Here is a 419941-nt window from a genome sequence, read left to right as displayed (position 1 = left end):
GACTTTGTTCCACAAGACTGGTCCCATCCCGCCAACCGGGGATTGCATCTGCCTCTAGGTCTGACTGCCATTGGTAGATCTGCAGTATAATACGAGAGATCTTATGGGCCAAAGTCTGGGGTATTTTCTGTAGTAGCTATGAAATGCTGTTGGTCCAATGTCCTAGGAAAGGCCCCCAAAGACCCCTAGCAAGACTGCCTTCCAACCAAAAAGCATTGTTTCTAAGCCACGTTTCTGTTGGCTTGGCAGACAGAAGCGCAGTAGCAAGTCCCTAAAGATAAAACAGCATTAGAAATCCTTCCTAGAATCGGAAGCGCATCTCCTATACATGGTGTTCTGAGATCATCAGGCAGCCACTAGTAATAGGGTAAGGTAAAAGGCACATGGGAGGCCAGACGCGGTGGCTCACACCTGTAATCCCAGCACTTTGGGAGGCCGAGGCGGGCAGATCACGAGATCAGGAGATAGAGACCATCCTGGCCAACATGGTGGAACCCTGTCTCTACTAAAATACAAAAAATTAGCCAGGCATGGTGGCGGGTGCCTGTAGTCCCAGCTACTCGGGAGGCTGAGGCAAGGGGAATCACTTGAACCCGGAAGACGGAGATTACAGTGAGCAGAGATTGCGCCACTGCACTCTAGCCTGGCGACAGAGTGAGACTCTGTATTAAAAAAAAAAAAAAAAATGGCAGATGGAAATCCATGTGCATAGTGGTTAAACAAAAGGCCAGGCGCAGTGACTCAAGCCTGTAATCCCAGAATTTTGGGAAGCTGAGGCAGGCAGATTACTTGAGATCAGGATTTCGAGACCATCCTGGCCAACATGGCGAAACCCCATTTCTACTAAAAAGACAAAAATTAGCCAGGCATGGTGGCAGTTGCCTGTAATCCCAGCTACTCAGAAGGCTGAGGCAAGAGAATTGTTTGAACCAAGGAGAGGATGGTTGCAGTGAGCAGAGACTGCACCACTGCACTCCAGCGTGGGCAACAGTGTGAAACTTTGTCTAAAAAAAAATTTCAAGAAAGAGCTTTAGTAACCTTATTACAGAGCAATAAAACCACCTGATGCCACAGCCAATTAGTGCTGGGCAAGTGGTTGTTTTGATCTTTTCTAGGTTCTAGATGCTAGAGAAAGCAAGCTTGATTGGGGCTGAGTGAGCCTTTAAGAGTTTTAGGTCAGCCAGGCGCAGTGGCTCATGCCTGTAATCCCAGCACTTTGGGAGGCTGAGGCGGGCAGATCACGAGGTCAGGAGATCGCGACCATCCTGGCTAACATAGTGAAACCCCGTCTCTACTAAAAATACAAAAAAAATTAGCTGGGCATGGTGGCTCGCGCCTGTAGTCCCAGCTACTCGGGAGGCTGAGGCAGGAGAATGGCATGAACCTGGGAGGTGGAGCTTGCAGTGAGTCGAGATCGCACCACTGCACTCCAGCCTGGGCGACAGAGTGAGACTCTGTCTCAAAATAAATAAATAAATATAAATAAATAAAAAATAATTTTTGTGAGTACGTAGGTGTATATATTTATGGGGTACATGAGATGTTTTGATACAGGCATGCAATATGAAATAAGCACATTGGAGAAAGGGGTATCCATCCCCTCAGGCATTTATCCTTTCAGTTACAAACAATACAATTACATTCTTTAAGTTATTGTAAACAATTAAGTTATTATTGACTATAGGCACCCTATTGTGCTATCGAATAGTAGGTCTTATTCTTTTTTTTTTTTTAACCCATTAACCATCCCCACTCCCCACCAACTTCCCACTATCCTTCCCAGCCTCTGGTAACCATCCTTCTACTTTGTATGTCCATGAGTTCAATGGATTTGATTTTTAGATCCCACAAGTAAATGAGGACATGTGATGTTTGTCTCTGTGCCTGGCTTATTTCACTTAAGGTAATGATCTGCAGTTCTATCCATGTTGTTGCAAATGATCACGTTTCTGTTGTCTTGGCAGACAGACAACTTTGGCCCTCGTTCTTTTTTGTGTATTCCCTTGTGTCTATGTGCTACATTTGCTTTATTCATTCATCTGTTTTTGGACACTCAGGTTGCTTCCAAACCTTAGCTATTGTAAACACTGCTGCAACACACATGGGTGTGCAGTTATCTCTTTGATACACTGATTTCCTTTCTTTGGGGTACATACCCAGGAATGGGATTACTGGATCATATGGTAGTTCAATTTTTAGTCTTTTGAGGAAACTCCAAACTGTTCTCCACTATGATTTGACTAATTTCCATTCCTACCAACAGTATACAAGGGTTCCCTTTTTCCATGTCCTCGCCAGCATTTATTATTGCCTGTCTCTTGGATAGAAGCCTTTTTTTTTTTTTTTTTGAGACAGAGTCTCACTCTGTCACCCAGGCTGGAGTGCAGTGGCACGATCTCCACTCACTGCAAGCTCTGCCTCCGGGTTCACGCCATTCTCGTGCCTCAGCCTCCCGAGTAGCTGGGACTACGGGCGCCTGCCACCACGCCCGGCTATTTTTGTATTTTTAGTAGAGACGGGGTTTCACCGTGTTAGCCAGGATGGTCTCGATCTCCTGACCTCGTAATCCGCCCACCTCGGCCTCCCAAAGTGCTGGGATTACAGGCGTGAGCCACTGCGCCCAGCCGATAGAAGCCATTTTAACTGGAGTGAGATGATATCTCATTATAGTTTTGATTTGCATTCCTCTTATGATCGGTGATGTTGAGCACCTTTTCATATGCCTGTGTTAGTGACTTCTGATTCCAACCTCTTGCTCTCCCTCCAGATTTGTATTTTCTCTTATTTTATTGTATTGCAGCTGCCTGGATGTCCCTTGCTGCATTAAACTCAATGTGTTCAAAATTGAACTCACTTGCATTACCATCCCCACACCGTGCCTCCCCTCCAAACCCTTTCTCCTCTGTGTTTGCAGGTGGTCCCTGACCATCTACACTGTCACCCAAAGCGGAGCATCATCCTCCTCCTTTCCTCCCTGCACAGCTCCTCTTGGTCTCTTCCTGGTCCCTGGGCTCACTTCCTTCTGGCCACTCAGGCCATTGCAGCAGCTTCTGAGTAAACCTTCCGCGAGCCATTTGGCACTTGGCGCTTCCTCAGGCCCCAGCTATGCCTTGTTTCCCATTCCCTCTTGAAAGGCCTCCAAGACTTGCCCAGTTTTCCTCTCCTTCAGTGCCTGACATCACTCACTCTTTTCCTTTGCATTTTCCCAACTGATCATGGACTGTAGAGGCAAACCGACTTGAACTTGAATCACAACTTAGTCCATACAAGGTATGACTTTGAGTGAGTTACTTAATTTAAACATCTTAAGTCGCAGTTTCCTCAAATGGGCATAATCCAAATGAAGCTGGACTTTCTCGTTCCCACTTTCAGGCCCATCATAGCCAAGTGTGGCATTCTCATGCAATGCTTTGCATTGTATTGATACATATAAATGGAATCTTACTATTTGCATGTTTGCATTTTACATCTTCATTTAACAATATTCCAGTGATATACTGTACTTGGAAATCTTTTTTTGTCAATGCCTATGGATCTCTTACCTTTTAAACTAATTCATGATAATAGAAATGATGGCTAGCAATCGTACAGCTGTCACTGTGTGCCAAGAACTGTGTTCAGTGCATCCAATGTATTATTTCAGTTACTCCTAAAGATAGCCACATTCCCAGCACGTTGGGAGGCCAAGGCAGGCAGATCACGAGGTCAGGAGTTCGAGACCGGCCTGGCCAACACAGTGAAACCCCATCTCTACTAAAAATACAACAAATTAGCCAGGCGTGGTGGTGGGTGCCTGAAATCCCAGTTACTTGTGAGGCTAAGGCAAGAGAATCGCTTGAACTCAGGAGGTGGAGGTTGCAGTAAGCCGAGATCACACCAGTGCAGTCCAACCTGGGTGACAGAGCGAGACTCCATTAAAAAAAAAAAAAAATAGCCACATGAGGTAGATACTAGTATTAGCCTCATTTTACGGATGAGCTAACTAGGGCACATAGAAGTAAGTTCTGGAGCTGAGATTGGGACCCAAGCAATCTTTCATAAAGTTTTCAAGCATAACCACTACATGAGTGTGCTCTATCACTATGGGTGTTTTGCTGAAGATTTTCTTTTATTTGTTTGTTTGAGACAGGGTCTCACTCTATCCCCCAGGCTGGAGTACAGTGGCATGATCTACATGATCTACATTTTTTTTTTTTTTTTTGAAACAGGGTCTCACTCTGTCACCCAGGCTGGAGTGCAGTGGCATGATCTCGGCTCACTGCAACCTCTGCCTCCTGGGTTCAAGCAATTCTCCTACCTTAGCCTCCCGACAAGCTGGGATTTCAGCCACATGCCACCACATCTGGCTCATTTTTTTGTCTTTTTAGTAGAGATGGATTTCACCATGCTGGCAGGCTGGTCTTGAACTCCTGACCTCAAATGATCTGCCCGCCTCTGCCTCCCAAAGTGCTGGGATTACAGGCATGAGCCACTGTACCCGGCCCAGTGGCATGATCACTTAACTCACTGCAGCCTCGATTTCCTGGGCTCAAGTGATCCTCCCAACTCAGCCTCCCAAGTACCTGGGATTACAGGTGCCTACCACCATGCCCAGCTAATTTTTAAATTTTTTTGTAGAGACAGGGTCTCACTATGTTGCCCAGGCTGGTCTCGAACTCCTGGGCTCAAGCAATCCACCTGCCTTGACCTCCCAAATTGCTGGGATTACAGGTGTGAGCCACCAAGCCTGGTCAGAGCCTAAAAATTCTTTATCCTCATCTCTCTGTCACCAAAGTCCAGAACCTCACTGTAGCCACTCATCTCCTCTTCTCATCCTCTTTCTCCTTCACCCCCTAAATTTTCCCAGTTCATCTGCCTCTTTTTCCTCTCTCATTTCCTACATCCCAAATTGTTTCTTCAGTGAGCAAACCTAGGCACCTCCTTATTAGCAAGCCTACACCTTTTATCAGCTACTTTTGTCTCCATCCCCCTCCAGCACCCTGCTGATCAAACACAACTATCTCCCCTAAAACCCTCTCACTTTTTCATGCAGCATTCATTCTACAGTCCTGTATTGGGCAACATTTACATGCCAGCCATTATTCCAGATGATGGACATGCAACAGTAAATAAGCAGGAATCCCTGTCTTTGCTAGATGTGGTGTCTCACGTTTATAATCCCAACTACTGAGGAGGCTGAGGCAAGACGATCACTGGAGTCTAGGAGTTTGAGGTGCAGTGAGCTATTGAGTGACAGAGCGAGACCCTATATCTAAAAATAAAAATAAAAATAAAAATAAAAGAATCCCTGTCTTCATGAAGTTCAGAACATGCTCCGAGAGGGAGAAAGACAATGGACAGGAAAGATGAATAACACAGAGATGCTGCTAGATGATAAGTGGTAAAGGGAAAAGTAAACAGGGAAGTACTACTGAGAACATAGGGTGAAGGTTGCAATCCTTGATAGTGTACCAGGGAAGGACTGTCTGAGGGGGTGGCAGCACTAAGTGAAAACCTAAAAGAGGTTGTCATAGGTTTTGTTCCCAGGGAGCAAAGTGTGACACTGAGATGAACAGGGAGGAAGTTGATTAGGGAGTATTCTGAGAGTCATCATCTGTTGGAGAAGAAAAAGAAGCAGGATTGGCTGAAAGAAGTAGTTGGACCGAGGTACCACTACAACAGAACTTCAGCAAATCCTCCTGGCCCTCCCCTGTATTCATCTCCAGGCATTGAATGCTGGATGCCCACAAAGGGGAGGACTGGCCTTAGGCAATGAAGCTCTCTTCAACTAGGCATACTTACAGGAGACAGCTGACCTGCAGCAATCAATTCAATCCTGCAAGGTGGACTGGAGGTCTCAGTGGCACATCAAAGCATCTAGGGCGGAAATAGTAAACCATGCAGCTGCCTGGGAGAAAAGCATCCCAGGCAAAGAAAACAGCAAGCGCAAAGGCCCTAAAGTGGAATGAGCTAGGGATGTCCAGGAAGCAGAAAGAAGACCAATGTAGCTGAAGCTCTGTAAATAAAGGGGGCGGTAGCAAGTAATGAAGTCAGACAAGTAATAGGGGCCAGGTCTTGGCAAGACTTGTGTGTCTGGCCAGGAAGCAACATGGTTTAATTTTTACATTTAAATGTCGACCATTTTGCTATGTTGAGCATAGATTTGGCAAGGAGGAGATTAAAAGCTGCAGCAGAACACCGGGTTTCTCAGCCTTGTCACCACTGATGATAATTATTTGTTGTGGACCTGTCGTTGTGCACTGTAAGATTTTTAGCCACTTCTCTGGCCTCTACCCACCCACCAGATGCCAGTGGCACCTGACTCTGCATTATGATCTCTGATAATGTTTCCAAACATTGCCACATGCCATTTTGGGAGGCAAAACTGCCACCAATTCAGACTCAGTGAGTAAGAGGATACAAAATTCCAAGAGAGAGAGAGATGATGGTGCCTTGAACCACCATTTCACTTCCCTCCCACCCCATGACACTACAGTCTCAACTCTGCAGCCAAAGCAGTCGTATTACCTGTTATCACATTATGTCACTACTATACCAAACTGTTTATTTGCCTGAATTACCTCTGTCCTTTTATCCTTGAGCTTGGTAAATGTTGGCCTTTTTTCTTTTTCTTTTTTTTTTTTTTTGAGACAGAGCCAGAGTGCACTGGCACAATCTCGGCTCACTGCAATCTCTGTCTCCCGGGCTCAAGTTATCTACCTGCCTTGGCCTCCCAAAGTGCTGGGATTACAGGTGTGAGCCACCGCGCTCAGCCTAAATGTTGGCCTTTTTTTTTTTTGAGACAAAGCTTCGCTCTTGTTGCCTAGCCTGGAGTGCAATGGCACGATCTCGGCTCACCGCAACCTCCGCCTCCCGGGTTCAAGCGATTCTCCTCCCTCAGCCTGCCGAGTAGCTGGGATTACAGGCATGTGCCACCACTAATTTTTGTATTTTCAATAGAGACGGGGGTTTCTCCATGTTGGTCAGGCTGGTCTCGAACTCCTGACCTCAGGTGATCCGCCCACCTCGGCCTCCCAAAGTGCTGGGATTACAGGCGTGAGCCACTGTGCCCGGCTAGAATGTTGACTTTTAATACTAAGAGTTTCACTTGCAAAGGGAAAGAACTGTTTGAGGAATTATCAATCGCTGTCTGAGGTGTGTCGGGAGCTACACCCCTGCGGAGGATATGGTGCCGGGGTCCTTCCGAACAGGCGTTCCTCAGCCTTCAGGACTGGGCGGGCTCAGGGCCCTCGGCCGCTGCCCGCCGCAGACTCCACTTCCCATGATGCCAAGGGGTCGGGCCGGCCGGAAGGCCGTGTGCCCTCCGCGGGGCATGATGGGGGAGCTAGAGATTTCCATCATGGCGGCGTCCATTTCGGGCTACACCTTCAGTGCTGTGTGTTTCCACAGCGCCAACAGCAACGCGGACCACGTAGGTGCCGGGCCCCCTGCCGCAGCCGCTGGGGGCTTTCAGCCTCTGTCTCGGGCCGGCGCTCGCGGCTGAGCCGGAACCTCATGCGGCTCGCCCCCTGGGCACCAGGGCCGGCCAGAGGAGCTGGTGACCCGGGCGGCTCCCGCCCCCGGTGAGCTCTTGCCTCTGGGGGTTCCTTCCCCCCTGGGACGGGCCCGGTAGCTTCGCGCTCTCAGCCGCTCGGCCGTCCCGGCAGAGCAGCCTCCCATGCAGCAAAGCTGTCCCACCTGGCCTCCTGCAGTGTCAGGAGTCGCTCGGTGGAAACCCAGCGCCTGCCCCTCCCTGAAAATCAGGCTTCTAGACTTATGAGGGGCGCACGGGGTCGGGAAGGAATCTAGAGGCCGGGCGTTTAGTCCAGAAGGCGAGGTACTCATCCCCACCCGCCGGTCTTACAGGTTGTCGTGGGGGTGCTACGAGTGAAACCATGGCTGTCACTATTGATACTTGTTAGACACGGTTGTGTGTTTTCTTCGCCCTGATGCAAAATGGAGAATGTAAACAGGAGCGTTAGGTGCAGGTTCTATTTTGTATTTCCTTGAAGTTGCGTGTTTAGTTCTTTGGCCGGAGTTCTAAGACCACAGGACTAGTCACAGTGAAATAGGGAAGTGACAGGCCCACTAGTGAGTGATCGGAAATGCATAGGCTTTGGAGCCCACAAGAGGATCAGATCCTCTCTGTTTTAGTGTCTTTATTTTACAAATTGTCTTTTAATGTCATTGACCTCTGATTGGAAATGCTTTGTGAAACTAGATCACTTCTCTCTTAAAGGGGGTATATAATTTGGCCACCAAATTGGGGGATTATTTTAAGTTAACAGTGAATGATTCAAACTCATTAAACCTATATGTGGGGTTTTTGGTTGTCATTACAAAGCAAAATGGTACACTGCAGAAGGAGGAACTGCATTTGGTTTGATGTCAGCAATCTTAGCTTCTATTAATAAAAACTGATTTTACAGAGAGGTGATTCCATTAGTAAATTGAATGCAATTAAATTATTGTACCTTTCATCCCTTCAGTGTTGATGGTAGAACTTAATGATAGGAATAGGAGTATATACATCATGGGTTTTTCCAGAGGCAGCTTTGAACACTATGGCCTACGGTACTACAACCAGCTATTTAATAATGTAATATAGTTCCGTATGTAAGGGTTTGTGATACCCCTAGTGTCCATGGACTATTAAAAATGGGTCCTTTATTTCCTGAGTGCCTAGTAATATCACAGTTTATGTATATGGCAAGATTACTGTAACAACAAGCAGCTACCTGTTGAAAAAAATTAATTCAAGAGATATGCCTTAATATCTACTCTGTGCAAGGCGTGGTACTAGACTTCATAGAAATTTTCACCAATGCCAATAGTTTGCAACTGTGTTTTATATGACCATGCCTGTTTATATTAACTTTCCTACAATTATAGATGTGGAATCCTTGAAAATAATTTCAATTTTAAGGTTGAAGAACCAACAATTTACTTTTGTAGTACATACTTATTTTGTCCAGGCAATAAATTAATTTAAAACCACTCATCTGTAGACCTGGGGCTAGCATACTTTTCTGTACAGGGCCAGATAGTAAACTTTGTAGGCTTTGTAAGCCATATGGTCTCTGTAGCAACTATTCAACTCTGCTATTGGGAGAAAGCAGTTATAGACAGTAAAACATTCAAGTGACTGTTATTAGCTGGGCGTGGTGGCTCATGCCTGTAATCCCAGCAGTTTGGGAGGCCGAGGCGGGCAGATCACCTTAGGTCGAGAGTTTGAGACTAGCCTGACCAACATGGAGAAACCCCGTCTCCACTGAAAATACAAAAGTAGCCGGGCGTGGTGGCACATTCCTGTAATCCCAGCTACTAGGGAGGCTGAGACAGGAAAATCCCTTGAACCTGGGAGGCAGAGGTTGTGGTGAGTCGAGATAATGCCATTGCACTCCAGCCTGGGCAACAAGAGCAAAACTCCGTCTCAATAGTAATATTTAAATAAAATAAAAACATAGAAACCATTCTTAGCTTACAGGCCATACATTAATAAGCATTAGGCTGGAATTAGTCCCCATGCCATAGTTTGTCAACTCCTACTATAAAGTAACAGTGGCTCAGATAATCCAGACCAGTAGATGTATAAACATTCCTCTTATCCTTGGCTTTAGAATGTCCTTTTAAAAAAAAATTACAGACAAGTCTTGCTATGTTGCCCAGGCTGATCTCAAACTCCTGGCCTCAATCGATCTTCCCTCTTTGGTCTCTTGAAGTGTTGAGATTACAGGCGTGATCCACCGCATCTGACCTAGAATTTCTTAATGTCACTGTTGAGTTATGTCGTTATTCCACAAACGGAAGACTGTTGTAGGGTTACCAGATGAAATACAGCACACTGAGTTAATCTGAATTTTAGATAAATAGCAATTTATTTATAGTATAAGTATATCCCAAAACTTACAGAAGAAATTATTTGTTATCTGAAATTAAAATTTTATTGTGTGTCTTGTATCTTTTTTGCTAAATCCAGCAACCCAATAGTGTAGAACACTAGGAATCTAGCTAAGTTTTTAAGGTCTAAAGTTCTGTGTGAATATGAAATTATTTTTTTGCTTTGATTTTTTGAAAGTGGGTTTTGGTTTGGTTTTGTCTTTTGCTTGTGCAAGACAAAACTGCTTTTGTCGTGAGAATTCATAACCGAAAGATTTTCATAGGGTCAAACAAGCTTATTTAGGCAGTGTTTCTCAAATTAGTAGTCATGGACACTCCTTTGGATCTCAGAGTTTTTTTTAAAAGATTATATATATATATATATATATATATATATATTTTTTTTTTTTTTTTTTTTTTTTTTTTTGAGACGGAGTCTTACTCTGTCACCCAGGCTTGAGTGCAGTGGCACAATCTCAGCTCACTGCAACCTCTGTCTCCTGGGTTCAAGCAATTCTGCCTCAGCCGCTCTAGTAGCTGGGATTACAGGTGCGTACCACCACACCCAGCTAGTTTTTGTATTTTTAGTAGAGACAAGGTTTCTCCACATTGGCCAGGCTGGTCTCAGACTCCTGACCTCAGGCAGTCCACCCACCTTGGCCTCCCAAAGTGCTGGGATTACAAGTGAGAGCCACCGTGCCCAGCCTACGTATTTCTTAAGTTTGAGAAATGCTCTGTGATGATTTGGTATTTTAGGACACTCCCCCTCCTCAAATCAAATACAAAAATTAGGCTGTAAAGTGTCTGTCTTTCCCCACTCCCATAGATTCTCACTTTAAACTGGAAATGTTTTTAAACTAGGAAACTTCATTAATTGATTTGAAGGATCAACTTAGAATAGAAGGATATATTGTACAAGGGCATTGTTTCAACAAATTTATTCTACGAGTGTTAGTGAGGCACCTAGTAAGTATTAGGCATTGTGCTGGGTGATGAAATAGAGCAGTGAACAAGCACAAAGTCCCTGCTCTCATGGAGTTTACATTCTGGCAAGGGATAATAAATGTATTTATTTATAAATATGTAATATGATGGATAATGAGAAGACTAAGAAGAAAGAGAATGTAAGATAAAAGGGGCAGAGTGCCTGGCAGATGCTATTTCCATTAAGTTGATCAGGCAAGACCTCTCTGATAGGGTGCCATTTGACTAGAGAACTGAATGAAGGAAAGGAGTAAGCCATGTGGTATCTGGGAAGAGAGATTCCAGGACAGCTTCTCAGTTCAACCTTCTGTATAGGAAAGTTACTTTAAGATTTAGAGTATGAGGCCGGGCGCGGTGGCTTAAGCCTGTAATCCCAGCACTTTGGGAGGCCGAGACGGGCGGATCACGAGGTCAGGAGATTGAGACCATCCTGGCTAACACGGTGAAACCCCGTCTCTACTAAAAAATACAAAAAACTAGCGGGGCGAGGTGGCGGGCGCCTGTAGTCCCAGCTACTCGGGAGGCTGAGGCAGGAGAATCGCGTAAACCCGGGAGGCAAAGCTTGCAGTGAGCCGAGATCCGGCCACTGCACTCCAGCCCGGGCTACAGAGCGAGACTTCGTCTCAAAAAAAAAAAAGATTTAGAGTATGTTTCCTCCCAGCTGTGCTTGTGCAGAACATGGCAGCAAGTACACAAAGAGTGGGTAATAAGCCAAGTAATCTAGAATCAACTGTGATGGTTAATACCCTCCAAAAGTGTAAATAAATTAACCTCTGCATTTATTAAAGAAAAAGATTCATGTGAATGATAGGAAATTGTTTTGCTAAAATCCTAATTTTCTTTTTTTTTTTTTTTTTTTGAGATGGAGTCTCGCTCTGTCGCCCAGCCTGGAGTGCAGTGGCCGGATCTCGGCTCACTGCAAGCTCCGCCTCCCGGGTTTACGCCATTCTCCTGCCTCAGCCTCCCGAGTAGCTGGGACTACAGACGCTCGCCACCTCGCCCGGCTATTTTTTTGTATTTTTTTTACTAGAGACGGGGTTTCACCGGGTTAGCCAGGATGGTCTCGATCTGCTGACCTCGTGATCCGCCCGTCTCGGCCTCCCAAAGTGCTGGGATTACAGGCTTGAGCCACCGCGCCCGGCCAAATCCTAATTTTCTATGCCAGCCCGTATAAAAGCATTTAGTTGTCATTGTGTTAACTTTATCTTTTCATCATCAGCGATGTTTTTCCAACAACGAAATACATTGTATGTGATTTCAAGAAAACAACTATGAAATAGTTCTACTTCCTGAGTTTTTTGGCATTGGTTATGATCCTTAAGATTTAGGTGATGAGGCCGGGCGCGGTGGCTCAAGCCTGTAATCCCAGCACTTTGGGAGGCCGAGATGGACGGATCATGAGGTCAGGAGATCGAGACCATCCTAGCTAACACGGTGAAACCCCGTCTCTACTAAAAAATACAAAAAACTAGCCGGGCGAGGTGGCGGGCACCTGTAGTCCCAGCTACTCGGGAGGCTGAGGCCAGAGAATGGCCTAAACCTGGGAGGTGGAGCTTGCAGTGAGCTGAGATCTGGCCACTGCACTCCAGCCTGGGCGACAGAGCGGGACTCCGTCTCAAAAAAAAAAAAAAAAAAAAGATTTAGGTGATGAAATTCACTCTTCCAAAAACTGGGAAGAATTGAAGGGATTAAAATAATATTTTATCTTGTTATCCTTTTTTGGAACAATCCAATTAATAGATATACCTCAGATTGCTTTAGACTATTTGTTGGTTTATGGAACAGTGGTTTACATGGGAAGCTTGTTTGGATTATTGTGAAAATTATAAATTTATATGTCCTCAATTCCTCTTAATTTCAGTAAAAGTCATTTTTATTTTTAGTCTGCAACTGTTTTCTTTAATTACTTTTAGGAAGGATTTTTACTGGGAGAGGTAAGACAAGAGGAAACGTTTAGCATCAGTGACTCACAAATCAGCAACACAGAATTTCTTCAAGTAATTGGTAAGTAAATTTCTCAATGACTTCAGAAATATCTTTTTTGTATGTTTACTTAATGTTTGTTTTGTTGTTTTGCCCTGAACTGATTTTATCCTAAAGAATTCAGAGTATGCTGGGTACAGTGGCTCAAGCCTGTAATCCCAGCACTTTGGAAGGCCTAGGCAGGCGGATCACGAGGTCAGGAGATCGAGACCATCCTGGCTAACACAGTGAAACCCCGTCTCTACTAAAAATACAAAAAAATTAGCCAGGCATGGTGGCTGGCGCCTGTAGTCCCAGCTACTTGGAAGGCTGAGGCAGGAGAATGGTGTGAACCAGGGAGGCAGAGGTTGCAGTGAGCCGAGATCGTGCCACTGTACTCTAGCCTGGGGGACAGAGCAAGACTCCATCTCAAAAAAAAAAAAAAAAAAAAAAAAAAAATTCAAAGAGTATGTAGAAAAGAAACTAAAAGGCTGGCCATGGTGGCTCATGCCTGTAATCCCAGCACTTTGGGAGGCTGAGGCGGGTGGATCACCTGAGGTCAGGAGTTTGAGACCAGCCTGGCCAACATGGTGAAACTGTCTCTACTAAAAATACAAAAATGAGCCAGGCTTGGTGGCAGGTGCCTGTAATCCCAGCTACTCCGGAGGCTGAGGCAGGAGAATCGCTTGAACCCAGGAGGTAGAGGTTGCAGTGAGCCAAGATCTTGTCTCAAAAATAGAAAGAAAGAAAATAACTAAGATTATTTGCACTAATAAATGATACGAGATGTTTTTATGTCACTATAAAGTCAGAGAAAACAGAATGTCTAACTATAAGTATGGGTCTTCTATAAAGTATTCCTTTCCCACCAATGGGGGTGACTTTCACTGAATTGCTGTGTGACCACTTGATCGATAGTCTCTTCAAAACCACCATGAACCTCAAGTTTGCAAATTAGGCTCTCCCCATTGCCAATATCACCTCATACTATAACAAATGCATCTGTTGTGCTGGTCCTTCCTAAAGGGATCCAGCAAGGATATTTATATTTGTTTACATGGGATATTACTAAACCTATACAGCCTTCTGAGGGATAAGCCAGATACCACTTTGGAGGAGATATCTGGGGAAGATGAAGGAGTCTTTGTAGATATAGATGCACCCACTCTCTGTGGATCAGCCTCCTTTTGGTGAATAGAGGTCATAGTCCTTTCAGGTACACTTCAGGCAGATCACCAAACTGCATATCCTAATACTCTGAACAAAGCAAGGAACTTTTCATTTATTTATGCGGCAAACATTTATTGAAGAACTTTCATATGTGAGGTGTGTGCTGGGCAGTAAAGGAAATACCCAGAATCATCCCTGCCTTCTAGAGCTGCGGGGAGGATTAGACAGGCAGGAAGAAATACCAGACAGTATGAGAAGAATGCTGTAAAAAAGTAATAAAGAAAATCCCCGAAGTGCCCAAAGTTGAGAGGAAAACTGCTAGTGGGGAAATCAGTGAAGATGTGTGTCAGGAGGTAAACTAAATGGGCAGTACATTCAGGGGAGCACAGAACAAGGTCTGCATAAAACACACAGGGAATCTGGCCTGTTCATATGACTAAAATACAGAATATGTGGAGATGAGTGGTTTATGGTTTGAAACACTGTTGGCTAGCCGGGTACAGTGGCTCACGCCTGTAATCCCAGCACTTTGGGAGGCCGAGGCGGGCGGATCGCCCAAGGCTGGGAGTTCAATACCAACCTGACCAACATGGATAAACCCCGTCTCTACTAAAAATACAAAAATTAGCTGGATGTGGTGGCACATGCCTGTAATCCCCGCTACTTGGGAGGCTGAGGCAGGAGAATCGCTTGAACCTGGGAGGCGGAGGTTGCAATGAGCTGAGATCGTGCCATTCTACTCCAGCCCGGGCAACAAGAGCAAAACTCTGTCTCAAAAGAAAAGAAAAGAAAAAGAAGGAAATACTGTTGGCAAATGGCAAGTTTGGTCATGTTGGAGCAAATAATTAATTTTAAGCCTGTTCTGATAGGCTTCTAGTATGTGGGGTAGGGGACAAGGGTGTTTTATTTATTTATTTATGTTTGAGACAGAGTCTGGCTCTGTCACCCAGGCTGGAGTGCAGTGGTGTGATCTCGGCTCACTGCAACCTCCACCTCCCGGGTTCAAGCAATTCTCCTGCCTTAGTCTCCCGAGTAGCCAGGATTACAGGTGCATGCCATCACGCCTGGCTAATTTTTGTATTTTTAGTAGAGACGGGGTTTCTCCGTGTTGGTCAGGCTGGTCTCGAACCTCTGACCTCAGGTGATCCACCTGCCTCGGCCTCCCAAAGTGCTGGGATTACAGGTGTGAGCCACCATGTCTGGCCCCAAGGGTGTGTATTGAAGTTAGGTCAGGATTAGGGGGAATCAAGAGACTGAACTACCTACTAATGCAGGCTTGTCCAACCCACGGCCTGTAGGCTGCATGTGGCCCATGACAGCTTTGAATGCAGCCCAACACAAATTTGTAAACTTTCCTCAAACATTATGAGGTTTTTTAAAAAAATTTTTTTTTAAGACCAAGTTTCGCTCTTGTTGCCCAGGCTGGATTGCATTGGCGCGATCTTGGCTCACTGCAACCTCCACCTCCCAGGTTCAAGCGATTCTCCTACCTCAGCCTCCTGAGTTGCTGAGATTACAGGCATGCACCACCACGCCCAGCTAATTTTTTTGTATTTTTAGTAGAGACAGGGTTTCTCCATGTTGGTCAGGCTGGTCTCAAACTCCCAACCTCAGGTGATCTGCCTGCCTTGGCCTCCCAAAGTGCTGGGATTACAGGTGTGAGCCATCATGCCCGGCCATTGTGAGATTTTTTTGCAATTTTTTTTAAAGCTCATCAGCTATTGTTAGTATATTTAATGTGTGACCCAAGACAATTCTTCTTCCAGTGTGGCCCAGGGAAGCCAAAAGACTGGATACCCCTGCCCTAGTGGATCAAAAGTATAAAACTCACTCACCACATTATTGACTTATTTACTAAGTAAAGGCTTGAGGCTGGGTGCAGTGGCTCATACCTGTAATCCCAACACTTTGGGAGGCCGAGGCCCTGAGGATGGCTTGAGGCCAGGAGTTCAAGACCAGCCTGGGCAAGGTGGTGAGACCCTGTCTCTACAAGAAATTTTTATAATTAGCCAGGCGTAGTGTTGTGCTACTGTAGTCCCAGCTACTCAGAAGCCTAAGGTGGGAGGTTTGCTTGAGCCCGAAAGTTTGAGGCTGCAGTGAACTGTGATCATACCAATTCACTCCAGCCTGAGCAACAGAGCAAGATCTCATCTCAAAAAAAAAAAAGACTTGTGATGTGTAAGACAGTAGAGCTAGTCTTTCATCACGGGTGTTTTTGTTTTGTTTTGTTGAGACAGAGTCTCGCTCTGTCACCAGGCTGGAGTGCAGTGGCACAATCTCGGCTCACTGCAACCTCCACCTCCTGGGTTCAAGCGATTCTCCTGCTTCAGCCTCCCTAGTAGCTGGAACTACAGGTGCGCACCACCACTCCCAGCTAATTTTTGTATTTTTAGTAGAGATGGGGTTTCACCATGTTGGCCAGGATGGTCTCGCTCTCTTGACCTTGTGATCTGTCCGCCTTGGCCTCCCAAAGTGCTGGGATTACAGGTGTGAACTACTGCACTGGCCCATCAAGGGTGTTTTTGTTTTTATTTTCATTTTGCTTAATTCTTTAAAACCCTAAAACAGCCGGGCACGGTGGCTCAGAGATTGTGCCACTACACTCTAACCTGGGCAACAGAAAAAAAAAATTAAAAAAGAAATGAAGCAAGAGAATCGCTTGAACGTGGGAGGCGGAGGTTGCAGTGAGACGAGATTGTGCCACTGCACTCCAGCCTGGGTGACAAAGTGAGACTCTGTCTCAACAGCAACAAAAAAGAATATCACCTTTTGAACATGAAATGTCTGCATCTTGTTTTGGATATGTATGAATTGAAAAAGCTGTGCTAACTCACTTGAAGCAGAGCTGTCCACCCTTAGTTCTAGGAGTGGCAGGGAGAAGGCAGCAACAGCAGTGTCCCTAGTTAATGAGGTGATGCAGTAACAATTATTGGAAAGAATGAAGGAGGAAGGAGAAGAAATGTTCAACTCACCCAACAGAAAGAAAAGCAAGAACAACAGTACCACACAGCAGGGATTTGTAAAGAAATGTGTGCTGGGAGGCGACGTGTACATGAACAGGTGTCTACTGTGTTGTTGAGGCACAGAAACTCTGGAAATTCCAGGTGAGGCTGCCCAGCCCTTGCCTGCTTCCAGAGGTTTGCCTGTCTATTAAGGTGTCCTCCAACTTCATTTCGATCTGCAGTTTTTCATGTTTGAGATAATCACCCTGTTTTCCATGAGTGCTTAGTACTGCAAAACATCTTAGAAAGCTTTAACTTCAAAAAATACCACACAATCTCCATAGAATGTATTTAGCGTGCTTCTAATCCAGTTTGTAAAGTTGAAAGAAACTGCTTTGGTAACAGTGTGCATTCAGAGTTCAGAACTTACTCCAGGAATTTCATTAAATGACAGTTCTTTAAAGTAGAAGATGATTTTTTTTGTATTTTTAGTAGAGACGGGTTTTCACTGTGTTAGCCAGGATGGTCTCGATCTCCTGACCTTGTGATCCGCCACCTCGGCCTCCCAAAGTGCTGGGACTACAGGCTTGAGCCACCGTGCCCGGCCTATGGTTTCCTTTTAATTGAGTTAAGATTACAACCTAGAACTCTGAGGCTGTGGTTTTTTAAACAGCAGGTAATGAGCTGCTCTCTAGGAGAATGTGATTAATATAACTGAATGGTCAGTTAGTTTTACGGTCTTATAAAGAAACCCAGACCCTAAGCCCCCTGATGAGCTCGAAGAAATTGTTCACTCTGCTTAATCACAGCAACTTTTCAGAAGCTGTTACAATCTACCCTGTAGTGATTGTTTCCCTTGGTACTGACCATCTTTGAAAGGATTAATAGACTTCCAGAGTTCCTTCCACTTCAAAACACCTGGCTCAAGTTGTCATGAGTTATTATTGGTTATTAATGGTAGGGTGAGGGTGGTTAAGGCCCTCTGTCCCCAGGTTGTCCTCACAGCTTTTTATTTATTTATTTTTTTAATGAGACAGAAACTCACTCTGTCGCCCAGGTTGGAGTGCAGTGGTACGATCTCTGCTCACTGCAGCCTCAGCCTCCTGGGTTCGAGCGATTCTCCTGCCTCAGCCTCCCGAGTAGCTGGGATTACAGGCGCCCACCACCACGCCCTGCTAATTTTTGTATTTTTAGTAGAGACGGGGTTTCACCACTTTGGCCAGACTGGTCTTGAACTCCTGACCTAGTGATCCGTCTGCCTCGGCTTCCCAAAGTGCTGGGATTACAGGTGTGAGCCACCGCACCCAGTCACCTCACAGCTTTTATCCCACTTGATTAAATACTTCCAGTCAGTGGTTGCTTTTTCCTGTGATGCTTTTTTAAATAGATAAGATTGAATAAGGCACATAATAGCTGCATATTCCTGAATAATATCTTTCAGACGTGTTCTCATCATACATGGGCAAATAGAAATAGAACTTTCATTCTGTAGTCTCCTTTATTCTGAGAGTGTGTCACTGAGGGTGAGTGTTCAGAGGTCGTGCTGCCTTCACTGGTATACACGTAGCAACTGTTTGGCAGAGGAAAAAGCTGTCTTTGTTGTCAGAGATTTTGGTTTAAAAAAAAAATCCTGAGCTATTTTATAGTTGCCTATGTCTTATATGATTAACTAAGATGTATTTCCTCTTTCTAATTACAGAAATCCATAACCATCAGCCTTGTTCAAAACTTTTTAGGTAAGCCACGTGTAAGCTTTTAGTCCTTATTGAAAGGATTGATTGATGAAAAGCTAGTGAATTTTGGCCTGTAGCTGATTGTGGCTGTAAAGTCACGAGGGTACCCAAATCCATGGATTTATTGAGTGCTGTGTACACGGCATTGTGTTAGGTTAGGAAAAGGGAAGGGGAGAGTGTCAGTTGTGGCCATAGTGATTTAGAATGGAAGTATTTCCTCTCAGCCTATCAAGGGCTCTTCAGTTATAGAGAAAAAAGTTAATCAACATAAAATAATTCAATGGATGTTCTTAAGAGGAATAAAAAATGTTTAGTGTTCAACTTTAAAAATGTAAGAAAGGCCGGGCGCGGTGGCTCAAGCCTGTAATCCTAGCACTTTGGGAGGCCGAGGCGGGTGGATCACGAGGTCAGGAGATTGAGACCATCCTGGCTAACACGGTGAAACCCTGTCTCTACTAAAAATACCAAAAATTAGCCAGGCGTGATGGCGGGCGCCTGTAGTCCCAGCTACTCAGGAGGCTGAGGCAGGAGAAAGGCGTGAACCCGGGAGGTGGAGCTTGTAGTGAGCCGAGATCGCGCCACTGCACTTCCAGCCTGGGTGACAGAGCAAGACTCCGTCTCAAAAAGAAAAAAAAAGTAAGAAAAGGGAATATAAAATGTTCTTTTTGTGTTCATTGAAGTGAATACAGTAGTCCCTGCTTATCCTCGGGCGATATGTGGCAAGACTCCAGAAATCGTGGAGAGTACTGAACCGTATCTATATGTACTATGGTTTTTCCTATATGTACATACCTATCATGAAGTTTCACTTATGAATGAGGCACAGTAAGAGATGATTGAAGTTATGTGAATGTGTCCACTCACTCTCAAACATATTTGAGAGATTGACCAAGGGTAACTGAAACTGGAAAGTGAAACCACAGGTAAGAGGGGGACTACTGTATTCACCAATGCCATATTATGACCAACTAAAGGACAAAATGAAAAAGAAATAAGGGGAGAAACGTTCGGAAAGGAGAAAGCATACAACAGAGAGGCATCTGGAGGGAAAGGAGTGAGGAAGAGTAAGTCCAGGGTCTCTTACTCACTGGACTTCCCCCCAAACCACCACCAGGCCTATGCCTTCTTTCTCAGCCCTAAATCCTTCCACCTAATGGCTGGGATCATGATTTCAACTCTGTGTTTCATAAAACCCCCCCAAGACCCAACTTCTTACCCCTTTCCAAAAGCCAGGCCAATACTTTCCTTCTAGCATTGCCCACATGGATACTACCAGCATTCCTGATCAGCACTTCCTTCCGTAACACCAGCCAGCCCTTTCGCTTGCCTCTTCCTGCTGTTCCCTGCAGCTTTCACCCTGACCACCCTCCCACTGTCAGGTGGCCCAAACACCTAGCCCCCTTGCCCACAAACCCCTGGAGACTTGTGTCACATTCACCCTCGCACATCCACCCCCACCTATTGATTGCTTCAGAGAATTGTCACCATGCAAGATGGCTACCTATAAATGAAGCCATCAGTTGCTGAGAACCTCACCTCTCTGAGATTTACACATAACCGAAAGAGGAATGGGGAAGCAAGATGAGCAGTCAGCAGTTCGTTTGAGAGGAATCTCAGAGCAAGTGAAATTGTTTAGACTCTGGTTCACACATTGCCTCTGGTCTACGAAGGTGTCTGATTTGGTTTTGACTGTCCAAAGCTTCACTAGGTGTACCCTGCCTCAGCCTTCTGAGGAATTCATTAAAATACTGTCAGCAAAGCAGTACTAGAACAAGGATTTGAGTTTAAAGAATAGACTCAGTTATTAGAGCCAAAAGAAACCTTAGATAACATCTGTCTATTCCAAACTCCTTATTTTGCAAAAAATGGAATGGAAACCAGGTGAAGTGACTTGCCCCAGATCATACAGTGAGAAACACAACAGGAGCTGGAGCTTGTGTCACTTGCCTTTCAAGTCAGTGGTTTTGTTTGTTTGTTTGTTTGCTTGTTTGTTTTTAACCATATCTTGAATTCCTTTCTGTCTTATAAGGCCCGAGCTTATGGTGGTAGGGAAAGAGGTAGAAGTGTGGCTTTCCCAAGCCCACATCCAGTGATAGAGGAGGCCCATGCATCATTATACCTGGATGTACACCACGGGATCCTGGTCATGTTGGTCTATTTTGGAGGTGATTGTATTAGGTTTGAAGCTAGCCAGACCTGGCTTCAAATTCCAGCCCTTCTGTCTGCCAGCCCTGTGATTTGGAGGAAGTCACTTGGCCTTGGTGCGTTTATCTATGAAACTGGGAATAAAACTTGTGGAATTGTTGGGTCAAACTAATACCTCCCAGCACTGAGGCAAGAATGGAATGAAACAACCTGAGAAAGTATGCAGCCCAGTGTCGTCTTCTGCATCCCACAAATGTTTATTTCCCTTCTTCATTTCTCAGAAAATGAGCTGCTATGTTATCTTTTTTTCATAAGTAATTGATACCTAGAAACAAAGAAAAGATGTCATAGCCATTTGAAACCCCATATTTTATAATTACTTGCTATCAGCACCTCCCACATGTGGAATTAATATCTCTTGAATGTACCAATCTCTTGAGTATTCTTCGATGCAAAAGGTACCTCATTTCAGAAAAGCATTTAGACTGATTTCTCTTTATGTGCCTATGTAAGGTGAGAAATTAGGTCTTCATTAGGGTTACCACAGACACTTGTAGCTCAGCACGTCTATGTCACAAAACTATGTGGTTTTAGTAAAAGATTTTTTTCTCTTAAACAGTTTTTATGACTACGCAAGCAAAGTGAATGAGGAGAGTTTGGACAGGATTCTTAAAGATCGGAGAAAGGTATGTTCTGTTTGTTGCCCAGTGTGATTCTGAAATCGTTCCTTATCTCCCAAAGCTAAAACCAGACAGGAGGCTGGGCGCGGTGGCTCAAGCCTGTAATCCCAGCACTTTGGGAGGCCGAGACGGGCGGATCACGAGGCCAGGAGATCGAGACCATCCTGGCTAACACGGTGAAACCCCGTCTCTACTAAAAAATACAAAAAACTAGCCGGGCGCGGTGGCAGGCGCCTGTAGTCCCAACTACTCGGGAGGCTGAGGCAGGAGAATGGCGTGAACCCGGGAGGCGGAGCTTGCAGTGAGCTGAGATCCGGCCACTGCACTCCAGCCTGGGCGGCAGAGCGAGACTCCGTCTCAAAAAAAAAAAAAAAAACCAGACAGGAATGTAAAATGGAACAATAAGATTTGATGTTAATATGTAAGAGTTTTGTTAACCTACATAGATTTTTTGATATATTAATAGAAAAAAATTTAGATATTTATAGCCTGATACCATTATTATTATACGCCTGTAATCCCAGCTACTCGGGAGGCTGAGGCACAAGAATTGCTTGAACTCGGGCAGCAGAGGTTGCAGTGAGCTGAGATCTCACCACTGCACTCCAGCCTGGGAGACAGAGCGAGACTCCATCTCAATTTAAAAAAAAAAAAAAGGTGAACACAGATGTTTCTCCGAAAGGTCATGTGTTTATTATTTCTATCAACATTTGCATATGATGTTCTAGTTATGTATAGACTAGGTAAGCAAATCTGAATACAACTGAAAATAAACCAAAGTTGTCTTGTTGCAGTAGTGACTAATAACGCCATTTGTAATTTACTGTGTTGTACTATGTATGGGTTTTACTTTTTACCTTGGGATATTAATTCTATAAAAACAGATCCATTACTAACCATTTCTTAAGAAAGAAAGTACCAATAAAAGTTTTCAACTTGTCGCCGGGCACAGTGGCTCACGCCTGTAATCTCAGCACTTTGGGAGGACGAGACAGAAGGATCGTGAGGTCAGGAGATCGAGACCATCCTGGCTAACATGGTGAAATCCCGTCTCTACTAAAAATACAAAAAATTAGCTGGGTGTGGTGGCAGGCGCCTGTAATCCCAGCTACTTGGGAGGCTGAGGCAGGAGAATGGTGTGAACCCAGGAGGTGGAGCTTGCAGTGAGCCGAGATGGCGCCAGTGCACTCCAGCCTGGGCGACGAGTGAGACTCCGTCTCAAAAAAAAAAAAGGTTTTCAACTTGTCAAGCGGGAAACAAAATGACTTTGTTTAACAGTGTTAGGAGTAAGTGCAGTTAGATTAAAACAACAGCCTTTCTAATGTACAGGAGGAGGTAAGGATAAAACGAAGAATAGGAAGTGTGGAAGGATAGGTCAGAAGAAAGGCAAATGGCTTTATACATGATAGTAAGCTGAAGAGGTGCTCCATTCTGGTAGTCTAACCAAGCTGCCTGCCCAACCAGGAAGGGGTGTTAAAGCAGCCACAGGCATCACATGGTCCAGCACTCTCATATTAGTGATTTGCCTGGGAGCAGACATTCTGGAATCTCTTAGCAGCCCATCCCTCACCTCTCAGATGCTACCTTACACCCTCATTTTTCATATTTTAAATTATGAACCTTTATTATACTTTTTTTAAAAACTTTTTATTTATGTTTTTGAGATGGAGTCTCACTCTGTCACCCAGGCTGCAGTGCAGTGGCGCGATCTCGGCTCACTGCAAACTCCACCTCCCAGGTTCAAGCAATTCTGCCTCAGCCTCCTGAGGAGCTGGAACTATAGGGGTGCACCACCACACCCGGCTAATTCTTACATTTTTGGTAGAGACGAGGTTTCACCATATTGCCCAGGCTAGTCTCAAACTCAAGTGATCCACCTGCCTCAGCCTCCCAAATTGTTGGGATTACAGGCATGAGCCACCGCACCCAGCCATGAATCTTAATTTTACTTTCTAAAACTAAAATTTGTTCTATACAGATTCTTTTTGGAGCACAATTTTCTAGAGCATTCACTACATATTAGAAGTACCAGGAAGTATTTTTTTTTAAACAGATTTCAAATTTCTATTTGATTTGATTTGTATTTATTTATTTTGAGATGGGGGTCTCACGCTGTCACCCATGCTGGAGTGCAGTGGCATGATCATGGCTCACTGTAGCCTCGACCTCCCAGGCTCAGGTGATCCTCCCACCTCAGCCCCCCAAGTAGCTGGGACTACAGGCATGCGCCATAACACCTGGCTAATTTTTTTTTTTTTTAGTAGAAACGGGGTTTTGCCATGTTGCTCAGGCTAGTCTCAAAGCCCTGGGCTCAAGCGATCTATTCATCTTGGCCTCCCCAAGTGCTGGGTTTACAGGTGTGAGCCACTGCACCTGGCAGATTTCAAAATTTTAAGTGAGAAAGATGAGTAACGACCTTGAACAGGAAATTCACAAAAGAAGAAATTGACTGGGCACGGTGCTCATGCCTGTAATCCCAGCATTTGGGGAGGCTGAGGCTGGTGGGTCATGAGGTCAGGAGATCAAGACCATCCTGGCTAACATGGTGAAACGCCATCTTTACGAAAAATACAAAAAATTAGCCAGGCGTGGTGGCATACGTCTGTTGTCCCAGGTACTTGGGAGGCTGAGGCATGAGAATTGCTTGAACCTAGGAGGTGGAGGTTGCTGTGAGCCAAGATCATGCCACTGCTCTCCAGCCTGGGCAACAGAGCAAGACTCCATCTCAAAAACCAAAAAAAAAAAAAAAGGCAGCTAGGAAAAATAATGAAATAAAATAGTTCAAATTGGCATAACTGAAAAGCACTGTTATTCATCCAATAGCCACTTGAAAGATTCTATTAGTCAATGAGTATTTCATGAAAACAGCCAGTGTGCTGAGCACCGTTCAGGTCTTTGCAGGAAGGCAGGGGAAGTGTGGGGCATGCCTGAGGTCTACTGAGTAGGTAATTCCAACATTCCAAATAGGAGTTGGGTGCAGAGTATTGAATCTTAGAATGAAATGTGCCGTGTTCACATACATCAGTAGCTCTATCTAATTGTATCCACATTTTCTTGAAATGAAAACTACTTTTACCTTTTTTATGGCCACCATCATGTCTAATGTAGAATGTGAAAGTTAGTGTTGCCCAGTGGAAAGAGGCAGGCACCTTGATTCCACATCTTGGCTGTCACTCATGAGCTCTGTAACTTTGGACAAAACATCTCTTCTATAAGATTATATACTGAGGCCAGGCACAGTGGCTCATGCCTGTTATCCCAGCACTGTAGGAGGCTGAGGCGGATGGACCACTTGAGGTCAGGAGTTCAAGACCCACCTGGCCAACATGGCAAAAACCTCATCTCTACTAAAAATAAAAAAATTAGCTGGGCATGGTGGCGCATGCCTGTGATACCAGCTGCTCGGGAGGCTGAAGCAGGAGAATCACTTGAACCCAGGAGGTGGAGGTTGCCGTGAGCTGAGATCGTGCCACTGCCCTCCAGCCTGGGCAACAGAGCAAGACTCTGTCTCAAAAAAAAAAAAAAAAAAGATTATACCCTGAAAGAAAAGCTTGGGTTTTCTTTTTATTTAAGGAATATCAGAATTAATTGCTTTAATCTATGGGAAGATTTGTTTTAGGTTCAGTAGTACTCCTTGAGTCAGGAACTATTGCTTATTTCTTTGTTCTCTGTAGTTCTTTGCATGTGATATGAACTCAATGGAGAAAACATTATTCACTTAGAGTGGTATAATTAGTGAAAATATTTGTGACATAGCTAGCCTCAGCAAAAGTTGGCTTACTTTCTACATGAAAGTGTCAAAACAATCTCAATTTACTGTTAATTTTAATTTTAATATGACACTAATAGATTTAAACTACCTTTACTTCTTAAAACAAGATTTTAGCCCAGAGTTGGTTTCAAAGAAGGAAGCTGTATGAAGATTGATCTTCTAATAAATAATTAAATGTTTTGACAACAGATGTTTTTAAATTTCAATGTGCAAAAGAACAATTCAGAAACTTACTTAAATTCAGATTCCTGGCTCTGTCTTGGGAGGTTCTGATTCTCAGATTTGGGTGGGGCCCAGGAATCTGCACTTCAGCAGTCTTTCGGATATCCCTAAAGTCATCTGTCTTCCTGATGACCAACAAATCTCATTATGAGAAGTATTCTTCTAGAGAGCATAACAGTTTCATCAGCTAGTTTAGTTACGCTGTAGTTAGAGCTGACAAAGCCACACTTTTAAAATAGTTTTATTGAGGTAAAATTGACATATCATACATATTTCAAATGTATACTCTTAGAAGTTTGATGTATGTGTAAACTTGTGAAACCATCACCATACTAAGATAACGAGCATCTCTATCACCTACAAAAGCTTCCTTATGCCTTTCCAGTCCTGCCTTCTCCCCTGATTCCTGTTAACCACTGATCTGCTTTATGTCACTGTAGATTAGTTTTCATTTTCTAGCATTTTGTATAAATAGAACCCTATAACCTATACTTGTTTTAGTGAGGAGGTGTCTAGCTTCTTTCACTCAGCATAGTTATTTTGGGACTCATTCGTGTTCTTTTTCTTACTAAGCAGGATCCAGTGTATGCTGGAACCAGTCTGTTTATCCGTGCTCCTGCTGATGGACACTTGGGTTGTTTCAGTGTGGGGCTTTTGCACATAAAGCTTCTGTGAACATTTGTGCACTTGTGTTTGTATGGATACATTCAGAATTAAATTTGTAAGATTTCATGCAACTCTTCACACTTTTCTTTCAGAAAGTCATTGGGTGGTACAGATTCCGGCGCAACACACAGCAGCAGATGTCCTACAGAGAGCAGGTTCTTCACAAGCAGCTCACCCGCATCCTCGGTGTGCCCGACCTCGTCTTTCTCCTCTTCAGCTTCATCTCCACTGCCAACAATTCCACTCACGCTTTAGAATACGTACTCTTTAGACCAAATAGAAGGTAAAGCTTTCTTTTCCATCTGTCTCACATATAAGAAGGATGTTGGGACCAGGCGTAGTGGCTCACGCCTGTAATCCCAGCACTTTGGGAGGCCGAGGTGGGCAGATCATGAGGTCAAGAGATCGAGACCATCCTGGCCAACATGGTGAAACCCCGTCTCTGCGAAAAATTCAAAAATTAGGCCGGGTGTGGTGGCTCACGCCTGTAATCCCAGCTCTCAGGGAGGCAGAGGCGGGAGGATAGCTTGAGCCCAGGAGTTCGAGACCTGCCTGGGTAATATAACGAGACCCCGTTCTCCACAAAAAGGAAAAAAAAAAAAGACAAAAAAAAAAAATTCAAAAATTAGCTGGGTGTGGTGGCATGTGCCCATATTCCCAGCTACTCAGGAGGCTGAGGCAGAAGAATCGCTTGAACCTGGAGGCAGAGGTTGCAGTGAGCTGAGATTGTGCCTGGCAACAGAGCAAGAATCCATCTCAAAAAAAAAAAAAAGGACGGACGTTGGTACAAGTCATTGAGATTCATGACTTTGAAAATGTGCATTATAGTGCATTTTATGCTTTTTTTTTTTTTTTTTTTTTTTGAGACGGAGTCCAGCTCTGTCACTCAGGCTGGAGTGCAGTGGGACGATCTCAGCTCACTGCAACCTCTGCTTCCCGGGTTCAAGCGATTCTCTTGCCTCAGCCTCTCCAGTAGCTGGGATTACAGGCACACACCACCATGCTGGCTAATTTTTTTGTATTTTTAGTAGAGACAGGGTTTTGACATGTTGGCCAGGCTGGTTTCGAACTCCTGACCTCAGGTGATTCACCTGCCTCAGCCTCCCAAAATTTTATGCATCTTTAAATAAAAATTTGTATTATTCTCTTTAGCTCTTTTTGTGGTTACAGAAGGTATTTTTCTTGTCAGTTATTTACATAAAATTGTTTTTGGATCAAGAAACATTAATAAGATGTGTTTATTATGCATAAATCCTTATAAGGAATAAATAGCTGGAAATCATCATTTGCTTCTCCATAATCCACTGTGTGGAAATGCAGTTTTATTGCTGCGGAAGTCTGATTATAATTTTGAAACATAAATTTCATATACAAAATTGTGAAATTGATCCACCTGCTGGTTAATAAGGGTTTTGCATTGTGAACTTGTTAAAGCAAAAAAAAAAAAAAAAAACCACCCATATGATTATACGATCATGTTGTCTGTTTGTAAACAGCAGAATGGTTTCCCTCTGGAAGTTTATTTGTTGTAGAATAAATTAAATTGACATCAGTGAAAATAATTGTTAATTGTTAAAAAGGTTTTTATAAGATTTCATTACATAATCTGTAGGTATTTCTTGAGCGCTTACAGTAGGCTCAGCATTGTGTCGGTCACTGTGGGTATATGAAAGATGTGTAAGGCATGACCTCTGCTCTCAAGGAATTGATAAGCAAGGTTCTACTTTATAGGAGGGAAAACATTACTAACTCATGTATCCTTGGGTTTTCTGTAGAAGGAGGTGCTCCATGAGACCTTCCTGTTAGTTTACCAATGTCAGCAACTAAGACTCCTATCACCAAGCCCCATTCTTTTCTTAGTTAATTAATTTTATTTATTTTAACTTTATTATTATTATTTAGAGATAGGGTCTTGCTCTGTCACCCAGGCTGGAGTACAGTGGCACTATCATAGTTCACTGTAACCTTGAACTCCTGATCCTGTCACCTCAGCCTCTTAAGTAGCTGGGACTGTAGGCACATGCCACCACACATGCCCTTTTTAAAGAATTATTCATTTATTTATTTATTTAGAGATAGTCTCGCTCTGTCGCCCAGGCTGGAGTGCAGTGGCACAATCTTGGCTCATTGCATCCTCCGCCTCCTGGGTTCAAGTGATTCTCCTGCCTCTGCCTCCTGAGTAGCTGGGACTACCGGTGTGCACCACCATGCCCAGCTAATTTTTTTTTCATTTTTAGTAGAGACAAGGTTTCACCATGTCGGCCAGGCTGGTCTTGGTCTCGAACTCCTGACCTCAGGTGATCTGCCCACCTTGGCCTCCCAAAGTGCTGAGATTACAGGTGTGAGCCACCACACCTAGCCCTTTTTTTTTTTTCAAACTGTCAATCTCACTTGAATATGATAGAATGGTACATTTAACATGATCTCTTTCTGAATTTTTCCCATAGGTATAATCAAAGGATATCACTTGCTATTCCCAATCTAGGAAATACTAGCCAGCAAGAGTACAAAGTGTCTTCAGTGCCAAATACTTCTCAGAGTTATGCCAAAGTGATTAAAGAACATGGGTAAGTTGAAAGGTAAAGTGCTAGTTTTTTCTTTTGTCAGCAATATTTCTTTTGTTAATAACATTTAAAAGGTGTATGGAAAAATGTAAAACCAAGTTTGATATGATTAAAACTGAAGAATACAGTAAGATAATTGTCTAGATACCACCAGCATGTATCAAAATTTTGTTCTTATTGAAAAGAGAATTTACTTTCATGAATTTTTAAAATCATTTACCACAATATTTTTTGTAATTGATACAAAAGTTTTGGATAGAGTATTATTTCTGAGGTTCTAAAACCTAAACATAGTCACTGAAAAATACATAGCTTTTTATTTTATTTTATTTTTTTTTTGAGACGGAGTCTCGCGCTGTCACCCAGGCTGGAGTGCAGTGGCCGGATCTCAGCTCACTGCAAGCTCCGCCTCCCGGGTTCACGCCATTCTCCTGCCTCCGCCTCCCGAGTAGCTGGGACTACAGGCGTCCGCCACCTCGGCCGGCTAGTTTTTTGTAATTTTTAGTAGAGACGGGGTTTCACCGTGTTAACCAGGATGGTCTCGATCTCCTGACCTTGTGATCCGCCCGTCTCGGCCTCCCAAAGTGCTGGGATTACAGGCTTGAGCCACCGCGCCCGGCTGTATTATTTTTTAAATGATCTTGGTAACATGGGTTTTTAAAATTTCTGTAATTCTTGTGGTATGAGCATTATTCCTTAAACACTGTCACCTTGGAGTCACAGCATTTAAACAATAAAGTGGAAGAGATAGGAAAAATGCCTTTCCATTTCACAGCGGTTATGGTAACCTTGTGACATCTTTTTCTGTTTGCCTTCTAGTACTGACTTTTTTGACAAGGATGGAGTAATGAAAGATATCAGGGCGATTTATCAGGTTTACAATGCACTTCAGGAGAAAGTTCAGGTAACTGATTTATTTATTAGTTTTCATCTTATTTGTCTTGCCCAAAAGTTTTTAATTCTACTTTAATTTTTAATTATCTTCCAACTGACAAATAGAGTTAGGATCCGAAAGTCAGAATCTGCTTCCCCAGAACAGAGTCAAGCTGTGGAATAATGATTCGTGCCGTCTTGCAGAATCCCGGCTCACTCACTCTGTGCCTGAAGTAGATTGTTAATGCTACTGTTTCAAATACTTACGGCCCCATTTGTGATAGTAGTTTTTCTAGGAAAATGTAGAAAGTCTTGCTAAGAACACAGCTATCTCCATCAGTTATATTCTCAGTCGAGACAGTATCAAAAGGCACCCATAACTGGTTGCCGCTCTGCTTCTTCATCCTATTTCACTCATTTTGCCCCCAGCTGCCTCCCTGAAGTGAAAGGATCTCGGCAGAGCCTGTTCATTCCCAGTCATTTATGCAACAGGCATCGATGGAAACATCTCCTGTGAGCCAACTACTGAGCTAGATGCTAACGATACTTTCCCACATTCTTTTCATCATCCCCGCTGTCTTCTTAGGAGTAGTTTGCTCTAAAATCTAAGAACAGAAGAGCCTTTGAACTTGCCTTTGAGTACAGCAAAGAAAGGGTTAAAGATGAAGCGCTCGAGATCCAGAGAAAGGCCTGACTTTAAGGAAAAAGGCTTTGGCCAGGCATGGTGGCTCACACCTGTTATCCTAGCACTTTGGGAGGCCTAGGCAAGAGGATCTCTCGAGCCAAGTGGTTCGAAATCAGCCTGGGCAACATAATGAGACCCCATTTCTACAAAATAGTTAAAAATTAGCCAGGTGTGGCAGCATGCACCTGTAGTCCTCTGCTACTTGGGAAGCTGAGGAAGGAGGATTGCTCGAGCCCAGGAGGTCAAGGCTGCAGTGAGCTACGATTGTGCTGCCACTGCCACTGCACTCCAGCCCAGGTGACAGAGTGAGACCTCAACTCTAAAATATAAAAATAAAAAGGATGAAGGCCTCAATGAGTAGAAAGAGGAATGAAGGCAGATACTGAAAAAGAGGAAAACAGGCTGAGTTCAGCCCGGGGCAAAAGGAGAAGCATATAAGAGCCATTTCCAGTCTAGTGCTCCAAACTAGGGTCACTGTGCACCTACTAGTATAGGGAGCTTTATACAGACTCACTGATAACCAGCCTACTTTCTGGAAGCTTCTGGTATTTCTGCTATGGAAGGAACGTGCAGTGGAAAATAGCTTTTTGTCCTGAATTCATGATCATGCCCTTTTCAGAATATCAGCACTGGCCAAAAGTGGCTGTTATATTTCATTGTTGATTGAATAAGGCCTGCTTTGAAAATACCAAATCACATAGTTTTCTCAGGGTTATAAATAGCTACATTACACAGATGCAGTCTCAAAAACTACCTTTTATTAAACCTTGACTTTGAAACTTTTTTTCAACTTTTCTTTATAAATATTTTCTGTTAAATTGTCTTATCTGATTTTTTGAATGTTGGTGATAAATAAAAGTTGAAAGCATCTTATTCCTGTCTTATCTTTTGTTCTTCCTTTGTATGCTAAACTGGTACCAACAGTTCCCTTTTCATTTCAATAAAAATGATTAATCAAAGGAAAGAGTAAATCTTTCCTATCTTACCCTTATTGGTCAAGAATTTGTAAGCTAAATAGCGTAATCATCTTAAAATTAAAGCAAATCAGTGAATAATAACAATTCTAGTCTTTTGGGCTTTCTTGATTTTGTTCTACCTTATGTGGCTGCTTTTTAACTCAATAAACCATCTGGACTTTTCCTGGAGTTGTAATCAGCGCTGAATTTATGGAATGCCTTGTGCTTGAACTTGAAGCTAACCTTGTTGTCATTTTTTTCCTCAGGCAGTGTGTGCAGATGTTGAAAAGAGTGAGCGAGTTGTTGAATCTTGTCAGGCGGAAGTGAACAAATTAAGAAGACAAATCACTCAGAGGAAAAATGAAAAGGAACAAGAAAGAAGTAAGTTTCTTATTAATTTTACCATTCAGTATCAGGGAAATGTTGTTTTAAACATCAGATTATATTATACAATAAATGATATGCTTCTTTCTATGCTCATCAAGTCTCAGATTAGCCTGGCTGCGGCAGAGTAGTCTCTTGTTCAGTTTCTCTGGAGGGCAAGTGCTGTTTTTCATAGTAGCCCCCTCAATTCTCTGACACTTGAAGAAAAAGAAGACCAAAGGTAGAAAAGCTGAAGTGGAAATTAGAATAAATCCCAATAAGTTATTGATATAGATTTGTGTATATATTGACAATCGGATCTAGTTACAGTGAATGTGGTGGTTGCTACTTAGTTAACCCTGGCATACCCAGCAGAACACTGTGTCCTGTATTTTTTTTTTTTTTTTTTTTTTTAGACAGAGTCTCCCTCTGTCACCCAGGTTGGAATCAGTGGCGTGATCTTGGCTCACTGCAACCTCCACCTTCTGGTTTCAAGTGATTCTCCTGTCTTAGTCTCCCGAGTAGCTGGGACTATAGGTGCCCGCCACCATGCCCAGCTAATTGTTTTTTTTGTTTGTTTTTTCAGTAGAGACGGGGTTTCACCATGTTGGCCAGGCTGGTCTCAGCCTCAGGTGATCCATCCGCCTCGGCCTCCCAAAGTGCTGGGATTACAGGCGTGAGCCACTGCACCCAGCCTGTGTCCTGTCTTAATATAGCCTCATAGAGGAGCTACCAAATATTCTTTTAGCTTTATGTTCGGTCATAGTAAAGGTTTTAAATGTCTAATTTTCGTAACCATGGATGAATAGACACCATTAGGCTAAGGAACAAACTGAATGAGAATTAGGCCCATGAACCTAGTAATTCCAGCATAACAGCCATGTTTGCTGTAACACCACCAGAATTATTATCTGTATGTAAAATTTATAAACATATGGCAGATAATATCAAGTGTAAAAGATAAGGTTAGGGCTAAACTTTTCTAATTTAATAAGAATATATATAATCCAGTTAAAATGTAATTCATGTTTCCAGGCAAATATAACAGTCTGATTTACTGTTACATTTTTCTAGAAATAATCAGAAATACAGATAGGGCCGGGCGCAGTGGCTCACGCCTGTAATCCCAGCACTTTGGGAGGCTGAGGTGGGCAGATCACCTGAGGTCAGGAGTTCGATTAGCCTAGCCAATGTGGTGATACCTCATCTCTACTAAAAATACAAAAATTAGCTGGTCATGGTGGCGTGCACTTGGCAGAAGAATTGCTTGAACCTGGGAGGTGGAGGTAGCAGTGAGCCAAGATCACACCACTGCACTCCAGCCTAGGCAACACAGTGAGACTGTCTCAAAAAAAAAAAAAACAACAAAATAGAGGCTGGGCTTGCTGGCTCATGCCTGTAATCCCAGCACTTTGGGAGACCAAAGCGGGCGGATCACGAACTCAGGAGTTTGAGACCAGCCTAGCCAACATGGTGAAATCCCATCTCTACTAAAAATACAAAAATTAGCTGGGCATGGTGGCAGGCACCTGTAATCCCAGCTACTTGGGAGGCTGAAGCAGGAGAATCGTTTGAACCCGGGAGGCAGAGGTTGCAGTGAGCCAAGATCACGCCACTGCACTCCAGCCTGGGCCACAGGGCGAGACTCTATCTCAGAAAAAAGAAAGAAATACAGATAGGAATTTTTATTTTCATTTTTTAGAGATGAAGTCTCACTCTATTGCCCAGGCTGGTCTCAGACTCCTGAGCTTTAAACGATCTTCTTGCCTCAGCCTCCCAAAGTGCTGGGATTACAGGTGTGAGCCACTATGCCTGGCCAAAATAGGAATTTAAAGTAGTTAAGTCAACAAAAGTAAAATAATTGAATAAATTGCAGTATGTTATAAATATGTATAGCTATAATTTGTCAATTTACAGTTATAAGTTTTATTTAAATTATGGTATATATATGTATGATGGAATATTATACAGCCATTGAAGTGAATTTGAGTTAATGCCCAATATATTATTTTATTTATTTTTTTCTTTTTGAGACAGAGTCTTACTCTGTCAGCCAGGCTGGAGTGCAGTGGCTCAGCTCACTGCAAGCTCTGCTTCCTGGGTTCATGCCATTCTCCTGCCTCAACCTCCTGAGTAGCTGGGACTATCGGCACCCACCACCACGCCTGGCTTAATTTTTCTGTATTTTTAGTAAAGAGGGGTTTTCACCGCGTGAGCCAGGATGGTCTCGATCTCCTGACCTCATGACCCACCTGCCTTGGCCTCCCAAAGTGCCGGGATTACAGGTGTGAGCCACCGCGCCTGGCCCCAATATATAATTTTAAGTAAAAAAACTAGACCGGGCACGGTGGCTCACACCTGTAATCCCAGCACTTTGGGATGCCGAGATGGGCGGATCACGAGGTCAGGAGATCGAGACCATCCTGGCTAACGTGGTGAAACCTCGTCTCTACTAAAAATACAAAAAATTAGCTGGGTGTGGTGGCGTGGTGGCAGGCGCCTGTAGTCCCAGGTACTCGGGAGGCTGAAGCAGGAGAATGGTGTAAACACGGGAGGCGGAGCTTGCAGTGAGCCAAGATAGCGCCAGTGTACTCCAGCCTGGGCGACAGAGTGAGACTCCGTCTCAAAAAACAAACAAACAAACAAAAACTAGGCCAACCATGGTGGCTCACACCTGTAATCCTAGCCCTTTGGGAGGCCGAGGCAGGTGGATCACTTGCACCCAGGAGTTCAAGACCAGCGTGGGCAACATGGCAAACCCTGTCTCTACTTAAAAAAAAGAAAAGAAAAGAAAAAAAGCCAGGTGTGGTGGCATGCACCTCTAGTCCGAGCTCCTTGGGAGGCTGAGGTGGGAGAATCACCTGAGCCAGAGAGGTCAAGGCTACAGTGAGCCATGATTGTGTCACTATACTCCAGCCTGGGTGACAGAGTGAGACCCTGTCTCAACAAACAAAAAACTAGGATATAAAACAGTATAAACTAGGTGATGTCAGCCATGTTTTATACACATGTGTACAGACAAACACTCAAAGCTGGATAATAAAACCGAGTTCAGCAAGGATTAGTGACTTCTGTAACACAGCAAGGAAGTGAGGGCCTGATACTTACAATTTAGGTCTCTTCGCTTGAAATCCTGTGTCCTTTTCATCCTGACAATGTTATTGGGATGATGGAATTGTGGGCAGCTTTTATTTTCTTTCATCCTTTCTAAATAATCTAAATATTGTACGAGTGTGTATCAGTTTTATAATACTTTTAAAAAATTTAAATGTTACCTACAAAAACTTTCAAGACTATGTGGACTATGTGGGTTCTTTCACAGCATTAATAAAAATAGAGTAAAGCTGTGGTTCAGTACCTACTTAACATAGGGCTTTTAAAGTTTTAAGGTGTATAAGTGTATTATGACAGGTAGCTATAAAGAAATCGGTTTTTTGATAGGAGGCTGCCAAAGAAAGAACTCACATTTCCATTCCGTGGACAGGACGTTTCCATTTCAACCTTTGGGCCCCACAGCATGACACAGCAAGCCCCGCGCCAGGGAACCAGCACAGGATGTGGAGCGGCAGAGCCTGCATTCTGAGTCTCAGGCCCACTTCCAGCTGTCCCCTTAGCCACATCACCTCACCTTTCAGAACTCTGGTTTCTTTGCATCTATAATGGAAACAGTAGTCATAACGATAATGATAACACTTCAGAAATTTGTCACGGCCTTAAATGAATTAATGTGTAGGGAAATATCTTGTAAATTATTAAGTACTATGCAATTGTAAAATAATTAATAGTAACAGTCAGCTTCATTGCCTCACTGCTGTTTTCCAGAACATTCGGGTTGACCATGTTATACATTGAGATGAAAAGCTGTGAGAATCTAGAAAGTGTTAGAATATTCTTTTTTTTTTCATCCAGGATTGCAGCAGGCAGTGTTAAGCAGACAGATGCCATCTGAAAGTTTGGACCCAGCATTCAGTCCTCGGATGCCCTCTTCTGGGTTTGCAGCTGAAGGTAGAAGTACACTTGGAGATGCAGAGGCCTCTGATCCTCCTCCCCCCTATTCTGATTTTCACCCAAACAATCAAGAAAGTACTTTGAGCCACTCTCGCATGGAAAGGAGTATCTTTATGCCTCGACCTCAAGCTGTGGGCTCCTCCAATTATGCTTCCACCAGTGCCGGACTGAAGTATCCTGGAAGTGGGGCTGACCTTCCTCCTCCCCAAAGAGCAGCTGGAGACAGTGGCGAGGATTCAGACGACAGTGATTATGAAAATTTGATTGACCCTACAGAGCCTTCTAATAGTGAATACTCACATTCGAAAGATTCTCGACCCGTGACACATCCCGACGAGGACCCCAGGAACACTCAGACCTCCCAGATTTAACTAAACAAAAGGAACTCTCCACCTAGCACTGGTTTTCTTCATTGCTTACTGAGAGGGTTTTTGAGAACTTAATCTGGGGGGAACTGCTTTCTCAGATACCTTGACTCCCAAGAAGAGAGTCCTTGTGCACAGAACCTGTGGGAGGCTCCATCCGTGGGTCTTTTCCTTTGGATACAGTGTGCAAGCTTCATGGCAGAATCATTAAGATAATCAAATTGTCCTAATTCTGGTGCGATTCATGGATGTACTGGTAAATTTAGGCAAAGTGAAACTTATCAGCGTAGTTTCTGTTCTTTAAAATAAATTGGAAATTAGAGACTAAGCACAATTAGTCTATAAATGTTCTATAAATCAAAAACTTACCTCTTGCACTATCATGCCTTGAAATTTACTTTTTCAAAGGGAAACAAGTTTAGCAGCAGCCTTCAAAGAACTCCTTTCTATGATGAGCCAAATTCATCTTTGCCAGAAAAGAAATTTTGATAATTCCAAGAAACCTGATTGGAACAAATCAGATATACCTTCTCTTGTCTGCATGACTTTGTGAGATAAAAGAGAGGGCTTTCAACTTTTTTCTACTAGCTTGATATGTATTATCACTTAAAATGGTTGCCTTTAAAAAAAAAAGTAGAGATACTAATTACCAGTAAGTAATCATCCAAATAAATATGTCATAAAATAAATTAATTATTTTTTTCTTGATGGATTACAGTGACTACTGTGTTGCACTGGCACCTGTATGGAATCTTAGAGGACACACAGCAGTGGAGAATAGAAGGAGTGAGTTTTATAATGAACAGATTCCAGACACGGTAGGTTTAGCTGAGTTCATACAGAGGAGATATAACTCATTTAGATCTTCTGACAAATCCTAGTGTTAGTTTTATTTGTGGAGGAAAGACATTTAATAATAAACTGTTTGGGAATCTTGGTGAATAAAGATTCATTTTCAAGCTGAATAACCATACTTATTTTATTTTAAGTTGCCCTTTAGGGAATAATTGCGGTATGTGTAGAGACTCTCTTGGGATGCACTTATATTTTTATTTAATGACTACTTGTTTTCTAGTTTTGCCCACAACGTGTGAAACCACTAAGACATTCAGGAGCATGTTGGGCTTCTGGTTTGGAAACTGCAAGACCCGCCATTTATGACAAGGACAGCCAAGAGGTTAATACTTGGAGTTTAACTGCCTTTCCTTTGAACTAGTTAAAACCTGTAAGAATAAGGAAGTTGTTGGAGAGGCTTAAAATCTGGGTTCTGAAAAAGTAGTTTCAGTTTATAGGATAGACATTTACTCACTGAGCTCCAGTTCCAGTACTAAATTAGACAGTATCATATAGACCGAAAATGAAACGCTAGAACTGCCGTTCTTTGGATCGCCCCTCTATGGGGGTCTGTCTTTTAACTACTCTTCTGGTTTGGTTGGCCTTACACCACTGCCATTTGATTTAAAACGCTGCAGACCACTTTATCTGCAAATGTGTTCCAGTTTTTATCAGCTACCTACTACGCAGCTTCAGCGCCAGTGTGAATTTATTTTTTTTAAGTGCCATTACCATCTCCTCTGTTCAGATTTTGACATTCAGGAAAATATTTTTATTTTGATGCCATACTGAAATCTACAATGTATATCTGACAAAGCAGTTAAATGTGACAATAAAAAACTTATTTAATCATGGTACCATTGTTTTAATGTCTGTCTCAGCACCGGACAAGGCCTTTCCTCAGTGTACTCATTCTGGCAATTAATAATGGACTTAAAAGAGCTTTTTAAAGGGCATTAAAACTCATCTCCATACAAAGTTTTTGTCAGGCTGCTTTCAGGAGACATCCAGGAACACAACTTGCTAAAATGTTTCTGTGATTTTCAGGAGTTTCTGTTTCCAAAATGTTTCTGTTGATTTCTTGTTACCTACAGAACTAAGTATCAATTGAGTATAAAATTGAGTCTTGGAAAGGTCCCCACAGGGCATCTTCCAAGAGGAACTGATCTTGTTTAAAGTGACCCCTCAGCCTGCATCCCCTAATAATTGAGATACTGTAGAACTTGCTGCCTGAGAGCATCTTAGGAATCATGAGATCACTTGAGAACGAGGGTCGGCTGGCTGGCGAGTGTATTCTGGATTCTGAGGGAGCCATTCCTGTTGAGTGACGTATCTCTTCCAAAATGCAAGGGGAGAGTGTTTTCAGCAGGGTTTTAACGTGTGAATTACAGCCTTTTAGGGTTCTACTTGACATCTCCAAGAATTTGGAGAAAAGGAAACTGGATTCTTTTTACTTACTTCAAAGTCTGGAAATGCCCGGTTACATGTTGTAATTGGTTTTTCTGGAGTAAAATCAAGACAGAAATCTCATCCCCAAATATTCAGGATACATATTTCTTTTAATTGCAGACACAGTGGGGCATTGACCGTAACTGCTTTAACAAAAATATTTAAATTTTCTTGTCAGTCTGTGTTTTAAGGAGATAAAAAGAATCTGGGATGATGTAAAATAAGAATACAGAGGAAATAACTAATGGTTATTAACTGTGTTCTGGGTCTGACTTGCCTTGGCTGTAGGTTTCATTTCAGTTACTGAAAAATCTTCCTTTTTTCATTAGGATCTGCTTCATCCTTTCCCATAGCAAACCTGAATTCCGCCAGACAGGCAGGAAGCCTGAAGGCAAATGGATTCGTAAATGTAGTGCTAATAAATAATGGAAAATGTTTACTTTTCAACTTTATGACAAACAGATTTCGGAAAAGTTCTGGGATTTAGCTTAGCTGTCTTCCTTTTATACAGTGATCTTTGTAATGTCCTAAATAAGGCGAGTCTGGACATAGAGTACCTCCAAACTGGGTTACTCTAGGGTTCTTCTGATCCCTAGAGATGGGGAGAGGAGTACCTTCCAGCAGTGAGGCTTTGTAACATCTGCAAGCAAATGTCCCTCTGGATGCCAGATGTGACATGTAGTCCAGAATGTAGTGCTTAACAAAAGAAAGCTCATTGCAGCATATTTCTAATAGCAAAAACCTGGAAGTGACATTAATGCTAATGTAGGGGAATGGTGAATTTTGATACACTCCAGAAGAAATAGTCTTTGCAGCCATTAACAATATTTAGGTAGAAATAAAAAAGATGGGTGGGCGCAGTGACTCAGACCTGTAATCCCAGCAGTTTGGGAGGCTGGGGTGGGCGGATCGCTTGAGCTCAGGAGTTCAAAACCAGCCTGGAAAACATGGTGAAACCCTGTCTCTATTCAAACAAAGCAAGGCCGCTTGCAGTGGCTCACGCCTGTAATCCCAGCACTTTGGGTGGCCAAGGTGGGTGGATCACCTGAGGTAGGGAGTTCCAGACCAGCTTGGTCAACATGGTGAAACCCCATCTCTACTAAAAATACGAAAATTAGCCAGGTGTGGTTGACGCACACCTGTAATCCCAGCTACTGGGGAGGCTGAGGCACGAGAATTGCTTGAACCCAGGAGTCAGAAGTTGCAGTGAGCTGAGATCACACCACTGCACTCCAGCCTGGTCGACAGAGTGAGATTGTCTCAAAAAAAAAAAAAAAGATTTCTTTACATGGAGATACCAAATGAAGAAACCCAGGTGTCCAAACAGCATATTTGATCTGATTTTTGTGGGGAAAAAATTAGTATTGTTCTTGATAGAAAACAATCTGGAAGGATATTCACATAAGTGTTAACAATGTGGTCCTGGGATGTGGCAAGATGGATAATTTTTCTCTCTTTCACTTGTTTGCATTTTATAATTTTTCTGCAGTAAGTGTTTGTATAATAAAAGACTTCAGAAATGGTGGTCACTGACTACATGAGTTATTTCATGCACACCACCTTAGAGGGGATTCTAGAAACATTCTGGATTCTCTGGGTTTATTTACCACGCTTGAATTTTTCAGATCTGTGGCCTGAATAAGATCAACCCTGTTGATGCTCTTCTCTTCCCTTCCGTCAACCTTTATCTCATTTCCAGATAAAAATCATGTTTTGTTTTGCCTTGACACTGATTTTTTTTCTAATAAATCTGGAGCCTGTTCGACTTTACTTAGTTCAGAACCCATTTCCTAAATTTCCAAGAAGCACTTAAGAAATAACTTCAGAGACTGAAGGTAATTCAAAACTGGAGCAATTATTTATATTTTTCTCAAGGCAAAAGTTTCTACAACATGGATGTTTTGAGACTTAAAATATCAGGCCAGCTTTCCTTGATCTTGCAGATACTCTCTTTGCAAGATTTTTTCTTTTTCTTTTTTTTTTTTTTTTGAGACTCTCTTTGCAAGATTCTTTTTTTTTTTTTTTTTTTTGAGGTGGAGTCTTGCTCCAATGCCCAGGCTGGAGGGTAGTGCTGCCAATGTCAGCTCACTGCAACCTCCACCTCCCAGGTACAAGAGATTCCCCTGCCTCAGCCTCCCAAGTAGCTGGGACTACAGGCGTGTGCCACCACACCTAGCTAATTTTTGTATTTTTAGTAGAGACGGTGTTTCACCATGTTGGCCAGGCTGGCCTTGAACTCCTGAGCTCAAGCAATCTGCCCACCTCGGCCTCCCAAAGTGCTAGGATTACGAGCATGAGCCACCACACCCGGCCTGTTTGAAAGATTCTTGTGTCATGCTTGCTGTAATGCTGAACAATGCCTTTCCTGCCAGGTGTTCCCTTAGGTCGTATTAAGTATTAGGAGATGTAGACCCTTGTTAGTCCAGTCCGCACACAAACAAATCTGGGAGGTGTTTTATTGCAAAGTAAATCTATTCTTGTTTGGGACATTTGTTGTGGCCAATCAGTTGTGGGCTCTGCTTGGTAGATGTGGGGGCCATTCGGTCTCAACTGATTTGAAGCATAATTTATCTATACTAGAATGTGTATCATCCAGAAGACCTTGTCCAGGGCCAGGCAAGGTGGCTCACGCCTGTAATCCTAGCACTTTGGGAGGCTGAGGTGAGTGGATCACCTGAGGTCAGGAGTTCAAGACCAGCCTGGCCAATGGTGAAACCTGTCTCTACTAACAATACAAAAAATTAGCCAAGTGTGGTGGTGCGTGCCTGTAATCCCAGCTACTCAGGAGGCTGAGGCAGGAGAATCACTTGAATCCGGGAGGTGGAGGTTGCAATGAACTGAGATTGTGCCACTGCACTCCAGCCTGGGTGACAGAGCAAGACTCCATCTTAAAAACAAACAAAAAAAGACTTTGTCCATAGTTTCAAGGTATGTGAGTGGAATTGGGGAACAGTAAGTAACTGCTCTCTGGAAATACTAAGCACAGGGTAAATCCCTGGCACACACGTAAGATGGGAAGTTTGGAGATGCATTTTATACATCTTCTTAAAGAGTTCTTCATCTTCTCAATCTGTCGCGATCCTACCCGTTTTTGTTGTTGTTGTTGTTTTTGTTGTTGTTTTGAGACGGAGTCTCACTCTGTTGCTCAGGCTGGAGTGCAGTGACGTGATCTCAGCTCACTGCAACCTCTGCTGCCCGGGATCAAGCAATTCTCCTCCCTCAGTCTCCCAAGTAGCTGGGATTACAGGCGCCTGCCACCACACCTGGCTAATTTTTGTATTTTCAGTAGAGATGGGGTTTCACCATGTTGGTCAGGCTAGTCTTGAATTCCTGACCTCAGGTGATCCACCCGCCTTGGCCTCCCAAAGTGCTGGGATTACAGGCATGAGCCATCACACCCGGCCACACGGCCATTTTTAAATTTTTTATACGAAAGTTTTAAAAGACATACAAAAGTGAGACAGTAAAAGAACCACAATTTTTTCCTTCCTCACTTTCAAGGATTATCAACTATTTGACACCCTTGTTTAATCAACCCCCTTTCTGTTAAAAAGTTATTGCTATCCTCTTTTAATTTTTAATTTATTTATTTGGTTTTTTTTATTTTGTTTCTGAGACAGGGTGTTGCTCTGTTACCCAGGCTACAGTGCAGTAGTGCCATCGTAGCCCACTGCAGCCTCAAATTCCTGGGCTCAACCAATCCTCCTGCTTCAGCCTCCTGAGGACCACAGGCATGTGTCACCGTGCCCAGCTAAGTTTTTTTTTAGAGATGGGGGTCTCATTATGTTGCCCAGACTGGTCTTGAACTCGAGCCACTGCGCCTGGCCTGCTATCTTCTTTTAAAGCAAGCTTGGGCGGGGCACGGTAGCTTGTGCCTGTAATCCCAGCACTTTGGGAGGCCGAGACGGGTGGATCACTTGAGGTCAGGAGTTCAAGACCAGCCTGGTGAAACCCCCATCTCTACTAAGAATACAAAAAAAATTTAGCTGGGCATGGTGGCGGGTGCCTGTAATTCCAGCTACTGTGGAGGCTGAGGCAGGAGAATCACTTGAACCTGGGCAGCGGAGGTTGCGGTGAGCTGAGATCGCGCCACTGCACTCCAGCCTGGGCAACAAGAGCAAAGCTCCATCTATTTTGTAAATAAAAAGAAAGAAACATAGCGCCCTGGATTGGCCTCAACTTTGAAAAAACTGGAAAAAACATGGGACCTTTGGGGAAATGATTGTGAGTTTTCTTAGGCATAATAATGGTATGGATATGTGAGAGAGTCTCCTCTCACGTATCAGTCTCTGATTTTTTTTTTTTTTAAGACAGAGTCTCACTCTGTTGCCAGGCTGGAGTGCAATGGCAGCATCTTGGCTCACTGTAACCTCTGACTCCCTGGTTCAAGCGTTCTCCTGCCTCAGCCTCCTGAGTAGTTGGGATTATAGGCATGCACCACCATGCCCTGCTAATTTTTGTATTATTAGTAGAGACAGGGTTTCACTGTGTTGGCCAGGATGGTCTCAACATCCTGACCTCGTGATCCACCTGCCTTAGCCTCCCAAAGTGCTGAGATTACAGGTGTGAGCCACCATGCCCGGCCGAGAATCTCCTGATTTTTAAGAAACACAGGCTGTGTGTTTAAGGGTGAAGAGTCATGATGTCTGAAGCTCACATTCAAATGGCTCAAAAAACACACATGTACGGAGAAGGACAATCATGGCACAGGTTAGATTGTTGAATGTAGCTCATGGGGATATGAATGTCTGTGTCCTAGTTTTTCAACCTTTTTGTATGTTTGGAATTTTACATAATAAAAGTTGGGAAAAAGTAAAAGAAGGGCTGATAATTTCTACTCCACCATTCCATAGGCAGAATGATATTAAAAATGTTCAATGACTGGTATGGAACATAAATTATGCTAGAAATAATAAAACTGATATATGTTCTTTTACTTTTGAAATACACTAAAATGTATAAAGAGGCTGGGCACGGTGGCTCACGCCTGTAATCCCAACACTTTGGGAGGTCGAGGCGGGTGGATAATTTGAGACCAGGAGTTTGAGACCAGCAGGGCCAACATTGTAAAACCCCATCTCTACTAAAAGTACAAAATTTAGCCGGGCGTGGTGGCACATGCCTGTAGTCCCAGCTAGTACAAAAATTACTGGGCATGGTGGCACATGCCTGTAGTCCCAGCTACTTGGGAGGCTGAGGCACAAGAATTGCTCGAACCAGGGAGGTGGAAGTTGGAGTGAGCCAAGATCACGCCACTGCACTCCAGCCTGAGTGACAGAGTGAGACTCAGTCTCAAAAAATAAAATAAAATAAAATGTATGAAGATATTTCAAATATGTATATACATCTTGAATGAAAGGGTAGAGTATAAATTATTCACCATATTATTGTAATAATCTCCAAATCAGTTTTTGATGTTACAGATTCTCAGCACGCTGTTTAGTTAGCTGTCGCTAGCTAAATGGCGCCCCAGTCTGGACCACGATTTGACATAGGAATTGCATCAAACTGTTTCAATGGCTTTCTTGGTAAGTTTAAGTAGAGGATCATTTCTATCATCAACAATCATGTTCACAATGCTGGATTCCCTCTTAACTTCTGCTGGCCCCAAAGCATCCACATTTAGAATTTCTCTAGCCTTAATCATACTTAGGTTTTAACATAGCCAGTATCTCTGTCATTAACTGTATTGAAAACACTGTTAGAATGGCTGTTTCATTAATTTTTGTTTATTTAAAATCCACAGAACTTTGCAAACGTCAGCTGGCCAAATGTCAGGATTAAGTAAATTAAAAGACCTCAAAGTTTACTATATTTGTTTATGTTTATCATAAAACAGCAAATACATTCTCATGTAGTTTGTTAGACAATTTAATAGTTTTTCTGGGAATTGGCACTTTATTATTTCAAAAGGCTCTTACATTTTTTGTTTTTCTAATGCTTTCTGCCTTTTCAAGCTTTATCAGTTTTATATATCCAATCACTTTTATTACTTTGTCAACTTTAATCATTTATTCCTTATAGACTTAAAGAAAGTACTGACATCTCTGTTAGAATAACATTTACTGCCAGGTGCTGTGGCTCATGCCTATAATCCCAGCACTTTGGGAGGCTGAGGCAGGCGAATCACTTGAGATGGAGTTTGATTCCAACATGGTGAAACCCCATCTTTACCTAGCACTTTGGGACGCCAAGGCGCATGGATCACCTGAGGTCAGGAGTTGGAGACTACCATGACCAACATGGAGAAACCCCGTCTCTACTAAAAACACAAAATTACCCAGGCATGGTGGCACATGCCTGTAATCCCAGCTACTCAGGAGGCTGAGGCAGGAGAATCGCTTGAAACCAGGAGGCGGAGATTGCCGTGAGCCAAGATCGTGCCATTGCACTCCAACCTGGGCAACAAGAGTGAAACTCTGTCTCAAAACAACAAATAAACAAAAAACAAACAAAAATTAGCCCGGCATGGTGGCAGATGCCTGTAATCCCAGCTACTTGGGAGGCTGAGACAGGAGAATTGCATGAACCTGAGAGGCAGAGGTTGCGGTGAGCTGAGATCACACCACAGCACTCCAGCCTGGGCAATAGAGCGAGACTCCATCTCTAAATAAATAAATAAATAAAAGACTATTGTTTACCAAAGCCATTTCTCTTTAAGTGTTTCCATTGGCCAGACATTTGACTACTTCTCTTTTATAAATTCCATTAAAGAGAATATTGAAGACTCAATTTCCAAACTACTTTTGTAGCTCTAGCTCCTCAGATTGCCCACTGAGGTCCAAGTATTCTAATTTTTAATTTTTAGGTTCTCAGCTCCTTTAATATATTATTTAATTTTCTCTCTTTGTTTGATAGAGTTGTAAATATAATTTTTTATAAAAAAGATATAAGGTGATTTAACTGATATATCTTTTATTACACTATTGACAAATAATTGAATATATTCCACTTAGTATCATATGAAAACATCCACGGCTGGGTGCGGTAGCTCACACCTGTAATCCCAGCACTTTGGGAGGCTGATGTGGGTGGATCACCTGAGGTTGTGAGTTCGAGACCAGCCTAGCCAACATGGTGAAACCCCGTCTCTACTAAAAATACAAAAATTAGCCAGGCGCAGTGGCAGGTGCCTGTAATCCCAGCTACTCGGGAGGCTGAGGCAGGAGAATTGCTTGAACCCAGGAGGCGGAGGTTGCAGTGAGCCAAGATTACCCCATTGCACTCCAGCCTGGGAGACAAGAGTGAGACTTTGTCTCAAAAAAAACAAAAAAAGAAAAAGAAAACATCCAGAATATTTTCTAAACTCTAGCCAAAACTTTAGACTTTCTTTGTAACATTACACTGACACTATCTACATGAAATCAATGTTTACTTGTAAATTCTTCTCAATGGAATCATTTCTTTTGAATAGTCAACAATAAAGCTCAGTATGTTATTTTTTTCTTCTTCTTCTTTTTTTTGAGACGGAGTCTCACTCTGTCACCCAGGCTGGAGTGCAGTGGTGCAATCTCGGTTCACTGCAAGCTCCGCCTCCTGGGTTCACACCATTCTCCTGCCTCAGCCTCCCGAGTAGCTGGGACTACAGGCGCCCACCACCACGCCCGGCTAATTTTTCGTGTTTTTAGTAGAGGCGAGGTTTCACCGTGTTAGCCAGGATGATCTCGATCTCCTGACCTCGTGATCTGCCCGCCTCAGCTTCCCAAAGTGCAGGGATTACAGGCGTGAGCCACGGCGTCCAGCCTTAGTATGTTATTTCTAGTATTGTTCATAGGACAACAGAAAGCATTATATATATCTTTAAAATCTTTAATTTTGTGTCCCAGCCTACTCCAGAGGCTGAGGTAGAAGAATGGCGTGAACGCAGAGGCAGAGGTTGCAGTGAGCCGAGATCGCGCCACCGCACTCTAGCCTGGGCGACAGAGCAAGACTCTGTCTCAAAAAAAAAAAAAAAAAATCTTACATTTTGGCCAGATATGTTGGTTAATGCCTGTAATCCCAGCACTTTGAGAGGCCAAGGTGGAAGGATCACTTCAGCCCAGGGGTTCAAGACCAGCCTAGACAACAGAGCAAGACCACTGCACCCGGCCAGCCTGGCTAATTAAAAAAAAAAAATTTAGGCCAGGCTCGGTGGCTCATGCCTGTAATCCCAGCACTTTGGGAGGCTGAGACAGTCGGATCACGAGGTCAGGAGATTGAGACCATCCTGGCTAATATGGTGAAACCCCGTCTCTACTAAAAATACAAAAATTTAGCCGGGCATGGTGACGGGCGCCTGCAGTCCCAGCTACTTGGGAGGCTGAGGCAGGAGAATGGTGTGAACCCGGGAGGCAGAGGTTGCAGTGAGCCAAGGTCACACCACTGCACTCCAGCCTGGGTGACAGAGTGAGATTCTGTCTCAATAAGAAAAAAAAAAAATTAATTTTTTGTAGAAATGAGGTCTCACTATGTTGCCCAGGCTGGTCTCTAGCTCCTGGGCTCAAGCGATCCGCCCACCTCAGCCTCCCAAAGTGCTGGGATTAAGGATGTGAGCCACCGCGCTCAGCCCATACCACGGTTTTCCTCCAGTTTCACAACTGCACGGTGTTGACTGAGGGGTTCCAAGCTCCCAGATGCATGGACATGTTCGTGTGCATCAATGACCTGGGCGACTCTGTGGTCCTGCCTGGCCGTGTGCAGCATGGATGCAAGGCCTCCGCCCTCATCCTCGTTCTCCAGTTGACACTTCTAAAAATGCCCTTGAGTGCTGAAGTCCATGGGACCAGCAGCATTTTGAAAGTAAGGATGAATTTCTTGGACAGTAGCCACTCATTAGGGTGACAAACTGTTTTGGTTTGCCAGGATCCCCCCGGTTTTAGCATTGACATCTCCAGGTCCTGGAAACTCCTCTAGATGGTTGGTCACCTGACCTTCTGTGTAAACTGAACCCAAGGATCCAAATCAAAAGGTATTTAGGGAATGGTGGTTTTGTAGGACACCGCCCAGCCTGCAATAATAGCTTGTTTTTCCCCCGGGAGACATTGGTAAAGCCTTGGAGCATCCTGAGCCATCCAGGCCAGTAAAACTCTATGTTGAATGTAATCATTTACAGGCTTCATAGATGAGAAGAAATGAACACTCCTGGATGAACAGCAACTGTGGCTTAAAGAAGAACCACAGGGGAGAAATCCACTGGGAGGGTGTGGCAGGAGGGTGAAGAAACCAGAGCTGGCCTCCTCAAAATGCCTTAAGCCAGTGTGTCCTCCAAGTAATGGGGGCCATCCCTCCTGCCACGGAGTGTTCTATAAGAGCGGCCTTCAAATCCTCTCTCCTTTCAGAGCGGAGGGACTATCTCTGCTCCCCATCACTTCCCCAGGCCATCAGCTTTGGTCCAGTTGGAAGGATTGATTCCCTGTCCATTCAGCCCTGGCTTCTCTGCTGAGCCCCCTTTCCCCAAGCACACCTCTGTCCCAGGGAAACACCAAGACTTTCTGTACACACTCACTCGCTGTCCAGTGGTGATGGAGACCTGTATTCTGGTGTGGTGACCTCAGGAGATTCCGGGCCACCCATCGCAGGCCTGGGAAGTAGCTTACAACAGTGGGCTTTGGAGTCAGACTCACCTGACGCTTGAATTTCAGCCCTGCCATTTCCATAACTGTGTGCCCTGGGCAAGTTACTCAACCTTTCTGAGCCTCATCTGTAGGTACAGTAAATATGGATGGGTGGTAATACTTTTTTCATAGGGTATTGGAGGATTATGTGAGTTAGAGTATAGAAGCTTTAAAACAAGCCTGGAAGACAATAAACTCTGATAAGTTGTGGCTACTGTTGCCTTGAACTAAGTCTTCTTCCAAGAGGCATCGTTTTATAGACCAGAGGTCAATTGGTGGTGTAAGCGTAGGACTGCTGTACTCAGACCTTCTTTACAGATGGGGCCCCATGGAGGAGCCTGGGGATCACTGTGGGAAACACAGGGGGATCAGGCCACCTCTTCCTCATTTTATCTGTTGATTAGATTGGGCTTTGGGCAAACTTTGCTCAGAAAAATTTTATTTTATTTTTTTGAAACGGAGTTTCGTTCTTTCACCCAGGCTGGAGTGAAGAGGCGTGATCTCGGCTCACTGCAACCTCCGCCCTCTGGGTTAAACTGATTCTCCTGCCTCAGCCTCCTGAGTAGCTGGGATTACAGGCACCCACCACCAAGCCCGGCTAATTTTTGTATTTTTAGTAGAGATGGGGTTTCACCATGTTGGCCAGGCTGGTCTCGAACTCCTGACCTCAGTTGATCCACCCGCCATGGCCTCCCAAAGTGCTAGGACTACAGGCATGAGCCACCGCATCCAGCCCAGAAAAATTTGAAAAGATCATATAACCACATGGCTGGGTGTGGTGGCTCTTGCCTGTAATCCCAGCACTTTGGGAGGCCAAGGCGGACGGAACACTTGTGGTCAGGAGTTCGAGACTAACCTGGCCAACATGGTGAAACCCCTCTCTACCAAAAATATAAAAAGATTAGCTGAGCATGATGGCACGTGCCTGTAATCCCAGCTACTCAGGAGGCTGAGGCAGGAGAATCGCTTGAATCTGGGAGACAGAGGTTGCAGTGAGCCGAGATCGAACCATTGCACTCCAGCCTGGGCGACAGAGCATGACTCCATTTCAGGGAAAAAAAAAAAAAAGGAAAAAGAAAATCGAAAAGGGGTCTCACTTTGTTGCTCAGGTTGCCCTCGAACTCCTGGCCTCAAGCGATCTACCCTGCTCCAACCCACTGCCACCTCCCAAAATTCTGTCATTACAGGTGTGAGTCACTGCACCTGGCCTGAGTTTTAAATTTCATTAAATTTTAATTCATTTAAATCTAGATTTAAGAAGCTGCATGCCATATGGCTAATGGTTACCATATTGGATGACAAAGGATGCTGACCCCTCATTTCACAGAGGGAACAAGCAAGGCAAGAGTAGCATGGTGATGGGCCCAAGGTCACAAAGCCACTGAAAGACCCAGAGCCCAGGCCTCCTGCCTCCTCCTACAGCTGCATCTGCTCCAGACCATGATGGGCTTGGAGAATGTCAGCCCAGGAAAGGACGGTAGAGATCCTCTCCGGCAACATTTGTCCCAGATTGAAATAAACAAAGAACAGGCTGGAGCATTTGCTCTGGGCCCCACAGGGCTTGGCATCCTGCTCAGGAAGTGTGGCTGTCCTCAGCCCAGCCTGGGATACTCTTCATAGTGTCCTGGCACCTTGGATGCAGGCAGGCTAGAGCGGGAAGCTCGCCTGGGGCAGCTGCAATCTCGGCGACCCTTGTCCTGACAAGCAGACTCCTCCCCATGCTCAGACTGTGACAGGGAAGGCTGCACCAAATAGAAGTCAAGCTCATTTCTGCAGCTCATCCACACCTTCCACCTGCTCAGTCCTCGGCCTGCCTGCTCAGAGGTACCCAGGTGGAGGATCAAATTAATCCCCTTCTTCATCCGGAGGCTGGCATTCAAATCTCCACCCACCCAGGGAGAGTGGGCACAGAGTTACAGGTGAGGCTGAGTGACATCCAAGCCCTCAGGAGAAGGAGGATGGTGAGAGAGAGCCCTGGCACCTTGCTCTAGCCATCTGCTGCCGACCTAGCCTGAGTGCGCTGTGCCTGAGCAGACGCTGGGAGAGGGTGCTCCAGGCACCTGGAGACCAGGTGGGACCCATGTGCAGCCCCGTTTTCTTAGCATCTTGTCTCCCTCCTTCACTCTTTCTCTCTGTTTTTCTGTTCTCCAATCTTCCCTCTCTCCCCACCCCTTCCCTTCTCTTCTCTTTTGTTTGAGTAAATTTTTATCAAGGTGTAACATATATACAAAAAAGGACACAAACCATAAATGTGTAGCTTGTCAGATTTTCACAAAGTGAACATACCTATGTAACTGGCACGAATATTAAGAAACAAAACATTGGCCAGGCACGGTGGCTCATGCCTGTAAGCCCAACACTTTGGGAGGCCGAGGCGGGTGGATCACCTGAGATCAGGAGTTCGAGACCAGCCTGACCAACATGGCAAAACCCCATCTCTACTAAAAGTACGAAACTTAGCTGGGTGTGGTGGTGCGTGCCTGTAATCCCAGCTGCTTGGGAGGCTGAGGCATAAGAATCGCTTGAACCCAGAGATGGAGGCTGCAGTGAGTTGAGATCGTGCCCTTGCACTCCAGCCTGGGAGACAGAGCACCACTCCAACTCTCAAAAATAAAAATAAAAATAAAATGCAGGCCGGGCATGGTGACTCACACCAGTAATCCTAGCACTTTGGGAGGCCAAGGCAGGCAGATCACCTGAGGTCAGGAGATTGAGACCATCCTGGCCAACATGGTGAAACCCCACCTCTATTAAAATACAAAAAAAAACCAACAAAAAACAAAATTAGCCAGGAGTGGTGGTGCATGCCTGTAGTCCCAGCTACTTGGGAGGCTGAAGGAGGGGAAGTGCTTGAACCTGGGAAGCGGAGGTTGGAGTGAGGCCAGATCACACCACTGCACTCTGGTCTGGCGACAGAGCAACCGGGCGGGGTGGAAAGCACCTGTAATCCTAGCTACTCCAGAGGTTGAGATAGGAGAATCGCTTGAACCCGGGAGGCAGAGGTTGCAGTGACCCGAGATGGCACCGCTGCACTCCAGCCTGGGCAACAGAATGAGACTCTCTGTCTCAAACGAAACAGAATAAAACAAAACAAAACAGAACATGCCTGTGCCTTACAATGCCCCTTCATGTCCCCTCTTGGTTGTTACCATCACTCTGTTAACCTCTCTCAACATAAAATGACTTTGTCTGGGCCAGGCACGGTGGCTTACGTCTGTAATCCCAGCACTTTGGGAGGCCGAGGCGGGCAGATCACCTGAGGTTGCAAGCTCAAGACCAGCCTGACCAACATGGAGAAACCCCATCTCTACTAAAAATACAAAATTAGCCAGGCGTGGTGGCGCATACCTGTAATCCCAGCTACTCAGGAGGCTGAGGCAGGAGAATCACTTTAACCTGGGAGGCGGAGTTTGTGGTGAGCTGAGATCGCACCATTGCACTCCAGCCTGGGCAACAAGAGTGAAACTACGTCTCAAAAAAAAAAAAAAAAAAAATTGATTCTGTCTTGTTATAGACTTTCCTACTTCTTTCACCCAACATGATGCTCGTATGATTCATTCAGGTTGTTGAGTACCCCATGGTCAACTGTTGATGGACATTTGAGATTTTGAAAGGAGGGTGCAAATGATGCAGGTGTGAACATTCCCATCGTGTGTTTTGGTAAATGTATGTCAGATGTCTGCATTTATTTGGGGTATGCAGATAGCTAAGAGTGAATTGCTGGTCAGAAAGGCTGCAAATGTTCAACTTTAGTAGAAGTCAACAGTTTCCCAAAGTTGTCCCACCAAGTCGCACTCCCACAGCAAAGTATGGGCATTCCAGGAACCCCATCTTCAACCACATTTGGTATCGCCAGTTTGAAACATTTTAGCCATTCTGCTTAGCCTGTAGATCATTGTGATTTGCAGTTGCATTGCCCCAGAAACTGACAAGCTTATTTGGTCCTGCACCTGTTTGTTTGGTCATGTTGTCTGCCTTTTTCTTACGGATTTGCAGACTTCATATATTCCAGATATGAGGTTTAAGATATATATGCATATGAATGTATACATATGTGTTGGTATACATACATATGTATATATAACAACTATCTTCTTTCTCCCATTATAATAGCTTATCTTTTAACTCTTTTTCTTTTTCTCTCTTTTTTTTGCGGGGGTGGGGGGAAACAGAGGGTCTTGCTCTGTCACCCAGGCTGGAATTCAGTGGCACAATCCTAGCTTACTGCAGCCTCCACCTCTCACGCTCAAGTGATTCTCTCATGCAGCTGGGACTGCAGGCTCACACCACCACTCCCGGCTAATTTAAAAAAAATTTTCAATAGAGGCAAGGTTGTGCTATGTTGCCCAGGCTGGACCCGAATTCCTGGACTCAAGCAATCCTTCTACCTTGGCCTCCTGAAGTGTTGAAATTACATGAGTGAACCACCTCTCCAGGCCATTTTACTCTTTTAAAGATGATTTTTGCTGAACAGAAATTCACAATTACAATCCAATCTAATTTACCAATCGTTTTCCTTTATGGCTCTTTTTGTATCTTGTTTAATAAATCTTTACCTATCCAAGGCCATGAAACTTTGAGTTTGTTTTGTGTTTTTTTAAAAGAAGATTTATTGTTTTAACTTTTCACATTTTTATTTTTGTATATGGTATGAAGGAGTGGTCAAATTTTTTAGATGTTTTGTAATCTAAAGGCCAACATTTACTTTTTCCCTGTGAATATTCAGACAGTCTGGGCAACATGAGGAAACCCCATCTCTACAAATACAAAAAAATTAGCCAGGCATGGTGGCATGGACCTGTAGTCCCAGCTACTTGGGAGGGAGTGGTGGAGGTGGAAGGAATGCTTGAGCCCGGGAAGACGAGGCTGCAGTGTGCTCTGATCGTGCCTATGAATAGACACTGCACTCCAGCCTAGGTGACAGAGTTAGACCCTCTCTCAAAAAAAAAAAAAAAAAGAATGTCTGGATGATTCAGCCCCGGTTGTTAAAAATTATCCTTTCCCACTGCCCTGAATTATTACATTTGTTATAAGTCAAATCAGACAGATCTGTTTCTCAGCTTCGTTTTTCTTTTTTTTTTGAGACAGAGTCTTCCTCTATCCCCCAGGCTGGAGTGCAGTGGCCTGATCTCGGTTCACTGCAACCTCCACCTCCTGGGTTCAAGCTGTTCTCATGCCTCAGCCTCTCGAGTAGCTGGGATTACAGGCACCCGCCACCACGACCAGCTAATGTTTGTATTTTTAGTAGAGACGGGGTTTCACCACGTTGGCCAGGCTGGTCTCAAACTGCTGACCTCAGGTGATCTGCCTGCCTTGGCCTCCCAAACTGCTGGGATTACAGGTGTGAGCCACCGTGCCTGGCCGAGGCCTATTTATCTTAATGTAGGCTAGCAATAACTGTTAATGTCTGGTAGTATAAATCCTGGAGCTTTGTTCTTGGTCACTCTTGGCTGTTTGCATTTCCATATATGTGTCAGAATTAGCTTGTCAACTTCTGCATGCCCCCAAATAATCTTGCTGAGATTTTTAAAACATTGCATTGAATCTATAGACCAATTGGGAAGAATTGACATATTTACAATATTGAGTCTTCTAATCCATGAACTAGCTGTCCATGTTCGCGCGTGCGCGTGTGTGTGTGTTTTGAGACGCAGTCTCGCTCTTGTTCCCCAGGATAGAGTGCAGTGGCACGATCTCAGCTCACTGCAACCTCCGTCTCCCAGGTTCAAGCGATTCTCCTGCCTCAGCCTCCAAAGTAGCTGCAATTACAGGTGCCTGCCACAATGCCCAGCTAATTTTTGTATTTTTAGTAGAGATGGGGTTTCACCATGTTGGCCAGGCTGGTCTCAAACTCCTGACCTCAGGTGATCCACCTGCCTCGGCCTCCCAAAGTACTGGGATTACAGGCGTGAGCCACTGCGCCCAGACCTGTCCATATATTTTGATCTTTATTCATTTCTCACTGTACTGACTTGGAATCAGTATAGATAGCTTGCATGCCTTTCATTTGTTTTGCTCTAAGGCAGTCAATGTGTGCTGTGTGTTTGCGTGCAGATGTGTATTACTGTAAATAGTATTATTTTAATTTTATATTCTACTTATTTGTTCTGAATGCATTGAAATGCAAGTGACTTTTGTTGACATTGATCTTGTATTCGGCAACCTTGTTAAATTTGATTATTCATTCTAAGAGTTTATAATTTTTTTCCTTTCTATGTATACAATCATGTTTCCTGTCAATACAGACAGCCTTATTTCTTCTTTCCCAGTCTTTACACCTTTTACTTCTCTTTTTACCTTTGGACCTCAAGCATAATGTTAAATAGAAGTATTCCTCTCGGCTGGGCGTGGTGGCTCATGCCTGTAATCCCAGCACTTTGGGAGGCCAAGGTGGGCGGATCACCTGAGGTCAGGAGTTCAAGTCCAGCCTAGCCAACATGGTGAAACCCTGTCTCTACCAAAAATACAAAATTAGCTGGGTGTGGTGGCAGGCGCCTGTAATCCCAGCTATTTGGGAGGCTGAGGCAGGAGAATCACTTGAACCCAGGAGGTGGAGGTTGGAGTGAGCCAAGACTGCGCCATTGCACTCCAGCCTGGGCAATAAGAGCAAAACTTCGTCTCAAAAAAAAAAAAAAAAAAAAAAAGTATTAGTCTCAAACCTGATCTCAGAGAGAAAGTTTCCAATATTTCACACTCAGTAAGATGATTCCTGACCAGGTGTGTTGGCTCACACCTGTAATCCCAGCACTTTAGGAGGCCGAGGCAGGCAGATTGCTTGAGCTCAGGAGTTCGAGACCAGCCTGGGCAATGTGGTGAAACCCCATCTCTACAAAATACACACACACGAAAATTAGCCAGGCATGGTGGCGCATGCCTGTAATCCCAGTTTACTCAGGAGGCTGAGGCATGAGAATCGCTTGAACCTTGGAGGTGGATGTTGCAGTGAGCCGAGATCATGCTACTACCCTCCAGCCTGAGCAACAGAACAAGACTCTGTCTCAAGTAAATACATACATACATACACACATACATACATACATACATACAAAGATATTTCCTCTAGATTTCTTTTTTGGCAGATATTCTATCAGATTGAGGATGTTTCCTTAACTTTCTATAATCTTCTATTCCTTTTGTTTTTCTTTCTTTCTTCCTTTTTCTGTTTTTTTTTTTTTTTTTTTTTTTTTTTTTTTAAGGTAGGGTCTCACTCTGTCGCTCAGGCTGGAGTGCAGTGGTGCGATGGCTGCAGCCTTCATCTCCCAGGCTCAAGCCATCTTCCCATCTCAGCCTTTGAGTAGCTGGGACTACAGGCATGTGACACCATGCTCGGCTAATTTTTGTATTTTGTGTAGAGATGGGTCTTGCCATGTTGCCCAGGTTTGTCTCTAACTCCTGGGCTCAAGCCATCCACTCACCTCGGCCTCCCAAAGTGCTGGGATTACAGGCGTGAGCCACTGCACCCAGCCTTATTCCTTGTTTTCTGGTCAGTTTCTTTTTATTACTACAAATGAATATGAAATGTTATCAAACACATATAATTTTTCCCCTTTTTTAGTTTAATGTGGTAAACTATATTGATTTTTAAATGTTAAAATAATCTTTCATTTGTAGAATAAGCTAAGTTTCTTGTTAGAGGTATTCACCTTTTCATATGTCACTGGATTTCATTTGCTAATATTTTGCAAAGGGACTTTACATCCATGTTCATGAAAGATTCACCTGTAATTTTCCTTTCTTATAACATCCTTATCAGATTTGAAAATCAAGGTTATATTGGCTTTGTAAAATCACCTGGGCAGTGTTCCATCCATTACCATTCTCTCAAAGAGTTTGTGTAACATTGGGGTTATTTTTTCTTAAACTGTTTGAAATAATTATCTAGTAAAGCCATATGTACCTGGTGTGTGTGTGTGTGTGTGTGTGTGTGTGTGTGTGTGTGTGTGTGTGAGAGAGAGAGAGAGAGACATGATCATGGCTCACTGCAGCCTCAAACTTCTAGGATCAAGCAATCCTCCTGCCTTAGCCTCGCGAGTAGCTAGGACTGTAGGGGTTCACCACCACATCTGGCTAAGTTGTTTTCCTTTCTTTCTTTTTTTTTTTTTTTTGGTAGACATGGGGTCTAGCTATGTTGCCCAGGCTGGTCTCCAACTCTTGGGCCTAAGTGATTCTCCTCCCAAAGTGCTAGGATTACAGGTGTGAACAACAATGCTCAGCCCTCAACTGCACATTTTTCTTTTTTGAGACAGGTTTTCCTGCTGTTGCCCAGGCTGGAGTGTAGTAAGGTGATCATGGCTCACTGCAGCCTCAACCTCCTGGGCTCAAGCGAGCCTCCCACCTCAGCCTCCCCAATAGCTGGGACTACAGGCTCGTGCCATCAGTCCTGGGTAATCTTTTATCATTTGGTAGAGAAGTCTGCCTGTGTTGCCCAGGACAATCTTGAACTCCTGAGCTCAAGTGATCCTTCTCACTCAGTCCCCCAAGGTGCTGGGATTACAGATGTGAGCCGCCACCCCCAACCACATTTCTTATTTCATTAATTTATGCTTATATCCTTATTATTTGCTTTCTTCTATTTTACTTGAATTTTACTGTTAACCTTTTCCTAGTTTCTTATAATGGATAAAGCCTTTCTTGTTTTCTAATATATGCCTTTAATACTGTAAATGTCTTTCTAAGTAGACCTTTATCTGAACACCACAAATTTTGTATTTGTCCAAATATTAACTCTTTCTGGCACTTTCTATTTCTTTGTGTAGATCTGCATTTCCATCGTGTATCATTTTCTTTCTGCCTGAAACATTGCTTTTAACATTTCCTGCAGATCAGGTCTGCTAGCGATCAATTCCCTTGGCTTTATTTCTTTTCTTTTAGAGATGGGATCTCACTATGTTGCCCAGGTTGACTCATATTCCTGGGCCAAGGGATCCTCCTGCCTCAGCCTCCTGAGCAGCTGTGATTACAGGTGCATGCCACCTTGCCTGGCTTCTTCTTTTTTTTTTTTCCCCCCTTTGAGAAAGGTCTTTATGTTGCTTTCATTTAAAAAAAGATATTTTCTTTTCTTTCTTTCTTTGAGATGGAGTTTCACTCTTGTTGCCCAGGCTGGAATGCAATGGCGTGACCTTGCCTCACTACAACCTCCGCCTCCTGGGTTCAAGCTATTCTCCTGCCTCAGCTGGAACTACAGGTTTGTCACCACACCCGGCTAATTTTTATATTTTTAGTAGAGACAGTGTTTCACCATGTTGGCCAGGCTGGTCTCGAACTCCTGACCTCAGGTGATCTGCCTGCCTCAGCCTCCCAAAATACTGGGATTACAGGCATGAGCCACCACGCCTGGCCTAAAAAAGACATTAAAAAAAAAAAGACATTTCCACTGTACATAGAAAGATAGTTTGATGACTTTTTTGTTTCAGTACTTTGGATATAATCTCCTGGCCTAGAAAGTTTCTGATGAAAGTCTACCACCATTTCTTATCTTTGTTCCTCTGTTTGTAATGTGCTTTTTAAATTAAAAAACTCTGGCTGTTTCCTTTTATTATTATTATTATTATTATTTTTTTTTGAGACAGAGTTTCACTCTTGTTGCCCAGGCTATAGTGCAATGGCACGATCTCGGCTCACTGCAACCTTTGCCTCCCAGGTTCAAGCAATTCTCCTGCCTCAGCCTTCCGAGTAGCTGGGATTACAGGCCACGCCCGGCTAATTTTTTGTATTTTTAGTAGAGATGGGGTTTCTCCACGTTTGTCAGGCTAGTCTCAAACTCTCGACCACAGGTGATCCGCCCACCTCGACCTCCCAAAGTGCTGGGATTACAGGCGTGAGCCACTGCGCCCGGCCTATTATTATTATTATTATTATTTTTTTTTTATGGAAACGGAGTCTCGCTCTGTTGCCCAGGCTGGAGTGCAGTGGCCGGATCTCAGCTCACTGCAAGCTCCGCCTCCTGGGTTTACGCCATTCTCCTGCCTCAGCCTCCCAAGTAGCTGGGACTACAGGCGCCCGCCACCTCGCCCGGCTAGTTTTTTTGTATTTTGTAGTAGAGACGGGGTTTCACCGTGTTAGCCAGGATGGTCTCGATCTCGGCCTCCCAAAGTGCTGGTCTCGATCTCGGCCTCCCAAAGTGCTGGGATTACAGGCTTCAGCCACCGCGCCCAGCCATTGAACATATTTCTAATAGCTGTTTAAATATCCTTGCATACTAATTTAATAATCTGTCCTTTTAGGTCTATTTCTTTTTCTTTTTCTTTTTCCTTTTTTTTTTTTTTTTTTTTGAGACAGGGCAGTGTCTCACTCTGCCACCCAGTTTGGAGTGCAGTGGTACAATCTCGGCTCACTGCAGCCTTGAACCTCCCTGCAATCCTCCCTCCTCAGCCTCTCAAGTAGTTAGGACTACAGTCATGTACCACCACCCCCAACTAATTTTTATATATTTTTTGTAGAGACGGGGTTTCACCATATTGCCCAAACTGGTCTCGAACTCCTGAGCTCAAAATATCTGCCCATGTCTGCCTCCCAAACTGCTGGGATTACAGGCATGAGCCACTGTGCCTGGCTAGGTCTATTTCTAATGACTGATTTTTCTCCGAGTTTGGGTCACATATTTCTACTTCTCTGTATGCCTGGTAATTTCAAACTAGGTACATTTTGTGTTTTTGAGTATTACATTTTGTGTTTTTGAGTATTATATTTTGTTGTATTCCTTTAAAGAATGTTGAGCTGTGTTATGGTAGACAGGTTATGGATGGATCAGTTGAGGGCTGTTGAACTTTTTAAGGGCATGGTGTCTAATATTTTTAAAGAGAGAGAAATTTAGAAGCTCAAAGAAATTTAAAAAATCTGAATACATATTCTTCAAAGCTACCTCCCAAAAACTGGGAAAAAATATGAAAGTCTGTTCGTTTGATGAATGACTAGGGAAGTTTTGTGTTCTACTATGGGAAAACTTTTTCACAGTTGCTGGCAGATTATATTAAGTTTTTATTTTTATTGCTCTCAAATAGCAGCTCTCAAATTTTTTGGTCCTAGGACCTCTTTAGACTCTTAAAATGTTTGAAGACTCTAAATTTAGGGCTTTTGTTAGGTGGATTATATATATCAATGACTCCTATTAAAAATGAAAATTAAGGACATTTTATTTTATTGGGATCTTGCCATATTGCCCAGGCTGGTCTCAAACTAATTGACTCAAGCACTCTTCCCACACTGCCTCTCAAAGTGCTGGGTTTTACAGGCAAGAACCTGGACAGAAAATTGAGGAAATTTAAAATTTTCATCAATTCATTCTAAAATAACAGTAAACCTGCTAGTGTGAAGACAAATAACATTTTTTAAAAAGAGATGTACATTTTCTTTCCTTTTTTGAGACAGAGTCTCACTCCGTTGCTCAGGCTGGGGTACTGCGGCATGATCTCTGCTCACTGCAATCTCCACCTCCTGGGTTCAAACAATTCTTGTTCCTCAGCCTCCTGAGTAGCAGGGATTACAGGAGCCCACCACCACATCCAGCTAATTTTTGTATTTCTAGTAGAGATGGATTTCACCATGTTGGTCAGGCTGGCCTCAAACTGCTGACCGCAAGTGATCTGCCCACCTTGGCCTCCAAAAGTGCTGGAATTACAAGTGTGAGCCACTGTGCCCGGCCAAGTAACTACATTTTCTAAAACAAAAATGCTTAGTGAGAACAGTAGTATTATTTTACACTTTTACAAATCTCCTTAATGTATGGCTTAATAGAAGACAGATTTTCATATTAGCTTCTACATTCAATCTGTAGCCCCTCAAAAACTCCACCATACACTCATGAAAGAGTAAGAGTATAAAGAGGTAAATAACAATAACAATTTAAGAATATTATTATTTTTCTTTTTTTGAGATGGAATCTTGCTCTGTGACCCAGGCTGGAGTGCAGTGGCGCAATCTCGGGTCCCCGCAACATCTGCCTCACCAGTTCAAGCGATTCTCCTGCCTCAGCCTCCCGAGTAGCTGGGATTACAGGTGCGTGCCACCACACCTGGCTAATTTTTGCATTTTTAGTAGAGATGGGGTTTCGTCATTTTGACCAGGCTGGTCTCAAACTCCCGACCTCAGATGATCCTCCCACCTCAGCCTCCCAAAGTGCTGGGATTACAGGCGTGAGCCACCGCACCCAGCCTTAATATTTATTTTCTATTTATCTACCAGTTTTATTTCTTTTTTCTCTTTTTTTTTTTTTTCTTCTTTGGAAAAATCAGGTATTTACTATTATTTTAAGTTCTAGCTGTCTCAGGAGTTATCAAACCCTTTCAAACTGATTGTGCGTGTGTGTGTGTTTATCTGGGTTTTCTAGTTTTCGGTGGGAAAATTGGCATATGCTCAAAGCTACTGCATCGCAGCTGAAAGCAGAATCCTTGATGAGCTCTTGAACGGGGCTTTGCTGCAAGTGGGTCATAGCTGAAAGAACTAGCTGTGTGAAGAGCTCAAACCCCAGCTTCACATGCACCAACAAGGTTGCACTTTTAGACAGTGGTAGACTCAGACCCACATGGGGAGCAGGAGCAGGGTGGTTTGGGAGAAGGGGTATGGACAATTGGGCCTGTCACACTAGGACGCTAGGAGTGAATTCTGGCTTGGCAAATTTACTCTTGGTGAGACTTTGAGCTAGTTACCAAGTTTCTTTCTTTCTTTCAGTTCTTTTACTCTTTTTTTTTTTTTTTTTTAGATGGGGCCTTGTTCTGTCACCCAGGCTGGAGTGCAGTGGTATGAACATGGCTTGCTGCAACCTCAACCACCTGGGCTCAAGCCAGCTTCAGACCTCAGACTCCCGAGTAGCTGGGACAACAGGTGCGCACCGCTGTGCCCAGCTGAATTTATTTATTCTACTTATTTATTTACTTAAGAGATAGGGTCTCACTCTGTCACCTCGGCTGGAGTGCAGTGGTGCCATCTCAGCTCACTGTAGCCTTGACCTCCCAGGCCGAAGTGATTTTCCCACCTCTGCCTCCCGAGTACCTGGAACTACAGGCAGGCACCACCATGCTGGGCTAATTTTTTTTATTGCTTGTACAGATGAAGTCTCACTGGATTGCCCAGGCCTGTCTCAGACACCTGGGCTCAAGCAATCCTTCTGCCTCGGCTCCCCAAAGTGCTGGGATTACAGGTGTGAGCCATTGTGCCTGGCCTTTTAAAATGTTTTATAGAGATGGGGTTGCATCATGTTGCTCAGGTTGGTCGGAAACTCCCGGGCTCAAGTGATCCTTCCACCTCCGCCTCCCAAAGTGCTGGGATTATAGGTGTGAGACACTGCACCCAACTGCTTATTTCTTTATGAAATAGAGACGGGTGTTCCCCATGTTGCCCAGGCAGGTCTTGGACACCTGGGCTCAAGCGATCCTCCTGCCTTGGCCTTGCAAAGTTCTGGGATTACTGGTGTGAGCTACCGCCCCGGCCTTGGCTAATGTATGTAAAGTAGATGGTACCGGCTGGGTACTGAGCCAGCCCTGAAGAAATGGATGGTAATGATGTTGTTAGAGTAACTGGGCCTCACTGGGCCTGGTGGCTTACACGTGTAGTCCCACCTAATTGAGAGGCTGAGGCAGGAGGATTGCTTGAGCCTTGGAGTTCCAGCCTAGCCTGAGCAGCAACATAGTGAGACTTCATCTCCAAAAAAAAAAAAAAAAAGAAGAAAAGACCACTGGGGTCTGAATCCTTAGCATTTTTCAGACCGCCAAAGACCTGGAAGGGGTCAGAGGCTGCCGCCTGGCTGGCCCAGCTGTTGGAAAGAGGCCTGGGTAAAGGTAGGAAGAACCACGGATTCCTCCTGGAGCGAGCTGCGCTTTCCAGCCCAGGGTGGGTGTGCTTGGGGGTAGGACCCTCTGGGCTTGTGCAAGGAAGCCCTACCAGGCCCACAGCCCAGGTTATGCTTGATGTCTTCCCCTAACAGATTCCAGGCAAGTCTTCTGCCTCCTCCAACCTGTTTTCTCCCCAGCCAGGGCAGCAGAGCAGGTCCTGCTGGCTGGCCTTTGAAGTCCTGCTTTTAACTTAGCCCCATAGCTGGGATGGGGTCAAGTGAGGAGACCCCGTGAGGATAAACTAATCAATAACCTGAAATGACATTTCTCTTATCAGTGGATCTTCCCCCTGGTTGCACTTCAGAATCCCCAGGGGAGCTTCAGCAAATACCATGGCTGGGGCCAACCCCGGGGTTTCTGGAGCAGGACTGGGGCCACTGGCAGGGTTCAAGAGCTCAGCAGGTGATTTTATTTATTTTTTGAGATGGAGTCTCACTCTGTCACCCAGGCTGGAGTACAGGGGCATGATCTCGGCTCACTACAACCTCCACCTCCTGGGTTCAAGCGATTCTCCTGCTTCAGCCTCCCAAGTGGCTGGGATTACAGGCGCCCACCACCGCGCATGAATAATTTTTGTATTAGTAGTTGAGACAGGGTTTCACCATGTTGGCCAGGCTGGTCTTGAACTCAACTTCAGGCGATCCGCCCTCCTCGGCCTCCCAAAGTGCTGGGATTACAGGCGTGAGCCACTGCACCCGGCCTCAGCAGGTGATTTTAACGAGCAGAGTTGAGATGGCTAGTCTAAGCCTCTAGTCATTCATATGTATAGCCTGTTGAGGCTAGAAGAGCTCCAGAGCCCCTCCATCTGGCCCTCATCTTACACAGAGAGACTGAGGTCTGCAAGGAGCCCCTGGGCTGGGAATGACGGTCTCTGTTTCCTGCCTGCCTAGGACCTGAGACTACATTCCTTTTCAGAGCACAGCACGGCAGTGAGCCAGCATCTCAGCCCCAAAACAGGCCACGCCAGGGAGGAGTCCAGGCCTGGTGACCATAACTGCTGTCACACAGGGCACACCCACTGCCTGCCAGGTTCTGGGCGGACACCTTCCTTCCACCACATAGGTGGCATTGTCCACGCTCTCTGGTGATGACAATGAGGCCCACTTGGCCAAAGGCCATTTGGGAGGAAGTGACCCAGGCAGGAATCATCCCAAAGCTGACTGACCCTGAGGCCTGCGTGTGTCCCATGAACCCTTCCTCTACCCCTCCCTCCCAGGGGAGGAGACCACCAGTGCAGGAGTCAGCGGACAGGGGCCCCGTCCTGGCACTACCAGCCGGGCCAACAAGAGGAGAGAGAGGCAGGAGCAAAGACCTGCTTGTCTGAGGCTCGGTGTCTCTGGCAGTCCAAATGCCATCTGGTCCTCGGTGCAAATATATTTCTAGGAAATCAGTGATGTCCGGGCTGTCTCAGCCTCACCTCTGGACACTTATATAATCATTAACAAATGTCTGTCATTAAAGAGAAATGACTGTCATTTGACATCCAAGCTCCATTTCCAAATGGCAGACTGGTATTTACCCTCCTCCCGAAAAGAGTGGATTCTAAAACAGATGGCTGGGCTCACCTCTTCCTGATTGGCAGGAAACAATCCTCCAAATGTAAAGGTCTCAACCCAGCCTCCCAGACAGGGGGTCCTGTGTCCACCAGGTTAAGGCTCCTATTCAGATTCACCTAAAATGTCACTTCATGAAGTTGACTTTCTTTTATTTTATTTATTTATTTTTTGAGACAGAATCTTGCTCTGTCATCCAGGCTGAAGTGCAATGGCTCGATCTCGGCTCACTGCAACCTCTGCCTCCCAGGTTCAAGTGATTCTCCTCCCTCAGCCTCCTGAGTAGGTGGGATTGCAGGCACGCACCACCACACCTGACTAATTTTTGTATTTTTAGTAGAGATGGGGTTTCCCCATGTCAGCCAGGCTGGCCTTGAACTCCTGACCTCAAGTAGTCTGCTGGCCTCAGCCTCCCAAAATGTTGGAATTACAGGCATGAGCCACTGCGCCCAGCCAGCCATTGTGCCTGGCCCCAGCCTTTCTTCTAAAGGAAAGTGTTTAACTATGTAGGTAGAAAATGCACTCTTCTGCCTTTTAGATTACAAAAATGCTTACGAGGACATGAGGCGTTCTCTTGTGGCCTCATGGCTGTAGGAAGCCCTTGAGTGAAGGGTAGATGGTGGGGTTTTGAGGGTCACATGGCAAGTGCTGGGCTCAGCTTGGCCACTGACTGACTTCAGGAACTCGGACAGATCACTTCTCCCTGTGCCTCCACCTCCCCACCACCGCTGTTTGGTAAGGGAGCTGGAGCAGCCCAGCTGTCCACAAACCTAGCCACCCGTCAGGATGACCTGGAGAGCTTCTTGGTCTGTTGCCTTTTAAGCTCCTCGTCTCTCTGAAGCACAGCCAGGTTTGGGAATGCCTGGCCAGCAGGCTGCCAAGCCCCCAGCTCTGACGGTCTGAATGTCTGATGGAAAGCTGCAAAGCCCTTGGCCCGTCAGCAGGTCTGACCTGATGTTTTTTGCCCAGTTCAACTCCTGGCGTGTTGTAATGATGACAGATCTGGTTATCCCGGGATGGTCCATTCAGGCTTAGAACCATAGCTAACATTTGTCAAGCCCTTACGAAGGGTCAGGCTTCCTCACACCGGTATCTTGTTTATTCCCCAGAACAGCCTAAGAGGTAACTACTGTTATTAGTTTTTGTTTATGGCTAGAGAAACTGAGGGACAAAGTATCTTGCATGCATTTAGGTTGGGACTTGAAGCATGGAGCCAGGACTGGAACTTGGAGGGCCTGGCCCCAAAGCCTGTGGTCATAGTCACTCCATCACTCAGTCAAAGTAATGGGACCACCCTTGGGGGTGCAAGGTGAACCCAGAAGGAAAATGGCTGCTTCCCCAAAGCCGCACACTCTCCCGTCCTCGTGCCCAGGTACCCCCGATAGGGACAATTTACTGTGTTCTGAAAAGTGTGCAGGGACCTGGTTCAGTCTTTGACATCGTGGCCAACAATCGCAAGTACCCTGAACGTCTCATTCCTTCCAAAATGGGTTTGCTGCCTGCGTGCCTGCCTTCTTCCTATGACCCTGGAAGAGATTGCTCCGGAAGGTGCCCACTGTGTGGATGGGAAGCGTCAGAGGCAAGACTCCGGGCACATCAGCGTGTCTGTAGACATGGACCTGTGGCTGCCATCTTCTGCCTCTTGGTCAGGTAGTTGTCACTCAGCTACGTTTTTGCTCTGGATCCTTCCGGTGGGCTTGGCCAACCTCCTCCCATGTGCCAGCCACATTGAGGCCGTCTCAACCCTGGCTGCTCATTAAAATCACCTGCAGAGCTCTTGAACCCTACCACTGGCCCCAGCCCTGCTCAGAAGCCCTGGGGGTGGGCCCTGGCCGTGGTATTTGCTAAAGCTCCCCAGGGATTCTGAAGTGCAGCCAGGGGGAAGATCCATTGATAAGAGAACTGTCATTTCAGGGAATTGATAGTTTAGCCTCATGAGGTCTCCTCACTTGGCCCCATCCCAGCCATGGGGCTAAGTTAAAAGCAGGACTTCAAAGGCCAGCCAGCAGGACCTGATCTGCCTGCCTCATAAGGTGGGTGGATCACTTTAGGCTAGGAGTTTGAGAGCAGCCTGACCAACTTGGTGAAATGCTGCCTCTACTAAAAATACAAAAATTAGCCAGGCGTGGTGGTGCACACCTATAATTCCAGTTATTTGGAAGGCTGAGGCATGAGAATTGCTTGAACCTGGGAGGCAGAGTTTGCAGTAAGCCAAGATCATGTCACTGCACTCCAGCCTGGGTGACAGAACCAGACCCTGTCTCAAAAATAAATAAATAAATAAATAAAAAGAAAGCTGGTGTGACTCCATCCTGCGCAGCTGTTCTCTTGAGCGGTGGTTGTTTACCTCCGTCCGCCTTCTCTGCCACCTAAGTGCATGCCGCCACCCGATGGAAAATTCGATGGACATGGACATGGACATGAGTCCCCTGAGGCCCCAGATCTATCTTTTCAGTTGTGAACTTAAGGCCAACAAAGATGATCACTTCGAGGTGGGTAATGATGAAAATGAGCACCAGTTATCTTTAAGAACCATCAGTTTGCCGGGCGCGGTGGCTCATGCCTGTAATCCCAGCACTTTGGGAGGCTGAGGCGGGCAGATCACAAGGTCAGGAGATCAAGACCATCCTGGCTAACACGGTGAAACCCCGTCTCTACTAAAAATACAAAAGATTAGCCAGGCATGGTGGCAGGCGCCTGTAGTCCCAGCTACTCGGGAGGCTGAGGCAGGAGAATGGCATGACCCCGGGAGGCGGAGCTTGCAGCTAGCCGAGATCGCGCCACTGCACTCCAGTCTGGGGGACAGAGCGAGACTCCGTCTCAAAAAAAAAAAAAAAGAAGAACGATCAGTTTACGGGCTGGTGCAAAGGATGATTGCACATTGTTGAAGCAGAGGCAATGAATTACGAAGGCAGTCCAATTAAAGTAACACTGGCAACTTTGAAAATGTCTGTACGGTCAACGGTTTCCCTTGGGGGCTTTGAAATCACACCACCAGTGGTCTTACGGTTGAAGTGTGGCTCAGGGTCAGGGCATATTAGTGGACAGCACTGAGTAGCTGTGGAGGAAGATGCAGTCAGAAGATGAAGAGGAGGAGGATGTGAAACTCTTCAGTATATCTGGGAAGCAATCTGCCCCTGGCAGTGGTAGCAAGGTTCCACAGAAAAAAGTAAAACTTGCTGCTGATGAAGATGAAGAAGATGATGGTGATGGTGATGAAGATGATGATGATTTTGATGATGAGGAAACTGAAGAAAAAGCGCCAGTGGAGAAATCTGTACAAGATGCTCCAGCCAAAAATGCACACAAGTCAAATCAGAATGGAAAAGACTCAAAACCATCAACATCAAGATCAAAAAGACAAGAATCCTTCAAAAAACGGGAAAAAACTAAAATACCAAAAGATCTAGTTCTGTAGAAGATATCAAAGCAAATATGCAAGGAAGTATAGAAAAAGCACATTGAACAGTCGTGGGCACTACTGATAAATTAAGCCCAAAGATGGGGAGAAAGGAAAAGGAGAGACAAATATAGCCCATACTGAGTGTCATCAACAATCTAGACTGTAGTCTTCTATTTTAATCTCAATCCCCTTTTCTGATTTGCCACCCATGCCTCTTCAGGCTGGAAACAATCTCACTCTTGGTTCCCTAAAGCACTTTCTTCTGACTGCTGTGATCGGTGAAACGCCCTTTGCTTTCTATTACTTGTGCATTTGCTCACCTCTGACCGTGTTTTAAATCACCTTTGTATCTCCTTAGCTGCTCAATAAATATTTGAATTAAAAAAAAAGCTGGGCGCGGTGGCTCACGCTTGTAATCCTAGCACTTTGGGAGGCTGAGGCGGGCGGATCACCTGAGGTCAGGAGTTCGAGACCAGCCTGACCAACATGGTGAAACCCCGCCTCTACTAAAAATACAAAAATTAGCCGTTCCTGGTGGCCGGCACCTGTAGTCCCACTACATGGGAGGCTGAGGCAGGAGAATCGCTTGAACCTGGGAGGCGGAGGTTGTAGTGAGACGAGATGGCGCCACTGCACTCCAGCCTAGGTGACAGAGCAAGACTCTGTCTCAAAAAAAACAAAAAAAACAAAAAAAACACTAGCGTTTGGGAAAGTGTTTATAACCTATAAAGAGTAAGATTTGTCTATTTTTAACGTCCTCCCTTCCACCCTTTTCCTTCCCTCCTTTCTTCTTCCCTTCCTTCTTTTTTTTTTTTTTTTTTTTTTTTTGAGACAGAGTCTCGCTCTGCCGCCCAGGCTGGAGTGCAGTGGCCGGATCTCAGCTCACTGCAAGCTCCGCCTCCCGGGTTCACGCCATTCTCCTGCCTCAGCCTCCCGAGTAGCTGGGATTACAGGCGCCCGCCACCTCACCCGGCTAGTTTTTTGTATTTTTTAGTAGAGACGGGGTTTCACCGTGTCAGCCAGGATGGTCTCGATCTCCCGACCTCGTGATCCGCCCGTCTCGGCCTCCCAAAGTGCTGGGATTACAGGCTTGAGCCACCGCGCCCGGCCTCTTCCCTTCCTTCTTTTCCTCCCTCCGTTTTTTTTTTCTTTTTGATTCTCCCACTTTCTCCCACTGAATACCCTCAGACCTTGCCCCCTTGCCTGCCACACTCTTGCAATTGCTTCAGTCTTGAAAGCGAATGCCTCTGACCCTAACTTTCCTCCGGAAGCCCCTTCAGCTTTCCCCTGCGGCAGCTTGGAGAATCTCAGAGCCTTGCTGGTGGCAGATGGTGGCCTGCACCTTCACCTGCCTGTTAGGGAATGGCTCACCTGAGTCTTTCCTTCCTTCTCTCTCTTTCTCTCTCTCTTTCACTTTCTCTCTCTCTCTCTTTCTCTCTCTCTTTCTCTCTCTTTCCTTTCTTGAGACAGAGTTTCACTCTGTTGCCCAGGCTGGAGTGCAGTGGCGTGATTTTGGCTCACTGTAACCTCTGCCTCCCAGGTTCAAGTGATTCTTCTGCCTCAGCCTCCCAGGTAGCTGGAATTACAGGAGCCTACCACCATGCCTGGCTAGTTTTTATGTTTTTAGTAGAGACAGGGTTTCACCATGTTGGCCAGGCTGGTCTCCAACTCCTGACCTCGGGTGATTCACCCACCTCGGCCTCCCAAAGTGCTGGGATTACAGGCATGAGCCACCATGCCAGGCCTCACCTGAGTCTTTACAGCCACAGACTGGTGAATGGGGGTGGTGCACTGGGTAGGCAGGTTGGGTGTGGCAGGGAGCTGAATGCAGCTAGCAGAGTGCACACACCTGCAGGACCTCCTTAAACTCAGGCCGGCAATGCCATTGGGGTGTTATTTCTGTCCCTATGTCAGTCGAAGCCATTGAAGCACCCATGGGCTTGAGTGCCTGCTGACCTCAAGCACAGCACCATCACTCTGGGCTCAGTTTCTCATGTTCCAGAGACTCCTCTGAGGCCCTTTCCTGCTATGAAACTGCTGTTCTGGGGCCAGGAGAACCTGAGGGCTGCCCATGTGTCCGGGGTTTCCTGTACCTTCCTGCCTGAAGCATTGGGTGGGCAAGAGAGGACCTCCTCTCCAGCTCCAGCTTGCAAAGTAGCATTGCAGACCCACCTCCTCCGCTGTCCGACAAGAATCCCAGCTGACCACGCCATGTCGGGGGCTGGCTCCATGCAGGGTGCTTCCTACTCTCCACCTCACTGGCTTGTCCTTCCCAAAATGTGGGCCACGCATGAGCCCATCATTTCACCCCTGGTGGTGTCAGTGTGAGTCTTCCAAGAAGACACCAGGACAGGATTAGACACGTTTTTTCCTATGGGGGAAGGACAAGGAGGGGAAGCAGGAGGAGCAGGGAGGACCTTCAGGTGGTAATACAGGTCTCACCTCTGTGCAAGGAGCGGTAAGGAAGGAAGTTTGGATAGAAAGAGTCCCAGGTCCCAGGAGATGGAGACCAGCCTGACCAACATGGTGAAACCCCTTCTCTACTAAAAATACACAAATTAGCTGGACACGATTGTAGACACCTGTAATCCCAGATACTCTTGAGTGGCTGAGGCACAGGGATTGCTTGAACCTGGTGGGCAGAGGTTGCAGTGAGCTGAGATCATGCCGCTGCACTCCAGCCTGAACAACAGAGGGAGACTCTGTTTTGAAAAAAACCCACTGCTGGGCGCAGTGGCTCATGCCTGTAATCCCAAGCCTTTGGGAGGCCAAGGCAGGCAGATCACTTGAGGTCAGGAGTTTGAGACCAGCCTGGCCAACATGGTGAAACCCCATCTCTACTAAAAATACAAAAAATTAGCTAAGTGTGGTGGTGGATGCCTGTAGTCCTGGCAACTTGGGAGGCTGAGACAGGAGAATCTCTTAAACTGGGGAGGTGGAGGTTGCAGTGAGCCAAGATCGTGCCACTGTGCTTCAGCCTGGGTGACAGAGAAGACTCTGTCTCAAAAAAAGAGGAAAGAAAGAAAGAAAGAAAAAAGAAAAAAAAAAAAGGAGTGAGACTTAGGTCTCAGTGCAGCTCTGAGAAAGTCTCAGCCAGGCTGATGGGGAGGCCCAGAGCCCAGAGCCCAGTGGGGAGTCCTGTGTCCTGCAGGAATGGGCCAGAACTAGCTCCCACCATCCCCAGTCATGGGAGGGGAGGAGCTAAGAGAAGTGCATCCCAAGGGGCAGTGTTGGCTGTTAACCACCTGGGCCCCCAGTGGGGCAGGTTCTCGTGAGGGAGACACGACTGGTGTGCTTCTGTGGCCATCGCATAAATAGTTACCCAATAAGTGGAAACACCTGTCTACAAAAAGTTATACAAAAATGTTCTTAGCACCTTTATCATAATCACCACCAACTGGAAACCACCCACCTGCCCGTAGACAGGCAAAATGACAAAGAAATGGGGCTGGGCAGGGTGGCTCACGTCTGTAATCCCAGCACTTTTGGAGGCGGAGGTGGGTGGATCACTAGAGGTCAGGAGTTCAAGACCAGCCTGGCCAACATGAAGACATCCTGTCTCTACTAAAGATACAAAAAATTACCCGGGTGTGGTGGCATGCACCTGTAGTCCCAGCTACTGGCGAGGCTGAGACAGGAGAATTGCTTGAACCTGGGAGCCGGAGGTTGCAGTGAGCTGACATCGTGCCACTGCACACGCAATGATGGATATGAATTAAAATGAATGAAAGGGCCAGGCGCAGTGGCTGGCCCTTTCATGGGAAGCTGACGTGGGCAGATCATTTGAGCCCAGGAACTCAAGACCAGCCTGGGCAATACAGGGAGACCCTATTTCTACGAAAAATTAAAAAATTAGTGGGGCATGGTGGCATGGGCCTGTAGTCCCAGCTACTCAGGAGGCTGAGGTGGGAGAATCACTGGAGCCCAGGAGTTCAAGGCTACAGTGAGCTATGATTGTGCCACTGGACTCCAGCCTGGACAACAGAGTGAGATCCCATTTATAAAAAAAAAAAATTTTTTTAAGTGTAAAACAAGGAATGAAGTACTGATACGTGCAATGATATGGACGAATCTCAGAAACATTACATGGAAGCAACACACAGGAGAATACATATCATATGATTCCATTTGTAGGAAGTCCAAGAAGGCAAAATTAATCTCTGGTGATAGATGATTAGTGCCTAGTGGATGGAGAGACAGGGACTTGTCTGAGATAATTCAGTGGAGTGATGGAATGCTCTAGATCTTGATTTGGGCTTGGTTATACTTTGTCAAAACTAATTGAATTGTACTACAAAGCATATGCATTTTACTGTTGGTAATTTTTACCTCAATAATTAAAAAAAAGCCTCCACTCTACAGATGAGGCTTAGAGAGGTTAAGGGTTTGCCCAAGATGCACAGCAGAAGGGCTCAGGTTGGAATCCTGCCTGCCCAGTCACTAGTGCATGCCCATCAGGGTCCCAGCTGCCTCATGGCTCCTAATGCTGACTTAAGAGGCTCCTGCACAGCCAGATATACTCCTGGATCCCTCTCCCAGGTGGGAGGCTGAGGCCTCAGGATTCCAGAAGACACTATAGCTCCTGGTCTGGGGACCAGTCCCTGTCAACAAAGCTGGGACTTGGCCTGAATCAACCTTCTTCTCCCTAACACCTGGAAACCAGTGATCTTTTCACTGTCTCCATGGTTTTGCCTTTTCCAGAATGTTGTATAGGTGGAATCATACATCATGTAGCCTTTCAGTTGGCTTCTTTCACTTAGCAATATGTATTGAAGTTCAGGTCTTTTCATGGCTTGACAACTCATTTCCTTTTTAGGGCTGAATACTATTCCATTGTCTGGATGTACCACAGTTTACTTATCCATCCATTGAACGTCATCTTGTTTGCTTTCAATGTGGCAATTATGAATGAAGCTGATATAAACATCCATCTGCAGGTTTTTGTGTAGACATAAATCTTTAACTTACTTGGATAAATGTGTGATTGCTGGATTGTATGGTAAAAGTATGGTTAGTTTTGTAAGAAACTGCCAAACCGTCTTCCAATGAGGTGGTACCATTTTATATTCTCACCAACAATGAATGAGAGTTTTTTTTTTTTTTTTTTTGAAGATGGAGACTCGCTTTGTCGCCCAGACTGGAATGCAGTGGTGCAATTTCGGCTCACTACAACCTCTGCCTCCCGGGTTTAAATGATTCTCCTGCCTCAGCCTCCTGAGTAGTTGGGACTACAGGCGCCCGCCACCGCACCCAGCTAATATTTTGTGTTTTTAGTAGAGATGGGGTTTCACCATGTTAGGATGATCTCGATCTCCTGACCTCATGATCCGCCTGCCTCAGCCTCCCAAAGTGCTGGGATTACAGGCGTGAGCCACCGCGCCGGGCAGAATGAGAACTCTTGTTTCACATCCTTGCCAGTATCTGGCATTGTCAGTGTTTTGGATTTTAGCCATTCTAATAAGTGTGTGGTGGTGTCTCACTGGTTTTTTGTTTTGTTTTGCTTTTTGAGACACAGTCTCATTCTGTCACCCAGGCTGGAGCGCAGTGGCATGATCATTGCTCACTGCAGCCTTGACCTCCCTGGGCTCAGGTGACGCTCCCGCCTCAGTCTCCTGAGTAGCTGGGACTACAAGTATGGGCCACCATGCCTGGATAATTTTTTGTATTTTTAGCAGAGACAGGGTTCCACCATGTTGTCCAGGCTGGTCTTAAACTCCTGAGCTCAAATGATTCATCCACCTTAGCCTCCCGAAGCGCTGGGATTATAGGCGTGAGCCACCACTCCTGGTCCTCATTGTTATTCTGATTTGTAATTCTCTAATGAATTATGTTGAGCACCTTTTCATATGCTTATTTTCTATCCACATACAGTCTTTGATGAGGTGTTTATTCATATATTTTGCCCTTTTTATGATATTTAACTTTAAAAAATGTATTTGCTGCTACTGTATAGAAATACAATTATTTTTGTACACTGGCCTTCTATTCGTGTTTAACTTATTCTAGTCAGGTTTTATAGATTCATATTATTTTCTATGTGGATAACTATATCATACACAAAAACAGTTTTACTTAGTCCTTTCTGGTTTTTTGTTTTGTTTTTGTTTTTGTTTTAGACAGAGTCTTGCTCTGTTGCCCAGGCTGGAGTGCAGTGGCATGATCTCGGCTCACTGCAACCTCCCCCTCCCGGGTTCAAGCAATTCTCTGCCTCAGCCTCCCAAGTAGCTGGGATTACAGGCACCTGCCACCAGACCTAGCTAATTTTTGTATTTTTAGTAGAGATGGGGTTTCACCATCTTGGCCAGAGTGGTCTTAAACTCCTGACCTCGTGATCCACCTGCCTCGGCCTCCCAAAGTGCTGGGATTACAGGTGTGAGCCACTGCGCCTGGCCCCTTTCTGATATTTAAGCCTTCTGTTTCTTTTTCTTGCCTTATTGCAGTTGTAGGATTGTGTTTAGGTTTGGTTTTTTGTTTGTTTGTTTTTCTGTACTCATGTTTTCAAGAGATTTTTCTCTCTGAATCTTCCTTCCCTTCCTTCCTTCCCTTCCTCCCTTCCTCCCTTCCTCCCTTCCTCCCTTCCTCCCTTCCTCTTTCTTTCTTTCTTTCTTTCTTTCTTTCTTTCTTTCTTTCTTTCTTTCTTTCTTTCTTTCTTTCTTTCTTTCTTTCTTTCTTTCTTTCTTTCTTTCTTTCTTTCTTTCTTTCATGGCATCTTGCTATGTCGCCAGGCAGGAGTACAGTGGCACGATCTTGGTTCACTGCAGCCTCTGCCGCCTGGATTTAAGCAATTCTCCTGCCTCAGCCTCCTGAGTAGCTGACTACAGGTGCGCACTGCCAAGCCTGGCTGATTTGTTTGTGTTTTCAGTAGAGACAGGGTTTCACCATGTTGGCCAGGATGGTCTTGATCTCTTGACTTCGTGATCCACCCTCCTCAGCCTCCCAAAGTGCTGGGATTACAGGCGTGAGCCACCACGCCCCAGCCTGAATGTTACTACCTTTTTTTTTTTTTTGAGATGGAATCTCGCTGTATCGCCCAGGCTGGAGTGCAGTGCAGTGGCATGATCTCGGCTCACTGCAAGCTCCGCTTCCTGGGTTCACGCCATTTTACTGCCTCAACCTCCCGAGTAGCTGGACTATAGGTGCCCGCCACCACGCCCAGCTAATTTTTTTTTTTTTTGTATTTTTAGTAGAGACGGGGTTTCACCACGGTCTTGATCTTCTGACCTCATGATCCACCCTCCTCGGCCTCCCAGAGTGGTGGGATTACAGGCATGAGTCACTGCACCCGGCCCTGAATGTTACTTTTTATAGCATCCTATTCTTGTTTCCTGGATGTGATATCATCTGATATCTCTCATTGATCTTTGTTTTTTTATTTATTTTATTTTATTTTACTTGAGACAGGGTCTCACTCTGTTGCCCAGGCTGGAGTATAGTGGCACAATATCAGCTCACTGCAACCTCCGCCTCCCAGATTCAAGTAATTTTCCTGCCTCAGACTCCCTAGAAGCTGGGATTACAGGCATCCACCACCACACCCAGCTAATTTTTGTATTTTTAGTAGAGAAGGGGTTTCACCACATTGTCCAAGCTGGTCTCGAACTTTTGACCTCAGGTGATCCCCCTGTGTTGGCCTCCCAAAGTGCTGGGATTACAGGTGTGAGCCTCTGCGCCCAGCAATCTTTGTTGTGTTTATTTGTGACGGACTTTCACTCTTGTTGCCCCGGCTGGAGTGCAATGGGATGACCTTGGCCCACCACAACCTCCGCCTCCTGGGTTCAAGCCATTCTCCTGCCTCAGCCTCCCGAGTAGCTGGGATTACAGGCATGTGCCACCATGCTTGGCTAATTTTTTGTATTTTTAGTAGAGATGGGGTTTCTCCATGTTGGTCAGGCTGGCCTTGAACTCCCGACCTCAGGTCATCCACCCGCCTTAGCCTCCCAAAGTGCTGGGATGACAGGCGTGAGCCACTACGCCTGGCCAATCTTTTTTAAATTTAGTTTTCTTTCTCTACATAGTCTGTTTCCTCTAAACTACTGTTTTCCTCTTTCAATCTCCTCAGATCAGTTTTCTCAAATTTTCAATAATTCTTGTTTATCTATTTGCAATTAAGACATGGAGGCTAAAAAAAAAAACATATTGGAAGCTCTGTGCATACGAGTGCGACTTGCTGACTTTGTGCTCCTTCTTGGCATGATCAGGTTACCCACTTATTAGGGAACTCCTGTTGTCAATAACTTCAGATACTTCCTCATGGCCAGCCAAATTCCCCAGGAAATAGTCTTCCAGTTTATTGTTGGAGAGTAACAGCCTGGCTGCCAGCCTTCTAGGAGCCCAGCAGGAGGCTGTGCGGGATTTGAATAACATATTCGTGTGCCCTTGGTAGGGAGGCCACATCTTCAGCAGTGCCCGGCATCCCCCCATTCAGACATTCTGTTTTACAGAGGTGGGTCCGGGGTGGAGCTGTCAGCCAGCCACATGGACGAGGAGGGCATCTAGGAATCCAACTGATGACTAATAGCTTCCAGCAGCCCTGATTTTAGTCCATTCCCTTTCTCCTCCAGTGCCAGAGGCCCTGGTATTGCCAGCTTCTGTACTTTTTTGAGGTTCTGCAGCATAAACCAAGTTGGCTGTCAGCTCTCCTCTCTGCCGGGGCAGAAACTGCCTTTCCTGGGTCTTCTAAACCAGTTCCCCTCGGCTCACTGGCTTTCTGGTTTCCAAAACGTGGCTGCTGTTTTCCTCTCCTGTTCTCTCTTTGTTGGTTTCTAACTGTGTTTGTTTATTAATCTGTATTGTAGGGTTAGTGGGATTTCAGGAGGAAGTGAAGTTAGATACATATGTTCAATCCATCATTTCAACCCAGAAATTCTACTATTACCTTTAATTTACTTAATACAGAAATAAATAGGCCGGGCGCGGTGGCTCACACCTGTAATCCCAGCACTTTGGGAGGCCGAGGCAGGCAGATCACGAGGTCAAGAGATCGAGACCATCCTGGCTAACACAGTGAAACCCCGTCTCTACTAAAAATACAAAAAAATTAGCTGGGCATGGTGGCCGGCGCCTGTAATCCCTAATTCCAGCTACTCGAGAGGCTGAGGCAGGAGAATGGCGTGAACCTGGGAGGCGGAGCTTGCAGTGAGCCGAGATCGTACCACTGCACTCCAGCCTGGGCAACAGAGCGGGACTCCATCTCAAAAAAATAAAATAAAATAAAATTAAATAAATAAAATAATGTATTGATTCTTCTTACATGGCAAATCTAGTATAACCTTTTTTATTTTTTTTGAGACAGGGTCTCCCTCTGTCACCCAGGTTGGAGTGCAGTGGCACAATCATAGCTTACCATAGCCTCTATCTCCCACTGCACCTGGCCTTTCTAGTATGATCTTAAAAATTAATGTAGGCCGGGCGCGGTGGCTCAAGCCTGTAATCCCAGCACTTTGGGAGGCCGAGACGGGCGGATCACGAGGTCAGGAGATCGAGACCATCCTGACTAACACGGTGAAACCCCATCTCTACTAAAAAATACAAAAAACTAGCCGGGCGTGGTGGCGGGCGCCTGTAGTCCCAGCTACTCGGGAGGCTGAGGCAGGAGAATGGCGTCAACCCGGGAGGCAGAGCTTGCAGTGAGCTGAGATCCGGCCACTGCACTCCAGCCTGAACGGCAGAGCGAGACTCCGTCTCAAAAAAAAAAAAAAAAAAAAAAAAATTAATGTGGGTCCCCCAAGATGTAAATGCTCTTGCTTCAAAATTCATTTTAAGGAGAGGTTGCTAGGCTGGGCACGGTGGCTCACACCTGTAATCCTAGCACTTTGGGAAGCCGAGGTGGTTGGATCACCTGAGGTCAGGAGTTCGAGACCAGCCTGGCCAACATGACAAAACCCCGTCTCCCTTAAAAAAAAAAAAACACAAAAATTTGCCAGGTGTGGTGGTGGGTGTCTGTGATCCAGCTACTCAGGAGGCTGAGGCAGGAGAATCACTTGAACCCGGGAGGCGGAGGTTGCAGTGAGCTGAGATCACGCCATTGATCTCCAGCCTGAGCAACAAGAGTGAAACTCCATCTCAAAAAAAAAGGAGAGGTTGCTCATGCCTTGTAATTCCAGCACTTTAGGAGGCCGAGGCAGGCAGATTGCTTGAGCTCAGGAGTTTGAAATCAGTCTGGGCAACATGTAAAACCCTGACTCTACAGAAAATGCAAACATTAACTGGGCGTTATGGCATACACCTGTGGTCCCAACTACTCCGTAGCCTGAGGCAGGAGGATCACTTGAACTCGGGAAATTGAAGCTGCAGTGCATCATGATCACACCATTGCACTCCAGCCTGGGTGACAGACTAAGACCTTGTCTCAAAAAAATAAATTAATTAATTAAAGAGTGTTGGAAAAAGCCAGGTGCAGTGGCTCATGACTGTAATCCCAGCATTTGGGGAGGCTGAGGCTGGCAGATCACTTGAGGTCAGGGGTTCAAGACCAGCCTGGCCAACATAGTGAAACTCTGTCTCTACTAAAAATACAAAAAAATTACCCAGGCGTGGGTGATGCATGTCTGTAATTCCAGCTACTCAGGAGGCTAAGGCACAAGAATTGCTCAAATCTGGGAGGCGGAGGTGGCAGTGAGCCAAGATCATTGCACTCCAGCCTGGGCGACAGAGTGAAACTGTCTCAAAAGACACAAAAGCAAAAACAAAAATTAGCCAAGTGTGGTGGCTCACCCCTGTAATCCCAGCACTTTGGGAGGCTGAGGCAGGGAGATCACCTGAGGTCAGGAGTTCAAGACAGGCTTCGCCAACATGGTGAAAACCTGTCTCTACTAAAAATACAAAAAATTTAGCCAGGCCTGATGGCGCATGCCTGTAGTCCCAGCGACTCAGGAGGCTGAGGCAGGAGAATTTTTTCAACCCAGAAGGCGGAGATTGAAGTGAGCTGAGATTGTGCCACTGTGCTCCAGCCTGGGTGACACAACAAGACTCTGTCTCAAAAAACAAAGAGTGCTAGGGGAAAAGCCTTGCTTTGTCTTCATAGTCATTGCATAACAGTTCCTGAAAGCAAGATATGGTACTGACAATTTTCTTGTCTGAATAGCTATATTAAGGTGGGACTCAAAAAAAGTATTGCGGACCCACTGCGTACCAGGCCTGAACTATGACTAGTGAGGCTTCAGCTCCAATGACCCCTCCACCAGCCTCTCCTTGGGCCATCTTTACAGGTTCCTGGCTCCAGGAGTCCTAGCACAAACTTCCTGGCCACTTCCAGCCAGTTCTCCCAGTTCCTAGTCCAGCTGGACCTGTGGGGCAGGCCTCCCACTCAGCCCTTCCCACTTGGCTTCTTCCACTGTCCTGATGCTGAGAACAGAATTCTGGAGCTGGTGACCATGTAGTCACCGACACTTATGTGGAACCTCCACTTCAGGTTGCTTTCCTCTATTTAGCTAATGAAATGACTTTTGGCCAGGTGTGGTGGCTCAAGCCTGTAATCCCAGCACTTTGGGAGCCAAGGCAGGCAGATCACCTGAGGTCAAGAGTTTGAGACCAGCCTGGCCAACATGGTGAAACCCCATCTCTACTAAAAACACAAAAATTAGCTGGGTGTGGTGGCGGGCGCCTGTAATCCCAGCTACTCTGCTCGGGAGGCTGAGGCAGGAGATTGCTTAAACCTGGGGGGTGGGGGTTGCAGTGAGCCAAGATTGCGCCACCACACTCCAGCCTGGACGACAGAGCAAGACTCCGTCTCAAAAAAATAAATAAATAAAAATAAATAAATAAAACGACTTCAATGACGACAACAAAGCAAAGCCTGTTCCTGCGATGGATGCAGTCAAATGACCCACAGCGGTTGATTGAAATGTAGTCCCATTTGTTTATGTAACTTTTTCTGTCTAGGAAGAAAGGTTGGTGAGTGACAAGCGTCCCCCTATTCCAGAGATAGGACAGGGACACATCACAGCAGAAAGGCAGAGACAGAGCCAGGCTGGATCTGCAGGTGTGCCCCACCCCCACCCACCACACACGTGGGAGTGAAGAGTGGCTGAGAAGGACGGCCAGACTGGGGGGTAGCGAGCGCCTGGCTCTCCTCACACCCTCCCTCCTCAAGGCAAGGAAGGGGGGCACTGACAGGACCATTCTAGGGAGTGGGGTGCTTGCCAGAAAGAGAAACTGCTAGTTCACCCCTCAGGTTGATGTCTGCAGGACTGCAGAGATTCCCCCGGAGGTGCTACTAGTGATGAGTTTAGAAAAGCCCATGGGTGGGTCAGAGTGGGCCAAAGGCTGCCCGTGAAGGAGTGGGGCAGTGGCATGAGAGCTGGGAGTAGGGGAGAGGTCAGTCCCCACCTGTATCAGGGACTTGTTTGTGTCAGAGAGCCCTGGAGGTATGAGTGGGTCCCTAAACCCCACCTCTACCCTCCCCAATTGATCCCAAGAGAAAGTCAGCATTTAGCCACCTGCCATCATACAGGCATTCGATAACACAGTGAACATAACAAGCTAAGTAAAAATACACGTGTGATCCTTTGCCCTCCCTTCCTTCTCCATGCCCCAAGCCTGGAGGAGCTGCTGGCAGCAGTCAGCAAGTTGAGGAGGTAGGATGCAGAAGACAGGAAAGATGGGCTCTGGCCCCTCTTTGGGCTCACCTTGGGAGAAGGGGAGAAGCTTGGAACTGGTAATGAAATTGCGGTTTTGATTTAAATCAGACCACACTCTTATTATATAAAATGAGAATGGTTGGCCAACACCTAGAAGCCACTGGGAAGGCATGGGATCTGTTGGAGTGTCCTTCGGGAGGGGAAGAGTCAGCAAAGGAGGTTTGCAAAGCAGCGGTGGGAGGAAAGTATGGCTCACTCCTGACTGCAGCAAGTTCAGCCTCTTTAAGAACTAGGTTACCTGGCCGGGCACGGTGGCTCACGCCCTGTAATCCCGACACTTTGGGAGGCAGAGGCAGGAGGATCAGGAGTTCAAGACCAACCTGGCCAACATGGTAAAACCCTGTATCTACAAAAAATACAAAAATTAGCCAGGTATGGTGGCAGGTGCCTGTAGTCCCAGCTACTGGGGAGGCTGAGGTGGGAGAATTGCTTGAGCCTGGGAGGCGGAGGTTGCAGCGAGCCGAGACTGTGCCACTGCACCCCAGCCTGTGCAACAGAGTGAGACTCGGTCTAAAAAAAAAAAAAAAAAAGAAAAGAAGAAAGAACTGGGTTGCCCTTACTGTATAATAAAGAAGGTGCCAGAAAGCCCTCTAGTTCTTCCTACTAATCCTTCGAAACTCAGTTCAGGTGGTCCTTCTCTGAGGAACTTTCCTGGACAAGGACTACCTGGCCCCCGTGCCCGCTCTGTCACAGCACACATTTACTCTGCGGTTTATCTGGACACTAAGGGCCACAAGGGCAAGCACCAGTTCTTACCCCTGCGCTGAGCACATTCTGGCACATGGAGACTGCTCAGTGTTTGTTGAGTTCATGAATGAAAAGAAATGAACATGGCAGGCCCAGGTACAGGACCACCTAAAGATAAGTTCTATTTCTCTCTCTCTCTCTCTCTCTCTCTCTCTCTCTCTCTCTCTCTATATATATATATATATATATATATATATATATATAAAAATTAGCCAGGTGTGGTGGTATGTGCCTGTAGTTCCAGCTACTTGGGAGGCTGAGGTAGGAGGATTGCTTGATCCCGGGAGGTCAAGACTGTGGTAAGCTATGATTGCACCACTGCACTTCAGTCTGGGCAATAAAGTGAGAACTGTCTAAAAAAAAAAGCAAATAAAAAAGGAAACAATAATCAAAAATGGTTAAAAGCAGGTTAGCTACTGTAAAGGTTAGGGAAACACAGGCCTTTTTCAAACTCATTAGCAAATTCTGTTTATTAAATGTCCTCATATAGAAATAAGTAGTCCCAACTGTCCCAAGAATTAAAGGGAAATGTAGCAAGTAAAAAATTCCTCTTCAGGCCTGGCGCGGTGGCTCAAGCCTGTAATCCCAGCACTTTGGGAGGCCAAGACGGGCGGATCACGAGGTCAGGAGATCGAGACCATCCTGGCTAACACAGTGAAACCCCGTCTCTACTAAAAATACAAAAAACTAGCCGGGCGAGGTGGCGGGCGCCTGTAGTCCCAGCTACTCAGGAGGCTGAGGCAGGAGAATGGCGCAAACCCGGGAGGCGGAGCTTGCAGTGAGCTGAGATCCGGCCACTGCACTCCAGCCCGGGCTACAGAGCAAGACTCCGTCTCAAAAAAAAAAAAAAAAAAAAAAAAAAAAAAAATTCCTCTTCAAAGTTTTCCTTCTTATTAAAGAATAAATCACAAGTGTTAGAAATAATAGTTTCTTTTAAAGACTAACTCCCTTCAAGCCTTCTTGCTTTGTGCTAATAACTCTCTGTTAAGCCCTATCCTATGTAGCTGTTAGATATAAAGGAATAAGCACATTCTATGTCCTTACACTTTAACCAAAATGCTTGTGCTAGACATGCTCACAGGCAAGTAGTACATTCTGTGTCCTTGTACTTTAACCAAAATATTTGTACTGGATGTGCTCACAGGCATGCCCCAGCTCGCAGTCTATACTGCTTCCTTATTTAAGAATATTATTACTTTTCTAAGTCCTTTCACAAGCAACTTCCTATTTTCCTCTGTTCTCCATTGCTTTTACCTATTTAAAAAAATTTTAAGCTGTCAGTCAATCAGGTTCAGTTTAGACTGTGAGGTCTGGCTCCAGCCAATGGAAGCAGGACACAGTAACAGGGACAAACTGCGTAAGGGATAAAAATTGCTTCCCTCCTCTGTTCAAGTGTGCTCTCACCATTGTTCCATCTGCGAGGAGCACCAAGTAAAACTGCCTTGCTAAGAAAACTTTTTACCTAAATGCCGATTTTTCCTCGCAGTACCAAAGCACAAGCATTCTGTTTCTAAATAAACATTTTACTTATAACAGGGAATAATTCATCTCAGCTTCTTGGACCTCTTTTTCTGAATGCCACGTCATTTCACATCTTTCCAGGAGACCAAAGGTCTGAGCTAAAATAGACAAAAATGTGTGCAGTGCTCTTTTTTGAAGTATAAGCAGCTTGCCTACTCACTTACCCACACAAAATTTCTCACATCTGTGATCTCGTTTGCTTCTCACTCAAACCCCATGAGGTGTAAGAGACTCGGCAGGTATTATCATTACCTTAATTTCAATTTTACAGGTGAGGAAACAGCTCAGGGAGATTAAGCGATTTGCCCAAGTCACAGGAAGGAGGTGGTGATGCTGCCAAACCATCTCAGGAATTCTGATTCCAGATTCCGTGTTGCTTTCTGTGACATCAGGCTGTCCATTAGAATGTAAGGGTTAAGAAGTGGGAGCATTTACGAAACAGATTCATTTCGACAGTGTTTGTATGTTGATAAGGTATGTTTAAAATAGAGATGTAGAGAAAAACTTTAGGACAAATATGTTCACTGCAAGTGTTGTTTATAATAGTGTTAAGGACTTGGTTTAGGTGTGGGTATGGATCTATGTACAATGTGCACACACATGTACCTGTAATTACATAGGGAAATGACAAATGTGAGTTTTCAAAAGCAGAATATATACATAAAAACATATACAAACCAAGTCCAATAATGATATATTCAAATAATATCTTTCAGGAAATTTCTTAAAATTTTATCTGTGGTTATATCTCTTGGTTTGTGATATATGGATAACTTTCATTTCATTCTTTACTTCTATCTATATTTTCCATATCTTTTTTTTTTTTTTTTTTTTTTTTGAGACAGAGTCTCGCTCTGTCGCCCAGGCTGGAGTGCAGTGACATGATCTCGGCTCACTGCAAGCTCCGCCTCCCAGGTTCACCCCATTCTCCTGCCTCAGCCTCCGGAGTAGCTGGGATTACAGGCACCTGCCACCAAGCCCAGTTAATTTTTTACAGTTTTAGTAGAGACATGGTTTCACCCTGTTAGCCAGGATGGTCTCAACCTCCTGACCTTGTGATCCGCCTGCCTCGGCCTCCCAATGTATTTTCCATATTTTCTTATTTATTTATTTATTTATTTATTTATTTATTTGGAGTGTAGTAGCTCACTTCAACCTCAAATTCCTGGGCTCAAGCGATCCTCCTGCTTCAGCCTCCCAAGCATCTGGGACTACGGGATTATACCACCACACCCAGCTACTTTTTAATTTTTTGTAGAAACAGGGTCTTGATATGTTGCCCAGGCTGGTCTCAAACTCCTGAGCTCAAGTGATTCTCCTGTCTCAGCCTCCTAAAGTGCTAGGATTGCAGATGTGAGCCACTACCCTGGCCCAAATCTTCTGTTAAGAAATGAGTAGGCTGGGCGCAGGGGCTCACGCCTGTAATCCCAGCACTTTAGGAGGCTGAGATGGGCGGATCACGAGGTCAAGACATCGAGACCATCCTGGCCAACATGGTGAAACCCTGTCTCTACTAAAAATAAAAAAATTAGCTGGGCATGATGGCGCACACCTGTAGTGCCAGCTACTCAGGAGCCTGAGGCAGGAGAATTGCTTGAATCTGGGAGGTGGAGGTTGCAGTGAGCCAAGATCATGCCACTGCATTCCAGCCTGCCAACAGAGCGAGACTCTGTCTCAGAAAAAAGAAAAAAAAAAAAAAAGAAAGAAAGAAATGAGTATTAGGCTGAACATGGTGGCACACATCTCTAGTCCTAGCTATTTGTGAGGCTGAGAGGAAGGATCACTTGAGCTTAGGAATTATAGTCCAGCCTGGGCAACATAGTGAGACCCCTATCTCAGAGAGAAAGAAAGAGAGAGAGGGGAAAAGAGAAAGGCCAGGTGCCGTGGCTTACGCCTATAATCCCAGCACTTTGGGAGGCTGAGGCAGGAGAATTGCTTGAATCCAGGAGGTGGAGGTTGCAGTGAGCCGAGATGGCTCACTGCACGCCAGCCTGGGTGACAGAGAGACTTTGTCTCAAAAAAAAAAAAAAAAAAAGACAAAGAGAAGAGAGAGAGAGAGAAAGAGAGAGAGAAAGAAAGAATCAGTATTACTTTTGTCTGATTTTTATCCTCCTAGAGAAGTGGGCCCTGGGTGAGCAGGTGGTGGGTACTGAGAAGCCAGGTTGGTTGGGCGGCTCATCTGGCCCTAGAGTACAACTTGAAAGTTAGGACACTGGGGAAATGTCAGAGCAGAAAGCCAGATAAACTGTCTAATGCGTCATAAACTGGAATAGGCTAGCAAGATGGACAATTCAGGTGCACACTCAAAGAACCAGATGAACTGCAAAGGTTGGGGTAGAGGGTGTCACACTCCTGGGGCAAATAGGAGGGAAATTGAAGGGCTTTTTATTTATTATTTATTTATTTTGAGATGGAGTCTCGCTCTGTCATCCAGGCTGGAGTGCAATGGCGTGATCTCAGCTCACTGCAACCCCCACCTCCAGACTTCAAGTGATTCTCCTGCCTCAGCCTCCAGAGTAGCTGGGATCACAGGCACCTGCCACCCTACCCAACTAATTTTGTATTTTTGGTAGAGACAGGGTTTCGCCATATTGGCCAGGCTGATCTCGAACTCCTGACCTCAGGTGATCTGCCCACCTCAGCCTCCCAAAGTGTTGGGATTACAGGTGTGAGCCTCCGCACCTGGCCCTGCAGGGCTTTTTAAGGAGTACTTGTGCCTCCTATATGGACAGAGTCATCATGTGCCAACTCAATGGGGACAACACTTACAATGGTAGAAACGTTGGCCAACATGATCATGGTGGAGTAGTACTGCCCTGAATCTCCTTCTGTGCACACAGCCAACCGTGATTCTCTCAGCATGGCAGACTGCTCTGCCTGCTGCCTTTAAAGAGCAATGGACAATGTCTTGGCAAAACTCTTCTCTAACTTCTGGGACCAGCAATAGTTGATAATAGCAGGACCTACAGCCTCAAAGAGCCATAGCCTGGAGGGATACAGGAAGCATGAGTTTAGGGCCACCAAGTGAAGGGAGAGGAGTGAAGGTGAGGCCGGGCGTGAAGGCTCACACCTGTAATCCCAGCACTTTGGGAGGCTGAGGTGGGTGGATCAACTGAGGTCAGGGGTTTGAGACTAGCCTGGCCAACATGGTGAAACCCTGGCCAACATGGTGAAACCCCATCTCTACTAAAAATAAAAAAATTCACTGGGCGTGGTGGTGGGCACCTGTAATCCCAGCTACTGTGGAGGCTGAGGCAGGAGAATTGCTTGAACCTGGGAGGCGGAGGTTGCAGTGAGCCGAGATCATGCCACTGTACTCTAGCCTGGGCAACAGAGGGAGACTCCGTCTTAAAAAAAAAAAAAAAAAAAAAAAAAAGTGAAGGTGGCAGCAGTGGCTATTGGGAAAAGGCCATGAGCCACCAGGACCCAGGAGGATAAACGATCTGGGAAGTGGAGCATTTTCCAGCGGGGAGCTCGGGCAGGCTGCTGCAGTGCCACTCTGCCCTTTGGTGGCCCGGGACTGATGAGGCCCTCTGACCTTCCCAGGCCCCTGCCTTATGCTGGCGGCGTCTCATCCTTGTGTAGCTATGTTTTTTTGCACTCCATTGCCCTTCACTGGGGGCCTCTGTAGGTGTAAAATCAGAATGTTCCAGACCCTTGGGACACATATACCTTATCTCTATGCATTTTGAGAGCCGCTTTCTTGAGAGTTAGAACAGGCCGGGCATGGTGGCTCATGGTTGTCATCCGTGAGCACTTTGGGAGGCTGTGGTGACAGGATCTCTTGAGCCCAGGATTTCAAGACCAGCCTGGGCAACAGAGAGAGACCCAGCCTCTACAAAAAAAAAAAAAAAAAAAAAGAAAATTACCTGGGTGTGGTAGCATGCACCTGTAGTCCCAGCTACTCAGGAGGTTGAGGTGGGAGGATGGATTGAGCCTGGCAGATTCAGGCTGCAGTGAGCCCTTACAGCGCCACTGCACTCCTGCCTGGATGACAGAGACCCTGTCTCAAAAAAAAAGGGTCAGGATAACTGTCTAAGTCAGTTGTCCAGCTTTTGTATCTTTGGCCATTCTGCAATGGCCCTCCCTTGAAATGATGCCATTCTGTCCCTGCCACTTGGCACTCTCTTGTTGGTCAAAATGAAGAGCAGAGGCACAGTAATACCCCCTTTTTTCCTCTTCTAGATTATATGGGAGAAAATTGTCATCAAGTCCATAACTCATTGAACTTTTGTATCTTAAATTCTAAATTGTAATGCCTTCAGTGAATAAACGTGTCATCTCAACGCTGCTGTGACTTCTTTTTCTTAGGCCCCTGGCTCAGGGCTGAGAATCTCCAGACACTGTTATGTATTGTGCAATTTGGGTTGCTATGGTGCTGGAAATAGCCTGTAAATGCTGAAATCCTGCAATTGCACGGGTGCCTCTTAGAGAATGACGTGTTATGTGTGGATCTGGGTTATGTGTAGATTTAGCCTCCGTGACATCGGAGATGTGATTTGGTGCTTCTCATCCTCTTCAGATCCTAATCTGATCACCTTCTTGTCCGTATCAATGGACTGAGTTACAATAGATTGTTCAAATAGCCAAATAACCCATTTGATAAAAGGATGCTGAACTCAAAGCTGCCGGATGCAGTTTTTTCTAACCTTGATGGTTCATTGCATTTACAAGCTCTGCGGCTGCTTGTTGATGTTAGCCAAGAAGTCCGTCTGGACTGGGGGCTGGTGACTATAAATCTCCAAAGATGCAGCCCCCCCTGCCACCCTGCTTAGCTCATCATCTTCCATTCCTCTGCTTCCCCCGGCAACAGCCTCCTGAGCCCATTATCACCATGCTCAGGGCACTACCCCCCAGGCTGGAGGAGAGCCCCGATCCCTGGTCAGGGGAGATTTATGCAGCCTCGGGAAAGGAGCTCCATCGTTCCTCATGTCCCACTCCTTCACCCTAAGCCAGCTGGACAACCATTTGTCAGACATATTGGGTGTAGACGCATTTGTTATAGATACACTGGGGATACTCTAATGCCCTCATGCCCCCCTTTCTAGGCATGCTCCCAAAGCCCTGGCAAAGGGAGGGGGAGCTAGGTAGGCATGTTTGTATTAGGTGATCTCGGCTCCTGGCCAAAGATGATTGAATAAGGAGACATGCTGATTCCATCACTCTCCAGAATTTGAGCCAGTGTCTCAGTGCCTGAGTCAGGTGGCTTCAGTGCTGTGTCGGGTGGTAGCGGCCGTCATGGAGCTGCACGTGGGTCCATTCTTGGATGGTGCCTTTGGGCTTGGATGTTACCTCGAGTCCTCCTAGCATGTGCTTTGGGACAGCTCCTTGTGTATACTCACTGGGACTCACCCCTTCACTCTCTCCACTTCGGTCCCCCAAGTAGAGCACCACCTAAACCCCTGTCCACGATACTCACCTTAGCTGTAGCCAGCTCCTCATTGGCCTACTCCTGGCCTTACTCTTTTTTTTTTTTTTTTTTTGAGATGGAGTCTCGCTCTGTCATCCAGGCTGGAGTGCAGTGGCGCGATCTTGGCTCACTGCAAGCTCCGCCTCCTGGGTTCAAGCTATTCCCCTGGCTCAGCCTCCCCAGTAGTTGTGACTACAGGTGTGTGCCACCATACCCGGCTAATTTTTTTTGTATTTTAGTAGAGACGGGGTTTCACTCTGTTGGCCAGGATGGTCTGGATCTCCTGACCTCATGATCCGCCCACCTTGGCCTCCCAAAGTGCTGGGATTACAGGTGTAAGCCTCCGCACCTGGTCTGGCCTTACTCTTTCTTAAGGCCCAGGGCCAGTAACTAGGGCCTTGGAATGCCTTGTATGAAGACTCAGAGGGAGGGAGGGACTAGCAGAAGAAAGGCATCCTGCTGGGCAGTGAATTCTACCCACAGTGCCAGCTCAGTGGGCCCTTCTCCAAGGTTCTCCTCAATCACCACCAAAGGGACACCTCACCTGGAGCTGCAGCAGAACTTCTGTGATTTAAATGGAGCTGCCCATTGAAAGTGGAGGTCCAGGCTGGGTGTGGTGGCTCACACTTGTAATCCCAGCTCCTTGGGAGGCTGAGGCCTGTGGATTGTTTTGAGCCCAGGAGTTTGAGACCAGCCTGGGCCACATGACAAAACCCCATCTCTACAAAAAATACAAAACTTAGCTGGTCGTGGTGGTGAGTAGCTGTAGTCCCAACTACCTGGGGGGTTGAGTGGGGTCCTGAGGTGGGAGGATCGCTTAGGCCTAGGAGGTTGAGGCTGCAGTGAGCTGTGATCGCGCCATTGCATTCCAGCCTAGGCAACAGAGTGAGACCCTGTCTCTAAATAAATAAATAAGTAAAAGAGTGTAGAGCCCCGGAGAACAGGCCTGTCCCACCATTGCAGGGCCCAGGGTCCAGGAGTGGAAATGGAGGCTCAGGTGCATGTGTCTAAATGTTTCAAATCATTAATCAAGCTCCCTGCTACATAAAATATGTTCTACCCTCTTACTGTTTTTATTTTCAGAAAGTTAGCTAAATATCAAAGGCGACTTTGATACTTTGATTTTAATTATTATTGTATATGTCTAGATGCTTTGTTAATGGGCTGGTGATGTTGCCAGAGCAGTAAAGACAAATACAATTCAAAAATTATTCTAGCCGGGCATGGTGGCTCACGCCTGTAATCCCAGCACTTTGGGAGGCCGAGGCGGGTGGATCATCTGAGGTCAGGAGTTCGAAACCAGCCTGGCCAACATGGTGAAACCCCATCTCTACTAAAAATACAAAAATTACCTGGGCGTGGTGGCGGGTGCCTGTAATCTCAGCTACTCCAGAGGCTGAGGCAGGAGAATTGCTCGAACCCAGGAGGTAGAGGTTGCCATGAGCCAAGATTATGCCATTGCACTCCAGCCCAGGTGACAGAGCGAGACTGTCTAAGAAAAAAAAAAATTCTAATTTAAATTAAAACATGTATTTTTCTTTCCTGTATTTCAGCAAAGTCACTATGTTGTTGTAGGCAAAATTTCCATATAATTTGTGTTGAATTAATAGTAATGCTAAGTTAGACAACTTTTCTTGAGTAATTGCAGTTCTTAGATAGTGTTATTAATTTCAATTTGGAAAAACAAAATTTTGCTCTATTTAAGCAATAGCAACTGGAATTGTCAGTAAAATTATCATTGTTATTATTATTATTTTGAGACAGGATCTTGCTCTATCACCCAGGCTGGAGTGCAGTGGTGTAATCATGGCTCACTACAACCTTCACCTGTTGGTCCCACTTCAGCTTCTCGAATACCTGAGACCACAGGCATGTGCCATGCCTGGTTATTATTTTTTTTTTTTGGTAGAGACAGGATCTTGCTATGTTGCCCAGGCTGGCCTTGAATTCCTGAGCTCAAGCAATTCTCCCACCTTGGCCTCCCAAAGTGCTGGAATTATAGGGATGAGCCACTGCACTTGGCCCTTTTTCTCCTATTCATCTGCCCTTTGTGAGTTGATTTTTTTTTTTTTTAGCAAACCTTTAGAGGACCAAAGGGAAAGCTCTCCCTTGGCCCCTACACATGTGACAAATTATCTTTATTGCAGAAAATATGTAACAAGGCCCGGCACGTTGGCTCAAGCCTGTAATCCCAGCACTTTGGGAGGCCGAGACGGGCGGATCTCGAGGTCAGGAGATGGAGACCATCCTGGCTAATATGGTGAAACCCCGTCTCTACTAAAAAATACAAAAAAAAAACTAGCCGGGTGAGGTGACGGGCGCCTGTAGTCCCAGCTACTCGGGAGGCTGAGGCAGGAGAATGGCGTAAGCCCAGGAGTCAGAGCTTGCAGTGACCTGAGATCCGGCCACTGCACTCCAGACTGGGCGACAGAGCGAGACTCCGTCTCAAAAAAATATATATATATATGTAACAAGTTTAATTTTTATCACGTAAATTGCTATCAGTTATAGTGGCAATCTTCCTCATCTCTTAAAGCAATAGCTAGAGGCATAGAGTAACATACATGGCTGGTATTATGCTTCACACATATTATATCTGGGCCCTACATAGACACATTTAGAATAATATGCACAGTGGCTTATGCCTGTAATCCCAGCACTTTGGGAAGCTGAGGCAGGTGGATCACCTGAGAGCAGAAATTCAAGAGCAGCCTAGCCAACATGGTGAAGCCACATCTCTACTAAAAATATCAAAATTAACCAGGCATGGTGGTGTTCACCTGTAGTCCCAGCTACTTGGGTGGCTGAGGCAGGAGAATTGCTTGAACCCGGAGGTTGCAGTGAGCTGAGATTGTGCCATTGCACTCCAGCCTGGGCGACACAGCAAGACTCTGCCTCAAAAAAAAAAAAAAAAAAAAGAAGAAGAAGAATAAGAATATGAACTGTGTAATATTATACAATATTTCTTGGTCACCATATGCAACTGTTGTGAAACGTGCACTAATCTGAGAATGCCTCCCAAGCCTGAATTCAAACATGAGGAGAAGAAATGCAGGGACCCAGGACTACTGGGAAATAATATTTCCATGAGTAAGAATCAGTTGTATTTATGCTATTTGACAAATTGAACAACCTGTCTTTCTCTGGCCTAAGGTCTTCCCTTGGCTAAATCCTCTCTTCTCTCTGAAGCAGTGCCTGACTCCAATGTTGGAAGCATCACAACCCACAAATCTCCAGGATGACCAGACAAGGTCACCTTCTGTTCAAAGTCAGGGGCCAGGCCTTGTGGAGAAGCATCTCTCCAGGCCTGACACATCCTAGTCCTGGCTGGTGGTGTTTACAGTGACAACTTGTGCTGGGCCAATGCTGAGCAAAGGATCCCACAGGGCCAAAACACCTCTGTGCTCCTCAGTACATGTGTTTCATGTGTATGTTTGTCATGTATAAGGCTCATGGAAAGGGCCTCTTGTGCCTGGGTGTAAAGGGAAAGACTTTTCTGTAATGGCATAAATGCAGCCCTGTTTCCTGCAGGGAGTGGAGTGGCAGATACTAAGGATTATCTGCTAGGTTCCAGGCCCTGTGCTAAGCCCACCTTTCTTTGCTTCCTCCCTTTTCTTCCCTCTCCCTCTCCCTGCCCATCCCCCCTACTTTTTTTTTTAGACAGTCTTGCTCTGTCACCCAGGTTGGAGTGCAGTGGTGCGCTGCAACCTCTGCCTCCCGGCTTCAAGTGATTCTCCTGTCTCAGCCTCCCGAGTAGCTGGAATTACAGGAGTGCACCACCATCCCTGACTAATTTTTGTATTTAGTAAAGATGGGGTTTCACCATATTGACCAGGCTGGTCTCGAACTCCTGACCTCAATCAATCCACTTGCCTCGGCCTCCCAAAGTGCTGGGATTATAGGTGGGAGCCACCACACCCAACCTTTTCTTTTTTTTTTTAGATGGAGTGTGGCTTTAATGCTTATCGGGGGAACCTGCCCCCAATATTTCAACATAGGTTCTTTCTATTTTCCCTAAGTATCGGCTGGCTGAGAATAAAGAGAAAGAATACAAAGAGAGGAATTTTACAGCTGGGCCTCCAAGGGTGACATCACATATCGATAGGACCATGATGCCCACCTCAGCCACAAAACCAACAGGTTTTTATTAAGGACTTTAAAAGGGGAGTGTACGAACGGGGAGTAGGTCACAAAGATTGCATGCTTCAAAGGGCAAAAGGGAGAACAAAGATCACATGCTTCTGAGGCCAATGAAGATTGCAAGGCAAAGGGCAAAGCAAAGATCATAAGGCAAAGGGCGAAATCAAATCTCCTGATGAGGGTCTATGTTCAGCTGTGCACGTATTGTCTTGATAAACATCTTAAACAACAGAAAACAGGGTTCGAGAGCAGAGAACGGGTCTGACCTCAAATTCACCAGGGTGGGGTTTCTCCCCTTGGTCTTAATTATTAATATTCCTTGCTAGGAAAAGAATTCAGTGATATCTTCCCTACTTGCATGTCTGTTTTTAGGCTCTCTGCAAGAAGAAAAATATGGCTCTATTCTACCCGACCCTGCAAACAGTCAGACCTTATGGTTGTCTTCCCTTGTTCCCCGAAAATCGCTGTTGTTCTGTTCTTTTTCAAGGTGCACTGATTTCATATTATTCAAACACACATGTTTTACAATCAATTTGTACAATAGCGGTCCTGAGGTGATGTGCATTCTCAGCTTATGAAGATAACAGGATTAAGAGATTAAAGACAGGCATAAGAAATTATAAGAGTATTATTTGGGAACTGATAAATGTCCATGATATCTTCACAATTCATGTTCAGAGATTGCAGTAAAGACAGGTGTAATAAATTATAAAAGTATTAATTTTGGGAACTAATAAATGTCCATGAAATCTTCACAATTTATGTTCCTCTGCCATGGCTCCAGCCGGTCCCTCTGTTCGGGGTCCCTGACTTTCGGCAACAAATGCTCAGGCTGGAGTGCAGAGGCACAGTCTCAGCTCACTGTAACCTCTGCCTCCCGGGTTTAAGCAATTCTCGAGCCTCAGTCCCCCAAGTAGCTGGGACTACAGGCGTGCCACATGGCCACGCCTGGCTAATTTTTTTTTTTTTTTTTTTTTTTTGTATTTTTAGTAGAGATGGGATTTTGCCATGTTGGCCAGGCTGGTCTCACACTCCTGACCTCAGGTGATCTACCCACCTCGGCCTCCCAAAGTGCTGGGAGTACAGGTATGAGCCACTGCCCTGGCCCATCTCTCCCTTTCTGCTTCCCTCCCTCCCTTCCTTCCTTGAAAAGGAACCACATCGACCAGATGCAGTGGCTCACGCCTGTAATCCCAGCACTTTGGGATGTCAAGACGGGTGGATCTCCTGAGGTCAGGAGTTTGAGACCAGCCTGACCAATGTGGTGAAACCCCATCTCTACTAAAAATACAAAAAAAAAAAAAAAAAAAAAGCTGGGCATGGTGGTGTTTGCCTGTAGTCTCAGCTACTCAGCTGAGGCAGAAGAATTGCTTGAACCTAGGAGACGGAGGTTGCAGTGAGCCGAGATAGCGCTACTGCATTTCAGCCTGGGCGACAGAGCGACACTCCTTTAAAAAAAAAAAAAAAGAAGAAGAAGAATAAGAAAGAAAGAGAAAGAAAGAAAGCAAAAGAAAGAAAAAGAACTACATGCAAATAGTACCATATTGTGTTCCCTGAACCCTAACGCACCCAGGGCAGGACTACAGGAGTGCACTGGCTGAGAGGAGGGAATGGCTTCAGGAGAACCCAGAGCTCCTGGGATTTTGCAGGGAGGAGAGACGTGGGGACACAGGACTCTGGAGCTTGCCCCAGTATGAAGCTCAGCTCCGAGGATGGTTTATTCCCTTTGCGATGGCTGCTTAGGCTCTCTGACTCTTAGACTGCTGGGGTAAGGGCAGCAAAAGTTTTTCCTTTAAAGACAAGTTCAGGGCACTCAACAAATTGGATGTAAGAACTTTGTACGATGCTCACCATTTCTTTTGTGCCCAGCAGAAGACTGACATCATGGTTACCTAATATGCTGTTCTTTAAAAAAAAAAAACACGATTTTTTTCCTTGCCAGAATATAATGGTGATGCCGCCTCTGAAGCCTATGGGACCCGCAGTCAGGCCCAGTTTAATCTCTCTGTGGTCAGATTCCTTATCTGTCAATGGGTGCTGACCTCCAGGAACGGTGGGAATTCTGTGAGCTGGCCTCTGTGAGGGCAGACAGCTCGGCATGCACCGGCAGCTCAGGGGATGTCAGCTCCCTTCCTCCTTCTTTTGTGAATAAGGAGAAAGAAACAAACCTATATGTGCCTGCATGTGTGCATGCGCACAGGTACATGCACACACTTTGCAGGGTATACTCATTTGCCAGGGCTGCTGTAATAAACTCCCATAAACGGAGGGCTGAAATCCTGAAATCAACAGAAAGAAACTTAACTCTCACATTTCTGTTTTGTTGTTGTTGTTGTTTTGCTTTTTTGAGGCAAGCTCTTGCTCTGTCACCCAGGCTGGAGTGCAGTGGTGCAGTCATAGCTCCCTGCAGCCTCAACCTCCCAGGCTCAAGTGATCCTCCTACCTCAGCCTCCCGAATAGCTAAGACTAGAGGTGCACACCATCATGCCGAACTAAAATTTTTTTCTTAGTAGAGACAAGATCTCACTATGTTGCCCAGGCTGGTCTCGAACTGCTGAGCCCAAGTGATCCTCCCGCCTCGGCCTCTCAAAGGCTGGGATTACAGGCATGAGCCACCATACCTGGCCACTCTCACATTTCTGGTGGCTAAAAATCAGAAAGCAAGGTGTTAGCAGGGCTGTGCCTCCTCCAAAGGCTCTAGTAACATCTCCCTCTTTGCCTCTTCCAAGCTTTTGGTGTTCCAAGGAACACCAGTAAACCTTGGTGTTCCTTGGCTTATAGACACATCACTACAAACTCTGCCTCCGTTGTCACCTGGTCTTCTTCCCTGTGTCTTCGTTGTGTCCTTGTGTGTCCTTTCCTCTCCTTATAAGGAATCCGGTCATGTTGGATTTAGGGCTCACCCTAAACAGTATGAGCTCATCTTATGATCACATCTATAAAGACTCTATCTCCAAATAAGGTCACATTCTGAAGTTCCAGGTGACACTATCAACCCAGTCAGTGTACAGGGTTAAGACAGAAAGCTAAGACTCTATTGTGAGAGGCATCCCAAATTCAAATACATTAAACGTGAAAAAATGTACATCTGAAACTCCATGACATATGCCTCTTACACAAACACACGCACACACATGATTCAACAATGTAAACGAAAAAATGTGTTCTCAGAAGTGGCCACAGTAATCTTTTGGTGGGATCCCCAGTTGAGGTGCCTCAACTTGGACGGACCAAAGGTACTCACATTCTCCAGAAGTGTTGACATTTCTGGAAAGGCTTTACTCAGGAGGAAGTGGATCCTATGAAATTGCTAGAATTGGGCTTAGTTCATTAAATTGTGAAATAATGGTGGTGAAAATGCTTTGCAAGCAGTCAAATGTGATACAAATAAAGGTCGATGTACATGTGGGTGTCCCTACTTTATGCCCTTAGTGGGGAGGGTCATCCATTTCACACACATACATGTACAAACACACACATAGAGATCATTTGAGGTCAGAAGTTCTAGATCAGCCTGACCAACAGGCTCTACTAAAAATACAAAAAAAAAAAAAAAAAATTAGCCGGGCCTTGTGGCACATGCTTTTAATCCCAGCTACTCGGAAGGCTGAGGCAGGAGAATTGCTTGAACCCAGCAGGCAGAGGTTATAGTGAGCCGAGATGGTGCCACTGTTCTCCAGCCTGGGCGACAGAGCGAGACTGTTCTCTCTCAAAAAAAAAAAAAAAAAAAAAAAAAGGTGGGTGTGGTGGCTCACACCTGTAATCCCAGCACTTTGGGAGGCTGAGGTGGGTGGATCACGAGGTCAGGAGATCAAGACCATCCTGGCTAACATGGTGAAACCCCGTCTGTACTAAAAAAAATACAGAAAATTAGCTGGGCGTGGTGGCAGGCGCCTGTAGTCCCAGCTACTCAGGAGGCTGAGGCAGGGGAATGGTGTGAACCCAGGAGGCGGAGCTTGCAGTGAGCCAAGATCATGCCACTGCACTCCAGCCTGGGCAACAGAGTGAGACTCTGCCTCAAAAAAAAAAAAAAAAAAAAAAAGTCCTTTATCACTGGGGTAAAAGAAAGGGCAATTCCTCTGGGTTGATAAACACAAACTTCGTTATTCATCAGGGGATCCATCAGCTCCCTCTGGGTTTATCTGCCTTAGAGCCCTACACAAGTTTCTCACATGGAGGGTTTTTGTTTTTGCTTTGAGACAGGGTCTCACTCTCTCACCACGGTTGGAGTGCAGTGGTGTGATCACTGCTTACTGCAGCCTCAACCTCGCAGGTTCCGGTGATCCTCCCACCTCAGCCTCCCGAGGAGCTGGAACTACAGACGTGCACTACCACACCAGGTTAATTTTGTATTTTTTGTAGGAGTTTTGCTATGTTGCCCAAGCTGGTCTCGAATTTCTGGTCTCAATTGATGCATCTGCCTTGGCCTCCCAAAGTACTAGAATTACAGGCATGAGCCACTGTGCCAGGCCCCACATGTAGGCTTAATCTATGGAAGGAGAAACTCTGTGATTTGGTCACAATGTCATATACTGTAGAATTGTGTATATTGTTTTGCACTGAGTCAGTCATTTCAAAAGGGGTTAATAGAACTCTATGCCTGGAAGGGAATTTATTCATGATCTCATCTACCCCTCCCACCTTAAAAAAATAAATAAATAAAATAAAAGAGGCCTAGAGAGAAGTGGCTGGCCGGACCATGTGCAGAGAAGGAGTTGGAAGCAGTTTGGGCTGAGGAGGCCCTGAAGGAGATTCTCTGAGGCTCGGCCCTGTGGTTCCCTTTCTCCATCACGCTGCTAAGTTTGGGGCACACACGTTCTCGTTTAGTCTTCACAACAACCCTATGAGGTGAGTGTATTATTATCCCCATTTTATGGATGAGTAAACAGAGGCCACCTGAGGCAATGTCTGGCTCAATACAACGGCTAGTGTTATACAGGTGACCCTGGAGCCTGGGCTCCCAACCACCACCCTGTCCTGCTGCCGAAGCAGAAACAGTGAAGAGGGAGGGGCACCCCGTTAAGAGCCCCTCCACGCCCCATCCCCAGCATAAAATTTCAAAATAAACCAACTGTCTTTATAATACATAAAATAATCAGTAAAGAGAATGTTCTGGAACTTATGAAAGTGGGACAGGAATTGCAGGGTATGGCGAGGAAAGTTGTCATGTTGCTTTAGGGTCTGAAGCATAACTAGGGGGTCCAGAGGACAGTGCCTCCTGCTCAGTGGATGTGGAGGCCACAGCGCTGTCTTTTCTGCTTTCAGAGTAGCTGACATTCATCATCTAGCAATGTTGCATTCCAGTAACTATATTTCAATTTAGCCATTGCTCCAGATGAAGATTCACTCTGATAGTAACACTAGCCGTAGGGCAAGAGGCTGACTTCCCATGACCGAAAAATGAACCAGATCCTTTGTGCTCCAGATTTTTTTTTTTTTTTTCTGAGACAGAGTCTCCCAGGCTGCTCCGTTTCCCAGGCTGGAGTACAGTAGCTAGATCTCGGCTCACTGCAAGTTCTGCCTCCCAGGTTCATGCCATTCTCCTGCCTCAGTCTCCTGAGTAGCTGGGACTACAGGTGCTTGCCACCATAGCCGGCTAATTTTTCGTATTTTTAGTTGAGATAGGGTTTCACCATGTCAGCCAGGATGGTCTCCATCTCCTGACCTTGTGATTCACCCACCTCAACCTCCCAAAGTGCTGGGATTACAGGCTTGAGCCACTGCGCCTGGCCTTTTTTTTTTTCTTGGTTTAGATGGAGTCTCGCTCTATCGCCCAGGCTGGAATGCAGTGGCACGATCTTGGCTCACTGGGTTCGAGTGATTCTCCTGCCTCAGCCTCCTAAGTAGCTGGGATTACAGGCATGTGCCACCATGCTCAGCTAATTTTTGCATTTTTCATAGAAATGGGTTTTCACCATGTTGGTCAGGCTGGTCTTGAACTCCTGACCTCAGGTGATCTGCCCAGCTCGGGGGAAAATCTCCCAAAGTGCTGGGATTACAGGCGTGAGCCACTGTGCCCAGCCCAGAAATGTTTTCCCAACACATCACAGTTCTTTCACACCAAGTATCTTCTCCCTACTCTATTAGCTACTCACTGCTTATTACCTAAGGATACAGTAATGCTTTTTACTGAATGAAACTAAGGAAACAACGTGGGGGAATTATGTATCGTGTGTTGGAATTATGAAACCATATTCCATGTGGGGATAATTTCTCTGTTGTATTCTGGAAGTTTTCTAGCACTGAATTGGAAACCATAGAGTATGGTGCAGGAAGATTTTGCTACGGCATCTCTTAAAATGTAGACATGTCTCATGTTTTTCCTTTTCCACTTTTTCACTCTCTAGCCGACTGATTTTCAGATTAAAGCAAAATTCTAAAACTCCTTTCACAAAGCACAGACCAAAGCAGCAATTTGGAAAGGGAAATTATTTTGATTAATGTTGACAAACAATCTGTAATGATGTTGCTATTAGCATACCTTTTTTTCTGGATGAAATATTACATGCAAACCACATTTTAGACCTGGGAGTAAATTTAGCAAAGTCACCATCATTTTAAAGACTGCTCATGTGGTTAGTTATAGATTTGGTATTTTTATGTACTGGGTATAACTAATCGGGCACATATTCTCAAATAGTGACAATGAAGTACAGTGTTCAAGGGAACATTATGGAGACACGAGTCAACCCCCAACACTGAGAGTTTGTAAGTACTCTGCAGATGTAAGTTCTTGGTTTATTATCCACTAAGCTGATTACCTAGTACAGATTCTGTTTGACCTCAAAATCTGCCAAGCAACAGAAGGCTGCCCCTGTAGCCTGCTGTGTCTGGGAGGGGACAGGGACAGTTTCCTCAGGGAATGCACTGGAAATGTTACTCTTAGACTAACCAAGTGTCATAGCTCCCGTAAAAGTACCTTTGTAAAAATTCCACTCTTTATCTGCCCTTCCCTGATGACCCTGCTGGGGTTTCTCTCTCTCATATCGAACAAAAAGCCTACCACAGGCTTTTTGTTTGTTTTTTTCTTTTAGAGATAGAAATGTATTTATGGACAAAATGACAAGATGTCTGAGATTTACTTCAAAATAATATGGGAAGGTAGAGAAGCAGATGGGGAGAAAACTGAAGCCAGGCTGGCCACAAGTTGATCATTGTTGAGACTAGGAGATGGCACCAGGAGTTCGCTATGATTAGAATACTTTGGGGCTGGCACAGTGGCTCATGCCTGTAATCCCAGCACTTTGGGAGGCTAAAGTGGGTGGATCACTTGAGGTCAGGAGTTTGAGACCAGCCTGGCCAACATGGAGAAACCCCATCTCTACTAAAAATACAAAAATTAAAAACAAATACAAAAATTACCCAGGTGTGGTGGTGTGCACCTGTAATCTCAGCTACTTGGGAGCCTGAGGCAGAAGAATCGCTTGAACCCAGGAGGCGGTGTTGCAGTGAGCTGAGATCGCACCACTGCACTCCAGCCTGGGTGACAGAGCAAGACTCTGTCTCAAAAACAACAAAACAAAACAAAACCAGAATAGTTCAGAGAACATCCTTGAGCACGTGCAGGAATTTCCCTAAGCTCCAGGAGGAACTGTGGGGCTTACACACATCCTACGTTGTATTGGAAGCTATCAAATTGCTCTCCAAAGTATCTGCACAGATTTACATTCCCAAGTCATGCATCTCACCGGAAGCTGAGATTTAATCTTGTTATCCACCTCATTTTAAAAAAGTGGTGTATCTCCTTAGTGTTTCATCTGCCTTATCCTAATCACTGGTGAGTCTGAGCACCGCTGCATATTTGCTGGTTCTTCAGGTTTTCTTCTGTAAGTTCCCTGTTAATGTTGTCCCAGATTTTAGATGAAATCACAATGAGTTCTCTTTCCTCGTTCCTCCAAGCAGTAGTGTGCAATACCCTACTTGCATTAACTTGTGAAAACCAAGCCAATCTCGCTCTGTCGCCCAGGTTGGAGTGCAGTGGCGTGATCTCGGCTCACCGCAACCTCCTCCTCCCTGGTTCAAGCTATTCCCCTGCCTCAGCCTCCCGAGTAGCTGAGATTACAGGTGCACGCCACCAAACCTGGCTAATTTGTTTTGTATTTTTAGCAGAGATGGGGTTTCACCATGTTGGCCAGACTGGTCTCGAACTCCTGACCTCAGGCAATCTGCCTGCCTCGGCTTCCCAAAGTGCCGGGATTACAGGCGTGAGCCACTGCGCCCGGCCAGACTTTTGCTAAATTTTCAAGATTATCAAATATTGGTAGCTCAAAAATTGGCCCTGGTGGGAATATTTACACCATGGCAACCAGCAAATGCTACAAATGAGGGCTCCTGTCCCCAGAAAGCTAGTTGTTAAACATTTGCCAGCGTGCACTGCCTCCAAGCATTTACAGCTGGACGCAGCCTGGCTCAAAAAAGCATCAAGGCGAACCTGAGGCACAGGTGTGGGAGGTGCCACTGACTCCCTGACTGGGACGAGAAAAGGCTTCTTGACTGAGTTTCCTGTATTTCCAGCATCAGCTGCTGGAGCATCGGCGAGGTTGGGGAGGGCGGCACCTCCAGCACACCCAGGAGGCCTGCCCTGCTCCTGCAGCAAGGCTAGGTAGAACTGGACACAGGTCCTGGCCTCTGTTCCTTGGTCCTTTCCATTTCTGTTCCAGGCGGGGCCAGCTGGATAATTTGCAGGGGTCAGGGCAACATGAAAATATGGGGCTCCTCATTCAAAAGCTGGAAAAAAGCTTTTTCCTTCCTTTACCTGAGGTCTCTTTCTCCACCAATTATGGTGTCTTTAATTTGTTATTTAATGTCATGTTCTCTTGGGAATGAAGATATTTGTGGGTGAACACAAAACCTCCTACTCGCCTGGGGTCTTGCTTGGTGACTTGGTACACGGAGAGTACATGACCCACCTGGAGCCTCCTCGTGCCTGTGCTCAGGACTCCATTCAAAGAGGAGGACAGCAGTGGTGACTGGGCGGTAACAGAGGGGTGGGAACGTATCCTGGGGAGGTGGGAAGGCCATGGGAGCAAGACCACAGGTGAACCCAGGTGCTGGTTCCCGCCGCACATGCCATCGCCCCACTGGACTTCGCTTACAGAACACAAATTCCAAGATAACATTATTAATACATTCAAGACAGTAGCTGTAGAGCATCAAACCTGAAGTATGCAGGCTACTAAGTGTGCAGTCCGTGAAGCTGCTTGGGGCCAGGCAGCCCTGTGGCCACTGGGCCTCTGCACTGGGAAACTTACCTTGGGCTAAGAACCTTAAGAACCCAGATGTCTTCACCACTGCAGTGGTCACGGTCTAGGTACAGTCAAGTCAGAAGGTGTAGTCAGGTTTAACAGTCCGTCTTGGCCAGGCGCAGTGGCTCACATCTGTAATCCCAGCACTTTGGGAGGCTGAGGGGCAGATCACCTGAGCCTTGGAGTTCGAGACCAGCCTGGCCAACATGGTGAGACTCGAGACTCCGTCTCTACAAAAAATACAAAAATTAGCTGGGTGGTCTGCTGGAGGCATGCCTGTAGTCTCAGCTACATGGGATGCTGAGGTGGGAGGATCCCTTGAGCCTGGGAGGTCAAGGCTGCAGTGAGCCAAGATCATGCCACTGCACTCCAGCCTGGACAATAGAGAGAGACCCTATATCAAAGAAAAAATGAAAATAAAAAAGAAAAATAAATAAATAAATAATAAAACCGGCTAGGCATAGTGGCTCACACCTGTAATCCCAACACTTTGGAAGGCCAAGGTGGGCGGATCATCTGAGGTCAGGAGTTCAAGATCAGCCCGGGCAACATGGCGAAACCCCATCTCTACTAAAAATACAAAAATTAACCGGGTGTGGTGGTGCATGCCTGTAGTCCCGAGTGGCTGATGCAGGAGAATCGCTTGAACCCAGGAGGCAGAGATTGCAGTGAGCCGAGATAGCACTACTACATTCCAACCTGGACCACAGAGCAAGACTTGGTCTCAATAAATAAATAAATAAATAAATAAATAAATAAAACCATAAAGCTGCAGGATGAAGAAAAAGAGCAATTCCTCCACATCAGGAGTGTAGTATGATTTTATCAGGCTAATTGAAAAAGAAAATCCTGGCCAGGTGTGGTGGCTCACAACCTGTAATCCTAGCACTTTGGAAGGCTGGCTTGAGCCCAGAAGCCCACTTTGAGCTCACTTCGGGAGGATCACTTGAGCCCAGGAGTTCAAGACCAGCCTGGGTAACATGGCTGGTCTACAAAAAATACAGAATTAGCTGGGCACGGTGGTGTGTGCCTAGTTCCAGCTACTCAGGAGGCTGGGGCTGGAGGGTTGCTTGAGTCCAGGAGGTCCAGGCTGCACAGACCAGGCTGGGTGACAGAGCGAGACCGTGTCTCCAAAAGAAAGAAAAAAGATCCTCAAGAAGATGGATGTATCTTTCTCACGTACAAATGTCAGGGGACGGGCAGTTCAAGGATGGCCTCCAATGGCTCCAGGGAATCATCAGGGCTCCAGCCTTTCAGCCTTTTGCTCCGCCAGCCTCAAAACCACATCAGGGTTCAGGATAGCCATAGGAGTTCCAGCCGTCACATCCATACTACAGGGAGGGAGGTGGAGGTGGGTGGGATGGCCTATTTCCTGCCCTTTAAGGAAAACTTTCTTTCTTTCTTTTTTTGAGACAGAGTCTTACTCTGTCACCCAGGCTGGAGTGCAGTGGCGCGCTCTCGGGTCACTGCAAGCTCCACCTCCCGGGTTCACGCCATTCTCCTGCCTCAGCCTCCCGAGGTAGCTGGGACTACAGGAACCGGCACCACGCCCGGCTAATTTTCTGTATTTTTAGTAGAGATGGGGTTACACCGTGTTAGTCAGGATGGTCTCCATTTCCTGACCTCGTGATCTGCCTGCCTCGGCCTCCCAAAGTCCTGGGATTACAGGCATGAGCCACCATGCTCGACCTTTTTTTTTTTTTTTTTTTTTTGAGACGAGGAGTTTCACTCTTGTCACCTGGGCTGGAGTGCAATGGCACGATCTCAGCTCACTGCAACCTCCACTTCCTGGGTTCAAGCAATTCTCCTGCCTCAGCCTCCCCAGTAGCTGGGATCATAGGTGCCTGCCACCACTCCCGGCTAATTTTTTTGTATTTTGAGTAGAGACAAGGTTTCACCATGTTGGCCAGGTTGGTCTTGAACTCCTGACCTCAGGTGATCTGCCCATCTCAGCCTCCCAAAGTGCTGGTGGAAAACTTTCATAAAATCCCTCACAACCACACTTTCACTTGTATATATCATAAATACATTAAGGAGCAAAATGAAGGCACAGCCACGGCCACACCTTGGTGTAGTAGAAAATTGGAAATACAGTAAAAGCATTAAGCTGGGCAACAACTTTGTTAGAAACTCATGTTCTGTTACTAAGGAGGGAAAGGGAATGGATGTTGGGAAGAGTTTATAACCGTTTTCGCCATGGTCACTCATTTCCTTTTTAAGTTTACGGAGGCTGTGAATTCAGGAAAATAAATTGATACCTAATTCCTAGGTCCTTGAGAAGTTCCATTTTAAAATGTTCTCATTCTTTCTAAAAATCAGACAAAAAAACTCCGGTGAGAAACTAATTTAGGTTCTGTCGCCTTCATTATTTTTGTATATGTTACTTCCATAGTCTACCTTTCACCCGCTCCTGAATTGCACAGGGAAGCAGTCAAATGACTCAAGGACTTCACCGCAGTTGTACAGAGCTTTGTGCTCTACAGGACAAAAGAATTTTTAAAAACCATACATTTGAGACAGGAATAATAGCAGGTTGATTGCAACAGTATTCGTTTCAGCTCTGGACTCTAGAGAAAGCATTTCCTAATGGACATCTTACATATTTTTCTGTTGAAAATAATCAACAGAGAGCTCCTCTCTCTTGTTGACCTATGCTGCAATACAGTATCTGTTCAGGCAGTTGTTATACAGTGTAAGTGGCTTTCTGATGGAAAGCTAATGTTAAAAAAAGCGGGGGAGGGTCTATTTTCTTAGCTCTTTTATATCTTCCTCTTGGAGATTTTTTTTTTTCTCATGTGACAGGTATTGTCTGACAGCCCAGTAACACAAGAAAAACATCACACTTCAGTTCCATTGATTGTGGGGTACTACAACGTGAGTTAACCTTTGTGTATGGTGACCTAGTGATTGAACTGCTAATATTTTATGGGTGGCAGGTCTTCCCTTATGATCAGAGAAGTTTTCAGGGATATTATGATAAACACAAAGACACATCTTATTCACGAATGTCTGTGCTTTATTAAAATAGATTTATCTCCAAGTTAGGGCTGGCTTCTTAACACATTGCTTTCCTACTTAATAATGTAAGGAAGATTTCTTGTCTCTAATCCTGATTTCAGTGATGGAAATCCCACAGACAGACTCAAAACTGTATCATAAGACAAAGTGTCACAAAAGGAAAGTCTGTCATATCTCCTAGCTATGGAAATAGAGTTTAATATACAAGGATGACTGGCATTAAATTCAATGTAAGCTCCAACAAATCTTACCTTTTGTGAGAAATCATTTAATGCCTAAGAGATGCTGCTGGATTGGTAACCTATCTGCTTATGGACTTCAACGTTTTTCCCATTGCTTTGGAAAGCCGTTTCTTGGTGCCTCTCCATTATTTCCCTGAAATGTTTCTGTGCCACCTCTGATAGCCATCTTTTCTGAGTTTCATGGATAGATTGGATTAGCATAATTCCTTTTACGGCATAAGACCATGCTATAGTAGAAGAAAAAATCCTGATGTTCTTAAAATACATTGTCTTTGGATAGAATATTCTTCGCTTAGGAGAAGGGATTCAAAATGGCAGCAGCCGTGTCCTCTAAGTAAAGCTCTGGAAACATCTATTCTTTTATAGTTGCTCTGCTGTAGTTTTTATTGGCTGGAGAGCCTCCATTTGTCCTTCCAGATCCATTCTCACCCATGCCATGTGCTCCTTGAGACAGAGAGACTGGCCAGTACTGCATCAAAGGCTTCTGAGCCCTACGGTCATCAGTTTGGTTTGGCCAATGAGAGGCCCTGGCAGAGACTGGAGAGAGGAGAAAGGCGTCAGAATATTGACCCTGGCTTGCTCTCTGCTGTGTTTCTCTAGGAAGGCCACTGCTCCTGCCAGGTGGCCCTCCCCAGCACCAACGGCTCTCTCTGCAGCATTTGGTAATGGCACCCTATCATTGCCAGTTCAGGGCTGTTTCACCATCCTTGTTGGTTTTCTTCAACCTTGCCCAATACCTTGTAAAATAATCTTAATTTTCCCACTGGAGTATGCTATTTATTTCTGCCTGGAACCCTGACTGACATGCAAGTTTTCTAACAACTACCTCAAAAAATGGGGGACAGAGGTTATTTTGCCTCTGACTTGTTTTTAGAAAATATGTTCATCATGAATAGGATTAAAGGCAGTGCCTGTAAACGTTATCTGCTGTTTGTGTTTTACTGCCAGAGTTGTAAATTGCTTACATTTTCTTTTCTTTTTTTTTTTTTTTGAGACAGAGTCTCTATTACCCAGGCTGGCATGCTGTGGCATGATCTCTGCTCACTGTAACCTCTGCTTCCCTAGTTCAAGTGATTCTCCTGCCTCAGCCTCCCGAGTAGCTAGGACTACAAGCATGAGCCACCACACCCGGCTAATTTTTGTATTTTTAGTAGAGATGGGGTTTCACCATGTTGGCCAGGCTGGTCTCGAACTCCTAGCCTCAAATGATCCACCTGTCTTGGCCTCCCAAAGTGCTGGTATTACAGGCCTGAACCACTGCCCCTGGCCAAACTGTTTGCATTTTCACAAGAACATAAAAGAGGAAGGCTATGGTTCTGCAATTCAGCTGGTTCTCAAGGTGGGGTGCTGACATCTTGCTAGAGCATACAGATGTGTGTTACGTGGCGATCCTCCTAGCATCACGGTGGCCCAGGGGCAGATGAATGGAGTACTGAGTAGGCCCCAACCTTGTCAGCATCTTCTTTTCCTGACCCCAACCCTGCCAGGAGCATTAGATCCAGTCAACTCCTTACCTGCTTGCTTCCTTTTCCCATTACAACCCGGCATCCTATCTGCTGACCCTAACATTTCCAGAGAAATTGTGCCAGGCTCCTAAACCAAAGTGCTGCAAGGCCGATGCTAATCACCTGTACTAAAAGGTTGGCTGAGAAAGTAGCTCATATGATCAGATTATTTTTTGAAGTTTATCTGATTAAATTTGGGTTGAAGTTGGCTGGGCGCGGTGGCTCATGCCTGTAATCCCAGCACTTGGGGAGGCCGAGGCAGACGGATCACAGGCTGGTCAAGACCAGCCTGGCCAACATGGTGAAACCCTGTCTCTACTCAAAACACAGAAATCAGCCAGGCGTGGTGGTGCGTGTCTATAGTCTCATCTACTTGGGAGGCTGAGGCAGGAGAATTGCTTGAACCCAGGAGGCAGAGGTTGCAATGAGCCGAGATTGCACCTCCAGCCTGGCCGACGCAGTGAGACTCTGTCTCAAAAAAAAAAAAAAAAAAAAAAAAATTGGTTTGAAGTTGAGTGTATATGGTATTTCTAACTTTCCCCACCATAGGGATGGATTCTTATTTTAAAAGTGTGGTGAGGTCTATAAACTGATCTTTTGGTAAATTCTATTTGCAAGGATCACTTCTTGAAAAAGCCAATCTTAAAATTAGAGTGGGCACTAATATTTAGTTTTAGTCCGCAGATCTTTTATAAAAACATCTGTTAGCTTTGAGTCTTTTGTGTCCCAGCAATGCAGATGGAAAGGCTTGGGAGAGGATCACCAGGTTAGGACTTGAAGCACTTGTGGTCCAGTTCCTAAAACGCAAGTGCTGTAACTTCTCTGTCCCTTCCGTCATTTGGAAATAACAACTGCCTGACAACACTGATCAGGATAAAAATGAGATAATGATGGTGAAGTGATCTGCACATTTAAATATCCTAAAAATACAAATGATTTTCTGAAGACTGCCACACACTGGACAAATTTCAGAACATATACCTTGTTTTTTCTTAAAAGATTGTTAAATGCAAAAATTAATGTAAATGTTAGATACAATTTTCATCTTCATTCATTTGTAAGATTTAACATTTAAAATTCTGCGCAAGATATGCAAATTACAGTCTGAAAGAAAAAAATAATGAAAGAGAAATATCCAACTGTCCTAAGTTTTTTTTTTTTTTTTTTTTTTTGTGACAGGATCTCATTGTCACGTAGGCTGGAGTGCAGTGGCAGGATCACAGCTCACTGCAGCCTTGACTTCCCCACCTTGGCCTCCCAAAATGTTGGAATTACAGACGTGAGCCGCCCTGCCTGGACTTTTTTTTTTTTTTTTTTTTTGATACAGGGTCTTGCTCTGTAGCTCAGGGTGGAGTGGTTCACTGCAACCTCAACCTCCCAGGGTGACCTCCCACCTTAGCCTCCCAAGTAGATGGGACCACAGGTGCGTGCCACCATACCTGGCTAATTTTTCAAGTTACTTTTGGTAGAGACAGGGTCTCCCTATGTTTGAGACAGCTGATCTCAAACTCCTGGGCTTAAGTGATCCTCCCACTTTGGCCTCTCAAAATGCTGAGATTCCAGGTGTGAGCCACTGGGCCCAGCCTGCTCTAAATTCTTGAGCAAAGTTTAAACGTGTTAGGTTATTGAACTAAATTAGTCAGGGTGAAAATATCCTGAAGTATAAAATCAAGAAAGTAAAGTTAATCGATTCATTCAACAAATACTTCTTCAGTAACTGTGTGTGCCAGGCACCATTCTAAGTATTCAGGATACATCAGTCAAAATATCTCACATACAGGAGAGGTACTTTCTGTTTACTAGGAAGCTGTTAAAGTTCCAAGTAATGAATGAATACCAGCAGCCAATGAGTTAATGATTTGTAGAATTCATGCTTTACCTCATATGTGGAACCACTGAATAATTTTGTATATCATAAAAACTAAATTTCTTTCTGATTAGCCCCTTTAAAAATTATAGCTTGTGTATTTTAAATTTACAGCTACTATAAATCTGCCATATTGAAGGTACCATTGAATATTGTGATCTTCTTGGTTACACTGAAACTGCTGTGCAGATTTTTCTCTTTGGTCCACTATTTGAATTTGTAGATTGTTTTTGAAGCAAATAAATTATTTGCATGAATCACTTTGGTGAATTTAAGAACTACTCAAATGACGTCATGAATACTTTCAAATATTTTGAGATATTTTTAAACTTTGTGATCTCTGAAATGACTGGAAAGAAAGGAATGAAAAATATTTTGGCATTCCTAACTTCACTATTTTGGAATTACTTTCTGTTATCGTCACTTTAGTGTTTGGCAAAAAGGCAGCATATTTTTAATTCCATGAGTATTGTATAATCAAACATGAAATGGAGATTTAGGTTCTAGACTAGTACATTTTGTCTTGTATAAGACTGTGTGGGCTGGGCACGGTGGCTCACGCCTGTAATCCCAGCACTTTGGGAGGCAGAGGCGGCCGGATCCCGAGGTCAATAGTTTGAGGCCAGCCTGGCCAATATGGTGAAACCGTCTCTACTAAAAATACAAAATTTAGCTGGTGTGGTGGTGTGCGCCTGTAGTCCCAGCTACTCAGGGGGCTGAGGCAGGAGAATCGCTTGAACCTGGGAGGTGGAGGTTGGAGTGAGCCAGGATTGCGCCATTGCTCTCTAGCCCAGGAAATAGAGCGAGACTCCATCTAAAAAAAAAAAAAAAAAAAAAAAGAAAAGACTGTGTGTATGGTATGTGTGTGTATAGGTGTGGGTGTGTAATGTGTATGTATGTGTATATATATGTGTGTATATGTGTGGTGTGTGTGTATATATGTGGTATATGTGTATATGTGTATGTGGTGTGTATGTGTGTGTGTGTTGGGAATGGTGGATGTGTAACCTTGTAAGCATATATATATATATGTATGTGTGTGTGTGTGTGTGTGTATATATATATATTTTTTTGAGACAGAGTCTTGCTCTGTTGCCCAGGCTGGAGTGCAGTGATGTGATCCCAGCTCACTGCAACCTCTGCCTGGGTTCAAGTGATTCTCGTGCCTCAGCCTCCAGAGCAGCTGGGATTATAGGTGCCTGCCACCATGTCTGGCTACTTTTTGTATTTTGAGTAGACATGGGGTTTCACCACGTTGGCCAGGCTGGTCTCGAACTCCTGGCTTCAAGTAATCCTCCTGCCTTGGCCTCCCAAAGTGCTGGGATTACAGGTGTGAGCCACCGCACATGGCTGTCAGCATTGGAATGGAAAGATCTTTGCTTATACAAACCACAAACTGGGTCAATACCCACTTTGAGGTAATTCACATGGGTTAGACTTAGAACATATTTGAGGTTGACCAGACGTCAATACTGCTTCTCAGCTTTCCAGGTGTTCTCATTGAGACACGTCTTGCCCTTCAGTGAGTCACTCATTTTTTCCACTGTCTCCAGTCTGCCTTTCTCCTTCCTCCTTGCTCAGCAAATCATATTCACCTGCAAAACACAGTCACTGCCCATCTCTATTTTCCAAGGGAACTGCAAGGCTTGCCTCCGCTGTGTCCTATGCTGGGACGTTACTCATTTGATTATTTGGTATGGAATGTGCCTCTCTGTCCTGAAACATTCATAAAATTCAATTTTCCACTAACTTGACTAGGGTTTCCTCACCTTTTCTCTGTTACGGCCTGTTCAGAATAATTTTAAAATGCATAACAGAAATGAGATTACAAGGAAGCCAATTAAATTGAAATAGTTATTAAAGTGTTTTTTAAAATCTGTGATATTAACTGAAGTACTTGTTACTTACATTTTTTTTTTCTTTTTTTTGAGATGGAGTCTTGCTCTGTTGCCCAGGCCGGAGTGCAGTGATGTGATCTCAACTTACTGCAACCTCCACCTTTCGGGTTCAAATGATTCTCCTGCCTCAGCCTCCCAAGTAGCTGAGATCACAGGCATGTGCCACCACACCCGGCTAATTTTTGTATTTTTAGTAGAGACAGGGTTTCACCATGCTGGCCAGGCTGGTCTTGAACTCCTGACTTCAAGTGATCCTCCTGTCTTGGCCTCCCAAGGTGCTGGGATTACAGGGGTGAACCACCATGCCCAGCCTGAAGTACTTCTTTAATAACCTATTCAATAATGTAATAAGATCTTAAAAAATCTGTGATTTCTATTGGTGTCAGTGCCACAGATGTGTTAATACTACTGTAGTGTGTTGACTACACAGACTATTGTTATAAATACTGCATTTCAGTTAAAAGTTAGAAGAAATAAAGATGTATTTTCTTTCCATCCAAATTCATGGGCCCCTTCAGGGCATGGAGACCCTAAGTTAGGGATAGTCCCCCACTGGACTGTTGGTCCCTGATGTAGATACAGCTTTACCTGTCTCTGCATTGCTGTTCTCAGCACAGTACCTGATATGGGGTCATTCCTCAGTAAATGCTACCTGGATTAAATGAAACACAGAGCAAGGAAACCAACATTTATCAAACACTTAGGAGTATTGCCAGGCCTTTCAGCTCCTAAGTCTCATTGGACCCTCAATAACTGCCAGGGAAGTATCACCCTGAATTTTTCAGATGAGGACACTGAGGACACTGGCACTCACAGAGGACAGGAGGATTTCAACTCAGCGCTGTTTGACTCCAAAGTTCATGCGCTCTCTGCTCACAGCTTTGCCTCTTACAAAACTTCCCCAGATAAGATCACAAGCGAAGTTGTTTCAGACACTCAGTGTTTCCAAACTTCTTAAAAAGACACAACAGCCAGGCGCGGTGGCTCACACCTGTAATACCAGCCTGTGATCCCAGCTATTCGGAGGCTGAGGCAGGAGAATCGCTGGAACCTGGGAGACAGAGGTTGCAGTGAGCTGAAACTGTGCCATTGCACTCCAGCCTGGGCAACAAGAGCGAAACCTTGTCTCAAAAAAAAAAAAAAAAAAAAAAAAAAAAAAAAAAAAAAAAAAGACATAGTAATGGCTGGGTTCGGTGGCTCACGCCTATAATCCCAACACTTTGGGAGTCTGGAGAATTACCTGAGCCCAGGAGTTCGAGACCAGCCTGGATAACATGGTGAAACCCTGACTCTATAAAAACTACCAAAATTGGCCAGGTGTGGTGTCTATAGTCCCAGCTACTCAGGAGGCTGAGCCTGGGAGGTTGAGACTGTGGTGAGCTATGATCACAACACTGCACTCCAGCCTCAGCGACAGAGTGAGACCCTGTCTCAAAAAAAAAAAAGAGACTCAATACAACTTCAACATTTTCCCCCCTAATTCCATAAGTCTAGCTTACAGGGATACTTAGTTGAAAAATCCACAAAAATTTCTTAGTCTGGATATAGAGTAACTGTGTTCCTCTTAGTACAAATTTATACCCATCAGATGAGACCAGTCCTAGCACAGACCAGGATTTTGAAATGTCAAACAAGCTGTATTTTGTCTGATGCTTCACAAGCATATCTGGTCCTCTCAGGAGAGATTATTTTTGCAGGCAGATTTGTGGTGGACATGGAGGAAGGTCACAGGATGGTACCATGTTCTACAAAACCATGTCCTGTACTGCCTGGGTACAGATTAGGCAACATTATTACATGCATTTCTTTCTTTCTTTCCTTCCTTCCTCCCTCCCTCCCTCCCTTTCTTTCTTTCTTCCTTCTTTTTATTTTATTTTATTTTTTTTGAGACAGAGTATCGCTCTGTCACCCAGGCTGGAGTGCAATGGCATGATCCTGGGTCACTGCAACCTCTGCTTCCTGGGCTCAAGCAATTCTCTTGCTTTGGTCTCTTGAGTACGTGGGATTACAGGCACCCACCACCACGAATGGCTAACTTTTTGTATTTTTAGTAGAGACGGGGTTTTGCCATGTTGACCAGGCTGGTCTCGAACTCCTAACCTCAGGTGATCCACTTACCTGGGCCTCCCAAAGTGCTGGGATTACAGGAGTGAGCCACCACGCCTGGGCTGTTACGTTGCATTTTCTACTGTTAAGAGGTTTTTTCCACTGGGGAATCATGTTGATCACACACAGAGAGTGGAAGATGTTGCAGTTTATACAAATGACATTTTTTGCAATGTGTCTGAGAACATGTTCTTGTAACAACTGAACATTTCTAACATTTCTTTTGAAGGAAACACCCATTTTATAACACTTTTTACTTAAAAGCACAGATCCCTTAAAGACCCTAAGTAAGCTGGATCCGTTACCATTTCCTTCACCTGAGCGCCTTCGACTTCCCTTAGCTGCAAATGTCCACCTCTGGGGGGCCTCCACAGCCTGATCTTTCCGTTCTAGGCCTGATTATGGACTGCTAAGCCTTTTTGGAGAAAGTGGTTTCTTGTCGCTCTTCTTTTTTTCATTCTTCTTGATTTGCTTCCCCCTAACTATTGTCCCAAATCTCCTCCAGTTCCCAGAGCAACCCTCAGCAGGAGGCTCTGCGCTTGATTCACCGAGGGGGAGGAAGGATTTGAAGTCCACCCCATCACCTCTGTCTCCCCCACCAAAACCTCCCTAGAGCTGCTTTTCACAGCTTCCTCTCCACGTTTCTCAGGAAGACAGGGCTTTCTTGCTTGCCAACACAAATCACTGTGCTCTGAATTTTACCTCCCTTTTGGATTTCAGTCCTTTTACCCCCTCTACATCTCTCCTCCATTTACAAAAGGGCTCAGATATGCCCATTCTTTAAAATAAATACCTAAAATAAAACAAAACCTTTCCCTTATTTTTGTTACTGCCCCAATCTATTCTTATATCTCCTGGTTTCCTTTCACCGCCAGACGTCTTGGACTTGTGGTTTATAATCACATGGCTTCAGTTTTTGAAACTTGGCTTCTCTCCCTACCATCCTACTGAGAAGTGTTCTCTAGAAGGTCATCGAGTCTCTTGTTTGTCAGATCCAGTGACCTTTCCTCACTTCTAATGCTCGAAATCTGTAGCATCTGACAGTTTTTATTACCATGTGCTTGAGGCTCACTGTACCCTCGGCTTCCAGAACACTGTACTACCAGCTTCATCTCCTACCTTTCTGACCACTCTTTGTTTTTTTTTGTTTTGTTTTGTTTTTTTCCCCTTTGGTAGTTCTTTCTTACCCACTCCTGTGGCTTCCATAATAAATTCTACATAGAGAGCTCCCTGATGTTGATCTCCAGGATTGCCCTACACATTTCAGACCAGCATTCCCCCCATCGGCCACTCCCTTCCTCCTGAGTCCAGGATCTCCTGATTCAAGGGTCCACATCTCCTGTGACCCAGTTCCTCTCTTGTGTGTCCCACTGTTGCACATACTGCCATCACTCAGAGTTCACAGACTTTTTTTTTTTTTGGTGACAGGATCTTGCTATCTTGCCCAGGCTGGAGTGCAGTGGCATGATTATAGCTCACTGCATCCTTGAAATCCTGGGCTCAAGCAATTCTCCCTCCTCAGTCTCCTGAGTAGCAAGGACAACAGGTATGAGCCACTGAGCCTGGCAGGTTAAAAATTATTTTTTGTAGCCATGGGGTCTCACTATGTTGCCCAGTTTGGTCTTGGATTCCTGGCCTCAAGTGATCTTCCACCTTGGCCTTCCAAAGTGCTAGAATTACAGGCATGAGCCACTGCTCCTGGCCCATTCTCTGACTTTTGATTCTTTCTTCTGCCCCAGAGTTAAGTCACTGGCAAATCCTGAAGATTGCACTGTCTCCCATTTCACTCCTGGCCCTCCTTTCCATTCCCACAGCTACTTTGGTTTTAGGTCCTTGTCTCTTCTCTGTCCCTGTTTCTACTTCTGCCCTCATTTGTCCCACAGACATTCCAGGTAAAGGCTGGTAGCTCCAATACTGGCACCTTCCTGCTCAAAACCTCTTTATGGCTTTCTACTGTTAATGGAACTAAAGATCCATTTTTTTCTACTGTTAATGGAACTACAGATCCAAATTTTGCATTCAAAACTTTCACAAAAATGCAATATGGAATTATAAACTCTACAGTTAGTCTGGGAAAAACTGAAACGAAAGCCAGAACAAACTATCAACAAAACTATACTGTCTCTACACTTTACTACAAAGGTCCTTTTTTTTTTTTTTTTTTGAGATGGAGTCTTGTTCAGTCACCCAGGCTGGAGTGCAATGGCGCGATCTCGGCTCACTGCAAGCTCCACCTCCCGGGTTCACACCATTCTCCTGCCTCAGCCTCCCGAGTAGCTGGGACTACAGGCGCCCGCCACCACGCCAAGCTAATTTTTTTTTTTTTTTGTATTTTTAGCAGAGACAGGGTTTCACCATGTTAGCCACGATGGTCTTGATTCTCCTGACCTCGTGATCTACCCGCCTCAGCCTCCCAAAGTGCTGGGATTACAGGCATGAGCCACTGCGCCCGGCCTTTTTTTTTTTTTTTTAGATAGCGTCCTGCTCTGTTGCCCAGGGTGTAGTACAGTAGTGCCATCATAGCTCACTGCAGCCTGGACCTCCCAGGCTCAAGCAATTCTCCTGCCTCGGCCTCCCAGAGTGCTAGGATTAGAGGCATGGGCCACTGCACCGAGTCTAATATAAGGTTTCTGAAAAGGAAATTAAAAACCCCACAAAGACAATGTATACTTTTTTCCAAATGAAATATTTCTCCGAATCCAAATACACATAAGTAGAATGTTAGTTTGGTCGGTGTGCCAATCAGCAACAGTTCTGTAACTGTGACAATGCCCCATCTGCTGTATTTATTGATGATATCTTTTTAATTCAAATATAGTGGAACATTTGACTGTGGAATCAAGAGTTCTGTGCTCTGCTGGGCACGGTGCTATGTGCCTGTAATCCCAGCATTTTGGGAGGCAGAGGCAGGAGGATCGTTTGAATCCAGCAGTTCAAGACGAGCCTGGGCAACACAGACTTTGTCTCCACTAAGAGTTTAAAAATTAGCCGGGTATGGTGGAGCATGTCTGTAGTCCTAGCTACTGGGAAAGCCAGGGTGGGAGGATCACTTGGGCCGCGGGGGTTTGAGGCAGCAGTGTGCTATGATTGCACCACTGCACTCCAGCCTGGGTGACAGAGTGAGATCTTGTCTTTACAAAAATAAAAAAATAAAAAAACATTTGAAAAAGAGTTATGTGTTCCTGTTCGAATTGCAGAGTTAATTTGTCTAGCTCTTGTTAAGACACTTAACATCTTTAGGCATTAATTTCCACATCTGCAAGCTTTCGGGGTTTGAGGGCTGTTTTGTCAGTAGTTCTCAATACTGGCTGCACGTTTCAGTTACCTGGGGAGTGGGTTTAAAACATATCCATAGGTTGGGCGCGGTGGCTCACGCTGGTAATCCCAGCACTTTGGGAGGCTGAGGCGGGTGGATCATGAGGTCAGGAGATCAAGACCATCCTGGTTAACACAGTGAAACCCCGTCTACCAAAAAATACAAAAAAAAAAAAAAAAAAAAAAAAATGCCGGGCGTAGTGGTGGGTGCCTGTAGTCCCAGCTACTCGGGAGGTTGAGACAGAAGAATGGCATGAACGTGGGAGGCGGAGCTTGCAGTGAGCCGAGTTCGCGCCACTGCACTCCAGCCTGGGGGACACAGCAAGACTCCATCTCAAAAACAAAAAACAAAAAACATAAAACATATCCATGCCCAGGCCCCTCTCTTAGGGATTGTTTCGATAGGACATCTGTCTCTCTCTCTTTCTCTCTCTCTATATATATTTTGTTTGTTTGTTTGTTTTTTTAGATAGAGTCTCACTCTGTTGCCCAGGCTGGAGTGCAATGGCATGGTCACGGCTCACTGCAACCTCCGCCTCCTGGGTTCAAATGATTCTCGTGCCTCAGCATCCCGCATAGCTGGGGTTAAAGGCAGGTGACACCACGTCCGGCTAATTTTTGTATTTTTAGTAGGGACGAGGTTTCACCATGTCAGCCATGCTGGTCTCAAACTCCCGACCTCAGGTGATCTGCCTGCCTCGGCCTCCCAAATTGCTGGGATAACAGGCATGAGCCACTGCGCCTGACCTATAATTACAGGTCTTTCTTTCTTTTTTTTTTTTGAGACAGAGTTTTGCTATTGTTGCTCAGGCTGGAGTGCAATGACACAATCTCAGCTCACTGCAACCTCCGCCTCTGGAGTTCAAGAGATTCTCTTGCCTCAGCTTCCCAACTAGTTGGGATTACAGGCACGCACCACGACGCCTGGCTAATGTTTTGTATTTAGTAGAGATGGGATTTCACCATGTTGGTCAGGCTGGTCTCGAACTCCTGACTTCAGGTGATCCACCCGCCTCGGCCTCCCAAAGTCCTGGGATTACAAGGGTGAGCCACTGCGCCTGGCCATAATTATGGTTATTTCTATCTTACTCTTTTTTTCTCTATGCTGTAGTTTCCTCACTAAGATGTGTCTTATCTTTGTGGGCTTCTTATTCATAGGTACGTGATATTCACTATTTACTCAATTGAGGAAGGAGTTAATAAACTTTATCCTAGTGATATCCCATTTCCTTACCAAAATAAACTACAACTCAAGCAAAACAAAAACACCTAATTCTGTGATTCCTGGTAGCTTGTAACTGAGAGGTTCTGCAGTCTGAATTCAGGAAGGGGAAGCTGGAGGAATTCAGGAGCTCTTAAAGAAAATATTTTCAAAGTTGAAATGTTGGCCTAACTATTGTTCTTAACATAGTAACATGGTGTTTGATCTGATCTACAATTGTGTTAATTACACATTAATTATAAATACAGCTCATATATATAAATATATATGAGAATGTTAAGTTTTGCAGGCAAAAGACTTGCAGTTTAAACTCAATTTATTGAATAAATAATGTTGCTCTGGGCAGACGAGGATTGTCGAAAATATCTACACTATAGGAATGGCTATGAGAATAAAATATGCCAATAAAATATGTTGCTGGAGAGGGGAATCTATAAGATACAGCATTATTCTTTGCTGGCCATAGTGAAGCTATACACACATTCCTGACCATATTTATGCAAAGAGAAAGCTAGAACACCATGAACAGTTTTAATAAATGAAGTCCCATTAAAATTTTAAAAATCTGATTAAACTCTGAATTATGGTCCTCCTGTTGAACCTGAGGTATCCAACTGTTAAATGCCCTTTGGTAGTAGTATAGGTTTTTTCTAATAGATAACTTTTAAATTTACAGCTTTTAAAGAGTTACTGTCTTTTATGATCTTTCAAATTCTTTTTTTTTTTTTTTTTTTGAGACGGAGTCTCGCTCTGTCGCCCGGGCTGGAGTGCAGTGGCCGGATCTCAAGCTCACTGCAAGCTCCGCCTCCCGGGTTCACACCATTCTCCTGCCTCAGCCTCCCGAGCAGATGGGACTACAGGCGCCCGCCACCTCGCCCGGCTAGTTTTTTGTATTTTTTAGTAGAGACGGGGTTTCACGGTGTTAGCCAGGATGGTCTCGATCTCCTGACCTCGCGATCCGCCCGTCTCGGCCTCCCAAAGTGCTGGGATTACAGGCTTGAGCCACCGCGCCCGGCTGATCTTTCAAATTCTATCTTCTCCTCACAAAATTTTAAGTATGAAAACTACAAGGTAAAGTCCCACTGGGAAAAAACAAAGATCTCTTGCTAGAAAAATTTCCCATACTCATGGGGTTTTAACAAATGGCTGGCTTATTTTGGCTATTTGGTTATTTTTACAGTACAAAAAGAAAGAAATACACATATCTGTTTAGAACTTGGTCCCAGGGGATTCTCCTAAGCAGTATTTTTTCCATAGCTGTAATTTATCCTCGGCCTGAAGATAGGTAAGGCTTATTTACAGAAATAAGGCTTATTAGGAAAGGTTTATTTCTAATTTACAGAAAAGGTATCCATAAGAAGGTTGGATTTTCCCAAGACTAGCGCCAGTAAGTCGTGGAGGAGAGCAAGACCCAAGGTCTCCATGACTTTTCATGGCGTGTCTATCTACGTACGCACACATGTACCATGCACAGAGCAACGAGAAATATACACATACATCCATATACACGGATAGCCCCAGCAAAGGCAGGGGTAAAAATCGGAACTGCAAAACATAAATTTAAAAAATCAAACCATCACAAAGCACCTAGAGCTTTGTCTTCCCTGGTGTTTTATGAAGAGCTTCAAAGTCCTTAAGAAAAAGTAAAGCAGCATCTGGGTTATACGTAGATCTCTCAGGCTACGTGAGACCTGGGGGTTAACTTAAAACTCCGGCGCATGTGTCGCAGAGACGAGGCAAAGCGCGCCTCCAGACACTGACGAGGACGCCCTCCGGGCCGCCGTCAGCCCGCGCCCCCGAGCGCCACGCACCCCACGGCGGTCCGGCACCCTCAGGCCCACAGCGGTCCGCGGAAGGGAACCAGCGCGAGGCCAACGCGCGCCACCGACTCACAATCGAGGCCGCGCTCCGGCTGACGTCACCCTCTTTCGACCCGCCCCCTGAGCCCGGAAAGAGGCGGCCGCTCATTGGCTGCGCCGCCGGCGGCCTCGGGGCCAATGACAGGGCGGCGAGCGTCTGGGTCCGGCCTTGACGTTGTGCCGCTCGCCGCGGGGTTTATTTGGCTCCGGGTCCCTCGGCTGCCGCCATTAGGGGTCCGCAGCCCCGCGGCCGCCTCCCACACCTCACTGCCCCCGCCCCCCGGGGCTCCCCAGCCTCCGCGCCTCCTCTCCGCCCCTCTACCCCGGCCTCCGGCAGCCAGGAGCCGCGCGCGGACCCGCGGAGACCATGTCCTGACTGAGGGGAGAAGGCGGAGGCGGCAGCAGCGGGGCGGGCGGCGGCGCGGAGGGAGGCGGAGAGGGGACGGGCTCGACTCGTCGCCGCGGGCTGCGCGGGGAGTCGCCGCCGCCGCCGCCGCCGCCGCCGCCGCCGCCGCCGCCAAGCGCCCGTCGGACGGGGAGGAGGAGCAGGAGCTGGAGGGGGAGCCGCCGCCGCCAGGTAACCGGGCCCTGGGGGGCGCCCCACCGCGGCCTGCCGGGTCCCTCGCTTCCAGGCGGCGCCCAGGTTGCTGGGCCTCCCGGGCTGCCCGCCCGCCCGGCACCCCGGGGGCGGCCGCGTCGCAGGCGCGGGGAGGGCAGGGGCCCGGGCCGCCGCTGTCGGCCCTTCCATGTTAGGCGCTCCGGGTGCGGGGACGGCCCAGGGGCTGTGGGAGGGCGGGTCCGCCCAGCTTGTTTACCGACCGCCGGCCGGCCGGCCGCGGCTGGACGCCGTGCGGGTCCCGCCGCCGCTCTTCCGCCAGATTTCCCCACAACTTCTTTTCCTGCCGGAGACGGGTTAGCTAGTGGGGTTTCGGTCCCACTCCGCAATAGGCCGTAAACACTTGGGTCCATCGCCACAAGTTGGTTCTGGTCTCCAAACTTGTGTTTCAGTCCCTCGGCCACTTGCTTTCCACCTCCTGCGGTGGCCTCCAGTTGCCATTTCTAGGAAAATAAAGGTGGGGGACGACGAGGCGGGTGGGGAGGAGGAGCTGGAGCTAGTGGAAAGATTCGTCTACCCCTTCTGTTCTAAGTAACGAGTGTTCAGTGCAAGGATCTGTTTCTTCTCTGCTGTGGTTTGGTGCGGGTCATTTCACAGACAAAAGAACTGTAGTGAATGCTGGCATTAAGCGCAGGGAACAGGCAGTTTAGGTTAAGCCTGGAAGTTTGAACCGGCCCATTATCTTTGAGGTACACTGGTGTTTTGAAACTCTCTTGCTGAGAATTGTGTATTTCCGTCAGTTGATTACCCTTTTCTATAACTCCGTAGACTGTCGATTTAAGCGCCGCCCCATTTTACCAGTATTTTGGTTTCACCGTGTTTATGATGATGTTAATGAATCTAATATGCAAAAATACCGTTTTAGGAACACAATTCGAGTTTTTTTTTTTTTTTTTGAGACGGAGTCTCACGCTGTTGCCCAGGCTGGAGTGCAGTGGCACTATCTCGGCTCACTGCAACCTCCACCTCCTAGGTTCAAGCGATTTTCCTGCCTCAGCCTTCTGAGTAGTTGGGACTACAGGAATGCGCCACCACGCCCGGCTAATTTTGTATTGTTAGTAGAGATGGGGGTTTCTCCATGTTGGTCAGGCTGGTCTCGAACTCCCGACCTCAGGTGATCCGCCCGTCTCTCGGCCTCCCAAAGTGCTGGATTTAGGCGTGAGCCACCGCGCTTGGCCTGAGAGAAATCTTTAACTCTGGGACCTATTCTGTAAAGAGTGATTTCTTTACCTGTGTGTTTTAGTTAACATCACTTGTGCAGTATCCAGCAGTACCCCTGTTTTGATCAAACATGGATGACTCAGTGTACAAAACATAAACCAGGGGAAACCATAAGGAATTTTGATCTCGCCTTGTGCCAAGGCTCTTGGGAAAGTCATCTGAACTATGGGAGAAATAAAGCTGGATCTTGTCTCCTTGTTATTATTTTGAGTTAAATGAAGTAATTCTAAAAAAATTTAGAATCCTCTTGACTTTTGGCTCTAAAGGTAGGCAGGCTCTTTATACTAAAATTTCGTAACATTGTTTTTATTGGGCTGTTGGGGGTTTACGAGATAGTAGGACAGTAATGACACATTTTGCTCTTTTGAGGAGGATGTTATTTGAATGTCATGAAGGATTTTATTTCTGTTGCTGTTTTAGCGCCTTTTATTAATGCCTCAGAGCATTGGGACACCCATTTATTTACTCTTGAAATGTGCTTGGGTATGATGAACTCATTCATAGTAATATATTTTAAGCTCGTGGCCTTGATCCATGTCTGTACGCTGATAGGGGTTATGGCATGTCACATTTAAAGTCTGAGGATTAACATAGTTTTGGAACTCATGATCCAGTTGTACAATATTTGAGGGAAATTGCTTCATATGTGTAATTGATACAGTGAGAGCTTGTTCATGTGCTTTATAATAAATGTAAACTTTAAATGTGAATTACAGAAGTAGACCACTGACCTGGCCGGTGGCTCTTGCCTATAATCTCAGCACTTTGGGAGGCTGAGGCGGGCGGATCGCCTGAGGTCAGGAGTTCGAGACTAGCCTGGGCAACATGGTGAAACCCCGTCTCTACTAAAAATATAAAAAAATTAGCCGCGCATGGTATCGTGTGCCTGTAATCCCAGCTACTCGGAAGGCTGAGGCAAGAGAATCCCTTGAACCGCGGAGGCGGAGGTTGCTGTGAGCCGAAATCGAGCCACTGCACTCCAGCCTGGGTGACTGAGCGGGACTGCATTTGAAAACAACACAAAACAAAAGTAGACCACTATTAATTTGGTTCAGGTTTTTTTTTTTTTCCCTCCTCCTCCTCCTTTTTTTTTCTTGAGACGCAGTCTCGCTCTGTCGCCCAGGCTGAAGTTCAGTGGTGCGATCTTGGTTTACTGCAAGCTCCGCCTCCCGTGTTCACGCCGTTCTCCTGCCTCAGCCTCCTGAGTAGCTGGGACTACAGGCGCCTGCCACCACGCCCGGCTAAGTTTTTGTATTTTTAGTGTCACGGGGTTTCACCGTGTTAGCCAGGATGGTCTCTATCCTCCTGACCTCGTGATCTGCCCTCCTCGGCCTCCCAAAGTGCTGGGATTACAGGTGTGAGCCGCTGCGCCCAGCACCCCCTGCCTTTTTTTGTTTTTGAGACCTAGTCTCATCACTCTGTTGCCCAGGCTGGAGTGCCGTGGCGTGATCTTGGCTCACTGCAACCTCCCCCTCCCGGGTTCAAGCGATTCTTTTGCCTCAGTCTCCCGAGTAGCTGCTGGAATTACAGGCGCGTGCCAACACGCCCGGCTAATTTTTGTGTTTTTAGTAGAGATGTGGTTTCACCATGTTGGCCAGGCTGGTCTTGAGCTCCTGACCTCAAATGATCATCTACCTGCCTGGGCTTCCCAGAGTACTGGGATTACAGGCGTGAGCCACAGTGCCTGGCCTGATTTGGTTCAGTTTTATTATTTGGGCATTGCTGCTTGCCTCTTCCTTTCCAATAATATTCTCTTGTATCTGGGCTTTGTATACTTATCCTCTCATTGATTTGGTATTTGATTTGGAATATTTGTGCTCCATTTATGCTTCGGGTAAATGCTTGCACATTTCAACACTCTTACCCCTCACATCACAACATAAGGACTTACAGAAAACTCCTTTATACAGGCAAAATAAAGTTCAAACTTCTTGGTGTGGTGGTCAAGTTTCTCTGTAGTCTGGCACTGATCCATTCTTTAGTCCTAACTCTAATTTCTTTGAGAATCCCTAACTCTAGCCACACTAACTTGCTTGTTGTTCCTATGAAGTCCTTCCTCTTGGCCTTTCTTTATGCTATTCTTTCTGTTTGAAATCCTCTCTGCTTGTATTCATGGAGACTGTGTTCTGGGCCAAGAGAGGTCCTGTCTCTAGAGAAGTCTTTTTTGACTACTTTAACCCCAAGGGCTCTATTCAGTCTTCTCTTGTGTGAGACTTTCTTTCCTTAGAATATGCTAGCCTTGATTTCAGTTTATCTGTTTATGTTTCTATTTTGCTTCCCAATTAGTATTTTAAGACCTCTGCCAAATGGGTATAATTCTATACCCAGTATCTATCTGTGGAGACAATATATTCAACACTGAAATATGGATACATGGTCTGACAAAGTATTTTTGGTTATAGAGGTATTCTAGGATATGCAGTTTGTACTGTAGTTGGTGTTTCTGGGACTTTGATGGTTTATGAGACAAATATTTGAAATTATGGCTGTCTCTTTAAAAATTTGGTTGGTATGTTTATATCTATTATCGCATACTTCTTTGCCTGTAGAGGATGTTCGACATTTTGATAGTGTTTGTGTCATTAAAATAAAAATTAAATATCATGTTTTTCTGGTTTACTTCAGATTTGGGTCTGGGGCAGTTACTTGGGTCTTGGATGCTAAGTTTGGCCATTCCATATTGTATGGAGGTAACATTTAGCATCATGGGAAGGAGAAAATCTGTAGCCTCAGTTTGTATTCTTAACCTCAGATGTTGGCAGCATGTGTCACTGATGATAAGGCAGATGAGACAGGAGAATATGTGATTCACTACTGCTACCTGTCAACAGTCTTGGATGAAAAATTAGCCGGTCCACAGGATTTTTGTATACCAAGGATAACACATGTAATTATGTAGTACATAGGTGAATGCTGATGCATTTGGAAAATAGGTGTGTGTGTTTCTCTTGTGTGAGTAGGAGATATGGTGTTTTATGGGTACACAGTCTCTTGACACTAAACCATCTTGACTTACCTACTGCATCTATGTGGAAACTTGTCCTCTTTCTCCAGTTCAGTAAAATATTTTTTCCCTTGAAATTGATTTTTAGAAAGTATATAAAAACTCATTTTTTCAAGTGTCAGAAACCTTTTAGCATCATCGAAGTTAAAATGACTGTTCATAAACTTTTCAGAAATACTAGGCATTTTTACTTAGGCTACTAGATTTGTAAAAGGCATTTTCATAGAATTACGCCAGTGATTTCACTACCTGAAAAATCTGGATCCGTAAGCATTCTTTGCTTTTTGGAAGGGTGGTATTTTGGTTAATTCCATGAAGTTTTGGACAGGAGCCCTAAGTTTGAATTTTAAAATGGGGGTTGGCCAGGTAAATTGAATATAAAGTTGATATTTTTTCTGCTGCCTAGTTAATTAGATTAAACAAATTTTTTTTTGAGACAGGGTCTTGCTCTGTCTCCCAGGCCAGAGTGCCGTGCTGATCATGGCTCACCAAACTGTCCTCCCACCTTAGCCTCCCAAGTAGCTGGAACTACAGGTGTGCACCATTGTGCCTGGCTTTTTAAAGAAATTTTTGTAGAGACAAGGTCTCCCTATATTGCCCCCAGGCTGGTCTGAATTCCTGGGCCCAGCCAGTCCTCTTGCCTTGGCCTCCCAAAGTGCTGGGATTTATAGGCATGAACCCCTGAGCCCAGGTTAGATTTTTTTTTTTTTTTAATAGGGTCTCACTGTTTCTCAGGCTGGAGTGCATGGCATGATCACAACTCACTGCAGCCTTGGCTTCCCAGGCTCAAGCTATCCTCTCACTTTAGCCTCCCCAGTATCTGAGACTACAGATGCATGCCACCATGCCTGGCTAAATTTTTTTTTTTTTTAGATGGAGTCTCTCCCTGTCGCCCAGGCTGGAGTACCATGGCACGATCTCTGCTCACTGCACCCTGCACCACCCGGGTTCAAGCGATTCTCCTGCCTCAGCCTTCAGAGTAGCTGGGGTTACAGGCACGTGCCACCATGGCCAGCTAATTTTTTTGTATCTTTAGTAGAGATGGGGTTTCACTGTGTTGGCCAGGCTGGTCTCGAACTCCTGACCTCATGATCTGCCTGCCTCAGCCTCCCAAAGTGCTGGGATTACAGGCATGAGCCACCGCGCCCGTCCTTGCCTGGCTAATTTTTGTGTTTAGTTGTGGTGAGCCACTGTGCCCGGCCCTAAATATTTTAGTAATGAAAAAAACTACTACCCAGGTGTGGTGGCATGTGGCTGTAGTCACAGCTACTTGGGAGGCTGAGGTGGGAGGATTGCTTGATCCCAGGAATTTGAGTCCAGCCTGGGTATTAGTTTGTTTTCACACTGCTATAAAGAACTACCAGCCAGGCGCGGTGGCTCACTCCTGTGATCCCAGCACATTAGGAGGCCTAGGTGGGTAGATCACAAGATCAAGACCAGCCTGACCAACATGGTGAAACCTCATCTGTACTTAAAACACAAAAATTAGCTGGGTATGGTGGCACGTGCCTGTAGTCTCAGCTGCTTGGGCTGCTGAGGCAGGAGAATTGCTTGAACCCCGGAGGCAGAGGTTGCAGTGAGCTGAACTACATCTGTAACTCCAGCACTTTGGGAGGCTAAGGCGGGTGGATCACGAGGTCAGGAGTTCGAGACCAGCCTGGCCAACATGGTGAAACCCTGTCTCTACTAAAAATTCAAAAAAATTAACTGGGCATGGTGGCGTGCGCCTGTAATCCCAGCTATTTGGGAGGCTGAGGCAGGAGAATTGCTTGAACCCAGGAGGTGGAGGTTGCAGTGAGCCAGGATCGTGCCACTGCACTCCAGCCTGCCTTGGAAGAAAAAAAAAAACTACCTGAGATTGGTAATTTATAAAGAAAAGAGGTTTAATTGACTCACAGTTTCTCATGGCTGGGGAGGCTTCATGAAACTTTTAATCATGGTAGAAGACGAAGAGAAAGCAAGCTCCTTCACAAGGCAGGAGAGAGTGTGAGCGGGGGAAGTGCCACGCTTTTAAACTATCAGATCTCCTTAAAACTCACTCAGTATCACAAGAACAGCATGGGGAAACCACCCCCATGATCCAGTCACTTCCTGCCAGGTCCCTCCCTCGACACATGGGAATCACAATTAGCGATGAGATTTGGGTGGGGACACAGAGCCAAACCATATAGCTGGGCAACATAGCAAGACCCTCTCTCTTACAAAAAAAAAAGAATTTTTGTTATTTTTGTTGTTCACATATTGAGGGCAAACTGTCCCCCTCACTCCTGAACTAACACACCCCAGTTTTGATTTTTCATCCTTTGTCAAGTCAATTTTTAATGTGGGTGGTCTCTTTTTTTTTGAGACGGGGTCTTGGTATGTTACACAGGCTGGTGTCAAACTCCTCAGTTCAGCTGATCCGCCCGCCTCGGCCTTCCAAAGTGCTGGGACTGCAGGCTTGAGCCTCCGCTCCTGGCTGTAATGTGGGTGGTTTTAATTCATATAAATAAAAAATACTTGAATGCATAAGATACTAATTGGAATCACTTGCATATCTTTCCAATTTTTTCTAAAAAAAAAAAGCAGCTTCATTGAGGTGTATTTCATATACAATAAAATTCACCCCTTTAAAATAAAATTCACTGCTTTAAAGTATACAATTCAGTAGTTTTTAGTATACTTATAGAGTTGTACAGCCATTACCAACCACTATATAATCCTGGAACATTTTCATGACCCCAAAAAGAAACTCTACTCATTAAGAAGTCATTTCCCCCTTGCCTCAGCTCCTGGCAACTACTAATCTACTTTATCTCTCTAGATTTGCCTGTTCTGGATATGTCATAAATGGAATTGTACAATATACGACCGTTTATGTTGCTTTTTTCATTTATAATGTTTTCAAGGTTTATGTTGTGGCATGTGTCAGTACTTCCTTCCTTTTTATGGCTGGCTAGTATTCCATTGTATAAACAGCATTTTGTTCATTCATTGATTGATGGGCATTTAGTTTTTTTCCACTTTTTGGCTATTATGCTGCTGTGAACATTTGTACAAGTTTTTGTGTGAATGTAAGTTTTTAGTTTTCTTGGGTATATACCTACAGATGGAATTGCTGGGTCATGTGCTAATTATGTTTAACCTTTGAGGAACTTTCTGCCTCTTTTCCAAAGTGGTTGCATCATTTTACTTTGTTTTTAATTTGAGACAGAGTCTCACTTTGTCTTTCCAGGCTGGAGTGCAGTGATGTGATCTCAGCTCACTGCAACCTCTGCCTCCTGGGTTCAGGCGATTCTCATGTCTCACCTTCCTAAGTAGCTGGGACTACAGGCACGCACCACCATGCCTGACTAATTTTTGTATTTTCAAGTTGTATTTTTTTAGTAGAGACGAGGTTTCGTTATGTTGGCCAGGTTGGTCTCGAACTCCTGACAGGTGATCCGCCTGCCTCGGCCTCCCAGAGTGCTGGGATTACAGGCGTGAGCCACCGCACCCGGCTCATTTTACATTTCTGCCATCAATGTAAGTTCCATTTCTCTACATCCTAATCAGCACTTGCTATTGTCTTTTTTTTTTAATTGTCATTCTAGTGGAATGGCATCTCCTAGTTTTTATTTGCATTTCCCTGATGACTAATGATATTGAGCATCTTTTCGTGTGCTCATTGGCCATTTGCATATCTTGTTTAGAGAAGTGTTTATATCAAGTGTTTTCCTCATTTTTCATTTGGGTTATTTATCTTTTTGTTAGTGATTTTTTGCAAGAGTTCTTTATTCTGGATACAATTCCCTTACCTATATTTGCAGATATTTTCTTGTGTCTGTGGGTTGTCTTTTCAACTTCTTTATGGTGTTCTTTGAAACACAAAAGTCTTAATTTGATGAAGTCTAGTTACCTATGTTTTCTTTTGTCACTTGTGCTTTTGCCTAACCCAGGGTCGTGACAATTTATGTTTTCTTCTAAGAGTTTCTTAGTTGTAGCTCTCAAATTTAGGTCTCTGATCATTTTGAATTGAGCTTTGCGTATAATTTGAGGCAGAGGTCCAACTCAGTTTTTTTGCATGTGGCTGTCTAGTTGTCCCTGCACCATTTGTTGAAATACACTTAGTTTTAGCAGTGCACAGTCATGTATAGCTTAAATGTTCTGAGTAATGCATTGTGAGGTGATTTTGTCATTGTGCGAACGTCATAGAGTCTAGACAAAACCTACGTGGTGTAGCCTACTAGCAGTAAGGCCATGGGTTGTAGCCTGTTGTTCCTAGGTCATAAACCCTGTATAGCATGTTACTGTATTGAATATTGTGGTGTTTTTCTAACACAAAGGTAAGTGTTCATGAGTGTAAACGTAAACATACAAAAAGCACAGTAGAAATATAACGTAAAAGATTAAAAAAAAAAATAGTGCACCTATATAGGGCACTTACCATGAATGGAGCTTGCAAAACCGGAAGTTGCTCTGGGTGAGTCAGTGAGTGGGTGATGAATGAACGTCAAGGACGTACTATACACCACTCTAGACTTTTATGGACAGTGAACACTTTGGCTACACTAAATTTATTTAAACATTTTTCTTCAAAAATAAATTAATCTTAGCTTATTGTAACTTTTTAACTCTGTAAATTTTTAATTTTTAAAAAAACTTTAGACTTTTGTAGTAACACTTAAAACACAAACACATTGTGTAGCTGCACAAAAATATTTTCTTTCTTTAGATCCTTACCTTATAAGCTTTTTTCTATTTTTAAGCTTTTTTTTGTTAAAATCTAGGACACACATTAGCTTAGTCCTACACAGGGTCAGGATCATCAGTGTCACTGTCTTCTACCTGTACATCTTGTCCCACTGGAAGGTCTTCAGGGGGCAATAACATGCATAGAGCTATCATCTCTGATAACAATGCCTTCTAGAATACCTCCTGAGGGACCTGCCTAGGGCTTCTTTACAGTAGACTTTTTTTTTTCTAAAGTAAGTAGGATTAACATTGTAAAATAACAATCAAAAGTATAGTAAACTGGTAACATACTTATTATCATGATCAGATATTATGTACTGTATATAATTTTACATGCTACACATAGCTAGATTGCCAGCACAGTAGGTTTGTTTACACCAGCATCACTACAAACATATGAGTAATGAATGTGTTGTGCCATGACATTATGATGGCTTTGATGTCACAAGGCAAAGTTTTCAGCTTTGTTATGTAATCTTATGGGACCACTGTCACATATAGTCTGTCTTTGATTGACACATGGTTATGCAGGCCATCACTGTAATTATTCTCAACTGTAAGTGGATTTATTGCAAGGCAGGATTCCCTGGATATATGAAGAAATTATCCCTATTCTGCAGCAGAAGGAAAGGATCTCTCTTAGTGTTGCACAGTAAAAGTTGGAACAATACACTTGTGTGTGGAATTCTGAAGACATCACTTCTGTGATTTTTAAACCACTTCTAAATCCTTTCCTCTTTTGTTTGTGGTGGGTAATTACTGTCACTTTTTGGTATTTAATTGAGCTAAAGTTTATTTTTAAACAGGAACTAGTTCAGTTTTCAGAACTAGCTAAACTTTTTGTGGAATACTGTCTTTTGATAACAGCAGAATATTAAGTTTCTTTTTATTGACTAAATGACTAATAAGCAATGGTTACATGCAGATACTGTTTAGGGACATAATGAATTTTTCACAGTTGAGTGTTAGAAACAAATCATAATCCAGTAAACTAAGAACTATTTTAGAAGTTTGTTTTGAAGTGGTAAAAAAGGAATTAAAGGTCTGGTGCAGTGGGTCATGCCTGTAATTCTGGCACTTTGGGAGGCCGAGGCGGGTGGATCTCTTGATGCCAGGAGTTGGAGACTAGCCTGGCCAATGTGACGAAACCCCATCTCTACCAAAAATACAACAATTAGCCTGGGCATGGTGGCACATGCCCGTAATCCCAGCTTCCTGGGACACTGAGGCATGAGAATTGCTTCAACCTGGGAGGTGGAGGTTGCAGTGAGCTGAGGATCGCATCACTGCACTCCAGCCTGGATGATAGAGCAAGACTGTCTCGAAAAAAGAAAAAAAGTAAAAGGACTATATTTAGCATGAGATTGATGTTGGTCAGGGTGGGCTTTACTGAGGTGGGAACATTTGAGCTGGTCCTTGATGGAGGAGTACCAGATTTCTAGGTATATAAAACTGGGTAAGAAGGGGAATAGGAGTAGGCAAGCGTCTTGTTACGAGTGAAGGCATGGAGACATGAAAATTACATGTCATCTTTAGGGACTAGCAGAGGTTGCGGTGTAGCCGAAGCATGCGAATGAGGTTGGAAAGGCACTCCTAGCACTTGATCCTCACCTTCCCCCCGGGGCTGGGAATTAGAGGGGAGGAGTGATCTCCGTTTACCTTCCCCCTGGGGCTGGGAATTAGAGGGGAGGAGTGATCTCCATAAGTGTGGGTCATCTTTACAGATGTGAAGAGCCATTACCCATCCCTCCCCAACTGTGCAACTGTAAGTGTGTATTGGGAAGATATGTCAGGGATATTTGTGGTATATATTAGAAGTGTTGAAGGCATTGTTTTCATAGAAATTATTTTAGCAAATTTTTTTTTTTTATTGGGCATCTGCTGTGTGATTTGAAGTTGCTTAGGATTTTCTGAAAGATTACATAAAATACTGTTGAAAAGATGATTGCATATAAAACATATGATGTGTTCAATATTAAGTGTGTTAGAAAGCACATATACTAGATATTGGGATACACCTGTGAACAAGACAGTCTTTGCTGTAATTGTGTTCTATTTACACTCTAGTGTGGAGAGACAAATGCAAAAAGAAATGTCAGATAGTGATAAGTGCTATGCAGAAAATTAAAGTAGGGTGATGTGATGGAGAATGCCTGAGTGGTCAGAGAAAATCTTTCTGAGGAGGTGACATTTAAACTGAGATCTCAATGACAAGAATGACATGTGGAAAATCTGGGGAAATAACATTCTAGGCAGAGGCGATTTCTAATACAAAGCCCCTAAAGGGAGAATGATCTTGACTTGTAAAAGGAACAGAAAGAAAGTCACCTTATGTAAAAATTTGTAAGTAAAGCTGGGGAGTTTTAATTTTATTCTCTGTAAGGATGGCGGATAGAGTGGAAGTGCTATATCACTTAATCTCGGCAGTAATCGAAGTGACAAATAGTGGTGGCTTGGAATAGGGGTATAGCAGGGGAGTCTAGAGTGAAGCAAATTTGTGGGGACTTGTTTAGGAGGTAGTATGAGTGGTAGCTAGCTAGTCTGTTTTGTAACCTGATAATCTTGGGCAATGTGTTTATAATCATGGAAGGTTGTGGTGCATTAGCGAGGGGGCGCTAGAGTCAGAACTGGGGTTCACTTGCTAGCCTGTGACCCTAGATGAGATGTTTCACCTCTCCTGAAGGCACAGATTCTTTTTTTTTTGTGACGGAGTCTCACTTTGTCACCCAGGCTGGAGTGCAGTGGCGAGATCTCGGCTCACTGCAGCCTCTACCTTCCATATTCAAGCAATTGCCTCAGCCTCCTGAGTAGCTGGGATTACAGGTGCACACTACCACACCTGGCTAATTTTTTTTTGTATTTTTGTTAGAGCCGGGGTTTCACCATGTTGATCAGGTTGATCTCGATCTCCTGACCTTGTGGTCCATCCACTTGTGCCTCCTAAAGTGCTGGGATTACAGGTGTGAGCCACCGCACCTGGCCGACACAGATTATTATTCATAAAAATGGAGGCTGGGCGCCATGGCTCATGCCTGTAATCCCAGCACTTCGGGAGGCCGAGGCGGGTGGATCATGAGGTCAGGAGTTTGAGACCAGCCTGGCCAACATAGTGAAACCCTGTCTCTATCAAAAATACAAAAATTAGCTGGGTGTGGTGGCACACGCCTGTAGTCCCAGCTACTTAGGAGGCTAAGGCGGGAGAATCACTTGAACCCTGGGAGGCAGAGGTTGCAGTGAGCTGAGATCTGCCATTGCACTCCAACCTGGACAACAGAGCAATACTCTGTCTCAAAAAAAAAAAAAAAAAAAAAAAAAAAAAAAAAGGAGATGTGGGGTACTTTAGGAGGGAAGGTACCTGAGTATTCAGTGAAGTTAGTGTTCTTTACCTAAAGCTCCATACAAAACTTAAGTTGATGTTATGTCAAGCTGACAAGTGTTCGTGCTATTAATTATAGGACTTGGGTTTTGAAGTGATCAGTTTTAGCTCTCCACTTAAAGATAAGTAAGCCATTATTGTCCCTATTTTTTCAGATGAGAGGCTTGGGTCCTAAGGATTTGGCTAGTATTTCAGATGTAAGAGAGGGAGAGGGACTCAGACTCACGTTTTGGAAGTGCAGTACATTTCCTTCCTTCTTTTCCTTCGTTTTCCTTCGTCTTTCTTTCTTTCTTTCGTGGACTCTCGCTCTGTTGCCAAGGCTGGAGTGCAGTGGTGCAACCTTGGTTCACTGCAGCTGCCTCCTCTTGGGTTCAAGCAATTCTCCTGCCTCAGCCTCCTGAGTAGCTGGGATTATAGGCACCCACCACCACGTCCAGCTAATTTTTGTATTTTTAGTAGAGGTAGGGTTTCACCATGTTGGCCAGGCTGGTCTCAAACTCCTGACCTTAGGTGATCTGCCTGCCTTGGCCTCCCAAAGTGCTGGGATTACAGGCGTGAACTACCATACCCGGTCCGGTACTTTTTCATGTATGTGAGAGAACTAGGTATAAATATCAAGAGATGAAACTGGTTTTCTGTAGTAAAGTACATTTCTATGCTTTAGTGAAAGATAATATATTATTAAAGGGAAATATTGTAGGATATTCTTGATATATATATTTGGAAGAGTAGCTGAGAAGATACTTAAAAGATTAATTGTGGCTGTGTGCAGTGGCTCATGCCTGTAAACCCAGGACTTTGAAAGGCTGAGTCGGGACGATTGAGGCTTGGAGTTTGAGATTAGCCTGGACAATGTATGAGACCTTGTCTCTAATAAAAATTTAAAAAATAACTTGGTGTAATGGTGGGTGCCTGGAGTCCCAGGTACTCTGAAGGCTGAGGTGAGAGGATCGCTTGAGTCTGGGAAGTTGAGGTTGCAGTGAGCCGTGATCATGCCACTGCACTCTAGCTTGGGCCACAGAGTAAGATCCTGTTAAGAAACAAAAACTGGTTGGGCGCGGTGGCTCACGCCTGTAATCCCAGCACTTTGGAAGGCCGAGGCGGGCGGATCATGAGGTCAGGAGATCGAGACCATCCTGGCTAACGTGGTGAAACCCCGTCTCTACTAAAAATGCAAAAAATTAGCCGGGTGTGGGGGTGGGCGCCTGTAGTCCCAGCTACTTGGGAGGCTGAGGTAGGAGAATGGCGTGAACCCAGGAGGAGGCGGAGCTTGCAGTGAGCTGAGATCACGCCACTGCACTCCAGCCTGGGCGACTGAGCGAGACTCCGTCTCAAACAAACAAACAAACAAAGCAAAACAAAACAAAAACCAGCCATGAAGGGCTTTTTATGCCATCTTAAGGATATATATATAATTTTTGGAGACAAGATTTTGCTTTGTCTCTTGGCTGTAGTGCAGTGGTGTGATCATAACTCACTGCAGCATTGACCTTCCGGGCTCAAGTGATCCTCTCACCTCAGCCTTCCGCCTAGCTGGGACTACAGGCATGTGCCACCATACCCGGCTAACTTTATAACAATGTTTTGTGAAGATGGAGTCTCACTATGTTGCCCAGGCTGATCTCAAACTCCTAGGCCTCCCAAGGTGCTAGGATTACAGCAGTGGTTCCTACCACTCCAGCCCTGTGTCCTTTTAAATACTTTCCATTATTATTATTTTTTGAGACAGAGTCTTGCTGTGTTGCCCAGGCTGGAGTGCAGTAGTGTGGTCTTGGCTCACTGCAGCCTCTGCCTCCCAGGTTCAAATGATTCTCTTGCCTCAGCCTCCCCAGTAGCTGGGATTACAGACGCCCACCGCGACTCCCGGCTAACCTTTGTATTTTTAGTAGAGACAAGGTTTTACCACATTGACCAGGCTGGTCTTGAACTCCTGATCTCAGGTGATCCACCCACCTCGGCCTCCCAAAATGCTGGGATTATGGGTGTAAGCCACCGCGCCCGGCCTAAGAATACTTTATTTTTTTTAGAGCAGTGTTAAGTTCACAACAAAATTGAGCAGAAAGTACAGAGAGTTCTCATATACCTGCTGCCCCCATGTTTTCCCCACTGTCTACATCATTCCCCAGGGTGGTATATTTGTTAACAATTAATGAACCAGCATTGACACATAATCACCCAAAGTACGTAATTTACATTAGGATTCACTCTGTTTGTAGATTCTATGGGCTTTGACAAATTTATAATGAAAAGTATCTTTCATAATAGCACACAGTGATTTCACTGCTCTAAAACTCCTCTGTGCTCTTCTATTTATCCCTTCCCTCTAACTCTTGCAATCCACCTGATCTTTTTACTGTCTTCATGTTTTGCCTTTTCTAGAATGTTGTATAGTTGCAATCATTCATTATGTAACTGTTTCAGGTTGTCTTTCACTTAGTAATATGCATTTAAGGTTCGTTCATGTCTTTTTGTGGATTTATAGCCCATTTGTTTTTAGAGCTGTATAATATTCCATTGTCTGAATGTGCCACAGTTTATCCATTCACCTACTGAAGGACATCTTGGTTCTTTCCAACTTTTTGCAATTAGAAAAAATTTCCCACACTATACGGGTGTAAAGGTTTTTTTTTTTTTTTTTTGAGATGGAGTCTCGCTCTGTTGTCCAGGCTGGAGTGCAGTGGTGCAGTCTTGGCTCACTGCAGCCTCCGCCTCCTGGGTTCAAGTGATTCTTGTACTTCAGCCTCCCAAGTAGCTGGGTCTATGGGTACCTGCCACCACACCTGGCTAATTTTTTGTAATTTTAGTAGAGATGGGGTTTTACCATGTTGGCCAGGCTGGTCTTGAACTCCTGACCTCGAGAATCCACCCACTTCGGCCTACCAGAGTGCTGGGATTACAGGTATGAGCCACTGTGCCTGGCCAAGATTTTGCAGTTATAAATGAATCTGCTGTGAAATCCATGTGTAGATTTCTGTGTGAACATAAGTTTTCAACTCATTTGGGTAATTAGCAAGGAGTGAGATTGCTGTATCACATGACCAAAGTACATTTTTGTGAGAAACTGCCAAATTGTCTTCCAAAGTGACTGTACCATTTTGAATTTCCACCAACAGTGAATGAGAGTTCCTGTTGCTCCACATTCTTGACAGCATTTGGTAGTGTCAGTGTTTTGGATTTTAGCCATTCTAATAAGTATGTGGTGGTATCTCATTGTTTTAATTTGTAATTACCTAATGATGTATGGTGTATTTTTGTATTTTTAGTAGAGACAGGGTTTCACCATGTTGGCCAGGCTGGTCTTGAACTCCTGACCTCAGGTGATGAGCCCACCTTGGCCTCCCAAAGTGCTGGGATTATAGGCGCGAGCCACCTCCCCCGCCCCCGCGTTTGAAAAGATGTTCAACATCTTTTCATATGCTTATTTACCACCTATATATATTCTTTGGTGAAGTGTCTGTTCAGATCTTTTGCACATTTTTCAGTTGAGTGGTTTTCTTATTGTTGAGTTTTAAGAGTTCTTTGTATATTTTAGATAACAGTCATTTATCTTTTGCAAATTTTTTTTCTGATTTTTGGTATTCTCATTGCCTTGATAGTGTCTTTCACAGAGCAGAAGTTTTAAGTATCAGTGAAGTCCAACTTAATCAGTTTTCCTTCTTTTTTTTTTTTTTTTTGAGATGGAATTTTACTCTTGTTGCCCAGGCTGGAGAGCAATGGTGCAATCCCGGCTCATGCAACCTCCGCCTCCCAGGTTCAAGCGATTCTCCTGCCTCAGCCTCCTGAGCAGCTGGAATTACAGGTGCGCGCCACCACACCTGGCTAATTTTTTTTGTATTTTTAGTAGAGACAGGGTTTCACCTTGTCGGTCAGGCTGGTCTCAAACTCTTGACCTCGTGATCGCCTGCCTCGGCCTCCCAGAGTGCTGAGATTACAGGTGTGAGCCACCGTACCTGGCTGACAGAAATTAAATTCTGAATGAAGTAGCATGTTCATAGTTCTTGCAAACGTCGTTTTATTGTTTAAATGCTGGATTGACGTGTATTTTTGGAGTTAATTGTTCCATTTCCATACATGTTTAAGAAAACTGGGCCGGGCGCGGTGGCTCAAGCCTGTAATCCCAGCACTTTGGGAGGCCGAGACGGGCGGATCACGAGGTCAGGAGATCGAGACCATCCTGGCTAACACGGTGAAACCCTGTCTCTATTAAAAAATACAAAAAACTAGCCGGGCAAGGTGGCGGCGCCTGTAGTCCCAGCTACTCGGGAGGCTGAGGCAGGAGAATGGCGGGAACCCGGGAGGCGGAGCTTGCAGTGAGCTGAGATCCGGCCACTGCACTCCAGCCCGGGCGGCAGAGCGAGACTCCGTCTCAAAAAAAAAAAAAGAAAACTGGTCTTTCATCCAATTAGATTGCAGGTTCTCTGATCACAGGGACAGTGTTTTGTCTAGTTATATCTTTCCATATTTCTGAGCGCATGGTAAATCTTTGGTAAATGATGCTCTAGGTTGTTACATTAGTTTTGTTTGGGATTGTGATTTAAGGTACCTGATTGACCTAGGATGTCTCAAACTGTGTAAAGGAGCTACGCTCTAAGATAGGTTCTAGTGAAGCTCAAGACTTATCTGTATTACTCCTCCTCACTTTCTTGTTATGATTGAGGAGCTGAAGTGTTCAGATAGAGTAAGTATGTAAAGAGCTAGAGCTCCTCCTGAGATGATAAGATGAACAGAAAGAGCATTAATATTGTTTCATGCTAGATTTGACACAATATAAGTTAACTTTTTTCTTCTAGATCTTCTTTCCTTCTAGTCAGTGGATTGCTAATTGTCTAGTGGTTTAAAAGGAAACAGAATATTAGAGTTGTAACTTTTATTACAGTTTTTTCTAATGTAGCCTTGACAGATTAAAATGTAACATTTAAATTTGTTATATTTTGAAGACTTAGGTTTGGTTGGAATGAAGTTAGTTGTAGCTGTAGAGGGTTGTCACCTCAGTTAATTAAGGCATAGTGCTGATAAGGCCAAGGTCACCCTGGCAGGTGTTATTTAATTTTACTTTGTCCAACTTATCCACAAATTCCTAGGAAGTGTACAGTATGTTTAGTTCAAATCTACTCATTTGATACAGATGCTATAGATAATAGTGACCTCTTTTTATAGGAATGCCAGCTCATTTTTGATATCTAATTATTATTTACATACAATTTCACACTAATTTAGGACTTTTAGAAGATAATGATTGCAAAAGATTTGTACTTGTGTTATTGTCATAGCTCGATTTGAATAGTTAACCAGTGTATGGGTTGCCACAGTGCCAGGTTTGTTTTAGGATGGTAGACTTTCAGAGCAGTGACGAAAGGAACAAACTTTTATTGAACAGTTTTGTGGCTCTTAGTAGTCTAATCCCTTCAATTTGTAGATGGGAAAACTGAGGCTCAGAAATACGAAATTTTGATTAGGAATTCAGTTTTGGACATGTTAACTGTGAGATACTTGTTAAACATTCAGATTGAGATGTCAGGTGGGCAGCTGGTTTTACAAATCTTGAGTTAGGGGAGAGATCCAACTTGGAGATACAAAATTTTAAATTATTACCAAATAGCTGATATTTAAAGCCCAGGGATTGACTAAGGTCCCCAGAGTAGTTAGAGGTTAGAGAGAAGAGGACCAAAGCTTGGGGCACTTGGCTTTTTAATTCAGAAACATAAGGAAGCCAACAAAGAAGTTTGAGGAAGAAAAGCTACTGAGATTGGAGGAAAACCAGGAGAATGTCTTGGAAACCATGTTAGAACAGTATGTTTAATTGTGGATTATAGAACCAGAGAGCTTCAGACTAAGTAATTTAACAAATAATTTAGTGATTGTTGTATTTTGCCTAAGAGTTCTTTTTATTTCAAATGCTGAACTTGTAGAGGCAAAAGTGTTTAATAATTTTGGGGATTCAATTACAAGTTACGTATTTTTTAATGGGGCTAGAATGTGAAGGTGCTGAAGTCACTGCTTGCTGTATAATATTCTAGATATTTGTTGATGTAGTTCTATACTTAAGTATGGACCTAACTGGTGTGTTACAAAATGAGGGAAAAACAAATGTAATAGGTTTTGCTCAGTTTATAATCTGGTCAAGGATATAGGAAAACATAATAAGTGTATCAAACATGAATCTTAGTCCGAAAACTCAGATGGAAAGAAGGTACCACATTTGCTTTCTTTAAATTAACTTGATTTGAATACTACTACTTCGGCAAGAAATTCAACCTCAGTCATCCTTGGGGCTCCCTCTCCTCATGTTCTTGGAAGGCCTGGTGTCATATGGTTCAGATTTTGCCTGCATTGGTTATAGTATTGTCTTCCATTGTCCTCCACAAGGTTCCATCAGGTTCTGTGGCTCTGCCACCAACTGTGGGCCCTAGTGCCTGTGACTTCACACCTAGTTTATATCTAGCAGACACTTTTTACTGAGGTCTTGCTGCCATGGAGTTGATTCCATCCTCTCTAGAATTTCTTCTGAGATTGCTCACAAGGTCTACTCCTTTCTTTCATCGAGTCGTTCAACATGGTCTCTTCTTGGGTTTTACTAAATACAAGGTGCTGCTCTACCTTCCGTGCCACTGGAATCTCTGAACAGAGGGTTTTGAAAGCCTGGCTGTTTGACTGGAAATCGAAGGGAGGGATGGAAATAGAAGGGTGTGAGTGACATAGGAAAAACATGAATTAGTGTTCCAAAAACTAGCCCCAAGAGGAAATATAAAGTGCCAAATGTCAGTAAGTATGGTTGCTTGGAGTGTGCTTGGAGTGATTTGAAAACTTCATGAAGATGAGACTTGAACTGAGCCTTAAAGAATGTAGAATTCATTATAAATGATGGTGTCTGTTGTGCTTCTGTATCTAAGGCAGTACCTTCATGTGTATATTGTTGGGTGGTGGTGACACATGCATGAGTCAGGGGCGTGTGTGGCATGTTTGGGAGTGAGTGTGTGGTGTGTGTGTTTGTTACAGGAAGGAGATGAGAGTTTCTACTGTTGCAGAAGAGCCTCAGAAAGAGAATTGTGGAACAATCAGCTGGATGGATTTAGAAAGGGAAGATGCTTACAAGGCTTTGATAGTAGTTCTGACCTGAACTGGAAAAGGATTGATGGCAGTGGGAATGAAAAGGCAGTAATTGGGTAGAAACCGCTAGAAAGAATCTGTGGGGAGAAGGCAGAATTTAAGGTGATTCTGAGTTCTCTGCTGGGTGCAGAGGTATTAATAGTGTCATTAATGGAAACTGGAAAAGTCAAGATAGAAGTTTGTTGTGAGAAGAAGATAAGGAGTTAAATAGATGATTTGATAACCTGTTGGAGCCCTGAAATGAGGTTAGATTTGTAGATAAAGGGTTTACCATATCATTGATCTTCACGATCCTGCTCTAGACTGGTTGTTTTTCCTGTTGACTATTGTGAAGAAGACAGTGATGAAAGAATAACTGATGAGAAAAGAAGAGATGAGTATGTGCGATATTTTGGCTTAAGTATTTAAAACTTTTTTATTTACAGAAATTTTATAATTCAAAATTACTTTGTAACATTTTAAAAGCCTGAAAATTTAGCATGCTTGGAAAATCCTTTTTAGTTTTAGCTTTCGTCTTTATATCCCTAAGACGTTCTGAGCATTTGTAAATCTCCACAGGTTTATATTAATAATCTCCACAGGTTTATATTAATAAGCTAATATTTATATTAATAAGTATAAATTTGTATTAATAAAGCTAATAAAAATTTTTAAGGCTGCTTTTTGTTGTTGTTTGAGACGGAGTCTTGCTTTGCCGCCCAGGCTGGAGTGCAGTGGTGCAATCTCTGCTCACTACAACCTACGTAGACCCCCCGATTCAAGCAATTTTCCTGCCTCAGCCTCCTGAGTAGCTGAGTAGTATAACTTCTCATCATTTGAAACTACTGGCAGTTGAGCTTATCTCAGTTTGTTTCTTGAGTTTGCACTTGAAGGGAATTCTTTCTTTCTTTCTTTTTTTTTTTTTTTGAGATGGAGTTTCGCTCTTGTTGCCCAGGCTGGAGTGCCGTGCCACAATCTCGGCTCACTGCAACCTCCGCCTCCTGGGTTCAAGCGATTCTCTTGCCTCAGCCTCCCGAGTAACTGGGATTATAGGCACCCACCACCATGCCCAGCAATTTTTGTGTTTTTGGTAAGATGAGGTTTCACCATGTTGGCCAGGCTGGTCTTGAACTCCTGACCTCAAGTGATCCACCCACCTCAGCCTCCCAAAGTGCTGGGATTACAGGCGTGAGCCATTGCGCCCAGCCGAGAATTATTTCACTTCTTCAGTTCTTCATATTGTTTAGTAGATGGTTGGGGAAATTTGTAGTGTAGCTACAATTTTGAGGAATTGACTTCAGTATAAATATAATTCTTATACAGTGTTTAGTATTGTTTCACAAATATTAAACATGACAGTATAAAAAATGTTCAATTACGTAAGTCCCTTTCCACCGCCTGCTATTAGTACATACACCATAATACTTGTGCACTCTTATTATTATCTGAATTGGAAAGTATATAATTAAAAACAGTTACGAATTTAGTACTTGTAAATTTAGCACTAGTAAATGGTTGATATATTTAAGAGACATTATTCATTCTACAGGCAGAGCTTGATGCACAAATGGATTCCTGGTCTCCTTGGTCCACAGGATGGAAACTGTTGGTATTGCATTTGAACCAAGGAATATTTGTCTTAAGAGTAGCAGTTTTGTCTAGTTCTCCTTAATGAAGGCCCAGATTATGTAGATTTTATTGTGGTTTTATTTTACCAATTAATTGAAATTTGAGTCCTTGGATAGAATTTGCAAATCTGCTTTGCATGCAGAATTAAACTTGTAAACTAAATTTACTTGGGTGTATGAATGTATTTAATACTTAAAGTGATATTTAGTAAGTTTTATTTCAAGGTAGAGTATTAATTTTAGAGCTGGCTACTTTGGAAATAATTTTATGTACTTTTTGGAATGTTTTGACATCTGGAAAAAGTATCCTCTGTTAATTTCTTCATAGTACTGCCAAAAAAAAAAGACACACACACACACACACACACACACACACACACACACACACACACACAGTTCAGTTGATGTTATCCTTACTCTTTAGTTCTGTTTACTAATTACCACAGGTAGAAATAGCTGTCTCAGATAATCTTCAGTGAATTTTTTTTCTTTTTCTTTTGTGTTTTTGTTTTTTTGAGACAAGGTCTCACTCTGAGTACAATGGTATAATCATGGCTCACTGCAGCCTTAACCGCCCTGGGCTGAAGCGATCCTCCTGCTTCAGCTTCCTGAGTAGCTGGGACCACAGGCATGTGCCACCACCTTTGGCTGATTTTTGTATTTTTTTGAAGAGATGGGGTTTTGCCATGTTGCCCAGGCAGGTGTCAAACTCTTGGATTCAAGCAAGCCAGCTACCTAGGCCTCCTGTGCCGGGATTATAGGTGTGAGTGCCCAGCCACTCTTCAATAAATTTTACCTTGCAGTTGCTAAACAACATTCCTGCAATGTTTCAAGTTCCCTTAGAGTGAAGACTATACATCATTACATTTTTTTTCTTTGTTTTTCCTTGAGACAGTCTTGCTCTGTCATGGCAGGCTGAAGCACAGTAGCACAATCATAATTCACTGTGGTCTTGAACTCCTATGCTCAAATGAGCCTCCTTAGCCTCCTGAGTAGCCGGGACTATAGGCACAGGCCACTGCACCTGGCTAATTAAACAAGAATTTTTTTTGTTTGGACGGGCGTAGTGGCTCACGCCTGTAATCCCAGCTCTTTGGGATGCTGAGGCAGGTGGATCACTTGAGGCCAGGAGTTTGAGACCAGCCTGGCCAACAAGGTGAAACTCTGTCTCTACTGAAAATTAAAAAATTGGCTGGGCATGGTGGGATGCTCCTGTAGTTCCAGCTACTCAGGAGGCTGAGGCAGGAGATTCACTTGAACCCGGGAGGCAGAGGCTGCGGTGAGCCAAGATCGTGCCACTGCACTCCAGGTTGGGTGACAGAGCGAGACTGTCTCAACATCAACAAAAATTGTGTGTGTGTGTGTGTTTTTTTTTTTTTCCTTTTTTGTAGTGATGGAGTCTTGCTATGTTGCCCAGGTTGGTCTTGAATCCTGGGCTCAAGTGATCCTCCCACCTCATTCTCCCAAAGTGCTGGGATTATAGACTTGAGCCACTGTGCTTATTATCTAATATAAGGCACATCTCTTAAAACTCTTGAGCTTGGTTTTGGTATTGCTCAGTTACCTGGATTTTCAGAGGTTGGTGGGCTAATTAGGCAGCTATCTGTCCATTATTTTACCAGGCATTTATGACAGTGATTATTTTTTATGGCAATTTTTTGTTTGTTTTTGAAATCAGCCTAGACATTTAACTATATTATGCCAGTATATTAGTTACATGAAGATTAGCTAAGATAACGTAAGGTTACGGGCTGTTTAGTTGGGCCTACAAACATAGTAAGACTTTATCAAAACAAGTATGAATTTTGAATGTGAATATTTTAAAAGATATATTGAAATTACTTAGAGTAGCCCTGGATATATGTTCATTATGGATGGCATTTATCTTGTTAATAAGTTTCTACATGCTCATTTTAATTTTCGGTAGCATGAGCAAGTAACTTATATTTCGTTCCTGAGAAACTAAAAGAATCTGCCTGAGGAGTATGAAAATTGCCATTAAATCTGTATTGTCTACTTTCTGGATGCTTATATGATTATAGTTCTCTGCTCTTCCACACATTTTTGGGCTGCTATCAGGTTGTAAGTAATCATTATACAAACTAAATTTAAAAATTTAAGCAAGATAATTTTATATTCCTTGGATCAGGGAAAAAAATGCAGTTGCTGAAGGTGGTTTCATAGCTAAATATAAGCAATTATTTTGCTTTTTCTACTTTTTTGGATTTTATCATCTTTTCCCTTTTAGTAATAGAAGTAATACAGGTAGGAATTAACTTAGCACTGCCAAATTAATGGTAATACTAGACCTTTGTGCACAGCACAGGATTAAGGTTATATAGAAAAATGTCTCATCCGTGTTTAATTTGGCTGACCAGCTCAGTTGATTAGCCAGTTTTATTGTTCTGTTAAATTAAAATTCTAAATATAGTTGTCCATTGTTCAAATAAATGAGTAGGGTTAAAATAGAGAATTGATAAAAATAAAGCCTTAAAAAACCTTTTAGCTAAAGTAGCAGGCTTCAAGTGAAATTCAGTTTTGGTCTCCTTTACAGGAATAGCTATTCACAGTCAGACAGAACCACTTATCACGTTTTGCAGTATCTCCTGAGGAAGTCAGAATCTGAGCCAGCATGAAGACGGAATCTTGTCTTCGATCTGATTTGCAAACCGTACTTTTATTCTAATCATGTGCAAGGTGGAGGTTATAGCGTGGGAACTAAAATCTTAGTAAGTGTGGTTTTTATTTTAGCTATTAAATAGTGTATATTCTTATAGTGATTTTTTTTTCTTCTTAGCAGAGTTCACACTATAAATGGTGTATGGACTTGGCAGGCAGGAACATAATACAGTATACTTCAAAAGTGAAAGATTTAGGCCAGGCGCGGTGGTTCATGCCTGTAATCCTAGCACTTTGGGAGGTCGAGGTGGGTGGATCATGAGGTCAGGAGTTGAAGAGAAACCTGGCCAAGATGCTGAAACACCATCTCTACTAAAAATATAAAAATTAGCCGGGCATGGTGGCATGCGCCTGTACTCCCAGCTACTTGGGAGGCTGAGGCAGGAGAATCGCTTGAACCTGGGAGGTGGAGGTTGCAGTGAGCTTAGATTGCACCACTCCACTGCATTCCAGCCTGGGCAAAACATAGCAAGACTCCATCTCAAAAAAACAACAACAAAAAAGGAAAGATTTAACCCTCTAGGTTCAGGAAAAATCCCTGAGAAAGAGCAAAGCTTCTGTGCTCTGCCTAGGATTTCTTTCTCTTTCCTGCTGAAAAATAGGTGTTGGGATGATACCGAGTTAATAAAAGTATTTAAGAAAAGTGGCCAGTATCTAAATTCAAGCCATTAAAAAAAAATCATTAAATTTGTTATATAAGTTGCTTCATTTATGAATTAGTTGCCATTAAATTATGAAGTCTTTCTTCATTATAGTGTATTGTTAGCCCATTGTTGAATCCTAGGACTCTTTTAAGTAGTGTGAATATATTTTAAATATGAATTGAATTTTTTTTTTTTTTTGTGGGGGGATGGAGCCTTGCTCTGTTGCCCAGACTAGAGTGCAGTGGTGCGATCTTGGCTCACTGCAACCTCTGCCTCCCGGGTTCAAGCAGTTCTCTGTCTCAGCCTCCCGAGTAGCTGGGATTACAGGCGCCCACCACCATGCATGGCTAATTTTTGTATTTTTATAGAGACGGGGTTTCACTGTCTTGGCTGGGCTCGTCTTGAACTGCTGACCTCATGATCTACCCACCTCAGCCTCCCAAAATGCTGGGATTACGGGCGTGAGCTATGATCCCTGGCCATGAATTAGATTTTGAGTATATTTTAAATATTCAAAATTTAAAATATTTTAATCATGAACATTCACAATTACATTGGAATGATTATGCTACTAGTTATTTCAGTGACCTTCCACAGATTTAATTTTCCCCAATACAGTCTTCTTCTTTTTGCTCCAAATAGAACTGGATTTTGAGGCTACAGAATATCAAGGAACTACCTATTTAATAATGTTACTTTGTAGCCATTACTTCTTAACATGTTTCTTTACTACCTGTGCTAATTAAGAACAGTGGATAATTAGCATTTTAAGCTGCTTTTCTCCCTTAGTGAGAATGATAAAATTTGATCTTCTGAATTCATGAATCATAATCTGTGTTCATAATTTGAGAATGGTTATGTGTTTAAGCTATTATTTAGTTTGTGTTGTTTCCTCTACCTTTGTCTCTTTAAACTATTGGTTACTTTTCTAAATTGATGTGATGGCCTCCCTGAAATTAAACATTTCTATTAGTGGCTTCCCTTTAATCTCATTCTTCTTAGATCAAATCTCCTTATATTTCCTGCCTATCTCTTTTTGCATTCCAAAGTTCAATTTTATTAAATCCCAAGGTCCAAGATTTTTTCTTTTGAGAATTTATCTCCAGTGTTTCTATGGAAATCAAAAAAGAAAATTAGGATAATTCAATGTCAAAATGTTACATGCATCTTTTGAGAAATTTATATTTTGTAGGTTGAAGGGCATGCTTTTTGGAGAGCATATTTTTGGAGGTGGAATGTAGTTATTTTAATAACCATGTCCTATATTATTTATAGCTTCCTGCCTGACACAGCTCACTTCAAGAAGTGCACAATGTCAGAACGTGGAATTAAATGGGCTTGTGAATATTGTACGTATGAAAACTGGCCATCTGCAATCAAGTGTACTATGTGTCGTGCCCAAAGACCTAGTGGAACAATTATCACAGAAGATCCATTTAAAAGTGGTTCAAGTGATGTTGGTAGAGATTGGGATCCTTCCAGCACCGAAGGAGGAAGTAGTCCTTTGATATGTCCAGACTCTAGTGCAAGACCAAGGGTTAAATCTTCGTATAGCATGGAAAATGCAAATAAGTGGTCATGCCACATGTGTACATATTTGAACTGGCCAAGAGCAATCAGATGTACCCAGTGCTTATCCCAACGTAGGACCAGGAGTCCTACAGAATCTCCTCAGTCCTCAGGATCTGGCTCAAGACCGGTTGCTTTTTCTGTTGATCCTTGTGAGGAATACAATGATAGAAATAAATTGAACACTAGGACACAGCACTGGACTTGCTCTGTTTGCACATATGAAAACTGGGCCAAGGCTAAAAGATGTGTTGTTTGTGATCACCCCAGACCTAATAACATTGAAGCAATAGAATTGGCAGAGACTGAAGAGGCTTCTTCAATAATAAATGAGCAAGACAGAGCTCGGTGGAGGGGAAGTTGCAGTAGTGGTAATAGCCAGAGGAGATCACCTCCTGCTACGAAGCGAGACTCTGAAGTGAAAATGGATTTTCAGAGGATTGAATTGGCTGGTGCTGTGGGCAGCAAGGAGGAACTTGAAGTAGACTTTAAAAAACTAAAGCAAATTAAAAACAGGATGAAAAAGACTGATTGGCTCTTCCTCAATGCTTGTGTGGGTAAGTTTCTGTATTCTGCATTTTTTGAATGGGATGGGAAAAGGTAGTAAAAATGATACGAAAACAGCTGGGTGTGCTGACACATGCTTGTATTTGTAGTCTTAGCCACTTGCTTGAGACCATGAGTTTGAGGCTGTAGTATGCCATGATCGGTCTGTGAATAGTACCTGCACTCTAGCTTGGGCAACATAGTGAGACTGTCTCCATGCCCACAAAAAATATGTGTGTGTGTGTGTGTGTGTGTGTGTGTGTATATATATATATATATGTATGTGTGCACAAAGTCACCAACATTTAATTCATTCAGCATGATAGCTGTACTTTCAAGTATACATACATAAAAATTTGTGTATCTCTGATCTTGTCATAACTTTGTACTAAGTTGCCCACAATTAATTGTGTTCATGTCTCTCCATTACTGGAGGCAGGGGAAACTTTTAAGTTAAAGCAAAGGTTTTACACATCAATGGTAAAATATATACCTGGACTTTAAAACTGCTACTCTGTTTATTGTAACAAGATGTAACTGAGGAACACCAGCTGCTGTTTCCAAGTATTTGTAAACAGTGTGAGCATCTTGTGATGATAGAAGCTTTAGTCAGATGTTAAAAATACCACAAAAATGTGTGACTCCAAGAAGTTGAACAAACATATTGACCTTGAAAATACTGGTGTTAATTTAACATGAATGTCATGTAGTAAATATTTGCAAACTTTATGGAACTGATTACATGTAGCCAGCTGATTCCATACTTCAAGTTATGGTTCGTAGGTAATACTGTTAAAGAACAGAGACATAGGAGAGCAGAGTTTTTTTTTCAGTTCTTGACCTTGTGAGTTAATTGTGATGTAATTCACAAAGGCAGTGACTTGAGTCTTCAGTATTTTTTTGAGTAGATTAGATGTTTGATTTTATTAAATTATTTGGATGGGCTGCTTACTTTGACGTTCAGTCTGATTACTAAGTTTAAACTTTGTGTGGAACAATAGCTAAGCCTTAACTATACCTTAGCTGTATGTTTTCCCTCAGTGCCAATTTCTTTTTTTTAATCCCTCTGGGTCCAGCCCAAGAATATGGAAGTTTTAGGTGTATGAACCTGTGAGTCCTAAGAATTGATATCCAAGAAATTGTGAGTTTTAAAATTAATTTTTATGTAAATTATATATATCATTCCCCACCCCCCCAAAGATGGGATCTCAGTCTGTCACCCAGGCTAGAGGGCAGTGATGCAGTCATGGCTCACTGCAGCCTCAACCTCCTTGGTTCGAGTGATCTGCCACCTCAGCCTCCCCAGTAGCTGGGACTCCCTATTAGCATGTACCACTATGCCCTGCTATTGTTTTTAATTATTATTTGTAAAGATGGCGGTCTCCCTATGTTGCCCAGGCTGGTCTTGAACTCTTGGGCTCAAGCGATCCTCCCACCTCAGTCTCCTAAAGTGTTGGGATTATAGGCATAATTTGCTGTGCCCAGCTGAAATCCTGAGTTTTCAATTTTAGCTTTGTTCTGGCAAAAAAGAATATTCCAGCAGACGAATCCTTCTGACCTCCAGATGTAGTAGGCACTTAGCAGCTCTTAGTTCTAGTTTCCTCCCATCCTGAGGATGAGGGATGAAAACACACCGAGCCATCTTCTGTCTGTGTTGTTCCATTTTATTCCACTAATTTTTCTGCTCCAAATTGAGGGCAACATACAGTATGATTGTCAGTTAAAAAAATTTAAATAGGAGATACAAAAGGGTTTTATTATTAGTTTCCTTACTGAGATCAAATTGATTTAACATAAAAATTCACTGTTTTGCAAGTGAACAACTCATTTGGCATTTAATGCATTCACATTGTGTAACCACTACCTCTGTGTTGTTCCAAAACATATTCATCATCCCAAAAGGTAACTGTATGCCCATTAAGCAGTTGCTGGTCCCTACCCCTACCCGTTAACCCTTGATAACTGCCAGTCTGCTTTTGGTGTCTGTGGATTTACCTATTCTGGATATTCATATAAATGGAATCTTTACATATCTATGAGCTTTTGTGTTGGGTGTGATTGTCTTTTAATTGCTTGTATGCCTTTGGAACACTCTTAAAATCTTTTTTTTTTTTTTGCAGGGAGTAGTGTACTATGAATACTTGGACTACAAGATGGTGTTATAGTACATGTAGGTTTATAGATGAAAATGAACTAGACTTCATTGTGATGGTTTTTAACCTCACAGTGAAGGTCAATAAACCGCACTAAAGGTCATAGAATCCTTTAGGGATCAGGGCTTCACTTCAACCCCAGGTTGCTTCAAGTCAGTGGATCTCAGGATAAGAACACCTGATTTGAAATACTTTCTCTCCTTGAAACATACAAGTTAGATGAATCAACATGTTTGTCTTTATGACATTATTTCTTCTTGATCCTACCTTTTTCTACATATTCTTACTTCTTTAGATGACTAGCCATCCTTGTACCTCTTTGCATTTTATTTTTTTGAGTCAGGGTTGCAAGGCTGGAGTGCAGTGGCACAGTCATGGCTCACTGCAGCCTTGACTTCCTAAGCTCAAATCATCCTCCCACCTCAGCCTCCTGAGTAGCTGGGACTATAGGCACATACCACCACGCCTGGCTAAGTTTTGTATTTTTTTTGTAGAGATAGGGTTTTACCTTGTTACCCAGGCTGATATCTTACTCCTGGGCTCAAGCGATCCACCCACCTCAGCCTCCCAGAGTGCCAGGATTACTGGGGTGAGCCACTGGGTCCCGCCCATCTCTTTGCATTTTAATCACTGACTTCAATTTAAAAGTGGAACAAGGCCAGGCACAGTGGCTCATTTCTGTTAATCCCAGCACTTTGGGAGATCGAGGCAGGTGGATCACCTGAGGTCGGGAGTTCGAGACCAGCTTGACCCAACATTAAGAAAACCGTCTCTACTGAAAATACAAAATAGCTGGGCGTGGTAGCGCATGCCTGTAGTTCCAGCTAGCTGGGAGGCTGAGGCACAAGAATCTCTTGAACCTGGGAGGTGGAGGTTGCAGTGAGCCAAGATCGCACCATTGCACTCCAGCCTGGGCGACAAGAGTGAAACTCTGTCTAAAAAAAAAAAAAAAAAAAAAAAGGCCGGGCGCGGTGGCTCAAGCCTGTAATCCCAGCACTTTGGGAGGCCGAGACGGGCGGATCACGAGGTCAGGAGATCGGGACCATCCTGGCTAACACGGTGAAACCCTGTCTCTACTAAAAAATACAAAAAAACTAGCCGGGTGAGGTGGCGGGCGCCTGTAGTCCCAGCTACTCAGGAGGCTGAGGCAGGAGAATGGCGTGAACCCGGGAGGCGGAGCTTGCAGTGAGCTGAGATCCGGCCACAGCACTCCAGCTTGGGTGACAGAGCGAGACTCCGTCTCAAAAAAAGAAAAAAAAAAGGGGAACAAAAACTTCTACCAATAGGACCGGTATTGGATTTGACCTTGTTTTATTTACAAAACGATTTGTCATTAAGTTGCTGTTTCTACCTGCAAAGTTTCTAGATTCTCAGGGCCAAGAGTTGATTGTATTTGGTTCTTGGTAATGTGGACTGTGTCTTTCCTATCAGTAGATTTTTTTTTACTGTTAACTGTACGATGTCATTCTGAACTGTTATACATAAGGTTATAATTATAGGCCTGTTTCTATGAGATAGCCATATTCTGATGTGTAAACATAACTGAAATATGTTAAATACTTTTAAAAACTTGTTTACATTATGTTGGGTTAATTAAAAAAAAGGCTTGAGCAGTAAGACTAACAGAAGTTCATATGTACTCAAAATTAATCTTTACTTCCCTTTTCTGCCTGCCTTATGTTCCCCAGATTTCGTTAGATACAGTGTATTTTGGGTTGTTGATGTTAAGTGTTTTTTAAAAAATCCATCTCTACACTATATACACTGAGTATAAAATGTGAGACTTTTCCATTTAAAGTTGGAAAAAAATGTCAACCTCAGGTCAGCTTTAGAGCTGATAAACTAGGAATGAGGAAGATCCAGTTGTTGAGAGGGCAGATGTCAACTAAGGCATCAACAGTACTGAGCAAACATATTGACATAGCCATTGGGTGTAAGTTTCACATAAGTCAAATTATCTTATGTGGTGAGAGGATGTTGGGGACAGCTGTGCCAAAACCCGACATCTGTAGTGAAACCTGAGGTTGAGAATCAGGGTGGTAAAGGTAAAGGTGTGAATGTAAATGTACAGTTGCCTCTGGAATGTCTGCAGTTGGTGCTAGATGTTTTTAGGGACATCAGGTTTTTAGGGCAGTCATGTCAGCACTCACCATAGACTGCTTTTCTCACTGGGTAGACAACAATGTATCTAGAGAATAGAGCAACACTACCTAATGCCCTGCTTTTATTCTGCTATTGTATTGAATCAGTTGCCTTATGAAATTGTACTTCAATTTGTGTACATAGCTATGTCCTTTTTTTTTTTTGAGACAGAGTCTTGCTCTGTCACCCAGGTTGGAGTGCAGTGGCCGGATCTCAGCTCACTGCAAGCTCCGCCTCCCGGGTTCACGCCATTCTCCTGCCTCAGCCTCCTGAGTAGCTGGGACTACAGGCGCCCGCCACAGCGCCCGGCTAGTTTGTTGTATTTTTTTAGTAGAGACGGGGTTTCACCGTGTTAGCCAGGATGGTCTCGATCTCCTGACCTCGTGATCCGCCCGTCTCAGCCTTCCAAAGTGCTGGGATTACAGGCTTGAGCCACCGCGCCCGGCCCCAGCTATGTCCTTAAAAAGACACAGGGTTAGATAAGAATACCATATTAAATCTGTGCTATAACTTGTATTCCTGAACCCTAGACTCATATATCCAGCTGCCTATTCAGCATCTTTCCTGGAGTGTTTAATAACTCAAGCTCATTTCAAGCTCAGTGATGCTAAAACAGAACTGGTCTGTCTTTCAAATCTATTTTTTCCCAGGCTCTCATCATGGTTGATGGCAAATTTCTCATTCCATTGCTTGTGCCAAAAGCCTTGGCCCTCCTTGATTCTTCTTTCTCTTATGCCCCACTCCTATTTCTCAGAAGATCCATTGGCTCTACCTTCAAAATATATCTGGACTCTGACCACTTCTCACTATTCTTGTCCAAACCATGATCCCCCCTTGCCTTTGCCCTCCTTACAGTCTGCTGTCGTCAAAGGAGCTAACTCTGCTCAGAACTCTCTAGTGATCACCTGTTTTACTTGGATTAAATAATAGCCAGAGTCCCTCAAAAAACTCTACAAGGCCATCTACATGCTCTGTATTGCACACTTCAGCTTCCTTCCATATACTTTTGACCCTTGAACAACACAGGTCTGAACTGTGCAGGTTCACTTATACATAAGTTTTCTACCAGCTCAGCCACCCCTGAGACAGCAAGAACAACCCCTTTTCTTCCTCCTCCTCCTCAGCCTACTCAAGGTGAAGACGACGATGATGAAGTCCTTTATGATGAGCCACTTTGACTTAATGAGTTAGTAAATGTATTTTCTCTTATGATTTTCTTAATAACATTTTGTTTTCTCTCATGTATTACAAGAATACGGTGTATAATACATATACAAATATGTGTTATTTGATTGTTTATGCTATTAGTAAGGCTTCCGGTCAACAGCAGGCTATCAGTAGTTTTGGGGGAGTTAAAAGTTATACATGGATCTGCTACTGTGTGGAAGGTTGGTTCCCCCTAATCCCCATGTTGTTCAAGGGCCAAAAATATGTTATCTCTGAACTAATCTGTTTTCCACCTTTTCCATTTCATTCCAGCCACTCTTGCCACTTTTTTTTTTTTTTTTCTATGAACAAGCCCTCAAGCCTTTTACTTGCTGTTTCCTCTGCCTGGATTGCTCTCCACCTTCACTTCTTTTCTCAAGTATTGCCTTCTCAGTGAGGTCCTCTATGAGTGCTGTATCCAAAACTTCATCTCTGTCCATTATCCCTCCCCACAGCCTTAATTTTCTTCATAACACTTCTGATATGCTTAATCATCTCGTTTATGATTTCTCTCTCTCTCCTCTAGAATTTAAGCTTCCTGAGGGCCAGTAATTTTATCTGTTTTGTTCAAAACTGTATCTTAGCATGTAGAACAGTGCCTGCTACAGACATACTGGGCACTCAGGTATTTTTATATCAATGAACGAATGAATATTTTTGGGAACTGGGGTCTGGACAAACCTTTATCCTACTCCTCCTATGAATTTCTAGATTCTTTGCCTGCTTCCTAGCTCTCTGTGTTTTTCAGTAGTTGGGACTTAACCCAGGAGAGCCAGTTTTACTTCTCACTGGTTGTCAGGAAGACTGAGGTAGGTAGTGGGTATGAAAGGGTCTTACAGGAAAGGGTATAGAGGCTTCAGGGTATAGAGGCTAATCACCAGGCAGTCTATGGATATGAAAAGTCTAAAGTCAGGTTTATGTTTAATTTCTCTACCTTCCTACTTTCACTCATGGCAATATTTTTTTTTTAAAAAAATCATTCTATGTGTTTGCTGTAACTATCAAATGAGATTTTTTCCTTGAAATATTTTATTCAGTTGTCATTGGACCTACTGCTTCCTAGCTGGCATTTTATCTCACTTCCTAGACAATAGCTGCATCTTTCTTAAGTTTAGGAGCTGAGATTTGGTTGGGGCTGTTGAAGGTATGGGGGAAAAAGTCAAACTTAAGTAACAAGTTCACATTGAAACTGTATATATGTATATACATGTATACACACGTATATATACTCATATGTACATATCTACATATATATACACATATGGACTTATATACACACACACACAGATTTTTTTTTTTTTTTGAGACAGGGTCTTGTTCTGTCACCCACGCTGGAGTGCAGTGGTGTGATCACAGCTCACTGCAGCCTTGACCTCCTGGGCTCAAGCAATCCTCCCACCTCAGCTTCCCTAGTAGTTGGGAGTACCTAGGAGTATGCCACCATGCCCCGCTAATTTTAAAAATGGTTTGTAGAGATGGAGTCTCCCTGTGTTGCCCAGGCTGGTTTCAGACTCCTGGACTCAAGTACTGGGACTACAGTTGTGAGCCACCACCTGGTGTGAAACTGGAATTTTTATGCTGAAATACTCAGTTGTCCAAAGCAGTGGTGTGAACAGCTTTCACTATAGGGAATATGTGAATCAGTAATGCCTCCCGGTGCTCCAAAGTTTTGGGGTGACCTGAAGTGCACGTGCAGTGGTGTTCCCTGTTGAGAATCACTGACTTATGAACCGAACCAGAATCTCTTCTTTATCAAGTAGCAGGCTGAAGTGGCATCGTGAGGATTATAATTCTGGTGGTTTCTGAGCAAAATGTGTCCCACTCTCAGAATTTTGACATGTCTATACAGACTTAGATGATATTTATTTATTTATTTATTGATTTATTTATTTGAGACAGAGTCTCGCTCTGTTGCCCAGGCTGGAGTGCAGTGGGGCATCTCAGCTCACTGCAAGCTCCGTCTCCCAGGTTCACACCATTCTCCTGCCTCAGCCTCCCCAGTAGCTGGGACTACAGGCGCCTGCCACCACTCCTGGCTAATTTTTTTTTGTATTTTTAGTAATAAAAGCAAAAAAATGAAAACACACTATTGATGACATAAGTTATAGTGTCCAAATTTGCGTTTTTAACTTGCCCATTGACTTCCTTATAGGTTTATCTCCCTCTACGCCCTCTTGGGGCTTTTTGGGTGATTTACATGACCGATAGAGTGGCAGGCAGGATAATGTCCACATCCCACCTCCCCGTGCCTACATCCCAGTCCCCAGGATTTGTGAGTAGGCCACCTTACGTGGCAGTAGAGGTTTTACAGAAGTGATTAAAGATTTCTTAAATGGCAGGGTTATCTGGGTAGGTGGTGTAATCACAAGCGTCCTTGTAAATCACAGGGAGACAGGAGAGAAGATTATAGATGGGACCATGAGAAGAGAAGTGGATGCTTGGGAGAGTTGCAGGGCCATGAGGCAAGGAATGTCAGCAGCCTCTAAGAGAAAAGGCGGGGCTTTTCTGGAGCCTCATGAAGGAGCACAGCCCTGCCAACACCTTGATTTTAGCTCAGTGAGAGCCTTGCTGAACTTCTGACCTCCTGAACTGTAAGACAGAAAGTTTGTGTTATTTTAAGTCACTAAGGTTGTAATCGTTTGTTAGAGCAGCAATAAGAAATTAATACAAATAGCTTTTTTTTAAAAAACAAATAATAGCTTTTTTTTTTGAGATGGAGTTTTCGCTCTTGTTGCCTAGGCTGGAGTGTAATGGCGTGGTCTTGGGTCACTGCGGCTTCTGCCTCCTGAGTTCAAGAGATTCTCCTGCCTCAGCCTCCCAGGTAGCTGGGATTACAGGCGCCCACCAATGTTCCCAGCTAATTTTTGTATTTTTAGTAGAGACGGGTTTCACCATGTTGGCCAGGCTAGTCTCGAACTCTAACCTCAGGTCATCTGCCCACCTTGACCTCCCAAAGTGCTGGGATTACAGGTGTGAGCCACTGCGCCCAGCCCTAAACAAATAGTATTTTATTTATTGTTTTATTTTGAGATGGAGTCTTGCTCTGTCACCCGGCCTGGAGTGCAGTGGCATGACCTTGGCTCACTGCAACCTGTGCCTCCCGGGTTCAAGCAATTCTCCTGTCTCAGCCACCCAAGTAGCTGGGATTATAGGTGCACACTATTGTGCCTGGCTAATTTTTGTGTTTTTTTGTTTTAGTAGAGACGGAGTTTCACCATGTTGGCCAGGCTGATCTCAAATTCCTGACCTTACCTCCCGCCTTGGCCTCCCAAAGTGCTGGGATTACAGGTGTGAGCCACTGTGCCCGGCCAGCAAATAATACCTTAATTTGACAATTTCAGAAATTTTACTTAATTTTCACCAGTTCCTAGAGGAGGTCAGAGGCATTGTTAATAATGAAATAAGTTGAGTTACAGAGGGGCTGACTAGTATGGGAAGTAGCTGTCCTTTCCAAGACACAAATAGTAACGGTGTTTCTTTCTGCTAGATATGGTTGAGGGTTAATACTGGAGCTTTTTTTTTTTTTTTTTTTTTTTGAGATGGAGTCTCGCTCTGTCTCCCAGGCTGGAGTGCAGTGGCGCGATCTTGGCTCACTGCAAGCTCCGCCTCCTGGGTTCACGCCATTCTCCTGCCTCAGCCTCCCGAGTAGCTGGGACTACAGGTGCCCGCCACCATACCCGGCTAATTTTTTTTTTTTGTATTTTTAGTAAAGACGGGGTTTCACCGAGTTAGCCAGGATGGTCTCGATCTCCTGACCTTGTGATCCGCCCGCCTCGGCCTCCCAAAGTGCTGGGGTTACAGGCGTGAGCCACTATGCCCGGCCATTACTGGAGCTTTTGAATTATGTTTGATGCCTGGGAATATTAATGTTTTCAGCCCTGGCTTTTTTCTTTTCTCTCCCCTCCCCTCCCCTCCCCTGTCCTCCCCTCCCCTCCCCTGTCCTCCCCTCCCCTCCCCTGTCCTCCCCTCCCCTCCCCTGTCCTCCCCTCCCCTCCCCTCCCCTGTCCTCCCCTGTCCTTCCCTGTCCTCCCCTGTCCTCCCCTGTCCTCTCTTCTCTTCTCTTCGACGGAGTCTTACTCTGTCACCCAGGCTGGAGTGCAGTGGCGCTATCTTGGCTCACTGCAAGCTCCACCTCCCAGGTTCACGCCATTCTCCCGCCTCAGCCTCCGGAGTAGCTGGGACTACAGGCGCCCGCCACCACGCCCAACTAATTTTTTTGTATTTTTAGTAGAGACGGGGTTTCACCGCTTTAGCCAAGATGGTCTCATTCTTCTGACCTCGTGATCCGCCTGCTTCGGCCTCCCAAAGTGCTGGGATTACAGGCGTGAGCCACCGCTCCCGACAGCCCTGCTTTTTTTCAAGTCAGTGAAATAAATATGCCTGTATGAAGCTGATTGCTGTGGCCCAGGGTGATCTGCTACTTGCTAATATTTTACAGCATTCCATAATTAGGTCACATTGTTTGGACTTTACTTTTTGTGTGCGGTGTTTCTGTAGTGTGTGTTCTGTTTGTTCTGCTCATTTGGCCTGTTTTTGGTTTGGTATACCAAAGCTGTTGGGACAGTCTTTCAGTGTTTAGAACTTTTCCTGTTCTATGGATTACTTTGCAGTCGTTATTCTGTGTTGGTAGCTCAGTTGCAGATTTGTGATCTAATATGTCATTTTTTGAGATCATCATCTGCGAGTTTAGAGAGGAAGCTGGTGAAGTTGTTCACAGTTATGGCTACTTTTTAAATGCTGGGTTATGAACTTTGATTGTATACTGATGCCAAACTAGTGTTCTACTGAAAGATAACCTTCTGATTTTGGTGTCCTTTTTTTTTTTCTTTTGCCTTTCTTTTCTTTTTTTCTGGAGACAGGATTTTGCTCTGTTACCCAGGCTGGAGTGCAGTGGCATTGATCACAGCTCACTGCAGCCTTGAATGCCCAGGCTCAAGTGATTCTCCCACTTTCAGCCTCCCGAGTAGCTGGTACCAGAAGCATGCACCACCATGCCCAGCTAATTCCTGGAATTTTTTTTTTTTTTTGTAGAGGCAGGGTTTCACCATGTTGCCCAGGCTTTTCTCAAACTCCTGGGGTCAAGTGATCGGCCTGGTTCAGCCTCCCAAAGTGCTGGGATTACAGGCGTAAGCCACGTGCCTCGCCCTTTTTTTTCTTAATACATAGTTTTACATATGAATAGAGGGCAGAACCAGTAAACAGGTCTTGCAGCATATTAATAGTTTTGAACATTTAAAACTAATTGCCCTTTTATTAAAGACAACAACACAAAAATGGTTTGAGTTAAAAATGGTACATTAAAAGTTTTTTTTTTTTTTTTTTTTGAAACGTGGTCTTGCTCTGTTGCCCAGGATGGAGTGTAGTTGTGTAACCTCAGCTCACTGCAACCTTTACCTTCTGGGTTCACACGATCCTCCTGCCTCAGCTTCCCTAGTAGCTGGGATTACAGGCATGCGCCACCATGCCCGGCTAATTTTTGTATTTTTAGTAGAGAAGACGGGGTTTCACCACGTTGGCCAGGTTGGTCTCGAACTCCTGACCTCAGGTGATCAGCCTACCTTGGCCTCCCAAAGTGCTGGGATTACAGGCGTGAGTCACAGTACCTGGCCCCTTTTTTCTTAATACATTGTTTTTCATGTGAATGGAGGCAGAACCACCAGTAAACAGGTCTTGCATCTTATTAATAATAGTTTTAAACACTTAACACCATCTAATTGGCTGGGCTTAAACATTTAAAACCATCTAATTGGCCAGGAACAGTGGCTCACGCCTGTAATCCCAGCACTTTGGGAGGCTGAGGTGGGCAGATCACGAGGTCAGGACATTGAGACCATCCTGGCTAACACAGTGAAACCCCGTCTCTACTAAAAATACAAAAAATTAGCCAGGCGTGGTGGTGGGTGCCTATAGTCCCAGCTACTCGGGAGGCTGAGGCAGGAGAATGGCGTGAATCCGGGAGGCGGAGGTTACAGTGAGCTGAGATCGTGCCACTGCAGTCCAGCCTGGGCAACAGAGACTCTGTCTCAAAACAAACAAACAAAAACCATCTAATTGTCCTTTTATTAAAGACAACACAAAAATGGTTCGAGTTAAAAATGTGAAAAGGTTTTTTTGTTTTTTTTGTTTGTTTTTGTTTGTTTTGTTTTTGTCTTTTTTTGTTTTGAAATAGGGTTTTAACTCTGTTGCCCAGGCTGGAGTGCACTGGTGTAATCTCAGCTCACTGCAACCTCCATCTCTTGGATTCAAGTGATCCTCCTGGTGAGCCACCATGCCTGGACACATTAAAAGCTTTTAATAGGATCCAAAATGTATACAGACTTCTGTAGCAATTTTTGGTCTGCATGCATAAAAGGAAAGTGAGTGCTAGAATACTGGCAATGCCTTGTATGTCCTTGGCTAACTTTGCGTGATACTCTTAAGTGTGATGGGTGTGTAGCTATAAAAACTGCAATCATTTCACTCCACATTCTTGATTGTGGGTTTACTTCCTATCCAAGGTAGTTCATGTAGGTAATAAGAGTTATTTTTAGCACCATGAAAGAAGTATTATCTTCAGGTAGTTTTTGGTTTTCAAGTTTTTAAGGATTTCCTGTTTTGATTTTGGAACAGTGGATATAAAATAACATTTTATGTCATGATTTTTAAGTGAATTGTGAGAATTTCCAGCAACATAAAATATTCTAATCTGTAGGGAACACACATGCCTGTGCGCACACACACACTTTTCACCTCTTTCCTTTCCACTATTAAATGATGCTGGCCAGTTTGGTCTGGGATTTGAAAGTACTTCCTGACACCTGTGATAAAAAGAAAACTTCCAGGAATGAGTGTCTCTATTAAGGCAAATGGATGGTGATGGCAGAAATAAAGCCCCAGTATTCTCTTGGTTGCCTTTAGTATGTCTGAGACATAATTCTCGACTTTCAGAAATGATTGATTACACAGGGTTGCCAACCAGTAATGTGCCTTTTTATGCTGAGAAAGGGACTATGTCACGTGATTCTTGATTATGTGATACATTTGAATATGCACCATTGATTTAGTAACGGCTTTCATTTAAAAAACAGTACTATATTAAATGAACACATTGAATTATGAAATCCAGATGTATCCTTTAAATATCAAGTATAAAAGTATGTGTTTTGCCTCTAGAGAATTGTTGGGATCTAAACTAACTTTAAAAAGTTGCATTAAACTGGGCACATGGTTAAAAAATACCCAGGCAGCACAGAAATGCAAATATAAATAAATGCAGTAGTTTCTTCTTCTCTCTACCTCCAGTCCTGCTGTGCATAGACAACCACTATTTTCCCTGTCATTCTTTTATTTTATTTTTATTTATTTTTATGTTTTTGAGATGGAGTCTTGCTCTGTTGCCCAGGCTAGAGTGCAGTGGTGCGATCTTGGCTCAGTGCAACTTCTGCCTCCCAGGCTCCAGCGATTCTTGTGCCTCAACCTCCCAAGTAGCTGGGACTGTAGGCAAACTCGCCACCATGCCTAGCTAATATTTGTGTTTTTTAGTAGAGACGGGGTTTCACCATGTTGGCCAGGCTGGTCTCGAACTCCTGACCTCAAGTGATCCACCTGCCTTGGCATCCCAAGGTGCTTGGATTACAGGCATGAACCACCATGCCTGGCCCCTGTCATTATTTTATAATGAGAAATTTCAAAACCTGTATAAAGGTTACAAGTGTAATATATTGAGCACCATATGCCTTTGACCAAGATTTTCCAGTTAGTTCTTTGCTATATTTGGTGTCTCTGTCTGTATGTCTGTCTTGTGTGTGTTCTCTGAACTGTTTGAGAGTTAGCTGAAGACATCATGACACTTGGCATGTGTTTCCTAAGAACAAGGACTTTTTTTTCCTATATAACCACACAGTATAGTTATCCAAGAAATTTAATACTGAAAGTTTATATTTAGTTTCACCAATAGTTTCAATAATTGCTGTTGCCCCACCTTGTTCAGTTAAGGGTTATACATTGTGTGTAGTTTTGTCTCTTCAGTCTTCTCTAATCTAGAAAAATTTTTTAATTTTTTAAAAATTTACTCTTTCATGATTGACATTTTTGAAGATTCCACTTTTGCAGAATGATCTTCAGTTTAGATTTGTGGATTTCCTTATGATTAGATTCAGTTTAAACATTTATCTTTTTTAGAGGAGGGAGGAATACTATCTAGGTGATATTATTTGAGGCAGCAGCTCCGATATCTCAGAATAATGTCCTTGTATCATTGTTCCTTTTTTTTTTGCAATTTATTTTGAGGTAAAATATACATAAGATAAAATTTATACCATTTTACTCATTAAGTGTATATCAGTAGCATTAGGTACATTCTTATTGTTGTGTAACTATTTTTACCATTCTCTCTAGAGCTTTTTTACATCTTGGAAAACTGAAACTGTGTATCCATTAAATAGCTCCATTCCCCCTTCCTCCAGCCCCTAACAATCATTATTCTACTTTCTGTCAATGAATTTGACTGCCCTAATAACCTCATGAATGGAGTCATACAGTATCTGTCCTTTTGCTTATTTCACTTAGCATAATGTCTTTAAGGTTCATTCATGTTGTGATCTGTGTCAGAATTTCCTTCCCTTTATTTTTTTTTCGAGAGGAAGTTTCGCTCTGTCACCCAGGCCAAAGTGCTGTGGTGCAGTCTGTGCTTGCTGCAACCTCTGCCTCCCAGGTTCAAGGGATTCTCCTGCCTCAGCCTCCCAAGTAGCTGGGACTGTAGGCGTGTGTGCCACCATGTGTGTCTAATTTTTGTATTTTTAGTAGAGTCGGGGTTTTGGCATGTTGGCCAGGCTGGTTTCGAACTTCTGAGCTCAAGTGGTCCACCCGCCTCAGCCTTCCAAAGTGTTGGGATTATAGGCGTGAGCCACTGCCCCGGCCAGAATTTTCTTCCTTTTTAAGACTGAATAATATTTCATTGTATGCGTATACCACATTTTGTTTATCTTTTCCTCAGTTGATGAAAATATATTATTTCTTTTTCATCAAATTTAGACATTTGTACTGACTTCTTGTAACGATCTTTGAGAGTTTAGTTCATTTTTGAATAATAAAGGCAGACTACTTGAGACTAGCATGTGCAACATGGCGGGACCTCTTCTGTATTAAAAATAAAAAACTTAGCTGGGTGTGGTGGCGGGGTGCCTGCAGTCCCAGATATGTTAGGCTGAGGTGGGAGGATTGCTTGAGGCTTGAGAGTTTGATGCTGCAGTGAGCTATGATCATGTCAGTGCCTTCTAGTCTAAACGACAGAGCAAGACTCCATCTCAAAGAAACACAGACTATATGCGTTGTAGACCATTTCAGAGATAAGAAAAGCTATGAAAAAATAAAAAGTTTGTAATCTCACTGCCTAGAGGAAGCCTGTCAGATTTTTTTTGTGTATTTTCAATCTTATTTTTTTTGCATTTATTTACTTTTACATAGTTGAGATTATATTGTATATCCTTTTTCATTGAACTTTATATTTTGAATTAACATGTACCTTTTAAAAATGTGTGATATGACATTGAATTGCTGCGCCTTAAATTAACCTGTTCTTTATTAGCAGCACTTTGGGAGTCCCTGTGGAGCTGTCTTTCCTGATGTTTGTTATTAAGAATGGCATGCTGTCTCATTTTATTAATCATTTGTATTTTTTTCTGTGAGTAGTTGATTCATGTCTTTTGTTCACTTTATTTGGTGATTTTATCAAGTTACATGAAATCTATATGAAAAATACACATCTTAAAAATATGTACCAGTCCCAGTCTGGGCAACAGAAAAACATTTTTGACCTTGGCCTCCCCAAAGTGCTGGGATTACAGGGGTGAGCCATGGCGTGTGGCCTCAGTTACTTTGCAAAATTGTCTTTGTTTTTACCTTTTCTTTGTTTGTTCATTCATGCATTCAGGTACTTACCGAGTGTGCTCCCAAACACTTTGAAAGAAGTCATGGCTCTCAAAGAGTTTATGGGGCAAATAGAATTTAGCAAGCCAGGATAGCTCAGCAGAGGAAGTATAGGGTCTTAGAAGGAGCATATAACTTAATCGCATTAGGAGATTTGGAGAGGACTTTTGGTGACATCTAAGCTGAAACTTGAAAGAGAAGAAGGAAGAGTGTTTCTGTTAGTGGGAATTGTATGTGTTAAAAATCCAGGGTCAAGAGACCAAGACACGTCCAGTAACCTGAGAGAAGTCAGTTGGTTGGAGTGTAGAATGAGGACTGTGAGAGAGAACCTGTAGGGAATGTTGGGACTATTTAACCTGGTTAAATAGGTTAATTCCTTAACCTGGTTAAGGAATTTAGCTGTTAGCCTAAGGGCAGTGGTAAACTTTTTCCCCCCCCCCCCCCGAGATGAGATCTCACTTTGTCACCCAGGCTGGATGGCGTGCAGTGACATGATCACAGCTCACTGCAGCCTCAACCTTCTTCGGCTCAAGGGATCCTCTCACCTCAGCCTCCCAAGTAGCTGGGACTACAGGTGCATGCCAGCACACCTGGCTTATTCTTTAAATTTTTTGTAGCGATTGGGTTTCTCCCAGGCTAGTCTTGAACTGCTGAGTTCAAGCAGTCTGCCCTCCTTGGGCTCCCAAAGTGCTGGGATTGCAGGTGTGAGCTGCCACGCCCAACCTAGTGGTAAACTTTTGAAAAGGGAGCGCCTTAATTAAATGTGTAGTCTAAGAAGACCACACTCACCCTAGTGTAGAGAAGAGATTGGGAGGGAGCAACACTTGAGATGGCAGACCAGTAGAGTAAATGATAGCAACTTACGTACAGTCATGTATAGCTGGGGTAGAGTCAGTGGAGATGGGGAAAGGGAGATTTATTTGAAAAAGACTTAAGTAGAATTGACAAAACCTAGAAGAATTGATACTGGGCTGAGATGAGAAGGAGGTTAGAAGGCCAGATTTTTGGTTTGGACATCTGGGTTGGCTAACAGTATCATTTTTCCTGGACATAGGAGAGAGAAAGTTTAGGTTTTTTTTTTTTAGAGGTTTTGTGGTGAGGATGCTTGATGGATTATTGGATACATGGATCTGAAACTTTTGGGGATGTGTGCTTGTGGGGCTATTAGTGTTTACCGAAGCCGTGAAGTTCCTTTTTCAGTGGCAAATTATGGAAACTTTCTTGTTTAGCGTTTCTGGTTGGAGACCTTAATATTGACTGGGTTACTTTTGAACATTTCTTGATTTTCTGTCTTCATTCTGTTTACTTTTGTCTAGAAGAATTAAATGTATATAATATGAACAGTATAAAGTTATAATAAATTATGAAAGTTTTTCCTTTTATCCTTTCTTCCTTGCCCCTACTTCTTTTTTTTTTTTTTTTTTTTTAACAGAGACAGTGTCTCACTCTTGTTACCCAGGTTGGAGTGCAGTGGCATGATCATGGCTCATTGCAGCCTCGAATTCCTGGGCTCAGGTGATCCTCCCAAGTAGCTAGGACTACAGGCATGCGTCACTATACCTGACTAATTTAAAAAATTTTTTTGTAAAGATGAGATCTTACCATATTGCTGAGGTCAGGCTGGTCTTCAAATTCTGGCTCTAAGTGATTCTCCTGCCTTGGCCTCCCAAAGTGCTGAGATTATAGGTGTGAACCACTGCACCCAGCCTCCCATTTCCACTTTTAAAATGTTCACTTACCCTCTAGTAAAAAAAGGTGGGCTAGACTAGTTTCTCCTGGCCTACCTGAGATAGTATAAGTATAAAAATCTAAAATTTGGTTTCAAATTCAGCCAGGGTAACTTGGCAGTGTGGCAAATGAAATTTTTATTTTTATTTTGAAGTCAGAAAAACTTTTGGATGTGACTTCAGCAGTGAATGTGGTTTTGGCATACACTATTTTATGAGTTTCAAAATCTACTTTTGGAATCTAAGATTTTTTTTTTTTTTTTTTTTAGGACAGAGTTTCGCTCTTTGTTGCCCAGGCTGGAGTGCAGTGGCACAATCTCGCTCACTGCAGCCTCTGCCTCCTGGGTTCAAGCGATTCTCCTGTCTCAGCCTCCTGAGTAGCTGAGATTACAGATGCACGCCACCACGCCCGGCTAATTTTTTGTGTGTTTTTGGTAGAGACGGGGTTTCACCGTGTTGGCCAGGCTGGTCTTGAACTCCTGACCTCAGGTGTTCCACCCACCTCGGCCTCCCAGAGTGCTAGGATTACAGGTGTGAGCCACTGCACCTGGCCGGAACCTAAGATTTTTAAGAACTGTAATTTCCTTTCAGTTGAGTATTTTCAGTGATATTTTAAGTGACCTTCATAGTTTGAACTCATGTTCATCTGTTTTATCCCATTAACATTTGTCCCTGTCTCTGATCACTTGTCCCAAAGATAACTTTGTGGCATGTTTCCTTTAAGTCCTTCCATGTTGCTTTCAGCAGTAGTTCTTCCTGCTTGGCAGGATCTTCTTTCTTAGGAAAGTATCTGTTAGGTCAGGTATTTTTTCATGACTTCAGGGACTTCTGTTTTCACAAGAGTGGCTTGTTAACACTCTGATCAAAGATGTAAGGAGAAAAGAGCTCAGTAGTATAGACTATATTTGACATAGTTTGTCACAACTTACAGATAATATAAAAAGTTTTAATTAGCGAATATTTGACTTCCTTCTCTCATTGAATCTTTTATTTTTCTAAAGAGGATGTTTTAATAATGGACAGTGAGGTTATTGAATACAAGCTAGACTTGATATAGATTAAATTTAAGAATTTGTTTATAATTTTGATTTTCATCTGTTGATCTTTTGAATAGGTTATTGTTTGTAGCACTGTTCTAGGAATAGAAATAGTAGATCTTAACTTGTTGCTATTATTATGTGGAAAATACAACCAGGAGGTGGTTTGGCCTGCTCAGATTATTTCCGAGACTGTTCCTGTGCTTTTGCCTACCTGAAGGTACACTTTAAAAAATATTGAAGTCATTTTATTTAAAAAGCAGCTTATTAATTTTTCAAGAATTTCCTGTGAATATCTATGCCAGGTTCAGGATTAAATGATAGCCAAATGCTTATGACATAAAAAAGTATTACTGGGGGGTATAGTTTCCTTTTAATATGAAAACCAGTTAAATGAGTTAAACTCTGGCTAGAGGAAAACCACATCTGCATCTTTCTCTGACCATGGTAAAGGACATTCTGAACATTACCACTTAAAACTAACTTTTCTCTTCAAGGGTTCCTGAAATTGTGCCAGCTGACTCCAGGTCCACCCTGACCCCACAGCATAAACCATGCTGTGATGTCACAGCTACCATAGAACTCCAGGGTAGTGTTGGGCTGGCCCATGTGGGCTCAGGTAAGTCCTGGCTTTTTTTTTACCATTTGGCATTCTTTTCAAAGTTAGTAACCATTACAATTTTAATGTCATAAAGGAAAATAAGGCAAAACTTTGAAAACTGTGCCATATATGGGGGAAAAAATAAGTCTGTTTTCTAAACATCTATGAGCCAGCTCTAAATTCTAACCAATGGAGTTCCATAGTAGCTGTGAAGTCCCCAGTGAGTCATTGACCTGTGGCTTCAAAATATGTAAACTCTGCTCCTGGCCCAGCTTACGGAATAATATGTTTGCTTTTTATTTTTTTAACTGTTTAGCTAGTGATATATAACATAGTGGCTTTCATTTATTCTTAGGCCTTCATGTTTTAAGAAGTGTATTAACCATTTATTTGTAATTATGTTTCGCTATTAGGCTGATTGTGCATTTCATTCAATTTTGAATGTATGATGATACTGCAGATTAGTTTTATAAAATTAATCTCAGAGTGTCTTCAGCTGTCCTTTTGTCTTCATAACATGAAGGAGGAAGGGACAGAAGGCATAGTACACGTTTGTTAAATTTTTAAAAAAGTACTAAGAGAAAGATATTTCGGCTGGGCACGGTGGCTCGCGCCTGTAATCCCAGCACTTTGGGGGGCCGAGGTCAGGAGTTCGAGACCAGCCTGATCAATATGGTGAAACGCCATCTCTACTAAAAATACAGAAATTAGCTGGTGTGGTGGTGTGCGCCAGTAGTCTCAGCTACTCGGGAGGGTGAGATAGGAGAATTGCTTGAACTCGGGAGCGGAGGTTGCTTTCAGTAAGCTAAAATTGCGTCACTGTACTCCAGCCTGGGTGACAGAGTGAGACTCTGTCTCAAAAAAAAAAAAAAAAAATAAAAATAAATAGATGCTTCAGTTACTCTTGGAGGCATTGTGAGATGTCAGTAACCTAGCAAACATGTATATGTTGATTATCTTCTCTTGGAACTTTTCATTTTTTCCTGGCCTTTGTCCTATAAAGTGAGATTTAACACTTGCATTTATTTGTTGTCTTTTCCTGTCTACCAACTCTTCTACCTGATTCCTACATTCTTTTTATCTCCTGACATTAAAAGGTGCTCAAAGTGTAATTACATGAAGAACTCAGATATTTTGTAAGGCTTTTTTTTTTTTTTTTTTCCTTTTTTGCATATATTACGATGCTTTTTCCCTGCTCCTTAAGTAGAAAACATGCGGTGGCTAAAACTTTAAATTATATGCGTATGGGCCAAATCCTATTAAACACCATGTCTACAACAAAAACCTGTCTGTGAAGTAATGTCTAAACTTTCAGAAGTTCTCTTTGAGCAGTGTGCAATAAAGACATAGCAAAAATTGGGATAGTTCAGTGACATTTTCATGAAATTTGATTTGTAATAAATTTACTAATCTTTGTAGATGAAAATGTACCAGTCACCGAGACTATGAACTTTTATGCTTAATGAAAAGAATGAAATTACATATTCCCCAAACACTAGGTAATAAAATAATTTTCTTTTAAATATTATTTTTTACCTATACTTAAGTGATGTGTGTTTTTCCTGCTCTGGGAAGTTTGGAGAATTTCGTGCTGTCAAAAACTGAGAATAGTCTGTTCTCCTCATCTTCTGTGTGTCCGCCATGCTAGGGAATGGGCAGTATGCCCGTTTGTAGTTTCATGCAGAGCATGGAGTAGGAGGGACTAATTAAGTGTTTTTGATAATTTTGTATTAGGTCAAATAGAAATCCTAGTTGTGTTTGTGTATATCGGCTTTATTGAGATATAATTTCACATACCATGCAGTTCAACATTGGAAGTTCTGGTTATATTTTTAAAAAGCACTTAATGAAAGCAGAATGGGTGATGATGTTGTACATTGTAGTTCCAAAGTACAATCTGCTAATTTTGTTGTGCTGTGTAGTCTTGCACCCCACTGCCCAGTGCTCATTAACTTCTAATTACAGAAATCTCTCAGAGACATTAGAGAGGAAATCTTAAGAATTTCTGAGATGAGATTCTTCTAGACTTCAGCTATATGGTGAGTTAGCTAAAAACAATAAAGTGATTTGAAGATCTCCCCTTCTTCCAAGCAAAAGAAGGAAGTTATTTGGTGCTTAGCTTTAGATCACCTCATCGTTGTCTTTGAGAAATAAAAAATAAACATGAACACATTAAATACAAACACCTACATACATGCATACACATATATACACATACATTGTACAGCTCTTCCTCTTTGTTTTTTCAGGTAAGTTGATCAGACTCGTGGGTTGTTTTTGGAAGTGTTCGGAACATTTTTTTATGTAATACAAAAAGTTTATAAGTAGATAATATTTTTAGATTAGAACTAAAGACTATAAAAGGTGCATTGATGCTACATATACCTGAAAATAGTCAAGGACTTTGATAAGACTGAAGGGAAAAGTCATTGCCTTCATGCAGAAATGCTGTGGAGTGGAAGGAAATGGCATGGGCATGCTCAATCCTCAATAAAAGAAAACTGCATTGAATTATCTTAAAAGTTATGGGTCCTACCAGGCTATACTTAATTGTTCATTAAATAAGTTAAGCAGAAGTTTTACAGTTCTTTTTGTATTTGAACATAATAACTGGAAATAGAAAACTCTTCAATCATAGATTTGTTTTTAGTTCAAGTAGCACTTTCTGGTCTATTTGAAAGGCTTGCCCCTTTAGGAAGATTTATAACCTTTATCTCATGCCGTACTTGATTAAGCTTTACCTTGACTTCTCTAGGGCGCACTGTTCCTCATAAGGATGTGTTAGGTGGGTGGAGGCGGGGCATATGTAGCTGAATTTGTTATATGCGTAGTGAGGAGTTTATCAAGCTACATTGCTGTGAAAATAATTCCTATAAGTAGGCATTCTTAATATAATTGGTTTTCAGCCTGAAGAATGTATATGTCTGTGTTTGGGGCAGGGGGTCATTTTTTTTTGGAGAGGATCGAAATTTGCAGAAAGGACTGCTTTGAATATTGGAGTCACATTTTCCCTGTCTTTGTACTTCTCATATTGCCTGGCAAGGCGTTCCTGTATATCATGAGGATTCAGTAAATGTGGGAATTATTTTGAAGCCTTGTTATCTTTACTAATGGTAGAAAATTGTTGCATTTTACCAATCTGTTACATTCTAAGGAATATGTCTGATCTAATTCCTAATTCAAGATGGCAATTAAAATACTTTTTTAAAAGTACACTAAGAATATTTTTACCTAGTATTAGTATTCTATCCAGCAAACACATTTGTCTTGATGTAATTTAGGAAGCACTTAGAAGTATTTGGTCCCACAAATAATTTTTTAACAGTTGCTTTAAACCCCTTTTGTGGTAAATTGGAAGCTAATCTACCTTTTTTTTTTTTTTTTTTTTTTTTTTAGCCCAGGCTGATACCCATACTTTACCAGACTGCTTAGTAGACAGTATTACTGTATTTACCTAACATTAACTTGTGTTAAGGTTAATTAAATGGCTCAGTGGTAATGGAATGTTCTTTATAGATTTGGGCAGAAGTGATGTTTCTGTTTCCCCCCTATTCTAACTGGATTGTAATGTTTTATTTTAGCACATTTTATTTGAAATCATCTGGTTCAACTTTTACTTTATTAATAATTCTTAATGGGTATAAGGAAGACTTGGCTGTGAGAGAATCTGAAATCAAAATGTTGCCAACGTTTACTTACAGTGAAGATGGTTTCAGTTGCTCCAAGTTGTTTCAATGCTAAAGAGCAGTATGGAAAGTTCAGCATTTGTTTTGATTCTGCTTTAAGAATGCAGTGTAAAGGGCAGGAGGAGCTCAACACCAGCTGGAAGCACATCCCTGTCTCCTTGGTTTCTGCAAAGTCAGGATGAACGCAGGACCAGAACTGGGGGCTCAGTGTCTCTTGTGACGTTTGGTTTCTTATACTAGATTATCGATCTTCGATCCAATTCTTACAGTCTAATAATTCCTCTAAATCCCACCAGAGCCTGGAGCCTGCACTGATGGTAAGGTAAATGTGTAGGCAGTTCTAGTTCTGGAAAGAAAATTTTTAAAGGGAAAGCAAAAAACTAACTTTCCTTACCCTTACAGGACATTTAAATGATGCATCAGGATCCAGGAAGCACAGAGAAACACTTAAAAGAGTTTGGAGTGATTGCTACGGTTTGTGTTTTTTGAAGAAAATGAGAATTAAATGCTTTTGTATCTTGATGCTTGTTTTAGGGGTTGTAGAAGGTGATTTAGCTGCTATAGAAGCATACAAGTCATCAGGAGGAGACATTGCACGTCAGCTCACTGCAGACGAAGTACGCTTGCTGAACCGTCCTTCTGCCTTTGATGTTGGCTATACTCTTGTACACTTGGCTATTCGTTTTCAGAGGCAGGATATGCTAGCAATATTGCTTACAGAGGTAGGTTTGGCATTTTGGTTAAATGTTCATTTATATTAAGGAAATCTGTTCTTTAGTTTTCATTTTTGATTTTATAATGTTTCTCTAAGCAGCTTTAAAATGTTTTGAATTCTTTTACCTCCTTTAAAAAATAACATTAAACTTAAGAGACTTAACTTTTAAGAGTATATGCTTTCAAATATTTGAATAGTCACAACAATGTTTGACTCATCATGTTTGGTTCAAACAAACCTGGAATGTATCTGTCATTCTTTAGTCATTCAATTAACAGATATTTACTGCATATTTACTGTGTGCCATGCACTGGGCTGAGAAGGGATAATTGTAAAGATGTTGGCTCTTTCTTCATTGAATCTCCAGCAAAGTAGAGAAATGAACTGGTAGTTCTGTGCAGCCTGTGCCCTGGTAGATGTAAATGCCAAGCACTATGCCAGTGCTTGAAGAGTTTTGAGGTGTCATGTCGTCTTTCTTACAGCAGGTAATGTTTTTGCTACAGTTTGAAGGGGAAGAGTTAGGAGTTAGCCACATGAAGTGGATGAGGGAGAGAAGAGAAGTTGAGGAAAGCATTTTTACAGGGCACAGAGATGGTGGAATTTGTGGTGAATCCAGGGACTTGCAGGTAAATAAACATGGCTGAGATGGTGACTGGGAATGGAGAGAAGGGAAGTCTGAAAGATAAGCAGGGGTTGGATTATGAAGGATCTTCTGTGTCAAGGAATTTGAAGATTATCCCTAGGGCCCTGGATGGTGTTAGGTACAGGCACAGGGGAGTGAGCAGAGCAGATTGTGTTTTGGCTGCTATACACTGGAGAGGGGCGAGCCTGATTAGGAGGGGGTTGCAGAGGTGCTGGCAAGAACTTCTGCCAGAAGGGCAGAAGGGCAGCCATAGAAGGGTACCCAGAAGGGTAGCCTTAGAAATGGGAAGAGGGTTAGAGGGTTGGAGAAACTGAGACAGGCCCTCAGTCTGAAGAAGTAGACTGACTGACTGGATATGGGAAGATATAGAGTGGACCTAAGGTGATTCTTCAGTTTCTGGCTGACATAACTAGATATATGCTACAAATGATTGAGAGAGATTGCCTGTGAATTATTCAGGATGTGACTACATTATCCAGGGTTTTTTTTTTTTTTTTAAAAGCCAGAGTCTAACTTTGTTGCCCAGGCTGTAGTGTAGTGGTACGATCTTGGCTTACTGCAACTTCTGCCTCCTGGAGTCAAGCAATTCTCCTGTGTCAGCCTCCCAAGAAACTGGGATTGTAGGCGCATGCCACCACGCCTAGCTAGTTTTGTATTTTTAGAAAGATGAGGTTTCACCATGTTGGCCAGACTGGTCTTGAACTCCTGACCTCAAAGATCTGCCTGCTTTGGCCTCCCAAAGTGCTGGGATTATAGGCATGAGCCACCACGTCTGGCCAAGGTAGCTTTTTTTTTTTTTTTTTTTTTTTTTTTGAGACGGAGTCTCGCTCTGCCACCCAGGTTGGAGTACAGTGGCCGGATCTCAGCTCACTGCAAGCTCCGCCTCCCAGGTTTACGCCATTCTCCTGCCTCAGTCTCCCGAGTAGCTGGGACTACAGGCGCCCGCCACCTCGCCCGGCTAGTTTTTTGTATTTTTAGTAGAGACGAGGTTTCACCGTGTTAACCAGGATGGTCTCGATCTCCTGACTTCGTGATTCGCCCGTCTCGGCCTCCCAAAGTGCTGGGATTACAGGCTTGAGCCACCGCGCCCGGCCCAAGGTAGCATTTTTTAATGGTAAGAGAAATAGAGTAAAAGTGCAGAGAGTCATATTAATTGTGGATTCAAATTTTGTCAGTATATATCTTTCGTATATACTTTTGCATATCTGTTTATTCAAATTTGCCAATATTTGGGAACCACTACAGGGCATTGTATGGGGATTAAAATATTTGAAGGTTAGGTGGAAACATGATTGTAGTATTGTGTCCAGTTTGGTAAGATTCCAGTGAAGCTGGGGTGGGGGGCTTGAGAGACTGAAGGCCATGATGAAAACAAAAGGGCAGGCTTATTGAATATAAATAAGGGAGAAGGGAACTTTTCAGATAGAGGGATCCAGGTTTTAGAATGTGAGATAGAAGAATTAGAGTTTTTCTAGTGTTGAAGGCCTGGCTGCATTTGTGTTGTGGTGCCTAGTCGTGTTGTCTGTTGTATATTGGAAGGGCCATCAATGTGGAATTGTAGTTGCTGGTGGTGACAGGAGCCAGCATAAAGAAGGCAGTTGTAAACTAGGGTGAAAGTCTTTAGGGGCTCCCCTGAGGTAGGTAGAAGATTATTACAAGGTTTTAGAGGGGCCATCATGAGTCATTGAGCTCCTGAGACAGTCTGAGGACTAACAGTGGGATGATGATAGAACCCTATCAGTATTTTTATTGCAGTATCACAGATTATCTGGAAACTTAGCAGCTAAGACAACAAATGTATGTTATCTCACAGAGTTCGTGAGGGTTAGAATCCAGGAGCTACTTAGCTGAATAGTTTTGACTCACGATGTCATGAGGTTACAGTCAAGTGGTCCAGGGCTGTAGTTGTCAAAAGACTCAACTGGGGCTAGAGTATCTGTTCCTAAGCCTACTCAGGTGGCTTTTGGCCGGAGGCTTCAATTCTGTGCCATGCAGGCCTGTCTACAGGGATGCTCATGATACAGCAGCTGGTTTCACCCCCAGCAAGTGATCCAAGAGAGGCACAGAGTGCAAGAGAGTGATCCAGTGTCTTTGAAACCTGCAGTGTCTTTTATAAATGGATTTAGGAAGCAGTATACCATTACTTTTGCTGTATTCTGTGGGACATGTGGAACAACCCCAGAACAGCGTGGGAGAGGTGGGGGGGGGGGTTTGTTCCAGGCAGAGAGCAAAATTGGTCATGGATTCAGTCTCCATGGAATAAATACTCCAAAGGACAGAATTAAAGGGGCCAGTAGGGAGACTGGAAGTGGGGGAGTCTGGACTAAGTCTAGACTAGGGGGGTGTGTTGCAGAGAATGCTCAGCCAAGTTCTTTTGGAATGAGAACAGGAGAACATTAGAGTTGGGGATATGTATGTGGGGCAGGAGTTTTCATCGGATTCTGTGTCATGGACCCTGTTGGTAGTCTCATGAAGCTTAAGGACTCCTTCCCAAAATACTGTTTTTAAATAAATAAAATAAGAAGTAAATGAGATTACAAAGGAAATCAGTTGTTTTGAAATAATAGCTACCAAAATACTAAACTAAATTTGTGATATATAAGAAAATACATTTTAATATTGGTAAAAAGGTGGGGAAAATGGATTTAACTTGAATTAAAACCAAATTCCCATTAAAGTTCTTGGACCATTCCCAAGATCATGGACCCTAAGTTAAGAACTCCTAGCCTGTGGAGATGGTTGAGAACCATAAAGTTGAAGAGGTGAGAAGGTGAGTGGCAGGCTTCAGGGGCACATCCTACTTAAGGATGGTGGTGGAAGGGGTTGTTTGGGGGGCTAGGTTTCTTTTAGAATGTTTGTAGTAGTCAGGGTCCAGTCCAGGTGGTTTTTGGAAAGGTCTTTCCAGATTTTTGGAAAGGGCCTGAGAGCTAGCTGATTGGAATAAGCTATTTTTGAATTTACTTTGGGGGAGCCATTTTAGCTATGTTGTTTGAGAAATAGTCAGTTATATTCTGAAAATATTTAATATTTGGTTTTCCATGTTTGAGTGTTGATGAATGGTTGGGCTCTTGGATTTAAGATGTAGTGAGAATTTTCATGGTTAATGGTAATCTTGGCGAATAAAGTCTAGTAGAACTCAATTTCTATGTAGGAGTTTTTTTTTTTTTGTTTGTTTGTTTGTTTTTTTTTTTAGAAGGAGTCTCACTCTGTCGCCCAGGTTGGAGTGCAGTGGCACGATCTCGGCTCACTGCAAGCTCCGCCTCCCGGGTTCACGCGATTCTCCTGCCTCAGCCTCCCGAGTAGCTGGGACCACAGGCGCCCGCCACCACGCCCGGCTAATTTTTTGTATTTTTTAAGTAGAGATGGGGTTTCACCGTATTAGCCAGGATGGTCTCGATCTCCTGACCTCGTGATCCACCCGTCTCGGCCTCCCAAAGTGCTGGGATTACAGGCTTGAGCCACCGCGCCCGGCTAGGAGTTTTTTAATTTTTAATTTTTTTCTTTTAAGACAGGCTTTCTCTCTGTTGCCCAGGGGTGTGATCATGGCTCACTACAGCCTCATCCTCCCTGGCTCAAGTGATCCTCTCACCTTTCAGCCTCCCCAGTAGCTGGGATTACTGATGCATGCCACCAATGCCTAGCTAATATTTTGGGTTTTTTTGTAGAGGCAGAGTTTCATTATGTTGCCGAGGCAGGTCTTGAATTCCTGAGCTCAAGTGATCCTCCTGCCTTGGCCTCACACAGTGCTGGGATTATAGGTGTGAGCCACCGCACCTGGCTGGAGTTTCAGAATAGGGAGTCAGGTGACTGTGTGGGGTATGCAGGGTTTTTTAAACATTATTTCTTTAATAGCAGTAGCAGTTAGTTGTGTACATATATGATGTACATGACATTATCAGTAAACCTTAGTCTTTGAGAAGAAGAAGGGGCTGGAAGACCTGTTGCTTCAGACCCCACTGTGGCTGGAAGGCCAGGTTGGTGATATCAGGGAACAGGCTCACTCTGGCTCACTCTGGATTTTTTTTTGTCAGAGTCTCTCTCTGTCACCCAGGCTGGAGTGCAGTGGTGCGATCTCAGCTCATTTCAACTTCCTCCTCCCGGGTTCAAGCGATTCTCATGCCTCAGCCTTCCAAGTAACTGAGACTGCAGCTAATAGTTATAGTAGTAGTTTTAGTAGAGACAGGGTTTCATCATGTTGGCCAGGCTGGTCTCGAACTGCTGAACTGAACCAATCCACCCACCCTGGCCTCCCAGAGTTGTTGGGATCACAGGCGTGAGCCATTGTGCCTGGCCTCGAATTCCATTTGTTACTGGCAGATGCTCAACTGTGATTTTAGAATTCTGTGTATGTATTTTTATTTAGATCCACAAATTAGATATGACTGAAATATAAGGTTAAATTAAATCTTTGCAACTTTTGTTGCTATTTAGCATTTTAAAAAGAAGAAAAAAATAACAAAAGAAGAAAGTTTTAGCCTTCCTTTTTTGTTTGTTGTTTTCTTGCTTAGGAGGGCTGTGCAATAGTGCTCCCATCTCACTCCCGTCAGGCTGAGCTTCAGAGGTTGGCAGTCTGTGTTTAAACTTGGAGATGCCAAATGCTTTTTTAAAAACTCAAGAGTGGTAACAAATGGAGAGGAAGAAAGGGGGCTTGAGGTCAGTGGGAACTAACCCTTTAAATCCTGTGCTTTTTTTGAGTCCAAGTTAGGGTACTTGAATCTTGCGGGAGAAGAGTGTTTGCGGTTTTCCCTTTCTCTATCAGCTGTGATTCTCTGCTTCTAAAGGATGTTTTTATTGGGTGCACGATGGTTAGTCTGCTTAGGTTTTCTGTCCTCCCTCCTCTTCCTGTGATGTGTCTATGAACAACACCCTTTTCCATAAATTTTATGTGTGTCTTTGAGTATTTCCTTGTGATAAATTATTAAATAGAATTACTGAATCAGAGGATAAAACATTTTTATGACTTTCTGAAAAGTTATACTGGTATATACTTTCATTGGTAAGGAAATAATACCCAGTGTATTTTAAGATTAGAGAAAACCTTGAGTTATTGGAAAATTTTGCTGATTTCTTTTAAATACTGTTGTTTTCTGCTTCCATTTGTGGTACATGAGTTGAGAGGAAAGTTTCTTTTGTATTTAAGGTGTCTCAACAAGCAGCAAAGTGTATTCCAGCAATGGTGTGTCCTGAACTGACAGAACAAATCCGGAGAGAGATAGCTGCCTCTCTTCATCAGAGAAAGGGGGATTTTGCTTGCTATTTTCTGACTGACCTTGTAACATTTACATTGCCAGCAGGTAACTCCAAAATCTAATGTAAAAAGACTTTTTCATTTTATTATAGTTATATTTGTGTATATAGGTGAAAAATGTTTTTGTTAGGAAGCACATAACGTAGCTACTACATGTGCATCTTAAATTACTTGACTGTCCTATTTATGCTGGAAGTGAGCATACGGAGGGCTACTTGTTAGTAAATACTTTTGCTATCTGAGAGGAAGTTGTGGACCTCAGATTATTTTTTAAAAATCTGTTTTACTCTTTTATTTTTCTCTTTGGTTTTATTTTAGAATATCCTTTAAAAAAAACTCCTTTGAAAAATTTTCCCTTTTTCATTCTGGTATGTTATTTTGAAATTAGATAGCTATATTGGTTACCTGGTATTAAGAGATGGGATTAGAACATGAGCTTTTGATGGGTAGAGTCAGATTATTTGAACACATGGCATTCTCTTGAATGTGTCATTCCTTTTTTACTCATTTTGTATATTTCTACTATGTTTGTGAAGCAACTTTTCATTTTTCAATTCATTGACAGTTGAAAATGTCCTCCAGAGTGTTTTTTGTCAGTTGGCATTGAATAAATACAATAAACACCAAAAGTTTCTAAAATCTTTAATCTGAGATCTCTTTGTTTTGTTGCTGTTTTTTTGTTTTGTTTGGTTTTTTGTTGTTTTTAAATTGAAACGGGGTCTTGCTCTATTGCCTAAGCTAGAGTGCAGTGGCATGATCATAGCTCACTGCAGCCTTCAACTTCTGGGCTCAAGTGATCCTCCTGCCTTGGCCTCCTGAGCAGCTAGGACTGTAGGCTCCTGCCACCCACCCCTGGCTAATTTTTTATTGTTTTGTAGAGATGGAGTGTTTACTTGGGCTAGATCTGAGTGTTTTTAATTTTTATATTCAGACAAACAGGAACGTTTACAAATTGGAGGAGATAGTAATTAAGTTTTCTGAAATTGGAGGAAGTTTCATTTGAAATGCACTCATTCTGTGTATTTAAGCTTACCCCAGAATGATTAGATTTTGTAAAATTTATTTTTTATTTTTATTTTTTGAGACAGGGTCTCACTCTGTCATCCAGGCTGGAGTGTGGTGGCAACATCACGGCTCATTGCAGCCTTGGCCTCCCCAGGCTCAAACAGTTCTCTCACCATAGCCTCCTGAGTAGCTGGGACTACAGGTGTCTACTGCCTCGTCTGATTAATTTTTGTATATATTTTGTTTAGAGACAGGGTTTTGCCATGTTGCCCAGGCTGGGCTCAGAATCCTGAGTTCAAGCAGTCTGCTGGCCTCAGCCTCCCAAAGTGCTGGAATTATAGGCGTGAGCCACTGCACCCGGCCCAGAAAAGAAATATTTTACCTCACACATGTTATACTTGTATATTAAGAAAAAGCTATCTGATAACCTTTAACGGAAAGGGAGTTATTTTAGAGAAAGTTACTAGTAGATAATTAATAAGTGTAATTAAGTATAAGTGAAGTATAAGTTATGAAACAAAAGATCTTTTAAGTTTGTTTTTTCTTTGTAGATATTGAAGATTTGCCCCCAACTGTCCAAGAAAAATTATTTGATGAGGTGCTTGATAGAGACGTTCAAAAAGGTAAGCATGGAATTAATGAGTATAATTTACCTTTCATCTGATCAAGTAAGTTTTGTTTAGTAAAGCATGGTGTAGTTTGGTGTATAGTCAACTTGCTTTATTTTTATTTTAAATTAAAGATGTAAAGTCCTGAAGTTCAGTGTTACATTGTATGGTTCACTGTCATAGAGTGAACAAATAAAGATAGAAAAATTTTAAAACCTTGGTTCTCTGCTTCCTGTTCCAGAATGTGTATATTTCTATATTAAACACTTTTTTAGAAAATAAAACTAAAGAATTTAAAAGTTGATTAAATTATTCTAGAGACAGAAGATGTTTCAAGTACTCAGAAGTTTGTATTTTAGTTGGTCAATTTTATTTAGGTGTTTATTGGTAAATTACATATAAACCATTTTATATCTAGAAAATAGGTTCTTTTTCCCCATGAATATTCTCTAATGACATAGGTATGGAAATGAACATGTATTTAAATCCATCGTACAGAATTAGAAGAAGAATCTCCAATTATTAACTGGTCCTTGGAATTGGCTACACGTTTGGACAGTCGATTATATGCACTTTGGAACCGGACTGCAGGAGACTGCCTACTTGATTCAGTACTACAAGCTACCTGGGGCATCTATGACAAGGACTCGGTGCTTCGGAAAGCCCTGCATGACAGCCTGCATGACTGTTCACATTGGTGAGCTGGCATTCTGCCCCGTTTCAACCCAGGAGTGCATTTGCTGGATCATTTCCTTGTAGTGGCAGAATACTTTTTATGTCAGTTATATTTTCTATGGAAACGAGAGGAAAAAACAGTTCATTTTGGACATTAAAATACTTTGAACATGTCCATGGTTTTTGTTTTTGTTTTTCCCCCAAGAAACGAGATAAAAGCAAGAATAAATGGTTTTTATACCTTTTTTTGCTAAATTTTAAAATGGAAACATTTGAAGCTTTAAAATGCAAGCATTTATTGTTTCTATAAAACAGAAGCAGTATATTTGAACATTTCAAATGCAACATTTCAAGTTATATAGTAGCCTTAAATATTGATAAAGCCTTTGCTCATCTTTTTAGGGATTGATTGGTTGATCAGTCCATCGATGGAAGCAGGGTCTGGCTCAGTTGCTGGGCTGGAGTGCAGTGGTGCAGTCTCGGCTCACTGCATCCTCCACCTCCTGGGCTCAAGCCATCCTTCCACCTCAGCCTCCTGAGTAGCTAGAACTACAGGTGCTCATCACCATGCCCGGCTGTTTTATGTATTTTTGGTAGAGATGGGGTTTTGCCATATTTCCCAGGGTGGCTTTGATAATCCTGATCTCAAGCGATCCACCTGCCTGAGGCTCCCAAAGTGCTGGGATGACAGACCTGCGCTGCCGCACCCAACCTTATTTAATATTTGTGTTCACCTAAGAGGTTATCTTGACATTGTGTTACAAGTTTTTTTTCCTTCCTGAGGGAGTCTTAAGATCACATTCTTTATTTTGCAAATTTTCAAACCCATGGAATAATTTTTTAAAAATTCAGTGCAACGGATCCTGGTATTTTCATTCAGCTGAGCAGTGGTTAGCATTTTGTCACACCGTCTGCATACAGAGAGACTCTTGGGTCAATTCGTTGTGGACATCATGATGCTTTACCCTTCAAAACATTAACATACATCTTTCCAGAACAAGAATATTCTCCTACTCACCCACATCTCCATTCCTACATCTAATTCAACATTGATTCTGTCATCTAACAGTTCATAATCACATTTCTCCAATTGTCTCAAAGTGGTCTTTATATATATGTATTTTAACAGCATGCAGTCACTGGAAAAATAATTGTTTTTGTGAATGAATAGTTCAGATCTTTACATTTATTTGACTTATGTGTTATTTTCTTGGTTCTTTGAACATTATCTCATTTAGTTTTTACAGGCATGAGCCACCGTGTCTGGCCTATAAGTTACTTTCTTGAGAGCTAAATTGTAGATCAAAGCATAATGCAGTATGGCTGGGGGGTGTGGCTCATGCCTGCAATCCCATTGCTTTGGGAGGCTGAGGCAGGCAGGTTCCAAGAGCAGCCCGTCCAACTTGTTGAAATCCTGTCTACTAAAAATACAAAAATTAGCCAGGTGTGGTGGTGCATGCCTGTAATCCCAGCTATTTGGGAAGCTGAGGCACGAGAATTGCTTAAATCCAGGAGGAAGAGGAGGTTGCAGCGAGCCAAGATCACGTCACAGCACTCCAGCCTGGGTGACAAGAGTGAGACTGTCTTGGGGGTGTGGGGGAAAGCATAACGTAATAGAGTAACAATTTGTGGGCACATTAGAGAAATAAAATAGCTTCCTGGATGACCTGACTGGATGTATATGAAAGCTAAAGAATGAATGTATCACTCAGGTAGTTTTAGTCAATTAGTAATTGTCCTGGAGAGAGAGCGTTTTTGTGCCTCTTAGTGGAGATGGCTGTATGGTAGTATGAAGTGGGTTTATCGGGCTAGGTAAGCCTGATGCTGGTCAGTGCTCTGCCTGTCTGGCCCTCTTGATCAGATCCCATGGTCACCAAGCAGCTTCCTGCTCCTGATTTTCTTGACCACTGCTATGGGCCTGTCTGTGTCAAGAGGATGAGCCTGGTTTGGTTTCTAAGAGAGTGGGTTCTTGGCATTGTGGTTTCACAGGTCTGCCTTGTAGTTTTGGTTAATGTGACTCTGCCCTGTAAGCCAGGTTTGAACTGTGGTAAATCTACCACTTTGCAGGTCACCTCTAAAAAGGCGGCCAGTAATCTTTGGTGGTGATTTCCTTTTTTTTTTTTTTAAAGACAGAGTCTTACTCTGTCTCCCAGGCTGGAGTGCAGTGGCATGATCTCGGCTCACTGCAACCTCCGCCTCCTGGGTTCGAGCAATTCTCATGCCTCAGCCTCCTGAGTAGCTGGGATTACAGGCAGCGCCACCATACCCAGCTAATTTTTTGTATTTTTAGTAGAGGTGGGGTTTCACCATGTTGCCCAGGCTGGTCTCGAACTCCTGAGCTCAGGCAGTCCGCCTGCCTCGACCTCCCAAAGTGCTAGGATTACAGGTGTGAGCCACCATGCCTGGCCTTTTCTTTGGTGGTAATTTCCTGATCTGTTGAAAGGCCAAAAGTACATTGTGGATTTTAGAAGTGATGTCTTTTTTTTAGTGGTGAGTGTTTTTTTTGTTGTTTTGTTTTTTGAGAAAGGGTCTTGCTCTGTCACCCAGGCTGGAGTGCAGGGTTACGATCTTGGCTCACTGCATCCTTCGCTTCCTTGGGCTCACGTGATCCTCCCACCTCAGTCTCCTGTGAGTAGCTGGGACTATAGGAGTGTGCCACCACATGTGGCTAATTTTAAAATTTTTCTGTAGAGATGAGGTTCTCACTATATTGCCCATGCTGGTCTTGAACCCCTGGACTCAAGTGTTTCTTCTGCCTTAGCCTTCCAAAGTGCTGAGATTACAGGCATGAGCTACTGCACCTGGACTTTTTTTTGTTTTTTTTAACAAAGATATTTGTGGTGAGTAAGAATTGCTTTGGGGTTTATTCCCACCTGTTCCTCAGAGCTGGCTATGGGTGATCTTGTGAGTCTGAGTTGTCACTAATGTTTGTATCGGGACTGGAATTCTCAGATGGTTGTGAGTCATTTGAGGTCCCGGAAGTCTAGCATAGAGATAGGGAGATTGTGGGCAGATCTCTTGAGCCTAGGAGTTCAAGACAAGCCTTGGCAACATAGCGAGCGAAACCCTGTCTCTACCAAAAAATACAAAATTTAGCCAGGCGTGGTAGTGTGTGCCTGTAGCTCCAGCTACCTAGGAGGCTGAGGTGGAAGAGTCATTTGAGCCTGGAAGGTTGAGGCTGTGCTGAGCCAAGATCATGCCACTGCACTCCAGCCTAGGTGACAGAGTGAGATCTTGCTAAGAAAAAAAAGAAAAAAAAAAAAAAAAAAAAAAAAAAGATGGTCAGGGGGAGAAATAGAATCTCTCTATTCTATTAGGGAGTGGGTACTAGGGTGAGACGGAACTAGGCTGTTTGTTTACAGCCACTGGCAAGAGTTGTTGCAGCAGATCTTTTAGTCCATAGTCCTGACTCTTAAAGGATGCTTCAGGAGTGAGCACCTAGGGCTGGCATATGGACAGGTGTCCCAGAACAGCATGGTTTGGCATCACCTCCTCCAGTCCCTGCCACTGGGGAGCTTTGTCCGATGGTTTACAGTTCAGGCATAGGAAGCTGCATTGATTACAGTGACCACACAGACATCCTTACAGTACTGGGGTGGGTTGGGATGAAAATTATCTAGTGGTTAGATAGTAAGTGTTGTTGCCATGGATTCGAGAGGTCAAATATACTATGGAATAACCCTTACATAGTTCTTGTGTTGAGTTGCATGAGGTTTGTCCACTGGGCTTGTCATGTGGCCAGTAGAGAGTAGAGTGAGAGTGAGTAGGCATGGGGTTTTCTAGGCCAGGAGGGGAGGAACCAGCATATAGCTTGTGTAGTCTCCTTTTTAAGATGCTCTTTGCTGAGGTGCCGTTTGCACTTAATTGAAATCAGCTGGAATGAGATGTTTTCTTGTATAAGATACATATTAAGAACTGAGAAAGCAATTTTCTTTTATTTGAACCCCTCCACCCATCACTTCAAGATAGGCTATTTGTGTTTGTAGCTGGCTGTGCTGTTCTCTTGGATACCGCTGATTCTAGCTGACTCAGGTTCTCAAGTCTGAATATGTTGTACTTGCTTTTTATTGACATGCCAACCCAATTTCCCAAGGGGCAGGTGGAGGCATTTAATGTAAATTGGGGGAAAAAAATTTAGTATCAGTCTTTCAGAATTACTCCTTTTTTCTTTTTGGAGACAGGGTCTTGCTGTGTTGCCTGGACTGGAGTGCAGTGGTATGATCTTGGCTCATTGCAACCTACACCTCGTGGCTCAAGCAATTCTCCCACCTCAGCCTCCCAAGTAACTGGGACTACAGGCACATACCACCATGCCCAGCTAATTTATTTTTTATTTTTATTTTTGGTATTTTTTGTAGAGACAGGGTTTCGCTATGTTGCCCAGGCTTGTCTCAGACTCCCACCTTGGCCTCCTAAAGTGACTGTTTTTGTTATTACGAAGAATTGTCGGCCGGGCCTGATGGCTCAGGCCTATACCAGCACTTTGGGAAGCTGAGGCTAGAGGATTACTTGAACTCAGGAGTTCAAGACCAGCCTGGGCAACATAATGAGACCCTGTCTGAAAACAAAAACACAATGAGATACTACCTCACATGCACAGAAATGGCCATAACCAAAAAGACAGGCAATAACAGTGTTGTTGAGAATTTGAGGAAATTGGAATCTTCATACATTGCTGATGGCAACGAGAAATGTTCTAGGTCTTGAACTCCTGGGCTCAGGTGATCTTCTAGCCTCAGCCTCCCAATTAACTGGGATTGCAGGCACATGGGCTGATTGTGGTTTTGATTTGCATTTCCCTATTTAAGTGATGATATTGAGCATCTTTTCATGTGCTTACTGCTCATTCATGTGTCTTCTTTGGTTTAGTATCTTTCCACGTCTTTTGCTCATTTTTAAATGGGTTGTCTTAATGTTGATTTGCAGGTGTTGTTTGTATCAGGTCCCTCATTGGATATCTGCTTCGCAGATATTTTTCTCTATTCTGTGGCTTGTCTTTTCACTTCATTAGCAGTGTCTTTTGAAATCAGGAGTGTTTAATTTGATCAAGTTCAATTTATCAATGTTTTTCTGTTATTGCTCATGCTTTTGCTGTTGTATCTGAAGAGATTTTTGTCTAGCTCAAGGTCACAAAGATTTACTCCTGTGGTTTCATATAAGAATTTTATAGTTTTAACTTTTACGTTTAGGTCATTTTTGTTTTACATTTTGAGGTCATTTTTGTTGAAAGTGTGAGGTGTCCTAAATTCACCTCTTTGCATGTGGATACCCAGTTGTTTCAGTACCTTTAATTGGAAAAATCCTTTCTACATTCTATTGCCTTGGCGATTTTGTCGGAAATTAGTTGACCATACAAGTAAGGGTTTTTTTCTGGACTCTTAATATTGTTCTATTGATCTGTTTTTCCATTGGGCTATCCTCATGTCAGTACCAGACTGTCTGGATGTTCATATCATTGTAATAAATTTTGAAATCAGGAGTGTAAGTCATCTGACTTTGTATTTCTTTTTTAACATTGTTTTGACCATTTTGAGTCCTTTGGATTTCCATATAAATTTTAGGATCCAGCTTATCAATTTTTGTAAAAAAGACAGCTGGGATTATGATTGGGATTGCATTTAATTTGTAGATGAATTGGGGTGATGGTGGTATTGCCAGCTTAACAGTATTGAGCCTTCCAATCCATGAACATGGAATTGAGTTTTGAATGTTAAACCAAACTGGTATTCCTGTACCATCTGGTCACACACTGCTGGATTTGGTTTGCTTGTCTGTTCTTATGGAGACCCTGGTAGTTTCAGAGTTTAGGTCTTGGGGTGGTGAGGATGAACATTTTAACATGTTTAGTTTTAAAGTATATTTTATTGAACTTCCTTCTTCAGTGGTCTTTGTAGAGTTTTGAGTGCAATCACCATTGAATTTCTGGCTGACTTAGCTGTCTTACTTACAAAGTGATTTTAGGCATTAACCAAGAAATTTCTAACTGCCTGCAGCTTTCAGTATTAACAATTTGTGTTTGATATTTCTCCTTGAACTTTTCAAAACATTGTATTTTATCACTGTTGCCAAAATTTTCAGACACATTCCTGTGTATCTTAGCTGTTATAAAAGAAGAATATATATATTTTAATTTTAAAACATTTGGAATTATAATTAAACATCCTCAGTTACCTGGAGTATGAAAAATGTTTTAAACTGAGTTTTTACTCTGGAACATTATATTTTAATTTCTTTAGAAAATATATTAATTTACTTTCTAAGAAGCCCTTCATTAAATTACTGTAAAGCTACTTGTGACACCAACCCATTTAACTTTTTTTTTTTTTTTTAAAGAATAGATGGGGTCTCACCATGTTGGCCAGGTTGTTTTGAATTCTGGACCTCAGGCAATCCTCCTCCTTCAGCTTCCCAAAGTGCTAGAATTACAGGTGTGAGCTACCACACCTGTTCACATTTAACTTTAATATGCTGAAACTTTTTAACAACAGGAACAGAATTGTCTTTGGTTTCTTTTACCTAGAATTCAGATGTATGGAAGATAAATGTGATGTTATAAACAGATTAAATGTCTGTCTTCATTTTAGAGGTCTTAGTTGGCTTGTTTTATAAGACAGTGAACCATAATTTTGAACATAATTATTTCTGAATTTTTATATCTGAGACAAAGAATCGATGTTGTTTTCAGTAATTCAGTGTTAAGCATAAAGAAGGAATGTTTTCTGTCATTGCAGTGGGTTTCTTTTTGGTTGCTTTTGAATTATTAGGTGATCATCAGAGAGAAATTATTTATGGAAAGAAATCTCAGGGAGATGATCTTGATACTATGAACACACGGAATATTTCCCATCTGTTGTTTATACAAGTGATCAAGTAGGTGGTGTACTATACATTGATAGAGAAATGTAGTGTCTTTGTATCCAACATTTCAGATGACTTTTTTTTTTTTTTGGTAAACTAATTGTAGACAGTCGAAAATAACCAGTCTCATAATTAGCGTTTGAAGTTTGAAAATTTGGTTGTTGGTAAATCAAATTCTGGCTAAAGATGTTAAAGGATGTTACAAGGTATCCGCTAGCGGAAGAGGGAGGCATTTTTCATTTGAAAAATACATTACCAACCAGGCAAAATAAAATTATTGTTTCACAAACTGCTTAAAGACTGCGTTAAAGAAAAATGATCAGAACTGTAAATGTTTTATTTATAGAAGGCTTATTTTTTTTACTATCCTGCTTTTTCAGGTTTTACACACGCTGGAAAGATTGGGAATCATGGTATTCTCAGAGCTTTGGTTTACATTTTTCCTTGAGAGAAGAACAGTGGCAAGAAGACTGGGCATTTATACTCTCTCTTGCTAGTCAGGTGAGGATGCTTCAAGTCTCGTTACTTCTATGAGAAAAGTGAGCATGTAGTCTAAATTGATTGATTTGAGCAAACCATTTTGGGGGCAGTGTGGTCAAAGAAAAGAATGCTTGACTTGATATCAGTCGACTTGGGTTCTAGTGATGACTGCTATATATCAAATAAATAGCATAGTAAGTATAGATGACCATAGCAAGTCCTCACTGCAGAACAGGGGAGAGGAGTAATATGTGTTGTTATATTGAATGATTAAAAAACATCAAAAAGTGAAAGCTGTGCTGTGACGGTTACATACACTAGATAGTCTTGGGATGGCTCTCCATTCCTGCAGCATAGGCTTGAATGCCTATGGTACCTATCCAGGTGAGCTCTGTTCTGTCTCTGGGGACACTTACTCAAGATTACTGAACTGGTAGGTACTTGCATTGCTGTTGCTGATCTCTCAGGCCCTGAGGATCCAGTTGTCAATCTTTATAATGCTCCCTGTGGTGAGGCAATACCTGTGTCATGTAGGCAAAGGGAAAGGGTAGTTTAGCTTACTCTGAACTAATTACCATCAATAGGAATGATTTCTGATTAATGTGGGGATGAATTTTTCCAAGTTTGCTAACCCCTTTTTATTAATGAAGGCTTCTTGTAACATGGAACTGTATAGGGTTGTCCCTTAGACTCTTGGTTTCATGCTTTATGAAGCACTTCAGTATACCAAACTGTAAAGTACAAATATATATACAACCACTCCTTTTTTTTCCATAAAGCACCATGGTTCATTTGAACTTAGAGAAGGAGGTACCCCATCTTTGGGTAATTTGGGCAGGATTCATAGTGGTTGATTTACATGAGACACGTTATCTCACACCATGCATTGTAGCTCGATGATGGACCCATTTAATATTAGTAGTCACGAGTTAGGTGATACTGCCATCTACATTTGCATGAAACAGGCTCACTTTTTTATTTCAGGAGGACTTTGTTGTAGGTAGTGCTTTCACAGTAACTTAACCAGAATGTGGTGATAAAGCATCCTTAGCTATCTGAATTTCTGGTTCCTGAGGTTGGAGAGTTAGTGGTGAGGTTGGGTAGCAAGGGATATTTCAAAATATGTATGCACGTCTATATAATTTGTGAGTTTGGATGGTAAATGATATTTGCATGTAGCCTTTGTAGATTTCTTTTACAGTTTTATTGGATTTATTATTTGAGGAATCAAATGCTGCTTTGACAATTTTTTCTTTCTTAAAAACCAACTGCGATAGTATACTGAAGGGGAGGTAGTATTATTTTTTACACATCAGTTTTCCAGGAGTGGTAATAAAATGTTTTAAGTTTTTGTTTTGTTTTGTACAGCCTGGAGCAAGCTTGGAGCAGACGCACATTTTTGTACTGGCACATATTCTTAGACGACCAATTATAGTTTATGGAGTAAAATATTACAAGAGTTTCCGGGGAGAAACTTTAGGATATACTCGGTTTCAAGGTAAGCCATTATTCAGGAGCATTTTACAAGTTTCTTTGAACAGAATGGCTCAGATGTCAGAAAGGAGCAGTGGACAGGGGAATGTGAACAAGGGCAGTGAGGGAGTGGCTCTTTCTTCCTGTAACTGTGGGGATTTTCTTCCCTCTCTTTCCAGGTGTTTATCTGCCTTTGTTGTGGGAACAGAGTTTTTGTTGGAAAAGTCCGATTGCTCTGGGGTATACAAGGGGCCACTTCTCTGCTTTGGTTGCCATGGAAAATGATGGCTATGGCAATCGAGGTGCTGGTGCTAATCTGAATACTGATGATGATGTCACCATCACATTTTTGCCTCTGGTTGACAGTGAAAGGAAGCTACTCCACGTGCACTTCCTTTCTGCTCAGGAGGTAAGCAGTGTCTTTCTCCCATGAACTATTTCTAGTAGTGACCTTGTACCAGAAAGAGCCTGAGGTGCCTTTCAGGTGTGGTTTTATCTGCACTGTCACTTAATTTCTGAATGTGATTGTAGTAATTGCTGAAGATACCAGTTATACTTTGAAATTTACCTTTTCAAAACTGCTGTATGGGGGACACATCAAGGAACTTAAGGTGGTGATGGGTTTTAAAAAGTAAAGATGAGGTTTGTGATTTAAATACGGCATTTAGGGAATGAAGCAAGTTTTTATCTGAAAGCAGAGTTCCAAGAATTGCAGGGCCAGTGTGGTTTAAGAGGAGTAAGCAACAGGGAAAGAGGGTAGGCGGCAGTGGAGGGAGGGAGGGAGGGAGGTCAGAGAGGATAGGGATGGGGTGGAGTTCACTGAAGGCTTTTTAAAGCTTTGGGTTTTACTCTGGATAGTGTGGTAAGCCAATGGCTAGTTTACCGAGAAGAGGAACATTTGGGGCTCTGGTGCAGTGGCAGGAGCAGGAATACCAGGTATTGTAGATGAAGGGGAGTGAAAGGGTAGTATAGATCAGACAGGGGAGGTGGTGAGAAGGTACAAAAACAGCGCTCTTTCAGAAAGCCAGTATTCTTAGAAAAGTATTGGTCTTTTATTCAATATACTAGTAATTATCATAAAACGTTTATAATCACAACATGAAGAAAAATTCATAGACCGTAACTTGTATAATTTCAGCTTGTACATAATTGACTAAGTAAACTTACCTTGTCATGTGTTTGAAGCTGTGGCTTGCCAGGATCAGTTTATTAGGACATTTGTTTTTTGTTATTTTATCTAACAGATTACCCTCTAGTGTGCTTTTCTCTTTAGTTTTTTTCTGAAAAATTTGCCATTGATGTCTTTTTAAATTTAACCAGAGCAAACTGGACTTTAAACACAAAACTTCCAAGAGATCAAAACCATGTGAAAAGTTGATTGCTTTGGCCTTTTCATGAGTTAGCATACCAGCTGTTGGTTTCCATGTCACATTCCTACCAAGTCTCTGATCTGTTGTATGATTTTTCCCTTTGTCTTCATATTCCTCCAAAAGCTAGGTAATGAGGAACAGCAAGAAAAACTGCTCAGGGAGTGGCTGGACTGCTGTGTGACAGAGGGGGGAGTTCTGGTTGCCATGCAGAAGAGCTCTCGGCGGCGAAATCACCCCCTGGTCACTCAGATGGTAGAAAAATGGCTTGACCGCTACCGACAGATCCGGCCGTGTACATCCCTGTCCGATGGAGAGGAAGATGAGGATGATGAAGATGAATGACAAAAAAATCGAACAGCAGAAGACCAAGGCATCAGATCTGTAATGACTCTAAAGTTCGTGTGGTGCTCCAAGCAGAGTCGACATCATGGAATGAACCAAATCTGGCAGGATCTGCTCGGGGAAGTGTTTTCCTGGACCACACACACCTCATGGAGATAATGCCTCTGCTGCGTGATGGGACAGAGAACTTTAGTTGGACTACAGTTTGTAAAAAAAACCCTAATTTTATTAAGACAGAACTTTTTTCCCTTTCAAATTGTAAATCTGTCTATAAATGTAACGCATGTGGTTGTGTAAGAAATTGTGTAATAGGAAAAGTTGTACCAGCATCTTCATATTATTGAGAAAATTTTTTCAGCATGGGCACTTAGAAAAAGCACATGGCAAATGGCTCTTTGTTCCTTTAAGATATTATTTCAGTAGAACCTGACATTCTACTTTAACCTTAAAAGATCCATCTAAGTCTCAGAGATCTGGAAATGTTTTGTACAGATTATCTACACCAAAACATAAAAATAACCTTTTATTTTATTAATAATTTAGTTCCTGTTGTGCCCAATCCAATCAAATCTTTTAGGAACAAACTGCAAGAAGAGCTAAGAATGTTTTAGAGTGAACTAAATATAGACATTGCTTACTTGTTTTGAAGAGGGTTTTGGTTTTGGTTATTGTGTCTTAAGTTTTCTGATATGCCCCCTTTCGATATTTAGATATTTATTTGTTGGGAAGAATACCTTAAAATGAGGGTTCTTATTCCAGATTCTGGGCAGTGGTCTGAGTAGTTTTTTTCCTGGATGAAAAGGGAGCAAGCCCACTTGTCACTAAATGAATTGTGTGCAGTTTGCTCACTTGGACTCCATCCACAATGTACTACTCCCAAATTGCCATGCCATAGGCCTTCGGATTCTTCCTTTCATCACCTCTGCTCTAAGCAAATCTTGTTAGAAGGGCATGGCATGCCTTTGCTTAGGCAGATTGGGAACACCCATTCACTACAGAATAAAGATTTTAAAAATGCAATAAGGTGGTAAATGCATTCTATGAAGAATTTCTCAGTGTTTAGTCTGAGAATTTTTGCATGTTGGTTAATTGTGGCCATTCTTATTTAAAGTTAAAATTATAATCTTAGGTAGAAAAACTTTTTTATAAGAAGTATTATTTGACCACTTCAGGTATACATTCAATACTGGGTAAAAATTTCAGACCTATCTCAGGAACACAGAAATACTTGGTGTCCTGATAAGCACTTTCTAGACTATTGATGTGGCCAGGAATTTGGAAAGATGACACACACACACACACACACACACGTATTTTTTTTTCCCTTCCCTGTGATGAAAAGGCTGTGAAAACCTTAAAGTATTTGCTTGTTTTTTAGTTGATAATGAAATGTGTACAACCTCAAATTTGCTGCCAGAATGATACTAAAAATAGAAAAATACCCACAAAACTGTCATGTCTTTAGTTCCGCCCCCCAAAAACTCAGTAAAAAAGTGTTCCCAGGATGAAAAGATCATTTTTGCTGCATGCTAAATCTTGCAGGAAAAAATGATTTTTGTAGTATGATTCCGTAGAAATGAATCTTTGATATAATGTAAATGCTGCTGTTTCAAGTGGTGAATGTGTTCTTAAAAATGGGCTATATTGTTTGCTTTCATTTTGGCCAATAATTAGTTAATCGAGTTTATAGAAAATGTTAGTATTCTGACTACTTAGCATCTGTAGTAACTTTTCTCTATGTATAGGGATAATTTTTTAGTGGGCAGAGATCCTGTTCTAGTTGCCTGTTAAGCAAAATCTGCCTTCCCAATTGAAGAAGCCAAAGAGAATTGTTAGGGGGAAAAGCATGTAGCCATTGCAGTCTGCATTGCAGCAGCGTTGTCCAGCGAGTGTATGCTCCGTACTTAGCTTCTACTGTGTGTCGTGGTTTGGTGAGTGTTGTTTCCTCTGCGCGCTCTATTTATTTATTTATTATCAGTGACCCTGACCACATAGTGTGATAGGTGCAGCATTCTTCCCTGTGGGAAAGAATTAAAGATGGTTCCATTTCCTAGGCTACAGACAGGAATGGGGCTCTAAATGGTTTTCATAGACTGGCTGTTAAAGGCCAAAATTTTTGGTAAATCAATGCTGTATTATGCTCTTGAACTATTAAACAGCCATAATTACTGTCCCAAGATAGAATATAGTCCTTTTTCAAAGATTATACATGGCTAGGTGACAGACTCTGATAAATGATTGACTCTGGATAGTACGTCATACCTTTGCTCTGTGGACTTGATGGTTCTTTGCATAGAGCAAACAGAGCATGGCATTTTGTTTTGACCTGTTCTTCCTTGGAGTCAAATTCATATACATGTATATAAATTTTGGTTTGGGCAACCAAGATCTAATTAAACAAAACCCAGGTGGGCCATGGACTCAGACCTGCCTTATGTTTTTGACTCTTAGGTTCCTCGTGTCCCAGACTTCTTCACGTATGTGAAGGTAAGATACTCTGTGTGCGCTTGGCCTCCTTTCCACGCATATTTCATAGTCTGTCTCTTTGAGAGTGGTTACAAAGATGTTAAACTACCTTTTTGTTTCCTGGGGTGATAGGTCAGTAACTATGAGTGCCGTCTCTCTCCATGTGAGCTTGTGTTAATGGACACTTTTATGGTAGAGTTGGGATGGGGCCACCACCTTAAAGTGAGCAGACAAGGCCAGGCAAGCCAAAGGCTGTAAGACACCATGAGTTTTTTGTTTTGTTTTAATGGGAAGGGAAGTATAAGGAAGAGCTCAGAGGGAGTTTGATACCTGGAATTGTTGGACTTAATTGACACTTAGCAGACACTTAGTATAAAGGTTTAATTCTATTTAAAAAGAAGATCCATTAAATCAACTTCAAGTTCTTAACTCATGGGACTATTTTGCAACACTTCTTTGTAAATATTTTGTTAGGTTATTGGCAAAACAGTTTCAAGGGTCACTTCCCTGCCTTGAACCAGGTCCAGGCCATTTTGCTTTGGGGTAAATTAAAATCAGAACTCTTAAGTTGAGCAACTTTTTTTTTTTTTTTTTAATGTAAGACTTAGCTCTAACCCACCATTTACATCTTAAGGATGGCATGACTTGATAATGATGGACTTGTGTGAGGTTTTGATTTTTCAATTAAACTTTGTATCACATGAGGTAATTAATTGTCAGCGTTCTTGAGTCTGGTTATGGAATAGGCAGAACCCTGTAGTAACAAGAGTTGGAAACTGGCTAATTGACAATGCAGTTGCCTTAAACATCTCAAGTAGAGAACTTTTACATTAGTGAGATGTACTTGAATTTCAGAACTTAACAAATTTTAATTACTTTTTATTGAAAACTGCACTGAACGCTAAATGTCCACCTTTACAATAAACAAATACAGTAACGGTAACTCACACTAAAACAAAACATACTTCTGATAGCCATTATTTTTCTGTTTGGGACAATTTTAAAGTTTTTCTTTTGTCACAAAAACAGGAATGTACCTATACAAAGGCTCAAAATAGGCCATCTTTTTAAACAAAAAGGCAATGATTCACAAAAGACTATGAGCAGAACATGGAACTAGCTGATACAAATCTAACAGGATTTGTTAAAATCAGTCACATCTAATACATCTGAAGTGTTCTTGTATAAAATATCACGTGAAGAAAAGAAGACTTTATCAATGTCTAAAAAAGTGGGTTTGTTCATAGACAATCTGACAAGTTACCATAAAAAGTGTTTCCTGAGACATAAGGAAATGCAACATTATTCTTCTTGAACCCTTTCAGCTCAAGACTTTCCACTCAATAAAATAGCAGAGGATCTGAAACTGAGAAAATATATTTGAGTACAAACAGCTTGTGAAACTTAATACTTTTTTTTTTTTTTTTTTTTTTTGTTTTGCATCATCAGAGGGTTTTACTGAACTTACAACCAACTTGCCCGCTCAGTATGCAGTTCAGGTGTGAGAGACGCTTTTCTGTACAGGAGCCTGTACTGTCTTCAATCCTATGCGTGCAGGTGTCTACCACAGGCAAACAGTTTTCTCCCCATTTTGTAGTCATGTGATTTTCCTATTAGCAAAAAGAGGTCTCCAGCCCCTGTAGACTTAAGGGACTCAAGTCACAGGATGGGGATTTCCTCTTAATATTTTTTATTTTGTTGTTTGAACTCTTGATGCAACATTGTAGAGCAGGGTGTTCAGGACCTGCTGTGCCCAAGGGACTGAGAAAGAAAAAAGCTCTATTTATTCTTTGTGATTTGATGCACAGATGAAAAACTTAACACACAATAACAGAAGTTGGTCGTTAATAAATCACATCCTAGTCTTTCAGCGCTTCTGTAAGCAGACGACATCTTCAGTTTTCTAGCTCTTGTAGTTTTAACACTGCAACATCAATGATGCATATGTCCAGAATCAGTTACAAAGACCATCAGATTCTTTTTCTCTTAGTTCATCTATTTTTCACTGTCTCTTGGTCCCAAGTGTATCTGAATGATTACCTTCTGGCATTCTCTGCTATTGCTCGTTGGGGTGCTCTCGATTGTCCCCATGTTTTGTGGGCTGGTTGGGAGAGGGCGCTTGGGAAGGATGTGCCACTGTCGGGAGGTTGTGAGTCACTGGGATGCCTCCAGGGATGATCCCTTCCATGGCTGCAGGAAGTCCTCCTGGAGCCACCCCCACGATGCCTGGCGGATATCTAAGGAACACACAGAAATAGGGCCTAGTAAGTTGAGGGCAGAGTTGCCAAGCTCTTAGCTCTTTTCCTACTTCTAGCATTCTGACAGGCAGTTTTGCCAGGCTGTCCAGGCTGGTCTCAAACTCTTGAGCTCAAGTGATTCCCCCCCATAGGCCTCCCAGAGTCCTGGGAGTACAGGCTAGAGACACCACGCCTGGCTAACAATTTTTTTTTTTTTTTTTTTGGAGACAAGAGTCTCACCCTGTTGCCAGGCTGGAGTGCAGTGAGTGGCGTGAGCTCTGCCTCCTGGGTTAAAGTGATTCTCCTGCCTCAGCCTCCCGAGTAGCTGGGACTACAGGTGCACGCTACCACACCCAGCTAATTTTTGTATGTTTGTTAGAGACGGGGTTTTACCATGTTGGCCAGGATGGTCTCAATCTCCTGACCTTGTGATCCGCCCGCCTCAGCCTCCCAAAGTGCTGGGATTACAGGCGTGAGCCACTGCGCCCGGCCCTGGCTAACAATTTTTATGGGACAGTTTATCCTCCCTATCCCCAAAGCAAGAAGTCTCAAACACTGCCAACTAATTTATAAAAACTAGTCCAATCAAAACACGGGGCCACTAATTTTGTAGCTTTTAGATAACAAGATACTAGCCCATACTAATTATGAATGTGGATATACTCTACTGTTTAAAAAAAACACTTTGTACAAAATGGACTCCCAAGTGTTCACCAGTTACTTCTGACTGATAAAATGATTTCCCAACAGAGCACGATGGACTCTTAGGGACTGAATGTTTATCTCCCTCCATCCCCCTAATTCCAGTTCAAATCCCACACCTCCAAGGTGATGACCTTAAGAGGTAAAGCCCTTGGGAAGTGACTGGGTCAGGAAACGACTGGGTCATGAATGGGATGAGTGCCCTTAGAGAAGGGAGTCTAGTTAGTGCTCTGGCCCTCTCTCTGCCATATGAGGATGCGGGAAGAAGCTGATGGTCAGCTGCCTGGCCCTCACCAGAACCTGACCATGATGGCAGCCTCATCTCAGACTTCCAGCCTCCAGAACTGCAAGACATTTCTTTACAAGCCACCCAGTCAATGCTACTCAATTATGGCAGCCAGAACTCACTAAACTTTCTAGGCTGGTTGGTTATATACTCCCATGGCCTGAGATGGGAAGTGGTATGCTTGCTGGCTGTTGGCTGGGGGGCTGCCTTCCTCAGAACGCCCAGGCTTGGGCTGGTTTTATATTGCAAGCACGAGGTGCTGTGTGAGGACATACTGCATTCACCACCCGCAGAACATAGGGTCCTCGGGCAAAGTGGAACTCAGTGTATTCACACAGACTTAGGAGGCAGGGCATAGTTCCCAAACCCTTTATCATCCAGGTAGAGGAGGCGTCTTACTGTGGAAGCCACCCTGCCATCCTGTCACCACCAGTCAGAAATCCCCAAGACCTTCAGAAGGACTCTGGTCATGAGGGTCCTCTTCCAGTCCCTTCCTCAGTGCACATATACTGTTCTAGGGGGCCTAAGAGCCCCGGCTTACGTGAAGGATAAATACAATGGTGACATGAAGAGGTGGGCCCCCAACTTCACCCAACAGGGGGATCTGATGCTATGATGGGCTTGAAAATACTTGTGAGGACCAAAAGGATGGGACTGGAGGAAATGTGAAGACAGCCACGTGACCTGCAAGCACCGCATAGCTGCTTCAGGGTCGGAGCCTTCATTACACAAACTAAACGCACCCTGGTCGTCACTATGGCTATAGCAGGGGACGTGTGGCAATATCTGGAAACATTTGCAATCATCATGAGTGGGAGTGGGAGGTGCTACTGGCATCCCGTGGGTAGAGGCCAGGGATGTTGCTAAACGTCCTAGAATGCACAGGCCAGGCGAATGAAGAGAATGATCGGCCCCAAATGTATCTATTGCCAAGAGCTAGAAACCCTGGTTTAGAGTATGTAAAAATTTTTCTTAAGATTCAAGGCTGCAACTTTATGCATGAAGGGGCTACTGATTTCCTGGGAATCCAGCAATAATGTGGGGGTGGGGGTGGTAGGGGGTGGGAGAAAACCGACTCGTGGATGGGAAATACCAGAAAAGAAACCACCTCCCTGGGAGGGCTCCTGTCTTTACCCCACTCTGCGTTCCCGAGTACGGCTCATTTCCTGGCTGACCCAAACTACCTACACGCATCATTCTTAGCATGTGGACAAGGTCATTATCCTGAGTTGATCGTACCTTCATTGGCCAGAATGCCTTCCGTGGACATAAGATTCAAATTAGAAAATGAACTTGCTCACAGACCTGTGCACTTGAACATCTTATCTATATAAGCCTTTCTCTTTGAGAAGCCTTTTTTTTTTGGTGGTTGGGGGAGCGGGAGGCGGGGTTATCTCACTCTGTGGCCCAGGCTGGAGGGCAGTGGGTGATCTCGGCTCACTGCAGTCTCCACCTCCCAGGTTCAAGCAACTCTCCCGCCTCAGCCTCCCTAGCAGCTGAGATTACAGGTGTGTGCTACCACGCGTGGCTGAGAAGCCTTTTGGTTCTAAGATGGCTTTAGAATGAAAGGCAGTTCCTAGCACCTGTGGTCAATCACATGTGACCGAACCCACTCCCTTTTAAAATAGCTTCTGTTCCATGAAATTAGGCATTGGAAGACCTGAGGGGGCAGTGCACACAGTTCCTGCTGAGAAGGCCAATTGTTGTGGCCCTGCTGTAGCATCTGCGGGAGGTAAGCTTCCCACCAAGTTTGGGGCCCCGGGGTGTGGTGCTCACAGGCTGAGATACAGTCAGTTCCTCTTCTCACCTGTATGTGGCACCATTGAGCTCAGGATGAATTGCTTGCTGGTCTATTACTGACCAAGGCGCTGATGTGACAAAAAATTCCTTGTTCACACAGTTTCTTAAGCTTTCTGGGATGCGACCTAGGGTAAGATGATTAAAATATCATATTTTTAAAAATCACAAGAAGTTTAACATTACACCTGTAGCTGCTTATGTGGGGAAATAAGCATTTGTGAAAACGTAAAACATCCAAAGGCCCAAGTGCTTGAGCTCTTCAACACTGACCTTCAGCCTCTGTCTGCCCCGCCCAAACCCCTGAGTTTATGTCTGGGCCTAAAGGGAATGGTTCCTTCTCTGAAGTTTAGTTCAGGGCTTACATAAATCAACAGGGCCCAAGTCATATACATTTGGTGCTAAAAATGAATTCCACCTGTTAAGAGCCACCTGTAGCCAGCAGGATGGGAGCTGGCTGGACTGTGGAACTGAGGCTGCCCTTGGCAGGCCAGAGGCACGGAGGTGCTCACCTGTGATGGCTCGGCGGATCTCCGTGGCAGCTGCCTCCCTCATCTCCAGTGATGCCTGCTCGCTATACCAGGCAGTGTGAGGAGTGCAGATGAGATTCGGTGCATCTTTCAACGGACCCTGAGCAAAGCTAGAAAAATGTAGAAAAAAGAGTAAGCGGGAAATGCTGCATACTCTCCCTGCCCTCCTCAGCATGAGGGAGCTCTTGGCCGTGTAGGAAAGTAGCTGCATAGATAGCGTGGATACAGGAACCTCTGTGATGGTATTTTATGAAGGCTGGGTTGAATGTAATTATCAAAATTCTGTAAGAACTGTAATTGGTAGATCAAAAAGTCCAGTTCTATTGAACGCTTGTCCTGCTCTAATCCAGGGCAGAGATGACGCCTGTCTGTCTAAAGACCAGAACCACCGCCACCACCACCAATTTTCTGCCTCTCTTTTCCCGGATGACCTTTGGGAACTTCCAGTCCTTTTACGATTAGAATACAGCACAATCCTTAGAAAAACAGAGACTGTAAATGTCATCTCTGCCAGTTTCCTGCCCAGGGACCTGTTTGGGAAAAGGGCCTCAAGTTCAAAGTGTGAGGGTCAGGTGTGGAGTTGGGCCCTGTGGGCTGGTGGTAGGCAGCTAGGGCAACACGCACCTAAAGGGCTCCGACTCATGCACGTCGAGGGCTGCCCCTCGTATCCTGCCCTCCTTGAGGGCTTGTGCTAAGGCTTTCTCGTCCACCAGGCCACCACGGGCTGCGTTCACAAGGAATGCTCCCTGCCTCATCTGTGGAAGGAAAGAAAAGCCGGTTACAGGCACACTGGCATGGTGGAAGACTCTTGTACCAAGGTTTAAAGAAGAAAGCTGCAAGCCAGGAGTTTTATTGGTCTAAGTGGTTTAATGTGTGTGCTGCAGTTTGAGGGAAGGGAGTGGGAAGTTTTGGTGATGGCTGGAAGCCAGGGCTGTTTCTGCTGATCCTGACAGGAAGCAACACGGTGGAGAGGCTGGACTGTGCCGAGCTGCGGGCCTCTTGGCAGGCTCTGGGCAGCCTGTGAAGCTGGGTCCTGGCTAGCGCCTGTCCGTCTCTGCTTAGCCCGGCTCAGCCGAGGAAGGGCTTCACCTGACTTGTCTCTGGTGTGTTGCAGGGTCTCTGCCCTGCTCAACTGTATCCAGAAACCATCTCCCTTGCCCTCCACGTCCCTCTTGTGCCCACCAGCAAGTGCCACCACCTTTCGACAGAAGCTTCCATGGCATCTATTTTCAAATTACCTGCTTTATGGTAAAGTCATTGATGAGGTGGTGGTTATGTTCGTTGAGATTGCAGTGCAAGGAGACGCAGTCGCTCTGATACAGCAAATCCTGCAGGGTGTAGACCCTCTGCACGCCCAGGGACCGCTCGATCCCATCCTGCAAGTAGGGGTCATAAAATATGACGCTGAATCCAAAGGCCTTGGCTCGAACTGCAACCGCCTGCCCCGTGCGACCTGTACAGAAACAGAGCGTCCAGGTGAGTGAGTCCACAGCCCGCGCCCCAGCGCTGCCACCTCCATTGCGTCTGAGCTGAGTCCGGGCTTGCCATCCCTGCTGGTAGCTGCTGCCGGAGAAACTGTGTGCCCAAAGCTTAGGCCTGAGTCGAGCACTGCCCGCGAGGGGCCACCATGGCCGATGTCGGACAGGTGAGGACCGCAGTGCTTGCTGCTTATATTGGCCACAGCAGGAATTTTGTTAAAAACAAAACAAAACAACCCTTCCTTGTTACTGACATTTTCAAACACAATTACAGTGTTCTGACAGGCCCACATGCCCCTCCCATCACCACCCGTGTCCTCTGTCCCCACTCCTCTCCACACTTCTTGTGTGCACTGCAGGCTTCTTAACATGAGCTTTGTGTTTGAGAAACTTGCTCTCAATATAACAGGGAGTGATGTCCTGCCTCTTCATCGCTGGGCTCGCTCCTGCAAAGGGTGACATGAACACAGTGGCTCCCTGCAGGCCGGCCCGAGTGCAGACTGGCCACGTGCTACTGTGTTCTGGGCGGGAGGCAGGGCAGGTGACCATTAGGCCTGGACCTGTCCCACTGGTGGGGCCTCGTGCCCATCTGCAAGTATGCAGCCTGGGCCTCCCGCCAGCTGTGTCACAGGATGAGGAAGTGTCTCCCACTCCCCAACAGCTGTCATTTCAGAAACCCATGCGGTCCCCTCGATAGCACCTCCAGCTTCCCAGAGCAATTGTCAGCATTTTGAAAACAAAATGGTTAGTGTTGATGCTCGACTGGGTTCTCCTGGAGATCACAGAAGGAATCTTTAAAGCCATGGTTCCAAGGTGCAGGCGGGAGAAAGACAAAGATGCGCATTTCCGAGCAGGCAGCCCGTGTTCCAGGGGTACCTCAACGCTGGATGGCTCCTCCTCCTGCAGCAGCTCCATCTAACTGACGCCTGGCTAGGACAACTGCCGTAGTTAGAACAAAGGTTGAATAAGGCCAGTCTCATCAGGGACAGCTGCAGGGCAACTAGCATAGCAAGGCACGAACCATCACGCCTCCCCTCATCAGTGTCACCCCTTGGAGCAGGCAGTACTGGACGGTGGCAGGGACGGAGAGAGAGATGGCTCTCTGACGCACTGGCAACATGACACTGAGGACCCCAGCATGCAACTGCTGTTCCTGCAGCCGCCATCCCCGTTCATGGTGTCTGTGCACGAACACACTTCAATCAGTGGGGCTCACACTCTGCAGATCCAGGGCCTGGAGGGCCTGTGGAACAGCAGCCCAGAGCACCAAGCCCAGATTTCAACCGTGCCGACAGGGACTGGGTCCTATTTCTTTGTTTTTTTCCCCCAAGTTCACAAACCCCTTGAACTTTATCCGAGATTTTCTGACGACCTAATGACTTAATCCTGCTACTGACTTAATCAAAACCCATTCCCTACAGAAAAGACCTACTCCCCCACCACCCTACACCACCTTTTAAAAAGCACAGCTCCCACAGGCTACCTTTCCTTCAGTTTCTGTCCATGCCCCCAGCCCCAGGCTGCCCTCTCTTGGCAGCACCGCCCCACCCGCCTGCTGCCCTGAGCCAGCTGGGCCTGGGGGACTCTTGCTCAGTGGAACCCGAGGTCAGCAAAAGCTCTTAGCCCAGGATGGCTGCGGCAGCAACAGTCCCAAAGGCTACAGAGACACCTGGAAAGGGAGCAAGGAGAGACCATGACAGTCCCTGTGCTGGGGACCCAGGGTGGTGGTAGCAGTGGTTAGTGTACAGTCTCGAGAAAACAGGGCGGTGGCTGGGGGCTGAACTGGCCTCCATACACTGAGAGGGTTTTTAAAGTTGAATGACAAGGGCAGAGTCACAGGAACAACCCCAGGAAGAAGTCAGAAGCCCCTGAAACAAGCACTTCCCCAGTGAGGCCCCACTGTGCACCCAGGGTACTCATGACCACATGGCCCCAGGCTCTGCAGCCTGGCCAGAGACCACCGAGGCCCCGGGGAGCTTCAGAGTATACGAAGATGGAGATGAAGCAGCATTTCCGAGCCACGAGGCCCAGTGGGGCCTGGACAGAGGGAGCCTGGTGTTCATACCACCTCTGCCTTTCCAACAAAGTCAAAACACGGTGGGTCCTTTAAAAAATCCCCAGCACCGGGCACTTCAACTCAGACCCCAGGCGAGGCCAGACCCAGGAGATCGTGGCCTGTAGAGGGGACAGAAAGATGTACACTCCTGGAAGCGTCCAGCAACTTCGCTCTCGTTCAAGCAGCACCCCAGGTCCAGGGCAGGGCTCGTGGGGAGAGGAGCACGGGAGCTTCTTCCCCGGAGGTGCGGAGCTGCAAGCAGAGGCTGAGCAGCAGCTGGGAGTCTCCCGGAGGCCAGAACATTACTGGCCCCGTGTGCACATGTGCCTTCTTGGAGTCCCAAAAGGCAGATACCATGTATCCCACCAAATATCTACTTACAGATTGGGAAACTGAGGCAAAAAGCTCAGGTAATTCCCACAAGGCCACAGAGCTGGTAAGCGGTGGTGTTGAGATTCAGTGGCAACGGGCTGAGGTCTCCTGGGTGTGGTGTGGACCCTGATGGTGAGCAGGGTGGGGGCCTCCTCGAGCCCCCGTGGAATCAGGCTGTTTACTGTCACCTTCTCCTCGGCACCGGCCCCCCACCACCTTGCCGAACACCCTCCTGGGGCCTGTCCCCACGTGTCTCCTTTTCCTGGCCCTCTCTCAGGAGCTTTCCAAGCTGATGGCCTGACTCTGCCACCCCAACCCGGCAGCTGAAGGCCTTCAGGAGTGAGGCCATGCCCATAGTCCAGGTCTCCACTAAACCGCCAGCCCCTACTTGAGCCCCAAGCCTGGCTGCTTCTCCACGACACAGCTCCATACAGCCCCTGCCCTTCACCCCTGCCCAGGGAAATTTAGTGGGCGCGGTGCCTTGCCTGCTGCCCCACAGCAGAGAATGCTGTCCTGCCAGACACCGCAGACAGCAGCGGACACGCATTCTTCCCGAACCAGCCCAGATCCTGCCTCTGGGGCGAGTTCCCTGATGGGTGTTGACTCCGATCTACCCCGTGCGACACAGGGAGGGGGCTGGCCCTGCCTGCCCTGGGGACTCCTCAAGAGCAGGCTGGGGTTGCCTTTCCCGAGGGGTCCCCACTACGCCAGCCCGCGTCGGAGAAGGCGGGGATGGATGCAGAGGGTGGCACGTACCAAAGCCGATGAGGCCCAGCGTCTCCCCACGGATGCGGGCCGCTCCCGAGGCCACCTCTCGGATCTGCTCCACGCTCTGCACCCGCGTGCCTTCCCGCAGTGCCTGGTACAGCCACGTGTTCCTCCGGTACAGATTGAGGATGTGGCAGATGGTAGAGTCCGCCGTCTCTTCCACGGCTGCAGACGGGATGTTGCACACAGCAATTCCTAAAAGGGACGAGGCCAAGGCCGGAGATGACAAAACCTCAAGATCAGTGGGGAAGCCCCAGGGCTCCCAGCCTGCCCTCCTGACACGGGGTTGTTGGCACGGGGGGAGGCCCATCTTATCGTCTAGCAGACGCGGGGCTGGGCACGTGGGTGGCAGGCCCTCAGGCTCTGATGCTCGGGAGGCTCTAGCCCGAACGTCCGCCCCTCCCTCCCAAGGAGGACTTTTGCTCCAGGACGTGGCTCACGAACAGCCCAACTCCTATGGCTGATCTTGGGCCTGACTGGCTTCCTCCCGGGCTTGTGCTGAGTCCCAAGAAAGGACCTGGAGTGGCAGCAAGTTAGTGGTAAGTCTGGTAAGACCAGACTCCTCCAAATGGACCCCACTCAGGCTCAAACCCCTCAGGGTCTTCCTCATAGAGCTGGCAGGGGTGACAAAGAATGGCTTTTGGTTTTAAGGTGTGCTAACAGTTTGATGCAAAAAACATACGTTTTAAACATACTTGTTCCACCCCCACATGGATGCAAGGGCTGGCCCTGGGACAGAACTGATGTCGGAAGCGTATGCACAGTCATCCTGTGGCCGTGTTCAGCACCCTGCTCTGGGGGGAAGAACTAGACCAGACAGGATGCCCTCCCTGCCCCGTGGAGCAGCCTTCAGGGCCAAGTGCGGCTTGGGGTGAGCCCTCTGGCCCCATCCGAGCTGCGGAGACCAGGGTCAAGTACCTCCCAGCACGAGGCAACTGTGGCGTGGAGAGTTAACCCACAACAGGCAGAAAGGGCCCCGACATTTACCCTCCACAGCCAGAGGGCGTCTGGGGAAGAATGAATGAATGCCAGATACAACAGGGGTGCAAGAAGGCAGAGGGCCAGGCTGGGAACGGCCCCTCCCTACCACCCAACAGGTGGAGAACCAGACGCCTACTTGCTGCAGAGACCAGAGGGCCGAGCCAGGGGTGGGGCCCCAGGGGGTGGGCTCAGCAGCCAGCCTGTGGCTCCCAGTTGAGCTCTCTGAGGAGGGGTGTGGTTGTTTGGGCACCATGTCAGCCCAGGTGAAAAGGTTCCCTCCTAATCAGGTTTGGGACCCCCTAGGAAAGTGCCTCTCCCAACAAGGGTTGCCCAAGGCACCAGGACAGGGCCACCTTTAAGCCAACCCACGATTCCTCTATCTCAAGTCCTGAAGATTGGAGTGGGGACAGCGACCACCAAGGCAGCTTCTTGGGCTCTACTGGACAGGAAACAAGAGCAGTGGGCGCCGCAAACCCACTTTCTAGACAGCTGCATGGCTGTCTCCCTAAGAGGGCCACCCCTAGGTCTAAGGTCTTGAGAGTGACCCCCTCAGCAGGACACACAGCTCAGAGAAGGTGAAGCCACCGTGAGCAGGTCACCCACCCACCCAACGTGGCCACCGAGGGCTCCTCCGGGCCACAACTGCCAAGGGAACAGTGTGGCTGACTGTGACTGAGGCCGACCAACTTTCCCACGAGCTGGATGCCAGCAATCTTGCAGGAAACGGGCCTCGTTCATTTGAAATAGCTCAGCAGAGAAGCTGGGGCTTGATCACATGCCATGTTATTATTAGAGTCAGATAGACTGAGGCTGATGCCAGAGGTTGAAGATAATCTTTGGCGGTTGGGACAATTTGCATTCCTCGGGCGGGCTAAAGCCCAGCAGGGAGGCCCCGCAGCAGAATCACCCTCAAGGACACTGGCTCCGTGCTGCGGCCGGGGCTTGGCCATGCTGCCTGGTGTGAGCAGCAGCAGCTCCTCCTAGAAGATGGGCTGATGCCAGCTGAGACCCCGCAAGGCCACCTGTGTAAAGGCCCCCGGGTGGTGGGGCACAAAAAGGGAGGCTGAAGCAGGACATTCGGTCAGTCTTCTCACCGAACTTGGACATCCAGCTCCTCGGTTCCAGTGCTCACCAGAGTGCAGAGTCCCAGGACGGGGAGAGGGTGCAGGAGGAAGAGCTGCAGGCACTGCCTGGGATGGAAGAACCTTCCCAGCCCCACTGCAGCGGCGCCACGGCCAGGAACCTCCATAACCTCACCGCCCTCTCGGAGGCAGCGTCTTAGCTGTCCTACAACGCTCTGTGGATGCAGCCTCCCTTCTGGATGAGTCAAGCTGATCCTTCAAGTGCGACACGATGGGCGGCTCTGATACTCACAGGCTGGGCCTCCCAGTGTACATGGAGCCTGAAACACGGCACCAGAGAGGCAAGCTGCTTTGCTCTCACGGTCAGTGCCATGGTGCTTTCATCCCTTCAGGACTGCCACTGGCACGGGAACCGGATCAACCAGCTTGCTGGAGGCGGCGGGGGTGGGGAGGGGTGTAGGACCTCTCAAGGTCTTCCCCTCATGTCTTCCGTGTCTTCCTGGCTCGTGGGAAGAAGTGCAGGTGAGCAGCTTCCTCAAGGGCCTGACTCTCGCCCGTCATTCCCGAGCTGATGGCTCAGAACCTTGCGATCCCGGAAGGCTTCACCAGAGGCCTAGTGTGCTGCCTCGTCCAACACGGAGGGCTCTGTTTTCTGGGCCTGCCAGGGACCCCCTTTCACATCAGGAGGAGGGCCTGCCTGCAGCCACCTGCCGCTCCCAGCCCTCAGCACAAAAGGCCTGCTGACCGCGTGATGTGGGCAATGCCTTCGGAGACAAAGGACGTCTGGACAGAGGCTCATTTTCCGCCTCCAGAGTCTACATTTGAAAAGTGCCCTTCAAAAGGGCCCCACAGATGTCTTCCAAGCGACCTTATCAGATGGGACCAAGATCAATGAAAATTCACCACTCACAGCCCTTCAACATTTTCCAAAACCGCAGTCCCTGGTCCTGGTCGTCTTCTGTGGGTCTCAGAACTCAGGGAACACAACCTCCCATCTTGGCCCTCCTGGGCCCCCCGTCATTGAGGCCCTGGTTGGTGCCTTTCTAGCCCCACTGCCTGTGTGGGGCCCTTCTAGAAATGGAGAAATAGAAAGTTCCACAGGCAAGGACCTACCCTCTCTCCCTGGAAAGCAGCTGCTGGTCCAGCCGAGGAAGGTGAGGGTCAGCACCCATGTGGGCCTGGGAGCTGGGAGGTGAGGGGCAGACGTGCTGGAGAAGCAAGAGGTGTGTGGGGACAAGGATTTGAGAGCCCCTGGCACATGAAGCTATATTCTTCTCTGCTGTTCAAACTTGGGATTTCAGCTCTACCAAGAGCACAAAGGACATTTGTTTTCAAACAAAAATATCCTTGTTTGTGCCAGGGAAAGATGGAAAATTTTAGTTTATATTAAACACGCTTTTGAAGACTCACATCTTCCGGAGTCTTTGTTCCAATGGAGCGGCTCGGAAGGAAGCCATGGCTGGTAGCAAGCAAGGGGCGTGGGGACGGCGAGGGGTGGATGTGTGAAGCTGCTGCTTCCAGGACCCTAAGGGGTCTGGATCTCAGTGACCCTCTCTCCTTCCCTGGCCTTTTGCTCTGGGATTTGCCTGTGGGGCGGCCCCACCCCACTGTGTCCCGACCCCTGTGAGTACATGGGCAGCTCCACCACGGCCCGGCTCCCCAGCCCTGCTCCTGACACCAAGACCCACCCCCAGTGCTTCTGGTACCCGGGTGCTGCCCCGAATGGCAGTGAGGGGCTCAGCTAAGATTCCGACCCCAGGCTAGGGTTGTGGAGAGAAAGCTGGAGCCGATGGGGGTGGCCTCCCTGAAAACGTGGCCGGCGGTGCCCGAGGGCAGGATTCAGACGTACGTTGTGCTCTGCTCAGAGACGATCTGACACCCAGCCCGTCCCGGAAGCACCGGGGCCCGCTGGGGCCTCAGCCGATGGGACAGAGGTGGGGAAATGGCGCTCAGGCTATTCCTGGAGCACAGGAAGGGCTGTTCCGAGGCCAGGCTGCTGTCTGGACCACTGTGCCTGGGTTCCGAGTGGTTCTGAAGTATCCCTTAGCAGCCTCATGAATTTGGGGCACCTGAGCACTCATAAGGCAGAGTACAGCTCCCACTCCAAAGTGCAGGGGTAGCATGTTCCAAACACAGAGCAAGCACAGCGGCCACCCGGCCCTCTCCCGAGGGCGCTCGATGACAGCGGTCTGCTCCTCGTGCCTCTGCACTCAGCCCTCACGGGCTCACACCGGGTGCCAGGCAGAGGCCCCTCAACACGGCCCCAGCGCCTGTGGCTGGGGGTGCAATGAGCAGCTTTGACGCCCCCAACTCCGGGATCGCGCCTGTGCCTCTGCTTTTCTTTGGAAGCCTCTGTCATCTGCTGTGTTGGGCAGGGGGTCTACCTTGCTTTGGTGCCGACCTGGGTCCGATGCTGCTAGGGCTGCCCTCCCAGAGCGGGAGGCCCCGTTCCTGTGTCGACAGGGGTCTGGGGCTGTGTACCCAGCTGGGGTAGTTTAGGGGATGCACCCGGCAAGTGTGGTTTAGGGGACACGTGGCCAGTCGCATTCTCCCCTCTGGAGGTGGCACTGGGTGTTTCCAGATGGAGCCAGCAGCAGCTCGGTGCTGCCCTGAGGGCAGAGATGCATCATCACAGCCCAGCAGACCCCACACAGGAGCCAGCAGGGACAATCCTATCTGCGCCATGTGAAGGCAGGGCTGGCAAGGTGCTCCACAGCCCGGCCTGCAGGCAGCCACCTTGCTACAGCCAGAAGCGGCTGCTCTGTGGTCCCAGTTCCAGCTGCTTCTCCGAGCCCACCCAAGCAGGGCCCACGGAGCTCGCACAACTCCAGGCGGCCAGCGCTGCCTCGCACTCACCGAGCTCGCCGGCAGCCTTGATGTCCACGTTGTCATAGCCACTGCCTATCCGCACGATCACTCTCAGGGCCTTGAACTTCTCCAGGTCCTCCCTGGTGAGGGTGATGGTGTGGTACATCATGGCACCCACGGCTTCGTTTAGAACCTGTGTGGGAACAGAACACAGCGTCGGAGCCCCACCCCGGGCAGCCCACCGGCACCACTGGGCCTGGTCTCCTGGCCCTATTGCCCTTGAACCCGAGGCAGAGGAGTTCAGTAGGAAAGCAGGGAACAGAGGTTTTGGGGCCTGCTGGTGACTCGGGGCAACCTAATGGGGGGATGCTGGGGAGGGCCGGGGAGGAAACTGCCCAAGGTCAGGGCAGCCCCTGGCCGGGCAGGGTGGGCCCACCTTCTCGTGGATTTCCTGTGTGGACTGCGCGTCACAGAAGGCCACAGTGGCCAGGTCCTTCAGGATGGGCATCTCCACAGTGCAGTCGCGGCCGTCCAGCAGCGCCACCAGGGGGCGGGGGTGCAGGGGGCCGTTCATGATCTGGGGGCGGATACCTGCAAGGAGGGAAGGGGTGAGCACAGTGGGTGGGTGGCTGGAGGGGCGGCTCCCCACTCATCACCGTGGGCAGGGCTTGGGCAAGTGAGGGCGGCGTAGCAGCGAGGGCCCCACCTCTACCTGCATCACCTCCTGGCGAGCCACCGTCACGAACGGGGGCCCCCATCCCCACTTCCGATCCGCTTGCGGCTCTGGTTGGAGATGCACACGGCTGCTTCCCTGCCAGCAGACCATAGTCCCAAGAGCCTCAGGACCATGGGGCCCCGAGGCCAGCACAGGACAGCCCAGCACAAGATGGGCCCCCACGCCACGCGCCTCCCCACCTGCACCGGCACCAGCTGCCCTCGCACAATGTGACGGGGTAAGGCGTTCCTGGAGAGGCCCTGCACAAACAAGTGCCCTGGGCAGGCTCCTCCAGCCCTTCTCACCTGCGCTAGGTGGGAAGAAATGGTGAGTCTGGGGCAGGGAAGGTATGCCTGAGGGCAGGAGGCCTCTGGGGGCTCAGGAGAGCAAACTTCTCAAAGGACCACACAGCAAGCAGCTCTCTAGACAGGCCAGACCCATCATATTAATCCTGACAGACTTCCTGGTGCTGCCAACAAGGTGAAGGGACAGCTGTGAGGGCAGAGGGGCAGGGGTGACCCCAGGAAGGGCCCCAGTGGTCCTTCCCACAAGTCCAAGTCCAAGTTCTCTAGCAACTTCATCTGGACCAGCAAGGCTGCACCTAGATGTTCAGCAGAGCGGTGGAAGGCCTTCACCTGCCACACCACAGAGGCACGTGCTTGCGCCCCGTGCACACACAGGGCAGACACCCTGCAGGGCCCTCCCAGGACGCAGCGAGAGCCCCAGGGCCTCTTTTCTCTCGCTATTCTGTGCAGCAAACCCAGCCGGCTCTGAAGACCTCAGAGACAGAGAAGCAGCATTTTCTCCAAGAAAAACTGCCCCCTTCAAATCCATCCTTGGATTTTGTAGGTCCTCCTGACCATCTGCCCAAACCTCAGATCTTCACGACCCACACCCTGGATACAAGAGAACGGCATCTGAGTTCCAGAGGTGCAATCCGCTGAGATGCCAGAAAGGGGCAATGTCTCTTTTCCTGTCAAATTAGAACTCTTCAACCTCAGATGAAAGCTCTGGGGCTCATCAAGCTTTCAGATGTCCAGATCAGCCCTGATGGTGGCCTTACATCCCTGTCCCCTCCCTCCCTCCCTCCGAGGCGGGCCGGTTCAGGCCGCTGCTCCAGGCTGCGCCCAGCCTGGTGACCCACCATGGGTAACCCAACCAGGAAGGTGCGACATTCCTGGAATCGCTGGCCTTTGACCACAAGGCAGCAGGCTCAGGCTCCCACAAACAAAAGCACGAGTCTTCCGCAAAGGCCAGCTTCATCTGTGTGGCTGCCACCTTCCAGCCCTAACCTCCTCAAGGGCTCTTGGTAGTTCCCAATCTGGCCACTTGGTGGGGACGGTGATCGGGACCCCAGCCACGGGGGGCTCCTGCTGGACCACCAGGGCTCATATTCAGTTAGCCACACACTCTAGTAAGGAGCCGAGGAAGAAAATCCCCCTCCACTGGAGCCTACGTCTTGTTAAGACTAGACACGGTGCTGGGGAGGGACGGCCCAAGGCACCCGCAACTGGGCCTTGGGACAATCGTCTCTTTGAACACAAAGTACAAAAAAGGCTTTTGTCCCAGCCTCAGAAGAATGGGCTGGGGGAGCCAGGGCCACAGCCAGCCCTGCATGGCCCCCAAGCTGTGTGCAGTTCTCCTGCCACCCCTGGCTGGGAGAAATCGTAGTCCTTCTCAGCCCTGAGAGGCAGCCGCACCCGACGCTCAGACACCAAGGGCACACGTGCACCCAGTCACTCCTGCTGCTGCCCCAATGCCCAGGTCCCCAAAGCGGGGTGTCCGCATGAATCTGCACCAGGAAAACAGGGCAGGGCGGGGGGAAAATAAGGCAGGGACGAGGGTCAACGCCCCCACGTCCTCGCCAGCCCACGACCCATATGGGTGGACAGGAAGTATGCAGCAGAAAGCTGGACGCCCCCTCAGCTCATCCGCGGGGTCCACAACAGCACCGTCACCCGACAAGGAACCCGACACACATGGCTCCCACCTGGGCGCCTCTCTGCTGCTAAGAAAATGGTGCAACTGCCAAATTCCAAAAGATTCTTTCTCTTTCAGTAGACTCTTCTGGCCCCCTACTTGAGGTCTGAGGGCACAATCCTGTGGGGCCTGGCAGTCCTGGCCTCATCCCCCAGGCTATCGCTCCTGCAGGGTGAGGAACACCCCAACTTCACTTTCAGGGGTGCTGGCAAGATGGTTACTGGAGACAGTGCCTGATTATAAGAAATCCAAGCTGTCCACTAAACAGGAGCCACACAGGAAAACCACGCTGGGCGCAAGGTGGGAATCCAGAGCCGCCGATGCATCTGGGGAGCCTGAGAGGCCATTGTCACAAGATGTCCATCCATAGCATCATCAGTGCATGGATCCGTTACCAGGGTAACAAACTCCAGGTTGCCTAGCGATCGGCTTCCTCCCCGACACGCGCTGCCTTTCTCGTTGGTGAAACCCACCCTTTACCCTCCCTGATGGCCGGCACGCAGAGCATGGCTGAGGATGGCCCAAGAGACCTGTCCAAGGTCTGAGGCTCGAATCCTGGCAGCAGGTCCTTCATGGCAAGGTGGGAAAAGAGAAAAGCAAATGGGTTCCCATGCTGGGAAAAGATGCCGGGCACGACGGCCGGAGGTGGGGGGTTGGGAGTGGGTGAGGTGTCCTGCATGAGGTGCAGGGATATGGAGGCCACGGGAGACTCCCAGCCCTGAGCGCAAGCGCTTAGCTGGGACAGTGCCAAGGTTTGCTCTAGAAAGGAAAGCACCATCTCCCATGTGCCCCTTCAGTCCCAGAAGGAAACTGTCCACCTACACACCAGAGAATTTGGACTTAAATTCAAGCCCCTGCATGGCAGTCGCTGCCCCTACAGGCTTGCCTTGCCAGAGCCTGGGGCAGAGGTTCCTGGAATATCTCGTATGGAAGATCTCATATGGAGAGATGAAGGTGCAAACAGATCCCCCATCTTACCTCACACAGGATTCCTGACACCTGTTTCAGGCTTCTGACAATTTGAGTAAGTTTTTAACACATTAGGATGTAACTGACACATAGAGTAAGATTCATATACATTAAGATGGAACATGACCCTTTCAGGGATGTGGGGTCCCCAGGCCCAGTGGGGTGGGAGGATTGGGAATTTGCGAGGAGAAAGCCCAAGGCACAGTAGGTAACGAGGGCTTCCTGAGAACTGGGCTTTATGATAAAAAGCCAAGGCTTCCAGTTGCTATGCCCAGCTGAAGGCCTTTTCCATGCAGACAGACCACAAGGCTGACAGGAGTCCTACAGGGCTGCTGTTCCTCCCACTTCACAGCCCAGGAATCAGAGCTCAGGGTGGCCCCGTACCATGGTGCGCAAGCACGAGGTATGAGGAAACACTTGGGGACAAGGCTCACAGGGCCCTGGTGCCCTCTATGTGCTATTCTTCCTTCCTACCATCTCCCACCAGTAAACCTGCCTTGTCCATTTCAGGACAATTCCAGCTGCAACTGGACACATCAGGGAAACGACATCAGTGCCTTCCTGTTGACAGCCTGCCCACATTAACTGTGTAGAGCACAAAGCCCTACCGGCCCCCCTGGTATCAATTACTATCTGGTTTCAGGCTTGCGTGTGCACCCGTGCGGCCCCGCCCCTCCATCCGGGATGCGCTGTGCACCAGCTCGAGGCCAGTACCGACGCCCATCCCTGGGCCTGGGATTGCTTAGAGGTGCAGCTGCAATAAATAATTGTGAAATGAGAGATGCTCAGTCAAAAACAAAGGCAACACCAGGCCAAGTTGCTGGAGTTTTGTGAACAGTAACCAGACACTTGGGAAAATCCAAGTCCGCAGATCTCACAGATCCTAAGTCAGGGAGATCTCAGGGAGGATGCCGGGAGGATTCGGAGCTGGAAAACACTGCATTTCACTGTGGGGAGCTGCTGCTTTCTCGGATACAGGCGGACAGGCCTGGAGCTGACCTCCTGGCTCAGTACCATGCAAGGCAAATGGGATGTTCTCCTGAGCAGTCACCAAGGAGGAGGACTGATCCTGCCACAGAAAGCTGCCTGCAGTGTTTCTGAGACCCATTTTCCAGTCTTTCTAGACATTGTGTGAGCTAAGCCGACATCCTTTCAACAGAAATTCTCATTATTTAAAAATGATCTAAATGGGTTTCTGTTGCTTGAAGCTCAAGACAAACTACCCCAAGGGAAAGGTTTTGTCGCTTTCAGGATTTTAGGCTTCCACCCAAAGCAAAGCAGCTGCAATGACCATTTCTGACATACGAGGCAAAGGATGGCTCTGGCCTTTTTGTTTTTTCTTTTCTTTTTTTTGAGACAGAGTTTCACTCTTGTTGCCCAGGCTGGAGTGCAGTGGCACGATCTCCACTCACTGCAACCTCCGCCTCCCAGGTTCAAGTGATTCTCCTACCTTAGCCTCCCAAGTAGCTGAGACTACAGGCACGTGCCACCGTGCCTGGGTAATTTTGTATTTTTAGTAGAGACAGGGTTTCACCATGTTGGCCAGGCTGGCTTCAAACCCCTGACCTCAGGTGATCCATCCGCCTCGGTCTCCCAAAATGCTGGGATTACAGACAATGAGCCACGGTGCCTGGCCGGCTCTGGCCTCTTTTTTACAACTCACTAGATTTTATGGAAGTTTCCTGACACCGCAGCAGTCTTAAGACACCAGTGCTAGACTGGTGGGAGCTCAGTGTGGCAGTTCCTGTTCCTGACAGGGGCTGCGGCTGCCCAAGGACAGACGTTGGCCACATACCCCAGGGTTGCCCCATGAAACCCCTGCAGGTTGCAATCGTAGGGCTGACAGAAGCCGTCACATTCACGAGAAGAACCACTGCTCAGAGTCACAGCAGTGGCCTTGCAGGAGGGAGCCTCTGTGGAATGAAGGTAGTTGCTGGAATCTGCCAGGTGCCGTCACCAGCTGCCCTAACACAGATACTGTAAAAAGTACCTGGATCCTTCCACAGACGGGAGATCCAGGCAGGCCTTCCAAAGATCGCGACAGAAGGCATCATTCAGAGTGCTGCAAGCAGCTCCCAGCTGTAAAAAGTAAAGAAGGTTCCTCTTCAAAGACTTTCCTCCCCGTCTAATTAGGAGGAATAAATAGTAACTTCTCTTAGAGGCAAAATGTATTCAAAGACCTGTGCTAACATTCTCAAATATCTGCTAGCCGTGGTAAGGAAATCAATGTACTTTGTGTTCTTAGCTCCCACAATTTAGCCTAAATATTTGCCCTGGCATGCTTATACCGGTCCAAGCAAGCATGAGGTCATAGCCTGTTTCTCTTCCTTATTTAAAAGTTTTTTTTTTTACCTTTCTCAACATTCCACAAGTTACTTCCTCGTTCCTTTGTTCCCTCTACCTTTGCCTCTTTTAAAAAGTTCTAAGTTGCTAGCCAATCAGGACAAATACAGCATGTGAGGTCCCGTTCCAGCCAATGGAAACCGGACACAGCCACAGGGTGGACGCATCAGGTCATAAATGGCCCTGTCTCCTTTGTTCGGTGTACTCGCGTGGCAAAACTGCTGGCAATTGTACCCTTTCTGCAGGAAATGAAAATGGCCTTACTAAATCAATTACATTTATGTTCAAGTGCTATTTCTTTACGGCACCAAGGAACAAACATTTCAAACACAGCCAAGCCATTCAAGGCTTCATCAGCCCCTATGACCTGCAGGTGGCCTGGGAGGCAGGCGAGCCTAGCAGCCGGTGTGGCTCCCAGCCTCATGCACAATGATCCAGGTAGAAAGAGGAGACAAAACCACACAAACTCCAGAGGCCCGGGTGGGACAGGGAGGGACCCAACAGAGCCGTACATGAGGCCCCGCCTGCCTCCAAGGAAGCCCCACTTAATATCCCACCACCCTCAGAAAAGCTTCCTCTTAAATGCAGCCTGTTCCCCAACTAAATGGCCGCTTTCTGCAGTCCAGCATGCCTTGATCCTCACTGGCTAAGCTCAGCAGACCTGATTTCTAGAAAGCCAGACACAGAATCAGAACTAAGGTCTGCTAAGAGTATTATTTCAGAGGCTTGGGTTTCTACAATATTAAACTGAAAATTGTGACAGGGCCAAGCTGGGGGCCAGATACTGATGCTGGGACATACGCAAGTGCCTCTCAGACACTTGGCATTAAACTTGTAAACACAGCTGCCTCAATGGGTCTACAGGCCAGGCCAGCACACAGGGCTGTGGAGCTCTGAGTAGGGGAAGGCGGTCTGTGGGAGCCTCGTGTTGTCAAGGTAAGAGATGCCTCCCTTGCTTTGTAAACATGTTTAACCACGTTATAAAAGCTGTTCTAAACCGTCAGACGTGGGATCTAAACAACAACAAATGTTCTGCAGTTGGCTGATCTGGAATGTGAGCAAGCCACGGTGACTCCCCCTCCTTGTGCCCCCAGCAGCCGGGAAGGTGCCCGCCCCCACGGCAGCTGCAGAGAAGACTGTGGGAAACAGGCATCTCCCCTCTGCCTTTCACAAGAAGGACCACAGGAGCAGGTTGCTGATGAGCCGGTGGCTCCAGGAGCAGCTTCAAGGCATGATTTGGAAGAAAATCTGTGTTGCTAAGAGTGGCACTATTTTAAGGTTAAAAAAAAAAGAAAAAAAAAGAAAGCAACTGCTATTGGAAATCTCAGCTTTGTTTCTACGTTGTTATCTGCTTTTTCATTTGGCAAATGGGCTTTCTCTCTGCGTTGTTTCTGGGAAGCTGTCCCAATGTTGCGTCCACTTCCTTGCCCAGCTTCCCAGAGGCTGCGATTTCATTTTACAGTCTCAGTCATGTAGAGGTAGTATGTGCTCCCCTAGAAAGGAGAACCCAGTCCTCAAGTTTTAAGTGTCACCTGACACCCCCAACAGATTGCCAGGCTCATGTGCACACACCTCCTCCCACCATGCAATGCAAATGCGCAACACTTATCTCTCTTTCTGCATTCACAGCAGACATCACTAATCGATCCCCACATTCTTCCTGAAGCCAGGACCTCAGCCCTGGAGTGGCATCACACACACCAAGCTGCTGAAGACCTGGCCCAGCTGAAAATGATTTAACTCAACCTTGGACAAGGACTAGCCTGAACCAGGCACTGGAAGACAGAGTGAGGAGAGAATGAGAGAGCAGCGTGGTATAAAGTGAGTGCTGGGGAATTTAAAGAATGAAGTACACCTTCTAAAGTTAGAAACTGGTGATGAGCCGGGCGCGGTGGCTCAAGCCTGTAATCCCAGCACTTTGGGAGGCCAAGACGGGTGGATCATGAGGTCAGGAGATCGAGACCATCCTGGCTAACACGGTGAAACCCCGTCTCTCTAAAAAATACAAAAAAAAACTAGCCGGGCGAGGTGGCGGGCGCCTGTAGTCCCGGCTACTCGGGAGGCTGAGGCAGGAGAATGGCGGGAACCCGGGAGGCGGAGCTTGCAGTGAGCTGAGATCCGGCCACTGCACTCCAGCCTGGGTGACAGAGCAAGACTCCGTCTCAAAAAAAAAAAAAAAAAAAAAAAAAAGAAACTGGTGATGGCTGTGCCGTCACTGTGTACATCCTTAGCAGCTATAGGGATTATCCATATTTTCTCCAGTGAGGTACAATCAGGTAGGAAAAAGCTCGCAATCTGCTGCATATTCAGCCAGCGCACTCCTCACACTGAGAACACCAGGATCTTAGTCTTCCAAAGTTGGGCTCTTACTTGCGAACAATTTAAAAGGGTTTATGGCAAAGGGTTCATGTGAATTATCCCTCAAGTTCCCCCCGCCTTTCTGTAAGGAGGAAAAGACTGAGTGTTGGGAAATCCAGCTTCACCAGGGCCTCTGAGCACCCAGGGGCTGTGCTGTTTAGGGTGCCCCACAGCAAGTGGGCTCCCCAGAAGGCTGAAGGTGCCCCGTGGGGAACCTAGCTTTAAACTCCTCCTCGGCTTCTGAGTTTGGCATTCTCTGCAAAGTCAGCTGGAGGTTTGGGGAAGAAATGGCCACAGGAACACCTTGATAAATAAATTTGCTTCTTAAATAAAACATGTATCTGAATGAGTCACAATGTGACATGTGAGCGGCTCCCAGGTAATCTCCCTTGTAGCTCAGGTGACAGCTGGACACAGAGCTGGCGAGGCAGGAGGCTCCAGGTACCCCTGTCTTTATCCAGCCAGTCAGGTGCAGTCTGCTGCTCCCCAGAGCCTGGGCCATGTTCTCTGGCCCCCAAAAGCTTTCTGGGTGATCATGTTAATAACCAGGAGTATGTGTGGTATCTTCCACGGTTGGAAAGAGATGTCTAGAACCACACTATCAAGTTCAGAAAAAAACACAAAATACAAACCCCCTGAAAACAAAGCTCGTCTACAACCCTAGAAAGACAAGCACGTGCAGCCACTTCGACAGGTTCCTCGGCGCCCCCGGGGAAGCTGCAGCCCGCACCCCGCGGTGTCCACGCCCCGCGGTGTCCGCGCCATGCTGAACAGAGGAGCACGGGGCCCTGAACACAGGAAAGTGACAGGTATTTTCTCGTTTTGTAACACAGCTTAAAATAAAAAAACCAAGAGTGACGTTAGGTGCTTGAAAGCGTTTTTAAGCACTGGTAGCTTTTTGGAAGCCCACACACTGTCCTGTTGGCTGACTGTGGTGTTGAGTGTTCGGGCTCCGTCACCTTCACCTATCCCTGGGAGCAGCTCACGTTCTGGGGTGAATTTTTGCCCTGAGGAAGCAGGTGCCAGCCACCCGGGGCAGATCCAACAACCCCACCCAGCCCGTGTGAATGCAGACACTGCTGACTCACTGGGCCTGAAAGATCCGTAAAGGGACATCACCAAAAACGGTGCCTTAGAAGGCATTCCCACAGCGAAGCAGCCAAGGACGTGAGGCTCTGCTTCTATTTTTGGTGAGACGCGCTACGTGTGCGAGATTTCCCCAGTGTCCCAGCCTCACATGGGTGGTCCCTGGGCTCTAGGAGGGAGGACAGGATGTGGGGATAGAAGCCGGAGCAACAGCCAAGCTGGAGGAGCAAGGAGTGAGGATTCTGGCTTCCCACTGGGTGAGGCTCTGCAACATACCCTCCTGCTTCCCAACACGGGGACGGTCCCTGCAGGGACGGGCAGTCAGGATCTTATGCACAGGATGGGGACACTCTCAGCCACCACTCTGGAGGGGAACACACATCATCTGAGTCCCCTTTCCAATAAACAGTTCCGGTGGAATCTTCCAGGACTACTTGTTCTCTTCCTGCCGGCACGCCAAGGTCAGATGTGCCCTTGGGTCAGACCCCCACCTGCCTGTGCCTCTGCACACCCCGCTCATGTGGCTGCTCCTCCAAGCCTCTGTGGAAGAGATGAGCCTCAGGGCATCGCCAAAGACTAAATTGTTTTTCTTCCTTTGAGATGGAGTCTCACTCTATTGCCCAGGCTGGAGTGCAGTGGCGCGATCTCGGCTCACTGCAACCTCCGCCTCCTGGGCTCAAGTGATTCTCCTGCCTCAGCCTCCCAGACAGGGTTTCACCACGCTGGCCAGGTAGGTCTCAAACTCCTGAACTCAGGTGGTCCGCATGCCTCGGCCTCCCAAAGTGCTGGGATTACAGGCACAAGCCACCGCGCCCGGCCAAAAGACTAAATTTTAAGAAGCGCAAACCTTCCAAGGACAAAAAGGGGCTCCCCTGGGACTATCTGTTCACTCTGGTGAACTCACTCGTCAAAGCCAGGACCACCTCACTCACTCCCGCCCGGGAGCTGCCCACCTCGCCTCTCCAAGCTGCTGGCCAGCAGCAAAGAATGCTATGACTATGACGAGGGCTGTGAGGTCAGCGATGGGCCTTCTGTCCCACGGGTGGCAGCTGCCAGCATGTGGTTCCAGCCCACTGCTCTTGCACAGTGAGATTCTCAATTCAAGGGCCCAAGCTCCGAGTTGTGAGGTGGTCTGGAGCCTGTTGGAAAGACCACCGAGAATGCCCACCGTCTGCTTCGTCTCACCTGTAATGAAAATCGGCTGCCTGTAGCCAAAGGGCCGCCTGGGACACCCCCACTTCACATACCCTGTGTGGGCAGGTGCATTCTGTGCCACAGCAGTTAGACACACACCAGACTTTCCCAGGATGTGCCTGGAAGCTGGGGAAATACCTGGAAATGCCTGAAGCTGTAAAATACAAGTCTGGAGTCTGGTGCCTGGCCCACTGCTGTCAGCCTCTTTTCCTCAATTGGTTTTCAATACTTTATTGCAGCAATAAAATCACCTATGCACCCAAGAAGGCAAACACATGAGGAGTCGAGTTTCAGGTAATAAAGGGATGGTAAACAGTCAGCTCTTTATACCATACGCTGGGCATCATGACCGTGGAATAGAGCCTGTCCCATTTAGAAAGATGGTCACGGTCACTTCTGTTGCACCCTGCAGACAACCCTGTGCCATAGACGCTGCCATTTCCCCAGCAGGTAATGGAGACTGAGAGGTGGGCGGAACTTGCCCAGGGTCACACAGCGAGTAAGGGATGGAGTCAGGACTCAAACTCAGGCCTGACACCAGAGACCAAGCATGCCACCCCAGTGCCCACCGCACTGCAAACCACCTGTTGGATTGGTTCAACTCAACAAGCTCTGGACACCAGATAGACAGACATCATCAGGCCTGGCCCTCGGAAACAGACGGGTGATCTTGCCTCGGCAGGCTGAGGTAGGTCTTAAAGTTCTCTCTTTTACTGCGGGAATGTGATTGTTTTATCTATCAACCAGGCACACAAAATCAAGAACCAAGGGCCTGCGGCTCTTCACATGAGGCATGCGCTGTTTCCCCCCGGGTGTCTCTCTGGATCTTGCAGCCTAAAAGAGGCATCATTGTGGTAACTGTCATCAGAACCGCGGAGAACAGAAGGACGCATCCAAGCAAGTCCAAGATGCCACAGGATTGCAACTTGTGTGTGCTGGCCCCACTCCCCAAGCCGGATGCAGGGACACATGGTCCTTGTCACAGTGTCCTACTGCCCCAGCAGGCATTCATGGCCCTGGTGATAAGAAACCTTGTCCTAACCTGGACAACATAGTGAAATCCCATCTCTACAAAATTTACTGGGCGTGGTGCCACATGCCTGTAGTCCCAGCTACTTGGGAGGCTGAGGCAGGAGGATCCCTTGAGCCCAGGAGTTCAAGGCTGCAGTGAGCTATGAGTGTGTGACTGCACTCCAGCCTGGGTGACAGAGTGAGACTCAGCTCTAAAAAATTAATTGAAAAAACAAACACCTGATCCAAGAAATGGATCTATGTCAGCTTGGCCCTCAACACTGGCCTCTAAGAGGGTTAATGCGAGATTCAATGCACACGAGGTTGACCTTCCTTACAGGAAGCAACCTCTCGGGGGCCTCCCTGGCAAGTGGCCCAAACGCTCTGTGCCTCAGACGCCTGACCCTGTGGGCCTCTGGCCAGGCAGGGCTTGCCGAGATGGGAACACCAGGCCTCCAGAAAGCACTAACTTGGAAGGAAGCCCTTCCCCTAAAGTCTCGGGAAGAATGAGCTTGGGGAGCTGAGTTTCACCCAGTTCTGAGTTGTGGTGCCTAAGACCAGTGACCAGGCTCTCTCTCTGAGCCACCAGCAGCCGCTTTGCCGAGTAGGGACAGTCCTTTTCAGTAGTAACTGGAGAGAAGGGCCAATCATCAGGTCTCACCCCCAAGAGAATAAAAACCAAGAAAAGTGAGCGTTCGTCAACCCAAGCTCCCTATACCAGGCAGTTTTCCTAGAAGATACTCTGCGGCGTGGAGGGTGTTTACCGGCTACCATATATCTATTTCCTTGGGTAGAGAAAAAAAATGTGCTCCACATCCCTTGACAGACGGTCTGAGCGACCAGAGACCGAGGGAGCTTCATAGAGCAGCGCAGGGGAAACTTCCGTGGTCAATCCCGCTGTGATTGTTCGGAGACTCACTTCCCAGGCAGCGGATTCATGGTGCTAGACAACCAGCCAGCGAGGTGAGACACCCTGCTTGCCAGGAAGTGACCAACACAAAAGAAAGAACTACTCGTCCCTGCCCAAGCAAGGCCATTAGCTTCTCTTCGAGTCCTGCATTGTCCCCAGAAGAGCCATGGCCCAGATGGAAAAGCAGCATTGCTGGTTTTCATATCAAGGCAAAAATCAGTGGCAACCCCACAGGCCACAAGCAGGAAACGCGACATCTGTTCTTGAAACGGAGCCTTTGCTGTGCGGTCCGTGGTGTGGCCCGGCCATCCTCCCCTGCCCTGCTGGGGCCACAGCCGGGCTCCCTGGGTCCCCAAAGCACTTCCAAGAAGGCGCCTTGCCCGCCCGCTGCGTGGGCACTGCTGGTGGAGGTGTTGGGTGAACAGTTCTCAAGTTCTAAAAATGTGCCCCTGACAACAACAGAAGGGGATGTTTGAGAAAAATAAGAGAAAATAGAGATGAGAAAAGAACGAATGGTTGCCAGAGGAATCTAGCCGAGAGGCCAGCTGCTGCACGCTTCCTCACCGGCCACACTCGAGGCTGGGTGCTGGGCTGGTGGCGTGTCCAGTGTGGGCACGCACGAGGCTGGGTGAGATTCTGCAGAAATCTAAAAAGGCCACAGGCAACCCAAGATGGCACGGGACGGTCCAGCCTGACTTCTCACTGTGTGGAAGTTTGACAGCGCCTACTGTGCGCTGGGTACCAGGGTCCCTGCACCTCACAAAAGGGCTCTAAGCACCACCCGGGGTGACAGGGGGAAGTGGACGGTCAGAGTGCAGCGAGGTCGGGTCCCGATCAGGCTGAGGAAGGCCATGAGGCCGCGCCCGCCCTTCCCAGTGCCCCAAGGGACTTTCCCTCCAAGGTACAGGAAGTAGCAGCAACCAGGAGGGCAAATGCCTTGGATGTTCCATAAACCCACAGCAAGCCGAGCGCCACCGCCAAGTTCCAGGGGTCACCATCAAGTCCTGCCCGAGGGGACGGCTGCCCGTGAGTGCCGGGACCAGGAGCCCTCTGGATGGCTGCCCCGGCCGCTGGCTTCTCCCTTGGAATCAGATGGACCAATCCCACCAGTGCCCCAGAGAAATGAACAACACGTCCTCTGGCAAAAGGACCCTGAGTAGCCCGTAGCCTGGCAGTGCCAGTCTTAATTTTCTCACCATATTTCTCAGGCTGAATGTCCACAAAAGCAAAATAACACCCTCCTCCTTAGCTATGGCAGCCAAGGCTGAGACAGGAGAGGGAGAAGCCTCACGCTCACAGCACACTCTTGTTTTGCGAGTGGTCCTAAAACCCAAGAGGAAAGAGATCAGCAAGGACTGCTGTCCGGCAGGCCAGGGGCCAAGAGCGCTGTGCCCAGGCCCAGCTCACAGCCAGGAAGTGAACATTCTCAGCACAACAGCTGGCTGGACGCCGCCTCCATTCTTCTTTCTTCTCTTTTTCTTAAAATCTAATAACTTCTACAGCATCCTAGGCTCAGAGCCCAGTTTACAGGAAAACACTAGAACCCATCACAAAGGCATATTTATTCCTTCATATACAAAGCATCTAATAGGCAAATCCCCAGTGGGGAAATGTGTTGGGTTGAGAGGTCAGAGGTCAGCTCTAAGCACTGTGGATGGAAGGGGAATGGACTGGCCTGCGCTGGGCGGTTGGTGCCAACATTCAGCTCCGCAGGCAGAGCTTCCTTCCACCACGAAAAATCCCTGAATGCAATCCCTTAATGAGGCTGGGTCAGAAGAGGAGGTGGGAACCCCGAGGGAAGTCAGTGCCAAAGAACAGCTGACTGCACCAGCCAAGTGCAAGAAGAGCTTAACAGCTTCAACTAGGATGAGGCCCTGGTGAAATTCGAAGGTGACATACAGGAGGCTGTCGACGGGCAGCGGAGGAAGGTGGTGAGGAGCAGGGAGGTAATGCCAGAAAGAAACCGCAAACTAGCGCTGATGCCGCTTCTTTGGAGAGGCAATAAAGGCAGGAGAAACTCACCTCTGCTTCTGAGCAACGGGTTAATCGGTCCCATCTTACACAGTGTGATTCTTCTACGTGATCAGTTTCCCTCTTTCTTTGGTTGCTAGGAAGCTCACAGCAGAATTCCCATCTATCCTTGTGTACAGGACTGCAGGGGACGCTGTGTTCTGGTCCCACCACCCTCCCTCACCTTTTCCTACATTTACTTTTCCATTTATTAAAACTTTACCGTTGTGTGTGTTACAGCCATTCCCAAGAGCTAGCTTAAATCCTCTTAGGTCCAAAGAACATTTTACATTCCATTTAATCACACAGAAGAATGGCATTCGCTCTTCACTGGGAGAATTAATTCCCTGAACTCTCCCAGGCAGCAGCATGATCCAGGAGAAGGAGTTTGGCCCTGCAGTCAGAGCAGCTCGGATGCAGGTGTGGTCTTGAGGGCAGCAGCTGGAGCCAGGCAAGCACCAGCAGGTGCGCGTGGAGCCAGCTGGGGGCCCTGAGCTTGCCGTGCACACAGCTCTGGTGTGAAGCAGTTCTCAGAGCCCTGGGGGCAGGTGGGGTGGGCACCATCACCCCAATGTTACCCATGGGAAGCGAGCCTCAGAGCCCATCATGACTCCTGCTCCAGAGCCTGTCATGACTCCTGCTCCAGAGCCTGTCATGACTCTTGCTCCAGAGCCCAGCCACTTTGTCCTGTTTCCTCTTGCTGACACAGACCTTGGCTTCCAGCTCGGACTGGTGACTCCTCCCCAAGTGTATACCATTGTTGACTTCCCCTTGCTGTGGTAAGGCACTGTGCCTGGGGATCATCATGGCATGGGCCACATCCTGCTGTAGGACTCAGGGTAGGGGGTGGACCTCTCTGCGCCTGTCAGAGGAAGAATGTCCAGAGTTTTCCTGGGATTTCAGATGGGGGATCATCCTTGTCAAATGCTCCACAATAGGCCAGGTGCAGTGGCTCACGCCTGTAATCCCAACACTTTGGGAGGCTGAGACAGGGGAATCACCTGAGGTTAGGAGTTTGAGACCAGCCTGGCCAACATGGAGAAATCCCATCTCTACTAATATAAAAATCAACCGGGTGTGGTAGTGAGCACCTGTGGGCTCAGCTACTCGGGAGGCTGAGGTTGCAGTGAGCGGAGATTGCTCCATTGCACTCTAGCCTGGGTGACAGAGCAAGACTGTCTAATAAAAACAAAACAAAACAAAACAAAACAAAACAAAACAAAACAAAAAAAAAGCTCTACAATAGTGACAAATCCTAATATTTACTGAACTCAGTCAGGGCCCTAGATTCTCTCAAGGCTGGTTTCCCCTACCTTGGCCCTGGCAAAGGGGCAAGAGGCACATTCCATGGGCCACCTGGGTAGGTGCACCCCACCAGTCCTGAGGAGGCACCATGTTCATATCTAGCTGGTATTGCGGACGTGCTCCCCGCCAACCCCACTGGTACCCCACACAACTGCATTTGGAGACCAGGAATCAGGGTTCCTACTCTTGCCCCTTCTGGTGGAACACACCCAGGGTACTAACTCAGCCACAGTCTTCTCCCTCAAATGGTCACACAGCTGCCCCATGTACCAATGACATTTGCAAACCCTCCTGGGATGAGTTCTCCAAGGGGCCGCTCACCCTCTCGATGGGGACAGGTGTTTCTAGGTTGGATTTTTTGCTCTCCTAACAATTTGGCAAAAGTTGTTTTATTCACATGCTGAAAGCTGCTGTTGGGCTAAATTTAACTACAGTGTACCTTCCTGTTCCTTCAGCAGTTCCTCCCTCCCACTGGAGGGGGCAAGAAAAGTGAACGGAGGCTAGTTTTTTTTATCCTTTATGTAAAAAACAACTAGAAAGCCCTTTGTTGAAGCCAGCCTCAGAGTGGGGAACACACACCTGACAACAGCACGTTTAATTACACTCGTTTCTACATCGCTAACATGGGCTAATTAGTTATGGATTAAAAAAACAAAACAAAACAAAAAAAACCCTCTCCCACGTATGAGCAAGGAATCTGTGAAAAAGCTTTAGAATTCTTGCTTCATATGCTCTTAGGGGTAAATACATTTGTGCCAAACACCTGAAAAGCTTTCCTGTTAATATATGTTGACTTTCTCACTTTAAAAAAAAAAAATACGTCTCTCTTCCTTAGAATGTTAGTTTCCAAATGTAAGAAGTCTGGTGTGAAGCTCTACTTTTGCTCTAACCAGCCCAGCTCTCCACAGCTCAGCTTCTGCAAAGCACAAAGCAAACACTGGGACAACTGGCTGAATGGGACCCCTACCTCACACCATATGCAGAACTTTACTCAAAGTAGATCAAGACCTCAATGTCAGAGCTGAAACTGTAACATTCCTGGAGGAAAACATAAGAGTGTATCTTCATGACCCTCGATTAAGCAATGGTTTCTTAGATGTGACACCAATGGCATAAGCAAAGTAAATACATAAGACTCCAAATTAAAATTTTCATGCTTCAAGGACACTATCAAGAAACTGAAAAAAACAACCACAGAACGGGGGAGAAATATTTCCAAACTGTGTGCCTGACACCAAAAAGCCTGGGCCCCATGACCCAGGAATTCTGACCCTCAACTCAAGCACTGAGGTTGACAGAGCTGAAATGTGACTTGTGGAGCCCCAGGATGGACACCAGACACTCAAGAGCAAAGACCACATTTGAAAGTAGAGTTAAAGCAAAATAGCGTAGGGGACTGTTGGTTCTTTTTATGGCCAGGTGAAAATGGGGCCACTCACCTGGTCTGTGGAATCTGCTCAGGTACTTATGCCCTTGGCTCTGCAAACCTTCCAGGAAAATATGAACTGTACCTCGGCCAAGATCAACAGCTTTTAAAGATTCAGAGGAGCAATAATCCCTGGAGGGGTTTAGGAGGCCCTGAGCTTGGCAATGCACAGAGCTCCAGGTGTGATGTGGTTCTCAGAGCACTCAGTGGGGGCAGGGGGGATGGTGTGGGGACCACACAGTCACACAAAACTATTATCTAGAAACCGAAGCTATGACCCCATGACCTGCTTCCTAGAAAGCAGAGGGTCCCCTGGTCAAGATCTCCCTACTCCATGTGGAACTGTTTTCGAAACCAGAAGATGGAACGCCCCTATAGACATGAGGAGGCCAGTCAACGCGGGCCCTGTGGAGACATACAGAAGAGGGTCTGGTGACTGGAATGCGGGCAGAGCTGGCCACGGTCCCAGCAGCAGTCTTGGCTGACACGGTCTGCCATGAAAACATGGGTCAATTCCTTCAAACTAACAGCAAGCGCCGACCTCACTCACCACCTGCTCTGAGTCCTGCACCATGCCCAGCAGAAATCGTTTGTCGACCTCTTCCCCCTTGGAGCCCTCCAGATGCGGCCAGGAGCCCAGCCTGTTAGGCAGAAGGCCTGAGACTTGCAACCCCAGTCAGCTGATGCCAAGCACCCACGTTACTCTCTGGCCAGACTCCTGGTCCAATCACCCACATACCAGCGTGGAGGACACACTCTGTGCAATGTGGGCTTATAGAAAATGCCCAGATACCCACTTTTGAAAAAAGACTCACTAAGCTTTAACAAGACAGAGGCCTAGGACAGCAGCCTTTGCACCAAACTGAGGACCACAGCGGGGCTGTCTAGTTGTATGGGTATGGTTCACCCCATGTCCTCCATGGACAGAATGAAATCCACACCCAAGGGGTCAGAGGAAGTGCTGTGAAGGAGGCAGAGCTGGGGGACAAGTTTGGCCCCCGAGACCCCAAGGACCTCAGCAGTCCTGTGTGAGAAGAGGCCAAGGGTCAACCACAACAAGAAAAGCACCATTCCCTGCTGAGGCCAGGCAGCTCCAACCTCAACATGCAAGCACTCTCTTCCTTCTCTGCTCACTGCTCTCCCAGAAGCACAGGAAGCAGGTTCAAGACCTACCCCCTTTGACAGACATAGAAGTAGAAGCACAGAGAACTCAACACACTTGCCCAAACACAAAGCAGGCGGCACTCCTCCGGGACATGCATTCAACTACTTTATGCTCCTGGGCTGAAATCATATTCCTGGGGTCCACAGCACGTCCAGGAGCCTGAAAGTGGACCAAGAAACCCAGTCTCAGCCTAGCAGAATGAGCTCCATGAACAAAGGGCGAGGCCAGGTTCAGGCACTCACAGAGTTCAGTCTGGTAAGGGGGGCACACCAAGATGCGAATACTTCAGGGCAGCAACGGGAGGGAGGGACGATCACTGATGCTCTGCAAAGAAGGCAGAGGGTGATCTGGCAACTTCACAAGAAGGGCTGGGAGGCTCAGGAGGTCAGGCATCAGCCACAACCAGGGCCTCAGAGGCACAGAGGCCAGTAGCAGCTGACTTGCCCAGGGGCACCCTGAATGCAGAGAACACCGGGCCATGAAACCCAATGACTGATCAAGTACAAAAGCCAAAGGGAAGACCCGCAGAGCTCACTGATGTTGGGTGTGTTCACTGTTTTGCTAGAAAAGGCTGAGCTGTCAGCACCTGGGAACCGTTCAGCTCCTCTTGGATTTGGAAGGGAGGCCGTGCCGAGGTTCTGGCTCTACCAGGCCGGGGTGGGGCAGAATCCTGGCTATGTGGCTCCATAATGTTGTAATGTTTTGACTATGCAGGTATAGATTACTTTGCAAGAAAAGAGATGCCACAGGGAGTCTCAAAACACCAGTCAGGCCCTTAGATGCCCTTGCACATGACAGCTCACGCACACACTTCCACCTGCCCCACGCCAGCCTGGGCGGTGTCCTCTCCCCTGGCCCCAGTCTGGCTGCGGTGCTGAGCTCCGCCCTCCTCCTGCATCCCTGCCGGTGCACACACATGCGCTGTAGGGATGCTCTTCCAAGCACAGGAGTGGCCAGGCAGCCCTGGAGCTCCAGGTGCTCCACAGGCCCCATCCTGGTCCCTGCTATTCATAGTCACAGTAACTGTCCTTTTATTAATTGCCTTTCCTGGCCCCCAGACCAGAAAGCACCTGAACACAAGCCTTGGGTCTTGCCCACCTGGGAGCCCCAAACATCCAGTCACAGGCCTGGCACATAGCAGGGGAGAGGTCAATGAGGAAGGATGGAAGGAAGGATGGAAGGATGGAAGGATGGAAGGATGGAAGGATGGAAGGAAGGAAGGAAGGAAGGAAGGAAGGAAGGAAGGAAGGAAGGAAGGAACAGCAGGTGACAGGTCAGTAAGGACGGAAGGAGTGAACAAGCCCCCGAGCTCACGCTGGGCCCTGCCCAGGGCAGTGGTCTGTGTCTGGGACTCGGGGATCCTGGGGGCAGCCAGAAAGAGGTTTCCTGGCTCCCTTACAACTCTCCCTGGCTGGACCGCATGGCCAGCACACAGGAAGGGCTGCACTCATCCCTCTGCTGGTCTGTAGGGCCAGCCTGGGGTCACAGCCCCTGGACTTCGCCCCCAAATGTCCTTGTGCTCTGACACAGGGGAAGCCAGTCGAAGGTTTAAGGGTCAAGACCCTCAAGAGCAGTGTGTCCTCTGCCCCAGCACAGATCTCAAGGTGCAGAGGGAGCCTCAACAAGAGGCAAGGCTGCATGAGGACTCAGTAGCAGGGGTGCGGGCCGATGGGGGAGACCCTCTATGCAGATAGGGCTAAAATTATTGATGGGGGTGCTTTCTACCCAGGAGACCAGAGTTCACACCTCCAGTTGCTGGAAACCAAGGCCACACCAAAAGAAGCCATGCGAGTGACCAGCTTTGGTGACAGATAACTGTCACAACCATCAGCCTCAACAGCCCCTTCACACAGACCACACGCTCCTCCCCCGATCCTGAAGAGTCTTCAGGCAGTGACCTTAGCAACTAGACAGGGGTCACGTGTGCCCCATTAATCCAGTTGCATCAAGAAAAATGACTGGAAGAAAATGGAAAAAGCTCAGAAAGATCTTTTTGTGGCTCTTTGGGATGGGACTGCGTTCCTCACATCTGAAACTCTGCCCCCAGGGTGTGTCCTGAGCTGAGAGCCCTGTGCAGGTTGCAGGCTTGGCTGTATTTTGTGAAGACAAAGGTATGAAAATGGCCGCAGCCCCGTTCGTTGTTTCTGATGCTCCCCGCTGCATCTGGTGCTGGCAGGGCTCGGGTGATAGCACGTGACACGGGGAGACTGCTGGCTCGCAGCCATCGCCGGAGGGCTCCGCGACTCGTGCCATAGCCGGCCAGGTCAGCCTGAGAGCGACAGCTGACCCCACCACCCGCCAGGTGCTGCCACTCACGTGAGCCTGAGGAGCCCCCATTTGTCCATGTCACCGGGGCTGGTGGGCCGCATTGGGGTCCCCGCGGCATATGCCCTCCTCACGTTGTCACTCTGGACTGCCTGGTCAGCGGACTGGACTAGAAAAAGGAGCCTATTGTGTGTACGCACAAAACCCACCAAGATAAGGCAGGTAGTTCATAGACTGAGAAAAAGTAAACATATGTTAAAAATAGCCAAAGCATACGAAAATAAAACAGATACTGAAAACAATCCCCAAACCCCAAACCACCTTATTGTAAATACTGCAATACTGCCTGTCCCGAAGGGAGGAAGAGAGTCAACTTCCAGAAGAGAGTTCCTTGTCCCTCCGATGGGATGCAAGCCCTCGAGTTAGGCAGCACCAGAACGAAGATGCGTTCATGCTGGTGGCGTCCCGAACGAGCAACACTGGATTTCCAGATAGCCGCGCGTCCTGGACCAGAGGCCGCTGGGACTGCCCAACCTGTGCTTTCCTGAAACGTAAACATTATCCTCCACACACACACCATCTACTTTCCCTGCTGGCTCCGACAGATCCAGATCTGCCTGTGGATTCCACGGAAACTGCCACACAAAATGTACGGCCCTGTACACAGCTGAAGCACTACCAGAGACGCCAGCCCCTGCCCCCTTCCCGACAGGGTGTGGGGAGTAAAGCCACGATAAACATACGATAAGGAACCAGGAGGAAAACTGCAGCTATGGGGTGGATCACTGAACAGAGACATTTGATTTGCTGGCTGGCTTCTGCCTGCAGACTTCCCTGGCACTGGCTTGCTGCCACGCAAATTAAGTAAAAATCAATATCCTCCGGTCTGCAAAACATCGTGTTAACAATCACACTGCAAACAACTTATATAATACCCCTCACTCCATACCCAAATAACGGTGAATGTTTTCGTTAAAAGGCAAGTGTAAAATAAACAGGAAAAAGGAAAGAAAAGAAAAGAAGGCAATCTTACAGGTCCTCCTTCAGCAAAATCTTTCCACGACTTGGGTGAGGAGATAATCTTTCTGTGATTATGACCAAACCCTCCCGTCACTTAGCAACACATAATTAAGGAATATGTTTTCAGATCCGCTTTGCAAGCCCGGCCATTATCAGATGAAATTACTGGAGCAACAAATGTCATCGCCATGCAAATTAGTTGGTTGCAAAGAAAGAATGTTTGACTCAGAGAGCAGGCACAGGCCCTCCGAAAAATTATCTGACGTCCCTCCTGCCGCACATGTATTCAAGAAAGTCAAATAATGATGTGATCAGACTTGAAAAAATCCATGAGACAAAACCAGAATCTATACGACAAAACAGAAAATCAGGCCAGTTGCTCAGTCTCCACTTGGAAACAAAAAGCAAAATGCCTGGAGGTCACCTCTAGGAGGTAATATTAATAGCAGAAGGGCCACACAGCAATGGCAGAGACACTTAAGGGGGTCTCTGCAGGGCTGTGAGGTCCGGCGCCTTGGTCCCCGCCTACAGTTGCTTCAAGGCTATTTTCAAAAAGGTAGATCTTACTGTTTCATCCTGTTTTTCACAAGCTATTCAGGAAAAAAAAAATCATTTGAAAAGGATTCTGTTTTCTGAATTATGTAGGGGAGGCAGGCGGGGAGGAAACAAGTATGTCTGAAAGGAAGAAAACTGATTTACATTTTAAATTTTTGGTCAAGACTCTAGAGTTAAAATAAAAATTCTAAATGGTGTTCTGAGGACGCCCACCTAGGACTTCATCCACAATGTCCAAGGAAACACACGCCATAAATTACACCTGGCACACGTTGGGAAGAAAACCACCTACCATCAACTCTCCCTTTCCTGGACTTGGAAATATATTCTTCCCTTCAAGCAAGCGGAATTCCCAACTGTATTTTCTGATATGAGAGACTAAATCTGTTTTTGAAACAGAGAGTTCTGAGGGATTTCAACATCTTGCTTTGTTTAACCCACAAGTATGCAAACACACACATTTTCATCTCCACGGTGGGTAATCACTGCCTCCGATATGACGTGCGGACCCGTGAGAGGTACGTTTTCACACGATCACGCCCTTCTAAATGGAGGATGCACGCTTTAGAGCCAGCATTTGATGAAACATTCCTGCCTTCTCCAAAGCTCCCCAGCGTGAACTAGAGAAAAGGCCACCCGTTGTGAGCTCAAGGCTGCAGTCTGTTCTGAGTGACTTCTGAGTTTCTCCAAGAAACACAGTTGAGTTATACCACTGTCATGGGAAATCTACAAATCAACCCGACCTCAACTAAAGAACAGGAGGGCACTGCTGCCCCAGCAGATCTGGCCTGATACACAAATCTGATTAACCTAAGAGAAGCCGTGTCAACTGGTCACAGTGCTGCATCCTTCTTGTTTGGTGGTGTGTGTGTGTGTGTGTGTGTGTGTGTGTGTGGCCTGGCGAGTGAGGACTTGCCATCCTATGTTCAAACTTCCACAACCCCGCACCCCCCTGCTCCCCCCAGGTCCCCAGGCAGGGCAGGCGGGGAGGATATATTACTTGGTTCTGGTGCAAGCATGGTGGACACGATGATGGGCGCTCCCGTGCGCCGGGCCACCTTCTGGTACGGTGAGTGAGGTGTGTGGAGGCTCTGGCTGGCTGGCGGCAGGGTGGATGGCCCCAGGGGCGCACCTGGCTTCCGCAAGACCTGGGGGCTGCCGTGAGGGCTGGGCAGCGGGGAGGCGGCCACGTTGCGCTCCCTCTTTAGCAGCTCCATGGGCACTGTGTATGCTGTGGAGTAGGCTGTTCTGGGGCCTGGGTGAAGGGGGTTCGAGGGGCCCGGGTTAGTCAAGGCCACCCCTGCCTGCAGGGAGTACGTGGGGCTCAGACGCGCTGTCAGGGCGCAAGGGGTGGGAGAGCTGTACCCGGAATTGGAGGGGAAGTGAGGGGCATGGGCACCCACGCCAGGGGCAGAATAGGTGGCCGCCGTCTCCAGGAGGTGCTGAGATGGTGCGCTGGAGGGGCGGCGAGCTGGGTCTCCAGCTCGGGGGGCTGCTGTCTGCAGGGGACCTGCAGGCTGGGGCTGCAGGGCTGCAGTGCCCAGAGAAGCCAAGTCACCATGGAGCAGTTCGCTTCGGTGGCTGAAGCTGCTGGACCGCGCCCGGGGCAGGGGGCCCACCCGGTCCTGCCTCCGCAGCTGCATCTCGGTCCTGCAGCTGCTGGCCAGGCGGCTCAGAACACGGGCCTGGCCCAGGTTGGGTGCGACAGACTTGATATCCGCGTCCTCCAGGGTAGCCAGGACGGCTGGGGAGTCAAAGCCCTGCTGTAGTAGGGCTGCCAGCGTGGCCTCTGCCAGCCCCTCCGCCCGCAGAAAGGCCAAGAATTCAGGGGGCACGGTCCTCTTGCCACCAGGACCCTGGAATGCGGACAGGTCAGCTTCGTAAGTCTCATAAGCCATCTTGGACGGGATGCTTTCCTGGGCAGGCCCGTAGCCTCGATTCAGGGCCCCCGGGGCCACCCCTGTACTGCCCTCGGGGGCAGTAGCTGAGCTGGGGTCCACAACCAGGCACGTCGGGGCCACCTGTCTGGCAGAGGCAGGCTCAATGGGTCTTTCGCCGATGTCGCTGAAGACCTGGCTGGGGGGGTAGGCAGGCGCCTCCGCCCCATACCTGGCGTTGGGCTGCTCCCGTCCATACCGCCCGGGGGATGCAGCCCTGCTGTGTGTCCGCTGCCCCTGAGGGATCATTTTACCTCCAGGATCTCGGTACAGGTGACCGGCATCCTGCAGGGCAGGTGACCGGCCTTGCATTTGATCCCATGACGTTCTGCTGCCAAGTGCTCCATAGCTGGGGACCGGCCGGCTGACTCCTGGGTCTCGATAGAGGGGAGGCTCTTTGGGCACCCTAGCAGCTCCAGACGGGTCACTGTAGTAATCCCGTGGCAGCAGGGGGCTGCGACCAGACATCACTGCCTGTCTGTTGTCGTAGAAGGTGAAGTCAGGAGTAGACCCCTTTCTTGCAGCCACTGAGTTATAAACGGCCTCCTGGTACAGGTAGGGCTCGGCGGCCCCGGGCAGGGCAGCGTCCTGTGGTCGGTGGTTTGGCTCAAACCAAGTCCCCTCTGCCGTGCCATACGTCAGGGAGCTTCTCCTCCCCAGAGGCCGCAGGGACTCGGCGTTCTCCCAGGGGCCCTCGTACCACCCGGCAGCATCCCAGCTCTGAGAACGACCAATATTTATATGCCTGCTGGGAACTGGCATTGGAAAAAAAATGACTGCGGACGAGGCAGAGGAGAAGCTTTTCTTTATAAATCTTCAATTACATACATCAAACACAGACCTGGCTGTGTGCTAACCCTTCCGAGACGGCAGGGACAACCAACTGGGGGTTTTCTGTTTCAAAGCATGGCCTAAATTATTAATACTCCGAAACCTTAGCAGACAAAACATAAGACTCACGGTAACTTTGCCTCACTCCCCAATGATAGCCAGAGAGGTCCGTTCCTTACAGCTCAGTCCCAGAGAGGAGGCTGTCCCCAGCCTGCCAGGTCCCCCTTCCTAGCTGGTGTGCTCACATGGACCGGGGCTCTCTCAGCATGAGGATTAGGAGCTAAATAAAACCCCTAAAGCTTTGTTCCATGTGACATCTCGTTAGACTGATGAAGCCGGCAGCTTGCTCCATCCAGCCCTCCCAAGCTGCAACTGGGATTTACCTCCACACTGAAGCTCGGGTTTATACTCCCCCTTCTGCAGCAGGGTACTTTTAGGATGAGCACTGTCTCCCCCTCTGGACAGGGCTGCTCCCACCCCGCCACTGATTCCTGAGAGGCAACAGAAGCAAAATAAGGCTGCTGCAGTGTCAGTCCACTCTTAATCCACCACGATGAAACGTTAATCCATGGCACAGCTAAACACAAATTAAACGTGGATAAACAGAAAAAGGTCCACACGTGATCCTAGGCCATGGATGTCTAGCCCAAAAAAGGGGCCAGCTCTGAAACCTGATGCTTTGATAATACTAAGATCTGGCTTTGAGATGACTCTCTGGTTGTGAATCAAAGCCCAAATGCATTCTTTACCTTATTACTGCGAAACACAGATCCGCTCATACTCCCGCGGTGGTGGGGCGGGGGGCTGGGGGAAGGGTGTGTGTGCCAGGGAAGGGCGTGTGTAATCTGGAATTTAAAGTGACTGCAACAGAGGTCACAGGAACAGGAGGATGGGCGACTAAACCTTACACTGCAAAGCAAAACTGGGAAGCGGCTACATCTGAATATCTCATCTTCTTTTAGGTACGTCAGAAAGAAAAGCCTAATTCCAGCAGGCTTAGATCCTGCAGATGATTTTCCGTATTCACATGGATTAAGCTTTCAGAGTCCACAAAGGACTTCGGCGCAATAATGCAAAGAAGAGCAGTTATTTAGATAAAGGAGTGCCCCAAAGTATTAAGACATTTCCTTAAACATATAGAACAGTCCCAGAGAAGCAACATCCCAGACTAACACGGTAGGTTCCTGCCCTGCAGGATTCCCATGACAAAGAATTCACAGCAAAAATAAAAGCCGGTGATTAGGAAGCTACAAAGGCTATACACACTGAAAGCATTTTAAAATGAGACAATATGCATACCTGCAAGCTTTAAACCCAAGAGTGCTGTTCCTCACTCACATCTCTCTCAATCTGGCACTCTACTTAGAATCTTCTAAAGAGAAATACTAGTATTTTTTTTTCTTGAGACGGAGTCTCGCTCTGTTGCCCAGGCTGGAGTGCAGTGGTGTGATCTCGGCTCACTGCAAGCTCCGCCTCCTGGATTCACGCCATTCTCCTGCCTCAGCCTCCTGAGTAGCTAGGACTACAGGCACCCACCACCACGCCTGGCTAATTTTTTTTTTGTATTTTTAGTAGAGACGGGGTTTCACCGTGTTAGCCAGGATGGTCTTGATCTTCTGACCTCGTGATCTGCCCGCCTCGGCCTCCCAAAGTGCTGGGATTACAGGCATGAGCCACCGCATCCGGCCCTAATGTTTTTTTTTTTTTTTTTTTTTGAGACAGAGTTTTGCTCTTGTTTCCCAGGCTGGAGTGCAATGGCACGGTCTCTGTTCACTGGAATCTCCACCTACTGGGTTCAAGCAATTTTCCTGCCTCAGCCTCACAAGTAACTGGGATTACAGGGTTCAAGCAATTCTCCTGCCTCAGCCTCACAAGTAACTGGGATTACAGGTATGTGTCACCATGCCTGGCTAATTTTTATATTTTTAGTAGAGACTACCATGTCTCCATCTACTTCACCATGTTGGCCAGGCTGGTCTTGAACTGACCTCAGGTGATCCACGCGCCCTGGCCTCCCAAAGTGCTGGGATTACAGGCGTGAGCCACTGTGCCCGGCCAACACTTCAGGATTAAGCCACTTTGCTAATTTCCTCTCCTTGTTGTAATGAACAACGTGACATTACGTGGTGTTAGTACTATGTAACCCCACTCAGGGTGCAGGCACACCCTTCAAAGATGGGTGGATGAACTCGGAGCATTCCAGGAAAATCCCCCATGCTGTCTTTTTGAAGCAGGGTAAGGTAGCTCTGCTGACTCACCCGCTTATTTACTATCTGGTTTTCAGCTCAGCAAGTTCTCAAACGGAAACAGGGCTATATAGAAGAATGTTTACCTGGGAACTCCTAAGAAACCAGTAATGATTCTTAGGGAGGTTCCTGAGCTGGTGTTCAAGCGTGATGGCAGGAGCAGGGGCAGATGTGGGCAGATGTGCTTTGGGGCGGCGTCAGCCTCCCACTGGACCAGAAGGCCCAGCTTCCATTTCTATCAGCTTCCAACCTGTTCTGCTTGGAAACCACCCAAACTCACACAGCCAAGGCTCTGAGATTTGACAAATATTATGACAGATGTTTTCCCGTGCCAGGTAAGAACACCTGTAACTGGACTCACACTTTTCCAAACACTCTGGTTACACAAACAACACACACACACACACACACAAACACACACACACACACACACACCCCCCACCCTACAGTCTTTTAAAAAGGACTGCTTTTCTGAAAAATTCTCATGTTGACTAAAAGTGAGATGGGACCAATTAGAGTAATACATCTCATGGGCTTCATTTTTTAATTCTGCCAAAACACTCTCTATAGAAATTATGTCAAGTAAAAATAAGATGATTGTATAGCCGAAAAATCATCTCCTGAAAATTAAGAAAGATAAACCCAAACTCTCCTGCAGACAAAATGAACCCAAGAAGAAGCCGGTTGTGTAGAATAACCCGACAGCCATGTCCGCCCAAAGCCAATTCCGAAGTCCATGTGCAACACAAGGTGTCAGTTACCAACAACAGAGACCTATAGAGACCCAGACAATTCCAGAGATGGATCCAGAAAGTTCCAGAAAAGCTGGGAACAGCAGCCTTTGGACAAACTGCCAACAAGCATTTCATGTTCCCACTGGAATAATCATGCAGGAAACTGCTTGAAATGAGTGGGAAAACACGACTCTGGGGTCTAATTCTCACTTTTACAGAAAGACAAGATCAGGTGGGATCAGTGAGGCTGAAGGCTGCAGTGACATGAGAGTCTCTGGCTCAGTGGCATGTCCCTCGTAGCTGTGCTGTCACCTTCCCACTCGCTGGGCTGCCAGGTCTGTCTCAAGGCCTTATGAGGGGATAGCTCATTCTCAGGAGGCAGCAGACCCCAACTTAGGGAACAGCTTCCCCAGGGGGTGTCCAACACCTGCCTGGGCTTCCATTCCCTGGTCCTACCTCCACCGACACGAAGGGCCAGGGCAGCTCTGCAGGTGACGGCAGAAATAAGATCTCAGGAGGCTCCTCGGTGCCTGCTGCATCCCAGGACGGAGCCACCACAGTGTCCTCTGCATCTCCCACAGCCAGCACCTCCCCAGGGAGGCTGCAGAAGTTAGCGGGTAACAGTTTTCTAGCAGACACAGGGCAGAAAAATTGGCCTATGGCATACCCATTTCCTGCTTTTAAATGTGGACAGCCTGTGGTGGATTTTTGTATGTTTCTGTCAAGGTAAGTGTTGTGGAATTTGTGCCATTAAAAAAGTTTTCTTGGGCCGGGTGCGGTGGCTCACGCCTGTGTGGTAATCCCAGCACTTTGGAAGACTGAGGGGGGGCAGATCACCTGATGCCAGGAGTTGGAGACCAGCCTGGCCAACATGGCAAAACCCCATCTCTACTAAAAATACAAAAATTAGCCAGGCGTGGTGGCACGCACCTGTAATCCCAGCTACTTGGGAGGCTGAGGCAGGAGAATCGCTGGAACCTGGGAGGTTCAGGTTGCAGTGAGCTGAGGTTGCACCACTGCACTCCAGCCTGGGCAACAGAGCGAGACTCCATCTCAAAAAACAAAAACGAAAACAACAACAACAACAAAAACAAAACAAAACAAAAAAACAAAATTTTCTTTCCTCTCATCAACCCCCTGCCTCCGAAGTCCTCAGCCCAAAGTAACCAACTTGGCTCATCTAATGCAAAGGGTAGGAGACTACACCAAACGCACTGGTTACACAGCAAACACAAAGTTGGCTGGGTTTTAAAGCAGCCTTCATCTAAATCACACAAGCACACAGCAACAATTAGCAAAACTGCCCAGACATCGTTTCAGTTATCAAAGGGGCCGAGTGGCACTGCACCCTTGCTTGCACACTGAGTGCCTTCACCAATTTCTGGGCCTGGAGCGCAGAGGCTTGGGCACCCGCGCAACGCACCAAAGGAAGTCAGGAGAGTGACGTGGAGTGTCTGAACCAACCCAGCCCTTTCCAGATTAGCTGCATCCTAAGAAGCCCCAGCCCTCGTGTCTCTCAATATTTAGCCATGGTAAGTGAAAACAAAGGCCTGCACATTGCTTCTGACTCAATTTCTTGCCTATATTGTAAAGCGTCCTGAGAACTGCATTGTGAAAATTAGGTTTGATTACCACTCATTATGGGGTTTCAAAATAAAAAAAGCAAGCCCGTTCTCTTGCATGGCCCATTTTGAAAGTATTGGTGGTGCCAAAGTGTGCCCTGGGACCCCAGCTGGGATGCAGGACAGGCCTCACCTTGGACCATGTCAGGTTTCCCATTTCTAGCAATGGAACACACTTGACCTCAAGAGGCTTCTTCGCTCAGCTCTGGACAGCACCTGGCACGAGATGCTCCACACAGTAGGTGCTCAATGAACACCACCCCTTCCACTCTTTAGCAGCTTTTCCTGCAGATTCCCAAAGTCTCCACCTCACCTCCACGGTGCCCCGCCCCATCACACTCCACTGTTTTGAGGTCTCCTTGGCTGTCCTGGGATCAGAAGGTCCCAGGACTTCCTCCTTCGTCTGGTTTTGTTAGCAATGCTCCTAATCAGGGCTGGCTCAGCCAGCCCTCCCCCATGAAGCTTTCTCAGTCCAATTCTGTCACTTTGTCCTTAGTCCAAAAAATCTGCCACTCATCAAGATGAGAAAAGCACTCCAAAAATAATCCAGAGAATGCATGTGCCTGCAGAGACAGACCACGGCATGGCCGCTGAGCCCCTGACCTGCGAGCGGAGCGCACCCCTCCCTCCACGGCACGTGCTCCCTCCATTCATCACGTGCTTTTCATTTCGTTTGACACTCGGGCTGTAAATCAAACTGTCGACTATGACTCGATGGTGATGGACGGCTGGCCTCAAGGGAGTGTACGGTGTGATGGGGAAAAATGACAGAGACATGGACACAGTCCCCAGAAGCCCCCCTCCCGCCCCCGCCCCGATCACAACCACTTCAGCCCTCTGAGCCTGAGCCCACATCAAAGCCCAAACGGCCCCATTTGCAAGCCTGGGCACGGTGGACACTAAGCTAGGCAAAGTATCCACTGCCCAAATATGAATGGCCGCCTGACAGGGACCTGAGCCTGCACGCGACAGTTTCAGCACACAGGCCTTGATGGGACAGTCAGCCTTTCTGCGGACACAAAAGAACTGACTCTCCGCCTCACTCCCAAGTCTCGGAAAAATTCCGTGTCACCCATCCCCCCCCAGGTTGCAAATGGGAAGGGAGGGACCCTCCTGGCACAGACATCTCTTCAACCGGAGCACGGAAAACAAAACCCTCAGGTGATGAGAAACAGGCTGGAGGGACAGGGAGTGTGGGATCCCACTGTGCCCAGGTGCTCGACACCCAGAACGCTCCTTCCTCTCGGTGTCTTCACAGCCCAGCCGGGGTGCTCAGCCTGGCTCCTGCTGGATGTGGAAGGGCTGAGAAAGGCACGTGAGGTCACTCTGTAGATGGAGACCAGACAGAGACAGAGGAACGCCCTCGAGCACGCAAGCCAAGGTGCCTGGGCTTTAGTAGCAAGAGAGCCAAGCAGTAGAAACCAATCAGAGAGGAGTCTCATTTCACAGCTTAACACTGTACATTCTGGAAAAGGAGAGAGGGCAAGAAGCTGGCAGCAAAATGTATGTTGGGGTTCTGGTTCACAGTCACCCCAAATACCTGTCAATTAGGTTGAGTTGTGTGAAGAGCGCAGAAGGTTCTCTGCACCCGTGCACGCTGCCGTCTGCTGCTGTCTGGCTACCCCGGGGCCTCCTCCAAATACGGGTATGTACTGTTCCCCCTGAGGCGCTCCTTCCCTGCCCGCCCCTCCCGGCCCCCCCTCAACCAGGCACTGCTCCCCACAAGGCACTGACTCGGCCTGAAACCAGAGACGCTCTTTCCCCAAAGGTGTGGGGACCGAGAGGGCAGGCACTGAGAATAAAGCCCCGGGCAGCCGGGCCCAGGAGCTCCGGGGCTGCACTGTGGGAGGTTTAGACTCAATCATCGATGGAGACAGGGCACCACCAACCAGAGGGTGGGAGACCGTGCGATTCACTGTGGTGGGGGCAGGAGCTGAAAACCGCAGCCACAGAACCAAGCTAGAAGATGGTGATGAACCCCCAAATCCCAGCCACTGACTCTAATCGCACTACACATCCCTGGCCCCCAAAGTAAAAGCAAAGCAGCCTTAATATGTTGCTATTAGAAAAAAGTGGTGAGTATGAAGGCATCCGCCCATCACCGAACTGACCAGTGCAAAGAGAAGCTTATGTTTGTGCTTGAGAAACGAGTAACAACAGAGAAATAAAACACTGAACCTGATTCACAGTTGTAGAAAGGGAGGGCAGTCTATGAACCCCAACCCCAGAGTTGGTGGAGGAACAGGTCGGGTGAGGGGTTCCCTGGGGAGGGGTCCTCACTTTGAGTTTCTCTTTTTTTTTTTTTTTTTTTGAGGTGGAGTCTCGCTCTGTCACCCAGGCTGGAGTGCAGTGACCGGACCTCGGCTCACTGCAAGCTCCGCCTCCCAGGTTTGCACCATTCTCCTGCCTCAGCCTCCTGAGTAGCTGGTACTACAGGAGCCTGCCACCACTCCCAGCTAATTTTTTGTATTTTTTAGTAGAGACGGGGTTTCACCGTGTTAGACAGGATGGTCTTGATCTCCTGACCTCGTGATCCGCCTGTCTCGGCCTCCCAAAGTGCTGGGATTACAGGCTTGAACCACTGCGCCCGGCCTCTGAGTTTCTCTTAAAGCCAGGGACAGATAAGGCAAAACATGAAATTTTACTCCTTGCAAGTGCACTTTTGCCTGTAAAGCTTCGCCTTGACTGTTTCCTGAACCTTTACCTTTGCGTAAGATTGTTTGGGTATGTTCATTTGTGCTTTGGAGTTTTAAGGCATGTCTAGTTGACTATTGTATATTTACATAGCTAATGCAATTACAGTTAATCACATAATTGCTGGAAATGTGTATAATTGCCTGATCCCAACATATAATTATAATGTATAGCAACATTATGAATCCCATTTTTAAAATCCACATTTTGGGGCTATTTAAAGTTATTTATTAGAACTGTTGGTGGACTACCTATAGGCAGGCTTCAACTCTTGTTTCTTTACAAAGTGCTCAAAGTGCTTTAAAAAACAAAAACAAGTCCTGATTTAACAATGCATTTTGACAAAGAGATAGGTGAAAACAAAACAGCTACCCAGAACAAAAACAAATAAAATCTCAAATACCAAACAAAACCATTTGTCAACACTCTGTGGATTTCGCTCTTTCCTGGGGGAAGAGAAAGTCGCTCTCAGCCTGGAGGTTCTGATGAGTGTCTGCCAGGCAAGGAGGCTGCCGGAAGAAGGAGAGCCTCCCTCTGGACTTCGAGACCACTCGGGTAACCTTGGCGACCTGGAGGCACCTGTCTTTGTTCCTTATACATACGAATGACCTTGCTTGGGGGCACATCCCACTGAGATGTGCTTCCACAATGGCAAGCTCAACCCACTGGGAAGAGCAGAAGAGCCCACGACACAGAAGAAAGCACTGGGGCAGCTCCTTCCACCTCATCCCTGGCAGCATCTTCTCAAGACTTCTCGTTTTCGTCTATGACAAAGATGACGCAGAACGAGATTCCCAGAATTTCTAACTATCTGTGTGTTTCATAGAAACCAGCTTGTCTCCTTCCTCATATCCATCCAACCAGCTCATCGCCCTCATTCCTTTTATTCTCTGTGGTCGTGAGAACATTCCAGAGGTGAGGAATGTTTCATGAGTTTGTTTATTTAAGAAGAGGTCCCTTTTATTTGTGCAGAGGAAATGGAGAAGCAGCCTCCCTGAGTCATGTTACAAGGGGACTCATCACAACTCAGCTGATATCGTCCTCGGAACCACTTTCCACGTCTCTAACACATTCGAACAAAAGGCAGTAAAACGAAACGTGTACTTTTTTCAAGTTGTGATCGCAATACCAATAGGAAAGGGGAGCAGCGTTTACGGACTGATTCTGTCGTAACCCACCACAAGAAGAAACTCTAACAAAAAGTTACCACCACCAACAGCCATTGTGGTTTATTAAGTTCTACAAACCCAGGGCTCTGCAAGATGTTCTTCTGAGTTCCCTTTGCAATGCTGAGTGATTGTTAGCTAGCCCTCATCTCCAACCAACAAATGTTTGGGGCACACCAAACGAGTTCTGGCATAATGCGATAAGGCAGGTACTAAAACCCTCCAGCTGGTGCAGTTCACAATGTCAATGAGGTCAGCAAACTAAGCAGATAGGAAAACCTCAATTATACTTGAGAATGAGGAGACCACAATCTTGTTCTGATCAGCCTGTGTTATAAGGGGGCTCCTTCGTAATAATTCTTATATGGTATTATAGGATTGTTTGATAGTAGGCATCAGAAAAAAAAAACCAAAGAAACAAATTATAAATATCAAACTCAAAGAGTTACATTAAAAAAATTAAAATCTGGCTTTTACGTCGGCTAGAAAGGCCATTATTCCAGCTCATTTGGCTGGAGTCCCAAAGACTCTCTGCGTCCTGCTCCCAGAGTAGAGATACAGCACAGCGGGGTGAATCCCCACGGCCGATTCTGGGCATACAGAGTAATCAAACTCCATGCCACTTTTTCTTGCTTTGAAAGTTTCAAGGAGGAAGGGGCTGGACAGGCCTTAGAAAGCAGGGAAAGGTTGTAGAAGTATCTGTGCAGGGGTGATGCTCAGATTCCACCGGAGTGCCTGCAGCGGGATCCTGGAGAGGCCTGCCTGATTCCAGAAAGAAAACAAACCTAAGGGACACAGAAGTCCTTGTGTCCTCGCGTGTAGGCAGTGGGAAGAAAAAACAGTTTGACAGGCTCTCTGCATATCAATACAGAACATTCTACAAGTAGTTGACACAATAGAGACATGGTGAGAATTCAAAGCTAGAGGGAGTGTGTGTGTGTGTGTGTGTGTTACATGTTCAAGGCCTTCAGGTGGAAGAAAGAGCTGAATCCAAGGAGCTGATATGAGAGAAGGCCAAACAGAGAAAAACAGACTGCCCAGGTTCCTGGGTGCAAACTGCCCACTGCTCAGCACCTCTCTGGCAGCACCTGTGAGATGGGTGCACCTGTCCTGACCCATAACAGCTGCCACAAGGACTAAGTCAGCTCATACACAGGAGGAGCACCAACAAAGCACCCGGGACCAACTGTGAGTGCTTAATGAGATGCCCAGGGAGCTGACAAATAGATGGCGACCCACATTGGAGTAACTGCATTTTGGCCTGTCTGCGTGGATAGTGGTCACTGAGAAATTTAAACAATATAACTGCAAATGTATCTGGAACACTACACATGTGCAAGGTAACGCAAACTTCTGTTATAAAAAATTGGCTGAAAATTTCCTATTACACATGAAGAGGGTGGGAAGGTTGGTGAACCATCCTTCAGCACCTGTCGGGGTGGGACAGAGGCTCTGCAAGCAGACAATGCTTTTGCCCGAGTCAGGTTTATATAGCCATGGAAACACAGAGGAAACGCGGCTGGCTTTTCAATCCCATTCTAGCTTCCGATGCAACACCCCCGGAGAATCCCGGGTGAAGCGGGTGGAATCAGCTCCAGAGGCATTCCTGCTACTAACCCTGGAAAGCTGAATCATGAGCATGTTCCAAAAGCAAGTACTCAGTAACCTCAATCGAGCACCTTTACACTGGAAGTCAAGAGTAAATTTTACAACTCCCCATACAATCGGGAGAACCCATACTGTGGAATAGCCTACAAATCAATGGGGCCTGGGCTCTTCAGTAAGTCCAGTGTCTCTGAAAGTCAAAAAGCCCAGGGGATAATTTTAGCCTAAGGAGACTAGAGAGATGTAACAACTGAACACAAAGCATGACCCTTACCTATTGCACAGGCAGAGACGTGGGGGGAATGCGGATATGCATCCTGTATTAGACAATACTGTTCTGAGGTTAGATTCCTGGGGTTCCTTCCAGTATTGGGAGGGTGTAGGAAATTGGATAAAAGGTGCCATGCCATAGGTACTCCAGAGTAAAGGGCTACCCCTGCATTTTTTCAGATGGTTCTGGAAGAAAATCCATCACCTACTCACACACGTGTCTATTTATATGTATATCTCTATTTCTATCTCCCCTCCAAGAAATCTGGAAAACTGAATGGCATATTGGTGTTCACTGTACTATCCTACCAACCTCTCTGTAGGTTTTTATAGTTCGCGAATGTTTACTTTAAAAAACCCCTTTAACGTCAAACTCCTTATACTGAACAACCGGAATGTCAGTGCTTTTGTGATCTTGCAGTGCAGAGTTCTGTGGGGCCGTGGAGTCACTCAGCAGAATGTCTACAATGTCCCCACCCCGTGTGGCTTGAGCCACATCTACTTATAGGACAGATAATTCCATATGGGGCAGCTGCAGGGGAAGGCCTGTGGGTTGCATATTCCTGTCTGCAAACTGGTGCTCAGCTACTGCGTGTGCGTGAAGGGGTGCAGAGGGGCTGCGGAGCCACCTTCGCTTCCCTCCGAGAGCCACCCTGTAGGGCAGTACCAGCAATCACCCTGAGCAAAGAGCAGCCCTGTAGCACCGACCCCGCCGTCTGGCAGGCGCACTCACCCCCAAACCCAGATCCACACGGTGGTTCCTTACCACCCGCTATCTGGGAGAGTACAGTGCTTAATCAACACTTCAGAGTTTTGTCCCCAGGTTTCCATTAGATTTTAATTATGTTTATTTTTCTTTTCACGAATAGAACACTTCCAGACATTTCCAAAGATACCAGGGACATGAACACACCACGAGGGGCAATGCTGGGCTCTTCAGGAATCTCATAACATCAGGGAATTCAGCATCGTAAATATCTTAATCCAAAACAGGTAAAGTCCTGAGATTTCAGGAAGTGAAAAAAGATGGCCCTAATCAACATCATCTTTCATATGCATAATACACGGAAGACATGGACCTCAGGGCCCACCAGCCCTGAAACTGTCCTCCTAGTCCCCGACCCCGCCCCAGAAGCCAGGCCTTGTCCTAAGCCAAGGCCAGGCCCATGGCCAAGGGCACCCAGCAGAGGGTGCCGATGCTGTGCGGTGTTGGAATCGCAGGAGGGACTCTGGCTTGCGGGGGTGGCACAGCCAACTCAAGGGAGCAGCCAGCAAGATTTGAGTGAGGGACTAGGTATGTTTGGTAAAACCGCCAAACACGCTCTTACCTTCACAAATTCTGTCCAATCGCTGTCTCTTGACTTTGTGCTTATCCACAAGGGCCATTCTTTATGGAACTTTGCAACTCTCAGATCAAAAGGCAAAGCAGTCCTCTAAGAACTTAAGGGAACTCGCAGGAGTCTGCGTGCATGACGCCACTATGAACCCTGAAACAAGGAGAAAAGAATCCTTACTCTCTGGAGACCCTCTGGGCACAGGACAACAGCTCATTGGGGACTTAACTGCTACTTTCTATAAGGGAACCTGCCGTCCGGACTCATGGGACTTGCTCTCTTCTCAAAACATGGGAATGGTGGTTGTCCCAAGTGCATCTCAGCCGCCTCCTGCTTATCATCTCATAATAGAAAGCAAGTGAATGCACACGAGACAATCGTCAGTTATTTCTGGAAGCAGCAAATTCCAACAGACCTCTTGCTTTTAACTTTAAGGCTATAAATGCCAATTTACTGACCAATTTGAAGTATAATAAATTGTGTTCCAGTGGCAGAGACCAAGTGACAGCCAGTTGGACCTGCCCCGGACGCACTCGCACTGAGATGCAGACATCCACTGCGGCAACTTGAGGGGCTCTGCCAAGGCCTTTGAGTTACAACAACGCTTTCCAAAACAGCAGCGCAGGGGACAGGGGTCAAAGCCACAGCTCAGCACAACACAAAATCCTGACCCTATCACGTGAGAACGCGGGTGGGAAGCCCCAGCAGCTCCTAACCAACGTTCGTCCGGTGCCACCTTCCTGAACCTTCCTTGCCGCTGGAGGGGACTGCAGTCAGCACCAGCAAGGGCAGGGTCCCAGGCTGCTGGCCTTGACACTGGGTCCCACCTATATGGGCTGAAGTATTTCTTATCGAGAGAGTGTAAGCATCCCCATGACGTTTCAGACAGAGGTGAGGCAGATGGAGGAGGCAAGAAAGGGTTTCCCATGTAGTTTGGGGTATGTGGGATTCCTTAGAGGGAGACCTGACTGAGGCCCGGGGAAGAGGAGCTGCTGCCCATCCTCCTTCTGGAAGGGTCAGGATCTGAGCACTTTGGAAGCCTCTGACTATCACCAATGTGCCAGGTGAGGTCCAGATCATTAACTGCTGTCCCCAGTATCCCAGCTTTTGAGTCACTGCTCTGGAACTGCATTCTTTACATTGATTAAAGAAGGCTTGGTGAATCTTGGCCAGGCGCAGTGGCTCATGCCTATAAGCCCAGCAGTCTGGGAGGCCGAGGCAGGCGGATTATCTGAGGTCAGGAGTTCGAGACCAGCCTGGCCAACATGGTAAAATCCTGTCTCTACTAAAAATACAAAAATTAGCTGGGTATGGTGGCAGGCACCTGTAATCCCAGCTACTCGGGAGGCTGAGGCAAAAGAATCATTTGAATCTGGAAGGTGGAGGCTGCGGTGAGCTGAGGTCATACCACTGTACTCCAACCTGGTGACAGAGCAAGACTCTGTCTTGGGAAAATAAAAAAAAAAGGCTTGAAGAATCTCAGTTGGGAAGCACAACATTTAAGGCCCACTCTATTGTCTTCTGTGTTTTTTTTTTCCCCCAAGGAACACAATTAAATCAGTCTTATTTTAAGAACATCACCACAACCACATACACACACACACACACAGAAAAAGGGGTTCTCAGTGGAAAGAAAGAGGAGAGATGGAAGACAAAAGTGAGGCCCAAGGGGTAGAAATGAGGATGATGATGTACGGCCATCAGTTATGCAAAACATTAAGAGTTACTTTATCAAAAGGTCAGACTCAGGTCTACCAGGTTTCTGTAAGTGAATGGCTAATTTCCCAGCAACGAGGCTAAAAAGGCATCCGAAAGATTTATGGCGATAATTACGTGATTTTCAATAAAAGAGCTAGGAAAAAGCACAATTTCCAATCATATAAATAATTAATGTAACATCCCTGGGATACCAAACCCCTTCAACGATTGGGAAGTTCCCCCAAAACGGGGAATGACCATATCTGATCCGTCAGGAGATGAAGGTTGTCCTAGAATGTGTGGGGTTACCTTTGAGCAGATCCATATGGATATATTTTAAAAACTAGTTTTGCTAGTGTTGGCTTTTTTATTTTTGGTGAGACAGGGTCTGCTCTTCACTCAGGCTGGAATGCAGGGACAAGCTCATGGCTCACTGCAGCCTCAACCTCCCAGGCTCAAGCAATCCTCCCACCTCAGCCTCCTTAATACCTGGTACTACAGGCATGTGCCAACATGCCTGGCTAATTTTTGTATTTTTTGAAGAGATGGGGTTTCACCATGTTGCCTGGGCTGGTCTCGAACTTCTGAACTCAAGTGATCCACCCCCTCAGCCTCCCAAAGTGCTGGGATTACAGGCGTAAGCCACTGCACCTGGCCAGTGCTGGCCTTTCTGAAAGGCAACCACACAAAAAAAGAGTCCCTAACTGTAGCCAACTTGAGAGTTACTGGAGGTGGGGCGAGGGGCCAAATCTGGGCTTCTGTCCATGTCCCCCACCCACAAGTGACTCCAGGTGAGGTTGACCACGGAGGCTCAGGCCAGCAATTGTCATTTGCTCAGGCCCAAGCTCTGATGGCCAAACTGCAGTCTGGCTCCCCCTCAACTCTATTGTAAAAACAGAATTCCACATCAGCTGCATCATCCAAGGGGGGAAAAGAATTAATTAGTTAATTTTTGTGAAGACCTCGGAGATGAAAAATGACAGCATTATAGTCTGAGGCAAGGCGGGTTTCACACCCTCCTCCCCCAATCCCCAAGTGAGGCGTAATCATTCTTTTTGCTTTCCTTTGAATTTTAATTTGTATAATTAGATGGCTTCCTGAAAAATTGATAAGTAGAATTTCAATCATGCAATCAAAGGAAAGATCAGCCATCAGCTTCCACAAACGCCAACATTCTACTATTAAAAAAAAAAAAGAGGCTGACTCCCATGTCTGGCTTTTTTGGGGGGTGGGGGGAAAGGGGGATCACCCTCTGTTCTGGCCCTTCTGTGGGTTCCTTTTTGCACACCCTGGCCAGTGGCACCGACCCATGTTTAGCGCTGGCCATCTTGGCTCCCAAGGCCACCAGCCTCTGGGTCTGGTCTGGGCAGTGACCATTGATTTGTGTAGCCTGAATCCCCTCCCCCGATATTTCTTTTGCAACAAGAATGTATGAAATGTGACATTTTCCTCCTTAGCCCTCCCAAGGAGCAAGCTATTTACGAGGACTTAATTACCACAACCATCTTCCAATGACAGCCACAGGCCCTCCTTGGAGCTGAGCTGCACACAGCGGACTCCAGCTGGTCTCCATGCTAAACAAGCCAGCACCCCCGGTCCACACTGGCTCTGGGCTCCCTGACATCATCACAGCTCTCTTGGTGATGCCTGCTACAAAAACCAGCCTCTGCCTTTATTTTAAACCAGTTTCCACTCATAAATCAATTTCCCCCCCAAAAAACACCAAACAACATGGGCACAAATAAGGAAGGAAAAAAAGTAGGGGGAATGTGTTTCACTATTCCACTTCTGCTGAAATGGCTCCTCAAACCATGTTAGTGGCGGAACTGTGGGTGGGGAGTTCTAGACCCTGCTTGTGGAATGAGCTTGGATGAGCTGTTCTAAAGACTCAGGCTCCTTGTTTGTAGAATGGGATGTCACTGTGATGTCCCAAAGTGGCAGTGAAGACCAACCAGTGAGAATGTGCACAGCTCTGCGAGCTGCTCCTGCCTTTCCTCTGACACCCTCTTGCACACTAACCCGGCAGGGAACACTCACTCCCTTCTGGCTGAGGCTGGGAGGTAAACCTCAGTGAAGTTCACGGTCAACAGGAAAGCTGTATCTTTTCAAAAGGAAAAAGAGTGCCCTGAAGCCAAACCTCACAAGAAGAAACACTGCCCCCCCCAAAAGGGAAGTTTTGGGGAGTCACAGCCAAACCCCAACCAAAGATCAGAAACGTGGACCTCAAATTTTATTTGCTTGAAGTGAGGGCTGTGATCCAGGGCTGAAATATTTGGTGTCAGGACATTCAGCTCCCTTCTGAAGACGAACAAGGCTTGGAAAAGAAAGCCACTTGGAGATACTTGGTGGTTTGCAGAGGGGACATGTATGGAAGATGTGTTCCGTGGAGGTATCACAGAGAATGTCAGATTTTTAAGAAATTAGAGAACAAAAAGGAAAAACGGCACATTTTACAACCCCTTGCTTGGCTATCAAACTCCAACACATTCAGAAAGGGCAGGATTTCTAAAATCTGGGCAGGTTAATTTTACTCAATGACCATCACCAGCTCCCTCGCTGCCATCATGAGGTTCTCTACCAAGTGCCCTTAGGTTACACAGCACAAAAACCCAGCCCATTAACTCAGTTTTATAGACCCTCTCGATTTCTTTTTTTCTTTTTTTTGAGACAGAGTCTGCTCTGTAGCCCAGGCTGGAGTGCAGTGGCGTGATCTCAGCTCACTGCAAGCTCCGCCTCCCGGGTTCACGCCATTCTCCTGCCTCAGCTTCCCGAGTAGCTGGGACTACAGGCGCTCGCCACCACACCTGGCTAATTTTTTGTATTTTTAGTAGAGACGGGGTTTCACCATATTAGCCAGGATGGTCTCGATCTCCTGATCTTGTGATCTGCCCCCCTCCCCCAGCCTCCCAAAGTGCTGGGATTATAGGTGTGAGCCACCGCATCCGGCCGACCCTCTCGATTTCTTGACTCCACTTCCTAGTCTTCATCAAGAATAGGCAGCTGAAGGGATTTATAGAAGGCATGCCTCTGACTGTGCCTTTCTTCAAAATGAAATTTCTTTCAAATCCAGTTAAACATGATGATGGCTTTCAATTCTTTCAAGGACATCTACTTAAACATTCTGTTAATAAAGGCAGACCGAGTTTCACAATATGCTCACAAATTAATATCATCGTAGTTAAGCAAGTTCTGGCAAAGTTCTCTGAATGTGTCTCTGGAGAACTCAGGTTTCATTGTTAAGTATGAGTGGGGTGTAGATTTCATGTTTGAGAGGTTGAGGCAGGAAGAAAAGACCCCAGCAACCCAGACAGCCGCATCGATGCACAAGGTCCACCACCCTTCTGAGCCTGGGATCCCAAAAGACAGGACTCACTCCTGAAAAGCTTCCTTCACCGAAGCCTCCAGGGCCTCTCAGTGCACCCGCAGGCTCAGCTAGAAGCCTGTGTGGCCTCTGTGCCAAGATGAGGAGGCAGCAACAGTCTAGGTGGCAGTGACACCCAGCACTTGCACGCATAGCCGAGGATCCTGTCCGGGCGGTGCCATTGGCACATCTGCAGATTCAGTGCCAGTTAACAGTGCCTTGAGAACACCAGCCCACCAATGACACCTGCCCAGAAAATACTCTGACTTTTCATCTGGAGTTAATAGAGCGACAGGTGCCCAGGCCACCTCACAAGAACACATTCCATAAGCTTCAGAAGCCAAACTTGTGCAACAGATGCCTTTCTTAGGAAGAGAGCTGGGCAGAATCTTCTGAACAGGTGATGAGCATTTTATTTTGTAAACTACACTTGGAAAAAACTACTAAAAACCAGACATAAGCAGGGCACGGTGGCATGTGCCTGTAGTCTCCCTCCTCAGAAGGCTGAGACGGGCAGTAGTCTTGAGGCTGCGGTGTGCCAGGATTCCACCTGTGAATAAAGCTACTGCACTCCAGCCTGGGCAACCTAGCGAGCCTGTCTCAAACTTAAAACAATGGCAAAACCAGATATAACAAAATAAATGTCCTAAAGGAGTCAGGGATCAGATCAGTGGGTCAAAAAGCACTGGCCCAGCCTTTGATTAAATGGCAACCATAACACCAGAGTTAATAACAAAATTACTAAAACTACTTTAAGGAAGGAAATGAAGCTTTTTGAGAAAATTAGGGTAGGAAATGAGCTTAGAGGAGCCAATTTTCAGAATGGCTGCTATGGACCACATGCTTGTGTACCCTACAATTCTTCCATGTTGAATGCTGAACTCATGGATGTTCAAACCCTAATTCTCACAGTGATGTATCTGGGTGCTGGGCCTCTGAAGGTGATTCGCAAAGCTTTGCCCTCAGAAACAGGATTAGCACCCAGTCCGTAGTACCCAACAGACGATCTCGCTGCTCCACGTGAGGACACAGCCAGGAAGTCCACAAGCCAGCAAGCAGGCCCTCCCAGATCCTGGATCTGCCAGATCGTTGGTTTTTCACTTCCCAGGCTCCAGAGCTGTGAGAAATAAAGTCACTCGGTCGATGGTATTTTTCTTACAGCAGCCCAAACTAAGATGATGGCCAAAAGTGACTATTGCTTCCTGATTATTAATTTTTGCAAATTTAGTTTTATGTTTTTGGGTATTAAGAGGGTGTCTGACTTCCAATATACTACCAATACAATGGTATACAGGAAAATCTCCCTTTCCAAGAGCCCCCATACCCCATGCCCTTAAGGTAACTAGCAGGACCCTTTCTTATTTTTTTTTTTTTTAAGACAGATTCTCTCGCTTTGTTGCCCAGGAAATCTCGGCTCACTGCAACCTCCACTTCCCGGGTTCAAGTGATTCTCCTGCTGTAGCCTCGCAAGTAGCTGGCATGACAGGCACACACCACCAAGCCCACCCCTTTTTTGCATTTTTAGTAGATACAGGGTTTCACCACATTGGCCAGGCTGGTCTCAAACTCTTGACCTCAGGTGATCCACCCCCCTTGGCCTCCCAAAGTTCTGGGATTACAGGCGTGAGCCACCACGCCCAGCCGTGACCCTTTCTAATATACACACTGAAGCTTCACTCTGGTTCTACCATCAAAGAAAGACTGGGGAGCTCATATTTCCCCAGGGAGCACCCAGCAGCCCAACCCCAGGGTGACATTGTCACACCCTGGTCACATGCCCTCCATCAGTTCCAAGGGCCCTACCCTCTAATTCCCTAGGGCTGATGCAATGCAGGCAACCCAGCTGTGGCCAACACAGGGCTACAACCCACTTCCGACACCCCAAGGCTAGGTACGCTACAGAATTCACAAGTGCTTGGGTTTAAAAAAAAAAAAAAAAAAACATGGCCTCCATAATCTATTACGGTGTACTCTCAAATCAACCATCTAAATATCTGTGCCAGAACAGATAATCATACTGACTCAACTGGATTAAGAAAGAATATAAAAAATAGACTCCACAATTTAGGGCAGGCCAAATTCAGCCGCTATCAGAGTATTTTAGAATTTGGATATGAGGGCCAGGCGTGGTGGCTCATGCCTGTAATCCCAGCACACTGAGAGGGCAAGGAGGGCGGATCACATAAGGTCAGAAGTTCGAGACCACCCTGGCCAACATGGTGAAACCCTGTCTCTACTAAAAACACAAAAAATTAGCCGGGCATGGTGGTGCACACGCCTGTAATCCCAGCTACTGGGGAGGCTGAGGCATGAGAATCGCTTGAACCCAGGAAGTGGAGGTTGTAGTCAGCTGAGATCCTGCCACTGCACTCCAGCCTGAGTTACAGAGTAAGACTCTTATCTCAAAAAAAAAAAAAAAAAAAAAAAAAAAAAAATTTGGATATGAGGTTAAGGAATGTGGATATGTAATTCTGTTCTGTCCATCTAACTCCCACCAAAAATTCTTAGGGGCTTTGGAATGACCAAAAAATTCAAAGTGAAGCCCCCATAAGCTGCACAGGGTAAGAAATCTCAAAGAAACGTACACAAAGTCTCTGAGCACATGGAGCCAGTGCTAGGAGACGGCACACTATGAGGCTCTGGGCTGCCACACAGAAGGAGGTGAGCAAATCTAAAACCCAGGCTTTCCTTCGGCCAAGAAAGCTGAGCAAATCCTCCTGCTTTGGTTAAGGGTTGTGAGCACACGAAAATACATTTCCTGATGTTAAATGCAAGACTCCAGAATTCTAAATATTTTCACTTGCTAAAAGCTATAATCAAGAACAGAAGATTTGAGCAGAAAGAATTCGTGATTTTCCTAATTGGTTGTTTGATTTGTGTCATAATGGAAATTAAGTGTTGGTCTTTGTTGCTAAAGAAAATGAGCTGTTCCTGTGTTTAGGATTTTCACACATTTTAAAAGCACTTGTCTGTCTTCCAAATATGCCTTAAAAATAAACAGTATATTCGTTTTAATAGTGTTATTTAGTACTAAAGGCTAAGCAAAAAAAGGGATAAAAGCAAATAAGCAAACAAACTAAATGACACCTCTATTCCTGTCTGTTTAGACATGAGGAATCAGGAATGCAAATTAATTTTTCCTTTTCCAGTTTTCTCTTTCGTACTCTGGCATGAACATTTTGATCTATAGCTGAGAAGTCTGGTTGAACAGAGAAAAAAAATTAGTGATCTCAAACTCTATGCAGACAGAAGTGGTTCCATCAGAAAATGCATCTTTTGTCACATACGGTGTGCAAGAAGTGATTCTAGAATGTTTATATCTGAACGTCACGCAGAAAAAGCATCCAGAACGTTGGAAGGTTCTCATGTCATGCCTGCAGAAGGGCAGTGGGCCATGGTAAGTAAGGCCATTCAGGTGGGTACTCCTGTGCCCCTAAAATCGCCAGGGCAAAATCTGCAGCCTGTGATACAACTGGGCACACACAATGCATCTGTTGTGTCCAGTATGGTGTAAAAGCCATGGGGACTGATGGCCACTAAAGGTTCTTTGAACGTGAGGACTTGCAAAAGCAAGAGCCACCAGGCTACACCTCTTGGAGAGAAAAATCTGGAGGTTATATGCTAAACCTATGCAAAACTTAATACAATTTATTAGACTATGTATTCAACTGTCAATTGTAATTATATGATAAAACACTGTGTTATATGTATCATAGCGTATATAATAAACTGTTAATGAGATAATGTTAAACATTGCTGTGTTAGTATATGAAATGGGAGAAGATTTAATCCTCTTAAGGTAACTTTTAATTATTTAGCTTATACTTAACACATGAATTGCCTTTGTATTTAAATATCGAATAAAGGCAATTATAGGAAATAGCTACTTATCAAATTGCAATGATGAGATATGAATTTGTAAAAAAGTCTTCAGGTTAGATTTTTAAGATGTCTGCCTTTGGATTTTGCCTCAGAGAGGCCCGGAATCCTCGACTGATTTTGTGGGGACTCTACTGTCCTTAGGGGCCTTCTGAGATCCCAGCCCACTCATCTCCTGACACTGTAGGGTCCAGAATGCTCGTATAAGGACATGCTCTCTGCAGTCTCTGCTTGCTCTCAAAACCAATGGAGACCACCCTCGTGGGCTGACCTTTTCCTGCTGCAGCCCGTCCTGGGAGCTGGCCCAGTCCAAGGGAGGCCTGGTGTCCAGCGATGGGGCCCTTTGGCCGGCAGAGGGCACTGCACACCCTGCATGGCCTTCCAGAGGCCTCTTGGCCATGAGTCACCATCCTCATTTCTATCCCAACTTGGGCTCTACAAGCACCTGGAGAAAATAAGATCGGCTACTCCTAGAAGGGAAGGCCTGGTCCCATGGATGAGACGCTACATTTCCCCGAAAATTCTGGATGTGAAAGAGGCAGAAGGCTTCACCGTTCCAGCAGCAGATGCTTCGTTTCCAGGAGCATGATATGCCGGAGAAAGGGAATGCAGTGCCAGCCCCTACCTGTTGTCTATCTCCTGAGATGCTAGCTGGGGGTCCCACTTTCACAGCTGAGTGACTTGAGGTACAGGCCAAGAAGCAGGGAGGCTCCCTGCCCAGGGCGTGGGGTCCCCGACTCAAGGTAGCCAGGGGCCACCCTGACAAATGATTTTTCCATTATGCCCGGTGATATCAACCAGTCAGTGTTGAAAACTGGAAACAACTTGGTAGAGGCGGAACACACACACAGAGAGGAAGGTGCTGGGGACGGGCCAGCCGGGCTGGGCTGCTCCACACATGCCCATTAGGCTTTCCATTACAAAGGAGAGTTTCTGGGGCACTATGCACACTTGATCAATAGGTGACTGCTCAATTTGACTCAACACCAGGATCAGTTTGCTGTGAGACAAGTATGATCTCAAGATATACAACTTATTTCCTGGTAGACACTGATTTAGAAAGGAAAGTGGGGAACGGGGGATTTTTCCAACCTTCCCCAGGAATTGATTCTGGCCAGAACGCACATTAATGTGCTCTCTGGCCTCAATTTGCCCGCCTGGTCTCTCACACACACACACACCCCCCATTCACCAAGTTCTAAGATGCTGGCCACCTCTTGTCCACACAGGGAGGGCACCTGACAGTTTCTGGTTGGAGAAGAATAGGAGGGGCTGGTGTAGCCCACTAATGCCCCAGTAGAGGAGACACATGTACCTAATTCAGTCCCCACCGTCACAGGACACTTTCTTACCATCATTTCAAAGTCGCCACAGCTGCCACAGCAGCAGGACGCCACTGGGTGATACAGCACACGCTTGGTCTGACTTGGCAGAGGATGCCTTTGGATAGACGTACAGATCCTGGGGAGTCCCCACCTGAGCTCCGGTGCCGCCTCCCTCAGGCAGCCTCTAGGATGTGCCTCTCTACCTTCTCTTCATGGTTCTGACGTCACAAATACCTCATAAGCTTGCCCCAAATCACATTTAGTGGGACTTGCTTTCACTTTCCCGGAAGAGGTTCGTCTGTACAACCCACTTCAGTGTGGAACCTTCAGCAAGGAACGAGGGCTCCCTGGTGGCCAAGGAGAGGTGGAGACCTGCAGGCATGGTCGAAGACGGTGGGAAAGGGGGGTTCGAGCTGGACAGGCAGAGATAAGCTATCAAAGCAAACACTGGCTGGGCTGCCAAGTGTCTGGACAGATTATCTCAAAAACAAGCAGGACAGCTCCCTCCAAAGGGGCCGACCTGTTGAAGGAGTGGGGACCCAGCCTTCCAAGTTCCATGCCAGCCAGGTGACAGAGTCAAACCAAATCAAGGCTCTTGAGCCACCCGCTCCAACTCTTCTGCCCAGCCTGACGTGACCAGGCCAGTGTGGCCACCGCCCCAATGCACAGCTCAGCTCCCGAAATCCCACGTCTGAGGGGCCAACCCTCTGGGACACCAGGAGTTTGGGCATGTAGTGGGAGAAAAGTGTTCTAGGCGCCTGAGGTAGCCCATCCTTCATTTCAAGTAAGGTGTCACTCATGTAAAGGTTGGCACCCAGGAGAGCCAACTCAGACCTCAGGAGTAGAGGAGTATGTTTGCTTTATGAGGGCAGATACTCTATGGCTGGTCCTTACAGATATTCCCAATTCCATAGTGCGTCTCTATCACCGGAAGCCGCTCTGCAGCCTCACGGGGGCACCGGTACCCTGTCTCCTGCGAGAGGCCGTGGAAATGATAGGTAGAAATCAGACGTCCCTAACTCCAGAAAGTCTCTAGATTCAAAGGCACCGCTTCCCAGACCTTATCTTTTCAACCTGAGTCATAAAGAGAAAAATTTTCATCTTATACACAGCTATTTAACAACATGAAATAAAATAGCTTGCAGCTACTCATTTTGCTTAACACGGTTTTCAAGTGGAGGACGGTTGTGTAACGGAAACCCAGAGGGAAGAAAGCTTTGTTTGGTATCCATGATTGCGCCCAAAGGGAGAGCGGCGCCTCGCAGAGTCTGATGGGGAGGAGGAGGGTGGGACACTCCTGTGTCACACAAATTCATCTTTGCCTATCAAACGCCGGGAAAAGAAAGGGGTGGGGGCGGGGCTCAAAAGAGTTCTTTTGTTTTCCATTGTGGGGCATCGCTGGGGTTCAGTTGTCTTCCTGAATCATTTCACCTGTTTCATAGTGGCTTCCAGTTCCGGTCTCCAGGTCTCTGATGGGTACACCACCCCATTTTAATATTCACCATAGCTCAGAATGTTCCAGGCTATAGCTAAAATACAAGTTAGCAGAAAGAGGTTGCTGGGAAGGAGTAGGCAAGGCTCCTGATGAGAATCTTCTAGAGAACTGCAGTCTTGTCATAAGGAGCTGGGGTCCTCACAAGCCTCCTGCACTGAAATCCTCTAGAGAGGGGAGACATTTGGATGAGGAGGGTGGATGGCGCCCATGAATACAATCACCCGTGGGGAGAATTACAGCTCACCGCGTGCTAACCATCAGGGATCCTAATTTTACATGAAATCCCACTGGAGAATTCTTGACAAGGTAATGGCCATTTAAAAATCTGCTCTGAGACATTTTATGGGGATACTGTGCACGTCAGAGCCCCAGCCAGCCAAATAAATGGGAAACAAGGTCCAACCTGGATCCCAAGTTTATGTCCCCACCCCAGACACTATGTGAAAATGGTACACAAAGACCCTTAGGGAAAGGCAGGTCCCTGGAGGCCCACTCCTCATGTACTTCCTGCCTTAGCCGTCCAAGCCTGAACATTTATAGTCTTGATGTCATTAAGTCCCCAAAGCAATTAAAATACCTTTTCAGGCCGGGCGTGGTAGCTCATGCCAGTAATCCCAGCACTTTGAGAGGCCGAGGCAGGCAGATCACTTGAGGTCAGGAGTTCGAGACCAGCCTGGCCAACAGTGAAACCCTGTCTCTACTAAAAATACAAAAATTAGCGGGTGCCTATAATCCCAGCTACTCAGGAAGCTGAGACAGGAGAATTGCTTGAACCCAGGGAATGGAGGTTGCAGTGAGCTGAGAAGCTGGGATCATGCCATTGCACTCCAGCCTGGACAACAGAGCAAGACTCCATCTCAAAAAAGAAAAGAAAAAAAAAACCTTTTCAATTAAATGCCCACAGGTCACACTGACTGTTACAGGTTAAATTACGGACCCCCAATTATGTTAAAGTTCTAAGCTCCAGGACCTCAGAATGGAACCTTATTTGAAGATAAGGTCATTACAGAAAGCAATCAAATTAAACAGGTGATTAGAGTGAACTCTAATCCAATCCTCTCATAAAAAGGAGGACATTTGGACACACAGACACAGACGGGGAAGACGATGTGAAGACAGCGTCTAAAAGCTAAGAAGACAGACCTTCTCTCACAGTCCTTGGAAGGAAGACCCCTGCGGATGCCTTGATCTCACACTTCCAGCCTCTCGAACTCTGAGAACACACATCTCTGTCCTGGCCTGTGAAATCTTCTTCCAGCAGCCCGAGCGCGCCAACACATGCCAACAGATGGGAGGCTCACACCTACCGATCGGGGTCTATGCTGCTGAGACCTGCAAGCTCAGGACCACCTTGGCAGGAAGCCTGGCTGTGGTGCAGGGGCAGCAATCTGTCCAGAATCCTGGCTTTATTAAAAAGTGCCAAGTCAACCCAAGCCTGCTTCATGGGGAGAGGCAACCTTCACCCTCCGATCTCGCCCCGGAGAGCTCAACACGCACGGCCTGAGGTGTGCCTGTGGCCATCCCCCAGCAGTGGTCAGAGGGGCTGCAGGCCCCAGAGCTGACCCCCACAACATGCAGGGAGCAGCCTCCCAAGAGGCTCAGACCTGTGTTCGCAAGGGGAGGAGACCCAAGAGGGAGTGTTCTAACCTTATTTCCCTTAAGCTGTTTTCTGTGTCCCATGTCTGGGATTTCACTGTTTGGACCGTCCTGCCTTTGTGTTGTCTGTGTTAACACTCAGAAGATTCCATCAGCCTCATGCCAGGGTTGGGAAATCAAAGAAAGGTGATCCCCACACGGCCCACAGAGGAGGGAAGAACCTACCAAGAACGCCCTTGGGGTCTAGCAGCAAACGGATGGTGGTCGTGCCTTTGAACGCCTCGGTCTGGGCTTTGTGTATCGTGGTGTGGGCTCCAGCGGGAATCTGGGGTCCACAATCACAGGCACCATTGATTCCTGCTTGGCGGCCGCCCTAACACACTCCCATGGGAGCCCAGACCGAGCACCCACTGGATCTCAGGCGGGATGTAGGCATTTGGGTCAACTCCATTCATATGGCTTTGGGACAGCCATGTGCATCTCCACACTTCCCAAGTTCATGGGAAATTTTGAAAAAAAACCTTCTCTGATTGTCAAAGCATTCTCTCTGGTCCATTCTCAAAATCTTCCCCCAGAATGAAGTTCATGAATACGCATCACGCAGCATGTAGCTGCTGACCCCAAGTACACTTATTTCTTCAAAATACAGAACTTTAGGAGTACAAAAGGCTTATTGGAAGAGAAAAAAGAAAGAAAGAAGAAGAGGAGAAAACAAAAACCCACAGAACTTCCAAGACAATTCAAGCATGAATCCACGGGGCCACCGAAGCCAAGGCTGCCCCTCAGGGCAGGTGCAGCATTCTCCCAGGTTTCTGGAGTATGACTGGGGGTTCATCTCTGGAAAGCCAGGGCTCCTTCACCTCCAGGAAAGATCTAGTGCATTGTCAACACTGAGGACACGGGAGCAGGAGGAGCCCACTGAAAATGACCTGCCGCTCTATCCTTTGAATGGCAACCTCACTACCCACCAGAGAGCAAGAGGACACAGTGACAGGACTTTTGCAGTCCAGGTTCCTGCACATCAGGCGGCTGCAGCCCCTCCTGGCGTCCCCCAACACAGCAGTGCAAGGAAGGCCCTCTGTCCTCTCCAGGCCCCTCCCAGAGGTTCTCCTGGGGAGGGCACCCAGGGATGAGTGGCTCCTGGGCTCCGTCTGCTCTACTCCCAAGGCCCTTGGGAAATCAACAGGGTCAGCTGAGGAGAGGCAGAGAAGGGGTGAGGCTAATAGGTTTTGGTTTTTGAAAGGTCTGAGGTTAGACCCTCTGGGCGTCAGAGAGCATCTCAGATGATGCCAAGATGAACATCTCATACACGCTCCTGAAGGTGGGAGGGGAGATCTCAGCCCAGAACCGAAGGTGTAGATGGGTCTGAGATGTGGAAAGAGGAAGGGAAATGGGAACTTCACTTGGAAACGGAGAGACGCCACATAGTTCCGAAGGGCAGGGCACCGGCCACAGACTGCCCTGCACGCCCAGCTCCACAAGACACCAGCGACCTGGCAGAGGATCAGACTGCACAGGACCCTCACTGAGGCTGCACACACACTATCTCAATGCCCTCTCCAGCTCCTACAGGACTTCTGGGGACTCTGAAGCCTGAGAGCTCTGCACAGCCACCCACCAGTGACAAAGGCCACGAAACAGTAGAGGGCCATGAAGGATTTTCCGAATCCCTGCCCCTCCCCAGAGGCCCACTGAGAGCTTTCCAAGCTGACCATGACCCTCTCCCTGACTGGGGCAGATCCCATTCGCACTGTGGATGCCAGAAAAAGAATCAATCCCATGGCCCCCAGAGACCCCCAACCTTCTGGAATTCATGTCCTTGTCTAAGCCCTGCTTCTAAACAGACAGCATACACAGGTGAGGGGAAGCCACTTCGGAGATTAGGTTAAGAGAGTGGGGCTACCGGTGTGGGCATCCTCCCATCTTCCCTGCCAACTTCCCTCCCTCCCACAGAGGCCAGTTGCCATGTCAGCTGCCCTAAGGAGAGACTCACGGAACAGGAAACTGAGGTCCTCAGTCCCAAAGTCCATGAGAACCTGAACCCTCCCCGAGCCGGGCCTTCAGAAGAGACCACAACCCCGCTGACATCCTGACTGCAATGTCGTGAGGGCCCCAGCAAGGCGGCACCCAGCTAAGCTGTGCAGGTTCTCGTCCCACAGACAGTGTGAGACAATAAAGTTTTGTTGTTTTAAGCCTTTACATTTTGAGGTAAGTTGTCACACAGCAATAGATAACCAATACAACCCTTTACACAATCCATCACACTGGCTATGGTCACTGATACAGTACAGTTCAGCAGAAAAGACAAAAACAGTAATACATTTGTAATGCATGGCAGCAAGTTTACACTATCTACAGGACAGAGAACACTAACAAAAAACAAGCAAAACCCTCCAAATCCTCCGCTGCCCAGGCTGACACGAGGTCTGTGATACATCCACTTCTGTAAACTCACGGGGTAAACGTTCTTCTCCTCACACCAGCAATGCACACAGGCTGAAGGAACGGAAAGTCTGCTGTTATGTTCACTTACCCCAGATGCTTAAAATAAATTCCAGGGCTATGCTCAACATGCACGGAGTTAACTCAGGCACCCTGGGGTCTCCGCTCTGACTCACGCACACCCATAAATCTGGGGAACATGAAAAACATCTATCAGAGCTTGGGCCCCACATTAAGAATGCAGCCTCCTAGACCCCCTCTGAACGGTAATTCACTGGTGAACAGACCTTCCTGCTTTCTTATTCTTAGAAGTGGTCCTTGAACTGCAGCTACGATTAAGTCTGAGCTCTCGGAGAAAAAGAGCATGTAGGTAAATATTAAAGGCAGTCTGCACAGAGGTTCCGGGCACAAACACCGCTGCTCCTGAGATGGGGAACGCCATGAGCCGAGGCAGAAGCAGGCCTCATCCGCAACACAAGGGGCAGAAATGGGAAGGCTGCAAAAACCACGCAGGGGCCATGCCCTCATGTGCCCAGATGCTTGGGTGGCCCTGGATGGTTTCGGATCACGGCATTTCTGGAGCCTTCTGAGACTGTAGATAGAGGTCACCAAATCCAAACTTTACAGAGAACCTGAGACTCAACATGGCCAGTTTACTCCTAGTCCTATGTCCTTAGGACCCTGATGTACATCTCCCGCTCCCCCAGAAGCAGCACTGCAGGGGCTTGTGGAGCCAGATTGAGCCACACCAGCCACATGCAAAACATGGCTGTGTCTCACGAAGCCACACCCCACAATCCCTGAACCACACTCCAAGGGAGAGCTCTCCAGAGCAGACAGAGAACATCTGCAGAGGCAAAAAGCCAGACTAGCATGTAAAGTCATGAAGAGAAAAAAAATCAAAGAGGCAGGTGGGCACATACCCAACTGTTAGCAGGGGAGTCCCTCTGAGGAGTGGGACTGTGGGAAGGAGGAGGCTCCAAGAGGCTGGAATGCTTTTCAGCTGCATGCACGACTTTAAAAACAGCTAACTGACCAGGCGCGGCGGCTCACACTTGCAATCCCAGCACTTTGGGAGGCCGAGGTGGGCAGATCATGAGTCCAGGAGTTCGAGACCAGTCTGGCCAACACGGTGAAACCCCGTGTGTACCAAAAATACAAAAAGTAGCAGGCTGTGGTGGCGCGCGCCTGTAGTCCCAGCTACTCAGGAGGCTAAGGCAGGAGAATTGCTTGAGTCTGACAGGCAGAGGTTACAGTGAGCTGAGATCACGCCACTGCACTCCAGCCTGGGCAACAGAGTAAGATTGTGTCTCAAATAATAATAATAATAATAATAATAATAATAATAATAATAAAATAAACAAAAGCAGCTACCACTTCCAGAATGCTCCATGTGCGATGAGAACTATTTTAAGTGGCTGTGAGTGGTAACTAACACAACACATTAGCAGCCAACAACTCCATTCTGCTGGGCTGGTTCACACAGTGCAGGTGTGCACGCCATGGAGGAGGACACGCCCAGCACAGATGTCTGTCAGCTCTGGATGAGGCTTCAGGTGAGTCCCCAACATCTCAGGTGCAGGCATGATACACACCCTCTGCCTCCACCCCAGATGCCTTCAGAAGGGTGTGCCATTGGCTCGAAGGAGCCCAGGAGGCCCAGATCCTGTAAGATAACATCACAACACAGCACCCCAGGGGTCAGGGACATCTGCTCAAAACTTGCTCCCTCTAGGCACCGGCCAGCCCCACAACTGCTCTTTGTGCATCAGCTTTACGGAAGGGTGAAATTACCAACGCTGTCCTCCCGCCTCTACAACAGCCACAGAGTCAGGTGCCAGCCTGCGCTTAGTCGAAGGATGTTGGCTACAGAAACTTCCAATGGCCTTAGGACCCCAACTCCATAGCTCCCAACCCCATCACTGGCAGCAACAGGGACAGGTCACACAGGTGCCACGGGGAATACCTCCTGGGGACCCACCTCCCAGTCCACGTCTGTGGCCCCAATGCTTGATGAGCTGTGATCAGAGCACGTATCCACAGGCAGAGCTCTGGAAGGTTCTCTCCGAGGGACCTGCTGAGCCCCTCACTGCATTCTCCATCACACTTTCCCGAGGAAGACACAAGGGTCCCTCTTCCCCGGGTCCACAGGATAGCCTCCAGCCATGGAAGCATGCCTGTCCACCCTCTGGGTTGGGCTCCGTTCCCCACGCCAGGCCCCGGGGGCAGGAGGGAGACAGCAAGGCCAGAAGATAGTGCAATCTTATTCCCAAAGAGGCACCCAGGAAGGGTTAAACGGATTGTTAAGAGACAAAACTGATGAAAACGACTTCAACACAATCTGATGAGGTCAGCGGGTAGAGAGGCCTAATGACACTTGTAAGAAAAAACATCTGTCGGTGTCAGAAGGTCAGCAGGAAGTGAGTGGGATTTACGTGGCTGGGATTGGCCAGACCAGCACTCCTCGAAAGAGAGACACACACATGGCTTAACTTAGCCTGAGAGGAACAACAAAAACCCCTTTCAATTGTCCTGTGACCAGCCCCCGCCTCCTTCTAAACAACAGGCCAGACCCTGAGCTATGAAATCCGTCTGGGCCCCTGACTGGCAATTAGCTCTCTGTTCATTCACTGATGGGCCACCGAGGCCCAGACTCCCCCCAGCGAGTCTTCTGGGGATGATGTTTTTGCTGTGTGTATCCCTTTTCCAGGCCACAGAATCTCCAGCTTGACTTTTTCCTTGGAACACAACGAGGGTCACTTGAATAGCAAATGTTTCAATAAATCCATCATCACAAAAACCAAAACAAGAAGTTTCTCTGGAAAACAGGAAGTCCTGGTACATTGCACGGCTTAAAATAGGGCCCGTTTCATCTGTTGACAAAACTCCCGTCTCTGAAGCCTCTTGGAGCTTTGTCCGGGATCCAACTTACCTTTTAACACTCCTTCAGTAAAGCATCCCAGTGCCTCGGGCAACAGACTGGCCTGGACTTCGTTACACTCTGACGCAGGTCACAGGTCTGGGTCCTGGCCGTCCCACTTCCTGTTCACAGGCCCCAAGAGGGTCTCACGGGAAGCCAGGCTCAGGGCCACGGCAGGAGTGAGGCCTGGCGCTTTCTGGCATAAATGAGCTGAGGTGGCGGGGTGCGGGGGGGGGACGCGGGGGTGGGGGGCGGGGGGTGTGCTTTTCAGCCTTCTCATCTAAAGCATTTCTAACGTGGAGGCCTCTCAGCGTCAGTACTCTGCTTGTTCTTTATGAACTGCTGGAGTTTTACAGGAGCCCTGACTGGGAGAAACTTTTGGGCTGTCACCTGAACTTGACCACTGTGCAGTAGGCAAAGAGGGAACCCAGTTGCACCCAGCCAGCCAGGAATATGCAGCTGTGCCCTCCCCAAAGTCACCCACTATAAAGAATACAGGCACCAGAAAACTCCAGAAAGACGTTAAAGTTCTTCACACGACAGGTTTGCACACACAGTGCTGCGTCCTCACGAGATGCCTCCTGGCCACCATCCCGTAAAGGTGCTCTCACCTGATCTAACCATCCATTCCTCTCCTGCTGATTTTTGCCTTTTCCGTGCTAACCGCCAAGGATTTGGAGGACGGTGTTCACACAGCGAGGCACAGGTGTGTGTCACCACTATTCCCCTGTTGAAATGTGAAGCCACGGCCGGGTGCAGTGGCTCACACCTGTAATCCCAGCACTTTGGGAGGCTGAGGCAGGCAGATCACCTGAGGTCAGGAGTTCGAGACCAGCCTGGCCAACATGGCGACACTCCATCTCTACTAAAAATACAAAAATTAGTGAGGTGTGGTGGCACAATGGCTCACACCTGTAATCCTGGCACTCTGGGATGGCGAGGTGGGCAGATCACCTGAGGTCGGGAGTTCGAGACTAGCCCGGCCAACATGACAAAACCCTGTCTCTACTAAAAATACAAAAATTGGTCAGGCGTGGTGGCGCACACCTGTAATCTCAACGACTCAGGAGGCTGAGGCAGGAGAATCATTTGAACCCAGGAGGCAGTGGCTGCAGTGAGCCAAGATTACGCCACCGCACTCCAGCCTGGGCGATAGGGTGAGACTCTGTCTCAAAATAAAAAGGCACAGAGAGATCAGAGAATCAAGTCTACAAAATTCTTCACACGGAGATTCCACCATCACCAAAAGCAAATTCCCACGGTCAGGCAGGTGACGAGGACCTTCAGGAGATTTCCTTACCACTAGGATGGGCGAGGGGAGGTTTCTGCACGGATACTGGAGGCTCACTGTGTGAAGCTTCTGGGGATGGCATTGTCACTTTTGTCTCCTTTGCTGGTGCTAAGCAAAGTGTGGGCGGTGGGGGAGAGAGGCATGTTTAAGTAAAAAGGAGACACAAGCAATGCTAGTTGTTTCAGGATCCTGGTGGGTTCTGTTGGTTTACAGAGGAGAAAATCAGCTACATGAAGGTACCTGAGGGGTAAGACATACGCAATTTCACTTCAGAAACGTGAATTGAGGCCGGGCATGGTGTTTCACACTTGGAATCCCAGCACTTGGGGGGCCAAAGCGGGCAGGTCATTTGAGGTAAGGAGTTCAAGACCAGCCTGGCCAACATAGCGAAACTCCTTCTCTACTAAAAATACTAAAAACTAGTTGGGTGTGGTGGCACACGCCTGTAATCCCAGCTACTCGGAAGGCTGAAGCACTAGAATCGCTTGAACCTGGGAGGTGGAGGTTGCAGAGAGCAGAGATCGCATGACTGCACTCCAGCCAAAAGTGAATGATTTAGATGGAATTTACTCCGGACCCAAGGCTTGTCACCGTCAACCCATCCTGATCCACACCTGACCTGGACCCATTAGCCTAATGGCCACACTAAGATTTTCACACTGTTTTTGACGTGGACCCCAGAAGGCATGCTCCAAGGCCACTGATGCTGAAGCAGTGGGCAGCTCAATGTGCCACCCCCTCCCCCCACCAATTTCCTGCCCCACCAGCTCCAGGAGGCGGAATTTGTCATCGTTTGTCTGGATTCACTGGGAGTCAGGAAGGGGCCTGTCTGGGAGCTTGTGTTGGGTCTGGCTCTGCTGATCTTTTGTGGGAAGATACTTAGGATGAAATGGGGTAAAGGACAGAACAGGCTCACTCGCAGGACTTCGTGGGTTAGCCACAAGTTCAACACACCTGAGCCTGTCCCATTGCCCATCCCTGGAGTCATCCCTCCCAGGGCCCAAAGGCTCTTCCGTGTCACTGAAGTTATCATATGGCGGGCAGATTCGAACCGTCTATCCCAGTCACTCTTTTGAAGAGTGAACAATATGGAGAATGTGAACATATGTGGCCACGCAGCTGATATACACAAGCATTCCCCACAGCCATTTATTTTAAGGCACCGTGTGCTATTTTTATCCTCCACAGAAACGCTGCCAAGGGAATCCGCAGAGGAAAACAAAGGCTCTGGAGCTGCGCGGGCTACTCTGGCTTCACACTTTCACACGACAAATGATCACAGCACACTATTTGCCACCTTGTCTCAGAGACAAATGTCATGAAATAAGTCACTTGTCATTATTTGAGTTCAAGTACTTTTTCTTAAAAAACGGCTCTTAAACACAGATGCATTTTTTCTTAACTACTGGTCATGATATTCCACTGCCCCCACCCACGTGTATGTGTGTGTGTGCATGTGTGTACACGTGCGTGTCTGTTGCGGCTTACCTGTAACACTGGTTCTGAGCAAGTGAAAAATTTGCAAATGTGTTGTGGAAGAGAGTGGCAATGCTCATCCCCAGCAGGGAACGTTCCCGAGTTTCCATCTCTGCCTGCGATTATGTGCAGGGCAGTCATGCGGAAGAGAGATTGGGTGTATTCTGTGTGGGCAGAACCATGACCAAGGGAGAGGGGAAGCCAAGAGGAGAGATTTCAGATGGATAAAGAAGTTTCTCACAGTTGAGGAATAAGAACCACACGGGCAGGCTTCCTCGGAGAGGCCCGTGCCCCAACCTGGAGGACACGAAGCCCAGACCAGGACTGTGACCTGCAGCTGGAGACCCCTCTTGACCCATGGGGGCTGGTGTGCTAAGGTGCAGAGGGAGGGAAGAGCAACATGCAGCGTGACACCTGCAGACAGTTCTTCCTGTTCTGGAATCTTCCGGTTGGCCCCAGGGGTGCACCCTAGGGCAGCCCACAGCCAGCCCCTGCTAGATCCTGGCTCCCGGCAACCCTCAATGCTGAACTCTGCCGGGATTCCTGCGGCGGCAAACAGCCCTGGTATGTACCATTTTATTTTCACTCCAAACATCCTTCCTGGGACCATCCCAGCAAGCTGAGCATACTATTTTCAACTAAGGCCCTGGCATTGTCTAGGAATGTTTTCAGGGCTAAGCAAATTGCTAAAGCAAACATCTTATTTTCGTCTGCAAGGACAGCCAAGCGCTGTAAAAATACTTCCCGATAGGACTTCCAGTGGAACGGCCCCCTCTGGTGGTGCCGTTGGCACCAGACACTCTGGTTCAGGGAAAGTTCTCACTGGGCATCCAGGGCTACACCCACACTTCCCTTGACGGTGGCCCCATTGGCAGCCGCCCTGCTCCACACCCCTAGATGCCCCAGGAGAAGGCCAGAGAAGGCCTGTGGGCAGGAAGGGGTACAGGCCCTGCAGCACCAGGAACAGGGCCTCCCTCACCTCTCCTCCTTCCTGCTCCAAGGGACAGCCACAACTTGACACCAAATCCCACAGATCCCAGTTCCAGGAGTGGCCTGGGACTTAGACACCAGGTGACCTGGGTATGGGAGAATATAACGGGGTCTACAGCAGCAAAGTCTGAGGCTCCCACACCAAGCCAGAGGCAACTGAGAGCCGGTACCACAGGCCAGACGGAGCCCCCGTGCAGCATCCTGGACCCGCTAGATAGCCTGCATTCCTGGGTTCAGCATCCTGGACCCGCTAGCTAGCCTGCATTCCTGGGTTCAGTATCCTGGACCCGCTAGCTAGCCTGCATTCCTGGGTTCAGTATCCTGGACCTGCGAGCTGGCCTGCATTCCTGGGTTCTCAAACGCACCACGGTGAGGTGCCACCTCCTCACGGTCACTACAACTGTCACACCTTTACTGAGGGGAGCAGCTGTAGCAATAAGCAGGCTCCCCGGTTCATGGCATTCTGTGCACTGTTCCCAGCACTTTGCATGAATTCACTCATTCCTCCCAACAGTCTCAGCAACCAGGTATGCTTTCCTCATCTAAAATGACTCAACGGAGGCCCAGGGTAGAAAACAACTGGCCAAAGACATAGCTGGGGTGGAGGTGGGACTGAAGCTGGGTAGCCAAGGGGTCGTCTACACCCTGAGCTTGTGATGGACCGAAGCTCCTGGTGTTTCACTTCCTGTTTCAATTGCTAAACTGAGAGGGCCTGAGTGACTGCTCCCACCGGGGCTGCGGAAGCAGAACCCAGTGACTCAAAACGGTGCCAACAGGGGAACGGGGTACACAGGGGGTGGCTGAGGTCTACACCCCTCAGTTCTGGACTACTAGAAAGAGAGATCCCTGAACGGGGGGTGGGGGGCACAGGGGTGCTCTCAAAACTCCGCTAGTGTTAGTCCTTTTGTTTTAGGAAAACACACTGAACTACTTGTTGCTGTAATAGAAGCTAGGGTTCACTGTATAATGGCCAGGTAGGGTGTGTCTGTAAGAGAATGCAAGTGAAATAAGGGTGATGAGGACATCTGCTTTTAAAAGTCTGTCCTGTTTAAAGCTCTACATTTGTAATGTGGGGACAGCGCCACCCACTCTGAAGGCTGCAGAGAAGTTCTAGGACAGCAGACACCAACTGGCAGCACGCAGAACGCAGCGTGAGGGGTTAGCATTAGGGTTAGGGTCACTGCCATCTGTAATAAAAAACACAGACGGACCGGGTGTGGTGGCTCACACCTGTAATCCCAGCACTCTGGGAAGCCAAGGCAGCTGCATCACCTGAGGCCAGTTTAAGACCAGCCTGGCCAACACGATGAAAGCTCGTCTCTACTAAAAATACAAAAAACTGGCCGGGCATGGTGGCACACACCTGTAACCTCAGCTACTCAGGAGGGCTGAGGCAGGAGAATCTCTTGAACCTGGGAGGTGGAGGTTGCAGTGAGCTGAGATCGCGCCACGGCACTCTAGCCTGGGCAACAAAGCGAGACTGTATCTCAAAAAGTAAAAAATAAACCACTGAGGGCACCCAAGGAACGGCATCTGCTGTGCACCCATGTTTTTCTAATGGCCCCGAGAGAGGCTGGCTGAACAGACAACTGTGCTCAGATGATCTTTCTGGCGTTCCAGTGAGCAGGCTGGGCCTCCACAGGAAGGGAGCTTAGCCAAAGAAAGGACAGCTCCCCAGCAGTGAGGCAGGGCCCTGGGCAGCTGTGCACAGCCACGGCCAGCCTCGAGCTGGACCTCAGCCGCAATCGTGTGCTGTGCTAAATGGCCATCATTGGTGGAACCAAAAACGAACAATGGGAAAATTATCACGTTATCCTTCTACGAAGCAATCTGGAAAGCTAATTACATGTTACCCTGAGCACATCTTCATCTCTGATGTGGAAACAGCATGGGTGAATTGGTCTGGAGGGGAAAAACATCACACTTAAGAAATACGGAGAATGTATTTCTCTGCAAGCCACACACGTGTTTTACCCACGTGTCATGAGGCCTGTGGCACCCTGATGGGGACTGAGCGTTCACTCCTCTGCCCACGTGAGGAACCAACAAAAGATGGCAAGGACGCCCCAGGATAACACCCAGACACGACGACTCGTGCGTAAGGCCTCACGCACGGTCCTTTCTTGCTGTGGCAAAACCGTTAAGTTTCTCTCAACACACACAAAACCGAAGTAAAATGCTCGTCCTCTGGCTCCCCTACAGTAGTAAAAATTAATTGCCACATAAAATTGCTGATTCCTACCAAATGAAGCTATACGATTTATCAACTCACGGATGGCGCAAACTCAATAGTGGTTTAACTACATCACCTGAGTTATTGCTGTGTTTTCTCTCAGTGACAGCTTTACGGGGAATGTAAGTTTTGCGAATTCATTCACGTAGGACAAACTTCCAAAGTAAACAAAGGCACTAAGCAGACACAGCTCTCCCGTGGCTATGTCACAGTGATTCTCGAAGCCACAGGGTGTCTGGGCAAGAAGCGTGGACTCCCCGTGTAGGGACGCCTGCGGCAAGTGCATCAGCCATGTTTCCCCCTACCCCCAGGCTGCAGCGCCACCTTCCCAGGGGTGCTCTCTGCTGAAGCCCTCAATCCTCCACACCCCAACTTTAGAGGCCATTGTAATTTAATTATCCAACTCCACCTCCACATAGGAATCCAGTTATTTAAAATGCATGAAAAAAGTAAATCACTACCAGGAGCTTTTGTATTTTTGACCAGGGCGATGAATTTATAAATAGCTTATATATATGGTGTGGAAGACAATCAGATGGTGAATACCTCAGGGAACACCCTAGTCTCTGTTTTCACCAGAGTTTGCCTGGGAGCCAGGACATCCCTATCATTTTACGGGCTCTTTCTGTCTTTTTCATAATTCGTCCCCTGCCCATTAGACAACAATGGATTGATCTTTTTCTAATCTGAATTAGGCCAGGCACAAACAGGTAAGTTACCTTCCGGTTTCCACAATTACGGGAACATCAAGTACTTCTTCCAAACTCAGGCCTTCAGAGCAAAATAACTTTGGCGGGAGGGGTGTGATCCCTGGGGAAACAGTGTTCTTGGTGAGGACAATGCTGAGGTCACCCATCGGTCTCCAAAGAATGGCAGCTCTACTTCTCAAGGAAAGAGAGCCCCAACTCTAAAAATTTCAGGTACAAGAAAAAACACAAGTGCCACAATCCATTGTCCAAGTTTGCCTTATGTTCTATATATAGTCAGGGTGCATGCTTTGAATCCGTTTTAGAATCATGTTCTTAAGGACAACTTGAAATAAAAATCAGAGAAGTTTCGTTTCAAAAAAGGCAGAGAGGTGACCATCCACCCAGTGGATTTCACCCATTCCCACCATGCCAATGTCCCTGGTCAGCCTTGACCCTGCTTCCCTATGTAGTGAGATGTGGGGATTCAGCCCAAGGCTTGTGGTTAAAAGACACAGGAAGAAAAGACAAAGAATGAAATCTTTCTGGTTTGGTGACTTAGCTCAGAGCTGGTCTGGTTCTTCTCTACTTTCTTGCCAAGTTTTGCATATTTGGGATTTCAGTTTCACTAGTTTCCCCACCTCACTGGTTTTACTGCTTAACGAGTAGAGAATATTCTCCCACAGGTAACCACAACTGTTTCACACAGAACATGAAATACCCAGCAAAGAAACTCACTCGATGATGAGATGTTTGCCACTAGAAAATACATCATACTGTCCCCATTCCATGGGTTCCCCAAACCGCTCTACACAAAAACTGTGGTTGGGGGGTTGCTTGACAGACTGTTCTTTGACTGGGCTCTTGGGATCTGGTCTTTCCAGGGAAGTCCAGCCATCATCAGATCCAAATGGAAGTCTTACAACTGGGGCACTCTGCTTGAACTCAAATGCCCCCAACAAGAGCCTCATTCTCTTTGTGATAATTTCCTGTGCTGCACACATGAATCTGCGTGCTTTTCTGAATGTGCACTTTTTAAAAAATTGAAAACAACCCTAGGATGAGTCAACATTTTAATGCAGCTCATACCTGACTGTCAACTTCAGCAAAATAAAGTGAAGGAAGAGCAAAGCCCAGAGGGACTTTGGGGAAGGGGAGGTGGTGAGGGGAAAAGGCAGGATCCGGCTAACAAACGCCAGTATCAGGGAAATACCAAGTCCACATCCTGCGCAGTCAGCTCCCCAGGATTTGTTTTTGTGGGTCTCTGAGCTGAGAGCTAAGTGGGCAGGAGGGAGAAAGTGGGAGGTAAAGTTAGAGGAGGGACTCACTGTAGTAGCACACCGTCAGCTCTTGTGGCCAGCCCCAGTGGAAAAGAAATCCCACCACATTTACATCCATTCATGCTCCATATGAAGAAGCTGAGGGTCACTGTCCTCTTCTAGCTATTTGATTCAGCTGGCTTTCCAGTCTATCAGAAAAATGCCATCATCGGCTGGGCATGGTGGCTCTCACCTATAATCCCAACACTTTGGGAGGCTGAGGTGGGCAGACAGCTTGAGCCTAGGAGTTTGAGACCAGCCTGGCAACATGGTGAAACCCTGTCCTAAGAAAAATAAAAAAATTAGCCCGGCTTGGTGGCATGCGCCTATAATCCCAGCTGCCCAGGTGGCTGAGGTGGGCGGATCACTTGAGCCCAGAAGGCAGAGGTTACAGTGAGCCCTGATTTGCCATGGCACTCCAGCCAAAAAAAAAAGTCATCTTCTTGATGGTGAACTCCTTCTAATGCTCAGGCTGATGTCCTAATACCCAGGACAACGTCTGAGTGACCAGCGGCTCTTGGCTGAGGGATGTGAGCTGTGAGCCCCTACATCATAGCTTCCGTTAACATGGCGATGGCTAGGCACAGGCAGCCACCCCTCTACTAAGCCACATCCCAAATCCTAACCCCAGCAGAGCCAGAGACTCAATGCTTTCTGTCACATGGAGCTACCAACATCAGGACCAGCAGGGAAATCGGCAAAACATCAAGTCAGAATGTCCGGTGCCTTCTAAGCAGTCAGGTGCATGCACCGTGCTAGGTGAGCGTGGGGCAGGCAACGGAAGGCAGGCAGGGTGCGCAGATGTAATGGAGGAAGCAGGCACGGCCAAGCACCCTAGAAAGTGCTGTCATGTTTCGTACAGGAGCCTGCTGCGGGTGGCTCACAGGGACTGGAAGCATGGCCCAAAAGTGTGGGCAGCATCTTTTCTGTTTGCACGACTCTAAAGTTTGCCTGGTGGAGGAGGGTGACACCTGCACAGAAGCCAGGGAGCACAGTGCACCAACCTTCAGTGTAATCTCCAGTCCTGCCACTGACTAGTGAGCGGTATGACTCTGGGTACATCACCTGAGCCCTTCAAACCTGGGGGTTTCTTAGCCATAAACGGAATGACCTCACCAGAATTTTAAAATGTAACAAAAAAGGAACTAGCCCATGTGTCACTCAGTAAATGCCTCAGGGTGAACTCGAGAATCCGGAAGTCTCCAGGGGAGACCAGCGTGTGCAACGTGCCTCTTCCTATCACCCCTGGGCAGTCTTCCCAGCTCCATGGAAAAGTCTTTGGTCAACTGAACGCAGGCAAGGCCGCTGAATTCCTGAAAGTCCCTGCCTGACCACCAGGCCCAGGTGTCAGGGAACGCGACTCCTACTGATGGACAACCAGACACCCCCAAGTCCACCTGCTATGTGGGGCGATTCATTGTTGGCCGGCAAAGGCTTACACTTTTTTCTTTAAATAATTTTTTTATTTAGAAATTACACACAAAAAAGTCTTCTGTGAAACCCATAACCCAGTCCAGGAATGAGAAAAACATCACACAAACTGTGTGTGTTTTTGCATATTTGGGATTTCAGTTTCACTAGTTTCCCCACCTCACTGGTTTTACTGCTTAACGAGCAGAGAATATTCTCCCACAGGTAACCACAACTGTTTCACACAGAACATGAAATACCCAGCAAAGAAACTCACTCGATGATGAGATGTTTGCCACTAGAAAATACATCGTACTTTCTAGTGGGACACTCCATGAAATATACGATCATAATCAAAACTGTCGAGGTCATCAAAAATAAGGAAAGACCGTGAAACTGCCACCGCCACGTGGGGCCTAAGGAGAAAGACAGTGACATGTCAGGTGAGAAACTGGATGGGATTCTGGGATGGAAAAAGGACATTAGGTCATCAGAATACAATGTAGACTTCAGTTAATATTAATGTATTGATAACTGGTTCATTAGTTTTTAACAAATGTCTCATATTAATATAATGTCAAATGATAATAAGGAAACCAGGTGAGGAGATTACACGGGAACTCTCCGTGTAACCTTCTAGACGTTTCTGTAAATCAAACTGTTCTTAAAAATATCTATTTAAAAGGGAAAAAAACTGCTTCTATATATGCCATTTATCAAACTTCTTATCTTACCACCTCAAAACCCAGGCAAAGGATATAATATAAACTAAAATATATGAGAAACCAAATATTAATGGCACGCATAACCCTCATTCTCTTTCTCTCAAAGCACTAAGTTACAGCAAGTGTTAGCTGCCAGTCTGTGTATGTAGCCTTTAGTTCAAGGAAGGCCCTGACCTGTACACTGAGCCAGGCATCAAGTCCCATGGGCAGGGCCCATGGTGGGACTCCCTGACCTGGGTCATCCTGTGCCCCCACCTCTGAAGCAGCCAAGTGCAGTCTTCCCAAGCAGCCACCAGGCTGCAGACCCAGGGCGGGTCGATGTATACCCCAGGAGGCACCCCCAATTTCAGGCCCTCCTTGGTGGGCCTCTCACCTGCCCACTTGCCACAGGATCTACCTGCCCTCTGGTGCCAAGCAACGCCGGATGAATACCCACTACCTCCAGACAGTCAGATGGGCCTCAACTCAGCGGGGGTATCCAACAAACAGCCAGAAAGCAAGGCGAGGAAGATGACAGTCAATTTCACCATGCAGCCCAGGCACACAGACTCCAGAGGATCCTGGGAAGCTTCAGAGCTGAACCACTGTTCTGCCCCATGACCTTCCTGGTCTGCGAAGGACATGTCCATCCTGACCACAGATGTTCACTGAGCCTCTGCTAGGCACAGGGTAAACACCATACAATGACCACCCGCAAATTCAGGAGTGTGAAACTTCATCTACATTAAAGAATTCAAACTATGTAGACAGGGAGTTATATAAACCAAAAGAAAATGTTAATTTGTACACATAACCCCATCCCCTTTCTCTCAGAATAGTTAAGTTATAAAAATCTAGAAAGTAGAGAACATTTTATTTGCAGTTTGGATAACTACGGTTTACTGAGCAATGAAACTCAGAATGTTTCCACTAACAGGCCACAGGTTTCAGGGCGGCAGGAAGGCCAGGAAGAAGCAAGTGTCCTGGAGGTGGCAGCTTCCTCTCTATACCACACCACAGATGCCGGGTATCCTGGAACAAGGTGGCCAGGGTGCAAAGGTCTGAGTGCCGTGGCCGAGACAACTACTGGGTTTCCCAGTGTGGTCCCTTGGCTCCTACGAGCTCCTGATTCAGCCAGCTCCTACGAATCAGGACCTTCTATCGACAACACTACAAACAAATTGTGTTATGATTTTGTAAAGCTTTAAATTCCAAAATCAATTAGTCCAAGCTGTAAACACCCACAATGATGAATTTCATAAAATACTGCCTATGGCCAGGCACGTTGGCTCAAACCTGTAATGCCAGCACTTTGGGAGGCTGAGGTGCGCGGATCACCTGAGGTCAGTTCAAGACCAGCCTGGTCAACACAGTGAAACCCCATCTCTACTGAAAACACAAAAATTAGCTGGGCGTGGTGGTGCACACCTGTAAAACCTACTCAGGAGGCTGAGGCAGGAGACCTGCATGAACCCAGGAGGCAGAGGTTGTAGTGAGCCTGAGATCCCGCCCGCCACTACCCTCCAGCCTGGGTGACAGAGGGAGACTCCATCACAAACAAACAAACAAACAAAACAAACAAAATTCCTGGCTGAAAGTTTCCATTAAGACAAGCTTGTTTTCTGACACTAAATCCCCAAGCCAGGGCACGGTCATTTCTGTTTGTTGTGCCATCTAATCAGGACATGGAGATTTCTGCCGAGAGTCTCCTTTTTAATGGAGGTTCTCATACAGAGGATTCTGTTGTTTCCCCTACTCGCCAACTCCCCCACCGTCAGGAAGTTGATAGAAAGCAAAGATGTGAAATTACTTCCTTTTCCATACCATACACACACACAAACCCTGAAAGAACTGAATATAGAAAGATAAAAAGTTATCCTAAGTAACTACAGACTTTGGATAGTAACAATGCATCAATTACTTTGGGAGGCCTAGCTGGGCAGATCACTTGAGGTCAGCAGATTAACTGTAACAAATACATCATACTGGCCGGGCATGGCAGTTCACACCTGTAACCCCAACACTTTGGGAGGCCGAGGCAGGCGGATCACCAGGTCAGGAGATCGACACCAACCTGGCTAACAAGGTGAAACCCCGTCTCCACTAAAAATACAAAAAATTAGCCGGGTATGGTGGTGTGTGCCTATAGTCCCAACTACTCGGGACGCTGAGGCAGGAGAATTGCTTGAATCCGGGAGGCAGAGGTTGCAGTGAGCCAAGATCATGCCACTGTACTCCAGCCAAAGCGACAGAGCGAGACTCCCTCTCAAACAAACAAAAAACAAATGTATCATACTAATGTAAGATGTTAATTATAGGGAAAGGCCAGGTGGAGTGGCTCATGCCCGTAATCTCGGTGCTTTGGGAGGCTGAGGTGGGAGGACAGCTGGAGTCCAGAATCCAGAGGCTTCCGTGAGCCGTGATGGGACCACTGCTTTCCAGCCTGGGTGACAGGGAGACTCAATTTCTAAAAAATGATCATGATAATAATAATAATTACCAATAGTAATAGGGAAAACTGGATGAGAGGTATATGAAATCTGCATTATCGTCACAATTTTTATGTATATCTAAAATTTCTTTCTTTTTTTTTTTTTGAGAGGGAGTCTCTTTCTGCTGCCCAGGCTGGAGTGCAGTGGCGCAGTCTCAGCTCACTGCATCCTCCTGCCTCAGCCTCCTGAGTTGCTGGGATTACAGGCATCTGCCACCACGCCCGGCTAATTTTGTATTTAGTAGAGGCAGGATTTCACCATGTTGGCCAGGCTTGTTTCCAACTCGGTCTCCCAAAGTGCTGGGATTACAGGCGTGAGCCACTGTGCTCGGCCTAAAAGTTTTCTAAAATAAAAACATTTTTTAACCAAAGGAAAAAAAAAAATCACCCACTTCCCTCACACTGCATTCCTGCAAAACAAAATGCCCTGTATGCAGTGACTGCTTCCCTCCCCAATTCTGAGCAGATGCTGCTCTCTGTTGCATCGAAGTGTATTCCAGGCACATCCAGATGCTCCTGAGCCGTGTGCCAGGGCTGCCACGGCCTCGTATCTGTGCCCTACTCACCCATGCAACCACCGCCTGCTGAGAGGGGAAACGGAGGCAGCGAGGGGCAGGCTCCCTGCTCTGGGAAGGGAAGGAGCATTTGCAGGAAGGCCCAAGAACATGACAGCCTGGTTGAAGGCCCCTGGACAGCCCTTGGCACTGGACTAGGGGGCCAGCCAGGGATTCAGGGATGATGGAAAAACCAGGAAATACTAATAAAATGCAGAACACTTGGTGTGTGCTCCTAACTGAGGAAGCAGCAAAGCTGGCGAACAAATTGGTCACTGGTGCAGTAAGCCTGAGCCCAAGTGGGACAGGAAATTAATCCAACATGCTGAAGCCTCGAGTTCCAACTGCTGGAACAAGGCGAGGGGGTCCCACCCCAAAAGTGAAGTAAGACCTGAAAGATGGCAGTAAAAACTTACAAGACTCAAACTGAAACAGAGCTAATGGCGATGACAGCTGGCCAAGGAGCTGGAGAATGGACCAGTCCGCCAGGTTTTAAAGAGTTTTTTAGAAAGCAAGGCTGACTAGAGCCAACGAAGAATAAAACCCTTAGAAGAAAGACAGTAACTCTCTAAAACCACAGTGAATGGTCCAACGGTTCTTCCTTCCATCACGAAACCAAATTCCCAGATACCCTGGAATGCACACCACCACCGCCAAATGTTCCCAAAGCAGACCCCACACCTTTGCAAATGCCGCAGATTCAGAAACAGAGGATGCGAGCAGGAAATGGAATCTGGCAACTGTTGTTGAGGGGAATGGGCCAAAGCAGTCAGCTGCACACAGGGTACTTGATGGAAGACAAAAGGTCAAGACAGGCACTTCCCCTGGGCTGAGGGTAGCCAGTCCGGGCCCTAGACACACACACCATGGACAAACCTTGAGGCCTGGACATGGGCTTTTCTGGCTAGAACATAATCCATGTACACGGCCGGGCACGGTGGCTCACGCCTGTAATCCCAGCACTTTTAGAGGCCGAGGCAGGCGGATCATGAGGTCAGGAGTTCGAGACCAGCTTGGCCAATATGGTGAAACCCCATCTCCACTAAAAATACAAAAATTAGCTGGGCGTGGTGGCGTGTGCCTGTGGTTCCAGCTACTCTGGAGGCTGAGGTTGCAGTGCGCCGGAATGGTGCCACTGCCCTCCAACCTGGCGAGACTCCGTTAAAAAAAAAAAAGGAATCTACAAACAGCTCCTATCTGTACGGCAAGAAAAGGAATTAGACAAAGCTGGGTGCAGTGGCTCACATTTGTAATTCCAGCATTTTGAGAGGCTAAGGTGGGCGAATCACCTGAGGTCAGGAGTTTGACACCAGCCTTGCCAACATGGTGAAACCTCATCTCTACTAAAAATAAAAACAATTAGCAAGGTGTGGTAGCGGACGACTGTAATCCCAGCTCCTCGGGAGACTAAAGCAAGAGAATCGCTCTAACTTGCGAGGCGGAGGCTGCAGCGAGCCGGGATCGCACCACCGTACTCCAGCCTGGACAATAGAGTGAGACTCGTCTCAAAAAAAAAAAAAAAAGGAAACTGACAAGAAGGCGAAAACAAAGAAACAGATGCCAATTGTTGGGGCCCTCATGGTAGCTGGGGAGGAACCACCACCTACCACTGGCATGGCTGATTCCCCAAGCAACTGCCTGCAAGTCCCTGGAGCACATACAGGGTCTTGTAGCAGGACCTATAAGCTCAAATCAAGTAAAAGCTAGTCTCAGATATTCAGTATGTTCCCCTTGATAAGCGTCTCAGGACTAATTATTTTACAAGGCCCCAAATCATTAACAAAACTATTGACTACAGTTTTGGCAATCATTATTTAAGTCATTACTAATGGTTGGATGCAATAAATAGAGATGACAGAATGGCAAACAGCTGAGATCCCACCTCCAGAGCCCAAGAACATAGTGTCAGAGAAAGCTAACAGCCATGACAGTTCCACGCCGGCTCGCCCAAGTCTTCAGATGTGAGCCTTGCCTAACAAATCACTGTCTGCAATGGAAAGGGCCACTCTCTTACATTTTCACATCATCTTTCTTTCTTAATCTCAATGTGGTTGATGTCCACTTAAAAGTTCAAAAACATGATGCGATTTCTTCAATGGCGTCTGAATCTCTCTCTCCTTTTTTTTTTTTTTTTTGAGATGGAGTCTCACTCTGTCGCCCAGGCCGGAGGGCAGTGGCGCGATCTTGGCTCACTGCAGCCTCTGCCTCCCGAGTTCAATCGACCAGGTTCAAGCAATTCTCCTGCCTCAGCCTCCTGAGTAACTGGAATTACAAGTGTGCACCACCACACCCAGCTAAATTTTGTATTTTTAGTACAGACAGGATTTTACCATGCTGGCCAGGCTGGTCTCCAACTCTTGACCTCAAGTGAGCCACCAGCTTTGGTCTCCCAAAGTGCTGGGATTACAGGCGTGAGCCACCGTGCACGGCCGGCTTCTGCATCTCTTTCAAATGGGATTTATTTTTTTAAATAAGATAAACATAAATAAAATTGGAAGCCAATTTGTATGTGGCAAACAATTTTTAGGTGGCAAGTGAACTGCTTTGATTCATACAGGGATTTATACAAACTGTTATGGCTATAGCAGCTAAGTTTTACCAAAAAGAAAGATACAAGTAAATTTCTCTTAGAACACAGTGAAGGTCACCAGGACTGAACACGTAAAATGGCCAGTATCTCTGCGTGCTGTCCTCCGGAAAGCCATGTCCGCACATGGCGACATATGAGAGGGACGACTCCTCGCAACCCGGGCCTGGTGCTGGTTGGAGGCTGTCTGATGTCATCTTTCCCAGGAGGGTCTGTTCTTACTCCCACGGTCCAGACGTGGAAACCCTAAACCCTGATCTTCAAACCCACCCAACGCCACAGAATGCTGGGGATGTTCTCAGTGCATGTTCAGCTATATCTCCCCCTCAGCACTGCTGGTATTTTAGGCTTAACAATTATTTGTGGTGGGGGCCTTTCCTGTGCATTGTGGTATGTTCATAAGCCTGGCCTCTACCCTCTAGATACCAGTAGCACTCCCCCTCTCTGAATATGATAATCAGTCCCTGAAGGCAAAGTCTCCTGAAAGCAGCAGCTACATGAAGGTCTCAGAGAATATAGTGAACATAATGAAGAATGTAACAAAATAGCTCAGGGCAACAAGGATCCCCTGCAGACAATTGGCTGTAGGCAATGGCCTGTCTGGTGTGCCATGAACACCTAGCTGAGATGCACCCTCTGTAGTGAACACTGTTTTTTTTTTTGTTTTTTTTTTTTTGAGACGGAGTTTTGCTCTGTCACCCAGGCTAGAGTGCAATGGTACGTTCTCCGATCACTGCAACATCTGTCTCCTGGGTTCAAGCAATTCTCCTGCCACAGCCTCCCGAGTAGCTGGGAATCACAGGTGCCCGCCACCATGCCCAGCAATTTTTGTATTTTTGGTAGAGATGGGGTTTCACCATGGCTGGTCTTGAACTCCTGACCTCAGGTGATCCGCCCGCCTCGGCCTCCCAAAGTGCTGGGATTACAGGCGTGAGCCACAGCGCCCGGCGAACACTGTCCTTTTTACATTGAAGTCAGTGTGATTGGGTGTACGTTTCAGAGTGCACAGTACGTATTCACTGTTGTTCTCCAGAAACTTCTTTCTTACCTTGAAGCACTCTGTGTAGTACTTCCATTTCCTTGGCCCTTCCCAACAACTTGGACTCCACACATCACTCAGGGCTGATCCTCGTCGGCTACAGGTTTAACCTGGCAGAGAGGTACAATGAGCTGAGATGGTAGCTCGATGGCACAGGGACACTGGAGCCACCTGTGGAGCCACGAGTCCTACCTTGACTAGAACTTCCACAGGCGGAGCTGAGAAAACAACAGGTGGGAACCTGGACTCCTAACTGACACCAGGCAGACTCAATTCCAAATGTGAAAATAAATCAATCAAACTTTTACAAGAAAACAAAGGAGAATGTCCTCAGGATCCTGAGTAGACAGCAATGACCTAAGACACAAATGCACTAACCATAAAATCTAAGACTAGCCATCATAAAAAGCTTCTGCTCATCAAAAAGATCACAGAGTGACAATACAAAGCAAGAACATACTTCAGTAAAAATATGCAACAATGCTCTTCCATCTAGAATATATCAAGAATTTTGACAGTTCCAGTATACTATAGTTTGCATATGGCCCCCAAGAAGAGTACGCTGGAAACTCAATCCCCCATCATTCTGGGAGGTGGGGCGTAGTGGGGTGATGAGGCCACGAGGATCCACCCCCATTAATGAATCAATGCCGTTATTGTGGGAGTGGGTTCCTTCTAAAATGGTGAATTTTATTCCCTTTTCTCCCTCTCGTCTCTCTTTGCCCCTCGGCCAGGGAATGACGCAGCAAGAAGACCCTCGCCAGGTGCCAACCTTGTGATCTTGGACTTCCCAATCTCAAACACTGCAAACCCAATTGCTGTTCATTATCAATTACTCATTCTGTGGTATTCTGTTACAGCAGCACAAAATGGACTAAGACACGAGAAGAAAAAAAATCCAGACAAAGCAATTTTTAGAACAGGCAAAAGACTTGACAGGAATTTAAGAGAACACCCAAATAGCCAATTAGGACATGAAAAGGTATCTAATATGCACCAGGAAAACACAGATTAAAATGTGCTGAGGTTCTACTACACATGCACCAGAATTGCCAAACGCAGAGGATAATGCTAAGAATTGCCAAAGCAGTGGAACAGAACTCCCATACGCAGCTGGCTGGAGTGGAAACCGGTACAACTCTTCTAGAAACCCACCAGGCAGTTTCTACCAAAGCTGAGCATGTATATCCCAACGGGCCAGCAATCTTCTTCTAGGTATGTGCTCAACAGAAATGTCTGTAGCACACGTGCACCAAATGACAAGGATTATGGCGGCGGCATCATCCCCAACAGCTCAAAGCTACAAATCCCAAATGACCACGAACAGAATGGGTGTATAATTTGTGCTATGATCACACAATGGCACCGTACACAGCGGGGAACGACTCCCTTCCTCCCTCTGAGGAGAAGCCTCCTCCATCCTTTCTTTTCCCAAGCTCCAGACCCCCATTACCCAGCTATCATCCCCTAGCACCACAGGCAGCACCCACCTCTGGGCCACAGAAGACGACCCTGAGCAAACGTGGCTTAAGGCTCCAACCCTGCCAACTCCACTCAGGTGGGCTGGGGTGTGGCACTGGCCCTGGAAGGCTGGTCCAGGCAGCAGCTGGGTTCCAGCCCCGGCTCGACCGCTTTGGGAGCACGGCCATTGCCCAGTCAGCTCAGGTCCCTACACACTATGGGAGGCTCACCCTCAAGGAGGGTCAAGATCTCCCCTGGGTCCAGAAGCCTCAGTTCTGTCCAGGACCACTGTCAACACTCAGCTCTTTCCCCAGGAACTTGACCACCTCCCTTCTTTCATCACGGCCCCACACGCCTTCCAGCTCCTTCCACTCACACAAAGGAGCACCTGGCACTGGAGAGGCAGCGCCTCTCCACGCAGCTCAGACTTCACTTTCCAAGTTCTCCCGCCACCGACCTGACGTGGAAGACACACTTGGCACAAAAGGACCAGACAAAATCCAGTGCCAGTCAGGTTGGCGCTGTTCTGAGAAGGCATAGACAAAAACAGAAACTGAGTTGTAGCAGGGGTTAACAATTTTATATCCACTCTGGCAAGAGGCGGCTCGTTCCTCAGGCACTGTCTGCGTATTTCCCTATTTCATCCCTGGAGAGTTTAAATGTCCAGAAAGGTTTCTTCCTTCCCAGACCCTCTCTCTATCCTTCCCCCTTTAAATGGTCATTTCTGCCAAGAATCATCTGTCTCACTACTTCCTGTTGGTCCATTAATTACAGTAACAAGAAATAACCCTGCAGTGATGTCATCCAAACTTTTACTTCCTGCAGTGAACGCACAGGTCAGGCCGACCGATGTGTGTGTCCAGATGCGCCACGCCTCCATTTTGAAAAGAGAAAAAATTCACAGCTCTTGCACTCCAAAGCCTTCATGTGTCCAGAAGCACTCACCCCAAGGTTTTATAAGTTAAATAAAAATAAAATGTGTGTCAGGCACCGCTGCCACCAAAATGTCGCTATTGTAAGCGGAGAACAAACCACTGGTTGTGTAGAGCTGTGAATGTAGGTTTATATACATAAAGAAAAGCCACATTTTCAAGACACATGTAATGAGATGCAGGGAATGAGACACTTTCAGTGTTTCTAGCATGTGTGAGCTGGGGAGAGTTGGTTTCTGACATAAGCAGGGACAAGGCGGCACCTGTTGGGGATGGAGTGACTCCCTTATCTGTGTTCTTAGAGCAACAGGGCTGGAGACAGGGAAGGAAGAACCCCCCATCCGGCTCCAAACTCCTCGGGCTCGCAGAAAGGGCTTACTCACCCCCTCACCAGGGCTAGCAGCCAACAGCAATCGGTGTGGTTAATTTTTTGAAGGGATCAAAGAATAAAGCTGCATCCAACAGCACATTCTGGAAAGTTCTGGGCTTGGGATTACCAACAAAAAGGGCTCTCTGAGACAAACAACTGGGAGCCTGCCTAGAAGAACCCTGAAAACCCAGGTCAGCTGAAGAAACCACCCATGAAAAAGCTGGGGGTACAGTGGTGATGCCCACCCCCCAGCTGATGCCCATGGGGTCCCTGATCCTCTCCCTCCTATGTTCAACCTCAGCTCACCTCTCATTTAGTCCAAACGGGGCCACCATTTGGAGTCTGTTCTGTGATTTCGGCACCTGGTGTTCAAGGTTATCTTAGGTTGTGGCTTAGGCAGCCAAGTCTGACTTCAGATTCAGCCCTGGGTGGTGCTGATGCGGGGAGGTGGGGGCTGCTCTGACTCCATCATCACAATTCCCGTAAGAACCTTTCTCGTGGGAGGACAGGCTTGGGCGTTCAGATCAACAGAGGAGGGAGGTTCTAGGACATATTTCCTACGCGAAGATAGGCCCAAGAATATTGTTTTTGTCTACAGCCTGCCAGAAACAAGGTCTTATCAATTATTATTGATTACAAAGCCACTTCACCACCTCAAACTGCCTGTTCCGTGGCCACCCCAAGATTGTTCTACTTCCACAGTCTTTTTTTTTAAAAAACCCAATGCACATTGGTCATTTCCTGACAAATTCTACCAGGGTTGACTTCAAAGTGTCAGAGGGAAGGTGCTGTTTTGAGCTGACACGAGGTCACAGACAAGCCAAGCTGCGATGGTTGGGGACAGCTCTGGAGGCGGAGCAAGTATCGGATCCTGTAGAGACGGCCAAACCCAGAAGGCCTTGTTCAGATACCTCTAGGGACTCATGACTCTCGCCCAGGGCTTAATCTGACCCTTACCAACAATAGTGTTCTTTCTTTTTCCTGCTGTGTTTTCCTACCATTGATTTCAAAATCTAGACCATCAAAAAATTTGTAAAAACCAAGCCCGTAATGCCAGCATCTTGGGAGGCTGAGGTGGGCAGATCATTTGAAGTCAGGAGTTCAAGACCAGCCTGGTCAACATGGTAAAACCCTGTCTCTACTAAAAATACTAAAAAAACAGAGCCAGGCATGGTGACGAGTGCCTGTAATCCCAGCTACTCGGGAGGCTAAGGCACGAGAATTGCTTGAACCCAGGAGGCAGAGGTTGCAGTGAGCCGAGATCATGCCACAGCACTCCCGCCTGGATGACAGAGTGAGACCTTGTCTCAAAAAAAAAAAAAAAAAAAAAGGGGCGGGGGGAAACCAGGAGCTTTCGGGAGCCTGCCTGGGACATCACCTGGCTCCATGCGTGAGGCTCCTGCTCTAAAGCAGACGGAGAACACGGGGCACAGTGCCTTTCACAGCTACTGGCTCACATGCCAGTCCACAGTTTCCAGCGGTGGCGGCATTCCTCTTCAGGGAGGAAAATGCTACAGAATATTCCCCACTGATCAATTCATCTGCCCGGTTGGATCTCCTTCTAAACTTAAAATCTAGGCATTTAGTCCTGAGAATGCCACACTCTGCAGGTTCTCCTTATATAGACTGAGATCAACAGTGGGTCGGTTTCAATAAGGTATGAAGAAACAATGAGGCAAGATCATTTTGAAACAGCCCATTATATATAAAGAAAATTCAATCAAGCCTTGGCTATAAAAACAGAAGGGTGGACCGTGCACTAGCATGTCATTAATTATTAATTCTCCTGCAATGTCCCAATATGGACTAAATAACCTATTCCCACAGGAAAATGTATTGTCATTGACAATAGAAGACCAAAATATCTATAATGGTTGTTAATTGGAAGAGAATCAGTTCCACACTTAGGACAAGTGACTATTCCAATGGAGAGTTTATTCACAAGGCATTTTCTCACATGACGCAGGGAGACTGATTTAGAAATCGCAATCCTCTCTCCGGTGATGAAAAGCACTTCCACGATTAAGCACTCCATGGAGAAGTACTTACTTACCAGCTTTCCTTTGGATTCTGAATGTTTTCTGCAGATTTTAAGCAGAGTCGGCTCACCCTCCATTCCTGGTAACCGTGCTAAATGGTTTCGATACTGTACCTGAGCATTTACAGTGATCTTGTCAAATAAAACGTTCCTCCAAGTTAACTCCGCTGTATATTTATGCACTTAATATCGCAGCTGACTGCAAAGTGCACAAATCATTTTAACAGAGGATAAATTTAACTACCATGAAGGCATTTTACACTCTGCTTAACTTCACTGAGGGGCCCATATTTTTTGGAGAAGATAAATCATGCTTCCATATAACTCGACTTAGGGGAACAGCAGTCAAAACTCACAAAGAGAAATAAACCCAGTTTCCTTGGATTAGGGGTAAAACAAACATACCCACACTCTCAACCAAGACATCTGTCCCCTGTATCTCTTACCACACAGTGGTAGCCACCAGTGCACCCGGCCCAGGGCAGGTGGGCTAAGGGAGGGGCTGGGCCATGAGAGCGCACCCTCCTCTGCCCCTGGTCACTGTTCTCTGGCCATTCTGGAACAATAGGGATGGAGCACTGTTGACCTGACAACACCCCTAGCATGGGGAGGGCTGCCATCTGCGCCATCTTGGCTGTCATCATTAGAAACACAATCTCCTTTTTCTAAAAGGAGCTCCAGGCCCCACTGCCAAAAGGTCTCCAGACGCACATAAGAAATTCAAAAAGGGGGAAAAATAGTCACGCAAGAAATCCATGCATACAGCAGCTGAAGTCATCAATTATTTACTGAATGAGGGAACCTTAGCCATGGCCCATCTGGAAGGGCCAGACTTAGGTCTCAAGCTGTGCCCCGCAGGTCAATAGCAGGAGCCCTTCTGACCTGACAGGAGCCTCTGAACTCAACTCAGGGTCACAGGAGTGCATTCTTAACGTTCAGTGGATACAAGTGCACATGTGTCACCTCCACAAATTAAGGACACTCAGCTCTGCCTCCCACATTCCATACCCAGACCTGGTATGCTAAGATACACAAAATCATGTACAGGACTTAAAAAAAAAAAAAAGGGGGGGAAGATTCAGATAATAGCTTTATAGTGGAGAAAGATGGACACGGTCTTAGCCAAGTGATCAAAGTTAACCCCACCAATAATAAGATAAATTCACAAGATGTGCCCTCCCGATCCGCTGTGCTGAGAACAACAGTGGTTCCTGGGCATTCCTGCCCAAAGTGCCCAACTCCGATCAGGAGAAAACACAGGACAAACCGAACTGAGGGCCATTCTACAAAACGACTCGTCTGCTCTCTTCAAAAACATCAATGTCATGGTACAAAGGAAGACAAGAAACGGTTGCAGATTAAAGATGACTAAAGAGACGAGGAAACCAGAGGCAATGCAGAATCCCAAGTTTCCTTTGCTATAAAGGATCTTATTGGGACTACTGGCAAAATCAGTAAGATCTGAATATTAGATAAGATTCTCAATGTTAATTTCCTGACTTGATACTTGTCTTATGTGAAAGAACGTGCACTGTGTTTAGGAAAAATTAACTCCTCCATCCCTAAATACTTTAGCCTTATATATTTGCAAATATCTCAGAGGGATCTGAAAATTATATACTCTGTGTGTGTGTTTCTGTGTATGAGAGAAAAACAAGCAAATGTGGTAAAATGTCATTTGGAGAGGCTAGGTAAAGGGTAATTAGAAATTCTTTGTTCCATTCTTACAAGGCTTCTGTAAGCCTGTAATTGTGTCAAAAGAAAAAGTTAAAGGGAAAAAGAAAAATAGACATGAACGGCCACAGTGATTGTGTTCAAGTATAAGAATCAAGATTCACTGATATTTCCCCAGAGAACCCAAATTTTTGCAATGTGATTTCATGACTCTTAAAGGTAAACTATCAAAAATAAAGTAAGAGTCACAGCATGTCAGGGGCTTCAGGTGGAAAGACAAGCGGGTCAGGGAGGGCAAGGTCCCAGGCCTCCTCCTGTCTCTGCTGGCGGCTGCTCCAGAGGAGGTGGCCACCGAGAACCCACCCTCTCTCTACCCAGGCTCAAGTATCCAAACTCCACGCCAGCACTGTCAACGCTGCTCAGGGGTAGGCTCTGTACCTGCTGCTGTGTGCCAGACAATTCCACACAGCCACAGTACAGTCCAGAAACCAGCCAGAACCAGCCCGTGGGCAAGGGAACAGACCTGAAGGTCACAAAGCTTGGCGTGCCCTCCCTGATGGCCCAAGGTTAGGGCTGGCCACGCCGGAGCTGGGGGCCGCCCCCCTCCCACGAGGCAGCCTGTCTCTGCAGGCTGGCTCCAGGCCACACTGCCTTCAAAATCCCCATCCGTGCTCGTTACAGCCAATGGACAGCCTCGCCTTGGAGATGTGGCCAGATGGGCTGCCTCGTAAGTCCTCGTCCATGCTCCTTATAGCCAACGGGCAGATTCACCTTGCAAATGCTGCCCTTCTGGCCTCTCTCTGGAGAAGACAGAAAACTCAGTAACTTCCCCAAAAAGCTCCTGCTTTATGTAGTGAACTTGTACTTCCCACTAAAATCAATTCTTAGTAAGATTTAACAGGCCTCTTGCCTCAGGTATCATTTTCAGCTCATTTTGACTCCCCCATGAGGAGAGTATGGTGGCTGTACAAGTCACTGCACCGTATCCATGATCATTCTTCCTCTGCCAGTTTCCTTTTTTTTTTTTTTTTTTTTGAAACAGTGTCTCGCTCTGTCACCCAGGCTGGAGTGCAGTGGCGTGATCTCGGCTCACCGCAACCTCCGCCTCGCGGGATCAAGCGATTTTCATGCCTTAGCCTCCTGAGTAGCTGGGACCGCAGGTGTGTGCCACCACACTCGGCTAACTTTTTGTATTTTCAGTAGAGACTGGGTTTCGCCATGTTGGCCAGGCTGGTCTCGAATACCAGACCTCAAGTGATCCACCCGCTCGCCTCCGGAAGTGTTGGGATTACAGGCGTGAGCCACTGCACCCAGCCTTTCTGAGAGTTTTCAAAGGACGTATGTCCAGCAGGCCTTCAGCATTACCTTCTACTCCAGAAAATTCGGCTCAGAAGCCAATGCTCGAGGAGAGGGCTTCCCTGAGCACACCAACCAAGACTTCAGTGCCTTCTCCCTCTGAGCCAGCACAGGGCCCATCTCTCTGGGGGTGTGGTCCCCACCAGACTCCAAGTGCCTGGAGGGGATGGTTATCCACTTGGCTCTGCAGCCAGCGGCTGCTGCAGAACATGTGTCGAACTAAATAAAGATAGACTTAAATTCTGCCTTGAAGTCGCAAGTTTACATCTGACACCAACAACGTAAGACCACCAGGGCCAGCATGCATTCTCAACGTATTTTCCGAAGCTGGAAAAAAGCACAGCCAAGTCACTCACAAAAGTCTCTCTTGATATGGCTTCTGGATGGAAGAGCTTCCCTGTCGTGCCAGAGGGGGTCAACTACTGGGTGGAAACAGGCCCATTCCACAGGCACCACTGCTGAGCCCCTGAGTCCCCGGGACAGGGATGTCCAAGGACACAACACTGAGAGCTGTGCACAAACCCTCGACCTGGGTGAGGATACCGCCCTCTGAGACTCAGTCGCCTCATCTACAAAAGAGGAAAAGATACCACATTACCGTGACCATCTAGCCCAATGAAAATGCCGCCAGGATCAAACACCATAACGCAAAGCCCTCTGTTCACATCCCAGTCTGAACAAGCACCCACGATGCACTTGCTGTTGTTTGTTTGCCTTTTTTCTTTTTTTAAGGCAGGATCTTACTGTGCCTCCCAGGCTGGAGTGCAGTCTTGACCTCCTGGGCTTAAGCCGTCCTGCCACGTCAGCTTCTCAAGTAGCTGTGACTGTAGACACGCACCATCACGCCCAGCTAAAGTTTTTTCATTGTTGTTTTTTGAGATGGAGTGTTGCTCTGTCATCCAGCCAGAGTGCAGTGGCGCGATCTCGGCTCACTGCAACCTCCATCTCCTGGTGAAAACAGAGGCCCATTCCATAGGCACCACACCATTTGAGGCGGTGTTTTCACTGTCTCCGGGTTAAACATTTTTCCTGCCTCAGCTTCCCGAGTAGCTGGGCTCTAGAGGCGTGTGCCACCACGCCCAGTTGATTTTTGTATTCTTTAGTAGAGATGGGGTTTCACTATGTTGGCCAGGCTGGTCTAGAACTCCTAACCTCAAATGATCTGCCTGCCTTGGCCTCCCAAAGTGCTGGGATTACAGGTGTGAGCCATAGCACCTGGCCCCAGCTAGGTTTTTTGATGTTTTGTAGAGAAGACAGCCCACTATGTTATTTTATTTTTTGTAGAGAGGTTATCTCACTATGTTGCCCATACTGGTCTTGAACTTCTGAGCTCAAGCAATCCTCCTGCCTTGGCCTCCCAAAGTCATGGAAGTATAGGCGTGAGCCACTGTGAGCCCAGCCGGCTGCTGGTTAGAAGTGCATCTGTTCTTTGTGGCCTGCGAACAGGCACTGGCCCACACCATGAAGGCCGCCTCGAGGGGCTCGGGGAGCAGCTCAGGAAAGAAGCTGCAGGGAGAACGGTCCAGTCATCCTTCTATTTCAAGCCAACAGCAGCCCCGTGGAAGGAAAGGTGACTAAATGAGAAGGAATGTGACTCAGAGGGAGGCGCTCTGGAGGCCGCTGTGCCTACCCCAGGAGGGGATGGTCTCTAGGTGGAGTCCCTACCAGCCCGGAGGCTCCCACCCAACCTTCCCCATCGTCTCTGGGAAGGGAGGGCATGAGAAGGTGGTTCCCTGGAAGCCACCTCCCCAGTCCTGAGGTTCACACCACCTCAGTCTCAGGGGTCCGGGGGCGGCCCTGGTTAAAACATGGGTTTCCAGACCAGTGAAGCACTCAGAAGCACAGCCCTCTCCTTGCCTGTCCTATGTCCCCTGGCGGAGGGTGGGTCTGGTATCTATGGGGCAGGCCCTGACCCTACCCGAGCAGCAGCAGCGTCCCACCATCCCCGCCTTCCTGACCCACCGGCGCTCTTTCCCACCAAGATGCCTTGAGAACCCCAAAACACATCTCCACTGCTGCCCCAAGTCTATCCCCAAAGGTTCTGCCTTCGCCACCTGTTACTGCCCAGGCTTGACACACAGCCGTGACTTCTGCCGTCGCCACGTCAGCAGATCTCTGCCAATGTGTGCTTGCCCTTGAACATTTCCCCCAGCTCTAGGCAAACAAAGCCCTCTCCTTAGCAACAGCTCACTGGGCAAAACCCAAAGATGACCCGACCTGGCACACCTCCAGCACTCCAGGTCTTGGCTCATGACCACGGGACTGCGACAGAAATTACCTTCAACCCTCACGTCACCACCCATCACCCAAGCTGCGACACCAATACATCAGCAGGAGAAATGAGGCGGATTGCAAACAGCTGCCAAGTTCCAAGATAAAGAGTTTTATTTTGGTGGCTAAGGGGAAAGTAGAGAAAAGCCGCCAACATTTTTACTAACAGCATAATTATATGAGAGAAAACTCCCTCCTTTAAGATTCCTACGCTGCCCTGACAGCAATTTAAGCAGCTGAGAAAAGATGGTGAAGACAAAGTCATTACGGCAGGATCCCGTCTCCTTCCTGTACACACGTCTGACTCTCTGTAATGACAATGAAAGAAAGCGCTGCGGGCATATGGCAGGAGAGCCACCTCCGTGTGCAACAGCAGTTGAATCAAGTGTTTAGTGGAGGATTTAGCTGTCTTAAAGATCCTATTAACCAGAGACAATTTCCATCCCAGGCTCCAGGCAGAGCTGGGAGCTTTCCTTCAGAAACGAGGGCGAAGAACCTCCAACAGTAAGTTTTCTGCGATCGCTGGAACTTCCAGCCCAAAGCCTTCAGCAAATCACTCCACGGGGAAATCTAGTCCTGTCAACTTTAAACCGGCCACCTTGTGTTAACTGGGACTTTCGCAGCTAGGGTGTGGGCAATCTTAATGCACAGCTCTGCTACTATATGAGTTCACTTCAATGATCCCCTTGTTTCTGCTCTTATCCCTTCCAAGCCATTTTCCAGAGACATCCAGGGGGATCCTTATTGAAAACTGAAATATGATCCTAGCCCAGTGTCCTGGAAGTTCTACAGCAACGCCCAATGCCTTCATGGTCAAGATCCGGGTCTGCCCTCACAGGGCCACAACCGCACTGGCTCCTGCCCTGGCTACAGTCCCTTAACCTTGAAACCTTTCCCCAGATGCCCCATGGTTGGCCTCCTCCTGCCACGCCACTCTCAGCCTCCCCACAGAGATCCACTCCCTATGTTCCCACCAAAGGGTCCCCTCAGTCCAAAGTATCTCTCTGGTCTTAATGTTTGTGTCCCCTGCACATTCCTATGCTGAAATCCTCATCCCCAAGGTAAGGCCTTTGTGGGGTGATTAGATGATGAGGGTGGAGGGTTCACAAACGGGATTAGTGCCTGATGAAAGAGCTCTTTTGGGCCAGGCGCGGTGGCTAATGCCTGTAATCCTAGCACTTTGGGAGGCCGAGATAAGTGTATCACCTGAGGTCAGGAGTTCAAGACCAGCCTGGCCAACATGGCGAAACCTTGTCTCTACTAAAAATACAAAAATTTACCGACCGCGGTAAATTTTGATCCAGCAATTCCTGTAATCCCAGCTACCCCCTGGGAGGCTGAGGCAGGAGAAAATACAAAAATTTGCCGAGTGTGGTGGTAATTGGCTGTAATCACAGCTACTTGGGAGGCTGAGGCAGGAGAATCGCTTGAACCTGGGAGGTGGAGGTTGCAGTGAGCCGAGATCGTGCCACTGCACTCCAGCCTGGGCAACGGAGCAAAATTCCATCTTTAAAAAGAAAAAAAAGAAAAAAGAGAAAAAAAAAGGAAGTTTAACCCTTCCACGTAGTGAGAGTACTGTTTCTGAACCACAATGGGGGCCCTCACCAGACATGGAATCTGCTGGCATCTTGGTCTTGGACTTCCCATGAATTGTGAGAATTAAATTTTTGTTGCTGTGAGCCACCTGCTTATGGAATTTTGTTATAGTAGCCCAAGCGGACTAAGACAACATACTCTTGACTTGACACTGAGAAAGCCAGCAAGACCACAGGCCCTCAGGGAGGGGGCCCTGCCTCTAGAACACAAGCTCAGTGGGAGTGGGGCCACTGCACCTCGGATCCTGAAGAACAGTCCCCAACACACACGCACACACACAATCTCTAAACGCATGGATGACTGAGTCTGAAGAGATCATGGACCAGCCCTGATTCTTCAGCCCAACTTCAACCTTGAAAGGAAAATTTGAGCAATTACTTATTTTTTTTTTTTTTTGAGACGGAGTCTCATTCTGTCGCCCAGGCGTGGCGTGCAATGGCGTGATCTCAGCTCTCTGCAACTTCTGCCTCCTGGGTTCAAGCGATTCTCCTGCCTCAGCCTCCCGAGTACCTGGGATTACAGGCGCCTGCCACCATGCCCGGTTAATTTTTGTATTTTTAGTAGAGATGGGGTTTTGCCATGTTGCCCAGGCTGGTCTCGAACTCCTGACCTCAGGTGATCCACCCACCTCCAGCTCCCAAAGTGCTGGGATTACAGGCGTGAGCCACTGCACCTGGCCAAGGGCAATTACTTTTTAAGTACAGAAGCATCAGTGAAGGTCAGTGGCATGACGTCCTGGGTCCATCCTCCACAGCTTATTATAAAGAAGCCATCCATGAGGGCCAATGTCCACACCTGCCAGTAAACACTCCCCCAGTCCCTCTGAGGGGCAAAGGTCTGTCTTCCAAAGAGCCTGGGCCTGGTCCTTTTGTCATTCAATTGGCCCAACACCCACTCACATGCCTCTCATCCCCTCACTTAGTCCTCATTTTCCCACAGCATGCCACGACAAGCCTTGAGGCCAGGCGGCTTGTCTGCATCTCACAGCACGTATATGCTCTCTCTCTCTCTTTCTCTCTCTCTCTCTCTCTCACTGGAGGACAGCTTGTGTGGCTTTACGAATTCTCTCGATTTACAAGAACTGTGCTTCCTTGTCTCCCAGCCCGGTTCTGCCCTCTGGAACCGGTTGCTTCCCCATTTCCTGGAACAATACTCCGAGGACAGGTGCTTTCTCTCCGGGCTCAGCAGCCTCGGATGCCTGAGTTACCTTCCTGCACCCTCCATTCCCACCTCCTTCGGTGAGCTCTTCGAATGGTCAAGGCACAGTTCACATCTGGCCCTGGAATCCTGACACAGCACGCCAGCCCACAGAGAACTGTCCAGGATGCCTGAGAGCTGATGGAGCCACCAGGAGCTAAACTGAAAAGGGACAAAAGGTCACAGGAGATCCTGTCAAGACAACTGTAACTGGTAGGTGCTGTGCGTCGGACATACTGCACGATGTCATTCAAGAAGCTGACGGAACAGCAGTCGGCAGGAGTAACAACAGAACAAGGACAGCGGAAGGAAGTTGGCAAGGGGCGTGGACCGCTGTGGGGGGTTCTAAAGAATGAAAAGGGATGGGAGTGGGATGACCTGTGTAGTTAGATAGTATAGATGATAACCATGACCCCAAATCAAGAGTAATAAACACATAAAGAATGTCTCTTTACCACTCAAATGATGACAGGAGGCATCAAGGCAGCCACTTCCGATACCCACCATGCAACTGAGGGTTTTCTTTGATGCTGCTGGTCATCACTCAATCGTGGTGAAACAACACAGCCAGCCTCAGAGCATGCCATTCATCAATCAATGCAACGGACAAGCTTCCATCACCCCGGACAACCTCAGGATTGATCATTACTGCTTATTACCTTCTGAACTGCAGGGAATGAGTCCACATCACCTGAAAATGTCTCTCTCCTGGAAATGACACAGTAAGTGTTTCCGTTGGCTAGAAATCAACAGCCCTACTCAACGCCTAACAATTGAGTTTTGTTAACAGGCACAGAAAGAGGGGGCAGATCACACCCTTCGTAATTCCTACTTCTCACCACTGTGTAAACCCACCTACCTTTAAGAGCTGCCCCAAATTCAGAGACCTACTTGGGAGCTAAATGCCCTTCTGAGCTCCCCTGGGCTCCCTGCCCTCCCGAAGACTTTCATTATCAGTTCTTCCAAGATAAGATCAAGATGAGATAAATACCAAACAGAACCACTTCACTTTCTTCGTGTATCAAGTGTGTCTTTGACTCTAGCTGGGATTCACAAAATCGGTGGTGAAGATATAAAATCAGTATTAGAGACACAAAGGCCATGTTTTAACTTTTTTAGTGGGGTAAGAATAACATCTCTCACACAAGTATATTTGTCACTTATGCCTCAAAACAAGCTGCGACCTACATAGTATTTCAGAGCCGTATGACATGCTGTAAACATTTTTTTACTTTAAAAGACGTGCTCTCGACAATAAATTTTAGGCGAGAATAAAATTTGCTTTTTTCATAAGCATCAAGGAAAACAAACACTACCAATGGGATTTTGTTTTTCAACATCTGGAGATTCTAAAGTACCAGAGGTCGACACAAAAACTTTAAATCAAAGTAATGAAAATGCCTGACGGAATCAGTGAAATTCTTTTGTGAAACAGCCGACCCAACTTGACAGCTGAACTTCAGAAGTCACGGTGTGGCCCAGGGAGAGCACAGGTGTCTAGGGGAGGAGGCAACCTGGAGCCTCCCAAGGACGGTTTCCGGCCACCGTTTGGGCTGTTTCTCTTTCTGAGTCTACACATTTGCAAAGCGTGCAGATCAGGCAGGCACAGCTCAAAGTGGCTGAACACACCCAGAAGGACCAGCCAGAGAATGTAAGACGTGCAGGCGAGAGCAGCCAGGGAGCAAAGGATGCTTGCAGGAGGCGGAAGCCGGGCAGCTTCCAGGACTGAACTACACGTGCATTTCCTGCAGTCCTAGCTCAATCCTTGACATACAGCAGGGACTTAATAAATGTCTGCTCCACAGCATACACTACTAGTCCTTGCCATCTGGCTGACGGAGGGAGTGGCCTAACGGGTGGGACCACGTCACAGGAGGGTTCTCAGCTTGGCCTCTGTTGGCTCAGTTCCATATGCCTCTCCCCCGAAAGTCTGCACACTGATGTTGTCCTTGGGAACACTTCCGGCTGTGCTGCACCCTCTGTGTTTGCTCCACTGGTGGGAACCTGGGGGCCAAGGCGCCCCAGCAGTCAGCTCCAATGCAATAGTCCTTAAAGAGCACAGCCAAAGCTATGCTTGCTCTGGACAGGTAACTCCCCCTTTCACGGGCAGGGGGAGGTAAAGGGAGCGGGCAGAAGCAAAAAGGAATTTTCCTCTAAAAACAGAATTGCTGAAAGGCACTTAATAGAGGGCTAGGGACCAGGCATGGTGGCTCACACCTATAATCCCAGCACTTTAACAGGGTGAGGCTGCAGTGAGCCGAGATCGCGCCACTGCACTCTAGTCTGGGTGACAGAGTCCCTGTCTCAAAAAAAAAAAAAAAAAGAAAAGAAAAAAAGGCGGCAGGGGGAGGGAGTGGATGGGATTTGGCTGATACCTGAAACAACAGTGAAAGACAAAGAATATGTATCATAAACTGAATTACAGACTTAAGATATTTTATGTTTATAAATGATTTCATAGAAAAAATATGGAATAATAATGGTTGTTAAAAAAAAAATGTCTGAGGAGGGCCAGCGCGGTGGCTCACACCTGTAATCCCAGCACTTTGGGAGGTCAAGGTGGGAGGATCACTTGAGGCCAGGAGTTTGAGACTAGCCTGGGCAACGCAGTGAGACCTGACCTCTGCCAAAAGTTTAAAGATTTAGCTGGGCATGGTAGTGCATGCCTGCAGTCCCAGCTATTTGGGAGGCTGAGGTGGGAGGATTGCCTGAGCCCAGGATGTTGAGGTTGCAGTAAGCTGTGATGGCACTCACCCTGGACGACAGAGCAAGACCCTGTCTCAAAAAAAAAAATTAAAAAACAAAACAAAACAAAACTGAGGAGATGGGGAAAATAACCAACCACACTGACAGCAAGTTGGCAAAGTGCTTATGTCTCCAAGCACTGGTCCATGTAATTTGCAGATACTAAGTCATTTATTCTTTACAAGCTTATAAAACAGGTACTGTTATTACTCATATTTAAGGAGGAAACTGAAGCAAAGAAAAATCAGCCATTTTCCCAATGTCGCACAGCTACCAGAGGCAGAGGGAGGAATTGAGTCCAGGCGGCTGGATGCTAGCACACACAGTTCTGCCAAAAGAGACAATTGAAAAAACAAAGGATATGACTTAACACAAACCAAACCCACAGTAAGTACAGACTCCACTTAGGTAAAATCCTGGGTGTGCACACATGCCCAAAGGCAGTAAGAGGGAAAGAAAAGTGCTGGAGAGGCCCACTGATCTACAGAGATATGCACAATCTGCCATATCGAATGGGAAGGCAGGAGTAACAGGACTCCTTTCGGTAAGCCAACACAGACACCCTCCGTATGCTCAGATGCACTTGTATGTCCTGGTAAAGGCAAAGAGAAAGACAGTATCTGAAGACTGGGGAGGGAAGGTAATTAGCTCGGTCTTCGTAAATCTTGCACCGCACCGTTTCCCTCTTCAACAAAAGCATGACTCCTTTGGAAGCATCAGGGTGACCAGCTATTTTATTCCCTATTTAAAAAGTAACATAGGCCAGGTGCAGTGGCTCACACCTGTAATCTCAGCACTTTGGGAGGCCAAGGCAGGAGGATCACAAGAGCCTGGAGGTTTGAGACCAGTCTGGGCAACACAGGGAGACCCCATCTCTACAAAAACACAAAAAATGAGCTGGGCATGGTGATGCATGCCTGTGGTCCCAGCTATGTGGGGAGCTGAGGCAGGACTGCTTGGGCCTGGAGGTCAAGGTTGCTGTGAGCCGTAACTGTGCCACTGCACTCCAGCCTGGGTGACAGAGTGAGACCCTGTCTCAAAACAAAAACAAAAACAAAAACAAAACCCAAACATATATTCATTACAGAACATTTGGGGACGAGGAGAGGGTATGGGAAAAAAAAAATCACCCAAAATTCTACCAACTAAAGATAGTAGATAATCATTACGAACCGCTCCTCATCAGCCTTCCCCTATGATTATTTTTATGGTTCTATTCATAAATGTTCAACATTTGATATTGAAGCTTTTCATTTTAAGACAAACATTCTACTTATTTCAAACTGTGAAGGCATCATTTGAAAAAGAATTAGCTGTTTTCCCACTGTTGGATGCTTCAGTCATCTGTCTTTTTTTGCTGTCAAGTAACACCATAACTAAAATCTTGGTGCATTAAAGCTTTCTTGGCATTGGGTAGGGAAGGGAGATTACTATGTCAAAGAGCACGTGTGTACTTACCTTTACGGAAACGTGACACTGGTTTCCTTGTCCGAAGATTCTTTTTTTTTTTTTTTTTTTGAGATGAAGTCTCCCTTTGTTGCCCAGGCTGGAGTACAGTGGCATGATCTCTATGATCTCTGCTCACTGCAACCTCTGCCTCCTGGGGTCACGAGATTCTCCTGCCTCAGCCGCCCTACTAGCTGAGACTGTAGGTGCACGCCACCACACCCAGCTCATTTTTGCATTTTTAGTAGAGAAGGGTTTCACCACATTGGCCAGGTTGGTCTCGAACTCCTGACCTCAAGTGATTCGTCCGCCTCTGCCTCCCAAAGTGCTGGGATTACAGGCATGAGCCACCACCCCCAGCATTCCTTGTCTGAAGGTTCTAATAGATTACTTCATACTCACAATCTATGACAGTATCTTACCTATCCTTCTTCCCACCCGCCACCAGCAAGTATGTGGGGACAGACCTGGACAGACACACACACGGGCATGGCGGCCTCATCCTACAGGGTTAGTTCCACAGTGGCAAGTCAGGCCCTGGGGGCAGTGGAGTAGAACAGAGTGGTGCCATCGGGAGGCAGTGATGTCACCAGGTAGCAGGTGTCCTGTCTCTGGATAAGCCCCATGTCGGGACAGACTGTTTCTTCCAGAACATACCCAATGTGGGCACCGATTTACGTTTAGGAGCAAGGACTTCTGCAAGATGCCCAGTTTCCACATGAGAGTGACACCCAGTGAGATGCTCACACAAAGCAGGGCGCACACAGCGCCAGGAAAACAGCCCACCTTCTAGAGTGGCGGGGACAGCACGTGCTTCCCAAGTTTGACGGTGGCCCACGGCCCATCTCAGGACCCAACACCAGCCGCAACCGTTACGTGGTGCTTGAATGGCACTCAGAACGCACACTCAGCGCCCAGTGACTCCGGACTCCAAGCTGACTGTTCTCTATCCTGCCTCAGTATCTCAGCCCCCTTCATCTGCACTGTCCGAAGCCTGCTCAAGTGTCGGAAGCTGTCTCCAAGGTCAGATCCATCCTGCATGCTGTCTAAGTGAGCACCTTTAACCTCTAATGCTGGGTTGAAAAACAACTCAGTGTTTTGGAAAATAAGTTTTCTACTCCAGCAATCTGAGGGTGGGGACATCCACAGGAACCCTGGGGCCCACAAGGAAAACAGAAGACAGGCTTAATCACTAAATTCTCACTCAAGAATTCTAGCGGCCAAATGTCCTTTCTGATGCTGTGTGCTGCTCTGTGAGAACATTCTAGCCACTCCTTTGTATATGTGAAAACTACTGCAGCAGGTCCTATTTTGGGCAGATTTTCCACATTAAAAGGCACAATGGTTAAAATGATCGTATGATACACCTCCCACCCACGACACTTTGTTTAATTCAAACTCAAATACCAAAGCAGGAGAGTCGACTGTTTACCACACTTGAATTTATAAATTGCCTTCCTGCCCGTCACCCGGGCTGCCCCACCCCCGCCCTTCTTTCGACACAGCTGGGTGGGAATGCAGTGACCTAATATCACTGGACAGATAATTCCTTGCCTTGGGGAAAGGCTGGCAAAGCCCATGGCATCTGCCATTTCCAATCGACTCCTTGGAACAGCAAGTAGGGGCTTGTGCCAGGACACTCGGGGGGCAGCACAGAATGCGTGCAACTGTGGCTGGAAGTGAAAACGTAAAAAACCACCCACGGCCTCGTTGGGAGTCACTGCTCTGCATTGGAAAACCCGGGTGTTTGATTCAACTAAATCATCTCAAAGCCTGCATTGGAGAAAATAATTGAATTAAAGAGTTGCTATAACTCATTCAAGTGAGATAAAAACCATCCAGTGGGAGGCGAGACGGCAAGGCGAAGACACTGCTGCTAGAATGTGCCGTCTTCTCGAGATCGCGAGGAGAAAAGCAATATAATGTGGTTCAAAGGACAGATGGGACTTTCCTAATTGTCCCCAGATTCCTAGCAGCAGGGGTGGTAACTAAATGGTTTCAATTAAAAGTTAGAGAAACAGAGGAAAGCAGGCGGTAAGTGATGCCTGGTGCTGATAAGCCTCATTCGGATCCGTCTCAGGGATGCTTTGTCCCGATTTCAGACAGCCAAGTGTCAATGGCACACGAGTGGTGGAGCCATCCCAACATGTCACCCTGACAAGGTGACAAATAAATCTGTCTGTCAAATGCACTGTCATGAACGCCCGTGTGAGCGTCATGGAGCCAAGCGCCAGGCATGCGGCGACGGCTCAGAGCAGGGCCCTTCCAACTGCAATCAGGGAGAAAAAGGGACGGACGCAAACACTAGAACACAGCCCAAAGAAGCAACGATGATGTGGGGGTTACGCACCTCAGGGAGGACGCTCCACTGCTGACGGAGCTGTAGCTCCAGCTACAGGCTGGTTTCCGTGCCAAGAACGGTATGGCTCAAGCACAACGTGACAAAGGCCATGGAATCAATGTCTACCCCTTCACCAGGGGCTCTCAAGCAAGGGATGTTATTCACCCTGGGGCCACTGGGCCATGTGTGGTGACATCTCTGGTCACACTGGGGTGGGGAGGGAGGTAACACTGGCATCGGGTGGGTAGAGGCCAGGGATGCTGCTGAATATTGTATGATGCACAGGACAGCCCCCCACAATGAAGAACCACCAGACCCAAAATGTTAACAGTGCCAAAGTAGAAACTCCTGCCTTAAAGGAATCATAAGTTGAAGTCTCCGAAGTTCCAAACTAGAAATGCTAAAAAATGGCTGGGGCTGATGACAGGCAATTTTTTTTTTTTAAACCAACATAGGACATAAGCGATGTCATGAAAGGGAAAAGTAAGTGCATCAAAAAAGAATAGACGACAAGCAGAGGGTGAGCTCCAGCCTCTGAAGAAGCCTGGAAGAAGCAAGTGCAGCAGGGCTGGGTGGCACTGTCCTGCAGATGCTGATTCAGAAGAAGCTGACCCATGTGGCTGAGGTGGAGCCAAGAACATGAGGTCTCATGGGGATGACGGCAGCCCTATCTTTTAGGGGAGGTCTCTCAACACACTCACAGTTCCCATGCATGTCACTGCTCCGGGAGGAAGGCTGACACACACCTAGCAAACAGATCTTGGAAAACATGAATCCCTAAATGTGAGAAGGTCTCTACTGACAAAGGCAAACAGAGGGGCGTAGAGTCCCAGAAAGCCAAGGTCAATGCCTAAGGCTCTGAATGCAAGTACTCAGCATCCACCAGCCCAAACTCAGAGAGCAGCCCAGCTACCACCAGGCTGCTCTGGAGTCATGCAGCCCAGCCACGCTTCCAAGGGATGTGGTCAAAAAAAAGACCACCCAGCAAGGACGGCGGGAGGAGCCTCATCTCACTGCAGAAAAAGGGACGAAGTGAGCCTGGGAACAGCTCCTCCCATCCTCGTCGGTGTTAGGGGTCACCAGGCCCCACCACCAGGAAAAGACAAGAATAGTCACTACCACATGCTCTGAGGACGCTAGTCCTTCTGGAACCGTGGGCCTCAGAAGCAAGCGGACTAAGGTGCTCCCTCTTGCCATCACTGCGCCCCACGTCTGGGTGGCTCCTGCTGAGTTTGAGGTTGGCAGATGTTTTGTGACGTCCTTACCTCAAAACTAGGTGCGTACAGTGACAGGGCCTGGGGATCCAGGCTGGAGCAGACACTGAGCTCTGCAGACAGCAGTTTCTGTAGGAAGTAGTAGGTTTCTCACTGTTTACAAAAGCTCTGTGGTGACTCCAGGGTTAGGCTAAAGATGACCCCACTGGGGATTCACTAAGCCTTGCTAAGGCCCAATGGTCATGAGATAGGGGGCAGGGGAGTCCCTGCCTCTGCCAGGAAGTCCCGCCAAGTCCACCTTCTCGGCCCTAACTTGGCCCTAACTAGGAAGCCCTTTGAACTGCATACCCAAAGGCAAACCAGGAACGGAGTGCAGGGAGCGGGGGCTCATCTCCTTTCCCTCCGCAACTTAATACTTAAGGGGTTATTTTTTTTGTCCCCTTTGTTAAATGCAAAAAAGCAAAACACAACACGCACATGGTTTAAATAAGACATGTTTGCATTCTTGTTATAAGAACTCTGGAAACCAAATCCGAGTACTCAATTATGTAGCCCTACTATTAGTTAACACTTCATGACTATACTTCGTATTTCCTTCTCGTCTTTTTTTCTGAGAGTAGGTTAAAGAGAAAGAAGACATTGAACTCTGTTGAACCTACCCTATGGGGGGAAAAAGTCTCACAGTTATGAAAAGTGAAAAAGAAAACAAAAATGTGAAATGATATAGTGATAAAATCTCTGCATGATTTAAGACTATCGCCTCATGAATCTAACACTGACTGATCAATACTTCCTACTTCCCAGCTCAGAAGTGGGACAACGTCGGCCAGGCGCGGTGGCTCAAGCCTGTTAATCCCAGCACTTTGGGAGGCCGAGACGGGCGGATCACGAGGTCAGGAGATCGAGACCATCCTGGCTAACATGGTGAAACCCTGTCTCTACTAAAAAAAAAAAAAAAATACAAAAAACTAGCTGGGCGAGATGGCGGGCGCCTGTAGTCCCAGCTACTCGGGAGGCTGAGGCAGAAGAATGGTGTAAACCCGGGAGGCGGAGCTTGCAGTGAGCGGAGATCCAGCCACTGCACTCCAGCCTGGGCGACAGAGCGAGACTCCGTCTCCCAAAAAAAATAAAAAAAAAGGAAGTGGGACAACATCGCTACTCGACTGAACAGATGGCTAACAACAATCAAATAAACCCCCTCCCTGCCAAAACAGCTAGCGGACACTAGAATGCAGATTATAACTTGTGGTCATTTACAAAACTACACGTTATGAAACTCTCTGCTGAGTCAGGTTACCTAGACACAGCTCTGTCTAATACATTCTCTCACCTAAGATTATCATATACATTAAGGTTTAAAAAAAAGCCAGCCAGCCCAGGTAAGAAATACAAAAGTCTATGCGGCATGAAATGGCTCAAAGAGACTGGTTTGGTGGAATTAACTAGTGGTTTAATGCGGGGCGGGCGGGGTCTGATATACAAGAGTGCCCCGATTTCTTCAGAGAAATTAACATTTCAATCCTGTTTTTATCTAGAAGTCATTAAACTGTGCAACATGAATTATTGGAACTGTAGCAGCGAATTAACTCTATTCATCAACTAAGTCCAAACATTTTAGAGTGTATCTGTAATGAAAAAATAGCTCTACATTTCTATCTCCTCTCATTAAAGTAAACCGGTTTTCCCTCTCTCAGTATATAAAACTGTCTTCTCTTCACATAATTTATATTACCATAAGCCGGCTCACATTCTAAACTATTACATGTCTCCAATTAATTTTTGCAGCTTTTGCCTGAAAATTTAATGAGATAGTAGTGGATGAACCTGCTGACTCCAGATTATGTGTGTGCTCCCAATATTAATGTTGGCACAATAAAATAATCTGATCCACACCTGACTCAAGCATTTCCCCTCGCTGTGGGTATAAAGGTAACGTGGAAACCAGGTCCACTCATTTCAGTCTTTTAAATCCAATTACAAAATTTACTAGTCTCAAATTAAACTGCTCCTACTCATCAACCTGGGAGGAAAGGAGAAAAGCAGCAGCACAGTCTAATTATCCCAACACCATTTCTATCAACACTGCAGGGAGCGGCTACGATGGATGACTATTTCTCTAAGGCCTCAGTTCTCCACCGTGGGGAAGTCACAGGCTACACTCCTCAAAGCCAACCCCAAGGAAGCCAGGGCAACCCCCGTGATGAGTACAGGGCACAAGGAGGCCCTTACTCTGTCCCGCTGCTACAGGCACGCCTTACGTGCATGCCTCAGGTGGGGTCCATACCATTCACAATTTGGTTGTACATGTGTGCATATCAGTGTGTCCATGTCAGATGTATGTGTGCACACGTGTGAGCATGTACATGTGTGTTCATCTACATGTGTCTGAGTTCAGACAAACAGGTGAGGGGCACTGGTGACTCTAAGTCTCAATGACAGGCCCTCTGTAGTTCTTACTTTTTGCCAAAGGGTTGAGGTGCGAGCAGTGGCTCGCACCTGTAATTCCAGCACAGCACCTTGGGAGGCCAAGGTGGGTGGATCACTTGAGGTCATGAGTTTGAGATCAGCCTGATGAGATGGTGAAACCCCATCTCTAACAACAGTAGCCGAGCATGGTGGCAGGCGCCTGTAGTCCCAGCTACTAGGGAGGATGAGGCAGGAGAACTGCTTGAACCCAGGAGGCGGAGATTGTAGTAAGCCGAGATTGCGCCATTGCACTCCAGTCTGGCCGACAGAGCGAGACTCCATCTCAAAAACCAAACAAACAAAAACGCCAACAATACCATTAACAGCAGCAGCAGCAGTCAGTAATCAATGTTCAGAAAGTACCTGCTATCCCCGTTTTCTCTTTTGCCAAGCACTGAGACCGTCCCACCCATCAGTCCACAGGTGTGTGGACCCAGCACGTGTTCAGCTCTGGGAGTGAACAGAATGGAACTTAGATAGACTACTCCCAAAATTCCATTCCCTCCCTAGGCTGATAATGACAGTGACACCCACATACACTAGCCCTGGTGGCTGACAATTTAGTAATATCAAGAGAATACGCAGTACCCAGGTGCGTCTGGTATACGGGTGGTCCCTAAGGCATCAGTTGGCTGATGTGTGTTTAATAGTCCTTAGGAAGGCCAGGATCTGGGGATGAGTGGGCCATGCTTCCGAGCATGGGGGTTTATGTCCAAAGATGGCCAGAAGATCCCCCGCTATTCATACCTGTGCCCTGAACCCTCACAGTGCCAGTGAGGCAGCCTGGGACTGCTGCTGGTGAACACAGACAGAAATGAGAGAGACAGACAGACAGACAGACAGACAGAGAGACACTCAGGCCTTGGAGCTGCCCGCCCTGTGCTACTTTAGCCTGGAGTTCTGGCTACAGCAAAGACCAAGGGGCTCATTCTGCTCTGGGGCCACCTCCTCCCCACATCCCCTCCACCCCCACCACTGGGTGTGTGGGGAATGGAACTGCAAAGCTCACAATAAACTCAGCACGCTCACCTGACTGAGGTTTTACCAAGCCAGAAAGCCTCCTTTCCACGCGCTGCTGGTCTGCAAGCTTGGAGTCTAGAGAGAGACTGAAGAAAGCCATCATACCAGAATGTGGTCAGGTGCGTTCAGTACACACAGGTTTATACCAACATCTAAACTTTTAGGAAAAGGTCATGGAGCAGAACATGCTGGGTGTGCAACTGAAACCCAGACCTAGGTTCAAATCTGACCTCTGTTCTTGCCAAGTGCCAAGAGAAATCAATTAATCCCCCTTATCCATTCAATTTATAGGAATAAATAAAGGTAAATACCTCAACCTTGCAAAGTTGTGCCACACACACAGGACCAACTCAAGCTGTTCAACATCTGGCATGCACGCCACATGAGGCTTCCTTTCCAGGGCAACCAGCTGGACCATTCTGGGCCCTCCAAATTAAAAAGGCCCTTTTCAACTCTGCTTTCCTGGCCAGAGAAGGCCTGGAACATGAGCCCCAAGCTCCACCACTCAGCCCTCCCTCCAGGTTCACTGAAAGATACCCCCATCCTGAACTCCAGCTGGAGCCATCTCCCTCCACTCCCTTTTCAGGGGACAGCTTTCAAAGGGTGCAGTTCCTCACTCTCAATAAAGCAATGCTTCCTGCCTTAGAGAACTGTCAACAAGTTTGTATGGAAAATAAGCTCTTGAGTTGCCAAAAAGCCCTGGCTAAAGGAAAACCCAATGGTGCCAAGCTACCAGGGGAGGTGGCACCTCCAAGAGTGGCAGAAGGGTCCCAAGGACTGTTCAGGTCCATGGTCTCTTTCTCTGAATCCATCACTCCAGCCAGTCTGGTCTAGGCTAGGGCGGAGTAGGGATGGGGGTGGTAGGTAAGACCAGGTCTGGCGAGCCTAGGCTCTTCCCAGAACCAACACAATCCCAGCACACTGTAGCCAGAAGCATGCTCAAAACAGGACTTAGTGCAGGCTCAGATTCAGTCCTAAGGCACCAGAAAAAACAGCCTTAAATTTGAAACTGCCAAGCCCTGGGGGCGACACAGAAGGTCTCATCAAGATCACACATAGACTCTGAAAACCTTCTCATATTGAAGAACGGGAGCTATTAACTGTGTTAGCGGCATGCACAGATGTTGTCTACATCTAAAAATTCCCAAATAGATCAATTAGCATATTGTAAAGAATTTACTTCCATTTTCCCTTGACAGATCATAAAGACCAAAATGTAACACTCAGTTTGAATTGACAAGTGTGTATAGCAGGAGATGCTGTATTAAATGCAGACAACAGTGAAAGAAAATGGTATTTGATGATTGGCCACCTAAGTCTCAGAGCAGAATGTCAAAGGCCAGAAATCCGTTTATTTAGTAACCAAAGCTCAACATCATACAAGTCACTTGGGCTCTGGTAAGGGAAGTCCTACTGTCTGCACTTGGTAATTCCATTGCTCCACTTGTTTCCTAGGTAAGACACTGGGAGCATGTGTGGAAAAGCAAGACAAGGCTAGAACCTGGGGCAAATACACGTGCACACACATACATGAGTCAAAGGAACAAAAATTTTTTGAAAAAAAAAATTTAAATTTAACTTTTAAACAAAAATAAAAGAAGGTATAACAACATTCTTATGTACTGATATTCTAAGCATGTCTTTACTTGTATGTTTGGAAGGAAGGGCTGGAGGAGATAAGGATGAGAGGAAAAACACGAATAAAATAAAACTAAAATTCAGTTAATAGATGCAGACTTGTCCTTCTTCCCATTCTTCCAGAATCCTCTTCCTAGATTGCAAATCAAAATCTGCATTTAAAGAGAAAATCTCTAGTGTAGGAAAGAGGAAGCCTTAGGGTACAAAGGTACTGTATTCAGTATCTATGGGCACAATATTGCATTTTAAATGAGATGAAGAATTTTGAAATTTACTGAATATATGACATATTCCAAATTATCTTGTTATTACTACTATTTTTACTAAATTCTTCTATCCTAATAGGTGTTTCTCTTTTATGGCCAGAACTTTTAATAAAAGTAACGTGATATTACATCATTCTATCAATTTAATCTTGAGAAAAGATTACACGATCCAGGGATCTTATAAGCTGTGGGTTCTGATAATTCAGCCATTATTCAGTGTGAAATTCAAACAGTCTGAATTCATTAACATTGGTTGTTACAAATCTGCATTTTTAGACTTTGCCATAAAATGCAGGAGTCCAGACCCAGTGACCTGAATCTAACTGCCTTTCATGTGAAGTGGCCGTGTTCCCGGCCTCTCCCAGTGTGGTTCTCGAGAGAAAGCCTCACGTCTTCGTCCTCTCCATGGCTGGCCTCAGGCTCTTTGGTCACACTTAATGTTCAGGCAAATTGCAGAGACCTCAAGCTATTTCAAGGAGTAGAGACATATTCCCAAGGAAGGATGTACATTACGAAACAGATGTCCCGGTGGGCACAGGAGCAGGTGCAGTAGCGTGGTGCCAGCACCTCGCCTTGGCTGCGGCTGGGATCAGCACACCCTCACAACTAAAACCCCAATGCATGACATTTGGGAAGGGCTTCAGGGAAACCCCAAGCCTTTCACTGCTTGATAGAAAACCATTACTACCAGGTCGATGGGCAAGGAGTGAGCATCCCACATCCCTTCAGGAAGACAGAACCTTCAGGAACATAGTAGACCTCTCATGAGCAAGACAGTTTTGAGTTGCGTTCGTTGCATCTAAATGTTCACTGCAACACAGACCACAGGTGCTGGTTTGGAGAGATGCAACCTGTACTACCCTCCTCCTCCAGCCCAGCCAGGCAAGCAGGGCATCTTCCACACGCTAAGCCTTTGGCTGTCCACATTTACTGGTACTGCTGCAGCCATCATTTTTGTGTGTGTACATATATTCATGGGGTACAAGTGCAATTTTCTACATCCATACATTGCATTGTGGCGAAGTCAGGGCCTTCAGTGCCTCGACTGCTGAAGCAACGCACATTGTACCCACCAAGTCACCTCTCATCAACGCCCCCCGTCAGTCCCCATTATGTCACACACTCAGATTGTCATTCTTGACTCAGCAGTCATTCAGCAGTCATTCCTGACTAAGCTCTTAACATGTACCAGGTACCTGTTAAGCCCTGTTCAATACTGTTTCATTGAATCCCCACAACTCTGAGATTAAGCCCTACTATCTGCTGCATTTGAAAGGGGGAAACCGAGGCACTAGGCTCAGAGGGGCATAGTTTGCCCAAGGTCAACACCATCAGAGGAGGACAAAGTCAAGTTGCAAGCATTTTTTGGTCACACCATGAGGACCCTGCCCTCCTGCCATCACCAAGGCCAGGACCAAGTCCTGTGCAATTAGAATCATTACCTTCCCCTTGCAAACACCAGGAGGAAGTGCCAGAGTCACTGGCGCTGCAGGAGGGAGTGACTGTTATGATGCAATTCCATGCTAAAGAGCTGAGTTGCTTCCCAGCCAAGTCTAACTCTGCATCAATCTGCTCCGTTTAAACACGCAGGCAGAGAAGGCTTTCCGGCCTTCAGCAGGCCTCTGTGGTGCTGCCACTGAAGCCCAGGGTTGGCGGGGGTGGGGATCGGAGCACAAATCAACGTGAGTCCTCCTTCCCAGAGGAAGCTGCAGCCCTCTGTCATGGTTTAGAGGTCATCGTCTGCTGTAATGAGGGAGTGGCAGTGAGTTTCAACTGAATTATGAAAAGCCAAGAAAGTGAAGGTTTTTAACAAATGTGCGATTGGGGCCGTCAGCTACACACGCAGCAAACACCAGCTTCCAGGCCTCTGAAGGTGGGCAAAGCGGCAGCCACCATGCTGGGTCCTTGAAAGAATTTGATACAGAAGCCATCTGAGCTTTGCCTCGAGGGACCCAGGCCTACAGGACTCGCAGAGCCAGTGGGTCTTCTTGCTGTCCTCATCATCCCAGCTTGGATGTAGTCAGGTTGGCTGAAGCACGTAATCCCTCACCTACGAGGCTGCTGCAAGTGCGGCACCCACAGGTGGCGGAGAGTACCGCTGGGTCCCCGCACCCTACCTGCATGGGTTTAGACTCCCCGCCCTACTTGCACGAAGGAGAGGCGGGGGCATGACTTCACTTCCCTGCGGTGGAAAGCTCAAGAACATGGCTTGATGATCTCAGAACACGCACACCTCCCCTGAACAGGTAGTATAACACGCTGGGTTGCCTTCTGTCTGCAGAAAACACTCCCAGCTAACACAGAACCAACCCAGCCTTCCAGACAGCTGCTGGGATGCGCTCCCTACATGTGCCCAGCCCACTCCACACCCACCTGGCCCCACTGCAGCCTGGATTCACTCATTCAAAAAATTACTTCGGGGGCATCTACAATATGCAGGCCACGCACAGAATTAAGGGGATGATGAGCTCAAGCAGGTAGGTCTGCCTCAGGGAGCTGCAGAAATCACTCCAGACAGTTGTGTTTGTAGTCAGAGTCCTGCCCCTTAGTCCAAGTCCATTTACAACACTTTTTCACTTCCTGGATACAGGAGTCAGAAGGTTCGGGAAGTCAGAAGAGACACCCTTGGCTGCTGCACTAAGAGGGACTGAAGGCTCCCACCAGACAACAGGCCGCCCAGGCAAAGGGAGCCCAAATGCCCACAGGAGAGCCAACCCCAGGAGGTACTGACGCTGAGACATGCAGAAGAGACAAAGTGGCTTAGAGCAGCTGGAGTCAAGGTCTCCCAGGACACAGGCCCCACCCATGCCCCTAGGCGTCCCACCACCTTGGAAGCAGGTGATAGGGAGGACCCACTTGCCATGACCAGCTGAACCAAGGGGTATCCTGCAAACCTGCAGCATCCGGGAAAGAGGCGAGCTTCCCCCAGGAAAGAGGAAGCCGGCCCCACGGCTCTGGGACCCTCCTGTAAGCACCCTTCACCCCCACTGAAGAGCCTCTCCCCCTCCATGCCTGAGGAAACTGATCACCCAAGCTGAATTTTTCAAGGAGTTGCAGGTTACATCCTGCCCAGGACAACAAAGGTTTCCTTTGAGTTAAACAATGTATAGCTGAACCGGAAGAGGGAAGGTGACCACAGGAAAGGTGTTGCATTACAAGGCTCAGGAATTCGATACCTTCACCACCAATTCTCGTTTTCCACAAATCCCTATTAAAAGACAGCACAGGACCGTTCCCAGAAATCAAGGCTCACACCACGTGGAGCTGACTGGATGCTCACGGGGACATTTGATCCCAGAGGACTGGAGAAAGGACGGAACGGGAGGACCCTGTGCGGACGCCATTGTTGTCCGTCAGTATACATTTATAAAAAAACGGAAATTAAACACTGTCATCAGATGCTCTGAACTGCTGCTCATCCACGGCTGTGTTTTTTCATCCTCCCACATTAACATTTCCCCCTAATGTTCTATCTTTTTGCCATATATAATTAATTTTAACAGCTTCTGCAACTTCCCCACAGGTTGCTGCTGTTTCTTTTAAATAGTATACTGCTGAGAAATGGATCTGTTTGCTCCGTGTGCCTGAAGAAACCACATTATGAAATATGTATAAATGTCACTGTTAAGGCTGCTTCTCAGGGTAAGTGCAGAAAAACGTTCCATTTTACCTCCTTGCACAGGAGTCCACTCACAGAAGCTACTCGCATGTATTACCCGTGTGCCCACACACAAACGCCAATGAATTACGCAGCATTTTCTTTGAAAACCTCCTATTTATCCTTAACTGGCACCAGGCTAGGGGAATCATCTTAATTGCTACGTGGAAAGAATGAATTGCAAAAGCATTCGGTCGACCAAGAGGGCTTTATTTTTAACAGCATGGGGCCAGGTGGAAGTTGCCAAGTTTGCCAAAAATAAATGAATCAACCAATCAATAAAGCAAATGTGTTCGGCTGGTGTTAAATGAATGCCTGGGAAGAAGGAAGCCACAGGCAGCACCTCCTTCTTTCTCCCCTCCTGCCGCCCCCACCCCTGTGAAAACACCAGGCCCGAGGACACAAGGGTCATGGGAATTCTCAGTCGTTTCCTAAATTGTTACTTTTATTTATTTATTAATTTATTTGAGACAGGGTCTGCCTCTGTCACCCAGGCGAAGTAGAGGGACATGATCACAGTGTACTGAAGACACGAGCTCCCAGGCTCACACAATCAGCCCACCCAGGCATAGGCAGGCACTGCCACCTGGCTGATTTTTTAAAACATTTTTCTGGAGATGGGGTCTCCCTCTGTCATCCAAGACTGAGTGCAGTGGTGCAATCATGGCTCACTGCAGCCTTGACCTCCCAGGCTCACACAATCAGGTTCCAGAGTAGCTGGGACCACAGGTTCTGGAACCACCTCAGGTTCCGGAACCACCTCAGGTTCTGGAACCACCTCAGGTTCCAGAGTAGTTGGGACCACAGACACACATCACCACCTGGCTGATTTTTAAAAAAAAATTTTTTTAGAGATGGGGTCTCGCTATGCTGCCCAGGCTAGTCTCGAACTCCTGGGCTCAAGTGATCTGCCCTCCTCGGCCTAAAATCATTACTTTAGAAAATGCATCCAATTTTCTGCTTCTTCAACAATGGTCAAAATTGACATCCAGATATTAAACCCTAAAATTACTGAAAGTAACCAGGCTCTTGTGCTTCTGGGCTATTTCATCAGCATTTGTAGCTGGGGGAGCTGCTGTAAGTTGAAGCTAACGCCCCTTTACACTTGAACCTGGGCAGATCCCTCAAGCTTTAGTGAGATGGTGTGTGGCCTTCCATAAAGACCAACTGAAACTGCTTAAAACCAAGACCATGTTTTTAAAAAAAAAAAAGTTATTGGTCTAATGCAGTCTAAGAGTATTAATAAAATCAGCAAGGGTAACACATAAATGTTAAGGAAAAATATTTACAGAAAGAAATAACCTTTTCCTCTGCCACTAATCACACCCAGGAACACTTGATTAGCAAGCCAACATTTTAATAAGAGAAAGCTCACTTCCCTGCCTACTCATTTACACATCGGCATCTACGCCCCAGCCTGAAACTTGACAGTAAACAGAATATACCACCTCTCCCTTCGACAGGCGAGGCTCTGGCCCTGCCGCGTGGCTCCATCCATTCCTTCCCACACTCTTCTTGCCTTTAACGAACACGCGCTCTAAACCTCAGAGAAATCAGCCGCTGACCCACGTCTCTGGCTGTCCCACACAACAGGGCTGCCATCCCAGTGGCCAGGCCTATCTGGGACACGGGGGGGTCTCCACCAGGGCTGGCTGTCGAGGGGCAGCAGAGGCCCATTCTCCGCGCACTGCCACACCCTCAGGGGCAAGATGCAGCCCCATGTGTGACCCCACTTCACATGGACCAAGTGCTTTTCCTCCCACACCCCGGGGTAGGGTGGTACCATGACAAGCCTCAGACACCGTCCAGGAACAAAGACCCGGGAAGTCATCTTCACTATAAAGGGACCACACAGTATTGGGGAAGCCAGGCTCACTGCCGCCTGAGTGTTTCCGGAAAGGCTCCCGCCAGCAAGGGACGCGGGGTGGCCTGAGTTTGGGGTTGCTTCACCAGTGGCTGAATACCGGGTCTACCTAAGGCTACACGTGCTGGCAGGTGGATCTGAGCGTCAGGTTCTTCACTAACAAAACAGGGGTCTTGGCAAGGGTATGAGGATCATGGAAAGAGAAGTGGACACCACGCCTGCATTTCCCACCCAGCATAATGTCACTCAGTGGCAACAGAGACTCCTGGCCCCTCCAGGAGTGAGAGGCAAGTGTGCCCACCACCCTGCGGAGGCCCTGCTCGGAGGTACCCCTCTAGTGAAGGAACAACTCAGCAGGGACCCACCCAGGCCGGCCACAGAGTCCTGACACATGGGTGACAGAGGGAAAATTCGGGCCTTCTGCCTCATCTCTTCCTCCCTATTTTGCAAATCCACTCGGATGAGAACCAGCAGCCAGGGTGGCGCAGGAGGCAGAAAACAACCGTAACAGCAGAAAGCCAAACTTACCAGGAGGATGGAGGGCATGACCCCTGTGTGACCCTGGACCCACGCAGACACTAAAACAGAAAGAAGGGGAATGGATGGGGTGATCTCTCCACCCCTACTTGGGAGGCCACACTAGGTTGTTGAGATGCTCAGGAGAAAAGAACAAAGGCTGAATCAATGCCTCCCATTTGTCCCTGGGGGGTGGAGGGAGGCTGGGATTCCGAAGCACAGCTCCAGTCCAAAAGGCACAGGAATAAAATCCAAGTAAGAACCAAGAGCTTCGGTGGGGGCCCCTCCTCCCCTACTCTGAAGGCTGGCTAAAGCTTCACTGGCATCTTCTCCACCGCCCCATCTCAGCCTCCTGGCTGTTTCTCATCTAGAGAAACCCAGAGATGAAAGGCCCTGTGGATCTTCCTCTGGTTTGTGGTTTCCGATGTTGGCAGTCTTGCTTCCAGCCCAAACACGGGAGTAGGAACACATGGCCCTAGCAAAGGCCCCATGGATGCATGCAGACCAGGAGCTCAGGAGGCCAAGGGCCCCAAGGACCCTGGGGGCCACACACTTGGGACCAGAGTGGCAGAATGGCCGTGGCCCAACACCTCCGCCACTTTACAGTCATTGACAATCGGACCCCAAGGTTTAGGTATGTGTTTCCAGAGTAATTCAATACTTTCCTTCTGTTTTTCATGGGAAAAAAGATATCTGTCCTACCAGAAGCAGGCTAGAGGCCCAACGATCAGGAAGATGACCTCACCTAGGTGGCCTGCTACAGCCACAACGCAGATGGTCATCCAGCCTGGTTTCCCACGGCAGATCAAGGCAAACCCCTCTTCCACAACCAATCACACGCAGTTTCCAGCACCGTATCACCTCAGACTGTCTTTCCCAGAGGCCCTGGTAGGCAGGCCAAGCTTCTACATCATCCTGGAGATTCATCAAAATACATAATACAGCAGGCACGGCAGCCGGAAACAGTCTTATCTTTGCAAAACCACAGCTGCAACTATTCTATCACCACTTTACATAATATAAGTTAAGGGATTTGATTTGCATTCCCACTCATTTATGAACATTTAGCCAAAAACACTTTTTCTACGATACTTTTGTTAAAAAAGATAATTGGGTACTGCTGCAAATATTAATGCTTAATAACAAAATGGTACTAAAAAACCATGACCCAACTGAAGTGATGAAGAATGAAGTCTTTTTCCAGGAGAAGCCAGCAAAGCCATCTGACATGTTGAGCTTTCATTCTGACAAGCAGCAACATAGAGAACAGATAGTAAAGCAGAACATGCGTCAGATCTAAATTTAGCATGTCACTATTCATTATTGAGAAAACGAGCCTCTTGTTAGAAGGCTAAGTATGTGATGTCAAGTTACTAAAAAAGACGGCCATAAACCAAAATATTAAGTCTAGCACAACAGGAATGGGATGCTTTTTAAATTAGGACATGCTAAAGAAAATACTAAGAGGGCAAAAACAACGTATAAATGGCTCTAGTGCCTAACGGATTCATCATTACCTCTGATGGCGTCACATGTTTTTCATCTACCTCCTTCTCCTCTGCCCACATTTTAAAAGATGTGTCTACACCAGGGATCTCAACAGGTGGGCTCTGGCTGAAATCCCTATGTGGTCCTTACTTTGGTTACAATCCCACATGACCTCCTTGTGTTGCTGCATGTAGACAGCAGGCAGAGCTGGATACAACTCCCTGGGCATGGTGACGTTCCACAGAGCAGAAAGGGTTTGAGAGCAAACACACGCCTTCTGGGGCCATGTGAGAATTCCACCATAAGAGTATCTGCAAATGGTCAGGGGAGAAGTTTTATCCTGGTTCGGGGGCGGGGGGGGGGTAGGTGGGCCAATGGGGCCACACTCAGTGTGTATGCGTGGGTCGTGGACACCATGAGCCGTTAGCACAATACAGTGACCATGCTCCAGTGACGGCCACCTCCAGTACCACACCAAGTCTCTTCAGCTCTTCCAAAGTGCTATAAAAAACTCTTACCCAAAAGGATGCCAAAAATACAGGAATGGTGGGAACCCCACATAAGGGTAAGTGTCTTGAGTCTGCTCGGCACTCAGGAAACATTTGTTAACAGGAAGCATGTCATAATTTCATTCTGGTTCTGGATGCATTTGGAGAATGTTAGCTCATCTGTCTGAGATGGAGATCACTGCTAAACAGGATCCCAGAGTGGCTCTGGTTATTAGACTGAGTCAAATGAAAATGCCCTCATTCAACCATTTTTGATATTTAAAAAGTCTACTTCATTCTTATACACCAAGTTCCTGCATCCTTCTGTTTAGGGAAGATGATTTCCAACCCCGAAATGAGCATCTATGAAACGTACTGATGGTCCATCCAGCGGAGACACTCCCAGGCAGGCAGGGCCTGGTACCTGTCTGGGTGAAAGGGCGTGGAGGTCCAACACGGCCACTTCCATGGTGTCCAACTGGAGATATCACCATGACCCAACCACTGAAAACATCTTCGGACTCAGCAGCCAACACTGGAAGTATCTCTGCCAACCCCAGGCCCAAGCTGACTTTGTCTCTGCCTGAGTATCCTGGGCAGGTTCAGGCACACAGGTCTCTCTGAGAGAGTGAGAGCCAGAAAAGCAAGCAATGTTGGTCCTGAAAGGCTGAACTGAATAAGGCTGCGAATGGTGGTCCTGACCTCCCTCAGGTTTCCACCAAAGAACATTCCATCATACTTCCAGTTCCTCATCCTCCTCAATGCTAAGAGCCTTAACCGTTCGAACATGACTCAGCGGCCCCTCTCATACATAACTTGAGCTTCATGCTCTGCTATGGCCTTTGGCCCTTAGCAAGCCCTGTCAGAGCACTCCCAGGAAAGGGTTCTGAATTTCTATATCAAATTCAAGTTTAAAGGGTGGGGAGGGTTCGGGGTACCAGCCCAATACCCCTGTTCAATTCATAGATAAGGCTTCCAAGTGCCAGCAGAGGCCACGTGCTCAGTCACCAAGCTGGTAATCTTTGCAGGTCTAGGTCTGGGTCAGCGACCTCAGTTTCCCCAGCTAGCTCTACTTTATAGAGAAAAGGAAGGGACACACAGAGGCCCTTTCCTGATCCTACAACCCACGGTGCTGCTTGGGTTCAGGCAGAGATTCAGCTTGTCCCCCTCAGGTGGTCGCCCATGTGTGCCCCTGGGCTCCAAGTCTCTAACCGCCTCCAACAACCTGGGCAGCCAGGCCTGAGGGCCCGGTCACAAACCTAAACCTTTCTGGGAACCAAAGCGAGTCCCCTCAAGGCTCTGCTAGGAGTGTGACGGGTGAGAGAGACAGGACACAATCAATTGGCTAGCGGTTTCCCTTGCTTTTGAATGACACTGTTACCTCACGGAGAAAACGTTTTTTTAAAAAAGCAAGATTAAAATCAATTCCATCAGAGAAGCTGCCACTTTGAGACTTTAAGTAAGATCCAGGTTTTGTGAAAAATGGCTAAAGGCATGCCGAAATGAAAGTCAGAATCCCAAAACCCTGCTACGGGTGCAGGATTGAACTCCATCAATCAATATGAGTGCGGTCGGGATTGAATGCTCATCTCAGCCTACACCCACATTCCCAATCTACTCCCCCAGAAAAATCATGGTATGTTCCAGACATCCTAGGGGCTGGTAACACTAAAAGTCTAAGCTGACTGAAGAGGTGCCAGCATCCGCAAGCCGTCTTCTTCCTAAAGACATCCATCTACCACTTATGACTGACTTGGGGTATCATGAGATGGTTTCTCTAATTCATTTTTATTCTTTTTAATTAATAACATCGAGAAATCCTAACACTATTTCCATTCTGACTTGAGTTTCCTTGTCGTATAATTTCCGTTGACTTATCTCTATAGCAGCAGCAGCAGCAGCAGCAGCAGCAAAAATCACTTTACACTGAACTATATTGCTTCAGAGTTAATTACATGTATTTTGCTTTTGATAAATGAAAATACTAGATGCAATTAATTGAAAGACAATCAATATGATCCCGCGATTAGACATCCCAATGAAACAGCCAGAGGCTGTAGGCAATCCATACTCATCAACTAATTGAAAACACATTGCAAAGGGGATTCTAGAAAACTGGACTTTTACCTGGAGATATTTCACAATAACTCACCAATATAAGTCTGTCCACAAACTCTATAGTTCACACGATGGGCTGTCCGTCTTTTTAAGGGAATACAGCTTCATTGGTTCAAAACCATTTAAGGTGATGAAACCCTGAAAGCAAAATGAATGGAGTCAGTGAAGTTGAAGTAGTGATTTTTTTTGTTTGTTTGTTTACATCTAGGCATCCTTTAATTGCATTTTTCCAATGCCTTCGACTCTAAGCTACCAGAGGTTATTAAATGGTTTCATTAAAAATACTATTTGTCTTGCTTTAGTCACACACCAGATCAAATTAAACAGTAGAGCACCAGAACAAATGAACTCTTTCCATCTATTTTGACACAGAGCCAAGTGTGCAAAAGCAGGTGATATTGTGTCGTCGCCGTGAAAATGTCATTTAGCTTTCTCTACATCTCCAAGTAGCAAGCAAAGGGACAAAAGAATCAATACCTTCAAGCAAAAAGTATTACCAACTGTTTTGAGAAATATGGAATTATAAAGTGCAATTCATGAGCCCACGGTTTATAAGTGCTATTAGCAGAAATGCTGACAACTGTTAATCTACTGTAACTCTGATTAACGGTTGCAGTCGTCCATTAATAGAAGGCATTTTAACTTACTTCTGAAATTGATTACTCAGTTAAGAATTCAATCCTAATGTTCAATAAAATTGCACTTTCTTGGCAAATGCAATATGAACCGAGGTGATGCATTAAACAGCACTCCCATTTATTTTGCTCTACATGGAACAGAGAAGGATTATAGGGTGGGACCCACATCGTCCGAATCACCTCCTGTGCACACACAGCTGTGAGGAGTGCAGGGAGCAAAGTTCCTCCTTCTGCGGCTGATGGGAAAGGCAGACACCTGTGCAGCAGGCATGTCCAGGTGTCCTTTCTACGGTTTTTCCAGGAAGAAAAGATGGAATTTAACATTGGAGTTGCTATGTAACTGGAGAGCCCATGTATGAAGGTAGTCTTGCTCGAGCCCCATGAGGGAGGGGAGAGGCATACTCTACAGAAATGAGCTGCTACAGCCAGGCCTGACATTGCCAACCCCACTTTACAACCAAGTTTCAAATGGTTAATATACAAAAAGGCATGAACCACATTCCCAGCTGCATCTGACCTTTTTTTTTTTTTTTTTTTTAAAGACGGAGTTTCACTCTGTCACCCAGGCTGGAGTGCAGTGGCGTGATCTTGGCTCACTGCAAATTCCGCCTCCCGAGTTCAAGCAATTCTCCTGCCTCAGCCTCCTGAGTAGCTAGGATGACAGGTGCCCACCATCACACCTGGCTAAGTTTTGTATTTTTAGTAGAGATGAGGTTTCACCACGTTGGTCAGGCTGGTCTTGAACTTCTGACCTCAAGTGATCCACTGGTCTGGGCCTCCCAAAGTGCTGGGATTACAGGCATGAGCCACTATGCTCAGCCAGCATTCTACCTTTTTTTTTTTTTGAGACAGAGTCTTACTCTGTCACCCAGGCTGGGGTGCAACGGCGCGGTCTCAGCCCACTGCAACCTCCGCCTCCCAGGTCCAAGGGATTCTCCCGCCCCAGCCTCCTGAGTAACTGGGATTATAGGCACGCACCACCATGCCTGGATAATTTTTGTATTTTTAGTATAGACGAGGTTTCACCATGTTGGCCAGGCTGGTATCGAACTTCTGACCTCGTGATCTGCCTGCCTTGGCCTCCCGAAGTGCTGGGATTACAGGCATGAGCCACCATGCCCAGCCAACATTCTACTTTTCAAACCATTCAAATCTTAGGAAGCTGTAGATTCCTAAAAGAATTTCCCCTCTTTTAATGGGGCTTTTAATTAGCAATGGGATTAATCTCCTAGGATCCAATCCCGTGACAGGCATTCTCCTGCATGATTACGTAGCAAGTCATAAAGAAGAACCGCTACACTCATGGTTTCCATTCAAAAGAAAACCACGATCCTGTGTTCTTTCCACTGAATTGAACGAGTCCTCTGACAGCCAGCTGCTGCTTCACACCTAGAACCAAGCAGGAAGGATTCTGAAGAACTACTCAGGAAAAGCATGGACACTATAGTCAAAGTTATCATGTACCCAAGGTCAAGTAGTAATTCACTCCCAACTGTACCCCCACACCACCCTGTAACCCACACCTCCTAAGGAAGTAGATGGGAGACATAGACATTCCAGCCTCAGAAGCGTTAGGAAGGGAGGGACAAGCATAGCTTTTCTGTAATCCCAAGCCTATAATGACACAAGCATCTAACAGCCAAGGAACCATTCTTTTGAGGTGGCAGAACTTGCCTGGCAAACTCCTATCCTCAAAACCCATCTCACAGGTTATCTTCTTTAACATCTTCCCTACTCTGGCTGGAAGGCTACTATATACCCTGCCCATATCCAAGTCTCTAAAAATTAAATGCCTTTTACTTAATCACATTTTATACATATCTGAAACATAGTAGGGAATCAAATATTTAATTAACTGCAAAACAGAATTTATACTCCTGGTTAGTGTTGCTTGTCTTAGTATGTCACAGACTTTCTCCTTCCATTTCAAATGGTTTACGCAGAATTTCAAAAATATAAAGGACTGTATTTTCAGGAAGTAGTCCCTTTTGGAAAGGACGGTGGGAAAGAAAAGGAACTGGGGAGGTATGCCTTAACAATGACAAAAAAACAATTACTTGTTTTTGAACAACGTCTGAAGACAAACGTTGCAACATGTGAACATCTACCTAATCTTGGTTGTGGGTACAGGTTCTAATTTGAGATATTTCATAGTAAAATTAAGCAGGAAATAGACAACTCTGTCTCGTAGAAGGCTTCACAGAGGAGGTGACGTTTCACGGAATTTCAAGCCAGGACTGCCTGTCCCAGCGAACGACGACAGCTTATTTAGTGGAATAAGAATGTTAAAAGGCTTGGAAGACTGTCAGAATCTTTAAAGCAAGTGCCCGTTGTTACTTGAAGGTCAAAAGAAGTACTTGAAAAAGACTGGAGCTACAGAAAAGCTAAAAATTCAAAAATACTTGTTTCAGCAGATACTTGCTGACAGTGCGGCGTGGACTAGCGCCCCGAGGATTCACCAGGGGATATTTTCTTGGCAGGATTTCTCTAAGAACTTCCAGGAGTATACAACGAGACGCAGAAATGACTTAGCTGATTAAAATCACCGCTGCTTCTGAACCAACAACCGCAAGAGCTGAAGTGGCCTCGGCGTGTAACTGCCGGTCAGCATGCTCACCCCCTCCAAGTTCCCTTGGCTGCTTCGGGCCAGAGAGAAGGGTCCTATTTTTGGCCTGTATCATCAACCTGTGTGAACTTACTAAACATCCCTTGGCAAATGCGATCTGCCCATAGCTGATGACAGGGGGGTGTGTACTCTCACACATCCCAGAAGAGAACCGCAGCACCCGGAGATGGATTCGGTGGTGGGGGTCCCAGCCAGACTGTGGTCAACTAGTTCCTGCACTTTCCACATATAGAAAGCTCACAACTAAGGCTGCAATACCTAGACAGGACCCCACCTGCCCCGCCACGCTTGGGTTTTTTGTTCTTATACTAAGTCAGGCATACAAAAATTACGTTTTAGGTCTGTAGTGAATAAATCTTTTTCTTAGAAACTCAATGAGACTAGAACCTTTAGAAGCCTTTGATGAGCCCTAAAAAGGTCTTGATGGGGGCCCAGGGAACTCTGGCGTGGCTCCTTCCAGGAGGACTGGGCCTGCCTTCACTTGAACTAATGGCGTTCTTTCAGAACAGTTTCTGTACTCTGCATGGCACAGAAGGGGTGCCCACCCACCCACCCAAATGCACAGATAACAGAGGCCACACAAGCAGCTCAACCCAGCCTGGCCCCCACCATGCCACCTGCTGTGAGCAGCACTCATCTAACCAAGTGCCCGCTTACCCACGCTTCCTCTGCAAGAGGGATTTCTAATGCTATTTCTGCCATGTGAAGCTCACGTGTGCCAGCTCTCGTTAGGACGTGAGGCTTTCTGCTTGAACTCACATTTCGGCTGTCTGAGCTCCTAAGTCCATCTACTGTCCCGCCATGGATGGCAGAGGCTTCATCACCCCTGCTTCAAGGCGGGGCACCTCCTGCTGCCTCCTCTTGAGGCTGACCATGCAGCTGGATCACACCAGCCAGGGAGCAGAACTTCAGCTCACCGTGGGCACACATTAGGGGAGAAAGAATGATCCTAAAGGGGCCCATGCACCCTGGAAAGCCTTATCTGAAACTGACTCATGGTTTCCACAGGTCTGGCGGCACAGAGCACCACTGCACGCCGCGTTCCTCACACTCCAGGAAGCACCGTTCATGTTTACTGCTAAAAAGAGTAAACCGGAATGTGTCCACAAAACCATCCCTTAGGCGATCAAAAGTTTCCCACAGGTAACGGGCTCTGGGAAGGGACAAGGGAAAGAACAAGGAGTTAGCAAGAATCGATCCCAGGTTCCACAGGCCAGCATCAGTGGCTAAGAAGCAGTATCCTGCCTGTGATTGAGAGATAACGGCATCTACCTTCAAAGGTAGTCAGGTCCTTTGAAAGAGAGAACCCGTGGATGATCTGCCCCAAGGCCTGCATACAGCAAGCACTCAATAACTGCGTGTCATCATCAAACACCAGACATGTCTCCAGGCTGAGGCCGTTATCCACATCTTCTAAGAAACTCATCTCTACCTAACTCGTGAGATAAACAGTTGACATTCAGCACAAGAATCCAATAGTCCTAACCAGGTCATTGATGGTTAGGCACCCCAGGCATTCCCCTCCCTCGAAAGGAGGCCTCACTGCCCTCCTGTGGTGTGGCTGTGCTCAGAAAAGAGGGATTGCGTAAAGAACCATCCAGAATGCTGTACTTCTCTCCCAAGCACAGGGCACGGTAGCAGGCCAAAGTAGTCTACAGTCTTTGCCCCCTACACGCCACCTCCCTGCCCACCACAAACATGCAGGCTTCCTCACAGACCCCTTTCCTCTCTGGACTCGATGCAGCACCAACTATGACTTCAAACTCCTGGATCCTTTCAACAGGGGTTTCCTGAGCACCTACTCAGTACCAGGACTGTGCCAAGCCCCAGAGGCACAGGAGCAAAACAGAAACTTGGTCCCTGCCCCAGGGACTCAGGAGGGGCCACCGACTCCAGGCCCGAAGCCAGCACTCAGCCCCCACCCCATTGTTGCCCAAAGCATGCAGTGACTGTGCTAGCACGGTCCCAAGTACACTCTGGGGCCAAGGCCCGTACCCACGCCTCACGGAGGGACAGGCAGTGTGCAGGTCACGGTGCCCTATGGCTGGCCTGGGGTTTCTGGAAGCAAGGCGTCTTTAAGGATGAGTGAACTCCCTCTGCCTCACAGACACTCCCTTGGCATCCATGCTGATGGCCTTCTCAAAATGGGCCCGTCACATGGGTACTCCAGGAATCGTCCCACCTTCCTCCCCACACTCTGCCCCCTCCTCCTTACATTCTGGTCCCCTCCTCCCTGCACTCAGGCCCCCTTCAGAAGGGGTGACTTACCATGGGGCTGTTAAAAGTGGGACCCACAGAAGCCCAGCCAAATCAGAAGTCGTAAATCAGAAGCCGAGCTAAAGCCACAGGCCTGGGGATCACCCCCACCCCCAGAGGCATCCAGACACAGCTCAGATACCCCAGCGCTAGCCTCCTCTCCCAGCCTGACACTCCCTAGAGCACACGGCACTGCCTCAGGGTATCAGTCAGTATGTGAGAAGGGGAGGACTCTCAATGGTTGGACCACAATGAAGACATGGAGCTGGTTCCCAGTCCCTGAGTGGATGGCATGGAAAGCGGTGCCAGGGGCTTTCCCCACACATCCCATAGCAGATCCTCCCAACGATTCCAAGTTCAAGGGCAGCCGTCAAGGAAAAGCCTCGGGCAAAAGCTCATCAAGAAGCCAAATGCTCTGCCCCAAAACTGACCTGCCTATGGCGGCATGAGGCAGTATGGTGGCCACTGACTCGAGGCCACGAGAAGCAGCACAGAGGACCCATGGGCTCCCTGAATGACCAGGGACAGGCACTCAGTTACCCGCCTCCCTTCCTGCATACCACAGTGGCTCCTGGTTCACACACCCCCAGCCACCCTCAGCGGGGTCTCTGGCCACCTGTGTGTGAACACGGGCCACACCTGTGCTCTCCCACAAGGCAACATCCCGCTCCCTGGCCTTCCTAACCCTCCTCTGCCCCGATTATCTTCAGGTTGCAGTGAGGGTGCACAGCGCAACAAATTGTAACGGGGGGAGGAAGTAGTCATGTGCAGTCCTGCAGGGGCTGCTGGGGGTAAAGACAGGCATCCCTGAGCAAACGGCAGTGGGAGGTGCCACCTCTCCTCACTTCTCGACTCTGCCACCGAGCCCCACACAGTGGGGCACACGTATGACCCATGCCCTCTAACAAGGGCCTCAGGCTGCTATCATGACAGCACAACCCAGTGTTGCCTGGGGCGGCACCCACCAACCCCACCATAGTCATTATGCGCCTGGTCAGCCTTTAAGGACGAGCCCACCCTGAGAAAGGCCAAGCTCACTGGGCAGGAAGCAGCGTGGAGTCCTGGTTTGGTTGGCACATGGGGGAAAAAAAATACAATAGAATGACAATGTCCACCAAAGGGCTGAGTGTCTGACACACACTGGACAGGAATGAACAGGGTTTACCCGAGAGGCTGTCACTTTAGCATTGCTGGATGATTCCTTCCTGAGATTCAATTCCACCAACTATTGCCTAGTAATAAATAAACCATATTAATTAGCTTGGAAACAATTATCCTTTATTCAGGGAGGGAAAAAAAAACAACCCCGAAAGCTAATTCTTTCCATGTCCCTATACAGCCACACTGGCACGGAGGCACTTCAGGTCAAATCAACACTTCATTATGTGCCCCCGATGCCCAAGAGTTGCAACTCCAAGAAGAAAAATGCCCTCCAGGCAGAAACCTGACATACACAGCCTTTGTCAGACAGTGTTTATGGAAATTTTATAATATTAAATATATTCAGCTGGTTTTAAGTTTTAAGAATGTAAAAAGGCCCAACAGCCAAGATTTTAGAACTCTTGTCTTCCAATAGAAGGCCAAGCAGTGGAAACCTGGAAGGGAAGTCTTGGAATCCTGCCACTTTTTAAAGAAAAATAAAATAGGATATGTTCCCAGTGTTGTCTCAGATGTAGTCAATTAATGTAACCATTCCCCTGCTCTTTCAGCTTTCGGCTCTTCTCGACTACAGGGCCAACAGACTTGAGACTAGCTGGGTGACAAGGAACTTGCCCTTGTGGCATTAGCTGGGCTTCTAGAACTGCCCCATCCGAAGTGGCTCCAGGACGGAGAAATAAACAAGGGCGTGAGATGGGAGAATGCCAGATGGGAGTCCTGGCAACAACTGGAGAAAGGAACAAGGAACAAATTGATAAACGGGTGCTGCTGATCGGGGCTGCCGTGGGCCAAGTTTTGAAAGGGGGAAAAAAAAGTGGATCCACGAGCAAGCAGCCCACATGACGACGTTATTTTGTGAATTCAAGCTGCGTTCCCACACCCAAAGCTGCCCCGTGGGCCATGGAAGCAGAGGCAGCCGGTGTGAGCAACCTGGACCTGAGGCTCCTGGGGCCTGGCTGCACCCCCACACACCTGTACCTGAGTGGGCGCACGACAGTCCTACTTACAGACAAGCTAGGAAATCACCTGAACTTGAAAGAGGCCAGGGCAGTGGGAGGTGGGCGGGTGGGCCTTAAAATCAGCCTGGCTCAAAGGGAAGCCTGGCCCTGAGGTCCCCACAAAGGCACACAGCTCCGAAGGACAAGTAGAAACCACATCCCAACTCAGAAGCACTTGAAGGCGTCTGTCTCTGGTCTTCCATGATTCCACACTGTAAGTGGACAAGGCGGCTGCTGGTGGAGGTGCACACACCCCTGTGAGATGGTCAGGAACCTGCCAGAAGGAGCAGACATAGGAGATGGCTCACTCCAGCCAGTGGCCACTACTAACCAGCTGGGGCATCCTGGTGTCAGGCTCTGTTCTTGCTTTCTCCCTGATCGGGTGACCAAGAGGGGTTTTTCTGAGCTCCTTTCCACAGGGCACCCCAAGGACACCTGATCTAACAAGGGCCAGACTATGTATTTACTATAGGCCCTACACAGGGCCAGAAGGTGAGCAGACGGGTCTTCAGACATTCAGAGCACACGCCCATACCACAGTGAGAGATGGAACCTCTAAGCCGGCAGGTTTTAATACAAGATCCCTGGACCAAAAGCAGGATGGATACTGGCTGCTCTGAGGGGCCAGCGGGGGTTACACCCCCTCCCACTGCGGGGGAAGGAGTAGGCATCTTTTCTGGAAACTTGAGGTTCCATGGCCTATGCCACTCTACCCCTAGGGAATCCTTAGAGAAATGGTCAAGATGTACCAGACCATGCTGAAAACCAGAGTAGGATAAACTCTTCCTGGTCAGACACTATCCATCTCAACAATTGTGTATTTACTAAAAGTATTTCAAAACACTTCAAAGATATAGGAAAAATACTTATAGGTCAAATGGAAAATAAAATATGAAACAAGTATTCAAATCTTATTTGTATTTTAAAACATTCTTCAGTGAATCTCATTTTTAGTATATACATATATGCATAAGAGACAGAACAGATCCAAAGTGTTATTCTCCATGCTAAGATTAAAAAGGACTTTTAAAATGTGTAACATAACAATCATTTACTTCAATTTTTTATACTTTCCTGTATTTTTCTATTTTCGGCAAAGAGCACGCTTTCCTATAACACAGAAACATGTGAGCTGCGAGCTCCTGTCAGGAGGGCTCTGAAGCTGGGGTGCAGAAAGTGGGCTGCTGCCTCAGCTGCTTTGCCTTGCAGGCTTTCGGGCCATACCAGCATGGTACAGTGGCCCCATTTAGTATGTAACTCCCTGTGTGACTGCTGTGCTAGAAAGGTGGGTTTGGAAGAAAGCCAAGTGTCCCTCCACCCTCATGCAAGTTCAATATAGAAAAGGACGTTCTCTTGGGGATTTCAGTGAAGATGTCTTAATTCCAATAGCCAATCAACCTGGGAGAGAATTGGTGGGCTGGACAGACACAGTGGGAATCCCTTGCCTCAGCGAGGATCTGGGACCCCAACCAATGCCGGGAAAGAGGCACAGCCAAAGCCCCGTCAGGGCCCAGGCAAAGGAGACTTCCCAGCGGGCTCCAGCCAAGTCCTTGGCCACAGATTAGACTCCAGCAGGATGAGCAGGAAGTGGCATTTAAAAAGAAATGACGTGAGAACCAAACGGCTCAAAGTCCACAATCCCTGAAAAATTACTTACAAGCGTGACCAGCTTTACATATCAACAGCACTTCTTTTTTCTTTTTTGAGACGGAGTCTCGCCCTGTTGCCCGGGTTGGAGTGCAGTGGTGCGATCTCGGCTCACTGCAACCTCCACCTCCCAGGTTCATGTGATTCTCTTGCCTCAGCCTCCTGAGTAGCTGGGATTATAGGCATGCACCACCACGCCCAGCTAATTTTTGCATTTTCTGTAGAGACAGGGTTTCGCCATGTTGGCCAGGCTGGTCTCAAACTCCTGACCTCAGGTGATCTGCCCGCGTTGGCCTCCCAATGTTCTGGGATTACAGGTGTGAGCCACGGCGCCCGATCAACGAATTTCTTTAGAGACAGGGTCTCACTCTGTCACCCAGGCTGGAGTGCAGTGGCATGATCATAGCTCACTGCAGCCTCTACCTCTCGGGCTCAAGTATTCTTCCAGGCTCAGCCTCCTGTACGGGAATGGGCCACCAAGCCCAGCTAACTGCCTCGCCCATGTCAACACTACTGATCAGTGGACTACATGCGCAATACTGACTGGGAAAGCGAAGTTAGTAAAATTCACGTGGCCAGATATCGGCCCCCTGACCCTGACTCTCTCACATTCCTTCCCCTGACAATGACCTCACCCCAACCCTTTACGTATTGCAAAAGGCATTATATAAATGGGCTGCCTGCTCCGTAACTGCTTTAGATGGGCAGATCCACGAGAGCAGAGACACAATCTAAGTTTTATCCTGGAAAGCTCAGAGACCAACCGATGGTGAGGAGCACTTGGGTGAGGCTGTGAGTGACCCCAGGAAAGTGTTCTCTGCCTCGGCTTTCTCTTCCTCCCCCAGAAGACCAGGTGTGGTCACCCGTACCTCCCTCATGGCGCCACAGTGGGAAGCACAGGCCATACCAAATGCACAGTACTCAGCGTGGCACCTGGAACACCGGAGGCACCCAAGTATTAGCTGTATCGTTTAACAAATGCTTTACTCACATGGCTTGTTAAATTCGAGAATCCACAGTCCTGGAAAGAAAAAGAGGCCTGAAGGAAACCGGGTTCTATTTAATTTTAAACTAAATTATGAACCCAAACCTCAAGGTTGGGGGAGGTCTCAATTGAAAATGAAGAGTATCCCTGCTGTGGAATGCAGCAGCTGCTAAACCCACCATGTAGAAACTACTCACTTTTCAGACACTGTACTTTAAAAAACCCATTTACAAGGCTATGCATGTCACAGAAAATAGCACGTGAAGAAACTCTGCAAACATAGCCCTGAAGGAAGCACCCAAAGACAGAACTGAATTCCTGGGTCCAAAATATATTCCCTCTAGAAGCAACTCCTTCTATTTTTAAGAATTAATCAATCACAATGCCAGACGAATACAACAGCATCTAGAAATGGGGAAACTAAGGCCTGGGTCCCCCAGACCATCAGCAACAAACTCCTTCCCACTTTCCACCCCATCACGCTGTCACTCAGGCTCAAGAAACACAGCACGGCAGTGAAACCTCCCAAACAGCAGCCCCTTCACATTCAACCAAAGTGAGTTTCAACCACCCAACTGTCATGGTCCTTGATGCAGGTGCTGCAGCCTCTTACCGGGGGAATCCGGGACAGGAGAGAAAAGTCAAACTCTAGAGCAGCCTGCGGCCCACCCTAACCCAGGCCTGTGAACCAAGCGACCTGCCAGTCCTGGCTCCCCAAAGAGCAAAGGGCACTTGCCTACCAGCAGCAGCAGGGCTAGCTTTACAGTCTTGATTCAGGAAACAAATAACTGCAGAGCCCCTAAAGGACATATATATATTATCTATTGATTTATGTGCATCAAGTCACTAACACCGGGAATCCTGAACTAACGTGCACACAGACGTAATTACTCAGTTGCATGTCTGCAGTTTGGAAAGGATGGACAACCTTTTAGCATGGATGTTCATGAGGGCAGCAATTCACAAATGCTGTTCTCACATGATGAACATATAAATACACACAAGTATGTATGTTAAAATGCAGTGCAAGTGTGCTTTCTGAATGAACAACGCAACATTTTCACTGTGAAATTAGATTCTCGGGACTTGTAATTTTACAGTTTTCACGGAAGCATGCCAAAGCCACACAGGTGCAACAGGCCTTCCTCCTAGAGAAACCACGCCAGCACAGCCCGCACTCGCCTGGTGCACCGGGCCCGCACCACACGTATTATTATTCTCAGAGCATGAGCGCCAAGAAAGAAAACCGAGACTCAAAAGCCCTTTATCCCAAGTGTTGTTTCTTCACGTTTCAGTCAATGCACACTGTGCGAAAACATGCAACACAGACGAACAAAATGAACAAAACTTCCAAGGGAAGGGGGCTCTTCTGCTCTTTCCAAAATCAGCCAAAGCAACCGGTACAAAAGTCACTCCCAATACAACCCTACGGACGTCTGCTGAGATGGGGCGAGGTAAGTGGGGGCTGTGGACATGACCAGCTCTACTTGTCACCAAGCAAGCAAGGGTCCTGTCACTCTCGGGTTTCCACGATGGATTTCCTCCTCCGCAGTGTTCTGGTCAAAGGCTGGGTCAAAAATCTTCCAGTCAATACACAGAAACCAACCAGCCATACATGCAACAACTCGAATGAATCTCAAAGGGAATTAAGTCAAGTGAAAAATCCCAGTCCCCAAAGGCTGCAATGCTGTAGGGTTCCATTTATATAACATTCTTACATGACACTGGAGAGATGGTGAAGGGATTAGTGGTTGCCAGGCTTAAAGACCAGGAAGTAGGTAGGACACACCAACTCCAGAACTTTCTTTGAGCAAACTGGGTCCTAGAAGCTGGTCAGCTGTGTCTATTCATGTGTGTCGACCATGTGCTTCAGCTGGGGACTGTCCTGGCCACCTGAAGTGGATGTGACTATAAAAGGGAAAAGGGGGGATTCTTGGGCTGGTACAAAGAGACCTACCCATGCTAAAATTGCACAGAACTAAATACACAGCCAAACGAGTACATGTTACACTAGGGATTTCTGAATAGTATCCATGGATTCTATCCATGTCAATTTCTCCGCTGTGTTGCTATTACCAGACCTCTGCACAATGTTACTACTGGAGAGCACCAGGGAAAGGGTTTAAGGGATCTCCTGTATTACCTTCTCCTACCCTGTGAATTCATTCTGTATGTGAATCTGCAATTGCTTCAAAATAAGTTTAATTTTTAAAATAACAAACAGATTTGTCATTTTTTGGTTTGTGTGGTTTAGCTCACGCTGGCCACTAAGTAGGGCAATTCCTTTCTTTAGGGGATCAGCGCTTACAAGGAGGGGCCATGAGGAGCTGGCCCTGTTGACACTGCTTACGCACTCAACTGGGATCCGAGTCCTCCAGCTCCCCAGGGGCCCCGGGATGCATCCTGTCTCTCGAGAAGCCAGAGCTCACAATTCCTGAACCCTGACCTTCTCCCACTGGAGCTGGCAGAGACGCTCATGCTACGTCAATTCTTTCCTGGGAGCGGGCATGACTGACTCATTGTTCTCGCCCAGGTGCTGCCAGCTGCCCAGGCCTCCCAGGGCCACACCCAACAGAGGGCGCGTTCCCTGACAGAGCAGCCCTGGAGAGGGCAGACCAGAAGAGAAAACCAGCCCCCGGGGCGGCTCTGTGCTGGGCAAGTGCCACTCTGGTGGGTAATAACTTCAGGACTCCCTGACCCAGTCTGGCTAAATCAAAACTACAGAGCAGGCTGGAACAGGCCAAGACTGTCCCCAGCTGACACACACAGTTGTACGCTGGGCTGGCTGGCTTCCAACACCCAGCTTGCTCAAAGAAAGTTCCAGAGCTGGAGTGTGCTAGCAGATCGCCAGGGTCAGGGGAGACCCAGAGCTACGCCCCTGCTTCTCGAGCCTGGGGACCCTGCTGGTGCCCTCAAACGCCACACCAGCCTTTTGTATCACCCGAAAGGTCTTTGTGGCACTCTGTGTCTTTTCCTGGGCCTCCCCTGCTGCCTCCCTTTTAAGGAGACCTGGCATACTAGATACTAGCACTCCCGGTAACTCCCTGCTGATTCAAAGAATCCAAAAGAAGAAAATTGCAGGAGCGTCTTTGCCGTTTCCGCCTTTATTATCTTCAGGGTTACACTTTTTTCAATTCATTTGACAGTTTATCTTTACTATCTCTCAGCAACAATAATAAAAGTACCTCCCTCTCCCAAAATGTGCCACTAGGTACATGTGCATACATAAAAAATATATAGACTCTAATAATACTATTTTTTGAAATTCTATAAACCCTTAAATAGCCATTTACTCAAAAAGCTGAACCACTTTCAAATCATCAACATTGCTTAGCTTTAAAGCTGCTTAAAACACACACAAGCCAGTGACTCTTCCACACAAACAGAAATTATATTCTACATAAATTAAATATATAATTTGATTAAACATATTTATGTCTTTGTGATGACATTTAAAATAGAAGTAATCATTTTCTTTTTTAAAACAAAAACTCTTTCAATTATAATTCAAAGCTGTCAAACCAATCTTCTGCTACAGATCTTTTAAATGTCACATACCTTCAAAAGGGGATGGCAGTTTCCTTTTAAATATGCAATTCCAAACAGTGCCTTCTGAATCAAGAATGTATTAAAATACACCACTGGCATTTATCTCGATGAAGTGTAGCCTCTGCCCCTCCCTCCGGGTAGGTATGTACAGACGCACGGCACTCCGATGTGTTTCTCCCCAGTGTAACGGGGGAGCAGCTGGTGCCACTGCCACTGACTGTAGCCACAGGGCTCAACACCAAGTCACACTCCTACCACCTTAAGGGGACAGAGGTATCCTCTCACAGTTCTTCCAGTTTTCTTCCCAGATGGCTTGCTGAACTCTGTGTAACCCAATTTTGGCGTAGCATCAACAGCCCAATTGTAAGACAGTGTTAATCAGATGCAAAGAAAACTCCAAACTCATTCTCATAAGTCAATGACCTACATATTCAATGGCTTATTTGCCATCCGAGTAGCAAACACCATGCTATATTTAAACACAGAGCATAGATATATCTTTCTTCTAAAATGCTTTGAGAGACAGATAAGCCTTATACTTCAGCCTCTTCTCAACTTAAGGAAAGCAAACCTTGTCAATATCCAGTGTTTGGGAATCTCTGAAGGCAAAAGTCTGGTCTATTCTGCCATTGTCTTGGTAAGGAGGTACTAAGCATCATTTTCATAAAAAGCAAACATCCCCCCTGGAACTTAAGTCAATTGAAGCTTGCCTTCTTAGCACCTGACAAATAGTGCTCAGATAATGGCTCCGAGTGGGTTAAGCATGGGTCACACACGTCGCATACCCACTGTCCAAAAACCAGTCAACAGTGATAGAATGGGGTCACTCAGTGTCCAAAAACCAGTCAACAGAGTGATCAGAGTGATGGGGACGCGAATGCTTCCTAACTGCTGTACCTCATAGCAGAGATGACATCCAGCAGAGACGACAGCAAAAGCAGCAGAAAGTTCTTGAGATCTGTGCTAAGAAAGGGAGCCACAGCTCAGGCTGTCCCTCTGCCAGTCTCTTGGTATTTCCCTCAAATCGGAAGAAGTGTAAACAAGTCAGTCCCGATCCCCAACCAACGAGCGTGATCCTAAGAACAGCTGAAGTGTCAGGGCTGAGCCTTCGAGAAACCAAACAGATGACATGCCTAACCCAGTCTCAAGCCAAAGCCAATGCCTTCCACCTAAGAGGCAGGAGTGGACTGAGGTCGCGGGAGGGTAAGGAGGAGCCAGGGCTCTGGCCTGTACCGCTAGACCGCAGTGCAGCGGTGGCCTGGGAGAGGCCCGCCGGACACACCTCACAAAGGGCCAGCTCAGCCGCTGGTGCTTTTCTGTCTTGTCCAACTATGTGACCTCAGGCAAGTCACTGAGCCTCTCAGAAGCTCACTTCGCAGGGTCGAGAGGAATGCTACCTAGCAAGACACTGTGATTCTCGGTAACTTAAGTTCTAATTGCATTTAAAAACAGGCAGTCATGAAGCTTACCAACCAAAGCCAAACTCAAAAGTCACTGGGACTTAAAAGACATCAAGAGTGTGGGGGTGAAAAAAACAAGAGTTAAGGGGCTTCTCTCTTTGGGTTCAGGTTAAAATTCTCTTCCTTGGGTGGTGAACTCCGCTCCTAGGGTATGGATAGGAAGCGCCAGAAAATGCCATCCATGAGGCCAGGCCCCACACACTGACATGTGGTACAGCAGAGGATGGAGACGGCAAAGGCAGAAAGCCACAGATGGACCAAAATACACGGCAGGGCCAGGCCCAATCAGGAAACCCACGTACTTGTTCCTTCCCTGTGAGGGCAGACGTGCTTGCACCTCCCGGCCTCCGCCCTGGAGAAGCTACTGTCTGCTCCCCTAGGTGCTAACATTCCTTATTTGATCCTTGCCATCAAGCTTTTATTCCGATCACCACCCCCCACCATAGAGACACACATATACACATCTATAGATATTTCCACATTTACACACAACATTCACATCTTCCACATACACACACATCCAAAAGAGCTTGTGTGCACTTCTGATGGTCAAAGCCAACAGCCCATTCTCAGCTGCCATCTGTCTTGCCTGCTGCACCACACACGTGCATACACACACTCTCTCTCTCTCTCTACTCTACTCTACTGCATCAACTACGAACAAGCCAGGTACTATTAAGTAAGGAAGGCTGGAAATTAAATGAGACACAATCTTGTCCTCAAAGAATTCAAACAAGAAACAGCAGAGTGTTGTTACATGAAGTAGGCACGGACGAAGGAGGGACGGCAACTCTGCCTCAGCTCTAGGCACTCCAGAGGCTCCTCACCACCTGCCTTCTAGATACTTCCGTCCAACTGCATGTTCCTTCAACCCCTCCAACTCAGCTCACCCGCAACCACTGTCATCACTGCCTCACCCCTTGTAGTCCCCGTCAACAACCCAAACAAACGCAATCCTGCCCTGATCTCATGTCTGTGTCACTGGAACCAATAGGCCTGCCTCAACCACTGTCCACCTGCACATCTGAGAGGCTGGCAGGTCGCCAGGGCTAGCCCTGCACGTCAGTTCCTGGGAAGAAAGCAGAATGTCAATCATATTCTCTCAAATGCCTATCAAAAGCCCAGCTGAGATCAGTAATTTTTTGGGAGAATAGATCTGTATCAACTGGCTCAGTGTTTGGTGAGGTATTGTAAATGCTATTGTAAATCAAACGGTATCCCTAGAAGGACCCACATGGAATGGCCTCCTTCTAAATGTCCCTCCAGTCTGTACTTCTGACTCTTTCCAGCAATCTCAAGCACAAGAAGCAGTTGTGGGAACCCAGGCCTGGCATTTGTTGGCAGACCATGGTTGGTGGCAGGGCGCTTTATAGCCGTCACTATGCCCGACACGCAGCTCCCTGTAGCAAGGCGTTTCCTTCAAGGACACATGTCGCCCCTCCCTAAACTCAGACAGAGCTGCCCAACTTAAGATATCTGTTATAGCAACTGTCCTGAAATTTTTGGTTGCTGTATTTGCATTTTAAAATCAATTTTGGCTCTCCCCAGTTCTCAACCCCCATTACGGCATCTACTTTTTGAGTCCTCAAAGAACTTTCTTGAAAGTGGTAGCATATAAATACATAAAATGGAATCCACTTAAAAGGACATTCTAGCAACTTAAAGGACATTCTAGTAACCCTATAAAACATGCTTCTAAAAGTAATGACCCCAGAGACTTGGAAAAGCTGGCTGCAGCTTCCCGAGGCCAATGAGGCTAGCACACCCAGATGCCAGGTTCTTGGGTGGCCCAGCTCATAGTGAGGCTGCTCTGGGAGCAGCTGTTTAGAACACCTACTTAGCCAAGTGTCCGTCCTCACACGGAAGCAAACTAGGACAGCATGTGCTACCACATGACCATCAGTAGGCTCCAAAAATCCACTTCTGTCAGTCATGAATGCAAAAACAGTGGGCACAGATGTCAGAAAGAACCAGGGACACATCAGGTACCAAAGGCCACGACCTTCATTCTTGACTTACTAGCCTGGAGCTTCATCAGAGAGCACGGTATTTTGGGGACAAGAAGACCAGTGGGAAGGGAGAGACACTGGGAGGTGTGGGGAAGGAATGAAGGAATGAGAATTGTTCAGAATAGCCAGGAAAAGCCAAGAGAAACAGGCCCCACCCTAATATAGAGGGCACAGCCACATCTTCCAGAGCATGTGAACTCCACAGCCCACGCCCAGCAGAGTCAATAGTGCAGACCCCTGCCCCCATCTTGCCAGTGGGGAGGTAGGGGTCAAGGGAGAGGAAGGGGCCCTACCCACTCACCCTCCCACCCCACTCCACCACCCAAGCAGAAAGCCAACATTCTGTAGGGTGGTTTAAAAAATAGCTGACTTCCATACATGATTGGTGGAAGCACAAAATGTTATAACCACTTTGTAAGACTAAACATACACCTACTCCATGACCCAGCAATTCCATTTCTAGGAACTTACCCAAGAGAAATGAAATCATATGTCCACAAAAAGACATGCATGAGAATGGTTCATAGCCACTTGCTCAGAATAGTGAAAAGCTGGAAACAGCCCAAGTGTCCATCAATGGGTGAGCGGGTAAAGAAACTCCGGTCAAGTCATTCAATGGAATACTACTCAGAAGTAAAAAGGAACGAGGGGATAATCTGGCCCAACATGTCTTAAAAATCTCAAATACCTCACGTGTGTGGCATGAAAAAAGCTCCATGCAAAAAGGTACATGTGTCACAATATACATACATATTGCATGTATACATGTATATGCTGTGTATAATGTACATATATGTATTATATAGTAGTACATGAAATTCTAGAACAAGCAGAACTACTTCTGTTGAAGGAAAAGAAACCCAAACAGTGGTGGCCTGAGATGGTCAGGGAGGTGAGGGTGGGGAAAGCCTGGGAGGGCCCCAAGGGGACTTTCTGGAGTGACGGTATGCTCTTGGGAGGGCTTTGGGGGTACACAGGTATGTGCATGTGTTAGAACTAACCAAACGGCACACTTAAAGTCATGCATTTCATTTGACCTCATTCCCCTTCCCAGCCCCTTCCCCACCAATCCCCACTTCCCTCCCAACACTTCCCCTAAGTTTTACCTCAAAGAAAAACTAAACAGAAAGAACCACAAACAAGCTGACCTCAGGTCATGAGATCCGTGCTCCAGGTGAAGATCTGAAATTCAGCCAAGAAATGTGGCCCAACAGAAGATGACTGGGGCTGGGGGCACAGGGTGTCCCGCCGAACCCGGGGGTGGTGTGCACATTCATCGTAGCTGATCAGGCCCGCCTGTCCGGTTTTCCCAACAAGAGGCTGAAAACAATACCAAGACGACCTTCCAAAGGAGACTCCAAAACCTCAGCTGGGAACCTTCTACTCAGAGCGATTCACAGGAGGCCTGTCTCTGGAAGGAGGAGCACAGAAACACCTGCAAGGACCAAGGCCCTGGAGGCACAGGGAGAATAACTACTCCAAGTCCAAGTCTGCAAACAGCACACGACAGAGCAGCAACCTCTGCCTGTGAGTTCAAGGAGGCCCAGGACACGGTCAGGGTTGTTTGTGCTGATGCAGGCTGATGAAACAGGAGGACCCTGTACCGAAAAGGACCACCCCCTCCCCACAGGAAAACCCCAGGACAATGGCATGTGCCACATGCTGGTTGTACAGGGCTTGGAAGCAGGGCAAAGAACCCCCAAGTATAGCCCACAGGATTTATTTTTTTTCTTTTGAGGCAGAGTTTCGCTTTTGTTGCCCAGGCTGGAGTATAATGGCATGATCTCAGCTCACTGCAACCTCCAACTCCCAGGTTCAAGCGATTCTCCTGTCTCAGCCTCCCGAGTAGCTGGAATTACAGGTGCACACCACCACGCCCGGCTAATTTTTGTATTTTCAGTAGAGACAGGGTTTCATCATATCAGGTCAGGCTGGTCTCGAACTCCTGACCTCAGGTGATTCACCCACCTCTGCCACCCAAAGTGCTGAGATTACAGGTGTGAGCCACCATGCCTGGCCAGCCCACAGGATTTCTAGCCTTCCCTCACTGAGCCTCTCCAGAGGCAAGGCAGCCCTTGGCCACGGTTCCCCAAGAGCAAAATGATTACCACAGGTCCACTTGGAACACGCTGCTAAATGCCACACGACTTGAACGCAGCTGCTGTTAAATGCTGTGTCCTATAAAAGTGGGACTTCTCAATCTGAAGTTGCGTTCCCAGCTCAAGTCACACGTGGGCTGCACTTACAAGCCTCTCAAGAGGCCCAAGAGGCTTTTAAAGTATTAAGTATAGAAAATACATGCAACTTCCCAGTTAAAATATAGTGCGTGGACACTCGAAAAGGTCAATGCAGCCTCCACTCCATTTTCATTACTGATGCTTCACCCAGATGGTGGGGAAGGCACAATAAAAGCGTATTTAGAGACCGACTGTACTTGTCAGACAAGAGCAGCAGAACTCTAACTCCCAGGTTGCCTTGATCTGAACAGGTTCTAGAAACTGCCAAGCATCGCCCCTCATTTTAGAGGGAGGCACACTGCAACCCAAAGAGGGGAGAGAGCTTGCTGTCCAAGCTGGAGAAAATTCCTGGGCATCGCCTATGACCCACTGTATCTTAAATACAATGTGTGTTAGCTCAGGTCTTCCAAAAACCGAAGCCAAGACACGATCAGCTCTGGAAGAGACTTCTTGGGGAGGCAGACAGGCGGGGAGGCAGAGGGATACGCAAGTCTGACAGCAGATGCAGATGAGATGGCAGGGAAGGCAGGAGGCTGGGGAGGAGGAGCCTTCACCTGCTGTCCCGGCTGGGAACAGCCCGCAGAGCGCAGGCTGTCTGGGAACGCCGTGCTGGATTTCCACCACGGGATTCAGAAATAGCAGCTGGGACCACCAGTCACTCACATTCCCAGAAGCAGAAGATCAGGAGCGTCTTCATGGCTACCACACCATGCCAGGTCATTGCTGCAATTTTACAGCCCGACTTGCTTCTAAACTTGGCTTTAAGGGTACCTAGCGGAACCCAAAGTGTTTAGTGGATGTCATTCAGGTAGGTGGGAGGCCCCCAAACAAGGGCAGAAGGGAGGGGCAGAATCTACAGGACTCAGTGAATAAATGGGCAAGAATGAGTGAAGTCAAGCCACGAGGTTCATTTAGGCTGGTGAATGGGAGATGGCGCTGCCTTCTATCTAACCCAAGCGGAGTATGGGACAGGGAGAGGGGCAGCGGCAGGTTGGGACTACCCAACTCTCTGTACTACTTATGTTCACATTGTCTGCTTTAACCAACAAGCCTAAAATTGTGTATCAGCTCAACACATTAGAATTTGATTTCTAAATCACAAGAACATCAGGCTCATGTTCCTAATGGGCAACTCTGCTCCACAGAGTGATTCAGGCGCCCAGAATCCTCCCCCAGCACCTAGGCATTCTCTGCTGGATTTTCCACATCCAGCTGACAGTCAACAGAAGAAAAACTGGGCAACGCACACTTGTTTCTTAATTATTGCTGCTGGGAAGTGATACACATTGCCACCCACATTCCATGTGGGAACTATCATGGGGCCTCCGACAGATGCTTGGGGTGGTGGCTGGGCAGCCACTCCAGCAGCAAGTCCCCATGAGTGGATGGGAAGCAGGGCCCTTTGGTGGACACCTAGTGGTCTCCGCCATACTTACCTTCTGTCTCAGTCCTAGGTCAGGCTTATTTTGGAAGCATTATAGCACTCTGGGTCTCTGAACACAAGAACCCTGGATGATCTGACCACTGAATCAAATCAGAAAAGAGAGGCCAACAACTCTAGAAATGCAACTAGTAAATCCTCTGGTGACAAGTGGAATTTCGCTGACCAATTCAAAAGTCCAGCAACTGCCTTTTTGTTGGAAAATGCCAAACTCTAAAACTTTTGCAAAAACTGGTTCATGTTCTTCAAGTCTAAGATATCATCAAATCTTAGACCAGCATCATTTTATAAACCACTAAGGGAGAAAAAAAAAAAATGCCGTCAAATAAACTATGGCTTGTAATCAATTTTATGACACAACTTGAATCCAGAGATGTTAAAGTGCTGAAAAACCAATACAATGTCTTCAATGAAGTCTTCCAATAGCCCTGTCAGAAACATGGGAATGGCCATTTCACAGATGAAGGCCTGGGGTCCCCAGAGTTGGGGGACTTAGCAGCAGTCAAACAGCTGGCGAGGGGCGGAGTTGGAGGAGGGGGATTTCCAACCGCCTCAGACTCAGCACCTGGTGGAGTCCTAATCCTTACAGCTGTCTCCCAGCACACCCCCAAACTCTCAAAGCCCAAGCCAAGCACCAGTATTCGCACATTCATATTGACTCTGAATCAAATGGCAAATCAAGCACCTTGGGTATATAATACTTATAAACTTATTTGAATTAAAAAAACTCCACTAAAATATGGGTTTTCATGTGCACAGCACTTTACCAACAAATTCCACGATATTCAAGTGAGAACACATGATGTACTGAAATACCAACAAGAAGCCGATTTGGTAAACAGCGGAGTGCTATTTTCACATCATCCTAATGAATTTAGTTTCAATAAACACAAATCAAGCAAACACTCTGAAAATTTTAACAGTATGGCAAAATGACGCTTAGAATGACAGCCCCAGAAGACGAAGTCTGTTTTGACAAGTGCCACCACAAGGAGAGAAGAATCAAAATGGATGACTGGGTTTACAGGGTCTGCCTGTGGCCCACATACCTGAACTTGGCCCTGCACCTGCTTGCTAAAGCTCCTTGACTATGGGGGAAGCAGCCAGGAGAAAGTTCCAGATCCCTCAATCCTGCTCAAGCTGCCAGACACATTCTAAGGGCAGGTATCTGGTGCATGGAAATCCACATACAGCAGGTCGGTGAGCACCCACAGAGGACCACACAGATGCAAACTCTTGCCCATAGCCTCCGTCTCAGTATGACCTTCAGCATCAAGCACCGATTGCTGGGAAGTATCCAGAGATGGGAGAGGACAGGTCAAGGCAGATCCAGACTCCTCCTCAGACCTGCTCACCTGCCTACCCATCCCCCAAGATGTGTCTCAATCCCATCGTGCCCTGAAAGTAGTGCCCAAGTTAAAATCTCAGCAGAGAGTTTTACAAAGTAGCAGTAAAGCCAAGCGTGCAACGATCAGGCCAGAAACTCAAAACCAGGGGACAGGGAAACAGGCTCACGCGCTGGTGGGGTACTCTGCAGCCGGGAGGAGCGCAGGCAGGGCCACCTCTTCCGAGGGTGTCTGAGCAGTCCTTCAATCTGAATCCTTTGTTTTCTCCATCTGAAAACAGAGGCTTGTTGTTTGGAGGGTGTAATTAGAACGCATTTGAACACAACTGTAAACTCGAAATCGCTTTAAAGAGGCTAGTCTGGTCTTTTGAAATGATTGTTTTTGCCTTGGAAATAATAAGCCAACATGAACAAATCTAACCAAAGTTGTATTTACAAAGACTCTCAAAGCCTAATAACTTCCCTAAAGCAGAAGTACATATCCCATCTCTCCTCCGCACTGTGGGCTCTTCAGGGACAGGGAAGCGCCTCATTCCTGTTCAGCCGACCATGTGGAAAACTACAACTGACTTCTGAATGGCAGGCACTTCCTAACCATGGCTCCAAGATTGGAGCAGCTTCTTTTTGCATGGGTGATAAAACGTGGTTCCAAAAAGAAAATGCACATAAAGGCACGTAAAACTTAGCAGGCAGGATATTAGGCAAGAAACAAACTACAGATCAGATTTGAAAAGGACACGTTCAGAAGAAACAACAAATGGCAACATTCCGAAGTCCTGTCCTGGAGCACTACTCGCCGCATGCTGTTCTGAAAATGCAAATATTGAGCAGTCCCAATGACCAGATTTAACAAACCCATCACCAACAGCCAACATGACCAACATCAAGTAATTCTGTTATCATTCCCAACTCAGAGGCGGAGAGACTGAGGCTTAAAGGGTCTCATGCCAGAGTCCACAGCAGTAAGAGCAGATTCAAATCTAAGCCAACTCAAGTGCACCCAGCGGAAGCTCCCCGTGCCCTGCTCAGCAGAGACGACAGGGCAGGAGGAAGGGGGGAGAAAGGGAGGTCCATGCCTCTGTAGGGACCGCCTGGCGGGGAATTCAGGTCCCTCTGCTTCCTGGCCCCCTGCTTCCACCAGGTGAGTTCACAGCAAATTCTTGTTCTGATCCCCAGGTAGGGACCATCATCCTACCGCTCCCAGCAACTGCTGGTGACTCCTCTGAGCAAAGAGCACTCTGGCAGGCAGGACCAACGGAAGCCCACAAATGCTGGAGAACCAGGCTGGCAAGCCTCTCCTTTTCTGCTGCCCCACCACAGCAACCCCAGACACGTGGCATGGAAGGAACGAAGAGAACCTGACCAATGAAGGAAGTTAAAGCGCCCAGCACCCCGGGCCACCTCTGGGGGTCCTCAGGGAAAGGAGCCAACAGGACAGATGCATGTGGCCAGGCCTCCTCCCATCTTCCCCCAGCCTTTCCCCTTGTTCCCTCCCAACCCGGAGAGGGAGTCAGGCACAGCCCTCCCCGCTCCACCTACCCTGCTGCGTAGCTCCTCATGCCCCCCCACCCCTGGTCTACTGAACCCTCAGTAATACTAAAACCCACGTTAATACTAGAACCCACGTTCAGCCCAACAGCCAGCCCTTGGGGACCTTAGCCGACGTTCAGAACCTCAAACCTTCCCATCACAGGCAGCGGCGAGGCTACATTGTGCATGGATGCCTTGGTGCGCCCCCACACTCACTGCACCCAGCTAGAGGGGAGCCCCTTCTTGATCCAGGTGTCACTGTTATGTTTACTTCCTCTTGCACCCCGGGAGGAAACCAAGGCCCCCGTCTCTCCCTGACTCTGCCTTCTACAAAAGCCCAACCACCAGGAAGGAAGCCAATTCCTAGGAATGCCTCCAGGTGGCCTTTGTTCCTTGCAGCACCCGCTCCACGTCCTGCTCTCCCTACTGTCCACAAGGCAGCCTCCCACCTTTGTAGGCCAAGGATTCCCATCTGAGGGCTCTGAAGAAAACGTAAGGTCCCAGAATCCTTTGAGACACTGGAAAGCGGATCCTTTTTCTACAGAAATGCGTATATGACCCTCCCCATCCCATCCCCCATTGCCTCGTGGGGTTTCTGGGCTGATCCCCCACCCAGGCAGGAAGCCTTGAGAGGTCCATGGTCCGAGTCAAGCCCTCCAGCTTTGTCTCCTAAGCAACAGCTGCTTTCTCATTCCAGCTACACATGGACCAAGGCAGGAAGATCCCAGCCTCCCTTCATTTCTGGCATCCCGGCAGCTAGCCCTCCTCTCCATCCCCACGCGCACAGGCACCTCGCCCTACAGGGCTCATTCCACTGCATTCTTTTGAGGAAGTGAAACAGGCCTGAAAGATGACCCTCACCTGCTGATGGGACGCCAGGCCACGCTGGGCTCACACTTCTCGGTGTGTGGTCCTGGGTGCCCCGGTGCTGCTCTCCTGCCTGGCCCCACAGCAGGGGCGTACCTGTCCGTCAGGTGTGCATTTAAGGAGTTGGCCTCCCAGGGCAGCCTCCTGCCCTCCGCCGATGCTCCCAGTCTGTGGGACAGGGAAGTAAGGACTTACCTGTTTCTCCAGCCCATCCCTTCCGGCCCACGAGCACAACAGGACAAGTGGCCTCAGCTGAGGGGTGCTGGCTGGGCAGTGGTTGTTCATTAGAGTCACCTGGGAACTTTTTAGTATCAAGGCAGATGCCACTGTGGCCCACACACTCAGAACCTGAGGGGAGGATTAAGCTGGGATCTGTTTTCAAAGCTCTCCAGGTGATTCTCAGATCCAGATAAGGATGAGAATGAAGGGGCTGGCGGGACCCAGGCAGGGGGTGGCCTCCTAAGAGAGGTAAGCTGGAGGGAGGGAGGCCCAGGCTGGCCCCTCACCCTCACAGTTCACAGCCTACCTCCTGTGAAAGGCCAGCCCTGATCTCAGGGTGCATGGGTGGGGCTCCCCAGGCCCCAGACCCATCCCCCTGTCAGGCTCACCCAGCTGAATCGCCTGTCCACTGTTCTCTGGTTGGCTGGGCAGCTCCTTGCAGGCAAGAGCAGGTCAGGCTTGTTCAGGCCACCACCCCAGAAAAGCGTCGGCCACACTGTTCCCCCACCCCCACCCCGGTGCCCAGCTCATTAGCCCTGAGTTGAAGAAAGGCTCTCCTCTTTCGTGTGCCTACTGGAGTGGGATGAGGCACTGTGGAGGAAGTGGGAAAGAAAGACAATGAACCCCGTGGAGCCCATTCTTGCAGGAATGATGCTCTCAGCACCTTCCAAGCCTCCCTACTTAGGTCTCTTTTGCTCCTAAAACAAACCCTTGCAAAAAATGTAACTCACTCAATCTCCAACATGCACCTACTACATACCAGGGGCTGACGAACTTGAACAGTCATCCGTTGACAGCTACAAGACACCGTCCAACGCCGCCTATTAGTCCCCCCAAAATAGCTTCACTAGCACAGGGACATCTAGGGGCAGAGACGTAAAACATTCTCCCAAAATGGTCACAGGATGTTTCCCTGATGGCGTTGCCCAGGGCCTTGAAAGAGCCAGGAGCGATTTCAAATGGGCTCCAGGCTGGTGTCAGGAGCAGGAGCTGCCTTTAGCGGGACACAGGTCACCAAACCTGACCCACCCAAATCTTCAGCGCTGACATCACCGCCGAAAACGAGAGGTGTGTTTACAACAAGGTCTCACATTCCTGTTTATTCTTTACCTACAAATCTAAATTTCCCATGTGGGTCTTTACACATCTGTATCGCCAAAATCACAATTCGCCAAGATACTGAAAGTACCAACAATTTCTGAGTTTAAGGAGAAGAGACAAAGAAATCAAGGCGACAGGAAGAAGGAAGATGTCACCAGTTTGCTAGGACGTGGGCCTCAGGAGACAGGGTCCCTTCTGGGGGCGGCGGCTGCGGTCAAACCCAGAGCAGAGTCTCGGGAACCCCTCAGCCTTATTTCCCAAGGGGCCTGAGAGTCCCTGGTGACTGGTGGACTAGTCCTGAATATTACGGCTCCTCTGTCCTCACCATCTTGTCAACCCCGCCAAGGCTGCAACCAGTCCCCTCCAAGGATGGTGACCTGCACATACAACATCAAGGCACCGACTTTATCTTTTAAATGCACAATGTGCTTTAGCCAAACACAAAACAAAAAGCCTCTCCAAGATGCTTTCCTGAAACACACTAGGCTGAAAAAATGGAGGCCCATTTCCTCTTATTTTTAATTTTACATTGGCTGTGTTTATAATAAAATAGAATAACTTATTTATTTGCTTACCTTACTTGGAAAGACAATAAATTGGAAAGGCTTCATAAATCTCACAGGGAATTCCTTTCAACAAGGACTGTCAGCAAAAATCCGTAAATAACCTTCTGCCAGCCTCTAGCAATCACCTCCACCACGTTCTTTTTCCTTCCTGCTTTTGTACTAATCTTCTAGCAAACAAATCAAATCGCACACCAAAACGTTTTTATTCTTATCGAGGTAAGGCTCAAAAAACATCCGGAGTCCACTGGGGCTACTGACTCACGTGGCCTCTGAGAACACTCAGACGCAGAGAAGACCCCAGGGGACCACATGAGGGGCACCTCTGCACCCTCAGAGCCAGCCACGCTCCTCTCACTAGTTTACAAAAATAAAGGTGGTGACTAGCTTCAAAAGTAGAGCCAGAGATGCTCTTATAACAACTGCAGCGTTAACTCCATCTGGGGCAAATCGTTCGCAAAGCCCTGGGCACACACATGAGGAAACAAAGTCCAGGGCAGGTTGCTGATAGGTCCTGGTGTCTCCTCCCACCCGGACTCGGCTGGTGTCCACAACACAGCCTCCGCTCACCCGGCTCCCTTATAACCTCATGTCGCTGGAGCTTCTGGTCAAGTGCACTCATCCTGGAGCCAACTGAACCAACAGAGCCAACGGAGTCACACTGGGTGATTCGAGACCATCCCAAGCAACACGGACCTCAGGCAGCAGAGGTCCTGTCCCCACCACGCTGACACCTGAAACGCAACTGTTTGAAACTGGTTCAAATGGCTGTGTTTGACTTGAAACACATCCGCGTTTGATGGGGCTGGTGAAAATGACCTTCGGCAGTTCAGAAACAGCGGAAGATGGACAGTTTCACACAGAGGTTTCAAGGACTGTGCTAAAAATAAGATTAAGAGGCAGAAGGAGGCTCATGGATAATCAAACGTGCAAGATTGGAAAGAGCCGCTGTAATCAATTTACTTACCAGGAAAGGGTAATTACCATAACCAAAGGGAAAATTTCTCCAAGCCAAATGGTTAAAAAAAACAAAACAAAACAAAAATCAGACCAGCAAACCACTACCCAAATAAATGTAAAATAAAAATGTATGTTTCCAGCCAGGATGTCAACTGCCTTTCAGGCTCCAGAACTACAGAGCTTCACCCTGCGACCTTGATTCTCGGGTGCGAAATGACGAACTTAAGAACTCCAAACATAGCTGTGCCCGCCCGTCTCTTCACTCAGCTAACTGTGCAAAGGAACTGGCTTCTGATGAGTCCCTGTGCTTTCCATATAGCAGCTGCCCAAGAGCTGTGTGTTCCTGGGAAAGTCACTGAAGTTCTCTGAGTCTACTTTGTGTCCAGCCTGTGAGCGGCGCATTAGCCATTACTATTACGCATCCACCAAATACATCTGCATCTTCCCTGCTTGGCACATTCCTGGCACTCAATAGACAGCAGCTACTATTGGCCAGGCGCGGTGGCTCACGCCTGTAATCCCAGCACTTTGGGAAGCTGAGGTCGCGAGATCACTTTAGGCCAGGAGTTCCAGACCAGCCTGGCCAACATGGTGAAGCCGTCTCTACTAAAAATACAAAATTTAGCCAGGTGTGGTGGCACACATCTGTAATCCTAGCTAAACGGGAGGCTGAGGCATGAATTGCTTCAACTCGGGAGGCAGAGGTTCCAGTGAGCCGAGATTGCACCACTGTACTCCACCCTGGGTGACAGTCCAAAAAAAACAAAAAACAAAAAACCCGATGGTAGCTACTATTATAATAATTATTCCACCAAATTAACATATTTCTAATATTCTTGAATGAGGGCAGAGGATTTTCTTAAGTGGTCCCCTTTCAAAGTGATTTAATACTGCACACACCCAAAAGACTGTTTGCCTTGTTTTTTTCTGACTGTTCAAGTTCATCAGCCCCTGTTTTTTGTTTTTTGTTTTTTGTTTTGACTGTGGAAGCTTCCAGTCTAGGCCAGCTGGGCCTGGGCACGTAATAGCAAGCTACTCACCTGAACACGCACCTCTGGAGGGGCTCTCAACTCACTTCCCTCCAAGAAGTCAGCTGGAATTTTTGGATCCACCCAAGGGAAGCAACTTCCCCACCCAAAGTGTGAAGATAGATGTGGAGCCCCAGAAGGGTCCTGGGAAAGCATCCTGTATCCAGGACACCAAGAGGCCCTGTGGTTGCCTACCACTGCGGCCCTACTGTGCTCACAGCTGCACAACACAGAACACAGGTGGCTGGTGACCTGTGAAAAGGTCCCCAGATCACCTTTCCAGACAGTAAAGAACTTTGTTCTCATCACCATCCGAAAGCAGACCGGTGGCCACACACATTTACGACTTCCACTCAGCGTCTAGCACACCCCTTCCCCAACCCTTGCTGAACTGTCCCTGAACCCTTAAGGAGGACACGCTGGGGTGTCCACCCACCTTTCAGCTACTAACCCATGCACCCGAGTGTCCTCACACTACACTGGGAAGCCCCGCTGAAATCTGGTAAGCTATGTCCTGGCGGGTACGTTTCCATCATACTCACTGCATGGCAGTTTATTCACAGACGACCACCCAGAAGAAGCCAAGAATGCTTAGACATTAATTTCAGGCCAGGAATCAAGGTCACATTTGGTCTGAGCTCAAAGACATCAAAGGGTTTTCTCATACTGCAAATGCATGCACACAAGATGCTCCGAGATCACGGGAACGCCAGTCAGGGCTGGCCAATCACGATCACTGCGGTTTCCACCTGCCCTCAGCCTGACTGATGTGATGAGGGAAGGGGACAAAGAATGAGCTCCAAAAGGACATTTCAGGCAACGACCAGAAAATCAGCAAATGCAGTGATCCCCACTTAACAATTTCACAAATTCTAAGACTCATTCCAAGTTTCTCCCAACTGAAAGAAAATAATATTAAGGGTTGGGTGCAGTGGCTTATGCCTGTAATCCCAGCACTTTGGGAGGCCAAGGTGGGTGGATCACCTGAGGTCAGGAGTTCGAGACTAGCCTGGCCAACATGGCAAAAGCCCATTTCTACAAAAAATACAAAAATTAGCTGGGCATGGCGGTGGGCACCTGTAATCCCAGCTACTCAGGAGGCTGAGGCAGGAAAATCGCTTGAACCCAGAAGGTGGAGGTTGCAGTGAGTCAAGATCACACCACTGCACTCCAGCCTGGGTAACAGAGTAAGACCCTGTCTCAAAAAAAGAAAAAAAAAAAAGAATATTAAAAATCATGAAGTGGCTGGGCGCAGTGGCTCACGCCTGCATACCCAGCACTTTGGGAGGCTGAGATAGGCGGATCACTTGAGGTCAGGAGTTCGAGACCAGACTGGCCAACATGGTGAAACCCCATCTCTACTAAAAATACAAAAATTAGCCAGGCCTGACAGAGTGCCTGTAATCCCAGCTATTCTGAGACAGGAGAATCGCTTGAACCTGGGAGGCAGAGGAGAGGTGGCAGTGAGCCGAGATCACACCACTGCACTCCAGCCTGGGCAACAGGTGAGACTGTCTCAAAATAAATAAATAAATAAACAAATAAATAAATAACATAAAAATAAAAACAAAAACCATGAGGCGATGAGTCAGTGGCAGCTCATATCCCAGAGTGCAATGGGACTTCCTGCCAAGCACCTCCTCTGCCGGGCACCTGGGCACCAGCCTCCAGCGCCTTCTCATTACCTCCTCCTGTGAGAGGAACTAGCATCCTATTTGACACACAAGGAGCTGGCGGGGTTGGGAATGGAGCCCAGGATCGCAAACGTGGCCGTCTATCCTCCGGGCCGGCACCAGCCTCCGGGGCAGCTGACCTTCCCCGCCTCAGAAGCTCTCCTTCCTCTGGGTTTTCCACAAACCAGCCTTCTTGACCACAAAAAGGTGGCCGTCCTGACTGGCCTCTTACCTTCAGGAAAACAAATGGGGACCTGAGGGCACTCAACTGCCCCTGACCACCCAGGAGTCACAGGAGCACGGAACAGCAAGCAGGGAGACAGCACACAGTCAGCACATGGCAAGCACACAATAAATACACAGCAAGTACATGGCAAATGCACATCAGGTACACAGCGAGCACACGGTAATCACATGGCAAGCACACAGTAAGTACACAGTAAGCATATGGCAAGCACACGGCAAGTACACAGCGAGCACACGGCAAACACACAAGCACATTGCCCGGCTCCCTCCAAAGCCACTCCCCTACAGAGAAAGGAGAAAGCAGCATGGCCTGGCAGTCACTCACAGTCCCTCTGGACCTGGAGCCAGCGGCTATGGTGGACGAAAAGGCACCTGTTCCCGGGCACTTTCCAACAGGGGCTGGTGGGACACGGTGTGGAGAGGCAGCTGTTGTGTGCGTGTCCCTGGGGAGCCCAGGGGGCATGGCCTTAGATGCACCAGGGCCTGCAAGTATGGCCCAGAACTGCCCTGCCCACTCTCGGGTTGGGGGAGCGGTTTGCCTACTTTGCAGAGGAGGTGGTTATCTGCCGGTTTCAGGCAAGACTCACACTGCAGTGACTGGGTTTTGGTCCGACCTGTCCAGACGAGCCAAGCTCCTGGAGTCTCAAGCATCCCTAGGATGGCACTGGGGAGGGGGGTGTCATCCAAGCCAAGTCCATCTGCTGTGACCAGAGCACCCCTGGGACTCATGCATAATCCTTGGATATTACAAATGTCCTGGAAATTACTGGCGTCTCACACCAGCATTCACCAAACTCCTCACACTTCCTAGGCTGGTCCTTCTACTATCAAAAAGGAGTGATTTGATTAGTGGTGGCTGGGGGCTGGGAGTGGGGGGCAGGGAGGCATGAACTCCAAAGGAGCACAGAGAACTTTCCTTGGTGATGGGATGGTTCCGCAACCACCCGGTGGCTATGCCTCGACTGTCAAGACTTGCAGAACTGCACGTTAAAGGGTGTTTTACTGTATATAAATTATTTCTACGTAGGATTTTGAAAACTTGATCCTTCTCAAAAAGCAAATGATAAAATTAAATGACTTGCTCTATGCAGGGAACTGTGAAATCCCTCTGCAGCCCCCAAGAGCTTTGCAACTGAGGGGGGGCTGAGCCAGCACACACCCCACCAGGCTTCCTCAAAATCAGCAACCCCCAGAAGACACCAGGAGGAAGGGTTCTGTGACGCACACGCTCGCAGAGGCTCCCTGAGACGCAGCTCCACTTCAGACAGTTTACTCAGGGAAAATCATTCCCTTACCTCCCGTAGTTTAGTGGCCAGGACATGGGAGCTGAAAGGACACGGGAGCTTGAAAGGCTCCTACCTTGGGTTCCCTCTCCCACATTTAGCCTCAGCACACTCCCTTCAGCCTAACTCCAAACCTAATGTGGCCACCTCTGCCCACCCCAGCTCACAGAAATCCACCGTTTAGCTGAACTCCACATAAACCCTTGTTGCTCTTCTTCCCTGTAGCCCGGCAGCCCTTCAAGACATCCTGCACACAGTAGGGGTGCACCTTTATTCCACAGGCAATGTTCAGAAGAAGAAATTCTCCTCAATCGGCCGGGCGTGGCGGCTCACACCTATAATCCTAGCAATTTGGGAGGCCGAGGCAGGCAAATCACCTGAGGTCAGGAGTTCAAGACCAGCCTGACCAACATGGTGAAAACCTGTCTCTACTAACAAAACACAAAAATTAGCTGGGGGTGCTGTAATCCCAGCTACTCGGGAGGCTGAGACAGGAGAACTACTTGACCCTGGGAGGCGGAGGTTGCAATGAGCCGAGAACTCACCACTGCACTCCAGCCCGGGCTAGAGTGAGCCTCCGTTTCAAAAAAAAACAAAAAAACAAAAAAACAAAAATTCACCTCAGTGGCACTGCATTATTTTCTGGCAAATGAGTGCAAACTGGGTTACCTTATCACACCATGTAACATGTTTAAATCCTGTGTCTAAAATATTGTGTACCTATTTTTATTTGATTTACTAAATTCTAAAGCTTTTCTAAATCTCCACAAGGTAGTTTCCCCAGTAATGCATAACTGCTTAATTGGGAAGTGTACAAAACATAATTACACTGCCTAAAACTACAATATTGCTTATGGGAATATCCCCGCTCATGCATTCCACTTTATTTTGTATTTAATCTCTATTAAGATGTCTGTGTGAAAACAGATAGGCATGCTATTCTTCATAAACAGCATAAATCACAATGTCATTTCTTTGCTAACTCAAGTCCAAAAGCGGCCCCAAAAGAAACTGCCAGGGCCCCAAAGACAGTCACTTTCCACATTCAAGCAGATAAGCTCCTTGCATAGAGGTCTCAATACAGAGCCCCAGAACACCTAGCCCTGGGCCAACTAGTCAGGTCATAATTTCTCTCACCGTAAATGGCTCTGCATGCAATTCAAAAAGCACCCAGATGCTCCCCAGAAAGCAGTCACTCAAACCAAGAAGAGCAATTCCTTTCTGCCCCAGACCCCAGTTACAAACCTTGTATCAAGGGGCAAAAAGAGTCCCTTAAATCCTTCTTCATCTAAGGACACCCATGGATACTCTTTCAAGTTCACCTTTCAACACGGGGGACTCCCGCCAAAGGCTCCAGACTCTTGAAACTGGATTCTCCTGCTTCCCTTCTGGCCTTCAAATTTGTACACACCGCTCATCCCTAGAATAGGGTTCTCTGAATACACAACCATTCTCTAGACAGCCTGGTACTGGTGGAGGAGAACCAGTTCGGATCTCGCTCGATCATTAATTAACTGTGAGTCCCGTCCACGCGGCTTGCCAATTCCTCAAGTGGGAAATAATCACTGCCTCACAACAGGGTTGTTGCTAAAAATAAAATAAGCCAATGTATGACAAAGTACTTCTGCAAACAGAAACAAGCCAGGTTATCAGCCTCGCTGAAGCCTACTAATTAATAAATGCCCCGATCAAGATAAAAAGGATTTGCCATAAAACAGGTTCACTCTCAGTTCTAAAACGGTAGGTATCACTCCCAAATCGGCTTGCATCATGACCAAACAGGCTAGAGGCATAAGTGAGGGCCTCAGGGGCGCTCCTGAAGGTTAAGCATATTTGCCTGCAGAGGGAGGTAAATGCACCTTTTGCTGATCCATGTTCTCGCTCACATGGGCCAGTGTTAAAAACATCGACTCCGTGGCATCCCTCTTTGTGTGTACACAGATTGTAATAGTGTGCTTCACTGAGCGGTTCAGATTTTACGAAAATATAATCTGCACAACCAATTTCTTCTCTAGCAGGTATGCTCTGACACTGCCCAGCCTCATCTCAATACACACTGCTGCCTGGTCAAGGGTGAAATGTCAAGTGCATCTGAATACAGAACCGGCTCCAGTTTTAACAGACACCCAGGACATTTCTCTGCTGTCCTAGGAATGCCTGGTAATGTTGGAGGGTGGAGAATCCCTTTTCAAAGAATGAGGATGAGTACAGCAGAAATCCATATTCCAAGTTTCAAACAATTTAGTGGGTTATTTCAGTTATATAAAATCTTCCTTCAACCATTTTTCATGCCAAATGTTCAATAACTAGACTCGAGTGTGTGGGTGTGTGTTGGGGGAGTGGTTTGCTTCTGAAGAAAGCCAGTCTGTGTGCTGCTGTTGGCAGGTTTCGGGCTGGCTGCATCAGGCACCCCCTGGAGGAGGTGGCTAAAAATACAGATGTTAGGGCTTCTCCTTTGGGAAGAAGGGGGGCCCTCAGGAGACTCCTGGCCAGGGGTGTCTTGGGGACCCACCCTGTTCCAGAAGCCATCCTCTTGAGCACCCCCAACCCTCTCTGGGGACTGACTGAGTCACTGGTGAAAACCGAGCCCACCCAAGCTTCCTAATATTAAAGGTATCTGCTGTCCTTTGGGGCAGGGCAGGGCAGGGCAGGGCAGGAGGCGAGAGGGATGCTAGCACTTACCTGCTCCCTCCTGATAAAACAAGGCACAAACAGCCACTCCCTACTAGGAGGAAGAAGGCAGAGTTGACGGGAGGATTTGTCTTTCTCAATGACATTCACACCACCATAACTAGTGGGATTGCCATGAATCCTACTGTCACCACCACCACCAGTACCACCGTCCCCAATAAAAATAATGGTAACAAACAGCTAGCCTGGGAGCACTTCCCACATGCACTCACATCTTATTTATTGTGCACTCTCCAGGATTTGCAAATGAGGAATATGACATTCTGGCCCCAGACCCCTGGTCCCTGGCCAACTGAGATGCCCTTGCATTCCAGCATGGGTGGTTTCCCAAGGGCATTTTCAAGGACCATTTTGCTTTTCCCAAGTAAGACTTTTTTTTAACTTGAGAAAGAGTTTCGCTCTTGTCGCCCAGGCTGGAGTGCAATGGGACGATCTCGGCCCACTGCAACCTCCGCCTCCCAGGTTCAAGTGATTCTCCTGCCTCAGCCTCCCGAGTAGCTGGAATTACAGGTGCACACCACCACGCCTGGCTAATGTTTGCATTTCTAGAAGAGACTAAAATATAATCTGCAAAGCCAATTTCTCCAAAACCAGTTAGAAGAGATGGGGTTTTGCCATGTTGGCCAGGCTGCTCTTGAACTCCTGATCTCAGGTGATTGGCCCGCCTCAGCCTCTCAAAGTGCTAGGACTATAGGCGTGAGCCACCATGTCTGGCCCCAAGTGAATTTTTTGTTTCTTTCCTTGTTTTGGAGACAGCGTCTTGCTCTGTCACCCAGGCTGGAGTACAATGGCCCAATCTTGGCTTACTGCAACCTCTGCCTCCAGAGTTCAAGCAATTCTCCTGCCTCAGACTCCCAAATAGCTAGGATTACAGGTGCAAGCTGCCACACCGGGCTAATTTTTTGTATTTTTAGTAGACACAGGGTTTTACCATGTTGGCCAGGCTGGTCTCAAACTCCTGACCTTAGGTGATCCATCTGCCTCGGCCTCCCAAAGTGCTGGGGTTACAGGCATGAGCCACCCCACCTGGCCCCCAAGTGAGATTTTTAACGGCATGAGTTGAATCCAAAGAAACTGCTGGTCCATGAAATGACCAGCACACCCTGAAGATGACAAACTGCTGGAGAGGCACCTTCCTTATCCCACCTGACCATTTCATGCCCATGACCTATACCCACACCTGTAGCCTCACAGAAGCACAGCGCAGTTAACACTGGCTGGGCGGAGAAAAGAATATTTGAACATTTCAATTGGAAGACATTCGGTGATGCTCCACGCACATGCGTACTACACCTGGCCCCTAGTGGGTGCTCAGTCAGTATCTGTGAATGAACATCCTAGGAGGAGATGATTAATTACCACCCCACTGCCAGGGCCTGGGGTCAGGAACATGCTCAAACACTCCCAGCAAATCTGCCACCCAGCTGCACCTGGTCCAGTTACCACAGCTGCTATTGACCGAGCACCCACAAGAAACCAAACAGGATGCCACCAAGCAAGTTGACAGCCCTGGTCACTGTCTGGCAAATGCACCCACTCCTCAGGGACCTGGAAGGGTGAAGGGAGCTATGAAGGGAACTATGTGCACAGAGGGAAGGGCAGACGCAGTTCCTTTTCCTGAACAAATATGCTCTTCGGAATGTGGCCTGTCATGCCCATGTTCACTGTGTTTTATGTACTCTATAAGGATGATACTGAGCTCTCAATAGTGGAGAATTCAAACCTGAGCCACCCTTCTCAACAGGCTCCACCTGGGCAGGGTGGCTGGGGCAGGAGGCTCTGGGCCCCCACCCTGGCTGCCCATCAGGCAAGGCAGTTTTTTCTTCCTTCTCCAGGAAGAGAAAGTAGGTCTTAAATAGAAAGTAAACATTTTACTGGGCATTTCTTGGAGTGACCTAATACGCAGTAACAGCCCACAGACTAAAATTAACCTTGTGAACAGTTTTCAGTTCATTGCTTTGGCCCCAGGAATCAGTGAGAAGATGGCTGTTCCCAAACTAAGCCAGCCCTACCAGCCACTCCCCTTCCCTACCACAGGGCATGACATCTTCCAGGAATTTTTAACATAGCACCATGACAGGTTTGGCAGCTCACACCTGTAATCCCAACACTTTTGGGAGGCCAAGGAGGGAGGACTGCTTGAGCTCAGGAGTTCATGACCAGCTTGGGCAACATGGCAAACCCCATCCCTACAAAAAATACAAAAACTAGCCAGGTGTGGTGCCATATACCTGTAGTCCCACCTACTTGGGAGACTGAGATGGGAAAATTGCTTGAACCCGGGAGGTCGAGGCCGCAGTGAGCTGTGATTGTGCCACTGCACTTCAAGCCTGGGCAACGCGGTGAAACCCCCATCTCAAAAAAAAAAAAAATTTAACAAACACATATGATATGTCAGGCTCATTCTAAGGGCTTTATAAACATTACCTCACTGAATCCTTACAACACACCCTCTCCTTACCCTCATTTTACAGATTCAGAAACTGAAGCCCTTTGCAAAGGCTTCCCAGAGTGGGAGAGAAGTCAAGCATTTCTTTCCATCCCTTCTTTGCCACACTTCCTTGAACAGTCTGTCCCCCTTGTATCTCATTGCCTCTACTAAGCTCTAGGAGGGCAGGCCCATCTCTCCTTGGACACAGCCTCAGTGTTTGAAAGGAAGAATGACATTCACGACCTTCCAGTGAGACCTCTCTTGTTACCAGCCACCAAAGTGAGCACAGCAGTTAGCTCAGCACTTTTAAAGTGCACTGCTGGGGCCCCTAGAGCAAAACTTTGGATCTGAGCCAGGCCCCTGACATGCCAAGTAACCACCAGGTTGCAAAAGTCTCAGCTACAGGCGTGACCACGAAGGTGGTCCAAGTGCTGCTGCAGCCCCTTCCCACTAACCACAGCGAACCCAGGCTCCCCTCCCACCCTGCCTGCTGCTCTAGAAGACAAAGAGAATTGGGGAAGAAAACTCCTTTACAAGAAGCTTCCTTGCCGAGAAATATTTTAAAGGACTATTCTGAGGGGTCAAGTAACATATGGGACTTGCTTCTAAGCTCTCAGGCCTGGCTGGGACACAACCAGGGACCCAAAAGCACAACTGGGTTGAGTCCTAACCCCCCTCCCTTCATCCTCTGCGGACATGAGATCCTCAGCTAAGACACTCCCCAGTTCACCACAGAGGCGTCTTCCGTTGCCCACTATTTGGAGCCATGTGGCCAACTTAGGATAGAAAAAAATGCCCCACTCTTCGAGGCCTTCCTTAAACGCCAAGGAAGACATCGCTGCAGACACAATTCCAACTTCAATTGTGACTCTCCTGGCTTTTGTCAGTTGAAGCCTCATTCTTAATCCTGGGCTTAGTTGAGAAATGAGAAGGATGTGTGCAAGTGGAGGAAAAAGAATCCTCAACCCTGAGCGAAAAGCACGCGCCGTGGAGGAGCGAGGAGAACGGACACTCTGCAGATGCCAGGGCTGGGAAACAGGGTGAGGGGAAAACCGGCTCGCTGGCCTCAGAGCTGCGGCAGGTCCACCACGGTGCCGTGTTTTGCTGGAGGAACCTGGATGCCAGCTCGGTGGATCTTCTGCCCAGCGCAAAGGATCTCTGAAACCTGGAACAGGACAGGGGACACACCACAGACACGACACGGGCTCTGGAAGACCACTCACAAGGCCTGGCTCGCAGGAAATGACCATTCACGGGAACCTGCACGCTGCAGTCATTCTCATGCTTAGACGCCATGTCCACTTGCCAAGCAACAGCCTCTGAGAAAGCAGCTTCCCCCTTCTCAGTGTCCCAATGAGGCAACACAAGAGAGGAGAGGGCTGGCCGGGGGATGATCCTGGCCCCACCACCCTCTTCCAGGTGGAGTGAAGCAGAATGGAGACCTGTTTAAAGACTGCAGGGAGGACTTCAAATAGGCAGCCTCTAATCACTACCCAAGCCGGAGCTGAGCCGGGACACCAGCCTCACATGACTGATTTGTCAAGAGACTCCTCCCAGCACTTCCTTGAGTCATCCACAAGACAGAGCAGAACCCAAAGGCCGAGATGGAGGCAGAGGGACACCACCCCTGGCCCCACTGGAGCCCCAGTGAAGACCGAGATTTCCAGAACACACATGCGCTCACAAGCACACACGTGTTCACAAAAAGAAGAGAAGGGTTGCCCCGGGTACTCTCCCGGTGAGTTCATCACCCAAGCTCACCCAAGCAGGGCTGGTCTCTGGATTTGAAGACACACCCAACTTTGTGCCATTCCCTTTCAGTTCTCTGATAGCCTCTTTGAAAAGAAGGCTGTTCCCTTTGTTCAGGAGTATTAATTCAAATTCCTTTCTAAGGCTCACACCACACAAATGCAGGGGAACAACCCAAAGGAAGTTCATCCGGCAAAATCTAGTTTCTCCCCGCTTTTCACAGGAGTGGTGCAAACAGACACTCCCAGCTAGGAGAAATCCTAAGCATCTTCCCTGTCTCTTGACCCCCAACTCCCCAAGGTGGAACCCACAAACCAGATCCTATTTAAGGTGTGCACATGGCTCCAGTTGAAAGCCAGAGGCAACCAGAGTTGGGGAGGGAGGTGGGGGGTGGAGGGCGGCTGCGATCATGCCATCCCAGACCACAAACATGGTGTTACCTATTGATAGTCTTACCTATTGATAAAATGTTACCTGGCCACTAAATCCAACTTTACCACATGAAGCCCTAAGCACTGTGAAAGCCACACACAGAACCCCCGGAGAGTGTGCCCTTGCGCTCTTGGAGTGCGGGGGGGGGTGATGTTGCATCAGACACACAGATGACGGCAAGGGAGAAACTGAACTTGGGAGGAAAGAAGAGGTCTGTTGGTTAGCGTGGCAAAGCCATCCCCAGACATTTCCCGTGTCCCAGTCAAAGGCCACAAGCAGCCTCAGGCAGCCACAGAGAAGCCAGAGGCAGGTGAAGTTGGTAGTAACTAGCTAGACTTAATTACCTAAGCTCCCTGGCTCTGATTCTTCATTGGTAAAACAGTGACTAACTACCACCTCTGCCTCTGCCAGGACAGCCCTGTGCTTTGGCCCCGGAGAGCCGATCTCAAGGCAGGTGTCTGGCCTTTGCCTGGACACAGCGAGTCTGTGATCCAGAGAGTCTGACCCATGTATTCAATGGGGCCTGCCTCAGGCTTCTGAACAGGAGCCACGCTGTTCTGAAGATTCTCTCCAAAAGTGTAGTGAATGTAAAACGTCCTAGAGCAGGAAATGATCTAGAAACCGCTCCGTGGCATTGGATTGTGACTTCCTAACAAAATGATCACTCATCAAACAGGTCTGGGCCTGAGAGAAAGATACCTTTATCTGAGAAGCTCGTTTGATTCCTGGGGAAAACAGGACGGCTCCTCCCCTGAACCTTTAATTTCAGGGTGGGCAAGGAAAGAGGCTCACCCCAGGCAGGAAGGAGTTCCTCCTCCCACCACGGAGTCATGCCCAACCCACTCAGGCAAGTCCCCCAAGTGACTCCTCAGACATCACCCCACCTCGTGAAAATGAAACGCAACAACACACAATGGCCCAGCGAACTGGTGCCAGACACTAAGTAAGTGCTCAGGAAATGGTTGTTCTCTAGTTACTTGAACAACAGGTACAGCGCACTTGAATGGCTGCATAAATTTCTGGAGCACCAAATTAAATCTGCAAAACAGAGGCGAACGCAGAAATTCCTCCATGGAGAAGATGGGTGCAAGACGGAACGGGTCAGACCGCACCGTCCTACTACTCAGCGCTCGGACAACCTCTAGTCAGAAGCCTCCCAGGCTTCAGGTGTCAGAGCCGCCGGGGTGAACAGCAGAGAACGCAGCAGAGGAGCGCAAATGTCACTCGTCCTTGACGTGGAGTTCTGCTGAAGGTCTCAGTGGCCCTCGCTGTTTCCCACAGCAACTGCCACTGCGCTATTCGTACTACAAGGAAAAACACCCAGATTCGAAGGTTATTCACGAACCGTGGCCGCCCCCAAACACTGCCCAGGAGACGAGATCCCAAGCCGGTCTGGTGGAAATGATGCCGCTGTTTACCGTTTGCTTGCAACTCAGCCACCATCGCGCAGTCAATCAACGAACCTCACCACGACCCCAGGTCTGGAGCGCCCGGAGTCCGCGACCGCTGCGGGGTGGAGGCGGCTCTGACCTGCTGCAACCAGGTCCCTGCCCCTGCTCTGAGCCTGGAGTGCGGGCTAGGGGCCCAACGTGGTGTCCCGCGTGGTCTCGAGGCTCCTCCCTTGCCGGTGCCTCGCGGACCGGAGAGGCGCCGGCGACCCCGCTGGCTTGAGGCGGCGTCTAGCTGGATCCCCGCCGCCCGGGGTCCAAGCGGGCCAGCTCAGCACAAAGGCCAGCGGGAGGAAGGAGGAAGTGGGCACGGGGGGCAGGGCCCATTCTCACACCTCTCAACGACTTCCCCGCGGCGGGAAGCGGCTCCATTTACAAGTGAAAAGGCGAGGCGCGAGGTGGGGGGGCCCGGGGGTGTCAGGTACCGCGACCCGCGGAGGGGCCGGGGCGGGGCCGCCAGGTGCCCTGCGGGGGGAAGAGGGCACAGCTGGGGCGGGGCCGCGGCGCCAGGTGTTCGGGCCCGCGGGGGCGGAGCCTCCAGGTCCACCCGCCGGGAGGAGAGGGGCGGACCCCAGGCATGGAGGGGGCTTCACCTGGGGCTCGGGAGCCAGGAACTCCGGGACCCCGGAAGCCCGGACGCCAGGAGGCCCGTCCTCGCAGCAGGGTGGGGCACCCCCGCGGTCCGGGAAATGCAGGAGACCCCGCCCTCTCCAGGTAGAAGGCGGCCAGGTGTGTCGGGCTGGCCCTCCCCGCAGCAGAAGGTCGCGCAGGACACCGGAAGTCGTCCTGGAGTCAGTCTGAGCTGATCGCAGGGGTTCCCGGCGCCCCAGGCCCCCCACACCGCAAGTCACAGGAACAAGGAGGAAAACAGCCTCTTTTATGACTTGGGGGAGGCAATTCAATATTTCTTCCTGGCATAAAATAGGAATTGCTCTATTTACCCAGCCCGCAGGAGCGTCGTGAAGATTAATGACTGTGAAATGTTTTTAAGATCAAAAACATTCCAGATTTTACTTGTAGGCACTTATATGTGCATACTGGTATCTGTATAGCAAAATATACTCTTTATTGATTGCCCTCCTAGTGTGACTTCTATTCCGTAATCCGAAAGCCCTGATATACAAGAATCAGGTCTGTCTCTGCATGCTCCTGAAACACTAGGGAACAGGGAATATGGGTAGGAAATGTCGGGTCAGCTGGGTATCTACCCTGAGCCTCTAGCTCTATCCAGTCCGCAGGGCAGATAGAGCAATCCAGAGTGCCGACCACAGCTGAACGTCTGGAGAAAGGGAAAAAACTTTTAAGATTATTGGTCACTCCCACTGGGAAGAAAACACAGTATCCTCCCCAGCTCATTAGGAGGTGCTTTCAAAGCCTGAGTCTCCCATCAGGGTCTCTGGTGTTTGCGGCGCCTTGGCCGTCACTGGGAGCCAATGGTCAGCCAAGTCCTGCCTGTGCCAGAAGCCCACGCAGCCCATCTGGCCCGGCAGCTCCAACAGCAAGGCCTCCCTGTTCCGAGCGGAGTAAGGCCACATGACCACACGGAGGACAATGTTGGGCTCCCCAGGGGCGTCTCCACTCCAGGCTGAACATTCTCAGTTCCCTCAACCGTTCCTGAGACATGGCTTTAAGCGCTCTCTCGGGCCCTGCCCGCTGCTGGCTCTGGCTGTACTCCAGGTGGGCAGGCCTGGGAGCTGGCTGCAGCAACCCCAAGTGGGGTGTCCAGGATCCAGATGCATTTGCAAGAACCACCCCCACCCCTTCCCTTGGCCTCCCTGGACCTGAACAAGCAGCGGATAAGCCGACTTTGTTTGCACTTCCAGACTGCACTAAAGACTATCCATCAGCAAAAGAATAAACTCACAGCTAGAGTTCATTTACAAGGAAAGGTGCACAAACTCCTGGCCTTTCACCCCCTCCAGCAGAGAAACCTCGAATGCTCTGTTTTCCCCTCCAAACTCTTCATCTCTCATTTCCCCTCTCCACCCTCCCCCTGCCACACACACAGCTGGGGCAGGTACAACACTATCATTTCCAGGTTAGACTCTGGCCACTTGCACCTATAAAATAATTCTTTGCTAGCCTAATTTTATAGGTAAGATTTTAAAATTCCATCTTGGAAAAAGAAAAGCCCCGTTAGGCCAGAGGAGTTGATCTCCCTCCATGGTCTAGGTCTTCGGTTCCTTCCAGAGAAACTTCCTCAGATTCCGTGACTCCATAATGAAGTTTTTGTTTGTCCTGGGCCTGGACAGATTGCTGGAGGCCAGATTTCAGGCATGGCTGGAGCACAGCCACGATAAGCTGGACTTTACAAGCCCTGAGTTCGCTTGTGCTGCAGGAAGACCTACACACACTGTCGCTGTGACACATCCTTTAACGTGGCCCCTCCAGGCTTCTGCCACAACGTGGGCTGGAATGAGACACAGAAATATTGCCACTATTTCCAGACAATCTTTAAGGCAGCTGACAGTTTCTTTTAGTCATAATTAAGAATTTGTTTTAATGCAAGAAGCACATTTCTGCTGATCAGAGGAGAGCTTTGGAGGAAGCACAAATCAGCAATACAACGGAAGGTACATATTTTTGTATTTTATAAGTGAGAAGGATTTTTAGAACCCCACGGATGAAAAGTCCAGCCCTCCCTCTCCCCCTCACCCCCGCCTCCAGGGTTTTTCTGGACTCACAGAAGGCAACAAAAACCAAAGGCAACACTGGTCACCACCAGGATGGGGGCAGACAACAGCAGCTACTCAGGGTTCCCATCCTTTAAACCCCAACCGATCTCTGGGAGAAACGAAGCCTCTATTATTACCTAGGACAAAAGTCACAATTCTCTACAGAACCAAAATCATCACTTGTCCCATTCATAAGATCCCAACGATTTCATCACAATTTTTGTGAATATTAAGCCAACTCTAGGCAACCATCTGTTACATTTAGTTAGGTAAACAGCTAAAGCAGGGCACCTCTGAAACATTCACTGAGGGAGGGACTAGGCACATATACATGCAAACTGCCACTGGTGCTCACCGAGTGTAGTTGCTAAAAAACTGAACAGGCTTCAGACACCAAAAATGGTTAATGATCTCCATATTATCTACATATTCCACTTAAGGTGAGGGTTAAAAAGTGAGGGGCCAGGAATGCACCTCCCTTAAGCTATAGAGCTGGTTCCACTTTGGGACCTCAGCTCCCACGTGGAAGGAGAAGGGCTTTGTGAATGGGGGAGGAGCTTTTTCCCAAATGGCAGCAGCTACACAAAACATGAACATCCAGCAAAAACTTATTTTAGCTGCGTTCCCCCTAATGCTACCAACAGATTAAAGACTACTTTAAAGTCAGGAGAGGAGTAAAAATAAACACAACTTCTTCCTGTGACTTAAGATGCCTCCTTTCTGAAGTTGAATATCATTTCCTAAAATCACATTTCGAGGGGGTAGAAAAGGTCTGTTTACACTTTCCTTGAGGAACTCTACTATCTGCTGTTAAAATCGTTCCTCAGAAAAGCAGATTACTGAGAAGAGAAAGCCCACGACGTTCCTCAGCAGTCCAGAAAAGACCACCTTCTAAGAAAAACTCTGGAAAGGGGGCAGACCAAATCTCCATGCCCGGCAAAGACAGATGAATGTGCCCCTGGTTCCCATCCTGTGCGCAGCTCCTGAAGTTTCTGCGTTCTCCAGCAGTTAGAAGAATGAAGGCGAAACTAGCCCTTGGCTCCCATGGTCAACATTCCACACAAACAATGGCCTGGCTCTCTCCCTATTGTACATTCTGTATTCATTTGTGAATCCCCCCCCTTTTTTTTTTTTTACACAATGTGCAAAGCCCTTCTTTTCACAGGCGAAGTTCTGAATGCCCAAATGCAGCCATAATTTAGGCTTTAAACATTAATAATGATAGCTAAAAGCAAACTCCAGATTATGCCCAAACATTCATTTGTGAATATCATTAGAGTCACATTGATGGCTCTTGGATACTCTCCATTAAATCATGATCAAAAGAGCCACTGAACACCTTTAAAATGGTTCTGAAGTTTTTAGCAATTATTAAATATAATTTTCCAAACCCCGAGATAGGATTGAAAAAGAAAAACCCTTTCATAAGTCTTTGATACATATTCCATCAAACACAGACTTGAATGAAAATTAACTTCAAAAGATGAGGTGGGGAGGAGACGCCCTGCATTTTCCCTTCTTTCCAGGAGTGCTGTAACTTTAACTCACAGCAGTGTAAATTAGGACATGCTTACCAGCTGTAAGGGAGAAAACTGATATTTGCCCGGGTGGCGCAGTCTCTAAGAGGTATTCATTCCAGCATTTCATGTGCCCACTAAAAGTTTTCAGCAGGGAAAGTTCACACAAGCATTCCTCACCTAGCAATTCACAGAAAGATAATTGGGGGAAAAGACACCCCGAGATTTCACCACATGGGTCACTTTTATTAAGTACAAATACTTCTTTTTCCAGGGACAAACTGCCCTCCTATTTTTTAGTTACTACAAAAATGTGTTCCACCCTGTGTAACAGACCTACCATCCCAAAGTGGAAATATTACCTGAGCTGTGCCCTGCCCAACTGATAAATGTCCCTTCCCACCATGAGCTGTATGAATACATATTTGTGGCCTGATTCAGGGCCACAGGACACTAGGGCTGCTGCTTTTCCCTGATAGATGAACAGAGGGACCCAGGCTGCACGCACATACATTATGACGACAGCCCCTCTCTATGGAAATGACAGTGGTAAAAAATGACAACTGGGGCCACCATTCTACCATTGCTGTAAACTCTTTAAATTTTTTCCATTGAGGGAACGCGTTAAGTGCAAAGGGTATAACTTTGCTTTCAAAAATGATTCATGATGTTAGTGAACTGTTGGCAAATGGCATTCTGGGGCTAGATCTCAGCAGGGCTGCTCCCTCAGAGGTGTCCCCTTTTCGGTTTTCTTTCAATCCGTGAATCTCAAGGATTTCACTAGTGTGAGCCGTTTGTATTTTAACGGCAATGGTAGCAATAAAAATATCATTTTAAAATCCAGTGCACTGCTTGTTCAGTACATACTACATACAGTCATCATTTCTTTACCTTGTCGTTAGTTACTCAGAAACTAAAAAGTTGCAGGTTGATTTTCTGGTTTTGTCATTTGTTGTTGCTGTTTGTTTCATTTAATCTCTCTTTGAAACACTTTCCAGACTTACAAAGTAAAATATCCAGAATTTTAAAAGTTAAGAGCAAAGTTATTGATTATTCTCTGAAAGGGTAACTGACAAACTAGTTAATAATTATACAGATAGCAAGTTTTACTGTTTCATCTTGTGTACACGACCAGATTAACAATGGCAGGGAAAGCACACACAACTTGGCAGGGACAGGAACAGGTGTGCCCCAGTCTCAAAAGGCCAAAATATCTCACCAAGTATGTCACTGGTGTGTTTTTACAATGGCACTAGTGTTTGTTTTTAAGTAGCCAAACGTTCTTACTTTCTGAACTTTAGAGAGACATACTTTACGAGTATCTCTTCACTGAATTGATGATACAGTTCCACACATAAATTGCAACTCATGCAAGGAAATGATTTTTAGGGACAATAAGGCTTTTTAAAATCAGTTAAGAAAAGGTAATTCACCCTGCTCCTCCCTGCAGGAGAACACCCATTCAAGGGTCAGTTTCAAAGCTCCCAGGAGAAACCGTAAATAACTCACAGGGTTCTGCATTCAACCTGCAGACTCTTATTAAGGTACAATTAGAGAGGGGGTTGTCAAGTTGGGGTTAAAAAAAAAAAGAGTGGTGGGACTCGGGCACTCTACCTTATCTTTCTAAACAGGAAAAAGAATTAAACCCAAACTACCTAGTCAGGTTCAAAACAAGCTCCAAACCCAAGATCTTTTAATTCCCTCTAATAACTGCTTTCCAAAGGGATGTAACTGGGGTCCCCTACCCCTGGGGCACAAAAAACCAATCAGCGCCATAAATTCCCTTTGCCTTCAACCCTCTCTCCTTTTTACCGGGGGGCAGGGTGGGGGGAGGGGGTGACCCAACATCAACACTTACACTCTACAGAAATATGCTGGCTTATTTCCTTTGTTTGCTCGTGTTATACTTGATCAAGTGTGAACGATTAAACTGGTTTCATTAAAGGCAAGTGCATTCACGGCTAACATCCAACTTCAATGGCAACTCTAAGCATATTTTGCAAGAAAGAGGGCCTGCTTTTTTTGCTTGAAATCTACCATCTCATTAACTTTTCTTTTGGGGGCAATAAAAAGGGCACTAGGGGTTTTTCAGGAGAATGTCAGAGCAGTTCAGATATCTGATGCCAGACAAAAGAATATTTAGTGTTTCAACTCTATGATACAGTCTCTGCTAAAGAAAAAAATTCTGTTTCAATATTAAAGCAGCTATGACTGAAAATGTTTAATTAGCATTTTGACTATTTATAATTGCTGTAAGAAGTATCCTTTGAAATCAAGTGATTATAAAAATAAGATCCTTTAAAGTCTCATTACTTCAAAATAGAAAAGATTTATATTTTTAAAAAAGGCGGGGGGAGGTTAAAAACCTCAGAATCCTCAAAGTACACGAAAACTACCCACTTCTACTTGGAAAACCCTCGAGGCAAAACAGCAATCTTAGGTACTGAACACGAGGTAATTTTTAAACTGTCTTCGAACCCAAACACCTAGCAGAGAAAGCTATCTTTTTTGAAAGAGTGGTATGAGTCGATATATTTCGCCCAAGTTAGAAAGGCAGAAAGAATCACTTTGTAAACTTCCCCAAAATATAACGTCCCCTCAAAATTATCCATGTCAGATAAAAATATACCAGTCTCTAGAATATCCAACAGAATTGCAAATAAGGCGTTTAGCATTTTAAATTCCCAATGCATATTTATAGAATAGAATTCTCTTGTCTATCCTTCCAGCCACTCGCATCAGACTCTCTAAGAACTTAACCCGATCTCCAATCTTTAAAGAAAAAAGGGGGTAAATACACAGAAGGATTGTTTACCCCGGACAGGGCAAGAAAGCCCGGTGTGACGACGTAGGCCATTGCCAGCAGCCTCCACCGCGAGCACGCAGAGCGGGGATTTCTACGAAAAATTCCTCCTCTTCCCTATAAAATCCTAAACGTGGGGTCCTCTGCAGCCAACTGCCGCTTGGGCCGCCTCCGGAAAAAGTACCGGGCGGGGGGAGGGGGGACAACCACAAACACTCGCGCGCACACGCTCACTCCGTGTCCGCGACCGTCGTCGCCGGCGGAAAGCGAGCCACGGGAGGGAGTGTGTGCGCGCGTGTGTGTCTCGGCGCGGCCCGCGGTGACCGAGCCGAGCTCTTGGGCCCGCGGCCTCCGAGCCCCAGGGCGCGGCGTGGGCTGCAGGCGACCCGCCACGCCGCTGGGCCTCCCGCCGGAGAAAGGCCCAGGCACGCCCCGGCTCCCGCGCGCCTCTGTCCAACTCGCCCGGGGCGCTGGGGGCAGCGCGAGAGAGAGAAAGAAAGGCGCTTCCCCTCGGCCGCGCGGGGCCGTCCGGCGCCGCGGAGGGCTGGGTGGAGGAGGGACCGCGGCGGCCCGGCTGTCCCCGCGCCGAACAGGATCCCCGCCGCCCGGGGCGCGCCCTAGCCGGCCCCTCCTGCTAAACTTTTTCTTTTTGATTCGCCCCACCCGAAAAGTGCGGCCCGGGCGGGGAAGGTGGGGGAGGCGGGCGGGCCGGGCTCCCGGCGGCGGCGGGCGAGGAGGAAGTGGTGCCCGCGGGAGCGCGGCCGGGCAGAGGAAATGCCCGGCCCGCCCGGCCCCCGCCCGCGCCCGCCGCCCGGCCCGCCCAGGCCCCCCGCCCCGCCGCGACTTTGGCGGGCCGAGCCCCGCGCGGCAGTGGCGGCGGCGGCAGCGGCAGCAGATGTGGCCCGGCTGCCCGGAGGAGCCAACAATGCGGGGCCGGCAAAACAAAAGGGTTCCACTTCGCCTCCTTTCCCGTCTTTCACTTGCGCTCCCGGGGCGCCGCGCGGGATCCCCCGCCGGTAGGGGCAGCGCCCCTGGGGACCGCGAGCCGCTCGCGCCCCGACTTCCCCATGGAACCCCTCTTCTCCTCGCCACCCCCCCCGCCTCGTAGGCGCAAGGCCCGCCGCACCCCGGCGCGCTCGGACTCCTGTTCCCCGGGGATCCGGCCGTATTGTCCCCGCGGCGCGTCGCGCGCTCGGCCTGGGTCGCCGGCGGCCCCCGAGCGCGCACCCACCGGGCTCAGGGAGCAGGAGCCGGGGGCGACCAGGGAACCGTCGCCGAGACGCCGCCGCCGCCGCCGCTGCCCTCTGGACGCCGCCGCGCTCGGGGTTTCTTTCTTTTTTTTTTTTTTCCAACCCTGATGGGAAGGAAGGTGACCGCCTACTTCGCATTCATCAACTCTCATCACAACAACAAAAATCCTGGCGCAAACGGCGGCCAGCGGGCGCAATCGGTGGCGGGGGCGGGCGGGGACCCCCGAGCCAGCGTCCACCCCCGGTCGCTGAGGGGGGACGCGGGGCCGGGGGCACGGACCAAAGATGTCCTCGGATGCCGGCTCCGTGTCCTTCGCCCTCTTCCTCCTCCTCCTCCCTGAGTGGCGCAGTGAGGCGCGGGCGCGGCGCCCCCAGCCCGCGGCCGCAGGTGAGGCGGGGGCGGCGGCGGCCCCAGCCCTCCCCCGGGGCCCCCCTTACCTCGTCCCGGACGGTCGGCGTCCACGGCGAAAGGCGCCCACCCTGGAGGCGGCGGCGGCGGCGGCTCCCGCCCCTCCCACCCCACCCGGCGGCGGTGGCGGTGGCGGCGGCTGTGCGGCCCCCCCTCAGCGCGGCATGGCTCCCGGTTCGGTCCCTCGCTCCTCGGGCCGCCGCCGGCTCCTCCGGGCCGCTCCCGAGCCACCTTAAAATGACACACGCACACAGGGACACACACACAAAAACTTAATCTCTCCAGCTCCCCGCCCCTCCCCCTCCCGCCCTCCCCACCCTCCCTCCGTTCCCCTCCTCTCCCCACCCTACCCCTCCCTTCCCTTCCACCTCCTCCCCTCGCCGCCGAGCCTCTTCCTACTTCCCCACCCACCCCACCCCCTTCCTCCGCCCACCCGGTTCCCAATTCCCCCCGCGTCCCGGCCCTGCGCCCTCCCGCCCGCCGAGAGGGGGCTGCGCTGGGGGTCCCCGGCCCGCGCCCGCCCCGCGCCGCGCTCACCCCCGAGAGGATGCTAATTCCAACTTGGATCGGGGGAGGGAACGTCCTGGATGCCGAGCGCCTCCCGGCTATTTGCTCTTCTTTATTTGTTTTCTCCTCCGGGGAAGGAGGAGGAAAACGGAGAGAAAAGGAAAGGAAAGAAGCGGCGCTGGCCGCAGCTCCCGGTGCCCGCCGGCTGCGCAGGAGCGAGGCGGGAGGCGAGGTGAGGGTCGCCGCTCGCTCACTCCTCGCTCCTTTTTTGGGGGGGGGCAAAGGCGGGGTCTCTCTTTGCAAACCAATGACACAACCCCACATGGGCCGGCCTCGCCCCCTCCAGATACTCCTCACTACAAATCGGCTCTCTCGGGGGATTAGTGGCTCCGCGAAAGTGCACACAGGCGCGGCGGGCGGGAGGGCCAGGGGCCGGGTGCGGCGGGCACTCCCTGGCCCGGCCCCGCCCGGGAGGCCCTGGGGAAGCGCGGGGGCCTCGGTAGCAGGGGCCGGGGTCCTGTCGCGGTGGCTCGGGGTCCGCTGCTCCCCTCGCCCTTCATCCTCCTCCGCCCCTTCCACGTGGGGTACCGGGCTGCCGGCCACGTGGGGAAACGCGAGCCCCGGGTGGCCCCGGCCCCGTGGGGCCCCGCCCAGCCAGCGGCGCCGACCAGCCCCCTTCCCGGCCCCCGGGCTCCAACTTCCTCCTGGGCCCCCGCACCGGCCGCTTCTGCCTTCTCAGGCCCGCGGGGTCAGGCGCGGGCCGGCCGCAGGGGGCACTTGCGCTCCCCAAATCCAGATCCGGGAGACCGTGCCGGAGAGGCGGCGACCGCTGTGGGTGCGCAGGGAAGGGGCCCTCTGTGCTGCAAGTTGCAGCAGTGCTGTGCCCTAAAAGAAGCAAAACATTCTTACACATTTAAAAAAAAAGAAAAGAAAAGAAAGAAAAGGTTCCCTCTTGCTGCCTGTATCTCGCAGGGGCATTTGAGAAGCCCTGTGTTGGGTCGGAGCCCCGGGCCTCGAGGAGGGAGGCGCGCTGCAGCGTGGGGGCCCGCGGCTCGGGGTCCTAGGCTTGCGCGGCGGCCCGGAGCTCACGCCGTCCTGACGTCTCGAGGTTGGAGTCTGCACACCGAGCCTGGGGAACCAGGCCCAGCGACCGCTCGCGGCCCAACGAGCACCTGGGCTAAATTCCCCGCCTGTGACCCGCGACGTCCGAGCGCCGTCTCCGGAAGGGAGCTGGTGGCCGCGGAGTGTGGGGTCTTCTCCCTGTGCCCCAGGGCCCCCCAAACTCTCTTCTCACTACCCTGAGTTCGGCGTGCATCCTCCCAGAATCCCTGGGTGGGCTGAACTGAGCCCTTAAGATCGATTTGTTTAAAAACCCTATTGAGATATTAGGAACTGGATTGAGATGTCGAGCAGGAAAGGAGTGGGAGGGGTCTGGGGTCCGGCCTTTGGAGGCCGCAGGGACCGCCATTCCGCGAACCCAGCCGCCCCGTGTGGCCTCCTCCATCCCTGAGTGCCCCGAGCCCTGCAGAGCCGAGGAAACTTAGAGCCAGGGCCAGGGGGCCGGAGGAGAGGCCACTGAGCCGCGCGACCCTTTTCTGCATCCCAAAGAGCGTTGCTCCAGGCCTCCCAGTCTTTATTAAACATTTCTTAAATCCTGCCCCAGCCCGCCGCGGGGCTTGTTTGCCAAAGTGCACCAGGTGCGGCCTGAGCGACCTGCAGTGGAGGGGCCGGGACTATAGATGATAGCTTAATCACTCAACAAGATTTTAAAACGTGATTGAAGACCGCCTACCTGTGAGGGCAGCGCGGACCAGGCCTTTCTTGACCGCAGGTCCACGTAATGCGGTCACTAAGAATCCCGCCGCACGGTTTTCGCGTGGCCCTCGTAGGGCCTGGCCAGGCCAACTGAGGGGCGCACCGGGCTGCGCTTCCATAGAGGAATATCCTCGCACATGCACTCACGGTTGTCTTTTCTTCTGGCAACCCTGGATCTCCACAAACTGATCTTCAGGGCGCTTCCCTCTTCAGCAGTTTTGCCTCAAGGGCATGGCGCCTCAACTAGGTTTTGGCTATAAACAAACCGCGGCCACCGCCGGGCTACCAGGTTACCAGTACCTGTTCTTCCGAGTTTCTTAGGCATAAACTATAAGAACTACAAATAAAGATATTCTGCTTCCTTATTTCACAGAAGTCTTTGGTTCTGAGTGGCCTTCTCAGGAAGAAACCACAAAAAGCCTGATTTTCCGTATCATTCCTTCACTTTCACGCGTTCTATAAATTTGAATTCAGACTTGGAAAGTATTATTAATATGTTCTTGGCCGGGCGCGGTGGCTTACGCCTGTAATCCCAGCACTTTGGGAGGCCGAGGCGGGCCGATCACGAGGTCAGATCAAGACCATCCTGGCTAACACGGTGAAACCCCGTCTCTAATTAAAAAAAAAAAAAAATACAAAAATTAGCTGGGCCTGGTGGCGTGCGCGTGTAATCCCAGCTACTTGGGAGGCTGGGGCAGCAGAATCGCTTGAACCAGGGAGGCGGAGGTTGCAATGAGCCGAGATTGCACCACTGCATTCCAGTCTGGGCGACAGAGCGAAACTCCGTCTCAAAAAAAGAGAAAGTATCATTATTATTATAATTACACTGCATTAAGTATTATTGTTGTTGTTTGTTATTATTATTATTGAGACGGAGTCTCAGTCTGTCACCAGGCTGGAGTGCAGTGGCGCGATCTCGGCTCACTGCAACCTTCGCCTCCTGGGTTCACGCCGTTTTCCTGCCTCAGCCTCCTGAGTAGCTGGGACTACAGGTGCCCGCCACCATGTCCGGCTAATTTTTTTTTTTTTTTTTTTTTTTTTTTGTATTTTTAGTAGAGACGGGGTTTCACCGTGTTGGCCAGGATGGTCTTGATCTGACCTCGTGATCGGCCCGCCTCGGCCTTCCAAAGTGCTGGGATTACTGGTGTGAGCCACACGCCCGGAAGAGAAAGTATTATTAATGTATTATTTGTTTTGAAAACATTAAAAGCAAGGCATCCTAAGAGCTGAAAATTGTTTCTCACTTCAATTTACCTGCATTTTAAAATGTGATGCTCATTTGCCTCCAACATGTGAATTATTTCATACTTTTTTTTTTTTTAAGATGTTGCAAACAAAAAACCCAATTCAGAAATGGCCAAAGACTCTGTAGACATTTCTCCAAGGAAGGTAGACAAATGGCCAACGGCCAGTAGGCACATGAAAAGATGGTTTGCCTTACTGGTCATTAGAGAAATGCAAATCAAAACCACCATGTTACTACTTCATGTTCACAGGGATGGCTTTTATCAACAAAAGAGAAAAAAAAAAAAACACATGTATTGAGGAGGATGTGGAGAAATGGGAACCCTTGGCCCGGCGCAGTGGCTCACACCTGTAATCCCAACACTTTGGGAGGCCAAGGTGGGCAGATCATCTGAGGTCAGGAGTTTGAGACCAGCCTGGTCAACATGGTGAAACTAAAAATACTAAAAATACAAAAAATTAGCCAGGCATGGTGCACATGCCTGTGGTTCCAGCTACTGGGGAGGCTGAGGAAGAAGAATCGCTTGAACCCAGGAGGTGGAGGTTGCAGTGAGCCAAGATTGGGCCATTGCACTCCAGCCTGGGCAACAAGAGTGAAACTCCATCTCAAAAAAAAGAAAAAAAAGTAATGAAAAAAAAGAGAGATCCACAGCCCCAGTGTGGAGCATTGAGTTTGTAAGGCACTTATTTTCTTCCGTCTGGCAGCCTTTAAACAGGAAGGCATAATTCCTTCCCTACTTTATACCTCCTCGGGAGCACTTCTGATGTCTATAGGAACCCAGGGGCTGAAAAAGGCCCGTGGGACCGGACTGCGGCTACATCACAGCATGCCTCCCCCTGCTACAATCAAAGACCTCTAACCGAGGTTCTTATTTCTCAGTTTCCTATCTTTCCTATTTCATTTCCAGGAACCAATGGCTGTGGAAAAAAAAGATAGTGGCCCTAGATAATAGTGGGTCCTTTTATTGTAACTGTTTTGTGCAATAAAATGGACTAGTTGTGTGCACTTGAGTATTTCAAGGGTCTGTGCAGCGAGAGTTACTGGGAGTTGGACTTAACTGTATTGTTACTCACCTATCTCTGTTATTCAGGGTTCAGCTCACTTCAGAACCACAATTATCTGAAGCTCTCAGTTGCTGTCCTCAGTGGAAGTGGGAATTTTGCTGCAATGTTTTATAGAATAACAGTGCTCTCTTTGGCTATAATATAATCACTATATGATTCATACTTAATTCAAATCAGTGAATACATATTGCCTTTATAGATGCCATGGCCCTTTCCAAATATGCATTAAAAATCCTAGGCTCGGCCGGGCAAGGCGGCTCACTCCTGTAATTCCAGCACTTTGGGAGGCCGAGGCGGGCGAATCATGAAGTCAGGAGATCGAGACCATCCTGGTCAACATGGTGAAACCCCATCTCTACTAAAAAAATACAAAAATTAGCTGGGCATGGTGGTGGGCGCCTGTAATCCCAGCAACTCAGGAGGCTGAGGCAGGAGAATTGCTTGAACCAGGGAGGCGGAGGTTGCAGTGAGCCGAGATCACGCCACTGCACTCCAGCCTGGCGACAGAGCAAGACTGTGCTCATGCCCTACGTACGCAGCAAGGGGTGCAGATCGGAGTGGTTGAAGCTGTCAGTTTCAGGATTTAATTGGCATTTGGGTTTAAGCCCATCACTTTTATTTTTTAATTAAACACACACACACACATACTCTGCCTGAGCCCTTTTGAAAAACAGTGACTACAGTCCTAGGAAAACAAAAGCAAACACATTGATCCACAGACACAAGTGAATCTGTATTGTAACATCCAGAAGAAATCAGCAAACATACCGTGCAACTACTACTCAACAAACATTGAAGGAAGGTCTGCTCCGTTCCTGGCCCAGGCTGGACCCTGGATACAGAGATTAACCCCAGCTGGTCACTATCTCCAAGGAGAGAGCATCCCAGGGAAACTGCATTGGCTCAAGTATTATCTCATTTAAGCCTCATAATACTGTGAAGTAGGGATTAAGATTCCACAGTTGTCTGTGGGAAAGGTGAAACTCCCAGAAAGATTAGGTACTGAGCCTGGTTTCCCAGGCATGTGACCCTATGCTCTAAAGGGAGAACTTGGCTTTGCTGTCACCGTCTTAAAAATGTTTTATTAAATTTTTAATTTTTTGTAGAGATGATGTCTTGCTATCTTGTCCAGGCTGCTCTTGAACTCCTGGCCTCAAGTGATCCTCCTACCTCGGCCTCCCAGCGTGTTGAGATTGCAGGCATGAGCCACTGGGCCCGGACTTAATAATTTTGAACAAGGGACTTTGCATCTTCATTTTGCACTGGGCCCCACAAACTGTGTAGCTGGTTCTGATTACATTCATTTAGATTAAAAAGACCCCATCCTTGCACCGTAGAACACAAAGTGGTAAAGCCAAGCAGTCTTCATTGTCAGCCCATGGAGTCACATAGAAACGAACATGAGTCTAAGAAGCCCCCTGGCCTCTCACTAGGCCACCGCCTTGCATGTGCAGTGAGTCCACCCATGGAATGTTAATTTTCCTACACTGCAGCAGGGCAGGCCCGTGACATGCAGACCTCAGACAAGTCAGCAATGGTAACTAAAGCCGGAATCACACAGGCTACTGACTCAGTGGGACCAGTAGTGAGGCCACGATGGGATTACTGCTGAGAATGACCAAGCATGGGACAGAGATGGAATGGCAGCCTCCCGGCAGCTGCTGCACATGGAGGAAAGAGCTCCATTATCGTAGGAAATGATTCAGCTCCAACCAGAATTAGCTTCATGGTCAAAAGCTCCTGATCCCAAGGTCCACTAGGTACTGAGCGCGCCAGGCTCTCCAGAGTAAAGACTTAAATCCAAAGTCATGGCCAAACATCTGAAGGTCATCGCCAGGACTGTGATGGCACAGGAAGGGAACGAGGAAAGTGCATACAGGACCCTAAACAGAATCCTAACTATGGAAGGGCTCGTTGAGGACATTAGGCGTCGGCGGTGTTATGAGAAGCCATGCCACCGGCGACAGAGGGAAAGCCATGAGAGGCCCAGCAGATCTACAGCATGGAAATGGCTCGCAAGATAACTTCTTGATGCGAAAGAATCGGGCAGATCGGTGGCAGGGCTGCTGAGGCCTGCGGATGGGACACTCAGTATGAAACCCTCATCCAGTTTTGTCTCCATCTCATTTCTTTGAACAATCCCATTTCCTATTACCTTTCTCTACAATAAACTCAATCACATGTTGGTAAGAAGGCCTCCACATACAGAAAACAATCCCGTTAGTCAGCAATGGACCCTCTTTTACTAAATGAAAGAAGAAACTGAGTCTAAAGAAGTGTAAGAGTAGAATGGCATTTGCCAGGGGCCAGGAGGGGGCAATGAGGAGTTATTGTTTAATGGGTACAGAGTTGTAGTTTGGGAAGATGCAAAAGTTCAGGAGGTGATGGCCAGGCGTGGTGGCTCATGCCTGTTATCCCCGCACTTTGGGAGGCTGAGGTGGGTGGATCACTTGAGGCCAGGAGTTCCAGACCAGCCTGGCCAACATGGTGAAACCCCGTCTGTACTAAAAATACAATAAAAAGAAAAAAGAAAAAGAAAAATTAGCCGGGCGTAGTGGTGCACACCTGTAGTTCCAGCTACTTGGGAGACTGAGGCAGGAGAATTGCTTGAACCGGACAGAGTGAGATTCCGTCTCAAAAAAAACCCCAAAAAAACAAAACAGGAGATGGATGGTAGATGGTGACGGTGGTTGCACAGATGGTAAATGTCCTTCATGCCACTGAACTGTACACTTAAATGCTTACGATGGTAAAACAATGGTAAATTTTATGTTTACTACTATAAAAGCTTTTTTGAAAGTTAAAACAACAACAACAACAACAACAACAAAGCTCCTCATATCACCTACAGTTTTGGCACCTGCAAAATACCCTAATAACAGAGCTGACTTCAGTGAGCCTATCTTCCCCAGGGAACTCTCTACTTAAAAAAAAAAAAAAAAAAAAATGTGCCCATGCTTTTCCCTGAGTATCTACAAATATACAAAGAGGGCCCCTGGTTATCTGGTCAGCTGGCCAGGGGAGCCCATGTCAGGTTTGATTAGACACCATTCATGGTGCCCTTACTTGCCTCTGGAAACCATCATTGTTTCATGTTGGTTGGAGTGGCCCTTGCATTTCAGAGAAGAACTCACTGAGGCTGTGAGGCTGGGTCACTCCAGCAGGTAGGCTGGAGACCAGGTTGAAACTGCAGGTCTCTGGGCTTCCCAGATTTTTCCTGGCTCTGCTGTTTTGCCTCCAACTGCTATCTGGGCTGTAGACAGGTGCGGGCACCCGGCCCCCTGGCCTGTGCATCTCTGGAGGCTGCTTCTCACATCTAATTTGTGCCAGGAAGAAATAAAGCAGTGGCTGGCCAGCTGACCTGACACACAGGGGCCCTTGTTTGTAGATTTTTCAGGGAAGAGCATGGATGGTTTTTGTTTGTTTGTTTTTTAAGTGCAGAGGTCCCCTGGGAGGACAGACTCACTGAAGTCAGGGAATTGACTGTTCATTTCAAGATGGTCCAAATCTACAGAAAAGTTGATTTGAAGAGTGCAATGCATGCTCACTCATAGGCCTACCACCAATTTTTCATATTGGGTCACAGTGTCATTAGCTGTTTTTTTGTTCACTGTATACACGTAGATACTTTTTTTCCTGAACCATCTAAAAGTAAGTTGCAGACATCTTGGTGTTTCACTCCTTAACACTTCAGCATTTTTATCTCTTAAAAAGAAAGACCTTTTACAAAACTCTAATGTCTTTAGCCACAACTATGAAAATTAACGATATGTATTAATGCCAGGGCTGTAAATTCAGTAATGTTCAGTGTGTGGTCAGCATACTGCGGCCAACCTGTGGACTGTTTTTCACAGGTCAACAACAAGCTGAATTCTAAAATGGAGCAAGCTTTTAGAAACTTTTATAGCAATCTGACAGAGTACTTTTAGATCTGTTAAATCTAATAATAAAAAATCTGGACTGGCATTTAGTGTATTTTTTCACTTCTTCCTAATAAGTCACTTTTCTTATGTTTTACAAAAGTGTCACTCTGAGACACACTAAAAAACAAAAACAAAAACTGTTCCTTCATTATAGGTAGATTGCAGAGCCACTGGCTAATCCTCAGACCATATTCAAACATCCCCAATTGTCTCAGAATGTCTTTTGTAGATTTCTTTCTCAGCCCAGCATCCAATTCAGCTTCACATGTAGCATTTGGTTTTCACAGGGTCTGCTCTCCTCTCTTAGCAACATTGGGCCATCTTCCTGATTGTCTTTGGAACCTGTGAGTGGACCCATCTTAGAGCCAAGTAATTCAAGTACCAGGGACCTGGATCAGGGACAGGTCTGCAGTTCTCTGGGACTATAGAAATTACTGTTCTTAAAGCTATCAAAGTGTACACCCAACGATCTGACAAATCATTTTCAAATTTCATATGAATGGTTTCTTGATGAAAGAAAATAATTATAACATATCTGGCATTTTGGCAGAATTGTACTGAGTAAGGCAGGGGAACCTGTGTTCATGTTAAGTATCAGCCAAGCCAGAGATTTGTGCTGCTCTGATGTTAGAGATGGTAATCAGGAAAACCATAACAACGTGTTTGTGCCGCGCTCAAGATCTGGCTAAACTTCTTTGCACAAGATTGAAAGTTGTCTGGTTTAGGCTCAAGGTAGTTCTCAGCTATGGAGTGATAGTCCTAGCGTGGATTTAGGGACTCCTCAGCGAGGAAGTAATATGCATTTGCCTAAATTCATTTCCCCCGAAGCGGACTAATTAGTGTGATTGTTATAAGGCACAGTACAAATAACTACCATTTACTGTGTGTGTAAAGCATTCTACAGGATGCTTGGCACACGGAACGTGCTTAGAGCAGATGCCCCTGAGCTCGCACCCAGGGCTTCGGGAGCTGCAATCTGTGCAGCTGCACAGGACCCTACACTTAGAAGAGCCCTGTGCTCTTCAGCTCTGCAGCTGACATCTTGAAATTCTTAGTAATTTTGCACAAGAGGCCCTGCGTTTTCATTTTGCACTGGGCCCCGAAGATCACGGAGCCAGTCCCACCCCCACCACATCTCTCTGACCCACCTCTGATTTTAGCAGCAGATGTGGTGAATGGTCGGGTGCAAGCTCAGACTCCCGTCCTACCAACAGCAAACACCTTCAGCACGGGCAGCACAACTTTCCGCATTCTGCTCCGAGCCTCCTCCAACACTGCACTGAAGTATCCCGCCCACTGCACCGAAGCAGAGTCCCGAAGTGTGGGGAGAGGGGTGGTGGTGCGGAACCCCAGAAGCAAATGTCATCGGTGGGGGCAGGAGCTGGTGGGTAAATGCCGTGGGCTCCTGCTCTTTGGAAAGACAGTTCTGGGATGTATTCTGGACACTTCACAGAGCTCCCAGCATAACAAAGCCCTTGATGCCCACAGTCACCCGCCGATACCCACCACTCCTGCTTCCTGGGATCACCTCCTACAGAAACCACCTGCACTCAAGATGTTCCTTGTCTACTTCTGTTTTGGGGGGATTCCATGCTAAGACAGTCACAGCGGCGGGTGTTAGATGAATATGTGCTGGGCAAATCAGTGAGCCTTAGGATATAGTGAGCCTTAGCTCATAGGATTGTTGACGGGAGTCAGTGAGATAGATTATGTAAACATCCAGTTCCGAGCCTGGCACATGGCAGGAGCTCGGTATGTGGTTGCCGGTGTTGGTGTAACTTCCCATCTCACCTATCCAGAGTTTTCCCTGCAGCAGAAATGGACATGAAATGCAAGATCAAGTATGACAGGGACAGTGTATTCCTTTTCTAGGGCTGCCGGAACAAATCACCACAAACTGGGTAGCTTAAAAACGACAGAAATATCGGCCAGGCGCAGTGGCTCACGCCTGTAATCCCAGCACTTTGGGAGGCCGAGGCGGGTGGATCACGACTTCAGGAGATTGAGCCCATCCTGGCTAACATGGTGAAACCCCATCTCTACTAAAAATATAAAAATTAGCCAGGTGTGGTGGTGCGGCCCCATAGTCCCAGCTACTCAGGAGACTGAGGCAGGAGAATCGCTTGAACCTTGGAGGCAGAGGCTGCAGTGAGCCAAGATCGCGCCACTGCCCTCTAGCCTGGGAGACAGAGCAAGACTCTGTCACAAGAAAAAAAAAAAAGACAGAAATGTATTCTCTCTGGAGAGAGTTCTGGAAGCCAGAAATCTGAAATCAAGGTGTCTGCAGAGCCGTGTTCTCTTGAAAAGCTTCAGCAGGGAGGCCCTTCTCTGGCCTCTACCAAACTTCTGATGGTTGCCGTCCGTCCTGCTTATTCCCAGCCTCTCCTTTGTCCTCGGGCGGCCTTCTCCCTCTGTGTCTGTGTCTATATCTGTTTCCTCCCTCTGGAAGGATCAGTCACTGGACATCTTAACTTGATGACATCTGCAAACACCCTATTTCCAAATAAGGTCAAATTCGCAGGTACCAGGGATTAGGACTTGACATATGATTTGGGAGAACACAATTCTACCCACTGCAGATGGAAAGTGGAATTTATTTAAAATAAAATGCATAACAACCAGGGCTTGATTTTCCTTGGATAAACTGGCAGAATGAGCAAGGGATAATTTGTACCTCTGGGATCAGTTCACATGTCACCCTAAATGGCATTTACACTATTATGTCATTATAAAGAATGTCTCGGGTGGATTGCAGCCATGTTTTGACATAGCTGTTTGTAAGTGGGCTGAGAATTTAACCTCTGATATAGGCCATAATCCCAACTGGGCTTTTCCCACAGAGTTATTTATAAATAGCCTCAGATGTTAATTATTAATACGTATAAAATATTTATTAAGCACTTAATTTATGCCAGTCTCCTATGCCAGGCACTAGAGAAACAAAGAATAATCAGGCACAGGCTTTGCCCTCAAAGAGCTCCTGGTCCGCCAGGCAATGGTATCTAAGTTTTACAAATTCACACAAGAACGTTTACTGAATGGACACTGCACGCACAGCACAAACCAGCTTCTGAGGTCGTTGCTCCTCCTGTGTCTGCAATCCAATGGGGCTGCCCAGGGAACTTTCCAGGCAAAATATAAACATGCATGCCACTGCTGAGAAGCTCTGTTGTATGTTCAGACTGGAAGCTGGGTTCTTTTCTTGACTGTGCCTTTTTTCCGACCATGTGTTTTGAGATAGGTCACACCCCTCTCTGGGCCTCCTTCCCTTCCTCTGTAAAAATGAGCAAATCAAATGAGATCATGCCAAAGGGCTTCTCAATTCTTACACCATCATCATAGTCAACGTACATGTTTAGTAAGCACCATGCACCAGGAACTGCTCCAGCCCTTGCCACGTATAATTTCAATTCATCTTCATAACAATTATATGAGGTATGGATTTTAATAATTCCCCCCCCCCTTTTTTTTTTTTTTTGAGACAGAGTCTCACTCTGTTGCCCAGGCTGGAGTGCAATGGCAGGATCTTGGCTCACTGCAACCTCTGCCTCCCATGTTCAAGCAACTCTTCTGCCTCAGCCTCCCGAGTAGCTGGGATTACAGGCACCCACCACCATGCCCAGCTAATTTTTGTATTTTTAGTAAAGATGGGGTTTCACCACGTTGACCAGGCTGGTCTCGAACTCCTGACCTCAGGTGGTCTGCCTGCCTCAGCCTCCCAAAGTGCTAGGATTACAGGTGTGAGCCACCTCATCTGGCCTAATGATTTCCTTTTTTTTTTTTTTTGAGGTGGACTCTCACTCTGTCACCCTGGCTGGAGTGCAGTGGCGTAGTCTCGGTTCACTGCAACCTCTGCCTCCCAGGTTCGGGCAATTCTCCTACCTCAGCCTCCTGAGTAGCTGGGAATACAGGCGTATGCCACCACACCTGGCTAATTTTTGTACTTTTAGTAGAGATGGGGTTTCACCACATTGGCCAGGCTGGTCTCGAACTCCTGACGTCAGGTGATCTGCCCGCTCCAGCCTCCCAAAGTGCTGGGATTACAGGCGTGAGCCACTGTGCCAGGCAATTTTTTTTTTTTTTTTTTTTGAGACGGAGTCTCGCTCTGTCTCCCAGGCTGGAGTGCAGTGGCGTGAGCTCAGCTCACTGCAACCTTTGCCTCCTGGGTTCCAGCAATTCTCCTGCCTCAGCCTCCTGAGTAACTGGGACTACAGGCGCCCGCCACCACACCCGGCTAATTTTTGTGTTTTTCAGTAGAGATGGGGTTTCACAGTATTGTCCAGGCTGGTCTCAAGCTTCTTACCTTGTGATCTGCCCACCTCGGCCTCCCAAAGCGCTGGGATTACAGGCGTGAGCCACCGTGTTAAGCAGTATTGTTATTATTTTTTAAGAGGCAAGGTCTTGCTCTGTTGCCCGGGCTCTGTTACCTCAAACTTCTGGACACAAGAGATCCTCTGCCTCAGCTTCCCAAGTAGATGGGACTACAGGTGTGTGCCACCACTCCTGGCTAATTAAAAAAAGAATTTTTTTTTGGCCAGGCATTGTGGCTCACGCCTGTAATCCCAGTACTTTGGGAGGCCGAGGTGGGAGTATTGCTTGAGCCCAGGAGTTCAAGACTGGCCTGGGCAACATAGAAAGACCTGATCTCTATATTTAAAAAAACATAAAAACAGATTACAATTTAAAAAAAAATTTTTTTTAAGGGAATCAGGATCTTGCTGTGTTGACCAGGTTGGCCTTGAACTCCTGGGCTCAAGCAAGCCCCCCAGTTTAGCCTCCCAAAGTGCTGGGATTATAGATGTGAGCCATTGTGCCCGGCCTCAAGAGAACTTTTAAAGAGAGCAGCAATCCACCAGGTGAGTTTAGGGAGGGAAGCTTTATAAATCCTGAGCTGGCAGAGAATAGCAGCCAATTCTTTGCCCAATTTCCTTTTGCTGTCCCACAGCATAACTGAAACATGTTCAACATAGAGCGTGCCTCCTCCTTCCGCAGTGGGTCTCCTCCTGAGCTTCCTTTTACCTAATGGACACCACGGATCTGCTTCCAGGCCGATTTCCCTCTCTGTGCTCATTGGTAGGAAGCACATACCCCAAATCTGAACTCACTCTAGCAACTACAGAATACCTGATAGAACACATTTTATAGGCTGTCACTAACCCCCGGCTTCACGGCATTTACAGATTCTTATTTTCCATTTACTCTGACGTGCCAGACGTCTTCGTTTGTCCTCCAGATCTACCCTATATCCTTTCCCACTCTACTCTCTGTCCTGGAAGGCTGAACTGTGTAGACAACACCAACCGCTCACCCACTGGCTTTCGGTTGGGTCTGGTCAATGGGGAACCACAGTGGATTAGAGGGATGGAGGAAGTGGAAGTCAGTGTTTTGATTTCCCTGTCTCCCTGCCTTCTCTCCCTCCTCCCACCATCCCCACCAGGTTGCCTGGGACTGCCTGTGTTTTTCCACCAAAGGTCATGTTCCTCCTGCCCCCCCCTTTTTTTTTTTTTTTTTTTTTAATGAAAAAGGATATTTAGACCAGCCTGGCCAACATGGCAAAAGCCCCTCTCTACTAAAAATACAAAAATTAGCCAGGTGTGGTGGTGAGTGCCTGTAATCACAGCTACTTGGGAGGCTGAGGCAGGAGAATTGCTTGAATCCAGGAGGTGGAGGTTGCAATGAGCCAAGATCGCACCACTACACTCCAGCCTGGGTTATAAAGAGATCTTCTCTCAAAAAAAAAAAAAAAAAAAAAACAGGAGAGAAAGATGGGGTCTCTCTCTATTACCCAGGCTGGAATACAGTGGCAATATTCACAGGTGTGATCATAGCTCACTCTAGCCTCAAATTCCTGGACTCAAGCAATCCTCCTGCCTCAGCCTCCTGAGTAGCTGCGACGACCAGAACATGCCACAATGCTGGGCTGTGATTCACATACATTTTCATGATGAGTGAGGGCAGAAATAATTACATGATTGGTTTGCTAATAACATGACATTTGGGCTGTGGCTCTTTCTTATGGATCTTGCCTTTTACCAAGTCGTTAGATGGTTTTAACAATCCCAGGGGATCTTGTGGGCTCCTAACCTGCTGCTTCTGGAAATACCTGTCAGGGAAGTCTGGTCCTCAGCTTCATTTTGAAAGTAGCTGCATTCACTTCATCCATGAAGCGAACATGGAGGAAATGCCTAGCGAATTGCTGGACTGAAAAGCGGTCATAACTTTTCAGCTCACATGAACACACACTTGGGAAATGTGTGAAACCCTAATTTTAAAAAGAGGCTCCTTGGGAGAAACATTAGTAGCTGACACAGAGCCATTTTCTGGCTTTCATCTTGTCACCACTGGTGGCTGGGAACAGACTGTCCAGCCTCTGCCTACTCACGAGGATTCTCAAAAGAGTTTTCAATAAATTCCATTTGTTAACAAGGAATCGCGCTACTAAAAAAAAAAAAAAAAAAAAAAAAAAGGATAACATTTGCAAATAACCTCCTATTACTTAAGGCTTTGATTTTTACTGTATTATGGAAGAATTGGCAAGAACAGCAGAGTAAGACAATGGATCCCATAGTAGAGACCCATGAATAACAAGGCAGGGTTTTCTTAAGCCTGTCACTCAAACCCAAGGGCTTCTTTCTGGAGCGATCTTTGATGTGAAGGCTCAAAATGCCCCAAATTCAACGGCCATTTAAATCTTAATGATAAAACTCAGGAGCAATATAAGTGTTTAAAACAGGAAAGGGATACTGACAGCTCTCCAAAACAAAGACTAGGATTCCAGTGTCACTGGTCATAGAAGAAAATTGAGGTCAGCAACGTCCAGCTCAGAGACATTTTATCTTCAAAGATAGTGTTCAGCTGCTACTGTTACAAGGCAAATGTGAACGGCTTGCTCAATATTTCATCTACGCTATTTGCAGAAAGTTAAAAACTTGACGGACCTATGTTGACTAGCAGCAAGAAGAATTGTCCCCACATTCTTGGTGGGAATTTCAACCAGCCCAATATTTCTGGAGGAAGGTTTGGCAATATGTGTTAAAAGTCTCAAAAATGGCCAACAAGCATCTGAAAAGATGCTCAACATCACTGACGATTAGAGAAATGGAAATCAAATCACAATGAGCTATCACATCACACCCATTAGCATGGCTGCTGTCAAAAGAACAGAAAACAAGTATTGCTGAGGAATGCAGAGAAATTGGAGCCCTTATGCACTGTTGGTGAGAATGTAAGATGGTGCAGTTGCTATGGAACCGGTATGGAGGTTCCTCAAAAAATTAAAAATAGAACTACCTTATGATCCACCAATCCTCCTTCTGGGCATCTATCTGCAATAATTCAAAGTGGAATCTCAAAGAGGTATTTGCACATCCATGTTCACTGCAGCATTATTCACAATAGCCAAGGGGTGGGAACAACCTTAATGTCCACTGGCAAATGAATAAAGATAATGTGATATATACATACAATGGAATATTATGCAGCTTTAAAAAAGAAGGAAATTGTACCATTGGCAACAACATGGATGGACCTGGAAGACATTATGCTAAGTGAAATAAGTCAGCCACAGAAGGACAAATACTGCATGATTCCACTTATATAAGGTATCTAAGATAGTTGAACTGATATATGCAGAAAATAGAATGGTAATTGCAAGGAGATGTGGTAGGGAGAAATGAGCTGTTCAATGGGTATAAAGTTACACTTATACAAGGCGAATAGGTTCTAGAGACCTGCTGTACAACATAGTGCTCATATTTTTATAATTAACAATATATGCGCTTACAAATTTGCTAAGTGGGGGAAGATCTCATGTTAAGTATTCTTATTACCAAAACCAACCAAACAAAAAATACCAAAAAACAAAAAAACAAAAGGGTGAGATTTTTGGAGATGATGGATATGTTTATTACCTTGATTGTGGTGAAAGTATCACAGGTGTATGTGTATGTTCAGACTCACCCAATTGTATACATTAAGTACGTGCAGTTGTTCTCTATATTGATTTTTTGTCAATACACCTGTTAAAAAAGAATATTTAATGGCATTGGAATATGGTCATGACATATTATTACATTAAAAAGACACTTTAGGCCAGGTGTGGTGGCTCACGCCTGTAATCCCAGCACTTTGGGAGGTCGAGGTGGGTGGATCACGAGGTCAGGAGATCGAGACCATCCTGGCCAACATGGTGAAACTCCATCTCTACTAAAAGTACAAAAATTAGCTGGGTGTGGTGGTGTGCCTGTAATCCCAGCTACTTGGGAGGCTGAGTCAGGAGAATGGCTTGAACCCGGGAGGCAGAGATTGCAGTAAGCCAAGATTGCACCACTGCACTCCAGCCTGGCAACAGAGTGAGACTCTGACAAAAAAAAAAAAAAAAAAAAAAAAGACACGTTAGAACTTAGAATTATAGTGTGACTCTAATTTTGCAATAATTCAGGCATGTATGCATAGAATAAAGACTGGAAAACAGATATCAACATACTATATGAACAGGGGGACATCTTTGGGCATAAGGATTAGAGCTGACTTTTATGTATTTTTGTGTGTTTGTCTCTATTGTCTAAGACAAACATGTACCACTTTTGTAATCAGAATTAAGCAATTTTTCAAAAAAGAATAGGAATGAATTCCTAAAAGGACTACATCATGCTCTGGGAGGTGAGACTGGGAGAGTTGAGAATGGCTTCCATTTTCTACCTTATAGAGTTTTAAAAGTATGTGTCACTTTTACGATTAAAAAAGAAGAATGAAGTCAAAGCAAGGTGCAGTCACTGTCAAATTCTTTTCAAAGCCAAACCCACCAGATGTCTTTTCAGGGCCCAAGTATACAAGGCAGTAAACAGGAAAAGCACCTGCCAACCATGCAGGCCTAGAAAGCCTTCGTGTTTGGAGCTGCCCATAAGTTCTAGGGTGTTGGATGGTGCCACCCCATGCACAGAGGCATGGGAGGTGATGTGAGAGCTGGAGCAGGCAGAGGCCTGGAAAGTCTGCCCTCTGGGGATTGGGGACCAGGGAGAGGGACTCCTGCCAACCCTGAGAGAATGTGCCTGGTGTCTCAGACTGAAGAGGGCAACATAATTGGGTGGTGGGGGACTCTCGTTCAATTGGGTACAACTGTCCATTTTCAGCATCTAAAACTTCATTCAGCAGCAAAGAATGCAGGATGATGTTGCTGTTTTTACAAAGAGGTGTTTGGGATTTGGAGCGCTGCCCAAGGGCACGGAGGAAGCTTTTTGTATTATCCACTGACAACTGCATTGTGGACATGCTGGAAGGGGAGTTTGTTCACTGCACAAACACGGAGTCACACCCAGCTTCGCCTATAATGGAATCAACAGTCGTGAGCCCATTAAAGACGTCGCAGGAACTTCAGGCTCTGGCAGAATTTGCTGCAATCATTTTGAAAGGAATCTTGGACACTGAAGGGTCTGCTTTCAACTGTCTAGGGATTTAATTCGCTTCATCAAGTTGATTGTGCGTTTTTAAAAATGGGTCTCCATTCTTAAGGCAAATTTGGGTATTTTTTATCTTGCTTTTCATTGAGTATTATGACATAGGCATATTTTTCACGTTAATACAAATTCTTCAAAAACCTCCAAAATGGCATACATTTTGTGGCTGAGCCATAAATGATCCCTTTGGTTGGCCATTGAGGTTGTTGGCAAGTTTGTTAATATTAATACTGCCATAATTCATATTTTTGTGCCATTAAGCTTTGTTTGCCTTCCAGATTATTTCCTTAGGACTGATTCCAAGTGAAACCACTAAATAAAAGGCGTGCACATTTTAAAAATTATTATTTTTTATTATACTTTAAGTTCTAGGGTACATGTGCACAACATGCAGGTTTGATATGTAGGTATATATGTGCCATGTTGGTTTGCAGCACCCATCAACTCGTCATTTGCATTAGGTATTTCTCCTAATGCTATCCATCTCCCAGCCTCCCACCCCATGACAGGCCCTGGTGTGTGATGTTCCCCATCCTGTGTCCAAGTGTTCTCATTGTTCAATTCCCACCTATGAGTGAGAACATGCAGTGTTTGGTTTTCTGTCCTTGCGACAGTTTGCTCAGAATGATGGTTTCCAGCTTCATCCATATCCCTGCAAAGGATATGAACTCATCCTTTTTTATGGCTGCATAATATTCCATGGTGTGTATGTGCCACATTTTCTTAATCCAGTCTATCACTGATGGACATTTGGGTTGGTTCCAAGTCTTTGCTATTGTGAATAGTGCCTCGATAAACATATGTGTGCATGTGTCTTTATAGCAGCATGTTTTATAATCCTTTGGGTATATACCCAGTAATGAGATGGCTGGGCCAAATGGTATTTCTAGTTCTAGATCCTTGAGGAATCGCCACACTATCTTCCACAATAGTTGAACTAGTTTACAGTCCCACTAACAGTGTAAAAGCATTCCTATTTCTCCACATCCTCTCCAGCACCTGTTGTTTCCTGACTTTTTAATGATCACCATTCTAACTGGTGTGAGATGGTATCTCATTGTGGTTTTGATTTGCATTTCTCTGATGGCCAGTGATGATAAGCATTTTTTCATGTGTCTGTTGGCTGCATAAATGTCTTCTTTTGAGAAGTGTCTGTTTGTATCCTTTGCCCACTTTTTGATGGGGTTGTTTTTTTCTTGTACATTTGTTTAAGTTCTTTGTAGATTCTGGATATTAGCCCTTTGTCAGACTGGTAGATTACAAAAATTTTCCCCCATTCTGTAGGTTACCTGTTCACTCTGATGGTAGTTTCTTTTGCCACGCAGAAGCTCTTTAGTTTAATTAGATCCTATTTGTCTATTTTGGCTTTTGTTGCCATTACTTTTGGTGTTTTAGTCATGAAGTCCTTGCCCATGCCTATGTCCTGAATGGTATTGCCTAGGTTTTCTTCTAGGGTTTTTATGGTTTTAGGTCTAACATTTAAGTCTCTAATCCATCTTGAATTAATTTTTGTATAAGGTGTAAGGAAGGGATCCAGTTTCAGCTTTCTACATATGGCTAGCCAGTTTTCCCAGCACCATTTATTGAACAGGGAATCCTTTCCCCATTTCTTGTTTTTGTCAGGTTTGTCAAAGATCAGATGGTTGCAGATGTGTGATGTTATTTCTGAGGGCTCTGTTCTGTTCCATTGGTCTATATCTCTGTTTTGGTACCAGTACCATGCTGTTTTGGTTACTGTAGCCTTGTAGTATAGTTTGAAGTCAGGTAGAGTGATGCCTCCAGCTTTGTTCTTTTTGCCTAGGATTGTCTTGGCAATGCAGGCTCTTTTTTGGTTTCACATGAACTTGAAAGTAGTTTTTTCCAATTCTGTGAAGAAAGTCATTGGTAGCTTGATAGGGATGGAGTTGAATCTATAAATTACCTTGGGCAGTATGGCCATTTTCACTGTATTGATTCTTCCTATCCATAAGCATGGAATGTTCTTCCATTTGTTTGCTGTTTGTGTCCTCTTTTATTTCGTTGAGCAGTGGTTTGTAGTTCTCCTTGAAGAGTTCCTTCACATCCCTTGTAAGTTGGATTCCTAGGTATTTTGTTCTCTTTGTAGCAATTGTGAATGGGAGGTCTCTTAAAATTTGGCTCTCTGTTTGTCTGTTATTGGTGTACAGGAATGCTTGTGATTTTTGCACATTGATTTTATGTCCTGAGACTTTGCTGAATTTGCTCATCAGCTTAAGGAGCTTTTGGGCTGAGATGATGGGGTTTTCTAAATATACAGTCATGTCATCTGCAAACAGAGACAATTTAACTTCCTCATTTCCTAATTGAATTCCTTTTCTTTCTTTCTCTTGCCTGGTTGCCCTGGAGTGGTGAGAGAGGGCATCCTTGTCTTGTGCCAGTTTTCAAAGGGAATGCTTCCAGTTTTTGCCCATTCATTATGATATTGGCTGTGGGTTTGTCATAAACAGCTCTTATTATTTTGAGATATGTTCCATCAATACCTAGTTTATTGAGAGTTTTTAGCATGAAGGGTTTTTGCATTTTGTCAAAGGCCTTTTCTGCATGTATTGAGATAATCATGTGGTTTTTGTCATTGGTTCTGTTTATGTGATGGATTACATTTATTGATTTTCATATGTTGAACCGGCCTTCCATCTCAGCGATGAAGCCAACTTGATCATGGTGGATAAGCTTTTTGATGTGCTGCTGGATTCAGTTCGCCAGTATTTTATTGAGGATTTTTGAATTGATGTTCATCAGGGATATTGGTCTAAAATTCTCTTTTTTGTTGTTGTGTTTCTGCCAGGCTTTGGTATCAGGAAGATGCTGGCGTCATAAAATGAGTTAGGGAGGAGTTCCTCTTTTTCAGTTGATTGGAATAGTTTCAGAAGTACCAGCTCCTTTTTGAACCTCTGGTAGAATTCGACTATGAATCCATCTGGTCCTGGACTTTTTTTGGTTGGTAGGCTATTAATTATTGTCTCAATGTCACAGTCTGTTATTGGTCTATTCAGAGATTCAACTTCTTCCTGGTTTAGTCTTGGGAGGGTGTATGTATACAGGAATTTATCCATTTCTTCTATATTTTCTAGTTTATTTGGGTAGAGGTGTTTATAGTATCCTCTGATGGTAGTTTGTACTTCTGTGGGGTCGGTGGTGATATCTCCTTTATCATTTTTTATTGCATCTGTTTGATTCTCCTCTCTTTTCTTCTTTATTAGTCCTGGTAGCAGTCTATCAATTCTGTGGATCTTTTCAAAAACCAGCTCCTGGAATCATTGACTTTTTGAAGAGTTTTTTGTGTCTCTATCTCTTTCAGTTTTGCTCTGATCTTAGTTATTTCTTGCCTTCTGCTAGTTTTTGAATTTGTTTGCTCTTGCTTTTCTAGTTCTTTTAATTGTGATGTTAGGGTGTCAATTTTAGATCTTTCCTGCTTTCTCCTGTGGGCATTTAGTGCTATAAATTTCCCTCTACACACTGCTTTAAATGTGTTCCAGAGATTTTGGTATGTTGTGTCTTTGTTCTCATTGGTTTCAAAGAACATCTTTATTTCTGCCTTCATTTCGTTATGTACCCAGTAGTCATTCAGGAGCAGGTTGCTCAGTTTCCATGTAGTTGTGTGATTTTGAGTTTCTTAATCCTAAGTTCTAATTTGATTGCTGTGGTCTGTTGCACTGTGGTCTGAGAGACAGTTTGTTGTGATTTCTGTTCTTTTACATTTGTTGAGGAGTGCTTAATTCCAATTATGTGGTCAATTTTAGAATAAGTGCGATGTGGTGCTGAGAAGAATGTGTATTCTGTTGATTTGGGGTGGAGAGTTCTGTAGATGTCTATTAGGTCTGCTTGGTGCAGAGATGAGTTCAAGTCCTGGATATCCTTGTTAACCTTCTGTCTCGTTGATCTGTTTAATGTTGACAGTGGGGTGTTAAAGTCTCTCATTATTATTGTGTGAGAGTCTAAGTCTCTTTGTAGGTCTCTAAGGACTTGCTTTATGAATCTGGGTACTCCTATATTGGGTACATATATATTTAGGATAGTTCGCTCTTCTTGTTGAATTGATCCCTTTACCATTATGTAATGGCCTTCTTTGTCTCTTTTGATCTTTGTTGATTTAAAGTCTGTTTTATCGGAGACTAGGATTGCAATCCCTGCTTTTTTTTTTTTTTTTTTTTTTTTTGCTTTCCATTTGCTTCATAGATCTTCCTCCATCTCTTTATTTTGAGCCTATGTTTGTCTCTACATGTGAGATGGGTCTCCTGAATATAGCACACTGATGGGTCTTGACTCTATCCAATTTGCCAGTCTGTGTCTTTTAATTGGGGCATTTAGCCCATTTACATTTAAGGTTAATATTGTTATGGGTGAGTTTGAGCCTGTCATTATGATGTTAGCTGGGTATTTTGCCTATTAATTTATGCAGTTTCTTCATAGCATCGATGGTCTTTACAATTTGGCATGCTTTTGCAGTGGCTGGTACCGGTTGATTCTTTCCATGTTTAGTGCTTCCTTCAGGAGCTCTTGTAAGGCAGGCCTGGTGGTGACAAACTCTCTCAGCATTTGCTTGTCTGTAAAGGATTTTATTTCTCCTTCACTTATGAAGCTTAGTTTGGCTGGATATGAAATTCTGGGTTGAAAATTCTTTTCTTTAAGAATGTTGAATATTGGTCCCCACTCTCTTCTGGCTTGTAGGGTTTCTGCCAAGAGATCTGCTGTGGGTAACCTGACCTTTCTCTCTGGCTGCCCTTAACATAGTTTCCTTCATTTCAGCCTTGGTGGATCTGACAATTATGTGTCTTGGGGTTGCTCTTCTTGAGGAGTATCTTTGTGATGCTGTTTGTATTTCCTGAATTTGAATGTTGGCCTGCCTTGCTAGGTTGGGGAAGTTCTCCTGGATAATATCCTGAAGAGTATTTTCCAACTTGGTTCCATTCTCCCTGTCACTTTCAGGTACACCTATCAAATGTAGATTTGGTCTTTTCACATAGTCCCATATTTCTTGGAGGCTTTGTTCATTTCTTTTTACTCTTTTTTATCTAACCTTGTCTTCTTGCTTTATTTCATTAATTTGATCTTCAGTCACTGATACCCTTTCGTCCACTTGATGATGAAATTGGCTACTGAAGCTTGTGCATGTGTCACTAAGTTCTCGTGCCATGGTTTTCAGCTCCATCAGGTCATTTAAGGTCTTCTCTACACTCTTTATTCTAGTTAGCCATTTGTCTAACCTTTTTTCTTTTCTTTTTTTTTTTTTTTGAGACGGAGTCTCGCTCTGTTGCCCAGCCCAGGCTGGAGTGCAGTGGCGTGATCTCGGCTCACTGCAAGCTCCGCCTCCCGGGTTCACGCCATTCTCCTGCCTCAGCCTCCCGAGTAGCTGGGACTACAGGCGCCCAGCTAATTTTTTGTATTTTTAGTAGAGACGGGGTTTCACCGTGGTCTCGATCTCCTGACCTTGTGATCCGCCCGCCTCGGCCTCCCAAAGTGCTGGGATTACAGGCGTGAGCCACCGCGCCCGGCCTGTCTAACCTTTTTTCAAGGTTTTTAGTTTACTTGAGATGGGTTTGAACATGCTTCTTCAGCTCGGAGAAATTTGTTATTACCGACCTTCTGAAGCCTACTTCTGTCAACTTGTCAAAGTCATTCTCCATTCAGCTTTCTTCCATTGCTGGCAAGCAGCTGTGATCCTATGGAGGAGAAGAGGTGCTCTGGATTTTAGAATTTTCCACTTTTCTATTCTGATTTCTCCCCATCTTTGTGGTTTTATCTACCTTTGGTCTTTGATGTTGGTAACCTACAGATGGGGTTTTGGTGTAGATGTCCTTTTTGGTAATGTTGGTGCTATTCCTTTCTGTTTGTTAGTTTTCCTTCTAACAGTCAGGTCCCTCAGCTGCAGGTCTGTTGGAGTTTGCTGGAGGTCCACTCCAGACCCTGTTTGTCTGGGTATCACCAGCAGAGGCTGTAGAACAGCAAATATTGTAGAATAGCAAATATTGCTGCCTGATACTTCCTCTGGAAGCTTCGTCCCAGAGGGGCACCCACCTATATGAGGCGTCTGTTGGACTCTACTGGGAGGTGTCTCCCAGTTAGGCTACACGGGGATCAGGGACCCAGTTGAGGAGGCAGTTTGTCCATTCTCAGAGCTCAAACACCATGCTTGGAGAACTGCTGCTCTCTTCAGAGCTGTCAGACAGGGACATTTAAGTCTGCAGAAGCTGTCTGCTGCCCTTTGTTGAGCTATGGACTGCCCACAGAGGTGGAGTCTATAGAGGCAGAGGCCTTGCTGAGCTGTGGTGGGCTCTGCCCAGTTCAAACTTCCCGGCCACTTAGTTTACCTATTCAAGCCTCAGCAATGGTGGACGCCCCTCCCCAACCCAGGCTGCCGCCTCACAGTTCAATCTCAGACTGCTGCGCTAGCAGTGAGCAATGCTCCATGGGTGTGGGACCTGCCAAGCCAGGCATGGGAGAGAATCTCCCTGTCTGCTGGTTGCTAAGACCTTGGAAAGAGCACAGTATTTGGGCGTGAGTGTCCCATTTTTCCACGTACAGTCTGTCATGGCTTCCCTTGGCTAGGAAAGGGAAATCCCCCAACCCCTTGCACTTCCCAGGTGAGGTGACGCCCCGCCCTGCTTCAGCTTGTCCTCCGTGGGCTGCACCCACTGTCCAACCAGTCCCATTGAGATGAACCAGGTACATCAGTTGGAAATGCAGAAATCACCTGTCTTCTGTGTCGATCACACTGGGAGCTGCAGACTGGAGCTGTTCCTATTTGGCCATCTTGGAATGGAAAAAGCATGCACATTTTTCAGTGTTTTGTTTTGGGATTCTTTTTGATCAAATTTTGTTTCATGTTGTTAAGGCTATATTTTTCTCTTCTTTTTTTTCCAGATAAAATGGATTTTCCCCCAATTATAAAAGAAATACTTACTCAATGTAAATAATTTTGATAAGAAAAAGAAAATTACCAGGCAAATTCACTACACATAACACTGCTAACATTTTTCCTTCTGGACTTTTTCCTATATGCTTACACACACACACACACACACACACACACTCACTTACTTCTAACTTACTTCTCTTAACATATCATGAGTGTCTTCCTAATAATTTAATGGAGGACCAGATCTTTTTATTTGACTGCACAGCATGCCACAGTATGGAGATATACTTCATGAAAAACCAAGTGTAGACATTTTTAAGGTTCTTGACTCATATTACCAAAACACTTTCTAACAGCTTAGATCAATAATGCTCACTCCCACAATCAGTGTGTGATGATTCTTCTCAAGACCAATGAGAACCATTTGTAGTGTCTCACTTTTTGTATCAAGACATTTTTAGTAAAACATAATGGCAAGGATCTTGACCAGTAAGTTTGATGGTTTAGTCTGTTTTCATGAAAGAATGGAAAATAATCATGGCAGCTGACCCATCATGGAAGCCAGATTACTTCTGAGAAATATGTTGGGAGGGTGTTGGAGAAGGGAACCTAGATATTTGGCTTCCCTATGTATAATTATGGTCACCTATGGCCATGTCTCTGAATTCGGATGGGTGTTTATTTACTGTAATGTAGAATATCTTTGGGGAACATTGCATACAAATACTAGCAATTAACTCAATCTAAGAATCACACTTCTTGGCTGAGTGTGGTGGCTCACGCCTGTAATCCCAGCACTTTGGGAGGCCAAGGCAGGTGGATCACGAGGTCAAGAGATCAAGACCATCCTGGCCAACATGGTGAAACCCCATTTCTACTAAAAACACAAAAATTAGCTGGGCATGGTGGTGGGCACCCGTAGTCCCAGCTACTCTGGAGGCTGAGGCAGGAGAATTGCTTGAACCTGGGAGGTGGAGGTTGCAGTGAGCCGAGATTGCGCCATTGCACTCCAGCCTGGCTACAGAGTGATACTCATCTCAAAAAATAAATAAATACATAAAAGAATCACAATTCTTGCAGTTAATAGAGTGCTGGTCCAACATTCTAATGACAAACTCTCCCCAAAACACCAATGGAACAGGAGGTGGGGAGCCTCCTAATTAGGCAGGACTTTCCACACCGACTAATGATTGAGATGTTGAGGGTCAGACAGGGGGATGCATGGATCTGTGCTGTGTCACCTGGGCCAAAGACATGTCACATACAATGATGCTCACCTGTGACAGGGAAGCATCATTTGCTCTGTCTTTAGAACTAAGGGACAATGAGACACCTGCTAACATCTCCACAGGATGCCAGGGACCTCAGTGAGCTGCTGCCGCTGGTACTTGGGGTCTGGTGTGACTGTCCTTCCTAAGTGCAACCTCTGTCCCTATAACCCAGTGCATTGAGCCTCCCCAGGAGGGGAGCTGGGGAGCTGGGGTGCCGCCTGAGGGCCTGGGAGCTCTGAAGGTGTCTTCTCCCTGGCTCACTCGAAGCTCTGGAAGGCTGGGTTTGGTTTGTGAACTTTTCTGATCCTGCTTGTTTTCCAAGAAGAAAACACCATCCTTCAAAAGGAACAGAGTACACTCGTGCCCTGGTTAGGATTTTAACACTCCTGGCTAAGGTCTTGAGGGTCATTGAATTGTTGGAGTTGCAAACCTTGGTCTTGCTGCCTTCTCTGGGCTTCTGGGGAAGGAGGGACAGGCACCACATGGCAGCACTCTGGGGCCAGAAGCATCAGAAATCACGCTGTCTCCTGTGCAAGGAGAGAAGGCTTCCTGTGGCCTTTCCCCACCCTGTTTTGCAGGAAAGGAGCAGGTAGCAACTGAGGAAAGAACGCTCTACAGACCAGTAGCCAATAGCTTGGGTGTCATTGATAAAGAGAGAGAGGGCTGGCAAAACAAATGGACACATTTTAATTTGCAAGCCAGGGTCTCTCTCTGTGGGTCTCTATCCCTCTGTCCCTCTGCCCCCACCCCTGCCCACCCCCTGTGTCTTGCCTTCTCCAGTATGTGGGCAGCTGTGAGAAGACCTAGTTCCAGAGCCAGCACTGGCCTTGGGCAGTCATGTCCTTGCTGAGCCTATGTTTTCTCCACTTTATGGAAATCGTAGTGCACAACCACAGAGCTGTCATGGAAATCAGATGAGTCAGGCGACATGAAAGGGTCTTGCAGAGAGCCGCACACAGGTGGCACTCGGTAGAACCAGCAATTTTGCCTAAAGTCTTCAAGTGGAAGTGACTTTAGGGTGCTTAGCATATTGGTCCCTTGAGGTCACTGCTCAGCCAGGAGGCTCACTTGCTCACGGACTGGTGTGATGAGGCTTTGGCATGACTGCAACCTCCCAGAGGGCTTCCCCAGAGGCTGGAATGATGCCAGTGCTCCATAAATGCCTGTTGCAGGCAGGCGTGAACACATGAATGAATAAATGAAGTGGCTTGAATAACAAAGGACATTTGCAGAGCACTGTTAGCCTATGCCAGGTGCCAACTGCGCGGTGTCCCTGATTCTCACAGGACTGTCCCTGTGTATCTGGAAGGCTGTTCCCCTTTTCCTCCCTTTCTTCTCTCCCCTTAACTCCTCCTTTCTTCTTCCTCCTCTCTCTTTAGCCCCACTCACCCTAGGTTCCCACCTGATGAACTCTTACTCATCCTTCAAAGCCCATTTCAGAGCTCACCTCCTCTGGAAGTTTGCCTGCTCCCTTAGACAGAGGTAGGTGTTTCCTGCCTGGGGCTTCCCAGCCTCCCTATAGCACTGCTCCCCTCAAGCCTGGAAGCTTCTGGGTAAAGATTTGGCCTTGCCCATCTCTGTATCTGGAGTGCCTTGTCCAGGGCCTGTCATCTCAAAGGTGTGTCTTATGTGTTGGTGAATGGCAGAATGTCACAGAGTATCTGGCTTCCTTAAGCAGATTGCTACCACTTTATACTTGAACCCACACCTGGGATTCATCAAAGCTTTCCCAAAGCCCTGAAACTGCACATAAGAAACATGGCAGATGGCTCTGCTCTGTTGTTAGTTTCCAGGGGCTTCTAGAGGATTGGCAGCCCTCGGGACCCCATATCAGCACCAGAAGACAGCAGAGCAATGTACTGAGAAACCGCCAAGAAGAAAATTGAATAAAGGAACACAAATCTCTTTAACCAGAGACCCAGCACACAGAATGTGCCACTGATGGGGGCTTATCTTCCAGAAATCCTATGAAAATCACCAGGGTAAAGCACCAGGCTTTGCAAAATTGTTCTTGCCTGTGGTGCCTCGCTGGCAGCTGGGTTGCAGGCTGGGAGTAGAATGCCACCCTCTCGAAGGAGCTCTTCTCCACCTTTGCTACCAGGAATGTCTGTGCAGTCACCAAACATTGGTTGGCTCTGAAGACAGAAAACGAAGAGATGTTCCTCCCTCCCAAGGAACCAGTGCCTGGGGAGGGGATCCAGGGGAGCTCTCCAGGCTCTAAGATGTCTGCTGGGAGCACCTTGCTCCCAGAGGCATACTCTATTGTCTTGGGAGGGCAAAGGCTTCTTAGGGACCATGACATCTGAGTGAAATTTGGAAGCATTGATAGGGCTTCACTGGGTGACAAGGAAGAAGAGAACAAGCAGAGGTCAAGTGTCTACTGGTCACTAGCAAAGTCAGCCCAAGTGGCTCTGTTGGCATTGAATTCTTTCTTGCTTGTGTTGCTCTCTCCTTTAGGAGTCGTTGATGGCTCTCCAGTTCAGTACTACCATGCTTAGGACAAGCTCCTCGTGCAGGCATTCAAGGCCATCCACAGTACCATCATCTTCCTGCATCCTCTGCCATCTCTTGCCTCCTCCAACCCGTATGTTTGCCTCTGGTCTGAAAGCTCTCCTTCTCCCGCTCAGCTTCCTGCTTGATCTCCCCCACGTGAATGTGAGTTCCATCATGGCCAACATGGCAGTCCCCTCAGCATCCAGCACAGCAGGTGCTCTGGAGGCTTGGATTCCTTGGTGACATCTCTCCAGCTGGGACGAGGGCTGCTCAGGGGTGAGGGCAGCGACTTCCCTTTGCTGGGGGAGCAGTGGGCACCAAGGCATACCCAGGACTCCCTTCCTGAGTGGGAGGAGTGAGCTAGTGGCTCTCTGATTGCTGTTTGCTCTTACTCATGGGGACACCTCCAGAGAGGGACTCCTGCCTCAGAGTCCGCCACAGCTGTGTTCTAAAGGAGATTTCCAGATGGACTCTTATGCAAGCACATAAACCCAAACTCCTTCCTCATTCACTCATTCATGCTCCAAACACACCTGGAGCATTTGCTGGGGCTGGGGTAAAAAAAGGGCAGCCACAGACTCTGTTCTCGGGGGCTTCCGGCCAGAGGGATTAGAGCTGGCCACAGGTAGAGAGTCTGAGAGCTGGCACAGGGGAGGGAGGGAGCTTGGCTCAGGGAGAAAAGTGGTCAGGAAAGAACGCAGCTACAGCAGCATTGGCGTCGAGTCTGGGGAAATGGCTGAAATCAGACATGGGGCAAAAGTGCACATGTGCATGTGGGGATCGTGTTTTTATTATGTGTGTGTGTATAGTGTACATGGATGAATGCATATGTGTGTTTACATGTGAGTGTGTACGTGTATATGTGTATGAGCATGTATGTTTGTATACGTATGTGTATTGTGCATATGTGTCAGTATGTAATAGGCACATGTGTGGGTTTACATGTATATACATACATGAACATGTGTTTGTGTGTGCGCACAATCATGCATGTGTTATATGCACCCACACATACACATATATGTATGTATGTATACATATGTATGTGTATATGTGTGAGTGTGCATAGGATGAGAATGGAGATCAGCTGGTCACCATTTTGGGTTTCTAGGGAGAACAGTGTTAGGTAACAGGGTTAGGTTTGGGAGCAGATACAGAGATATAGTTGAGTTCATTTGTCCTTGGGGACCACCTGAGGAATCAGGACTAAATCTGTGGGCCCTGGGGAGTCATTGAAGGCTCTGAGCAAGGGAATGACATGGCCAGAGCATGTCCAATGTCCCCACCCTGTCCCATCCTGCTGACCAGTAACAGCACAGACAGGTGCATTTCAGAAGACGAGGGCGAGAGCAAGAAAACTGGTAACCAGAGTCCAACTCAGGAGGAACTTTGACCAAGAAGTTTGAAACAAAGAAGGAAGGTTTGCCCCTAAACTCTCGACTTATTCCTCCTGCTCTTTCCATTCCCACGATTTCTCAATAAACGACTGGAGACATCAGACAATGCCCTCACTGTTGTGTGGCTGCCTGGGGCCGTTCCGCAGAATCGGAGCCTCTGTGCTCAGGTGACCCCTGTGCTGGGGGTAGGATGGCCCCCCCCGACGTAGGCCTTAAATATCTGGATCACGCTGGGGAACCCGCCACAGGGATCTTTAAAAAAAATAAAATAAGGGTCTGGATTTTGAACAAACTCTTTTTGTGGGAATAATTTTTATGTTCCCAAGTATTTGTGGGTTCAACTTTGCACACAATTAATTGTACTTACAAATGCCTCCTTGAGGGCATAATTAGTCACCAGCAACTCATTCTAAAGGCGCCAGAGGCTAATTGTACCCCCAAGCGAGAAGTTTCAGGTGTAATTAATTATTCTTTAATTATTAAATTTTATATTCATTGGTTGGATGCACAAAGTTGTGCTCAGATGAATTTGCTGGCACAAGGAGGGCTGGAATGAAGAGGTCCGCACCACCCTCTGAGCAAACCTCCGCCAAGGGGCTGTGAAAAGAAAGAAAGGGACTGCCGGCTGCCTAGCTCAGCGTCGGAAATTCCTCAAGTGACAGTAACGGGCCAGAGGAATTGGCCAGACCGTAGGAGGGCAGCCCAGAAAACCTGTGGCCCTGGGCCCCTGGGTCAGGCATAGGGAAAGGGCTGGAGCTTGAAGTCAGCCAAGTCTTCAGCTGGGTGACCTGGGCAGAGCACGTCCCTCTCTGCGCCTCACCTGTAGAATGGAATGCAGCGCTGACCCATCTCCCTTGCTGTGCAGGTGGAAGGAGGTTGTGTCTGAACGTACTTAGCGCAGACTCAGGCCCCATGGAATGGGTTTCCAGTAGGCATCAGCCTCCTTGAGAGGCAGAATTGTAAGGTGACCACCAAAAAGTACTCAAGAGCCTGACTTACCAGTTTTGAAATCCAGAGATACACATCAACTCTGTAACCTTGGACAGGCTCCCTGGGCCTCAGTTTCCTCATCTGAAAAATGGGAATTCATCATAGCACAAAAGCAAAACACTTTATGAGGTTGTGAAGATTGAATGGGCTAGCATATATAAAGCATTTAGGACCACGCCTGCCACAGTAAACATTATGAAGCATTTGCTATTCTGTCTTTTGTACCTTTCATGACCACAAACCTGTTTTCAACGGGAACACCACTGCACAAATGGTAACCCATTGACTTTGTTTAAAATGCTCTGTATTTATGCTGATGCCTGACTCTCAGAGAATATCTGTCTTTTGTAGCCAAGACAGGAGGAGCTGCATTAAAATGTTCAAAGTGGTTATTTACAGCTGTATGATGAAATTATAGGTGGTCATTTTCTTCTTGGTCTTTTCAGTATTTTTCATTTTTTAAAGTTTTTCTTGGTTTTTATTTTTAAAATGTGCTTTGTTGTAACGAAGACAAGAGAACAATGTGTATGCTTCCAGATGGTTATGTGTATCCTTCCGCAAACTGATCTACGTGTCTAGCCGCTAGCTGTCCTTCAAGGCCAGGACCACACCTTCCACAAGTCTTGTCCTAGCATTTCGCACCCTGCCCTCCATGCCCACCTTCCAGCCATCAGCGGCTTTTTCTCCCCTGCCTACCTGGGCTTTCGCTGTCTGTCTGGACGGCGCATGCGCACACTCTCGGCCTCCTGGTTATCCCGGCTTGACCAACATTCCCTGTGAAATTGAACTGCCCCAGGCCAGGGTCTCCTTGTGCTCCGTACCAAGTCCCCCTGGAGCCCCACCAGGATCTCAGCCCATGACTCCCTGCATCTCAGAGCTGGGAAGGCCCTTCGTTTGATCTGATGTTTTATTAGGACAAAAATTCAGAGCAGCACAGAAAATACACCCATACACCCAACACAGTAGCATCACATACTTGCCTCAGGTCTATTTTTTGGAAATAAAACATTGCAGGTCCAGTTGAAGTCTCCTTCGTACCCCTCCCCAGAGGTGGCCACTGACACAAATTTGGTGTGTATCTTTCCCATTTCATTTTAATAGTTTTACTACATACGTTTGAATCTGTAAACAGTTTACAGGGTTTCGTGTGCTTTGCAAATGTACACAGATGCTATCATCCTGCAACACGATTTTCCCTTCAACTGTCTGTTTCTGAGACCTGTCCACAGTGATGCCCGCGGATCCAGGTCTGCAGATGGATGAAGTGGCTGAGACTCTGGGTACTGTGCTGTCCAAGAACAGCCTCTACATTCCATCAGGAAGCGCTGACTGCAAGCGGCAGAAGCTGACACTCTTCTAACTGAAGCCAGATATGAGAACCAGGTTTAGGAACAGATAGGAAGAGGGCAGTCCCGGGAATCTGGATGGCAAGAACTAACCCACCACTTTGTCATAAATCTACCAGAATGGATGCCCTCTGACTAGTGTTTTTGTTTTGTTTTGTTTTTGTTTTTGTTTTGAGACGGAGTCTCGCTCTGTTGCGGAAGTTGGAGTGCAGCGTCACCATCTTGGCTCACTGCAACCTCTACTTCCCGGTTCAAGCGATTCTCCTGTCTCAGCCTCCCAAGTAGCTGGGATTACAGGTGCCTGCCACCACTCCCGGCCAGTCTTTGTGTTTTTAGTATAGATGGGGTTTCACCATGTTGGCCAGGCTGGTCTCAAACTCCTGACCTTGTGATCCACCTGCCTTGGCCTCCCAAAGTGCTGGGATTACAGGCGTGAGTCACCATGCCTGACCGAATGGTGCTTTTTGTCCTTTTGCCACTTCACTCAAGATTCAAGTTCAAAAAACTTTGCTCAAACTGGCTCAAGCAAAGACAGAATATGTGGCTCACATAACTTAAAAAAAAAAAACCAAAAAAAAAAACTCAATGTCCAACATCCAGGGCCAACTTCAGGACTCAAATGACATCACCAGGACCCAGTCTCTGCCCGTTTCTCACTGTGCTTCCCCCATGGCCCCTCGCTGTCCTCTCCCTTATGCTAGCATGATGGCACCTGTGGTTCCAGCCTTCTGTACTCTCAGCTTTCCTAAACAGAGCCAGCTTCCATCCCAGCCCTCCTGGGAAAGGACTCACTGTGTCTCATCGGCCCTGATTAGGTCAGGTATTCATTTCTGAACCAGTTACTGTGGCCAGAGGAATGCAGTAGTCTCATTGGCTAACACGGGGTCACATGCTCTCCCCCAGGAGTCCTACCTGAATGAAGCTCAGAGCTGAGAGTTGGGGAACTGTTTCTTAGAGGGAACTTGGCAGTTTTACCCAAATAAGGGGAATAGATGCCCAGTTGGCCAGAAAAACAACAAATGCCCCCTCTGACAAGCAAACAGAGAAACAAGAGAAGAGATATAAATAAAATAGGTCAGGTGGGGTGGCCATTGCCTATAATCCCAGCTCTTTGGGAAGTCGAGGCAGGTGGATCACAAGGTCAGGAGTTTGAGACCAGCCTGGCCAACATGGTGAAACCCCATCTGTACTAAAAATACAAAAATTAACTGGGCATGGTAGTGGTGCCTGTAATCCCAGCTACTAGGGAGGCTGAGGCAGGAGAATCGCTTAAACCTGGGAGGTGGAGGTTGCAGTGAGCCGAAACCATGCCACTGCACTCCAGCCTGGGTGACAGAGTGAGACCCTGCCACAGTAAAATAAAAATAAAATAAAATAAAACAAAATAAAATAAAATAAAACAGGGCAGCAGGCCTGCCATCATAGGACTAGCCAGAGCCTGAGATGGGATTGGAGAGGACCAAGAAGCAAGTGTTGGTGATGGTGTGATGCCTTCACTATTCAAATGAACAACTGTCTTTTTTTTTTTTTTTTTTTTTTTTTGAGACAGAGTCTTGCTCTTGTTGCCCAGGCTGGAGTGCAATGGCGTGATCTTGGCTCACTGCAACCTCCACCTCCCGGGTTCAAGCGATTCTCCTGCCTCAGCCTCCTGAGTAGCTGGGATTACAGGCGCCCACCACCACGCGCAGCTAATTTTTGAATTTTTAGTAGAGATGGGGTTTCGCCATATTGGCCAGGCTGGTCCCAAACTCCTGACCTCAGGTGATCTACCTGCATCGGCCTCCAAAGTGCTGGGATTACAGGCGTGAGCCACCGCACCTGGCCTGAGCAACTGTCTTAAAAACAAAAAACATTGGTGCCAGTTTGTGTGGCTCGCCTGCACCCCCAGTGACAGAGGAGGTTGGGCTGTGAGGTGCCAAGCATGCTCCCTTCCATCTTCCTGCCCATCCATTACTATCAGATGATTAACTTCAACCACATACTACATTTTCCCAGGATTATCCCCTCAAATGAATTATATGAATAATAAAGTTTCAATATTTTTCACTTAGCAATTAATCTTAGTGAGCACAAAACTTCATTTAAAGTGCTGGTGCAGTGGCTGGAACCCATTAATCAGAGTGCTGAAGGAGCCAGCTGGGTGCCGAATGAACCCAGGCGGTGAAATACGGGCACTTCTCAAACACCGGGAGATCCTCTCCAGTGTGAACCCGCGTCACATTTGAGGCGCAGCGTCACCAGATAGCAGAGCTGGCCTGGCCAGTAGGACCTTTCATTTTAGACTCTGTGTGGGGAAAACCTCCAGACTGGGTTTAGCATTCATGAGCAGTGTTCACCGGAGGAAAGAGATGATCGAAAAAGTAGTTCATAAGCTCCAACCAGTCATTATTAGAGTGGCAAAAACACAATACTTATGCACAGAATAGTTTACATTAAATTAAAAACCATAACTTATCTCTGAGACACTCCATTTAGTACATCTGAGGTTAAATATGGTTCATAGCAGCTCTCTCAATTAAATTGTTCTTCCTTTGCTGTAGTAAACTATATTAAACATAATTTCCTGAAAAGTAACAGAGAATCATTACCCTGTTTACAAATTGATACCGTGTTATTGAAAATAGGAAAAAAAATTGCAGGGTTATTTCAGATTACTGTATTTTTACAGAGAATCTGATATTGGCAAGGAGGACACCGTGAAAGCCCAGGTTTCTGGCTTTCCAATCAAGGATGGGGTAGGACTGGGGTGGGGGAGGAGAGAGGGGTATAGAAGCAGCAGAGCCGGTGGGCGGGACCTGATAGGAAATCCCAAGGCTGGTCCTGGGAAACCAGGAAAGAGGTTTCCTAGAGTCCTGAGTCCTTCCATTATGACCCTAACGTCCTCACAGCTGGAGATCTCCGAACGACCACACCGCAGGTTGATTTTGAGTTGTTCGTTTATGTTTGACGTTCTGGTTGTCATTCCACTCATGTCACTGACTTTATAGCCTTAGCTGGCTTTTATCTTTGCCCGTCCGATTGGACAGGCCTGTTAGATTTACATGAAGCCGGGCTGACTCTTACTGAAGACTGGCTCCCCGAGTCTTGGTCACAGTATTACTTCAAGTTCATAAACAAAGTCCCGAAATGCCGTCTCCAGGTTTGATGCAGCTCAGGTGAAGCATGTGGTTTGCAAGACTGTCACATGGGCCTCGGGCTTGACTGTCATCCTCCAGTGATTTGGCTAGGGGAGGGCTGCAAGGCAAAGCCCAGAGGAAGCTTTGACCCTTCGTAGAGGCTGAGTCTCTGGGAACCAGGCACAGCTCTAAGTCAAAGCCATCTGTCCATGGCAGTAGGGTGTGATGTCAGGCCTGCCAGGGATGCATGTCGCCCATGGGAACGGCCCAGAGACTGCAAGGAAACTGCACGTGTAGAGGAGGCGAGGAGTGCGCCCTCTTTTGAGTGGAGAAATAGAGCATTGCTACCTGCTGCTCTGGCCATAGTGGAGTCATTTGTGTACCGTAGTGTGCAGGTCGCCAGCATCTCAAGTTATACCAAGAACGTGCAAGAATGGTCATCGTGCATGTGGTCTCTTCAGAACCACCCACTCCACCCCACAAAACATTGCTGTCACCCGAGAGGTGTCTTTGACCTGCTAGGAACAGTGACTGGCTGCCCATAGGCCTGGGGGCTGGAGCACTATTTAGAAAAAAACCGCTTGGTCAAGAAGGTGGGGCAGTCCTTGAGTCGTGGTCACCCCAGGCCTGTCCCACCAAGCATGCAGCTCCTCCCAACTTGGCTACAGGCCCCCCACCAGGACATCAGGCATATGATGTGTGCCTGGCATGAACGAATAGATAGTGAGAAACATTGTCATTCCACAAGTGGAAACTGCCTCCAAAAGACAGGAGCAATGTGCTTTCCAGCACTGTATCCATTTCCCCAAACCCTTGCCAATGTCTGAGATTTGGACTAATCCAGTGAGTAAAAAAGGTATCTTACTGCTGTTTTAATTTGCTTTTTCCTGATTCCTAGTGAGGTGAAGTAACCTTTTTTTTTTTTTTTTTTTTCAATGGAGTCTTGCTCTGTCGCCCAGGCTGGAGTGCAGTGGCGCTATCTTGGCTCATTGCAATCTCCACCTCCCTGGTTCAAGCAATTCCCCTCAGCCTCCTGAGTAGCTGGGATTACATGTAGGTACATGCCACTCTGCGCAGCTAATTTTTTCCTATTTTTAGTAGAGATGGAGTTTCACCATGTTGGCCAGACTGGTCTCGAACTCCTGACCTCAGGCAATCCGCCCACCTCGGCCTCCCAAAATGCTGGGATTATAGGTGTGAGCCACTGCACCCGGCCAAGGTAACTTTTTATGTGCTTATTGGCCATGTGTATTTCAACGATGAATTGCCTGTTTGTATTCTTTGTCCATTTTTCTATTGCGTTGTCTTTTTATTATTAAATTGAAACATTTCTTCATATAATCTGCTTATTAATACCTTGTCTGTCATGTATGTTACAAATGTTCTCTCCCAGTCTCCTTCTTGTAACTTAGTTTATGATATCTTTATTTTTTATTTTTTTAGAGATGGGTGTCTCACCCTGTTGCCCAGGCTGGGGTTCAGTGGCACAGTCATAGTTCACTGCAGCCTCGAACTTGTGGGCTTAAGCGATCCTCCTGCTTGCCTCCTCAACCACAGGTTGTGTGGAACCACAGGTGTGTGCCCCCATGCCCAGCTAATTAAAAAATTTTTTTCTTTTGTAGAGATGGGGTCTTGCTTTATTGTCCAGGTTGGTCTGGAACTCCTGGCATGGTTTCTTTCTCTTTTTTTCTACAGAAATACTCATTTTTTTTTTCTCCAGAGAAATACTCATGTATGCATAAGAAGCCGAGACAAGGATGCCCATTGCAGCATTGTTTTTAATGTGAGATGCTGGAGAAACCCAAATGTTCATCAATAAGGGACTAGTTAAGCAAACTAAACAACACATTCATACTGAGTAGTGGGCCACTAAGCTGTAGGAAAAAGACAAATGAGGCCAATATGTACACAGAGATTTGGAACATTCTGCAAAACAAGTTGCAAAAGATACATAGAATATGATACTATTTAAATTAATAAAGGCCCAGCAGATTAAAAAACTCAACTACATATTTCTTTATATGATATTTTTATATGCTTGTTATTTATATTTATATTTATATATTTGTTTTTTTGAGATGGTGTCTCACTCTGTCGCCCAGGCTGGAGTGCAGTGGCACAATGACAGCTCACTGCAGCCTTGACCTCCCAGGCTCAGGCGATTCTCTTGCCTCAGCTTCCTGAGTAGCTGAGACTACAGGTGTGCACCACCACATTGAGCTAATTTTTAAAATATTTTATAGAGATGGGGTCTCCCTACATTGCCCAGGCTGGTCTTGAACTCCTGGGCTCAAGTGATCCTCTTGCCTTGACCTCCCAAAGTGCTGGGATTACAAGTGTGAGCCACTGTGCCCAGCCGAGAGTTTTATACACTTCTATTGATAAGTTCATAGAAATAAATCTGGAAAGATCCACACTGTACACGTGACAGGAGTTACTTTGGAAAGGAGTCTGGAATTGGAAGTGAGGTTCTGAGGGGACTTGAGTTGTATTATTTGTATTACTTTTACCTGTATTATTTGAATAGTTCATAATGAGACCATATTCCTGTTTTATATGGTAATTGATACAGAAAAACTGCCTTGTGACACAGGCCCCAGCAGATGCTGTGAGGTCACCAGAAGGCCGGGCACACCTGGACCCACCTGTTTCATCTGTGCTGAATCCACAGAGAGAGTCCAGAGGAAGAGGAGGAGGAAGGAGACTGGAATCTATCGAGCATCTCCTATGAGTCAAACCCCATGCTAGGGCATTAACTCAGAATTATCAGAGCTGAGTGCAAGTGTTGACCTTGTTATTACCTGTGTGACCTTGGGTGAGACAGTTAGCCATTCAGCTATTTGGGCCTCCAGTTCTTTGTCTGTAAAATGGGGATGACATCACTTGCATCGTCTAATTTGTGCCAGACAGAATTCAAGGTGCTCACAGAACAGCTTCAAGGACCCACAGATCCAAGTAAGAGAATGTGAAATGGTTATGCAAATTGAGGGGGCTAGGATTGCTTTCTGACCGTGTTTAAGAAATAATCCTTGAAGGTACTTGGGAGGTGGTGTCAGCTCTTCTCAGTGCAGGGTTGAGCCTTGGCGAAGGCCTGGAGGCTTCTTAGGGTTTCACTGTTCTTAGTCTGTGCCTTTGAACTTTTGATGTAAAAGAGACCTTCAAACAACAGAAATAAAGTGGATGTTGACACTGGCATGGCATTTACAGAGTTAAATCCACAAAGGGAAGTAAGGAAGATTCCAGATGGAGAAGACCCTCCAGGGGAAAAATGAAGATGAGAAGAGCCATCCATTAGGGGCCGTGTCTTCCCTTTCTGAGCCCATCTCTAATGCGATTCATCAGTGTCAAGGCCAGCAAGAAAGACCTGCAAGGATCAATTCCTCTGTGCAAGATAAAGAGTTTAAAATAATTGTATATATGTAAAGTATTTGCCTTCTCATAATTGAAGAGAACAGAGAGAGAGAGAGAGAGTCAAGAATATATCAGGGAGAATGCCTTTGCTTCATGTCTAGAGTCTGCAGTGTCATGCAGATTGGTTAGTAGCTGGCAAAGAGCCAAGAAGCTTAATCAATCTCCAAAGTTTATTATGAGTAACCCCCAAAGCTAATGGATCATTCTTAGCAAGAACATCATCCTGGTTATTTCCTCATTTTTATAAATTGATCTATAACGTTGAATCTGGGTCCTTGAGAGGGCTGCTAGGGGCATTAATAATCAGTGAATCCAGCAGAATTCTTTTATTTCAAAAAGATCAAATTAAACTGTTCTTGTTTAAGTTGGGGTAGGATCCTACCTGCTCAGACCCCACTTCCCGACCCCTACAGTGACCCTGCAGTGGCCCCACAGGCACCTCCTAGGAACCCTCGGGCTCTGAAGAGCACGGTTTAAAACCACTGATCTCGGCCGGGCGCGGTGGCTCAAGCCTGTAATCCCAGCACTTTGGGAGGCCGAGACGGGCGGATCACGAGGTCAGGAGATGGGGACCATCCTGGCGAACATGGTGAAACCCCGTCTCTACTAAAAAAAAAAAAAATACAAAAAACTAGCCGGGCGAGGTGGCGGGTGCCTGTAGTCCCAGCTACTCGGGAGGCTGAGCCAGGAGAATGGCGTGAACCTGGGAGGCAGAGCTTGCAGTGAGCTGAGATCTGGCCACTGCACTCCAGCTCGGGAGAGAGAGCAAGACTCCGTCTCAAAAAAAAAAAAAAAAAAAAAAAACTACTGATCTCACCAAAGCCCCCCATTTCGCAGATGAGGAAGCTGAGGCCCTGAGACAGGAGGTGACTTGAGCAAGGTCATGCTAAAGGTATATGTGGCAGATATGATTGGTTGCTTACTCAGCAGCCATTTTCCAACTCCCTTTGTCTTGCTTGAAGAGCTCATCTCACATTATAGGGGCTGAAAATGCTGGCTGCTCACCTTTCTGACCTCTCTTCCAGCTGCAGCATGGGCACTGACTCGATCCTGCCCAATTCTGGAAAGGGTCTACTTCCCTGGCAAAAAGAAGCCAGCAAGGAGAAACTGTCTTTCTTTTTTACTTTCAATGTGTTTGTGGTGAGTATGTGATGACTGGAGCTGCAGCAGCTATCTTATGGCCATGAGAACAAAGTTTGAAGTTGACTGCTAATTAGCTGGTGTGTAGCCAGGAAACAGGAACCACTCTAGGTGTTTAAAACAGAGGAAATTAATGCAGTGATTGCTTACATAGATGATGGAAGACTGACAAGCCAAAGGGGAATGCCAAAGCATTTCCCCCGACCCAAAACATCAGCAATCACAGACACTGTTAACACTCCTAGAGCTGGAGGGACAGAGGAAGAATGAGTGAGCACCCAGAAGCTGGAGCTGGGATCTGAAGTTATAGCCGAGAGCCTCTTGGAAGGAGCTGGGAGCATCAGGGTGGTGTCTGATGGGAGCTTGAGCTATGTACAGCAGAGGTTCAATCACTACCAGAGATGCCGCAGGAAGCACAGAGGGAGGCAGAGACATGCCCGACTCACTCCATCTGCCCTTCGATCTTCCATCAGTGCCTCCCATTGGCTGAACCTCCCTAGAATCCTGGGAACTGCAGTTCTCTGAAACAAGGCAGAGCAGGGAATGGAGCTGAGAGCAAATGGGCGGTTGACCCTACCCGCCACGCTAAGGATGGCATGGCAGAAAGACAGACGGCCCTGTGGCTTTAGGGATGATACTGTCAAAACATGGACCAGTCCACATCTCACCTGTTGCCGGATATCTCCTTCGGGGGATGGGAAAAATCTGAAGGCTGGGTGTGGTGGCTCATACCTGTAATTCCAGTGCTTTGGGTGGCTGATGTGTGAGGATCGCTTGAGCCCAGAAGTTTGAGGCTGCAGTGAGCTATGATCACACCGCTGCATTACAGATGGGGCAACAGAGCGCAACCCGGTCTCAAGAAAAAAAAATCTGAATTCATAAAGCCTCCTGGGCTTGGGCATTTTGTTCTTGTGGTTGAATGGTCTCAGTGCTGCACCAGGTCTGAGTCAGACCCATGTCTTTCAACTCCCAGTCCTGAGTCTGGGCCAGTGCACCTGCAGACAGTAACAGAGGCCAGAAACCTGAATCTTTGTCCACTCTGCAGGTGAAGGAGTTCACTTTGACAGAGCAGAGAAACAGAATGAGTCAGCAGCGGGGCCACATGCTCCCTGATCTTCAACAGAAAAGCTGCTCTGAGTAACTCACACAGAGTGGGAGACAGAGGAAGGAGCTGGGCAGCCCCCATGACCAGACCCCATGAACCACTGACACGGTTCCACATCAATGGAACCATGGACAGAGGTGCCCACAGGGCTAAATCCCAGGTTTTTCCTGGGGCCAATATGTGAAAGCCGAGAGTTCAGCTGAATGAGTCACATGAGCCTGTGGTTTTTACACTTTGTTTAGACTCAGAATCCAACAAAACTTTGCTCAGAAGCCCAAGGTGGGGTTGGGAACCCCAGGTATCCCCCTCCATCCTATCCCCCAGCCCCTGTGTGTCTTCCCAGTGCTCTAGGGAGCAGTTTGAAGACAGCTGATCTCAGCCTGACCAAGATGGTGAAACCCCATCTCTATTAAAAATACCAAAAAAAAAAAAAAAAAAAAATAGCCAGGTGTGGTGGTGGGTGCCTGTAATCCCAGCTACTAGGGAGGCTGAGGCAGAGAACTGCTTGAACCCAGGAAGGTGGAGGTTGCAGTGAGCCGAGATCATGCCACTGTACTCCATCCTGGGCCACAGAGCGAGACTCCGCCTCAAAAACAAAACAAAACAAAACAAAAACCAGCTGATCTCATCTCCCTAAGTCAGTTTATAAATGAGGAAACTGAGACTTTGGCTCTGTTACTTGGTTGCAGTGACAGAAACCCTACTCAGGCTAGCCTGGGTGGCCAGGGGATTTGCTGGGATAGGCAGGGATGGAGCTGGCCCCAGGGATTGGGGGCATTATCAGGTTGCCAGTTGTTCTCTCTTGTCCCCCTCCTCACACTTCACCCCTACATCTGCTGGCTTTTCTGTATGCTGGTGTCGCCACCTCCTACCGTAGGCCAAATTCTCTTTCATGGTCAAGAATGTGGCTGCTGGTGTCTCTGGACTGGCTTCTCCCACTTAGCCCCAGGACAGAATTCTGAATGCCTTTCTCCTGATTCCAGGATGAAGACTTCTGGGGACACATTTGGAACCTCTGCCTATGGCTCGGACCACTCATGGTGTTAGGGGAATGAGATATCTGATGGCCCAGCCTTAGCCATAAGCTCAGCCTGAGGCCTGGGAGGTTCATCCCAGAGAATGTGCAGGTATCCCAATCATGGCCCCTAGGAAAGGCCTGAGCATGGAGTGGGTCCCCAGTCTGTAGGAGTCAGCTTCAGAAAACCTGGTCTGAGCCCCAACGGGGCCATGCACTTTCGCTGGCAGTCTTGGAATCCCTCCGGTTCTTGGTCCCATTAGCTATGAAGCAGGAAGACCACTTCCCTCTCACAGGCTTCTGATGATCATCAACTAAGAAAAGAGGGCCAGGCATGCGGGCTCACACTCATAACCCCAGCACTTTAGAAGGCCAAGGCAGGAGATCAGCCTGGGCAACAGAGTGAGACCCTGTCTCTACAAAAAGTGAAAAAATATCAGGGCATGGTGGTATACACCTGTAGTTCCAGTCACTCAGGAGGCTGAGGTAGGAAGGTTGCTTGAGCCTGGGAGCTGGAGGTTGCAGTGAACTGTGATTACACCAATGTGCTCCAGTCTGGGTGACAGAGTGAGACCCTGTCTCAAACTAAACCAAACAAAACAAAGAAAAGAAAAGAAGTTGAGGGGCCAGGTGTAGCTGCTCACACTTACAATCACAGCACTTTGGGAGGCCAAGGTGGGGGGACTGCTTGAGCTCAGGAGTTTGAGACCAGCTGGGGTAACATAGCAAGACCCTATCTCTACTGAAAATAAAAAAGAATTAGGCTGGGCGCAGTGGCTCATGCCTGTAATCCTAGCACTTTGGGAGACCAAGGTGTGTGGATCACCTGAGGTCGGGAGTTCAAGATCAGCCTGACTAACATGGAGAAACCCCGAAAAAATACAAAATAAGCTGGGTGTGGTGGCACATGCCTGTAATACCAGCTACTTGGGAGGCTGAAGCAGGAGAATTGCTTGAACCTGGGAGGTGGAGGTTGCGGTGAGCCGACATCGCACCTTTGCACTCCAACCTGGGCAATAAGAGTGAAATTCCATTAAAAAAAAAAAAAAGAAAAGAAAAAAGAATCAGTTGGGCATGGCAACGTCTGCCTGTGGTCCCAGCTACTCAGGAGGCTGAGGTGGCAGGATTGCTTGAGCCTGGAATATTGAAGGTGCAGTGAACTATGATCGTGCCACTGCATTCTAGCCTGGGCAATGGAGTGAGACTGTCTCAAAAGAAAAAAAAAAGAAAAAGAAAAGAAAAGAAAAGAAGTTGAGGAATGCTTAATAGCTAAATCAAGGAGGAGCACATACAGCTTTGCTATAGGTGAGATTTCAGAACGGGCCCTTCAGACACCCAGTCACATGCTCTGGCTTTGGTGCCAGGAGCCCTTCCCCTGTGGGAGCCCTCCCAGAACTCCCTTTGGGGATTCGGGGGAAGTGTCCAGGTCAGCCTCTTCCTCTCCAGGTGAACCCCTTTCAGAACCCCGACCAACAGGCTCCTGGAAATACCTTCCCAGGGAATCAATTGCTGGTTTCTACCATCTTCATTTCTGGGGACTGTGATTCTTATTTGGTTAAATAACACATTTTTGAAAATTGTTGTGATTCCATACCGAAGCTTCCCATATGGTTAATTGGAAGTGTTCTCACCAATATTGCAGGCTGTAAAAACTAATGAGGTAAATGGAAAATTTATCAAGTGCCACAGTTAGAAATTAACTTATTGCTTGCTGCTGCACTCATGACTAATGAAGTCAGAGGGGGCTCTTCATACACAGAACAAGAACACAAAGGGTGGTCAAACTTGCTGGCTGTGATGCCAAGGAAAATCCTTCTACCTGCCCTTCTCAACCTCTCTTCCCACCTCCCGTCCGCCAAATATCAGACAAGTATAGCAAATGACCAGGCTTCCTAAGTCTGTATTATCCAAAAACAGTACATGCATTCAATTATGTACCATATCAGCAATAGCAACAGTAGTTAGCATTTATTGATGCTTGGTGCTTGGCACTTATGTGCATTATCTTGAGGTCTTCTTACCTCAGGGAAGCGAGGCAGGTGCTATGATTACCCATCATTTACAGACAAGGAAACAGGCTCAGAGAGATGAAGTGAGCTGTACAAGGTCACCCATTCCCAAGCAGGGAAGCTACAGTTCAAACCCAGACCTGATTCCAGTATCCACAGGCATCATATCTGCAGTGCATGAATTCACTCATTTACTCAAAAGGTGCATTTAACAAAAGGTGCTGAGAGCCCGCTCTGGGCCACACGTCACACGCTCCTGGAGATGCCAGGGTGGGGTGGGGCAGTGATGAAGGATGTGGTTCAATCCAGCTCCCTTTGCCCCTTGCTGGCTGTGGGATGGTGCCAGGGCTCTGACTGCTCCTCCAGATTCCTTCTGGATTCTACTTCATGCCCTGGAGGCTGACCTGTGTGGCCCGTATCATTGGCTTCCTGGACCTCTGCTTCTAGCTGGACTTAGCCAATGGGGAGACACTGACCAGGAGGAGAGTGGGGAGGGGTGATCTTTCTTCAGCTCCCTCCCTGCTGGTTGTCAGGGACTGGCTGCACCTTTTACTAAACACCATGGCTTTCACTGTCACCCCTTACTTCTGCAGACCGGGAATGGGCAGAATCCCCTGCTGTCACTGGTCTGAGGAGACGACCCCATCCCTTTTTGGTTTCCTTAAGCCTTGCTTCCACTTCCGTCAATCCCCCTTCAATAAATGCCTCTCAAATAGTGACTTCGAGTGGTATCTCTTCCCTGCCGGGACTGTGACAGAGTCACAGGGTGGTTTGCTCGGGTGACGTGCTTGGGCCTCGGTGCCCTCACCTGTAAATCGGGGGTAATGGTGAGCTGTCATGTGGATTACAGTAACCAGGTGTAAAGTGCTTAGAAGAGTGCTCAGTACTTAGTAGATACTCAGTAAATGCCAGCTTTTCTTTAAAAAAAAATTAATTTCTTTTAGGTTCCAGGATACATGTGTAGAATGTGCAGGCTCGTTACATAGGTAACCGTGTGCCATGGTGGTTTACTGCACCTATCAATCCATCACCTAGGTAGTAAGCCCTGCGTGCATTAGCTGTTAGTCCTGATGCTCTCCCTCCCTCTGGTCAGCTTTTCTTATTGTGAAAACAGGGTCCTTCCTTTAAGGACTAAGGGCACTGATTTTCAACCTGAGCATCCACGGAATCACCTGAGATGCTGGATAGATGTGCACAGTCCAGCTCCAGCCTCTGGGCCTAGGACAAGCCCTGCAGGTGGCTCTGGTGAGACCCCTGTAGACAGACTCCAGCCACACCAGAGGGATGCTGCCCGGAGGGAAGGGGCACAGGGCAGGTACCTTTGTCAGGTGGGGAGGCTGGACAGGGAAGGCTTTCTGTGGGGGCTGCCACTGGACCCGGACCTAAGAGTAAACTGGTGGAGCAAGGATGTCCAGGTCCAGGACTGGCCTGGAGGTCACAACAACTTGGCATATCAGGGACAGCCAGAAATTTGGGATGGCAAAAAATGGCGAGAGATGGGGCTCTCTGGTAGGCCCTCTATTGGACTGTAACTCAGATGTCATCTCTTGGTGAGGAGTCCTTGCAGGCCCTTGGCCTTGTCCGCCTGGCCTTTCCTTCCAGGCAGCTCCTCCACCCCTTTCCTCACACAGCCAAGCAGGACTGTCCGCTGATGCTGGAGTGTCCCTTCCTGCCTTTGACCCTTTGCTTAGAGGGCTCGATCCAGCTGCAGCTCCACCCCTTTCCACTGTGAGCTCCTCCTCACCCCTTTGGCCCCATTGCAAATGCTGCTTTCTTAAACTCCTGATTAAACGTGTTTTAAAAGACCTCTTCTACTTTTACAATTCTATGGTGCAGGACTTTTTTTATTTTTTCAGACGAAGTCTTGCTCTGTCACCCAGCCTGGAGTGCATTGGCACGATCTTGGCTCACTGCAACCTCTGCCTCCCGGGTTCAAGGGATTCTCTTGCCTCGGCCTCCTGAGTAGCTGGGTTTACAGGCACCCGCCACCACGCTAATTTTTGCACTTTTAGTAGAGATGGGGTTTCACTGTGTTGGCCAGGCTAGTCTTGAACTCCTGACCTCAGGTGATCTACCTGCCTCGGCCTCCCACAGTGCTAGGATTACAGGCATGAGCCACCACACCCGGCAGATAGTGAAGGAATTCTAAAAAATGCTAGCACTCAAAGCCGGCCAGCAGACAGCAAGCAGACAATCACTTGCTTGTAGAGTTTAAATTGATGCAATCGTTCAGAAATCCAATTTGGCATATGTATCAGGAGGTTTTAAAATTCTCTCCTCAAACCCAGTAAGTCCCACTTGCAAGAATCTATATTATGGAAAAAATTAGAAATGCTATTGGAGACTCTTAGATGAGATTTGTTATGGCATTACTTACTTATATGTTCCCCTAATGGAAACAGTCTAGAATCCACCCTAGATGATTGTCAAGCGTGTCATGGCTAAATATATTATTATAGCAAGGCCATACGATGAAATATCCTACTACTTATAAATTGTGGTTTCAAAGAATATACAATGACATGGGAAACCGCTTGTGATATAGTATGTGAACAATGTAGGCTATTTACACAACATACATTTTTTTTTTTTTTTTTGAGAGGGAGTTTTGCTCTTGTCACCCAGGCTGGAGTGCAATGGCCTGATCTCAGTTCACTGCAACCTCCACCTCCCGGGTTCAAGCGAGTCTCCTGCCTCAGCCTCCGGAGTAGCTGGGATTGCAGGCACCACCACACCCAGCTAATTTTTGTATTTTTAGTAGAGACAGGGTTTCACTATATCAGCCAGGCTGGTCTCCAACTCCCAACCTCAGGTGATTCACCCGCCTCGACCTCCCAAAGTTCTGAGATTACAGGCGTAAGCCACTGCGCCTGGAAAAATATAAATATTTTTATATATGTATGAAGACTGGAAGGAAAGAGGAATAGATCAAAAGGTAGAGGCTGACTATCTCTAGTTGATGGGTTATAGCCCATCTTGGATTTTCGTCTTTATATTCTTCTGTATTTTTCACACTTTGTATTACCTTTATGATTTGAAAATAAACTCCTTTCTCCTCCAAAGAAAGCAAACTCCAAGGAGCTGTGCACGTCTGTTCCAGAGGACATTCTCCTGACGTGATTGACGCTTCTGAGGGTGCTTGTTTCATTTTGAAATTCGACAATAACTCCTCTACAGGACGTGAGCTGCTTTTGCTTTCTTTTTTTTTTGACTCACCTTTTGGGCATCCAATAGCTGAATCTATGTTTGGATAAAGTAGGACTAGTTAACAAGTTGAAAGGAATCTTTGAACTTCCTTTGAAGTCGGCCCTAGGGCCCTGGGGTCACTGTATCTCCGGAGAATGGGGCTGGAGGGCCTGGCAGTGGAGGGCCTGGCTGTGCTGATAGAAAAAGAGTGGGCTGGAAGGGGCCAGCCGCCCTTGGCAAGACTTTGGTTCTGGCCATTCCATTTACTCATCTGGAAACGGTTCCATAAATTGAGGAGTTGATTGTTGTACACAATTTTTTTGTTCTTTAATAACTTACTTGTGTGTTTGCTTAACCATCGATTTTTATTTCTCACTGATTTTTTGGTTCTATTTATAGACCCTGCTCCGGAGATTAAACTTCTGCCTTTTCTTTCTTTCTTTTTTTTTCCTTTTCTTTCATAAAACTCTCAAGCCATCTGCCTCTACCCATTCTCTTATTTTTATTTTTGCTAATGTGATAGAGACAACTTTATCATCTCAGAATCTGATGAAGTTTGAAATGGAACGTGCATAGGCAGTGCCCGCGTTATGATGAAGCATTTCAAATCATTGCGCTGTGAAGAAAAGGAAGATCTCCTTGGACTTGAACCGTTCTCTCCCTTTTGCTCCTCTTGGCTGTCCACTGATGAGATGAATTCTTTATTTGAGTTCATTGTTCTGGATCCCAGCGACCATGAAGTGTGCCTTTTTTTTCTGCTTGTTCTTCTAAATCCTGAAGAAAAGCTCCAGTCACTCTCTCTCTCTGCCTCTCCTACCTCTCCCCAGAAAAAGAACCTTCCAGTGCCTCAGTTCACAGAACACTGGTTTCTGGGTGCTTCGTGCTCCCTCAAGCAGGACCAGGAAGCCTTTCCTTGTCTTTTGTGGGGGCAAGGGGGAACTGGAGCCGGAGTGTTTGGGCTGGGGAAACACGGACGGTTTCTGTCCTGTCTGTGTGTGAGATGCTGTGGGAGACTGCTCCCCACGGTAGCCACACCAGGAGCAGAGAGGGCAGCTGCTCCACGAAAGGCTTCATGCACTCATGTATTGAGCACTTACTAGGTGCCGGGGGCTGCTGTAATCTCCAGGAAAAATGGTAAGCAAAGCTAGATTGGCCCTCGTTGTCACAGAATGCACAGTCCCAGCAGGGAGGTGGACACTCATCAGAAACTGTACCTATAATATTTTGGACTGTGGTGAGCACTTCCATAAGACCATGTGGGCCCAAGGTCAAGGGACTGGGGCCTCAATTCAGCTCTGCACCAAGGCCCCCTTGCCACTGTGCCTCTGTCTTCTGAGGCAGGCAGGGTACTCCAAGGCTAGAAAAGGAAGCGTCCACGGAGGCATTTTCGTAAACTCTTTGCCCTTTCCGTCCCCCTCCCCATCAAGCTCTGAAGGCATCTGTGTTCCTGGATGGGATCCATTGCGTGGGCTGCCGGGCAGGCTGAGATGGGCCTGGGCGTGGTGCCCCAGCTTGGCGGGAGGGTGGCAGGGAACCTGTCTGGTTGGAGTCAGGACTCAGCCGCCTAAAAGCAGGAGCCAGGGAAAACAGCCGAGCTGCGGGCGCCTACTTCTCACAGCCACCTCTGGGACTCTCAGCGCCTCGGGGCGCATCACCCAGGACTCCCCAAGCACAGGCCTCTAGGGAGGCAGACTTGTGAATGTTATCAACCTCAGGCCAGAGAGGGAGAAAGGAAGGGAGAGGATGTGTGTGCGTCCGTGAGCATGGCCACACATCTATCAGAGCCAGATCTAAGATTAGAACGGGTACGTTTCTGGCTCCCAGATATACAGCCAAGCCCCAGACCCATGCTGTTTTTTGGCGAAGCTCCTTCCACATTCCTGTAGCTCAGATCCACCCTCGTTTGTCTCTGGAAATCTTGTAGCTGTCATAATCGTTGTTCTAATAAAATACTCATCTGACGATCTATTAGGACGGCATATTGTTGACAGGAAATGTGCATTTGCTCTATTCCCTCTTCTATTGTCTATTTCCTGCCTCATTTTTCTTGGGAGGGCAGGAGTCACTGAAGATAACAGCATATTGACAAAGAGAAAGCAAGGGAAAGGGATCGGTGAAAGTGGGAGAATTCAGTTCTATTCCGCTGCAAGAGTTTCCAGCAGGAAATCCACAACTCGTTTCCTGCCAGTCTGCTCAAAACTGCGTCTGTCCCTTCTCCTCTCAAACAAATTGTCTCCTCAGCCCTGGGAAGCTGACCCCCTGGTCATATGATGGAGGTCACGGCTGTTGTTTCTGGGGCCTGTGGTTGGGAAAGATTCCTCAAGAATCCAGAAGAGAATGTGAAATTAACTATATTTCCTATAATAGTTAACAGGACTTCAGTGAGGCTGGTGGAACAAGAAGCCACAGAAAGAAGATAGTTTACTAGAAATGTCTTGCCCACAAGCTTTTTTCTTACACTATCCAGTTGCAAATAGTACATCCCCAGGAGGGAAAAAAAAAACCACTTATGGATTGTGCAAACACCAGGGATGTGCCCGAAAATGGCAGTAAGTGGCCCCTTTAGGACTGGTCCAGCTGCACCCCAGGACAAACTCGTGAAGCTCTGGTTTGACTGAGTTCTGGGGCTTTGCCAGTGCAGGCCCTGGGAAGGAGGGGCTCGGAGCTGGTCATGGATTTAGTGCACAGATTTAGAGGGCCCCCAACAACTCTGCCTTCAGAGGCTGGCACTGCCAGGGCCCTGGGCCTTCCCGGGTTTTTTTTTTTTTTTTTTTTGCTGCTTTCACCAGGAAGAGCTGGTGCATCCAGAGCTGGACCTGGGGGAAGAGGAAGGGATGGAGAACGTTCAGAGTGACCAGCCTTCACAGTTTGCCCGGGACTGCTTCTCTTCTAGCCCTGAAACCCCTCACTCTTGGGAAAGTCACAATGGTTGGTCACCCTAAAAATGTGCATCATTCAACAACTGTCATGTGCATTGCTTTCTAATTCCAAATGGTTCCTGGGTGGTGAGTAAGGCACCTATGGGACCGAGAGGAAACGAGACCAATATTGACGCAAGTGATGGACACTCTACTTACATCTTAGGCAAAAGGGAGCCTTTATTGGCTCAGGGAACCCAAAGTGGAGGCTCTTGCTTCTTTCAGGCAGGCCTGGGGCCTGTACAAACACCTGGATCCAAGGGCATGGTTGAAGCGGAACACGGCCTTTGAGCAAATTGCTGGCCGTCTCCAGCAGGCTCCCAGGTGCGCAACAGCTTCAGGTCTCAGCAGGAAGCCTTCCCCCAATCCCCGGCCCTGGCGGAGCTGGCGCCATCCTGTGTGCTTCCCAGCCCCTGCCCCATGCTCCCTTCTTTCAGAGCATGCCACGTTGCCTGGGGTCTGATCTGGCTCTCTTCTTCCCCTACAGCACTGTGAAGCCAGAAATAACCTGCGTCTTGTTCACTGTGGCATCCCCAGGACTGGACACGGTGCCAGGCAGAAGGTACTTAATACATGTAATAGTTCCCACCTCCCCAGCACTGTGCTTATGCTGTCACACTTGGGGCTAGCACTCTACATATATTATTTGATTTAATATTCATAATTAACTGCATTTAAAAATTTTGCTAAAATATGCACAACATAAAGTTTACCATTTAAACCCTTTTTGAGTGTACCATTCAGTGGCATTAAGGGTATTCATATTGTTTTGCAATCATCACCACCATCCATCTCTAGAACTCTTTTCTTCTTCCCAACCTAAAACTGTATCCCCATTGAGCAACAACTCTCCAGTCTCCCCTCCCCCAGCCCCTGGCAACCATTCTTTTACTTTTTGTCTCTGTGAATCTGACAACTCTAGGAACCTCAGAAAGTGAAATCCTACAGTCTTGGTGTTTTTGTGGCTGGCTCACCTCACTTAGCATAACATCTTTTCAAGGCTGAATAATATTCTCCATTGTGTGCATTTCACACTTTATCTGCTCCTCTGTTGATGAACAGATTGCTCAGATGTTCAATGCTTCTACCTTTTGGCTATTGTGAATAAGGGTCAGGATTTTTTAAATCTTCATTTTACAAAAACAGATATGGAGGCTGAGAGGGTGAAAGCAATTTTCCCATGGTACCCCAAGTCACAAAACTGTCCAGTGGCACATGCAGGTCTTGACTCCAGGCCTGTTGGAGGCTGCTGTACCGTATTTCCTCCCATTCATGGTATGAATGCAAGGATAACTAAATGAATACGTTTCTTAGAAAGCTACCAAATTGTACTGATGTATTAGTCTGTCCTCAAACTGCTATAAAGACATACCTGAGACTAGATAATTTACAAAGAAAAGAGGTTTAATTGGCTCATGGTTCTTTGGCCTATACAGGCCTCTGTTTTGGGGGAGGCCACAGGAAACTTACAATCATGGCAGAAGGTGAAGAGAAAGCAAGCACATCTTCACATGGCCAGCAGGAGAGAGCGGGCAGGGAGGTGCTACACACTTTCAAACAACCAGATCTTGTGAGAACTCTTATCACAAGAACAGCAAGGGGGACGTCAGCCCCCATGATTCAGTTATCTCCCACCAGGCCCCTCCTCCAACACTGGAGATTACAATTCAACATGAAATTTGAGTGGGGACACAGAGCCAAACCATACCAACTAATAAAGATAACACTAGCTGTTGTAACAAACTGCAAATTTTAGTTGGCTGGGCAGTGAAATAGAAGTTCACTTCTCATTTGTATAAAGTGCAGTGTGGATTGGTCCTGGGTTGGTGGTGTCATTTCTCTATGGGGTGACACACGGCCCAGGATTTTTCTTGTCATAGCTCCATCATCCCCTAGAGTCTGGAAATCCTCTACCCCCAGGCATTGGAAGCCTGGTAAGATCATGGGGGAAGCACATCTGATTTTGGAAAACCCCAGCCTGGAAATAACCACCTCCCCTCCACTCGTAGCCTGTGGTTTGGCCATGACAAAGGCAAGGGTGGCTGGGAGATGTCGTCTGTGGCTGGGCGACTGTTCCCAGCTGTACCGCTATCTTCTGGAAGGTGGGGCGTGAATTTTTTGTTGGATCATTTGTGAATCTGTCACACCAATGAGTGCTGTAAAATTTGGAGTGGGATTTTACATAGAGAAAGCTAGAAAAACACCTGTGTGTTCATGAGACCAAGGCATCAGGGGTGAGCACAAACATAATTTGAATGCAGACCTGTCTCTGCTAGTTAATCTCACTTTACAGTTCCCCCAATGTCGTGGGTTATCCGGAAGGTTATTTCATGTACCGCCTTCGTGTGGAAGCACATTTCCATAGATAGCAGATAAAGATCTCTTAACCTTGTATTTTCCCTCATATCATCATAAATAGCGTATGCAACGCCATTTCAGTGAGCCTGACAGCTTCTACAATGAGATCTGGAAGCAGCAGCATATCTTCTTGTTATATATAAAAAAGAGTGACAGCATTCATCGTTTATGGTGACATCAATGAAGTCTGCTTGTAGAGGTTCCCCATCCATCCATTCATAATGCCTTTTATGACTTTAGGCTTTTAAACACGGCCCTCTGGTCTATTTTTCAAATGTACCACCATTATCGGCGCAGGAAGCCATTCTTCAATATTTCATTTTCCTGAGAATATCTGGAATATCTTAATTCCTGTGAGGCTTCTTCATGGGGTAGGCTGTCAGGTAGGATTTTAATGGGAAAAGAGGGGGAGAACTGCTGCTGGATCATCCTCTCCCTTGTGACACCTGAGGGTGTGTTTCCCATTTTTTCCTTCTTGTCGTATTCCCCAAATAAAGACCCATGGGAGATGCGGTTCCTGAGCACAGCTGTCTGCTCTGTACCGGGAAGTGAAACGGGTTAGAAAGAGGGGAGTTATAACACTGATTGAGTTATATTGTGGGTCATTCCTGACCTGGAAACCTATCACCTCTTCAGATCCCTTGAGTTTGCCATCAGAAGAAGGAGAGACGTCCATTCAAGGTGAAGCCTGGAACCACCAAGGGTTGGGTGAGGAATGGGCAGTGAATGTGCTTCCTAAGATACCCTTTTGCTGATGAGAAGTGCCCTCTTGGTTCCCCAGGAAGTGCCCATTTGGACACAGATGGAGAATTACAATGGGCATTGCTTCTCAATGTTTTGTCACTTTTGAGGTGCCATGGGTATCTTTCTTTGGCCACCATTTCGTGGTTTCTTCCTTGTCTGCAGATCTTACTAGAGTTAGGCAAAATCAATTTCAGGTTCAGCTCTAGGGGACTGGGAACAATCTCCCTCCAGCAGGGAACTCCTTGGACAGGCTGGGGATAGCTGGGACAATCCCTGAAGCCACTTAGACAGGAAAAATCATGATGAACATTGATTTAGGGAAGGACATTGTGGGGCACCTGAGTCCGCCTGTCACCAGCCATGGAGGGCATGTTATAAACACGCCAGACACGCCGAGGATGGAACATTTGACCTAATTTAGCAACAACAAATCCTTTCCTTCCCACGTACTTCTCTAATTACAAATGAGATCCTGGTAGGCTTAGCAAGGGTAAATAAAATAGATTCTCTCCACATAGTATTGGACATGATAAATGTGTTCGAGAAAGGGCTTCAAATGCCTCACTGCTGATTAGAAAAGGCAAATTAATTGTGAGATAGTGACTAATAGATGGAAGAAATTGTGGCAGAATTGGTCTCCTTGCAGAAATGTCACCAGTCTGATCTTTTGGAGATAATTACCGTCAAATGTCTGTGTGTTTCATGCTCTACCTTTCAGTCGGCTGGGGCACTGCAGGAATCCCCACATTGACTCAGCTGCGGGTGGCTCTGGCTTTCTCTCTGTTTGAAGCCTGTAACAGAGCCTCTCTGTTTTCTTAACGCGATGACTGTGTCCCATTCATTTGTCCCCTGGCGCCTAGCACAACTACTGATACAGGAGAGGCATGCTGTATTTGTTAACTTTTGAGAGCCTATTTCCACATTTTTGGAGTGAAGTTAAAGAGCAGGTAGCTTGCAGGACGTTATATGAAATAAATAGGATAAAGCATTTGGTTTGACTCATAAGAAATTGCTGACATTTAACTTTTAAAAACTTAATAAATACAATTTTATATGGTTACACTTAATATGTATTATTTATTATGGCATAATAAATTGCCCTCAAATTTAGCAGCTGAAAACAATAAACATTTATTGTCTCATAGTTTCTGAGTCAGGAATCCAGGTACAGTTGAGCTGGTGCCTCTGCCTCAAGGTCGCCAACAACACTGCAGTCAAGCTGTGGCCGGGGCTGCAGTTTCATCTGAAGACTCGGCCAAGACGGAATCCCCAGCCTGACTGCAATGTGAGCTCACACACATTAACTGTAGGTAGATTTCAGTCCCCTGTAAGCTGGTGGAATGAGGCCCTCCAACTCCTACTGGCTTTGGGCTGAGTCTGCCTCCAGCTCCCTGCCACTCAGAGGCTCCGGGTGCCTCATGACATGACAGCTGGCTTCCCCTAGAGTGAGTAGAGACAGAAAGCTCAAGACAGAGGCCATAGTCTTTTTATAACCTAATCTCAGAAGTGACATTCATCACCTCTGTCATATCCTATTTGTTAGAAGTGAGCTGTCAAGTACAACCCACACTTGAGGGACAGGTATCAAGGGGATGAAAACCAGGAGAGGGGCTGTCACTGGGGGGTCATCTTAGGAGCTTCCTACAACATGTGACATCTAGCATGAGTCTAACACAAAGATCTCGGGCCAGGTGCAGTGGCTCATGCCTGTAATCCTGGCACTTTGAGGAGACCCAAGTGGGCGGATCACTTGAGGTCAGGAGATCGAGACCAGCCTGGCCAGCATGGCAAAACCCTGTCTCTACTAAAAATACAAAAATTAGCTGGGTGTGGTGGTGCACACCTGTAATCCCAACTACTCAGGAGACTGGGGCAGGAGAATCACTGGAACCCAGTAGGCAGAGGTTGCAGACATCCGAGATCATGCCACTGCACTCCAGCCTGGGAGATACAGCAAGACTCTGTTTGTTTGTTTTTTTTTTTTAAAGATATCAAGACATGGTAGAAAATCAAGTCAGGTGTGGCGGCTCATGCCTGTAACCCTAACACTTCGGGAGGCTTAGGTGGGTTTGAGGTTGCAGTGAGCCATGATTGTGCCCCTGCAGTCCAGCCTGGGTAACAAAGCAAGACTGTCTCTAAAAAGAAAATGAAAAAAAAAAAAGAAAAAGAAAAAGAAAAAAGAAAAGGAAAAGGAAATCAATAGGGGAAAGAGTTGTAGCATTGGAAATATTTCAATGTGCATCTTAATTCAATAGGAATAGAACTTTTTTCTCTTGTGAAGTAATGTGGATAGAAGAATCTGTAATAAAAATGCCCAGTGCCAGCAGTCCCTGAGAATCCCTTTTTATGGAGTGTCTTTGACTTTCTCCACCTTGTATACTTGAGGTCTTCCTGTCAGCAGATGCTGAGCACCTGGCCTCTGTGAACACCACCTTGGACACCCAGGGGGCCTTTCAATGGCCAGGGGCCAAAGCCTGGGACGCGGGTGCTGCAGTGTGGAATGAGGATGGGACCTCTAAAGGAATAGGCCAGGGCTGAATTGCCTGACCCGGGAATGTTGGATTGTGGGTGGGGCCTGCACCACCTTGACTCGGCAGTTCCGGCTCAGGGACAGGCCCGTCTGGGAGAAGATGCTGGAGGAGCAGAGGGAAGAAGAGGAAAGGAGAGCTTTTCTTTAGGTGTGAGTCTCCCTCGGATGGCCTGGCACTTTCTGAGAGTACCTGCCGCACTCTTGAGTCTGACGCATAGCAAGGAAGAAGCAGCTGGGTGGAGCCAGCTGGAGTAAAAGACTTAGGAAAATCACTGGTGCTGAGGGTTTGGCATTTTAAAACCACCATTCATTGAGCAGGCTTTGTGCTAAGTTCTTTAGAGCAAAATCCCTTTTATGCTCGTGATGGTGGTAGAAAGTGAGAGCTGTCATTTCCTTTTTACAGATGAGACTCAGGGAAACAAGGGAATTGCCCCAGGCGCCCAGAGTGAGGTGCAGACCCAAGTGTGTCTGAGGATGGGACATCCTGCAGACTTTCAGCATTTGTGACTCTGAAGGCATCACTGTGGCGTTGGAGCCTGGGCCGCTTCTTCCTGGAAGCATTATCTTCTCTGGCCCCTTCAATTTGAGTTATCTTGTTGCTGATACCTTCAATCATAATCAACTTAATTCCTACCTAGGCACATGGGCCCAGGTGAAGCTGTGTAAAGAGTGGAGCTGTGAGGTGGTCTAGGAAGCAGCAGAAGTAAGGAGGGAACTGGGCTGGTAGCTGGAAGACCCAGGGTGGAATCTTGACTTTGCCTCTTCCTTGCCCGGTGACCTGGTAGGTCCCCTAACTTTTCCAAATGGGTCTTTTCCTCATTTCTCTAATGTCAACAATCATACCTGTCCTAAGGCAGGGCACCAATGGGGCTTCATCGCCTGTGTGGATTCTTTGGATGGTGGCAGCCTCTTGAAGTCTTGCCTTGAGAATTGCGAGTTTGATTCCAGGCTCAGCTGGAAGGAGTTCTGGCATTGACTAGCTATGTCTGCTGTGGGTGAGGAATGGGAGTCAGGGTCCTTGCACCTGTACTTTTGTGCACCCTGTTCTAAGGCTTCCTGTGAGGTTTAAATGTGATGATGCATGTGAAAAGTCACACCTGGGTGGTACCAGTAAATTCTCATGTTTTTCTCTTGGTTCATTTGAATGCAATTTATGATCAAGTTCAACTGCAATTGGAAACTGTTGACCAGGCCATAATAGGTACTCACTAAGTGTTCTTGGAGCGTTGGCAGGATTTGAGGCCAATCCAGCTCTTTCTGGGCCCATGATGACCCCTGTTGGGGGCCCCTGCCCCCACACAGCTTAACGGAAGTATCCAACCTGGAGCACAGAGCCCAAGCACAGAGAGGGAAAAGGCACCGAAACAGCGAAGGTATTAACGTGGTGTATTTACACCCCCAAGTGCCTTGCTGTCATCAGGAGCAGCCCCTTCATGAGATATAAGTAATTTGTGCGGCTGATCCCGGTTTTCTCATTAATATGCAAATGAGGCATGCCAGTTGTTAGGTTAGAAGAAAGCTGTCATGTTTATTGTGACAGATTTAATGGATGTGTTTGGATTGTGCATTCAATGTGTTTTCAAGAGCATGTCTTATCTTTGTTTAGGCAGTAAATCAAAAATGTAAACAACAATTCATTAGCATCTGTCAGAAGCTCAAAGCCACATTGTTTCACTTGACAATCTTCCCAGAGGTGGGGAAAAAAACCCTATATGTGACTTAGTCAAGATTAGTTGGAAATCACACTGGTTTTTCCATCTTTTTGCTCACCAATGTGCAAGCAGCGACTGAAGAACAACTTCTCTGCTCGGAGAGCTGCAGGGGCCAAGGGGTCAAGAGTGGGGATCAGACGACGCCACCCAAACTCACCTGGCTGCGTCCATGGAAACTGCAAGCCTTGGAGCATGCCCTGGCGACCGGGGTGGAAAACAAAATCACAGGCACGTTGCCTCATTTCACCAAACATCTCAAGCAGCCCGCTAAAAGAAAACAGTGGAACACAGACAGAAATTTTAAAAATAAAAATACAATTAGGGGATATGGACAGAATAGCATGATACGACCAAGGGGAGAAAATAATTCAGATATGCAAATCTTGTTCTTCTATGTAGTTAATAAATTTGGCCTGCAGACTAGCTCTGAGCTTCCTGGGAGCCAAAGCAAAAAGTGATGGCACATTAAGTTATAAAATTTACTTTTTTTTTTTTTGAGACGTATTCTCACGCTGTCACCCAGGCTGGAGTGCGGTGGCATGATCTGGGCTTAATGCAACCTCTGCCTCCTGGGTTCAAGTGATTCTCCTGCCTCGGACTCCCAAGTAGCTGGGATTACAGGCATGAGCCACCACACCTGGCTAATTTTTGTAGTTTTAGCAGAGACGGGGCTTCGCCATGTTGGCCAGACTGGTCTTGAATCCCTGACCTCAGGTGATTCGCTCACCTTGGCCTCCTAAAGTGCTAGGATTACAGGCATGAGCCAACTTGCCCAGCCAAAATTCACTTTTTGAAGTGGTAAAATTAACTCCATCAAATATAA

General features: G+C 46.9%; 3 protein-coding genes, 1 long non-coding RNA gene and 2 pseudogenes across 21 annotated transcripts; 4 read left to right on the top strand and 2 right to left on the bottom strand.

Moving 5' to 3' along the window:
- Window positions 1-7286: 7286 nt before the first annotated feature.
- ABRAXAS2 (abraxas 2, BRISC complex subunit) lies at window positions 7287-37636 on the top strand. The gene is made up of 9 exons (XM_011721967.2): window positions 7287-7411; window positions 12756-12846; window positions 18616-18652; window positions 21414-21480; window positions 26227-26417; window positions 28582-28701; window positions 29518-29602; window positions 31479-31593; window positions 35485-37636. The coding sequence occupies exons 1-9, from the start codon at window positions 7313-7315 to the stop codon at window positions 35952-35954; spliced, it is 1275 nt and encodes a 424-aa protein (XP_011720269.1). The 5' UTR covers window positions 7287-7312; the 3' UTR covers window positions 35955-37636.
- LOC139356163 (uncharacterized) lies at window positions 31672-81852 on the bottom strand. Of its 5 annotated transcripts, none has more exons than XR_011607585.1 (5): window positions 81765-81847; window positions 36318-36451; window positions 35041-35229; window positions 34684-34791; window positions 31672-31793 (listed from the first exon to the last, which is right to left on the bottom strand). It is a non-coding gene; the product is annotated as an uncharacterized lncRNA (long non-coding RNA). The 5 variants fall into 5 exon arrangements; XR_011607583.1 differs by having other exon boundaries at window positions 31686-31825; XR_011607584.1 differs by lacking the exon at window positions 36318-36451 and having other exon boundaries at window positions 31686-31825; window positions 81765-81852.
- LOC139356041 (nucleophosmin-like) lies at window positions 63488-66956 on the top strand (annotated as a pseudogene).
- Window positions 81853-117525: 35673 nt separating the features above from the next.
- On the top strand, window positions 117526-189471 carry LOC105470296 (zinc finger RANBP2-type containing 1). 4 transcript variants are annotated; one of them, XM_011722139.3, is made up of 11 exons: window positions 117526-117916; window positions 141538-141712; window positions 143582-144432; window positions 167414-167601; window positions 173378-173531; window positions 175042-175113; window positions 175597-175795; window positions 183012-183132; window positions 184480-184609; window positions 184764-184993; window positions 186078-189471. In XM_011722139.3, the coding sequence occupies exons 2-11, from the start codon at window positions 141672-141674 to the stop codon at window positions 186294-186296; spliced, it is 2205 nt and encodes a 734-aa protein (XP_011720441.2). In that variant the 5' UTR covers window positions 117526-117916; window positions 141538-141671; the 3' UTR covers window positions 186297-189471. The 4 variants fall into 4 exon arrangements, with proteins under 4 accessions (XP_011720441.2, XP_011720460.1, XP_024645126.2 ...); XM_024789358.2 differs by lacking the exon at window positions 117526-117916 and adding an exon at window positions 134665-137753; XM_011722158.3 differs by lacking the exon at window positions 141538-141712.
- Window positions 189472-189620: 149 nt separating this feature from the next.
- LOC105470205 (C-terminal binding protein 2) lies at window positions 189621-362219 on the bottom strand. 11 transcript variants are annotated; one of them, XM_071068955.1, is made up of 11 exons: window positions 362031-362219; window positions 312304-312407; window positions 240605-240763; window positions 204296-204450; window positions 203908-204052; window positions 198977-199183; window positions 195553-195767; window positions 194939-195069; window positions 194297-194424; window positions 193795-193912; window positions 189621-190999 (listed from the first exon to the last, which is right to left on the bottom strand). In XM_071068955.1, exons 3-11 carry the CDS (start codon window positions 240660-240662, stop codon window positions 190819-190821), a joined length of 1338 nt encoding a protein of 445 aa, XP_070925056.1. In that variant the 5' UTR covers window positions 240663-240763; window positions 312304-312407; window positions 362031-362219; the 3' UTR covers window positions 189621-190818. The 11 variants fall into 11 exon arrangements, with proteins under 11 accessions (XP_070925056.1, XP_070925053.1, XP_070925057.1 ...); XM_071068952.1 differs by lacking the exon at window positions 362031-362219 and adding an exon at window positions 361523-361760; XM_071068956.1 differs by lacking the exon at window positions 362031-362219 and adding an exon at window positions 361066-361157.
- Window positions 362220-367229: 5010 nt separating this feature from the next.
- LOC105470307 (small ribosomal subunit protein bS21m-like) lies at window positions 367230-368479 on the top strand (annotated as a pseudogene).
- The last annotated feature ends 51462 nt before the right edge of the window (window positions 368480-419941 follow it).

The sequence above is a fragment of the Macaca nemestrina genome, chromosome 9 (genome assembly GCF_043159975.1).
Source record: "Macaca nemestrina isolate mMacNem1 chromosome 9, mMacNem.hap1, whole genome shotgun sequence".
NCBI classification, from domain to species: Eukaryota; Metazoa; Chordata; class Mammalia; order Primates; family Cercopithecidae; genus Macaca; species Macaca nemestrina.
Note: the sequence above shows the minus strand (reverse complement) of the source record. Positions and strands in the feature narration are given on the sequence as shown.

Bases quoted from the DNA above. Each gene is read 5' to 3' on its own strand.
- ABRAXAS2 (XM_011721967.2), top strand. From the start codon at position 7,313: ATGATGGGGGAGCTAGAGATTTCCATCATGGCGGCGTCCATTTCGGGC. The intron at 12,847-18,615 runs GTAAGTAAATTT...TTCTAATTACAG, and splicing joins AGAATTTCTTCAAGTAATTG to AAATCCATAACCATCAGCCT. The intron at 31,594-35,484 runs GTAAGTTTCTTA...TTTTTCATCCAG, and splicing joins TGAAAAGGAACAAGAAAGAA to GATTGCAGCAGGCAGTGTTA.
- LOC105470296 (XM_011722139.3), top strand. From the start codon at position 141,672: ATGTGCAAGGTGGAGGTTATAGCGTGGGAACTAAAATCTTA. The intron at 173,532-175,041 runs GTAACTCCAAAA...TTTTCTTTGTAG, and splicing joins AACATTTACATTGCCAGCAG to ATATTGAAGATTTGCCCCCA. The intron at 184,610-184,763 runs GTAAGCCATTAT...CTCTCTTTCCAG, and splicing joins AGGATATACTCGGTTTCAAG to GTGTTTATCTGCCTTTGTTG.
- LOC105470205 (XM_071068961.1), bottom strand. From the start codon at position 228,870: ATGCCAGTTCCCAGCAGGCATATAAATATTGGTCGTTCTCAGAGCTGG. The intron at 195,768-198,976 runs GTACGTGCCACC...GTTTCTGTACAG, and splicing joins GCTGGGCCTCATCGGCTTTG to GTCGCACGGGGCAGGCGGTT. The intron at 194,425-194,938 runs GTGCGTGTTGCC...ACATTTTTCTAG, and splicing joins CATGAGTCGGAGCCCTTTAG to CTTTGCTCAGGGTCCGTTGA.